This window comes from Schistocerca gregaria, chromosome 2 (genome assembly GCF_023897955.1).
Source record: "Schistocerca gregaria isolate iqSchGreg1 chromosome 2, iqSchGreg1.2, whole genome shotgun sequence".
In the NCBI taxonomy this organism is placed as follows: domain Eukaryota; kingdom Metazoa; phylum Arthropoda; class Insecta; order Orthoptera; family Acrididae; genus Schistocerca; species Schistocerca gregaria.
This window is the reverse complement of record NC_064921.1, coordinates 826,367,703-826,944,418: the sequence shown is the minus strand read 5'-3', so window position 1 is coordinate 826,944,418 and position 576,716 is coordinate 826,367,703. Positions and strand designations below refer to the sequence as shown.

General features: G+C 40.2%; 3 protein-coding genes, 2 long non-coding RNA genes and 1 other non-coding gene across 11 annotated transcripts; 2 read left to right on the top strand and 4 right to left on the bottom strand.

The window, feature by feature from the left end:
* Positions 1 to 14,401: 14,401 nt before the first annotated feature.
* Positions 14,402 to 18,635, bottom strand: LOC126335178 (uncharacterized). The gene is made up of 2 exons (XR_007564818.1): positions 18,173 to 18,635; positions 14,402 to 15,117 (listed from the first exon to the last, which is right to left on the bottom strand). It is a non-coding gene; the product is annotated as an uncharacterized LOC126335178 (long non-coding RNA).
* A 118-nt stretch (positions 18,636 to 18,753) lies between these two features.
* On the top strand, positions 18,754 to 20,932 carry LOC126335179 (uncharacterized). The gene is made up of 3 exons (XR_007564819.1): positions 18,754 to 18,884; positions 19,043 to 19,153; positions 20,729 to 20,932. It is a non-coding gene; the product is annotated as an uncharacterized LOC126335179 (long non-coding RNA).
* An 88,031-nt stretch (positions 20,933 to 108,963) lies between these two features.
* Positions 108,964 to 126,227, bottom strand: LOC126335177 (transcription elongation factor SPT5). The gene is made up of 2 exons (XM_049998171.1): positions 125,953 to 126,227; positions 108,964 to 113,927 (listed from the first exon to the last, which is right to left on the bottom strand). The coding sequence occupies exon 2, from the start codon at positions 113,914 to 113,916 to the stop codon at positions 110,332 to 110,334; it is 3,585 nt and encodes a 1,194-aa protein (XP_049854128.1). The 5' UTR covers positions 113,917 to 113,927; positions 125,953 to 126,227; the 3' UTR covers positions 108,964 to 110,331.
* A 41,924-nt stretch (positions 126,228 to 168,151) lies between these two features.
* On the bottom strand, positions 168,152 to 347,024 carry LOC126335999 (nuclear receptor subfamily 2 group E member 1). The gene is made up of 6 exons (XM_049999477.1): positions 346,889 to 347,024; positions 307,215 to 307,355; positions 284,883 to 284,978; positions 208,360 to 208,602; positions 190,124 to 190,471; positions 168,152 to 168,363 (listed from the first exon to the last, which is right to left on the bottom strand). Exons 1-6 carry the CDS (start codon positions 347,022 to 347,024, stop codon positions 168,152 to 168,154), a joined length of 1,176 nt encoding a protein of 391 aa, XP_049855434.1.
* Positions 347,025 to 349,521: 2,497 nt separating this feature from the next.
* On the bottom strand, positions 349,522 to 574,364 carry LOC126335175 (uncharacterized). 6 transcript variants are annotated; one of them, XM_049998169.1, is made up of 25 exons: positions 574,003 to 574,364; positions 572,367 to 572,430; positions 555,450 to 555,565; positions 547,976 to 548,020; positions 535,898 to 536,044; positions 532,178 to 532,297; positions 520,627 to 520,700; positions 520,405 to 520,505; positions 518,165 to 518,239; positions 513,735 to 513,889; positions 483,683 to 483,867; positions 473,118 to 473,241; positions 447,910 to 448,051; positions 440,514 to 440,782; positions 437,079 to 437,195; positions 427,781 to 428,033; positions 425,748 to 425,947; positions 407,357 to 407,536; positions 403,500 to 403,657; positions 400,710 to 400,923; positions 391,533 to 391,816; positions 390,615 to 390,720; positions 373,550 to 373,705; positions 360,242 to 360,742; positions 349,522 to 349,879 (listed from the first exon to the last, which is right to left on the bottom strand). In XM_049998169.1, the coding sequence occupies exons 2-25, from the start codon at positions 572,389 to 572,391 to the stop codon at positions 349,565 to 349,567; spliced, it is 4,062 nt and encodes a 1,353-aa protein (XP_049854126.1). In that variant the 5' UTR covers positions 572,392 to 572,430; positions 574,003 to 574,364; the 3' UTR covers positions 349,522 to 349,564. The 6 variants fall into 6 exon arrangements, with proteins under 6 accessions (XP_049854126.1, XP_049854120.1, XP_049854121.1 ...); XM_049998163.1 differs by having other exon boundaries at positions 574,019 to 574,364; XM_049998164.1 differs by lacking the exon at positions 574,003 to 574,364 and adding an exon at positions 573,774 to 573,836.
* Positions 460,637 to 460,711, top strand: Trnal-caa (transfer RNA leucine (anticodon CAA)). The gene has a single exon. It is a non-coding gene; the product is annotated as a tRNA-Leu (tRNA).
* Positions 574,365 to 576,716: the final 2,352 nt, after the last annotated feature.

Below are 576,716 nucleotides of genomic sequence, written 5' to 3'. Positions count from 1 at the left end.
TTGTGGGATAATTCTAGGATGCACTCAAACCGAATATAGAAATTAAAAGTGTATAGTCCAGGTGTGTTTTGAACTCATGACCCTCCATGCAACAGTTTGGTATCATAACCACTACACCACGGTGCTACTCAGCTTCTTCTGCGACAATATTTACCTCCCACACTTCCCTCCAATAGTAAACTGGTGATACCTTCATGCAGCAGAATGTGTCCTATCAACTGATCTCTTGTTTTGTATAAGTTATGCCACAAATTTCTTGGCTCCCAAATTCTATTCAGTATCTCCTCATTAGTTATATGATCAGCCTATCTAATCTTCAACATTATTCTGTAACACCACATAACAAAAGCTGTCCTCTTTTTGTCGAAACTGTTTATCATACATGTTTCACTTCCATACATGGCCACTCTCCATACAAACACCTTCAGAAAAGACTTCCTATCACTTAAATCTACATTCAAAGTTAACAAATTCCTCTTCTTCAGAAATACTTTTCTTGTCATTGCCAGTCTGTATTTTATATCCTCTCTACTTCTGCCATCATCAGTTATTTTGTGGTCCAAATAGCAAAACTCACCTACTACTTTAAGTGTTTTGTTTCCTAATCTAATTCCCTTAGCATCACCTGATTTAATTCAACTACATTCCATTATACTTGTTTTGCTTTTGTTGATGTTCATCTTATACCCTCCTTTCAAGACACTTCAACTGCTCTTCCAGGTCCTTTGCTGTCTCTGACAGAATTACAATGTCATCAGCAAACCTCAAAGTTTTTATTTCTTCTCCATGGATTTTAATTCCTACTCCAAATTATTCTTTTGTTGCCTTTACTGCTTGCTCAATATATAGGTTCAATAAAATCAGGAATGGGCGACAACACTGTCTCACTCCATTCCCAACTACTTCTTCCCTTTCACGTTCCTTGACTCTTGTAACCACCACCTGGTTTCTGTAAAAATTGTAAATAGCCTTTCGCTCCCTGTATTTGACTCCTGTCACCTTCAGAATTTGAAAGAGGGTATTCCAGTCAATATTTTAAAAGGCTCTCTCTTAGTCTACAAATGCTAGAAACATAGGTTTGCCTTTCCTTAATCTATCTTATAAGATAAGCAATATTGCCTCTCATGTTCCAACATTTCTATGGAATCAAAACTGATCTTTCCCGAGGTTGGCTTCTACCAGTTTTTCCATTAGACTGTAAAGAATTGGTGTTAGTATTTTGTAGCTGTAACTTATTGAACTGATAGTTTGATAATTTTCACACCTATCAACATCTGTTTTGTTTGAGATTGGAATTATTTTATTCTTCTTGAAGTCTGAGGGTATTTCGCCTGTCTCATACATCTTGCTGACCAGATGGTAAGAGTTTTGTCATTGCTGGCTCTCCCAAGGCTATCAGTAGTTGTAATGGAATGTTGTCATCACCCGGGGCCTTGTTTTGACTTAGGTCTTTCAGTGCTCTGTCAAACTCTTCACACAGTATCATATCTCCCATTTATCTTCAACTACGTCCTTGTAGAAACCTCTTCAATTTTCCTGTAGTCAGTATCTATCTTACTCCTAATGACATAAGCCTCTACATCCTTACATTTGTCCTCTAGCCGTCCCTGCTTAGCCATTTTGCACTTCCTGTCAATCTCGTTTTTGAGATGTTTGTATTCCTTTTTGATTGCTTCATTTACTGCATTTTTTTTTTATTTTCTCCTTTTATCAATTAAATTCGATATATCTTCTGTTACCCAAGGATTTCTGCTAGCCCTCGTCTTTTCACCTACTTGATCCTCTACTGCCTTCACTATTTCATCTCTCAAAACTAGCCATTCTTCTTCTACTGTATTTCCTTCCCCCATTCTTGTCAAACATTCCCTAATGCTCTCTCTGAAACTCTCTACAACCTCTGGTTCTTTCAGTTTATCCAGGTCCCAATGCCGTAAATTCTCACCTTTTTGCTGTTTCTGCAGTTTTTATCTACAGTTCATACCCATAGATTGAAGTCAGACTCCACATCTGACCCTGTAAATGTCTTACAAATTAAAACCTTGTTCCTAAATCTCATTCTTACCATTATATAAACCTTCCACTGTCTCCAGGTCTCTTCCACATATACAACCTTCTTTCACGATTCTTAAACCAAGCGTTTGCTATGATTAAGTTATGCACTGTGCAAAATTCTACCAGGCAGCTGCCTCTTTCATTCCTGACCCCCAATCCAAATTCACCTACTACTTTTCCTTCTCTTCCTTTTCCTACTATCGAATTCCAGCTCCCCATGACTATTAAATTTTCTTCTCCCTTCACTACCTGAATAATTTCTTTTCATCATAATTTCTTCAATCTCTTCATCATCTGTCGAGGTAGTTGGCTTATATACTTGTACTACTGTGGTAGGCATAGGCTTCGTGTCTATCTCGGTTGCAATAATTTATTTTTATTATTGGTCCTGTAGACCATACAATTTGTACAGCAAAGCACATCATGATAAAGGACATGTCAATTTGAAAATAATGTTAAGGTGGTGTATGATGAGAGATGACAGTAGTGGTACATTACTCACATAGCAGAATACATATAGGATATATAGACAAAATATAAGAAAGGTGGTGTGTGGTGAGAGATGACAGTGGTGGTACATAGTACATATAGCAGAATACATATAAAAGAAAGAGACAGAATATGAATAATATACAATAATGAAATTATCTTACTAAGTAAAATTACCTACAAGTGAATAGACAACTCATTACAAGTAATTAAAATTTTGTGGTACATACTTCACATAGCATGCGTTCACTATACTGTTCATAGTAGCTTATCCTAACTCCTATTTTTTTATTCATTATTAAACCTTCTCTTGCATTACCCCAATTTGATTTTGTATTTATAACCCTGTATTCACCTGACCAGAAGTCTTGTTCCTCCTGCCACCGAACTTCACCAATTTCCACTATATCTAACTTTAACTTATCCATTTCGCTTTTTAAATTTTATAACCTAGCTGCCCGATTTAGCAATCTGACATTCCACACTCCGAACTGTAGAACACCAGTTTTCTTTCTCCTGATAACGACATCCTCCTGAGTAGTACTCGCACAGAGATCCAAATGGGGGACTATTTTACCTCCAGAATATTTTACCCAAGAGGACACCATCTTCATTTAACTATACAGTCAAGCCGCATGCCCTCAGGAACAATTACAGCTGTAGTTTCCCTTTGCTTTCAGCCATTCGCAGCAGTAGCATAACAAGGCCGTTTTGGTTAACCGTCGGTTACTTACACGGAGTACAAATATACCCCATTCTCGTTGTAAACGTTATTTTCTTGTTGATGGCAAGAGTGGCAGGGCTGAAATTCTAACCTGTACCTACAGAAAGTGACGTGTACCATCCTACATGAATCTTCTCATAGGAAAGTCTTGAGTGTTACGTGTCGTGTTTGGTGCACACGTGTACTCCACACAAGTACCAAAGTACCAGCACATATTTTATATGATAGTTAAAAATTTTAATTTCCATTATATTTTAAATTTGTTTGGGTTGCTATTGTAGTATTAATTTATCATTATTATTTAGGTATAATGGCAGATCACACTTCTGTTGAAAGGGTTTGGATGCAATGGCTACAGGAAGAACTGCAGACTGATGAGACTTGCAATTGTGGTTCTGTTCTGTGCCATGGATATACAAGCGAGGATGATGATCAACCAGATGAATAAACTGGAAACAATGGTGTGGAAGAATCGGAAGAAGACAATGTTGACATGGAAGAGAGCTTCAACAAGGCAAGTGAAGAAAAATTGGAAGAAGATAATGTTGACAAGGAAGAGAACTTCAACAAGGCAAGTGAAGAATCTGATTTTTATTTTGGAAAAGATAAAACAAAATGGAATAAATACTGCCTCGCACTAAGTCCAGCAATATCATTCTTCATGTTCCTGGTCCAAAAGAAGAAGTGAAAAATGCAAAATCTGAAATCGACTGCATTAACTTGATTATTAACGACAGAATAATAGAGTTGATCATGAAAAGTACCAATATTTATATAGAAACAATCAGGCACAAACTTTCTGGAGAATTAGATGTAAAATTTACAGATCTATGTGAAATGTGTGCCCTTTCATTTCTTGCTTCATTGCCTCAGATTTGATGATGTAAGTATAAGAAATAAGAGAAAAAAGCTCAACAAATTAGCATCAATACAAAAACTTATGGATTTGGTGTTATAAAACTTTCAGAAGTACTATACTCTGGGGAGTACCTCATAATTGATGGGCAGCTGGTTGGCTTTCATGGAAGATGTCCATTCAGACATGAAACTTCCTGGCAGATTAAAACTGTGTGCTGTGAGGATGGGCCTTGAGTAGTGCTTGGGTAGCTCAGATGGTAGAGCACTTGCCTGTGAAAGGCAAAGGTCCCGAGTTCGAGTCTCGGTCTGGCACACAGTTTTAACCTGTCAGGAAGTTTATCTGCGCACACTCTGCTGCAGAGTGAAAATCTTATTCTGAATCCATCCAGACAGTTTATACCTAGTAAACCTCATTATGGCCTGAAGGTGTTTTCATTAGTGGATTGCAGAATAATGTATACTTGAATATAGAAATTTATTGTGGAAAACAGCTGGTAAGGCCTTTTGATGTAAATTTTAGGCACAGGATGTAACATCATATTGGTTTACTACCTATCCTCTGCTTCAAGAAATGCTTGAGAAAAAGACAACTTATGTTGGAACAATCAGACACAACAAAAAAGAAATACCTCAGGAATATTTACTCCGAAAATCTTGAGGAAAAAACAAAACACTTCTTTTTTTGGCTTTAGATGTGATGCAACATTTGTATCCTACAGCAAAAGGAAAGAGAAATAAGTAATTATACTTTCAAATATGCACAATGATGCAGCGATTAAAAAAGATTGTTACATTCTATAATCACACAAAAGTTGTAGTTGATGTACTTGATCAACTTCGAATTTATTCAACAAAAAAAACTATGTCAAAGTGAAAGAGCTGATTTCCTTGATGAAATTAGTTGGCAAATAGTGAAACTGCAGATTCATAAGTGCATGAAACAGTCCTTGATACCCAGACAACTAAAAATTCTAGGACTGATGTTGTTAGGAGAGGACTCAGGAGAAAAAATGGAAATAGCTGCACTAAAAAAATAGGGCAAAGGATGTTGGAAAATATGTGGCAGATCAAGAAACAAATCAACACGAAGGGTGTGTGCAAAATGTAACGAATAGGTGTTGGATGAACATTTGACAACTAGCGTTGTTTCTAAGAATTGTACACAATTTCTCATTGTATATATCTACTGTGATTACTTTTTTGTGTATTATGAGTTTATTCATTAAAGTTATTTTGAATAGTTTAATTACTTCTTGTGCAATGTAGCACGTTGTGAGTAATAGATGGGTGGAGTGACAAAAAATCATTTTTCATTTAAAAAATTAAATGCTTAATTCCTTCATTCATTTCAAAAGCATTAGTAACGAATTTACTCATGCATTGCAAAGGACATCAAAAACAAATAAAATAATTAAATACAAAACAAATGTATTTTTAACAAAAAAAGTGGTGGAGTACATTTTTCCTCTGCACGAGTATCTGTATCCTCAAAACCAGCGTGAGTAGCGCAGGATTAATGTTACAAGATCAGATCAGTCAACCATCCAGACTGTTGCCCGTGCAACTATTGGAAAGGCTGCTGCCCCTCTTCAAGAACTACACATTTGTCTGGCCTCTCAACAGGTACTCCTCCATTGTGGGTGCACCTACGATATGGCTATCTGTATCGTTGAGGCACACAAGCCTCCCTGCCAATGGCAAGGTCCATGGTTCATGGGTGGGGTTCACTAGTAAACAGAGTAATTCACAAGGAAGGGTTGTGAATATGATGTATTGTCACTCTGGCAGATGAGTCATGTGGTTGTATGGAATTAGTGCTACCTGTATGAAGTTGAGGCAGTCGCTAGTTATATTATAGTTATAAGCGGAGCTGACTCAGTTTTAAATTCTGTGCCAACTTCGGTATGGAATTACAGATTACATATGGACCTCATATCTTGTTCAATTCCTGCAATTCCAGTTCTTTCTTACACTAATATCTATATCACCCATCTTTGCAATGATCTAAGAAATGAAAGATGGCAGTACCTCCATATCTACCTTGTTAAAGAAATATTCCTGCTTTTACTTTGTTTCAGTTTCCTCTCATTCATGAGTGTCTAGACACTAGTTCTGGTATGATAGATAGCCTGTTCATGTGTCCAGAACTTCTTTCGGTTTTGCGAGAGATTTTTTGATAATATTCTGCAATGTTAGTCACTGAAGATTTCACTCTTTACTCTCTTGGAGGCCAAATGTGTTTCATTCAGCATCTCTCTAGCCATTCTCTCTGATCAAAATTATCCAGTTACACGTTAGTAGACATTAATAAGAAGTATGGCCACTGTGCCTTTGGGATGGTATGAACATTGCTGAGGTGTTTGAATGTCTGGAGAAATGGCAGCCCATTCTTCCACTAAAGCAAAAACCAGAGAAGGTAGAGATGCTGGACACTGGAGTCTGGAGCAAAGTTTGATTCCAAACTCATTCTGTAGGTGTTCCACTGGTTTCAGGTTGGGAACCTTGAGCATGCCAATCTATTTCAGGAATGTTATTGTCCACAGATCACTGCGTCACAGATTCTGCTTCACGATAAGGTGTGCTGTCTTGTTGATACAAACCATCTTTGTCTCTGAACTGTTCCTCTACTGCACAGAGTACACAGTGTTGTAAAGTGCATTTCGATCATTCCACATTTAGCATTGTATAAAGAGCAGCAGCAGATCACACCTTAACCATGAAAAACACCCACCTTAACCATGAAAAACACCCCTATACTGTAAAACCACTTCGTCTTTACTTCGCTGTTTGCACTACACAAGACGACAGGTATTGTTTTCAATCCAATCGCTGAAGTCAGATCCTTCCATTGGACTGCCACAGAGTATAACACAATTCATCACTCAAAATTACTCTTTTTGTCATCTACTATCCAGTGTCCTTTACACAACCTCAAGTATCACTTAACAGTGGCTTAGTAGGAGCTGCTCAACCATTGTACCCCATTATTTTTAACACACATTGGTTTAGCTGTGGTTGTTTCTTTGCATCTCCACAATCACATCACCAACAGTCAACTTGTGCACCTGATGAATTTGTTACTCAGGTGATATCCAGTGAGTAGTCAAGTCGCTGAACTCTTCAAGCTGACCAACTGCAATATTACTGCTTTTTTACTGACAACACAATACTCCCCACTTTCATTTATACTGGTGAGCCAGAGAGGCTATATAGACGGAGACAGTGGCCAATGGTGATAGCGTTGCTGATTGGCTAAGGGCCGAGGACACCATATTTTTACCAAACTGATGCTGTCTTGGTAGTATAAATACATACTGTGTGCGATTCTATACTATTGGTTCTCTTCAGTGCTTTGAACACCAATTTCATTGTACAATTATGTACAGGTTGTAACACGGTAGGTATTGAAGAACTTTTGCACATTCTCTGTCTGTTCTATTTACTTAAATTACCTTACAGTCACTCTGTTGGTCGAATCTATGACGATACTTTCAGAACTTCACAGAAATTTTACAGAGAACATTTTTATTTAAAGTGATTTACTGAGTGTCACTAATAATATGAATTACAAAATCAAGGACAATCAAGAGGAATGCCTGGTAGCTCCACTGTTGGGTGCAAAAACCGAAGTGAAGATGGATATATGATACTCATTTCCCAAGAAATGAAGAAAGACGTAAACAGAGAGCAGTGAAAGTCAACCAAGGAGGCGGATATCGTAAAGGCAACTTATGGAAACCAACAAATTATTCCTTTCTGTGTGAAATAAGTAATTTTCTCCTGTGATATGCTGTTAGTGAAGCCCAAGCAATAACATTTTGTTTTACTTGGAAGGTTCACAGGCATTCTGTATGAGTAATAAAATGCACTGACCTGTAAATTGTTCAGTTTATTTTTAATTGTAATAATAATTGTAAGCATTTTGAAATGCAACATTATACAGTAAAATACATGCAAATATCCACAGTTGTGCATAGATATACTTGCTCATAGGAATAGTAAAGTTGCACAATTAGCCATATTGTTGTCCTCTTATTCTTTAGTTCTGCTTGCTTTTCATATTACTTAATGTGCTATATATTAAGCAATAGTTTTTTTTCCTACCTAGTACAGCTTGATTTTTATTGATTCATGTATGTTGATTTTCATTTTATGCTTTAAAAGATATTGAGATTTGTAATATATTTGTGACCATACTTTTTCAAGTGTGTTTGTCTCCTTTTCCTTTAGCAAACCGCACAAAATAATTTTTTATGATTGTAAACAGATAACATAGACCCACTACATTTATCCTGGAAATGACACAGAAAGAGGCTGATGTTTAGACATTTTTATTAAAAAAGCTGAAAGTGTTAGTTTCAGGAGAAAGTGAAGGTTAACATGTATTGGGTTGTAATAGCAGTTAAGTTCTTAGATTGTGTCTATTAGCAGAGTAAACAATTTTTATGGTATTATAACCATTTCAGTATAAGCAATACTGGGTTTAGCTTGTAATACTATTTGGTATTTCTGTTTTACAGAACTGTTTCTAAACTTATCATACAAGCTGCATTTTTTTCCCTCCTAACAGGAACATTTTGCTGATTATCAGTCGGAGAAAGTCAGAGTTGATGGAAAGAAGAAACTAAAGTGTAATTCTGTACCCACAATTTTCTCCCACTCTGTGCCAAAGACACCAAGAAAGAAACCCAAGGAGTACTAACTGCCATGTCCTCTTGTGCATATCAAAGAGGCCAACATCTTCACTGTTGAGGTGGAGAATGCACCACAGTTTTCTACTTTAGCAGATGTTCAAAATCTAAGAAAGAATGACAGTAAATATAAATTGCAGATAAGTAGGTTAGAAGATGTCATTAAGAAACAGAAAATGCAAATTTAATTTATGAAAAAGAAGATAAGCAATCTGACACTGCAGAATTCACGCCTTAGAGTAAAGTTGAAAACTAAATGTAACTCTGTTGCAGAAGTAGTTAGAGAAGTATTTAATGAAAATCAAATTCTAAAATTGAATCAAAAGAAAGTGAGGTGGTCTGAAGATACAGTGCAGAATGCACTGAAGTTGAAATTTGCATGTGGTAGCAAGGGTTATGACTTTTTAGTCAGTAATCATTGTCCTCTGTGACTATGAATGACAGTGAACGTGACTGTGTGTTACTGCTTTACGAGATGACAATAATTCCAAATAGGGAATTTGATGTGTCAATAGGCTCTTTCTCTGGAAATGTAACTCTTCCCTCTCATGAAGGTATTGCAACACATGCATCATGTGTCTTTATGTTTGGGGGGGGGGGGGGGGGGGTGGTATAGCTACATGGTGGGAACAAGTAGTGGCATAGTATTTCAACAGTGACAACTGTAATGGACAAGCCTTATATGATATAATAATAGAAATAATTAAATGCAGTGAACGTGTTGGGTTACATATATGATGCATCACTTCAGATATGGGCCCAATGAATCAGAGTATATAGAAATCATTTGGAATCATATCTGGTAAAAATTCAGTGCTACAGAATTATGTTTTTTATCCTGAAAACCCAGCTAATAATATATATTTTGTTGCAAATGAGCCACACTTATTGAAAAATATCAAAACATCTCTGCTGTCAAATGTGACTATAAAGATTACAGAAATGATAAGACTGAAACATTCCCTTCCCACAACAGTTGTAGATTGTACCCATATTGAAGACCTCCATCATCTTGAGAAAGAAAGTTATTTAAAGCTAGATTTTAATCTTACAGAAGAAATCATAAAACCCAATAAATTCAATAAAATGAATGTGTCAGCAGCTCGAACATATCTGAGCCAAAACACTAATTGTGGACTGAACTTTATGGCTAGTGACAAAGGTGATGAGAAGTACCACACAACAGCATGGTTTGTTGAAATGATTAACAAATGGTTCACATTAATGACTTCTCAGAATCCCATCACAGCTCTCAGTAACATAAAACCACGTATGTATTAGGATGTGTGAATTTTATGAGTGATGTAATAGGGGTGTTTCAGTATATGCAGATTGGTACAGCAGGTCACTGGAAGCCAATTCAGAGTGGAGTGAGATTATCCACTCAGTGTCCTTGACTTGATGAACTGCTTTTGAATGAAAGGGGCTATAAACTTTTGACAGGATTACTTACTCAAGACTGCCTTGAAAATTAGTTTTCTTGCATTAGGAGTCTTCAGATGGTGCCTACTGCACTACAATTCATAAACAATTTAAAGTTATTGTGTGTGGCACAGTACTTAACAGATGTATCAAAATCTAGTTATGACAAGAGTGAAGGATTTTACCACACAGGATATCTGAAGCATACAAGAAGCGAAACACCAGCACCTTGCATGAATAAGCCCACATTAAAACTTCCAAAATGTTGGGATGAGCAGGGAAATTGATCAGTAAGTGACCTAACCATATGAAGAGAAATGGATTATTTAATATTGCTGGATACACCATAGGAAGAGTCATGAAGTATGACAAAACTTGTAAGAAACACTTTACAGATTTACTTACTAAAGAAAGACAGAACTCTGATTACTGCACTTTTGTTAATCTGAAACAGTATAAGCACAAAGACAGTCTTCTGTATGTGTCCAACTAATGTTTTACATTCTTTCTAGATATGGAAATGCTATTTAGAAAATTGCCCCCTGTTATTGATTGTGAGAAACAGTTAACTGATTTAGTTTTGTAATCAACAGTATGACCAATAATGATCTCTTGAATCAAGTTCAATTTCAAAGTTGCCATAATATGAAGAATGATGAACAGATTTGTAAGGTTCCGGCTTAAAATATACGGTCTGAAGCTCCAGAAAAAATATGTACCGACTTGAAAATGTGGACACCTACTGGCAAGCAAAACTTCTGCTATGTATGCTCTATCAAAAAAGTTAAATAAATCTTGTTTATACAAATTTTGAATGTGTATATTGCATTACTGAATTTATTACAGTATCTAAAATAATAACAAGATTGTAGAAAGTTACTCATTATATATGTAAATGAAAACTCAGTAGGTATTGCTCAGTTATGGTCTCATCCCTTTCAGGTATCTTAAAATCATTATAAATCTTGTTGAAAAAGATTGAAATGAAATCAGTGAGCATCAACTTCCAGAGCTGAGACATACAGTAAAACTGGTTATTTGATGAACTATTTACAATTTTGCTTTTCCTATAATGCTAAGTTATTTCCAATATGTTTCCTTCGTGATATGCATCTGAAAACTTGAGTTGTAAGGTAAGTTGGAGCCCATGGGACAATACCTTGTATTATATGGATACAGCGTGAAGGACAGGAAGACTTTATATTATACCTATCAATAGATACAATATGACAAGCTGGTTAAACAAGCAAGCCTCCTCCATCATTTAGTTACTAATTGTAAGGTATGTCAGTTCTTGTACATACAATTTGCAGAGCTCAGAATGTTTGAGTATAGTTTGCAATTGGTATTGCGTATTTTCTTAGTTCTGTAGTAAGTACGAGGAACTCTAGCAGTCATGAGATGCCCTTATGTTACATGTGTTTTACTCACCTGCTGTCACTGTTAGAAAGCTCATTTGGTTTATTTGTGTATCGAACAAGCAATTTCTTTCTGTACGCTTATATTACCTTCAAAAGAAAATTAAAAAATTACAGAATAACCTTTTTACTGATACATCCCCTCCATGAAAGAAAAAGTAAATGAACACCACAGTATTACTAATGTAGCCTTGTAGCAGAGGGGTAGAGTTTTAACTATGTAATCCGAAGATCGTGAATTTGTATCTTGCTCAATCCAGGTTTTTTTTTAATGTTATTTTCTAGACTTTTAATGGTTCTTGAGTGACAATTCATGCTACATGATGTGTTTTAACGTGTATATGGAACCCTAAGTCTATGTACTTCCAACTGGTGACTCGCACTTGGCTCTGTAGTCTTGGCTATTCACATTCCTGTAAATTATAATTAGCATGTGGATATTCAGTTACCTATTTTGAATTACTTTCTGCTGTTTCAGTAGAGTACCTAAGTATTGATATTTTTATGATTTTCTGTGATATAGAGTTCCCATAAGTGTGTACAGAATGATGTGTTTTGCCAGCATAAGAAAATGTTATAAGACTGACACACATTTAAAATTCATTATGTGGGGATGGAAAGAGAGAAGAGTTTACCAATTTCAGCAATGAATATCCATACGGAAAAATCTGAAATAGCACCATGTACTCTGAGATACATTAAATGAAACTTCTTTTCTTATTAATCAGTTGTCAATGTTTATACAGAATCATAAAATACAGCTGTTGAAATTCAGCAGACATACACACTGCTTCATGATGCTACCATTTGCTCACAAATTTATTAAGCCTATATAAACACAGATAAATGGCATTTGTTTTAATCATGTACTGAGTATGAAGCTAGATCTGCTTTGGTCTCACACATCAAACACATGCCTTATTTTACTCATGAAGTGGCTAGCTTTCTGCTTGCGTCGCTACCTAATTGTACATCCCACATGCAATCTGGTAAAAACATGGCAGCCAAAGGCCGATTGGCCACGCTCTCCCTATATAGGCTCTCTATGGTGAGTCCGCCTGTTATGACATCTTCTACATTACATAGGTTGTCCAAATACTTTTGATCAGATAGTGTATATCCATATGCTTTACACCTATCATGCAGTAACTGCCACTTCTTTAGACATTTCTTTACAGTGACTGTATACCACAGAGGGGTTCCTCTCATCATGAAGTGTTCTACTAGGTACATACCTTGCTTGGTCAAGTATTCTTTTCAACTTGACCTGCAGTACCCTACATGGTCATGCCCATAGCTAAATATTTTGAGTTCTTCTTTGAAATAACACAACCTCCTCTATATCTGCTTCTATTTGTCTTAGCTACACTTCCTATTCTGGTAATTGTTTTTTGCTGTAATCATGACACAAATGAAGAAGTTATCGATTTGATGACTTCATGTATGAGGGCCAATATGTCAGCCAGGCTGCATGTGGTTTTTAGCCAATTTCCCCACATCCAATTAGGTGGATACTGAGCTGATACCAACTTTCACACACTTTTACATAGGATAACACTAGACGCAGACAGATAGGCTACACAAATAAGACTGCTTCAACTGTATGATAGATCTTTCTTTATGATCCAACTAGTTTTGTGGTGTCATAATTATACAAATTTACTTCAAATGGTGACCAATAGATGACCGAAAATTCTTTTTCCTTATCTGTGGTACAGATGTTTAACCATGAACAGGTCACTAAAATTTTTTATGACTACAAGTGTGTAACTGTCAAAAGGTTGGTAAAACATTTTTATTGCAACTGGACAAAGAATGTTGGGTCATCTACTGGTTATCATTTGAAATAAATTATGAAATAAGCAAGTGTCCCTGAGGATGTGGCTCTTAACACTGTGTAACTAGTTAGATCATAAACAGAGTTTTATCATAGAGCTGAAGAGGTCTTTTACATCATGGTACAATTCTACACCTGTGGACGCCCATGAAACAAAATAAAAGCAGGGCCATCTGTGAAAGCAACCATGCCATATACCAGTTGTTCTGCAATCATTGCACACAATTTTGTGTGTACATGGACACCAACTAGTTGTCCACCAGAATGAATGGCCAGTACCAAATTGTGGCCAAGAAGAAAGTTGACCATCCAATGGCAAAACCATACACATTTCCCCTCACCAATTTGATTCATAGTAACAGGGTGTTTAGGACACATCCAGGACATCAACAAGAGAATGTAATTGTAAATCATTTTCCTGAAATTAAGTTTGATAATTTTAGGCTCACTTATGTACTTTGTATGGTCACTAAGTAGCCACACAGTACTCACAGCTGAGTGAGTAAGCACTTAGGAAACTAAGTGCATGGCCTCTGAATTGAATCTTGCTGTTGGTACTTTTTTCTCATTCCCATTCCCAATCTAACATCAGATTTAATTTCCCCGTGCAGATTATCAATACCTAACAAATCATTCATTATTCTCACGATCTCTATTCTGAAAATCAAAATTTTCCCTGGAGTTTAAGAGGTAGTTCCCCATTATAACCATATTCCTGCAAGTATGTTTCCACTCACCATCAGCCAATTTTCCTGGAGTCTGTGCTGGAACTTTTTGACCCACAATGAGAATATTTTCCCAGTATACATCCAGGAATGGTATGACTCACTATATGTGTTGTAACCGGCCTGCTCGTCTAATACAGGATGCTAGGAAGCTGTTTTCCCAGATAGCTAGACAACAATTGAAGTAAATCTTATTAATGAAGTTTATTACACTAAGTTAAATTGACAATACTTAACATTGCATATTTACAAAGTGGTGTCGCAAGTGAAGGGCGACATGTAAATAATCAATTTCCATGCAAGCACATAGTACAGTTTACAAATCACGGCTAAAGTGTTTGGACAATGGCTCATCATCTACTGCTCATGGCTAGGCGAAGCAGCTCTTAGAATCTCTTCATATGGGGCTGCTCCTGTCATGGTGTCGTCCTAGTCGGTGTACTATTGGCTGACGTTGGCTTACAGCCTTCTCTGCTTCTATAACATTCCAGTCCAATGTGCTGGCACTTCATGTTACGCTGGAACATCCCCTCCCCCCTCCCAAAGTGACGGACAGCTGTCATGTAGGGAGCACGACACCGGCCGGGCCTGGCAGAGAGCTGAAACTAGAGTGGACCGGAAGCTGTAGCTGCAGGAGATGTCAAGCTTCCGATCGTACCCCACCATCCGGCCTTCGCTGTGGCGGAAACATCCCCCAGAAAACAACCAGGATTGTATGCATCCACCACCAGAGGCCAAAAACCAGATGTCGAAGGCATCAGCTGCTGCATTATGGGCAGGTCCAGCTCCATCGGTAGGACGAGAGGAGGTGCAGGCTCTGTCTCCATGGTGTCATCCCGCTGTGTCGTGATGACACGTTCTGGCAGTTGCTGTGGCCATGCTGTCCTTGAGCTCCATGAATCTGGGGGAAGAGACACAGAAGGATCACTGTTCACTTGACATATTCGATTGTCATGTTGGCAGTGCAAGCCATCTGGATCTGAAAGGAGAATGTAGGGATTGGAAAGCACAAAAATGAGCAGCAGAAACTCTTGCCGTGTATGAGCAGGTAATATCTTGCTGAAATGCAAACCCAGTATGGCTTGCCATTAAGGCCAATAAAATGGGCAACATAATATTGTCAATGTACATATGGATGCCGTGGATGCTACTAAGAAAAGAAATAGTACCCCTGGCCATCACTTGTGGATGTCAGGCCTTATGGTGTGCGACAGCCAGGTTGGTATGCCACTGCTGTCCACTGCGTCTCCAGACACATCTTCAGTGATCACTGTCACTCAGATCAAAGTGAGACTCATCAATGAAGAAAATTCTACTCAGGCGAACAAGATTCCAGGCTGAAGACATGTCTGGAGATGCCACAGACAGCTGTGGAATACCAGCATGACTGTCACCCAACATATGGCCCGACATCCAGAAGTTATGGTCTGGGGTTCCATTTATTTTCATACATAGCCCCTTTGGTTGTCATTCATAGCACCCTTACAACACAGCAGTACACCGGTGATATTCTATGCCCCATTTTGTTGCCCTACATGGCAAGGCACCCTGGCTTCACATTTCAGCAACATATTGCCTGCCGAAACAATGTAAGAGTTTTTACTGTTTGTCTTCATGCTGGCCAAACTATACCTTGGCCAGCAAGTCTGCCAGATCTCTCCACAACTGAGAACAGTTCAGTGGCAGCTATTGTGTACATGCACAAGAGCATGTGAACATCCTAACTTTTGACACCATGTAGATGTATTGGTTACTTTTCTTCATATATATATATATATATATATATATATATATATATATATATATATATATATAGTCTGAAATGCACAGTTCTAAATCTACCACGCTATGCTACATTGCTAGATTCTGTTAAACTTGACATCAGGATCACGAGTACACCTTCAGTAGCGCACATTTCAAGGGGAGTTTGAACGCCCTATCCCGACAATGTTAAATTCAGTGACTTGGCTTACCTGTATTTCAAGAACCACTTGACACGAAACTTTTACAGGACATTAAACTGTATGTTCTGAGTCTACTGAAGTACAATAATTGCATTTCAGCCATCCTTAGTGGCTAAGTGTGAACCTTGTCCATCTGTTCAATTTCTCTCACGCAGTCTGCTCCAGGATTAATTCCCATATGCTGTAGCACTCTCACCTTACCAATGTTGCCATAATTAAAAGCAATAACAGCCTCACTGACCCCTCACTTTAGTCTCTTCATTCCAACAAAAACATCTTTTGGTAAGCAAGTCCATATAAAATTATGGAATGACTAATTGGGATCTTCATTAATTCAGGATTTGCCAGGTCTCCGTAAATAGGTTTTATGATATCCATGACTGCTGCTGGGATGGAATGTTTATGGCTGTATGAACTGTGGCAATCACACCACGAATCAGGTCCATGAGGGCAAAGGTGGTGCACTGGTCTCTCATCAGTTGACAGTCTGTGGAAGAAGGTAGCCCATACTGCCTGCTTAATTTTAAACAAATCCTCAGTATTATTTCTAATGGCCATCCCATAATACTGTTGTAGTTCATCAATCATTTTGTTTGTCAGCCTGCCTCTTATGATTTTACCACCAGAATGTTTCTTGTTTCTCAAACTTTGTTTAACCTCCTCAAACTGGTGCCCATCCTCTTCTGGACATGACCAACTGGTTTCAGTTTTGTGATAATCTTCTCTCCTTAAGGCTAGGCAGCTACAAATATGCTTTTGAGTATCCAACTTAGTGTAACACACTACCCTTTCATTCACAGATCGACTAAAAATTTCAGTAGCTACAGGAGCCTCCATACCATCACTTGTTCCTTCATAATTTCAGTCATAGATATGCCCTTCTTCATTGCCTTATTTACACTTATAACAATGATTGGTTAAAATCTGGAAATCTATTACCTTTCCAGTATCCACACTGGTCAACACAGCAATAGAATTCATAAGACTGTAGCCACACTTATGCCAAGTGCCATCACTAGCTACTGGTATGTCAGGCATACCATAATTTATTTCAACAACTTCATTTGCAGCACGCTTCATTGGCGCACATTCGACAGATTCAACAACAGCTCCAATAAATCCTGCATACTTGTCGATTTTACAAGGTGCGTGTGGTATATTCATCACAGCACACATTGTTTCTGCTGCAGTGTGTCGTTTGCCAATAGCTCTCAATCCATAAAACCACGTAACATTTCCTTCAAAATAATTATCTTTACACCTATCAGAATTCCAAATTGAAAGAGTATATTTATAACTGGCACAATTAATGATAAGTTTCCTGGCTAGTCAATTTGATGCCTCACAGTCTTCATGTAAACTAACTGGCCTTCCACTATCACCTAACACCCTTGTTAGGATGTGTAAATCTATCAGAATATAACCCAACCTACTACTTACATCACTTTCGTTCTGAGAAAACTGTGTATCACAACGTTTTATTTTAATCTTCGAAGCATTAAGGAGTGTTTCTCTAGATACTGATGAGTTTGCATGTATTTCATTCTCTTGAACTTCATACGCCATATGTTGAATGCAATGTTTCCCTTTATTCAAAAATCTATTACCATGAAACCCACGTTTCTTAAAAACACTTTGTTTTCGTGTCATACTTTACTTTTTGAGAGATTTACCAATCTATTTGTTACTTTTCCTTGGAAAAACGTTAGCACTTGAACATACAACGCGTGTTTATACTATGAAAAGATACGATACTGTTTTTGACAGTGCTACCAATACAAACACGTAATTTAACTACTTCTTTTGTAAATAAATACTTGTTTTGTAAATAAAACTGCCTTTTTCTGCTGCTAGTTACTTTATTTATCCCATGCGCGTTTCGCCTTCTCCTGTTCTAAGGCATTATCAATGGGATCTATAACGATACAGTTTAGTTATAGATTATCAAACAGTTCACTTAGCAAGTTTTTGTAAAAAAAGGTAATTACTTACGATTTGCTGCTCTGCGTTTCCTCGCATCTGGTCTGAACGTCGCACTACCACTTTCATCACTGCCATATAATCACATCTTTGTGTTCTCGCCTTTCACACACTGTTCACCATGTTTCTCACTATTTTTTGTAGTGGACTATTGTTCTTGTGTCACTCAATACAACTATTTCTTCGTAGTTCGTACACAGCTTCCACAGCGTAAGTATTGCGACTCTATTACGCAGTGTAGTCTAGTATTAGTAGTATGGAGATCACTCCCATTACGTGTTCCATCAATTTTGGTATGTTGCCAACCTAACGAAGTATATGTTCATTATTAACTTCTATTTATGATGAAACGTGAGTGTCTCCCAATAGTACGCACTTTACTGTTGGGCTAAACTGCGATTTTCCGATATCACTGATTTCTGTGAATGCTACTTTTCAGTATCTGCTATTCCTAACTGTGATTTGTCGCAGTTAAGAGTCGCAGTTAAGGAACGTAGGTCGCGTATCCCTCCGCCACTGCTATTTCTACGACTTCTGCTACTTTCGCAATTTCTGTGACTTCCGCGATTTTTGTGACTTCTGATACTTCTGCGATTTCTGCTACTTCTGCAATTTCTGTGACTTTTGCTACTTCTGCGATTTCTGTGACTTCTGCGACTTACCACCGTGTGAAAAAGTTACATCTGCTCACACAGAAAATTGCATCTCAACAAATCTGTCATTGGTAAGTAAGTTTTACGTTTGTTCTTCCGTTGGCTTTAATTTTGTATTAAAGAAACATCTGTGAAAATATTAATAGTGTAATTAATATGTTAGTAGCCATACAGTAGCGTAATAGTTCGTGTTTAGAAAATGAATTCTAACATATTGTTATGTTCACAGGTATCCGAACTACATTTCAGTTACTCAATAAATTGATAACTCAAAATATCATTGTCAACAGATCTGGAGAAATTGCCACTGCGTCTTTAGGCCGTTTTCGTCAGACGAGAGGTTAGTTTCTAAGTGTTTCGATGGACTTAATTACTTCAGTGAGATCGTTCTTGCAAAGGTATTTGATACTGTCCAACATGATATCCTGCTTGACAAATTAGAATATGTCGGTATACGAGGAGTAGCTAAAAAGTGGTTTCACTCATATCTCCATAATAGGAAACAGGTAGTAGAAATTGCAACAACAAACACTAAAAACCAAAGTATTGTTTACAGATCGGATATTCAGACTGTGCCAGTTGGGGTACCGCAGGGGAGTGTTCTAGGACCTCTCCTATTTCTTCTTTACATAAATGATATCAAGATTCCACTAAATGGTACTCATATAACCCTGTTTGCGGATGACACAAACATTGTAGTATCTTAGATTAACCAGGTATTGCCAACATCTGCAACCAGAGTTATAGAATATTTGCAAAATTGGTTTGAAGTGAACAAATTAACCATAAATATCTCTAAAACTAATTATATCCATTACAGGAAAGCAAAGTCACACTCTGATCTAGATCTCAGAATACAAAATAAAGAAATTGTGAGAGTTGCTACCACAAAATTCTTAGATGTACATATAGACGAAAATTTAGACTGGAAATCCCATATCCTGAATCTGTTGCATAAGTTAAGCTTTGCTTGCTTTGCTTTACGTGTTATTAGTTTTGTATGTAGTAGGGAATGTAGCTGAACTGTTTACTTTGCTTATATACATTCTGCTATTACCTATGGCCTCACCTTCTGGGGTCATAGTAAGAAAAATCTCAAAACCATCTTCACTCTAAAAGAACGAGCTGTTAGAATAATTACCAACAGTTCAAGGCTAACTCCTTCAAAGCAGAATATTCTACCCCTACCATGCCTCTATATACAGAAAAGTATAATTAATGTAAGAAGAAATATTAACAATTTCCAATCCAACTCGGATCTACATACTTACAACACAAGAAAGTGCAATGACATTCATATAAAAAGAGTTAACAAGGCTTTGGCGCAGAAACAAACAAACATATAAGGAAGCAGATTGTATAACAAACTACAGGTAAAGATAAAAGAAATAAAAAAATTGTCTTCATTTAAAGAAGCAGTATTCAAATTTTTAATGACCAACTGCTATTATAGTGTAAAAGAATACCTGGAATAGCTTCATACTAAACAATTATATTTGTGTACTCTATGCCAATAGTAATTTTTATCTGACTGTTGCTATGATCTAAATAAATAATATGTGCAAAAGAGCTTTAATTATATGTGTTATATCTAAATATCAACTGTGTATTCTATGTAAAAAGTCTTTCTCATACATCAATGTAAAAAATCAAAGTTGTACGTGCTATTTCAATGTGGTCTGATGTTATGTAGTCTACTATGCACATCTGTATTTTGTATAGTACTGTTCACCCGATGTATTTTTTGACAAAATCCATGCAATGTACTTTGTCTCTGGATGAATAAACTACTACTACTACTACTACCCCACTGAGTGTCTTTCATTACAGCAAATATTAGCAGTCTACTCTGTCAATTATATTGCTTGTAATTAGTGACAGCAAAAATTGTTTAATAATCCTTGTGTTTTTGCAGACACAGTTCTGACTCTTGATTACTGGTTGCTGTACGTATCTATCCACATCAAGGCTATTGAGAGAGACTCGTGAAGATTCAAGACAGCTCTTAGAGGATTTGCAGTTTAAAAGTGACATAATTGTGAAATAAGTGTGCAGATGAGTGATTAAACTGTGTTTTATTGAAGTTGTTATGCGACTTTAAAGGAATAATAAATGTTAAATATAGTGATTGAATAATGAAAATCTCATTTTCCACATGTTCAAGCCTTCCTATACCCATAATTTTCCGCCACATATTTAATGGTAAACACTAGTTGAAGAGTGACATGCCGCTGCCCCTCCCCTCCCCCCCTTCTCCACAATCTTGGTGTGACACTGACCTGTAACATAGCCCGAGGTATAGGACATGCATTTTGAGGCTGTTGATATGAAAGTGGGAAGTACAGATCTTCCAGTTAAATCAGGAATAGCTTAAGTGCAGTACTTGAAAGTAACACAGGAAAAGCTTACTTATGTAGGTGGTTCTAGTGTCAGCAAAAAGTTCGTGTGTGTGAAGTTGCCATGTAGAACACCAGGGGCAAAACTTTTATCCCGAGTCTTGAACTGTGCCGTAATAAAAGTGAGGCACTCATATGACTCAATATGCTGTTTTCATTTCACTACACTTATACAGATCTCTGAGTTCTGCTGTGTTAACATTGAAAAGTCCTGTAGACACGTGGAGTATTAACCAAAATTGTCATATTGGAAGCAGAATCACATTTGTTACATTACTTGATATTTTCAGGAGAAAAAGGCAATGTTGCTTCTTATTAATATAATACATTCAGAGTCACAGCTGTGTTTGACCAATCATAACTGATGCTGAATGTGCATGTCTTCATATAATGTGAAGGGCTTATTTCAATAACCAGTCCATTACCTCCACTTTTCTGTCTATAATGCTTCTGAAATTAATGATCCAAACAAACATTAATAAAGGTTCATTTCTAGCAAGAAGCCATATGCTTGAATATTTCTGGTATCTCAACTGTAGATTTTTCAGTGCTCATTTAACTTTACGACTCCGTATCTCAAAATGAACAAAAATGGACTTGTACCACTAATGAAGTAAGTCCTTCATACGCACACACAGCACACCGATCTCGTGAGGTACAAGGCTCTTATAACGAAGTACGTACGTCGTTCAACAGATGGCACTAGGAGAAGAATGTTAACTGCGCTTTTTAGTTGTTACTTGTGACTCTTAGTTGCGATTTGTCACGGAAATCGCAGTTTGACTCGGTAGCGAATAGCATAGTATGAGCTTTGCTCAACAGATGACACTGCTAACTGCGATTTTTAGTTGCTACTTGTGACTCTTAGTTGCGACTTGTCACGGAAATCGCAGTTAGACTCGATAGCTTGTCGCAGAGACGAGCGTAGTACAAACTTTGGCCAACAGGTGGCACTGTTAACTGCGCTTTTTAGTTGCTACTTGCAACTCTTAGTTGCGATTTGTCGCCGAAATCGCAGAAAGCAGTATGCAATTCGGCCAACAGATGGCTCACGGCGTTTATTGTGAAATGCTACTTGCGACTGCTAACTGTGACTGAAATCGCAGTTAGATTTTGTAACGTTGTTACTGTGATATCTGTGACTTCTCAAGCACTGCGATTTCTAACAGATACGCGATTTCCTGCCCACCACTAACGCACTTGGCTGTTTTGACTTTTGGGTGCCGGCAGTCATGTGACTGCCCCTTCAGTAAGAACTTTGCTGCGAGGACGGTTTTCATGCAGTTGCATCAGCATGGAGATCACTGAGGTGCACACGTGAATACTGAAGGAATTAGTTAAGCACGAAGTAATTTCCATCTTATGTTTTAGTCCTTCATGTTCAATAAACAGAATAGTGTAAAAGTTCCGCAATAGGCCCATACTGAAATTTACGTAATTGATATATGTGCGTACAGATACACTGAAATATTCTGCCGATTAGTGTCAGGTTTTTTCTTTTCTTTCTTTCTGTGGATCTTATTAGTTGTTACAACGAAATGTGCGTAAAATATGGAAAATAAATGTGGTTAAAAGGTTAACACAAGACTATACTGCTCATAAGTCTGCTACCTCTGTTTATTTCGCATGCACATGTAGGGGGAGGTAGTAGGTGTGGGCTTCGTACCTATCTTGGCCACAATAATGGGTTCACTATGCTGTTTGTAGTAGCTTACCCGCATTCCTATTTTCCTATTCATTATTAAACCTACTCTTGCATTACTCCTATTTGATTTTGTGTTTTTAATCCTGTAGTCACCTGACCAGAAGTCTTATTCCTAGATACGAAGCCCACACCTACTACAGTAGTACAAGTTTATATGCCAACTAGCTCTGCAGATGACGAAGAAATTGAAGAAATGTATGATGAAATAAAAGGAATTATTCAGATAGTGAAGGGAGACGAAAATTTAATAGTAATGGGTGACTGGAATTCGAGTGTAGGAAAAGGGAAAGAAGGAAACGTAGTAGGTAACTATGGATTGGGGCTAAGAAATGAATGAGGAAGCCGCCTGGTAGAATTTTGCACAGAGCACTTCATCATGGCTAACACTTGGCTTGAGAACCATGAAAGATAGTTGGTATACATGGAAGAACCCTGGAGATACTAAAAGGTATCAGATAGATTATATAATGGTAAGACAGAGATTTAGGAACCAGGTTTTAAACTGTAAGACATTTCCAGGGGCAGATGTGGACTCTGATCACAATCTGTAGGTTAAAACTGAAGAAACAGCAAAAAGGTGGGAAATTAAGGAGATAGGACCTGGATAAACTGACTAAACCAGAGGTTGTACAGAGTTTCAGGAGAGCATAAAGGAACAATTGACGGGAATGGGGGAAAGAAACACAGTAGAAGAAGAATGGGTAGCTTTGAGGGATGAAGTAGTGAAGGCAGCAGAGGATCAAGTAGGTAAAAAGACGAGGACTAGTAGAAATCCTTGGGTAACAGAAGAAATATTGAATTTAAATGATGGAAGGAGAAAATACAAAAATGCAGTAAATGAAGCAGGCAGAAAGGAATACAAATGTCTCAAAAATGAGATCGACAGGAAGTGCAAAGTGGCTAAGCAGGGATAGCTAGAGGACAAATGTAAGGATGTAGAGGCTTATCTCACTAGGGGTAAGATAGATACTGCCTACAGGAAAATTAAAGAGACCTTTGGAGAAAAGAGAACCACTTGTATGAACATCAAGAGCTCAGATGGAAACCCAGTTCTAAGCAAAGAAGGGAAAGCAGGAAGGTGGAAGGAGTATATAGAGGGTCTATACAAGGGCGATGAACTTGAGGACAATATTATGGAAATGGAAGAGGATGTAGATGAAGATAAAATGGGAGATACGATACTGCGTGAAGAGTTTGACAGAGCACTGAAAGACCTGAGTCGAAACAAGGCCCCCGGAGTAGACAACATTCCATTGGAACTGCTGACGGCCTTGGGAGAGCCAGTCCTGACAAAACTCTACCATCTCGTGAGCAAGATGTTTGAAACGGGCGAAATACCCTCAGACTTCAAGAAGAATATAATAATTCCAATCCCAAAGAAAGCAGGTGTTGACAGATGTGAAAATTACCGAACAATCAGTTTAATAAGCCACAGCTGAAAACTACTAACACGAATTCTTTACAGACGAATGGGAAAACTAGTAGAAGCCGACCTCGGGGAAGATCAGATTGGATTCTGTAGAAACACTGGAACACGTGAGGCAATACTGACCTTACGATTTATCTTAGAAGAAAGATTAAGGAAAGGCAAACCTACGTTTCTAGCATTTGTAGACTTAGAGAATGCTTTTGACAATGTTGATTGGAATACTCTCTTTCAAATTCTAAAGATGGCAGGGGTAAAATACAGGGAGCGAAAGGCTGTTTACAATTTGAACAGAAACCAGATGGCAGTTATAAGACTCGAGGGGCATGAAAGGGAAGAAGCGGTTGGGATGGGAGTGAGACAGGGTTGTAGCCTCTCCCCGATGTTATTCAGTCTGTATTTTGAGCAAGCAGTAAAGAAACAAAAGAAAAATTTGGAGTAGGTATTAAAATCCATGGAGAAGAAATAAAAACGTTAAGGTTCGCCAATGACGTAATTCTGTCAGAGACAGCAAAGGACTTGGAAGAGCAGTTGAACGGAATGGACAGTGTTTTGAAACGAGGGTATAAGATGAACATCAACAAAAGCAAAACAAGGAAAATGAAATGTAGTCAAATTAAGTCGGGTGATGCTGAGGGAATTAGATTAGGAAACGAGACACTTAAAGTAGTAAAGGAGTTTTGCTATTTGGGGAGCAAAATGACTGATGATGGTCGAAGTAGAGACGATATAAAATGTAGACTGGCAATGGCAAGGAAACCGTTTCTGAAGAAGAGAAATTTGTTAACATCGAGTATAGATTTAAGTGTCAGGAAGTCATTTCTGAAAGTATTTGTATGGAGTGTAGCCATGTATGGAAGTGAAACATGGATGATAAATAGTTTGGATAAAAAGAGAATAGAAGCTTTCGAAATGTGGTGCTACAGAAGAATGCTGAAGATTAGATGGGTAGATCACATAACTAATGAGGAAGTATTGAATAGGATTGGGGAGAAGAGAAGTTTGTGGCACAACTTGACCAGAAGAAGGGATCAGTTGGTAGGACATGTTCTGAGGCATCAAGGGACCACCAAGTTAGTATTGGAGGGTAGCGTGGAGGGTAAAAATTGTAGAGGGAGACCAAGAGACGAATACACTAAGCAGATTCAGAAGGATGTAGGTTGCAGTAGGTACTGCTGAGCAAGTTACTCCCATAATGCCTGTGTCTTAGAACTAAACTTAATGTGTTATCACTTTTTATAGAAGTGAAGCCAATTTTACTGTGTCTGTTTAAACATTGGTTATCAGCACAAGAAGCAGGGTAGTATAACTGAATTGAATGCCTAAATTCAATAAGTGCATGGAGTAGAACACCTGCTCCCTTCGGTGGTGTATCTAAATATACCAATAGAAAATCTAGTGTTAAAGACATTGACTTAAAAAGCTACTGTGTTGACCTAGATTTTGAGTTGGCTGCGTTGGACTTAATAAATCTTATTATAATAATTGTTGTCTAGTATACCATTCTCCAGATGGCATTTTGAAAATTTTCTCATCTAAATAGAATCTTGGCTGTGCTATTTTATGCACTTGAAATCAGAAATTGCACTGGGTGTTCATTTCAATGTACACTTTTGCAAGGAGAGTTCTAAGGAGAAAAATTTATGAATCTATTAACAATTTATGGACTATTTGTAGCATGTCATTTACCAACAAGAGGTGATGCCTGCCTTGACACTGTTATCCCAAATCTAAATACATGGGACTATGAGATGACTTTAGTTGACCCAATGACGTCTGCCAACAGAGCACTAGTCATGGGACTTTATACAAGGAGAACTAATAATCAACCAGCTGTTTCCTAGCATTCTAATTATGTATTCACAAAAAGGATCATTAACAAGAAAACATTAAACTATTTTCAAACATCACTATCTGCAGTAGACTCTCAGGTGGGTTTACAAGAAATGGCTGTGGTTAATGCATTTAAAGAGTTATTTCAGACCATCAAAACCAAATTTGATTATAGCTATCCACAGAAGAACAAAAAATGTTGCAACACAGGCAAACTTTGTGTGTGGTAAAGTATTTTGTCATAACAGACATAACATTTAAGCACTTCTGAGAATTTCAGCCAGTTTTCTTTTACATAGAAACTAAGACTTGCTGTAGCGTGACACTAAATCCTTGATTTTTGTGCTCAAATACAGTAGTAAAATCATGACAAATTCCATAACTTTCTTTATTGTCTTTTGTTAAATCAAATCCTTTACCAAACACTGATACAGACCAATTATAATGTTTCATTGTGCAATTCAGTTTTTTTTACACAATTAGATATCACTGAATTATAGAATACAGTTTGAATGAGCCAAGATGGTGGGACAGCATTATTTTAGTATTCCATGATTAACAAAACTCAAAAAAATGCACAAGTATATTTAAATTTTTATTCACCTTCAACTACACGGAATCTCTCTCTCTCTCTCTCTCTCTCTCTCTCTCTCTCTCTCTCTCTCTCTCTCTCACACACACACACACACACACACACACACACACACACACACACACACACACACACACACACACAAATTTGCCATAATGTACAAGACCACCTTTATGTGCATTAACAATATTAGGAAAAGGATAGTTTGCTATTCACTTTAAAGGTGACATATTGAGTTGCAAACAGGCACAATGTAAAGACTGTTACACATTTAGCTTTTGGCCAAAGCCTTCTTCAGAAAAGAAAACACAAAAAGATTTACACATGCAAGCACACTCCCTACACACATCTCCACTATCTGCATGGGAGATATTGGTCATGTGTGCTTGCTAGTGTTAATCTGTTTGTGTTTTGTTTTCTGGAGAAGACTTTGGCCAAAAACTAAATGTGTAACATTCTTTACATTCTGCCTGTCTGCTACTCAACATGTCACCTTTACAGTGAGTGGCAAACTTTTTTTCCTAGTATTGTTGATATTCCAACCTGGAGTTTACTTTTTTTTCTTTTTTTAACACTTAATCACCCCTCACAAAATCCTTCTCTGCTTTGTGGAAAAAAATCAAGCCTGAGATTCAATCTTGGCATTCACATTTACTGTGTTTTCTTGTGAGAAAGAAAAATCTTTATTAAGATTGCCAATGATCTTCAGATCCTTCAATACTTTGGCCTTAGTCTCCTGTCCACACTGTGTTCCTTTGCTGAGTGCAACTATAGTTTCACAGTGAGACATCACATCCTGTTCAATATGAGTCAACAGATTTTTCTGAATTGCCAGAAAGCAATGCTGACACATATTCATTGTCTTCACTGGAGGGCAAGGAACACTGTTCACTCTCCTGGCAGCACCAGGCAATGATTTGGCACATGCATGTATATGCTTACATATGTTAAAATTTAAAATGTTGTCTAAACAGCTGTATTTATACGAATGCACACACATGTTGCAGATGTTACACTTCAGTGAACATTTTCTTTTGCATAGCAGTTCTGAATTTTTTTACAACATACACTTCACAACCAATGGAAGAAAGCACTTCTCACAACCCTTCACCCCTGCATAAAATCATCCCATTTGTAATATCTGAGCTATTGTTGTGGCTTGCTTTCACTATTGACGCCCTAGAGCACTGTTTACATTTTGAGAGCTTCACTAAGCCCTCATATACTTTGTCTCTCAGTAAACATAAGCCTTCTGCACTTTCCCCTTCTAGATAACTGTATTTTGTAATTGTTTGTATTAATGTCCAATGGGTGCCTAAAACAGTACGCCCGCTTTTCCACTCGCTGGCAGTACATCTTAAGAAAGTACCTTCCAAATTCAGCAGTATCCGGATCGTTCAATAAGTCTTCCACCACTTTCTGCAGACTACAACTAAAAACATCTATATCCAGTTCAGTCTGAAGTCGCTTTAATGAACTAAACACTGCTGATTTTTTTCTCACTACCTCCAGAAATTCTCCTTGGATTTTGAGACCAGTTCCGTTGTATATGCCAAGAACACAGCAACTGGTTTGGCACAGGTCCCATTACTGCTGACCATGCATTATAAAATGCTGGTGCATCGTCAGACATAAACACATTGGTTTTTACAGTGCCCATCCTTTCTCTCACACATTTGAAATAAAAAGACAGTAAGCACATGTCTCCACTATTTGAAAAACAAAATGCAACTGGCATTCCAGCACCATATCTATCAACAATGACAATAGTAAAAAAGTTGAAAATCGTATGCAGTCATGCCATGAGTGCCATCCACACATATTTTATCTTCTCCATACTTTAGAAGTTGTTCAGCCTGGAAGTCTGTCATTATAATAAGAATGAAGTCTTCATCTTGAAAATTAGGATCCACTTGTTTTTGCTGCATGAAATACAGTACTGGGTTGTCACTTTGTCTTTTCATTTCTCCAACCCACAATTTCACACTCACTGCATCATTTTCATGCTTCTTCGTTGCATAACCAATATCAAAATACCTTTTCATATTATGCAAATCTTTTTTCTCAAGAAGATGGATTCTCTCCACACTTGCAGCGATAGATGCATTTCAGACATCTTGTAAAACTCGTCCAACAGAAACACCCTGTGACAGCCGCCCTGAAAAAAGAAAAAAAAGGAAATAAAAATGAAGCACATTGACAGACCCTACGTCTGTTCAAACAAATAAATTTGATAATTTCATGTTTCATGTACATAAGTGTAACATAATCCATTTTACCTGCCAACTCTGCCCTCTCGTTCCTATGCAGAAATGTTCTTCCAACATCTGGGGTGTGTCCCATATGTTTTGGAAAAAGTTTTAAGCAGCATTTGTCCTCTATTATTGTCACTTGCATGGTGGATGGCAAAGTACTGCCTATTTTATTCGTGCCCATACTTTTGACACACCTGGCACCTGTTCCTTTAGAATTCTAGTTGAAAGAGCGATGGCTGTGGCAATATCGAACACGTTTTTCTAGTCGCTCCTGCTCCGAACAATCCATTACATAACGAACATGGTTTACTTTTTTGTAAGAAATTTTCCACTCTTCAAAGTCTGAAAAAAAATGTTAAGGCAGTATTTTTAAGTCATGTACTTGGGACCAACAAAATTTACTAAAACATGACTAACACAATAAATATAAAAAACAAACCTGGCACTCAAAACTAACGTCATGGTTCTCTTGAATATGTGTTCTCAGTGTGTCATAGATGAGAAACGAGAGAGAGCACTGTGGGCAAATAATGCGGCATTTCCGACTGTTTTCCTCCTACTTCATGCCATGCACAGTTATTTGATGACGTATTAATGAACTGCATCTCATAAATGCAATTCAGCACTAGGGACCCAATTCACTGCCTTTTCCTTTTTTAGACTCATGGATATCAAGTTCATGAACTTTCCTCACATGGGCGCAGTGGTTCTTTTGCATTTTAAACTCTTAACTGCATTCCTCACACTTATAGAGCGTTTCGTGGGAATCACTCATGTTTACTAAAACAAACTAAACAATAACAAGAAACAATAAGAAGACGGAACAGCAGCAATGAAATAACAAGAAGCAGCAACAAACAATGAAAGCAGTTAAATGGAGCACAAGGCAAACATCAACATGAATGGCGTCTTCGAACAGGATGCCTCGTCACGTGAAACCAACTTCCGATCAGTAAACGTCAAAACAGCCAAGTGCGTACTGTCGGGAGACACTCCCATGATGAAACTTCCTGGCGGACTAAAACTGTGTGCCGGACTGAGACTCGAACTCGGTACCTTTGCCTTTCGCGGCCAATGCTCTATCAATGGGATCTATTTATGATGTTTATACCGTGTGTGAGTGTATGAGAGAGAGGGGGGGGGGGGAGGGAGGGAGGGATAGAGCAGACACCACCTTTTTTAGGGGGAGGGTGTACTAGGTGTTAGCTAGTGGCTGAAAACTTTAGACAACTGTTTTGACTTGATTTCAATATTCTGTGGTGGGGTTCACGGTTGAGTGAGTGTATAGATTTTGGGTTCTATTACTATTACATTGGATAGTATTATTATATTTTTTTTTTTTGCAAACATTATTCTCTTGTTAGTGTAAATAATAAATTGCTTGGCATGTGAACTTGGTCATTCAACAATACTTTCCCCTCTGCTTTGGTTTTATGTATGGGGTAATTTTCTTGCATGGTCAACAGGTGTTTTTTATTGTTGATTCTAATTATTTTCATGTCATCTTCACTAGTGGTTGCTTTGTGGTCATTTTCTCTTAGGTGTTCTGCAAATGTGGAGTGGTTTGTCCCATATTTCCAGGCTCTCATGTGTTCCTTGTATCTAACATCAAATATTCTCCCTGTTTGCCCTATGTATGTGCCTTCACAGGTGTTACACTGTAGCTGATATATACCTGCTTCCTTGGTATATGTTTCTGTTTTTTGTCCATTTTCGGATGTATTTTTGTATAGAATTGTCTGTTGTGTATGATATGTTTATTTTCTGTCTTTTGAAACTGTTGGTGATTTTATGGGTGAGTTTGTGTTGTATGTCATTGTGTACAATCTTGTGTTTTCTTTCATCTCTTTCTGGTTACCCTGTGTAGTTGTTATGGGACTGCATGTTTATGTTTGGTTCTGTTGTGTTGTTGTCTGTGGTATGGAGCTTTCTGCTTTTATTTTACTTTTAATTTTGTTGTTTAACTTTGTGACTGTGTTATTATTGTAACCATTATTATGCGCTATCTGCATTATTATGTCCAGTTCTTTTTGGTAGCTTTCTTTGGTGAGTGCTAATGTGCAGAGTCTATAGAACGTGTGTCAAAGTGCTGCTTGCTTTTGTGCGTGTGGGTGGTTCAATGATTGGGGAATGATAATATTCGTTGCTGTGGGTTTACGGTAAATTTCAAACATATGCTTATTGTTTTGTTTTTAGATTGTTATATCCAGAAAGTTAATTTGGTTGTTCTGTTCTCTTTCAAGTGTGAATTTTATATTTTTATATATCTTGTTGGTGTCAGTTTGTAGTTTTTCAATTTTTGTTTGTGGTTCATCTATTGAGCAAAGGATGTCATCCATATACCTGAACCAATATGATATGTTGTATTCTTTTGCTATTATTTTTGTGAAAATGATCTGTTCAGTGTGGTTAACAAAAATATTTGCTAAGGCTCCTGAAACTGGGGACCCCATTGGTAATCCATCTTCTTGTAAATAAAATTCATTATTGAACTGGAAGTAATTTTGGTCTGTTATGAGCTTTATTAGTGTGCATATTTCCAATTCTTTTTTTACTAGTTGTCTAGTTAATCCATTGTTGACACTGCTATTTTCATTCCTATCTTCCCTTGTCAAAACACTTTCTGCTTCTATAATTGGATTTTCTAAATAATCTTCATCTATTTCTGAGTTTACATTGTATTTTAATCCTTTCTCCAACAGCTGTCTTTCTTTATTGTTTAACTGTGTGTCTGTAAGGTTCACTAATCTTGGGTAGAATTTGTGTGTGTGTTTTTCTTGGCTGTGTGTAAAGGTATTATGTTGTGACTGGAGTTTTTTGAGTTGGTTTATTTTTCTTCTATGAACTGTTTCCATTCTTTGTACAGCAGTTTTTTGTGCTTTTCGATCTTGTTGACCAGATTGGAGAAAACTGTCATATTATTTATGGTGTCTGCGAGTTGTAATTGTGTCTTATACAACTAGTAATTTAACTTTTGTTTTTTAGAGTCTAGGGATTTTAACCATATTTTCTGAGCAGCATGGATTGCTTTTTGTGCACTGGGTGAACTGTTTTTAATCTTTACATTGAGATATTTAGGTACAAGATCGTTACATTTGTATATGTTGTTGAATTTATGTGTTGTATGGTTGGAGTTTAGCATAGAGTAATCCGTTAGAGACATTGAGAACTATAAAGCACATCATCATTGATTGTGTGACTGTAGTATTTATTCACACTTCTGACATCTGTTGATCTTATGCTAGGTCGGCTTTACCTGAGCTGCAAGCCCAGTTAGTATATATGAACATTCACAAAAAGCTGTCTCATGGGTTTTGCTGATATTCACTTAACTGTGAGACTGAAGACGTTGAGTGTTTTGCCCTTATGGTTCTCAGCAGCTCATATGTATTCTAGTCAAGGAACAATGCTGGTAGACAGCACTTCTCAAATTTCCACAAATGGCAGTTTCTGTTTGAAGTTGGTCAACTGAAGAAAAACGCCTTTGTCAGAAGTGGCTGCAACAGTAGTACTAGCAGCAACAAACAATGTTGCTTCAATGGTCTTTCAAGAAATCACTTCAGAATCCAGAAAAGACGTACCAACAATTTCAGAAGAAGATCAGGGGATATCATCATTCCCACAAGCAGAAGAGACTTTCCCACCATCACCTCAGGAAGATACACTGGCATCAAGAATAGTTCCAGAGCCAAAAGATGAAGCATCATCAGCACCCAGAGTATCATTTGAAGCTGTCGCAGAGCAGCTAACAGACAACGATTCTTCACCAATCCAAGGAGAAGTGCCACCTGCAAGGAGGAGGAGCCAGAGGTACAAAAAAGCTCCAGTTCGTAGTGAGAATTTTTTATCGTATCATCACAAGGAAAGGAAAATGGTGTCATAACTACACCTCCAAGTAAGCCCAATCTTAATGCTTTAAGAGAGACTAACCCAATCAACCACCTTAAATATCCATCCAATGCTAATAAATTTGCTGTTTACCATCAGAACATTCTAGGATTATTAAGTAAACTAGATGAAATATCCATTAATATTTTAGATAAAGACTTTATTAATAATACTGACATAATCTATTTTAGTGAACACTTTATGAAACTTGGTTGTGACACACTGCAACTGAATAACTATAACCTAGCAGCTCTTTACTGTAGACATTCTTTAGATAAGGGTTGAGTGGTGATTTATGTTAAGAACAAAATAGCTTATAGATATTTAGACTTGAGTGAACACTGTATTGATCAACATTGTCAGGTTTGTGGAGTTGTAATCTGTACTGATTTCTCTGAAATTACTGTCCTTTCATTTTATAGGGCTCCTGCAGGCAAAATCTGTATTTTTCTAAAACAGTTAGAATCTCTGTTAACTCATCTCTTTGCAAAAAAAAGATATTAAATTTGTAGGTGATTTTAAAATTGACTTCCTTACAGATAATATGGGAAGAAATGATTTATCACATTTAATGAAGTCTTTTAACGTAATACCACTGGTGGATTTTCCCACTAGAGTCACAGCTAATTCTACAAGTCAAATTCACAAATCTTCTTAGACAGCAGCAGAAATCTAAACATAAGTGAAAAACATATATTGAACAGGCTCTCAGACCATGATAGTCAACTACTTTCAACTGATAATGTTAGCCGTCTTTGTAAGAACAATTCCTGCAGTAAAACTTTCAGAGCGATTAACACACAGTCCATCAATAGCTTCTGTAATTCCCTACAAGAAATGGACTGGAACCAGATTGATCTCTTTGACAATGTTAATGACAAGTACAATGCTTTCCTAAATTAATTTATCTGCCTATTCAAAGCGGCCTTTCCTAAAAGGACTGTCAAATCCAAACGTGAGATATTCTCTAATAAAAACTGGCTAACTCTGGGCATTGAAACGTCTTGCAGAAGGAAAAGGAATCTGTATGCCTCACTCAAATCCAGTTATAGTGTAGAAAAGGAAAAACATTACAAACTATACTGTTCTATCCTTAAAAAAGTTCTAAGAAGGGCAAAGAATATTTCCATAAAATCAGAAATTGATGTGTCTAATAACACAATCAAAACCATATGGGGCATAATAAAAAGGGAAACAGGTAAAATCCCTGCTGCAGAAAACACAATAGAAATTAAAACAAATGATACAATTCATGAAAATGTTAAAATAATCACTGACTTTTTAAGAACGACTTTCTGGCATCATCAGTACAAACTGGAAAAACATGTTCTGTTAAAGAAGCCATGTTAACCCTTCAAAAAGCTATTAATAAAAATACCAAGCAGATTAAAGTGTCTCCTGTCACAGTTCATGAAATTCAGAATATAATTAGAGATTCTGTTGGCATAGATGATATCTCTTCAAGATTACTGAAGGAGTGCTATAAGCCGATAAGCAAAATACTGTGCCACATATTCAACGAATCCATCCAAAACGGGATTTTTCCTGAGAGACTAAAGTATGCTATTGTCAAACGTCTCTTTAAAAATGGTGATAATGCTGACATTACCAACTATTGGCCTATCTCCCTTTTCCAAAATTCTTTAGAAATTGGTTCACAAGAGACTTATTGAACACCTCATTCATTATAAGGTATTAAACAGTAGCCAGTTCGGATTTCAACAGGGTGTATCAACAGAACAAGCTATTTTCTCCTCCACCCATCAAATCTTAAGAGTCTTTTAATAATAAATTATCTCCTGTTTGTTTCTTCTGTGACCTTTCTAAGGCCTTTGATATCCTCTTAGCAAAGGCTAAATATTATGGTATAAGTGGCAAAGTTGGCTCATGGATTAAATCCTATCTAGCTGGAAGAAAGCAGAAGGTCATGTTGAATGACTCTGAGGGGTACTCTGTGTCATCTAGCTTGGGCTCTATTGGCTGTGGTGATACTCAGGGCTCTGTACTTGGCCCCCTTCTCTACCTCATCTTTCTCTTGCATACTAGCTTTCAAACTCACTTTACTCTTTTTGCTGATGACACCTCTATCCTCAGCAACAGAACTCCCAACCTCAATCTTGAGGAATCGGCCAATATTGTCTTTAGTGAAGTATGTAATTGGTTTGTCAATAATGGGTTATCACTAAATGCTAATAAGACCCAGTTTGTGCATTTCCATGTAAGGAAAAATGTTGAGGATCAATTAAGTATTACACTGAATGGTTACTACAAGTTGAGTCAACCAACTATACTATCTGGTATAATGAGCCACTATCCAAAAAATATTCATTGCCCGAAAGAGAGTTATTACGATAATGGACGGAGTCCAGTCTAGACATTCTTGTAGGAACCTTTTCAGAAAATTATGGATACTGACAACTGCATAACAATATATCTACTCCCTGTTATGTTTCATTGGTGAAAATGGACAATCGTACAAAACCAATAATTCATAGCATACTCACAATACCAGGAGGAAGATGGACCGCCATTATCAATCAAAAAACCTTACTATTGTACAAAAAGGAGTCCATTACATGGGATGCAAGGTGTTCAGTGCTCTCTCACCATCACTGAAATTACGTATCCATGAGCTTCCCAAATTTAAACAACAGCTCAAACAGTATTTATTAGATAATTCCTTCTATTCGGTAGAAGAATATTTCAGTAGAGTTAACAATGATTGATTTCTTCATTTGCTAATTTGGTGTCCTATTGTGCATTACGATACTCACAATCACCGTTAACATTACTGTGTCTTTCATTTAGCTATTAAAGTCTACCATATTTTTCAATGTAATTTTTTCTATACATATTAATGTGTATTTTGTCTTATACCAGATATCCTCCACATCCTACATCCATGTGAATGCCTCACAGTATTGGATATGGGATATAAATAAATAAATACTGTGCAGGAATTGTGTTTCCTGTGCAATGTCAACATGAACTGTGTCAAATCTGTTTTAAGTGCTAATAACAGAAAAGGAAATAACCAGGAAAAGGTACCCATAATGGAACTAAGGCCTCACAGACAAGATTCATTGACTTAGAAAGTGACAAAATCAAAAAAGTATGACTACAAGTGAATATTTAATAAATAATTGAATAATAAGTGTATGTTGTTTGCGAGTGCAATGTGAGGATGTCTGATTATTAGCCCAGAAGTCAATTTGTCAATTGATGTATGTATTAGGGATCATGTTCATTTGTCTGAAAAAATAAAGCAAGCTCGAAAACTCCCATTTACAGAAAAATGTAGAACAGTGAGTAGCAAAAGCTTAAACATTATTGACTTGTATATAATTATGTACAAAACAGCGAAATTCCACAAAATAATTCTTCCTTTTCTCAGACAGATTAAGTTTATTATTATTATTATTATTATTATTATTACTACTATTTTGTTATTAATATTATTATTGTTATTACTGTTGTTATTATAAATTATTGGCAGTGACTGTAGTTGTATGAATATGTTGATAAGCATAACTATTATACAGCAGATGCTATCAATTTCCACTGTCATATTTATCTGAATCTAAAAATTTGGTAACACACAGAATGTATACTCACAAGCGGCCACTGGAACAGTTGTAGCATTATGGACAGGGCACTCCAACCAACTTGGGATTTTGATGATCTGACATACCACTTGGACAAAATTTGTTATGATATCGCTACCAGGATATCCAACTATTCTATCAATGAATGGCAAGCTGAATAACTGCTTGCATAAAGGCCAGAGGTGGGTCACTGTACTATTGACTTGATCAATTTCTGAAGATATATCTCTTAGTCATTTGTTTGTCTGTACACATGCATTCTTTTAAATAAAACCTGACTGGTGGCAGCCACCCCTGACAAGAGACAAATAACATGGTCATGTAGATAATTTGCACAACCTGGTAACACTGTAGGCTGTGGCAATTCCTGGAGGAAGTCTTGTCTTCTGTTAGAGCTGTTGTGCTTGTCTAAGACATATGGTGTTGTGGTAAACTGCATGTCTTCTGAATAGAGCATACTATGGTCGAAATCACTTGTTGCCTACATTTTTATAGTTCGTGATCCAGTCGGCATACATTTAAATCCCGTTTCTTTTCCTGTTAGAATCAATTGTTCTTAATTTTTTTTGTTAAGACCTCGTACGTGTCGTCAAGCCAAAGTGACTAAGTGTGATGTAATGTGTTTTGCTGTCTTGTGGTAGTCATGAAATTCTGTTTGTATTTGCCACAACACTGCACATAGATGTATATGACTTTGAGGTGCAAAGTGTTTGATATTTTACTGTTTTGTGATGTTTTATTCCACTGACATAAGTTTTCAATACAACCAATCAGAGTAAGTGTTTTATTCATTTGTATTTTGGGAAAATTATATATATATCAATATTTCACAAGCCATATGCTACACGAGAGAAAACTAATATCACTAGTTTTGTTGTCCCTGCACTGAAATTAAAGATCACGAGCATTAAACATTAATAGCATCCTTACACATCAGAAACAATTGAAAGTGAGGAATTTTAGATTCAATCTCCCTGTATGCCTTAAATATAAATAGCCTGAAAGGTGACATTAGAAAGTGTCAGAAGATAATCCAGCCTAAAAATCAAAAATGTCCACGCCTCCCTGCTGAAATTCCTGCAAGGTCCTGTTGCAGCACGTCTATCACGTTGACTTCCAAACCGTTATCACATTTTTGCACTGCTGACTCACGACCGGTGCGGTATTTTTCACAATCACAAGATACATTTTCTAGTTCCAGTCGAGCGAAACATGATGCATGATACCATCTGTGTGTTGCTGAAAATAGCCTAAAATCTTTTGATACAATATCGCCACACATACAACATTCAACTGACGGTAAATAGTCACAATTTATTGTAAGATGTGCTAGAATATTATTTCTCGTCGCCATGTTGTGTTCACTTTCTTCTTTATTCTATCAATTGACGCACCTTAGTTATGGATTTTGTATCAGCGGCTTCTTCTATAATGATTTATAATTTCACACACAAACACCTTTTACAGCTTGTTTTCGATAGTAACACTTGGGAGATCTTTCGATTCCTATTTCCTGATAGGAGATGCAGACAAAACACACATTCTCTCTTTTGCATTATTTATCTTATTGCGTAGATTTCTTCCTCTGGTTTTATATAACAGTAAAAGAAAGCACTTCTTCACATACTCATTATTAAATTTCGTGCACACTCATACTGTTTGTCTTTGATTTTAACTTAATTCACAGAGCTAACACAACTAAATTCTCACTCATCTTGAAGTTGGTATGCTCACAAAAACATAACACTGAAACATTTTCCATTCACTATTGAGGAGTATATTTATTTCATAAACTTTGGTTGTTAATGACTGTACAGTCTGGTGTACAATCTTCAGTATGTATTTGCAATTTAATTCTGCATCACATTTTTTTCTGATACAGACTACTTCCCTAAAAAATGTCTTTCGCCCTTTCTTTATGACCCATTTGTACAAAGTACTTTGGACTGCTTCTATATTGTGCCTATTGTGACTCACATTTGCTAGACAACAGATCTCTTCAACCAAAAATTGTTTCCCTCTGTGATTTAAATGAAGGCCATGGCTGGTGTGCATGGACCTGTCTAATGTGCTTACATTTATTAAGTTCACATACAGAAACTTTTTGCATACAGCATCGACCTCTTTCTTTGCTCTTTCTATTAATTTATTTACACTTGACCAAGGAGGTAGGTCATATCTGCGTGGTTGATTTGCAACAGCTACATTTGTGTAGCATTTGGGTAGCACACTTTCAAGAACAGTGACAGCATCATTCGCACCTGCACAAATTACGACACAGTCTTTTTGGTTAAGGTTTTTACACTATTTTACCACTGTTTTTGTCACTTCTGCAATGCCTGTTCCTGGTTTGACAAAGGCTTGGACAATTGCGTTAGTTTGTGTATCTGCTACCTTTTCTGCTATCTTGACGTCCGTGATTATCGGCAAAAATTAACACTTTTTGCTCTTTTTTGCACACTTGAGGCCAGTCGACTTATTTTTAATCACATTTCTTTGTTTAGGATGCGACACGCGTGAAAAATTTACAGTGCACGGCTGTTGTTATTTATAATTATTATCTGGGCTCATGTGTTTCTGAAAGGCATTGTTTGTGGCGTCACATTTGTCATTCTAACTATTTGTTACACTTACTTTATTATTTCCAAGTTTTGTGCTGGTTTTCACAGTCGTTATTCCTTTGATTATATCGCTTTTAGCCGATATTTCTCCCAGGTTCAGACGATGATCTGTTTGTTGAGTTTTACAGCCAAGATGTTGCAGTTGTTTTCCCAATAAGGATACAATCCTTTTAAGTTCACTGATTTCACTGTTTTTTGCAGTTAAAATGAGACGGAAATCATCACAACGTTTACATGTCAATGTCACTGAATTTGCATTTGCCACGGATTTTTTCTCTAGATTTTGACGTTGTAACGATTTCATTGGCTTTTTTTGCTTTAACTTCGCAGCAGTAACATTTTCCAGGTCTAACCACGATACGTTTTTTGCACTAAATACATAAAGACTAATTATTTTTTTATGTTTTTCGCCGAACTCGATTTTCGTGAACGTTTTTTCACCGCTATCTTGCCATTAATTCATTATGATCATTTAAAATGAGAGCTCTACTTGAGAGGAAACCAAAATACAGGCAATAATATTTTATTTGTTTATATTTAACTAAAATGTAATTTAAGTTGTACCATAAATTCATTGAAACTGAATATGAAATAAGAAAATTTTTCCAGATTGAATATCATAACAGGTAGGGCAACCCATTTTTTTTTATGTAAGTACACTCAATCAGGGTAACTTTTTACAAGTCAGGGTATCTTTGTATCACTTCCTACTTTTGTTTCAAATGCTTGGTGTGCCATCTACTGGCATTCTTATACACCAAAATTAGCGCTGTTTTTCCTCTGAGATTTCTAGTTCATATTTCAACTATTATTTTTCCACTTTCCTATAAGCTCTTTGGCTTCTTGTTATTTTTTGAATGTGTTGGCTGCTAAGAGAACTTATGACAACAGTTTTTTTTTTTTTCAATTTGTGATTGAAAGTACAAATAATGTGCTTCTCTGTAATGTTTAGTTAGCAAACAGTTAAATAATTCTTTGAGTTTACAATGATACTATTTGAATTTAAATTATTATTTACTTTATTGAGATAATAACTGTTATATAGCTAGTTGCAGATTCTAACCCAGTTTAGGGCAACACTGTACTGGTACAAAGTTACCAAGTTTGTGGTATAATGTTTACCAAATTGAAAGTAGACTAATAAATCTAGATATTATAACGTTAAAACTGGGAAAATGACTTGGTATATCACGAATTGCGTGACTTTGATGCTTGAACATACCAATACTAGCATTTATGTGAAGAGGAAATCGAAAATTCGCATCACAATAATTAAAGAAACTGATGGTAGACTATTAAACAAGTTCTTACGTTACTCGTTCGTAAAATATTAAAAAATTACTGTAGGCTCAACAGTAAACTAAAATATTCGTCCTAAGCATCCAGTCAGTCATGAAGTTAAATAAGCGTACTATATTTTTCTTCTATAGACCATGGGATGGCAGAAACCTTCAAACCCAGGTATTGTGAAATACAGCACAAAAACCCGTTACTCAAATGACACCCTGCACAAAATATTAGAAGAAATTACTACTGGAAGAATTGACCAGAGGGAACCTGCAAGTAAATATAACATTCCAAGACAAACCATTGTGAACGAATTAAAAAACAAGTACTGCTGTAAACTTGGAAGACCCACTGTGTTTAGCGAGATTGAAGAAAGATATTTCGTACTACATTGTATCACTGTCAGTGGCATGGGCAACGACCTATATAAAAAACATAAACTAGCTATGGCACCGCCATATTTGAAGCAACTTGAAAACTGAGCCGCCATGTTTTGTAATGTCAAGGTGCAGCCTATACGTCGTCTGCTAATACTGAATGTTGTTATTGTTTACTATGCATGGCGTTAAAAAATGCCAATCTGCACTGACAATCTGATTTCTCTACGGAAAAACATTTAGTGATGAAGGCCATAAGAAATGAAACACACTTCTGACATCGATTAATTGAAAAGTTTATTACGAAATGTTGCAGTTCATTTCGCTGCAGCGCCATATAGATTAGGTCAAAAACAATTTTAAATAGTTCAGTAGGTCCAAAAACGATCAATTGACAGCGCAGGACCTTTCATTGTCCCTTAAACAATATAAGTTTGTATATATTTGCCGAATATGTTTCCCTCTTTCTTCTATTGGGCCTGGTTTTTGCACAAATGGCTTAACCTACAATTAAAATACTATTTTAACAGCATTCTGAACAATTCCACACACAACTACAGAAGGAAGTTCTTCCATATTAAGGTTGGACAGTCCCTGATACCGTTTCTGCCACTGTTAACAATTTTAATACACCCTTTGGAGCAGTATAAAAACTATTTTTGGTGCATTTTATTGCAATGAAACCTTTTTTCCATCAGTTTCCTCCAGTTTATGAAGGTACTGCTGCAGTAAATTATGTTTGCTGTTAAACCATTAAGAAAACAATAGCTCTTATTAATCCCAGTGACGATAAACACTAGTGCCTATTTTGCTATTTGGCTATCATCACTTTCCTCACATCCTTGCCCTAAGGCAACATAGCCCCAGACCTTATTTCCATCCCATATTAAGTTTTTTTAAGAGCCATCTCATCAAACATAAGCGCAGCTAAAATAAGTCCTGAACTACGTTGAACCTCATCTGCTAATTTTTAAAGGTTTCTTCTGTAAATCCAGGACTGTAATTTACTGTAGTTGTCCACCTGCGGAGTGTTCGAGGATGGGGTAACTTAACAGACTTCGTCAAATAATTATAAGCTTTGAAGGAGTAAAAACTTGGTGTAAGGGCAAACTGTCATATTTCTTTAGGATATTCAGGAACTGAACATTTGTTTTGCATTGCAAAAAGTGCTTCAGAATATCACTATTTTTGTCACATCCTATCACTTTAGAAGCACAGTCTTGAAGTCTCTTATTTAGGCCTACAACCACTGTTTTATATCTCAAATTTGTTTCTTCTTTCTTTAAACACTTTGCCTTGCATGTTTTGCTTGCTTCCTCGGTCCTTTTCTGTAGTGCCTCATAATTCGTTTTCAATTTTTTGGGGCTAGGCAAACAATAAGAATGATTTGTATGATCATTCTGATTCACTCTTTCACCTACAAAAATGAAGTACTATCATTAAGCTTCATTTCTCTTGAAACATACATTGATTAATAGTATATTTCACACATAACCCATATAGCAAATAAATAACAGGACAATTATTTTACCTGGTTCATTTGATAAGGAAGCTGATTCTTCACTGACAGGCCGTTTCCTTGGTTGTCTCTATACTATAGTTGTTTTCTGCAGATGGTCAGGAAACGTAAATATTTTCGGTACTGCGTGTGACAGAAGTCGCCTTTTCTCGTTTGTACTATACATGTAGCTATCTTCAAAGTGAAACGAGCATATGTAGCTATATTGAGTTGGCTGTCACTTATCTCACCACATATTGGCTACTCGCCGACTTAACAGCTTTCTTTTTCAGAGGAAATCTAATAATAAAGAGAAGTCTATACAGTAGCTTATTTACATTTTGTATACAGCTTAAAAACGAAAATGATGCACAAAACACTAAGTACAACATGCATTTAGATACTCACCTGAAATATGATATTACAGTTGCTTTATCACTTCTATTAGCGGAATTGTAAGCTGCACATACACTGGGCATGATTTGCGATCAGTCAATAAGACTTTTAAAATAAATTACAGCCGGAAAACAGTGATTTTCTAACGCCAGTACTATACACCAAATGTAAATAAACTGACATGTAGACGCTTCAAAAAATGGCGGCCGGTGTTGCTTTTTGCTGCCACTGGGAGCGCTGTTACCTCACACATAGCCACTGTTGTTGTTGTGGTCTTCAGTCCTGAGACTGGTTTGATGCAGCTCTCCATGCTACTCTATCCTGTGCAAGCTTCTTCATCTCCCAGTACTTACTGCAACCTACATCCTTCTGAATCTGCTTAGTGTATTCATCGCTTGGTCTCCCTCTACGATTTTTACCCTCCACGTAGTTTATATACCTCCTTGGGCATAGGTGTTCCAGTATCAATCTTTGACTTAAGGTGTATAGTTGTCATATCTTGACATGTGTAACAGAAATGTAAGCTGCTTTGCAGATAATATGCCTGGATGGGAATGGCGAAAGGCCCTTTTAGAGAGGCATAGTTTTGAACTTTCTCACAAATTTACAGTAAATATTTCAAGGAAGTATGCTGCCGTAAATGAGGACATAATCAGTACTTTCTTTCTGAAATACAAAGACGAAATAAAAGATGTTCCTGCTGAAAATATTTTCAATTTTGACAAAACAGGGTTTCATGACTTACTGGCAAAAGGAAAGCTATTGTTTTGTCGAATGTGTCAACAGCCTGAGAAAACCGAGAATACATGAAAATCATGTTTCGCTGTCATGTTCTGTGGGAATGCAGCAGGAGAATTCCTTCCTCCATAATGGACTGACAAGATTTACAATGCACCTCCTGGAACATGAATGAATTCATCAGACAGTGGGTGGATGGAACAAGGAATATTTGATGACTGGTTTCAAATTCACTTCCTCCCTTTTGTCTTAAAGAAAGAAGGTAGGACAGTAATTACTGGAGACAACCTCTACTCTCATATCTCAATCATAACTTTGGAGCTTTGTGACCAAACTAACATTAAGTTCATTTGCCTGTCACCGAATGTGATACATCTTCTGCAGCTGCTAGATGTGGCTTATTTTTCTTCTCTGAAGAAAAACTGGAGAGATGTTCTTTCTCAATGGAGGAAGACTCCAGGAGGAAAAAGAAACAATGTCTTCCAACTGGTACATTTAGTAGCCTACTGGCAAAGACTTTGCAGTTAGGTGAACAGACAGCACCTTCAGATTTAGTGAAAGGATTTGAGAAATGTGGACTGTGTCCTGTAAACTGTGATACAGTCTTACAATGTCTTCCTCTTATGCAAGAAATGAGTCTTCTGTCATTGGAAGTGTGGGAGCTGAATTTAAAAAGATATTTGGTGACAATAAGACAATTAGATCTGAATGTGAAGTGTGTCAAAAAGTACAAGTTGCCCATAGAACCAGTGAAGAGTGTGTCTACAGAAGATGTTAGGACATTTTATGAGAATAGGGGGCTAAGTAGAAACAATGGAAGGAAGAGGCAATCACAAATAGAGCGAGAAGAAAATTAACCAGGGGGTGAGCTAGATTTTGTGCAGTGTGGTACATCATGTCCAAGATCAGGGCCAAAAACAAGAAGAGGTGTAAGAGCTCGTTCTGCAACACAGAACTTTAAATCGAAGTACTCTGGCCACAGATGCTTCTGAAAGTTGTATCTCAGCTGCATTAGATGCGAACAGATATATGACTGATCACATGGAACTTGTAAACAGCCCTATTGTTATTGCTGAGGGGAACATGGTTGTAGCAGAAGAATTACTAACTGATATGGTCAATCAACCTTATACATCTGAAGATGACTTTCATGTAAATGACTGTGTCATTGCAGTATATGAGGGCAAATGCTATCTTGGAAAAGTCACTGCACTAGAGGTGCGAGGCAATTGTGTGACATTCAGAACAAGTTGCATGGTTAAAAAAGGAAAATATTGGGTGTGGCCTAAGAGAGAGGATTCAATTTGGTACAGAAAAGACAGTATATCAAAGAAAATTGATGAATCCTGCATTAAACATATTAATAAAAGGGGCATGGTTCATATCAGTGATGACCTCCTGTGCTCATCGGATGAAGATATTTGAGGAAATCTATTTCCTTTATAGTATTAATGAATGGGTTGTGTTCTGTTTTTGAAGAAAATGTGTACACTATTATGTGTAATATGTATTACAAGCTGTGACAAATATGTTTTTCTACATTTATTTTCACTTAATTTGAGAACTGTCAGTGCCAGGTGGATACAAATATATTGATATTTCAAACTCTACATTGGATTAACACTGCTTGTTTTTATGTCTTATTAACACCTGCTTTCCTTAAGGTGTGGTCTAAAGTTACAAAGGGCATTAGATATAGGAAAATACTGATTTTTTAAAGATTGGTCTAAAGTTAACCTGAATGACAGTGTAACTTTGTACCAGTATTAAAATTGAAATTTCTCTCTAATAGGGCATAATTATTATACATTTCTATTTTCCCAAGCACTAAATGAATGTAGATGCAAAATGTTACAATATCTGTTCTGATGCGTAATTTATTTTTTTATACAGTATTTTCAAAAAATGGAAAAGTGGTACAAAGATACCCCAATTGACTGTAACTAAAACCATTTCATAAGTTGTACTTGTTATTTTGTAAATCTTACATTCAATAACATATTTGATTGTTTAGTTTTATGTAAAAGAAAGTGGTGATGAGCCACGAAGTCAGTCTGCATTATTGTCTTTTGGAAGGTGTTTGTGTGAGAGGCTTTCAGAGTCTGTCAGATCGCCAATGTATATTCCATCTATGTATTTGATAATTAGTCACAATATAAGACATGAAAAGAGTTATATTCTGTGTTTTATTTAAAAATTAGTACAAAAGTGATGCAGATTCCAGGACTTTCTGAAGCAGCAACCCCCAAGGATATCAAAGTTTAGTATCTCATCACATGGAGTAGCTAAGTTGTTATGTGAACTGTGATTGAATTTTTCTAGTTTTCACATGTCTTCATACTTGTGAATAGTGGAGGCCCAAACCATTAAGTTGTCTGATGGTGTGATTGAGAATTCACTATTACCACTGTCCAACCATAGTCAGAACTTGAGAACCTGTTCATTTTTTTCTCACTCAGCATCAGTGTAATTAAAATCTTCCCTTCTCTCACTTTTAAGGGCGGCATTTTGATAGGCAATAAAGAGTGCAAATTTTCTGAAGAGTTCTTATTCTTCTGGTCACAAATACTCCCAACCAATATTAATTGTGATATTTTTAAAAGGGGGTTGGGATGTCAAATAGGCTGACTGAGAGCAGAAGAGGTGGCATAGGTCATTTTAATTTCCAGTGAATATAGGTTTGATGACTTCCATTACAAAATACATACATTTGAATTCCATAGAGCGAAATGCAATATAAGTGATAGAAGAATGTTGTGTGAAGAGGGCTGGCAATGCACTTTGGCACACTTAAGATCAAATGTCATGTCTTACATTTCCTCAAACATATATGTTTTATGGATCAAACTCTTCAGAAAAATGCTTACTACAAAATGAACATATTTTTGCAAAATATCTTTTTTTTTAATTTTTGATGTCCAATCTCAAATGATCAAGAGAGGGTGGGTGGAGGCACCCAAGTCTTTGCCCCAGTTCAGAGTTTGAGACAAAGCAAGCTGGGATATTTTTACTTCCCCTATTGTTTTGCCATCTGCCTTCTTAAAATTCATTTTTTATTTTTAAACTAATTACTATTAACATAAATGATTATAATCGCAATTTTCATACAAGAGAAAGGTTGGCCCTCAGTTTTAAAGAATATAACACCAAATCTAATTTTGTGCTTAGTTTTGTGTATGTAATTGATTTTCTAATTTATTTCAACCATTCCTGGATGATATCTTGCATTATAGAGTTAAGTTAGTAATTGTTTCATAACTTCAATTCTATTGTTGAGTTATAAACAAATATAAATTCTGTACTAATTATAAATATTTGGAGGAACAACTAATAGTAGTCTTAAAGGGTTCATTTGGCTCTATTCCAAAACAAAGCCAGCCCTTAATTATTTTCAAAGTAATTAATAGTTTTGTCGAAAGTATTGTTTGCATAACTGTATTTGTTAATTTCATGATTTCATGATTTCTACTTGTAGTAGAAGAAACTGTTAAACAGACACAATTTTTCAATTTATGCAGTTAATTGCATGAGTTAGGTTTTAATTGTAATGACATGTGACGCATATGGCACACGCAGAAACATGAACCCGTTAGGGTATACGAATGCTCTGATAGTGTCGATGGATGTGGAGGGTGGGATTGGAAATCATCACACTACTGAAGCGGTGTGGAAGTAGGGGGGTTTTACCAACAGTATGTAAGTAGAATCACCTTGGGTGGTGATAGAGAGGTTCGTGATGTCCTCCGGAGAAATGTCCACCCGCAGTTCAGTAAAGCGGGTCTCCGGTGGAAGGCCCTGGTCAGTTCTGGGTAGGAGTGCTGAGAAGCCTCGGAATGGGGAGCCAGGAGGGGTCAGGGGTTTCTGCTGACCCAGTGCGGGGGGCACAGGAGTGTGGGGATAATGTGTGCTTTAGGGGAGTTCGCACTGTGTCCTCGCGGAACATTACGTGTGTGCAGGTTTCCAATGTTCTCGGGATGTATGTGTGCAGGGGAGTGTGGCTGCGGGGGGGGGGGGGGGGGGTTATGAGTTTAGAGCAATGCAGTTTGACGCGTTCGAGTAAGGTGGGTAGCTCCGCGAGGATGGGTTCAGGTGAGGGGTTGACCAGTTCACCAGGTAAGACGAGTCTCTGTCCGTACATGAACTCGGCAGTTGTGCACGGAGGCCAAGCAGTACGAAACGCAGTGCCTCTGTCCATAGCTTTTCATCGCGTCGAATTGCAGTCTTTAGCGTCCTGTGCCATCGCTCAACTAATCCATAGGATTGGGGGTGGCAGGCTGTGGTGTGAACACGGGCAACACCACAAAGAGCGTAGAGCGAGTTAAACAATGTGGACTTGAACTGGCGACTTTAGTCGGTGGTGATGGTGGCAGAGGAACCAAAATGAGCGATCCACACAGCGAAGAGTTCTTGTGCTACAGTCTCTGCGGTAATGTTCGGCAGGGGCGCGGCTTCCACCCACCGTGTCGTCCTGTCAATCACTGAAAGGATGTACCTGTAGCCGTCTGAGGGGGGGAGGGGGCCCACTAAGTCTATGTGGACATGTGAAACCGGCTTCTGGGTATAGGGAAACTATGCAGTGGGGGTATGGTGTGGCATGAATTTTGTTCTGTTGGCATGGTGTACAGTAGAAGGTCCACTCTTGGCAATTACGCCTCATGTTGTGCCAAACAAAACATTCCGTCATGAGTCTTGTGGATGCGCGGATGCCAGGGTGCGCTAAATTGTGGGGCTTGAGAAACATTTTGCACTGTAAGGCTTGCGGGATGAACGGTCTTAGGGTCCCGGTGGATTCTTCACACCAAATCTTGCCAACTACGCCCGGGTAAGTCTTGGTTTGAGTGACGAGTTTTGGTCGGAAATCAGTGTCAAGAGTTCCTCGTCCGCTGCTTGCAAGGTAGCGAGGTTAGTTATACCAAAAAGTGACGTCACCGCATCAACTCGTGATAGGAAGTCTGTGATGCGTTGTCGGCGACCCTGATAGACCACACATCAGTGGTAAACTGTGATATAAAGTTGAGTAGAAATATAGAAAACGGCGTGGTGGCAGGACTTTCGGGGGTTCTGTAAGGCTGTTTGTGGTCTGTGAGTACATAGAGTCTTCGGCCCTCGATCTCTGGACGAAAATGTTTGATGGCCTCGTAGACCGCTAATAGTTCATGATCAAAGGCGGAGTACTTCTTTGAGAAGAAACTCAGTGCGGAGGTAGAGTCATCGACCATTTGGCTCAGGACGGGGCCTACTGCGTTTTCGCTAGCGTCTGTAGTTATGAATAGTTCTTCTCTGGGTGAGGGCATGCTATGGTAATTGGTGAGGCCAAAAGTTGTTTTAATTTCTCGAAAGCGGAAGTCATTTCTTCTGTCCAAGGGACGGGTTCTGTGCGTGAAGTTAACTGTCCTGCGAGCGTGTCTGTAAGCAGAGCCTGGACTGTCGCGGCAGGTAGGTGCTTCCTGTAATAGTTTATTGTTCCTAAGAAACGGGGCAATTCCTTGTAAGTAGTCGGACATTGCATCTCTAACACTGGTTGAACTTTAGCAGGCAGGGGGGTAATGCCCACTGATGACACTACGAACCCTAGGAAGCCGACGGAGGTCCAGTGTAACTGTAGCTTCTTATTGTTTGTTTCAATACCTGCTGCCTGCAACTTACTGAGTACATATTGTACATGGGTCTTGTTGTCCTCTAGTGAAGGGCTGAACACAAGGATGTCGTCTAAATAGGCGAAACAGAAATCGAGGTGAAAGTGAACCTCATTTATGAATCACTGCCAAGTCTGGGCTTCATTATGAAGACCGAAAGGCATGTAATGGTATGCAAAAAGGCCAAAAGGTGTGGTACTGGCCATCTTTTCAACGTCTTCGGGTGCCATAGGTATCTGATGATACGCACGTTTGCAGTCAATGACCGAAAAATAGCTACAGTCAGACAGTGTGTGTGTAAAATTGGCTATGTTGGGTACAGGGTATTTTTCAAGAATAGTGTGAGTGTTGAGTAGTCTGTAGTCTCCGCACATTCTTTTGCTACCATCTTTCTTATCTACAAAATGTATCGGCATAGACCATGCGCTGGAGGAGGGCTCCAGGACTTTGGCTTGTAAAAGCTCAGTAATTTCCTCCTTCGTGATCTGCATGAGTTCAGGTTTTAAGCATCTAGTTCTACAAGAGATTGGAGGTCTGTCGGTTAGATGCAGTTTGTGTGCAGTTCCGTTTGTAATGACCGAGACTGTTGGGTCGATACATGCGGCCGCGTACTTGTGAGCACTCGTGTGTGGTGCAGCAGCCTGTTGGAGTAGCGCGATGTCAACGTGCCTGGTGTGGTTTGGCAGGTCCAAATTGTTCTGAGGGTGCCGTTCGGTTGTCTTGCTGACATTGTGTGCTGTGTGGCCGTAATCTCAGTTGGTGGCGCGATGGGCGTTTCTAGGTAAGGTGTCTGCCGTGCAGGGGTGACAAACGCTTCCGGAGTCGGCTAAAAAAGTGTGATATGCTTCCGTGTAGTGGCGGCCTTGTCATTAGTTAGTGGGTCCGGCACAGGACGTGTCACTGGCAGTGAGGGGGCATGAGCCTCAACCGCGGTGTTGGAAACTGGTGCTAGTGGCGACATGACAAGTGCAGTGCGTGAGATGTCACTGTTTGTACACGCAGTTGTCATGGTAATGACTGAATGTTTATAAATATCCGTGTCTGTGGGGTGCAGTTGTGCGGAATCTGCCGAGGGAAGATTAGCACTGTGTGTGGGTGGAGAATCACTGTTTGCACACTGAATCGAGGCACTGGTACTAACCTTAGTATCGTGCTCTGTGATGCGTTGCTGTAGCGTCTCAATGTGGTGTCTGGCGGCCATAAGCTCGAGCGTAACCTTTTCCATGCGACGTTTGATCTCGTGCTGTTCCTATCTCAGCGAACGGTTTGTCACTAGTTTGTTGTAAAGTGGTTGAGAGCGCGTCGCACAATCTTATTAGGTGGGGTACGAACTCAAATCAGTATCACACGCACTCACAGTGGTGCAGTGGATATGTTCGCCTGAGGGTTTGGGAAAAACAGTATTGCGCCCTATGTTAGGCGAAAGTACATGGTGTTTAAGAAAGTCAGCGCCCAGAATCGGTTCTGGAATGCCTGCCACCCCTGCCACCAGAAAAGTCCACTTAAGCATGCTCTTGGGGGAAAGGTGTATGGAAAATGACGTCGAGCCTACACACTTTAGACGCATTGCGTTGACCGCTCATAACTGTGTAAAGTGTGGTCGGACGTTTGCTGGTTTCATCGACAGTGGTAGCAAAGACATGTCTGCGCCCATGTCGATAAGGAAACAAATGCCTGTTACACAGTCTTTGATGTACATGCGGGTGCACTTAGGAAGTGGCTCCTCTACCGAGTGGAGGGACAACTGCTTTTTCATTGAAGGTGGCTGTGTCTAGACCGACCTGCGCGGTGTGTTTGGGTGGTAGCAGGGAGGTCTACATCTCTTAGCACCCGATCCGAACTTAGTATGGTAGTAGCAGAATGGGTAGTGTTGTGGGTGCTCTTGGGGGTCTGGATCATCAGAAGTGTGGAGACTAGATGGAAGGGGCGGAGGTGGTGTAGTCGCTGCTGTTTGTGCAGCTTGTAGCTGGTTCGACTGGCCCAGTGAATTGTGCCCAGCGTCTAAGTTGTGGTGTCATCTGCGGCCTGCCACTGGAGGGGGAAGGTTGTAGTGATCGGGGGTTTGCTGAGCATGGAGTTCGAACTGGAGAGCGGAGTGCGCTCGGTAAGTGGTGCGGATGCGTTATTCAGTTGATTGATCTTCGTGGCTGGCGATGGCAGTTTGGAGAGAGAGAGGCAGTTACCTGATCCACATCGAGATGAGGGTGTCATTGGGCTCGGCTCGTTCATTGACGAGGAGTCATAAGCATCACCACAGCTGTGACAGAGTTTTGCACCGAGGTGCTCCTCGTAGATAAGGTTCTGAATTTTTTCCGTTGACGTCTGGGTGACGTGTTCCAATATTTCCAATATTATGTCCTTGGCAGTTGTGTATTTGTCTACCTGTGGGGGTGTGCTTACTAAATCATGGATCAGGTCTACTCGGTCGTGGAGGTTGGTTCAGCAGACAGAGTCATCATTGAGGGAATAGTGTTGAAAAGTTTGTTCTGCGAGAGCGAACCAGAATTTCGGGTGCTCTAGTGTGAACACTGGTAGTTTTGGTAGCCTCTCGGGTGCCAGCGGTTTGGAAGCGGCCAGTAGGTTAGATGCAGGTGCGGATATCAGGTCCCATGTGGGCGGGGTTGCTGTATCTTTGAGCCTTCATGGCGCGGCCGGCGTGCTCGGTAGCATTGTAAAAACAGGCGGTTGGGCGGTAGGGTAGCTCGGCGCAACGAAGCAGTCAACCGACACAGCTGGTACAACACGTGTTGTGGTACATGGCTGAGCATTAGGCCAGTGTTCACAATTGACATTATCTGGTCCCCTGGTGGAATAGTTCACTGTGCTCGACTGGAGTGGCACGGTACTACGTGACCACGGTAAGTTGTTTACAATGTTCACATGGTGTGTGTAAAAAGAGGTTCCATAAACTGGTACGAAAAAGTCCTGAGGTACGTTCACTGGCAAAGGTATGGTTGCACTCGCATTATTAGAGTAAGTCAACAGAGGTGTTCGTGAACTGTGCAACTTGTTGCTGTGCTACATTCGCGGAAGGATACAGTTGAAGTCTATACAGGACAGAAGCAGGTCCATCTACAGAATTAACACTATCTGCTTGCACACTGTAATTAATGTTTCTAATTCACTGCTGTAGATGTAGGAGATGAGGAGGGGTTGTTCCGCTGGTGGGATTCATATTTCGGAGTAACGTGGGGGAAGCATGGCGTCACAAAACCAGAGTCACTCGGATTTTTCTCTAGGTTATGTACTCGAAGTGACGTGGAAGAAGGTTCCGGCAATGTAGCCAGAGCTGATTTCACTGTAACAGGGTGTTGGAAATCCCGCGGGATAAACACACTTTCTTCATTATGCTGGTTAACACTGAACTCTGGGTGTGTGTTGCCCATGAGTCGATGGATGTAAACAGTGTTTTTCGTAATGCAGTAGTCCCGAACACTTAACTCTTGCAAAACGGTAGAATAAGGAATAACGAACTTGGGGTCACCAGTATGGGGTATAAGTAGGTACTATATTACCGAATAATACACTCATTACTTAAAACACAGATTTATTGTACTTGATGGCACAATGTATGTAGCACAAAGACAAAGGAAAAGGACCCAAGACGTGGGTCTCTGCTTGACGCTCCAAAGAACATGGTAAAGAGAAATCAAACCTTCATAGCTGGTGACAGTCAATGTTTAACTACTACTGTGAACATCGCCACACCTGTAATGGGCTGGCCGGAGTGGCCGTGTGGTTCTAGGGCCTACAGTCTGGAACCGAGAACCGCTATGGTCGCAGGTTCGAATCCTGCCTCAGGCATGGATGTGTGTGCTGTCCTTAGGTTAGTTAGGTTTAATTAGTTCTAAGTTCTAGGCGACTGATGACCTCAGAAGTTAGCTCTCATAGTCTCAGAGACATTTGAACCATTTTTGAACCTGTAATGGTTAGATCAACAACAATGCATCAACTTAAGTGTGAAATAAGTGTAACACAATTAGGCCATATATTAAAACAATGACAGTGTTTGTTCCATATATACCGTTTTACTCCTCAAGAACTGTGAAATGTGTGGTTAGGCTTTTACTGCTTTTACTGTATTGTAGCAGTATGTGGATGTTTGCAAACTGTTAATGAGGCCTTTCAAGAGTTAAACAATAGTGCCAACTGCCTATATAACTGTGTATTATTTGGGGGAGGGGTGGGCGGGGTGGGGTGGGGGTTTGTGGACCGTGAAAGTAAAGAACAGTGAAACATAAATATGCACCTGTCAGCTACATCATTTAAAGTAGTCAGTGTTTGACTTCCGCCCTCCATTTTTCAGCCAGTATAGCAACACAGTACATCGACACAAAGGACCAACAATGAGATACCAAAGCAGGCAAACGTCACAGGTTGTCATGGATGACCCATATATCTGGGAAATGGTTATGAAGTGTATATAGTATTTCTGAGGTAAATCTGTGTAATAGCAGTTGTGCACCCCTGTAAACATTTTCTGAGACTGGTGTTAGCAACTTCCTTAAATTCTGGGTAGCTTACCAAATGGGTGGTTTCGTTGGTTTATATCTAATTAAAAGCAATAAATATCACTTTCAAGCAGTGTTAAGTTATCCATGAATCGGTATTTGGGCCTTTAAATGTCCATTGTCCCTGTGTTGCTACAGATGTTGCTCTACAAAGTATTCACACAGTTTATTAATACATTTGCCATCAAAAGATCTGTGGCTTGACAAAATATATGAGTTCCTAACAAAAAAGTTTCACAAAGAATTGCTTCTAAAAGGTATGCCTTGTTGGTACTGGTGCTGTCTATCTTCCTCCTTCTGTAATGATGGAATTCATGGTCTGCAACACCCAATGGCACGACAAGGTCATGTGGCACTGACAGGCGCTTGAGGGCATGGTGATGAGTGGAGTGGTGAGTGACAGCCAGGTTGGAGGTGGACAGTTACAATGTGACAGCATACTCGGGTGGACTGTCGATTGTGCAGCGTGCCACTACTGCTGATCTATGGAATCACCTGCCCAAGCTGTCTATTAGTCCTGGTGGTTTCGCAATACAGCTCCAAGAACTGTATGTAAAGCTTGTACTCAGAAGTGTGAATTAGCCCCAGCTGAACTGATATCATTTATCCAGTGGGGTAATCAGTCACCCTCCAGACTTGTAAGTGGCAGATCCACATCATAGTGGAAAGGTAAGACATGTCTGAAGTTGTAACTTCAATGAGACGTGACTGGTGCAGACATGTTGTGACTGTGTGAGGAACTTGGCCTCTTGTCGCCACACCAAGAATAAGGCAAGATATGTTTTGTCCTTTAAACATTAGGCTACAGTTTTTGTGTATGCTTGTTCTGAAAAGTCTAATTCAAGAAGTACTCGAGGTGATTATGTATTTGATGGAATCATTTAAATGCACCCATGTTATTTGCTTGTCATTAACTCTTGATGGCAGTAAATTTCAAAGTGTTGATCGTAATGTACAATTATTGCTGAGTGCCTGATATGATGGTTTTCTAACAGAGTCTTTCTAATGCACTGTTGTTAACTATTAACTTTCCAATTTGAAAAGTGTTACATTCTGAAAGATTCGTTGAATCCATTTATGAGATTAATGATGGTATGAGGAGTGAATAATTTTGTGCCTGTTGACCTGGTGGCTAGTTTCTTGTTGATGTCAGTTAATGATTAATTTTCAGCTGCTTGTGTATTTTTTCAATAATTTGTGTGTTACTGAGAAAACTTAACAATTGATATGTTGATGGATCATTTGGATCTGCTATATCAATGGTTATTAGTTGAACAATATAGTGATGTATTCTGACTGGATGATACACTATATAATTAATTTTGAGCCATACTCATGTCTTGCATATCAGTGTAATACAATGTCATCATATTAAAAATGGTCGTCTGCCCCTTTTTATATCGAGCATCACTCAACAAAAGTAAAGTATTATATATTTTCCAAAGTGATGATTGGTAGCTGATGCTTTCAACAAAGGACAAAGGAGCACAGTGCTGCACTCACAGCTATTGCTGATTGCTAGCAAATAGGACCCAGAGCGCTGTGGTGCATGTGGCATTGAGAGACAAGAAATATTATTGGATGAAAGTGTTATTACTGGAGCATCAGAAAGTGAAATACATAGTAGCTGTGCTACCATTACACTAAGGCCTACAGCATTCAGATGAAAGGTGGTATAAAAATTTTGACAACAACCAGTTTTGACTGTGCGACATTGCATTCAGATGACAGGCAGTTTGCCTCTGTCTCTAACAGAAGACAAGGCTTCCTCCAGGAACTGCCCCAACTTACAGTGTTGCACATCATGCAGATAACCAGGCTTAGAGACTTATCAGTGTGGCCATGTTATTTGTTCCATATCAGGATTGGCACACACTTTGACTCTGCAGCTGCCAGTCACTGGTCAGATTTTATGTCAAAAGTGTGCATCACACTATGGATTTCTGCCTAATTTGGATAATTTCTTCATGGTGTGATGGTGAAAAGATGAAAGGAGGTATGATAACAGGAAATATAAAAATCAACAATGGAGACAAAAATGTAATTGCAATAAAGGAAAATTTAATTATATCAAAAATTCAATTGTTATGGAGGGACTGGAATTTGATAGTCAGGAAAATAGGCGTGCATGGAGTAGAAAAAAGAAAAGAAAATGGAAACTGTGTTGTGGAAGTTTTCAATTTAATAATTATTAATGTTTGGTTTCAGAATGATGAAATAAAGTTATATCTGTGAAAGAGATTAGGACACACTGAAAGATTTTGGATACATTATATAATGGAAAGACAGAGGTTAAAAACATTTCCAGGGGCAGCTGTTGACTCTAACCGTAATTGATTGGTTATGCAAATCAAAATTGAAGAAATTGGAGAAAGGAAGGAAATTTGGGAGATGAGATTTGAATAAAATGAAAAAATCAGACGTTATTGAATAAAATGAAAGACTCAGGCATTATTAAGGATTACAAGAACGAGAATTAGGCAATGACTGTCTGAAATGGGGGAAATGTCATATACCAGCTCTGCTGCAATCATTCTGCTGCAAGCTTTTTTATATTTGTGTGATTACCAACTAGCTGTGAAACAGGATGAATGGCCACCACCAAATTATATCCGAGAGCATAGTAGACCACTCTGTGGCACCACATGCAGCTGAACGTAACACGTTTTAATTCAGTGGCTGCTACATTATGTGAACCATCTGGATCCTCCCCACCACCACCACCAGATTTTATGAGCTGCAGAGATGGGTGTTATCCTTAAAACACATTCTCCACTTCCAGTGTTATCATCGCCTCAACCTACAGTAGCATATTTTCTCCACACCCTCCACCCAACATTCTTCACCCCCTCTCTGTGATCACCTCCTCCCTATGTTCATCTCTCACCCTCTTTCTTCACTTAAAACTTCCGGGCTGGTAGGCCATGGTCAAAGTATAAAACTGTCTCCTGACATTTCGTCTCCGACTCCGGGAGACATCCTCGGAGGTAAAACAGCGAACTGCCTCCGAGGATGTCTCTCGCAGTCGGAGACAAAACGTCAGGAGACAGTTTTATACTTTGACCATGGCCTATCAGCCCGGAAGTTTTAATTGAAGACAATATCAGCCGTGAAAGCTTACATTGTATGATCTCACCCTCTTTGTTTGTTGCCCTCAGCCAAAACACCTGCCCATCTTTTCTCACTCTTCTCCTTTTTCGCTCCTTGTCGCCCCACCTCCCTCCTTCCCTGATCCAGAGCCTCCTGAAACTCCACCTATTTGCAGTGTAGTTCCTGCACACTTTGCCATAAAGCACTTTTCTCTCTCCTCACCTGTACACTGCTATCCCTTCCCCACCTCTGCCCCCTCCAGATTGCTGCTTCCATTCTGCATTTCAGTTGCATCCTGGTCTGAGCTGCTGGAGATGGCAGTCGTGTGTGCATGTGGCATGCTCACTCGTGTGAATGAATGTATGTCTGTTTCTCCTTCTGATGAAGGCTGTGGCTGACAGCTGGCTAAGGTGAGTCTTTTAGCTGAGCATGTCTACAACTTAATGTGACATCTTTACAGTAAGTAGCAATCTTACACTACTGATATTCCCATCTGAAGTTTCAGTTGTTTGAAATGAGGGAAAGGAATACAATAAAAGATGAATAGGTGGCTTTGAGTGAATAAATAATTAGGGCAGCAGAAGATCAAATACTATTATGCAAAAAGTCAAGGCCTAGCAGAAATCCTTGTATAACAAACACGATATTTAATCTAATTGATGAAAGGAGAAAATATCAACATACATCGATTGAAGCTGCTGCAATGGAATGCAGATGGGTATAAATGAGATTAAAAAAAAAATGCTGAATGACTAAGCAGGAATGGTTATAAGACAAATTCAAGGCTGCAGAAGCAGGTATGAGTAGGGGCACAATAGATACCATTTATGGGAAGCGGAAAGAGACATTTTGAGAAAAGAGAAGCAGCTGTATGATTATCAAGGGGTCAGATGGCAAATCAGTACTAAGTGAAGAAGGAAAGGCTAAATATTAGATTAGATTAGATTAAGTGTTAGTTCCATAGACCAAAAATTGAGATGATTCTGATGAAAGTGGAATTTGTCAAAAAGTATAACATAAAAAACACAAAACATTTGAATATAATACTTACTACCATGGTCATTTGTCAAGAGATTGTCGAAGTAAGTGATTACATCACAGTAAACTGGAACTGCTAATATTTACAAAATTAATATACTGTCAGAATGAAACATTGTTATGCAATTTTAATAAATTTATCATACACAAAATACCTAATCACGACTCTTGTGACGAAGTGCTGTCAAAACTGAAATCTAACAGACATTTTTACTTAAGCAGGTCTGACAGTCCCTCTTAAGATATTCACCTACAGAGTAGGAATTTCCTATCAAAAAGTCTTTCAAAATCTGTTTAAACTGTGATTTATCTGAAACCAAGTTTTTAATGGTTGCTGGCAATTTACTGAAAATGTGTGTTCCTGAATATTGGACCACTTTTTGAACCAAGGTAAGTGATTTTAGGTCTTTACGTAGATTCTTATTCCTAGTATTGATACTATGTATTGAACTATTCATTGGAAATAAAGATATATTACTTGCAACAAATTTCATTAAGGAATAAATATACTGAGAAGCAGTGGTTGGAATACAAAGTTCCTTGAACAGGTTTCTAGATGATGTTCTTGAATTTATACCAAAAATGCTTCTTATAACATGCTTTTGCATGCTAAAAACTCGGTTTGATGAATTACTCCAGAATATTATCCCTTATGACATAATAGAATGAAAGTAAGCAAAGTATGCAAGTTTTTTACATTTGTATCTCCTACATCTGACATCATTCTTTCTGCAAATGCAAGCAATGGACACAAATTGGAACCTTGAGGAACACCACATGTAATTAATTCCCAATCAGATAAAGACTGACTGCTTACTGTGCAGGTATTTCACAACGATACCCTTTGTTTCCTGTTAGTTAAATAACACTCAAACAATTTTGCAGTATTGCCAGTAACACCATAATGTTTTAATGTACTTAAGAGAATGGTGTGGTTCACACAGTCAAAGGCTTTTGACAGGTCACAGAAAATGACAGTAGCCTCTAATTTATTATGTAATGAATTAAATACATTCTCACTGGAAGTGTAAATGGCTTTCTCTACATCAGAACCCTTAAGAAACACAAACTGTGACTTGGACGATATATTATTTGTAGTCAAATGCTTAAGGAGTTGCTTGAACACAACCTTTTCAAATATTTTTGAGAAATCCTGCAAAAGTAAAATTGGTGGATAGTTTGATGGTATCTCTTTATGGAATAGAGGGATGTATAGAACCACTATACAGAGCAAACCATCTTGTAGACAGCATTAAGGATGGGAACAAGTAGTAAACAAAGATGAGGTGAGAGATGTAATACTGTGAGAAGAATTTCACAAAGCACTGAAATATCTAATTTGTAGAATAAACCTGGAATAGAAAACTTCTCCCAGCATTATTAATTTTATTGGGAGAGATAACCATGACAAAACAGTTGCACCTGGTACAGGACATTTTTGGGACACATAAAATATCCTCATACTTCACGAAGAATGTAACAGTCCCAATGATAAGAGGTTGGTAGTGACGTGAGTGAAAATTATCAAATGATCTGTTTAATAACAGTTCACAAACAGTGACATTAGTTAGTTACGGAAATATGGAATGGATGGGGGAAGATCAGTTTGGGTTCTGGATAAACATGTGAAACAATACTAATCCTGCCACTTACTGTGTACTTAGTGACACATTTGGCAATGTTGACTGGAATGACTTTTTGAAATACTGAAGTAACAGAAATAAAACACCAAGAGCAAAAAGTTATGTACAAATTGTAAAGAAATCAGACTGCAGTTCCAAAAGTCAAAAGATATCAAAGGGAGGCAATAGTTGAGAAGGGAGTGAGACAGAGTTGTAACCTGTCCTTCACAGTACTCAATATGTACAAGTGAGCCATAATGGGTACCATGAAGAAATTAAGAAAAGGAATTTAATTTCAAGGAGAAGAAGCAAAACCTTTATAGTTTGTAGACAACATTGTAATTCTGTCAGAAGCATCAAAGGACTTGGAACATCAGATGAACAGAGTAAATAATATCTTTGTTAAAAAATTAATAAGCTGAACATCAACAAAACTAAAATTAGAGCTGTGGAATGTTCAAAAGTTAAATCAGGCGGTACTGAAGGATTCAGATTTAAAAAATAAGATGCAAAGTAATAGGTGATTATGCTATTTGGGGAGCAAACATAAATAGAGTATAAAATACAGACTGACAATAAAAAGCAATGCACTTCTGAAAATGACAACTCAATTAACACTGGATATAAATTTCACTGCTATGTAATATTTTCTGAAAGTAATTGTCTTGTCGTTGCATTATATGGAAGTGAAATGTGGGCGACACATAGTGCAGACTAGAGGAGAATAGAAACTTTTGAATTTTGGTTTGGCAGAAAATGTTGAAGATTAGATGGGTAGATCACGTAACTTATTATGGAGAACTAAATGAAACCAGAGAGGAATGAGATACATGGTAAAACTTGAAGGAGTAAGGTATAGGCTGATAGGGTACATTCTGCAGCATCAAGATATAGTCACTTAAGTGTTGGTGGGCAATGCAGGTGGTAAAAACTGTAGAGGGAGATCAAGACTTGACTACAATAAGCTGGACCATATGGACACAGGTTGCACTACTTATGCAGAGCTGAAGGCACTTGACCCGGGTAAACCAGAGTGCAGAGTTGTATCAAACCAGCATTATGACTGAAAACTACAAGTCAGCACGAAGTCATCTTAATCAATTATTTTATACTCTTAGCTGTCACTTCATGCCCTGCACTGTTAGATTCCTTCTGAGCTTGCTGACATGTGTGCTTGCTTTTGGCCATTCTCTAAATATTGAAATTACTGGAGATGTCTGAAATCAGGCATCCAGCTTCTCCTCAATTTTTTTAATAACTTCAAAAACTTGAACTTAATTTAATCTTCTAATCTAATCCAAACTTTATGTCTGTGAACTACAATTTACAATTGCGTACAACTCACAAGTTAAGTCAAAGATTCAAAATTATCTGTTTTTTATTTGGTATTGTGTAAATATAGTGTATCACTCATAATGTGTGTTGCATAGTGACATCCCACAGGAAAACAGCACTGATTCTGCCTGCACTGGTTCCAGTCTTATTGTACTTGTAGCAGTTTACAAATTTTTCAACTTTCATAGAATTCTTCTGTTGAAAATTTAGTTCAGTGAGCAATGAGGATTTCTAAATCTAACAATATTATGAAAAGGATAAATTGCTAGTCACCACAAAGATGAGGTGTTGAGTCACAGACAGACACAGTGAAAAGATTGATAAACAGTTAAGCTTCAATACAAAAAAAGCTGTTCTTAAGCAATAGAAAACACACACTCAACAATGTAGGGAAAGACAGATTGCTACTTACTTAAAAGGTGTGGGAGGTCTGGGTACATTGGCCTATTACCAAACAACACCTTCCATGACCAACCTGACTAGCTGGTGATTTATTCTACTACCACCACATTCACATGATTGTATTCCATATCAGGTGTGATCACAAAGTAAGAGGTATTTCTGTTTTCCTTAAAGAATCTTCATATATTCATCTACACCAACTTTGTCCCCTTCAAAGTTAGCCCTCTAAGATACAGTACACTTGTACCAGAGCTTTGTCCAATCTTGGAAGCACTTGTAGAACTCATTCTTTGTTATGATGTTCAACTCCTTCAGTGTTTCTATTTTTAACTCATCAATGGTAGCAAAATAACCTTCTTGCATGCTTCTCTCCAGCCTTAGGAATAGAAAGAAGTCACAGAGGCCCATGTACAGCAAATACTGTTGCTGAGGCAACATAACAGTTTTGTTTTTTACAAAAAATCATGTGCAAACATTGAATTTGAGTGGAATCATTATCGTGGTACAATCTCCACAAATGGTTTTGCCACAAGTCTGCTCATTCTCTTTGGATTCCTTCTTGCAAACAGTGCATGACTTCCAGGTAGTACTCCTAATTGACCACATGACCGTAAGAAAGGAATTCACAAGGCCCTATACCACTGTAATCAAAGCAAACAGCGAGAAGAACCTTTGCATGTGACAGACCTTACGCAGTTTCTTTTTAGTCTTGGCTCTTCAGGCAATTTCCATTGGGACGTAAGGGCCTTGGTTTTGATGTCATACTCATATACCCATGTTTTGTCACCTGCTATAACCTTCCTTAGAAGTTCTAGATCATTGTCGATTTCATTCATCAATTTCTTAGTGATGTCTATGCACTCTTTTTTGTCAAAATTTAACAATTTCAGAATAACCTTTGCAGCTACACATTTCATGCCAAGAACATCCAAGAAATAGCCTCTCATGACCCAAAGGATATGCCTACATCATCAGAAACCATTCTGATGGTGATCTGGTGACTTTCCAGAACCATTTTCGTTACTTCTTCCACATTTTTGACAGTAATTGATGTGCTAGGGTGTCCTGGGCAGTCATCCTATCATCATCTTCTTGACCTTCTTTGAAACATTTATACCATTTGTCTTAGTCCTTCTGCAAATCAATATAATGAAAAGCACAGTTGCTACTCACCATATAGCGGAAATGTTGAGTTGTACATGGGCAGATAGTCCTCAGCAGCCTGAGACTGTGCCCATATGTGTATGAATTGCATTTGCATATGTGTGTGTGTGTGTGTGTGTGTGTGTGTGTGTGTGTGTGTGTTTGTTTGTTTGTTTGTTTGTTCTATCTCTGATGAAGCCCTTGTTGGTCAAAAGCTCATTTTCTGATAGTCTTTTTGTTGTGCCTATCTGTGACTCAGCAACTCCCCCATATTTTGAGTAGCAACTATCCTTTTCATTGTATTGTTACATTCTATTCTGGATTTTCCATTGTCATATTGCAAATCAGATGTATAAAGCCTGCAAAATAAAATAAAAAATCCCATTACTTTTTGACCACTTCTTTTATAATGGGAAAACACTGATTTTTAAAATTCCTGTTAATTAAAACGCTCCCTTTGGAAACCCCCAAGTAGCTTATCTGTAACTGTACAAGAATCACTTCTTTTTGCCTAATTATGCAGATCAAAGCCCATGTTATTTGTATGAAGAGTACCAGTGTTCCTCGTAACTGTTATCCTATGATGTATACTGACGTTATCAACAGTGTCAGCATAGAGACAGGGATTAGTGATCATAATGCCATCATAGTCACATAAGTTGACAAAGTTCATAAATTTGTCAAAAAGGCTGGGAGAATTTTTATGTTGGAAAGAGCAGATTAGCACTTATTAGCATCCTACTTAGACAATGAATGAGTATCATTTTTCAAATATGATGGGCATAGACAAATGAAAACAATGATCCAACTGCTCATATATCACGCTCTGGAGAAGTGTGTGTTGAGTAAGAGTTTACAAACAGAAAAGACCCACTGTGGCTTAAGAACAAAATTCAGAAAGTGCTGAAGAAGCAGAGATTGTTGCACTCTTGGTTCAAAAAAGGGACATGGAAATACTGACAGGCAAAAGTTATGAGAAATTCTTGTGCCTATAAAAAGATTGATGTGCAAAGCTTACAACTTTCAGTGTCATACATTAGTGAAAGATGTTGCCTAGAACCTGAGAACATTGTAGTTCTATACAAAATTACTAAATAGGTCAGAAACTGCTACCAGTCACACATCAATCAGTTTGGTGTTGCAATAGAAGGCAGCAAAAGGGAAGATGAAGTTTTAAATCTCGTGTTTAAAAATCATTCATGCAGGATAATCATGCAGATACACTGTCCGGGTACACTGTGCTCGACTGCAAGACTTCATCAGAGACAAGGGTATCAACACTAGATCCCCAGAGAAGTGTGACAGGGCTGCTGTTGTTTTCTGTATACATAAATGATCTGATGGACACGGTGAGGAGCAATCTGCAGTTGTTTGCTGATGAAGCTGTAATGTATAGGAGAGTGTCATCATTGTGTGGCTGTAGGAGAATACAGGATCACCTTAATAGAATCCCCAGTTGGTGTGATGAATTGCAGTTAGCTCTAAAGGTACAAAAATGTAAATTATTTCAGATGAGTACGAAAGACAATCCTGTAATGTCTGTATGCAGTATTAGTTGAGTGCTGAAAGCCACTGTTGTGGAATGGTGTGTCTCCCTTCGACACAAGATGCTCCCATACAACAAATGGCATAAGGAAGAAGTTATGCCAATTCAAGTCAGACACACTCAAGCACCTGCTGGGTGGTCTAACCCCTCCCCATATGATTGTCACACCTTTGATCCCTTAAGAAATGACTTGAAGGGTTGAAAATTCCTGTCAGATGAGGATGTGTAGCAGGTCGTTGAAGACTCCTTCACACAGCAGGACAAGCTCTTTTACCAAATGAGTACCTTCAATCTGTCTAATCGGTGAGGTGATTGCCTCAATACTCACAGTGATTTTGTCTGATTGGCATACCAATTGTGGACTGTAAGGACTTCTAACAGGAACTTTTTAATCACCACTTACATAATGACCAAAATGACCAAATTTCTTTGCTGTATTCTGTACACATAATAATAATAATAATAATAGTAATAATAATAATAATAATAATTTTATTGTCTTTAAGCCATTACAGACAGCAATAGACAAAGTCATAAACATAATACAATATAGTACATGATATAAAAGAAAAGAACTGTTATTAATGTTAGAGTTTAATATCACAGGTCATGAAGTCTTTTATATTGTAGAATGGGTTTACAACCAAGCAGTCATAAAGTGTTTGTTGGTATTGTTGCTCTGGTAAATTTTCTATAGCTTGTGGAACTTTGTTAAATAATTTGTGGCCCATAAGTTCCTAACTGTTAACTGATTTTGACAATCTGTGGTAGGGTGTATAGATACAACTGTTTGTCCTAGTGCTTTAACAATGTATATTTGCCCTGTGTTTTACTTTATGTAAGTTCTTTTTTGTGTAGATTAAAACATAATAAATATATAGGTTTATTACTGTCATGATTTTTTGTTGAGTAAACAAAGCCTGACAATGAGCCTTGTATGGTGAGCCTGTAATTATCCTAATAGCGTTCTTTTTCAGCAATAGTATATCATGCGCACAAGTGGAGTTTCCCCATAAAGCAATACCATAGGATATGATGCTTTGGAAAAATGAGTAGTAAGATACTCTAACATAATTTTTAGGTACACAGTGTATTAATCACCTTAACAAATATATTATCCTAGATAATTTACCACTAATATACTTAATATGTGGATTCCAAGAAAGTTCATCATCCAAATATACCCCCAGAAATTTAACACAACTAGGATCATCTGATGGAAACTTGTCTTTTAAACTAAATACCATCTGCTGGGTTTTGCTTTCACTAAGCAAGAACCAATTTGCTTTAAACCAGAGTGAAGCTTGCTCAATTGTCTCTGTAACAAATGTTTTAATGCTATTAAGATCATTACTGCTATTCAGAATCGTTGTATCATTAGCATAGAGCACTGTTCTGGATTTAATAAATGATGGCAGGTCATTTATCATTATTAGGAAAAGGAAAGAGCCCAGCACAGATCCCTGCGGAACACCTACATTAACTTGTTCTATATTGGACATTTCTTTCCCAAGACAGACGGCTTGCTTACGGTTTTGTAAATATGAGCTTAATAGCTTAAGGCTGTTACCTTTAACACCATAAAAGTCCTTTTTTTTCGAGTAGTAATGTATGTTCTACACAGTCAGAGGCTTTGCTTAGATCACAAAAAGTCACTTGAGCAAAGCATTTATCTTCAAATACTTGATGGATGTATTTAACAACATTGTCTATGGCATCAATGGTTGACAGGTTTTTCCTAAAGCCTTACTGTGATCCACTTATTAATCCTATGTTATCAAAGTAAACAGATAACTGTTGGTCAATTATGCCATCTAGAACTTTTGAAAAAACTTGGACTATGGATATTGGCCTGTAACTTGAGACAGAATTTTTATCTCCTTTTTTATGTACTGGAACTACCCTAGACAGTTTAAGCTAATCAGGGAAAAAACCCTCCAGTATACACTTGTTTATACAATATGTTAGGGGGTAAACTATACAGTCTATTACTTTCATCAGCATGTTACAAGACAGGTCATATATGTCTACACTGTCTGATGATTTTAACTGCTTCACTATTCTTAACACAAAACCGGGTGAGACCTCGGAAAAATTGAAAGTACTTGTGTTTGTTGATGACCTAGCAACATTTTTTGACAGTAACTGTGATGAGCTGATTTCAGGTTTAATTATAGCACTTCCTACTTCCTCAACTGATTTAATTAAAAAAGCCATTAAATTCCTAGGGAGAGATACTAATTTTGTCACTTCTTTTATCTTTGGCGACTCTATTTATTAGTGTCCATACTGCTTTGCACTTATTAGTTGATTTCTCAATACTTCTGAGATTGTGTGCTTGTTTGGCTTCCGCAATTGCTTTTTTGTTCTCATTCCTAGATCTAACATAGGCTAATTTACCATGGTTGGTTTTCAGATTTCTATAAATATTTTACAACAACATAACTTGATTTTTCATAGTAGACAGCTGTTTTGTATACCATGTATTTTATCTATTTGGAACTTTTGCTTTTAGGATTCAGTCAGTTACTTTGCACTTCTTTAGTGGAATGCAGTCATTAAAGTTTCCCAAAAATGCTTTACGAAACCTATCAAATAGTACCTTTGCTGGCAGATAATTGCTTAGAGTATAATGTGTGTCATCATAACACAGGCCAAACCAATCTCTGTTAGAAAGGGACGTATGGAACCTGTCAATTTTCTCATCTGTGACGGGTCTAGTGACCGCAACTTCTGGGACAGGCTTATTTACGTTACTCTTATCAAGAGGGAACCTACTTGTATAATTTAAAGATACTGAATCATGATCAGAATATGGAAATACTGTCACACAACATGATTCTTCTGTTGTTTTAAAATTTACAAAAATGTTGTCAAGACATGCATGTTCTCTTGTAGGCTTGTTATTGACTGAATGTAAGTTGCACTGTCTTAGTACGTTTTGGAGTTCAGTGACAGTACATTTTTGTGTTGTAACATCGAAATCAACATTCACATCTTCACCTATCACAATATCATAATGTATCCATCTAGTATCCGTAAGTACATATAACAGCAGGTCCAGTTTTTCTAAAAATACATTGGTTATACCCTTAGGTGACCTGTACAGGGAAATTACAACTAACTTAAAACTGTCTATTACTATACCAGCAGCTTCAAAGTTTTGTTCATCACACAGAAAATCTAGATCTAATCTATTGACTGTGCTGCTAAGTGACTTGTTAACATAGATTGCCACACCACCTCTTAAATGCAATTTTCTGCAGTAGCTACTGGCTAGATTATGATAATCAAATTTAATAAATGTAAGTTCACTCTCAATAGCCCAGTTTTCACTTAAATAAAAGATATCAAACTTATTTTCTAATCCAAAGTCATTGACAATAAATTCTTTATCCCTTACTCCTCCAATGTTAAGATAACAGATTACAAAATCAAACCTGTCTTTCTTTACAGATGCACTTTTTTGCTGAGAAGCTATTAAATCTCTGGCACTATTTACTTTATGGGCTTCTTCTCCTTGCTGCCTTCTGCTAAACAATCATTTAGACATAATAGAGGTACAGTTTTCCATTTGCCCACTACACTTGATACTGCTTCTGCTCTTGGACGTCTCTTCTCTTCTTCTTGTTCATGACATGATCTAAGTGGCTGGGTTCCCACTGTAGGTAGTTCAAATGTTGCTGCAGAATGGACAGCTGGATCACCTGTTAGTACACTTGTTGCTGAATATACTGCCACATTTGTTGTTTCTGTTATCTTAGTTCCTGAATGGGGTGTTCTACCTGTTGTAACTGTAGTTACAGCGTCTTCTCTCCCAACACATTCTTTTGTAATCAGTGATACCTGATGTTGTGTTACTGTTGCAACTGGAGTACATGGTAGGGAAGATACTTTGCAGGTGTCCTTTACCAGTGGTGGTGGAATAGGATCACTTTTGTTACATCTGGGAGAAACACTATCCACAAACATTTTGATCTTTTGACTGTACAACGATTTGCCCCATTTATTTAAACACATTCCATGTGTTGTAAAGTGCTGTCTTCCAAGATCGTCAATACTGAGGAAAAAAGCCTTTGACGTGGTGTTGCAGATCTTTTTATACACCCTGTTTACTTTTTGGATTTCTCTGTTCACACAAGAAGATTCAGTAAGGTCATGTCTGTGTGGTATGCCTTCAACAATAACTTTTTGATCCTCTGTTGCACACAGCGTGTCTCTTAGCACTCTCTTTGCTACTATTAGTTCATTCTAATACACATCGTTTGTGCCGCCCAATATTACAATGCGTTCACTTTGTGTCACGTAATTATTGTTATAGTCTTTCAAAACTTCTTTTAGGCCTGCTCCAGGTTTCACAACACTTGTAATATTGATATCCTGCTGTAAACAAAGAATTCCTGCAATTCCTCTTCCGTGGCTGTCAGCAAGCAAAACTGTAGGCCTTACTAAAGTTTTTAGGAGTCACTTTGTTTGCAACATCGAGACAGTTACGTTTGACTGACTTATTACGCTTTGTAAATATCCTGCCCGCCGATTCCGATTCGTAGTCTTGGTGCGAGTTGCTTGTTTCAACATTTAAGTTCACAATCCGTAATAAGATGTTGAAATCGATTTCTTAACGGAACTTTTAACTCACTGGAAACAAATTTAGGGTTTGCACATTTCTTTGGTTCATTGTACTGCTGAAGTTCACCGAGTTCTTTATGTGATGGGTCAGATAGGCTTTTAATAATGTTTTCCAACAACAGAGCATGTTCTCTTGTGTCTTTCAGTTCTTTGCAGTGATTCGAGTACTATGATTTCACGATTTGCTTCGCACATTTCACTCGCTGCCTGACGTCCGTTACACTTTGTTCCACACATACACGAAATGTTTTCTTGATTTATTTTCGCGAAGCAATGCGAATGATACCAAATATGCATCACTGAAGAAATTCTAATGCCACTTGATACGATTTTGTCGCATAACTTGCGCCTTATAGACGCCAAATACTCGCAATTTATGGATCGATTTACTATCATATCTATATGTGTCGCCATCTTCTCTCCCATCCGAGGAAGACAGCTTTCTCTGTAATAACACAATATTTTCATAGATCTTTCCAAATAGGGACATTTATCCTTCCAAATAGGGACATTTCAATGTACGAATTTAAGGTACAAGATTTAACAAAATGGCAACTACTTTGAGCTCATGTAGAGTTACTTTAGCTGACTGTAACAGTGGAGGAGAGATGCATGCCAACCCAACATTTCAAGGTCGCTATGAATCAAGAGAATCACACTTTTTAAGATTTCAGTGCTCTTGTAGGTGATTTAAATATGTTGAACTAACAGGCTGAGCTTGAAACTACACAATGTAAAGAATGGAATCTTCATTTCTATGGCAAGAAAGAGTTTATAATGGCCACTGTGCTGTTTTTTTTCTGATTATTTCTCCAAGAGAGGTGAATGGCTTTCTGGAAAGATATTTAGTCCAGTATGAAAACTCTTGACCATTATTTCAGTGTAAATGTTCATAGGTTCCACCAGAGCTACCCTGAAAAAAGTACTTCTCCACAATGAGCATAAATTTCTTTCTGTTCAGAATGCTCTTGCATTTAATATGAAGACACATAAAACCTTTAAATGCTACTCACACTTATCCACTCTCAGAAATACAAATGGTGTATATGTGGAGACATCGAGGGAACTACAGTTCTTCTCAGCATGAGCTTGGGTACAAAGCACTGCTGTTTTCTGTGCAAATAGGACAGTAGAAACTGAAATAAACTCTATTATGGGAAAAATGTTCTTCTCAGAATGAATTACTGGTTGTGGTTAACACTCAACTTTTTAATTCCAAAAATGTGTATCTTCCTCCACTACACATTAAGTTGTGTCTCATCAACATCTTTGTGAAAGCCATGGACAAACCTTAACATGAAGTCAAGTAATTGTGAGAAAATTTCCAAGGATCAGTGAACCAAAATTAAGAGAAGAAATATTAATGGGGCCACAAAGTAAGAAATGTATATGTGATGAACATTTTAGTGATTCAATGTCTACCTACTAGTCCTTCTTATCAAACAATGGAAAATCCAGGATGGAATGTAACAATATTATGAAAGGAAAAGTTGGTACTCACCATATAACAGAGATGCTGCGTCGCAAGTAGGCAAGCGACTCAGCATCTTCACTATATGGTGAGTAGTCCTTCTTATTTGTTTCTTTCATTGCTTTGTGTTTGGATTTGGAAGTCTTGTTATAAAAAACCACTACTACAGGAAAAGAAATTCTCTAATTAGATCTGGGTTCAGGGGTGAATTATCTTCATGAAAAGCTTGTAATTTTTTTGCAAGAAATTATTTTGTTGACAAGTGCAATTGATGTCAGTTTTTTATGAATTGGTAAATATTAGGTTGGTTTATAAGTTTTCATTTTGCATGTTGGTATTGCGGTTGCTATGAGTTTATTTATCAACTGTCATTTTTTATGTGGAATTCACTGTAAGTGGAGCTGTGGATGCTAGAAAATGGAGTGCCAAGTGGAGAAATCAGTACATTTCCAACATATTCTTCAGTTTGACTTCAATGGAAAAGAGACAGCAGCAGAGGCAGCGAAAAAAATTTGTGCCATGTGTTAACACCACTGGACAGCACATGACAAGAAATTTTTATTTTTATTATATTTTCTTTTCTTTTTTACTTTCTGCATTCAGGAAGATCTTCAAGATTTGATGAATATCATTTAAACATATTAATCCACAATGATCTCTTTATTTGTTTAGTTTTGGTCCTGTGACATCTTTTACGGATATAGGACAGGTCAATAAGTCATACAGAAAATTAAAAATTACACGCATACACACACATTATTACAATGTTACACATACAACTAGTACACTTTAATAAACACATAACTGCCATAAATTGTTTATTAATTTAACATTATAAAATTCTGTTTCATTCTGAGAGGTATTCATTTACAGAGAAGAAACTGTGGTCCATCAGAAATAACTTCACCTTTTTTTTGAACAAGCTGTCTTGCTTTACCAACTTGATGTTGTTAGGAAGGTGGTTATACAATTGTGGGCCTCTATGAAGGACACTCTTCTGGTAGGCTGATGTTTTGGCATGTTGTTGTTGTTGTGGTCTTCAGTCCGGAGACTGGTTTAATGCAGCTCTACATGCTACCCTATCCTGTGCAAGCTTCTTCATCTCCCAGTACTAACTGCAAACTACATCCTTCTGAATCTGCTTAGTGTATTCATCTCTTGGTCTCCCTCTACAGTTTTTAGTCTCCACACTGCCCTCCAATGCTAAATTTGTGATCCCTTGATGCCTCAGAACATGTCCTACTAATCGGTCCCTTCTTTTTGTCAAGTTGTACCACAAACTTCTCTTCTCCCCAATTCTATTCAATACTTCATCATTAGTCATGTGATCTGCCTATCTAATCTTCAGCACTCTTCTGTAGCACCGCATTTCGAAATTTTCTATCCTCTTCTTGTCCAAACTATTTATCGTCCATGTTTCACTTCCATACATGGCTACAGTCCATACAAATACTATCAGAAACGACTTCCTGACACTTAAATCTATACTCGATGTTAACAAATTTTTCTTCTTCAGAAACACTTTCCTTGCCACTGCCAGTCTACATTTTATATCTTCTCTACTTCGACCATCATCAGTTATTTTGCTCCCCAAATAGCAAAACTCCTTTACTACTTTAAGTGTCACATTTCCTAATCTAATTCCCCCAGCATCACCCGGATTAATTCGAGTTCATTCCATCATCCTTGTTTTGCTTTTGTTCATGTTCATCTTATATCCTCCTTTCAAGACACTGTCCATTCCATCAACTACTCTTACAAGTCCTTTGCTGTCTCTGACAGAATTACAATTTCATCGGTGAAGCTCAAAGTTTTTATTTCTTCTCCATGGATTTTAATACCTACTCCGAATTTTTCTTTAGTTTCCTTTACTGCTTGCTCAATATACAGATGGAATAACATCGGGGAGAGGTTAAAACCCTGTCTCACTCTATTCCCAACCACTGTGTCCCTTTAATGCCCCTCGACTCTTATAACTGCCATCTGGTTTCTGTACAAATTGTAAATAGCCTTTTGCTCCCTGTATTTTACCACTGCCACCTTTAAAATTTGAAAGAGAGGATTCCAGTCAACATTGTCAAAAGCCTTCTCTAAGTCTACAAATGCTAGAAACGTAGGTTTGCCTTTCCTTAATCTTACTTCTAAGATAAGTCGTAAGGTCAGTATTGCCTCACGTGTTCCAATATTTTTACGGAACCCAAACTGATCTTCCCCGAGGTCGGCTTCTACCAGTTTTTCCATTCATCTGTAAAGAATTCATGTTAGTATTTTGCAGCTCTGGCTTATTAAACTGATAGTTCGGTAATTTTCACATCTGTCAACACCGGCTTTTTTTTGGATTGGAATTATTATATTCTTCTTGAAGTCTGAGGGTATTTCGCCTGCCTCATACATCTTGCTTACCAGATGGTAGAGTTTTGTCAGGACTGGCTCTACCAAGGCCATAAGTAGTTCTAATGGAATGTTGTCTCCTCCCGGGGCCTTGTTTCGACTCAGGTCTTTCAGTGCTCTGTCAAACTCTTCATGCAGTATCGTATCTCCCATTTTATCTTCATCTAACTCCTCTTCCATTTCCATAACATTGTGCTCAAGTACATTGCAATTGTATAGACCCTCTATATACTCATTCCACCTTTCTGCTTTCCCTTCTTTGCTTACAACTGGGATCCCATCTGAGATCTTGATATTCATACAAGTGGTTCTCTTTTCTCCAAATGTCTCTTTAATTTTCCTGTAGGTAGTTTCTATCTTACCCCTCATGAGATAAGCCTCTACATCCTTACATTTGTCCTCTAGCCATCCCTGCTTAGCCATTTTGCACTTCCTGTCAATCTCATTTTTGAGATGTTTGTATTCCTTTTTGCCTGCTTCACTTACTACATTTTTGTATTTTCTCCTTCCATCAATTAAATTCAATATTTCTTCTGTTACCCAAGGATTTCTACTAGCCCTCATCTTTTTACATACTTGATCCTCTGCTGCCTTCACTACTTCATCCCTCAGAGCTACCCATTCTTCTTCTACTATACTTCTTTCCCCCATTCCTGTCAATTGTTCCCTCATGCTCTCCCTGAAACTCTGTATAACCTCTGGTTTAGTCAGTTTGTCCAGGTCCCATCTCCTTAAATTCCCACCTTTTTGCAGTTTCTTCAGTTTTAATCTACAGTTCATAACCAATAGATTGGAGTCAGAGTCCACATCTGCCCCTGGAAATGTCTTACAGTTTAAAACCTGGTTCCTAAATCTCTGTCTTACCATTATATAATCTATCTGATACTTTCTAGTATCTCCAGGATTCTTCCATGTGTACAACCTTCTGTCATGATTCTTGAACCAAGTGTCAGCTGTGATAAAGTTATGCTCTGCGCAAAACTCTACCAGACGGCTTCCTCTTTCATTTCTTAGCCCCAATCCATTTTCACCTACTATGTTTCCTTCTCTCCCTTCTCCTACTCTCGAATTCCAGTCATCCATGTCTATTAAATTTTCGTCTCCCTTAACTACCTGAATAATTTCTTTTATCTCATCACACATTTCTTCAATTTCTTCATCATCTGCAGAGCTAGTTGGCATATAAACTTGTAATACTGTAGTAGGTGTGGGCTTCATATCTATCTTGGCCACAATAATGTGTTCACTATGCTGTTTGTAGTAGCTTACCCACACTCCTATTTTTTTTATTCATTATTAAACCTACTGCTGCATTACCCCTATTTGATTTTGTATTTATAACCCTGACCAAATACACATAAACCTGACCAAAAGTCTTGTTCCTCCTGCCACCGAACTTCACTAATCCCCACTGTTTCTAGCTTTAACCTATCCATATCCCTTTTTAAATTTTCTAACCTACCTGCCTGATTAAGGGATCTGACATTCCACGCTCCGATCTGTAGAATGCCAGTTTTCTTTTCCTGATAATGACGTTCTCTTGAGTAGTTCCCATCCGGAGATCCGAGTGGGGGACTATTTTACCTCCGGAATATTTTACCCAAGAGGAAGCCATCATCATTTAACCATATAGTAAAGCTGCATGCCCCCGGGAAAAATTACGGCTGTTGTAGCAAAAAGAGAATGACTTGAACCTTGCCTCTTTATGTTGCAGATGATTCTGATAGCTCGTTTCTGGGTTTTGAAAACAGATTGACTACAGGGTGCATTCCCCCCCCCCCAAATATTATTCCATATCGGATTGCTGACTGAAATGTGTGTGATACGTCTATATTACTATTTCTCTTTTACAGCTTGTGCTTAGTATCCATAGCATGTAACAGATTGATGATAGTTGGGTTGTAAGAGCTTTAATGTGTGTATTCCACTTGAGATCACTCTGCAGATACATTCCTAGGAACTTAACATCATCAAATAATTTTACAGTTTTGTTGTTTATTTTCAATGTGTATTCATTTTGTTGTTTATAGTGGGCTAAATGAAAGTTCCTGGCCACCGTTTTCCCAGTGTTAATTATAAGTTTTGTTTTTTTTCAAACCAGTGTGTTAGCTCCAGCCATGATGCAACTGTAGTTAATTGAAGCTCTTTTTGGTATGACCCTGTAATCAAAATACTGGTACCATCTGCAAATAAAGTTTTCTGTTTGGCATGGACAGTGCCATTCAGGTCATCAATAAACAAAGGAAAGTGGATAGGACCTAATGTTGATCCTTGTGGCACACCATATTCGTCGGTATTTTTTTCTGATGTGTATGTTGGTCTTCTTGAAATAGCGTCTTGTTTGAGAACTACTTTTTGTTGCTGGCTAGTAAGATATGATCTAATCCATTCCTTTGGAATACCTCTAATTCCCTTTCTTTCCAACTTACGTAGTAGGACACCATGATCTAAAATGTCAAATGCTTTGAATACGTCCAAGAATATTCCAGTAGCCATTTCCTTTTCATCTACAGCTTTTAGAATGGAGTGCAAATATTCATAGACTGCTGTAGTTGTGGATCTAGATTGCCTGAAGCCATGCTGATGATTTGACAGCAATAAGTTTTTGTTGACAAATTCTAGCGACCTATTATAAAAGAGCTTCTCAAAGATCTTTGAGAAGCCACTAAGCTGTGCTACAGATCTGTAATTGTTAACATTGTCTATCGCTCCTTTTTGTGCAAGGGTGTTACTTTTGGTATCTTTAGAAGATTTGGATAGATACCTGTGAAAAAGGAGTGATTAACAATATGCTTCAGAGATTCTACAATATGATACCTTGTTTGGTTATAATACAATCGAGAATCTCATCTTTAATGAGCTCATTGCCAGTATGAGCTCACTCTGTGTGACCTGCTTGAGAAACATAGACCCCATGGGAGGTTTACAGTTCTCAATGTAGTGCAAAGTGCATTAGTATTCTGAAAGTTGCTTTCGATAAGATCATTTGCAGCTTTGCCAAAGTACTCATTGAAGATATTAACTACAATGGTAGCTTCAGATACTTGTTTGTTTTCCAGCTTTAAGTTAATATTTTTTGCCGCTGGTTTTGTGTGTTTTTCAGACCTGATGATGTTCCATGCGGCCTGTGTTTTGTTTTTTGATTTGTGGATATATTCATCATTTCCCCTTTTCTTTACCTCTTGAATAACTTTGTGGCACAGCTTACTGTATTCTTTTAATATAATTTTACATTTTTAATGATATATTATTTTTTTATGTGAATGTAGAAATCTTTTGCTTGCACTGGAGATTTTTATACCCTTAGTAATCCAACTTTTGTTTCTGGTTGGTTTTATTTACGTTGCATTAGTAGGAAGACTATGTCAAGACAGTACTTATATGACCCATGAAAGTTATCAAACATTCAATTTACATCTGTTTCATTGAATACTTCATCTCATGTTTCTCAGCTTAATATGTTGCAAAAGTCTGCTATATTGCTATCACTGAAATCCCTGTACTCAGTCATTTTAGTGGGAGATATTTTTTCTGAACATAATTCCAGTGATAACAACACAGCCTCATGATCACTGTATCCCATCTTAACTGCTTCACTACTGTATGGAGAAAAGATTTCTCAAATAAAAATTTGGTGTGGTGCAGTTTTACTATACCTAGTGATTCTTGTTGGTGTATTTACTGTGGAGATTAAGTTGAAATTCTTCGCAATATATAGTAATTCATCTTTGTAGTTTGAAGGTTTCAAAAAGTCTATGTTGCAGTCCCCACAAATGATCTTCTTTTTCTTCAGTTCTATAATATTTAACATCATTTCAAATTTATGCAGGAATTATTCTATGTCAGCATCAGGGGATACGTAGATAGTTCTTTATAAGCTTTGAATTAGTAGTACTAGGTGTCGAAATTTTGTCACTTTTAAGTGGCGGTACATGATAGTTTGTCAGTTTAAGCATAGTACGGAAATTTGAAAGGCACAGTGTCTTGAGACGGTTCATTACTTCTCGATTTCACAGTTTTGTGTAATATAGCGTAATGGATCTTCAAACATCTTGACATAATTTCTGGCGTCTTTTAATTCACTGAGCAGTGATTCTGACACAGAAAGTTCTGCATCTTCAATGCACATTTGAATCGCCGATTCACGATCATTACACTTTGTAACACAGTCACGTGTTATTTCCTTATTATCGACTCGCGTGAAACATTCAGAATGGCACTATTTCTGAAACGTTGAGCATATTCGGAGTCCTTTTATCACTTTTTCACTACACAAAAGACACTTGGTACAGATAAAATTATCGTTAAATGCGGAGCGTTTTGCCACAGCCTGTATACCATCCGCCATCTTGAAACGTAAAAATCCATGTCAGTATACTTGAGAAATGGCAATAGTTGAACTGTGATCATTCCACCATTGCGTGACATTTGTATGTAGTGAGGAAGGTTCAAAGATTGGGTTTATGTTTATCGCACGCTCTAAGACAAGATCACAAAACTTAGGTGGCCATATGTGCATCTCTGCTACTCATCATTAACTGACTGTTGTTCAACTCTGGCCATTCATATCTTGTGTCATTAGTGGTGACAAGAAATAGTGTCTTTAAGCCAACAAAAGAAAAAGAAAGGAATGATCAAGCCCAAACAAAGCAGCAACTTGCTGTACAAAAGCCTGCATTAATTCAAAATAGACAATGTTATGCATTTGGTGCAACAATAATGGTATGGTGTAATACAAATTGCTTCCCCGTGATGTAACCATCAATGCTGACATTAATTGTCAACAACTAAGTTGTCTTACTGACACAGTCCAAGAATAATGGCTAGGAAGACTGCATGAAACGATGCATTCTGCTAGAATGATATAAGATTTACACCTTTTCCACACTCTATTGAACAGCTCCAAGGAACTTTCTTTCCAGATGAAAATGCGCTCTGAACATGGCTGAACAAGGTCTTCATCTCAAAACCTCAATCAAAAGGTTACCGTAGCATTGTCAAACTGTTGTAGATATTGTGAATTGTGTTTTATTCATCTCATGATGTACATTTGCAACCCATTTGGTTTGCATACAGGAGGTATGTCCAAATTTTATAACACAACTACAATGATTTTTACATTAACAAATAATAGCTCTACAATATATAATAACACTATAAGGACATTTCTTTAAATATGTAACACATTGTATCCAGCTCAAACTTCCAGTTTGTTCCGTATGAATTCATCCACTGAGTAATAACACTTTGGTGTCAGTACCTCATTAGCTTTCTTTTAAGTGAACATAAATTCATCTGCATCAACTTGTTGCCTTTTAATTTATTACAAATTTTTATTCCCATGTATTGAGGTCACTGGGCATACAGTCTGAGGCAGTGGCTGGGGTGCAGAAAATTTTCTTTATTTCTAGTATATGTGAATGGACAAAATGGTTTCCCTCAAGTAATTCATGTCTGGTGTACAAAAATGTAATAATCTCATATATGTATAACAATGGTACAGTTAATGTTTTAAGTGTTACAAATAATGGTCAAAATGGTTCTTTGTGATTTGCAGTGCACATATTTCGAATGATTTTTTTTCCTATATTTTTAGTATCTGCACTATGTTTGTTGAGTTACCCCAAAAAAACAAAACCATACCTAATAATGGATTTGAAGTAGCTTGTATATGCTACTTTTTGTTTTTATGAAAATATATCTGTTATGTGTATCTGTTGTGTTTATTAAACTTGCGGAAAAATGCTATGAACTTATGCACCAACCCAATACATACACCTTATTATTAGTAAAGGAAAACAAGGAGATATATGAAAAGAGATTAAAGTTCATAAAAGGAAATAAAAAAATTAACATTTGTCAATGGGATTGTAATTATAACACAGATGCCAACAGATTTGGAAAATTAATTGAACAGGATGGGTAGTAATGGTGATAATATTGATTTCAGGGTGCTCAGTGGCATGGTTATCAGTGCACTAGCAAAATATGAACTAAATTCTAGGTGAAAATAAACACTTCTCACAAGGAATCCTTTTGGAACCATGGCCCATGGACACAAAATGGAGACTTGAAAAGAGTTTCTGGCAACGACAACACAGACAATGGTTACTAACCAAAATACAGGATGACAATCATTGAACTATATGAAAAAAAAGTAAACTAGTTAAAACTATGATCTGCACACACTTTGTTCAACATGTAAACATCACTACGGATATTTGGATTTAGGTTATGAATTGCTCAATATGCCGCAGATGATGTGCCGCAGATGAATAATGAAATTCTGCATGACCTGCTGGAGTATGTTGGATAATTGGCTCATAACAGGCAATGAAAGCCCAAAAAGCAAAGCAGAACATGTTAAAGGGGCCCAAATTGACTCACAAGGAAGGTTGAAACCCAAGGAAAGAACGAATAACACAAAAATGGTCCAAAACACATTGGATAAATGGCTGGGAAGAAATACACACCAAGGGACAGGTAGACGTTTTTTAGATTAGCTGAGGGTGCCACAGGGGAATGTGTTAAAGAACAAACTTATACATACACTTTAAAAGTCATTCACCAGAATGTACAGTCCCTACCAAACAAACTTGATGATATAAATGTGCATATTAGCAATGAGTGGAAGGAGGTATCAGTTTTATGTTTTTGTGAGCACTGGCTAGAGAATGACCACTTACAGTATTCAAACATAACCGGTTTCGCTCTGGAAAATTACTTTTGCAGATCAATATCAAAGCTTGGAGGAAGCTGCATTTATGTAAAAGAAAACATAGACTATAAGATAATAGACTGTGTAAATCAGTTAGGAAGTGAAAAACACTTTGAAGCTGCAGCTATTGAAATAACATCAGGAAAAGTTATAATAATGTGGGTTACAAATCATCCAACAGCAATGTTTTTCTTTAAAAAACTTGACCTTGCACTAGGGAAACTTAAAAATACTTGCAAAACTATAGTTCTGTGTGGTGATTTTAATATTGACACACAGCTCCCAAAGAGAAAAATTACTTAATATTACTTAAGAATATAACCTAGTCACTAAAATAAACTCCCCTACACACATAACAAAAACTAGTGCTACACTTATTGATCAGATCTTTGTAAACACAGACATGCACACCTCAGAAAACTTTAATACTGGCTACAGTGACCACAATGCACAGCTACTTGCCATATGTGGAACTATTGACTTGTCTAGGAATGGAAGTGTTATCTACAAGAGAAAAATTCAACATGCAAAATATTGAGCACTTCAAACATGTGCTAAGTACCAACTCATGGAATAAAATCTACAAAAGTTACAAAACAAATGAAAAGCTGGATAATTTCATGGAAATTTACAGGCATTGTTTTGAAATTGCATTTCCAAAAAAAGAAAATAATTTGTAAAGGCCCCAGCAAACCCAAAACTTGGATTTCATCAGGGATCAAAGTATCATGTAGAAGGAAAAGAGAACTTTTTGTGCTATCAAAAACAGATAGCAGCCCTGAATTTGCTCACTAATTCAAAAAATACAAGTTAACTCTGAGTCATGTAATAAGGGAATCAAAATTAAGGGAAAATGACAAACTTATTATGGAATCATTCAACAAAGCTAAGACAATGTGGAACACGGTACAGAGACTTACTGAGAAGTTGGAAACACACAAAAATATTGTATTGTCACAGGCGGGCAACAAGATCACTGATCCAAAATTAATAACTAACCACTTCAATACTTACTAAACCAATATTGCTGGTGAGCTAGTGAAGGAACAAATGGGAAAAACATTAAAAAAATATTACAGGAAATTTCTGGAAATAGTGTAACAAATACATCCATGTTCCTTTGACCAATAAGTAGGGAAGAACTGTTAAACACCATAAAGCCATTAAAAAATAAATATTCAGCCAGAGTTGATGATGTGCCAGACTATATTATAAAAATATCAGCTGAACAGATACTCGCACCACTGCTAGATATATGCAATTCTTCACTATCAAGTGGTATTTTCCCACAACAGTTGAAAATTGCAAAAGTTGTACCCCTTTACAAAAATGGCGATTGGCAGCAGATGGTCAACTATAGGCCTGTGTCATTTCTCTCAGCTTTTTCAGAAATCATTGAAATACTAGTTCTGTCACAATTAACTGATTACTTCATGTACCATTCGTCAGTCACCATGCTGTCAGGGAACATTACACCAATTATTCCATGACTGGACACCACACACCACACAGACACCCATTGACAGTGAAGAAACTTCTCAGTTGTGAAAAGCAGATTCTCAGTCCCCCAAATGAGCCAGTTTTGCTTATTGATGAACCCATCCAAATGAAAGTGGGCTTTGGAACTAAACCAAACCATGCATATGCATACTAATTCCCATCATGTCCAACCATGCAGTTTGAATGGTCTAACCCAAGAAGTTACGGTGATTTTATTTCATATAGTTCAACAAGTGTCACCCCGTTTAAAATGGGAGTGTGCATTTGCATATGCACATTCATGTCCTTCATTAATGCTTTAATAAAATTATGATACAGTCATGACAAAAAACACTAAATGAAACAAGAATTAGCTGAAGGAAGTGCTAAAAGTTATTCACTGACATAACTGTGAGCTTAGCTAACAATTAACAAAAACACAAATAGAGCCAGCCACTGTGAGAACAAGTAAATATTGGGTAACAATTATATAAATCATGCATTCCCAGATGGTGGAATGCATACCACTGGTGGTATGCAAGAACATTTTAGTTGGTACACATACAAGTAAACAAAATGCAACTGATAGAAGTAAAATTATTCTTTTATGTTACTTTATTTTTGAAGTAAAATAAAATGATAGTGAGAAAACTAATATATAAAAGGAAACTAATCTATATATAAAAAAACTAATCTATAATAATCTGCTTTTATAGATGTTACCATGTTAAGGAAGATGGGTTTACCACAGACTGTTTATTTCGGACTCAACACAGGACACAGGTCACAGGAAGGTTGAATTGTACCATTCTCGCCACTTTCTTCATTAGTTGTTGCTGCCTTTGCTAGGAAAGATTTATCTTGTTTTGTTGTTGGCAATATTCTAATTTGGTGTTGTTAGTGGTCATTAAAAATTTTTCATGCTGCGTTGCAAAAGCTGCCAACTAATGCAGTGTACCAATATGTGATGCTGAAGTACTCATTACACAATGAATGATCTGTTGTTGTTATCATCACTTTGTTGGGTGTTATGTTAAACGGTATTGCAATATGAAGAATGCCTGCATCTGCAACTGGTGTGTGCATGTTATGATCTGCTTGTGAAGTTTAACTTAATTGTGTGAGTTATACATGATTGTGTTTTAAGTTCACTATGAAGCAATTTTCAGGCCAAGAAATTCCTTCTACCTTAAAGGATACAGTCATGAAACATTAACCAACACCTAACCACAAGTATGATGAAAGAAGCCAATTCCCCACCAATGCCTTGTATGCCAGTAAATTCTTTCAGACCAAATCGTGTAGCCACCTTAATGAAAACATCATTAAAGTACTTAGCACTCTGAGTTAGTTCACAAACCTATTGACCTATTTACTAAAGTGGTTCCACAAAACCATATTACTTGTGTATATTTGTGTGTGTGTGCCACATTTTTACCATACACAGCAGGTTATTGAAATGATGCAAAAACTGCACCTGTGTTGTCAGCTTTGAGCAAGAGGCTGAAAATTATTCTTCCTGTACCATTTCCCACTCATGCAGCAGTTGTTACTCAACTTTCTGGATCCTACCCCCCCCCCCCCCCCCCCCCACCACAGAGTTCTTTAAAAAGTGAACAAGCCATAGCGGTGTACCAAAATGTCTAAAAACGTCAAGCAGTGCACAGCGACAAAAAGTCTGGGAACCCCTGCTATGCCTCGATGCTGTTGCTCTTGTCATTTTCAGTCTGAAGACAGGTTTGATGCAGCTCTTTATGCCAGCATGTGTTCATAGCGGTGTACCAAAATGTCTAAAAACGTCAAGCAGTGCACAGCGACAAAAAGTCTGGGAACCCCTGCTATGCCTCTATGCTGTTGCTCTTGTCATTTTCAGTCTGAAGACAGGTTTGATGCAGCTCTTTATGCCAGCATGTGTTCAAGTTGCACTTGCATGTGTGTGTGTGTGTGTGTGTGTGTGTGTGTGTGTGTGTGTGTGTGTGTGTGTGTGGTGCCAAAAGATATGATTGTGTGAATCTTTTTATTGTGCCTATCGCAACTCAGTATCTCTGCTATATGGTAAGTAGCAACTTTCCTCCTCTCGTATTGCTATTTATCATCCATGTTTCACTTTTATACATGGCCCTTTCACAAAAGACTTGCTGGCAGTTAAATTTATATTTGATGTTAATAAATTTCTCTTCTTCAGGAATGCTCTTCTTGCTATTGGCAGTCCACATTTTATATCCTCTCTACTTCAGGCATCATCAGTTATTTGGCTGCCCAAATAGCAAAACTAATCTACTACTTTAACTGTCTCATTTTCTAATCTGATTCCTTCAGCATTGCCTGATTTAATTTGATTATGTTCCACTATCCTTGTTTTGCTTTTGTTGATGTTCATTTTATATCCTCCTTTCAAGATACTTCCCATTCCATTCAACTGCTCTTCCAAATCCTTTGCTGTTGATGACAGAACCACAATCTGAAATTTAAAGTTTTCATTTCTTCTTCCTGAATTTTAATTCCTACACCAAATTTTTCTTTGGTTTCCTTTACTGGTTACTCAATATATATTTTTAATAACATTACAGCTAGGCTACAACCCTGTCTCACTCCCTTTTCAACCACTGCTTCCCTTTCATACTCTTTGATTGTTATAACTGATGTCTGGCTTCAGTACATGTTGTAAACATGATTTCACTCCATTTATTTTACCCCAGCTACCTTCAAAATTTCAAAGAGAGTGTCCCAGTCACCATGTTCAAAAACTCTCTCTAAATCTATAAAAGCTTTAAAAGTAGGTTGGTCTTTCCTTAACCTATCTTCTAAGAGAAGACTTAAGGTTGGTATTGCCTCTTCTAATAGAAGAGGCCATACCTGTGCAGTTTGAAACAACTGTATTTCCACGAACCTCTCCCTCTGAAATCAGTAAAATAATAAACTCACTGAAAAGTAAAAGCTCTTACGGAATTGATGGCATTTTCAGCAAGATACTTAAAGCTTGTTCCCCACAGATAAGTAGGATTCTCAGCCACGTATGTAATACCTCTTTGGAGCAGGGTGTTTTCTCCGATAGACTGAAATATGCCAATGTAAAACCATTGCATAAAAAGGGGGATACGTCAGATGTCAACAACTATCGCCCAATCTCTCTTCTGACAGCTCTATCAAAAATTTTTGAGAAAGTAATGTATTCAAGAGTAGCCTCCCATATATGTAAAAATAAAGTACTAACAAAATGTCAGTTTGGTTTTCAGAAAGGCTTTTCAACAGAAAATGCTATATACGCTTTCACTGATCAAATATTAAATGCTCTGAATAACCGGACATCACCCATTGGTATTTTTTGTGATTTCTCAAAGGCCTTTGACTGTGTAAATCATGGAATTCTTTTAGATAAGCTAAATCATTATGGTTTGAGGGGGGCAGTGCACAAATGGTTTAATTCATACTTAACTGGAAGAATGCAGAAAGTTGAAATAAGTGGTTCATGTAATGTTAATACAACAGCTGATTCCTCAAACTGGGGGGCTATCAAGCACGGGGTCCCACAGGGTTCGGTCTTACGTCCTTTACTGTTTTTGATATACATTAATGACTTACCATTCCATATTGATGAGGATGCAAAGTTAATTCTTTTTGCTGATGATATAAGTATAGTAATAACATTCAAAAACCAAGAACTAAGTGATGTAATTGTAAATGATGTTTTTCACAAAATTATTAAGTGGTTCTCAGCAAACGGACTCTCTTTAAATTTTGATAAAACACAGTATATACAATTCCGTACAGTAAATGGCACAACTCCAGTAATAAATATAGACTTTGAACAGTAGTCTGTAGCTAAGGTAGAATTTTCAAAATTTTTAGGTGTGTCCATTGATGAGAGGTTAAACTGGAAGCAACACATTGATGGTCTGCTGAAACATCTGAGTTCGGCTACGTATGCTATTAGGGTTATTGCAAATTTTGGTGAAAGAATCTCAGTAAATTAGCTTACTATGCCTACTTTCATTCACTGCTTTCATATGGTATCATATTCTGGGGTAATTCATCGTTGAGTAGAAAAATATTCATTGCTCAAAAACATGTAATCAGAATAATTGCTGGAGCCCACCCACGGTCATCTTGCAGACATCTATTTAAGGATCTAGGGATCCTCACAGTAACCTCACAGTATATATATTCACTTATGAAATTTGTTGTTAATAATCCAGCCCAGTTCAAAAGTAATAGCAGTGTGCATAGCTATAACACCAGGAGAAAGGATGATCTTCACTATGCAGGGTTAAATCTGACATTGACACAGAAGGGGGTAAATTATGCTGCCACAAAAGTCTTTGGTCACCTACCAAACAGCATCAAAAGCCTGACAGACAGTTAACCAACATTTAAAAATAAATTAAAAGAATTTCTAGATGACAACTCCTTCTACTCATTTGCTGAATTTTTAGATATAAATTAAGGGAGGGAAAAAAACTAACTTAAGCATTAGTGTCATGCAATATTTTGTGTAATGTAATATCTTGTACAGACATCTTTCATTAACCTGACACGTTCCACATCATTACGAAGTGTCGTATTCATGATCTATGGAACAAGTATTAATCTAATCTAATATAATCTAATCCTCATATGTTCCTACTCCCCAGTGGTGATCTTCTTCATTCATTCCCTTCTTCTGTAAAGAATATGTGTTAGTATTTAGCAAACATGATTTATTACACTGATAGTTCAGTAATATTCACACCTGTCTGCACCTGCTTTCTGTGGAACTATTATTCTTCTTGAATGTCATGAAGGTGTTCCACCTGTCTCTACAGCTTGCACACCAGCTGGAACAGTTTTTTCGTGGCTGTTTCTCCCAAGGCTATCATTAGCTCTGATGGAACCTAGTTTAAATTTAGTCTTTTCAGTGCATGTCAAATTCTTCTTGCAGTATCATACCTCTCATCTTATCTTCATCTATGTCCTCCACTATTTCTACAATATTGCCTTCAATTTCATCTGTCTTGTATAGACCCTCTATATATTCCCTCCACCTTTCAGCTTTCCCTTCTTTACTTAGTATTGTTTTTCCATCTGAGCTCTTGATATTCATACAGTTGCTTCTCTTTTCTCCAAAGGCCTCTTTAATTTTCCTCTAGGTGGTAGGTCTTTCACCTAGTGAAATATACACTCCTGGAAATGGAAAAAAGAACACATTGACACCGGTGTGTCAGACCCACCATACTTGCTCCGGACACTGCGAGAGGGCTGTACAAGCAATGATCACACGCACGGCACAGCGGACACACCAGGAACCGCGGTGTTGGCCGTCGAATGGCGCTAGCTGCGCAGCATTTGTGCACCGCCACCGTCAGTGTCAGCCAGTTTGCCGTGGCATACGGAGCTCCATCGCAGTCTTTAACACTGGTAGCATGCTGCGACAGCGTGGACGTGAACCGTATGTGCAGTTGACGGACTTTGAGCGAGGGCGTATAGTGGGCATGCGGGAGGCCGGGTGGACGTACCGCCGAATTGCTCAACACGTGGGGCGTGAGGTCTCCACAGTACATCGATGTTGTCGCCAGTGGTCAGCGGAAGGTGCACGTGCCCGTCGACCCGGGTCCGGACCGCAGCGACGCACGGATGCATGCCAAGACCGTAGGATCCTACGCAGTGCCGTAGGGGACCGCACCGCCACTTCCCAGCAAATTAGGGACACTTTGCTCCTGGGGTATCGGCGAGGACCATTCGCAACCGTCTCCATGAAGCTGGGCTATGGTCCCGCACACCATTAGGCCGTCTTCCGCTCATGCCCCAACATTGTGCAGCCCGCCTCCAGTGGTGTCGCGACAGGCGTGAATGGAGGGACGAATGGAGACGTGTCATCTTCAGCGATGAGAGTCGCTTCTGCCTTGGTGCCAATGATGGTCGTATGCGTGTTTGGCACCGTGCAGGTGAGCACCACAATCAGGACTGCATACGACCGAGGCACACAGGGCCAACACCCGGCATCATGGTGTGGGGAGCGATCTCCTACACTGGCCGTACACCTCTGGTGATCGTCGAGGGGACCCTGAATAGTGCATGGTACATCCAAACCGTCATCGAACCCATCGTTCTACCATTCCAAGACCGGCAAGGGAACTTGCTGTTCCAACAGGACAATGCACGTCCGCATGTATCCCATGCTACCCAACGTGCTCTAGAAGGTGTAAGTCAACTACCATGGCCAGCAAGATCTCCGGATCTGTCCCCCATTGAGCATGTTTGGGACTGGATGAAGCGTCGTCTCACGCGGTCTGCACGTCCAGCACGAACGCTGGTCCAACTGAGGCGCTAGGTGGAAATGGTATGGCAAGCCATTCTACAGGACTACATCCAGCATCTCTACGATCGTCTCCATGGGAGAATAGCAGCCTGCATTGCTGCGAAAGGTGGATATACACTGTACTAGTGCCGACACTGTGCGTGCTCTGTTGCCCTTGTCTATGTGCCTGTGGTTCTGTCAGTGTGATCATGTGATGTATCTGACCCCAGGAATGTGTCAATAAAGTTTCGCCTTCCTGGGACAATGAATTCAAGGTGTTCTTATTTCAATTTCCAGGAGTGTATTTCTAAATCCTTACATTTGTTCTCTATCCATTCCTGCTTAGCCATTTTGCACATCCTGTCAATCTCATTTTTGAGAAGTTTGTATTTGCTCTCATCTGCTCCATTTTTATATTTTCTCCATCCATCAGTTAAATTCAATATCTCTTATGATATCCAAGGATTTCTACCTGACCTTGTCTTTTTACCTATCTCATCCTCTGTTGCCTTCAGTATTTCATCTCTTAAAGCTGCCCATTCATCTGCTGCTGTATTTCTTTCTAGTATTCTTGTCAATCATTGCCCAATGCTCCCTCTGAAACTCTCAACCACCTCTGGTTCTTTCAACCTATCCATGTCCAATCTCCTTAATTTCCTAATACCTTTTTCCCAATTTCTTCAGTCTTTATCTACAGTTCATAACCAATAAATTGTGGTCAGAGTCCGCACCTGCCCATAGAAATGTCTTACAATTTAAACTCTAGCTCCAAATTCTCTGCCTTATTATTATATAATTAATCTGAAACCTTGCAGTGTCTCCAGGTCTCTCCCATGCATACAACCCTCTTTCGAGATCCTTAAACCATATGTCAGCAATGATTAAATGATACTCTCTGCAAAATTCTACCCAGCAGCTTCCTCTTTCATTCCTTTCCCCTAGTACATACTTATCTACTATTTTTCCTTCTCTCTTTTTTCTTATGGTCGAATTTCAGTCTCCCATCACAATTAAATTTTCATCTCCCTTAACTATCTGTATAATTTCTTTTGTCTCATGATACATTTCTTCAATCTCTTCATCTAAGAACCTAGTTGGCACATAAACTTGTACTACCATGGTGGGTGTGTCTATCTTGGCTATGATAATATGTTCACCATGCTGTTCATAGTAGCCTACCCACATTCTTATTTTCTTATTCATTATGAAACCTACACCTGCATTACTCTTATTCGATTTTGTATGTATAACACTGTGTTCATCTTATCAGAAGTCCTGTTCCTCCTGCTACTAAAGTTCACTAATTTCCACTATATCTAACTTCAACCTATCCTTTTTCTTACTTAAATTTTGTAACTACCTGCTCAATCAAGGGACCTAAGATTCCATGCTCCAGTCCACAGAATCCCACTTTTGTTTCTTGTGATGATGGCGTCCTCCTGAGTTTCCCACCCGGGAACTATTTTACCTCCAGTAGATTTTACCTCAGAGGATGCCAACATTTTTGAACCATACAATAGAGCTGCATGCCTCTGGGAAAAATGACAGCTGTAGTTTCCTCTTGCTATCAGCCGTTTGGAGTACCAGCATAGGGCCATTATAGTTTATGTTCCATTTTCCAAGACCAGATCAGTCAGTAATCCAAGCTGTTGCACCTGCAACTACTGAAAAGGCTTCTGCCGCTCTACAGGAACCACAAGTCTTAGATACACAGCCAGCCCAGAAATTGGGACTGAAGACCTGACAACACACAAAACCTTGAAACCTTTTACGCTCTCAAATAATGGTGGACAAATTGTTATCAACAAAAATTTCTGCCCTTTTGTCAGAATGTAAATTACAAGTAAGATGTGGCACAATGACTGGTAGGTGACAAGCTCTTCACTCTGGTGGGTACTCATACCAGAGAAGGTGCTTGCATCCCAGAGGACAGTACCCTATCCTCAGCAGTGTTAAAGTCACTTCTTTTGATCTGTATGACAGAAAAAATGTTTGCTATGGGAAAACTATAGGTTTTAGCAGCTTTAATTTGTTATTTTTTACCTCCAACTAAAAATTTTCCCATCGATACAACACTGATGTAATAGTATTCAAAGGGAAAGCGTGAGACTAGTGCATTGTTTTCTTCTCATGCATCCCTTGCTGCCAAGGCAGCTTGTTTAGTTCCTGAGAGTCCCACATAACTGGGTACCCAGGAGTATTTTACTTGATGTTTCAGCATGTGAAACATGTCTTGTATGTTTGGACCACTTTGTTTGCTGAATGGTCTGCAGGACACTTGGGAAAGCAGAGTAGATAAGACTGTAATTCTGTTGATTGTGCATCTCATCTGCTCCAGTTCCTTTAGGACAGCAATGAGCTCTGTGTCTAAGACTGCAAATTAATCAGGAATTCTAATCCTAAAGTCACTGGCAGAGAAAAGTACTTAACAGTCAACATTATAGCTCCCTTTTACACTCATCAGTGTAAATAACTGTCAAATTTCCTAAAAAGTCATAAAATGCCTGTATGAAAATAAATTTTGTTGTACAAGACTTTTTACACTCCATCAAACTTTAAAACAGCTTGGCCCCACTATGAACCAAGGAGAATACTTGTGCCAACCCATTGTTAAAACACTCAGGACCACCACACCAAGCTCTGCTAGGGGCTCTTTTGCTCTAATCTAAAACTGTCTAGTTGCTCTTCAGTGATTTACATGCAAGAGTGGATAGAACCTTAAAAATAGGTTATAAGATGAGCACCCACAAAAAGAAAACAAGGATGCTGGAATGAAATAAAATGACACTGAGGAAACTGGATTAGGTTAATGAGACACAAAGTAGTAGTTGAGTTTTACTGTTTTGGAGAGCAAAGTTATTGATGATGGCAGAGAAAATGAGGATATAAGATGCAGACTTGAAAAAGAAAAAAAAATCTAAAAAAGAAAAACATGTTAATACACTTGATGTATCAGGAGGAATAGTAAATACTGCAGGAGGTGGTGGTATAGAATAATATTAATAAACTATCTCATATAACATGTGTTCAGTTTTTACTGGTCAGAGGGTCTACATTTATTTATTGATTGTCATTTGTGCCTCAAAGTTAAGGCTGTTGAGTTGTGTTTGGATTTACATAACTGATTTTTCAACTGGGCTTGCTACTTGTTGGGCATTTCTGCTGTATTGTTTAAGCTTGTTGCATGTATTTGCAATGGATGAGTATTCCAACATGGAATTTGTGTATGGGTTTTGTTATGGAAGTGCACTGCAGTTTATAGAAAATAGAGGGACATTTCCTAAATTTACTCATGTTTTCACTAAACTGCCTAAGACTTATGTGGTACCCAACAGTCTGATTTTATCCGAATGCACAAATTAACAGTAAGGATGAAGTTGTTGTTGTTGTTGTTGTTGTTGTTGTTGTGGTCTTCAGTCCTGAGACTGGTTTGATGCAGTTCTCCATGCTACTCTATCCTGTGCAAGCTGCTTCATCTCCCAGTAGGTACTGCAGCCTACATCCTTCTGAATCTGCTTAGTGTATTCATCTCTAGGTCTCCATCTATGATTTTAACCCTCCACGCTAATAACCATTCAGTAAAGCTGCATGCCCTCGGCAAAACTTACGGCTGTAGTTTCCCCTTGCTTTCAGCCGTTCACAGTACCAGCACAGGAAGGTTGTTTTGGTTATTGTTCGAGGCCAGATCAGTCAATCATCCAGACTGTTGCCCCTGCAACTACTAAAAAGGCTGCCGCCCCTCTTCAGGAACCACACGTTTGTCTGGCCTCTCAACACATACCCCTCCATTATGGTTGCACCTAAGGTACAGCTATCTGTATTGCTGAGGCATGCAAGCCTCCCCACCAACAGCCAGGTCCATGATTCATGGGGTGGGGTGGGGAGGGGGGTGTGGGGGGGGGGGGGGAGGATGAAGTAAAAGACATTATTCAGATGGCAGAACATACTCCTGCAACAAAACCAGCACACACATCATTTATACACATTTTGGTGTTCCAGACACAAGAATATGGTGGATATTACATATCCTCAGCCTCTATCCTTATCATTTATATCAGATTCAACACCTTAAGGAAGGAGATGGAACGTAGATGACTGGAGTTTTATCATGAGATAATTGCAGATCACCAAGTAATGTCATTAAAACTATTCACTGGCGATGTCACTTTTACTCATGGCAGTATCAATGACATTCATAACTCACACCAGTGATCCAATGAAAAACTGCATGTGTCTGTGGAGGCCTACTTTCAAGAATGCCTCTCTGTAAATGTGTCATGCCATGCGATGACAATCAGTTGATTGGGCTGGCTGTGTTACCGCATCATCTTACAGAGGGCTGTTATCTAGGCTTCCTTGAAAATATGCTCCTAACATTACTAGAAGAGATTCCTTTGGCTACAAGGTTGGGAATATTCTTCCAGTATGATCGGGCCCCTGCACATTCTAGTCATAAAATGACTAACATTCCTCAGGAGATAAATTGGCAGAAATTGTCATATTTCTTGCCTGCTATGGTCCTTATCCCTTTGGTTTTTACATGTGAGATGAATTGTTTGTTCAGACTATGAATAGTTCTGCCCACATAAAGGATGACTCAAAAGAGCTACGGGTGGTTATGTCAAGAGAATCTGAAAATGTACAGAAGTCAGAGATGGAATTTATGAAAATCAACTTTGAACTTAATCACTTGCCTTTGCTTCACATGTTTGTGAGTATTTGTTTGGGTTATATACTAACAGCTGTATCTCTGTAACCACATATGATATATGGAGTGTTTTATTTAAATTAGGCTATACTACCACTTCCTAAAATATTTACTTTCCTCTCGAAATACACCATAAAGGCGGACACCAAGGCTTGAATGCAGCAGATTAAAGTGGATACAGACAGCAGTAGTTGGACAGACATCAAGGGACTTGCACAGGAGAGCTACATCAAACTAGTCTTTGGGCTGAAAACCACAACACCTCATGTGCCTAACCTGCATAATTTTTGGAATTTGGGAATATTAAAGAAAAACTTCAAGAAATCAATCAGAATATCAAGTTCAAGGTATGCACAAGCACCACAATTCTTTTCCCCAATCCTCAAATTTGTCAGTTCCCAATCAAATAATGAAAACAACACAATAAATACAGTTTTTATTCACATTTGAAAAGCTGCTCAAGTTTATCAGAACTAGATATCTTTGTCTTCATGAAGTTATCATTACTGTTACTTATAAAAAATATCCAATAGTTCTGTATCATATCTCTGAGCCAGCTGCCCATCTTCAGATACACTACAAAAAAATTATTTTATAATTACAATTGGTTCAAATTAGAAATGGGTTAAAATTTAAGCTTCAGGATTCGTAAGAAATTGGTTGTGATGCAAATTTGTGAAATATATAATTTGTTACAGTTATCTGTCGAATGTAGAACTGAAAGTCATAACTAGCTGTACACCAGCTGCTGTGGCTTTATAAATAAATTTTTAAGAAATCTGATGGGTGCAGCATCTACAACACTGAAAAGCACCCTCCATTTGTGGAGAGTGGATTCATGTAAGTCCTGCTCCTAACTATAGCATGAAATACTGATTTCACACAGCCTGTCTCACACCTGCCAACACAAACTGTTGGCTGTGATGAAGTACCAGATTCCACATTCATTAACTCATCACAATCTCCCATGTTTTCAACAGTGAATTGGCTCCAGAATGAGATTTTCACTCTGCAGCAGAGTGTGCACTGATATGAAACTTCCTGGCAGATTAAAACTGTGTGCCCGACCGAGACTCGAACTCGGGACCTTTGCCTTTCGCGGGCAAGTGCTCTACCAACTGAGCTACCGAAGCACGACTCACACCCGGTACTCACAGCTTTACTTCTGCCAGTATCCGTCTCCTACCTCCCAAACTTTACAGAAGCTCTTCTGCGAAACATGCAGAACTAGCACTCCTGAAAGAAAGGATACTGTGGAGACATGGCTTAGCCACAGCCTGGGGGATGTTTCCAGAATGAGATTTTTACTCTGCAGCGGAGTGTGCGCTGATATGAAACTTCCTGGCAGATTAAAACTGTGTGCCCGACCGAGACTCGAACTTGGGACCTTTCCCTTTCGCGGGCAAGTGCTCTACCAACTGAGCTACCGAAGCACGACTCATGCCCGGTACTCACAGCTTTACTTCTGCCAGTATCCGTCTCCTACCTTCCAAACTTTACAGAAGCTCTTCTGCGAAACATGCAGAACTAGCACTCCTGAAAGAAAGGATACTGTGGAGACATGGCTTAGCCACAGCCTGGGGGATGTTTCCAGAATTAAGTCACCACCAACTGCTATATGTGTTGCAAACACACACCCCTTCACATGCTTATTGAGGACGCAGGTTGTACATCCTCAATCTCATCTCTGGGGATTAGTTCCTCATCAACACCAGTTCCAATATCAGTTCTGTACCGCAAAATGACACATTGACAGCCAACAGCATGCAGTCATTCCAGCTGCATGCAGCTAACAACTTCACAATCAGAGTGACAGATCTACGAGATGCAATTTACATCTCTCAAGTCAACACCAACTTACATGGATATTCTACATCACTGAAGTCTTCGAACATGTGTTGATCATCGATTTTCTTCACCATTTCTGATTCTTGCCTGACATCACAACTGCTTCGCTCATACACCATGGTACCAGAGAATGCATCACAGGGCTTTTCATACTTACCACATTTCCACCCATTAATCCAGTATGCTGCTCCAGACGATGACTCAACAATGCTTCTACGCATACTGACATACTCTGCAAGTGTGCCATCACATCTCTTAACCTGTCAGCATTATGACAACAGCCACGCTGCTAATGATGCACTCCCCACAGAAAATGCTTTGTATCAACGACACTTCAACTGTTCTCACATTAGCACATGAACAGCTGTGGTGTATTCACTCACAAACAGCACTTACCATGATGTGGACACACCCAAGTCATCTGACCAGCCCCACTGGTGCCATCACGCAGCACAACAGTTAGTACCACACATCTGCTTTTCCTTGTGCACTGCCTCTACTGCATTTTCCAAACCCAACATAATCAAGGGTAGAGCATGCACAGTCCATGATGGCACTGTACACCAAATCTTAACAACCAACAATCCACCTGCATGGCATAAGGCATGCGGACTAGCAATGGCTAACTTGCTTACTGCTAAAGAAGTGGTTGACAATATGTTGCAAGCTGGTATCATTCTTCTTTCCAATAGCCTGTGGGTGTTGGCTACCAAATCAGTGTAAAAAGAGAGAGAGAGAGAGAGAGAGAGAGAGAGAGAGAGAGAGAGAGAGAGAGAGAGAGAGACCGAGGGGGGGGAGGCACTCTTCACCTTTGCTGTGATTATAGCCTGTGGGTGTCGGCTACCAAATCAGTGTAAAGAGAGAGAGAGAGAGAGAGAGAAGAGAGAGAGAGAGAGAGAGAGACTGAGGGGGGGGGGGGGGCACTCTTCACCTTTGCTGTGATTATAGAGATCTCGACACCCTTACAATGCATGACAGTTACCTATTGCGAAATATACAAGACTTTGCTCATGCTATGGCAAGCACATCCACCTTTAGTGTACTCGGTTGTGAAAAAAGCCCATTTACAAATCCATATGCACACCGATGACATCACAAAAGTGGCAATTATCACACCCCTTGGTCTGTATGGATACTTTTTCATGCCTTATGGGTTGAAAAACACTGCACAGATTTGGCAGCAGAATATTGACAAGGTCCTCTTCCATGTCAATCATTGCTATCCGTACCTCAATGATACTCTCATTTTTATCACCTAGCCTGAAGAATATGAGGTACACCTCAAACCATTTCTCAGAACCTTACAAGATAACAGTGTGTTTACCAATCATGACAAATCTCAACTAAATAAAAAAAAGTCACTTTTCTTGGACACTTAGTCAGTGCCACAGATATTAAACCGACACCAGACAGGGCAGAAACTGTACAATAGCTCCCACTACCACTAACTTACCATGAACTCTGACATTTCTCATAATTTTAAATTATTACCAATGCCACCTACCACAAGTGTTGCTCATAAATGCGTTATCAGGTCACAACAAAATTGGAAAAAGGAAGGTTGAATTGACTGAAAACATGTGAAATGGTTCCACTGCACAAAATAATGTCTCACTAATGCAGTACACACTTGTAGAACCCATCCCGAATGCTCAATTGACTGCTAATGCTTATATGAGTAACACCACCATAGGCAAGGTGCTACAAAAGTTGGTGAGCATTAAAGCTCAACCTCTCCAGTTTTTTGCCTGCAAACTGACAGCTTCCCAGTCCAAATAGTCAGCATTCAACAGAGAACTCCTTATGTTTTACAAGGCAGTTAAGTACTTCTGAGAGGACCTCGAAGGTAGAAACGTCATTCTACTCATGAACCATAAGCCATTTGTTAACATTAGAAAATATCCACGAAGGAATTCACCCCACAAGGTTTTCAACACCTAGATTTCATCTCACAGTACTCAACAAATGTACAAGACTTACACAGTGCAGACATCAGTGCTGTATACCTATCAAGGGTTTAATAACATTTCCATCCAATTTGAGTGTGAATAGCAAGCTGCTGCCCCAAAAACTTACACTAGCATTGCTGAACCACTACGCAGCAACAACACCAGCCTCAAAATCGAAAGATTCACCCGAAAATCAACCACTTGCACCACACTAACAATGTGACACAAAATCTTTAAATCTGTCCATATCCTTACATTCATCCAGCAGTACGCTAATCACTGAAAATTTTGTGTGACTCAACATTAAGATAGTCTGTCACACTTGGACACAGATGTGTAAATCCTGTCAACACAGGAAGGCAGAATGACATGCCCAATCATAACTCAGCCAATTCATGATAAGCGCAGCTCATTTCTGCCACCTCTACATTGATCCTGTGGGGGCCCTTACCAATTTGGAAAACTGCAAGTTCCTCCTATCCATCACAGAGAGGGTTTCATGGTGGGTCGAAGGAACATCATTTTAAAGACATTACAGCTGAAACAACAGCATGTACTTTTGTGTTACACTTGAGTATCATGCTTCACAACACACCAGGGTCACAAAACTGATCTGCACTCTCTGTGGCAGTCTGTGTTATAAATGTACCTGCACCATCACCTAAAACCTGCAGAGCATCAGTCATTGTCCTCACCGACACCCCTCTTCAGTGCTACGCACTACGAGGGGGAGGGGGCGCTCTGTGGGGATATCCACACCTACAGTCACCACTAGTGAGTGAGGACTGCAGTATCTGTGAGTTGACCAAAGACAGCAGTGGGTATTCATTGGAAAAATATATTATACTAGAACTGACATGTGATTACATTTTCACGCAATTTGGGTGCATAGATCCTGAGAAATCAGTACCCGGAACAACCACCTCTAGCCGTAATAAGGGCCACGATATACCTGGGCATTGAATCAAACAGAGCTTGGATGGCATGTACAGGTACAGCTGCCCATGGAGCTTCAACACAATACCACAGTTCATCAAAACTAGTGACTGGTGTATTGTGACGAGCCAGTTGCTCGGCCACCATTGACCAGACGTTTTCAATTGGTGAGAGATCTGGAGAATGTGCTGGCCAGGGCAGCGGTCGAACATTTTCTGTGTCCAGAAAGGCCCGTACAGGACCTGCAACATGCGGTCGTGCAATATCCTGTGAAATGTAGGGTTTTGCAGGGATCAAATGAAGGGTAGAGCCACGGGTCGTAGCACATGTGAAATGTAAGGTCCACTGTTCAAAGTGCCTTCAATGTGAACAAGAGGTGACCGAGACGTGTAACCAATGGCATCCACACTATCACGCTGGGTGATACGCTAGTATGGCGAATACGAATACACGGTTCCAATGTGCATTTTCGTCGCCAAATATGGATGCGACCATCATGATGCTGTAAACAGAACCTGGATTCATCCGAAAAAATGACGTTTTGCCATTTGTGCACCCAGGTTAGTCGGTGAGTATACTATCGCAGGCGATCCCGTTTGTGATGCAGCGTCAAGGGTAACCGCAGCCATGGTCTCCGAGTTGACAGTCCGTGCTGCTGCAAACCTCGTCAACTGTTCTTGCAGATGGTTGTTGTCTTGCAAACATCCGCATTTGCTGACTCAGGGATCGAGATGTGGCTGCAAGATCCATTACAGTCTTGCGGATAAGATGCCTGTCATCTCGACTGGTAGTGTTACAAGGCCGTTGGCATCCAACACGGCATTCCATATTACCTTCCTGAACCCACCGATTCCATATTCTGCTAACAGTCACTGGATCTCGAGCAACGCGAGCAGCAATGTCGCGATACGATAAACCACAATCATGATAGGCTACAATCTGACCTTTATCAAAGTCGGGAACGTGATGGTACACATTTCTCCTCCTTACATGAGGCATCACAATGTTTCACCAGGCAACACCAGTCAAATGCTGTTTGTGTATAAGAAATTGGTTGGAAACTTTCCTCATGTCAGCACATTGTAGGTGTCACCAGCGGCGCCAACCTTGAGTGAATGCTCTTGAAAGCTAACCATTTGCATATCACAGCATCTTCTTCCTGTCGGTTAAATTTCGCGTCTGTAGCACGTCATCTTCATGGTGTAGCAATTTTAATGGCCAGTAGTGTATGTTTGAAAGACGCTGCTTGCAAGTTAGAGTTCAATCTAGTGTTACTCCTAGGTGTTTTGATGTACTCCAGTATGGTAAGACTTGGCCTCTGAATCTGACTTCTTGTTTATATTTTGCCTGTCTGTTGTGTAGGTGAAATGCACCATTTAGTTGGAGGTACCTGTTCATGAAGTATACATCCATCAGTGGAAAAAGTGGATTCAGCATCAGAAAATATGGAACTCTGGGCCACCAAATAAATGTCACCAGCAAAAATGAATTTTCTTGAAGATATTTCGAAAGTCATGTGTTTACAAACTGAAAAGGAGGAGAGCCAGAACAGGTCCTTGAGGTAAACCATCATTTTGTTTAAATACTCTACTTCTGTCATCATCAGAACACATCTCAAAGTCTCTATTGTTTAGTATGTTATAAAGTTGGTGCGTAAGTTTACAGCATGGGATACCACTCATGAATTTCAACAGAAATTCTTCTTGCCAAACAGTGCCATAAGCAGCTGAAAGATAAAAAAAAAGGTAGCTATTCTTACTGATTTTTCTTGAACCCATTTTCGATATAAGTAGTGAGAGAGAGTACCTGATCCTTATCAACTTCTCCCTGGTCTGAATCCTGCTTGGTCTATAGGGATGTGTTTGTCAATTACTTAAAAACTCGGTTGTACTTCAGAGGCTCAAGGAGTTCATATGTCAAACTTAAAATTGCTATTGGACAACAGTTTTCCATCCTCGTGGGATTTTTATTTGGTTTCAATATGGTTAATACTTTAGTTTCTTTCATCAGAGGCAGAAAACTTCCAGTTTGTAGGATATTTGAGAAGAAGTTGGAAGACCATTTTACTACAGCTGGCCCATGGTGAACTAGACATTTAGGGTGTATCCCATCAAACCCAACTCCTTTTCCAAGTTTCATACTTTTGATTGCACTTTTGGTTTCCTCTTCTTGACATGGAGTGGAGAACCCAAAAGTCTGTTGTGCAGCTCTTCTTTTGGTATTCAACTGTAATTTGATACCACTTTGGTTTGCTGGTGTTTTGTGTCCTTGAAAACTGATACCAGGCGTTTAACAACTCCATTCAACTGATGGTTGTTTTTTATATTTTAGTTGCAAGATTTGTTTAATCTAGTTTCCTAATGACAGACCTAGCTTTCCTGCTAGAGTGGGTATAATTTAGTTTTCATATTTCACAGATATTTTTTGTTCCAAACATATGAATTTTATTTCATATTTTCAAATATTTATTTATTTATGTCTGTGGATCATTCTGTACTTAAATATTTGACACGTCATGTTTACATTAAGTATGAAAAATTACAAGTTTCAAAATTACATAACTATATGCATAAATCAGTAAAATGACTTGATTTCTTCAAAGTAGACTCTAAAAACCAAGTATCTAATACATTTTACATTAATTTTTTGCTTCAGTGTATTCTTTAACACTGTATGAACAAGTTTTAATAAAGAGACATTTTAGTTCATTTTTTAAAACAGAAGCGTTTAATTACTCTAGTAGATATGCTGTCTAGGGCCCCTCCCCAGCATATTTTGTTTTTAATCAGTGTATTACTTTAATAATTTAGGTTCATTTGTTGGGAGAAGCAACAAACTTTTTGTCTTGTGAGGAGGACTTTGTACGAATTGTGTGTCAGGAGGGTTTTGATTTATCAATTTGTCCACTACCAGAATTTAAGGCTGACTTAAATATTACTGACTTCTTAAGGGTCCTTGATTTCCTTCCCATTTTTCTTTATAATTATGTTTCCACTGTTTTTCATGTCTACACCATCCCTCTCTTCCGTTGTGTGTGACCACGCAGTCTTTGCAATATTATTAGAAGCTGTAATTTTGTTTACATGCTAATTTCATCTGGTTTATTTTATCATTTTCTTATATGAGCTCTTCTTGTCCATGTAGGCATCACAGTTTGCTTGTGTTGGATTTATCCAAGATTGTTCATACAGTTTTAGGTCTTCATTGTTTCTTTTTACATCTGCTGTGACCCAATTTTTAATGCACATAACATCTGTATTCCTATATACTAAGGGACATGCAAGATATATGTAACAGGATAATGTTTTGGAGAATGATTCCCAGCCATTATTTATGTTTTCTGTTTGGTAAATATTGCTCCAGTATTTAGACTGTATTATTCTTTATGGCCTCTGTAGGTTTGCTTGCTTTATTTGTCGCAACTCTTTAAAGATTTTTTACGACATTGTTACCTTATCTGATACCTGTATTAATACCCCATAGTGGTCAGGAATGGCTGTGTTTATGACGTGTACTTTTTGTCTGTATTGTGGTGTACAGGTAATTAGGTGATCTATTAATGTATCTGTATCTTCACTGCACCTTGTGGGACTCTTTACTACTTTCTTTCAGTGTGTTAATATTTAGACAACCTGCAACTATTACGTACATCAATTGCTCAATAGCCTTGTCTAACAGAACATTTAGCTTCAAATTAATGATGATGTAAATAAAATAGAAAGAAACTTCCACATGGGAAAAATATATTAAAAACAAAGATTCCAAGACTTACCAAGCGGGAAAGTGCTGGCAGACAGGCACAATGAACAAAACACACAAACACACACACAGAATTACTAGCATTCGCAACCGATGGTTGCTTCTTCAGGAAGGAGAGGGAAAGACGAAAGGATGTGGGTTTTAAGGGAGAGGGTAAGGAGTCATTCCAATCCCAGGAGCGGAAAGACTTCCCTTAGGGGGGAAAAAAAGGACAGGTGTACACTTCGCGCGCACGCGCGCGCGCACACACACACACACACACACACACACACACACACACACACACACACACACACACATACACACATCTCTCTCTCTCTCTCTCTCTCTCTCTCTCTCTCTCTCTCTCTCTCTCTCTCTGTGTATGTGCGGGACTCCTTACCCTCTCCCTTAAAACCCACATCCTTTCGTCTTTCCCTCTCCTTCCTGAAGAAGCAACCATTGGTTGCAAAAGCTAGTAATTCTGTGTGTGTGTTTTGTTCATTGTGCCTGTCTGCCGGCGCTTTCCCGCTTGGTAAGTCTTGGAATCTTTGTTTAGAACATTTAGCTTCTGTAGATTATCTGTCTGGTGATCTGTATATTCCTAATATCAAACACTTTTCCCCTTTGATTGTTTGCCGATCCAAATAGCATTTCTGTACAGTTGTCCACTGTTCATGGTAGGCAATCCCTTGTTTCATTGTAGTTCAACTCCTCCACATTTATATTGACATCTGCAGAAGTAAGTCAATATATAGTTCAACTCCTCCACCTTTATAGTGACATCTGCAGAAGTAAGTCACTTTTTCATAGTCCTGTATGTTGTAAATAATTATTTCATTTTCTTTTTAACCCATTTTCTGTCATAATAAATATATGTGGTAGTTCTACTGCTGCTATAGTCCGATCCACGAATGATGTCTGTTCAGCACATATGGATGGGGACTGCATTGTAGCAGATGCCAAGTGACAGTTACGGTACACGGATGCACGTGCTTTGCTCTTGAAGAAAGTGTATATCCAGCAAATTACGTCCCTCACTTCCTTATGCAGAGTTTCTCACATACTACCACTTTGATGACAACTCACAATAAATGTAACAGAAATTCAGTAAACAACTTGGTACAATCACATTTAATGTTCACATTAGCTACAAAATTCACAGCAGAGCACTCAGAACACTCACCAGCTGCTCAAGAACGCGTGACATATGCACGCAGAATAAGCCTAAACTCGACTGCCATTGTTCGTGACTCCAACTATAGTGTCTAATTTGCTTTGGTGTAGAATTCTTACAGCAGAAAATTTATATTTGTTTCTAAATTCTTTCATCTTTTTTCCCAGATGATTGTGCATCCAAATTACACCTCTGGACACTTTCTTGATGGTCATTTATCCTATTGTGATGATCTAATTTTAGAATGTGATTTTGTTTTATTTCATTGCCTTTGGATGATGATTCAAAATTATCTGTTTTCTTTCCTGAACCTTCTACAGAATATTGCAGAAATTGTACATTGTTCTCATGTGTATTTAAACCTCTGTGAGGCAGAGGTCCCGTATGAATCACATACACTGTCATTGAGTGGTGCAACATTGGTGGAGAGTTTTATTGGTATTAAAAAAAAACATTATTCTTGCCCTGCTGATGTACTGTTTCAGTGATCTGGCATTCTGTGGTTATTTTTTCTGAGAGTTTATGATATTTGTCATTGAGCGGACTCTGTAAAACAATACAACATATTCAATTTCTTTACACATGACCAACCTGGTGAGTCATGACTGTGTGGGACAGAAGACAATCAAATTTGAGCTTCTCAGCTGGTGGAGCCTTCTTTTTAGTGAGAGCAATAGCTCTGTAGCTTCATTTATTGTTACATGGTTTGTTTCTGCTAAGAATATGAAATTTTTGTTTGCTGAAAGTGTTGCCACATTAGGATTCATAGAAGTCATTGCCTGGAATTTAGCACCTAGTTTCAATATGCTGCTTATATTGCTCCTGGTTTTATATTTCAGTTCAGCCACTAAATGCTGCCCTTGACTGTCTACAAACCGGTTTATTTCATCTGTTCTTGGTGGCTGGTAGTTCCTTGAATTTTCTCCTAAGCAACAGTTACTCATATACCATGAGTTGATGCCAGCTTTAGTCTTTTGAATAATGAAAATGTCTATCATTTCACCAATTTTCAGATCTTTAACCATTATTAGTATTTTGTACATTTTATTTGTTATAGTCTGCAACTGATGTTTTCACATTACTACAATTTTCTTGCCACCTCTGGTCTTCGATTTCTTTCCTTAGTACACATATTCACTTTTCAGAACCTTAACTCTCTAAACACCACTTTTATAATTTCATGTTTCAACTGTACTGCCAAGGCTAAACATGAGTTTTCTTCTTTTAAACAGTCAGAACATGACCACTGAAAATTATAAGTGATCAATTTTAGACATACTTTTATGTACTTCTCACACAGAATTCCTTTGCACTAGTCATTTTTTACTTTTCTTACATGATGCACTGTTTAATTCATTCTTTTTATGAAGTTATGTAGCTCTACACCATCTTACTCAGCATCTAAGGATCTTACCCATTATGTGCCACAGCTCTCTTCGACCATTATTGCAATGAGGTCTTTTAACTTCACAGACAACATGGGCAGTCTGAATGGGTACACTGATGGCATTTCCTCAAGTTTAATCATGTAAGGATGATTTAGCATGGGTTCTCTTCTAGGTTGGTTTTTTTAAGTGATCATCTGGCATCTTTTTGAAGAGTTCCAATCCTTGTCATGGTTCTTCTTCAGGGTTAGTGTATTTGAAAATAAGCATGCCAGGTTGTCTATCAAATTTCACATAGGTTATTTTTCTGACCAGCACTTATTGCAAATCCACTCTTTATATTTTACTGTAGAAAATCCCTGAAATATTTATGTTTTCATTCAAATTACATTAAAGGGGTCTCTGACTCTGGCATTTTCCATAACTTCAAGTGTGTAAATATGATATGTCTTTCAAAGTTTCTTTTCTATTAACTTTCTCTTAAAATGAACATTCATGGGATCACAAAGCACTTCTGCAATGAAAGGTGCAATTTCTGAAGAACCTCTCAAGGCAATATCTTCTGACCACATACACATAATACTGAAGCTGTGTATGTGGAAGCCAAGGTTGTATACCCACAACTACATTAGACAGATCAATGCCTCTGTTGTAATTTTTGATGCTGTATTAATTCACAGATTATGATTACACAGCATTCTCAAACATGACTGGAACAAGCCTCTTTGCGTATTCTCACCCCCCCCCCCCTCCCCCCGAGAGTGTGTTTTTTCTACTTTAAGTTGGTGTAGCCAAACATTCAAAGGGATAGAAGCAGCACACTCGTCACAAGTTTTACACATCAGTATGTGTTCACTTATAATAAACTCGGTATTGAAAACTTTACAATGCATTTCATATTTTAGAGGTAAATCTCCTGAATCTTGGTCTTTTTTCATACAGACAGTGCATTTCAGCTACAGTTTTCACACGTCTCGTTTACACCTTAATTCTATTCTTTTAATGACTAATGACTTCTGTAATTCGGAAAATTTTTTATGTGCTCTCAACATTATCCAACAAGTATAACACTGATTTCATGCTTAACACTGTCATGTCCGTCTATATGTGGCACGGAAAACTGTGATGCATTAAGCTCATTGCTAACTTCATCAATACCTGCATTTTTTCCCCAACATTACATCTTTTCTGCCCCCTGTACTTTTTTCCATGAAATGTATCGCAAGAAGCTTTCAAACATAAATCTAAGCTTTGTACAAGTAGCTGTCTCCACTGAAGTAAATGAGTTTGTTCTACTCACTCCTACGTAATTATGTTTTTTGGGAAAGCCCCTACTGCAGGCTTCAAGCTTTATAAGACCACTGAGGCATGCACTAGGATGTTGCACACTCACTGCTTACAAAACAAAATGTGTTTTTAGCATGTTCATCTGAAGTTTAATAGCTACATCAATTGAGGTTAGAACTGCCTGATTTGATTTGCAGTCGCATACACATCCTTTTTGCCTAGTTGCTACTATTTCACTGGTCTTAACTTTCTTCTTTACATTTTCTCTCTTCCTCTTGCCTGGGTTACAGATACACACTCTGATGCACAAGCATCCTTGTTTCTCTGAAATACTGTACAAGGTTACCAGAAATATAATTTTCATTATCAAAAAATGAGAAACACATGCTTTACAAAGTGAGGAAAGATGACAGTTTAGGTGTAATGTGTGTAAAAGAAGAGAGATGTAAATACAAAAATTAAATTAAAAAATGCTCTTCTTGTACGATAAAATTTATGCAACTGTCTGTAACATTCCTGTTAGTAACTTTGTCATCAGTAAGTGGCATAACTCCTCCTCTCACTCAAAATGCTAATCACTATAAATTCCTGTATTCGAAGAATCTAACATGGAGCTATGTCATGTCACTCTAGTTTACTTGACACACCACAGATGACAGTAGTACACCAGAAATGGCAAAAACTGATTTTTTCAAGCTTTCTGTCATAGCTTCCCCTCTCATTACACCCCTCAATTAATAACTGAAAACAATTGTTATCTGTTTCAAATGAAAATCAATTGGCAACTCGTATAGCTTATTTGTTAGGAATCAAATCATAACGCCAGTCTTGAGATTAACTGCTTTAAATGTCGCTAAATACATAATGTCAAATGTCGCAGAGAACTACTGATATTCATTATATGCCATTTCCTTACTGTGTGTGGTCTATGACAACTTTAGATATCACCAATGGCTGTTGTAACTTCCATACGTTCTTCTTGTGGCCTTCAGTTCAAAGACTGGTTGATGCAGCTCCCCATGCTACTGTATCATGTGCAAGCTTCTTCATCTCTAAATAACTACTGCAACCTACACATTTCTTAATCTGCTTACTGTAGTCATCTTTTGGTCTCCCACTGCAATTTCTATCCCCTACACTTCCCTCCAGTACTAAATTGGTAATCCTGGATATCTCAGAATGTGTTCTATTAACCAATCCCTTCTTTTAGTCAAGTTGTGCCATGAACTTCTTACCTCCCCAATACCATTCAATACCTACTCATTAGTTACGTGATCTACCCATCTAATCTTCAGCATTCTTCAGTAGCACCCACATTTCAAAAGCTTCTATTCTATTCTTGTTTCACTTCGTACAAGGCTATACTCCACACAAATACCTTCAGAAAGACTTCCAAACACAAGTTTATATTCAATGTTAACAAACTTTGCTTTCCAGATAGTCTACATTTTATATCTTCTGTACTTCAGCCATTGTCAGCTATTTTGCTGCCCGAATAACAAAACCTATCTACTACTTCTTAAGTATCTTGTCTTCTAATCTAATTCCCTCAGCATCACCTGATTTAACTCAAGTACATTTCATTATCTTTGCCTTGCTTTTGATGATTATCACCACATCTTAAATCCTCCTTTCAAGACACTGTCTGCTTCATCCCACATGTTATGTAGCAATCATTATAAAAAAAAAAAAAAAAGACCACAACTTCTACAGACAGTTTTATTCAATACTTGTGTATTAAAGTTTGTCTTGGATTCAAACCAGTATTGCTAAACACAAAGTGAAGTGACTGAAACTAATCAATGTACACAGAAATATAAGTGCTGTGGCAATCATAAATAGTATTCAAATTAACGGTGTTTCAGAATCTATTTCGGCAACTCTTAGTCCAACAATTGATTTTCAGATCAAGTCATTTCTGCCAAATGGCAGTCAGTCACTCCTAACGCAGACACTGGATGTAACCATTGGCAGCCCTCGTTTTTGCCCTAGTTTGTCGCAGCAAGCAAATCATTAACATTTCCACAGCTGCTACCATTTCCAAGTTTGACTCATTCCACATGCCTAAAATTCAACCTGCACGTCAGAATCTACAGGAAGATAAATAATAATGGGGAAAAAATGAAATCAGTGTTCCTATTTAACTAAGTGCAATGAAATATTGCAACAAACAGGAATTCTCTGTTGCTTGAAAAATGAAATGATATTTCTGATAAAGAAATTAAATTACAATCAGTGAAAAAGAGAAGTGTGGGACTTCTTATGAGTATTATTATACAACCATTTACGCAAGTCATGGCAGTGCAGTGGTGTGTTTGTACTGGTCACTCATATAGTATCAACATGTTGTTGTGGTCTTCAGTCCTGAGACTGGTTTGATGCAGCTCTCCATGCTACTCTATCCTGTGCAAGCTTCTTCATCTCCCAGTACCTAAAGCAACCTACATCCTTTTGAAGCTGCTTAGTGTATTCATCTCTTTGTCTCCCTCTACGATTTTTACCCTCCATGCTGCCCTCCAATGCTAAATTTGTGATCCCTCGATGCCTCAAAACATGTCCTACCAACCGATCCCTTCTTCTAGTCAAGTTGTGCCACAAACTTCTCTTCTCTCCAATCCTATTCAATACCTCCTCATTAGTTACGTGATCTACCCACCTTATCTTCAGCATTCTTCTGTAGCGCCACATTTCAAAAGCTTCTATTCTCTTCTTGTCCAATCAATTTATCGTCCATGTTACACTTCCATACATGGTTACACTCAATTCATACATTACTTTCAGAAACGACTTACTGAAACTTAAATCGATACTGGATGTTAACAAATTTCTCTTCTTCAGAAGCCCTTTCTTTGCCATTGCCAGTCTACATTTTATATCCTCTCTACTTCGACCATCATCAGTTATTTTGCTCCCCAAATAGCAAAACTCCTTTACTTTTTTAAGTGCCTCATTTCCTAATCTAACTCCCTCAGCATCACCTGATTTAATTCGACTACATTCCATTATCCTTATTTTGCTTTCGTTGATGTTCATCTTGTATCCTCCTTTCAAGACACTGTCCATTCCGTTCAACTGCTCTTCCAAGTCCTTTGCTGTCTCTGACAGAATTACGTCATTGGCGAACCTTAACGTTTTTATTTCTTCTCCATGGATTTTAATACCTACTCCGTTTTTTTCTTTTGTTTCCTTCACTGCTTGCTCAATATACAGATTGAACAACATCGGGGAGAGGCTACAACCCTGTCTTACTCCCTTCTCAACCACTGCTTCCCTTTCATACCCCTCAACTCTTATGACTGCCACCTGGTTTCTGTACAAATTGTAAATAGCCTTTTGCTCCCTGTATTTTCCCCTACCACCTTCAGAATTTGAAAGAGAGTATTCCAGTCAACATTGTCAAACGCTTTCTATAAGTCTATAAATGCTAGAAACATAGGTTTGCCTTTCCTTAATCTAGCTTCTAAGGTAAGTCGTAGGGTCAGTATTGCCTCACATGTTCCCACATTTCTACGGAATCCAATCTGATCTTCCCCGAGGTCGGCTTCTACTAGTTTTTCCATTCGTCTGTAAAGAATTCGGGTAAGTATTTTGCAGCTCAGGCTTATTAAACTCATTGTTCAGTAATTTTCACATCTGTCAACACCTGGTTTCTTTGGGATTGGAATTATTATATTCTTCTTGAAGTTTGAGGGTATATTGTCTGTCTCATGCAACTTGCTCACCAGATGGTAGAGTTTTGTCAGGACTGGCTCTCCCAAGGCTGTCAGTAGTTCTAATGGAATGTTGTCTACTCCCAGGGCCTTCGGGTAAGTATTTTGCAGCTCAGGCTTATTAAACTCATTGTTCAGTAATTTTCACATCTGTCAACACCTGGTTTCTTTGGGATTGGAATTATTATATTCTTCTTGAAGTTTGAGGGTATATTGTCTGTCTCATGCAACTTGCTCACCAGATGGTAGAGTTTTGTCAGGACTGGCTCTCCCAAGGCTGTCAGTAGTTCTAATGGAATGTTGTCTACTCCCAGGGCCTTGTTTCAACATAACAGAACGTAACTATCCACACCGTGAATGAAGAAGCCAGGTTTGGTGTGTTATCAGTCTGGACTGCCCAATGTGTCTAAAAGGAAAAATGCACTACTTGCAGCCATGTTAACACTGCATAAAACAGAGACGACAGTAACACCTTGTAACTCAAGTAGTTCTGAATCTGACAGGAACAGCTGCTGTCATTGGATCAAGGCCCAACCAAACCAGATTCCGAGTGAGCAATGGGAAGGGAACTGAATGGACATTTGGAGGGATGTACTCCACCAAAGGCCATTGTTCATAGTGGCATGTACAACTCTAAGGCTGCAATAGGCCAAGCAACACAGACTGGGCAGAAGCTGAGTGGAGTCAAGTAGTGTGGTCCGACATGTCACAATTTTGCCTCGTTTAAAATGATGAGAGATACTGTATGCACTAACATACCAATGATATGCATTTTTCAATTCTCATGGCATAGTGAGAAATCTATTAAATTTCAGGCATGAAGCCATGCAAATGCTACTCCTTCCACTGATATTTGAGCCACCCTCAGAGTGAATTGCAGGTCGAATTATCGGTGAAGAAAGTAGCATTTCTTAGCTGCATTGCCCAAAATTTATTGACCCAATGGTATGTTTAACCCACAGCTTGTGGAAGGTGTAGTTAATCCTGGATATGGATTTGTGGTGTTTCTTCCCCCCTACATGACAGAGCCCTTTCTTTCAGGTTACTGTGAACAAGAATCAGGATACTAGTGTCCAGGACTTTTTGGGATAGTGGGTGAAATCTATCAATCAAAATCTCAGCAATTTGGTAGCTCTGTGGGATATAATAATGAATGAATGGCTTCAGCTGAATACAGTATACATGAAGAAACTTGCTCACACACTTTCACATCAAATGGTGGCCATTAACAAGGCTAGTGCAATTTCTTGTGGGAAGGACTAATTTTTTGTCCACTTCACTTATCACCAATACTCTACAAAATTACAATTTTAACCTCTGTTTCTATCTGGTCTCGTGTTTCGCATTCCCCTGAAAATATGCAATTGGTGGGTAACAGGTGACAAGTTTCCATAGTGCAACTGAAAAAGGTATTAACAAGGAAAGGAAAGTATAATGGAATGGTAAATGACAACTTATAGTGGCCAAAATGACATAATATTTTTCAAGAATGCAACATATCAAACAGAGATGTATTAAATATGTCTTTATTTCAACCATGCAGATTGCAATTTAAATACCATTTTGCATATAAAACAGAGCAAGAGCAGAAATATGAACAACATACAGCTGGCAAAATTATTCTTATACAAACTAACATAAAATGCAATGTGTAAATGTAAACTTTATTTACACAGTAATCACATTAATCTCAGGAAACAATACAAAGTCTCACAGATAAATCAGTTAATTTCACAGGACTGTTATTTCCCCTTATAGCATAGCTGTTCCTCATTTGTCACTTCTTATTATGGTCCTATAAAAAATAGTACCATCGTTATTGATGTGAAAACATTGCTAGCTTTCTAATCTGGGATAATTACTTGAAGTGCCAACAGATATGACTGCAAAGAAGCAGCCTGTGATTTCATGTCTCAGTATTGTATTACAATCATAATGCACAAAATGGTGACTTAGCTGGTTGTTACCTAATTTCTTTCTACTCAAGATATTAAATCTCTTAGGCTAGCAGAGCCTATTTTTTCACTTCAATAAAATAGTACAAATACATATTTATTTACCCTACTGCCTTGGTCACGCACTTTTCCAAATACTTCTATTCTTTAATTATCTCTAGCCTTTGACAAGATGTCAGTGTGGCTGAATATATATATGGCAATATCACATACCATTGTCTCCCAGTCCTTGCTGTATAAAGTTTCTATGAACTAGACTTTTCATGTATCCTTGTATAACTCATTCTCTTTTCCCTTGTAGTTCCAAAATAAGTAATTTGAAATGCAATTTGTTTATGATTTGATAACTGCACTCAGGTACTAAGCTGATTCTAGAAAACATGCTCTTTCATTTTTCAAAGTTCATATCTGAGACTTTCGAATTTTACTTCATTAACTGTGGTATGAATCTGACAAGCCTTACTGATGAAATAGGCATAGACTAAGAATATTCAAAATAGTCACCATTTCTATATACCTATTTTCAAAGAAAGAATGAATGAATGAATGAATGTATGTAAAGAAAAAGAACGGAAATAATAATGGACTAACACCACTTTCAAATAATAAGAAAAAATTAAAATTTTTAGCTTTTATTTTATGTTCTGGCATACAAATATCCCTCTCTCAGGGTTGATGAAAGACCATTACAGACTATTACAGTTTCAGTTTCAAAAAATTGTAACTAAAAGAACCCCTATCACTTATATTGAGAAGGGAAGTCATACCCAACTACATAATCTAAAGATGTGTAGTTGTCCAACATAAAGAAATAAGGTTATTATGACTTATTTCAAAGTGCAGTAACTTTGCAAATTGTGTGTAAATGATTTACATTTGTGTGATTAACAGAAAAAGAAGATAAAGTGTATGTGTTACAAGCTTCAGTGAATAGTTCTCAATTTGCATAAAAACCTGAGCTGAAGCATCTTCACATCTCCAGACTCAACTTTAACAACTCCATCCTGATTATCAATAGAGATAAGTTTTCCTACAGCTTCTCGCTCTTCTCCTAAAATAACTTTAACCCTGTCACCTTGCTGTGGCAGTACTGGTTCCAAGTGCTCAGCCAAAATGTTGACTGTGCGATCTTCCTGAAGTAAGAAAACTGAGCACATACCTCCAGAAATTCCAGTAATAATTCCAGTTTGACCACTTAATCCAGTATCCTCATGTGTGTCTTTAATCCTCACTTCAATGTCTGTTGTATGCCATTCTTGCTGCAATTGCTGCTGGTCTAAGCCAGAACCAGGTGTGTGTGGATTAAACGGAGATGCTGCTCCTGGTGTCACAGGACTATAAACCAAGGGAGATGGAGTAGCATACTGAACACCGCTAGTTGGAGATGGTGTGTAGCCTGAAGGACTTGGAGTTGCAACATAAGCAGAGGGAGTGCCACGGTAACCAGGTGGAGAAGGCGACGGCTGATATGGAGAGTATGAGTTGTCTGAACCATACATAGTTCCTGGTGTCTGAGGAGTAAGTGGACCCCCTGGCTGATAAGCAGGTGTACTGGGATTGTAAGTGGGTGAGGGAGAAGCATCATCAATTGGATAGCTATCAAACTCATTAGGTCGGCGAGGAGTGTTTGCAATAGTTGGATCCCATGCTCCTGATCTTCCTGGTGTCTGTGACCCATCATGAGAAGGTGTCATGCCACCAAAATGTGGTGTGCGAGAACCTGCATCATATATGGGTGTCTGGGAGCCGTGCATCGGAGTTTTGCTGCCGTCACGATATACTGGGGTTTGTCCTCCACCATATGCTGGTGTTCGGCTGTATGACGAGAATGAACCGTCCCTTGTTGGAGCACCCACTACAGCAATGTGAGACCTATCCACAGAGATGGTTTGACAAGTTGAATGCAGCTCAACCCTGGCAGTTGATTCTGTCGCAACTTTAACAATTCCAACATTTCCTTTATAGGGTCCACCAGTAATTTTTATCGTCTGACCAATTAATTCTCGATCTCTTCTCATACCACCGCCACGACCTCTACCTCTCGCACTCCCACCACGAGCACCTCCACTTGGATGCATTGGAGAGGATATGTGAGGTGACATGAAACCTGGAAAGCCACTGTCCAAACCACCAGACGTGTTGGAGTTTTTGTTACCACCAGCGAGCTGCAAATGACGTGTTTTGCAAACAAAAATACCACCATTGTCTAAGTACATTCTCGAATGGAGGAATGCATAATTTCTATACAAATGTTTTATTTCACCATCACGGCCAGCATGAGGCCCATCTATTACCTTCACAATATCTTTTCTCTGAATTGTATTTTGATCATAATCAAGTGCTACAGTATACCTTGACTCCTTCCTTTTTTGTAATGCTTGAGGTTTTGCCTCAACTACTTTGCCTTGCATACTTAAGACATGGAAATTCTCTCTCTCCAATCTGACGATAACACCAACAGTCTGTGGATCCAACTGCACACAGTCACCCCATTGATACTGCCCCAGAGAATCAACGCCTGTAGCCATATCTGGACTTAACTGAATATCTTTAGGGAGAACCTCTAGTTCATGCATTGTGAGATCTGAAAAGAGAACAACACGATTCTCTTCAACTCTTACTATAAGGCCAGTGTCTCCTTCATACCGCCCAGCAATGACCTTCACGTGATCTCCCATACGGAAATATTTTCGCAATTCTGATGCTAGGAACTCCAGAGGTTCTGTAAGTGCCTCATGCTTAGGCATAACAGTTATCATGTTGCCATCTATGGTTAAAATTTTACCTTGAAGGTTCATCAATTCACCTTCACAAACTTCAACATTATCTCCTGTTGAGAATGAATGTGTTGTTGCATCATCTTTCGATGCTGTAGTTGGCAATTCAATATCAATTCCTTCTGGAGCTTCTTCAAACTTTTCTAGCTCCGACAATGTTGGTTTGACACCATCTGCAACTATGGCACTCATTGTAAAATTTTTATACAGAAATCCTTTCCTGGAATACCGGTTTCCTTCAAAGATAAGGAAATCTCCATCACTTGTAACTTCACCCCCAATAGCCCTAATTGCCTCAGGATCAAATGGTTTTGCTGGTGGGCGAACTTTCTTCTTTCGTTTTGCAGAATCATTATCAGGCTGTGAAGTCCTTAAGGCACCTCTCAGTCTCGTGTAGTCAATCCTAGGAAGCAACTTAAGGTGCACTTGATTCTGTGCTAAATCAACATAGTCCACCTGTGCAATGTCATCCCTATATATGCTTCGTTTTAGGCGAACCCACTGCTTAGGTTTTAGTCCAATCTGTTCCTTTACCACTCTCAGAACATCTGTCATTTCCTTTATGGGAACCATCTGCTGTTGCCATTGTCCCATCCTAAGATTGCCAACATTCTGAATAGCAGCTTTCACATGGGGTTGCTTGTAAGCTTCAATGTAAATATATCCCTTCACATGCTCTGGTGCAACGACAGATTTTATCTGCAAGGGTTCATTAGTGAATTGATAAGCAATAAATTTTCTCATAAGCAGCAAAGCTGTATTTTTCTCCTCTCCTATGCGACATTTGACCATCCACAAGTTTGGATCTTTAACACCAGGCAATAATGTCTGCTGTGTGATCTCATCAGACATTTCTTCACCTCCATCACCAAAATGCCTGGCAGCAATAGATTCATCAGCATATTTCTTTCGTAAGTATTCTTCAATTTCATCTTCTTTCTGGGAGTCCCAAAGATTGGTGCCTCGGCGTCTTCCTTCAATCTCACGAGCTGTGGGTCCATGTTCATCAAATTCATTCCCTACAATTCCTATTTCCTGGGCTCCTTCCTCCCATTCATCCTCATCTTCAACCTCATCATCTACCTCAGCTTCATCAATAATAAACCCTCCAAAACGATCTTTCTTCTTTTTCTTACGTGGTCGGTCATCTTCCTCTTCATCCTCCTCTTCGTCGTACTCATCTTCATCTTCCTCCTCCTCCTCTTCTGAATTAAGATCTTCTCCTTCTGGCTCCTGCTCATCTTCAACTTCTTCCTCCTCCTCACCAGGTCCTGCTTCTTCTGCTTCATCATCACGAGTGGAGCGGCGACTTCGACCAGACTTCTCCGACCTCTCTGATCTCTGGTCATCGTCTGAGGCATTTCCATCATCTGACTGGTTATCAGCATCTGATTGGTTACCATCTGACTGGTTACCAACATCCGACTGATTGCCAGCATCTGATTGATTACCAACATCTGATTGATTACCAGCATCTGACTGATTGTCATCTGACTGGTTACCGCCATCAGATTGCATTTCAGCATCTGAGTCATTCTCACCACCTGACCTGTTACCAACGTCGGACTGGTTGCCTGCATCTGACTGGTTTCCATCATCTTCGTCCCCTGAGCCTACGTCACTTCCACCTCCAGCATCAGATCTTGCATCTTCAGCTTCTGAATCACTTCCCTGATTGCTTCCTCGGTCACTCTCATTGTAAGAATTACTGCTGGCTTCAGAATCCGACATGATATGGGATTCTGAAACAAATCAAAGAATAAAGGTTTTAATTAGCTTAAAAGATTACTATTTAATTTTTGTTATACCTACAGATAAGTCATTGGTGCAAAGTATTACAATCACGGCTCTGGTCAAGAGCGAAAAGAGCTGAGACTCATTCCATGGGAAAATAAAATTGTTCAGCTACGCTTCAACATAGAACTCTATGATTAGACACATACTACCAACACACAATCTGTAGCCTTTGCTGCCTTACCATTAAACCGTCAAATGCTGAAGCTGCAGCCACTTAGCACAAAAATTCCAAGTGACATCAGTAATCATACCACTTTTTGGCTTCAACTGTTAATCTTCATTATTGCTACATTAGTGTTACAGTACAGTTCCTAACATTCTCAAGGTGACAATCATACTTACAGGTTGAGACATCCCCTACAAAGTTACCTCAGTTACTCAGAACAGCTACTTGATCTTTGTCATTCTTGTTTGCTTAAATGCCTCCATTTACAGTAGTTCTTGACACGCAGCATTGATTCCAGACATCCTCTGCACAATGTATGACCTGTTTACTTAAACACTATTAATGACTCATTCATTCTTTTAACTCTATTGTAACTGTCTGCATTACTTTTTATAGTAGATAGCATTTCAATAGACACTGCAATAGAGACCTTGCACCCAATAAGGCTTGCATCTGAATCAGATGACTCATGAAGAAAGTTCAGCCTCACATGGTTTGTGCGAAATTCTCCCCCCCCCCCCCCCCCTCCTTTTTTGTAGGAGATAATTCCCAGGAGCCCTCCATGTCTGGCAGGCTTGGCATCCGTGCACCCACTAGTGCAGTTTTCTTTTTACATCACATTGCTTTGTTAATTAAATATATGGGTTATTTTAATCTTTTTAGTATTATTGTTGTTTTCTCACTATCAGTAAGTACATAGGGATTACTAAATATTTTATATTGAGCATAAGCGCATGGTAATTCTATTTTTATGGTCAGGTTAGGTGGCATTCCTAATTGTTCTTTTGGGCACTTTAAAAAATCCAACTTATTTCTGGTGCATCACTATTCATTGATTGTAACCACAGCATGTGATCATTTACCTTGTACTATGTATGCCATCCAGCGGCGAAACAGGTAACTTTGTAGGGGATGTAACACAAGAGAGCTTAAGCAACATCTGTACCACATGTACAATATCCATGCAGCAATAAACCCAAATTAGCCAACTGAAAATAAGTATTCCTTTTCAAAGAGACAAACGGGAATCCAGTCAAAAGAAATGACAACAAACTGAACGACAAATTGAAACACTAGGAAGTATCAAATCACTAACAGATAGCAAACTATCCATATAATTAATTTGCACTCAAGCAGAATGTGTGCTGCAGCAATGTACATTAGTTCACTCACAGCTAGTGATTGTTTGTTTGTTTTGTTTAAGGGCACAAACGCAACTGGGGTCATATGTACCCAAGTCAGAACTACAGAACACTAAAGATCATTGGAAGGAATTTAGGAACTAGTGGGCTGAGGTATGAGGACAGCAGCCTCGTTTCCTGGCAGACTGACATGACCAGGAACCCACAAACATCACTGTGGCTCTATCAAGAGTGAGCAAGTGACAGTTTTCCTGGACCCATTGCACAAAGGGATGGGCAGTGTACAGTGCACAGAGACTTTGAAGGGTACTGAGCGAGGCACCAAGGACGAAGGTACACTGAAAACCATGGTCAGTCCGAGGGCTATCAATGTGTACAGAAAGGTACTATTACAAATTTCCATGCAAAGATCATGAAACTGAAGGCGATAGAGCAAGGCTAGGTAGTGTCCTAGTGTCCTTAGGTAGCAAATGCAGGCCAAGGTGAACATGGAGCACCGTACAAAGCCAAGGTGGTGAAGGGTTCACACCCACTGGGAAAGTTGCAGGTAGTGTGAAGTTAAGCCACCAGAGCAAGGGCCGAATGCGGACTCAAAGGGGTAACAGAGAAGAGGGACGCACCCCATACTGGTGATCAAAGGGGTCTCTAAAGAAGGAGGCATGGGATGGGTGGGCGGCCATACAGGGCAGACAAACAGCATGCATACCTGCTGAGGAGAAAGTCACGGCGGTATGTCAGTGGTAGTTCAGCAGCTTTGGCATACAGACTCTCAACCAGGCTAGCATAAAAGATGTCAGTGACCAAAGGATACCACGATGGTGGATAGTGTTGAGACAGCGTATGAGAACAGACATGCAGACACACAAACAAAGCCCTTAGTCTAGTTTCAAATAGGCAAGGGGCCGGTACGAATGGAGGAGAGTGGTTCAATTTACACCCCCGAAAGTACCATTGAGGACATGTAGGACAATGAGCTACCCTGTACAGCGGGCCACCAGGTAAGACGCAAGGGAGGACCAAGGAAGTTTCCTATCGAGCATGAGCCCCAAGAATTTCATAGTTTCAACGAATGAAAGGGCAACATATGTAAAGATGGTGGGGTGAAACCAACTGCGCCACCAGAATTTCACACAAACAGATTTGTCAGTGGAAAAATGAAAGCCATTGGTAAAGTTCCGTGAGAAAAGACAATTGACACATCACTGAAAATGCCACTCAAAGAGACAGGTTCACGGAGAACTGCAATAGATAGCAAAATTGTCAACAAAAATGGTGCTGGAGATACCAGGCAGAAGACAGGCCATTATAGGGTTAATGGTGATAGCAAAGATTGGTTGGTTGGTTTGGGGAAGGAGACCCCCAGCGTGGTCATCGGTCTCATCGGATTAGGGAAGGAAGTCAGCCGTGCCCTGTGAGAGGAACCATCCCAGCATTTGCCTGGAGTGATTTAGGGAAATCACAGAAAACCTAAATCAGGATGGCCGGATGCGGAATTGAACCGTCGTCCTCCCGAATGTGAGTCCAGAGTCTAACCACTGTGCCACCTCGCTCGGCTGATAGCAAAGAGGATGATGCTCAAGTCGGAACACTGTGGCACACCGTTTTCCTGGATAAAAGTCTCACACAAGGCAGAACCCACATGTACATTGAAAATGTGGTCTTTTAAAAATTCCTCAGGGAAACAGGGCAGGAAGCCGCAGAAGCCCCACATGTAGAGAGTATGGTTCTCCAGCAGGAGTCTTAGGCCTTCTCCAAATCGAAAAACATGGCCAACGTCTCAGATTTCTGCAGAAAACCATTCAGGACATGGGTGGACAAAGTAATGAGATGATATGGTCAACCACAGAACGGTATGCTCGAAATCCACACTGTGCAGTGGTTAGTAAATTGCAAGACTTGAGCCACCATACCAGTTGGGCATGAATCACCTTGCAAACACACCTGGTGAGGGAGATGGGGCAGTAACTACAAGGAAGGTGTTTGTCCTTAGTGGGCTTAGGTATGGGTATGACAGTGGCTTCAGGACAGCATCTGGGAAATGTGCCCTCTGCCCACAAATGGCTGTACGTATTAAGCAGAAAGTGCTTGCCTTCAAGAGGAAGGTGTTGCAGCATCTGGTCCTGAGATGCGAGGATAGAGATGAACTGAGGGCATGATCCAGCTGCCTCATAGTAAAGGTGGTGTTGTAGCACTAATGATTCTGAGAAGAGAAGGGCATAATCCGAGAAGCCTCCACTTGTTTCAGATGGAGGAAGGCCGAGTGATAGTGGGAAGTGCTCAAAATTTCCGCAAAATGGCAGCCCAAGTTGTTGGAGATAGCAATAGGGTCTAGGAAAACATCGTCTACTACAGTCAGGCCATAAGTTGGAGCCATTGGAGGTTGGCCCACACAATAGAGAAAGGAATGGAACTGTTAAAAGAACTGGTGAATGAAATCCAGCAAGCTTTTTGCTATCCCAAAGAATGCGACGACACTGTGCATGCATCTGTTTATAAAGAATACAGTTTGTCATCATCAGATGATGGTTAAAAATGTGGAGAGCACATGTCCGTGCGGAAATTTCGTGGCGGTATGCCTCAGTTCACCAAGACCCTGGGACACGGCATGGTAAAGGGGAAGTGCGAGGAATGGTCAGCAGCGGCAAGGATGAAGTTTGTAAGATATTCGACCTGGTCATCACTCCCGAAAAGCGCACGGGAAAAACGAACACCTAAACATTTCTATTCAAGCTCTGATTTTTCTTATTTTATTTTGATGATCATTCCTACCTATGTAGGTTGGGCTCAACAAAATATTTTCGCATTCGGAAGAGAAAGTTGGTGACTGAAATTTCGTAAAAAGGTCTCGCCGCGACGAAAAACGTCTTTGCTGTAATGACTTCCATCCCAACTCGCGTATCATATCTGCCACACTCTCTCCCCTATTATGTGACGATACAAAACGAGCTGCCCTTTTTTCCACCCTTTCGATGTCCTGTCAATCCCACCTGGTAAGGATACCACACCGCGCAGCAATATTCAAACAGAGGACGAACGAGTGTAGTGTAAGCTGTCTCTTTAGTGGACTTGTTGCATCTTCTAAATGTCCTGCCAATGAAACGCAACCTTTGGCTCACCTTCCCCACAATATTAACTATGTGGTCCTTCCAACTGAAGTTGTTCGTAATTTTAACACCCAGGTACTTAGTTAAATTGACAGCCTTGAGAATTGTACTATTTATCGAGTAATCGAATTCCAACGGATTTCTTTTGGAACTTATGTGGATAATCTCTCACTTTTCGTTATTTAGCGTCAACTGCTACCTGCCACACCATACAGCAATCTTTTCTAAATCGCTTTGCAACTGATACTGGTCTTCGGATGGCCTTACTAGACGGTAAATTACAGCATCATCTGTGAACAACTTAAGAGAACTGCTCAGATTGTCACCCAGGGCATTTATATAGATCAGGAACAGCAGAGGTCCCAGGACGCTTCCCTGGGGAACAACTGATATCACTTCAGTTTTACTTGATGATTTTCCGTCTATTACTACGAACTGCGACCTTCCTGACAGGAAATCACGAATCCAGTCGCACAACTGAGACGATACCCCATAGGCCCGCAGCTTGATTAGAAGTCGCTTGTGAGGAACGGTGTCAAAAGCTTTCCGGAAATCTAGAAATACGGAATCAACTTGAGATCCCCTGTCGATAGCGGCCATTACTTCGTGCGAATAAAGAGCTAGCTGCGTTGCACAAGAGCGATGTTTTCTGAAGCCTTGCTGATTACGTGTCAATAGATCGTTCCCTTCGAGGTGATTCATAATGTTTGAATACAGTATATGCTCCAAAACCCTACTGCAAACCGACGTCAATGATATAGGTCTGTAGTTAGATGGATTACTCCTACTACCCTTCTTAAACACTGGTGCGACCTGTGCAATTTTCCAATCTGTAGGTACAGATCTATTGGTGAGCGAGCAGTTGTATATGAGTGCTAAGTAGGGAGCTACAGTATCAGCGTAATCTGAAAGGAACCAAATCGGTATACAATCTGGACCTGAAGACTTGCCCGTATCAAGCGATTTGAGTTGCTTCGCAACCCCTAAGGTATCTACTTCTAAGAAAATCATGCTAGTAGATGTTCGTGTTTCAAATTCTGGAATACTCAATTCGTCTTACCTGGTGAAGGAATTTCGGAAAACTGCGTTCAATAACTCCGCTTTAGCGGCACAGTCGTCGGTAACAGTACCATCAGCACTGCGCAGCGAAGGTATTGACTGCGTCTTGCCGCTTGTGTACTTTACATACGACCAGACGGATTTTCTACCAAATTTCGAGACAATGTTTCGTTGTGGAACCTATTAAAGGCATCTCGCATCGAAGTCCGTGCCAAATTTCGTGAGTCTGTAAATTTTAGCCAATCTTTGGGATTTCGCGTTCTTCTGAACTTTGCATGCTTTCTCCGTTGCCTCTGCAACAGCGTTTGGACCTATTTTGTGTACCACGGGGGGGGGTCTGCTCCATCTCTTACCAATTTATGAGGTATGAATCTCTCAATTGCTGTTGCTACTATATCTCTGAATTTGAGCCACATCTCATCTACATTTGCATAGTCAGTTCGGAAGGAATGGAGATTGTCTTTTAGGAAGGCTTCTAGTGACACTTTATCCGCTTTTTTAAATAAAATTATTTTGCGTTTGTTGCTGATGGATTTGGAAGAAACTGTATTGAACCTAGCTACAACGACCTTGTGATCACTAATCCTTGTATCAGTCATGATGCTCTCTATCAGCTCTGGATTGTTTGTGGCTAAGAGGTCAAGTGTGTTTTCGCAACCATTTACAATTCGCGTGGGTTCGTGGACTAACTGCTCAAAATAATTTTCGGAGAAAGCATTTAGGACAATCTCGGAAGATGTTTTCTGCCTACCACTGGTTTTGAACAAGTATTTTTGCCAACATACTGAGGGAAGGTTGAAGTCCCCACCAACTATAACCGTATCAGTGGGGTTTTTATTTGTTACGAGACTCAAACTTTCTCTGAACTGTTCCGCAACTGTACCATTGGAGTCTGGGGGTCGGTAGAAGGAGCCAATTATTAACGTAATTCGGCTGTTAAGTATAACCTCCACCCATACCAATTCGCACTGAGTATCTACTTCGACTTCACTACAAGATAAACCACTACTGACAGACACAAACACTCCACCACCAATTCTGCCTAATCTATCTTTCCTGAACACCATCTGAGACTTCGTAAAAATTTCTGCAGAACTTATTTCAGGCTTTAGCCAGCTTTCTGTACCTATAACGATATCAGATACTGTGCTTTCTATTAGCACTTGAAGCTCAGGGACTTTTCCAGCACAACTACAACAATTTACAACTATAATTCCGACTGTTCCTTGATCCAAGCACGTCCTGTATTTGCCATGCACCCAATTGACATTGCAGTCCACCCCGTACTTTCCAGAGGCCTTCTAACCTAAAAAACCGCCCAGTCCACGCCACACAGCCTCCGCTACCCGTGTAGCCGCCAGCTGAGTGGGCCCCTTCACAAGAGGGTGCATGCACTTTAGGTGACTGTTTGCACCTCAGGTCACACGTCTTTAACACCTGGCGGAGGGACCAATCAGCAATTTGAGAAGGTAGCAGCTCACACAATCACCCCTCCCTGGGCCTTGCCTGTACCAAAGGGTACATGTGATCCCTACCTGTTGACCCAGGGCTGGGAGTTACACGTCACCCAGTCACCAGTTATGCAACAGACACGTGGGCTGGCCTTCAGGAGCACGCAGGGAGGGCAAAGTAAAAGAGGAATGTCAAATGCTGATATGAAGGAAGGATAGGAGAAGGGAAAAAAAGAATGGAAAAGGGAACAAAGAACAGTGGGGAGATTGCTCTTACGTAAGCAACGTACAATGTGGAACATTCCCAATAAAATCCGAGACGTGTTCGCCAAGGGGAGGGAAAAAGAATAGGATGATAGACATTGCTGCAAGTGCTGGGGCCCGGTGGTAGCCAAGCACAAACCCACCAAGAGTGGCAAGACTCCTGGGGCAAAAGCTAGTGATGTTAGAGTAAAAGATTCAATCACCGTAAATGAACTTGTAATAATGATGAATGACAGGAGAGCGAAGGAGTGCTATTACAAAGAGATGTAAGGGAAAGGCTAATGGGTGAAAATATAGCAATAATAAACTAACCTCAGACATCGAGAGGAAATGTCTCACTAGGGGCCTTGTGGCTTGGCCCCTTTTGAGTTTCTTCACGCTCAAAGTTTTTAAGGTCAATGTCCAGATATCAATTTCCTAAGTCAGTAAGATGTACTTTTCCAAAATACTTAAGGAAAGAAAAAAAACTGTTGTGAAGTATAAAAAACTTAAAAAGTGTGTTTTCAAATGAGCTACCCACAGTACATGTACCATTCTAGTCTTGTGACTGCAGACAAACCTTTTTCACTTCTATCTGAATTATATATATATATAATCAAATGAAGATGTGAATTAAATTATAACATACATTTAAAAAAATTAAGAGTACCATCTTTTTATCACCAACCACATGAAAATGGGACTATTTGTAATGAATTAAAACTTGGTACAATTATGAGAAATGTGTTACCGTTAAATGATAAACACACATTAAGCAATTTTTAACAAGAATAAAGTCTACTTTCAAAGGTACTTCACATGTGTCTGCCTGCCGTTCAAAGACTCTCCTATGTAGTGAGTAGCAATCTATTTTATTTCACTGTTGCTATATATCCATCCCAGACTTTCCATTGTCTAATATTATTGTTTGCAATAGGCTATTGTGTTTTTATTTATTTGTAATCTCTAGGAATAGAAAAGTATTTTGTTTTCTAGCTGATTTCCTGCATTTATGTACAAATTTTACTATGAATGCTCACACTTTCATGCAATCAGCAATTAATAAAACATTTTCATTAGAAAATTATGATTCAATGTTCAGTCACGTAATTTTTAATTTGATAAAAAAATATAGAATTGAAATATATGTACAAAAGCTCTGTCTGCAGCACAGCAACAACACAAGAATGCTACTGCGCAATGGGTTGTTGACTCGAAAAAACACAGTGAGAAACAAACCAGCGACCTCGCAATTAACAAGGCTAGAATGCTACGCACACGGCTACAGGCAGCTCTGTGAAGATCATCTATTTATTTTACTTTACAGCACTCTTGAATATTAAAGTAGATTTTTTAGTGTTTTTGATAAATCTATCAAACTGATGTACTGAATTTTAAATTCTATAAGGACGAAAAAAATGTATGACGGCAAATCTGCGAGGTCTATTTTTTATGTCTCTTTGTGGGACAGAACACAGCAATCAAACATACAATGATAGAACTAAAAAGTGATCACACATAATATTACAGACAAATTTCATTAACGAAACTTTACAATCAATTGCATCAATACCAGCCAGTAAAATGCAAGATTTGGTTTTTATTTGCTATAGAAAGTTAGAGATTTTAAAATAATATTAATGTATCAGTCATGGTACTGTTGAAGGGCAGGGTACGTCTGCAATTTGTTCAAATCAAATCAGCAGTCAACACAAAGCTACGATATTATCACATCAAATCAACTTTTTTACTCTGACATGTTACACACCTGACTTTACCTTGAATTACATACTAGTTACAGTAAATAACTCAGATTTATTTAACATGATTATAATAATATATAATCACAAGATGAGGCATGTATTAAAGCTAAAACGATTTCCTTGCATGTGTTCCATCTGAACACAGTATAGAACGAACATTTAAAAAAAATGTTTTAACAACTTGTGCAGTTTTTTTATGAATATACTCCTAAGTTTTTAGTATTGGATTTAATTTTATGTTTACAGGTAAACAAGTTACTGATACCCCATGAAATTTCATATTTATGTGTGATTTGGTTTCTTTTTAAATACATCATTTTTATGGATGTGGGTGTAGTGATACTCATTTTAGCTGAATATGTAAAATGTTTCTGAAGAAGAGAAATTTGTTAGCATAGAATATACATTTAAGTGTCAGGAAGTCGTTTCTGAAAGTATTTGTATGGAGTGTAGCCATGTATGGAAGTGAAACATGGACGATAAATAGTTTGGACAAGGAGAGAATAGAAGCTTTCGAAATGTGGTGCTACAGAAGAATGCTGAAGATAAAGTGGGTAGATCACGTAACTAATGAGGAGGTATTGAATAGGATTGGAGAGAAGAGAAGTTTGTGGCACAACTTGACTAGAAGAAGGGATCGGTTGGTAGGACATGTTTTGAGGCATCGAGGGATCACAAATTTACCACTGGAGGGCAGCGTGGAGGGTAAAAATCGTAGAGGGAGACAAAGAGATGAATACACTAAGCAGATTCAGAAGGATGTAGGTTGCAGTAGATACTGGGAGATGAAGAAGCTTGCACAGGATATAGTAGCATGGAGAGCTGCATCAAACCAGTCTCAGGGCTGAAGACCACAACAACAACAACAACAACATGAAAATTACATCAATACCAGCATGTTTTGCAACTCCCATCCCCTGCAGATACCACTATTTCATGATTTGTTGGTAATGGTTACCTAACATCTACATGTTCATCCACAATAGTGATAATAAATGTGTGCTATTCCTGGAGAATTTGTCAAATTTAATGTGAGTTACTGCATTTTTGTTTAATCTTTGTCTTTATTTCTTATTTGACAGAGAAGAGACTATATATTCCACACAAATAGCCTACTACGAATTCCTGTGGATGTCTCTTAAGTGTTATATTGATTTTGACATTACTGAAATTTGGATTATTTTTAAATGTCAAAATTGTTTCTATTCAGAGCTGGATATATAATGCTGTGGTTGCCATTCTGGATGAAGAGGAGTCACTGCTGATTTCCTAGTTTTTTCCTTCACAGCAATCACAATCATGAAGAGTGCAACCTTTTTATTCAAGCAGGCCAATTAAAAGTTTTTGTCAATTCTACAAATGGCACAAACACATAAGGAAAGTAATCCACAGGATTCAACAGCAAAACACTGTTTAGGTCTGAGACTGCCCAAGAGAATTTGGAAACGTCAACTTTGAGAAGTAAATGTATTCCACAATCAATGAACATCACTTCCAACTTGTTTGACAGCAATCCCTTTTTGCCCTTAAATTGTATCCTAGTATTATAACATAAACAAAGTTTGCTAAATTTGTCATCCTTAAAAAAAGTTTATCACTCGATTTTTCAGTGTCACACAGAATTTACGCAGGGTTTTCACCTAAAACAATAAATCCCGTAATTAATGAGTTTGTGTATTGCTTCAATCACTCCCTCGGAAACTCCATAAACTCTGTGGTTGTCTGACAGAGTTACAGTTTGGTACTGTAACTAGGGCCTACGTCTGAATCGGAACTTACAATGGGACTCATTCAAAGTTTTGCTTTATATTCGAACAGGAGTTGGCTGTGCATAACACAATTCTTCTTCCCATTAAAACACATTAAAATTACAAGACAGGATTAAGCAGAAAATGAACAACTGTGTTTCTTCATTTCTGAAATGTTACATGACCGTATCATCAAAAATGATGAGGATAGGGCCTACATGGAAACTAAGTCAAACAAAAGTAAGATGTCTTGTACAGCAAAATGTGTCGTTACTAATGAATGTTGAAAGATTGGACTTTGGTTCAAACAGCAAAATATTAAGTTAACAACAACAACATCCACTAACAGCAAACAAACAGTCTATAACAAGTACTTCAGGAAATCACTTCACCTGACGTTTGAACACTTTCACTGAGATGGGATTACCCGACGAATGTTTTTCCCAAGAAGTAAATAGTGTACCAACTATTAGCGGCGTATTTGCCAAATCGATGATAGACAGCGACTCAAAAATCATAAAACCTTTACCATCCTAGTCCCAAAAATTCGACAAGCATGACTTACGGGGTTCTTAAACGAAAAATGATTAATAACAACAGCCAATAATCACGTATGACAGAAAACTTCCATACATTTACATGTAATCGACAGTAAGGCGTGTAACACTGGACTGCCTAGCATGTAATGACGTAATATATTCAACCAAATAAACAATTACGTTTTCTTATTTCATTCAGCTATTTATTCTCTTTGATACTGATGCTGACGTAATATTACTTTCACTACCTGAATTCCTTCTCGATCACAGTGAACAGACAAGCAGTAGACCTGTTTATGCACCACACACCCTACACAAGCCTTATTTCGTTGGATGATGTTTACGAAGCTCAATTTTTTTTTTCCTTACATAAAAAGAATGTCTCGAACACGACTGTCTTTCTCCGTCACACTAATAATTAAAAATACGTGAAAATATTGACACTTCTAGTAATTCCAAGCTATGGTGTTACTATGTGTCAAGTTTGTTCCATATCACAACAGAAATCAATCGTTCATCCACTATTGGGACGTTTCGAAAATACTGAATGCAGGTCCGAAGCTTATTAAATGACACATACACCAAATAAACAAACGTCCTACATAAATAATGTAGACATGATTGCATGATCGATAATTTATACGGAGAAAGAATTAAAACAGATGAGTGCTTTTTGTGTCTATTATTAACAGTTGTTACTTTAGAGCCCTAGAACGAAAACGAGCGTCAAATTTAATATCATTAATTCAACCTACCTTCCTTATGTCACAATAGATCCCCCAGTTAACTCGGACCACTTTCAGCGCTTATCCTTCGTTTATTAGAAATCACAAATTTAATGTATCGGACAGCGGTTCACTTCTCTTGAAATTGTTGCAGGTTTTCACAAAACACCACGTATTTTCATGTTACCTTACAATAACCATACGGTATCCATTTACAACGGAGGATTGTAGATCGAGTTATTTCACTCCAGTATCGCTCTGATGTGCTTTGGAATTCGTGATCCAAAGATCGATCGTAGCAGTCTAATATCGAAAGAAGGCTCAATATTGAAAACATACAGGGTGTTTCAAAAATGACCGGTATATTTGAAACGGCAATAAAAACTAAACGAGCAGCGATAGAAATACACCGTTTGTTGCAATATGTTTGGGACAACAGTACATTTCCAGGCAGACAAACTTTCGAAACTACAGTAGTTACAATTGTCAACAACAGATGGCGCCGCCTCCTGTATGTTTCGGATAGCCCAAAGCAATCACACGATCATCGAAATATTCATTCAGGAAATTAAAGACGTCGGCCGTGCAATGTGGCCGGGCACCATCTTGCATAAACCACGAGGTGTTCGCAGTGTCGTCTAAGGCAGTTTGTACCGCCACAAATTCACGAAGAATGTCCAGATAGCGTGATGCAGTAATCGTTTCGGATCTGAAAAATGGACCAATGATTCCTTTGGAAGAAATGGCGGCCCAGACCAGTACTTTTTGAGGATGCAGGGACGATGGGACTGCAACATGGGGCTTTTCGGTTCCCCATATGCGCCAGTTCTGTTCATTGACGAAGCCGTGTAGGTAAAAATAAGCTTCGTCAGTAAACCAAATGCTGCCCACATGCATATCGCCGTCATCAATCCTTTGCACTATATCGTTAGCGAATGTCCCTCATGCAGCAATGGTAGCGGCACTGAGGAGTTGCCGCGTTTGAATTTTGTATGGATAGAAGTGTAAACTCTGGCGCATGAGACGATACGTGGGCGTTGGCGTCATTTGGACCGCAGCTGCAACACGGCGAACGGAAACCCGAGGCCGCTGTTGGATCACCTGCTGCACTAGCTGCGCGTTGCCCTCTGTGGTTGCCGTACACGGTCGCCCTACCTTTCCAGCACGTTCATCCATCATGTTCCCAGTCCGTTGAAATTTTTCAAACAGATCTTTTATTGTATCGCTTTTCGGTCCTTTGGTTACGTTAAACCTCCGATGAAACCGGTCATTTTTGAAACACCCTGTATGTTTTCAATATTGAGCCTTCTTTCGATATTGCAACAACACTGTGTTCTAAGGAATAAACCATGTTGTCCACAGCACACTTGCACATTGTGAACAGCACATGCTTACAGCAGAAAGACGACGTACAGAATGGCGCATCCACAGACTGTGTTGTCTTCTATATCTTTCACATCACTTGCAGAGCCATCTGTTGTTGAAAATTGTAAATACTGTAATTTCGAAAGTTTGTCCGCCTGAAAATGTACTATTGTCCCAAGCATATTGCAACAAACAGTGTATTTCTATCGCTGCTCATTTAGTTTTTATTGCCGTTTCAAATATACCGGTCATTTTTGAAACACCCTGTAGCTGCACAACAGTAACTATTCCACGTAATAAAATTACAAACAGCTGACCAGTTGCAATGGGTAAGGAAATTCTTTACCTAGGTTTCGACAAATATAAATTTGTCATCTTCAGAAGGTAACCTAAGGGCAATGAACATCATAGCTTACATTAGAAAAGTATGAAACCTATAAGCCAAGAATAAATTTTAAGACAAATTAGAGAACTCTTGCACTACAGAAGTATGATAACGACAAATGGTACTTGCAATTTTACATTAGTAAGGACTAATGTACCATCGCCTTTTTTACAACTGTCGGCATAGATCCATGTGTCAGAAATTTATTTCTATTCCTTTCTTGGTAAATATTCCATATAGGATAAAACGTCTTCGAATGAAAACATATAACTGTAACGTCTCCTTCTCTACTGATAACAGTTTAAAGAGAAATCTTGTACATTCAGTAGAGATCGCCGGCGATGGGTTTTCCAATTCAGGGGTTTACAAACTAACCTGTAACGACTGTCCTTTATATTATATTGGTCAAACAGGTAGAGCTGTGAAAACAAGATATAAAGAACACCTATTATGTAAAAAAGGAGCGAATATGCACAATTCTACTTTTGCTGAACACGCCAAAACATTTAGAAGACACTGCTATCCTACACAGAGAAGACAAAGGGCATAATTAGATCTGTGGGAAGAGTTACAAATTTTCAAAGATCTTCAGCTCAAGGATGATAATATACTGGACGACCAGTTGAACCTTGCTTGTAGACAATTTTTCGAATGCTTTAAACCTGCACTGTTTATGGTATAACATTAATGCTGGTAACCTTAGTGATTTATTTCCTCAGGAAGCTATGATGCACCTTCAGTGCTTTAACCTCACTACCCCTTATGTAATGGTGGTTTTGTCACGATTTATGTTTGATACTATATCGGCCCTTATGTTGTTTTGTCTGGTTCTAAAATTTTGTTTTTCCTTTAAATGTGTATTAACAGGATCGTGTACCAGTGTTCATAATTCTTTCTTGACAAGAGCCATTATTGTCAATTTTAAAGTTCTGACATGTATATCGTTTGTGGGTCTCAGCAATATATTAATGTAATTTTTTATATTTTGGTTGTATATGCCACTGGGCGTAAGTTTCTCGGCGTAAACGCCACCTGCCATTTTTGATGTATAACTACATCATTTGTACCAATGCTCCCATAATGTTATAATGGAAGAGTTAATTTCCTTCTGCTTTTTTATTGTTACTCTACCTAAGAACGTTATTAATACTGGTAATTTACACGTTGCCTTTGTACGACAATTGGCACATGTTTCTTGGCATGAGCGCCACCTGCCCTATTTTCAGAGTAACTACGCTCGCCAATTACACTCAGTCGGTTGTGAGCTCTGCAAGATCCATGAGCTATTTCATATTAACGTGACAAACCCTAATTCTAGGGCTATAGTTTATTTTTGACACATGGATCTATGCCCACAATTGTAAAAACGGCGATGGTACGTTGCCCTTAGGTTAATTTCTGAGGAAGACAGATTTATATTTGTCGAAACCTAGGTAAAGGATTTCTTTATCCATTGCAACTGGTCGGCTGCTTATAATTTTACTATGTCGAAAGAAGGCATTTTCGCAAGTGGTAACTTTTCAGTTCATATATAATTTTATTCCATCAGAAATATATAAATTTATAGACTATACAACTAACAAGAATAGATAGCACAGCCTAAAATCCAAAACAGCAAAACCGCATCTTTAGTGACCATTACCAAGATCGTTGTTCTCTTAATAAGTTTCCAATGACGTAAGATTAGAATCGTTTTACTTACACCAGAAACAGATAAAATCAATGCTGGGGAGCAGAGGGAAATCAGATCTATTATAGAATCGTTTTATAAGTATCAAAAACAGATAAAAATCAGTGCTGGGGCACAGAGGGACACCAAACCTATTCACTAATATCTAAAGGACCGTATTTATCACATAGTTTTCGTCACTGAGATTGCAGAGGCTCTAGTATGCTTTATTTGTATCACAAATTGAGAGGTCAGTTCAATAAAACACTCTTACTGTATGTATATTTTGTTTTCCTTAATTTCCATTTGCTCTAAGAAATTCTACTTTGGAATACTCTCTGAACCAGAAACAAGTTTTATCAACAACACGAAAAAATCATATTAATAACAATAATAATTTTACTGTCATTATCTCATTACATTAACACACATACATATCACAATGCAATTGATAATTCCAAAGAAGTATAGATCAGATATTAACATTACACCATTGTATTATTATTGATAAATTACTTCATATTGTGGAATGGCTGGACAACTAAGTAGTCCTTCAGTATTTTTTGACACTCCTTGAGACAGATCTTGTACTACTTGCAAAACATTATTAAATTGTAATAGTTGTATTGGTCTGTGGAGCATTCTGTATAATGTTAAAAGTTATGTTTCCATGGAGTAAAAAAATTACATAATTACAAGTTTAATATTTGTGCATTTACTAGTTTAAAGTATTCACAAGTACAAATTTAAAATTTATACAGTTACATGAATATATCACTGAACTGAATGATTACCTTATAATAAGTAGCCTATCTAAAAAAAACACTGATGTTGGCACAAATATTTTTAGCATGTTACTTGGAGTTAAACAAATAGAATTCATTATGAAGCATCCTTATTTATCTTAAAATAACTATTTAAAAGCAATGAATACCTACAAATGTAAATACCATACATTAAAGTCAAATGACGTTATCAGAAAATAAATATACATGTATGAACAGTACACTCTCATAATTTTTAGATTTAATATAATCTTTAACAGTGCATGGTGAAATTTAATCAAGTGACTTTTAATTTAATTTTGAAAACAGCTATATTTTCTGTAGTCTCCACATAATGTGTCAAACTGTTGTAAAGAAAGATCATGCGTTTACAGTTTCTTTTTCAGTTAATATGAGGCAGTTTCGGTAATGTGATTATCGTTTTTATTTTTTGTGTTATAATCATGGATATGTCTCTAACAGTGTAGCACAGTTAGTTTTCACATAAATAATTACTTCATAAATGTTAGTGATGGTACGGTTAATATTTTTAATTCCGTAAGTATTTCTGCAGGAATCTGTAGAAGATATTATTTTCCTATACATCTTACAGCTTTCTTTCCTGACTTTAGTAATCCTTACATGTGCAGGTATACAGAATTTCCTCAGACCAGCACCACATGTGATAGTTGTGAATGAACTAGACTATGATATGTTATTAGCAGTGTTTATGTGCTAATTTCTCTCAACATTTATCTTGTCAGCAATATGTTGCTTCAACTCATTTTACAACTGATGTTAAGTAAATTATTTTTCCATGTCGAAACACTATCCACTACCATGCCCAGAAAGTTGTAACGTTCTGTCTCTTTTAAATTCATGTCATCAAGCTTAACAGTAAAATTATTGAAGATACGTATTTGGATGTATTTCCATATAAGTGGTTTTGGTAAAGTTATAAAAAAATTACTTCCACTAAAGTACTTTTTCAGTTTTTAGGTTTACAGAACGTTTGTTTTGTATTTATGTGTTTTGCCCTCGCATGGTATCAGCTTTGGAAAAACATACTGTATGCCTGGGGGTCTTTTTTGACCCCAAAGTGATCCAAGGGTCTTTATGGCGATAAAATTTGAAATAAGTCCACAAAAGTAATTATAATTTATTGAGAAACATATGTACAATGTTGATATTATAACTTCATAGTTTCTTAATATAATTAAGTTACATCTAAATTGTTTTTATTTACTACATTTGTTTGATATATGAAAACATATATTTTTTAGTTTGTTTAGTTCCAAAAATTATTTTAACACAAAATATTCATAACCCATACACTATGTAGCAATACTGTACTTATTAATGTTGTGTGTGATATCACTTACATGTAATTTTAGTAGAAATACATTCCTACTCATCTCTGTGTCATATGATGAACAATCATTACACAACACACTTATCCTAGCATGTTCTATACAGACAAACTTGTGACATACATCACATTGTTGATTCACTTTCTTGTCCTTTGACCTTGGGCAGAAATAACACCACTTTTTTCCAGATTTCGAAGATTAGCTTCCTGGTTATTGTGTTGTTTTTCCTTTAGAAGATCCATGAAGCCTGAATATATTAGTTCTGAACAAATGTGTTGTGTTCTGCACTGCGGCTACAACATTCGACGTTCAGTGTGCGGTTTAACTAGTTGTTTTCCTAGTTCTGAGAGGAATTCTCTTCTTGCATTTTTACTTCTCATATCATGTAAAAATTTACTATACAGAACATAAGCATTGAGACAAATACACAGATGGTCATCAACTGTAACATGAGGTCCAGGAACATAAGATGAAATGGATGCATCAACAATCATTTCAAACACAGCCCTTATAGGTTCAGATTTTGATCCAGAAGCAGCAAATTATCAAAGAGCTGGAGGCACATCAAAATATCATAAAATCTTGAAAAGCTCGTTATGGCTCGAAAAATAAGTAAGCCATAGTCTTCTGGCCAAAGTTCACTCAAAGGCTTCCCACATGTCTTATGCAAGCCAGCGATTATTAGTAGACCAAAGAATACCTGACCTCTGTAGAATCAAGTTCAGAGTTGGGTACAGAATTTTATTATCTTTTGCATGATTATTGGTATGCATTACTATTACACTCTGCCTGTGATTGGTGATAAAAAGTCTGAACCAATCTATCCTTGTCTGTAATTGTGCTCTAAGGTGATGTGGAATACACACAGTTTCACATATTACATTACTTGAAACCTGCTGGCACACATCAAGGGGTACTGTGTTATATATCATCTGTCCCCTTCTAGGAACAAAAGTAGATGCTCTCGTTACCTGAATACCATTATCACCTTTTTCATTGTCACTTATATCAGATTCATCTCTGAACTGTATATTTTCCTCTATAGTATCTCCATCAGCATCACTGTCATCATCATTTATAAAAATTGATTCATTATCACAATCACTCTTCTGTAAATCTGCAAAAGCCTGCTCGAGACTGTAGCCCCTTGCAAAATGTGTATCACAGTCCCTGACAAATAAACTATAACACCCATCTTCCTTCCACAAAACTCAATTCCAAACTGTAAATTTGTCATAACAATTCACATCAATGTATTTTCTATTCATTGTTTACAGCAATGTACAAATGAATGTCGGTTTACAAGGTGCATTGTTACCAAGATTTATATTTGTAACAAAACTTAGATATAACACTCAAAATTACATATTGTATACCTGGGGTATTTTCCGAACCCACTGCACAAATTTCAAATTGTTACTCTACAAACTGTGATATGATCATAAACATTTTACCCAGTTACAATAAAAAGTCTGTGTTAATAGCATATCTGGAGGATGTGTAGTCTACCCCTATATTAAAACTGTTTATTTGTAATTAAACCAGCCTTGGGGCCTAAATAAAAATGCAAGGGTTAAATACTACTTATAGAACTACCATCCTCCCCCCCCCCCCCCCATGAACCATGGACCTTGCTGTTGGTGGGGAGGCTTGCATGCCTCAGTGATACAGATAGCCATACCCTAGGTGCAACCACAATGGAGGGGTATCTGTTGAGAGGCCAGACAAACGTGTGGTTCCTGACAAGGGGCAGCAGCCTTTCAAGTAGTTGCAAGGGCGACAGTCTGGAGGATTGACTCATCTGGCCTTGTAAGACTAACCAAAACGGCCTTGCTGTGCTGGTACTGCGAATGGCTGAAAGCAAGGGGAAACTATGGCAGTAATTTATCCTGAGGGCATGCAGCTTTACTGTATGGTTAAATGATGATGGCGTCCTCTTTGGTAAAATATTCTGGAGGTAAAATAGTCCCCCATTCAGATCTCCGGGTGGGGACTACTCAAGAGGATGACGTTATCAGGAGAAAGAAAACGGGTGTTCTATAGATCGGAACATGCCCTTAATCGGGCAGGTAGGTTAGAAAATTTAAGAAGGGAAATGGTTAGGTTAAGTTAGATACAGTGGGAATTAGTGAAATTCGGTGGCAGGAGGAAGAAGACTTCTGGTCAGGTGACTACAGGGTTATAAATACAAAATCAAATAGGGGTCATGCAGGAGTAGGTTTAATAATGAATAGGAAAATAGGAATGTGGGTAAGTTAATACAAACAGCATAGTGAACGCATTATTGTGTGCAAGATAGATACGAAGCCCACGCCTACTACAGTAGTACAAGTTTATATGCCAACGAGCTCTGCAGATGACGAAGAAATTGAAGAAATGTATGATCAAACAAAAGAAATTATTCAGATAGTGAAGTGTGACGAAAATTTAATAGTCATGGGTGACTGGAATTAGAGAGTAGGAAAAGGGAGAGAAGGAAACATAGTAGGTGAATATGGATTGGGGGTAAGAAATGAAATAGGAAGCTGTCTGGTAGAACTTTGCACAGAGCATAACTTAATCATAGCTAACACTTGTTTCAAGAATCATAAAAGAAGGTTGTATACATGGATGAATCCTGGAGACACTAGAAGGTATCAGATAGATTACATAATGATAAGACAGAGATTTAGGAAGCAGGTTTTAAATTGTAAGACATTTCCAGGGGTATATGTAGACTTTGACCACAATCTATTGGTTATGAACTGTAGATTAAAACTGAAGAAACTGCAGAAAGGTGGGAATTTAAGGAGATGGGACCTGGATAAACTGAGTAAACCAGAGGTTGTACAGAGTTTCAAGGAAAGCAGATAGGAATAATTGACAGGAATGGGGAAAGAAATACAATAGAACATGCTTTGAGAAATGAAGTAGCGAAGGCAGCAGAGGATCAAGTAGGTAAAAAGACGAGGGCTAGTAGAAATCTTTGGGTAATAGAAGACATATTGAATTTAAATGAAGCAGGCAAAAAGCAATACAAACGTATCAAAAATGAGATCAACAGAAAGTGCAAAATGGCTAAGCAGGGTGGCTAGAGGACAAATGTAATGATGTAGAGGCTTATCTCATGAGGGGTAAGATAGATACTGCCTACAGGAAGATTAAAGAGACCTTTGGCGATAAGAGAACCACTTGCATGAACACCAACAGCTCAGATGGAAACCCAGTTCTAAGCAAAGAAGGGAAAGCAGAAAGGTGGAAGTAGTATATAGAAGGGCTGTACAAGAGCGATGTACTTGAGGACAGTATTATTGAAATGGATGAGGATGTAGATGAAGATGAAATGGGAGATACGACACTGCATGAAGAGTTTGACAGCACTGAAAGACCTGAGTCGAAACAAGCCCCCCGGAGTAGACAACATTCCATTGGCACTACTGACGGCCTTGGGAGAGCGAGTCCTGACAAAACTCTACCACCTGCTGAGCAAGATGTATGAAACAGGTGAAATACCCTCAGACTTAAAGAAGAATATAATAATTCCAATCCCAAAGAAAACAGGTGTTGACAGATGTGAAAATTACCGAACTATCAGTTTAATAAGTCACAGTTGCAAAATACTAACGCGAAATCTTTACAGAAGAATGGAAAAGCTAGTAGAAGCTGACCTCGGGGAAGATCAGATTGCTTTACATAGAAATGCTGGAACACGTGAGGCAATACTCACCCTACGAAGCTAGATTAAGGAAGGGCAAACCTACGTTTCTAGCATTTGTAGACTTAGAGAAAGCTTTTGACAATGTTGACTGGAATACTCTCTTTCAAATTCTGAAAGTGGCAGGGGTAAAATACAGGGAGCGAAAGGCTATTTACAATTTGTACAGAAACCAGATGGCCGTTATAAGAGTTGAGGGGGCATGAAAGGGAAGCAGTGGTTGGGAAGGGATTGAGACAGGGCTGTGGCCTATCCCCGACGTTATTCAATCTGTATATTGAGCAAGCAGTAGGGGAAACGAAAGAAAAGTTCAGGGTAGGTATTAAAATCCATGGAGAAAAAATAAAAACTTTGAGGTTCATCGATGACATTTTAATTCTGTCAGAGTAGAGAGGGTACAAAATGTAGACTGGCAATGGCAAAGAAATCTTTTCTGAAGAAGAGAAATTTGTCAACATCGAGATTTAAGTGTCAGGAAGCCATTTCTGAAAGTATTTGTATGGAGTGTAGCCATGTATGGAAGTGAAACATGGACGATAAATAGTTTGAACAAGAAGAGAATAGAAGCTTTTGAAATGTGGTGCTACAGAAGAATGCTGAAGATTAGATGGGTAGATCACATAACTAATGAGGAAGTGTTGAATAGGATTGCGGAGAAGAGAAGTTCGTGGCACAACTTGACTAGAAGAAGGGATCGGTTGGTAGGACATGTGTTGAGGCATCAAGGGATCACCAATTCAGTATTGGAGGGCAGTGTCGAGGTTAAAAATCGTAGATGGAGACCAAGAGATGAATACACTTAGCAGATTCAGAAAGATGTAGGTTGCAGTAGTTACTGGGAGATGAAGAGGCTTGCACAGGATAGAGTACATGGAGAGCTGCATCAAACCAGTCTCAGGACAGAAGACCACAAGAATAACAACAACAACAGAACTACCATGTCCACACATGATAGCATTCGTCTTATTGTTTTGTTCCTGTCACTGATCCTTGAGGCACAACATATTTAAGAAACTCAAAATCTGAATAGACATTTCAATAGTACTGTTAACTCTGTGTTTTACTACCATGGAATGTTCTATATTTTTCATGAATAATTTTATGGTGTTGGGTGCTTTCCCCTTTCCCCCTTACTCTATAACATTTATGACATTGTAATAACAAACAGGGTGTTCAGAAACAGTTGGAAAAGCACGTAAAGGTGGTGTAGGGGACGTTGTGCCCAAAAATAATCATTACGATAAAAATTCAACATGTGTCGCCATTTCTGAGTTATTTAGCATTGAAATTAGCCAATCAGGTAATCAAGAGCACAAATTAAAGCACCCTGCCAGAGACAGTGTCAGCAAACTTGTTCTTCATTTGACTTCCTAAAACCAAACAAAAGTAGCCTTTCCTCACCTAGCCTAAATTTATTGCTTAAAAAAAGGCACATTTTATCTGGTAATGAGCATTTGAACAAGTGATAACTCTCAGATCTTCAGATTCCTGTGCATTACAGAGCTGTAGCACTTACAAGTGCTTGAATTTGTTCACAAAATGGCCTGATGGCTAACTTCAGTGCTAAATGACATGGAATCAGTGCAGTGTAACAAATTTTTTCTTAACAATTATATATGGCACAACATCCCCTACAACACCCTTATATGCTTTTTCAGACTATTTCTGATCACCCTGTGTTTATACAATCTCAAGCATTTAAAGGCTCCAGAAACACCACAGACTTCTTCTGTTCATCTAGTGCCTTAGTTAAAAACGCTAAAAATTCAGCTTTTGCTGTTTCGGTAGAGATGTCCTTCCTTAACCCATTTAGTGCATCATTCAATCAAAATGTTGAATTTTCCTATAAAATATACTCCCTTGTTTTTAACTAAAAATTTTGTTATGTTAGATAAGTCAGATGCAATATTTATTGATCTGTAATTTTCGGTTCTTCCATACTGCTTCCTATGTGAAATATTCTTTCTTCTGTATCTAAGATCATAAGAAAAGTCAGAGATATGAATACACACTGTAGGCAGCATTTAATCAGCCAAGTAGATTATTTTTTAAACTGTGTATTATTTTTTACTAATTCAGATTCATTTCTTGGAAAAAAGAATAAACATTTTATCTCATGAGTAGTACCCTACATGCGAGCAGAGTTGCACATTATTAATTTCCTCATCACGTGAACACTGATGTGATGTATGTCACATTTTTTTGTTGAGATTTTTAGAAGCTTCAATCTTGTTTTTGAAGTAAAGGGTTTTGGTTTCTTTTACCAGTTTTTATATGAACTCTTCTTATCCATATAGGCATAACAATTTTGTTGTGTTTGTTTTGTCTGACAACATTCATACATAGATGGTTTTTAGCTCTTCTCCCTTTCTTATCAGATGTGTTGTTACCCACTTTTTATTATGCTTATTACTTGTATTTCTATGTATTACTATTAGTCAAACAAAGTATTACTGCATCTAGTAATGAGCGCCCTTCGGTTGGCTTATAGTGCTCATTTACTATATTATTTCACAAGGACATGTTGAACCACTTGCTAGTAAATGCACAGCTGTCTTGAAATTAGTCACAGTGTCATGTGGTATCCTTAATCACCACAGTTCTTGTTTATTGTCACAACATCTTTTTGATAAAGGCCATGGGAGGCGAAATGCAATATTATCATGGTCAAGAATAGACATGCAACAGCTTTATGCTAGGCTAATGTTTTCGAAAAATATTTCCATCTTTTATTTATGGTTTCCGTCATATAGATGCCATTCCAGTCTTCAGACTGCAGTAATCCTTGTACCTGGCTAGGTTGGCTGACTTTGTTTGTTGCAACTTTTTGAATATTTTTTATAATCTTACTGTCTTGCCTGATATTTCGATTAATACTCCATAGTGGTCTCCAGTGGCTGTATTTACAACCTTTACTTTTTGACTGTGATGTGCTGTACCAATAATTACATGAGCTATTAATGTATCTGTATTTTTACCTTGTGGGATTATTTAATACTAGTTCAAGATAAAAAATGTTGATTAGATCATTGGATCTCCTTGTATAACAGTTGCCTTTCAGTGCTTTAATGTTTACATAATCTGCTGCTATTATCTAAGGTAATTCCTTCATAGCCTTGTCTAACAACACTTCTTACTCCTATAGGAAAACATTTATCTGTCTCTTTGGCAATCTGAATAGCCCCAGTATCAAGGCTTTCCTTTTTTGAACATTATCTGCATTGCTGCTGATTCAAGCAACATTTCTGCACAGTTCTTCACTGATTATGGAATGTAATTCTTCATTTCATTGTGCACACATACTGTAAACCCTCCAGCTTTGTGGTAAGGTCTGCAGAAGCAAGCTCACTTTTGTAGTCCTGAAGATTGTTAACACTATTTTCATTTTCTTTTAACCTGTATTCCATGACAATAAACATGTATGGTACTTCTGCTGCTGCTAGTACTTTCATCTCATCTAATTTATTTGTTACTTACTGTTCATTCTGGTGGAAAGTTCTTACAGTAGAAATGTTTATATTTATATTTAAATATATGTCACGTTTTTCCCCACTTGCAGCACAAAAAATCCTGGTCCTTCAGATGTTTGTGTTTCTTGGTTCTTTCTCCCCTCCCAATTTTCCTGATGGTTTCTCTGCTTGTGGTAATGCAACTTCCTCTACTTTAGTCAGCGATATGTTTTCTTCTTCAGAAGAGCAGAGTGATAGTTTTGCAACTGCTGATAATAGTGATAATGGTGTTTCCACTGCTAATGCTGTTCTTGTGGATCAGGGCTTTTCACTACACTGTGTATGAATATGGTGTGCACTTTGTGAAACTATCTGGATTGTCTAAGGTAGAGGAACGGCATTTGAGATAGATGTGTAAAGAGTATTCCTCAGAATTTCTGTGTCTTTTTTAGAAATAAATGTTTTTCTCTTCCCATTAAGATGCGTCTGGCAAAGTGATCTCGATCCATATCATGTGTGTGGTGAAACATTGTGTTCAGGAAAGCTGGGTGGATTTTATAACGTGGATTTTATAACGTGGTTCACACAGGAGAAATATGAGAGTTCGTATCTGTGTGGAATTCGCACAGCAATCAATGTTTGCTTGTTCAGTAACATCTGTGGCTTCATTAATCATCTTCTGGCTTCTTTGAGTTCATTTTTATAGACATCGTTGACACCTACTATTAATGCTACCATGCACCATTTGTTATTGGAGAAGTACTTACTGATTTCACATATAGGTTGCACTGATGAACCTAGAGATGTTTATACTTTGATCATTTCTTAAAATTTTTGGAATTCCTCTGCCATGACTGTCGGAATATATACAGATGTTCTTCAGTTCGTTACACATAGTTGTCTTCTCACTAATAATCGCTTTCTTGTTATTTCCTCTAAGTGATATACATAAATGAAGTTTAGTGGCTGCATTCCATGATGTGTGAGGTTCTTTTTATGTAGCTTTTATGTTTATTATTTACCTCCACTGTTGTGATTTAATTCACAATAACTTTTGAAATGGTCGTACTTGGTGTCAAATTTGATATGTATTACTTGGTGACGCACATTAATTCATCTCCTTAGGCCTGTAATAGAAAGTGCTTTTATACTCAATGGTTCATCAATCGTTGACTCCACATAATTTTTACTGTCCTTTAATTTAACAATGACTGACTCTCTCATAGAACACTCCTTTGATGCGCTTTTCAACAGCTGATTCATGAGTGTTACATTTCAGTCTACACTTCACGTTTTTTCCTCGCTATTGACTTATGTGAAACATTCATAATCATTCCATTTCTGGAACTTTGAGTATGTTTGGACTATTTTTGCCACATTTTCATCAGACACAAGACACTTGGTAAAGTTAAAAATATCAGTAAATGCCAAATAATTTGCCATGACTCACCGCCATCTTGATACATTGTATCTCACAATTTCATATCTGTTAATTGACTATGACAGTCTGCAGTATGGAGTATAGGCCAATTCACACTGACCATTATGTCACATCACCTCATATCCCATCAAAACATTGTGCAACGGATTTCAAATTGCGGAATCTACACTGGCCATCACATCACATCATGAACGATCAAGGTTTCTTGGGAAGAACATTTTGCTGGTTGATGTCATCTGTTTGTAGTTTATCACATGACTTTCAAGCTAATTTCCTCTCAATATGAGCCTGTCTCCATATTTATTTTTGTTGTGGTTTTCATCATTGATATCAGTAGTTTGTTGGTTCATTATTTTCGTTGAATTTTATAATAAATGATAGAAGAGCAATCTGGATTGTATGACTTGAGCATGCTATATTACTTACTATTTACTATATCCATAAAGTGGATTTTTATACATACTGTTACTGAAAGTAATATTTTAAAATGAAGATCATTGCAAGATGGCTGCAAATTGAAGAGAGAAAAGTACTTTGGGTAGAATCAGATTGATTAATAAGTGGTATTTGTTTGTATACTGTCAGGCATTGTAAAGTTACATAAAGAAATAGAACAAAACCTTCAGCAACTACAACAATGGCAAAATAATTTTTTGTCTGAAGTATAATTCAAGTAATATATTAAAGTTGTTTGTTTAGATATATATTTTTGACAGACTTATTTATTATTAAGTAGCTTTCTGGATTGTGCATGAAACAGTTTTGCAAGCATTATTGATCAATATTTATGACGTTTCACTAGTTCAAATAAGGCACTTAAATTCTTAAAAGCCAAATAAAAGCTGTAAAGAAAACCCATAAATCTTGGAGGGAAAGGTATTGAGGGAGGTATGACTATTGCATAAAAATTTGCACTGGAATTGCAACTGAAATTAACCTTAAACAAAGCAATTTTTTACATGTCATGGCAGCTCATAGCACTGTACTCCTTTTAGTAACTCTGAGTGCAATTTGACACACCACATGAAAAAAATTGGTGCTTTGAATTTCTAAAATACTTGTAAAATGCAGATTTCGCTTCCCTGAGCTCCTTTTATAGTGTGTGAAATTTCTCTTCTGTATGACATAATGATGTTTTTCGGATCCAACACTCTTTTTTTTGCCTTGTTTTGCACTTTGGTCTTCATTCTCTAAAATACAATCCATCCCTGCAAGCTCCAAACCATTTGAATTCAATAAATGTCATTTTCGTACAAATGTGGACCCCCAGCACCTACGTATGTAAGTTACTGCATTGTGTATGTGTATTTCATGTGCGAAAACAGTTAAAAATCCCCTTGCGGATATTGCAGTTCCTGTGAAAAGAATAGTCAATGACAGCATTGTATGTTGCAGTCACATGATTTGAACTGACTTAACGTGCTGTGACATGATGGACCATGTGAATACACCATGATGTGATGGTGCTGTGATGGCGAGTGTGAATTGATTAATTCACACTGGCCATCATGTCATGTAATTTCAAACCTTTCTACAGTGCATCCACTCTGGTCATCAGTCACATCACAACACTATCAAGGTTTGTCAGGAAGAAGTTCTGATTGATGATATCATCATGCATTGTTGATTAAGCGACGCTCAAGCGCATTTCCTCGAAATACACAGTGCGTGCTCATCTTCCATTCTTCGTTTTGTCACGCTTTTCGTTGCTTGTGTCAGTTGTTATTCTAAGTATTTGTTATTTGTTATTTATATCTGTTGTAAACTGTTTTGTTTTGTTATATCTTCTGTTAAAATTTATAATTTTATGATGAATGACGAAAGATTAATTGAAGCAGCGACGCAGCAGTCTCAATTGTATGATATGAACAATATGAGGTATTCAACACTGTGGGGAAAATGCCTTGTGGAACAAATGAAGAATGTGTAAGGTCTGAGATGTAAACTTTATAAACCTTCTCACATTTTTGTTGTAATCATCATGTACCAGAAATGGATTTTAAATAGGATTTCTCAATTACATGCCCTTTACTACATTTATAAAGTGTATTTTTGTGGATACCGGTATTCAACATTCTCCAGTGAAATGGACTGCAGCATGACTGCAACTTTATGTGAAAATTTGCTGTGGAAGTCTTAGATTGATCAGTAAGTGGAATACATTTTTATAATGTCAGGTAGGCCTATTTGTAATGTGTGATAAAGAAATGGAGTGTATTATTCGTACACTGCAACAGTTGCAAAATGCTTTTTTGTGAAGTATATAGCAAGTAATGTTTTACAGCCACGTGTTTAAATATTTATTTGTGGCAGGCTTATACACTGTTAAAGTAGCTCTGTCGATTGGATGTGAAGCAGCTTTGCAAATATTAGTTATCAATATTTGTGTGGTTTCAATAGCTAACCACAGTACAAACAGAGCACTCAAACTATTAAAAAATAAATACAAAATGTAAAGAAACCCACAAATCTTCAAGGGCTAGATATTGAGCGGATATATCTACTGCCTTGGACTGTAAACTAAACCTTAAACAAACATATTTTCCATGGTTGTGACAGCAGCTCATAGAAATGTGTTCCTTTTAGTAATTCTTGACCTAGTTTGATGTAACAAATAAAAACCTGGTATTTCGATATTCTAAAACATTTATAAACTGCAGATTCCTCTTCCTTAGGCTTCTTGGGCTTCTTGTGGCGTGTGTGTGAAACTATCATTCTGCACCATGTAATGACGCCATTTTTCGGACCCACACTCTTATTTTGCTTTGCTTTGTACTTCTGACTTCCTCCTCTAATATAAAAGCTATTCGTGCAAGCTGCAAACCATATGAGTTCGAGAAATGTCATTTTTGTACAAATGTAGACTCTAGCACCCATGTGCATAAGGTACTGTACTGTGTAAATGCAGTTGCTGCATCAAAACAGTTGAGAATCATCTTCTGAAGACCGCAATTCCAATGCGAAAATAGTTGAGGATAGTCATATGTTTTGGGATCATGTGCTCTGAATAGATTTTACATGACAGACAGTGTGAATACACTCTGATGTGACATTACTGTGATCTGACTTTGTCTTGATGGCCAGTGAAAATTGGACTTAAATTTATCTATTACTTACTGTATTGTAAATATGTATATATTCTCTCTGTTTTATTAATTTAATGCTTTTTATTCACAAAAGACAAAACCAATCACAACAGTGCACGTCTGTATTTCAACTACCTCTACATTTGATGAAGAGACTGACAGAAAATGTGATTAGGTAAACAAATTTATCCAGATAGTAAAGGGAGGCGAAGATTTAATTGTGATGAATAATTGGAATTCGACAGTAAGAAAAGGAAGACATGGAAAAAGAGTAGCTGAATACCCACAGCATTCCCTCAGGTCCTTGGGAGAACTTGCTTTGACAAAACAATTCCACCTGGTGTGAGATTCGACAGAGACGAATAACAATCAGTAGTTGAGAAGGATATTAGGCAGAGTTGTATCCCACAATATTATTCAGTCTGCACACTGAGCAAGCTGTGAAGGAAATCAATGAAAAATCTGGAAAAGAGACAAAGTTTAGGGGGAAATGAAAACTTTGAACTCATTTATAGAATATTTCACAATGAACTATAAAATAAAGTTTTTTTGGAACATCAGTAGTGCGCATTTCAGATTTTAACAAAATCTTTGAGGTTTGCCAATAAAATTTTAATTCTCTCAGAGATGGCAAGTAGGTGAATGGAATGGGTATTGTTTAAAAAAAATATTGTAAGATAAATCTCAACAAAGGTAAAATATGTGCAGTAAAATGCAATTGAAGTAAATCACATGATGCTTAGGGAAGTAGATAAGATACTGAGACAATAAGAGTAGATAAATTTAATTATTAGGAAGTCTTTTCTTTTGTGTGTAGCCTACTACAGAAGTGATACATCGACAATAAGCAGTTCAGACAACAAGAGAAAAGAAGCTTTTGGTATACGATTATAAAGAAGAAAGTTGAAGATTAGATGGTAGATCAATTAACTAAGACGATATGCTGAACTGAACGTAGGAATAAGAAATTTATGGCAGAATTCGAGTAAGAGAAAGGGTTGGCTAAGAGAACAAATACGAAGGCAGATGGGACTCATCAGTTTGGTCATGTGTGGCGGGTAAAAATGCTAGAGAGAGACCTAAGCGTGAATACAGTGAGCTGGTTCACATGGGTGTAAGCTGCTATAATTATTCAGAGATGAAGAGGCTTACACAGGATAGACTAGCATGGCGAGCAACACTGAACAAATGTCTAGACGAAAGTTCGCAGCAATAACATAAAATATATTGAGGGAAATACAATTCGTCCTTATTTCCTTCAATAGGTTGTAAGATAGGTCGTGTATATCTACACTGTCTGATGATTTCATCTGCTTTACTGTTCTTGGGACGAAACCACTGAAGCACCATAGGAAGTCTTGCTCTCGTACACGATCTACAATTTTTTTTGTTGAAAGTAGCGCTAACGAACTGGTATCACATTTTTAACAACACATCCTTCTTCAACTGATTTAATAAAAAAAAAGTAATCGAATGTTTGGAAGGTGATATAAATTTTACTGTTTCTTGCATCTTTATCAGGGCTCATAAGTTTTCACGCAGATGTGCACGTATTTGTGGATTTCTCAATACTACCGAGAGCGTGAGTTTTTTTAGTTTCATAATGACTCTTTATACTTCAAAATACACAAATTAAAAAAAGTTTTGCATCACCCTGGTTCCCAGAATTCCTGAAGATAGATGTTGACTGTGGATATTGTATCACAGAGCAAAGGACTTGGAAGAGCAGTTGAATGGAATGGACAGTGTCTTGAAAGGAAGATACAAGATGAACATCAACAAAAGCAAAACGAGGATAATGGAATGTAGTCGAATTAAGTCGGGTGATGCTCAGGGAATTAGATTAGGAAATGCGGCACTTAAAGTAGTAAAGGAGTTTTGCTACTTGGGGAGCAAAATAACTGACGATGGCCAAAGTAGAAAGGATATAAAATGTAGACTGGCTATGGCAAGGAATGCGTTTCTGAAGAAGAGAAATTTGTTAGCATCGAGTATTGATTTAAGTGCCAGGAAGCCGTATCTGAAGATATTTGTATGGAGTGTAGCCATGTATGGAAGTGAAACATGGACGATAAATAGTTTGGACAAGAAGAGAATAGAAGCTTTCGAAATGTGGTGCTACAGAAGAATACTGAAGATTAGATGGGTAGATCACATGGCTAATGAGGAGGTATTGAATAGAATTGGGCAGAAGAGGAGTTGTGGCACAACTTGACTAGAAGAGGGGATCGGTTGGTAGGACATGTTCTGAGGCGTCGAGGGATCACCAATTTAGTACTGGAGGGCAGCGTGGAGGGTAAAAATCGTAGAGGGATACCAAGAGGTGAATACACTAAACAAATTCAAGAGGATGTAGGCTGCAGCAGGTACTGGGAGATAAAGAGGCTTGCACAGGATAGAGTAGCATGGAGAGCTGCATCAAACCAGTCTCAGGACTGAAGACCACAACAGCAACAACAACAGGCACAGTTGGCAGTTTCTGTGCTGTGGCCTGAATGGAATGAATTCATGCAAAATGCTGGTTTATGTTTTACTTGGAAAAAAGGAGGTGCAGCTTATCATCCTGCGATGAATACCAGATACTACGTATAGAGTTTTAGGATCGTTCTCGAAAAACTGCAAAACAGATCTCCATATCATAAAATGATAAATCCAGTATCACGAAATCCATCTATGAAATGGAAAACGGATGCCGTTACTGAATGGATGGAAAGCAACAATGTAGAGCTTCCAATCAATATCACATCATATGAGGATTTCCTAAAGCTGACTTCCTGGACTGCAGTTCAAGTAACAAGAATTGCTGAAAAATGTGTTGTGCTCAGTGGACAAGGTAATTAAACTCCTGTGGTTGCCTCTGACTCATTGCGAATTCAATGCCATTTGACCCTATTTGGGCATTTGTGAAGAATAAAATGTAATCGTAATTATTTTGTAAGATGTAGAGAAACATGTGTGTGACACTTCATCTCTGATAATAATGGAATCCTAATTGAGAACAAAAGGAAACAGGAATAGGAACAGAAAATTAATTATTCCTCTTACAAATTATAAAGAAATCCATTCTATCACCTGACTGTGAGTTTGTACAGAATTCGCTAACGTTTCCTAATAACTGTTTTGAAATGGTCCTGTAAGAAACAGACAACTTACCTTGTCTTGCTGCTGCAACTGTGTGATCAGCAACTGGCTAAAATATTTCAAAATCAATACTGCGATCCATGCAGAGTGCAATGCATGGTCTAATTCCAACAACTACTGTCATATTTTATACATAGAAATTGAATGATTAGGATGGGTTTGGTCAACTAGACTTAAACGGTGAAAAAATAAAAGAAACCAATAAAGTATAGAGTATATTGTATTTCCAATACATTCAGTTTGTGTATGTACACAGCAGAATCTTAGATGTCCAACTTTCAAGAACAAGGTTTCAAACGAGGAAAAGAATTATAAGGTAAATGATGCTTTATGGTTGTGTCGCTCCAAAGTGGAAAATGTTACACAAAGAGTCTGGAGGAATTCATCGAGTAATGTACACAAACTTGAAAACAGTCATGCACAAAGAATCAACTGTCTTGGCATAACAATAGAACCTTTGCTGATCCAAGCAGGTGTCGGCAATAGGAGCATCGAAAGCGATTAAAGTAGGTTTTATTTCATTCCTCACTCTTTCCTGCACAATTTATTCAACTTAATCGAGTTTTCATTTACTGTTAAAATGTACTCGTACCATACAGTCCATTGCTAATTTACCGAGAGCTGCTTGTACGTCGAGCGTTCACTTGCAGTTTAACACGTGTGCAGAAACATGCGATAAAGCTGGATTGAAATGGAGCCACCAAGTAGCCATTCTGCACTGGCGAATAGGTGGCGTGCTGGTATGGCAACTATGCTCAATCACAGCCTCGCATTTACTGCAACTATTAACGCATTTACTTTACAATATCTCTGCTGACTAACATGGAGAGTATTCATTAGCAATGAATGTAATGTAACCAACAAGTATTGAATTTTACACCTATGCTTTCTCTTGGGCAATAGCTACGATGGTAGGCTCACTCACAGTGTCTTGCATTTGACATTATAATGAAGAAATGACTATCAGAAAACAACGAATATCCGCCTGCAAATAGAACAAGGCTGTGTTCTTAAACTGTGTAAGGAAATTTTTTCCTCATTACGATCTGACTTCTCTAGCTCTTCACACTTGACAGCCGCCAAAAAAAGCTCGAGAAAGGAAGCTTCCTCTCAAATGTTACCATGTATGTGCCCTTCCCACATTTCAATTAAAATGTAATATTTATACTCTTAATAAAGGTACAGATTTTCACAATTCCAACAATATACAACACAGCAATGTTCATCAGCCAATGTAACCAGAATATGAACTCGAGTTCATGGGTCAATAATTCCTTTCCATTTCCACTAGCAAATAGAATGAGAAAAAATCTAAGATTCCATATGAGCCCTAATTTCTCATAGCTTCTCTTCATGGTCTGTATATGAAATATATATTGGCAGCAGTAGAATTGATCTGCAGGCAGTTCCAGATGCCGGTTCTATAAATTTTTTCATTTGTGTTCCTAGGAAAACAACATTGCCTTCCCTCCAGTAATTTCCATTTGAGTTTCTGACACATCTCCATAACACTTGCACATTGTTCAAACCTACAATTAATAAATCTATCAGGCCATCTCTGAATGGCTTTGAAGACCTCCTTTAATTAAAGTTGGTGTGGATCTCAAACACTCAAGTGGTACTCAATGATAGGTTGCGCTATCATTCTATATGTGGTCTCCTTTTATAAATAAACAAAACTTTCCCAAAATTCTCCCAACAAACAGAAGTCGAACATCCGCTTTCTCTACCACAATCCTCACATGCTCATACCACTTCATATTATTTCATAATTAGTCCAGATATTTAAATGACATGACTGTATCAAGCAGGGCACTACTAATACTTATTTTAATGTTTTGTGAAATCTCTAAAAAGTCACAGTAACTCATTGTGCAGGTCATTCAGCATTTTGTCGTACTGTATTACTTCATATTTACTAGATGTCATTAATTATACAGTAGGAAAATAAAATTTTCTTTTCTTAATGTGCTTTAATAAAAGATTATGCTTCATTTCAAAAGTAACCACAGCAAAATATAACCTGCCTTCCACAGTCAAATTTAGCGTATTCAAAATAAACCATTATGTGAACAAGAAAGGCAGAAGGCATGTCATTGGACATCAATAAATCAGGAGAAAGATTTTTATCTTTTTCTTCAGGACTCTCGAAATTCCTATATTTGCTTAGCAACTTTCCATAGCTGAGCCAACAAACATTTATGGCATACAAAATCTTTTTGCAATCATTATTAATGTCCCGCAAAAACAATTCAAGCTATCAGTGGAATTCACATTTTTTATCACAATGACCACAAGATGGTTCATATGTAACACACGGAGAATAACATAGGAGATCAGTAAATCAGAAGAAAGATGTTTATCTTTTTCTTCAACAGGCTTATTTTTTCTGAAAATTCCTATACTTGCTTAGCAATATTTGTTAATTCTTCATCTTAATAATTATTTGGCACATATTTTATGTTCTTGGATCTTATGTAAGTTCACTACAGCGACCAGAATGCACGGTTTAAAATACCACTTGAGATAGTGCTACCAGAGAACGACAATATCATTACTGCAAATGATGTACACTGCCTCCTCATTAACACCTTCGCTGGCCACGGTGGCCATAGCGGTTCTAGGCGCTTCAGTCCGGAACCGCGTGCTGCTACGGTCGCAGGTTCGAATCCTACCTCGGGCATTGGTGTGTGTGATGTCCTTAGGTTAGTTGGGTTTAAGTAGTTCTACGTTCTAGGGGACTGATGACCTCAGATGCTTATTCCCATAGTCCTCAGAACCATTAACACCTTCAATAAAAGAACAATGTTGGATATTGTTTGTTGAATTTATGGCATTCACTATACACTTCCCACTTTTTGATGTCACAATGAAATACTATATTACAGTTCACTGTGAGGAAACTGTGACCTTATACATAATCAGGAGATAGACAAACGAATTCTTAAAACTTCATCATCACCAAACTTTGAACACAACCACCACAGTGTCAGCCACATTAGCACCATTACTGGTTTCTTATTTAATTCGTGTTTGTTACATCTTTGTGTACTAACAGCACACAGAAGTTCAGAGAAAAACATTTGTCAGGAAAAACACTGTTTGACATAAGTGTGGAAAAATCTATCTGTATGGTGTTCATAAGTGCTAGAAGGTCTTTTAAATCCAAATTAAATGAAGAAATGGTAGGTACATATATACTTCACGTGGAATAGTCAGAGTCTGTTTGGGAGCTGAGTCTGGCATGTTGGACATAGTTAGCCTAACTTCTCTTAGTGTAAGCTTCCTAACAGATACTAGAGAAGAGCAGTCCATTTGATATTACAGTCTCAGTACAGTCGCAATTTGCATTTGGCATACCATATGTTAGGCTAGCAAGGGTTAACAGAAGTTATAAATATCTTATTTTATCAGACTAACTATTCATTTCAACTTAATTCCATTGAATTAGTTCAGAAGAGCGCTTTCAAAATGTATGAAAGCTACAAGAAAGTGATAGAATATCATCAGTGATGTTATGGTAAGGAAAGTATTTAAGCAGAGTAGAGATGAACCATTCCCGTGACAATACAAGTGATAAATGAGAAAATCCAGTGACATGAGCATCATTAACAAATCAGAGCTTATTATAGTCCAGTGCCTGCAATCAATTATCTTTGGTATAGCAATGCTGATCGGTTGTTCACTTGCTACTGTTGTGAGCATCTATGAAAAGGAAATGATGAAACAATGAATAGGTGACAAGGTGTTTGACCTCCACGTGACATCACAGAAAGCAAAGGACAGAGGGGCTTTCTGATGAAGTTAGGAAAAAACTATATACTATGGAAAATGAAGAAAATTTTACCTCATTCCACACACTTCCTGCAAAATTATAATCACAATAAAATCAGAGAAATTTGAACTCATTTTCAGCATTATAGATAGCTGTTGTTTTCGACCATGATTTGTAAGTGTCATGGGAAAAACCATGATGACCTGCTTAATATATTTTGTATTACAAAAAGGAAAAGTTGCGCTAATAGTTTCATATATGTATGTCAAGTAAGTTTCACAAAAGAGTAAACTATCAAAATGGTCTACAGTGACCCTCAATTATCTTTAATTACTTATCTAACTTGTCGTAAATTACAGTGGCTGATGTGGTTTCTCAATAACTATATAACAGAAAAATCATCGCGTTGCAGATTTTTACTTCAAGTGGCAAATGTGAACACCATGAGCTTCAATTGACGATCGACACTAGTATTACGCAAAAAGGGGGTTTAACAGATGAGACTCCTGCAGTTCTGAGTGGAGCTTTATGCACTGTTATGCGGCATCGCGTGCGTTCATTACCTTGTTGGTGTTCATCATGGGGCAGTGGCCAGTGTAGCATCCATTCAGCTCGCCTTCTCGGAACTAACTCTCTCCTATCTTCTCCTTACTACAATTTACCGAAGTAGGTTTAAAAAAAACAATCTGGCTCTGTTTTCATCTGACCAATCAGGGGCTCAATGTTAACCTTAAGCTCCGCCAACAAAAATTCTGTCTATCCAATGAGAAACGTTATACTTTTCGTGGTGGGGCAATGTTTTTAAAGTTTGCAACGTAACAGAGACGCGAAAAAGTCTCATGCTAAAACTTGCAGCTTGTGTGGTCCTTTTAGCGTTATCGTAAGATCTATACTGTTTTTCTGGAGGGCTCTAGCTTTTAACATGGGCTGGGGGTGGTCCTTGACGTAACAGAGACGCGGAAAAGTCTCACGCTAAAACTTGCAGCTGGCGTTGTCGTAGTGGTTAGCTGGCGACGTGGGTGTCCAGTCCATCCCTTATCGTAGGGCCTTCTAGCTTAACACAGTTCTGCTTTTGGCTTCTGTTTTCGTTTCTCCCCTTGGAACTGCCTCTGTCTCACGGTGGGAAGGTATGACATGCATTTAGGCATTCTTGTGTTAGTCTGTGGTATTCCATTTGCTCACTCGCTACTCGTATTACTTTGGTTAATTTAATGTCACAATTTATTCGGAGCTATGTGACATACTACTGGATTTGCTTATCATGTCAGGGTTTTCATGGTAGCTGGTTCAATAATATCGTCATCTAACATTTTAGATATCTCCTGGAATACTTTATTCCTGTAGCTTAATGGGATTGTATAGCGTGGCACTCTAAATGGTTTGTGCTGTTTTACTTCAAACTTGTACTGAAAGTGTTTAATACTGCCAGTCTTAGGTAAATGTATCTCTGCTTTATCTCGTAAAATACCCTCTAATTCTCTTTTACTGTGTTCCGAAATACCTTGAACTTCTTGCAATTTTTCGTCGATTTCTTTTTGGACTTCTAACATGAGTTGAGGTGATTCCTTCTTTTGTGCATACCATTCTAATTCTTCATCCTCTTTATCTCGCATCATTCTTACTTGTTTGTTTATAACTGGTATTTCTTCTAATTTTAACTTCTGCTCAAAGAGAAGTGTGACATTCTCGAATGTTACGCTACCTTTCCCCATTTCTATTATAGTTCATCTCTCATTAAAAAAAATCTGCATCTATAATCAAATCTACAGTTAGTTTAGGTATAATCACGCAGTTCACTTCGATCTTTTGACCTTGGCACGAAAGAGTTAACCTCGTTTGTCTCGTAACTTCCGCAGCAGTGTTTCTAATAGGACCTCTTACTTTAATCTTACGTGTTTTCAGAACTGGCAATTCCTCATTGGCATTAAACTGCATGAATAAATTTTTTGAGATCGCAGTCAGTTCACTTTCGCTATCAATTACAATATTGACTGGGATATGCTTTACCATGGCCTTCACAATTGGTTGGATTTGAAAGGGTTGGTTCTGTTCTTCTTCTTCTCGCATCAATGTATCCTCCACTGAATCATACATGAGTCTTTTTAGGAATTTCCCTTGTGAATTCGAACTTTCTGTAGGATAAGCTTCGACTGCTACTTCCCTCTCTTTTATTTCCTCTTCTCTATTTCTTCCTTCTTTTACGCTTTCGTCTACATCCTCTACTTTTTCCTGATCCTCGTCTATCTTCTCCTTCTTCGTCGCTACTTCCACATAATCGCATCTAAATGCTCTAATTATCGCTTTATAACTTCCTTCATTATATACGTTGGGTTGTCTGCCCACTCAGAACTTATTTTCAACTTCTGTCGACTGCGCATTATCCTCATTGAATTCGCTTTCCCTGGTTTCCATCTCAAATAGTTCTGCAATACTCATTACTTCGTCCTTTCCTCCTGCATTCGTTGTGCATGCCTCTTGTAATTCATCTTCCTCATCAGTATTCTCCCAATTACTTTCGTCCCAACACAATATTGTTATTTTCTTGTCTTCGTTTTCATCTGGTCTCTGCGGATTTGTTTCTTCCTTCTTCTCTTCTCGTGATAACATTTTTACTTCTCTGTTCAAGATGCTGCAATTGTCCTGGGTCGGTGCGTCATTCTCTTTGGCATGGGCGCTTAGCTGTCAATTCGAACGTTTATCGGGGTTTGGTGGTCTTACCTCAACCTCTTCTATCTGTATTCGCTTTTCTTGTTCAGCTTGTTGATAGTGGTTTCTTTGTTGATAATTTGTCGGTCTATTGGTTCTCCAGTACCCGTTCCAGTTGTCGTTATTCCCTATGTAATAGCTGTTGCCGTTGCTGGGTGAATTATAGTTATCGCCATATTCTCTTCTAAATCCATAACAGGTTCTTTGTTGAAATCTAATGTCGTTTCTTGGTGTGAAGTTATCACATGGTTCGTAATTATTGTTTCTTCGTACTGTGTCTTGTGGATTCCACTGCTTTTTGCTTTCGTTTTCATGTGCGCTTCGTCTTTTTCTTGAGTCATCTTCCGAAAATATGAACTCTAGTTCCCTTAGAATATCTTTAAATGCTTCGATGTCATTGCCCCCGCGACCTACTAATGATTGCTGGTATTTCAATGGTAGCTTCATTGCGCATAATTTAATCAACTCTCCATCACTCTATGGTACATCTAAGCATTGATTTTTGTTTGCCATTAATTCGAAAAATTTCACAGGACTCTTCACTCCTGAATTTTCAAAATAAGGGTTTCTCAGCAGGTATTTTTCTGACCTAGTTAGGCATGTGGTCGACCTTCAATCATGGTATTTTACCATCCCATAAGGTCGCCATTTTCTAGCATTCTGGGTGGTGTCTCTTTGTTCTATATCGTGTCTCCCTACCACTTTCGCGCAACGACGCTCTGAGCGTGTTTTTTTAAGGGAATTGACTAGTTTGAACCTGGGACCTGTTGCTGGTAAGGAGACGCCAGACCACACATGACATGTAGAATTCAGAAGAGTTTAGTGAGACTAGCGATGATATAACCAAATACTTAATGATTTCAGCGTCAGCTCCACTGCACTCCCTGTAAAAGAATCTTAATACTAACTAAATTTAGTGGAAGGGGTACAAGGCTTTCCATTTTTAGTTAGCTGGTAAAATAACGTCGAAAAATCAGTTAAGATTACCATTGGAAATTTTATTCTACTCACAAAATATTGTTTATAAATTGCACTGTTGATAAAAGGAAGTGTTTTAATACAGGATGGTAAAAACCAACTGTGTTCAACAAAATTGTGAACGAATATTCCCCGAACGTGTTTCCAAGTTCTACAATGGATAGAAGGATGACCTATGGTATATCACATCTATAATCTAGGTTTAAATTAAGTTTCACAAAAGAGAAAACTATCAAAATGGTCTACAGTGACCCTCAATTATCTTTAATTACTTATCTAACTTGTCGTAAATTACAGTGGCTGATGTGGTTTCTCAATAACTATATAACAGAAAAATCATCGCGTTGCAGATTTTTGCTTCAAGTGGCAAATGTGAACACCATGAGCTTTAATTGACGATCGACACTAGTATTACGCAAAAGGGGGTGTAACAGAAGAGACTTTTGCAGTTCTGAGTAAAGCTTTATTCGCTGTTATGCGGCATCGCGTGCGTTCATTACCTTGTTGGTGTTCGTCAGAGGGCGGCCGCCAGCGCAGCAGCCATCCAGCTCGCCATCTCGGAACTAACTCTCTCCTAACTTCCCTTACTACAGTTTACCGAAGTAGGTTTAAGAAAACTATCTGACTGTGTTTTCATCTGACCAATCACAATCTCAATGTTAACCTTAAGCTCCGCCAACAAAAATTCTGTATATCCAATGAGAAACGTTATACGTTTCGTGGTGGGGCAATGTTTTTAAAGTTTGCAATGTAACAGAGACACGAAAAAGTCTCACGCTAAAACTTGCAGCTGGGGTTGTCCTAGTGGTTAGCTGGCGACGTGGGTGTCCAGTCCGTCTTTTATCATAGGGCCTTCTAGCTTAAAACGGTTCTGCTCTCGACTTCTGTTCTCGGTTCTCCCCTCGGAACTGCATCTGTCTCACGGTGGGAAGGTATGACATGCATTTAGGCATTCTTGTGTTAGTCTGTGGTATTCCATTTGCTCACTCGTTACTCGTATTACTTTGGTTAATTTAATGTCACGATTTATTCGGAGCCATGTGACGTACTACTAGATTTGTTTATCATGTCAGGGTTTTCATGGAAGGTGTTCGATTTGCCTGACACCCTACAACTGCAACTACTTTTTATGTTCTTAATTTTCATGTTGCAGCAACATTACATGCAGAAATCTGAAAAGAATTATGTTGTTAATGGTTTGGTAGGATAGGATGTAAAATTAATGTATGAACGTATAGCTTAGTACTAGATGGTTAAGTTGGATAATATGGCATATAAAACATAACAGTTGTTAGCTTGTTTAGGTATCCAAAGATGATGTAAATGAGTTTATTCAATCATAGATGGAATCATAGGCATGAATGAAAATGTAATAATCAACTTAGACTTAACAAATAAGTGTGCTGGAGTGTTTATGTATTTATGAAGCCTGCATAAACTGTGCAGAATATAAAACTTTAGTAGAAAGATTGGGTGTATAGCGTTTAAGAAGGACTTCAAGATAGTTTATCCTATCATACCAAAATTACAGAAGCAGAATTACAAAAGCTCTAGGAGAGGAATGATATCTAAAATGAGAATTCTACATTTCTCTATCCCACAGGGTTCCATGCTTAGCCCATTGATTTTTGTTCTATACACAAATCACATACAAACATTGTTAATTATGGCAACATACATTATACACAGATGAAATGTACCAATTATTCAAGGAAAATAACATAAAAAGTCTAGAAATAAAAGCCAACTTGGACTAAATAATCCAATGCAAATGTTTGCTGGAATAAATTTGCATAATAACACTGCCGAAACTCATTGCTTAGATTTCAAACCAAGGAGCAATGCAGGAAGATATCAATATTTGCATAAATGAGCATATAGAGATAAATGTAAATATGATACCCAAAATTCCTTGGTTTAATAATGGATGAAATGAAAATTGGTATAAGCATGTAGACTACATAAGTGGAAAACTCAGCTCAGACTTATATGTCCAGCCACAACTCAGCTACCTAAAAGACACAAATATTTCGAAAATGACATATTATGCGCTAATTCATCCTACATTAACTTATGGTATACTTTTGTGCGGATGCATCTGCAAAACCAACAATAGTATTCAAAATGCAGAAAATGGTGATAAGAATGATAGCCTTAAACAGGAAGAATCATGTGGACCAACATCTAAAGTATTTACAGTACTCACACAGCCAAGTACATACATGGACGAAATTAAAATATACATTCCTGGTATTCATTATATAAAGATACAACTTAATCATCACACAAATTGATGAACTTCATCTGGGTGCCTAGATACAACACCATGAATTTAAATCAAAACCATCCCATATAGGGTCAAAAGTTCTGCAAAACTCCTTTTCAGAGTTCAGAGAGATAAAAAATATTTTTGGATAGAAAGCTGGCAGTGTTGCATAAATGTTTTTGCATCTATTGCAGTGTAAGACAAATTGTAATTTAGTACTATATAAAAATGAGATTTAGCCCACATAAGCCACAACATATTTTCTTACAAAAGGGAGAAAGAATCTTCCAAACCATATAGATATATATAAACATATAATGTATATGACGAAAGCAATCTGAAATTAAAATGATGTGGGCCTATAACACTGATGTACACAACCATAATTCGGTAAATGCTAATTATGAGGCATATGTATACTTTTCATAAAGATTTGGCTTAATCTATAAATGTATGTTGTCTATTGTTCTGATGAACATAAATAAATAAAAATAAAAAATGTTGATAATTGGTTTAAAAATTTAAGTTCAAAATTAGGGTTCTTATTTGTGGTGATTAATGTAGAACTGGGAAGTACAAATGAACAACTCTAAAAAAATTGTTTTAAGCACTACAAGAACTTTAAATATATAATGTGCAGATAATAGAGTTTGAAAAGCAGATGATTTTACAGCTAGATCAATATGAGGAGATTTTACAGATCATGATTCATTGCTTCTAAAAACAAATTATGGGCAAAAAGTTAAAATCACTGATCCCAGCTTGGGCCACAGATCATTTTACAAGAAATACCTAATAAATCCATGAAATAGAATTAAAGACTAATAAATATGCAGATGTATAATTATGAGGGGCATTTGGAAAGTCCGTGCAAAAATAAAAACTACTTACACATTTGGGGAAACCCTTTTTTTATTTTTTGACATAGTCTCCTTTTAGACTTATACACTTTGTCCAACGCTGTTCTGATTTGTTGATCCCTTCCAAATGATAGGAATTATCCAAGTCTGCAAAATAGCTATTAGTTGCTGCAATCACCTCCTCACTTGAAAAAAATCTTTGTCCTGCCAGCCATTTCTTGAAATTGGGGAAAAAATAGTAGTCAGAAGGAGCCAAGTCTGGAGAATAGGGGGAATATGAAACGAGTTGGAATCCTAATTCCATTAATTTTGGGACCACAGCTTCTGAGGTATGTGCTGGTGCATAGTTGTGATGGAAAAGGACTTTTTTGCTGTCCAATCGCCGGCGTTTCTCTTGCAGTTCGTTTTTCAAACGGTCCAGTAACTATTAATAATATACACCTGTAATAGTGTTACCCTTTTCCAGATAGTCGATGAGGATTATCCCTCGCGAATCCCAAAAGACAGTCGCCATAACCTTTCCGGCCAAAGGAATGGTCTTCGCCTTGTTTAGTGCAGTTTCTCCCTTGGTAACCCACTGTTTAGATTGTTGTTTGGTCTCAGCAGTATAGTAATGTATCAATGTATAATCCACAGTGACGAAACGATGCTTAACGTCCTGCAGATTATTCCTGAACAGCTGCAAACTACCCTTGCAAAACTTCACGCGATTCTGTTTTTTGGTCAAGCATGAGCAATCACGGAACCCATCTAGCAGACAGCTTTCTCATGTCTAAACGTTTATGCAAAATATTATGTACCCGTTCATTCGAGATGCCCACAGCACTAGCAATCTCACGTACCTTAACTCTTCTGTCATCCATCACCATATCATGGATTTTACCAATGATTTCTGGAGCCGTAACCTCCACAGAGCGTCCAGAACGTTCAGGACCACTTGTGCCCATGTGGCCACTCCGAAAAGTTTGAAAGCACTTATAAACTGTTCTAATCGAAGGTGCAGAGTCACCTAAATGTTTATCAAGCTTCTCTTTATTATCCTGAGGCGTTTTGCCTTTCATAAAGCAATGTTTAATCGCCACACGAAATTCTTTTTCGTCTATTTTTGACAATCACTCGATTTCCTTGATTCACACAAATGCCAAACACAAAGAAATAGACCAATATGGCTGAAACTTGGTGTGTGTTCTTTCCAAAGATGCTACTAAATAAACATGACCTCGATATGGGCCGGTGGTGCCATCTCTCGGACTTTGCAAGGACTTTTAAAACGCCCCTCATACTTTCAAGTCTACTCAGTTCTAACATAATGTTAGATTATCTTTTCACATTTCATGAAGAGTCACTACACACACTATACACATATGGTATCACTTGACAGGAAGGCCATTGTAATGAACCTGCCTCTCAGTTGTATTCTGCAGTAGTTTCCATCTGTAACTCTGAAAAAAGTTGACTCATTTACTTTGCAGTGAAACACGTATTTTCCTCAGGAGGATGAAAGGAGGTTAACATTTATCGTACATACCTTGGCTATACAATTTTGCAGTTACATGCAAGTGTGTTGTCTACTGACAGAAATGTTTAATTCTTTAATATATAATCTTAAGTCGCTCTTGTTGGACTGTGATTTGGAAACTGAAGACAAATTTAAACAATGCAGTTAATTTTTTAAATTTGTACCTCATATTCATAATTTTGAACTACTGTTACATTTGCAGCAGCTGCTACTTTATGCTATTTCAGTGAGTCTTTACAGTACAGTACATGATATTTAAGAGTTATTGTTTAACTGCCTCTGTACATATCTTAATTTTAGTGGCCTCTTTCATTTCCTTTAGCAGTTTGTTATATTGTACAGTTTGAGTTTTTATTTAGTTTCACTTGGTACATGTTTGTTAGATTTGGTATGTGTTCCATGGACATGAGTAGAGCTGTTAGTGATGTAATTACCAACATTTGTCATAATTTCCAAAATGTATTGGTATATGTAATCAGCTGGAGTAGTTAGATCAAAGCATTTCGTTAATCAGATATTTACAATGACCCCAGTTACTGTTTTTAGTTAGTACATGGAATTTGTCTGCAGTTCGAATATTGTCATCATGTTTCGTAAATTTTGTTCCCAAGAAATGCTAACAGTAGTTAAAGACAGAATATACATGGAAACAGTAATGGCGAAAGGGCAGGAGGAAAAGTATGTAATGCAACCTACAACTTCTAAAATTGAGAACTGAGATTCTGTAAGCAATTATGAAACTTGGAAAAGAGAGACTAAAAGGACTTTCAGTAATACGAGTGTTGGAACTTATATAGTGCAACTATTTATTCATAACCGATACAAAAGTTACATGTCTGCACCTGTTACTAACCTCCAAAGTAGTCACCAGCATTGTGTAGAAAGTGTTGCCAGCGATGTGGAATGCGTAGTACATCGTTAGCAGAGTCTGTTCTGTTGATGGTGCAAATGGAGCGGTCTACTTCCTGTCGAATCTCTCTAACAGCTCTGAAGCAAATGCCACGAACTGGTTCCTTCACCTTCAGAATCGAACCAAAGTCACAAGGACTTAACTCTGGGGAGTATGGTGGATGGTACAGTTCTTCTCAGTCCCATCGACCCAACAGAGCATCCACAGCTTGTGCTGTATGCGCCTGCACATTGTCATGCAAAATGACGAGTGGGCTGTGCAGAAAGCGTCCCTGTTTCTTTCGCAAAGCTGGTCACAGGTGATGCTACATAAACAACAATAATACTGTGCACTGACCGTCTGCCATGGAGGAACATAATGCATTAGGATAATACAATCACAGTCATACACGAGAATCGCCATAACTTTAGACTGCTCCATTTTCACCATCAATGGAACAGTTTCTACTAACGGTATACTACACCTTCCACATCACTGGCAGTGGGTTCTACACAATGCTGGTGACTGCTTTGAAGGATAGTAATAGGTGCAAACATGTAACTCTTTTATGTCAGTTGTGAATAAATAGTTGCCACTATTTAAGATCCAACCTTCATATTTTCAGGAAAAAATGAAATGTGATATTATTGCTCAAAAATAATAATATTACTTGCATGGGTAGATTAAAAAATAAATGGTTTAAGTGGTAACCGGAACTTGGTTAAATGAGAGAAAAATTCTCTTTCTGGGAAGATATATACCAATGCCTATAAGCAAAGGCCTAATCAGATAAATATTGTTTAAAATTTGTACCATACCTTAAATGTAAACGTTTTTGCAAAGTTAAGCTACTGGTCAAAAACCATAGCAGATACTTCTGTTATGTGTAACATAGTGTAGCAGATTATAAAATAAGAAACGTCACCTAACTACACTACAGCAGCTTTACTTCATCATGGGTAATTAAATCATTACATTGTAACTTCAGTTACAGAAATGGGAAACGTACTTAAAGCAACAGGTTTATCTTCTAAGAGACTTCTTTATGTTGTGCTGTTGTTAATTAAGTCTGTCACTGGAGTACTATTATATCCAGTCAGATTGTAAAAACTCAGATTGTAAAAACCTGTGTTCATATCCAAATTCTTAATACGTGGCTTGCTATCAGCTGTCTGATTATATCAGAACAACAATATGCACGATCTTCAAACCATTAATTTTATTTTGAATAAATGTTCATAGCTTCTTGACCTTATTGATTCTCTCAAAATATTTAATTTGGTCATATTACTGGAAGCAGTATGACATATTTTCAAACATATTGTTAAAAAACTCTTCCAAAGGAAGCAACTGGTCTTATTTAGGTCATTATTTTCTAAAATATCAGATGTACTAATACAATCACACAAATTTATTTACTTTGAGATATATGAATTCCTTTATTTTTGAGTTTCAGAATGGGAGAAATATTTATAACTCTTTTAGAAATTAATGATAAAGGACTTACAGGTTTTGAAAATAGAAATATGGAGTGACTATATTTGAAGTAAAGTAAACAAAATTATTGACAGCATTTCTTGAGGTTTGTTAAGTATTTGATCCCACATTAGTTGGAATCATCTCCAATTTGAACAAGAGAGAGCCATTTCTTTCAGTTAGAAATGAATTTTTTCCCTTTAGATAGAAATGATATTGATGTACCACAAAGTTCTATTCTAAGATACTTCTGTTTCATTGCTTCAGTCAACGATTTGCCCAGTTACATAGGCCAGTATGTTACATTATATGTTGATGACATGATTGCTTACCATATGTCAGAGCATTGTAGCATTGAATCAGAGAACAAAAGAAATTTTTGATTCTGCTTTTAGTTTATCAATGAACAAAATGTAAATCTCATGATGATGTTCTCCAGTTTTACAGGTACCAAACAAGCAGTATTTAGACATTCCAAAGAGTAAACTCCAATGAGAAAGAAATAAACCATCAGTCATGTACTTGAAAAGATATGTCATGTATTGCATCTCATTTATAAAATAAGCGATGTGCTAAGCATGATTATCTTTGGGGAATGTAATTTTGGACATCTCTTGGCACACATTTCACACAGAAATAATTATTAGAATGTTGCCCTCTATTTGGTAACAATTTTAAAATAAAGAAAAATTATTCACATTATTGTAAACCAGGTTGAATGTAACACAGTTGTTCCCTTTTAAGCAGACTGTGTTTTACTCTCAAGTGGGAATTTATACATCTCTGATTCACCACTGTATATTAAGAACCAAGACACAATTAATCAGTGAGATAATTTATCAACGTGAATGTACAAAATAATGCCACTAGCAACTTGGTCCAAACTCCAAAAAACTTTCAGGATGAGATTGTACAGTTGCTTTTCAGACAATACATTATACAATATTAAAGAAATCTTTGATATTCATAATAGCTGAAATTAGCTTTGAAGATACTTTTCGGCATTGTCTCAAGGGGAAAACCTGTTCGATTGCAAAATGGCCAAGACCTAATTCATATTCTAGATTGTTGCGGGGGGAACATAATATATTCTGCTATGAGCCATAATGGTATTAAGTCTCATCCCCAACTCCCTTAAAGTAGTTGGACAGTAAATGATTATGAATATATTGGATTTCTAGGTCTTGGGTAGTTGTAAAGTTTTGTGTGGGGTATATAATTATGATTATGCTTCCCCCATGAACCATGGACCTTGCCGTTGGTGGGGAGGCTTGCGTGCCTCAGCGATGCAGCTAGCCGTACCGTAGGTGCAACCACAACGGAGGGGTATCTGTTGAGAGGCCAGACAAATGTGTGGTTCCTGAAGAGGGGCAGCAGCCTTCTCAGTAGTTGGAGGGGCAACAGTCTGGATGATTGACTGATCTGGCCTTGTAACAATAACCAAAACGGCCTTGCTGTACTGGTACTGTGAATGGCTGAAAGCAAGGGGAAACTACGGCTGTAATTTTTCACAAAGGCATGCAGCTTTACTGTATGATTAAATGATGATGGCGTCCTCATGGGTAAAATATTCCGGAGGTAAAATAGTCCCCCATTCGGATCTCCGGGCGGGGACTACTCAAGAGGATATCTCTATTAGGAGAAAGAAAACTGGCGTTCTACGGATCGGAGCGTGGAATGTCAGATCCCCTAATCAGGCAGGTAGGTTAGAAAACTTAAAAAGGGAAATGGATAGGTTAAAGTTAGATATAGTGGGAATTAGTGAAGTTCAGTGGCGCGAGGAACAAGACTTCTGATCAGGTGACTAAAGGGTTATAAACACAAAATCAATTAGGGGTAATGCAGGAGTAGGTTTAATAATGAATAGGAAAATAGGAATGCGGGTAAGCTACTACAAACAGCATAGTGAACGCATTATTGTGGCCAAGATAGATATGAAGCCCACACCTACTACAGTAGTACAAGTTTATATGCCAACTAGCTCTGCAGATGACGAAGAAATTGAAGAAATTTATGATCAAATAAAGGAAATTATTCAGATAGTGAAGGGAGATGAAAATTTATTAGTCATGGGTGACTGGAATTCGGTTGTAGGAAAAGGGAGAGAAGGAAACATAGTAGGTGAATATGGACTGGGGCAAAGAAATGAAAGAGGAAGCCACCTGATAGAATTTTGCACAGAGCACAACTTAATCATAGGTAATACTTGGATCAAGAATCATAAAAGAAGGCTGTATACATGGAAGTATTCCGGAGATACTAAAAGGTATCAGATAGATTATATAATGGTAAGACAGAGATTTAGGAACCAGGTTGTAAATTGTAAGACATTTCCAGGGGCAGATATGGATTCTGACCACAATCTATTCGTTATGACCTGTAGATTAAAACTGAAGAAACTGCAAAAATGTGGGAATTTGAGGAGATGGGACCTGGATAAACTGACTAAACCAGAGGTTATTCAGAGTTTCAGGGAGAGCATAAGGGAGCAATTGACAGGAGTGGGGGAAAGAAATACAGTAGAAGAATGGGTAGCTTTGAGGGATGAAGTAGTGAAGGCAGCAGAGGATCAAGTAGGTAAAAAGACAAGGGCTAGTAGAAATCCTTGGGTAACAGAAGAAATATTGAATTTAATTGATGAAAGGAGAAAATATAAAAATGCAGTAAATGAAGCAGGCAAAAAGGAATACAAACGTATCAAAAATGAGATCGACAGGAAGTGCAAAATGGCTAAGCAGGGATGGCTAGAGGACAAATGTAAGGATTTAGAGGCTTATCTCATGAAGGGTAAGGTAAATACTGCCTACAGGAAAATTAAAGAGACCTTTGGAGAGAAGAGAACCACGTGTATGAACATCAAGAGCTCAGATGGAAACCCACTTCTAAGCAAAGAATGGAAAGCAGAAAGGTGGAAAGAGTATATAGAGGGTCTATACAAGGGCGATGTACATGAGGACAATATTATGGAATTGGAAGAGGATGTAGATGAAGATGAAATGGGAGATACGATACTGCGTGTAGAGTTTGACAGAGCACTGAAAGACCTGAGTCAAAACAAGGCCCCCAGAGTAGACAACATTCCATTGGAACTACTGACAGCCTCAGGAGAGCCGGTCCTGACAAAACTCTACCATCTGGTGAGCAAGATGTATGAGACAGGCGAAATACCCTCATATTTCAACAAGAATATAGTAATTCCAATCCCAAACAAAGCAGGTGTTGACAGATGTGAAAATTACCGAAATATCAGTTTAATAATTAACAGCTGCTAAATACTAACGCGAATTCTTTACAGACGAATGGAAAAACTAGTAGAAGACGACCTCGGGGAAGAATAGTTTGGCTTCCGTAGAAATGTTGGAACACGTGAGGCAATATTGACCCTACGACTTACATTAGAAGCTAGATTAAGGAAGGGCAAACCTACAATTCTAGCATTTGTAGACTTAGAGAAAGCTTTTGACAATGTTGACTGGAATACTCTCTTTCAAATTCTGAAGATGGTAGGGGTAAAATACAGGGAGCGAAAGGCTATTTACAATTTCTACATAAACCAGTTATAAGAGTCGAGGGACATGAAAAGGAAGCTGTGGTTGGGAAGGGAGTGAGACAAGGTTGTAGTCTCTCCCTGATGTTATTCAATATGTATATTGAGCAAGCAGTAAAGGAAACAAAAGAAAAATTCAGAGTAGGTATTAAAATCCATGGAGACTAAATAAAAAAACTGAGGTTCGCCGATGACATCGTAATTCTGTCAGAGATAGCAAAGGACTTGGAAGAGCAGTTGAACGGAATGGATCGTGTCTTGAAAGGAGGATATAAAATGAACATCAACAAAAGCAAAACGAGGATGTAGTCGAATTAAGTCGGGTGATGCTGAAGGAATTAGATTATGAAATGACTGGCAATGGCAAGGAAAGCGTTTCTGAAGAAGAGAAATTTGTTAACAGCGAGTATAGATTTAAGTGTCAGGAAGTCATTTCTGAAAGTATTTGTATGGAGTGTAGCCATGTATGGAAGTGAAACATGGACGATAAATGGTTTGGACAAGAAGAGAATAGAAGCTTTCGAAATGTGGTGCTACAGAAGAATGATGAAGATTAAATGGGTGGATCACATAACTAATGAGGAAATATTGAATATGATTGGGGAGAGGAGAAGTTTGTGGCACAACTTGACGAGAAGAAGGGATCGGTTGGTAGGACATGTTCTGAGGCATTAAGGGATCACCAATTTCGTATTGGAGGTCAGCGTGGAGTTTAAAAATCGTAGAGGGAGACCAAGAGATGAATACAGTAAGTGGATTCAGAAGGATGTAGCTTGCAGTAGGTACTGAGAGATGAAGAAGCTTGCACAGGATAGAGTAGCATGGAGAGCTGCATCAAACCAGTCTCAGGACTAAAGACCACAACAACAACATATAATTATGAAAAGATGAATGTAGCTAATGTCATAATAAGAGTACTGCTCACTATCAGCAACTGTGACAATTATTCTTTATTTGACTAACTTCATATATTATCAGTCTTTCATGTTTAAAAGAGGGAATGTTTTGTGGCAACTCAGATTAGACACAAAAGATATTTATAGTCCAGAAGCATTCATTTAATATAGATCAATGTTTAATCAGTTCAAGATTTTAATTGTGGTATAATACTTATCTATTAATCTCATGATATTTGTTTTTAAAAGCATGCTCTTCTTTGAATTAAAGAGCTGCGCCCAGTGAACACAACGGTTGGACATTATATGTATGTGGGGAGAACATCTTTGACTGATGTTCCGAGAAGTGTATGTCTCACTCTGGAGCAAGTAGTTTACCTCTATTCTGCGAGAAATTTAAGCTGATTGTGTCAAACATCAAAATTCGAACCCCAAGTGCAGATTTTTTCATGGAAAATGCCTTCTGTTTCCTGTAGGTTTGGTTAATGATGAGTGTGACTAGAACGAATAGTATGCAGCTTATTTTGATTATGTAATAAGATTTTAAGTTGTAAATATGTCCAGTCATAATTATCTGGTTCCAGAAGATCGCTATTGAATGATGAAATGGTGGTTCTTAACAACAGATAAAGACCACCAACATTACCTATTTTCTGCTCATTTTCAGTAATTCCAAAGTAAGATCTCAGGTATTTATAATTGCTTATTAATGTGTAATTATTATTCAGGTAATGTACCACAATGTAATTATACCCCCCTGATCACGTGACACTGCTACAATGGTGTAGTGGAATATAACAAATACACACATCAAAAAAAGTTTTGCATCACCTCGGTTCCGAGTGTTCGAGAACCTGTACAGAAAACTGGAATAGAGATATACATAAACATCATTTCTGCCCTTTTTATTGCTCATAAAAACAACACATTGCATGTTGTACCACCATACAGCGAGACGTTCAGATCTGGTTGTCCAGACTGCTGTACACACTGGTACCAATGCATGTCTGTATTCGTCGTGGCATACTATCCACAGATTCATCAAGGCACTGTTAGTCCAGACTGTTCCACTCCTCAACGGCGATTCGGCGTAGATCACTGGTTGGTGGGTCACTTTTTCATAGATAGCCCATTTCAATCTATCCCAGACATGTCGATAGGGTTTCTGTCTAAAGAACACGCTGGCCATTCTAGTCGAGCGATGTCGTTATCCTGAAGAAGTCATTTACATGATGTGCACGATGTGGCGCGAATTGTCGTCCATGAAGACAAATGCCTCGCCAATATGCTTCTGACATGGTTGCATTATCGGTCGGAGGATGACATTCACATATCGTACAGCTGTTACGGTGATTTCCATGACCACTGGTGGCGTACGTTGGCCCCACATAATACCATCCCAAAACATCAGAGAAACTCCACCTTGCAGGACTCACCAGCCAATGTGTCTAAGGCGTTCAGCCTGACCGGGATGCCTCCAAACAGGTCTCCGACGATTGTCTGGTTGAAGGCATATTCAACACTCATTGGTGATGAGTATGTGATGCCAATGCTGAGCGGTCCATTCAGCATGTTGTTGGACCATCTCTGCCGGACTGCATGGTGTCGTGATTGCAAAGATGGACCTCACCATGGGTGACGGGAGTGAAGTTGCGCATCATGCAGCCTATTGCCCACAGCTTGAGTCGTAACACTACGTCTTGTGGCTGCACAAAATGCATTATTTAACATGGTGGCGTTGCTGTATGTCTGAACAACTTCGATTTGGTTCACTCCGAGACGCCTGGACACTTCCCTTGTTGAGAGCACTTCCTGGCACGAAGTAACAATGCGGACGCGACTGAATCGCGGTACAGTCTGTCTAGGCACGTTGGGCCCATCTGTACCACGCTGCATGGTGTCGTGGTTGCAAAGATGGATCTCACCATGGACGTCAGGAGTGACGTTGCACATCTTGCAGCCTATTGCGCACAGTTTGAGTCGTAACACGAAGTCCTGTGGCTGGATGGTGGCGTTGCTGTCAGGGTTCCTCGAAGCCATAATTCATAGGTATCAGTCATCCACTACAGTAGTAGCCCTTGGGTGGCCTGACCGAGGAATGTCAGCGACAATTCCTGTCTCTCTGTATCTCCTCCACGTCCGAACAACATCGCTTTGGCTCACTCCAAGATGCATGGACACTTCCCTTGTTGCGAGCCCTTCCTGGCACAAAGTAACAATGCGGATGCGATCGAACCGCAATATTGACCGCCTAGGTATGGTTGAACTACAGACAACACAAGCTGTGTACCGATTTTCTGGTGGAATGACTGGAACTGATTTTCTGTCTCCCTCCGTCTAATAGGTGCTGCTCGTGCATGGTTGTTTACATCTTTGGGTGTGGTTAGTGACATCTCTGAACAGTCAAAGGGACTGTGTCTGTGATACAATATCCACAGTAACATCTATTTTCAGGAGTTCTGGGAACTGTGGTTGCAAAACTTTTTTTTGATGTGTGTAAACGCAAATAATACATTTGCCATATTGTCAAAATAGTCAGTTTATTGACGAAACGAAAAACTAAAAGAAAAAGATACACTGTAGAAGGAAACGGGATTGATCAGGTTGATGCTGTAAACATGTAAAATGGATAAACAGCTTAAATAAGTATGCCAAAAGTGAAAATGAATATAAGTATATATTTATGTACTGACAAATGAACTAAGCACACAGTGTAATTCATTTTGTACATCTAAAATAGCAGATACTGTTAACAGATCATGGTATTAAGTTGTTATGTCATGATGTCATTTCATTAATCTTGTGTTAAGGAAACTGTTACTGAATCAATAATAAAACCGTGTATTTCAGCCCACATATAGATGGCTCTTCAGTGTGTCATAATGACACAATGAATGCCCCAATAACAACGTAGTTTCTTCACATATAATTATTAAAGACATCAGCATCAGTTTTAGATGGAGGCAACAAGATGGTCAACTGGTACATCTCCAATGACAGGTCGGAAGAGTGCACGTTGTAGCAAGTCTGGAGGTGGTGCTGCAAGAGCTGGCAGCGTGATCAGCAGTCGCGCCACACGAGCAGGGGGTAACAGCAGCAGTGCACCAAGAGCTGCCTCCAGGGCTGCCCGAACACGGCACTCTGCCTCTGCACTACCCGCAGCCTCTGCACACAGTTGCACAGTTGTCTTTATTTTAGCTGAGTAAGTTGTATGTTCCAAGAATGATTTGTACAATAGTCATAACTGTGAATAAGATGTCTGTTTATAAGCTTTCTAAGATACTTTATATTTCAATAGTGTTACAAGAACAGTTTACATGACACTAAAAATCATTTAATAACAGAGGTAAGTGCTTGTTTTGCTATATATAAGCTAAAAGTCCCCCCCCCATGAACCATGGACCTTGCCGTTGGTGGGGAGGCTTGCGTGCCTCAGCGATACAGATGGCCGTACCGTAGGTGCAACCACAACGGAGGGGTATCTGTTGAGAGGCCAGACAAACGTGTGGTTCCTGAAGAGGGGCAGCAGCCTTTTCAGTAGTTGCAGGGGCAACAGTCTGGATGATTGACTGATCTGGCCTTGCAACATTAACCAAAACGGCCTTGCTGTGCTGGTACTGCGAACGGCTGAAAGCAAGGGGAAACTACAGCCGTAATTTTTCCCGAGGACATGCAGCTTTATTGTATGATTAAATGAGGATGGCATCCTCTTGGGTAAAATGTTCCGGAGGTAAAATAGTCCCCCATTCGGATCTCCGGGCGGGGACTACTCAGGAGGATGTCGTTATCAGGAGAAAGAAAACTGGCGTTCTACGGATCGGGGCGTGGAATGTCAGATCCCTTAATCGGGCAGGTAGGTTAGAAAATTTAAAAAGGGAAATGGATAGGTTAAAGTTAGATATAGTGGGAATTAGTGAAGTTCGGTGGCAGGAGGAACAAGACTTTTGGTCAGGTGACTACAGGGTTATAACCAAAAAATCAAATAGGGGTAATGCAGGAGTAGGTTTAATAATGAATAGGAAAATAGGAATGCGGGTAAGCTACTACAAACAGCATAGTGAACGCATTATTGTGGCCAAGATAGATATGAAGCCCACACCTACTACAGTAGTACAAGTTTATATGCCAACTAGCTCTGCAGATGATGAAGAAATTGAAGAAATGTACGATGAAATAAAAGAAATTATTCAGATAGTGAAGGGAGACGAAAATTTAATAGTAATGGGTGACTGGAATTCGAGTGTAGGAAAAGGGAGAGAAGGAAACATAGTAGGTGAATATGGATTGGGGCTAAGAAATGAAAGAGGAAGCCGCCTAGTAGAATTTTGCACAGAGCACAACTTAATCATAGCTAACACTTGGTTTAAGAATCATGAAAGAAGGTTGTATACGTGGAAGAACCCTGGAGATACTAAAAGGTATCAGATAGATTATATAATGGTAAGACAGAGATTTAGGAACCAGGTTTTAAGTTGTAAGACATTTCCAGGGGCAGATGTGGACTCTGACCACAATCTATTGGTTATGACCTGTAGATTAAAACTGAAGAAACTGCAAAAATGTGGGAAATTAAGGAGATGGGACCTGGATAAACTGAAAGAACCAGAGGTTGTACAGAGTTTCAGGGAGAGCATAAGGGATCAATTGACAGGAATAGGGGAAAGAAATACAGTAGAAGAATGGGTAGCTCTGAGGGATGTAGTAGTGAAGGCAGCGGAGGATAAAGTAGGTACAAAGACGAGGGCTAGTAGAAATCCTTGGGTAACAGAAGAAATATTGAATTTAATTGATGAAAGGAGAAAATATAAAAATGCAGTAAATGAAGCAGGCAAAAAGGAATACAAACGTCTCAAAAATGAGATCGACAGGAAGTGCAAAATGGCTAAACAGGGATGGCTAGAGGACAAATGTAAGGATGTAGAAGCTTATCTCACTAGGGGTAAGATAGACACTGCCTACAGGAAAATTAAAGAGACCTTTGGAGAGAAGAGAACCACGTGTATGAATATCAAGAGCTCAGATGGCAGCCCAGTTCTAAGCAAAGAAGGGAAGGCAGAAAGGTGGAAGGAGTATATAGAAGGTTTATACAAGGGCTATGTACTTGAGGACAATATTATGGAAATGGAAGAGGATGTAGATGAAGACGAAATGGGAGATATGATACTGCGTGAAGAGTTTGACAGAGCACTGAAAGACCTGAGTCGAAACAAGGCCCCCGGAGTAGACAACATTCCATTAGAACTACTGACGGCCTTGGGACAACCAGTCCTGACAAAACTTTACCAGCTGGTGAGCAAGATGTATGAGACAGGCGAAATACCCTCAGACTTCAAGAAGAATATAATAACTCCAATCCCAAAGAAAGCAGGTGCTGACAGATGTGAAAATTACCGAACTATCAGTTTAATAAGCCACGGCTGCAAAATACTAACGCGAATTCTTTACAGACGAATGGAAAAACTGGTAGATGCAGACCTCGGGGAGGATCAGTTTGGATTCTGTCGAAATGTTGGAACACGTGAGGCAATACTGACCTTACGACTTATCTTAGAAGAAAGATTAAGAAAAGGCAAACCTACATTTATAGCATTTGTAGACTTAGAGAAAGCTTTTGACAATGTTGACTGGAATACTCTTTTTCAAATTCTAAAGGTGGCAGGGGTAAAATACAGGGAGCGAAAGGCTATTTATAATTTGTACAGAAACCAGATGGCAGTCATAAGAGTCGAGGGGCATGAAAGGGAAGCAGTGGTTGGGAAAGGAGTGAGACAGGGTTGTAGCCTCTCCCCGATGTTATTCAATCTTTATATTGAGCAAGCAGTAAAGGAAACAAAAGAAAAATTTGGAGTAGGTATTAAAATTCATGGAGACGAATTAAAAACTTTGAGGTTCGCTGATGACATTGTAATTCTGTCAGAGACAGCAAAGGACTTGGAAGAGCAGTTGAACGGAATGGACAGTGTCTTGAAAGGAGGATATAAGATGAACATTAACAAAAGCAAAACGAGGATAATGGAATGTAGTCGAATTAAGTCGGGTGATGCTGAAGGAATTAGATTAGGAAATGAGACACTTAAAGTAGTAAAGGAGTTTTGCTATTTGGGAAGCAAAATAACTGACGATGGTCGAAGTAGAGAGGATATAAAATGTAGACTGGCAATGGCAAGGAAAGCGTTTCTGAAGAAGAGAAATTTGTTAACATCGAATATAGATTTATGTATCAGGAAGTCGTTTCTGAAAGTATTTGTTTGGAGTGTAGCCATGTATGGAAGTGTAACATGGACGATAAATTGATTGGACAAGAAGAGAATAGAAGCTTTCGAAATGTGGTGCTACAGAAGAATACTGAAGGTAAGGTGGATAGATCACGTAACTAATGAGGAGGTATTGAATATGATTGGGGAGAAGAGAAGTTTGTGGCACAACTTGACTAGAAGAAGGGATCGGTTGGTAGGACATATTTTGAGACATCAAGGGATCACAAATTTAGCATTGGAGGGCAGCGTGGAGGGTAAAAATCGTAGAGGGAGACCGAGAGATGAGTACACTAAGCAGATTCAGAAGGATGTAGGTTGCAGTAGGTACTGGGAGATGAAGCAGCTTGCACAGGATAGAGTAGCATGGAGAGCTGCATCAAACCAGTCTCAGGACTGAAGACAACAATAATAATAATAATAAGCTAAAAGTGTCGAATCAAAATATTATTTCTGTGAAATGGAAGTTGCCTGGTAAAAAATTTTGTCAGATATGTTTCAGATTTAGAATTTCTATGTATCAGGCACTTATCATGAAGTAGTAATGAAGAGTGCATTAAAATAATTTTTCATATCCTCAACACAGACACGGCAATATTTTGCAACATGCCCAAAGGCCATGGTAGAAAATAATTTTTATGAGGGAAGTGTGAAATTTTCTGACATCTGACAATTGTAGGATATACAATAACTTCAACAGTTTGATTTTACACTTCATGTCTCTGCTAGTAAAATGTTTCATATCTACCTGCAGCACTTTTGAGGTATGATGTTCTTAAGGTTAGACTGAGTCAACAAGAGTTCATTCAAAGAATGTAAGGAGCATCTCTAGATTTTGCTCTGTTGTTGGCAGGTGCATATTACTGGTATGCACGATTTTCTCAAGGTACAACATTGTTGAAAGTCAACTGCCACACAGGGTTTCCTGGAACAGCATTTAGAACTTAAAACACCATTCATGTAGACCATACATTGAGAACTGATTACAAATAATATACTGTATAGGGAGACAAAAAAGACGCTTTCTATTTTTGTTGATAGTAAATTTTAGAAAACTTGTATAAATAATTTCAAGTAGCCAAAATTTGTTCTCTGTGAGGACATTAATATATCTTTGAAATTTAGAAGGAGGCATGGGATGTAATATGCCAAGAAATGTTGCAACACTTTGAGCAACATGTCTCACGATGACCAATTGACCAATCCATCATCTGTGTTTTTGTATTAATACGCTTCTACTGACAGTGAAGAATCTCAGACATCATATTACAAAGATACCCATGAAGACTGTTGCAGAAATTTGATATACCACAACGTGTGTGCTCAAAGTTTCCCTAGGAACTCTAGGGCAACATTTCGAAGAACAGGTTGTGAGACTTGCCAGTGGGTAATGACAATGCCTCTACCTACACTATACTACCTGTACAGCTTATTCGACTCGATGAGCATCTTCTATATATTATAGGTATAAGTCACTCTTTCCTGTCCCAGTAAGCCATATACAACTTCAAAGCGCAGCATTCAAGCAACAAAGTTCAATTGATCTACCAAGGTTGAGGTTGGTTATTTCAATACTTAGTTTAGCAACATGAATCACTGCAGTCTGTATAGTCTACTGTGAGAATCAGTAGCTGAAATAAGTTGAGTAAGTGAAATAAGGTCGTTGTTAAATGCAGACAAGTATTCTGGAGTCCCTTGTATTTTACCATTTATGCACGGTCATGAGATAGCCGACATCTAATGTGCCACTACACAGTCTTTTTATTATCCTGATCTCACCTCAACAGACTCTGCTGGAAAGGTAGGTTGGGGTAAAAGAATATTACCAGATTTTAGCTTGAACATTGTTTCTCGAAATTTTCTGAGCAGTTTTCATGTGATATAAGCAATTCACTGACTCAACCACCAAGGGTTTTACAAGTAATTTTATTATGCAGGATCAATGTCGTTACTAGAGGATTCGACCACTGGCTGTGCCCATAACTGAACATTCAACTTAATTCCATCAAGTACCATACTCTTACTCATAAGTCACATTGCACATACAATACAAATGACAACTCAGCAAGTGGCATGACAGTTGATATGGCAGTGGAGCCATGTGCTGCTGTTCCCAAACACTCCTGTCAAAATTTATTGTCACTAATTTTCCACATGAAGTCAGCTGTGATTATTCTTGCAGACATTGGTGTCATCATTTAGTTTATGGCATTAGATCTGAGCCAGAAACACAGTAGGAAGAAGAAGAAACATAAATACTGGATTTGGAAGTGGATTTTACACAGAAATAACACAGTGTCTTCAAACGAACTTATAAGGCTGTAGCAATCATAAGTCAAGACCCATTTGTGAATTACTTCAGAATAATAAAAGCCAACTCCAAGTGCTTGTAGAGCTAGGCCTCGAATTATTTAAAAAAATTCTATACTCACATTAGAGATCAAGTCCTGGCTCCAGTGAAAGTAGAAGTTTCACTTTGATATTTGACATGTGGCGATTACTTGTCATCTTTCTAATATTTATATCACATACTGGAAAGTATGAGTTATTGTGTGATGTGTTGGATGTTATTTACATTCCTCTAAGAACACATTTAAAAGCTGGTATTTTCCCTCTGACACCACACATCAGTTGAATTACTTAAGTTACTCTTTACAGAATTTTGTAGCTGTGCTTAATGCAGAAAAAAGGGCACTAAAAGACATTGTGACACAGTTGGTGTTTTCTTTTATTCGAAGCTACAGTCAGGTTTAAATTATACTGCTGTGAAATACATTGTTAGTTTCTTTCTCAAATCCACTAGGCACATGTTTAAAAGCTTTGAAATTGCAGTACTAGAATCTGAAAAATACTGCCACTATTATATTAATTTTCACCAAAGTTAAGTGAGCTGCTGTTGGACTACAAATCATCTTTCACTAATTACTCTGTAACACTTGCTTACTCATACACACATCTTATCCATGTACCATATAATAAAACAGAATATTCTTTCGTCACATAAGTTAACTATCACATGTTTGTAGTTGCAATGGCCTGAGCTTTAGCTATCTCAACCATTGTCATTGTGGAGGCTACATACAACATAATAAACACACACACATCATTTTGACAAAGTTGCTTGGTACTCATTATACATAATGAAATGGTAATCCACACCAGTTTGTTGTCATAATAGCCATGCACTAGCTTTCACAGCTACTGTACTTGTATTTTAAAGAAAAATGTACATTTTTTCTAAACACACATAAAATAAAGTAATAAAAGTGTTTAAATAGGCTATAATTTATGTTATATACAATTATAGAGTTGCTATATAATTTTCAGAAATCAGTGTTTTGGGTAAAAGATAGACCTACAGATTGGCTACTCATACAACATTTTTATGTTGCATAAGTTGATGAAGATGTTACTCGTTTTACATGAGTATAGAAAACGGAAACGGTTTGGGTCGGCGATCTCTTCATTTCCATTCCTGTTACCCCAATGATAATAGAAATCAAGAGAATTTCTCATCAGTTGTATCGCTAACTTGAAATCAGGGACGTTCTTATGAGCTTTGACACTATCAACATCTCTGCATTGGAGCTGTCACAGGGAGTCAGGACGTTATTGAAAAACTCAAGCCAAAAGAGAAACTCTTGATCGCTGTTGAGAAGTTTCCGAAGTCTAACTGCCATCTTGGTCGTTGAGTAACCACTGCTATCATAATCACAAGGCATTCAGCTGTTTCTTTCTTATACTTAAGAACGATGTTCTCACATTGTGCTTTAAAATTCTATCTTGTGTCAGCATTTCTTGGAATATGTTTCTCACGACATTATCCATTATGGCAGTTTTTTTCACTGATGTTGAGACAGAAGTAGAAAGTCCCTGTATATTGCTAAAAATGTTCGAAGTTTGTCTTGTTGTGGTGCACTGCACTCTACATTGTTAAGTTGGCGGGCATAACAGTGCTCCAAATTTGTTGTCACTTTTACTCTTACCTGCACTCCCTTGTGCCTACCACTCATAACTGAAGCTCCATCATAGTTCTGGGCTATCAGTTTTTCTGGAGAATCGGCAATCTTTAATCTGTTAAGTTTGTTGAACAGTTCACAACTTAGTCACACAGCTGTATGACCTCTGGGTGTCTTGAAATTTGTGAATCATTTGTATACTTCCACTTTTAATTCGTATCGAACAATAATCACTAGTTGATGCAAGTTTGCACAATTTGTCGTTCATCGGCTTCAATTATTACCTATCTGTTTGAAAAGTTTCTTTGCAAATCAATTAATGGCGCAAAGCGTATATATAGCACAGCAATTCGTACTGAACTGTTTTGGAAATCCCCAAAAATACATGACTACTGGTTTGTTCAATACGTTCCTTAAATGTGGAATCCAGTTCTGCAATCAGATTGACCAAACCCCAAAAAGTACCACGATTCTCTTAAGCATCCATTTCGTCATGTCCCTTAGTGCAAATTCAAAATGCAAATGCAAACCTTGATACAGTCAGTCAACTTGCTAAGGATGTAATGATTCTTACATCATCTTCATTAAATTTCTTAATCCTTATTCTGTAAGCTGCATCAAGCTGACATCTAATATCGACTTTACCAAACACGACACACTCGATGTGACTGTTTATGTGTAGTTCACTCAACATATGATTTTTAAATTTGCAATCTAAGTGTTTAATGTCCATTATCACATCTGTGGTCCAAGTACAGTCTGCAAGATTTATTACCTGACACGTGACAGAAGAAATCATTTATTATTTCACATCCACACAGCCAGTCCACACGTTTATATATAGCAAAAATAAATTTTCTGGTAAAATTACTTTTTCTTTTGCATGCATTTTGAGTCTGCGCAGTGTTTAAATCAGATCTTGGCAGTCCTAACCTTTTAAGTTCCAACTTTCTCTCAGAAGTAGTATTTTGATAACTAATAGTTAAAATAGTGTTTATCCTTCTCACACCACTAATTTTAAACAAGAAACTAGCGCATCAGTACGTCACTAGGTCGTACTTTCAAAGAATCTAATTCACAATGAAAAACAAAACGACTACCACAGGTATGGCACTACTTGTTTACTTCGCCCACTTCAAGCAGATGCCGTCCAAAGAGCCCTACGCAATGCACTGCCCTACCCAACTTCCAAAACCCCCACTTTTCCACATGTGTCCATTGGCTACCTTCAAAGTGACAGGCCAGTTTGGTGAGAGCCTGACAGCCTACCCATTCCAAAAACATTGATCATTCGCTTACAGGGGTTGGTAGTCTACCCAATCTAAAAACAATATTCATTCTCATCCACAGGCTGGTGCTATAAGAACATGCAATGATTCGATTTTTCGTTCACGTTTCCAACGTACCACAGTATTGCAAGTAATAGATATAATTGGAAGGCCGTGACCCTGGAGTACTCAAGGAATAGCCGCCATGGTTTCCACACCCAACTTGGGTTCTGCCACTTGACTGGGGGCCAAGAGGCATCACTTTTCTTTCATGTGGAAATTCCGCTTTAGTAATTGCTTACTGTGAGTGATGCCAGTTGCGACTGATTCAACGAGTAAACCAAATGTAATATTGATTTTATTTCTTTCCCTTGAGTATGCTGAGATATAAGAACTAGAATTTTTCGGCTGCTTGTGTCTCATTATTGTATTTATGGATGGATAGTGTTTATGTCTTCCTGAGAAACAGCAAAAGTGACTTCACAATGTAACCTAGAATCACCAACACCAACATTCATAACCAATCTAATCACCCCATAACTCATAAAGATGCCAGTTTCAGACATTTACTACAAAAACTGGAAGAAAGACATATGAGGAAACATTACTACAAAGAAAAACTGCACACAATTAAACAAACTTCAGAGGAGAATGGTTATGATGCAAAGACCATAGATAAAATAAGCAACAAAAAACAAAACAGACAACACATAATCAGGAAACATCACACACAGAGATACAATTCAGCTCACAACAAGTCAGCAGACAATAAGCAACAAATAGTATATAATGACTTAGAACACTAAACTGCACACAGAGTGGGCAACATAGTAAAGAGACAAGAACTCAATATAGCGTATAGAACCAACAACACAATACAGAACTGACATGGAAGAAATAGCACCAATACTGACAAATACAGCCAGTCTAGTACATATCAACTAACTAGCAAATGCTGTGAATCTGTGTATGTGGGTCAGACATACAGGAAGCTTAGAACCAGGTGTACAGAACACCTCAGAGCATTGAAGAGTAATAGCTCACACTCAACTTTTGGAGATCACCTAATAACACAGAATCACCATCCAATGAAAACAGAAATTGATTTAAAAATTCTTGAAACTAACAACAGCCTTACCAAAAACTAACAATAGAAGAAAACCATCACATCTAAACACAATTAGGCAAAGAAAAGAAAGTATTAAATGAATTCACATCACTGAGCAATAAAACCCTCTTTGCCACAATTGTAAATTTAGATAAACAGCCCTCCACCCTAAAACTTCTTATGATCACCATCTAAAATTGACTTCACCTCTCCTTTTACTCCATACCATTCACTCTATCTGCCTATCTACAACCCCCTTTCTCTCTCACCTCTCTCTCTCTCTCTCTCTCTCTCTCCCTCGCCCTGTCTTGGAAACACACACACACACAAATAAACAAGCTAAACACTGCAAATGGCAACAACACTTCAGATCCACAGGCTGCATCCCAAACAAACATGCCACAAAGGAAATGAACACTGAATATCTATAACAATCATTTTTCTATTGACCTTATGTAAAAACACATAATGGCGGTGTAAACTCTATACTTGCCAAACAAATCTTATAATAAGCATATGTAACCACCACTGTGAAAGAAATACAGAGAAAACACCACATCAAAAACTGTAACTCGCTAAATGATTCGATATATAGCGATTCTCAGTCGGAAATGCATAATAAACACAAGAATAAAATACGTTTTGCTGTTGGAAAGTGACAGACTGTAGATTGTATTGTAAATGTAAAGCTGCTAGTGTAAACAACCAACGGCCTCAGGGTGGCATGTAAACAAATGTATACATCCAATTTATTTCTAAATTGGCTACTAAACTAGGACCTTTGCTATAAAACTAGGACCTTTAGACATATCGTAAATGAACAACAGAGAACGCCTCAACTCAGTGACAGATGTCTCAACTCTGCATTGTATACAAACTAATGCAAAACGTTGGACAGTACTTGCTCATTTAACAAATGTCAATATTATGTACCAAAAGTGTTTTAGAGGTTAACATGTAACAAGAATACTACAGAAAAAATAAACACTGAAACCCAACAAAGACAGGACAAAAACTACTGAAACATGCCTGGGTGAAAACAAAACTACAAACGATGTTTTGCATATGGCGGTATTCTGTCCCTATTTTTTTTTAGCAAGCACAGAAATAAGAAGAACTGCAACATTAACAAGATAATTAAAATGTAATATATTTTTATTTATTTCTCTTCTTTTAGTTAAGATGAAGACAATCGCGTTTTACTTATCACTGTTGCTAATTAAAATGCAACACTATGCAGGCAGTGTGCAAAATAGCTCAGAGTAGCATAAGGTGTACTACATACCAAAATGATTAGCAATTTTGTACAATCACTCGGAGTAGGTAGGAGTAGAGTCATCTTTATTTTGTATATGAGGAAAGTTAATGTGGAAAATTTCTTAATCAGAAATCACATTTGAATATTGGTAGTTTATAAGACAATCGGGTTATGTCTCATGTAAGAAGGAGAAATCTCTATGAGCGCATGTAGGAAATTGACAGGAGCATGACTCTGGCTTATCAAGATTGTGTGACACAGTCTGCCTCCTGCTCGTATTAGTCAGGATCCCACAACTGACACACAGATATGGAATTGATGGATTTAGGATGACCATACTCACTGCCTTGTACAGGCCTAGTAGTTCTACAGGTAGGTGACTAGCCCCCACGAGTATAGCTATATAGTTTTTTGGCTATGCAGAAGTAGGGACCACACAGGATATGGTGACCGATATGTAGAGACCAATGTTCGTCCAGAGCGCTGGGTGGGTTCGTTCATTTTTTCAGACGGGGAGGCCGACATGGTCTGCCACCTTTCAGCCAAGTGGTGATGATAGCCTCGAGACTTCCGCCCTGCAGTCTTTCTCAAACGATTTTAAAGAAACTACTCGGTAAAAAATTCGTTTTTGATTTACTTGTAGCTTCATGCGTCAGGTTCATTACGATGAGCCCATCATTTCGGTAAAGGACATAGTTATTGTGATACTTACACGGAAGTAAGACAATGTTTGAAATTGGAAGAAGTTTGCATTGAAAAATATGAGTCGCTATGATTTTGCGTTTGGTGCATATTTCATAATACGTTGCTGCATATGAAATTTAGCTGTTGTTATGGTCTTTAGTCCAGAGACTGGTTTGATGCAGCTCTCCATGCTGATCTATCCTGTGCAAGCTTCTTCATCTCCCAGTACCTACTGCAACCTACATCCTTCTGAATCTGTTTAGTGTATTCGTCTCTTGGTCTCCCTCTATGATTTTTACCCTCTACGCTGCCCTCCAATACTAAACTGGTGATCTCTTGATGCCTCAGAATATGCCCTACCAACCGATCCCTTCTTCTAGTCAAGATGCACCACAAATTTCTCTTCTCTCCAATTCTGTTCAATACTTCATCATTAGTTATGTGATCTACCAATCGAATCTTCAGAATTCTTCTGTAGCACCACATTTCGAAAGCTTCTACTCTCTTCTTGTCTAAACTATTTATCGTCCATGTTTCACTTCCATAATGGCTACACTCCATACAAATACTTTCAGAAACGACTTCCTGACACTTAAATCTATACTCGAAGTTATCAAATTTCTCTTCTTCAGAAACCCTTTCCTTGCCATTGCAATTCTAAATTTTATATCTTCTCTACTTCGACCATCATCAGTTATTTTGCTTCTCGAATAGCAAAACTCATTTACTCCATTTAAGTGTCTCATTTCCTAATCTAATTCCCTCGACATCACCCAACTTAATTCGACTACATTCCATTATCCTCGTTTTGCTTTTGTTGATGTTCATCTTATACCCTCCTTTCATGACACTATCCATTCCGTTCAACTGCTCTTCCAAGTCCTTTGCTGTCTCTGACAGAATTACAATGTCATCGGCGAACCTCAAAGTATTTATTTCGTCTCCTACCTACCCCGAATTTTTCTTTTGTTTCCTTCACTGCTTGCTCAATATACAGATTGAGTAGCACCAGGGAGAGGCTACAACACTGTCTCACTCCCTTCCCAACCACTGCTTCCCTTTCATGTCCCTCGACTCTTCTAACTGCCATCTGCTTTCTGTACAAATTGTAAATAGCCTTTCGCTCCCTGTATTTTATCCCTGCCACCTTCAGAATCGGAAAGAGAGTATTCCAGTCAACATTGTCGAAAGCTTTCTCTAAGTCTACAAATGCGAGAAACGTAGATTTGCCTTTCCTTAATCTATTTTTTAAGATAAATCATAGGGTCAGTATTGCCTCACGTGGTCCAACATTTCTACGGAATCCAAACTGATGCTCCCCGAGGTCGTCTTCTACCAGTTTTTCCATTCGTCTGTAAAGAATTCGTGTTAGTATTTTGCAGCCATGGCTTATTAAACTGATAGTTCGGTAATTTTCGCATCTAACATATAGATTTTTTCTTTGGACTTGGATGGAAGTCTCCGTGTCACCAATCTCAAGAAAATTGATCCGGTGTAGCACACTCATTTGCGATCGCGCCGCACTAGCGATACAATCAGAGAGAAATTCCTCAACATTACTCATATTTCGTACACGGTTTCAGGTACCGAAATGAGATTTTGGCGAATGATAGCAAAGAAATGCTATGGGGTTTGGAACAACATAAATGAAGACATTATACATTTATATTATACCAAAGATGTGCTTTTTCATAAGATGCTTTTCCTCATTCCTCGTTTAATAAACTTAATAAACCACTTGTTTAGAATTCTCTCGAAATTGCGTCTGCACAACATGTTACCTCTGTAAATACCACTGTGTTGTGGCAAAAGAAGAATATTTTAACATGCCAACAAGAGAAAGCTGTTGCTTTTACTCAATTCGCCACTCTTGACACTTCTCTCAACAAGCCAGGCGAAAATAAATCGCTGAATTTTCGGCGGAATTCCTTTTAAATACCGACAAAAGCAGGGGTGGCAATTTCTTTTGAATAGTCACCACGCAAGTGTGAGCACAGAGGTGCCCTGCTTAATATTTGCAAGGGCTGGCCACTGTGACCGAGAGGTTCTAGGCGCTTCAGTCCAGAACTGCGCTGCTGCTACGATCGCAGGTTCGAATCCTGCCTTGGGCATGGATGTGTGTGATGTCCTTAGGTTAATTAGGTTTGTGTAGTTCTAAGCCTACAGCACTGATGAAAAAAATGGTTCAAATCGCTCTGAGCACTATGGGACTCAACTGCTGTGGTCATCAGTCCCCTAGAACTTAGAACTACTTAAACCTGACTAACCTAAGGACATCACACACGTCCATGCCCGAGGCAGGATTCGAACCTGCGACCGTAGCAGTCGCACGGTTCCGGACTGCGCGCCTAGCACCACGAGACCATCGCAACCGGCTGGGACTGATGATCTCAGATGTTAAGTTCCATAGCATTTAGAGCCATTTGAACCATTTTTTGAATATTTGCAAAAAATGTGAGTCTAGGCTTCACTTTAGAATGGAATTTCCCTTTCAGCGCTCTGCATTTCCCCTACAGTGCCTGCCTGCAGCCCCCATCACTACCACTCTCTCCACGCAGGCCCTGCCATCTGTGCATCCACTGGCCACGGTATGCATGGACTCTACAGCCGTGTCACATGTCTTGAGTATGGGCTTATTTGCAGAAAGACAAGTATCCAGATGCGCAGCGCGGCGATTTCTAGACCGCAGTATATTGGCAACACAGGGACCATTGTTGTGGCTTTTGTTGAAGTGGCAGAGGATAAAGGCTCACCTAAAGTGGAGTGCCCAATGACACCACTGGCTCCATACTATCTTTGCAGAAGAGATGCAGTCCTGCATATGGCCTGATAATGGATGTGTCGATGTGTGGAAACTCTGAGGACAACTAACACAGCCAAATCGCATTCGCATTGCCTGTGCTGTCATCACCCATGTCGAATACAGAGGGTGTTCAGCTGTTGCACCTGTGAGCATATCTCTCACACATACACTCCTGGAAATGGAAAAAAGAACACATTGACACCGGTGTGTCAGACCCACCATACTTGCTCCAGACACTGCGAGAGGGCTGTACAAGCAATGATCACACGCACGGCACAGCGGACACACCAGGAACCGCGGTGTTGGCCGTCGAATGGCGCTAGCTGCGCAGCATTTGTGCACCGCCGCCGTCAGTGTCAGCCAGTTTGCCGTGGCATACGTAGCTCCATCGCAGTCTTTAACACTGGTAGCATGCCGCGACAGCGTGGACGTGAACTGTATGTGCAGTTGACGGACTTTGAGCGAGGGCGTATAGTGGGCATGCGGGAGGCCGGGTGGACGTACCGCCGAATTGCTCAACACGTGGGGCGTGAGGTCTCCACAGTACATCGATGTTGTCGCCAGTGGTCGGCGGAAGGTGCACGTGCCCGTCGACCTGGGACCGGACCGCAGTGACGCACGGATGCACGCCAAGACCGTAGGATCCTATGCAGTGCCATAGGGGACCGCACCGCCACTTCCCAGCAAATTAGGGACACTGTTGCTCCTGGGGTATCGGCGAGGACCATTCGCAACCGTCTCCGTGAAGCTGGGCAACGGTCCCGCACACCGTTAGGCCGTCTTCCGCTCACGCCCCAACATCGTGCAGCCCGCCTCCAGTGGTGTCGCGACAGGCGTGAATGGAGGGACGAATGGAGACGTGTCGTCTTCAGCGATGAGAGTCGCTTCTGCCTTGGTGCCAATGATGGTCGCATGCGTGTTTGGCGCCGTGCAGGCGAGCGCCACAATCAGGACTGCATACGACCGAGGCACACAGGGCCAACACCCGGCATCATGGTGTGGGGAGCGATCTCCTACACTCGCCGTACACCTCTGGTGATCGTCGAGGGGACACTGAATAGTGCACGGTACATCCAAACCGTCATCGAACCCATCGTTCTACCATTCCTAGACCGGCAAGGGAACTTGCTGTTCCAACAGGACAATGCACGTCCGCATGTATCCCTTGGCACCCAACGTGCTCTAGAAAGTGTAAGTCAACTACCCTGGCCAGCAAGATCTCCGGATCTGTCCCCCATTGAGCATGTTTGGGACTGGATGAAGCATCGTCTCACGCGGTCTGCACGTCCAGCACGAACGCTGGTCCAACTGAGGCGCCAGGTGGACATGGCATGGCAAGCCGTTCCACAGGACTACATCCAGCATCTCTACGATCGTCTCCATGGGAGAATAGCAGCCTGCATTGCTGCGAAAGGTGGATATACACTGTACTAGTGCCGACATTGTGCATGCTCTGTTGCCTGTGTCTATGTGCCTGTGGTTCTGTCAGTGTGATCATGTGATGTATCTGACCCCAGGAATGTGTCAATAAAGTTTCCTCTTCCTGGGACAATGAATTCACGGTGTTCTTATTTCAATTTCCAAGAGTGTAGAAAGCCACTGGCTATGGGTTGCTGAGACACTGAAGTGCTGCCAATCACCAACCACTTCAATAACTTTTTTTTTTCAATGTTCAACATTCTTCAGTAGCACCACATCTCAAATGCTTCGATTCTTTTCTATTCCGGTTTTCCCACAATCCACATTTCACTACTACGCTCCAAATGTACATTCCTAGAAATTTCTTCCTCAAAGTGGGGCCTATGTTTGATAATAGGCCAGGAATGCCCTTTTAGCCTGTGCTATCTGCTTTTTATATCCTCCTTGATCCATCCATCCAGGGGTTATTTTGTGCCTAGGTAGCAGAATTCCTTAACTTCATCTACTTTGTGATCACCAGTTTTGATGCTGAGTTTCTCGCTGTTACCAGAATGAGATTCTTACTCTGCAGCGCAGTGTGCGCTGATATGAAACTTCCTGGCAGATTAAAACTGTGTGCCGGACCGAGACTCGAACTCTTGACCTTTGCCTTTCGCGGGTAAGTTCTGTACCAACTGAGCTACCCAAGCACCACTCACGCCGCGTCCTCACAGCCTTACTTCTGCCAGTACCTCGTCTCCTACCTTCCAAACTTCCTTCGTCGTGCGCCTTTTTTTTTTTTTTTTGGTACAGAGGCAATACAAAATTAGCGCTACACAACTATTCTGGAAATTAACTGATGTAATTCTCTACATAATTCCGGCAATAATGATATTTATGAATTAAGAAAAAACTGTCACTCTTGTTTGTACAGAAAAAACTTAAAGTCAAAATTCTAGGAACCTCAAGTTGTAATCCTTTCATAATACCTGTAGCTGACGCAATAGCAAAAAATGCAAGAAAAACCGGTGAAGATAATACATAACGTTCTCAACCAAGTAAGGCTTAAACAGATTGTGTCTTAGATATGAAGGAATATTGCTGTATTACTCGTATTATTCTTAGGAAGCAGCGGTATTTAAAACAGAGCTACTCTACACGCTGCCAGAAAAACAGATAGTACACCCTTTTAGAGATTTCCGTTACACTCAAGATTTATTATTGCAACAGTGCAGATGGACTACATGAACTGATTACATTTACAGATCAACAGCACTAGCGGTTCTGAGGTGCCAGTTAACAACCCATGCTAAAAACTCCTGTTAGTACGTGGTGTAGCCTCCCCATGCGGCAATGCAGGCGCTGACTCTGGCATCCAGTCTATCGTACAGATGGCGGCGAGTACTGTCCTGGGATACGTCATGCCACAGCTGCTGAACCTGTTCATGTAGTTCTATATCAGTTATTGGTTGACGAGTCGCATGAGTCACTTCTCGTTCTGTAATATCACACGCACACTATAGGATCAAAAGTATCCGAACACCTGGCTGAAAATGACTTACAAGTTCATGGCGCCCTCCATCGGTAATGCTGGAATTCAATATGGTGTTCGCCCAACATTAGCCTTGATGACTGCTTCCAGTCTCGCAGGCATACGTTCAATCAAGTGTTGGAAGGTTTCTTGGGAAATGGCAGCCCATTCTTCACGGAGTGCTGCACTGAGGAGAGGTATCGATGTCGGTCGGTGAGTCCTGACACGAAGTAAAAGTGCCAAAAGATCCCAAAGGTGTTCTGTAGGATTCAGGTCAGAACTCGGTGCAGGCCAGTCCATTACAGGGATGTTATTGTCGTGTAACAACTTTGCCACAGGCCGTGCATTATGAACTGGTGGCCACAGGCCGTGCATTATGAACTGGTGCTCGATCATGTTGAAAGATGCAATCGCCATCCACGAATTGCTGTCCAACAGTGGGAAGAAAGAAGGTGCTTAAAACATCAATGTAGGCCTGTGCTGTGATAGTGCCATGCAAAACAACAAGGGATGCAAGCCCCCTCTATGAAAAACACGACCACACCAGAACACCGCCTCCGAATTTTATTGTTGTGACTACACACTCTGGCAGTTGACGTTCACCAGGCATTCGCCATACCCACACCCAGGCATCGGCTCGCCACATTGTGTACCGTGATTTGTCACTCTACACAACGTTTTTCCACTGTACAATCGTCCAATATTTACGCTTCGTACAGCAAACGAGGCGTCGTTTGGCATTTACCGGCGTGATGTGGGCGTTATAAGCAACCGCTTGACCATGAAATCCAAGTTTTCTCACCTCCCGCCTAACTTTCATAGCACTTGCAGTGGATCCTGATACAGTTTGGAATTCCTGTGTGATGGTCTAGATAGATGTCTGCCTATCATACATTACGACCCTCTTCAACTGTCGGCGGTCTCTGTCAGTCAGCAGACGAGGTCAGCCTGTACGCGTTTGTGCAGTACGTTTCCCTTTACGTTTCCACTTCACTATCACACAGGAAACAGTGGGCCATGGGATGGTTAGAAGTGTGGAAATCTCGCATACGGACGTATGTCACAAGTGACACCCAATCACCTGACCACGTTCGAAGTCCGTGTGTTCTAAGGAGCGCCCCGTTCTGCTCTCTCACGATGTCTAACGACTACTGGGGTCGCTGATATGGAGTACCTGGCAGTTGGTGGCACCACAATGCACTTAATACGAGAACGTAAATTTTTGGGGGTGTCCAGATACATTTTATCACATAGTGTATGATCGATTGGAGACAATTCCAGAGTTCGTGCTGGCCAGGGAAGTTGCTGGACATTATCCTCGCTGGACGTTATCCTGGTTAGGATTTACTGAAAAACCGACAGAATAATTTTGGAGCCGTGTGATAAAATGAAAGTACTGTAGAAATCCAAAGAAGTAGTGTGAAGCGAGTGATAAAAGATGATCAGCGACGCTCGTCAGACATATGACTGTGTGATATCTGATTCTGACTACAGAAGACATTAATAATTACTATTCTTTCCTTCTTTTTTCCAGAGTGACTGATTATCGCTGGCTTAGATGGACGTGACTGTAATGGATCTTATTAAAATACAGGTCTGTTATCAATAATTGTATGAATTATGTACTTCAGTGCTTTCAGAATACAGTAGTATATTCGTTAACTATAAAAACACTTCTTTTATTTGTAATATAGTGCCCTCCCTTTCCTGGGATATTTAAGATAGTTTTACGTATTGTACGTATTGTTAGCTGCCATTTCCTGCTTTTTTTTTATAAAAAAAGAAGAAGAAGAACAGTGGTCATACAGGACATACAAATGCTGCCAAGTATTATCAGCTTACCGTATTCGGGGCCACAGCGATCACGGTATATTAATTAAAAATACAGACTGGTTGCAGAATGAATATTAGTGTAATACACGTTAGTGTAATACACCTTTACATAGAAACAGATCCCTGAGAACTTTATTAATTTACCTCTACTGAAATTTATTGCCATGATTTGTGTAGAAGTAGCTCAGGCAAACCTTTTGCGCTGTCGCCGACAAATGTTTAAAAATATTGACATAGCATCAGACTGTTATTGGCGATGTAATTGTGTCTTAGTACAGAAATAATATCAGTTTTAATGCAAGGATTAACGATAGTAATTTTAACCTTCACATGCATTTGAAGCATATTTCAAGACCATCGAAACCACAACGTAATACACTACACAAACAAGATACCTCACAACGTCTTGTAGAGCACGTTGGCTTTCATGGAATCGTGTGGGCGAGCATTATCCTGTTGGAAGAACACATCATCTTCCAGTTGCAAGAACAACAGAAGACCGGGTCTACTCAGCGTTCCCTCCAGAAACACCAAAGGTGACCAAGAGTTGCAGTTATTGCACCCCAGACGATAAGTCGTGGGGTTAGGTAACTGTGTCTTCAACTAATTCACTCTATGAGGCAACGCTCACGAGGTCTACTTTGTACGCGCAGATGACTGTCACTTGTATACAGACAGAATCTGCTTTCACTGCTGAAGATCACGGTGCACCATTTCATCTTTCAGGTGATCCTCTGACGGCACCAGTCGAACCGTGCACGTCGATGCTGTGGCGTGAATGGGAGACGGGCTAGAGTTGTGCATGTCCACAGTCCCACTGCTAATAACCGGTTCGCAACAGTTCGTGTTGAAACATCTGTGCTCACAAGCCCTATCATCTGTGCTGTGGTGGCTATGCGATCTGACACTGCTGCCCTTGCAAAGCGACGAACCTGGCAGGAATGTATGCTGCGAGGACGTCCAGAAACTCGTCTACGGTTGTGAGAATGTTCACGTGACCACTGATGTACATCTGCGTTTACATGGGTACACTGCAAATAACACTTAAGTGCCTGGCAGAGTATTCATCGAACCACCTTCACAATAATTCTCTATTATTCCAATCTCGATCAGCGCATGGCAAAAACGGACACCTATATCTTTCCGTGCCAACTCTGGTTTCCCTTACTTTTTTATGATGATCGTTTCTCCCTAGGTAGATCGGCGTCAACAAAATATTTTCGAATTCGGAGGAGAAAGTTGCTGATAGAAATTTCTTGAGAAAACTCTGCCACAACTAGAAATGCCTGTGTTTTAATGATGTCCACCACAAATCCTGTATCACGTCAGTGACACTCTCTCCCCTGTTTGTCGATAATATAAAACGTGGTGCTCTTCTTTGAACTATCTCAATGTGCGCTGTTAATCCCATCTGGTAAGGATCCCACACCGCACAGCAGTACTCCCTAAGATTACGGAGAAGCGTAATGTAGGCAGTCCCTTTATTAGATCTGTTGCATCTTCTAAGAGTTCTGCAAATAAAACGCAGTCTTTCGTTCGGCTTCCCCGCAACATTTTCTGTGTGTTGTTTCCAATTGAAGTTATTGTAATTGCTAGCTATTTATTTAAATTTACGGCCTTTAGATTTGACTGAAGCGAAGTTTAACGGATTCCTTGTAGCTGGCATGTTGATGACATCACACTTTTTTCATTATTTAGGGGCAGCTGCCAATTTTCGGACTATACATATATCTTTTGTAAATAGTTTTACAATTTGTTTTGGTCTACTGATGACTTTATTGACAACGTCAAGTACTACGAACGGTTACCTCTTTGACAGGAAATCACGAATCCAATCACATAACTGAGACGATATTCCCTAAGTACGGAATTTTACTAATAGTTGCTTGTGAGATACAGCGTCAGACGTCTTCTGGAAATCTAGAAATGCGGAATCATTTTGAAATCCCTTGTCAATAGCACTCAACAGTTCACATGACTAAATACATAGTTGTGCTTCACAAGAATGATGTTTTCTACATCCTTGTTAACTGTGTGTCAGTAGACCAGTCTCTTCGAGGTAAATCATAATGGTCGAACACAATATAGTCATATGTTCCAAAATCCTGCTGCATATCAACGTTTATAGTATGGGCCTGTAATTTTGTGGATTACTCCTACTGTCTTTCTTGAATATTGGTGTTACCTGTGCAGCTTTCCAGTCTTTGGGTAAGGATTTTTTGTCGAGCGAGACGTTGCATATGATTGTTAAATATAGAGCTATTACATCAGCATATTCTGAAGGAAACGTAATTGGTAGACAGTCTGGACCAGAAGACTTGATTTTATTAACTGATTTAAATTTTTCCACTACTCTGATGTTTACTTATAAGTCTGCTTCTAAGCTACTCAGTTTGGGAGCTGTAACTCTACTCAGCATTGTTGCACAGCTGACACAGCACATCGTAATTGTGTGGCAGTTTGCTGAAAGGGCCATCCCACCACTTGGAAAGGCCATAAGTTCACCACTTTCAAACTCCCTCAGTTGGCTTCCTATGGCACAGTTGCCTGCTTGATTCACATGCATGTACCACACTGAGCTTTCTGGCTGTGAGCATTCCCTATTAAAGGGTAGACACAGATGGCTCTTTGGAAGCTATGCCACTACGCTATGACAGACGATATTGAATCCGTTATCAGTACACCTGCTATCCCCCAGGTGGCACATACAGTCATCCAATCCTATTTTTTTTCGGCAATGTATATGAAAGTTAAGGTCGTTTTGTGCGAATTGAGACTGCACTGCTGGCCCCAGCCATTATGGGATGTGATACGGGGCCAGAGCTGTACCTGGGCGACATAGGAGCACGGTCTCGAGCAGCGCGACCTCCAGCGGAGACAGCCTGGCGTCCTGCAGCACGCGGACGGCGGCGGCTACGGCGCGCCAGTCGCCAGCTGCCGCTGGCGCTACTGCTGCTGGCGACGCTGCTGGCGACGCGGCGGCGCCCTCCAGCTGCGCGGCCACGTCGGCGCCGGGCCAGCAGGCGGCGCGCAGCAGCAGCAGGCGCGGCCACGCGGCGCGCACCAGCCGGTCCTGCTGGCCGCGCGACAGCCCGCAACCCAGGCACGGGTGGCGCCGCGCCTGCCGCACGCTGCCCAGCAGCAACTGCGACCACGTCTCGTGCACCGCCTCGCACCCTGCGCCGCACAACAACCACAAACTCGGTAGCAGCTCACTTAAAAAGGTGAACCTAGAACACTCAGATCAAACCGGACTAATGGGTGGTCCACAGGGGTCAATACTGGGTCCATTCTTGTTCTTGACTCGCTTCCTGCGCCACTATATTCCTCCAGCAAGGATCCATTTACAACTGGTAGATAGCTAAAGGTATCAATGACAAGTGAATGACGATATGACAACATTAACTGAAATATTTGGACGGAAAAGACAAGTCTACCACAAGCTTCGATATTGGGTCCACTGTTGTTCTTGTTCCTGAGACCACACCTTGTGCACTTCCTTGCACCCAGTGCTGTCACAGTCCTCTAGATATGATCATTGTTTAACAGATTGCTTAAAAGATCAACTTACAATATTCACTAGAAATGTCAGAAACTTAGAATCTGATGGGCTCATTACCACTCATAGGAACTATGCTGGAAGAGGACATCTTATACCTTTTCAAGCACGTGCTTACCTCGACTTACTTTTTATTCAGCAACCAGTATGTTGAGCAGACTGACGGTGTTGCTATGGGTAGCCCACTGTCTCCCGTAGTAGCTAATCTTTTTATGGAAGATTTTGAGGACAAAGCACTTCAGACAGCAGTTCTGAAACCTAAATGTTTTTGGAGATATGTAGATGATACGTTTGTGGTATGGCCGCATGGGACTGCAATGCTTCCTTCTTTTCTGGAACATCTGAACTCCCTCCATCCAAGCATCTATTTCACCATGGAGGTAGAGAAAGATGGTGAGCTCCCGTTTCTGGATGTTTTGGTTTGTAGAAAAGGAGATGGCTCCTTGGATCATAGTGTGTTCCGGAAGCCTACGCACACAGACTTGTATTTATAAGCTATGAGCTGTCACCATCCCTCACAGCGCAGCAGTGTATTACAGACGCTACTGCATAGGGCTAGAGGGATCTCAGATCAGGACAGCTTATCGGCAGTACTTAGCAATCTCCGCTCTGTGTTTGCCCAGAACGGGTACTCTGAGAAGCAGATCAGGAATACATTTCGACCAGCACGCTCCAAACCTCAAGAACAGCCTGAAGAAGCAGAGACGCCAAGGGGTTGGTTTTTCTATCGTATGTCGGTGGCGTGTCTTTTAAGATGGGCAGAATTTCCCAGCAACACCGGATTAAATATGTTTTCCGGCTTCCACACACGAGTGCAATCAATGCTGGGCTCTGTTAAAGACAACCTCGGCCTGAGGAGACCAGGAATATATAAAATCTCGTGCCAATGTGGGAAGTCTTATATTCGCCAGACGTGTCGTACGGTTAAAGACAGATGCGACGAATATAAACGTCACATGAGGTTGGGTCAGCCAGAGAAATCTGCTGTTGCTGAACACTGCCTTGACAAGGGACACGGCATTAACTATGAAGAAACCAAGATCTTCTCGTATGATTCCACGTACTGGGACTCCATCAAAGAGGCGGTCGAAATACGTATAAGCAGTGATTTAATAAACAGAGACACAGGGGTTCACCTGAGCAAAGCCTGGGAGCCAGCCTTGGCGGCACTAAGGAATCGTCAGCAGCAGACAGCAACTACACCGAGTCAACGCAGATAGGAAACCTGAGCGCAGATGCTTAAATAGCGCGCCAACAGACCGGCGCGCGAGCGGGGTCCGTCGCTCCCGGCAACATTTTCCCGCGCCGCGGCGCGCTTTGCAGACCACGGCCCGTTTCTCCAGCAGAGGGCTCTGATATTCAACGCCTTCCACGATTGGTCTTCGATGACGTTATGCTGTTCTAGAAAGCCAACATATAAATTGGCGAGCTTTTCAGCGATGCGACAGTAGCACCTGAAGATGGCGGGCAGTTGTCTCATTGAAATATGGTGCGGATACTACAATATTATCCGACGTAATTCCCGGGAACCTATGAAGCAGATGCAGCGCCGGGAAAGCCTTAAAGAGCATAACTTAGAATTTATCTTGTCACTGCAGTTGAACCACAGGAATGTATTTTGTGTTCGCTCTTGTTCTTCTGACCCACCCCAGCGCACCACATTGCACCTTGTATGCCTAAGTCCTATAGCAGAACTAGTTGCCAGTGAATATCTTTCTTAAAAGATGAAATTACAACATTCAGATAAAATCTAACAAATGTAGAAGACTTGTGCTCATTACAACAGTACTACAGGTAGTGATGTTAGATCCAACTTTTTTGTTATTGTTGTGACAGTCAATAGCCTCTTACTTATAAGACCAACTGACATCATTTAGGCCAAATGCCGAAGACAAATGCCAAGGACTTGTGGTCATTACAGGTGTACTATAGTGGTCTATACTGCAACCACTCTTGTCGTTGTCCATGTGAGCACACTTCATGCATCACCTCACAGACTGCGCCGCCACCATCCTCTAGTACAGCTAGTGTACAGTCAATAATACCTCAATTAAAGGACCAGTTGGTAGCATGATCCTGATAGACAATGGTAGAATACAGGCCACATCTATCGACTGAAGTGCTAACAGGAGAGCATAATGCCGCCATCCCAATCGCCACCACTAGATCGAGAGTCAGTCACTAACGACACTAAAAGATGAGTCCAGACACAGGCGAAAGCTCTATGAAAACCTGCTTTGAGAGTTAAAAACAGTCGGGTCAGATTTGAGCAGTTTACGCAGGCTTCAGTAGAACTCAGAAAGTGCTGTTCCGAGCTAATAAGAGGCGCTGGGAGGTTTATTTGGACAGACAATTTAAGGCATTTTTTTCTTCTAATAATTTTCGGGCGTGCAGCCGGATCCTGTAGACATTCAGCCACGATATTTATGCCCAGAGACGCCCGGCCATCTTCATGCGAGTAGACAACTACTGAAGATCCCAGGTGCATTTACGTATTTATGCCGAAACGCATGCGAAATGTGCTGGCGTCTTTCGGCGCATTTGTCAGATTATGACTTACACGGTACAGCCGAGGTGTGTATGCTGCCCTCGGTGGTGGAAGTGTATCGACTGACTCAGTTGTTTCCGCGGTGAGTAGATAATTTTTATTATAGGATTGTAGTTTGTATCCAGTCGAAAGCTGCTCTCAAGATTTATAAGATTATCGGAAAGACGTATTTCCACTGATTCTTTGATTACTGAATCCCAAAAACTGGAAACTGGAGCTAAAATTTTGTTCTTTTGAATACTATTGAATGTCCCGTCACATACAGTGTTCTGCCACTGCTGATTATAACGGTCGCCGAAGACGGGTGTACCTGTCGTTTTCTGTACAACGCTCTTAGACATTTCGTGTCGTCTGGCCTATACATGCAGCTCCACTATCACAGGGAATTTTGTAAACGCCCGCTTTTTTAGTTGTAAGTCGTCCTTAATGGATCCAATCAGGGCCAAGCTGTTCGCTGGTGGACGGAATGGTCGTCACCAGTGTCCTCAGTACGTTGGTTTTTGTTATTATAGCTGTGCATGGCCTTCCTTTTTGGCTTTAAGTGTAGTCATTCTCTTTAAAAACCTTCTCCAAGTGTTCTATTTTGCTTGGAGGTTTTCATCGTCCTATAATCCGTACGTCCGTAGTACCAAGTCACTAAGAACACAGGCGGTTTGTGCTGGGTGACGGCAACTAGACGCCTGGAGATATAGATCTGTGTGCATGGGTTATTTGTACATAGGATAGGCCAGTGACCCATCAGTCTTACGACGCACTAGCACGTCTAGAAAGGGTAAAGTTCCATCTTTCTCAATCTCCATCGTAAACTTAACGTTCTCATGTAAATGCGTTTAAGTGACAAAGGAATGTCTCCAGTTCTTGTCTGCCATGAGGCCATACAAAAATAGTATCAGCTACATAATAATTCGATATAGAATAAGAATTAGGTTGAGGAGCGAGAATGTTCAAACAAGGCCGTCAAGTCAGCTCTAAATAAGTTACCACCCGAAAATTATTAGAAGAAGAAATACGCACAGAAAATTTCAGACGCTACAATTTAAAGGCAATCACTGGGAGGAACCACATAAAATACTGACCGCGAGAATAGAAATGCTATTAGTATTATCAACACTGAGGTAGCGCAATGACGAAATGAAACAGAGACGGAGGTATGCGGCGGGATTCCTGCTATATAAGCTCCTCCCTGACGACATTCCACAGATTGACGAACCTGAATACCCGGGATTACGAGAATAGCTGGAAACGCAACACTCGAGTAACGCGACTGCCCGCCCTTCGCACACGAGGAAGTCGCATCAACCATTAACAGGCAAAAGACGGAATTCTTCGAATATGGTACAGAAGGATGTACCGCAAATCACCACATATAAGATGAAACTTTTTTAACGACCTCCTCCTGCTGGCACATGTGCCTGCAGCTTAGAAGGCGACGAATACGCTTATTAAAAAAAATCCGTGGTCAACATTCTGCCAGAACGCAAATCTTATCGAGCGATCTGCCTTCTAAATTCACTGGCTATGGTCCAGGAGCGACTCTTTTGTGATCGCCTTTACATGATTTCAGATTTACTCTTGGAAAATCGATACATGACGCGCTTAATCGGGATATTGGAATAGTAAACATACCAGAAAAGAAATACGCAGTAGCAGTGCTAATGTAGGAGGGGCATTGGGCAATTTATAGTGGCCCGCGATGTTTGCAAGTCTTCAAGACCTACAGCTCCCAGCAGTTCTATACAACAAACTTACGGCTTATTGAAGAAACACAGTCGTCGAGTGGCAAGCAGGGAACCGCAAGGTGATCAAAAGATCACTAAGGTATGCCCACAGGGGTCTACTTACGGGGCTGTTTCGTGTTGGACAACGCATTTTGAGAAGCAACTATAGTCTGTGTTGTCACTTCCAGACATTCTTTTAACTACTGTAAGAAAATAAAACGTTTGCAGCCATCCTTATAAGCAGACTATGTGTAACTGTGGTGTCAGCACCCCAACCATCAACTCACTCCTTCAGCATCAACTACGGACTGAAGATGGCGCATTGAAGCGCCGAATCTGGTAGCGACACAACAGATAAGATCATAAGGACGGCTGTAGGTGTTTCATTTTCCTACAATAGCAAACGGCCGTGGTCCCAAAGACCTCCTGTCAAAAGAATGAACACACAGATATTCTTTTAACTATCTAATCTAGGGTGTTTCATAATGATGCATCCCACTTCACAAGACTATATCTTCCTTTTGAACAAAGATAAAAATTCGGGGTAAATTTTGGCTTACTAGTGTCCAAGCTAAAAGTTTACATTGGCGCCATTTGTAAGTCGCCGGTTCATGTGGACGCCATTAAGATCCTCCTTCTCTCGCTCGTCCATATGATGTTTTATACAGTTGCACGAACATCCGGGAAATTTCATTCCTTAGCAGTATTGGTCACCACTGAACAGGTGGCTTAACAAAGAGCTACCCCTACGGTGGATGGGTCGCAAAGGACTTACAGGTATCACATTGCACCAGTGACCTGCAGGGTTGTTTGTTGGCCGGTAAGTGATTGTCGGGAGGGGACGGGGTTGAAATATTTCTTCATTTTCCTCCCCCTCCAACAATTTTGGATGAACTAAGACGTCGCGTGGTAATACAAGTGAATGCAGCAACTACAGACATGGTCGTAAAAGTATGGCGGAGTATCGGACTATCATCTAGAGATGTTTGTCATGTGCGTCATGTGCCTAGTGGTGGCACATTGAACATTTGTGGAAGCTAAATGAAAACTTTTATCGAAAACTTCAGAATAAAAAGTACCCCAAGGCTGAATATGTATGCATCTTAAAGATATACCCTTGTAAATTCGAATGGTTCTTTTAAAGATAAAAACTTTGTAGTCCTTCGTGTAAGTCAAAACAAACCCTAATTTCTTTCGGCACATAAAAGATACAGTCTTGTGAAACTGAATGAATCTTCACGAAAAACGGAGTATCTGTCCGTGAATCACTGTCTCAAAAGGACTTATTACGAGGAAAGACTTTGTTCATGTCATTGAATTCAGTGTTAGCAAATAAATGTCCAACAACATAAGCAAGTTAAGATAGATGTTCCACAGGAATCTTTACTACACTCTTTCTTGTTCCTAATACCAATTTATAACTTGTGATAATTTAATAAATGGAGTTCAGTACTATATGCAGATGACATAACTTTCCTCCACAGTAGTAACAATTTCAGCAGTCTTAAACTTGTTCTGAAAAGACAATTGGTTAAGTGTCCTATTTGGTTAAAGCTAACGGACTCTCACTGAATGAAAACGTAATTCAGCCGATGGTTTCAATCTAAAACACAAGCTTCCGTCAGATGATGCAAGTTTAGTTAAATTTGTCGGTATATTTGAATTATAAGCTGTGTTACGATCAACACATTAAAAAAATTAGTGGTAATGTGCCTGGAGCAATTTACTTATTAAGGTGGCGTCTGGATTATGTACCTGAAATATATATTAAGACATCCTTATTTTCACTTTTCCAAAACATTACCTCATATGGTATGGTGGTGTGCCTAACATCTCAACACCGTGGAGCTGTGTTTCCCTACCTTTCTGATGCTGTTACCTTTGAGGGCAGTCAAATCTTAGCTAGTTCCCTTCACCTCAAATGTGATCAATATTAGTGCAAAACTAACTTTTAGATTGAAAAAGAATTTTGTTTGAACACTTTATGTTTAGGATGAGGAAAGATATTTTCTGTAGGTGTTTTACTGTATAATGAAATAATGGTTCTGCTTATTTCTAACAACCTTTTTTTTATAGAATAACTCCTTTTCAGAAAAGGATAGACACTTGTTACAAAATATCCATCCTCTGCATGACTCCTCCTTCTAGAAACTCTTCATTCAGCCGCACTCAGCACTCCCATTTAAAAGCAAATGAATTAAAATGCGTGGGCTGCACTTACTGTTTGTAAATTAATTCATTCCTGGACTCCTTATTTCTGAACTGGTGGAAATTGGAAGACATTAGGCTGCCAAAGCTTTATGTCTGATAACTGCTGCTAATAATAATAAAGCTGTGAAGGCCCCACAGCAATTTAGTAACCAATACGTAGTTACTGTTACGCCGTGCCGTCAGTAAGATGGATTATCTATTGCCAAATGAATAATGAAGCAATTTAGGTCCATTGCGGGAAATATCTACAACTCAGAGAAGGCATTTGAATTTTGATGAGACATTAAAGCATATGTGAGGTACACGTCTCAGTTTTACTGTCATAGGTGCATGCATGAAGTAAAAAGTTGTTTGTGAAAAGTGGACTATGTTCATACATTCGTTTCATAAGCCTTAACCTCAACCAAATTACATCACGGTTTAATGATCGTGTTTGAAAAAAAGACAATGACTGGTAATTTAATAATCAGTATTACAGTATTACGAAATAGTTATACAAATAATGAGCTCTATAAAAATAATTTTGTTTCATAACCGGAACACAATCGAAATCTCTTGTTTTTACACCTCAGAAAATTATATTTTACTATATAGGGGGTAATTAGCCCCAGGCTGGGAACCACTGCTGTAGAAGAAATCTGATAAGATAATTAATTACTGTTCATATAAGGCATATCGCAAAACTTACTTTTGTGAATAGAAAGACTCAAATCGGTAAAAAAATTAAACTAAAAAGAAGTGAAGCATCCAGAAGGAGAGGAGAAACCGAAATAGAACTTCATGGTTTGAGGGGTTGTGTAGTGTTATCCCAGTGATTACAAACTGGACTCAAATTTTCAAAGAACTTGCCAGTATGTGCCCAATTATCAATATGACGTTGTACGCCCTTTGACCTGGATGCAGGCACTGATTCGTTAGGGAAGAGTGTCATAATGCCATTATATCCTCTCCTGAGGCAAGCTGGCCCACAACGGTTGTAACTTGTCCTTCATACCCCAGCTACTGACAAAGACAGAGTTGATGTCCGAGCTGGACCCACATGTGTTCTTTTGGGGATAGATATGGCGACCTTTCTGTCCACAGGAGTATATCAACATTACGCAGGCAGTTCATAGAGACACATACCATGTAATGAAAAGCATTGTCCTGCTGGAAAATAGCACCATGATATCCACTGCAGGAGAGATACCACTTGAGGACGCCATCAGACTTTCCTTAATGAGTACCAGCCATGGCTCCCCACAGCGTGACACCAGGAATATCAACGCTGTGCCTCACCAAAACATTGGAAGAACAGGACCTCCTCCCAGGTCGCCGCCGAACTTACGAACGATGGTCATTCAGTGTAGTGCAGAACTGCTATTCGTCGTTGAACAAAATGCTACGCTGTTCATCAGCAGTCCATACTTTATGGTCATGGCACAATTCCAAATGCATCCATTTGCATTGTGGTGTTAACGGCAACCTACGCATGGGATGGTAATTCCATAATCCAGCTGCTGCTAGTCTTTGACCAATGGTGCTTTACAACGCAGCATTTTGCAGGACGTCCATTTCTTGTCCTCGATTGGCAGACACAGACGTGGAGGGTTTACACTGTGTTTGGAGCAGACTGTGGCGATCAGTTGTGGTCCACCAGTACCTTGGCCAAACCACGTGTATGACTGACCTCACGTTTCCATTCAGTCCAACACCGAGCAACCGTCGTATCCAGTGCCGCTCAAACCTGGGCATCACCAATTCGACCAGCCAGACAAATGGAGACTCAAAATGAGGCTCCTTTCAAACTCTGTCAGGTGCGGATAACGCTGTCTAGCGCAAGTACATGACATACCAGTGTCCTTCATGGTGATCACTCAACATCTGATACTTTTTACGCCCTGTATACTTCATACCTGCCCTGGTAACAAGTCTAAACACAAACAACACTGATGCACTCTGGTGGCCTGTCACATGTCAGAGGGAATTGCAACTCTAGTGATTTACATACCCGCTGATGGTGCATACCTCTTCGAAGTTAGAGCAACATACTAAAATGTCTTCCGAGTGCTTCACTTTTTTGTTAGGAAGTGTACGTACTATGTTTTAATTTATACAATAAAGAAGTTCCCAGAAACAAAATGTAGAGAAATGTACATTGCTTGGAAACAAAGAAGCAATAGACGCATTTGTAATCCATACAAAAGACTGTCAGAATCACTTAATATTTATGAACTCATGGGATACAAATTATTTACTGAGCTTTCACAAAATGTTTTACCAAAATAACTGTTCATTCAAACAATTATTGACCTTTAAGCTACCCACACATTCTACGATATGAAGGACTTTATCAATAGTAATACGAGATGTGTGAGAAAAGTGAGACTTATCTATCAAAGTTTCTGTTTTTTTTCCTTTAGTAGCTGTACACCCACAGAGTCGCTCCCAGTCTTGGTAACAGTGCTGAAAGGCTTCAACTGGTAAGGCCTTTAATATGTTGTTCACATTCTTTCGAATGTTCTCTAGAGTCCCGAAATGGCGTCCTTTGAAGGCATTTTTCAATTTAGGGAAAAGAAAGAAGTCAAAAGGACTCAGAACAGGTGAACAGGGGACTGTGGAACAGCAAACTGCCTTTGGAGGTCAAAAATTCCGTGGATGAAAATGGCCATGTGACAAGTAGCAAGGTTATGGTACAGCATATGTTTGTCTGCACTGTTCAGTCTCATTCAATTCACAATTTTCCTGAGCCTTTCAAGGACATTTTTGTAAAACAATTGGTTGACAAAAGAAAAAATTCTGTACGCCTAATACCCCTACTCTCAAAAAACTAAATCAGCATGATTTACTCCTTCATTTGGTCACACAAGCTTCTTTCAGTTGAGTAGATGTCTCAGTGTGCCATTCCCCACTTTTCCACTTTGTCTCAGGACCGTACTCAAAAATCCAGATTTCATCACCTGTGATCACATGTCTGAACCATTCATGGTCGTTGTCAAACCTCTCAAGAAGATTAATGCACACATCCTTCTGCTCAGTTGTGAGGCTTTATGGCACAAGCTAGAACAAAATTTTTGCAAATGCAAATCTTTGGTCGAAATTTGAAGTATGGTGAAAGTGTTTAAATTTAACAGGTCACCTCTCATCCTTACTTTTAAACATCAGTCTGATCTCACGATAGCAGGCACCTGTCGGTTTTTGAAGCTGGAGGTCTCGCTGAGCAAGATTCATATTCAACATGTTCTCAGCTTTCCAAAAATGATTTCTGCCAGTGAAAAACTTGTGGTCTTGATTGATTGATAGATAGATTGAGGGGGATTATGGGACTAAACAGCGAGATCATCAGTTACTTGTGTAAGATAGAGGATCCGTTAGAATTAGGCAGATCCAGTCAGAGGGGTCAAACTAAGAAGTGAGGAAGTTAAAACACACGTAGCAGAAGGCATAGAAAGGTAGGCAAAATCTAAAAACTGGAAAAATAGAGGAATACAAGTGCGGTCTTTGCACAGAGAGTGTTCATGGGTCCCAGACATAGAAAACAAGAAGAGAGGCCCCAGCCACAATCTCCGTGCCTCTGCTCCAGAAGTAAAGAAAAACCTTACAATTGAAAATGAAAACCACTTTCAAGTAGGAAACTGAGGACCAGGTCAATCATCAGTGAATTGTCTGCTAATATTAAAGACAAGGGATGTGGGAGACTGTACTTAGAACGAAGGTCCAAAATTAGGGGACATTCCACCACTACATGGGATACCATCAGTCTGATTCGACAGCCACTTATGGTTGTGGCTCGCTACTCAAGAGAAAGAGCAGAGAGAAGGTCATGGATAGCAGAGACCTAAGGTGATGAGAGTAGCATTGGTCTATAGCCTGCAAGCCACTTAAAGAATGGGAACATATTGAAACACTTTGCAGGGTGGTCTGAGAAACAAAATAGAGGCCCTGTTAAAGGCTGGCAGCTCTGCTGTGAACACACGACATGATGCCGGCAGTAAATGTTGTTCCATGTCATTAGGAGACGTAAAAGCATATCCCACCTTATCTATCATTTTAGAACCATCAGTGTAGAAGATGGTAGCGCTCTGGAACTCTTCCAGTGAGTGGAGATGGAGATCCTGACAGAAGGAAGTGAGACACATTACAACTGGCAGTCCCACCCAAGGGCAGTAATCAGGATGGAGATATCCCTCATTTGCAAAGAGGATGGGGTACACGGGATGATCAGGGAATCGTCAGATGACTATTGCACAAGAAACCAGGAGTTGCCTCCATCGTATTTGTAGAAGGGGAACTCCTGCTACTGTGAAGAGACCGTCGATGGGACTAGTGCGAAAGACACTGATAGTCAGGTGCACCCCATAATGATGAATAGAGTCAAGTAGTTTCTGAGTGAAAGGAGCTCCCAAGCCAAAAAACGGGCAGCTATAATCTAGTCTGGACAAAACCAGAGCGTAGTAAACATGGAGAAGAGTAACATGGTCTGCATCCCAAGATGTATGGGGCAGGTGGTCTTCAGGTGGTAAATACAGGGCAGCCACATCAGCTTTTTATCAAAAATAAGGCTCAAGAAACTCGACTGTGCTACAACATCTTGGTGCTGGTTGCCTAAATAAAGTACTGGATCAGGGTGCACTGTAGGTCGATGGAAAAAATGCATAACTCGAGATTTGAAGGGAGAAAAGTGGAAAACATGGAAGAGGGCCATACAGAGGCCCATTGGATGGCTCCTTGGATCTGACATTCAGCAGGTGCTACCAAATGAGAACTGAATCAGATGCAAAAATCGTCAGCATACAACGCCAGGGTAACCAACAGCTCCACAAAGGTTACAAGCCCATTGATGGCTATGAAGAAGAGCGTAACGCTTAACAAAGAACCCTGTGGGATACTGTTCTACTGGATTTGAGGGGTGCTGAGTGAAGTGGCATCTCGAACCTGGAAGAGCCGGTGTGATAGTAATTTGCAGATAAAGGAAGGAGCTGCGAAAGCCCTTGTCATTGAAGTTGACTAAAACATGATGGCACCAGGCGGTCATATGCCTTATTAAGACCAAAGAAAAATGCAGCAAAGTGCTGACAGTTAGTAAAAGCCTGTTGGATTGCTGTTTCCACTCTGGGTAAGTAGCCACTCTGATACAGGGACAAAAGACCCCAAGATTTGAGCACATAATCTGAAGCTAACCGTGCTCTCAAGCAGTTTACAAAGTACACTGGTCTGACCAAGTGGACAGTACCTGCCAAGAGACATTGGGTTCTTTCTGGACTTAAGGACGGGGATGGCCATCATTGTGAGGGGAAGGCACTCAAGAGCCAAAAGTGGTTGAAGACCCTGAGAATATGTTGCCTTTGGGTATGTCAAGTGTTGGCTCATCTGGTTGTGGATGGATCCAGGCCTGAGACCATGTCATGTGAAGAAGTAAGAGCCTGCAATAACTCCTATTAAGTGAAGGTTTCCTTATAGGGTTCAGCTTAGTGGGGAATGAAACAGACAGGTCTGTTCACCTCAATGTTTCTGCCAGAGAAAGGTCGCAGGACTCGAAGGAGATGTCTATGCTATCGCAAAGCGTGTCGTGAGGTGCTCTGCAAGGACTGACGGATCAGTACCCAGAACACCCTGTAGGATAAGATCCTGGACAACTGATTTTGCTGGCGGCCCAGCAAGCTACGGAGCTTGGAGCAAATCTGGGATGGAAAGGTATATATCCCCAGGGAGGAAACATAGTGCTCTCGGCATTCCTTTTTACTCTGCTTAATAAGGTAGCGAGTGTCAGCATGGAGACGTTTAAAAGCGAGAACGTTCGTCTGTGAAGGGTGTCATTTAAATCGTTGCAGCGCCCGTCGGCGTTCCTGGATAGCGGCCGCTACGTACTTGATTCACCATGGTATCGGTCGATGGCGACGAGGACCCGTTGCATGGAGAAGAGTGGAAGCGACGTCTTGCACGACCGTATCAATGCAATTCGGAGAGAGGTGTCGAAGTGCACAGCAGACATAGATCAAGGCCAATTCACTCTGTGGAACGCCCAATGTGGGGGCCTGTCTGCCTGGTGGTGGCAGGGAAACGACAGAATCACCGGGAATCGGTTACTGTCGGGAAGATCACCATGCGGTGACCAATTTAGGGAAGTCACGAGAGCAGGGGAGGGGATCGTGAGATCGATAGCAGAAAAGGTACCATGAGCAGCACCGGAGTGGGCAGGGAAAACATCATTGAGGAGACACATCAAAGTCTGTAATAAGTTGGTCAATTAGAAGACCTCCAACTACTGACGCGGCACTCATCCACAGGGGGTGGTGTGATTTGAAGTCCCTGAGGAGGAGGTGGGGGGGGGGGGGGCAAAGGCGAGAGTTGCTGTATTGAAGCAGGCATGTCAACATAAGGAAGTGACCTACTTTTAGGGAGGTCTGCAATGCAAATGGTGATTGCCAAAGTTGTTCGCACTTGTATGGCTCTTGCTTCAAGGATGGTATGAAGGAGGATCTAATCACTAACGACATCGGCGCGAACCAAAGCTCAGACCTCACCAGTCACTACCTCAAGGATATCACAGTTCTGACAGAACGCCTGATAATCACGAAACATAGGAGAGTCTGCAGAATAAGAGGAAAGAGGTAGTTGTGTTTTCGGTAGGCGACGGTACTATCCATTGCAATTTCATTGGATTATCATGTGTCCAGGATAAACAAAAAGAAGCCGAGAAGAGGTCATGTCACTGGGTCAGTGATTGTCATCAATGAGGATGAGGTGACACCCATAAATAAGATGGCAGACTCAAATTGCGAAGGGAGAGATGGCACCTGTGGGGGCACTGAGGGGGCCTAGTGCTGGGACTAGTTTCTTCTCTTTTGGAGGTTGAGGGGGCAAAGCACAGAGGAAGAACAGACTTCTGCAAGATCCAGAATCAAAAGAGGGCGGATGTCCTTGGGCCACACAGATGGTGCATCCCGTAGCTGAGTTGTGGTAGCAGGCCCCCAGCCTGAAAGATACGTTGGTGGAGGGGTCCTGTTGGGGAGCTCTGTCACTGGTTGGTGCTGAAGAAGGGGAGCACTTCTTCGGCCAGGGAGGGGGAGCGGCACCCAGAGGGGACGGCGTGGGAACTGCAGGGGGGTAGGAGATAGGAGGGGGGCAGGGCTGGGGTAGGGAAGATGTAGGAGAGGGAATGGATGTAACAGGGGCGAAAGTAGAAGAAAGCGACACTGGGAGTAGCCTGTCATGTTTTTGGCGAGCCTCAGCATAAGACAGACGATCAAGGGACTTGTACTCTTGGATCTTCTTTCAAGTAAACTGGGCAATCTGGCCAGCATGGAGAGTTGCTGTCATGACAGTTGACACACACAGGTGGCAGAACACGGGCTTCTCTCATGGAGTCGGTGGTCAGAGTCATCACACAGAGGGGCCGCCGTACAGCGGGAAGATATATGCCCAAAACACAAAAACTGAAAACACTTCATAGGTGGGAGGTGTACGGCTTCACGTCACAGAGGTAAGACAAAACCTTGACCCTCTCTGGGAGTGTTTCCCCCTTGAAAGCCAGAATAAAGGCGCCGATATCGGTGCAGTTGTCTTTACGACCCTTCTGCACATGTCGAACAAAATGAACACTGCGACGCTCCACATTATCCTAGAGTTCCTCGTCAGTTTGTAAGATGAAGCTGAAACAACGAAAATGCAGATAAATACCTTCTGCACTCTCCAAAATACTCGTCGTTTAATATCCGTTGATAACTTGTACTGTACGTCTGAATCTGTAAGCTTTATGACAGAAACTATACTTAATTCATAATCGATATAATAGTACATTTATTTCTGACTGTATATAATTGATTGTAATTATGAGGAAAATGTTGCAAATTACTGGGTACTACCCAAGGAGACTTTAAGTGATGAAAAATGCCGAAGCGTTTGTTGGGCGCTCCCGCAGACGCGGTGTGCAGTTATGCTTGCAGCAGTTAGTCGCTCCTGATTCATTTACCCGCAAGTATTGAGAGCAAGGCAGGCATGTACTGACGGAGGAAGCTGCAATTCTAACTATTGCCTGTCCCCTAATCATCCGTGGCTCTGGAGACAACTCGAGGCTCTCAAACAACAGCAGCAGCAACAACGGAAGCTCAGCGTTGTCGTCGGCTACATTCTTCGTCGTCCGCACAGTTACAACACTGTAAAACTGTTAACAGATAGATATAGTATTGTAGAGGCTTTACTCAGTTGCATTTTTTTCACAAAGTATGACTAACTTGAATAATAACTATCAATAGTTAAAACTTGTGGGGCTCTTGTGTTGTCGTTGTCATCAGACTTTATAACTAAGCAGGGTCCCTTAACTTTCCATGCAATCACAGAGTATCGTATGAAAATAATTAACTATTTACTGACACTTTCTGTGTTTGCTAATGATCAGTTTCAGTCTAAATTTTCTGCCTCAGTAACTGGTCAGTCTTGTATTTCATAACAGAGGCTTAACTAATTTGTGATTTTGAGTATTGATTCATTCACTTAAATTAACGTAAAACTTCACTGCCAAAACTAATAACTAAAGATACAGTACAAATTTAGAGTGCACAATTTCACTTATTCTGTATTGAGCTTTGAGAGTGATTTGGTGTGTATTTTATTGTTGTTATTTTAAAAGTAAAATCAGTTGCTCATTTGCTTAAAGTAAATTTAATTCAGTATTTCAATAACGAAAACTAAACTTCTTGTTTTTTCTAAATTTTGCGTTACTGAAAGTAATTTTTTACGTATCCAAATTTTAATTACATTTATTTAACCAGGAACTCCATTTAACGTTACTTTAAAAAATTAATGTTTCAGAATAAGTAACTGCAACTTCAGTGCTTTCTGATTCATTTATTTTTTCGTGAAATGTTGTGTTGTGGAATGGCGTGACAACCTTCTGTTACCACGCCAGTGATTATTTACTTAAATTTCTTTGCCATTACCTTTCTTAAGATTCTGGAAAGTCATTGCCCTGGCGGCCTAGCAACCGTTTAATTATTCCATTTTTTAGCTTATCAGTGTTTTCTTTGTATTATCAGTAACTTTTGCAGTAAATATTACGTGGTACACTTCTCCCCCGTGTGTGGTTCATGAGCGATTGCACTATATTCCACCCATTTCAAATTTATCGTCAGTACTTAGGTTAGGTTTAGAAAAGATTCTTCGTTCAGAAGGGTCTGTTGTACACTTTCCTCCAATTAATTCCAATTAACTGGTGCTATTTCCCTTCGTTAATGATAGCCTTAATCACTGTAAATTGTCATGAAGTGTAAGCGAGCATGGTCAGTTATGTCGCAGTTATATCCAGTAGGCCGATTAGGAAGGGGGAGGGTACAAGGTCTCTATGGAAAACCACACTCTGGACCACATTCAGAGACTGGTAAGGGGTAACAGACACAGGGACGTAGCCAATGTGATCACAAGCATGAAGGGCTGCAGATTGGGTGGCAGAGGAAGCTTTGATCAACAGGGGGCCCAACTGCATGTTACTGAGAGACTCTACTTCGCCAAACTTGTTCTCAGTATTCTCCACAAAAAACAATGGCTTTGTGGCGGTGAATGTGTCCCCATCCACCCTAGTACAGACCAGGCAATAAGGAAAGTGTTTCATTCCAAGACGGTGGGCCTGGCCTTCCTCCCAGGGAAGAGAAGGCTGCAGGGTCATACGCAGCAGCATTCAATGATCCACACCGAGCGAGGTGGCGCAGTGGTTTGCACACTGGACTCGCATTCGGGAGGACGACGGTTCAATCCCGTCTCTGGCCATCCTGATTTAGGTTTTCCGTGATTTCCCTAAATCGCTTCAGGCAAATGCCGGGATGGTTCCTTTAAAAGGGCACGGCCGATTTCCTTCCCCATCCTTCCCTCACCCGAGCTTGTGCTCCGTCTCTAATGACCTCGTTGTCGACGGGACGTTAAACACTAATCTCCTCCTCCTCAATGATCCACTACCCCTCGAAGAGATGGCCGTTTGACGACTTCCTAATTTTTGCACCTTGCTATGCTTCATGTGCCAAGCATCCGCCCTGATACCATCCACTCCCATTGGTGCCACCAAGCCATAGCAAAGGCCATTTGGCATGGTCGCCATTGTCGGAAGTTCCGATGCTGCAGGATGACATGCAACCACTCCTTGGCATAGGTCGGAAGGGAACAGCTTGGATATCAGTAGTGTGATCCCTGTGTTGTCAGGGGGCTCAGCCAGATGTGTACATAACAGCCCCACCATATGGACAGGCTACACACGCTGGTGACCTAGCAGGGCAGAGGGGGGCTATGGCATGAAAGGATGGAGGAAAAAGAAAGGAGAGAAGGGGGGCCAAAAACGCCAAAGAAGATGAAAGAACAGGCAACAGGAACAAAATCGCAAGGAATACAGGGATCCAGGTGGATAGCCAGAGAGAGGGGAAGGAGGGGGCGGCGGGAAAAGAGCCAGGATGGGAAGGAAGGAGCACAGTGAAGGAAATGCAGCCCAGGTAGGAAGAATGGGGTGCAATATCTTGGGGTCCTCTGTGTGTGCCAAGCACGAATTCATGAAAGAACCATGAGCCCCTGGGGGAGAGGGGGGGATGGGGGGGGAGGGGTTGTGGTGTCGAAATGTTACCCATAGGCCTGTTTCAAATTTGCAAAGGTCACACTACCGGATTCCCCAGGTTTAACACAAAACTTGATTGTATAACTCTGCTCTAAATTCCACTGTTCCATTTTTGTAACACACAACAAAAACACAACTTCACTGATGACGCTCTCAAAAATTACTTGATGGCTACATGGAGCTAAAACTCAGACTGAGCATTTGAAAGGGATGAACACACAAGCAGAACAACAGAGTGTTGCCACGTTGCTGACAGTGCTGTCACTTTCTTTATTTTTCTCGCAAACCTCGTTTATTTCTGTAATACTTATAACTAACGCATTGTTCTTCAAATTATGAATTGAATTGTACTATGTGTTTAATGTTGTCCGCTCCTTTAATGGCCTAATGATTATAAAAATTTTATTACTACAACATAATCAACGCCGTTGAGCGCTGTAAAGGCACCGTCAGACGTACCGCACTGTCCCAGAGGATGCAGCGGAGAGCGCTCCAGCGCCTCTGGCGGCGGCACCTGCAACTGGTTGGCAGATGGGGGGAAGCAGTGAGCAGCGGAAATCGCAGGGGCAGCGGCTGCAGCGGCGGCAGGAGTCGCGCGCGGCAACTCGTGCGCCGCCTCCGCGCCACTCCCAGCCTTCTGCGCATGCGCGTGCGACAGCTGCCGTTTGCGTCCCTTGCGGGGTCCCCGTTCCTCCTGCACGGCTGCAACAACCGTTTCATTTTGTCTCAGAAATAAACAGGGATGGAAGGTGTGTAACATATGTATTAATATAATACTGTTACTGGATCGTGCCGTAAGCGCACTGGCCTCGGATCAAATCCGCCCGGTGGACTAACGACGGAGGCTGGAGTGCCGTCCAGCCTCGATGTGGTTTTTAGGCGGTTTTCCACTTCCCACTAGGTGGATACTGGGCTGGTCCCCACGTCCCACCTCAGTTACACAGCTAGCAGACATCTGAACACATTCACAATAATGCATGGATTACACTAGGTGCAGACGGTTGGGGTACACTAATTCCATCCTGGGGGTACAGGGTGGCAGCAGGAAGGGCATCCACCCACCCCTTCACTTAACCTTGCCACATCCGATTAACCATGCCTTGGGGTACACTAATTCCATCCCGGGGGTACAGGGTAGCAGCAGGAAGGACATCCAGTCACCCCTTCACTTAACCTTGCCACATCCGATTAACCATGCCTTGGGGTACACTAATTCCATCCCGGGGGTATGGAGTTGCAGCAGGAAGGGCTTCCACCCACCCCTTCACTTAGCCTTACCACATCCGATTAACCATGCCTTGGGGTACACTAATTCCATCCCGGGGGTACGGTGTGGCAGCAGGAAGGACATCCAGTCACCCCTTCACTTAACCTTGCCACATCCGATTAACCATGCCTTGGGGTACACTAATTCCATCCCAGGGGTACAGGGTGGCAGCAGGAAGGGCATCCAGCCACCCCTTTACTTAACCTTGCCACATCCGATTAACCATGCCTGGGGGTACACTAATTCCATCTCAGGGGTACGGTGTGGCAGCAGGAAGGACATCCAGCCACCCCTTCACTTAACCTTGCCACATCCGATTAACCATGCCGACCCTGCGTCACTGGCACAAGCACACTGAATCGTGCCTTAAAGCCAATAATACGTTCCTCACTGGACCCCTTTACACTTTTAATAGGGTAGGATTCACTGATATGCATACGATTTTACACCATTTGAAGCAAAGCAAGCGCTGTATCATGTATAAGATACAGAGGCGAGCGAGTGCACGGGGCTTACCCTAGTTCACTGCTAGTAGCGTCACGTCATCGTAACGCGCCTGCATATAGTATTGCACCACATTTAACATAAAAGTAAAAATTAAGATTTGTGTGTAAAACTTTGTTAAAGTATAGTTCTATGTAATAATGTTTCAGGTAACAAATCTTAATGTTATAAAATTAGTAGTTTACGTAAAATTCACGTTTTGAAAGAAAAATAGGAGGCGCTAAATAATGACGCTAGGAAGCCAAAATTTGGTGAGAAGGTGCAGTAAGAAGTCATTAATGAGTGGTGCTGGTTTCCAAAACCATAAAACTAAAATTGACTCCAGAATCCGCGTTTTTCGGAAAAATCAGAGGCGCGAAATAATAGAGCTACAATATTGAAAATTGGTAGGATGCTTCAGTTCACCCTAATAATAATAATGGAAATACCACAATCAGTTACCTCTTCTAGTTTTTTAGTAATTTAGTAAAAACTACTTTTGTGAGTAAAATGTACATAAGCATTATAGATTAAGTACTTTAAATTTTAATGATAAAACAAATTCTTTAAGACCAATGATCAGATAGGACAATTAACAAAGCTACACCAAGTTTTAGTCTTGTAGCATAATTAACAGCTGATACAAGTCTTGATAAAGCTATGGTTCAGAGGTAACAATCTACCGTTAGTTCCATTGTAAAAATTCTAGAGAGTAAAGTTTTAATTTTAGCGGGCTGAGATTTTCTACGTGCTTCTGTACTGCTCAGATGTATGTATACAAAAATTGAGAAGTTTGTAAAGCTATTATTAAATGTGATATTTAAGATTATGTGCCTGAGATAGCGATCATTTGGAGGCTGCAGGCATCTGCATAGGAATGGAAAGAACAGATGCTCTCTTGGCGGTACGCGCCGGAGCTATATAAAAAGAGCGGCAGAGGCAGTAGTAAGCTCACTCCGCATTAGACCAACGCCTAGTCCACGCGAGCGTAACGTCCGATCGCGCCTCGCCTCGGGTGACGTCATAGCGGGCTGTGACATGTGCGTACTTAGCAATGTAAACGGACATTGAAAATCGCGAGGACTGTACACCGTCCTGGATCGTTTAGACTTCGGTAACAAACTGTTATTGTGCCGTCCGTGTGAAGTATAATTCCGCGTGGCAAGTGGTGACTAACTCCACTTTTAAGGCGAGCATTAATCTTTTTTTTAACATTATTGCGAACTATTAATAGAGCACCGTTAGAGTAATGAACTATTCGGGAGGAACTTGCTGTAGAAGTCGCCTCTGAACTATTAAACGGTTGGCTGAATTAACAATATTTAATGTCTTTATCATTTTCAGAAGTTTCGAGTAATTTGTGTGAGCCTTTAAGATAATAAAATCTTGTTTGGAACTTTAAATTTTGTTAAAGCAGCCCTAATCCCGTGAAGAACTATGGATATTTTTCGTTTAGCTGGGCTGTACAGGAATGTGGCCGTGCAGACTGGGAACTAAGGTCAGTAAGTTTCCCTTCGCTTTCTGACTGGCCACCAAATTAGTTGCCAGGCTCGCGTGATTTAAGGTGGCAATGTTCAACTTTCATTCAACATTAAACAACGACTTCTTCGCCGTCCCACATATGTTGCATCGGCAATAGTCTGTTACGTGAAATGAACATTCAAACAACTCATTCGACGACTTCTTCGCCGCCCCACACATTCACCACGTGTTTGGATACTCATGAGAAAGGTATTCAGTTTTTATTACAATGTTGTTCCTCTTCCCGTTAAAATTTCAGTAAACTAAAACCATTTAATGAAATTCGTACATTGTCACTGTAATACACTCCATGGAATAAGTGGGACCATGTAGTTTCACTGATTAAAGCACACCTATGCCTGGGTTTCAAGTAGGATCCCGTGTTCCTTTCGATGATGACGTGCTATTACGGTACAGTTCAAGAGCTATGGCAATGCTGTTTGAGTTTAGGGGAAAACAGAAGTTGGCTGGGGCGCGAATGGAAATATGGATTGATGAGGGTGGCATGCTATGGTAGTCTGTGCAGTTGTGCAAAAGCCACTGTGTCAGGGTGGTGACGTAGTGGTTAGCACATCTGCCTAGTGAGTAGCCTAGACCTTGGTAAAAATTACACCTGGAATGAATTCGTTTTTTTGGTTACAATAAACACAGATTTGACACTGCTGTCGGGTGTCAGTAGTGTATTCACGTATATAAAATTATTTATATATTTTAATACAACATGATTCCTATTACCTGTCGATAAAATATCACTAACCACCGTTTTTTTTATAATTATTACAAAATAATTTTTAAAACAGAAGCTAAAATTGCTTCTTACATTCACTTGCACAAGTGCGCTTATGTAGGAGATGCTTTACAACTTGGTGCATTTCCACATACTGATATACAATAAATAAAAAATTAGAAAAAAATTCCAGATATAATTTTCAAATTATTAAAATTATAAAAACATGCAGACGTATAAGTTATAAGATGGGCTTCCACTGTATCATTTGAATATCAATCTATGCTGCAGATGACAACCTAAGTGATTACCATATAAACAAATAATAGAATAATTACAGTGATAGAGGATAACACCGTTCACGTAGTAACAACTGTCAGACAATGTGATTGATCATGTCAAAGTCCCGATATGTGGCTTCACATTCTTCCAGGTGTCTACTGCTTAAAAAAAAAAATAGTCTCACGATGACGACATTAATGTAAAGGCTAATGTCAATGAGTTAATGACATGTTACACCAGCAAAAAACATAAAAATCTATCGATAGTGAACAAATTAGATTCACGCATGACACCGACTCAAAATGCTCGTTTACTTTGCTATGTTAAGGGTATCTTGCCTGTGACCTGTATTTGTCTTCATTGCCCGCAATTCATATCATCATTTGTTCACACATAAGAAAATTTAATACCTGAAAAATGTTGAGTGTGAAAGGACATGTCGCCCGATGTCTACATATGTAAGGGTACCAATGCACCTCGTTAGGCCACGTTATCTTTACAGACCAACAATGGCACGAATTCGGTAACAGTGGGAATATGTTACTAATCTGCAATTGTCGCAAACTGCAGAGATCAGCTGGATAAAACAACTTCCGGCACAAAATTTAATGCCGTGTTTTATCTAGTTAACACAAAAGACGATCTCTTGTATTGTGGTTTAACCTTGACTTGCCAATGCATCGTTCATCTCGTCCCTCAGATAACTGGCAATATCTCAGAAACAGTGCTTGCACAGATGGTGTAGGAGACATATAATAACCTTTGATTGAGGTATGCTGTAACACGGTTTTGCTATTACAAAGCAACTGTATTGTACACTCAGTTTTATCTCTGTATAATTTCACAGTGAATATTACTTTTATCTCTGTATAATTACACATTGTATGAATGCATTCACAGACCTGAAGAAGGTAACCGTACTTACTTACCGAAACCGGTAATCGATAGTATAAGAAGTTGATCTTCTTTCAGGTTATCAGGGTTAACGCTCCACTAATGCTACTGGAGAAACAAATACTAGAAAGAACAGAGCAGTTCTGAATGCAGGCTTAAGGGAGAAGTTTATAAAGTGGGCAAACAAGACACTCAGCGTTTACTGTCGACATTTGCAAAGATGTGAAGATACTTTAGTGTTATACAGATAAAGAGATAAATGGGGGTAATAAATCAAATGGAATGCAGTTACTATATAACGACCCATCAGTGACCATGCTTTTCTTATATAAAAATAGAAACTTCCCCTGAACAGATCAAAATATGAAATGATTTTCTCTACCACATAAAACGATTACAAGGAAAAATACCCATTGCATCCCTCTCGTATTCAGTAAGGTGGCCCAGTAGGTAGCCAGTCAAAAACTGAACACAGATCAATCATGAAAACAGGAAGAAGTTTACTAACCTGTGAAGAAATAAGCAAAATCGAAACAGTGAACGGTCCAGGCTAAAGATGTGCGTCATGGTTATGCGGTCACGGTGTTGGACTAGGAAGGGGGAGATCCGCATTCAGTATATATATTTCACGAAATTATGAACTATCTGGACGGTCACTGACGTGTCTGTTCACTGTATTCAAATCTGTGTTTGTGTCGTGCTGTTTACAACTGTGAGGTATAAGGAAGGGGCTTCCATACGTATGTACTTCCTATTTGTTCTACACAAGTACCACACGTCATGCATCTTGCGTATCGCTTTGGAGCTTTTGACTCTGGAATTCCTTTGTTGTAATGTAGTTTACACCCATTGATTTGTTGTCTTCATTTCTGTGAGAGGTCTATGCGGTACCTCGCCTCCTCTCACTATTCAACACATTTATCTGCTAACGTAATAGACTCTTACCACATGACACATTCTATAACCAATGTATAGTATGACATTTGCAAGACTACAGAAGGAGAACAGACACTTCAATGACTGGATGAAAAGTTCGTAATTTTGTGAGAAAAAAGGTGGCAGGAGAGAGATTTGCAGACGGAATTCCCACATTGCAGTCCAACATTATGACAACATTGCCACGAAGATTTGATCCTTACAATTTGCTCGGTGTTGCTTGGGCCGTTCACTGTTTCTATTTTGCTTCTTTTTTCGCAGTTAAGTACACTTTCTCCCCGTTTTTATGCTTGATCTGTGTTCAGTTTTTGAAAGGCTGTCTACTGGACCATTTACCACTAAATCTGAGGGAGTCCAATAGAGAGTTTCCTTTGCTAGAAACACACTACTACAATAATGTGAATTATTTTGCTGGCTTTAGCGTACAGCTAATGTGGAACTATTATCTGGCTAGAAGTGGGATCCCTAAACATAAGCAAGATATCCTTGAAAGGTTACAAGCTGTCTAACTTGCCTTTTTCTATTAATAAGCTAACTCTATTTGCTCCTTTTCATGACTGGAAATGTGTGGAACACATGATTCTCATCATATTATTTAACTCTAGGTACTGTATTTAATGTTGAGTAATGAATTTGATACAAAGTGTACAGAAGCGGCCAAGGGAACTCATGGGAACCTTGTAAGGTGCCAGATTGAATGAATGTCAATTTCGCACCTTACATGAGAGATTTTATATGTCATAACAAGGAGATGAATATGTCACCAGACATACTTCGGTGATAATGAGCAGATATGCCTATCAAAATGTACAGTATGTAATGAAAAGGGATGACACTCAATTGGACGGTGTTAGCACAACAAACCCAAGTCCTACATGTCAATGAGCAAAAGGTGCAAAAAGCTGCTGGAGGAAACGTTTAGTTTGGGGACAGAAACGAGTTGCGCCGTCACCGCCCGAGTACAATGGAACACTTCCAAAAAGGAATTGATGACCCGTGGCGAGAGGGACAACAAACGCGCCGGGCGATACATTGACGAGAGCAAGTAGTGGGCCAGCGCTCCTTACGACATAGAAATTCTTTAGAAAACTGCATTGGGGAATTTCCAGATGGATACAAACACACCAGCAACGCAGTTGACCATGTGAAATGCTCGTGGTACACTCGTGATGTATGCGTGTAACTTTTAAGTATCAGGATCGGGCACTAAATGTCCGATTGGCTGAAATAAACTCGGAAGGAGTAGAAAGGGGCGATATTTCGAAGCAGTTAATGGTTGGTCCTTTGCGATTGGCAGGGGTAGTTTCCACCAGATGAAAGGTACGCTCCCATTGGTCTGAAAAAGAAGTGACGTGAAGCACGAAAAGACACAGGTGGGGGACAATTTGCTATGAAAGAGACAATAACGAAAACTTTGTGGACTCTCCTCTGAACCAGCATCAAATATACAACAGGATGCAACATGCTCTGTATGATGCTTAAAGAGGAATTTTGTGTGAACCTTGCGTTCACTTTGGCTGACATTCAACTATAAATTAGGTGAAGAGTCGTTAATCTCCGATAGCGGAGAAACAAAACGGCCCCGTAGTTAATTGTTCTTGCGAGAACTCAGAGGGCATTGAGGTATACACGCTGCACCATCTATGTACGTGCATATCGCCATATTTTCCAGTCTAGGGATGTGTGTATGTTTTCTCACCTAACGGGAAACATAGGACAGTTTCAGTTGATAAAATAAATAAAGATTTTGATTAGCTTTTTATAGGATTTTCAGAGTGCAACAGCAGCCATGCAGCCGACAGCACAATGCAGCTAAAAGGAACTGCTGCTAAACAGGCGTAAACTTGTTGGTCCACCAGATTGCGTCCACTGTGAACTCGAGAAACCTTGAGTAACCTTTTACTCATCTTGTCACAAAAACTAACTATCCTCCGTAGACTTGATTGTCATCCGAAATAGTACCGAACTTAGAACCGTAATCGGATTATTTGTCGTAATATTGGCCAACTTCACAGCATAGTAGTGAGAATAATCTTGTAGAGAACCTTCTACTTAAATTTGATTTTGTTATGTTCAGGATTATTTCTACTAACCAGGACGTAATGCGTTATATTGGCAACTGTCCTGGAAGTGTCATGTCACAATCAATAGTCCGGAACCGTGCGACTGCTACGGTCGCAGGTTCGAATCCTGCCTCGGGCATGGATGTGTGTGATGTCCTTAGGTTAGTTAGGTTTAAGTAGTTCTAAGTTCTAGGGGACTAATGACCACAGCAGTTGAGTCCCATAGTGCTCAGAGCCATTTGAACCATTTTTGTCACAATCAATATAAATTCGTATGCTGCTTTGACAATAATTCTGAAATTAAACCAGTTTTACAGCTAAACACCAATGTACTCTGCCAAAGAATAAGGGTTCACTCCTAGCCCCAGTCACTGTTTCTAGCGCTAACGCACTCACGGCTTATTTTTGCCGATGTCTTACGAATGTGAAAAGGAGTGGAGGTCAGAACCTTGTAGTTCGTTTCCCCAGGACTTGGGGGAATGACCGAGGCATAAAACACTGGTAATAACCGGGGCAGTCGGCTCGCCACACAAAGGATTAAGTCTCTGGCTTACGTGGGTGGCAGAGACACTCGACTGAGGGTCATGGTTCTCTTGTGTCACTCAAAGGACAAGATTTTCGCTGTTGTGGCGTACGGTATTGCCCGGTGCCCTGTTAGCAGGTTCGAGATTATGGGCTGGCCGGTCACCACCGTATAACATCTGAAGAGAATTTACTATTCTTGAAGAAGCCAGGTCTGTTGCTGTGGGAACGGGGTCTCATGGAGTTCCCATCGTGTTTGCGTGGCGTGATGGAAGTTCTGAGTTGTATAAACAACGCTCTGATTCGTCCATCGCCCCTTGACGTCAGACGGGAATTTCCGCTACATACATTGAGAGGAGGGTGTGTCCTGATTGGCTCTCTACTTGATACATTCCGTTGCTGGATATTATTTAACATTGCAGTTTCACTCCATTGGACAGATGTAGGTAACATTTTGCCTGATTGGTGCTAGCTGCCGTGCCGTCGCAAATGGAGAAGTCGGGTGCAAGGACGCATGATCGCGAACACTCTGCGGTCGGTAGGCTCAAAGGCAACATTGCGTGCTCGATCGCTAAGGGGGCGAACATTCTGGTGTTCGCTGGGATGTCGTGTCGACGACTTAGCGCGATCCGTGGATTTTAGGTTGCTGCACGATCCGTGGATTTGAGGTTGGTGCAGATCTCGTGCTGACCCCGTATCTTGACGTCTGTCGAGACGACAAGTGACTGATGAGCATATTATACAGCACCGGCTTGTTAGGTGGTAGTTTACCATTTAATAAGCGTACACCGACGCCATAGTGCCGTTAGAATCCAGTTAAGAAAATAGGTTCTTGTCGTTTTAGTTCGGACAACCCACAAGTGCATAGTAGAGCTCAGATTCGTGATGTTTATCCACATTATTGAGGGAAAGTGGAGCTTACGTCCATTACTTTCCCTAGACATCATAGTTGTGCTGATTAACAGTATAACATGTTGGATTCGTATTGTCAGTCTGTTGGTTTTCTTGGCTACATAATCGATTTTTGTAATAAATCACAAGTCTATTTTTATTTGAATTTCATTTAAAGTAGATAGTGTCCCTTCATCTAATTTTCATTATCATTTGTTTTGAAATATATTTATTAATTGATTTTATAGCAATTCTCCATCTTAGGACCTCATGTTAGAGCCAAATTTCAAATAGAGCAGTTCCATTCTGTTAAGTGTATCAACACTGTGTCTTAAAGGATGTGTCGGAGTCTATGATAGTCTCTGACTCACGAAGTAACGATTTATAAGTTCACACACGTGGGATACTGCATCCTGCAAAATTTTGTTTTACGCATCAGTCAGGGCAATACGTAGCAAGGGGCATAGCAGGGCAGCTGCTCTGCCCCCTGCCCACTCCCCAGTCCCACCGCCCCCCCCCCCCCTACCGTAGAAAGAAACTGGTCTAAACAAACAGAATTCACAGCTCTCTCCGCCACAGAAGTATCGGTTCCGTATCAGTTTGAAGAAAGCGAGAACATATCATGCATATTGACTAATACCTACATGTCGTGTGTACTCGCTGAGGTTTTGCGAGTCGTTTTCTAGCATGCACGATATACGGATGCCTGCCAGACACATTCAGGTGGCTTGTCGAGGACTCAAAAATAAATTAGAGTTCATGTTGTGGCTTACGGATCATGCACCATTTGTGAATGAAAAGGGGTGGGGGCAATTATACACTCCTGGAAATGGAAAAAAGAACACATTGACACCGGTGTGTCAGACCCACCATACTTGCTCCGGACACTGCGAGAGGGCTGTACAAGCAATGATTACTCGCACGGCACAGCGTACACACCAGGAACCGCGGTGTTGGCCGTCGAATGGCGCTAGCTGCGCAGCATTTGTGCACCGCCGCCGTCAGTGTCAGCCAGTTTGCCGTGGCATACGGAGCTCCATCGCAGTCTTTAACACTGGTAGCATGCCGCGACAGCTTGGACGTGAACCGTATGTGCAGTTGACGGACTTTGAGCGAGGGCGTATAGTGGGCATGCGTGATGCCGGGTGGACGTACCGCCGAATTGCTCAACACGTGGGGCGTGCGGTCTCCACAGTACATCGATGTTGTCGCCAGTGGTCGGCGGAAGGTGCACGAGCCCCTCGACCTGGGACCGGACCGCAGCGGCGCACGGATGCACGCCAAGACCGTAGGATCCTACGCAGTGCCGTAGGAGACCGCACCGCCACTTCCCAGCAAATTAGGGACACTGTTGCTCCTGGGGTATCGGGGAGGACCATTCGCAACCGTCTCCATGAAGCTGGATTACGGTCCCGCACACCGTTAGGCTGTCTTCCGCTCACGCCCCAAGATCGTGCAGCCCGCCTCCAGTGGTGTCGCGATAGGCGTGAATGGAGGGACGAATGGAGACGTGTCATCTTCAGCGATGAGAGTCGCTTCTGCCTTGATTCCAATGATGGTCGTAGGCGTGTTTGGCGCCGTGCAGGTGAGCGCCACTATCAGGACTGCATACGACCGAGGCACACAGGGCCAACACCCGGCATCATGGTGTGGGGAGCGATCTCCTACACTGGCCATACACCTCTGGTGATCGTCGAGGGGACACTGAATAGTGCACGGTACATCCAAACCGTCATCGAACCCATCGTTCTACCATTCCTAGACCGGCAAGGGAACTTGCTGTTCCAACAGGACAATGCACGTCCGCATGTATCCCGTGCCAGCCAACGTGCTCTAGAAGGTGTAAGTCAACTACCCTGGCCAGCAAGATCTCCGGATCTGTCCCCCATTGAGCATGTTTGGGACTGGATGAAGCGCCGTCTCACGCGGTCTGCACGTCCAGCACGAACGCTGGTCCAACTGAGGCGCCAGGTGGAAATGGCATGGCAAGCCGTTCCACAGGACTACATCCAGCATCTCTACGATCGTCTCCATAGGAGAATAGCAGCCTGCATTGCAGCGAAAGGTGGATATACACTGTACTAGTGCCGACATTGTGCGTGCTCTGTTGCCTGTGTCTATGTGCCTGTGGTTCTGTCAGTGTGATCATGTGATGTATCTGACCCCATGAATGTGTAAATAAAGTTTCCCCTTCCTGGGACAATGAATTCACGGTGTTCTTATTTCAATTTCCAGGAGTGTAGAAGTACAATGATTTTTCCCCGCCACACACCACAAGGGGGCTTACGAAGTACAAATGTAAATATAGGCCTATACTTTAGCGTACATAAAGAGGAGTAAAAGTAGAAACATACACAGTGTTTCTAAACTTTGTTTATAAAAAATCTAAACGTTGGTAAAGTCGCTAGGCACAACTTTATGTCCTGAAGGCACAGCGCATTTCAAAATTTTATCGATGTTTATAACTAATATTTTGTTTTTGTTTTCGTGTAAAACAAACTGCAAAATTGTGCTATACTACAGACGAAATAAAGCCAAAATATTTACAGTACTATAACAAATGCTGTGGGACGTGACCATTCAGACAAACGTGTTTTACTAAAGCTCATAGAAGATTTAAGCCAGCTACGTCTTTCCATTCGTTCTCTGTGATGGCGACGCCGCAAGAGTAGTCTTGAGGGCAACAGTTCGAGAAAGTGTGTCACTCAATAGTAAGCGCAAGGTACCCTACCACATTAGCAAAGAATCTCTACATCACAGGCAAATTTATACGTAAAGTAAGAAAAGAAGTTTTTGAAGGAAGGCTATTTTTGTGGGCGCTAGCAGCCCCATGTGAAAAGTTGAATGTGTAGGGTAAGTAAACTGTAAGGGCGGAAAAAACTAACGATGCAACACGGAGGAATTATCCGAATGGGACGGAAATCGGTAGACATGATGTACATGTACAGACAAACAAATATTTATAATTTCAGAACAAAATTGGATGATTTATTCAAGATAAAAGGCTTCACAAATTGAGCAAGTTAATAACGGGTTGTTCCACCTGTGACCCTTATCCAAGCAATTATTGGGATTGGCGCTGATTTATGGAGTTTTTGGATGTCGTCCTGAGGGATATCGTGCCAAATTCTGTCCAACTATCGCGTTAAATCGTCAAAATCGCTCCAGACTTTCTCAGTTGGAGAGAAATCCGGTGACTTCCCTGCCCAAGGTAAGGTTTGTCAAGCACGAAGACATGCAGCAGAAACTCTAGTTTGCAGGCGGGCGTTACCTTGCTGAAATGTTAGCCCAGGATAGCTTGCCATGAAATGCAACAAAATGGGGCGTAGATTATCGTTAACGCACCGCTGCACTATAAGGGTGCCGCGAATGAAAACCAGAGGGGTCCTGCTATGAAAATAAATGGCACCCCAGACTATGACTTCTGTCTGTCGGGCCTTATGGCAGGCGACAGTCAGTTGGTATCCGACCACAGTCCGAAGCGTCTCCAGACAAGTCTTCATCCTGGAATCTACATCTACATCTACGTCTACATCCATACTCCGTAAGCCACCCGACGGTGCGTGGCGGAGGGTACCCTGAGTACCTCTATCGGTTCTCCCTTCTATTCCAGTCTCGTATTGTTCGTGGAAAGAAGGATTGTCGGTATGCCTCTGTGTGGGATCTAATCTCTCTGATTTTATCCTCATGGTCTCTTCTCGAGATATACGTAGGAGGGAGCAATATACTGCTTGACTCTTCGGTGAAGGTATATTCTCGAAACTTTAACAAAAGCCCGTACCGAGCTACTGAGCGTCTCTCCTGCAGAGTCTTCCACTGGAGTTTATCTATCATCTCCATAACGCTTTCGCGATTACTAAATGAACCTGTAACGAAGCGCGCTGCTCTCCGTTGGATCTTCTCTATCTCTTCTATCAACCCTATCTGGTACGGATCCCACACTGCTGAGCAGTATTCAAGCAATGGGCGAACAAGCGTACTGTAACCTACTTCCTTTGTTTTCGGATTGCATTTCCTTAGGACTCTTCCAATGAATCTCAGTCTGGCATCTGCTTTACCGACGATCAACTTTATATGATCATTCCATTTTAAATCACTCCTAATGCGTACTCCCAGATAATTTATGGAATTAACTGCTTCCAGTTGCTGACCTGCTATTTTGTAGCTAAATGATAAGGGATCTATCTTTCTATGTATTCGCAGCACATTACACTTGTCTACATTGAGATTCAATTGCCATTCCCTGCACCATCCGTCAATTCATTGCAGATCCTCCTGCATTTCACTACAATTTTCCATTGTTACAACCTCTCGATACACCACAGCATCATCTGCAAAAAGCCTCAGTGAACTTCCGATGTCATCCACCAGGTCATTTATGTATACTGTGAAAAGCAATGGTCCTATGACACTCTCCTGCGGCACACCTGAAATCACTCTTACTTCGGAAGACTTTTCTCCATTGAGAATGACATGCTGCGTTCTTTTATCTAGGAACTCCTCAATCCAATCACACAATTGGTCTGATAGTCCATATGCTCTTACTTTGTTTATTAAACGACTGTGGGGAACTGTATCGAACGCCTTGCGGAAGTCAAGAAACAGGGGATCTACCTGTGAACCCGTGTCTATGGCCCTCTGAGTCTCGTGGACGAATAGCGCGAGCTGGGTTTCACACGACCGTCTTTTTCGAAACCCATGCTGATTCCTACAGACTAGATTTCTAGTCTCCAGAAAAGTCATTATACTCGAACATAATACGTGTTCCAAAATTCTACAACTGATCGACGTTAGAGATATAGGTCTATAGTTCTGCACATGTGTTCGACGTCCCTTCTTGAAAACGGGGATGACCTGTGCCCTTTTCCAATCCTTTGGAACGCTACGCTCTTCTAGAGACCTACGGTACACCGTAGGTCTCACTTATAGGAGTAGAATTGTCTTCAGTGATGAGTTCCACTTCTAAATGAACACCTATGTCCAACGAAGACGTATCTGGAGACGCCTCAGACAGCAGTGGGAAAACAGTCTGAATTTTTCCGAAATTCTAAACATTTGTTTATCTCTATATGTACACCATATCTCCCGATTTCCGTCCTTCCTTCGTGGTGCGTGATTTTTTTTCCGGGTGGATTTGCTTGGATCACTCACAAATTCACTGACCACACAAGAGAGTATCTTAGATTGCACTGTGCCTGAAATATAATGACGCCACCACAGAAATTGTTGAGATACAGGGAAATGCATGAATATGAGCAGTATCAACTGCACGTTCGCTCATCAAATAACATTAACAGAGTTGTAGTTACTGTAACAGGATGGACTGTAGCTGAGCTAGCAGCCAACAACGGGGCACCAGGAAACGGACATTGGCCGCAGTCGGTCGTCGCACCTGCATGCTCAGAACCTCCGGAGAGGTCTTCTCTGCTGTGTCATCAGACCTCCGAATGTCAGTGGCCTGGAGGGCAACAGCCCTCACGAAACTTCTACAACTGCCGCATACTACAGCCACATCGGTTATTGCCTCACTTCCAGGATATCTGCATCTACGTCTACATGGATACTCTAAAAATTACACTTAAGTGCCTGGTAGAGGGTTGATGGAACCACCATCACAGTAATTCTCTATTATTCCACTCTCCAACAGGGCGCGGAGAAAACGAGCACCTATACCTTTCCTTGCGAGCTCCGATTTCCCTTATTTAGGTATGATGGTTGTTTCTCCTTATGTCGGTCGGAGTCAATAAAATATTTTCGCATTTGGAGGAGAAAGTTGGTGATTGAAATTTCGCGAGAAGATTAAAAAAAAAGTTCAAATGCTTGTGAAGTCTTATGGGACTTAACAGCTAATGTCATCAGTCCCTAAGCGTACGCAATACTTAACCTAAATCATCCTAAGGACAGGCACACCCACTCATGCCACAGTGAGGACTCGAACCTCCGCCGGGATCAGCCGCACAGTCCCTGACTGCAGCGCCTAAGGCCGCTCGGCTAATCCCGTTTTAATGAAGTCGATCCCAAATCCTGTATCATGTCCGTGACACTCTCTCCCCTATAGCGCGATAATAAAAAACGTGCTGCTGTTCTTTGAACTTTGTCGATGTACTCCGTAAATCCTATCTGGTATGGATCCCAGATCGCGCAGCAGTACTCCCAAAGAGGACAGGCAAGCGTAATGTAGGCAGTATCTTTAGCAGATCTGTTGATCTTCTAAGTGCTCTGCCAATAAAACACAGTCTTTGGTTCGCCTTCCCCACAACATTTTCTACGTGTTCTTTCAAATTTACGTTGTTCGTAATTGTAATTCGTAAGTAATTACATTAAATTGCAGCCTCCAGTTGCATATGGAAAGAAACTTTACCTAGGTTTCGGCTATAATAATGTAGCCTTCTTCAGAAACGTCACGATATAAAATTAAAATATGTCAGATATTGGCTTTGTCAAACTTAAAATGTTAGTACTACGGCACATACTCATAAAGCTGCGCCACTTCTACTACTGTTGTGCCGACAGGCCACATAAACGGGCTCAGCGGGTGGTCGCGCGCATGAGCGCGGCGAGTAATACTGGCTTAAAACCAGAATATGTTAACTTAGATTATTATGGAAGATAGTTTATTACAATAATTCGGACTGTTAATGATATTAAAACCATAAGTCACTGAAATTACTATTCCATAAAAGGCATAAGTGTACTGTACATAAGTAAGAATAAACATTAATTGATAACATTATTTGTTACAACAGCTAAAAATGTTACTGGCAAGTAAACCATTATAACTGAAGGTACAGTTCTATGAGAGGCAAATGACACTATATAACGTAAAGGAACCTTTTAATAAGAAAAGGCCATAAGTTAAGGTTAACAGTGACTGAAATACACTCCTGGAAATTGAAATAAGAACACCGTGAATTCATTGTCCCAGGAAGGGGAAACTTTATTGACACATTCCTGGGGTCAGATACATCACATGATCACACTGACAGAACCACAGGCACATAGACACAAGCAACAGAGCATGCACAATGTCGGCACTAGTACAGTGTATATCCACCTTTCGAAGCAATGCAGGCTGCTATTCTCCCATGGAGACGATCGTAGAGATGCTGGATGTAGTCCTGTGGAACGGCTTGCCATGCCATTTCCACCTGGCGCCTCAGTTGGACCAGCGTTCGTGCTGGACGTGCAGACCGCGTGAGACGACGCTTCATTCAGTCCCAAACATGCTCAATGGGAGACAGATCCGGAGATCTTGCTGGCCAGGGTAGTTGACTTACACCTTCTAGAGCACGTTGGGTGGCACGGGATACATGCGGACGTGCATTGTCCTGTTGGAACAGCAAGTTCCCTTGCTGTTCTAGGAATGGTAGAACGATGGGTTCGATGACGGTTTGGATGTACCGTGCACTATTCAGTGTCCCCTCGACGATCACCAGAGGTGTACGGCCAGTGTAGGAGATCGCTCTCCACACCATGATGCCGGGTGTTGGCCCTGTGTGCCTCGGTCGTATGCAGTCCTGATTGTGGCGCTCGCCTGCACGGCGCCAAACACGCATACGACCATCATTGGCACCAAGGCAGAAGCGACTCTCATCGTTGAAGACGACACATCTCCATTCGTCCCTCCATTCACGCCTGTCGCGACACCACTGGAGGCGGGCTGCACGATGTTGGGGCGTGAGTGGAAGACGGCCTAACGGTGTGCGGGACCGTAGCCCAGCTTCATGGAGACGGTTGCGAATGGTCCTCGCCGATACCCCAGGAGCAACAGTGTCCCTAATTTGCTGGGAAGTGGCGGTGCGGTCCCCTACGGCACTGCGTAGGATCCTACGGTCTTGGCGTGCATCCGTGCGTCGCTGCGGTCCGGTCCCAGGTCGACGGGCACGTGCACCTTTCGCCGACCACTGCCGACAACATCGATGTACTGTGGACACCTCACGCCCCACGTGTTGAGCAATTCGGCGGTACGTCCACCCGGCCTCCCGCATGTCCACTATACGCCCTCGCTCGAAGTCTGTCAACTGCACATACGGTTCACGTCCACGCTGTCGCGGCATGCTACCAGTGTTAAAGACTGCGATGGAGCTCCGTATGCCACGGCAAACGCTGACACTGACGGCGGCGGAGCACAAATGCTGCGCAGCTAGCGCCATTCGACGGCCAACACCGCGGTTCCTGGTGTGTCCGCTGTGCCGTGCGTGTGATCATTGCTTGTACAGCCCTCTCGCAGTGTCTGGAGCAAGTATGGTGGGTCTGACACACCGGTGTCAATGTGTTCTTTTTTCCATTTCCAGGAGTGTATGAGGAACTTAGCTAAAAATTAACGTCTGTAAGTAATAATAAGGACAATTATCTCAAACCTGCTTAGCGGTTAGATACACAATATGTGATCAGCTTCCTTTACGCTGGCCGGTCGCGGTGGTCTAGCGATTCTAGGCGCTCAGTCCGGAACCGCGCGACTGCTACGGTCGCAGGTTCGAATCCTGCCCCGAGCATGGATGTGTGTGATGTCCTTAGGTTAGTTAAGTTTAAGAAGTTCTAAGTTCTAGGGGACTTATGACCACAGATGTTGAGTCCCTTAGTATTCAGAGCCATTTTTTGTCCTTTACGCTGTATAATGTCATTTGCCTCTCATAGAAATGTACCTTCAGTTATTGTGGTTTATTTGCCAGTAACATTTTTAACTGTTCTAACAAATAATGTTATCAATTAATGTTTTTTTTACTTATGATGTGCGACAATAAAGAAATGAGACTGATGTGAAAAAAATGTCGCTTACTGTTTTAGTCAACTTTACTGTTGTCTCCTTCAGAGTAATTGCCCTCTGATTGCACACACTTTTTCCAGCGCTTGTGCCATTGATGGCAACATTTCTGGAACTCATCTTCTTAATATCCTCCAAGACCCTCGCCACAGCTTTTTGGACATCTTGTATTGTTTGAAAATGTGTCCCTTGACCGCCGTTTTGCCTCTTGGAAATAAAAAAAATGTCGCATGGAGTGATATCTGGTGAATAAGGTGGCTGTTGTAGTACTGAAATTTGTTTGAGGTTAAGAATTGCTGTTCTGACAGAGCAGTATGGGATGGCGCATTATCGTGGACACGAAGAACTCTTTAACGAAGTCTTTCCAAAATTTCTTTGCAGTAATGATGGTTAACTGTTTGTCCAGGAGGCACCCACTCTTCATAAGCAATTCCCTTGGAATCAAAGAAGCACACAAGAATGCATTTCACTTTCGACTTAGACGTCTGAGCTTTTTTTGGTCTGGGTGATCCCTTTGAGCACCATTGCGAACTTTAGAGTCTTGTCTCTGGATCTTACTGAAAAAAAAAACAACTTTCATCACCAGTGATAACATGGCTCAACAATTCTGGATTGATTTCCGTTTGCTGTAACAGATCGACTGCCACATTTTTCCGTGTTTCTCGCTGTTGTGGTGTGAGATTTTTGGGGATCGTTTTTGCACAGATCTTTCTCGTACCATGATCTTCAGTTATTATTAGACGAACCATTTCTCGATCGATGTTCACTTCGTGTGCAATCATTTTCACGGATAATCTTCGATCAGATCGTACGAGTTCACGTGTCCTGAGGTTGATGGTCGTCCACTGCGGTCTTCATCTTCAACATTCTTTCTGCCTACACTAAACATTTTATGCCAACGAAAAACTTGAGCTCTTGACATAACCTCCTCTCAAAAAGCCTTCTGAAGCTTACTGTAAGCTGTCGTCGCGTTTTCACCCAATATAACGTAAAAAGAAATGGCACACCGTTGCACAATATTATGCTGTTCCATTTCCGTGACGAGAGACACAAACACATGTTAACTTATTACAGCACAACTCATGACTGAGCTGTTGCATCGATGTGCCGCTTGGACTAGAAGCAGCTTATAGACCAAGGTCAAAGATATTGCGCCAACACAATCCTGCAGGGTTCCCACATCTTGCAAACAAAATCAGCTTCATTACTTTATTGTCGCACCTTGTATGTACAGTACACTTGTTATATGTCTTTTGCCTTTTATGGAATGGTAATTTCAGTGACTTACGGTTTTAATGTCATTAATAATCCGAACTACTGTAATAAATTATCTTCCCTAATAATCTCTGTTAACATTTTCGGGTTGTAATTCAGTATTACTCCGCACGTGCATACATGCGACCACCAGCTGAGCCTGCTGCATCACCTCCGCCACACACTGTCAAGTGACTTGCGGAGTATGGATGTAGATGTAGATGTAGATCACTGCCTGCGGTGCCCAGGTACGACTCAGCCCCCGCCGCCCACCTCTCTGGCCCCATTTATGTGGCCCATCGGCAAAACATTAGTAGAAGGGGCGCAGTCTTATGACTATGTACTGTAGTACTAACATTTTAAGTTTGACAAGGCCAATATCTGGCATGTTTTAATTCTAATTTTATATTGTGACATTTCTGAAGAAGGCTACATTGTTAAACCGAAATCTAGGTAAAGTTTCTTTGCTTATGCAACTGGAGGCTGAAATTTAATATAATTACATTTTACAGTTGCTGACTCTGCTGCACCATGATAAAAATATTCAAATTCCTAGGTAAAAAGCTGAATTTACAGCCTTCAGATTTGACTGATTTATGTGTAACCGAAGATTTCTTTTAACACTCAAGAGGATGACCTCACGCTTTTCCTTATTTAGGTTGAGCTCCTGTAAAACATTGTCAATCTTGAGGATTTTGCATTCATTTACATTTGGTATGTCTTTGTCGTTGTTTCTGCATCAGTATTCTGACTTGTTTTATGTACCATAGGGGATCATCTTCATCGTTTGTTAATTTATTATGTATAAATCTCTTAATTACTTTCGATACTATTTCTTTGAATTCAAGCCACGTCTGGTCTACACTCACCGGTACATTGTTAATTTGGGAGGAGTGGAGATTGTCTCTCAGGAAGCGGTCAAGTGAATTTGTATCTGATTTTTTGAATAGGTATATTTTTCGCTTATTTTTGGAGGATTTGGGAGACAGTGCTAGTCCAACCACGACATCCCTGTGTTCACTAATCCCTGTATCCGTTTTGATGCTCTTTACTAGCGCAGGATTATTTGTTGCTAAGAGGTCAAGTGTTTTAGGCAACCGTTTACTATTCGAGTGAGGCCATCAACAAACTGCTCGCAATAATTTTCAGTCAATAAGTTTAGCACAATTTAGAACGATGTTTAATGCGCACCTCCGGATTTAAGAATGTATTTAAGCCAACATATCGAGGGTAAATTGAAGTTAATTGTATGAGTGGGGTACATGTTTGAAATTAGACTCAAGTTTCCTTTTAACCTTTTAGCAACTGTATCATCTGAGTTGGAAGGTCGGTGAAACGATCCAATTATTATTTTATTCCGGTTGCCTAGAACAACGTCTACCCACACTAATTCACAGAGACTATCCACATGAATTTCGCTACAAGATAAACTACTTCGAACAGCAACAAACATGCCACCGCCAACTGTGTTTAGCCTTTCCTTTCTGATCACCTTAGGCCCTTCGCAAACCTTCGGCTGAACTTATCTCCAGCTTTAGCCAGCTTTCAGTGTCTACAATGATCTGAGCATCAGTGCATTATTAGCGCTGGAGCTCTGGTACCTTCCCAACAGAGCTACGACAATTTACAGCTACTATACCGATGGGTCCTGGGTCTATGTTCTTCCTGTGTTCGACTTGCGTCCTTTGAAACTGAAGCCCTTCCGTGTTTGCCCGAGATCCTCCAACCTAAAAAACCGCCCAGCTTTAGCCAGCTTTCAGTGTCTACAATGATCTGAGCATCAGTGCATTATTAGCGCTGGAGCTCTGGTACCTTCCCAACAGAGCTACGACAATTTACAGCTACTATACCGATGGGTCCTGGGTCTAAGTTCTTCCTGTGTTCGACTTGCGTCCTTTGAAACTGAAGCCCATCCGTGTTTGCCCGAGATCCTCCAACCTAAAAAACCGCCCAGTCCGCACCACAGAGATCCTGTAACCCGTGTAGCCGCCTCCTGCGCATAGTAGACACCTGACCTATTTTGCGGAGTCCTAATTCCAACCACGCTATGGCGCAAGTCGAGGAATCTGTAGCCTACAAGGTCGCAGAACCGTCTGAGCATCCAAGTCAGACCCTCCATACGGTTTTGTGCCAGAGGTCCGCAATCGATCCTGTCAACTATGCTGCAAATAGTGAGCTCTGCTTTCATCTCGCATGCAAAACTGGCAGCCTTTACCACTTGTGATAGCTGCTCGAAACCAGAGAGAGTTTCTTCTGATCCAAAGCGACACACATCATTGGTAGCGACGTGAGCCACCACCTACACTAGGCTGCACCCTGTGATGTTCATGGCATCTGGAAGGACCCGTTCCACGTCTGAAGTGACCCCACCTGGTATGCACACGGATTGCACATCGGCTTTCTTCCCCTTCTTGGCAACCATGTCCCTATGGAGCTCTATAACGTGCCTAACATCGAAGCTCCCAACTACCAATAATCCCACTCTCTGTGATTGCCTAGACCTTGCAGGCTGAGAGGTTTCCTCTGAATCTGGACAAGCGACTGCATTTGACTGATGGACAGTGTCAGCCGCGGACAGCACATTTTCACAAAGTCAGAATCAAGAAGCTGCATTTCGCCTCAGCAGACCAGCCAACATGGTCAAACAGCTGGACAGCGAAGTGATGTCCAGTCTGTGCTGTTCAAGGCTGTATTGAAGATGGAGCCATCTCTACCATCACGTGGCTTTGAACCCCTGCCTGCCACCAGAGCATCTGGATGTACTGACCGTTCAGCATTCACTTCCTTCACAGAAATATAGAGTGGGGGTTCCAGCCAGCCCCGCCCCTGACGAGGTATCAACAGAAGACAACCAGGTCCTGCAACACTGGACGTGGTGCAGCCTGACGTATTCACTGACGTCAACATCAGCTCTTTTCCCGGAATCGCTGACGCCAGGATCCAGGCCTTGGACGATGACATTGTACTCGGAATTTCTTCCCTGCTCCTTTCCCCCCCTGTGGTCAATGGCGTTATGAAAGGAGGGGCAGGGCACCAATGGTGTGCAAGCCCAGCCTCCCACCCTTTAAACAATTTTAACATCTACAGTTTGAGTGCACGAGTGTAGTCATTTCTTCGTTGTTTGCATGTACGTCCAGGTCTCATGTGTTCGATTGATTTGATGCTTAAATTGAGGGTAGAAGACTTTAACAAGTCTTTTTGTTCAACTTATGTCAGAGAAATGTGCTCATAGCTTTCTACATCAAGAGTGGAAACAGATGATAATGAAGGAGCTTATGAGTGTAGACAGGAGGAATATTGTTCAACAAATAATGGCAATGCAACAGAACGTTAAGAAGGTGCATTATCTTACTGGACCCACTAACACAGTGTGTTTCATTTGCTCGAACTGCATACCATTTTTAAAATATATATCCAGTTTCACACTCAGCAAGAAGCAGCTGTGAGCTGTGCTGGAAATACCTGTCAGTACGTATTTGATTCATCTCTGCTTTATTTTCAACCCTATCAACATACACCACACACACACACACACACACACACACACACACACACACACACACACAGCCTTATCGTGACTATAGCGTATATGTCGGCGTTACACTGGCATGTTTTACACCGGGGTACACACCACAATTACGACGTGTGTACACCATACATACTTCGCACTGTGGGCTCATTTCGCTGCTTTCCCTCTAAGACACACAGAGATCTTTGACAGGCACGTGACAGCCATGTGTTGCTTCCTGTTAAGTGATCCTCGCCCAGAAACACCACTTGAGCAAGAGATAATTTAGTGTCTCAGTGTAGCCTGATTCAAAAAGTATTAAATTATTTATCAATCTTCACAGGTGTTCTTGTTACAAACAAGGACGTGGATGTGTTTCGTGACATACTAGTACCTCAGGATGTCTGCCTGACATATCAGACCTGTTGTCATTCAACTACCTTTAGCACAACCACGGCAGCTGCCGTCCGCAGCCCAAAGAGCACCTAATCCTGTGCTGGACGGGGACATGGACGTGTTCCGCAAGCTATGGCAGCAGCCTTCTACATTGACTATCCAGTTTCTTTGGACTGCCAGGCAATAAGTGGCTGTTACTGTAATTGTCAATCGTAAATTGATAATATACCCTATAAATTTTTCAACTCTATCAATCAATAAAAGCGCGCGCGAGCACACAAACACACACACACACACACACACACACACACACACACACACACACACACACACACACACAAACGGCGTAAATGTGGTGGTGTATACGAGTAAGCAGGTGTAACATCGGCATTATGCTGGTGTAATATTTTTGCCGGCCAGTATAATACTTTACAGCGGCGTGTACATCACAATTACGCTACGTGTAGAGCATAGATACGTCGAAAAAATGCCACGCTAAGATCCTTTGACAGTATAAAATAATGACGTCCTAGCGTAGTCTGCAGAATGTTAGCTGAGTGGGGTAAATCTGGAAATTGGTAGAATTGTCAAAATGAAGACGTACCAGTCAAAAACACTTGAGCAATTTATGCAGATGTGTGTCTATCTGCCCAATGTGTAAACACAGAAAAAAAGATGAGTTCAGTGTAAATACATAGCTACCTGCTGTTAAGTGTAGGTTCTCGCCCAGAAACACCACTTGAGCAAGAGCTAATTTAGTGTCTCAGTGTAGCCTGACGCAAAAAGTATTTGAATTGTTTATCAATCCTGCGTTGTTGCTTCACTGCTCCTCTTCGGAAATCTGCCCTCCATTCTAGGTCCGTGGTCTCTAGTCAGAAGCTAGATGACTACCTTATCTTTCCAGCCAAGCTTTAAACTATTGTATGGAAAATACACTGCATTTAGGTACACTTTAACACCAGTTAGACCATATTTTCTCGTGATAATTGTTGCACCACGAAAATCTCAACCGTATTATCCATGTTATAAATAATTATAGACTGGATCGAACATGACAGGTAATCACGAGTATTTTTACGAATGCATACTGACACAGCGTAGCATGGTGGAACTGTAGCACATTTGCCGGCCGGAGTGGCCTTGCGGTTCTAGGCGCTACAGTCTGGAGCCGGGCGACCGCTGCAGTCGCAGGTTCGAGTCCTGCCTCGGCCATAGATGTGTGTGATGTCCTTAGGTTAGGTTAGGTTTAATTAGTCCTACGTTCTAGGCGACTGATGACCTCAGAAGTTAAGTCGCATAGTGCGCAGAGCCATTTAAACCATTTGTAGCACATTTACAGATAGAGTGTTACCGGGTGACAATTATTGAACTATATGCAAAAAAAGTAAGTTAGTTACAAACTACGGCGCACACACATTTTATTTAACATGTAAACGTCATTACAGATACTCGAATTTAGGTTATGTCATGTTCGATGCCTGCTATCATTGGCAGTGATGTGGCGCAGACGAATAGAGAAATTCTACATGACCCATTGAAATGTCGGAACATCGATGCTGTCGATGACCTCCTGAATGGCTGTCTTCAGCTCGGCAATGGGTTTGGGGTTATTTCTGTACACCTTGTCTTTAATATAGCTCCACATGTATTCAGATCCAGAGAATATAGCAGCCAATCGAGGCCCATGCCAGTGGTCTCTGGGTACCCCAAAGTGCTCCTCCAGGACATCAAACACTCTCCTGCTTCGATGGGGTCGAGCTCTGTCTTGCATGTTCCATATCTTGTAGAAATCAGTGTCACTTTTGGTAATGGCGATGAAATCATCTTCTAAAACCTTCACGTAATGTTTGGTAGTCACTTTTCAATCAAGGAATATCGCACCTATTATTCCGTGACTGGACATTGCACGCCACACAGCCACCTGCTGAGGGTGAAGAGACTTCTCGATCGCGAATTGCGGATTCCCAATCCCCCAAATGGCCAATTATGCTTATTGATGGACCCGTCCATAGGAAAGTGGACTTCGTCGCTAAATCAAACCATATTCACATAATAGTCCTGTTTTTTCAATTCTGTAGACAATAGTGCTGGCGAAACACAACCGCTGTTCCATCGCCCTGGAGCTCAATGGCTGATGGGTTTGAATTTTGTATGGGTAGATATGCAGGTCTTGAACAACGATTTGCTGCAGTTTCTACCGGCTGATTCCCACCTGCTGTGCAGCTCGTCTGATCGATTTCCTGAGGCTGGTTTGAAACACAGCAAGTGTCTTCTCGACGTTTTCAGATGTTTTCACCCCTTTTTGGACGACCGACATTGCCAACACTGCCATCAAGAACGCTACCCATTCTATAAAAGTTGTGAATCAAATTCTGGACTAGAATGAAATTTTCACTCTACAGCGGAGTGTGCGCTGATATGAAACTTCCTGGGAGATTAAAATTGTGTGCTGGACCTAGACACGAACTCGGGACCTTTGCCTTTCGTGGGCAAGTGCTCCACCAACTGAGCTACCCAAGCACGACTCACGCCCCGTCCTCACAGCTTTACTTCTGCCAGTACCTCGTCTCCTACCTTGCAAACTTTACAGAAGCTCTCCTGCTAACCATGCAGAACTAGCACTCCTAAAAGAAAGGATATTGCGGAGACATGGCTTAGCCACAGCCTGGGGGACGTTTCCAGATGAGATTTTCACTCTACAGCGGAGTGTGCGCTGATATGAAACTTCCTGGCAGATTAAAACTGTGCTTGACCTCGGTCGTAAACTTCCTTTGAGCCGCAGTTGGGCTGTTATAATAGGCCTTCACAAGCGCTATACGCTCAGTCACGCTGTACCATAACATTTTCACATGCAAATGGCCGACCACAACTAGGCGCTTACGCATGCGCATACTGATTCCCATCATGCCCCGCGGCCCACCTTGCATTTTGAATGTCCTAATGCAATCCGTACAGGATCTAACATTCTGCGTGGTGTCTGTTTGTTCTATATCGTGTCTCCCTACCACTTTCCTGCAACGACGCTCTGAGCGTGTTTTTTAGGGAATTGACTAGTTTGAACCTGGGACCTGTTGCTGGTAAGGAGACGCCAGACCACACATGACATGTAGAGTTCAGAAGAGTTCAGTGAGACTAGCGGTGATATAATCAAATACTTAATAATTTCAGCGTCAGCTCCATTACACTCCCTGTAAAAGAATCTTGGTATTAACTAAATTTAGTGGAAGGGGTTCAAGGCTTTCCTGTTTTTAGTTAGCTGGTAAAATAACGTCGAAAAAGCAGTTAAGTTTACCATTGGAAATTTTATTCTACTCACAAAACATTGTTTATAAATTGCACTATGATAAAAGGAAATGTTTTAATACAGGATGGTAAAAACCAACTGCGTTCAACAAAAATCTGAACGAATATTCCCTGAATGGGTTTCCAAGTTCTACAATGGATCGAAGGATGACCTATGCCATATCACATCTATAATCTAGGTTTAAATTAAGTTTCACAAAAGAGAAAACTATCAAAATGGTCTACAGTGACCCTCAATTATCTTCAATTACTTATCTAACTTGTCGTAAATTACAGTGGCTGATGTGGCTTCTCAGTAATTATATAACAGAAAAATCATCGCGTTTCAGATTTTTACTTCAAGTTGCAAATACCATGAGCTTTAATTGACGACCGACACCAGTATTATGCAAAAAGGGGGTGTAACAGATGAGACTTCTGCAGTTCTGAATGAAGCTTTATGCGCTGTTATGCGGCATCGCATGTGTTCATTACCTTGTCGGTGTTTGTCAGGAGGCAGCGGGCAGCACAGCTCCGCTCACCTCGCCGTCTCGGAAGCAACTCTCTCCTAACTTCTCCTTACTACAATTTACCGAAGTAGGTTAAAAAAAACTATCTGGCTGTGTTTTCATCTGATAAATCAGGGTCTCAATGTTAACCTTAAGCTCGCCTACAAAAATTCTGTCTATCCAATGAGAAACGTTATACTTTTCATGGTGGGCCAATGTTTTTAAAGTTTGCAACGTAATAGAGATGCGAAAAAGTCTCACGCTAAAACTTGCAGCTGGTGTGGTCCTTTTAGTGTTATCGTAAGATCTATACTGTTCTACTGGAGGGCTCTATCTTTTAACATGGGCTGGGGGGGGGGGGGGTCCCTAACGTAACAGAGACGCGAAGAAGTCTCACACTATAATTTGCATCTGGCGTTGTCCTAGTGGTTAGCTGGCGACGTGAGTGTCCAGTCCGTCCATTATCGTAGGGCCTTCTAGCTTAACACGGTTCTGCTTTCGGCTTCTGTTGTCGTTTCTCCCCTCGGAACTGCATCTGTCTCACGGTGGGAAGGTATGACATGCATTTAGGCATTCTTGTGTTAGTCTGTGGTATTCCATTTGCTCACTCGTTACTCGTATTACTTTGGTTAATTTAATGTCACGATTTATTCGGAGCTATGTGACATACTACTGTATTTGCTTATCACGTCAGGGTTTTCATGGAAGGTGTTGGATTTGCCTGACACCTTACAAGGAGTTACAACGATTTTATTTGATATAGTTCAATAGTTGTCGCCTCGTATCTGTTGTAGCTTCAGAGCACTAAAAGAACGCATCAAAAGTGACGTCATGGTCAGGCGGCTGGCTTATAATCTCTTAATAGACAGTTCATTAAGTCTCCTCGGCACAGTAGCATCCTGTAGTGAACTGACCATATTTGGTCAAAAAAACACCGAGTAGGAAGTACACTCATGCTCATAAATTACGGATAATGCTGATACATGGTGAAACAACGCTCTGGTGGACGGTTTGCGGGTTTAAATCACCTCGGGGTATGACCATGCGGTGCATTTGACGTGCGGTCGTCGCACGGTGGCGCTGGCAGCAGTCCACATACGCAGGGGTGTGTTGGTGCATGTCAGAGTACAGTGCAACGAGTAAGTGTGCAGACGTTTTCAGACGTGCTAATGGTGACAGTGTGTTGAAAATGGCTCAAAGAACACATACTGATGACGTTGTGAAGTGTAGAATACTAGGGCGACTGGAGGCTGGTCAAACACAGCAGGTCGTATCACGGGCTCTCCGTGTGCCACAAAGTGTGATCTCAAGGTTATGGCAACGATTCCAGGAGACAGGAAACGTGTCCAGGCGCTACGGTACGGACGTCCACAGTGTACAACACCACAAGAAGACCGATATCTCACGATCGGTGCCCGCAGACAGCCACAGAGTACTGCAGGTAGCCTTGCTCGGGACCTTACTGGAGCCACTGGAACAGTTGTCTCCAGACACACAGTCTATAGACGACTGAACAGACATGGTTTATTCGCCCGGAGACCTGCAAGGTGCATCCCACTGTTCCCTGGTCACAGGAGAGCCCGTAAAGCCTGGTGTCAAGAACACAGTACACGGTCATTGGAACAGTGGTTCCAGGTTATGTTCACGGACGATTCCAGGTATAGTCCAAACAGTGATTCTCGCCGGGTTTTCATCAGGCGTGAACTAGGAACCAGATACCAACCCCTTAATGTCCTTGAAAGGTTCAACTGGTTCAAATGGCTCTGAGCACTATGGGACTCTACTGCTTTGGTCATCAGTCCCCTAGAACTTAGAACTACTTAAACCTAACTAACCTAAGGGCATCACACACATCCATGCCCGAGGCAGGATTCGAACCTGCGACCGTAGCAGTCGCACGGTTCCGGACTGCGTGCCTAGAACCGCGAGACCACCGCGGCCGGCGTCCTTGAAAGGAACCTGTATGGAGGTCGTAGTTTGATGGTGTGGGGTGGGATTATGATTGGTGCTTGTACATCCCTGCATGTCTTTGACAGAGGAAGTGTAACGGGTCAGGAGTATCGGGACATCATTTTGCACCAGTATGTCCTTCTTTTCAGGGGTGCAGTTGGTCCCACCTTCCTTCTAATGGACGATAAAACACGGCCTCACCGAGCTGCCATTGTGGAGGGGTACCTTGAAATAGAAGATATCAGGCGAAAGGAGTGGCCTTCCTGTTCTCCAGACCTAAACCCCATCGAGCACGTCTGGGATGCTCTCGGTCGACGTATCGCTGCACGTCTTCAAATCCCTACGTCACTTCAGGAGCTCCGGCAAGCACTGGTGCAAGAATGGGAGGCTATACCCCAGCAGCTGCTCGCCCACCTGATCCAGAGTATGGCACCCCTTGTGCGGCCTGTGTACGTGTGCGTGGTGATCATATCCCATACTGATGTCGGGGTACATGCGCAGGAAACAGTGGAGTTTTGTAGCACATGTGCTTCGGGACGGTTTTCTCAACTTATCACCAATACCGTGGACTTACAGATCTGTGTCGTATGTGTTCCCTATGTGCCTATGCTATTAGCGCCAGTTTTGTGTAGCGCCACCTTGTGTGTCTCCACATTCTGTAATTATCGTTAATTAATGAACGTGAGTGTAGATTGCAGCAGAGCCAGCCGCAGGCAAGCGCAGGTGTTAGGCTTTACAAAGTATAAAACAGCCGTTGTAACACTGCGATATCAAATGGCCTGTCTAGGTGTGGCAACAGTTGTCCCAGTAGTACCTAAGTGGAGGAAACAGGAAGCTTTTCCACACTGGCAATCAGTGAAGTGTTTAGCGTACTTGCAAAGAGGCACAGATGAGCCCGGGCAAGCGCAGCCTGAAAGCATATATAGACATTTTGCACTAACGCCACTTGTATTAGTGTCGCAGCTCCACAAACCACAGGACTGTGACGCAGGGACGCCATCAAGAATTCATTCATTGGCCGCAGTTTGACTCCGCAACACGACAGCCCGCCCTGAAAGGAGGGGAGCTGGAGCCTCTGTCTCTCCAGGCTAGCACTGGGTTTCTTGCGAGCTATCACACCAGAGCAGTGGATTGCGGACGTTACGTCGCCTGCCCACTGCCTGTTTTATTTATTTATTTATTGTTCCGTGGGACCAAATTAAGGAGTAGTCTCCATGGTCATGGAACGAGTCAATACATGGAATTATAACACGATAGTAGAAACAGATAAAATGAAATATAAAAAACATAGTCATAAGTTTAGACCTTGGGCTACTGCTAAGATTTTTGAGTTCTTGTGGTAGCTTATTGAAAATGGATGCAGCAGAATACTGCACTCCTTTCTGAACAAGAGTCAAGAAAGTCATTCCACATGCAGATTTGATTTATGTCTAGTATTAACTGAGTGAAAGCTGCTAACTCTTGGGAATAGGCTAATATTGCTAACAACAAACGACATTAAAGAAAATATATACTGGGAGGGCAATGTCAGAATTCCCAGACTATTGAATAGGGGTCGACAAGAGGTTCTCGAACTTACACCACATATAGCTCGAACAGCCCGTTTTTGAGCCAAAAATACCCATTTTGAATCAGAATAATTACCCCAAAAAATAATACCATACGGCATAAGTGTATGAAAATATGCGAAGTAGACTACTTTTCGTGTTGAACTGTTACTTATTTCAGATACTGTTCTAATGGAAAATAAAGCAGCATTTAGTTTCTGAACAAGATCCTGGATGAGGGCTTTCCACAACAGCTTACTATCTATCCAAACGCCTAGGAACTTGAACTGTTGCGTCTCGCTTATAATATGCCCATTCTGTCTGATAAAAATATCGGTTCTTGTTGAATTGTCAGTTAGAAACTGTAAAAACTGAGTCTTACTGTGATTTAGCATCAAATTATTTTCCACAAGCCAAAAACTTATCTCATAAACTACATTATTTGATACTGTTTCAATATTACACACAAGATCCTTCACTACCAAGCTGGTGTCATCAGCAAACAGAAATATTTTTGAATCACCTGTAATACTAGAAGGCATATCATTTATATAAATAAGAAACAGCAGTGGCCCCAGCACCGACCCTTGGGGAACGCCCCACTTAACAGTGCCCCATTGGGACTGAACATCACTACCACTCTCAGTGTTGCGGAGAATTACCTTCTGCTTTCTGTTCTTAAAGTAAGAGGCGAACCAATTGTAAACTACTCCCCTTACTCCATAATGGTCCAACTTCTGCAGTGTGCAGCATGCATACTGCAGTGTGCACCATGCCACGAAACAGATAATTAATACGCTTTGGCCCTTGTGCATATTATTTTGGTCAGGGACAATCATTCTTCTGCACAGCACCAAGGGTGCAAGTCGCACCAACACACTCGCGATCGTAGCTGCGTGCCGGGACCAGGGTCAACACAGACAAAGGCAATTCTCTCACATACCACTCTGTCGGCATTGCTGGTTGACACCCAAGCACACAGGAAGTCGCTGGATGCCTCAGTCATGCTGCTAGTGTTTGCACTGAACCAAGGCGGCGAGACATAACACGCATATTTTGGTACTTCTGGCTGTTTCTCTGGCGCCGCACAGCGTCCCCCAGCACCCTTTTGGCGCCAGACCACTTCATTGTGTGCTTACAGAAAATATCGTGACGTCTTTAATTTATAGTGCTTTAGTTCTCTGTTCCAGTCGCAAATGAATCTGAGAGAAATTCGTCTGCGTCCGTACTTGGTGGCGCGGACTTGACTGTGCTTGGTGGAGGTAACTGTGTTGTGCAGAACAGCACGAAATGTTGCTGCAAACCAACTTCTGAAAATCGGCTGCATAGCCGATTTGTATCTGGAGACGCTGCGTTGTGGGGTCGGGATGGAGGATGGGGATGCCACAGCGTGCCACGAAATGGTCTCAGTACAGTGCTGGCTGGCTGTGTAGCATCCTGGTGCTGAACAGTTTCTCTCTATACAAATTTGTAGATATGCATTAAGATGTGCTGCTCACACATACGTGGGTGTAGGACGCACGTTATTCCAGTATTGCGATTTTTTTTCTTACTCATCTGGGTAATTTTGTCAGGTGAGTCCTAAGCGGTTGTTGTGGCACAACGTCGCAAGTAGCGGAGGTTCCAATCGAGACTGACTGAAGAAATGCAAGAGCAGTTGGTACCAGGCGCAGAGGCGGACAGAAGACATCTTGAAGCGGCTGTGAGCTGCCCTAAATACCCAGGCCGTGCAGAGATACTAGTGGAACTATTTGCGGTCACGTGGCCCACAGAGGTGAACAGGTCCACGTGACAGCAACGTCTGGGGCGCCTGCGCGATACCTCCTGGCCTAAGCAGCGCGCACGATTGAAGCTCTGTCAACTTCCTAGGTAAGTCCATCGAGGTTAGGCCACTAGTAAACCACTGATGCGATAACATTTGCCGAGGTGTAGGGCGTAACCAAGTACACATCAATAGTGCAGTTCTCATGTTTGCTACTGTTTGCCATATCATTTACGCAAAACAATGCCAATAGACGCAGTTGACTACATTGTAAAATAGTGTACAGTGGAACAATGAAGATTGCACACTCGACCAAATCACTAATTTATACTCAGCACTAAAACTGTGTGAGATTCATGAGTCATTTTCCATCGAGTCCATATAACGATAGCTGTAGGTGACCCGGAAGTACCAGTGTAACATACAAAGAAACGCCCCCTACAGGCGAAGGTATTAAAATCTTAATGGTTAAATGCCGAAGCACGTGCCAGAGTTTGAAGCACTCCTAAGAAGTAGTGAAAACCACGTAATACTAACGAGGGGAGGCCACGACGTGGGGATTACGGATTTACTTCAAACGTTTTATGCCTTTAGTGGGCCATTAAAACAACAGAATATGCAAGTAATAAGATACACTACTCTGGCAATTCCGACCAAATCGCAATAGAAGTTTTAAGCGCCTATTATCTAACGTTCGTACTAATACCTGTGAGAAGGTGCCAGTCGTTTGAAGCTACTGTGGTTCGCGTTTAGCAAGCGGATCGTCGACGAGACGAGGTTTTGAATCCTGTTAGCACGTGCTTATTAATCTATGTTTTTTTAACTACTCGTCACATTATTTAATTTGTATGACGTTTGAGAGATAATATAATGAAAAAAAATCCCACGTGCATTTTCATGAAGGTGTAGTGAATTCGTATGTTATTTGACTATTCTCTGTTTGTAATTAAATTTTCCTGGACGAGGGACAGGCTTAGAAAGGCCAACTTAGACCTGTATAAATAATGATATGAATGGCATTATTCACAATCAGTATTGTAAGCCGCAATGTGCCACACCACAAGAGGAATGTACAATTACTCATGGATGTGCTTTCGACATAACACACTGCAGGATGGTATTTGTCATAAAGACACGGAAAACATTAATTGTAACTTCATACAAATACACGTGGGTTTTTCCGCTATATTACCTCTCAAATGTCATATAAATTTAATAATGTGATCAGTGATGAAAAAAACAACAGATTAATATTTACGTTGGAGCGGGTGTCGATCCATCGCTTCGTACACATTCACGTTCGTCTTACGAAGCTCGGACGCTGATTACTTGAGCACCATGAAGTAACGTCCGGCACCTTCGCACAGTTACGTCAGGTACATAATAGACGCGTAACAGTTCCCTAGTGGTTTTCTCGGAATTGTCAGAGTTGTGCACCTTGCTGATTGCACATCATGTTGTTTTAATGGCCTACTAAAGGCATACAAAGTTTGTAGTAAATCTGTGATCCCAACGTGGGGTCTCCCATTATAGGTACAGAAATCTGGTTAAAACCTGAAGTTCACAACAATGGGACTTATGGGGAAAATTTAAGCGTGTATCGAAAGGCTTGGCTAATGTGAAATGAAGGTGATGTATTTAACCCAGTAGAAGAGAAACTCAGATCTACAGAAATAGAAATAGAATCTTTATGAGAAAGTGTTTGGGCAAAACTCAGCATCAAGGGTGGGCATAAAATCCTAATTGGATCCATCTGTCGACCATAAGACTCACACTCCGTTGCAGTAGAAAACTATAGAGAAATGCTCAGTTCGCTAGTACGTAGGTACACCAATCACACTGTAATCTTCGGAGAAGACTTTAATCATCCAACAAACGAATGGGATAACTGGAGTTTTGTTAGTAGTGGGCGGCAAGAGTCCCGTGAAACAGAAATAAATGCGTCCCCTGAAACGTACCTAGAACAGATGCTTCAACCCCAATCACGATGGAAATATATTAGATGTAACGGCAACAAACAGGCCTGACTTCTTTGAGGATATCCACTTCGAAATTGGTGTTAGTGACCAACAATTGTAGCAGCAAGGATTGGGAAAGTGCAGAGATCAACTAAAACAAGTAGAAAGATTTAATGTTCAGTAAACTTAATAAAGAAGCAGTAGTGTCTTATTTCAATGAGGAACTTCAAACTTTTGGCTCAGGGGAGGAGCGTGTAGAGAAACTATGGTTCAAGTTAAAAACAATAGCTGACTATGGGTGAATGGATATCTACGTACGATTCGGCATTTCTGGATTTCCGGAAGGCTTTTGACACTGTACTACAAAAGCGGAATTCGTGAAACTTCGGTTACGCGATAAATCAGTCAAATCTAAAAGCCGTAAATTCAACTGAATACCTAGGTATTATGATTACGAACAACTTAAATTGGAAGGGACACATAGAAAATGTTGTGGGGAAGGCTAACCAAAGACTGAGTTTTACTGGCAGGACACTTGGAAAATGGAACAGATCTACTAAGGAGACTGCCTACACTACACTTGTCCGTACACTTTCAGAATACTGCTGCGCGGTGTGGGATCCTTGCCAGATAGGACCGATGGAGTACATCGAAAAAGTTCAAAGAAGGGCAGCACGTTTTGTATTAGCGCGAAATATGGGAGAGAGTGTCACAGAAATGATGCAGGATTTGGGCTGGAGATCATTAAAAGACAGGCGTTTGTCGTTGTGACGGAATATTCTCACGAAATTCCAATCACCAACTTTCTCCTCCAAATGCGAAAATATTTTGTTGACACCGACCTACATAGGGAGGAACGATCACCAAGATAAAATCAGGAAAATCAGAGCTCGTACGGAAAGATATAGGTGCTCATTCTTTCCGCGCGCTATAAGAGATTGGAATGATAGAGAACTGTGAATGTGGTTCGATGAACCCTCTGCCAAGCACTTAAATGTGATTTGCAGAGTATCCATGTAGATGTAGATGTAGATATGAAGTGAAATAGTTCATGATTAGAGGGAGACTGTCCATGGTGTTACAATCACTGTAGGGAGACTTCTAAAGAAAAAGAGACTACTGCATAATAGGTGTAAAACAAAGCACAGGGCTATAGTTAAAGAGATGCTGAATGAATCACGTTTGGCTGTCAAGAGAGTAATTCGAGAAACCTTCAGTGACTACCATAGCAGACTATTGTTGAAAGCTTTTTCACAAACACCAAAGAAATTGTGGTCCTATGTAAATGGCACCACAGTGTCCAGTCACTCACGGACGAGACAGAAATCGACATCGAAGGTACCAAAGAAAAAGCAAAAATGAGTAACTTCGTTTTCAAATGTTCCCGTTAAAAGGAAAACCAAAGAGTATTGGCCCAATTTAACACTCGTACTGCTGCAGGGCTGGTTGGTCTCTCACAATCCTTTAAACAAACTGTCCTCCTACCTGGACGGGCTTCGGGTTGTCTGCTCCTTCACTCTGCGATAGTACATAATAGTTTAGCCGATAAAAGCAGCATTGACGAAAATTCGACTAAATAACTGCCACGGAAAGGCCACATAACTATAGTTCACGGGCAGTAGCTGAGAGTTAAACTACCGAGTGTTCCGGAGTCTTACATGACTCGTTAGAAAAAATGTCTGTATTTTCCTTAAACCCAGAAAAAAGGTATCAAGTCTGTACTTAATATTCCCACATCAATTACGCAATGTTACTGATTGTGTCAGTAAGAAATCCACACCCGAAATCAGCCACAAGATATTTAGTCTGACCCGATATTGTGAACGTCCTAAACAGTCGCTGACCTACGCCTATTTGCATGTTAACACATTCAGTCGCTCAGAAGGCTTCTTCTAAGGAAGTGCTCGCGGTAATGTCTCGTTATCTGCCCGAAGCAGCCGGCCGGAGTGGCCGAGCGGGTCTAGGCGCTACAGTCTGGAACCGCGAGACCGCTACGGTCTCAGGTTCGAATCCTGCCTCGGGCATGGATGTGTGTGATGTCCTTAGGTTAGTTAAGCTTAAGTAGTTCTAAGTTCTAGGGGACTGACGACCTCAAAGGTTAAGTCCCATAGTGTTCAGAGCCATTTGAACCATTTTTTGCAGGAAGCACGCCGGGGGCGTTCATGTACTGACATGAAAGGTTCACAAGCGAATATCTCATAAAATAAATCGCTCACAAAGCTCAAACTTTCACAAAACAACTTTGTAGTCGCTTTTCGACAGCGACACGAGAACCGATCAAATGGGTAAATTTCTTCATTTTGGTACAAATCTGATCAGCGCAGTTAAACATAGGTGTTTACCAGAAGAGAGCTTCCGTGAGACTCTCTCTGACTCAGAGCTGAGGCACAAAGCTCTCATCATTCTCGCGGGAAATGCTGAATTCTTATCGCCTAGTATGTTAAGCAGCCAATGAGATCATCTCGAGCACTTCTATACTCGCGGTATTTAAAATGTCAGACAAGCAAATTAGCGCAAGTAATTTAGACTAGAAATCTCGTAATTCCGAAAATTAAAAAAAAATCATGAAAACAAAATATGATTCCTGTCCTCAAAATAAATTACCAATAAATTTACTACTCAACGCCCCTTCAAGCTGGCTTTTACAAAATCAAGCTCACTCGGACATACGTCACAAATTCCCCTACTGCACGTTTTCACGCATACATTTACATAATTTTAATAAAATGTCACATTCTCACTCTACGTATGTCCTCCACTCACTCTCTCAGTCTTCCCAAAACCCTCACACAACCAAAAGAAGATGAAATAATAATTTTCTAAAGTACTTTTAATAACGTCAGAAATCTGTGGTAATGAAACTTCCTGAAAATTAGGTTATATGAACCTAACCTCTTTGTTGTACTTTCAATTGTTACTATAGATGAATACATTACAGTCCTTAACACCGTTCGACAATGCCAGCACGGTTATTATGTGGTTCAAAATGGTTCAAATGGCTCTGAGCACTATGGGACTTAACATCTGAGGTCATCAGTCCCCTAGAACTTAGAACTACTTAAACCTAAGTAACCTAAGGACATCACACACATCCATGCCCGAGGCAGGATTCGAACCTGCGAGCGTAGCAACAGCGCGGTTCCAGACTGACGTGCCTAGAACCACTTTTTTTTTTTTTTAACGATTAGTGTTAGTTGGATTCGAACCGTCCCGTTGCCCACGACACTCTCGTAAAGCGCGAACACTAAACATTTTTTTTTTTTTTTTTTTGGCAACTGTCAAGACTACAGAAAGAGAAACGACATTTCAATAATTGGGCGGACAATTTATAATACTGTGAAAAAAAAATTTAAAAAGTAGGGGGAATTTTGAACCCTGCTCGCTCATTTTTTTTTTGTTTTGAGAAAGCATATGAAAAAAACAAGGCAGCCATGCGCAAAAAGTTGCCAATAAAGTGAACTAAAAAGGGCCATCTTGCTCGCCGCGGTCACATTGCTAGGCGGGCGGCCAGGAACGGGCGGTCGTCATTACATTGGACATCACCAGCCACCAATCGTTGGAGCGCCCGGGGCCGCTGCACACAGTCAGAGACTGTTTCTGTTACCATAGGGGAATCGTGGAAAGATCACATCTACAAGTTAATGTCTTCTCACACCCGGCACACCCCAGCTGGGTGGTGGGTCCATGAATGACGAACCCAAATAGTTCGCAAAAAGGTTCCGGTAATCCTGTCTGTTCGTTAAGACCAGAAACTCGTCGATCATATAGTACCATAATTCGAGGACGTCTTTGTCTCCATCGCGGTATATGTAGTGTATCGCCATTCCTCGTACCCAATTAACCGCATTCATCCGGGTCATAGGGAAATAGACAGCGTCGGGATGAAAGAGTTCTTGGGGTAAAATCGAAACGTAGGGGCGGCGGAGCAGGAAAGCCAGGATCTGGCGGATCAGTTTCCAGCACTCACGCGCGGGGCCACAGTTCAGTCTATGTTCGTCCGTGTCTAACGTCGTGCAACGGGGGCACACAGGGTCGTCAATTAGGTGAATGGCATGCAGCCGTTGTCGGGTTGGAAGTTTCTCGTTAACAACCACATACCACGTCGACCGCACGAAAGTAGACAGGAACGGCGCGTGGATGGCTCGCCATACCCGTGGCCAGTCGACCGTAGGGTGGCGCCGTACAATGTCGTTATCCGGAGTCCAGTGCTGGAGAGCACTATAATAAGTCTTCGCTGTCGGATTCCGTGTCTCCGATATAACCCGCAACACATAGCTATGCTCTACGAAAAACGTTCTAATATGTGACAGCGAGGGCGATAAATGTCCAACTGGTACCGGTGGGTACAGCGTACGTGGGGCCACTTCTTCAATCAGTAGGCCGGGGAGACTGGCTGTTGGTGAAAGCCAGAGTCGCCTCATGGAACGGAGATACAGTGCCAGCGCTCTGTGCTTGACGTGAGTGAGTCCAACACCGCCTTTGTCGAAGGGTAAAGTAAGCCTAACAAAACGGATCTTGAAAACAGCACCATCGTTCACCACGTGTCCAAACACTGCCTGTATCCTGGAAGCCATTGTGTCCGTTATCGGCAGTACATGAGCGTAATGGTTAAGGTGAGAAGCCATGTACACATTGACGTATTGGGCGCGTTGCAAAATGTTCAATGATCTGAATTTATTGAGACGAGCCTCTAAACGAAGTCGTCGTAAGACCATACGATACGTAAAGGCCGCCGTGCGTTGTATTTGTCGATGGAGTGATATCCCTAAACACTTGAGCATCGGGACCTTTGTCAGAGGTACGGCCAGACCTGCAGGCATTCCTCGTCCTACCTCCATGTAGCGTGATTTCCGAAGGTTGAGCACACTGCCTGCCACCGCCCCATACTGGTGGAGCCAGGAAAACGCCGTGTGTATTTCGTCACCAGACCGTGCTAAGAACATCACATCGTCGGCGTATGCACCACATCGAAAGGTTACGGAACGGAGGGTAAGTCCTTCTAAGCGTCGCCGTAGTCCGTGAACAGCTGGTTCGAGGGCAACGGCGAAGAGCATGGCAGAAAGAGGACAACCCTGCCGGACGGACCTGTTGACACGGACGGGGGCGGACCGACAGCCGTTGATCATAATCCTCGTGACAGCCCCATGGATCAATCGAAGCACAACAGACGTCGTCAGACGCGGGACACCGATGTGTTCCATAACAGCACGCAGGAAACCATGGTTAACGCGGTCGAAAGCATGGTCGAAGTCCAGCGCAACAAGAGCGCCTTGGAGTCGGCAAGTTTGCATGAGCGCCACCACGTCTCTATAGGTGCTTAAAGTCGTAAACACATTAGTGTCGCCCCCGAGGCAGGTTTGATCAGTGTGAATGGCCGCCATTACCGTAGGTTTGAGCCTCTCACGGAGCATGCGTGTCAACAGCTTATAGTCAGTGTTTAGCATTGTCAACGGGCGAAAATCAAGAGGGCGACGGCCTCCGCCGGGTTTGGGCACAGGGATCAAGAGACCCTCAGTAAAGTCAGATGGTACCTGAAAATCGGCGTCCAGGAGTTCACTGTACATCCTGACCCACATTGGGCCCATGAGATCAAAGAACCGCTTGTAAAATTCAAGAGGGAGGCCGTCAGGGCCAGGCGTTTTGTTGGGAGAGCCACGCAACAGAGCCTCTCGCAGTTCTTCCAAAGTCACCGCCGACAAGAGCGTAGTATCATCTTGTAGGTTCCGAGAGACTGGTAGGTCAGATAGGACTTCCCTGACCCCTACATTCATGTGGGACTCCCTCTCGTAAAGAAGTTTATATGACTGTGTGAACGCTCGGACGATATCCATTTGTGCGTCAACGCGTCGCCCATCCTCCGTCTCAACCTCGGTAATGAGGTGCCTCTTGCGTCTTCGGCGTTCTTGAATGATATGGTGGAGGGAAGGTCGTTCACCACGAACATCATCAGTCGTCCTCGCTCGCACCCGCACACCCGCAAGACGTACGGCGTTGATACGAAGCAATTGTGCCTTGACGCGTTGTACTGCTGATTGTCGCTCTGGCGACGCCGGTTGTACAGCCAGTTCGCGGAGCGCAGTATAGTAAAAATCAGTAGTCGCAGTATACCAGCGCGCTCGGTCGCGTCCATAGCTGACTAATGTTCGGCACAGTGCGGGTTTTGCACACCGTAACCACCATTGAAGTACAGAACGGTAGGCGGGTAAACGCCGGTGGCAATTGCTCCATGTGGACTCGACTGCGCGTCTGCAATTTATCTCATCAAGAAGGGCCACATTGAGGCGCCACGGACCCCTACTTCGGCGGACGCGCTGGCGGGGAAGGGTGAGAGTACACACATATGCGAGGTGATCCGTGAACGCTGCCGGCCACATCTCAGCGTCGACAACGGCCGATCGTAGGCCGCGGGTGACGTAGACTCGATCCAAACGGCTCGCGGAGTGACTAGTAAAGTAGGTGTGTGCTCGACGGTCGCCGTGTTGGATGATCCAGGTGTCCAACAAGGCCAAGTCCTGTACAAGTGCCTGGAGTGCCGGGCAGGTGGTATAGTGTGGCTCCTGGTCGGATGGGCGGAGCACACAATTAAAATCGCCGCCTACTACCAAGTGGTCGGTATTGCCCTGAAAGAGCGGGGCTATATCTTCGGCAAAAAAGGTGCGCCGTTCTCTCCTTTTGCCGGTGCCTGAAGGAGCATATAAGTTCACCAGACGTACTGTACCAATCGTGAGTGCGACCCCCCGGGCCGACGGTAAATAGGAGACATCAGTGGCCATTATCCCTTCCCGCAGTAGAATCGCCGTACCTCCGCCGCCCACATCTGCAGGCATAGTGTAGGCGTCATATCCGTAGGCATCGAGACAGAGTCCTGATCGGACTTCTTGAAGGAAAACAACGTCCAGATCCGCAGCGCGTAACGTATCCTTCAGCATACGGGTCTTGACATCAGATGTAATGCCATTGACGTTGATCGTGGCGAGGCGGTATGCCTGGTCCATCAAGTCTCGGGAGGTGACCATGGTATGACAGGAGGGCAGTAGTCGCGACGTGGAGCGCCGGTCTTGCGAAGTGCTAGGCAGCGACGAGAGGTGCTCATGCCGCCCTAGGCGTCTGTCGCCGGCCGCGTAGATGCTGCAATCGGCATCGGTGCATCGTCTTGGTCCTGAAACGCATCCTGCAACTCCATCTCCTGCGCCCAGTCGCCCAGGGACGTTGACACCACTGGATCTCGAGAGGCAGAAGGAGGCAAGGGTGCATCCCCGGTGTCGGAGCTGCGGTGATCTCCCGCATCCCCATGTTGTCCAGACCCAGCGGTAGTGGGAGAAGACGTCGAACCGTGTGAGACGGTAGGGTCGCCTGTGTCGGCGCGGTGGAGCGGTTGAGGCACCTCGTCATCCAGCGGTGTCGCCTCGGGCTGTTCTACGTCGTCGGTTGTCTTGCGCCGCTTCTTATGACGCTTGGGTGATTTCTGCTTACGCTGCCGCGCCTCTGTTTCCGATGTAGGGCAAGGGGAGGACGCTGCATCCTGTGCTTCAACTTCCATCGCACCGTCGGCGAGCCGTTGTCACGGTGCGCCGGGGTCCGACGAAAGGACATCAGTAGCATCAGCACTGAAAGACGCTTGGGGCTCCGTGGAAGCTACTGCAGAGTCCTCCAAAGCTCGCACCAATACAGTGGGGTCGTCATATACAGCTGGCGTCTCCCGTCTCGCCGCCGCAACATACGTAATCGGCAGAGAGGTCGGTGTCGACGGACGAATCTGGTCGGTCGAGGGTGTCTGCACGAGACGGCGTTGCAGGCATTCGGTACGCATGTGTCCCGTCTGGCCACAACCGGAGCAGGTTCTCGGCTGACCGTCGTAAATAATTATTGCCCTGCAACCAGCGATCGTGAGATACGAAGGAATATGGCGATGCAGGTCAATACGGACTTGTCGCACCCCGTTAAGGACAGGGTAGGTGTCGAAGGTCTTCCATTTTTCGGCCGTGTGGCCGAGAACTGTTCCATAGGGTCGAAGAGCAAGGGTGACCAAATCCGCTAGAACTTCAAAAGGGAGCTCAAACACGCGCACATTTTGGATTCCCAATCCAGCACGTTCAAGCGTCACCACACCCACGTTTCCGTCTGAGTGGCAGAACCGATAACCTGCCGTCGAGCGTCTGAGAAGTTTGTCACATGCTTCGTCGTCAGTGAACTTAAGATATACGACGCTGGAGACAATAGATAAGTGGATACCGATCAGCTCGTTAGGATCAACATGTACCACATCGCGTAAAAAACGCTCTACTTCGTGGGCCTTGGGTCTAGAGTACGTAGTGTCGAACTGCAGCTTGATCGTGGCTTTCCGATACGAAAGAGCCATCGTGTGTCAGGAACGTGACGGCAATACGTAACACTAGCGCGCCGGCGCGGTAAACAACACACCCGGAAACGCGACACGGAGCGGCCGGGACGTACCGCACCGCTCCACAGCCAAAGGCCGACTGACCACTCGGCCACACCGGCCGGCATTATGTGTTTTAGTTAAAAATTTGTATCTTCGAAAGCGTTGAAGTTATTGACTTGAAATTTCAGCAGCATGGTTGTGTTATCCATGGAATTTGGTATAAAGTATGAAAAAGATCGATTAATATATAATAGTAATTCTTCAGATTCATAGGGAGTATATGTACCGTATCGCACGCAGCATCTGTCAAGTAGAAAGCTCGTTGGGCCCAGTAGCCAGCGTCAGCTGTGCCAGTGCGAGAACCAAAATATTCTCTCCTCCCGGCTCCGCTACAAGCTACGCTTTCAATGCAAGAAGACAAGTAGCTCAAAAATGGTTCAAATGGCTCTGAGCACTATGGGACTCAAGATCTGTGGTCATAAGTCCCCTAGAACTTAGAACTACTTAAACCTAACTAACCTAAAGACATCGCACACATCCATGCCCGAGGCAGGATTCGAACCTGCGACCGCAGCAGTCGCGCGGTTCCTGACTGAGCGCCTAGAACCGCTAGACCACCGCGGCCGGTGACAAGTAGCAATAATTTGCTATGTTACAGAAAGATGACCGAAACGGATATTAGTGTTAATGGTGTTAAGGAGCACCTGAAATAACTTGCTTGAGGGACTGGTAGAATCCTTATCAGATTCTATGATGACTTTGCCGCTAAGTTAGTTCTTCTTTTAACTATCATTACCACAGATCCTTCGAACAAAAAGAAGTGCTCAGTATTTAGAAGAAAATGCAAGCCACGCCTACGTACAAGCAGGGCGGTACAAATGGGCCACAAAACTAACAAATGGTTCAGATGGCTCTGAGCACTATGGAACGTAACATCTGAGGTCATCAGTCCCCTAGACTTAGAACTACTTAAACCTAACTAAACTAAGGACAGCACACACATCCATGTCCGAGGCAGGATTCGAACCTGCGACCGTAGCAGCAGCGCGGTTCCGGACTGAAGCGCCTAGAACCGCTCGGCCACAAAGGCCGGCTACAAAACTAACGTCCGTTACCCTTAACATCGATTTGTTCTTGATCTCAGGATGTAGTCTGATCTCAGATATTATGAGGTATCTCGAAGAGAATGATCTCTTCCATGCCAACCAGCATAGACTCCGAAAACATGGAACACATGAAACCCAACTCTCAGTTTCTCACTGACATGTTACTGAAAGCCTTGGATCAAGGTAGACAGGTAGATGCAGTATTTCTTGGTTTTCGAAAAGCATTTGACTCACCACCACATCTAAGCTAATCGTCAAAACTACGATTTTATGGGGTACCAAGTGAAATTTGTGACTGGATTGAGGATTTTTTGGTATGGAGGACGCAGTGTGATATCTTGAATGAATCATCGTAGAAGCAGAAGTAACTTCGAGTGTTGGGAACCTCGTTTTTTGTGTAATATGTTGATCCTAGATTACTAAACCCTAGTAAAATTTAAGATTGCAGTTGGTAGCAATTTGTGCTTCCCACCAACCTGGTAATGCCAGTATAAGGTGTAAAACAGGGCATTTTGCACTTATTTTGTATGGGACGTACCATTCGAGACCTTATAATCACAATTAACTAGCGCATAAACTATAAATTACGACGTCATTTGAATAAAATATCGAGAAGTAATACAAAAGTAGAAATGAGGGGCGAATGCAAAATAGTGGAATTATTACTTGTGAAATGAAGACTAAATTTCGTTTTTGTTGCGTGCTTGTGTGGAAAAAATGAAATGCATAAAAAGAACCCCTATCCTCTTCAGTCACGACGTACACATATGTGCACATCAGGTCTTTGTAGTGTCATCCTGCCACGCGTCGTTTCCCCGAATTGAGACCTGATGTGCTCGACTGTGCACGTCATGCGGTTTCTGTTTTTGCCGCTAGGTCGTGTGCAAGTTAGTTTTGGCGGGTTTTCTAGTATCCTGAAACTTCCGATCTTAAGGATGGCGTCATCTGCGACACACGAGATAGGCAAATTCAGTTTCAATATTCGTTTTTTAATTGTATTGCTGTTTTTATCGTGTCTTACTCCAAACAAGACATCAAGGAAGTGATATGTGAATGCAATTAAAACGATAGTTTTACAAACATCCACTGTTGAATTTGAAGTACACATTTGTGTACATCAGGTCTTAGCTCACAGAATGTAGTGGTACTAACGCTAAGACTTATCTCACTGTGAAATCGTAATTTAAAACGTAATCTAAATTAAAATCTAAAAGTTTTGCCACTAATACGGTAGAGTAGGAGAAAAGTCGTCGTGGGATGGACATGTAATCTATAGGTCCTTGGCACTAATCTCAGTAAAAGCTCTAAAAGTGTTAATTTTGTTATTAGGTTAACTTTCATTTCTTTATTCAATTACTTCAACAGTTACCTTCACTTCATTTAATTTTCGCTTCTCAGCTCTGACAGACGATGAAATTATGAAACTACTTGAGACGAGTGACTTGAGTGCCTTGTCAGATGAAGACGAGGATTCTGTTGATTAACTTCCAATTACACATGAACGTAGTGGTGTACCACCATTAATTCATGGATTATGTGCAAACGGCGTTGTCAAAAAGAAGGGATACCAAAACAAGTGTGGATGTCTCTCATTAACTTCAGAATTCACTTGGTCCACGACTTGGTGAAGTCTTAAAAAATTGTAGACTCACTGGAACTGTCGAAAGCAATTTCTCCGAGTGTAACACAGGAGAATGTCAGCAGATCTGATGAAGATGAGGAACACCAAATCTCACAAAACGAAGATGAATTGTGACAAAGCCAACTAGAGAAAGCAAATGTGACAGGGTTGGCCACCTCCCTGAATATATTGAGAGTATTTTTGCCTCAAGGTGTCGGCTACCAGTGTGCAAGTCACGTTCTCGCATAATGTGTGAAAAGTGCAAATTTTATTTGTTCGTATTAGAAAACAATTGTTTTGCTAACTTCCATAAGCATGAGAAGTAATATGTTCATAAAAAGTAATGTGTACATAAAAATGAGAAGTAATGTGAACATTTTTTATTGTAAATAAAAATATGAAAATACTAGAGATTGCCATTTTTTTTCTCTGTTATGACCCAATATATACGTATGTGTACAGTCAGTTATTCAAACATTATTTAAAATAAAATTTCAAAATTAGTTTTTTTGTGCTACTTTGAGATCAACTGCACCAAAAAAAGTAACTGAAATGTTTTTCCATTCTTTGTTTATCTTCGGGACTGAAGAGGCTATGTATTCTGGAGTGTAGAATCACATTCAGAAATCATGAGAATCTGAAATAATAGACACCAGAGAAGAAGGGTTAGAGGGTATTCAAGCACTACACCCGGCGGAGAGTAGAATGAAACAACACTTAAGGCTGTAGAAGGCCTACACTTTTATTACACGTAACTAGGAACGGAATAATAGGACGTACCTAGAAATAACCAATATGGCCACCGTCTAAGATAGAGTCAAAGTAGCTAATTCGAAGAAAGGATGGCTATCTACATTGTGGCTATCGATAATCGCAACACAATCTAAAATGTTCAGCGAGGACTTCCTGTCATCCGTGTCTATGTGCTCATTTGAATTGTGATTGTCGTTGGCGCTGTTTATTGACTGGGCTGCCGTAATTACAAATCAGTGCCGCGCCAGCAATTGTTCCAGTGGCAGGGCGCGTGCACACGCGAAACAAAACGGTCAACAAGCTGCGAGCTGAGTCAGAGGGGGTAAGCATGCAGCGCCACGTGCGACCTCTCGCCACCTGCGCCTTAACTACACGGCCGGCCGATAAACATTGACAAATGCGCCGCTGCATAATTCAGCGGGCGGCGCTGGCCTCTGATTGGCAGGCGCGCGTGCCGCCGCTGCCCCCACCGCTGCACTCCAGTCACCGCTAATGGGTGGCGCTCCGAGCCGACGGTCGCTCAATTGTCGAGTTACGCCCACCCGCCACCTCGGTGTTGGCGCCTTTTCAATGATTCATGGCTTCTGTTCCGTCGTGGCCGTAAATCTTTATTATCTGGACACGGTTCGCACGACATTGCCTTCGGCGTGACACGCTCAAGTTTCTGGGCTTATACGACTCGGACCGCACAAAGAAGTCCGTTCCTGTCCGTCTTTACAGCTGCGCACAGTGGGCACGTCTACCATAGTACGAATGTCCTTTTGCTTCAGCTGCATAAAATATTGTTTTACATCATACACTCACTTCTAGTTACAACAATGAACGAAAAAAAATTCATAATACAGTCTCCTTTAAAATATCTTTTTGACATTGAGATTTGTTATGCAATTATGACATCGACACAAGCACCAATATGTAAATTGTCTTTATTTTTTTATTTTATTCATTTTTACTGTACCTTGCCTCAATCGGTAAAAATGGAACCCTTGGAGGATCCCTTTGTTGTCCTTACGTCTTTCTGTCTCACTGACCGACCGTTAACAACACTTTTCCTCAGGAATGGATAGATGTAGCAAGTTAAAACTTATGCCAAATATGTTCCCTTGGAGGTATAAAAAGTATAACCTTCAACGACAATATGCTTAAAAGATGTGACCATTTATGTCGTACATTTTCATACTTGCAAACTCACTCATTAAAACCTGTCGTATACTTCCCGTGGACCTAGAATCATGAAATGTGTCAATAAGCAAAGTTTAAACGTACAAGTAAAGGTAAAAAATCCGAAAATTGTCGATTTGTAATTATATCACACAGAAAAAATTATTTGCTACTTTTTATCCGTCTGTCTGTCTGTCTATCAGTTAAGGTCCTTTTCCCTCAGGAATGGGTGGACGAATCAAGTTCAAATTTATGTCACATACTAAGGTTAACGGTCCCTCACCAGTGTGAAAAATATAAGCTTCTAAGTCAATGCAGTTAAAAGAGACGGCCATTTATATTACACATTTTGATACATGCAAACTCACTCATCAAAGCCCATAGGGTATTTTCCGTTGACCTAAAAACATGAACTTAGGCTAAAACGAAAATTCCACAATAAAAGTAAAGGAAGAATTTAAAAAAAATTAAATTGTAATTAATCACATAAACATATTTTTGCCATTAGAAATTACATTACATTAATCATTAGTCAAAAGCATAATAGAAAAATATTATTGCCTGCTAACATAAATTGTAAGTTGTAGTCATGTCTTAGTAAGTAAATAAGAATATTTTATTCTATCTTTTCTTTCTACATGTTGTTATTGTTGTTGTGGTCTTCAGTCCTGAGACTGGTTTGATGCAGCTCTCCATGCTACTCTATCCTATGCAAGCATCTTCATCTCCCAGTACCTACTGCAACCTACATCCTTCTGAATCTGTTTAGTGTATTCATCTCTTGGTCTCCCTCTACGATTTTTACCCTCTACGCTACCCTCCAATACTAAATTGGTGATCCCTTGATGCCTCAGAACATGTCCTACCAACCGATCCCTTCTTCTGGTCAAGTTGTGCCACAAACTTCTCTTCTCCCCAATCCTATTCAATACTTCCTCATTAGTTATGTGATCTACCCATCTAATCTTCAGCATTCTTCTGTAGCACCACATTTCGAAAGCTTCTATTCTCTTCTTGTCTAAACTACACTCCTGGAAATGGAAAAAAGAACACATTGACACCGGTGTGTCAGACCCACCATACTTGCTCCAGACACTGCGAGAGGGCTGTACAAGCAATGATCACACGCACGGCACAGCGGACACACCAGGAACCGCGGTGTTGGCCGTCGAATGGCGCTAGCTGCGCAGCATTTGTGCACCGCCGCCGTCAGTGTCAGCCAGTTTGCCGTGGCATACGGAGCTCCATCGCAGTCTTTAACACTGGTAGCATGCAGCGACAGCGTGGACGTGAACCGTATGTGCAGTTGACGGACTTTGAGCGAGGGCGTATAGTGGGCATGCGGGAGGCCGGGTGGACGTACCGCCGAATTGCTCAACACGTGGGGCGTGAAGTCTCCACAGTACATCGATGTTGTCGCCAGTGGTCGGCGGAAGGTGCACGTGCCCGTCGACCTGGGACCGGACCGCAGTAACGCACGGATGCACGCCAAGACCGTAGGATCCTACGCAGTGCCGTAGGTGACCGCACCGCCACTTCCCAGCAAATTAAGGACACTGTTGCTCCTGGGGTATCGGCGAGGAACATTCGCCACCGTCTCCATGAAGCTGGGCTACGGTCCCGCACACCGTTAGGCCGTCTTCCGCTCACGCCCCAACATCATGCAGCCCGCCTCCAGTGGTGTCGCGACAGGCGTGAATGGAGGGACGAATGGAGACATGTCGTTTTCAGCGATGAGATTCGCTTCTGCCTTGGTGCCAATGATGGTCGTATGCGTGTTTGGCGCCGTGCAGGTGAGCGCCACAATCAGGATTGCATATGACCGAGGCACACAGGGCCAACACCCGGCATCATGGTGTGGGGAGCGATCTCCTACACTGGCCGTACACCTCTGGTGATCGTCGAGGGGACACTGCACAGTGCACGGTACATCCAAACCGTCATCGAACCCATCGTTCTACCATTCCTAGACCGGCAAGGGAACTTGCTGTTCCAACAGGACAATGCACGTCCGCATGTATCCCGTGCCACCCAACGTGCTCTAGAAGGTGTATGTCAACTACCCTGGCCAGCAAGATCTCCGGATCTGTCCCCCATTGATCATGTTTGGGACTGGATGATGCGTCGTCTCACGCGGTCTGCACGTCCAGCACGAACGCTGGTCCAACTGAGGCGCCAGGTGGAAGTGGCATGGCAAGCCGTTCCACAGGACTACATCCAGCATCTCATAGGAGAATAGCAGCCTGCATTGCTGCGAAAGGTGGATATACACTGTACTAGTGGCGACAATGTGCATGCTCTGCTGCCTGTGTCTATGTGCCTGTGGTTCTGTCAGTGTGATCATGTGATGTATCTGACCCCAGGAATGTGTCAATAAAGTTTCCCCTTCCTGGGACAATGAATTCACGGTGTTCTTATTTCAATTTCCAGGAGTGTATTTATCGTCCATGTTTCACTTGCATACATGGCTACACTCCATACAAATACTTTCAGAAATGACTTCCTGACATTTAAATCTATACTTGATGTTAACAAATTTCTCTTCTTCAGAAACGCTTTCCTTGCCATTGCCAGTCTACATTTTATATCCTCTCTACTTCGACCATCATCAGTTATTTTGCTCCCCAAATAGCAAAACTCCTTTACTACTTTAAGTGTCTCATTTCGTAATCTAATTCCCTCAGCATCACCTGATGTAATTCGACTACATTCCATTATCCTCGTTTTGCTTTTGTTGATGTTCATCTTATATCCTCCTTTCAAGACACTATCCATTCCGTTCAACTGCTCTTCCAAGTCCTTTGCTGTCTCTGACAGAATTACAATGTCATCGGCGAACCTAAAAGTTTTTATTTCTTCTCCATGGATTTTAATACCTACTCCAAATTTTTCTTTTGTTTCCTTTACTGCTTGCTCAATATACAGATTGAATAAGATCAGGGAGAGACTACAACCCTGTCTCACTCCCTTCCCAACCACTGCTTCCCTTTCATGTCCCTCGACTCTTATAACTGCCATCTGGTTTCTGTACAAATTGTAAATAGCCTTTCGCTCCCTATATTTTACCCCTGCCACCTTCAGAATTTGAAAGAGAGTATTCCAGTCAACATTGTCAAAAGCTTTCTCTAAGTCTACAAATGCTAGAAACGTAGGTTTGCCCTTCCTTAATCTAGCTTCTAAGATAAGTCGTAGGGTCAGTATTGCCTCACGTGTTCCAACATTCCTACGGAATCCAAACTGATCATCCCCGAGGTCGGTTTCTACTAGTTTTTCCATTCGTCTGTAAAGAATTCGTGTTAGTATTTTGCAGCTGTGACTTATTAAACTTATAGTTCGGTAATTTTCACATCTGTCAACACCTGCTTTCTTTGAGATTGGAATTATTATATTCTTCTTGAAGTTTGAGGGTATTTCGCCTGTCTCATACATCTTGCTCACCAGATGGTAGAGTTTTGTCAGGACTGGCTCTCCCAAGGCAGTCAGTAGTTCCAATGGAATGTTGTCTACTCCGGAGGCCTTGTTTCGACTCAGGTCTTTCAGTGCTTTGTCAAACTCTACACGCAGTATCGTATCTCCCATTTTGTCTTCATCTACATCCTCTTCCTTTTCCATAATATTGTCCTCAAGTACATCACCCTTGTATAGACCCTCATGTAAACTGTAGTCGCCTGCGTGCTTCTTTTTGTATGTCCTTGCCAGTCTCCGGAATAACAGTAAATTTTTTGATACAGTCTTGGAATTCACAAGACCGGTATCTTTGCCAGTACCGATATCGATAACAGGAAAAAAATTATCTAAATTTTGTATTCCCCGGATGGACGTACTATCTATTAGGTGTTCAGCGCGAGAGTCCAACTCGCACTTGACCAATTCGGTTTTTTTTTTAGTACTTGAATTTACTCTTAAAATTTATTGCTACAGTATGTACTACATATGTCCTTTTCCGCCTCCATTGTTGTTAGTAGTGATTTTGGTAATATTTAATACTTATGTTAAAATGACGATTTTCGAATAAAAATTTAGCGAACCATAGATTATATGCAAATTAACATCTCTTGTTATATTTTCAGTTCAATTGTCTTCTTCTTTAGGGAGAAGTAGAAAACGAACACAAAGTTTAATTTTTAACCGCCTTTAGCATCTATCAGATAACCAAATCACTGGCGCAATTGTAATACTGAGAGAAACGATTCGTACACTTATAATAGGGCACATTTCAAATAACTCATACGATGATCAAACAATAAAAGGTAACTACATACACAAAATTTCGTGTAGGTAAAATTACTAATTTGATATTATGAAGTTTTTGTCAAAAAATTATCTTATAATCTTCTGGACCAGTATTGAAATTTTATAATACTTAGTCTGACATTAGTTTTAATTAGTGATTAATTATCTTCGCGATTTCAAGTATCTACGGTCATACGTGCTTCTGTACATTAATATCTCAGAAATTTTTGTTACATACAATTGTTGAACCCGGACTAATGCATACAAGAGGGAATAAATAATAAAAAATAAGAAAGGATCCAATCACAAACACCGCTGAATCCAAAACGCAAGTTGATGAATTTTTATTTTATTTTTTTATTTTTTTATTTTATTTTATTTTTTTGTTTTTGTTTCGGTCTTCGCGATATCAAATTAAATATTGAGATTTAGTGGTAGAAACTTCAACTTTAAAAGTTATTAGCAATTGTAGAATAAAACCATACAGAATTTATTTAATTGTAGTAATAGATGTCGCAAGTAAGCATTTCTGTAATGGTGAAACACGTAGCATAGATGTTCCATTTGAACGTTGCGCTCCGATATTATTCCAAGCAACGCGATCGAACATTCTTGAACTCGACTAGTAGTTATTTTAAGGCCTAGCTACATTACTTCATTCATGAACACTGCCGATAAAAGAACTTCGTTTCTAAACTTTTTTTCTCGACTTGTGGGAGAATTAACATGGATTTCCGTAGCGAAACTGACGTTAGGCCAGAAGCCTTTTAAAGTCGCAATTGCGTATGATGGTACTATCCCGCAATCTAAAATTAGGCTTGCATCCAATCTGGATTCTATTGTTGGTGTCTAACCACAATGGGCCAAAAACTCGTTATGGCGGAACAGAAACGCACTGCCCAAAAAAATGGAAAACCGATACCATTGCTTAGAAGATGAGCAAACGTAAATATATCAAACCTTATCTCGTGTTTCACATTGTGTAAAACACACCGTCAGCGAGTTAGTAAAACTCATCGACGAAAAGCTAGATGAACAAGTTTCAGTTCTAAAACGAAAGATGTGTATTGGTCGGCACAACATAGTCTGGAGCTCACAGAGACGACTGATGAAAAAACATCAGTTTTGGGAAGTTCACAGAGCGAAAAAATTTCGAAATGGTCCCATGACCAAACCCAATGCAGACAGAGGTCGAACCGTGCTGAGAAATTACTAAAAGGACACAAGGCTGTGTTATCGAAGTCATGACTAACGTACTAAATGCAGCTCAGATCAGACGAGGGATTTAAAAAAGAAATGCAAATCGTAAGCGATATGAAAAGGAAATAAAGAGCGCGCTGAGCACTATGGAACTTAACATCCGAGTTCATTAACCTAAGGACATCACACACACCCATGCCCGAGGCAGGACTCGAACCTGCGACCATAGCGGGCGCGCGGTTCCAGATTGTAGCGCCTATAACCGCTCGGCCACACCGGCCGGCTTTAGGCAATGTTATTTCTGTCCTTCAAAAATCACGTGCGAGGTTTTCATGTTCTCCTGCTTGCTACGCACAAAGTATCAGTCTTATAGAAAAAACGAACGGAAACTTTTTTGTAGAAAGTTTGATGAAGTTACATTTTTTATTGGGGTACGCTTTCGCTGGACGCGACAGTTTTGGAGTTATTCAAGAAAAAACGTACAAAAGAGAGCTTCAAACGCACCTACACCCCCACACTGATCACCCACAAGTCAGGATTTCTAGGACGTTATTCGTGGCACTGTACAAATATTTCCGAGTACACCAGCTATTCTCGATATTCCACCTGTTTTGGTCTCTACTGATGAGGATATTACGCAATCAGCGTAGTCGGCTATTTAGTTAACAATACTAATTTAAAAATGCCTCTGACGGCAATGAAAGACAAATCATTTTTGTAAACGTTACGCTAAAACTAATTGTGCTGATACACTAGTGGCCATTAAAATTGCTACACCGTGATGATGACGTGCTACAGACGCGAAATTTATCCGGCAGGAAGAAGATGCTGTGATATGCAAATGATTAGCTTTTCAGAGCATCCACACAATGTTGGTGCCGACACCTACAACGTGCTGACATGAGGAAAGTTTCTCACCGATTTCTCATACACAAACAGCAGTTGACCGGCGTTGCCTGGTGAAACGTTGTTGTGATGCCTCGTGTACGGAGGAGAAATGCGTAGCCTATCGCGACTGCGGTTTATCGTATCGCGACATTGCTGCTCGCGTTGGTCGAGATCCAATGACTGTTAGCAGAATATGGAATCGGTGGGTTCAGGAGGATAATACGGAACGCCATGCTGGATCCCAACGGCCTCGTATCACTAGCAGTCGAGATGACAGGCATCTTATCCACATGGCTATAACGGATCGTGCAGCCACGTCTCGATCCCTGACTCAACAGACAGGGACATTTACAAGACAGCAACCATCTGCACGAACAGTTCGACGACGTTTGCAGCAGCATGGACTATCAGCTCGGAGACCATTGATGCGGTTACCCTTGACACTGCATCACAGACAGGAGCGCCTGTGATGGTGTACTCAATGACGAACCTGGGCGCACGAATGGCAAAACGTCATTTTTTCGGATGAATCCAGGTTCTGTTTACAACATCACGATGATCGCGTCCGTGTTTGGCGGTATCGCGGTGAACGCACATTGGAAGCGTGTATTCGTCATCGCCATACTGACGTATCACCCGGCGTGGTAGTATGGGGTGCCATTGGTTACAAGTTTCGGTCACTTCTTGTTCGCATTGACGGCACTTTTAACAGTGGACGTTACATTTCAGATGTGGTACGACCCGTGGCTCTACCCTTTATTCGATCCCTGCGGAACTCTACATTTCAGCAGGATAATGCACGACCGCATGTTGCAGGTCCTGTACAGGCCTTTCTGGATACAGAAAATGTTCGACTGCTGCCCTGGCCAGCACATTCTCCAGCTCTCTCACCAATTGAAAACGTCTGGTCAACGGTGGCCGAGCAATACGCCAGTTACTACTCTTGATGAACTCTGGTATCGTGTTGAAACTGCATGAGCAGCTGTACTGTACACGCCATCCAAGCTCTGTTTGACTCAATGCCCAGGCGTATCAAGGCCGTTATCACGGCCAGAGGTGGTTGTTCTGCGTACTGATTTCTCAGGATCTATGCACCCAAATTGAGTGAAAATGTAATCGCATGTCAGTTCTAGTATAATATATTTGTCCAGTGAATACCCGTTTATCATCTGCATTTCTTGTTGGTGTAGCAATTGTAATGGCCAGTAGTGTAATTCCAGCCAAACTTGACGCTTAGAAGCACAGTAGTTTCGTACTCAGAAGGTCTGAGAATACAACGATGTAATTGTTTATTTCGTGTTGTTAAAATTCACAAATTTCTTAGGTAAAATTTACACGAACGTCAGCCAATAGGTACTTGAATAAGCTGGATTCGTATTAAGACCAGTCAATGGAGACCAAAAACGGTCGAATGTGGGAAATAATTTGTGGAATCATAATTTTTTGTACAGTGGTAGGAGGGAGTGCCATGAACAACATACGGGAAATCACGACTGTTGGGGGCTGAGTGTGGGATTGGAGGTGCGTTGAAAGTCACTTCAGGACATTTTCGTTTAAATAACTAGAAATCTACGGTCGGTACAAAATTTAGCTACATTATAATTTCTACGAAAACCGTCCTGTTTATTTTTATCTGCAGGACTAATCTTACACGTGGTTTTTGCAGGCCAGAAATACCAATCCAGGCTGCAAAAAACTACGGCGGTTGGGGCAGCTGTATAGCGAGCGTACTGTTTTTACAAAGTAAGCAAAATGGTGTAGGAAAGAAAGAACTCAGATGTCTCATTTTGTACGTAAACGTGAAATGCGTGTAGGTAGTGCACTTAACAAGGAATTGTAGTTCCGAATTTCCTTACAAGGAAACTCCCTATCGTACTCGCCTCAGATTTAGTGGTAAAATTGCCTAGTGGATAGCTCGTCAGAAACAGAACACAGATCAAGCATGAAAACAGGAGAAAGGTGTTTTGAACTGTGAAGAAAGACGCAAAATAGAAACAATGAACGGCCCAAGCTCAAGATATGAAACATCGAACGAGTTGTGATTACGTTGTAACGCTGTTGTACCAGAAAGCGGGAGATCCTTTCCTTTTTCATAAAATAATGAACCGTCTGTCCGGTCACTGACGTGCCTGATAGCTGAATTCAAATTTATGTCTGTGTCGTGGTGTAACGTCCGTTTGCAGCAGCTAGGTGTAAGGAACGGAAGTTGACTCCGAACAACATACCACAGCGCGGTTATCTCGCATCGGACCTACTGCTTTCAGTGCGTCCAAATCAGTAGCAGCTCTGTATCTGAGAGGTGTCTTTTCACAAGTAATCAACAATGGGATCCCGTGATTACTAGGCGACGAGCCTCCAGAGGTACTCCTCTTTGTTCTACAGAAGTACCACATGTTATGGGTCTTGCGTTCCGTTTTGAAAATGTTGCCTCTTGAATTTCTTTGTTGTAACACAGTTCACGAACGTTCATTTGTTGTTTCTATTTCTGTGACAGGTCTATGCGGCGTCTCGTCTTCTCTCACTATTCATCACATTTACTTGCGACGGCAATATGTTCTTACCACAAGACTCATATTCTATAACCAGTTTATAGTATGACAATTGCCAAGACTACAGAAACAGGACAGACTCTTCAATGACCGAACGGACAGTCCATAATTTTGCGCAAAAAGGGGGCACTTGGGAAAGTTGAACACGGATCTCCCGCTTCGCAGTCCAACACCGTGACCACATAACCACCACGCCGTGGTTCGATGCTGCACATCTTGGCTTGAACCTTCCACTGATTTTATTTTGCTTCTTTTTTCACAGTTCAATACACCTTCTTCCTATTTTCATGCCTGATCTGTCCTCAGTTTTTGACGGGCTACCTACTTGACCATCTTCCGACTAAATCTGAGGGGATGTCAAATTAAACACCTTTCAGCCGTCAATTTTCAACCTTATTTTATTAAGCAACCAGTTTCAGACTTTTACTACGCCATCTTCAGGCTCCTGACCGACGCGAGGAATAATCCACCTCGCTTGTGATCGGAACAGCGGCCAGCAATGCTGGTATTAGTAGATATTTGCTACAGTGACCACTTCAAACAGCCGGCAGGGGTGCTCGAGCGGTTCTAGGTGCTTCACTCCGGAACCGCGCGACTCCTACGGTCGCAGGTTCGAATCCTGTCTCTGGTATGGATGTGTGTGATGTCCTTAGGTTAGTTAGGTTTAAGTGGTTCAAAGTTCTAGGGGACTGATGACCTCAGATGTTAAGTCCCATAGTGCTCAGAGCCATTAGAACCATTTTTGAACCACTTCAAACATCACCCGCCGACTGTTCATCACAAGCGAGGCAGATTGTTCCTGCACGTCGGACAGGGGCCTGAAGATGGCGTAAAATGGTTCAAATGGCTCTGAGCACTACGGGACTCAACTGCTGTGGTCGTAAGTCCTCTAGAACTTAGAACTACTTAAACCTAAAGACATCACACACATCCATGCCCGAGGCAGGATTCGAACCTGCGACCGTAGCAGTCGCGCGGTTCCGGACTGAGCGCCAGAACCGCTAGACCACCGCGGCCGCCGAAGATGGCGTAGCAAAACGCTGAAACTGGTTGCCTAATAAAATAAGGTTGGAAGGTAGATGGCTGAAAGGTGTTTGACATCCTCTATCGAACAGCCGAGTCCCGCGATCACCGCTAAAAAGAGGGACATGCAGAAATCTGACGGGGTTTGCTATGGGAAGTTTCCCTTTGTTAGCATTATTCCAAAAGTCTGCGCTTATGTCAGTTGATGCTGTTTGCTGGTTTCTCATTATAAACAAGGAGGAAATTTCAAAATGTTCAAATGTGTGTGAAGTCTTATGGGACTTAACTGCTAAGGTCATCAGTCGCTAAGCTTACACACTACTTAACCTACATTATCCTAAAGACAAACACATACACCCATGCCCGAGGGAGGACTCGAACCTCCGCCGGGACCAGCCGCACCGGAGGAAATTTTAAAGCAGAACGTTAATTACCGAAGACCAACATAATGTAAAGAAAGGCCAGCGTTTACACCTTAATTCCTAGCAACCCGAGATATTTGCGTTAGTGATTATGTCGTATTTCAATAGCTTACATATACGTATCAGACGCACTGCCTACGAAGTTGATAGGTCAGAGCGGTTGACCACGATGCAGAATGACCCGAGCTGGATTTGGGATGCTGCCAGTGACTTTTTGACTTTTCCTCGGTGGGAGGATTGCAACGGGACGCAGTCAGCCACGTGAGACCAATTGGGGAGCTACTTGACCGAGTAGTCATGATATGTGTGTGAAATCTTATGGGACTTAACTGCTAAGGTCATCAGTCCCTAAGCTTACACACTACTTAACCTAAATTATCCTAAGAAAAACTGAAAACTGCCATGATAGCTCACGCTCCCCACGGCGCATCAAATGACGCCATTAGCAGAAGATGACATCGTGGGCATTCGGCAACGACGGATCCGCTGGAATGTGTACACGGAATTTTGTTTCTGATGTCAGCAGCGACATATACGAAGCCATTCAAGAATTTTACTAACGTATGATTTGTTAGAACGTAGATAGCGTGATTCAGGGTAAACCATTTTCCTTTATCATAAAAAATGTCTGACATAACAGCGATTCATCAGCTACGTAATTACAGCTACCATGAATGGAACCAGTGAGAGTGACCAGATCATTCTTATATTTGTAGCTTTAATCACCGTAATAGACATGCACGCTGATTCCGTGTAGATATTACCGACCAAAACAAAGAAAAAATGTCGAGTAAACGTGGGCTCCAAAGTGTATACCTTATGAGCTTTGCGCACTTGTTCAACTTTGCTACAGTGGAACACACCTCTTCTATTGGACAAATGCTCAAAGCTGTTAAGGTATGCATTTTACAGCCAATCTTTACTAGACATTTTTATCTTGTTTGGGTCTGTACTACCTCCTCCCAAAGTACGAGGGTTGGAACTTAAATAGTGGAAACTTTTTATTTACAGCTCGTACAAAAATACGTGATTCAAAGTTTTACTGACCTTCAAAGTAGTCAGCAGCATTATGCATAATCCGTTGCCAGTTGTGTTGACAGTTCGAAAAATGGTTCAAATGGCTCTAAGCACTATGGGACACATCTGAGGTCATCAGTCCCTTAGATTTAGAGCTTCTTAAACGTAACTAACCTAAGGACAACACACACATCCATGCCCGAGGCAGGATTCGAACCTGTGACAGTTCGAGAGGGGCAGTCTATTGCCCAACGAATTTGTAGCAGTTCTGAAGCGAATGCCGTGAAGTATTTCCTTCAGTTTAGAAATCGAGTTGAACTCATGAGGGCTTAAGCCAGGGGAGTGCAGCAGGCGGTACAGCACGTAGCAGTCCCATCAATCACACAAATCAGTAACAGCTTACACTGTAAGTACTTGAGCATTGTCCTGCAAAATGATGGTCAGGTCCTGCAGGAAGTGTCATCTCTTCTGTCTCTATGCTGTTCATTTTTGGAACACAACCTACGACGAGCTTAGAGACAGACGTCCTAAATGCTTTCTCCGAAAATTATTTTGAGGAGTTAGTCCACGAACCCAAGCGAATTGTAAATGATTGCGAAAACACACTTGACCTCTTAGCCACAAACAATCCAGAGCTGATAGAGAGCATCATGACTGATACAGGGATTAGTGATCACAAGGTCGTTGTAGCTAGGTTCAATACCGTTTCTTCCAAATCCATCAGAAACAAACGCAAAATAATTTTATTTAAAAAAGCGTATAAAGTGTCACTAGAAGCCTTCCTAAAAGACAATCTCCATTCCTTCCGAACTGACTATGCAAATGTAGACGAGATGTGGCTCAAATTCAAAGATATAGTAACAACAGCAATTGAGAGATTCATACCTCATAAATTGGTAAGAGATGTAACGGATCCCCCGTGGTACACAAAACAGGTCCGAACGCTGTTGCAGAGGCAACGGAAAAGGCATGCGAAGTTCAGAAGAACGCGAAATCCCGAAGATTGGCTAAAATTTACAGACGCGCGAAATTTGGCACGGACTTCGATGCGAGATGCCTTTAATAGGTTCCACAACGACACATTATCTCGAAATTTGGTAGAAAATCCGAAGAAATTCTGGTCGTATGTAAAGTACACAAGCGGCAAGACGCAGTCAATACCTTCGCTGCGCAGTGCCGATGGTACTGTTACCGACGACTGTGCCGCTAAAGCGGAGTTATTGAACGCAGTTTTCCGAAATTCCTTCACCAGGGAAGACGAATGGAATATTCCAGAATTTGAAACACGAACATCTGCTAGCATGAGTATCTCAGAGGTAGATACCTTAGGGGTTGCGAAGCAACTCAAATCGCTTGATACGGGCAAGTCTTCAGGTCCAGATTGTATATCGATTAGGTTCATTTCAGATTACGCTGACACAATAGCTCCCTACTTAGCACTCATATACAACCGCTCGCTCACCGATATATCTGTACCTACAGATTGGAAAATTGCGCAGGTCGCACCAGTGTTTAAGAAGGGTAGTAGGAGTAATCCATCTAACTACAGACCTATATCATTGACGTCGGTTTGCAGTAGGGTTTTGGAGCATATACTGTATTCAAACATTATGAATCAGCTCGAAGGGAAGGATCTATTGATACGTAATCAGCATGGCTTCAGAAAACATCGCTCTTGTGCAACGCAGCTAGCTCTTTATTCGCACGAAGTAATGGCCGCTATCGACAGGGGATCTCAAGTTGATTCCGTATTTCTAGATTTCCGGAAAGCTTTTGACACCGTTTCTCACAAGCGACTTCTAATCAAGCTGCGGACCTATGGTGTATCGTCTCAGTTGTGCGACTGGATTCGTGATTTCCTGTCAGGAAGGTCGCAGTTCGTAGCAATAGACGGCAAATCATCGACTAAAACTGAAGTGATATCAGGTGTTCCCCAGGGAAGCGTCCTGGGACCTCTGCTGTTCCTGATCGATATAAATGAGCTGGGTGACAATCTGAGCAGTTCTCTTAGGTTGTTCGCAGATGATGCTGTAATTTACTGTCCAGTAAGGTCATCTGAAGACCAGTATCAGCTGCAAAGCGTTTTAGAAAAGATTGCTGTATGGTGTGGCAGGTGGCAGTTGACGCTAAATAACGAAAAGTTTGAGGTGATCGACATGAGTTCCGAAAGAAATCCGTTGGAATTCGATTACTCAATAAATAGTACAATTCTCAAGACTGTCAATTCAACTAAGTACTTGGGTGTTAAAATTACGAACAACTTCAGTTGGAAAGACCACATAGATAATATTGTGGGGAAGGCGAGCCAAAGGTTGCGTTTAATTGGCAGGACACTTAGAAGATGCAAGTCCACTAAAGAGACAGCTTCACTACACTTGTTCGTCCTCTGTTAGAATATTGCTGCGCGGTGTGGGATCCTTACCAGGTGGGATTGACGAAGGACATCGAAAGGGTGCAAAAAAGGGAAGCTCGTTTTGTATTATCACGTAATAGGGGAGAGAGTGTGGCAGATATGATACGCGAGTTGGGATGGAAGTCATTACAGCAAAGACGTTTTTCGTCGCGGCGAGATCTTTTTACGAAATTTCAGTCACCAACTTTCTCTTCCGAATGCGAAAATATTTTGTTGAGCCCAACCTACATAGGTAGGAATGATCATCAAAATAAAATGAGAGAAATCAGTGCTCGAACAGAAAGGTTTAAGTGTTCGTTTTTCCCGCGCGCTGTTCGGGAGTGGAATAGTAGAGAGATAGTATGATTGTGGTTCGATGAACCCTCTGCCAAGCACTTAAATGTGAATTGCAGAGTAGTCATGTAGATGTACTTTCTGCATCGTTTTGCAGGACAATACTCAAGCACGTGCAGTGCAAGCTGTTGCTGATTTGTTTGACTGATGGGGCTGCTAAGTGCTATACCACCTACTGCACTTCCCTGACTTAAGCCCTCGTGAGTTCAACTCGGTTTTTAAACTGAAGGAAACACTTCGCGTTATTCGATTCAGAACTGCTACAAATTGGTCGGGCAATAGAGCGCGTCGCTCGTACTGTCAACACAACTGGCACTGCTAAGAATATCCCTACGATTTCCACATCGCTGGCAACGGGTTATACACAATGCCGGTGACTGCTTTGAAGGTCAGTAAAACTTTGAAACACTTATCTACTTTGTATGAGCTGTAAATAAATAGTTGCCACAGTTAAAGTTACAACCCTCGTATGAAAAGAACAGAGCTCGCAGTAGAATGGTTCCACTGTCAGAAGTATCGGAACGATTTTCGCTTCTAACTTTAGATTCCGTCGTTTCTGGATCTTACTCCAAATAACTACAGTTACTCTTCTCCATCATCCCTGAAAGTTTGTAAGATAAACATTGAATATCCCCGTATTCGCTTACAAGTTTACTTTCAAGGAAACTTACTGTGCATCTCCCCTTTTATTAAAAATAAAAACAAAACTTGTGCTTATCCACTCAATTTCGCCCCAGTGGTACGTTTGAGTGTTCCAGCAATTTTCTATCAATCATATTTCTTTCCTTCAACATTTGTACTGTGCATCTCTTGGGCCCAAAAAGAATCTATGACATCTATATTCTTGTATCAACAACGTTACATTCTCTTCTGTCCACCGCATCGCTCAGTCAACCCATGTCAAAAATAAAAGAAGGCACCAGAGTAGACGGAACATTCCTGTAGTGCTAACGTCGAAGAGAAGATAAAGCGAACTACCGTCGATGGTGCACTTTAAGACAGATTACCAGGGGAACACGAGTGAAGAGTAGCGAATGGGAACCGAATACGATCGATTGCGCTCTCGGCTAGCGCTCAACCAGTGACAATTCACGTTCGCTGATGTTTGTTCGCCTGTGTTCCATTCGGTGTAAACCAGACTTTAAACACACACGGCAGTTTTTCTGTTGCCAGAGACTTAGCTACATTTCAGTCACTGACTCGAACTTGCTGCGGCGAAAGAAGAACAGGAACTTCAAATAGGGGGATCCAACTGACTGTTTCATCAAAAACCTCCGATACATTTCAGAAATAGAAATAAAAACATCCGCGAGTGGCTAGTTGGCGATACCTGTGAATTTGGATTTGAGCAGCAGTTGAAGCGAATGTAGTGAATAAAGTGCGCTCGATAGAGGAACAGAACGGAACGAGGCGATTTAGGAACTAAATGAGCTAATCTGTTGTTAGAACACAATTCGTTTCACTATATCGATGCTTTGGTGCACCGGAAAAATGAAACCGTCGTCCATAAAAAAAAAATGAATAAAACTCAGAGAAATCGGACATCGTTTCCCGAGTGTCAGCTGAAAGTAAATAATAGCGTGCACAATGTGTTGTAAGTGTAAATGAGACATCAGTTTTCTGCGAGTAACACCTGAGAAATTCAATGGACTTTCAAGTGTTACATGTAGCATATGACTATTTTGCAAAAACACTGAACACCATACTGCAGTAAAAACATAGGTATTTTGGATCATCCGTGCGTTTCAGCAATCCGTGAAGTCTCCTGATGTTGTTCATCCAGGGAATCTGGAGTTTGCTCTGTATCCACATATACTGTAGATTAAAGTCCCCCTCAGCAGTTTTCTATCTTTACGTGAATGCCAGTCTCAGGAACTACTGTAGGGAATTTGATAGTTTTCAGTAATAGATAGGCTGATTCACGAGAAAGGTTAGTGTATGTAATTTACAATTATGGCAACTGTCTTCTGACTGGTTTGATGCGGCTCGCCACGAATTCCTCTTTTGTGCCAACTTCTTCATCTCAGGGTAGCACTTGTAACCTATGTCCTCAATTATTTGGTGGATGTATTCCAATCTCTGTCTTCCTCTACAGTTTTTGCCCTATGCAGCTCCCTCTAGTACCATCGAAGTCATTCCATGATGTCTTAACAAGTGTCCTATAGTCCTGTCCCATTGAAGCAAAGCAAGCGCTGTATCATGTATAAGATACAGAGGCGAGCGAGTGCACGGGACTTACCCTAGTTCACTGCTAGTAGCGTCACGTCATCGTAACGTGCCTGCATATAGTATTGCACCACATTTAACATAAAAGTAAAAATTAAGATTTGTGTGTAAAACTTTGTTAAAGTATAGTTCTATGTAATAATGTTTCAGGTAACAAATCTTAATGTTATAAAATTAGTAGTTTACGTAAAATTCACGTTTTGAAAGAAAAATAGGAGGCGCTAAATAATGACGCTAGGAAGCCAAAATTTGGTGAGAAGGTGCAGTAAGAAGTCATTAATGAGTGGTGCTGGTTTCCAAAACCATAAAACTAAAATTGACTCCAGAATCCGCGTTTTTCGGAAAAATCAGAGGCGCGAAATAATAGAGCTACAATATTGAAAATTGGTAGGATGCTTCAGTTCACCCTAATAATAATAATGGAAATACCACAATCAGTTACCTCTTCTAGTTTTTTAGTAATTTAGTAAAAACTACTTTTGTGAGTAAAATGTACATAAGCATTATAGATTAAGTACTTTAAATTTTAATGATAAAACAAATTCTTTAAGACCAATGATCAGATAGGACAATTAACAAAGCTACACCAAGTTTTAGTCTTGTAGCATAATTAACAGCTGATACAAGTCTTGATAAAGCTATGGTTCAGAGGTAACAATCTACCGTTAGTTCCATTGTAAAAATTCTAGAGAGTAAAGTTTTAATTTTAGCGGGCTGAGATTTTCTACGTGCTTCTGTACTGCTCAGATGTATGTATACAAAAATTGAGAAGTTTGTAAAGCTATTATTAAATGTGATATTTAAGATTATGTGCCTGAGATAGCGGTCATTTGGAGGCCGCAGGCATCTGCATATGAACGGAAAGAACAGATGCTCTCTTGGCGGTACGCGCCGGAGCTATATAAAAAGAGCGGCAGAGGCAGTAGTAAGCTCACTCCGCATTAGACCAACGCCTAGTCCACGCGAGCTTAACGTCCGATCGCGCCACGCCTCGGGTGACGTCATAGCGGGCTGCGACATGCGCGTACTTAGCAATGTAAACGGACATTGAAAATCGCGAGGACTGTACACCGTCCTGGATCGTTTAGACTTCGGTAACAAACTGTTATTGTGCCGTCCGTGTGAAGTATAATTCCGCGTGGCAAGTGGTGACTAACTCCACTTTTAAGGCGAGCATTAATCTTTTTTTTTAACATTATTGCGAACTATTAATAGAGCACCGTTAGTTAGAGTAATGAACTATTCGGGAGGAACTTGCTGTAGAAGTCGCCTCTGAACTATTAAACGATTGGCTGAATTAACAATATTTAATGTCTTTAGCATTTTCAGAAGTTTCGAGTAATTTGTGTGAGCCTTTAAGATAATAAAATCTTGTTTGGAACTTTAAATTTTATTGAAGCAGCCCTAATCCCGTGAAGAACTATGGATATTTTTCGTTTAGCTGGGCTGTACAGGAATGTGGCCGTGCAGACTGGGAACTAAGGTCAGTAAGTTTCCCTTCGCTTTCTGACTGGCCACCAAATTAGTTGCCAGGCTCGCGTGATTTAAGGTGGCAATGTTCAACTTTCAATCAACATTAAACAACGACTTCTTCGCCGTCCCACATATGTTGCATCGGCAATAGTCTGTTACGTGAAATGAACATTCAAACAACTCATTCGACAACTTCTTCGCCGCCCCACATATGGTGCATCGGCCGGGAAAACTGAATTAAAAGCAAATAAAAGTGCTCGATGTGTGAAAGCGATTGGTATAAATTAACGAACTCGGTAGGCAATAACAGGACACTGAATTGAACTAGTGTGGGAACAGTGTTACCAGTAAAGGCGGGTGTAGTGTATAAACAATAAGTGTCTACCGCTGTACGTTGGTTAGTGACGATGGTGAGGAAGGCGACGATGCTGGATCGCGGCTGCCGACGGCGCAGAGACTAAAGGAAGACGGTGCGTCATCGCGGAGCTGCGCTGATCTGCGAGACAGCTGCCGGCTGCGCCGAGCGGTCAACGGTGCCTTGCTGCCCCCCCCCCCCCCCCTGGAGCTATTGCAGTAGGCGATTCCTGTGGCGGTACTCGACGCTACGGCTGCTGCTGCTGCCTTCAATACGTCGCGACGCGTCGCATCACGATTGCTGGTACACCGCGACGACATCATTCGTCGAAATCAAGCATTTAAGTTAAGTCAAAGACTTTTAAAATATTTATTAACTGCTGCTAACAAACTAAAAGATATGGAAAGTAGTGTACATTTCAGAAGGGAACCGGTCTCTGACCAAGAATCCTCACGATCAGGAATTGAGTTTAATGAGGATGGTTCCATTAATCCCTCAAATATTGAACTAGAACGTAATTTGTCACCAGTAAATTATGACTTTAATTTAAATGAGAGTGCAGGGATGCAATCAATAAGTGAAATAGAAGTCAAAAGGGAGCCAGTAGAGTTGCTAACTTTGTCAGGTAGTGAAACTGAGCTCAATATATCTCCAGCTCAGTCAAGTCAAGAGATACAAAGTATCAAGGTAGAAGCTCCGGATTGGATGCAAATACTGTTTGCCAAACTCGAATCAAACCAAAATAAAATTGAGGCTAAAATTGAAAATAGTAATAAAGAGTTGGAGAATAAAATAGAGGTTAGTAATAAAGGGTTGGAAAATAAAATTGAGGTTAGTAATAAAGGGTTGGAAAATAAAATTGAGGATAGTAATAAAGAACTAAAAGAAGAACTGCAATCAAAATGGAATAGTTTGAATTATAAGATAGATGCTATTCATCATGACATTCAAGTAAAAGTAGGGCAACAGTTAACTAAAATGCATAGTACTTTCAAATGTGAAATAGATCAAATTCAAAAAAATTATCAAGAGGCAGATGAACTTTTGGAAGTGAGGTTGTCCGAAAGATTGAGCAACGAGTCCAAACTTTGCTCTGACAAAGTTAAAGAGGTACAAATTAAAGTAGATACTTGTCAGAAAAACATTGAGAAAGTAAAAGAAACCTGTACCGAAATTCGTGGTGCAGTGGAACAAAGATGTTCTGCCAGGATAGAAGCAGTAGAGTCACAAGTGGAGGAATTAAATACTAACATTGCTAACCTAGAAAATAGAGTAACCTCTGTTAATTCTAGTCATTCTACTGTACAGCATGTGACTTCAGTTGACGCCGCTTTTATAGGGTGTCGACAGTTTTTGCGCTTTGATCCTGATAAGTACATTCACCCTCTTGAATTTTGGAATGACTTTGAGGATGTTCTCCCCAACACTTGGTCAGAAAGAGAAAAAATTTCATTTATAAGAAGTCATTTGTCAGGTGATGCTTTGCGATGGTCAGCGGATGTAATGATCAAATGTAAAACTTTATCTGAATTTAAGTCTGCATTTCTCAACGAATACTGGTCACATAACAAACAAAATGATGTGTTAAGGGAATTCTGGAGTGGTAAGAAGTTTTTCCCAGGGCGTGAATCAGTAAAGGATTTCGCTAGGAAGTGGGTTTCAAGACTGTCACATTTGACAGAAAAGATGAAGCCAGATATGATCATTATGGGTTTAGAAGGTAAGCTGCCGTGGTACTGGCAGAAGAGGATCATTTCCGCCCCTAGAGATAATATAGACAAATTTATTGAATATCTGGAAAGAGTGGAAAGAGTAGCTGCTGCTGAGGAGCAGGTGCAGCAGAATAACAAATCTTCTAACAATCACGTACAAAATAATGGAAACGTGAACGTTAGAAATATGGAAGTTAGGCACACCAAAACAAACTATCGAAACCAAAGCCGTGGCAGAGGAAGAGGGGGTAGATACTCACCACGCTTTCGTAACAACTACTATGACGAAAGTGGAGAAGTAAATACTATGCCATTAAGACAAGAAGGGAGTCATGATGCTACTATATCTAGTGGTGTCACAGATGAACACAACAGGCCGCGTGTGGGAAACTAAATCCCGTCTATGAGGAAACTGGCGCTCACCAGGCGGTAACAGTAACACAGCCAGTAACGGAAACACAGACAATCAGCCAACATACACAGACAGACAACATGGATGACGAAATAAATACAGATAATACCAGTGATGTGTTAAGCCACTCTCACAAAATAGTGGATAGTATTTTGGATACACTAGAAAAATGGGTCAAGGAAGAACAGGAACTCAAGGTAGATAATGGGGAAGAAATAGATAATGGGTTTGAGTCTGATGGGAATAATGATGAAGTAAAAGCTTACATCTTCGATGAAAATGGCAATCTAAAAGCTGAAGTAGAAGTAGCAGAAGTAGAATCAGTACTGCAAAACTTTAGAGAGGAGGAAATGATGAATGAAGGGGGTAGAAATAGTAACGAGGTGAAAGAATCTAGTAGCTGTGTAAACGTGCCACAAATGGTTGAAGGTGACGACATTCTTATGAACAGCAATATTGCGCAGGGACGCAGTTGCTCAGAGGTAGAGGATAGTTTGGCTGATGTGCAGCAAACAAAAGTAGAAAAAGTCGTCAGATGCTTCGATTTAAAGTTAGTGGACAGATTAGAGAAAGCAGCTAAGATTATAGAGCATGATGAGCCCCAGGATGTAAATGTAAATGTAATTGCAACTGATCAGAATTACTTTAGCTGGAAGAACATAGAACGAGATTTATTAGACGAGGTGTGTGAGCAACCTGTTCAATGTAAAATAACTCACCCTGTTATCAAAGTAAACATATCAGGAGTCACTGTGCGTTGTCTGCTTGACAGTGGCAGTGAAGCAAGTGCTTTATCACAAACATTTTTTGACACCATACCCAATAAAGAGAAGTTAACAGTTATGAAAGTAAGTGGCTTAAAGATTATAGGTGCTACTGGAAAAGTCTCTAGACCAGTTCAACACGAAGCTTTGATACCCATTGGTATAAATGACGTAGTAATAGATCATCCTTGTTTGATTGTGCTAGGCTTAAGTGTTGATATGTTGATTGGTACTGATTTCTTATCAAAGTACCAGGGAAAGATCAATTTTGATCAGAACAACTTAATTTTAACTTTACCTGACTCTAAAGTGATAAGAGAGTCTTTTATAGGAAGTCATATAGGCGGTAGTAATGAAACTTGGGAACTGCCTATTAGGGTAATAAAGAATAAAGGATACTTGCAGGAAAATTTGGTTTTCAGTGAGAATGAGGAAAGTGCTAAGGTTGAAGAGAGACACATCCTAAAGGAAATAGAGGAAAAGGTACAATCAACAAAGCAAATTGCTGACGAACAAAGATACAGAGGTGAGCTAGTGCTGGTCAAAACAAAAGAAAAATCAAAGAAAATTTCTGCAGAAACAAAAAAGTTTATGCATGTATATCATGGACCATTTAGAATAGTAAGTAAACCTCATGCAAATGCCTATCGTTTGGAATATCCAAAGAGTAAGAGAGAACTAGGTCTAAGAAATATTGTGGATCTAAAGGAATTTAAAATTAACAGTAATTAATTACTGTAGGGAGTCTGCCACTCTTTGGCGGATACACGGTTTGGCGTACCGTGCAGTCCCAGCTGGGTGAAACTTTATTTCCTTTTCAAGTTTCATTCCCTTCTTCTGGTCTATCATAACAGGTAAGAATCACATATGTCTTCATGTTGTATATATGCTATTAGGTTTTAAGTATTCTTAGTAAGGATCTACCTAGTGAATGGCAAAACAAAAGTCTGAGTACCAATAAGAGGCAAACATGGCTAAAATAAATAAATTAAAATATTTCATGTAATTGTAAAGGGTTAGAAACTACAACTAAGAGAGACACTTTGCAGTATACGAAGTACGGTATGAATATGAATAATCCATGAGATTATGCAGAAGGTAGTATGTTGCTAGAAATAAGGTTGTCTGAAGGAAAACAGCGTAAGAAGGTAATGCTCATAGAAGCAAGCAATGGCGTTTTAGAATTAAATAAATGGAGATGTGTGGAAGTGGTGTGAGGATCGCACCAAATATATAGAAACAGGACGTCAATAGGCTGACAAAAGGAAAAGGGAGAAAGAAGTGGAGAAATGAAGTATTTTGAATCTGGAAGAAAAGGGAGAAAATGAATGAGGTGAAGAAGTGAAGTAAGTAAATTAAAGTAAATGATGTAGGATTAAAGAATAATTCCCTCACGTCTCGTGAAATGGTGAAAAACGCTAATTCTTGCTTGAGGCAAATAAATAGTTAAACAGACAACAGAAAAACACAAATATTGGAAAATGCAGAAATTTGGAATCGGTATACTGAAAATAACTAATTTCTTTAGTAATTCATACCATAAAGCAAAGTGCTGGTCAGCAAATGACTTCTTTGATGAACTAATCCATACGATAATTAAGCCAGAGTACATTAAAACTAAAAGGTTACTCAATTTTTTAAGTTGAAGCAAGATCTTAATATATTAATTTGCTAAAAGAATTTTCACTATTTAGGAACCTAAAAGATTATTTATGAAAAAAGAAAGTAGGAGCTATTGTATCAGATACGACTTAGTGCTAAATGTCTTTCTGACAACTTCACAATTAGTAAAATAGTGCCAGAATATAAACTATAAAATGTACTTTGTCCTACCTTAGATATAAGTTGAAAACAGAAACTTAGACTGTATTGTCTGTTTCTCAGGGACATGCAGGCTGCATGAATGACTGACAACAAGCGGTAGGGAGATTGGAAGTAGAGACGCAAACCACAGTGAATACAATTTCCTCCCACAATTTTGTCAATCAGTGAAATTAAATGAGTGTTACAATAGGACACCCACCACAGTGCCGAGTATTATAGTAAAAGAAAAATGTGAGTGCGTTGCAGTGATAAAAGTCGTGTGTATTTTCTTTTTCAGGAAGAGACTGATTTTAAAAAAAAAAAAATAACTATTTTGTAACCATTGAAAAATTTATATTTCCATGTAAATGTATGTAAATAATTTGTGAATGTCTTCTGTACTAGGTTTTCTATGTGTATATGAGTATGGTTATTTTGTGTATGTAGTAATAAGGAATTTCCTAAGAAGAAGCAACTTAAGTTGAAAGAGGTATACTAAAGTAATCCATCGCTTGTTTGTTCTTTTAGAAATTTAATTTTGTTCAAAAATAGATTTTCACGAAAATTAAAAAGGGGGTGATGAAGCAAAGCAAGCGCTGTATCATGTATAAGATACAGAGGCGAGCGAGTGCACGGGACTTACCCTAGTTCACTGCTAGTAGCGTCACGTCATCGTAACGTGCCTGCATATAGTATTGCACCACATTTAACATAAAAGTAAAAATTAAGATTTGTGTGTAAAACTTTGTTAAAGTATAGTTCTATGTAATAATGTTTCAGGTAACAAATCTTAATGTTATAAAATTAGTAGTTTACGTAAAATTCACGTTTTGAAAGAAAAATAGGAGGCGCTAAATAATGACGCTAGGAAGCCAAAATTTGGTGAGAAGGTGCAGTAAGAAGTCATTAATGAGTGGTGCTGGTTTCCAAAACCATAAAACTAAAATTGACTCCAGAATCCGCGTTTTTCGGAAAAATCAGAGGCGCGAAATAATAGAGCTACAATATTGAAAATTGGTAGGATGCTTCAGTTCACCCTAATAATAATAATGGAAATACCACAATCAGTTACCTCTTCTAGTTTTTTAGTAATTTAGTAAAAACTACTTTTGTGAGTAAAATGTACATAAGCATTATAGATTAAGTACTTTAAATTTTAATGATAAAACAAATTCTTTAAGACCAATGATCAGATAGGACAATTAACAAAGCTACACCAAGTTTTAGTCTTGTAGCATAATTAACAGCTGATACAAGTCTTGATAAAGCTATGGTTCAGAGGTAACAATCTACCGTTAGTTCCATTGTAAAAATTCTAGAGAGTAAAGTTTTAATTTTAGCGGGCTGAGATTTTCTACGTGCTTCTGTACTGCTCAGATGTATGTATACAAAAATTGAGAAGTTTGTAAAGCTATTATTAAATGTGATATTTAAGATTATGTGCCTGAGATAGCGGTCATTTGGAGGCCGCAGGCATCTGCATATGAACGGAAAGAACAGATGCTCTCTTGGCGGTACGCGCCGGAGCTATATAAAAAGAGCGGCAGAGGCAGTAGTAAGCTCACTCCGCATTAGACCAACGCCTAGTCCACGCGAGCTTAACGTCCGATCGCGCCACGCCTCGGGTGACGTCATAGCGGGCTGCGACATGCGCGTACTTAGCAATGTAAACGGACATTGAAAATCGCGAGGACTGTACACCGTCCTGGATCGTTTAGACTTCGGTAACAAACTGTTATTGTGCCGTCCGTGTGAAGTATAATTCCGCGTGGCAAGTGGTGACTAACTCCACTTTTAAGGCGAGCATTAATCTTTTTTTTTAACATTATTGCGAACTATTAATAGAGCACCGTTAGTTAGAGTAATGAACTATTCGGGAGGAACTTGCTGTAGAAGTCGCCTCTGAACTATTAAACGATTGGCTGAATTAACAATATTTAATGTCTTTAGCATTTTCAGAAGTTTCGAGTAATTTGTGTGAGCCTTTAAGATAATAAAATCTTGTTTGGAACTTTAAATTTTATTGAAGCAGCCCTAATCCCGTGAAGAACTATGGATATTTTTCGTTTAGCTGGGCTGTACAGGAATGTGGCCGTGCAGACTGGGAACTAAGGTCAGTAAGTTTCCCTTCGCTTTCTGACTGGCCACCAAATTAGTTGCCAGGCTCGCGTGATTTAAGGTGGCAATGTTCAACTTTCATTCAACATTAAACAACGACTTCTTCGCCGTCCCACATATGTTGCATCGGCAATAGTCTGTTACGTGAAATGAACATTCAAACAACTCATTCGACAACTTCTTCGCCGCCCCACACCATCTCCTTATCAGTGTGTTCCACATACTCCTTTCCTCTCCGATTCTGCGCAGAACCTCCTCATTCTTTGTCACTCCACCTAATTTTCAACTTTCGTCTGTAGCACCACATCTCAAATACTTCTATTCTCTTCTGTTCCGGTTCTCTCATAGTCCAAGTTTCACTACCATACAGTGCTGTACTCCAGACGTAAATTCTCAGAAATTTCTCCCTCAAAGGCGTATGTTTGATAGTAGTAGACTTCTTTTGGCCAGAAATGCCCTTTTTGCCATTGCTAGTCTGCTTTTTATGCCCTTCTTCCTCCGTCCGTCAACGGTTATTTTACTGCCTAGGTAACATAATTCCTTAACTTCATCTACTTCGTGACCAACAATCCAGGTGTTAAGTTTCGCTGTGGTCATTTCTGCTACTTCTAATTACTTTCGCTTTTCTTAGATTTATTCTCAGTCCATATTCTGTACTCATTGGATTCTTTATTCCGTTCAATAGATCATGTAATTCTTCTTCATTTTCCCTCAGTTAAGCAATGTCATCAGCGAATCGAATCATTGATATCCTTTCACCTTGAATTTTAATCCCACTCCTGAACCTTTCTTTTATTTCCATCATTGCTTTTTCGATGTACAGACTGAACAGTAGGGGCGAAAGGCTACATTCCTTTCTTACACCCTTTTAATTCCGAGCACTTCGTACTTGGCCGGCCATTCTTATTATTACCTCTTGTCTGTTGTACATATTGTATATTACACTTTTCTCCCTATAGCTTACTCCTATTTTTCTCAAAATTTAGAACATCGTTTTCATTTTATATTGTCTAACGCTTTTTCCAGGTCGACAAATGCGATGAACGTGTCTTGATTTTTCTTTAGTCTTGCTTCTATTATCGACCGAAACGTCAGAATTGTCTCTCCCGTGCTTTTACCTTTTCTTAAGTCAAACTGATCGTCGTCTGGCACATACTCAATTTTCTTTTCCATTCTTCTGTATATTATTCTTGCAACAACTGGGATGCATGAGCTGTTAAGATGACTGTGCGATAATTCTCGCAGTTGTCAGCTCTTGCAGTCTTCGGAATTGTGTGGATGATATTTTCCCGAAAGGCAGATGGTATACATTCTACACGCCAATGTGAATAGTTGTTTTGTTTCCACTTCTCCCAATGATTTTAGAAATTATGATGGGATGTTATCTATCACTTCTGCCTTATTTGATCTTATGTCCTCCAAATCTCTTTTAAATTCTGATTCTAATACTGGATCCTCTATCTCTTCTAAATCGACTCCTGATTCTTCTTCTATCACAGCAGACATCTTTCTCCTCATAGAGGCTCTCAGTGTATTCTTTCCACCTACCTGCTCTCTCTCTCTCTTTCTCTCCTCTGCATGTAACAGTGGAATTCCAGTTGGACTCTTAATGTTACCACCCTTGCTTTTAATGTTGCTGAAGGTTGTTTTGTCTTTCTGTATGCTGAGTCTGTCATTCGGGCAATCATTTCTTTCTCGATTTCTTCAAATTTTTCATGCATTTTGTCTTACCTTCCCTGCGCTTCCTATTTATTTCATTCTTCAGCGACTAGTATTTCTGTATTCCTGAATTTCCCAAAACATTTTTGTACTTCCTCCTTTCATCGATCAGCTGAAGTATTTCTTCTTTTACCCATGGTTTCTTCGCAGTTACCTTCTTTGTACCTATGTTTTTCTTTCTAAATTCTGTGATGGTCCTGTACTGCCTACTGAGCTATTCCTTGTTGTTGTGCCTATAGCCTTAGAGAACTTCAAGCGTATCTCGTCATCTCTTAGTACCTCCGTATCCCACTTCTTTACGTATTGATTCTTCCTGACTAATGTATTAAACCTCAGCCTACTCTTCATCACTACCGTATTGTGATCTGAGTCTGTTTCTGCTCCTGAGTACGCCTTACAATCCAGTGTCTGATTTCGGAATCTCTGTCTGACCATGATGCAATCTAACTGAAAACTTCCCATATCACCCGGCCTTTTCCAAGTGTACCTCCTCCTATTGTGATTGTTGAAAAGAATATTCGCTATCACTAGCTGAAATTTATTACAGAACACAATTAGTCTTTCTTCTCTCTCATTCCTTGTCCCAATCCGATATTCTTCTGTAACCTTTTCTTCTATTCCTTCCCATACAACAGCATTCCTGTCTCCCTTGACTATTAGATGTCTCATTTTACGTACTGTATTACTCTTTAAATATCCTCATATACTTCTCTATCTCGTCATCTTCAGCTTGCGACGTCGCCTTGTATACCTGAACTATCGTTGTCGGTTTTGGTTTGCTGTCGATTCTTATAAGAACAATCCTATCATTGCACTATTCAGAGTAACACACTCGCCGTCCTACCTTCCTATTCATAACGAATCCTTTTCCCATTACACCATTTTCTGCTGCTGTTGGTATTACCGTATACTCATGTGACCAGAAATCCTTGTCTTCTTTCAATTTCATTTCACTGACCCCTACTACATATAGACTGAGCCATTGCATTTCCCTTTTCAGATTTTCTAGTTTCCCTACTACGTTCAAGCTTTTGACATTCCACGCCCCGACTCGTTGAACATTATCCTTTCGCTGATTATTCAACCTTTTTCTCGTGGTCACCTCCTCCTTGGCAGTCTCCTCCCAGAGATCCGAATGGTGGACTATTCTGGAATATTTTGCCAATGGATAGATCATCATGACACTTTTTCAATAACAGGCCACATGTCTTGTGAATAAGCGTTAAGTGTTTTTAATACAGTGGTTTCCATAGCCTTCTGCATCCTCGCGCCGTTGATCATTGCTGATTCTTCCGCCTTTAGGGGCAGTTTCCCACCCCTAGGACAAGAGAGTGCCCTGAATCTCTATCTCTCCCTGCCGTTAGCAGAACGAGGGTGACTTCTTATGCCGGACGTCTTACAAAATTTAAGCAGTGGCTTTTTTCGAAACCGGAACCAAGTACGTTTTGATTACCAATCAAAGACGCTATCCCCTTTTCTTTTTAATCCCATTTTGTTCCTGTTCGTTGTATTTGTTTGGGGCGGACGTCCCATGTCTACCGTTCAAGTTCATCGCTGATACATTCACTCAATTTTTTTTTCCAGAGGGCAACTAGCCCTCTGACCCCCCTAGATCTCGGGTGAACTAATATTCGAGTATGCACTGTTACTTGTTCCATATTTAATTGGCATTTGGAGTGACATCTTGTGACAATGATGGGAGGCACAAGCTGGTCTGTCAAGGAGGAATTGCTGTCTGGCGGCTAAAGCGGTAACGTAGACAGCTGCCCCAACTCCAGAGAACAGCTAAGATTGACCCAAATCTATACATCTATACATATCTCCCGCACATGATATGAAATGAAGTTCCCCGCCGAGTTTTTCTGTCTGTATGTGATGGCTAATTTCAGGAACTACGATACTATAGGGATTTTGATACGGTTTTCCCTAGAAGATGGAACGGTTCACGATGAATGTTCGTGTACGTACACTGATCAGACAGAACATTATGACCACCTACCTAGTAGCAGGTATGTCCACCTATACTACGGATATCAGCGGCAACGCGTCGGGGCATGGAATCGTGAGGTCTTGGTTGGTCGTTGGAGGGAGTTGGGACCACATCTGCACACACAGGTCACCTAATTCCCGTAAATTCCGGGGAGAGGGGCAATGAGCTCTGACGCCACGTTCAATTACATCCCAGATGTGTTCGATCGGGTTCAGATATGGCGACTTGGGAGGGGGGGGGGGGGGTCTGCACGTCAATTGGAACTCGCCATTGTGTTTCCCGAACCGATCTATCACACGCCTGGCCTTGTGACACGGTACACTATATTGTTGGAAAATACCACCGCCGTCGGAAAACGCGATCGTCATGAAGGGGTGCACGTGGTCTGCAACCAGTGTACAAACTTCTCTGGTCGTCATGGTGTCTGGCACGAGCTCCACTGGACCCATGGATGCTCACATGAATGTTCCCCAGAGTATAATGGGGCCGCCGCCAGCTTGTCTCCGTCCCGCACACATGTGTCAAGGAGCTGTTCCCCTGTAAGACGACAGATCACCGCCCTCTCATCGACATGATGAGGAAGATATCGAGGTCCATAAGACCATGCAAAGCTCTGCCACTGCGCCGAAGGCCAGCGCCGATGGTGAAGTGCGCCTTTCAGTCGAAGTTGCGAATAGCATAAGGTTTTTTGTAAGGGTGGGTGGTGGTGACTGGCTGCTACCGTGGCGTGCTTCTCGCTGGCTACACATCTGGCTCGTTGGTATCAGAGTGAGACGAGATGCAGGTACTGACCTGAGGTGTTCATGCGGACGGCGAAGCACTTCTGCAGACGGCAGTGTGGGCACCAGTTGCGGCGTGCTTTGTCCACCACGCAGCCGCCGCGGCCCGCTGTAACAACAAACACCAGCCCGTCATAACGATAGAAGGTATTGCTCGCTGTTTGCCATGACATTCCTCTTAGTTGAGTATGTTCCCACTAGCGCTACTAATGTAACGACTAAATTTTGTAAACCATGCATTCGGTACTGTCGAGACACATACCCGTTACAAAGTATTTGTTATTCTTTATTTCAGTTACTAAAAGTCGTTACTGGCGTAGACATTACACATTAATACGTTTTGGAAACCTAAGAAGTTATGGTTGTAACGGCGCTCTTGAATGTGAATGTGGCATTTGAATTGGTTCTCTTCCATACACAGGTTTCTCTTTTCTAGATAATGACGAACAGTGACCATAGCTGTACGTGGTAACAGTTGAAGTTACAAGGGTCGAACTCGTTGTGCTCTAATGATTCCAAATTCAATGGCCACCATCCTGTCTCCCGCAGGCCACTGCAGGCAGGCACTCTAGTTCCACCGTACGGCGGACAGCCTCACACGTGCAAGGGTGGGGGTGAGGGGGAGGCAAAAATACGGAAACACCACAAACAAAGCATATTGCCATGTAGCAAAACCGTTAGCATTCAAAATATCTTCCATTCGTCCCGGAATGGATAAATACAGGCCCTGCATGGGTTTCAAAGAACTCTTGTACATCAGGTTCCGTCCAGAGTATGCAGACACAATAGCGTCTTTCTTAGCAATCATGTACAACCGCTCACTTGAGGAAAGATCTGTTCTTAAAGACTGGAAAGTAGCACAGGTCACACCACTATTCAAGAAAGGAAATGGGAGTAACCCATTGAATTACAGACCCATATCACTGACCTCAATTTGCAGTAGGATTCTGAAGCATATACTGTACTCGAACATTATGAATCACCTTGAAGAAAACGACTTATTGATACATAACCAACACGGATTCAGAAAATATCGTTCTTGTGCAACGCAGCTAGCTCTTTATTCCCATGAAGTATTGAATGCTGTCGACAAGGGATCTCAAATCGATTCTATATTTCTAGATTTCCTGAAGGCTTTTGATACCGTTCCTCACAAGCGACTATTAACTAAATTGTGTGCATATGGAAGTATCGTCTCAGTTCTGTGACTGGATTCGTGATTCCCTCTCAGAGAGCTCACAGTTCGTAGTGGTTAGCGGTAAATTATCGAGTAGAACAGAAGTGATATCTGACGTTCCGCAAGGTAGTGCCATAGGCCCTCTGCTGTTCCTGATTTACGTAAATGATCTAGGTGATAACCTGAGCAGTCCCCTTAGATTGTTTGCAGATGACGTCTAGTAAAATCATCAGACGATCAATTCCAATTACAAAATGCTCTAGAGAGAATTTCTGTATGGTGCGAAAAGTGGCAATTGGTACTAAACAAAGAAAAGTGCGAGGTCATCCGCATGGATACTAAAAGAAATCCCATAAATTTTGGATATACTATAAATCGTACAAAACTAAGGGCTGTCAATTCGACTAAATACCTGGGAATTACAATTACGAGCAACTTAAATTGAAAAGACCACACAGATAATATTGCGGGGAAGGCGAAACAAAGACTGCGCTTTGTTGGCAGAACACTTAGAAGATGTGACAAACCCACTAAAGAGACAGCTTACATTACACTTGTCCGTCCTCTGCTGGAATATTGCTGAGCGGTGTGGGATCCTTACCAGGTATGGTTGACGGAGGACATCGAAAAAGTGCAAAGAAGAGCAGCTCGTTTCTCGTGTTATCGCGAAATTGGGGTGAGAGTGTCACTGATATGATGCGCGAGTTGGGGTGGAAGTCAATGAAACAAATGTGGTTTTCTTTGTGGTGAGATCTTCCGGGTGATCAAAAAGTCAGTATAAATTTGAAAACTTAATAAACCTCGGAATGATGTACCTAGATGGAGAGGTAAAAATTGACACACATGCTTGGAATGACATGGAGTTTTATTAGAACAAAAAAAAAGTTTACAAAATGTCAGACAGATGGTGCTGGACAGCAAAACGCCAGTGACTGCGCATGACAATCGTGTATAAAAGGAGTTGTAATGAGAGAGAGAATCAGATGCGCCAGCAGTCGCAGCATGTTGACGTTACCTGAAAAGGCGCTTTTAGTGAAGCTGTATTATCAGAATGGGGAATGTGCTAGTTCAGCGTTACGATCCTATCGCCATAGGAAGGGGATTCGAACGGGCAAAGGTCCGTTGACAAATGCAACTGTGGCGAGAATGATTTCGAAGTTGCAAGCCACGGGTTGTTTAGACGATAGACCCCATAGTGGCCACCGAGCACAAAGCGTAATGCTGCTGAGACAGTTCAGGAAGAAATGGAGACTGTAGCGGGTTCGTCTATGCACGGGGAAGTCAGCGCTCGTGCAGTCGCACGTCGCACCGGCATTCCATACACTACTGTTTGGTTGGCACTTAGGCGTACCCTCCGATGCTATCCGTACAAAATCCATCAGTATCATGAACTGTTACCTGGCGATTTAGTGAAGTGGAGGGCATTTGCGGTGTGGCCGTTTCAAAAGATGGCGGAAGATAACGATTGGTTGAGTAACGTTTTGTGGACCGACGAAGCTCATTTCACGCTCCGAGGGTCTGTCAACGCCCACAACTGCAGAATTTGGGCTACCGAAAATCCCAGAACTGTCGTGGAAACTCCATTGCACGACGAGAAAGTCACGGTATGGGTTGGATTTGCCACATCTACCGTTATCGGGCCTTTTTTCTTTGAGGAAATGCGTGATTCTGGTTTTGTAACTGCTATTGTGACGGGTGAGAGGTACGCCGATACGTTACAGAATCGCATCATCCCCTGCTGGAACGTACGATATTTATGCAGGTTGGCACTCCACCCCATATTGCTAGACGCGTGAAAGATGTCTTGCGCGCGTTGTTTGGTGATGATCGTGTGCTCGGCCGCCACTTTCGTCATGATTGACCTCCCAGGTCCCCAGACCTCAGTCCGTGAAATTGTTGGCTTTGGGGTTTCCTGAAGTCGCAAGTGTATCGTGATCGACCGACATCTCTAGGGATGCTGAAAGACGACATTCGACGCCAATGCCTCACCATAACTCCGGACATGCTTTACAGTGCTGTTGACAAAATTATTCCTCGACTACAGCTATTGTTGAGGAATGATGGTGGACATATTGAGCATTTCCTGTAAAGAACATCATCTTTCCTTTGTCTTACTTTGTAGTGCTAATTATTGCTATTCTGATCAGATGAAGCGCCATCTGTCGGACATTTTTTTGAACTTTTGTATTTTGTTGGCTCTAAAAAAAAACATGTCATTCCAATCATGTGTGTCAATTTGTACCTCTCTATATACATTATTCCGTGATTTATTCAGTTTTCAAATTTATACTGACTTTTTGATCACCCGGTATTTACGAAACTTCAATCACCAACTTTCTCTTCCGAATGCGAAAATATTTTGTTGACGCCCACTTACGTAGGGAGAAATGATCATCGTAATAACATAAGAGAAATCAGAGCTCCAACGGAAAGATTTAGGTGTTCCTTTTTCCCACGCGCCATTAGAGAGTGGAATTGTAGAAAAGTAGTATGAAAATGGTTCGATGAACCCTCCGCCAGGCACTTACGGGTGAACTGCAGAGCAGATGTAGATGTCCTTCCTGCAAAATAGTGGCGAGTGCAGTTGACTATGACAGAAATGGATAGTGCGTGATCGCTATCCATTTCCGTTATATTCAACTGAACTTGCCAAAGTAGACCACAAAGGCTCAATAATATTGAGATCTGGTGATTATGGTAGCCAGGGGAGATGCGACGGTTCATCCTCGTGCTCATAAAACCAGTCCTGGACGACGAGTGCTGTGTGAACAGGTGCTCTCTCGTCTTGAGGCACATCATCACGTCTGTTGAACAAACATTGTGCCATGGGATGGACCTGATGAGCTGTAGTTGTCACATTATCCTTGGCAGTAATGCGACCTTGCAGAGAAGCTATGGGTCCCACGGAATACCATGATATTGCTGCCCAAACCATCGCCGAACCACTGACATGTTTCCCTCTTGCGAGGTGAACTCTGTCAGAATTTGGAAGCAGTGTGAAACAAGGCTCCTCACACCAACTGACATTCTTCCTTTGCACCGTAGTGCTGGTTTTTATAGCTACGTTTTCCTGTTACGAGGGTTTGCCTCAGTGATGAGTGGTTTCTGAATCCAAGCTCGCTCTGCAGTCCCCTGCGTATGGAGCTCCCTTCCTGTTGTTTTGGTACTGACAGGGTTCGCGAGTGAGACATTCAGTTCTGCAGTGACTTTTGAGCAGATGACCTCTTACTTTTCGTCAAAGTCCTGTTCAATGACCGTCCGTCACGATCACTCAACAGATACTTTCGTTCTCATTGTGGCTTAGCGGATGATGATGTTTCTCCGTGATGGTTCGGCGTGGTCTAAAGAATCTTGATGAAGAGTGTGCCTACCCTCATGTTTCAATGCATTCCAACATCGGGCCACTGTCACATCAGTATGCCTCACAAATCTGGATATCACACGATTCGACCAGCTGGTCTTATAAAGACTCGCAATGTTGCCCCTTTCAAGCTTCAGGTGCTGATTACGCTGTCTGACACGAGTACGGGGCATCTTCGTTTCCTTTACAGTAATCACTCAAGATCTGACACTATTCATGCCCCATATATCTTCCAACGGGCCTGGTAACAATGTTAAACACAGACAACACTTACGAACTCTAACGAAATTAGAATTATATATCAATACCTTCAGCTGCTGACTGGCGTTATATATATCAACGGGGACAGGTGAAAATGTGTGCCCCGACTGGGATTCGGAACTGGTATCTCCTGCTTACAAGGCAGACGCTCTATCCACCTGAGCCACCGAGGGCATAGAGGATAGTGCGACTGCAGGCACTATCTCGCGCACGCCTCCCGCGAGATTCACATTCTCACCTTATATGTCCACACACTACATTCGTAGTGTCCCTATCCAACATACTCATTACTCGTGGAAGACATTCTTACCAAGTCCCGTAAGAGTTCAGGTAATACTTGTGCATCCGCACAGAAAAAGAAGAAGGTCATGGCCAAAATTGCCGGAACGATATACTTACATGGATATGGACGAACTCTGGTCGTCTACCTGTCACTGAGAATCGCATTCATATCATTTATATGAGCTCCGAAGTGTACAAAATGATTTTGACATCTGACCATGTCTACTGGGTGCTTAAATGTTTTGTCCTTCTATATGTGTGCCACTGGAAAGAAAACTTCCTGACGAAGCCTGCATTCTGTCCTAATTTTAGAGGCATCGTGTAATGTCACACAACACCTGTCAGGGACGGGGTCCCATTTACAAAAGCACATCACATTATCATGCCTAATAAGGTGTAGGAAAACTGTTACCATTCAAAACAGCTTCCTGTCACCTCGCAATGGATAAGTAGTGGCAAGTTGAGGTAAAGACGATGTAGGTGCATAGCAATCACGCAACTACCCACCAAACTAGACCACAATGGCCCAATAATGGCCGGCCGCAGTGACCGAGCGGTTCTAGGCGCTTCAGTCTGGAACCGAGCGACCGCTACGGTCGCAGGTTCGAATCCTGTCTCGGGCATGGATGTGTGTGATGTCCTTAAGTTAGTTAGGTTTAAGTAGTTCTAAGTTCTAGGGGACTGATGGCCTCAGCAGTTAAGTCCCATAGTGCTCAGAGCCATCTGAATCATTTTGAACCCAATAATGCAGTATTGAGATCTGATGACTGTAGTGGACAGGGAAGATGCGACAATTCATCCTCGTGCAGACAAAACCGATCGTGGACGTCGAGAGCTGTCGTCTTAAATCACAGCATCACCATCGAGGAACAAAATCTATTGTACCATGGGATGGACCTTATCAGCCAAAATGGTCACACAATCCTTGGCGGTAAATCGAATTTGTAGAGTAATCATGGGGCCCATGGAACACCATGATATGGCTGTCCAATTAACACTGAACCCCCACCATGTTTCGCTCTGGGCAGTAAGCAGTATGCATCGTAGGCTTTTGACGGCGTACGCCAGATGTAAACTCGACCAGAAATTGGAAACAATGCGAAACAAGACTTATCCGACGAAATGACTTTCTTCCATTGCTCCATAATCTAGATTTCATGGATTCTACACCATGGTTTCCTGCTAGAGGTGATCTGTAACACTCATGTGTGGTTTTGGAATTCCAGCTTGCCCTGAAATTCAACTTATAGAACTTCCTTGGTGTTGTTTTGATGCTGCAGGGTTCGCGATTGTGTGACATTCGATTCTGAAGTGACTTCTGCAATTGTCATCCCCTTATTTTTCCTCAAAATCCTCTTCAGTGACCGTCTGTCACTATCTCTCAACACACACTTGTCCGCGTTGGGATTTGGAGGATGATGTTTTTTTACCACTTTCCCTGTATACGGTATCCAGGGCGAGTCACTTAAGACGTAAGACCTCTTTTATTCCGCACGCTTCCAGACGTCGAAACCAGGTGTTCTACAAATGATATTACGTTAAGGGGTACGTACTTCGGTGTATGATAAAGAGTCTTAATTCTTGTATCGATCGAGTTATTCTAGCAAGTATGATTTTTTAATTGTAATGGTATACTTTTTAAACGGCATCCGAAAACGCTTGAAAAGACGAATAGACTGATATAATGCTTGTTAATTTTGAAGCTGAAACTCTTCTCAAAATAATCCGAGAAATATTCTGAAATCGAAGGCAAGTCGGCCAGAATCAGCTGTTGCCTTGTAATCCGGCTCATGGCGGGCTACGTTGTTGTTTGAAGCCTTTCGATTGTTTACTTGTCTGTACTGCAGAACTAGCAGGGTTCAACAGTGTCGTCTATCTTTAGTTCATTTCTGCCTCAACGTCCTTGGCATGCTCATATGTGCACCAGTTAGAAGTTAGACGTGTTATTTTAATGAGGCAAATGTCAAGAAATGCTGTCAAAACGGTTCGGCGGTGTAGGGGTGTCTATCCTGCCCGTCGTTTCCCGTCGCGGCAGGCAACTGGCCGCATTATTATTAAATGGAGACGCTTATGCACACTTTCTTGGCGAACCTTCTCCCTGTTCTTCTGCGTGACGTACTATTGAATAAGCGACAATGAATGTCACTTGAACACGACGGCTGCCCAGTTCACTGTCGAACGGCAATTTCATATACGAGGCGTGTTTTTTTAAGTAAGTACCGTTTTGAAATTAAAAAAAAGTCGTGCTAAGATATCTCAATAATTTTATTTTTACATGAAAGCCTGTATCTTAATCTTCGCACTGACGCCATTACAGTCTGATTCTTCCTTGTTTACGTTGTGTACTGTGTGTTTAAGGTGCCTCCGATAATCGTGAGTCCCGCCTAACTGTGAAGTACGGGCTGTTATAAGATTTCTTAGTGTTAAAGGCCTAAAAGTGATCGATATTCATCGTGAGATATGTGCAGTTTGCGGAGAAAACATTATGAGTGATGGAATGGTAAGAAAGTGGGCGAGAGCATTTAAAGGTGGCCGCACAAATGTTCATGATGAACAACGGAGTAGGCGTCCTTCGGTCGTTAATGAAAGTTTGGTGCAGGAAGTGGACAATAAGGTGAGAGAAAACAGGCGCTTTACGATTTCCTCCTTCGGGGATGACTTTCCTGATGTTTCTCGTAGTGTTTTGTATGGCTTTGTGACCGAGCACTTGAATTATCGAAAATTGTGATAACGTTGGGTACCGAAAATGTTGACGGATGTGCACAAAACCAAACGTTTAGACAGTGCATTGACTTTCCTTGAGCGGTACCACAACGACGGTGGTGAATGGTTCAAATGGCTCTGAGCACTATGGGACTTAACTGCTGAGGTCATTAGTCTCCTAGAACTTAGAACTACTAACTAACCTAAGGACATCACACACATCCACGCCCGAGGCAGGATTCGAACCTGCGACCGTAGTGGTCGCGCGGTTACAGACTGAAGCGCCTAGAACCGCTCGGCCACTCCTGCCGGCGACGGTGATGATTTCTTAAGCCAAATTGTTAAATTGTTACGGGCGATGAAACATGGGTGGCCTAAGTCGCACCACAATCAAAGCAACAGTCCATGGAGCTTGAGCAAGGGCATCGTTTTTCTGCAAGACAATGCCCGTCCGCATGTGGCAAATCAGACCAAATATCTCATCACATCTTTTCAATGGAAAACTCTAGATCATCCTCCGTACAGCCCCGATCTTGCGTCCAGTGACTACCATCTGTTACTGCACTTGAAGAAACACCTGGGCGGTCAGCGTCTTCAAGACGATGACGAAGTCAAAACAGGGGTGATGCAGTGGTTAACAACTCAGGCTGCAGACTTCTATAAGGAGGGTATTCAAATCTGGTATAACGGTATGACAAGTGCCTCAATATTGACGGAAATTATGTAGGAAAGTAGATTAAGGTACAGGCTTTCATGTAAAAATAAAATTGTTGAGATATCTTAGCATGTCTTTTTTAAATTTCAAAACGGTACTTACTTAAAAAAACACTTCTCGTATGTCTTACACTTGATGGTAAGTAATTTGAGTACATGCGTAAGTATAGTGTAAAAGTAAGTTTCGTTAAGAGAAGTATTTATATTGTGGGCAACATGACTTCAGCTATTCTGAATAAAATGTTTTGTTTATTTAACGTGTATTCCATCTAATTACAATTCGGAGTAGAATCTATAAACACATTTGTCCCACAGCAGGTGTTTTACTTTTAAGAATCATTCAGGCGTTTGCAGGCAAAGAGACATCAGGTGTTATTATTATTATTATTATTATTATCTTTAAACCTAAGAAAGTTAATGAACTTGTTGTGTATGACTTTTTACACAATAGTAAGGAGAGGCGGGCTACTCAAATTATATTTCTCCAAGCGAACGAAGATTCATTAAAATAACGCTACAAAAAACAGATTCCAGCTATCACAATGTCAACTGAGATGAGACTAGCTGTACGAAGCACGAACGGTGATATACCAGTTGAGGCTCTAAGTGGAAGTGGAGTGAGTGGCTGCCGCCAGCCATCCTGTATTGTTGAGGCAGACGGCGTTCATTGTACAGAGCCACTGGAGGCGTGGCTCATTGGGCACACATCATTGGGTCCACCGGATCCCGCATGGTGGTTATCGGCGTCAGATGGAAACTTGCAATTCCATTACCAACTTGGCGACGCCTGTGGCGTGGTATCGATATGTGACACAAAAAAGTAGTTTATTTTTTCCTTGAATAAGGCTGTTTATCAGTATGAAATATGAATGACCACCATCTCTATTTTGGCTCTGACAAGTACGCGTCGAGAGGGAGGGTTTAAATGGAAAATTGTTTGCTGAAACTGTAGTTATTGCCACAAAAATCTGGAAATGGAAACACTTTTGAAATAGTTCTCCTAAGCACCATCTGATGCGCCAGAAACTAGTGTATGCCGTAGATCCATACACAAATCCGCTGCTGACCCTGTATCTATGTCGTATACGAAATGAGGTTCTTCTTAATAACGTAGGATTGTCTTGCTGCATTTAACTATAGAGCCTGGCGCGAGGTTTCTCCTTGGTGGTGTTTGCAGCACAATAGCTGACTATGGCCGCATTGATCTCCAAGTTTAGCACATTTCTCGGATTCTTTTGCGAGGGGTTTTAACCTGGAAATTAACAAGCATTATATTCATTTTACTCGTCTTTTCAAGGGCTTTCACAGTCCGTTAAAAAGTATTTAAAAAACCATACTTGCTTCAATATCTCGATCGATATAAGAGTTAGGCCTCTTATCACACAACAAAGTACGTGACCCTTATCGTACTATCTTTTGCTGAAAACCTCATTTTGATATCTGGAAGCGTTCACGAAATAAAAGGAGTGTTACGTCTTACGTGACTCGCCCTATACATTTTCGATATGATGCCTCTTGAAACACTATACACTTCAGCTACCGTGGTTACAGAAGCACTCAACATACGAGCACCAACAATTTGACATAATGCACTCAAAACTACATAGAACACTGTCGTGACTATGACTGATGCAACCTCATTTTGAGCCGGCCGGTTTCGCCGAGCGGTTCTGCGCACTACAGTCTGGAACGGCGCGACTGCTACGGTCGCAGGTTCGAATCCTGCCTCGGGCATGGATGTGTGTGATGTCCTTAAGTTAGTTAGGTTTAAGTAGTTCTAAGTTTTAGGGGACTGATGACCTCAAAAGTTAAGTCCCATAGTGCTCAGAGGCATTTGAACCATTGAACCTCATTCTGATATCTGGAACAGTTCACGAAACAAAAGAAGGGCACAGGTGCCATTCATGGTCAAATACAACAGCACCCCTGCAGGCGTGGCTAACATCTGCATTTATGTTCAAGCATGCATTTCTCGCTGTTTTTACATATTTTTGTCCAACCCTGCATATCAGCCTAATTATTACTGTGGCTATCGATAACTGGCACCTGTAACTCATATTTTCACAGGAAGTATTAAACGTGATGCCAAGAGGGCAGCAACTGGCTTCTCTTCTAATTTGCAATCTATTCTAACCAACGAGGAAAAATATATGCTATCACTTTTAAGGCTGCGCAAAAGCTCTGGCCAAATTCCTAAATTAGGAGGAGTTTTTCACATGTGACTCATCCAATTTTTGAAAGTGATCAGGCAGTCACACTTTCCATTGTTACTATTTTAGCCTTATCTTTGATAATCTATCCCTTTTTGGTTATCAAAGTTCAGTGACAGATTCGATTGTGAACGATGGAGAGCAAGAGCGAATTTTAGGTGTAACTGTATATTTTGCTCGTCATAATTTCAAAGTATTTTCGTAACATTCGTCTCTGAAAGTTACAGCAACAACATTGATAGTAAACATGTTGAGCGCCGAAAACTTACAACTGCAGCAACAACATGCAGAAAGCTACGTAACTGTGTCACAGATATAGATAAGTAATTATCTAATACTTTCTAGTTAACGATGTCTCTAATGTTATCAGTGTATAACGTATATTGGAACTTAGTCTTTATTTTAGATCTTTATCCTGTCGAATGAAACTGGTTTAAAAAATATACCAAACACTGTCGCTGCCCTATTAAAAGTGAAATTTGAAAAATGTGTTTCCGCAATGTCTGAGTTAAATTAGTGGCAAAATCCAGAACTGCAGTACAAAATAACTATAAAAGTTATTACAAAGACTCAAAAAGACACCCTGTGCCCTATAGCACAAGCTGTTTAAAAAGTTACCAATAAACGTAAAAAATTAAATTGAGAATCACACCAATTAAGAAAATTATACACTTTTCCCATACTACGAGGGTCGGTCAAAAAGTAATGCCTCCCATTTTTTTCTACTTAAAAAAATTAAGTTAAGTGAAAAATTTGAATTTGGCGCCATTCCTCAAACCTTCTGCAATCCACTGCAGTAGTAACTTTCTGTGTCAACAGGTGGCAGCACAGCAGAAGTTTGTAAGATGGCCGACATCGATGTTCGTTTGAGACAGCGTTGTGTGATTGAATTCTTGAATGCAGAAGGTGAAACGCCCATACGCATTCATGAAAGACTGAAGAAGGTGTATGGTGTTGTGACAGTGGATTTCAGCACTGTTAGACGATGGGTTCGTCGTTGTAAGGAAGCTGAAGGGCAAATGCCGTTGACTGACGAAAAGCGGAGCGGCAGGCCGGTGAGTGCAGTGACTCCACACAACATTCACCGATGACATCATTCGTGGTGACCGTCGGGTGACTGCAGATGAAGTGTGTCGCATTATTTCTCTTAGTAAAGGCAGTGTGATCACGATTATTAAACAATTGGGGTACTCAAAAGTTTGTGCACGGTGGGTTCCAAGAATGTTAACCGATCAGAATAAAGAGGCAAGGAAAACAATAGCCTCCCAACACTTGCAGCGCTTCCGTTTGGAGGGAGATGAGTTTCTGAAAAAAATTGTGACCGGGGACGAAACATGGGTGCATTTTTTTGAACCCGAATCAAAGAGGAAGAAAAAATTCAAAACTGTGCGATCGGCAGGGAAAGTTATGGCAACAGTTTTTTGGGATACAGAGGGTGTGATTCTGGTTGATTTTTTGGAGCAGGGATGCACAATAAATTCTGTTCAATACGTCACAACCCTCAAAAAACTTAAAGCACGTCTTCAGCGAGTTCGCCCAACAAAATCAATGGCAGATGTTCTTCTTTTGCATGACAATGCAAGACCACACACCAGTCGTCACACCTCTGACGAGATTGTCAAAATTGGATGGGAAGTTTTGCCTCATCCCCTATAGCCCTGACCTGGCACAATCAGACTTCCATCTGTTCGGGCCACTAAAAGAAGCTCATCGTGGGATTCATTTTGAAGATGAGGAGGCCGTCAAAACATCCGTGCGTCAATGGCTTAGGAAGCAGAGCTGTGATTTTTACCGTGCTGGGATACATGCCCTTGTTCAAAGCTGGACCAAAACTGTAGAGATGGGCGGAGATTACATTGAAAAATGACAAAATGATCCTCAATGTTGTGGTTTTCAACCTATGTAATTGCATTTAAATTTCCTGACAATTAAACGTAGAAAAAAAAATAGGAGGCATTACTTTTTGACTGACCCTCGTAATAAAATTTAGCAAACTCCTCATTACGACTGTTAAATAGGTCAGCTGATGACTGGAATTAATTTTTTAAAATATTTTTACCGACCGCTTGGACAGTGGAAATGGTAACTCTCAAGTAATTGAACTTTGGTTATTTCCACAGAGTTGTTAATTAATTAACTCAATCGATTCATTCAGTACATCTGAATCCGTGAAAGTAACGGTGATTTCAAAAAAGATCAAAACTAATCGCAAACGAGTGGACTTATCTTTCTCGAAAAACATTCCAGTCGAACGCACACTGAAGCACGCAGCCGCTGCGTCCCAGTTTATAGAGACGAAACCGACGAAGAAAGCGCAAGTGCTAGAACCTTTGCCGTCTGGGTGCATGTGTTAGCCTAGACTCTATGGAAAGCAACGTGACCTTGAAATTCCAAGAGTGATTCCGTAATAATACTGCATCTCTTTCGGGTGCTGAAATAGCTAAGACAGATACTAAATGTAGAGATCTTAGCATTCATCATTCATACGATGCCACACAACTTTCGGAAGACAAGAGTCGAATTTCAGAAACCATTCTTCTCTGTCATGTTCACATGTTAGGCCTGAATGGTCTGTGCGAGCGAAAATGTTCAAATGTGTGTGAATTTCTAAGGGACCAAACTGCTTAGGTCATCGGTCCCTAGACTTACAAACTACTTAATCTAACTTAACCTAACTTATACTAAGAACAAAGCACACACATCTGGCGCCTCTAACCGCGCGGCAAAAGTGTGCTAGCTCAATCGATTATAGATTTCCAGATAGGACTTTACGCGATTTTTTCTGTAAACTAGCTGTTTCGATATCGTCAACACAGGAAGTGAGGCTATCAGTACCTTCGTAATATCATTAACAATGAGAGTACGATTTTCTTGTGGATGTCAATGACATCTCAAGGCGGTGGAGACTGTACCGGGTGGATATAATTAAAGTGCGGCCGCTCACGGAGCTCCAGTGTGAGCTGTAGTTATCGTATAGCAGCGAAACTTGGAAAATGCGCTAATGTGTTAATGCGGAACCTATTTACGCTGGAAAACAAATTATTTCCAATTGTGGCCACCAGGTGCCAGTCTGGTGCTTTACGCCATTTGTATGACGGTATGGTATCCATGCTGTCATTCAACAAGTCATAGCAAGAGTGAAAATACGGCTAACGAGACGAGAGACTGTGCGCTGTTAGTGAAACTGTTTTATGTGAAAGGCAGCAATTATAGTGCTACATGGAGAGAGTATTGGCTACTCAAAAGGTCTGAGGAGAGGTCCGTTGTTATTAAATGGTTTAAAGAAGATGATAATGAAATTCGTAAACACTGGGGAGCTTGGTGTGGCGCCTCTAAAAGGAAGGCGTCCTGTCTTGGTGGAAGTTATTGGCAAGGTAGCTGTTGCCGTAACTGGCCATGCAGCAAGTGCCCGGGGTACTGCTAATGCTTGTCCAGTCTCACGGTAATTGTCCATCCCATGGTTAACAGCATAGAACGTTTTGCGGTCTGTATTTCATTGGTAGTCATACAAGATTCAGACAGATCAACAGCTGAAACCTCATGATCCACAGCACCGTTCTGAATATTCTCTACGGTTTCTGGCACGGATCGAAGCTGATTACATGTGCCCTGACAATATTCTATGGAATGACGAGGCACGTTTTACACTACAGGGTGCACTGAATAGACAGAACCGCTGAATTCGGGATGCTGTTAAACCACATATTGTGAACAAAGAGCCATTGTACTCGTGGTATGTAACTGTGTGTGGTGTGGGTCCACAAGCACCTTTATCCTCGGTCCGTTCTTCTTAGAAGAGAATACACCCAGAGGGCCCATCGAGCGTACAGTGACGTCTGCATGTTATCGATACCTCCTTGTACAGCATGTGATTCCTCCTTTGGAAGACCGAAACTGTGTGGGAACCACTATTTTCATGCAAGATGGGGCAACACCATACATTCCTCGCCCACAGAAAGATCTGCTTAATGCAACCTCTACGAATGTATTATCTCCTAAGGTTTCCCATATGCATGATCTGCCAAATCACCTGATTTAGGCTCTGGAGTTATTTAAAAGAAAGCATTTACCAGGGATACGTTCGGTCTGTCTGATCTGAAGGCCAGTATACAGGAATACGTTGCTCACATTCCACCAAAACAACTGCGAGCAACTGTCGATCACGTACGTCGTTTTACGGATTCAGCATCTCGTCGAGTTCTCCGGTGCTCATATTGAACAAATTGTATAACGGTGGTTAATGATGAAGACAATTTTATGTCTTTCTCATTTGTTTGGCCTTTTCTCTCCGCGTCCTATACCTAATCCATTATATATGGAAACATTTCTATACATTCTTCATGCAATCACAAAGCCAGATTTGATCCTAGCGGCCACGATTGGAACTAATTTTTGTCCAGCGTAAATCGTTTCCTCATTAATGCTTTAGATTTTAGAATATCTACGAAGTCTTGCTGCCATACGATAATTACAACACACACTCGACCCCTGTGAGTAGCTGCACTTCAGTTGTAGCCACGGCAGTACAACTAAAACTAAACTCCGTCCGAACAGGCCTTGGAAGGCCCAACCGGACCGACCTGCCGCCGTGTCATCCTCAGCCCACAGGCGTCACTGGATGCGGATATGGAGGGGCACGTGTTCAGCACACCGCTCTCACTGCCGTATGTCAGTTTACGAGACCGGAGCCGCAAGTAGATCCTCGGTTTGCTTCACAAGGGCTGAGCGCTCCCCGCGTGCCAACAGCGATCGGCACACTGGATGGTCACCCATCCAAGTGCTAGCCCAGCTCGACAGCGCTTAACTTCGGTGATGTGACGGGAACCGGTGTTACCAATGCGGCAAGGCCGTTGGCCTGTACAACTAAAGATGTTTAAAAAAATTCAAGAATGTAAGTTTAAAACTCTTATCCACAGCAATAAATTTAGCAAATGCAGGCATGAACTACGTATCCAGCAAAAACTGTTGGGAGGATTGCACTCACCTGACACTATATTAAAAGGCATAATTTTATTCAGCGTTATACAAGATGTTTCCGCTGCCCTTTACAGACGATAAAAGACCCAAAGAGCTTCATATTATGAAGGGCTGTCTAAGGAAAGTCGGACACCCGCCACAACGGGACCATGGAATGATTCCAAACAAAAGTATTCACCACACGCGTTGAGAGATTTATCCGAATTCCCGTTTCTTAGAACGCGGTCGGTCGCTGACGGATGTGGAACCACATCCTTTCTCGCACTTCCTCGTCCGGCTGAAACCGCCGTCCACTCATTTCTCTCTTCAGGTCGCCAAAGATGTGAAAATCACACGAAGAAATATCCGGGCTGTACGTAGGATGCTGCAGTGTTTCCCAACCAAATCGCTGAAGCGTAGCCTTCATCCGATTGGAAATGTGGGGACGGGCGTTATCATGCAACGCAAGCGGTGCAACCATCCCACATCTCTCCAGCCAAAGAAATCCAGAGCTGCTCAAACAAGTTCAGGTAAGTCATGACGACCTTCTTCGACTGCAGTGGCCTCCTGCTCGTCGCGTTCTCCGACTGTGGAACCACAAACAATGCCCAGCGCTATGAAGACGCTTTACAAAAGCTGTGGCCTGCTTTAAAGTCAAAACGCCCAGGAATGCTGTCGGACGGAATCATCCTGTTGCACATAGCGCCCGTCCCCACACAGACAATCGGACGAAGGCTAAAAAATGTTCAAATGAGTGTGAAATCTTATGGGACTTAACTGCAAAGGTCATCACTCATTAAGCTTACACACTGGTTAACCTAAATTATCCTAAGAACAAATACACACACCCATGCCCGAGGGAGGACTCGAACCTCCGTCGGGACCAGCCGCACAGTCCATGACTGCAGGGCCTTAGAGCGCTCGGCTAATCCCGCGCTGCTCGGATGGCTACGCTTCAGCGACTTGGTTGGGAAACGCGGCAGCACAGATCTTTCACCGTGTGATTTTAACATCATTGGAGACCTAAAGACAGACATGAGTAAACGTCGGTCTCATTCGGACGAGAAAGCGCAGAGTTGGTGCAGTTGTGGATCTGTCAGCGGCCGAGCTCAATCTGCGCTACAGGAACTTATTGTGTCGTCTGTCAGCAGGATAAATGTCTTAAGGCGAGTGATGATTACTTTGGGAAGGAGCCATTCCATGGTCCCAAAGTGGCGGGTGTTCGGTTTTCATTTGACTGCCTCTTGTATTAAGGACGTTGCATTAAGAAACGGTTATTAAAAACGTGATATAACTTCGCCCGAACAGTCCATGAAGGCCCGAAGGTACCGATCGGCCACCGCGTCATTCTTAGCCGAGAGGCGTCACTGGATGCACATTGCTCTCCCGGCCGTATGTTAGTTTACGAGACCGGAGCCGCTACTTCGCAATCAAGTAGCTCCTCAGTTTGCCTCACAAGGGCTTGCCAACAGCGCCTGGCAGACCGAATGGTCACCCATCCAAATGCTACTCCCGCCCGACAGCGCTTAACTTCGGTGATCTGAAGGGACCCGGTGTTACCATTGCGGCAAGGCCGTAAAAACATGACATGACCAAATTATATCTCAGTGTAAAGAAAAACGATAACCGGGCAATACAATTAGACAGTTTATGTCGACATAAACAAAAGATACACTATACTCACGTATAAGGGTCCTGTAAGTGAACGCACAGCTAGATGTTTTCCTAGACTGCAAGGAACAGTCGCATTTCAGACAAATAATTTTCTTGGAAATGCCTTGAGACAACAGTGAGCCTTAAATGTACAGACCCACGCGGGGTAACCGAGCGGTGTAGGGCGTCTTGTCACGATCCGCGACGCTCCCCCCGTTGGAGGTTCGAGTCCTCCCTCGGCATGGGTGTGTGTGTGTGTGTGTGTCGTCCTTAGCGTAATTTAGTTTAACTAGATTAAGTAGTGTGTAAACTTAGGGACCAAAGACCTCAGCAGTTTGGTCCCGTAAGACCTCACCACAAATTTCAATTTTTCAAATGAACAGAATCAGTTGCCGAGATTGTGAAAGCAAATATGTACATCGGACAGACAGGCAGGCCGTTTCGTGTTCGCTGTACAGGACATTGCTACGCAGTTTCCAAGCGTACATCATTAGATGAACATTTAAAAACAACCAAGCATATCATAGGAGAAATTTAGGATAGGCCTAGTGTGAATGTAATGCACACAGCAGATAAAGGCTCATGGTTATATATTCCAGAAGAATAGGTGATATTTATGGGAAAGAAAACAAACCAGTAAAATTTGTTAAGTAAACATAGTGAATTCAATTTGAGCCGATTTTTCCACTTATTTAATGAGATACTATAAAAGATTGCGCTTCTGCGTGGTTTTGTACACATCGATATGACTCTTTCGTTCCCAATCAAAAGCTATAGTTTCTACAATTGTGCTTTGATCATACACCCGACCAGTGAGTATATAATAAACATTATAGATCTAAAGCACACCACTTTCTGTTTGAATGTGGCACCGACAGGTAGTATTAAGATCACTAACGTGTTGCACCCAAGGCAACGATTGTAGGTTACCAAGTCACAAATTAACTTCTGGAGATTAACTTTATCTGATTTTACGTTAATTTTTGCAGATCCGTTTTTGCTCGCTTTCCATGATGTTAATGTCAAATGTTTATACTAAAGCACTATATCAATACATCCAGTGCTCAGCATCTACAAATAAATACTTTTAAAACAGTTTGTCCTTAACATAGATATTAGTTTATTGAAAGAGTAAATAAATTTTTCTCACTCTCGTGTAAATAATTTATAAAATGACATTGAAATAGATTTATTTGGATTTGACACGCCAGAGGGCATAGTTGTGTGATCTTGTTTTGGCTTTCAGTTGCAGGTGGACAAGATATTTTATAAGAAGTATATGTATTTTAAAAGTTTGTTACAGTTTCATTGATGATATCATGATTTCGTTAGCACATACAGTATTTCTAGAAACGACAGTTCTGTTGGTACAGAAGCAATTCGAAATTGTTTGTAACCTCATTCAACAACCTAGTTAGCGCCAGTAGCTTTCATATTATCTTGAGCTATGTTTTCATATTTTTCATATTTTTAATTCTGTAATTCTGTATTTTATTTAATGTAAATCTGTGTACAACCTATTGTCTTCTAATGCACAAACGAATACTCTGTATCGAGATGTATTAATCAAACAGGGCGCCGATGGCGTCCGTCACAAACATGGAGCTTTTTTTTGTGCGTAGTCTACACAGCTTAATCTTGGTGTGTACGTTATCTTTGTGAAAGTCAGTGTTCTCTATTGTAAACAGACTCCTATGGTTGTACTTTGATCGTTTAGGTTTGACTTTGTATGTATTTATTGTATTTTAGCACTGAACACGATCACTCAGAATGCAGTAATAAAAAACTGTTTCAAATTTACACGACCAATACTATAGTTTTCCTGGTTTACAATACACTTTCTTGGCGTACTGTGCAATGGTATTTCGCCAAAGAGTTCCCGACAGCACTGGCTTCGTGTTACATTAATTTTACAAGCTCATATTTTCCATAAATTAATTTCATTATACGTCTCTAAATCTCTAGTTTCGTAGTTGCATCTGAATTAGCCGTAAGATAACAGACGAAGGTGTCTAACGGATTGGTCGGTTATAGGGATTAGACTTTCAGGGTTCGTGTATAGCATGGGCGGAAATGTTAAGAACGGGATTGAGAAACGAGAGATCATCATCGTGCGCCGGGAGCTTCAAATAAATATTCAATTTAACATAACTTTACATAAACAGAATTTTATGGGTTTATGTTTCACCGATCGTGTAATAGACACTCACTTCTTGGGCTGCACTGATACTTGCTTAGCGCTGCATGCGGCCGCAGGTTGGACATCCCTGGTCTGTGCGGAGCCTCTGATCGTACGTTACTGTTGTCCAGACCATCTCGAAGCAACAGAACTCTCGTAGTGAAGTAAGCACTGCAATGTTTGCAGGTGACACGGTTGCCACAGACATCACACACTGCGCGCTCACGATAGAAATAAGGACTGTTAATATTTTTAAAATTGTCGGGAATACGATATATGAATTTTTAAAAGAACGTCATTATTGACACTCGACACAACGAAACAACCGGCGATATGTCGATGGAAAAAATGTAGACTCAAAAAAAAACAAAAAAAAACGGATACACATTGTAAATATATTGTCGGTTTTAGAGCTGTATATTTAAATATTAATTTATTATTAGATATTCTGTACACCAACAATCTTGCAGCCTGCTTATCCACCTCAGAGCAAGAATTTAAAGGAAAACGACGCACCTTCACGTTTGGCGATAACCACTTTGCTAACAATGGTAACTGCATGTAAGTGGCAGAATAAAAGGTGTCTGATAGATCGATCATTCGATTTCTTAACATTCGGATTTGTTCGGAACACTTCATGTCGACTTCCTCTTTTTTTTCATTTTTGTCAACGCCAACTGATAAGTGTCAAAATTGTGTGGTGAAGCTAAGCATTGCAGTTTCTGTTGGTAGCGCCGACCGCCGATTACGTCAGCATTTCCCCTTGCACGCCGTAGTCCACCGCAAAAGATCAATCTTGTGGTACAGAATTTTGTTCATCATTTCCAGCAACTGTTTTTGAGGAATGCCTATATGAAGAAATAGCACACTAATTGCCTTAAAAAAGTGTTTTTTTAAGCAAATGGTGACTATTTCTTTACATCGGAAAGCTAGTTATTCCATTCACACCGCCACCCTTAATTGCAATCGGACTTCTTCTTTTATTCCATATATATTTGCTTCATACAGTCAAAGAGAAAGACTGGATGCGATGAAAGCTCAAAAAGTAGAAAGACCCATTCACACAGTGACGGTAAAATTATGTTGTACCACTATTTCAAAGAAACAACTTCAAATATTTAGCGTGGAAAAAATATAAAATAAAAATATCGGCAATTGATATTGCCGTTTGATATTAATATTTTGGGGAAAATGTCGTCGATATATATTTATATAATTTTGCAAAAAATGGATATAGTGATATTTTATCGACAGCCCTAGTCCAAACCATCCAGAAGCAACACAACTCTCCCAATGACCCATAGCACAGTACCATAATGTTTCCAGGTGACACGGTTGCTATAGATTGCACATACTGCCCCCTCACTGTAGAAACATGAACTGTTTTCGCTAGAATTACATTACAGACAAAGCAATGTATTGATTTCGCAAGGTATTTCTCAATCACAACGTTTGATATTAAAAATCAGACACTATACTCATACAACATTTGTTTTCAACGCTGCATCTGAGTTTTTGCAGTTTCGCCTCGTGTGAAGCAATCGTTTAAGGGGGCCACACCATGCCTATCTACCCATGTTAATTTAGGCAAGTATTTGGCCCATTTCTGAAAAAAAACTATTTGATGCAGCACCTTAGTATTTTTAGTGTATGTTACATGATGCTGATAGAGTCAACTGTACTGAAATATACTTTATCCATTTTATAGTTTTTAAGAAATACTTTTTTTTAAATTTGTTAACAAAAATATTAAGTTTTTTCTGAAGAAAATATTTTTGTGACCTTCCTAATGGGGGAATATTAATGAATGTAGTGCCAGAGGTGGATTTTTATGTTATGCAGAGTGTATGAAATTTCCCTTCATTTATCTATGATAGTTTTTGATATAATGGGGCATATGTACTGAAAATTTTAGTTTGCGGGAAATTGACTTTAAAGAAAAAAACTTTTGAAATTTGTTATATACAGTTAATTAAAACTGTCCTGCTGCACATGATGGCCCTTCTTTTGCCTCTAGCAGGTCTTCCAGCTTCTTTTTCACCTTCGTGGATATCTGTCTCGCTTTCTTGGCCATATTAGATGCAGACCTGTCTGCATCGGCTATCCTCATTTTATCGCAATGCTGCAGCCCAGTGATCATATGTTCACCAGGATTAATTCCTAGCTTCTTCAGTACCCAACACTTCCCGATATTACCACAAATGAATGCAACAACAGCATCATGAACTCCTAGTTTCATTGTATGCATGCCTACAAATACAGTTTTAGGAAGGCGGTTCCAAATTATGCTGTTGACCCATTCATTTGGGTTATGTGTCTGCCCACGCAGACATTTCCTATTTCTGAAAATAGATCCAATTGCTGTAATAACAGCAGCAGGAAGAGAATGCTGGTGAGAATAAGATTCTCCAGTTGCCTGAGACCTATTGTATTTGCACCACGAATTTTCTCCTGATGGACACAATCCATGACGTGAGGACTTCTGCAAGAATATGGCCCAAACATCTCTCTTCATTGCCTCCAAATTTTCTTTATTTCTCCTAATTGCCTACCCATAGTATACCTGCAAGTTTTCTATTTCAGTTTTAGTTAACCGACCCTGTCCGGTCAACAATTTTCCATCTTCTAATTTTTTTTACTCTCATATCAGCAGTTAGTTTTCTCAGCCTTGTCCCCAAACGTTTTCGAACATGGCCTACACATTCTATTTTGCTAATAATGGCATTTCCATATGGCTTAGAGTGGAAAGTGGGTGGGTTGACAGTGGGTGACAGAAATGTGATGAAAATCGACCTGAACCACAGTGTGGTCCCCTTAACAGTAAACGAGCGAAGCTTGGAAGGACTGACCGATGCAGGAGTAGAGCATCCTGCGGCGGATGGAGCGCTTGAAGAAGCAGGAGCAGCCGTCGCAGCAGTAGACGCCGTAGTGCTTGCCGTAGCTCTTGTCGCCGCACACCCTGCACGGCACCGGCACTGGCAGCGTGCGACCTGCAACACGCACACGCCTGCTATGCACCTCAACACGCCTTCTGAAATTCGGACACACAGTTAGTGCACGTCAATTTTTAACTCGACATTTTCTGTACGATGGCCTCCAGAAATATTCACCATTCCTCCGATAACAACGTATTTTAACTCTCAGTGTACATTCACAGAGATTTCTCAGGACTTCTTTGTTAAAAATGTGTTCATAGCGCTTGAAGACACACGTAGGACAAAATTGTGAAAAAAACAATTTTTTTATTGCGTAATTTATTGGACTGTTTTTTTAAGAATAACATTGCAAATTTTCGTAATCGAATTCTGGCTAGAAACATGTTTTCCAAATGTTTGTTTGGGCGTGTGCTCCTGGCACGCCCCCTCTTTTAATGCTGTGATCCACACCTTCTCTACGCCTGAAATTTTGTGTTAGTCAATTTTTCATGCAATCGAAAGGAACTGCAGATGAGTTCAGAAGGCTGTGAGAAAGATTAGCTTTGCTTGTTCCTTTGTTTACAACGTGGTATTTTTAATAGTACGTGCTACAAACTTATTTCAGTTTCTAGCTTTGCGTATATCAACCTGTTTTGCTCGAAATGGATCGTAACGGTACACACATATTCAAAGAAAAATATGAGATTTTCAGTTTGCAGCGGAGTGTGCGCTGACATGTAACTTCCTGGCAGATTAAAACTGTTTGCTGGACCGAGACTCGCACTCAGGACCTTTGCCTTTCGCAGGCAAGTGCTCTACCATCTGAGCTACCCAACCACGACTCACGCCCCGTCCAAACATCTTTACTTCTGCCAGCACCTCGTCTCCTACCTTCCAAACTTTACAGAAGCTCTCCTGCGAACTTTGCAGAACTAGCACTCCTGAAAGAAAGGTCCCGAGTTCGAGTCTCGGTCCAGCACACAGTTTTAATCTGCCAGGAAGTTTCAAAGAAAAATATGTTCGAAATATTCCAACTTTCAGGTACCTAGCCAACCCTGAAAAAAATGTGTGCCTGGGAAAACACAGAATAAAAGTGAGAGCTCAGTCACCTTTTATGGATGCATGGTCCAAAACACAGTATTTGTGTCCTCAGTTGTTCAGAAGATAGCTGCATCTGGTGCCTGTCTAGTGTTCAATAGGGAAAATGGAAGTAGAATTAAGTGCCTGCTGAGACTAGGCTTCCATCCTGGTGCGTTCACACAGAAGATGCTCAAAGCATCGATGAAGCGCGACTGGACAAAGCTCAGCCAGCAGAAGAAAAAAAAATGCAAAAGTTGGCTGAGTAAAGGAGGCAGGAGAAGAGAATAAAGATTATGGATATAGACAGCATTAGTCGCTAGAGGTATAGTAATATTGTCGAAAACTGAATTAAAAACTTTAATTGCGAACTGCCGTAAACTGCCTTTTTGATCTATATTGTACTTTTTCTCAGGAACTATAAAAGCTAACATCCTGAAATTTGGTATAGTTCTTACGAATTGCGTTACTGAATAATCCTGTCCAGCACTCTTCCATTATCTTTTCTCTGAGAAAAGTTCTAATTCATAATTTGAGAAAAATAGAGCAGTCCCAGCTAAAACAAAACCGAAAAATTAATTTCAGAGCAACTATGACCTTGAACAAAAATCTGTTCCTGACGTTTCATTCGCCTCTTATACAGACGTAAAGAGTGAAATTCCAATTTTATTGCGTGATTAGGTTTCGAGAAAAGGTACATTATAGAAACAATGGTAATTAAAAATTCAAATGCTTATGAAAGGTACGTTAACGCGCATTTTTAAACAAAAATTGCACAGAATATCAAGCACTATGTTGTACTTAGTATACTCAAGTTTTGCTGTTTCAGCTGTGAAATTTCCGGACATATATACGTTTAAGTCAAGAATGCATTTGGCCCTGCGTCTGTCCTTTAGGGAGTTGTATGCTTAGAGGAGTGTAGACTGTTACAAGACTCCTCACGGAAAACATCTTAGAAGGCTCTGTTTTATAGATTACAACAGGCCTGACCAATCAGCTCTCTGTGAGTGCCATTGCTCCAGCCGCACTCCTGCCTACCGGTGCGAGTGCAGCGGCGGGTGGTACCGAGGCATGAGGAGGAACAGACAAACGAAGCATGCAGCCGGACGCCGCTAGGGTAAAGCAGACGCCATGTGGTTTGTTGACGGTAATATTCCCTTTAAATCAGATTTATGTTCTGCATTAGAAATACTACGGCATCTACGTACGAGGTCTGTTCAAAAAAATTCCGGAACATTAGCAATTTCGCGCCAATGGTGTTTTGGAGAGTAATGCGGTTTGCATCCCTGCACACGCCTTTGTTTAATGTGTAACTGTCACAAGTTTCATTGTTGTATGTGTGTTAGTTATTGTTCAGTGCTGTATTGAGTAGAACGTTGTGTCGCACAGTTTGCGAATTTCGAGATGGCAGAGTTACAGGCTGAACGGAATTTAAAGATGATCCTCGACCACGACACACTTTCACTTCTACCGACGACGCACATGTTAGGAACGTCAACAAAATTATGTGTGCCAATCAAAGATTGACTGTCCGAGAGATTGTAGAAGAATGTAACATTTCAGTTGGATATGTTATGGAATCCTGTCACAGCATCTTGGAATGCATCGTGTTGCCGCCGAGTTCGTTCTACGGCTCGTGAGTCAAGACCAGAAAGACCTTTGCCTCGCAATCTGTGAGGAGCTTTTGGATCGCGCAAGTGAGAACGAGGTGTTCCTTAAGAGGATCATAACTGGTGACGAGACGTGGGTCAACGGTTATGATGTTGAGAGCAAGGTTCAATCTTCAAAATGGGTCGGGAAAGGTTCAAACAACTCCTCGGGTCATGTCAAAGCCATGCTGCTAGTTTTCTTTACTTTGAACGATTATTTCATCATAAATTCGTTCCACAGGGTCAAAATTTTAATCGATGATACTACTGAGACGCGTTGTGACGCCTGCGAGAATATGTGAGAGCGGCAAGAAATGTGGCGAGACAATTAATCACGATAGCGCACCCGCACATTCATCCCTGTTGGTGTGTGATTATTGCACAAAAAACGAAACCACTGTGCCGCCTCATCCTCTGTACTCTCCAGACCTGACCCCTGCGGACATTTTTTATTTCCAAAGTCGAAAAATCCAGTTAAAAGGACGAAGATTTACAACGATAGACGAGATAAAAGAAAATTCACAGATGGCGCTTGGCGAGGTGTATCAGTTGTGGAGGAGAGTCTTTCGAAGGAGATCATGCACAATAAGCAAAAGGTAAACGTAGAAAAATTTTGTGAACAAAGTTACGGAATTTTCTAAACAGACCTAGTATTTGTCCAACGGAAAAGTGGAGAAGCCACATCGTCTAATGCTGAATGGAAGTGCCTTACTTTTCCTGTAATTTAATGGGACCATGATAAATGTTTAACATGCCATCATAATATTAAGAATTGCTCGAACACTTACTGGAACGTCATTACAACACCAGCCGCAAAGATGATATGATGAACTTGTCTAATTGCAAACGACAGTGCTTGCTTGCTGAAATGAAAGTGGCCTTTAGGGAAAAGTACGGTTAGTGTAGTAGCGACAAATTCTTGTACGGACGACATCGCCATTTATTTGAATTCAGTAAATGGCTTAATGCAAAGGGAGAATCATTTGCTAACAAATACACAGACAAGACTGATGCTATTAAAGTTATCCAATAGAAAAATCAGCTTCAAGTTCATGACATGCAACATTTTCAGAAACTCAAGGCGGTCATATGTGGAGCTGACATGACAGTGCGTTTCACAAACTGACAGGTTTCATTACGAATTCTCTAAGAGATTCGAAGCCATTGCACCGTTCAAAACGAATTTAGATTTATTCGTGAGAGTGCTCTCGTTTTCGGCTGCCACTGTACCTCATTACTTCCAATTTGGGCTGACAGAAGTACAGGATAGCACCCAGATGAGCGACTTGTTTGTCCAATCCAGGAATTTACAAGATTTTCATTAAATGTAACTGTAAGAGTAATATCCCCGACAGCACATACAAGCTACTGCATTTACTTCAATGTTTGGTTCAACACAAGCGTGTGAACGGCTTTTTCTGATATGAAATAATTCCCACCAACGTTTTGATTTAACAGATTTTAGCCAGCGTAACTCCGTGTGTTTGATGCATTGAGAAACGTAGTTCTAGACACTAGTATGTTACTTATTCTAAACGAAAAATGTATAAAACGTCACAACTTTGTGTTGAATGTCTGTATGAAAAGCTTTTTACAGTTCTATTCACGTGCATATGAAAGTATGCCACAACATTTGTCACTTAGTAATAGTTACACTGTGTTGTAAACATGTCTTTATAAGTTTCCCGGTCTGCAGCCTTTGGCATATGGCCGTCTCACCCGCAAACCTGCTCGGAATAGCGTAGTGATGGGGGAAGTAGAAGTGCTGAGCAGACACGACTGCACTCTAAGAGCACGTATGTTGGTCAGTCCTGGGTTACACGATCAGGATATCTGTGTCAAATTTCGTGCCAATGCGCCCACATCTTAAGCAGTCTTTAGGACATGCGTGCTATCGTTTTCTTAGCAACATTTTTCTTTTACAGAAAATACCAATTTAATAAACTGCAAGTTGTATATACATAACTCGCAACTGAACCTATTTAATCGTTCTGTTTCACATCCGCATGCATTGCCACTTCCATGTATTTGTATGGGTTGATTACTTCTGTTGTACTCACTAATCTTGTAGACTGAGACTGCTGCATTTTCGCCGGCCAGAGTGGCCGAGCGGTTCAAGGCGCTACAGTCTGGAATCGCGCGACCGCTACGGTGTAGCAGGATGACCCACAAAACCACCGTTCACCTGCCTTCAAATCCATTTTCTGTAGAATCTTAGAACCTATTCTGAGCTCAAACGTAACTGGGTATCTCCAATAGAACGATATCCTCCATGCCAACCAGTATGGATTTCGCAAAAACATCGATCATGTGAAACCCAGCTCGCACTTTTCTCACATGACGTACTAAAAGCCACGGATCAAGGGAGTCGGGTAGATACATTATTTCTCGATTTCCGAAAACCATTTGACTCAGTATCACACTTACGCTTATTATCAAAAGTACGATCGTATGGGGTTTCAAGTGATATTTGTAACTTGGATTGAGGATTTCCTGGTGAGAAGGACACACCATATTTCATTGAATGAAAAGTCATCGACAGATGATGGATTTTGGAATATACATTGTGTTCAAACATTGTGAGTTATCTCGAAGAAAATAATTTATTCACAAATAGCAAACACGGACTCAGAAAATATCGTTCTTGTGAAACACAAGGTAATGAGTGCTGTGTCAATTCGGTTCCATATTTTAGATTTCCAGAAGGCTTTTGACACGATTCACTAAAAGGGACTTCTAATCAAATTTCATTTCTACGGAGCATCGTCTCAGTTGTGCGACTGGATTAGAGATTTCCTGTCAGAAAGGTCACAGTTCGTGGTAACTGACGGGAAGTCATCAAGTAAAATAGAAATAAACTCAGGCATCCCCCCCCCCCCCACCCCCCACCAAGGAAGTGTTATAGGCCCTCTGCTGTACCGATCTAGACAAACGATTCAGGAGACAATCTCATCAGCTCTCTTAGAATGTTTGCAGATGATGCTGTCATTTGCATTCTTGTAAAGTCATCAGATGATCAAAACTAATTGCAAAATGATTTAGACAAGATACCAATTTGCAATTGATTCTAATGAAAAGTATGAAGTCATCCACATGAGTGCTAAAAGAAACCCCACCGATATAGGGAGAAATGATAATCATAATAAAATGAAAGAAATCAGAGTTCGCCCGGAAAGATTTAAGTGTTCGTTTTCCCCACTTGCTGTTCGAGTGTGACACAATGGATAAATATTTTGAAGGTGATTCGATGAGCCTTCTGCCAGGCATTTAATTGCGAAGTGCAGAGTAAACATGTAGATAAAGAAGTAACTTCGAGTGCGCCCCAGAAAAGTATGTTGGGTCTTATCCGTTCATTTTGTATTAATGACCTTGCAGGCAACATTAATAGAACTTCATACGTTTCCCAGATGAATCATTTACCTATAATGAGGTACTGTCTGAGAAAACCTGTGCAAATATTCAGTAGGATCTTGATGAGATTTGAAAGTGATGCGAAAATTGGCGACTTTCTTTAAATATTTGGAAATGGTAAAATTGTGCACTTATCCAATGACTAAAGTGTAAAGAGGTCACAAGTGTAATCGATAAACTTATCAAAATGCCTGCGTGTAACAATCTGTGAGGATATGAAATGGAACATAGGTAAAGCGGACGGCAGACTTCGGTTAGTTGGTAGAATACTGGGGAAATGAAATCAGTCTACAAACGAGATTGCCTATAGATTTTTCATACGACCCTTTCTAGAATGTTGCTCAAGTGTGTGACACCTGTACCAAACAGCACTAACAAAAAACGGCTCTGAGCACTATTGGACTTAACATCTATGGTCATCAGTCCCCTAGAACTTAGAACTACTTAAACCTAACTAACCCAAGGACAACACACAACACCCAGCCATCACGAGGCAGAGAAAATCCCTGACCCCGCCGGGAATCGAACCCGGGAACCCGGGCGATGGGAAGCGAGAACGCTACCGCACGACCACGATATGCGGGCCAACAGCACTAACAAGGGATACTAAACGTATAGAGAGGAGGGCAGCGCAAAATGTTACAGATTTGTCAAACCCGTGGGACAGTGTCACGGAGAAGAAAGAAAACTGGCAGACACTTGAACACAGAGGCAAAGTATTCCGAGAAAGCCTACTAACAAAGTTTGAAGAAGCGGCTTTAAACGAATCTAGGAAAGTACTACAACCTCCAAAATATCGTTCCTGTAAGGATCGTGCGGACGAGATTAGATTAATTAACAGTTCGCAGAGGCAATTTGACATTCTTACTGTACTCCATACATGAATGGAACGGGAAGAAGTCCTGATAACTGATTCAGTAGAAAGAACACGCTGCCATGCACTGCATAGTAGTTTGCAGAGTACAGATGTAGATACAGATAGATGCACGAGTATTGTTTTTGGGCGTATGTTTATGGGATATTTTTTTGTAGTTTCGAAGAATAATACCTCTTGCAAGAATACGGGAACTTTTTTCTAAAAACCAAACTCTCAGTACAAAAACTAAACTCCGCCCGAACAGCCCATGAAGGCCCAACGCTACCGACTGGCTGCCGTGTCATCCTCCAGGCATCACTGGATGCGGCTACTGAGGGGCATGTGGTCAGCACACTGGTCTCCCGGCTGTATATCAATTTCCGAGACTGGAGATGCTACTTCTCAATCGAGTAACTCCTCAGTTTGCTCACAAGGGCTGAGTGCACTTCGTTTGCCAACAGCACTCGGCAGACCGAATGGTCACCCATCCAGCAGCTAGCAGAACTCGGCAGCGCTTATTCGGAAGGGAACTAGTGTTAGCACTGCGGCAAGGCCGTTGGCCTAAACATGCAGAATATGATGACGAAATGTTTCTCTTCAATCGATCTGAAGAAAGGAAGTAAGATTAGAGTTTAACGTCCCGTCGACAACGAAGTCAATAGAGACGGATCAGTCGGTCTGAAACTTCGGCTGTGTAGGCAAGTGTATAGTACCGCTTTCCTCAGCCTGTTTTTCCTTCGGCGCACACCAAAGTATGTTTCAATCTTTCGCGGCAACCGTACATGTGATATGTTTTCCTAGGTACAAAAAGGTAAAGACATTGAGGACATACAATACTTACATTTTTTTATTATTACGCTCAAGATCACGTATAATGATGGCCTATTTCTCGGTAATTGGGCTGCTCCAAGAAACGATTCGCTGACAATTTTTTTTGTTTTATATATTTTATCAGCGGAAGATGGGAAGACATTATAAACTTCGAGACTCACGTGATATGTATTCGCGATAATCAGTGGGAGCGATACGGCGGTTGAGAAACACTGAGTATAACCCGTAACTAAGGATAGAAAATACCGAAAGGTTAAAACCGATACTGGTGTTTCAGTTTTGAATAACCAACATTTTTCGGTATTGGTTTGGTCTCGGTTACAACAAGTGGTTTTTTGATTGTTTACTAACAACCAAACCAGAAGATCGAAATATCCATCATCAACAGCAGCAGTGCTAATTTTTTTCATTTTAAAATAAAACTTTTTTAAAAAAGAATATATTTTCTTTATTAAATTTGCATTGTTTTGAAATACTGAGTTATTATAGAAAATGGGAAAAGCGATCAGTGCTATTTTAATAACAATGCCGACAGGAACGAGCAACAGACACACTGCATAAGAATTGGTACAGCATTGCACGGATAATAACGTCACTGTTGGTGTGAGTCGCGACTTAAGATACGCTTTTATATGCAGTGTGCATGATTCGCCCGCATTTTGGCCTATCAGGTAGTTGATCACTGTCGTCCTCAGACTCCCGTTATATTGCAGAATGGCAACAATCTAGTCTAGAAATATTTTTGTGAAGTGACGTAGCAATGAAGTATAAGGCTCCTTTTGCTTTTAAAGATATAAAAAAATTGTCTATCATCTCTATGAAATCAAAGAAGAGGAAGGAAACAGTGGTAACAGTAATAAATTAAAAACTTAACAATTAATTCGTAGTATACAATAAATACAGAAAGTAGCTGATCTGCTTCCTGTGTCTAAATAATATGAGTTTATCTGTTTGTAGCCCTTGAAAACGGACAAATTACGACGAAAATATTTCTTCAACCTCAGTTTTCATCCTTTAGCGCTGACTAATTTTAATGCCCAGAAAGTGGTATGAAACCCAAATACAACATGATTTTTGAGAAGAGTTTCAAAAAATTAGAGTCAATAGAAGAATACTGGTGATTTTTTGTAGTATTCAACCACTTATCACTTTTGGAAAAAAGTAAAGAACGGTGGATGGATTAAGCTTTCTTGTGTATCTTGATACAGTGGGTCATTTTTTTTGTAGTATTCAACCAGTTATTACTTTTAGAGAAAAGCAACGAATGGTGGACGAACTAAGTTTTATTTGTCTGTTTAATTTAATTTTATGATTTCATGTATCTTGAAACTGAGTCAAAATTTTTCAATCTTTGTTTAATATAGGAAATAATAGGAATCAAATTCGGAAAATTGGTTATTTTAGTAACCGGTTATTTTGAATCGTTTTAACAGTCAGGTAAAACAGGCGTGGAAAAAAATGATGCAGCCGAAAACCGGTTGTTTCAGCGATATCAGCCATCCCTACAGCCGGAGCTGGACGTATTTGAGTTGCAGTGAAAATGTGTGTTCGCCATAGATTCTTAAAATGCAATGGACTAGCCTGGTTCTAAAATGAAGAATGTGACTCCAAGTGTTTCTTGAGCAGTCGTGACTTATCAATCACATGAAGTATAGAAATATGTGAAATGTTAGTCACGGCTGGTTAAGAAACACTTGGTGATGATACTGGGGTGTGTTTAATAGCGTAACCGAATACGGTTTCCTGACGTCTGTACACGTTCAACGTTACTATGGTCTTCAGGACCCTGCTTACCCATTACAAAGAGTGTAGTGTCCAGGGAGACGTAAGCGCACGCGAAGTGGAGCTGCCTTCCGCGCCGTTCCAAGACTGGAAGCACCCAGTCGTAGCTTACGGCGACTGCCGGGTCAATCGTTTTCCCTTTGCTGGCCGTCAATCGACCCGCAGTGCCGTTTCTTACGTGCTCAGGTCACTTCTTCGCGGCTGTCAGTTCCTGCGTCTTTCAGGCGTGCGGTAATCTTGCGCATGCGTGTGTCCGAGCATCGTGAGTCGTCCGTGCAGACATTGGCTCCACCCCCGTCACGGATCTATTGGCGAACGACTTGAGAGGTTTGGAAAAAGACGCATGGCACCGCCCCTACTTCACGGACTCTTGATGGCCGCTCGCTCGAGTGACAATGCATGGGGGAGACACTTCACACCTGTCTTTCTGACTGGAGTAACATTTGACGCGGATTAATGATCGACGTGAAACTTACCGTCGCTATCACGTGGGCCCACATAAGCAGGACGCCTACTATCGTAATTTAACGTCAGAGCTCCGTTTTAAGAAAAACTAGGTTGTCTCGCACCTCAAACTAGGAGAAAAGCTCCTACAAACATATGTCCGGAAAAAGTTACTTATTCGTATATGGGGCATTCTGTCCTACAACAGCCATTTGTCTATCAACACTACCAGGAGATCCTCAGAGTTGCTACCATGCATTCATATTGCACTTCATTCAGGCGCTTTCTCAAAAGAATCAGGAACTAGCACGAACAAATGTGGCTGCCATCTCATAATTTATGATATCGATCTCCTAAAGCGCGTGTCGAACAATGATATAATTTTGCAGGTACATCTACTTCTATATACACACTTCGCAAGCCACTATATGGTGCGTGGCGAAGGGTACTCTATACCATTACTAGTCATTTCCTTTTGTGTTCCACTCACAAATAGAGCAAGGGGAAAACGACTGTCGATATGCCACCGTACGAGCCCTAATCTGTATAATCTTATCTTCATGGTTCTTGCGCAAAATGTAAGCAGTAGAATCGTTCTGAACATCCATTTGAACCTGCTTAAAGAAATATGTTAAATGACTTCATGTTGTTTACAGGCCTTAACTATATTTGTTTGTACATCTGTACTAAGCTTTATTAATTGGATGAAGCACATGTGAGGACGGCAGCCAAGCCGAAACAGGTAATGTGATTAATTTAAATATATCTAAGCGATCGTGACTGAATAAATTTTTATAGCTCAGAAATTGCTAGTAGTTTCTTCACAATGAGCGTTTAAAGAAACAGTGTGTGGAAAAATGGATGTTTCGCATGATGGATTCCTTGCATAAACTTTTTAAAGATTTTCGTAAAGGCCTAACTTGCACGTACGGAGTCGGTCTGTTTGCACCCAAGAAGCAACTGTGTTCGATTTTCCTCTTCACTCTCGTTCGAATAGGAGATGCTCGATGTCCGCAGCTCGTGGTCGTGCGGTAGCGTTCTCACTTCTCGCACCGGGGTTCCCGGGTTCGATTCCCGACGGAGTCAGGGATTTTTTCTGCCTCGTGATGACTGGGTGTTGTGTGCTGTCCTTAGGTTAGTTAGGTTAGTAGTTCTAAGTTCTAGGGGACTGATGACAGATGTTAAGTCCCATAGTGCTTAGAGCCATTAGATGCTCGAAGCGCCCGACTGTCCACTCTGATAAAGGCGGAAAACCCATGTCTCCGATTCTGACGCTACAAAAATACTAAAAGAAATATGACTACAGCACGCATCGTGAAGTTATTTTTTTATCAAAAGCTTTACTTTGCCTGTGAAGAAGAAAACTGATAATATTCATTTCGTGTGATTATCTTGTGCCATAACGATGTTGAAGGAAGCTCACAGTTAAAAAACCCGATTTTTCCACACACCGTAGAATGAAATCTTAACTTTTTTTATAAATCGTTTAACTTTTGATAATTAGTAAGTTATTGTGAAATGACACTCTTTGTCAAGCACGTGCACTGGATTTACAAATCATGCATTGAAAAAGCTGATACCATGTAGCTTCGCGTTCGACACATTTTAAACTATACATTGCTGCGAGTGAAATGTAGGTGAAAGTACAAAACCGTTTTTGAAATGATAGCGGCCCTGATTTCTTTATTTTTACTTTAGTAAAAATACGAAACAACCAAAAATATAGCTGTAACGCTAAAAATATTCTAAAAGTTAAAAGTTATACTTAACACGACATACTAGAGAGAAGATGACTCTTAAATCCAGAATCTAGCAGAAAGTGTACGAAAAAGTAGAGAATGCATACCTGCAAACGTTTTACGATGGTTGACATTGAATTTATGTTGGCTACAATCGCATGCGACAGTAAACTGGCATGGCAGTTTTACGGAACAACTAACATGGTCTGCGAGACTTTCAGCTGTTTCCAAATTTTATTTGTTGTCTAAAGCATCAGATGCTTCCGCACAGGAATATACGTGTGAAGCATAACTAAACTAATATGGATGTAGTCGCATAAGCCGGTGGGATTGTAGCGGAAGCGACACCAGCCTGCACACACAGAACCCCTCAATGCAGCGTCCGACCACAACCTGACTGCTCTCGCATTCATACGTGAACAAGACGTGTCCGAACGCGGTGCGTACGAGGGAATAAGATGGAGCGAAATCCCCGGTTTTCAGACCTCTAATATCCATTCTGTCGTCTGCAAATGAAGAGTGGGAATTCAAAATATTGTACATTGATGAGCCAGAACATTATGATCACCTGCCTAATAGGCGGCATGTCCACCTTCGGCACGGATAACAGCGGCAACGCATCGTGGCATGGAAGCAATGAGGCCTTGGTAGGTCGCTGAAGGGAGCTTGCACCACATCTGCTGCACCTATAAGTCACCTAATTCCCTAATCCCCTAATCAATTGGAACTCGCCACTGTGTACCTCGAAACATTCCATCACACTTCTGGCTTTGTGGCGTGGTGCAATATCGTGTTTAAAAATACTACTGCCGTCGGGAAACATGATCGTCATGAAGGGGTCTACGTGGTCTGCAACCAGTGTACGATGCTTCTTGGCCGTCTTAGTGTCTTGCACGAGCTCCACTGGACTCACATGAATGTTCCCCAGAGTATAGTGGAGCCACCATCAGCTTGTCTCAGTCCCGCTATACAGTTGTCTAGGAGCTGTTCCTCTGGAAGACGAAAGATTTGCGCACTTCCATCGACGTGATGAAGATGGTATCGAGATTCGATGATCATTCAACGTTCTGCCACTCCGCCAACGTCCAGTGCCAAAGTCACATGCCAACTTCACTCGTAGATGGCGATTCCGCGGTGTTAACATTGGTATTTGCATGAGTCGTCAGTTACGGAGGCGCATCGTTAGGTGCGTTCGGTGCGCCGTGTATTTAGACACACGTGTACTCTGCCCAGCATTAAAGTCCGATGTTAATTTCGCCACAGTTCGCTGCCTATCCTGTTTTACCAGTCTGACCAGCTTACGACGTCTGACGTAATAAGGGGTGGCCGTCCAACCCCACGACATCAGGACGTAGTTTCGCCTAAGGTTGCGTCACGTGTTGAAGACACTCACCACAGCACTCCTCGAACACTCGAAAAATCATGCAGTTTCCGAGACGATCGTACCGAACCTCCGGGCCAACGAAACGCTCGTACCGAACCTGTGGGCCATCAGAATCTGCCCTCGGTCAAACTGAGATATATCGCGCCCTATCCCCATTCTACACACGGACAACATGCACAATGACACCACATGCACCGTGCGTGTGTCTGACTCGCGGTCATTCCTCGCCACGTGACGCTGCTGTCGCCTGCACCGGTTTATATTGATAAGAGGTCGTTAGTCACAACGTTCTGGCTGATCAGTGTAAGTGCCAAATCTGACCCTTCTCAGGAGAAAGGGAAAAACAATCAATCTATGTTTGCACATAACTGATTTGTATTCAAAGTCTGAGAAAGTATTCTGATACCACAGAATAATGCTGCTCACCACATCAAAGCAAAAAAAAGAGAGACAAACTGGAAAATAGTACATTATTAAGAGCCTTCTTAGTCGCAGACCAGGAAGCTGATTGGTTCTAAGAGATGGTAAGATAGTTTCTACAAGTCGATTCTTGCAAAGAAGAAAACAGCGACCCTGTTAAGAATGCCATTTATTTACACAAACAGCGCCGTTACAGGTTTGTAACCGACACGCTTATCTTCAGAGGGTTGTTCACGTTTATATTATATTAGCTTACCGTCCGCTGCTTCGCTCGCGTTGATTGTATTGTCTGTACAGATTTAAGGTCGTAGAAGCATTGTCTTTTCCGAGCGTTCTTCTGACCAAAGAACGATTCTGGCAGGTATAGTTGGACGAGCATATTTTGCCCACCCACAAAAATTGGGGCTATGCTGGGGACTGTAAAAGATGACCTGGGGCTACGCAAGCCAGGGATTTACAACATACCATGCCAGTGTGGGATGTCATACATTGGCCAGACCACCAGAACTGTGGACATCAGGTGTAAAGAACACCAGAGACATACCAGACTCAGGCAGGCAACTAAATCAGCCATAGCAGAGCATTGTCTGGAACTTGGTCATTCAATGGATTACAATGACACCAAGATTGTGACACAGACCTCAAGATATTGGGACAGTGTCATTAAAGAAGCAATTGAGATTAAGGTCACAGACAATCTAATGAACCGTGACTCGGGATACCAAATCAGCACTGCCTGGAATCCTGCGCTTGAGCTTGTGAAAACTCAACGCAGGACACTCCAGGATTCAGCAAGAAATATAAGTGGAGACCGAGGGAACAGCCGTGAGACAAGGTGTTGGACATTAGAGACCAGATCTGACACACCCCAGGTCATGAACTCGACTTCAGAAGACGGCCAGGCCGGGCGCGGACGGCGGAGGGAACACCGGCCACCAGAGAGGGACAATGTAGCCGCGTCTGGCGGGCGCGGACCTCAGATGGAACACACGACGCGGCGCGGACCGGTTAGGGAGCGCCCAGCACGCAACAGAAGTGGAAACCGTAGTAACAGTCATGAGATAGAGTACCTAACATCTCAGATCGGGTCTGATACACCTCAAATGACAACCACAACCGTTGAGAACGGCCAAAACCGGCGCCGACGGCAGTCGGAACATCCGCGGCTGGAGGGGTCCGTTGAAGCCGAGTCTGGCGGGCGCGGACCACAGATGGAACACTCGACTCGGCGCGGACCGATTAGGGAACGCCCAGCTCCTCCGAGGCATAAATACTGGACTCGATCGACCCAAGGACCAGTCTCAGGTAGCACCTGAAGAAGACAGCGAGGCACGCTGTTGAAATATCGTGCGAGAACGACGCGAACATCTGGCTGGATTCCCGAATATCCAAGATGTCAACAGATCGCCGGGAAAGCATGAAGAATTAAACCAAATACCAGTTTACGTGATTCAAAACTGCCTTAATAACATCACATTTTCGAAAATTCTCTGATCCCCTACTTCACCCCCTTAGGAGTGAAGTTTCGAACAATCCCTTACTAAACGATGCCTCAGTATAAGATCAACACCCTCTCCAGACCTCAAGTTTCTATTCCCAGCGGTTTGGGCTGGGCGATGATGTGTCAATGAACCAGACAGGCCTTATTTCACCTCCATCAATTTTCTTATATGTAGCTCTAAAAATTCTATTTTTTTGAGTCATCAGTCTTCTGACTGGTTTGATGCGGCCCGCCGCGAATTCCTCTACTGTGCCAACCTCTTCGTCTCAGAGCAGTGCTTGCAACCTACGTTCTCAGTTATTTACGGCTGTATTCCAATCTTATCCCACTTTCCCTCTAAAGTTTTTGCCCTCAACAGCTCTCTGTACTATTATGGAAGTCATTCCCTGGTATCTTAAGAGATGTCCTATCATCCTGTCCTTTCTCCTTGTCAGTATTTTCCACTTATTCCTTTCCTGTCTGATTCTGTGCAGAACTTCCTCATTCCTTGCCTTATCAGTCAACCTAATTTTCAATATTCGTCTGTAGAACAACATCTCAAATGCTTCGATTGTCTTGTGCACCGGTTGTCCCTCAGTCCATGTTTCACTACCACACAATGCTGTGCTCCAAACGTACATTCTCAGAAATTTCTTCCACAAATGAAGGCCTATGTTTGATACTAGTAGATTTCTCTTGGCCAGGAATGCCCTTTTGGCCAGTGCTAGTCTACACACACACACACACACACACAGAGAGAGAGAGAGAGAGAGAGAGAGAGAGAGAGAGAGAGAGGAAATGGAGGGAGAGAGAGAGAGAGAGAGAGAGAGAGAGAGAGAGAGAGAGAGAGAGAGAGAGAGAAAGAGAGAGAGGGAGAGAGCGAGAGAGAGGAGATGGAGGGAGGGAGGGAGGAAGAGAGAGAGAGAGAGTGAGGGGGTGATGTATGGAGGGAGGGGGGAGGGAGAGGGAGAGAGAGAGAGAGAGAGGGAGAGAGAGAGGAGGGATGGAGGGAGAGGGAGAGGGAGAGCGAGAGGGAGAGGGAGAAGGGAACGGGGAGAGGGAGGGAGGAAGTGAGAGAGAGAGAGGCAGAATTAGAGAAGGCTGATGGGAGAAGACAAACAAAATTTCTAACTTGACGCCAAACTCAGCGGAGAACAAGTGAATGCCAATTGAGACTGGACACAACAACAACATTTACGCTGTGTTTTGGCTAAGTTTGATCGAAGTTATAAAGATGAAGTTCTGCAGAATATGTATAGTGTATTTTATGCGATCATTCTGGTTTCGGTCGCTACAGATGCGTTTCGTGCTCTCACTCTTTCCAGTTGGGTAATTCAATTGCTGTAATAGAAGACACATAAATTATTATATCAGCTCTGACTGAACCCTCGCGTTTATTATTGAATGAAGTATACAGGGTGGTCGGAAATTCCCGTTACAGACTTCTAGGGCTTGTAGAGTGGAGTGAGTACATCGTATTTTGAATAGCAACCCATGTCCGGAAACGTCACCCAACGAGACTACAGAGCGTCAAAGCTATAGGCGCGGGCGTCTGTAAATGTACGTATAAACGGGGTGATTCCGTGATGATGTTGCAGACTTTCTAGGATGATGGAGAACAATAAATGCATTAATTTGAAGTAAGGATAACTGTACCGGAAACGAATGAGTCGAAAGTCATAAACGAAAACCGTTCTGATACCTCTGACAGTTGAATACATGTACCAGTTCTCGTGTTGCGAAGAGTGTAGGGTTGGTAACTTTCAGAGTTGGTAGTGTGGACAAAAACGAGAAACAAATGTGCGTACCTTAACAGCTATGAACACTTGCTCAGTAGAGGAGATGTGTTTCACGTTAGTCAAGATTAACGAATGGTCATAGCTCCTCAGGTATGCATTTTAGAGCTCATGTTTATTGGACTTTTTTTACTTGTTTTTGTCCACACTGCCACCACTAAAAGTTACCAACCCTACACTCTTCGCAACACGAGAACCGGTACACGTATTCAACTGTCAGAGGTATCAGAACGGTTTTCGTTTATGACTTTCGACTCGTTCGTTTCCGGTACAGGGATCCTTATTTCAGATTAATACGTTTATCGTTCTCCATCGTCCTAGAAAGTCTGTAACATGATCACGGAATCACCACGTGTATACGTACATTTACAGACGCCCGCACCTATAGCTTTGACGCTCTGTAGTCTCGTTGGGTGACGTTTCCGGACATGGGTTGCTATTCAAAATACGATGTACTCACTCCCCTCTACTAGTCCTAGAAGTCTTTAACGGGAATTTCCGACCACCCTGTATACGGTTCTTCACTCATTCTGAAGAGCACCTACGTTAGACACTATATTTCAGAGAGTAATCGCTTTGAATCGCCGTCTTAATCAGGTTAAGTTACACTTTTAAGAAGTTACAAGTCCTTTCGCTGAGCTATGAATGAATGTGGTGGGTAACCGGTGTCCGTAGTACTAGCTCAGTGGTTCCCAATCTGGGAGGTAATTACTCCCTGAGGGGTAAAATGAAATTTTCTGCGGGGTAAAAACTAATCGATTCGATTCTGTTTCAATCACGAAACTAAATTATTTTCAAAAGACCATTTCTATTATCACTATCTTGTTATACTCTAATACTGATTACATATGTCATTAATAATTACTTTTTCTCAGTTAGTAGCAATTAATGCAGTTTCCTCACATAGTCCACACACCACACACATATGTTCTGCTTTGTCCGGTACATCGCTGATGATAAAAGTGAGACAAATATGCAACAAATGCTAAATATCTCAAGGAAATGTCTTCTACAAGCTGTAAATAGTAACTGCAGTAGTCCTGAAATTGCTTCATTACTCGCTTCGAGAGATAAATGAATTATTTGACAGCATGATACAGCAATAACTACATACAGGTCATTATGGTGTCGTACACAGTGTTATTATTACTAACGTGATTAGACACTGAAGTCGTACAATTTCTGCCGGTTCAGCAGTAAGGAGCGCAGCAATCAAGTGATTTACGAACAGTAAGTATAGTGCACACATCTGAACCTGCTTGATTTTAAATAGGGTTGCTGTGTGAAGGTCAAGCAAGTGTTACAATGAAGAGGAGTAAAGCAGGGGAAGTATGTTTTGTAACCTACCCACTCAGTGGATAGTTAGCTTTCTTATCTGAGAAAGAGTTGTGAGTAGCACTTGCGATGCACCACGAATGCCTACGTCTTCATTGTAACAAACACACATTCAACTGAATTTCATTCATCTTTCATCATTTTAAAAATAAAAGTGTTTCAAGAAAAGTCTTTCATTAGATCCTGAAGATGGTGATAGTGTGGTGGATGGGGACAACAGATAGAAGGTTGGGGTGGTTATGGTCTAAGAAAGGTTGGGATCCACTGTACTACCTGGCAGGACGTTGGATCCGGAAGTAGACGCTGACTCTCGAACTTGGCTCAAATGGCTCTGAGCACTATGGGACTTAACATCTGAGGTCATCAGTCCCCTAGAACTTAGAACTACTTAAACCTACCTAACCCAAGGACATCACACACATCCATGCCCGAGGCAGGATTCGAACCTGCGGCCGTAGCGGTCGCGCGGTTCCAAACTGAAGCGTCTAGAACCGCTCTGCCACTCCGACCGGCTGACTCTCAAACTTCACTCGACTCTTTAGATCGGTCTGCTGCCGGCGGGCCATGCAGCCCCCTTCATACTCAGAGTGAGGAAGAATAATGAGGAAGCTGTAATTCCGTCCATGCGAATGCAGCAAACACGGCTGCCTTCGTGTGCTCGACCGGAACTGTGTCATCATCTCGCCGCTTGCGCCTGCTGCGCAGGCAACCCCTCTGATTCCGCTGTATTGCGTGGAGCCTTTGTGCCCCTTGGATACAGCGTGAACAGTATTGAGTCTTTCAGTCTACACGCACAACGTATTGCATTCGTATTAGTCACTTCCTTAAAAAAAATCACATTGGTTGATTTGGAGTGTTGTAGATAGAACTGGCACCAGTGAGTGTCAGTGAAGTGATATCTATGTGTCAGTCAGTTGTATGGAATCTGGTCAGTTGAATCGGAGACGTGATCTGTCAGAGGAGCTGCCACGTTTGGACATGCTCATGATCAACACGCCAACGAAGTTGCCCGATTTGTTCATGTATCAACCCCGACTGTCCAGTGTCTGCAAGGAATGGTGAACGCTTCACAGACATGTGACATAGCTTTGGAACAGAGGTCACAAAAAGATCGTAGCCGACAGGCGTCGGAGATGTGTGTCACGCCTTATCAATGACATTCCGTTTCCAACCCGGCAGGAATTTCTGCTGTCAGTGAATAAATGTCCCTCTCAACCAGTTTCTGAGCGAAAATTGCGAAAGGAACTGCATACAAGTCCGACGAATCGAGGTTTTGCAACGCGTCGAGTCCACCAACGACCCAGTAAGGCCTCTGATTCACACTTCTGATAAGAAGTGGTTCTGTCGTGTGTTAGGAGTTTTTTTGTGTTATGATTTGGGTCCACTCGTTCTGCTTCCTGCGACTTGGTACCAGTATGTTTATTTAAACACTCACGATGACTAAATGCTGTCCCTCCTGCTACATCTTAACGATGAATGTGATGTCAACACTTATGTCTTCAAATATGTTCACAGTGCCGTACACGTACGTTCCTTGTTTCACAGACGTTCAGGCACACTATCATACCACGACTGGCCCGCTATGTCGCTTGCTCTGAATCCCATAGATTTGTGGAACTATGTGGAACAGTGGGGAAACTAGCAATCAACATCCCCGAATTTCGGTAGTTATGCAGGATTCAGTCACCAATGAGTGGCTTCAGCTGGATGTGGCACACTTGAAGAATCTTGTGGAGTTCGTTCCTTGCCAGACTGGCACCATTATGAAAGCTAGAGGCGTGCTACACGGTATTAGCACGATGTCCCCTGGGGGGAGGGGGTGATTAACTTTTTGTTCAGCTTGATTTCCAACCAGTGACACAAGAATCTAAGGATGTGTAATTTATTCACGTTTTCACTTATAAAACCTTCGTTCAACCAATACTTGAGTATTGTTCGTTAAAATGTGATTTTTACGTACTTCGATTATATAGAAGAGATTGGGCAGGGATAAAAACAGGGAGCTGATACTGGCACACAATCTACTAATCGATACACCTCGGAAGGTGCCTATTGTGATTCAACTCAGGATGTTTCAAACGTGACACAATTGTCTGGGGTGTTTTGGAGGAACCAGTATCGAGGATCGTTTTGTTTGGTTGTTCAGTGGGAACCAATAGCACTGAGTGTTGTGTCGAGATGTTGTGTGGGAACCAATACCAAGGAAAGTTGTATCTGGGTGTTGCTCATGAACCAGTTCCAAGGAGCACTGTGTGTCGGTGTTGCATTGGAATCAGTACCCATGGAACACCGTGTCTCAGCATTGTGCAGGAACCTACATCATTGTGTCCAAATGTTCTGCAAGAACCAACACCAAGGAGTGTTGTGTCTAGGTGTTGAGTGGGAACAAACACCAAGGAGTGTTGTATGTAGGTGTTCACGGGAACCAATACTGTGGGGTGAGGTTCCAGTCGTCCCCAGTGATCTGGCCCATTGTAATGTATTCTCCGTCGAGCAGCAGTGAGCAAGTGTGAAAATGATAACGTTCAATAAATCTGTTCAACATTTGCAGTGCTTCAAATAAAGTTTTGCAGTCAGAACAACAATCGAAACGTCAGAAAATACTGGGTATCTTATTGAATATTATGTAAATTACTGTAAGAAAACTGAAGTCGCTATTGCTTACCTATTGGCGAGTGTATCAGGCGGTTTATGCTGATGAACAATCCATTGTTCGATAAGCAGAGTGACTGTGAAACATCTTACTTTAATTTCCACCTTAAATGGTCGTAGCAAAACTGACTCGGACTTCGAATTTAAAGATGCAAATTCTATTCGGCATCCGATGGTCAAACAGCAAGTCGCAATCGATCTGATTTCGAACAATGTACGTTGCCCTTCCTGACAAACTGTGTCTCAAACGGAAAATACGCAACATAAGAACTTATGTTAGGGATCTATAGGTTACATTAACAGCAGACACTTTAGATAAATATGCCAAGTTATTATTCAAAACAATATAAAGTACAAGATTAATAAGTGCTTTGTGGGATCGGACAAATGAGGGTGATTAACAGGAAGGAGTTTCTTCCCTCAACAAACTTCTACTGTTTAACAACTGAAGTACGTTTTTATTTATCGATATGTTTGTGTGGATTTATTCACTTGCATAGTCTCTGCTTTTTGTCATTATTGAAGTGTCTGTTCTCTTTTTACCTTACGCTTGGATGGGTGTACATTTTATTATGGAAGTACGGATAAATGAAAAAGGTTGTCACATTATTTTATTTCTTACACTTGAACGTTCCTCTGATTTTGGAAAGTGCGTATCGGCTTGTGCTGAAATAAACGACTTAGGAGATAAACCTACCTATCAGAACCTATGCTACGAGGGCAAGTCAATTATTATCCGCAAATTAGTTATAAAATTTTATTGTAATCAAATAGGAAACTTACAAGAACATCATTTTCAGACATAGCCTCCTTGCGTTTCAACGCACTTGGTCCATCGTTGTACAAGCTTCCTGATGCCCTCATAAAAGAAGGTTCTTGGTTGAGCTGCGAGCCAGGAATGCACCGCTTCTTTCACTGCTTCGTCCGAGGCAAATCGACGGCCCGTTAGTGACTGTTTGAGTGGACCAAACAAGTGATAATCAGAAGGGGCAAGATCGGGACTTTATGGAGGATGTTACAGTACTTCAAATTTGAGGTTCTGGAGTGTTTCAGCAATGTGGGCTGCAGTATGCTGACGGGCATTGTAGTGCAACAACACAACACCTTTTGACAGCAATCCTCCGCGTTTGCTTAGAATTGCAGGATTTAGCCTTTCAGTAAGCATCTAACTGTAACGAACGCTGTTTATTGTTGTGCCCCTTTCCCCATAATGTTCCAGTACTGGAACTTGTGTATCCAAAAAACGCTTAAGCATCAGTTTTCTTGCGGACGGTTGGATCTTTTTCTTGCAGGGCGAATTTGGATGTTTACATTCCACACGGCCGCTTACTCTCCGGCTCGTAATGATGTATCCATGTTTCGTCACCAGTAATGATCCTGTCTAAGGAGTTGTCCCATTCGTTACCACAGCTATACAAATGTTTTATGTAGATGTCCAAGCGCGTTTGTTTATGCATCTGTGTGAGTTATTTTGGGGCCCATCTGGCACAAACGTTATGAAACCCAAGTCTGTTGTGGATGATTTCGTAGGTAGAGCCGTGACTAATTTGCAGACGATGTGCCACTTCGTCAATAGTGAACCTTCTGTCTAAGAGAATCATTTCACGTGAACACTCAATGGTTTCTTCATTTGTGGCGGTAAACGATCGTCCGGCTCCTTCGTCGTGCGTAACACCTGTGCGACCATTTCGGAATTTTTCAATCCATTCGTAGACACTCTGATGTGGCAAAGCACTGTTCCCGTACTGTACCCAAAGTCTTCGATAGATTTCGGCCCCGGATACGTCTTCCGAAAAAAAAAAAAAAAAAAAAAAAACAGTACCTGAATTGGTCAGTCAACGAGCTACCATTACTTTGTAAGGTTTCAATTTGAGTTTTTTCGTGGAAGTTGAAGCCTGCCTACCCCATATCAGTTCACTCACTAGATACAATATTTATGGCATATTTGAAATACCTCGGGTAAACTGTGCTCCGTGTATTTTAATACATAGTCTCGAAGATGGTAACGTGGAACCACAACTGCGTTAGTCTAAACAGGCGTGGGGAACGGCCTCAGAGCCACTCACAGAGTGACCAAGGTAAACAATGAAATTTTGTTATGAGGCTCACTTCACTTGCTACCAAAAGCATTTCAGCGCTACTCTACACGCTCAGGTCAGCAGAGAGATTATTAACAAAGAGAAAGCATCAACCCCTGTTTAAGACATTAGTCAGCAGTACGAATTGTTTCCTGTATGTGGCTCCGTTGAAGGGACTTAAAATGTACAAGACAGAGATCGACGAACACTTCATATAGAAAATTTTCCTCTCTTTGATGTGTTTGGTGAACAAAATTATGGATGTTCGCACAAACACCTACGCAGTCAGACAACGCAGGGACGGGAGGACCAAAAACAGGCTGATGTACATACAGGAGGCGGGGGTGGAGAGAGGAGAGGTTGGCATACTCAGCCAGTTGAGAATTAGTTCGCAGATCATTCAGGCGTTATTCGTTTCTAAAGTCTCGTTTTTGAGGACTACGATATATTGCATTAAATGCTGGACATGTCTCGGCTGGTGATTGGATGGTATCGTTGAAATCTGCACCTTCTGTCTTCCATCTTGATTGTTGACCAGTCAACTATTTAAAAAAAAAGATTAATGAATTACTTTGATCTAGATACAATCTTCTAAGTGGTCACTATTTGGATTCCGAAATGGTAGAAGTTCAGAATCAGCCACAGCATAATTTACAAAAGTGGTTCTTTATGCTTGTGACAAAGATGATTGTGTCACAGCCCGTTCTTCGATCTGTTAAAGACTTGTCATACTGTGACTGCAAGACTCTACTAAATAAGCCACTATCAGTAAGACTAAAAGATACAGCTAACTACTTCCGATCGTATCTAGCAGAATTAGTACAAAGAGTATAGATAACCCAAATCTCAACTACGGTTAAACTTTCAGTGAAACATTTATTAGAACCACAACAGATTAATGTAGGAACCCTCAGGGTAGCATACTAGAACCAGTTTTGTTCTCAACACACAGTAATGATTATCACAACAGTGTTAGTCATGGGAAAAAATTATCTTTGCTAATAACAACAACATTATGGTTATTGAGAAAACAAGAGAACCCCTTACAGAATAAGCAAATGGAACCGTCAAGGAAGTTTACAATTGGTCAACCTCTATATATATAACAGAAATGACTTGACTGACTGAGTCATCATCAGCCAGCCAAAATCGCTAAGGATAGAAACTTGAAATTTGGAGAGGGTGTTGATCTTGCACTGTAGACGTCATTTAAGAAGGGATTTTTGAAAATTCCACCCCTAAGGGGATAAAATAGAGAGTGAGAGGTTTTTTGAAAATGTGTCGCTATTAAGTCAATTTTGAAACTTGAACTACGAAAATTGGTATTTGGTTTCTCGGTCAGAAATTAAAAAAAAGTTTTTCAGTGCTTTTTTAAATTCAACCCCTGAGACGGTGAAATAGATTACGGCGGTGGAGTTTTCGGTTCACCCTGTTTGTCTGCGCTATTAACTCATTTCGGCCACTTTTGAGCTCAACACACTTCATACATGGAGAGTGTGAGGGAGCGGCGGCGTGGAGGGGGGGGGGGGGGGAGGTTGGGAGAGGAGAACGACGACGACGTCTTGAGTTATTCACAGAGCTTGTTACGTAACCGTGTAAAATTACTGCATATTAATAGCCGTAATATAAGACAGGTCAGATTTAAGTATTCATGGTTCCAGCATTTCGGTGATAACTTCCCAGGCCGACATTACGGTCGATCCATCAGCGCGAGTTGGACTACTGCCTGCTTAATGATTCAGCAGGCATTACGTGCTGCTCCAAGACCGAAAAATTCGGACTCATTTCTCTTCGTCCCGCCTCATGGACACTTTCCGTCGCCTGCTAGTTGTTAATGACACATGGTTGTCAACTGAAACTGACATGAGAAGGGTGACCAGGCGGATTCAGGGAGCCGAGAACTGCGTCTTGTTTCAGTAAACGCTGACTGTTTTCTTATGACTTTACAGTTCGCTGAAGGTTTGCAAGAGAAAGCATAAACCCATCGGGTCACCGATTTTTCATTTTTCTCACAATGCTTCTTGAGTAAGATGCACTTCTCGAGTGTTTTCGAAGCACCGAGGTTCAATGTTCTACGAGACTTTACTGCTTTCGAGTCCCAGCTTTTTTCCGTCTAGTTTTAATCCAAACATTCCTATCAAGTACTTCAATCGCCGCTGAAGGTCATGGTAACATTTCATTTCATAAACACAACGAACTAGTGTCCTGACTGGTTATGTACTGTTGAAATTTAAGGGGCTCGACTAACAACACGATCGCTTATAGTATTGTAATGAAGCGATCTGCTGCACAGCAGGTAATAAAGCAAACAATCCTCTCTGGTCGCATCCACGAATAGGAGACACAGCTACTCTCTATTGATGCTCCAAAACCAATACAACGACGGTATACTTTATTCGAATCAAGTATAGTTCGTAATGAGTTCGCGGCGATAAAACAAAGAAATATTCATTTCATCACGATTCCTTGTATCTCAACATGAATGTACTACTGTAATTATCATTATCATTTTTTCTTTGCGAATAACCACGATTCTTTGCAGTATTTTTGTGTTGGTGACAAATTGTTACAAAACTGACGAGACTCGAACGTGGTATGGACAGACCTCTAGTCTGCCGCCCTAAGCGGTTGCGCCAAAGTCGTTGCTTGTCTAGAATGAGATTTTCACTCTGCAGCGGAGTGTGTGCTGATATGAAACTTCCTGGCAGATTAAAACCGTGTACCGGACGGAGACTCAAACTCGGGACCTTTGACTTGCCGCGAAAGGCAAAGGTCCCGAGTTCGAGTCTCGGCCCGGCACACAGTTTTAATCTTCCAGGAAGTTTCGTTGCTTGTCATCTAGCGCTCTCGTGTGGGATTCAAAGACTTCATGAAACTTACAACCTCGACTTCTTGAAAGAGCATGAGAATAAAATATCACTAGAACAACATTCGTTAAATCTAAATACGTACAATAATCGCTCGATGCATCAGTATAATCTGTGAAACCCTATGGGTGTGTGCTTCCGTTGTTGCTTGTGCTACACTACAGATACAAAAGTGTGGCCCGGTGGGTGTATGCTTCCATTGTTAGCCGTCTTAGACTATGGATACAAAAACAGAAAGATCGAACGCCTCCATATCTTACCACTAAACGCGATCGTTTCATCTGATAAAAATTTATGCATGCGAAATCGTTGGCATTAAATTTTAAACTGGCTGGGTGACCTAAACCTTACATCAGAAGAAGGGAAGGCGTGCCATTAAAATCAAGTGTAGCCTGGGAATGTACTGTGTGACTGAAGAGTTCGATAGAGTTACTGCAGGGCTTAATTTCGGCCGGAACGACGTTCTAGCACCTTCCAAAAAGAAATCGGCGCCGGAGATTTAAAACAGAATACGTGTGTTAAATCGCACCGAAGGATGTGACAGTGGTGACCAACGTGATGCGGTGGGCAGGGAGTGGGGCAAGGTACTGCGTATGCGTGTGTGCGCACAGTATACCCAAGACATATCGAGCTTCGCCCCGAAGTTGTGCTCGGTAGACAACGCAACCTTCCTGTCGACTGTCTTTTATCTACGACTGTCAACAACCTCAAAGATCTAGTGGCATGGTGACGTCTCGTGTTACGTGTCAATGAGAAATACACAACGTAAGGCGTGTTTGAACGTTGCAACTGGCAGTAGTTGAAAACATGACTAAATAGCACGAAGGCTACCGACTTGTTCCGAAATGTATCGAACAGAACTAGGGAACAAAGTGACACAACTACGACGACAGACGGTCCACCTGTTGTTTACATTAAATCTTACTGTTTCATTGTTTTGATTACGAGAAATTATGTTTCAAAAACCTGAATTTCAAAACAGTATTCTGAAAAAAAAAGTTTCTCATTGTAAGTTATATCACAAGTGTTCAAAACTCGAAACTTTTGTGGTTGATTAGCGTGTATGGTTGACGACGTGGTGTGGCGTCGCAACTAGTGCGAGCGCACAGTTTTCTATCAAATATTTACTGTGAAATGTAGACAGACTGTAAAGTAGCCATCAGATTAGCATATGTGCTGTAGCGGGCAGATTACCGGTGTCCGTTCGTCTGACGTCACGACCATATGGCATGTCTGTACTGTGAGAATGTAAGACCTGTGCGCTAACTAGCCGCGTGTATAACGTGGAACTTTCATCTTTAATAACTTCTAACTGAGGAACCTGAGGAAATTAAAAGTTAATATACTAGTTTCTGTTATGAATAAAAATAAGTCATCCAAATTTGAGCTTTGAAACCTGCATATTTTGGAAATTAGAAAAATCTTACAGAAAACGCAAATTTCTACAATTTTCGAGTCTAAATAAATACCATTATGTATAGATCACCTTCAGTGACCATCCAACTATGAAACAAAATCACCTTCCGTGCTTTTGTATTTATTTTGAGAATTTTACTTTTAGAAATTCACCTATAACTTTGTTAAAACCATAAATGTTTTGAATTTTTGTGAACAGTTATTTTATATGAGTAGGTGAGAGTGAATGAGTGTGCCTGAGTGAATGAAAGAGGGACATTCGCCATTCTTTGCAAGTGTATAAAATCTAGGTTGGAACTCGCAAGTGTTCAGACGATGTAACCGTGGGAACAGAGTCGCCAGTGGTTCCCCATCTTAGTGAATGTCGGATGTCCAAGAGTGTATGGTATTGTACAAGCAGCCAGAACGTTCGCGAGTATTTAAATAATTTCTGGAAATAAAGTAAAGTCTAGTTTTCCTTTCGGTTTGTTAAATTATACAGTAAATTTTGTGTAACAAGAAATCATGACGTAAATGATTCAGAAGTCATGACTGGTGCGTGCTAGATTTTGGCGCGAGGCGCACCCAAAGAGTTAATTCTGATTGGCTGTGTGATGTGTGAGCCAATGAGATGCGAGGACGGTTAGCAGACTAGGAGAGTGAGTCGCGAGTGGATGAAGGGTCGCGAAGGAACTGTGATCGAGAAGAGACATGCTTGATGTGTCCTCGCGAATAATGTGTAAAATGAAGTCATAAAACGGCTTCATCGGTTCGGTACTGTGCGATTTGAGACTGGAAGAGTCCAGTAACGCGTAGTGTGAGTTTGAGCGAGTTGTGACTTTTCGTTCCGCGAAAGACGCGAGTAACTTTAATAATTAAAAGCGTGGCGGTACTTCGTAAACTTTTACTAAGTGCTTATGGCGAGCATTAACGTTAAAAAACGAACTATTATTGAACATCGACTGCAAACGTGTATGTTAGAAAATCGTCTGTGTTGCAGTTAAGTAAATTCCGTAACTTTGAAAGCTAATTCTGGCGGGGTTTGAGTGTGGATAGAATTGTGAACTGAACTTTCTTCAAACGTAGATTAGCGGGCTGATGATCAGGCTTAAAGACAATAAAGAGCTTAAATAGAATTACCAACTTCGCGTTCTCGTTTGAGTAAACAATTACTACCATTCCAATAACTCAATTTATTTAGGAAGATTGCTCATAGATTGTATTTCAGCAAACATGTATCGCGGCCTCCGGTGAGCGGCTATTAAATTGCAGTTTCTTCAACACTGCTTTTCTGCAATTTTTCCAGTAGCTGCTATCAGGAGAGGCGAGTGCAGCAACTACCTAAGAAACGAGGTAGGTGGATTTTCTTTCAGGGAAAGGAAACTGCGCGATAAGAGCCTGACCCGTCGCAGTGCCTTCCGGCCGACACCTAAAATTTTAAAAATTAAGCGCTAAGTTACTGTCTGCTTTCCTGAAACTAGGTAAACAATACTAAAGACTTCTAGGGCTGGTGTGCGCTCATGCACATATGTTATGGGCACACACCTTATTCCATGAATTTAATTAAAATTTTCAGCGATATAGAAAAAGTGAAAAACCAAATACAACCAGAACAACCGTTTCTGTGGTATGGTATCTACACTGAAGAATCACAGAAACTGGTACACCTACCTAATGTCGTTTACGGCTCCCGTCAGCACACAGAAGTGTCGCAACACGAGTTGGCATGGACTCGACTAATGTCTGCAGTAGTAGTCGAGGAAACAAACACCAAGATTCCTGCAGGGATGTCCATAAATTCGTAGGAGTACGAGGGGCATGGAGATCTCTTCTGAACAGCACGGGAAGGCATCCCAGATACGCTCAATAATGTTCATGTGTGGGGAGTTTGGTGGCCAACGGAAGTGATTAAACTCAAAAGAATGTTCCTGAAGCCACTCCGTAGCAGTTCTGGAATTTCCCAAGTCCGTCGGAATGCACAATAGACATGAGTGGATAGAAGTGATCAGACAGGCTGCTTACGTACGTGTCACCGCTTAGAGTCATATCTAGACATATCAGGGGTGTCGTATAACTCCAGCCGTACACGCTCCACACCACTACACAGCCTCCACCAGCTTGAACAGTCCCCTGCTGACAATCAGAGTCCACAGATTCATGAGGCTGTCTCCATACCCGTATACGTCCATCTGCTCGATACAATCTGAAACGAGACGCGTCCGCCCAGGCAACATTTTTCCAGTCATCAACAGTCCAAAGTCGGCGTTGACGGCCCAGGCGAGGTGTAAAGCTTTGTGTCGTGCAGTCATCAAGGGTACACGAGTGGGCCTTCAGCTCCGAAAGCCCTTATGGATGATGTTTCGTTGAATGTTTCGCACACTGACTCTTGTGGATGGCCCAGCATTGAAATCTGCAGCAATTTGCACAAGGGTTGCACTACTGTCACGCTGAACGATACTTTTCATTCGTCGAAGGTCCCGTTCTTGCGAGATCTTTTTCCGGCCACAGCGACGGCGGAGATTTGATGTTTTACCGGATTCATGATATTCACGATACAGTCGTGAAATGGTCGTACGGGAAAATCCCCACTTCGTCACTACCTCGGAGATGCTGTGTCCCATGGCTCGTGCACCGACTATAGCACCATTTAAGACCTACTAAAACGAACACAAGCAGGTGCTATGTAATCAGAGTCACTTTTTTGAGCTTTTCCTTTCCTATAGCCCAGTCGTATGTTGCAAGACCTGTTCTCCTGATGCCGCGGTTGGGGGCGTTATTTCGGGGTCTCGTTGATCACCTGGCCTTTTGAGACGTGATGTCACAGGGCAGTTACAGCAATATTTCTATGAAAAGTGTGGTGAGATTTGTAAATATTGAGATCAAGCTTTTTGTCTGTAATTCGGAGCTTTGGTGTACTTGGGTACGAAGTGATTCTTTTTGTGATCTTTTGGTTGTTGGTATTATTTATCACGTAAAATGATCCCAGACACATACATTATCGGTATTGTGACGTTTCTAAGAGCAGTATATCTGGACACAGAATTGAGGACGTAGTTTACCATCACTTTGCAAAAGTCATGAATCTCCAAAAGCGAGTCTAGGATCTGAGCTGAGTGGATGGGAAAGGTGAGTGGTGGGGTGAGATGAACAGCTCAGTTTTATGGAACAGGCAGGAGCGAATGCAAGAAAGTTCAATTTCTTGGAAAATATTGCTCAATAGTATTGTGAAACTTTGTTTATTAACCATTACGCCTAATAGTATTACTACTTTGTAAAAGGTGGTTGCTACTGTGGCATAGACTTAATGGCGTACAGCACCAGTCATATCAAATCCTATGTATCATTGACTTTAGGAACTGATATTGGTCTGCTTGTAATTTTCAGGATCTCCCCAACAGTACGGAATGGCTGTGTTTTGTTCACTACTAACGCCCTGGTAGAGGTGCGATACCAATGTGGTCGCCTTCCCAAACAGGAGAGTCATTCATGGCTTATTGTGAAGTGTCGTCAAAATTACAACAATAAGTTGTTTAAAAATACGGCAAATTGAAGATTTGTCAGAAAGGCATCGGTCTCGCTATGATTTGTTATAATTAAATGTCAGTTAATGAAACATCAGCGGTAAAAGCCTTCAGTAGATCTTAAAATGGAAGATATTGTTGTTGATAGTTATATGTGTTCATTATTGTGTAGTGGTTAGATCCCACCTAGACAGCCGTGTGCTTTCCCACATCCCTCTAGGTGGATACTGGGCTGATATTCAAGCCCTGCCTTGGTTACACGATTTGCAAACATTCAGAAAACTTTCGCTCAGTTTCACATGAACAACACTACATGCAGATACATGGGATGTACACTCTTTGACATAAAACTCGACGGCGGCCGGCCGCTTCAGAGGCTAAGTCCGCGCCGATCGCGACATAGGACAAATAAACTGGCCAACTCGCTAATTTTTTAAGTCCGGTTATCTGCACAATCTGGCAGCACTGTAGACTGCGGCACTTTCTGGAGGAAAACTTATCCCATGATAGAGAAACCATAGGCTGATTACGCCTGTGGTCTAGCGGTAGCGTGCGTTGTTTCTGTTCTTAATGTCAGTGAATCGAGAGCAGCTGGCATTAAATATTTTTATAACCTCTTCTGTCTGAATGCTGAAGACGTGAATGTAATGGTAGTGCAGATTCAATCTATTTCGCTTTCTGACACAACGATATCAAAATTTTATCCAGTAACCATTTTGCCGCAGATTTCCTGCAGACTGTCCTCTGGACGCCGTATGCGGCAAAACTCCGGGATCCATTTGCTGGCTACCGTCAGCGGCCGTGGCGACAGCAGTGGGGCTGCACTCCCCGGTTCTTTATCGAAAGCGCCTGCTACCGCTCGTCGCTTTTGATGGTATAAAACGCTTTATTATTAAATGTTGCTCCACAGAAAATTTCTACGATTTCCATTCACGCTCAAAAGCAACGGAGACAGACGCCGTGATTAGTAGGCGGATCTTATATTACATTAATCGGCAAGAGTTGAGTATGGGCCGAAATTAATTTTATAGACCGGGACGAAATTAAACCACCTCACTACTTTCGACGAGTTTATAAATGCTTCTTTTCCTTTCAAAGTCAATTATTTGTGCAACTTTTGGCCAATATTCGAATGTTTTCGCCAAGCCAGAGTGAGCGTCTGTGGCGTAAAGTGTATTACAGTTCTTGTTTCATTCCCTATGGTAACTCTGTGCGATAAACTGTGTGAATACCTTGCAATGTATACTCTGTAGCAGTGCAGGAACACTGCACATTTGGAGTTCCATGTATGGATTCATGATGTATTTGATGTTGATCGAGAGTGATAGTTAAGATCATCAGATTTAAACCAGAAAAATTTATCGTTTTAGAGGTTTCAGAGAACGGAAAGGAATTGCTAACGCCGGTGCCAGAAAACGTCTACAGTTAAATGCTATTGCAAAAATTTAGAAGAGAGGAACTATTAATCAACATGTGCACTTCATAAACAACCTCCTGATGTGTTACACCTATATGACGAACAAAGCTCAAATTTATATCGTTGACAGTCGATTTGAATCTTTTCAGGATCTATTTTACAGTGAAGCACCTTGGCATTTGCAAAGCAGATATCCACGATATTAACATAATTTACTAAGTCGAAATCGGACGAAGATTGGTGTTTAAAGGCGTTCTTCAGACTTAGTTCAAGAAATTTTTACTAGCAGCTTGCAACTCCATTAATTAAAATGGAAAATAAAAGGTTGCATTCAGCGGCTTCCACCGAGATTGGAACTCCTATGTAATATAGTACCAACATCGCAACGCACAAGGGAACCTCTGAGCTAACGACACACTGACGGCAAGAGGGGGACTACAGTCGCTGCGATGTTGCCTGAGCCTCAAAACGCAACCTTAAACACACAAACAGGTGTTATGTGAAGAACGCCGTTCTTGGAGTCCAGAAATTAAATATACTTTCTAAGTGTCTCTACTTACAGTGGATTATATCGTATGAGTCTTCGATGTGGAAAACGAATGTCAAGTGAATTTAGCGAGGTAATGCCGGCCTACACCCGGAAGTAAATGCACTATCACAGTGTTGACAAATACTTGCTACGACGCTGCCAATTCTCGGCTCTCTTACGAGGCAGCTCTTCAGCGAAATGCTTGTCGTGATTGTCCGATACGGTTCTTTAGAGTGGAGACGCGCGCGCACGTTTGGTTTTTATGCGGCGTTCTCCCCTGATAGTTTCTGACGTCGCCTTGTGGGCTATGTATACGTTTGAGACGTTCAATTATCATTAATCCAGAATGATACAAGTATCAGCTACCGGCGTGGAAGAGGGCTGTTGACGCCAACATTATATCATTTCAACGTAGGGAAAACAAAACGGATGATTCAGTGTTTCTCATTCAGCATAAAGCATGTGTGATAATTTTCCGTAACGTTATAATCATCTAAAAATACAAACGAAGTAAAAATACATAGGAAGCTCATTCGAATTGAATATAATGTAAGATACCAAACGCTTTGCACCTCGGTGTCGAATGTGTCCACGTGCAATCTTTTGCAGCATACATATAGAATGTCATGATTACCACAAGAATGAAGAAATATTTTGGTAAGGATGGAAGCAAGAAGAGACGCAGTCAACAAATATTCGATTACTCATGGCATTCATTTCATTTGAGATGTAAGAAGAGGTAAAGCGGGATATTACTTTCGTTAACACGAAAGATATGCCGCACATATTGATAACAAGGAAGTCTGCGTCTTCATACGTTCCCTCCTTGAAATCTGTATGCTCTATTAAATACTAAATAGCCTGATCATTGTTCCAGTAATGTTACCCTCTTGTTTGACCCCATAACGATGAACAGATTCCAAATTCATGTCTCTGCATGAAAGTAGTTATTCCTGCGTTGTTTTTTGAGTTATATTGCTTGGAATTCCTGAAGCAGACCCTTCTTTCATAGCTACTCTTTATGTGCATCGATACTAAATATGGATGTGAAAACTCTTGAAAGTGAGAGAATGACAGTAATAATCGTAACATGAACAAGCAAATAATGAATGAAGTTATTGCAATGCACAATGAGAATGGCTGTGAATATAAAAATCTGTAAAAATAGGTTGATCTTTGAGTTGGCACAATGCAAATATGTTCTTAGCATTTTGTTACTGAATTTAGTTCTGGATATTTGCAGAGAAAAAGGAAAAGTCGGTACTTCTCGCTAGTGTAATACAATGTGAACCAGCAACTACCCTTCCTTAGTACACGACTCAAGCAGGTCTCCAAGTAGCTACCAAGGTACTGCTGCATTCTGTTCCCTGACATTGCTCTGATGACGGTTAATGCAGATAGTTACGATTATGAAATACAAAACGTATTGCAGATTAGGTCCTAGGATCGAAATATTAAATTTGCTATGTAGATGGCACAAGAACGTGATACGACTATCCAGATTACTCGTCACTGCAAAAAGACTGTACTTTGGGAATTGGGCATGGTCCTTCGGCACCAGTCCTGAAAGAGAGTGAATGACCACAGGCGTGCCAAACCCTTTCAAAACGTCTGCCAAGTACCAAAAACAGTAGCAATATGAGTAAGGCATTGGACAGTTCAGAAAGACCTCACAGCTATTCACAGCATGTTTCTGTCAGCCCTAGTGAAGCTGCGCTGCCAGACGCCAACCCGATAGCACATTACACCGTTGAAATCTACCAATGAATTGTGTACTTATACTCACCAGCTTCAATGAAATTTGTTATACATGAATAGGATATAGCTGCCATAGTTAATACATCAATAATAACCTCGTTTATTGCTTCAGTGACAGTTACCGTCTTGTTTCACATCGAGATGATGTAAACAACACAAATTCGGGTCCCTGACATAATTCTAGTCTCTTCAGGGACTTAGTCTCGTTTTGTTGTTGTTGTTGTAAATTGGCATTCGCGAAGAATACTACTGTCGCAAATCCTGAGGGGGTTTCAAAACCCATATGATACGGAAGGTTAAGAATAGCCTCTCAGTTTTGACCTTTAGAATAGCAGTTGCCGCGCGGTCTCGTGCGGCGTGTCACAGATTTCACGGCCGCTTCTGCCGGAGGTTCGAGTTCTACCCCGGGCATGGATGTGTGCGTTGTCCTTCGAATAAGACAGTTAAGTTAATGTAAGTAGTTTCTACGTCTAGGGACTGATGACCCTAGCAGTTTAGTCCCTTAGGCATTAGAACTTAAAAAAGAGCACTAGCGGAAGGGATTGATAAGATCAAACTTCTGCAGAAAAACTGGAACTAACGAAAAAAACTGCTATAGTTATATAAATTGAGCACTTTATTGCAGCAGTGCCTTGTTCGCACAGTAGCAAATACTGCCCTTACCATAATCGCAGCTGACGTATACACCTCCCAACGTGAAACATGAAGAGTACGACCACCTTTTGCATGAAGCGACCATTTTGAACTAAAATACGTTTCCTGACTCAGAACCACTCCTTGTGTAATAATTATTGACAATATTTGATCGAGATGACAAGAAAATATTAAATGGATGTAGCAGATACAATGTAGTTCAACAACCGCAAATAATTCTCATACCAACACAGTTGCCAAGAAAGGCGTACGACGTTGTGAGTCCTTGACTACGTTAGTGGCAAGAAGATTCCGTTTCCTTAGGAGGAATTCTTCACGAACGGATGGGGATACAATGCAGTCTGAATGACAGATATGGCGGTATGCCTACATGTCTTAAAAGAGCAGAAAACCTCATTGTTAACCCTTTGAATAATATTCCCACGTCTGTGACTCGTATCGTGGATAACGCCCATGTATTACACTGTTCGTGCTTCCCTACATCATCAAATAACACAGAAACGAAGAGAAATACGTTATGAGTGTACGCCTTGGTATTTGAATTCATTTTTGGATGTAGCGGGTTTTCTTTTTCAGTAAAGCTATTGTTTCTATTTCCAGACCACATTTCATATCCTTCTTACTTCTGCCGCAGCAGTTATTTTGCTGCCCACATTGGAAACCACACCTAAGACTACCACCATCTCATTTCCTGACCTAATACTCTCTGCATAGCCTTACTTAATTTTACTGCTGCTCATTACCCTTTTCAAAAAATGGCTCTGAGCACTATGGGACTTAATATCTGTGGTCATCAGTCCCCTGGAACTTAGAACCTAACAAACCTAAGGACATCACACACATCCATGCCCGAGGCAGGATTCGAACCTGCGACCGTAGCAGTCGCGCGGTTCCGGACTGAGCGCCTAGAACCGCTAGACCACCGCGGCCGGCCATTACCCTTTTATTAAAGGCTATACACCCAGGAAAGATAAATAACATCAATATGTAACGTTTACCGTGACGAAATCAGAAAATTGTGCTTATAAAAGCGCTCAGAATCTCTGAACGAGCCTTTCAATTTGCAGCACACACCAGACCGAATGAAAGAAAATAATATTAAGAGGAGCAAGGTGACCATAGCGAGCGTGTGGAGGGTTTGATGTAGTGCCTTGAAGTTGGGCCAGTTTCCGTCGAATTTGATTCCTGATAGACCAAAATATGATCTTGATACAAAAGGATCAATGTACTCATGTGGGAATTACTTCCAACGTGTAATTGAAAGAATACCTGGTCACGTTAGGTAGTGTGTCGCTTGCGGCCATCATTAATTTTAATTTCAGCCCATTCCTTGATGACGCACTGAAATGTTTTCGAACTTTTCTCATTGTTTCCGGCCTCAGAGATTTCTTAAAACGTTATATCGAGTGTTAGTCACACCGTAAGTTGTTGTTGGTGTGGTCTTCAGTCCTGAGACTGGTTTGATGCAGCTCTCCATGCTACCCTATCCTGTGCAAGCTTCTTCATCTCCCAGTACTTACTGCAACCCACATCCTTCTGAATCTGCTTAGTGTAGTCATTTCTTGGTCTCCCTCTACGATTTTTACTCTCCATGCTGTCCTCCATTGCTAAATTTGTGATCCCTTGATGCCTCAGAACATGACCTACTAACCGGTCCCTTCTTATTGTCAAGTTGTGCCACACACTCCTCTTCTCCTTAATTCTATTCAATACTTCATCATTAGTTATGTGATCTGCCCATCTAATCTTCAGCATTCTTCTGTAGCACCAAATTTCGAAAGCTTCCATTCTCTTCTTGCCCAAACTATTTATCGTCCATGTTTCACTTCCATACATGGCTACATTCCATACAAATACTTTCAGAAACGACTTCCTGACACTTAAATCAATACTTGATGTTAACAAATTTCTCTTCTTCAGAAACGCTTTCCTTGCCATTGCCAGTCTACATTTTATATCCTCTCTACTTCGACCATCATCAGTTATTTTGCTCCCCAAATAGTAAAACTCCTTTACTTCTTTAAGTGTCTCATTTCCTAATCTAATTCCCTCAGCATCACCGGACTTAATTCGACTACATTCCATTATCCTTGTTTTGCTTTTGTTGATGTTCATCTTATACCCTCCCTTCAAGACACTGCCCATTCCGTTCAACTGCTCTTCCAAGTCCTTTGCTGTGTCTCTGACAGAATTACAATGTCATTGGCGAACCTCAAAGTTTTTATTTCTTCTCCATGGATTTTAATACCTACTCCAAATTATCCTTTTGTTTCCTTCACTGCTTGCTCAATATACAGATTGAATAACATTGGGAAGAGGCTACGAGCCTGTCTCACTCCCTTCCCAACCACTGCTTCCCTTTCATGCCCCTCGACTCTTATAACTGTGGGGGAGTGTGACAAATTTAGACGCAGAAACTATGCTGTCCACTTTGGTGAAGCATATGAAGGGTAGATCTGAGAGAAACAGCAGAAGATTTCAGAATGAGATTTTCACTCTGCAGCGGAGTGTGCGCTGATATTAAACTTCCTGGCAGATTAAAACTGTGTGCCCAACCGAGACTCGAACTCGGGACCTTTTCCTTTCGCCAGGAAGTTTCATATCAGCGCACACTCCGCTGCAGAGTGAAAATCTCATTCTGGAAACATCCCCCAGGCTGTGGCTAAGCCATGTCTCCGCAATATCCTTTCTTTCAGGAGTGCTAGTTCTGCAAGGTCCGCAGGAGAGCTTCTGTAAAGTTTGGAAGGTAGGAGACTGATACTGGCAGAAGTAAAGCTGTGAGTACCGTGCTTGTTTTGTGCTTTGGTAGCTCAGATAGTAGAGCACTTGCCTGCAAAAGGCAAAGGTCCCGAGTTCGAGTCTCAGTCGGGCACACAGTTTTAATCTGCCAGGAAGTTTCGGCAGAAGATTTGATTAACTGCCAATTCATGAAGGGTTGAAATTAGTGGTTGCTTGCATATGTTGCCATTGTAGCATGTGTGGTGCTAAGCATGATGATCGTGTGTACGAGAGGTCACATGGTAAATGTTCAGTATGTACCACATGCGAAAGGGTGGTAATGTCGAAGTCACACTATAAGTGAGTAGTAGGATACATTGTTTGGAGCTAATATTGTCTGTTGATTAATGTTTTACTAGAGCACTTCGTTGGAAGGTTAATTGTGGAGCATTGTATGATGCATCTGCGATGCTTAGTGGCTGCACGTTGGCAACATTGTTGTTATGCAATATCCAGTTGAGGACATATTTGCCACAATTCACATTCATCGAGGGTCACCAATAAAATTCTATATGGTATAGGGAACAGTATAATACAGAAATGACACACTATAACGGCATATCATTTTCATTATACCTACACAGTAGCAAGAAGCTTAGACCTTACCGTCTCCTCGTGCAATGGGACAATGACTGTACACTGTAGAAACGTGTCAGTGGCTTTGCTTTACATGTAGTTCCCACATGTTATTGAAACCTATGACGTGATTTTATCTCTCCTGCAGTTTTATATTCAGGTAATTAACATAAAAGACTTTTTCCTCCCTCTTTGTGATAATATGCTGAGGCTGACATTTATTTTGCAGCCATTCCATATATATGCCAAGGTCTCCTACATTTCCAAATTAATAAAGAAAGCAATGCCATAGTGAATCCTCCATTGACCACTATAAAGTGCCAAATATGACTACAACTGCACAGACCTATTAAAATTGTTTTGGGTTAGAAGAATACTTGAAAAATTGTATACCAGAGATGTTATGCTCAAAGAGGAATTGAAAATATAAACAGTGCGCACTAACACTGTATGGCTGGTTCATGAAGCTCTGAAAACATCTGAAAGGTGAATATTGTCAAACTGTCGTGTTCAACCTCACAGACTTACTACTTATTGACAATATTGAGAATACTTGTGGGGTCATCAGTGCGGCTTGTCAATATTTCTAACACTGTCAGTGTCACTATGCATCCTCAGGCAGTCATTATATTGACAGATTGATGGTATTACTGAATGTGTAAGGGCCCCTTCACTTACATCTTACTTTGGGCAATGTTGGCAGTGGCCGCCATGAGGTATGACTGATTTTAAGTGACTAATGACTAAACTACTATCCTAACTACAACATCATTTTGTGCAACGTATCCGAGAAAAGGGTTATCAACTATTTGCGGCAGAACTATACATCAACTTGTTTTTTTAATGCCGATTAAAGCCAACCTCTAAGAGCAAACTCAAGATAGCGAATGGCACTAAAAGCATATTATAATATCTCGCTTTATTAAGTTACGTGAAACTATTCTCACAGTGGTTTCACGAGCTGAAACGTTACATGTTACAAGCAACACAGGCAAGGCATGTAGAAATAAAGTATACTATTTAAAAATAAGGAAACTTTTTGTCTATATATCTCCAGCAATTGCCAGCTGCAGGCATATGCGTTGTCCGGCGGAGGCTACACGTAACTGATTTCAGAGTCACTGGAACTTATCGCAGTCGATGAGTAGCTGGAAGCAGCAATACGTTCTGTAGCACTACCTTCATGAAGACCTTCATTATTCCACGCTTCATCAATTACTCGTTTCAACTTGGTGACATTTTCCAGGCACTGAACAGTCAGATTCCTAACTTCACTCACAGTAATCACTACAGTACCACTATCAAATGTCTCCATTGTTGATATGACAATATTATAAAGAGGAGAGATTCCTACTCACCATGGTGGAGATGTTGAGTTGCAGACAGGCACAACAAAATACATCTTAGTGAGAGTTGTTACTTCACTGTGAGAATACTTACAATCATGCATTTTGGTAGGTTCAGTTACATAAAAGTATTTCCCAGCTCAGTGCATCTGTCTTTATATTTACAAGTGGTCAGATGAATACAAAATGTAATTTCAATTTTTCTTATTGGAAACACTACATGAGCTAACCCATCTCCTCTGTACTACAACCCATTATAAACAATATTCATGGTTTATTAAATAATAAGTTTCAACAACTCAAACTTACGAGAAATTATTTTTAATGACAAATATAGAGTCCACCAAAACAAACAACAGAGCAGTAAGTAGTCATGCCATTTTTAGATGTTCCCAGGGCATCAGGGAACAATAAAGTCAGTCTTTCCAGCTGATCTGACGCCGACCCCACGCATCAGCTCTGTGGCTGTCGTATGATCAAACACGCAGGAGGAAACTTTGGTGTCAAGTAACAGACATGTGGAGCAATGATAGCTCTCAAGTCTTGAAGCACACAGAGCAGATGACAGTAGTGGTTGAAGGTTCCTCAGTCCTGTCCAGTTCAGTTCAAAGTGGCTGTTGTTGTCATCTCCTCCATTCCAGGTTGCAGGTCTTTAGACTGCCTGTTGGTTGGACAGTGTGTTGCCTCTTCGATGTAACACCAGTCCATGCACAGGTGGCCCCAGAGGGTCCGGGCATCTATGACAAGAATGTTGCTGTCCTTGGCTGCCACAGTATTTGGCTCCTGCACTTTCTCTTGTGTTCGAAAGTGGAGCTCAACAGACACAGTGAATGCCTGCTGGGGTTACCTGTATGCAAGGTAAGCCAAAACAGAATAGTGATATTTTATGTTGGTGTCATGGGTCCAGAAGCACGATAGGACAATGTGATTGACCACCTTGGGTACTCTTGAAGTCCCCAGTGTTTATCCAATTGCATCATGCGCCCAGGCTCTAGTGACCACTGAGCAGGTAGTGATAGGACGAAAGTCATTGGGGGATGTTGGTGCAGTGTCTCTGAATGTTTCTAAAGCTTTCGAGTCATTAGTCAATGCCACTCTGAGCTGCCCCATGACCTACCAGATAAATTCATTGATTATATCTAGTGACGTGTGAGGACAATGTGACCAAGATTGTGGGTAGTGTCAATGAATCCAAGGCTGTTAGACTACTGTGTGTTCATTAGGGAGATCCTCCTCTCATCACTCAATAGGCTTCAACTGTGGCAGGTGCAAATCACTAATGAAGCCTGCATTGGGAACGAGCCTTTTAGTGAAGGGGTCCTTTCTCAAATCTAGCAGTCCTGAATGTCGAATGGTGTCTGTAGCAAGTGGCCATCCAAGAAGCCCTACATGCAAGACATGTTTCCTCCCGAAGGTGTTGGGACACATGGTAGGCTCCCAGTATTACCACTTCCTCTTCTGTCAATGTGGTCCTCCGGCTGACTGCTGCTTGGGTGGTTGGTGCAGTAGATGGCTCTTCGTTGTGTCCTACTCTGCTGCAAATCATGCAGAGACCGCAAGGAAGTAAGGTCATTATGGAATTCAAAACTGAAAAGCACTCTGCAGAGGCCAGCAATTCCCCAAGGTGTCTCCAAAAGGTGCTAGTGACTGTTGCTGATGTGCTTGGTTCAGAACCAGGTGGAGGGTCAGACCCCTCTGAAGGCAACTTTCTTCATTCTGGATCTTCTGGATGGCAGCAAAGAAGTCCCTAATTTTCGCTTTATGAGCAGGCTTCCTACAGTGGCACTAAACAATTTCAAGAGTCTGATGAGGGAAGAGAGGGACCAGACCTTGATTAATAAAGAAGAAGTTGCTGTTCATGAAGAGCTCGACTTCCCTCTGAGCAAATGAGAAGGCCACCTCCTCCATTCAGCATGCTTGTTTCCTTTCATTGTTAATGTCTAGGTGAGTACAGTGATGGTGTAACCCAAAGCCATTCTTGGTGGTAAAGTTGCAGTGGTACTCAGCACACCTTATGCATGTGTTTATCAGGGCTAAATGGCCTGCTTGGAGTTGAGACAGCTGGAGGTGGTATCTTCAATAGAAGTACCACTTCTCTTGTTTCTTGATTAGTTGTTCTGGCTGCAAGAGGAAGTACCAGGAAAGGGTGGTGGTGCTCCTTCTAACACCCTGGTCATGGTATTTCACTACTGCTTACTAGAAGTACGAAGTACTTGTGTATTAGCAGACCCAATGTACCGGGAAGAACCCTTGAGGCTGAATGAAGTCCTGATATCTAATAACTAAGATAAGAGAATGCACAATGTGGGGGCAGCATCCTCTCTTTGTATGCCCTCTTTAGGTGACAAATGTGTGGCAAAATAGATAAAATAATAGCAACTTCTGTATTGAATGCAAACAATGATTCACTATTTACTTATTTCATCATGTTAAGGAAACCATGAACAATTTAAAAAAAACTAATGCTTCATAAGAAAATAAACTTGCTTTTATTTTGGAGGTGCTTAATTTACAGTGTCTCACCTTGAGGATTTCTAACACGTGAAAAATATGAACCAGGTACAGTGATATTGTACTTTTTGGATATTTTTGTAACTAACTTATGAGTAAACCCTGAAACTCTTGAGACCACTACTGGATTAACAAATGTTCGTCTACAAATAAATTCTGCATCAGTTGAAAATGTAAACACGTCCGCCGTCCACCGCTGTAGGCAAGACAGCAGTCCACGGCACAACAAACCAGCTGTATCAGTGCTTTTCAAAATGCGACTCAAAACAGATTCTCGGGCAAATAGCACTACACCTGATACAGCTGTCAAATGCTGTGAACAAAACAAAGGAAGACTAAGTATGGTCGAGGACAGAAGAATGAAACACAAACATTAATAAACAGTCTACTCTAAAAACATAAATATGTATGTGGACTCTACGGTATCTTATTGCAATAATGCTTTGTACTGTAGAAACAAACACAACAATGTTACACCATTAATAACACCACCATCACACAATAAAAGACATAAATTGACCTCGGCACACAGCAAAATAGGGTCAAGTATTCACAAAATTAACACTTTTGAAAAGAGATTAGATACCAAATCACAGATGAATCACAAAATATGAAAACAGAATAATTACATGGAAATGCAACAAAAGTTACACAGCAGAAAACAATACATAGTGACAAGCATTCATCCACCGTATTCTGTACACACTGTCATGAAGGAGAACCTACAGGGATAAAGAATTCAGTAACGGACAGAAACAACCACTCCGGGCTATTTCTGTAAAATATACTAACTGATCATAACTAGTGTAATACACTCATAGGAATTACTTCTAGATAACATGTCGTTCTTCTTATTCTAATAATTTAAATATATTATAAATCAGGATATTATGCATATTATTTGGAAGGCAGCTACTTTGGAAAAAAGGACACTACTTTTCATCTTACACTTATCGGCTTCTCTTTTCATCTATGAATGCTATCAGCTGTCTATATGCTGCAAAAACATGAACCTAAACATTAACGGGAATTTATATTCCCCAGATGAAACATTCTCATAAATTACAAGAGTGAAGAGCAGGGGACCTGAACTACCACCTCACTTCACTCTCCACTGGGAAGCTCATGGATTTCACATATGGAGGCATATTTCAAGTGTGCCTATTGATCTCTACTCATCATACCTGTAGGACATTTTTATTTGTTTGTAACTCCATTATGTGAATTTTTGTAAGATTAACTCTTAACCTGGTTGTGGTCAACCAGCTGTATGCCTATTACAATATTCTCCTAGCTGAGTCTTGTATGGATGTGTTTGGCCCATTTATCAGTATACCAGTACATCAATAAACATCACAGTTTTTCAAGTGTCCTGTAATGTCTTTAGTAAATCAATTACAGGAGGAGACCATTCTTGCGAGACATCATGTTGACTAACCTCTTAGAAATATTTTGACAGTGTTGGTTCCATTAGCCTCACTGAGAAGGAGCTCAGATTCTGAGCTGTGTCGCATCCACTTGTTGGACGGCACTAACAATAATAAATTCTCTCCATCCAATATTTTGAGAGGAACATTGGAGGAGAGCAAAGTAGTTCACTCAATGGTGATCCCACTGTGTTGTCATATTTTACAGCATGATGTGCACATATCTGAAACCTTATGCTAAGCGTTCCAACACATTCTGTCACAGCACATGGTGCAGCAGCCTCTAACTGAAACTTTGGTATCTCTGCTTTCCCATCTAGCATGGCCATTGCTTCATACATATCAGGGAAAATTCCACAAAGAAAACTCAATGACAGGAACTATTGTTGGTCATCTTCCAGTCTTACAGATGAAATGTTTGACAGTCGAATGTCTTGGGTGTACTTTCCAAGAAGCAACAAATGCAAGTGATGTTTCACTTCATTGGGAGGAGGTGGTTGTTAGAAATGATCAATGCCTCTGGTCTGTGATTATAACTTTTTGAGGCAATCCTGGTTCAGCCATCTTATTAAAACACACTTAACACCAAGTGACAGAAGGTCAGAACGAAGGACAAATAAATAATTAATTGATGTTAGGAATCCTTTCTGGAATGACAATAGTTGCTTTGTTGCCAGCCTACATTTTTAACATAAAAAATACATTTTATCAAGAATCATTCACTGGAGTTGTTCATTAGTGCCATAAGCAATCGCTGATGTCTTTTTGTCAATTATTCTGCGAGAATTCAGAATGTCAGATTAGCCATTAACAAGATGAAAGAAGTCTGCTGTTTGCTCTTCTTCTGGCAGCAGATAACAAATTGCCTGAGCATTCCTAATTTTAACAATGAGGTGAAACTGTGGTAGTTTGTGACACATTTTAACTCCAGCACTATCTAATGATAGCAGCTTGTTGAGTGTCACTTTTGTAATTATTTCCCTTTGGAAAGCTTTATGCCATCATCAACAAAGTGGTTGCAAAGTAATTTCTACAAGTAAAGGACATCAGAAAAGATCCATAGGAAACACTAATTCATGAGATCAATGCACATTTTGTACCAGACACATTGATTTTATGGCCCAAGATCTGAAATGACGGCATCAACACTATAAAGTACATTGAGTTTAGTAATGCCATTGCCATCTGAATATCTACAACATGAGTCTCCACTTCATCAAATGTCACACTTCCACTGAGTTTCATTTCATCAAAAGACAACACACACACACACACACACACACACACACACACACACACACACACACACACACTTTATGTCAGAAATTGCATATTGCTTAGCTTTCATCAAATGTGACACATCACTAAGGGTGACAATGGAATGAACCTGAGAAACATCTCTTTAAATTTGAAATTCCGGGAAGTGGAAATCAGTTTCATTTCTTAAAAAGGCATGGCACTTCCTAGAGGTAGGTGAACTGCCTGCTTTCTGTTTTTACATTTGGTTTGCTTTTTTGCAGATAGTAAAAAGCTGATTTTAGTTTCATGGAAAATATTCATCAAAATGGCCTTCACATTATTAAACACTAGATTATTTGTAGCCATCTGACTCACCCTTTGTCTGTGATGAAAGTCATGAAGTTTCTCTGTCACTTTTTGTATCTCATTTTCTACTCAAATTCCCTCATCATCAGCTGGTTTGATTTACCAACATTCTACATTGATGAGCAAAACATTAAGACCCATGTCCACCACAAGACTAAATGCCACCTGGTGGCACTGTAGACACAACAGGGTAAGAAAAGCATAGAAGTGGGCCAAAGACAAATGGGGAATCTTTCTAGCAATAATACAACCTGCAAATGGGGAACTCAACTGGCATAAGTGATTTACACAAAGGGTAGATTGTTAGAAACCAGAGCCTGGGAATGAGCATTTTTGGAAACTGTGAAGCTGGTCAACTGTTTCCTAGCTGCTGTTATGTGAATCTTTGGGAACTGGTTGAAGGATGGCAAAACTATGAGCAGGCACAAGGTATAGCCCTCCAGGCCTCTTCACAGAACTTGGAAGTCCAAGGCTTGCTACTCTGTAGAGCAGGATAGGCAGCAATCCATGGCAGAACATATGACAGAAGCAGCACTGGTGCAGGTACAAGTCCTTCAGAGCACAGCGTTCAGTGTACATTCTTGAACAAGGGTTTCACAGAAGACAGCAGCTATGTGTTCCCACATTGACACAGTGACATCATAAATCACAACTGTAATTGGCATGGGATCATCACTTTTGGATTGTCGATCAATGGAAATGTGGCTCTTGGTTGGATGAATCACGTTTCTTGTTACACTAGCTTGATGGTTGTGTCTAGATAAGCTGTTCATGCAATCTGCTGTTCGAAACATACCCTGCACCATAGAAGCACTGGACGGGCAGTAACATCCTATGTTAAACATTAGCTAAAGCAGATTGTTCAAAATTTCTGGGTGTCTGTATTGATCAGAATTTAAACTGGAAGACACACATTGACAATCTACTGAAACGATTGAGCTCAGCTACCTATGCTATTAGTGTCATTGCAAATTTTGGAGACAAGCATATCAGTAAGTTAGCTTACCATGCATATTTTCATTCATTGCTTTCTTACGGAATCATCTTTTGGGGCAATTCATCACTAAGAAAGAACGTATTTATTGCACAAAAACGTGTTATCAGAATAATGTCTGGGGCTCATCCAAGATCATCTTGTAGACAATTATTTAAAGACTTTGGGATATTGCCAGTAGCTTCACAATATATATACAGCCTAATGAAATTTGTTGTTAGTAACCCAGATCACTTCAGAATTAATAGCACAGTCCACAGCTACAATACTAGGAGACAGGGTGACCTTCACTACCGTTCATTGAATTTGATATTGGCACAAAAGGGGGGTGAATTATACTGCCACAAAGATTTTTGGTCACTTGCCAAACAATATCAAAAGTCTGACAGACAACCAATCGGCATTCAAAAGTAAGTTAAGGGAATTCCTGCATGACAACTCCTTCTACTCCATAGATGAATTTTTAGACATAGGCTAAAGAAATACAGTAAGTATTAACAATTGTACCGTATATAAGACTAACAAAGATTATTTGGGATAAATGAATCTTTTGTACTTTGACACGTTCCACATCATTACGAAAGAATCGTGTTCATGATCCATGGAACAAGTAATATAACTAAACTAACTTCTGCTTCCATGAGGCATGTGGTGGTGGTAACTGAAGGCACCATGACACCAGTCGACTGAATGAACATTCTGTAGACCACCTACATCCCTTCATGCCTAATATCTTCCTTGATGGCAGTGGCATCACCCAGCAGGATAAATTGTGCATGTCACAAGGCTTGAACCATGTTACAGTGGTTTGAGGAGTGTGACAGAGATCTCACATAGTTGCCTTGGCCACCAAATTTGCCTTGCCTTAACAGAACAGAACACATCTGGCATGTTACATGATGCCAGCTACACATTCAAAAACTACCGACCAATAGTTTATTGGAATTGCATGACCTGTGCATAGACACCTGGTGCCACGTACCTCCTGCGACCTTCTAAGAACTTGTTAAACCCATGCTTTGCAGAATCACTGCTGTGTTGTATTCTAAATGTGGACCAACATACTATCAGACAATTGGTCATAATATTTTGGGTCATCAGTGTATTTCCCTTGTTTTACTTTTATTGATGTTTATCTTACAGTATCTTTTCAGTGCACCACCCATTCTTTTACTCTCTGAACTTTAATCCCCACCAAATTTCTCCTTCATTTACTTTGCTGTTTGCTCAGTGTACAACTTGAATAACATCTGGGATAGATTACAACCCTGTGTCAATCCCTTCTCAACTATTACTTCCTCCCTTTAATGTCCTTTAATTCTTATAACACCTGTCTGGCTTATGCAAAGGAGGTAGGTTATCTCTTGCTCCCTGTATTTCATGAATTTCAAATAGTGTATTCCAGTCAACATTGTCAAAACCTTTCTTTAAACAGCTAAGAACTACACTGTACAATACACAGCTGTGCTACTTTATTTTTATTGAAGACAATTGATTTTGGTCCTTAATCATACCATCTCTTAATTCAAGTGGGGAAACAGGGTGGACCCAACTGTCTCTGATGAAGTCAGGATGTAACTGTTACATGTAGAAAGTTAATAATAGTAGTAATAATAATAATAATAATAATAATAATAATAATAATAATAATAATAATAATAATAATGGAACTTCTATTAGTTGAATTTGGCAAATAGTAATAATAATGGAATTTCTATTAACTGTATTTGGCACTGCAGTTCAACAATGCATATCTGCACTGCTTTTTGAGACACAATGATGGTTGGATTGTGGACCAAAATCAAATGTCTTCAACTACAATATGGTAGTACAGCTGTGTACTGTACAGTGCAATTATTAACTATCCTAAAAGCTGCCCAGCATCACCAAGACAACATGTTTCTTTCTTTAGATCTATAGATGCTCAAAACATAGGTTTGCCTTTGTTCAATCTATCTTCTAAGATAAGTAGTAGAGTCAACTCCCTCTGTGTTCCTACATTTCTCTGGAACCGAAACTGATCTTTCTAAGATCAGCTTTTACCAGTTTTTGCATTCTCCTTTAGACAATCCTTATCACAGTTTTGCAACCATGACTTATTAAACCTGATGGGTCATTAAATGTGATTTAAGTAAATATTAGGTGATAGCAGTGAATAAGTTTAGTGAATGAGATGCTAAATGTAATAGATGAGTTTCGCTATCTTAGCAGCAAACTAACTGGTAATGGTCAAAGTGGAGAGGATACAACTGCGGTCTGGCAACTGCAAGAAAAGTGTTTGTGAAAGAAAAAAATTCATTAACACTTAATATAAATTTAAATGGTCAGAAGTCTTTTCTGAACATATTTGTCTGGAGGGTAACATCTTGCAGAATACAAGAGAAATTAGGGTTCATATGAAATCTTTCAAAATCTGGTGCTACTGGAGAATGCTAAAGATTAGCTGGATCAGTCACTTAACTAATGAGGAAGTATTGAAAAGAATTGGGGAGACAAGAAATTTGTGGCACAACTTGACTAATGAAGGGATTGGTTGATGGGACACATCAAGGGATCACCAATTCAGTACTGGAGGGAAGTGTGGAGGGTAATAATCGTAGAGGGAGACCAAGAGATGAAAAAAATAAGCACATTCAGAAGGATGTAGGTTGCAGCAGTTATTCATAGATGAAGAGGCTCGAAAAGGGTAGAGTAGTGTGGAGAGCTGCATCAAACTACCACCACCACCACCACCACCACCACCACAACAACAACAACAACAACAACAACAACATGGAGGCTTAGATACAATAGTTTTCTCTTTGCTCTGTTTGTGATTGGGACAGGAAATGGAATGACTAATAGTGGCACATGGTACACTCCGCCATGCGTATCGTATGCTGGCTTGCAGAGTACATACATAGATGTAGATGTAACATGGATGATAAACAGTTCAGATAATAAGAGAATATAAACTTTTGAAATGTGGTCCAACAGAAGAAAGCTGGAGATAGGAAGATCAGGTTACTCACAAGGAGGTACAAAACTGAATTTGGGAGAAAATAAACTTATGGCACAATCTGACTAAAAGGAAAGAACATTCGATGGGACAAATCTTAAGACACCAAGAAATCATCAATTTGGTAATGGAGTGCTATGTAGGGGATAGAAATTGCAGACAGAGGCCAATGCTTGACTACAACAAGCAGTGCAGATGAAGAGGCTTGCACAGAATACACAAACATGGAGAGCTGCATGAAACTAGCTGTCATTCTAAAGCAGGGAAACTAAAGCGAAAAGCCTGCAGCAAAAGTATGAAGAAATCCAAAAAAGAAATGGTCATTGGAAGAACTGATTCAGCATATAGAAAGATCAAAATAATGTTTGGTGGAATTAATTGAAAAGAAAAAAAAATTGGTACTTTGTAATACAACTGCTGGAAAAGGTAACTGAATTATTCAAGTTGGAGTGTAAAATTGAGACTGCAGAGATCCCATTGGGCTTCCACAAGAATAGAATCCATATACTCCCAAAAATGTCAAATGTAGACAATTTCTAGAACTATTATACAATCAGCTTAAGAGCTGGTAGGAATAGTATTGAGATGAATGGAAAAGAAAAGTAAAGACACCACAGAGGCAGTTCTGATATACCCAACAAGATAAAAAATGGTGAAAAATGTTTAAAATCTCAAAAAAAATGTAAACAAGTGCTCAACAAGATAAAAATGGTGCAAAATGTTCTAAACTCTGAAAGAAAGTGTAACCTATCAGCAGAGATGGGTAATAACCATACAGTATCTACGAGAACCAAGAGGAAACAATTAGAATGCAAGATCAAGTGAAAAGTGCTTAGACTAAAAAGGGTGCAAGATATGGATGCAATCTTTCTCCCCTATTCTTCAACCTGTACATTGAAGTAATGGCAAAAATAAAAAAAAGAAGTTCAGGAAAGGGATTAAAATTTGAGAAGGACCAACATCAGTGATAGTCTTTGTTGATGCCATTGTTATCTTTAGTGAAAATGAGGAAGAATAACAGGACTTGTTGACTAGAATGACAATTACTAAGCACAGAAAATGGATTCAGAGTAAAAAAATCAATGATAAGTAGCAGAGAAAAGTTTAGTGATAAATTAACAACAGAACTGATGACCACCAAAGTGAAGGAATTACTCTGAAGCAAAATAAGGTAAGACGGATAAAGCAAGGAGGAGATAAGTAACTGACTGTCACAGGCAAAGAGAACATTACTTGTTAAAAGAAGTCTACATAGGTGTCCCTTTGAGAAAGAAATTTTTGAGAATGTACATCTGGGCACGGCATCATACGGAAGTGATTCACCCATTGTGGGGGGGGGGGGGGGGGGGGGGGGGGGGAAGATAAAGTGTCTGAGATGCAATGTATTAGAAGGATGTTGCAAATGAAGTGGACTGATACGATAAAACTAGACCTGAGGAAATTCTTTGAAGACTCAGTGAGGAAAGCAATATATGGACAACACTAACTAAAATAAGGGATCGGATGGGAGACATGTCAAGGTATAAGGGAACAATCTCTATGGTACATGAGGGAGCCTTAAATGCAAAAACTGCACAGGAAGACAGAGACTGGAATACATCCAACAAATAATTTAGGATGGTGGATGTTGCTCTGAGAAAGATACAGTGGTACAGGAGAGGAAGTAGAGGTGAGGGGAAAAAATAAAATATATAATTAAAAAAAAAAAAAATACACAACTGCATCAACTAAGGCACAGCTATGACACACAATTCGGAAATCACCGGTATATATAATAACAGATCTTAATAAGGTCACAGAAAATGCCATCAGGATTGAGTTTCTTGATTACTACTACCAGAACTAAAATTATGAGATCACGTGTAGCCTTTTCTGTAAAGAATTCTTTATGGAAGCAAAACTGAGCTGTTGTCAAAATGTTATTGTCAGAAAAGTGCACTAATATTATGTTATAAGCCACTTTTCCAAATATTTACAGAATATGGGACAAAAGGAGGCAGATGGGTTTTAAATTAGAGATCACTTCTCTCTTCAAGTGGAGCTGTCAGATCAGCATAAGACTTCAGATTTCAATTTGAAAGATGATCAAGAAAGAAGATTTACTGTATTTTTAGTGACATAATGATTTTCCTGAATTCATTTACAATTAGGTCTGAAAAACTGATGTGTGCTAGTAGAGATTGCACTGTATGTGATGACTCAGCTTTTGATAACATGTTTCTGTTTCTACATTTTCTGCTACTGTTGAATTAAGTAAGCCACCTACGATTTGCATGTAATGTCATAAGTTTCACTGCTACTGTCATCAGAGGGATGAATATCATTTTACCTAACATAGTTTATTAGTTTCATGGCTAATGATGTAGTTTATTTGTCTTGTGCCCAATAATACTCATAATTTCCTTTAATTTTGTCCTTTTTTTAGAATATTTTCAAATTATAATAACATAAATCTTAATTAAAACGAACCTTCATACATCTTGTGATGAAGCAAGCTAGGATGTTTTTACTTCCCCTCTTATTTGGCCATCTGCCTCCCTAAAATTCCTTTTTTTCAATTTTAACTAATTACCATTAACATCCGTCAATATAATTTGCAATTTCATAAAAAAGAAAGGGTGGCCCTCAGTTTTAAAGAATATAGCACCAGATCTAATGTTGTGCTTAGTTTTATGGATGTAATTGATTTTCTAATTTATTTTGAGTGTTCCTAGTTAGTATCTTTTGTTACAGGGTGAAATCAGTAACTGTTTTGTAACTTAAATTCTATTGTTGACTTATAAACAAATATAAATTCTGTACTAATGATAAACATTTGGAGGAACAACTAATAATATTCTTAAAGGATCTATTTGGCTCAATTCGAAAACATGTTAGAAAACCAGCCCTTCATTAATTCCAAAGTAATTAACAGTTTTGTCAAAAGTCTGTAAATTTAACTTCAAACAATGTGTAGTTTCAGTACCTATTATTGTGAGGATATATAAGGGCTCGATTTTTGGTCACGAGTCAGTCAGTCCATGGCCGAGTTTCAGACGAGAAACCTGTGTTGGTTAGAACAACAACAATGCTTCAACTTAACTGCGAAATAAGTGTTACACAATTAGGCCGTGTGTTAAAACCATTACAGTGTCTGTTCCATACTTACCTTTTTATTCTTCAAGAAATAAGAATTATGTGGCTATATTTTTTACTGCTCATTGATATTCAACACTAAAATATTGCAGCGGTATGTGGATGTTCGCCAGAAAACTATTACTTAGGCTTATCAAAAGTTACACAACAGTGCACTGGCCATATTAAATGTGTATATGGGGGGTTGTGAAAAGTGAAAGTAAACAACTGTGGAACGCAAATGTGTACCTGTTGGCTACATCACTTACAGTAGACAGTACTGCACTTCCACCCCTTATTTTTTCAGCCAGTACATCAATACCAATGACAACAAACAAAGAAATAAAGCAGAGAATGTTGTCACAATCTACACAACATCTGCAAAATTGATCATATGATGACTATACACAAAACAAATACATAAAAAGAATCTAAAACATTAGTCAGCATTACATTTTAAGCTAAAATTCAATAACAAAATGTGACACTTCATATATGTGACAAAAATAATTTTAGTTACAAATCCCATATACTGACCTGAACATGTGGTGGGAAATACTGTATAGGATTTCTTGTTTGCTCCTTCCAGCACATGTCTAACACCTGAAGTACTGCTGGAGACTGTTCAACCAGTGTTACAAGTTCTGTAATAAAATGACCATACTTTGACTGTATCTCTAGGTGTGGTTCTGGACCATTCAAATCCACTGGCAGTTTGCCTTCTGAGATGTGAACTCCTACATCTAATACACCAAACAATAATACCCATTTAAGAATTCCAATTGGAAGGTGTAAACAGGTTGCAGTATTACATCTGCGATGGTCTGACAAACTGCCTCTATACCACAATGCAAGTCCAATCTCCCATTCATCAACCTTCATTTCATGTAATTTACTTTCTGATGGCACTTCCCAACAACCTGTGTTAAGTAAAAAGGTGGAGAATAAACTTTTGAGGTTCATTAATGATGTGTATTTCCCTTTTGCATCAGCAGGAAATTTTGTCAGCAAGGTAGGGCTGACTTGTCTCGCATGTACCTGAAATGAAAGATATGACTTACAAAATAAAAAAAGAAAAGAATACAAACACATGCATGCAGGGGGAAGAAAGGCTAAGGGAGGGTGGCTGACAACACAATTGGGAGAGAGGAAAGGAGACAGAGCCATGAGAGAGAGAGAGAGAGAGAGAGAGAGAGAGAGAGAGAGATGGCAGAATTCTTGCACATAAATAGCCAAAAGCTTGGTTTGTACTGCATGAATATTTGACTGTGTTCCAAGATAGTTGATTTACAATAATGTTTAACAGGGTTGAAAAAGTGTGCCTAACTGGAGGTAAGGAAATACGCTGAACAATATTTTGTTAGACAAACAGCATGGTGGTGCACAATTTAAAGTATGCCATAATATCAAACAGAACCACACTGCAAAGGAAGATAAGTCTTTGAATGTGATTTCTTTGTTGTTGTTGTTTTTTGGGGGGAGGAGACCAGACAGCGAGGTCATCGGTCACATCGGATTAGGGAAGGACGGGGAAGGAAGTTGGCCATGCCCTTTCAAAGGAACCATCCTGGCATCTACCTGGAGCGATTTAGGGAAATCATGGAAAACCTAAATCAGGATGGCTGAACGCAGGATTGAACCGTTGTCCTCCCAAATGAGAGTCCAATGTGCTAGCCACTGCGCCACCTCACTCGGTAATTTCTTTTTATAATGTGACACTAACATAACCTAGCATTGGAGACAATTGGATGCACAGCATATTATAGGTAAACTCAAAATGTGTCATTTGAACTGCAAGCAACAAGATGTGGGGTAACAGTACATCACAATACCAGTTATCTAGCACAACCTTCATTGGAGTACATACAGAAATGTACCCACCAGCAACAGACATTAGAGATATTAGCAAAAACAGAAAGGAAAGGTGATAGGTCCCTTCATCTGATGTAAGACAAATAGGTTGGAGTAATCCAGTCTGGTTGGTAATAGGCAGAAAAGTTACCCAGGACTGTGGGCTAAAGAAGAAAAAAAAAAGAAATCAACAGTGACATATTAACAACATGTGAGATATGAATATTTAAACTGATGAAAAACATGGTAGAGAAATCCACACTGCAGTCGTTTAAATATCGCTACTGTACTATCAATCTTGAATTTAGCTACAGTTCTTTTTTCACGGAAGTCAGTGCACTTCTCAAATTACAACTCACATATGAAAAAGTATGCCTGTCAACAACTAACGGGCTATTCATTTCACATATACTTTAAACCACTGTATTCTTCAGTACTCTTACCAACAGCAATATTAAAATGAATGCCAAAGATGCTGGTGGCTGGCTTTTGTTTTATGTATGAGCTGTTTTCAAACAGTAATGGGAACTTGTTTTTCTTCAAGAATCTTTATTTTTTACTCAACATCAACTTTGTACCCTTCAAAGTAATCCCCCTCAAATATAATACACTTGTGTCAGCACTTTTTCCAATCTTGGAAGCACTTCTGGAATTCACTTTTTGTTATGGTGTTCAGCTCCTTTAGCAGTTCTGTTTTTACCTCATCAATGGTGGCAAAACAACATCCTTTTATAGTTATCTTCAGCCTCAGGAATAGAAAGAAGTTGCAGGGAACCATGACTGGTGAATATAGTGGCTATGGCAACATAACAGTTTTCTTTTTTGCCAAAAGTCTTGATTAACCATTGAGGTGTGTGCGGGAGCATTATCAGGATGCAATTTTCACAAGTGATTTTGCCATGGTTCTAGTCATTTGCTTCAGTTTGCTTCACATAAACAGTGCACAACTTCCAGGCAGTATTCCTCACTGATTTTATTACCATAAGGCACGAACTCCTAATGCACTATGCCATTCTACCATTTTAATCGGGGAGGGGGGGAACAGTGAGTAGAAGCTCCGCACAAGATCGACCTCCACATGTGATCAAACTTGCCAAATTTTTTTCAGTCTTGGCTCTTCAGGCAGTTTCCTTTGGGATGACTGGGCCTTGTTTTCGACATAACCGTGTACCCATGTATCACCACCTTTTAAAACTCTTCATAGAAGTTCTGGATCATTGTTGACTTAATACAACAATTTTGGAACAGATTTTGCTGCAACATGTTTCATGCCCAAAACATCCAAAAAATTGCTTGGTAAGAGCCAAAGGATATGCTGACAACATCAGGCACCTTTCTGATGGTGATTCAACAGTTTTCCGAACCACTTTCTTTACTTCTTCCACATGGTCTCATCAGTCATTGATGTACTAGGGCATTCACGTTGGTCGTTGTCTTCATCTTCTCAACACTCTTTGAAACATTTATACCATCCATAAGCTCCTGTTTTACTTGTAGTAAATTGGCCAAAAGCTAGTGCGGTGTTGCAATTTATTTTATTTTCAAGCAAAATTTAATGCAAATTCTCTGATCCATCTTTCTCAAAAGTATAAATTCACCAGGCACTTGAAAACGTGTACAACCTTTTTGACTGCCAACAAGAAAAACCAAATATTCAAAACAGCTGAAAATGCAGATATATATCAGGAACACGTGTGTCAACAAGATAAAAAAAAAAAAAAATGAAAACTGGATGTATAAAGCCCACAAAATAAAAAATTCTTATTACTTTTTGATCACATCTTGTACTATGCATACCCCACCATCAATGAATACGAAGCAAACAGCTTACAGCAACTGTAGCAACTAATAGGTGGCATTAGGGGAGACAGAAAATGCCACCATATAGTTTTTTTTCCTTAGCGTATAGAAATTAAGGTGATGACATCTGCAAAGTCTCTTATGTTAAAGCAATTATGTCACTATAATAATTACATACAGTAGTGATACACACAGTCTTCTTAATATATTACATGTTGTTATTGAGAATTCACTGACAAAGGGAGGCCATGATGTTGGGATCACAGATTTACTCCACACTTTGTACACCTTTAGTGGGCCATTAAAACAACATAATGTGCAAGTAGTAAGGTGCACTACTCTGGCAATTCCAAGAAAATCTCAAGAGAAGTTTTATCTGTCTATTACATAACTGATGTATCTGTATGTAGGTGCTGGACATTAGAGTTCATGGGGGTCAAGTGGTTAGCGTTCAAGCTACATAAGATGAACGTGTATGAGGCGAGGGTTTGCCCCCTGCTCAAACCTTCATTTCTGAAGAACAAGTGTAAATTCTGGGATAATCAAAAAAATCGCATGTACACTATTCATTCTTGCTACATTACCAACGTCTCACCGCTATACAATTTAAATGCAAAATGGGGACTGCCTCTTTCTCTGCAGCTCAAAATGTCAAGGTGCAAAGTAGTTCCGGGTACCTTGCCAGATTGCACATATAAGAGATTTTGCAAATCATGATGGGCATACATTTTCAGGGAATCTCTATGTGTTTCTTCATTTACTTGTTGATAGTTGTAAATATGTTTGTTCAAATGTTTAAATTTAATTAAAAGTAGTAAGTCGTCAAATAACATGAAGTAACTAAAACTTCGTGCAAATACACATGGTTTTTAAAATTATATCATCTTTTAAATGCCATATAAATTAAATAATATGACCAGTGATGAAAAAATATAGATTTAAAATTAAGCTTGAGCAGGAGTCAAACATTTGCCTCATACACATTCATCTTACAAAGCTTGGACACTAACCACCTTAGCACCACAAACTCTAACATCTAGCACCTATGCACAGATACATCCACTACATAATAGATGCATAAAATGTCTCTTGCGGTTTTCTCAGAATAGCCAGAATAGTGCACCTGACTGCTTACACATTATGTTGTTTTAATGGGCTATTAATGGTGTACAAAGTTTGAGGTAAACTTATGATCCCAACATTGTGGCCTCCCCTTCTGAGTGTATGCAACCACTTAGTTATTTAGGATAGCTTTTAGCTTCACCTGAAACAGCTTTGCTTCAAAAGTTTTCAAAGTATGTGACAACTTGCTGAACCATATCTGCCCATTATGGACTTCAATCTCACAGCAAACTCTCACCAGTAGAGAGATCACGATAAACACTGGACATGAGCAAGCTGCTTGACAATTTCTCATTTTGTCATCAAAGTTCTGATTAGATACATGTATCTGCTATTGTGGAAACTATTGCTTCTCACTATTTCATCCTAATTTATGACTTCCATAAAAATCAAGATAATTATCTTTCTTTATTAATTTATAGCCATAATTGTGCATACTTACTTTTTATACTAGTAATAAACAGATTTTTGGACTCAAAAGGACACTAGAAAGCCACTGCAGGAAAGATAAAAATACTGCAGTGACCTTCATCGACCTTACCAAAGCTTACAGTTCTGTAAACAGGAACGTGTTGTTGAATGTCCTTCATGCGAGAGGATTGGAAACAGTAACATATGAATTAGTAAGGGACATCTTGAAAGGCACAATTACTAGGGTCAGGTACTGAAGCTCAGTTTCAGCATGTTTTGAAATAAAGATAGGAGTTATTGTTGTTGGATAAAAGTGGACAAGCAGAGGATACAGGTGAACAGAACTACAGTATAACTTCGATTTTACATTTTTCATGATTCTAAGCCATAAATTTGTAGCCCCTGTGAAAAACCCGTAAGATCAATGCTAAAAATTCCCAAATTTTACATTTCTTCCAAGTAAGGTTTATCCCAATTCTACACTCTTACTCGATGTCTCACTTGACTTTGTCCCATTTTCTTCCTATTGACACCTGACATGAGTGAATGTATTAAAAGTGGCACAAAAGACAGGCGATTCACACTGCGGGTGGTGGCAGAGTTTTGGGAATATTTTAGTCCATTGCGGAGAGGGGAAATGTGAGAGAGGAAATGGTGACATAATCCACCATTGGAGTTGCTAACACAACTTGCAACGTTTAGCTTACTGTGTAGTTATGATACAACTACCATAGGTTGCAGCAACAAACAGGACAGTCGATGGAAAGTGTTCTGGGCCAAGCGAATAGGTGATGATAGTGCCCAGCCACCAGCTTTTCTTGTGCTACTAACAACTCAGTTTCATCTTCTTGCACATATTTCCGTTGTACTGTATTTAGTAACAGCATTAATTTTCAACATTTTAAATTCATACACTGAGTATCAAAGAATACGCCCAGTCAAAATCAAGGAAATGTCAGTCATTTCCAGCTAGTGAGCTGTTATTGGCTGGTGACTTGTTACATCACCCAACAGCCAGCGCAGCTGCCACACCACACTAATGTATGAGGGGCACTCCAAAAGAAATGCACACTATTTTTGTAAAAATACAGTTTTCATTCTGCATGTGTGAAAGTTTTACAGTGTGTAGATACATCCTTCCCACTCGTTTTAAAACTTAGTTCAACCTGTTCCCGTGAGTGTTGCTGTCACAGCATGTCTTCAAGATGGCTGCTACACTTGACGTTCGTCAGAAGCAACATGCTGTCATAGAATTCCTGTGCTGTGAAAACGAGACAGTGGGAAACATCCACAAGAGTTTGAAAAGGGTGTATGGAGATGCAGCTGTTGATCGCAGTACAGTTAGTTGGTGGGCAAGCAGGTTATATGATGAAAGTGGGCATGGCAATATTGAGGATTGTCCTCGCAGCGGCAAGCCTCGTACTGCACACACTCCAGGACAATGTGCAGAGACTTAACGAACTGGTGACTGCTGACAGACGCATCACAGTGAACGAATTGTCACGCTACGTTGGGATAGGGGAAGGAAGTGTTTGCAGAATACTGAAAGTGTTGGCATTAAAAAAGGTTTGTGCCATGTGGGATCCCAGGATGTTGACAGTGGCTCACTAAGAAACAAGAAAAAAGGTATGCAGTGAACTTTTGGAACAGTACTAGAATTGTGGAGATGAATTTCTTGGAAGAATTGTGACAGGTGATGAAAAATGGCGCCATTATTTTTCACCAGAGATGAAGTGCCACTCAATGGAGTGGCATCATGCAAATTAACCCAAGGAAAAAAAATTCAAAACCACATCTTCTGCTGAAAAAGTTATGGCTACGGTGTTTTGCGATTCCAAAGTACTCTTGCTTGTGAACATCATGCTAAGTGGAACCACCATAAATTCTGATGCATATGTGACGACACTGAAAAAACTTCAAGCTCGACTGAGTCGTGTTCAATCACATCGGCAAAAGTAGGATGTTAAAAAACCACAGAAGCGATCACAAAACTTGGATGGAAAACACTGAAACACCCGCCTTACAGTCTTGACCTGGCTCCATGTGACTATCATCTCTTTGGGAAACTGAAAGACTCTCTTTGTGGAACAAGGTTTGAAGATGACAACTCTCTAGTACACGCTGCCAAACAGTGGCTCCAACAGGTTGGTCTAGAATTTTACCATGCGGGCATACAGGCGCTGGTTCCAAGATGGCGTAAGGCAGTTGAGAGGGATGGAAATTATGTGGAGAAATGAAAATATTGTTAATAAAGAGGATGTATGTACGCACTGTAGAAATTTTCAAACATGTAGAATAAAAGATAGATTTAAAAAAATTGTGTGCATTTTTTTTGGCGTGACCATCATACATAAACATGCTCACCTCTTGGATGTGTGGAGAGGGGAGTGGCCCTTCAACTGTGTGAGTGCAGGTAGGAGTGAAAGCATTTTGTGAAGTGTTGAAAATATATTTTTCATGTAGATCATGTGCTACGGCAGAGATGTCACAAGGAAATAGAACAAGGGTTTCGTAATAGCACATTTTAAAGACTTTTGTGTTCAAATCTGACATGTTACAGTTGCAACAACTACACACATTACTTGCATACATACTTTGCACCACATATTGTAGATGGTGGTGGTGGTGGTTGTTGGGATGTTTAAGGGGGGACTAAACAGCTAAGGTCATCAGTCCCCCATTCCAAAAACAGGCGAGACGAAAATTTACGGAGCAGGTAAAACCCCAAGGGGGGAGGAGACATCCCTCCTCCCAGAACACCAATGTGGCAGCGAACGCTAGAGACAAGAAGAGTACAGACGAACACCGGACAGAAAGAAACAGAAGAAAAGAAGAGGGCCGGAGACTGGTTGACTGACCATGAGAAAAAAAAGGGAAAGAGTCTACCACCCGAATACACACTAAAATCTGAAACCAATGAGAGACTCGAGGACAAGAGACACAGAAAGGGAAAGGGGCAGGACCCCCCTAAATGGAACATAAAAAGGACTACCACGGATAAAATTTAAAACATCGTCAGCCATGGAGGCATCGTCGCTTAAAACCAAAGGCAACGTGCCCGGGAGATTAAAAGACTGCCGAAAGACACAGAAAGGGAAAGGGGCAGGACCCCCCTAAATGGAACCATAAAAAGGACTACCACGGATAAAATTCAAAACGTCGTCAGCCATGGAGGCATCGTCGCTTAAAACCAAAGGCAATGTGCCCGGGAGATTAAAAGACTGCCGAAGGGTGCGCAATCGGGGACACTGCAACAAAATGTGGGCGATTGTCAACCGGGACCCGCACTGACACAGGGGGGGGATTCTCCTGACGCAAAAGACGTCCATGCGTCAGGTAGGTATGGCCGATGCGGAGCTGACACAGGATGACAGAGTCCCTGCGAGAAGCCCGCAGGGAGGACCGCCACACATCGGTCGTCTCCTTAACAGCCCGCAGTTTATTCGGCGAAGTCAGGCTACGCCACTCGTCATGGCACATCCCAAGCACCTTACGGCGCAACGCCAGCTGCAGATCACGAGCCGGGAGGCCGATCTCCAAAGTGGGGGCGTCGATCGCCCCTTTGGCCAGCCTGTCGACTCGTTCCCCGGGATGCCAACGTGACCTGGCGTCCAAACAAAGACCACTGAACGACCAGAGCGGGTAATGGTAAAAACAGACTGCTGAATAAAGGATACCAGAGGAGAAGAGGTATAGCAGCGGTCGATAGCCTGGAGGCTGCTCAGGGAGTCACTGCAGATGACACGATGGACGTACCTGAGCAGGAACGCATATGCTCAAGAGCGCGCAATATGGCCACCAGCTCTGCAGCAAAAATACTGCAGCCAGCCGGCAAGGAGCACTGTTCAATATGGGCAGCGTGAGCAAAAGCGTAGGCAGTACGACCATCCACCAGGGAACCATCAGTGTAGACAGGCTCACAGCCTGAAAATGAGGCGAGGAGCGCAAGAAAACGGCGACGGAGGGCCACATGCGGAACCGAGTCCTTGGGTTCCCGTGCCAAGTCCAGGTGGACTGACGGCCGGGGCATACACCAGGGAGGCGTGGGTGCACGGACCTGGAAGGGTGGCAGAAGAGGGAATGACCCCAGGTCCGACAGCAGGGACTGGACACGGACAGCAATGGAAAGGCCAGACTTAGGTCGCCAGTCGGGCAGAGGGAGGACCCTGGCAGGGAAAAGCAGGCGATGATTGGGATGGCCTGGTGAGCAATGCACGTGGACAGCATAGTCGGCGAGCAGTCGGTGGCGGCGAATCCGCAGCGGGGGAACCCCGGCCTCCACCAGTAGACTATCCACGGGGCTCTTACGGAAAGCGCCAGTTGCAAGCCGAACCCCACAGTGGTGTATGGGGTCCAACAACGTCAACACTGAGGGTGATGCAGACCCATAGGCCAGGCTCCCATAATCAAGACTGGACTGCACAAGGGCTCTGTACAATCGCAACAGCGTGCAGCGATCTGCACCCCAAGATGCGTGGCTCAGGCAGCGGAGGGCGTTGAGGTGCCGCCAGCACTTTTGCTTCAGCTGAGTAATATGAGGAACCCATGTGAGCCGGGCATCAAAGACGAGTCCTAAGAAGCAGCTAGTGTCCACCACTTCAAGTAGGTGACCGTCGAGGTAAAGTTTCGGATGAGGATGGACCGTCCGACGCCTGTAGAAGTGCATAACTTGAGTCTTGGCTGCAGAGAACTGAAATCCATGAGTCAGAGCCCATGATGCCGCCTTGCGAACGGCTGCTTGCAGCCTGCGTTCGGCGACTCCCGTAGTCGTTGAGCTAAATGAGATGCAGAAGTCGTCGGCATACAAAGAAGGAGACGCCGACGACCCCACGGCTGCAGCCAGACCATTAATGGCCACTAGAAATAAGGAAACGCTCAACACCGAGCGCTTCGGGACCCCATTTTCCTGTATATAAGATGGTGAATATTGGCAGCAGTGATAGAAGCTATGAAGTGAAACTGTAGTGCCTGAGCATTCTTTTAAATTTAAATTTTACATAGTGTACAGAAATTCACTGAGCTGACTTCTTATAAGCTTGTAACATCAACTGGGGAAGTAAACTCATTTTTTCTCCTGTCTCTTTCTCTCATTGAGAGAAGGAAAACACACACACACCACATTTCAGATTACAACACCTTTCATCCTACTTCAGAGTTTTCAGTTTAATTCACCTTGTTCATCAATGTCTGATTTTTCCCGGGTGAGCACAAAGGAAAGATCTCTCAAAAATGCATGTTCTAACATATAATTTGTGGTCATAGCATGTCGGAAAATAGCTCGATTACCTAGTGCCCAGGTACCAATTTCAATTTTTTGATGAGTTTTTTCTTGCTGTTACACATCTGTGATTTTTAAGAACTGATAAAATTCATTTGCTCAAATTATTGTAGAAACGTTTTAGTGTGCATTTACTTGACTTCATCACTCATACAGATTTTATACAATGTATTAGAGAGGGTTATGAGTTTTATTCATATATACCAATTACATATGTTTTTGCTCTTATTTAGGGGGTTTTAACGTCTTCCTTGATTCCATATTTTCCTCAATTTCGTGTTTTTTAAGTCTGGACTGCACAAAAATGTAAAATGGTTATTTCACTGTACAGCTATGGGAGGAGTGGGAGGGGGGGGGGGGGGGCAGTAGACAGCCTAGTCTTTGCTGTGTTACGTCACTGCTATGTAAGAATGAAGAAACTGCAAAAATGGCACTGGAAAATCTTGCTTTAGTAGCTAAATCCAGCCTCAAAATAGCATAAAATATGACCAAGATCCTTAATGTGGAGGTCACCTGGAAGTTTCAAGTGGTGGAGAATATGAACACCTTCTTCACATGGGGAAAACGTAACAAGCAAGTTACAAACCGACAAGAGCATAACAGACAGGTTCTAAACACTACTTAAACCATGATACATTGCAAAGACAATCCATAGAAAGAAAAACGTGTCCCAGAATGCCAAATTGAGACATTACATATCAACTATCAGAAATACAGCATTTTACCTATTGGAGATGGCCACTTTGAGCAAGTGAGCCTGTCTCAAGCTGAAGGGGGAGGAATGGATGATCTTGAGAGACATCTGCGGCACGAAAAAATGGTGTGAAATCTTGATACACAGATCAAGAAAGCAGATGCATGAGACTGTTGAAGCAATTTCAGGCATGACAGTGAGATTTGCAGGGCAAATAGTGAGGATGGAGGAGAATATGCTGATAAGAAGGTACGGAATGCAACATGCTCAACTGGGTGAAAAAAGTAAGGGGGAATGGAAAACAATTGGAACAAGCAATAAATCTGTAGGAACTAGTGCAAGATAGTTCCAGCTATGGCAACACAATGGAAGGTCATAGGTTGAGTGATACTAGAATTGAAAGACCATGGAAGTGGAAAGGACTAAGAATAGCAAAAGAATGAAGAGGTATTGGGAGGAAAGACGACACGCTGAATAAATCACCCTTGATCCTAAAGGGTTCAAATGAACCAAATAAATAGTCACAATTATTATGGTGTGCACACAATGAATATCCAGTTTGATCTTACATTAAAGTACAGGGGGAAAAATAAAAGAATGGTGATGTGGAATTACACAGAAGTTGAACTTTATCTTGGTCATCCTGTATTATTGTATTAGGCTTCTTTTGGAATTAATATTTCTGTCTGAAAGAGTGGCTTGTGTTGTTGTGAAGATTTCTGAGCAATTAAAACAATGATGCAGATACTGACTCAAACTTTAGTTATTACTTTTCACATGCAACGCTCTTACCAAATGAGCTATTCAGAAGTATCTCATGACCCTCTTTCACAGCTTAAAGTGCACCAAAGAGGGTAATTTATGTTGAGTTTGGTAAATAGGAAAGGTCTGGGTTTGAGTTCTGACCTGGCACACAGTTTTAATATGCTGGAAGTACCACTACATCAAACACTTCACTGCACAGAGAAAGATTAATTCTGAAATGTATATCTCTGTTAGTTATATAATAAAACTGTCATTCAAAAAAAGCATGCATCCATCTTCCTATGAGACCATTCCAGTGACACACTGTGTCTGACCGCATGAGGTGACACAGTGGTTAGAACACTGGACTCACATTTGGGAGGACAATGGCCCAAACTCCCATCTGGCCATCCCGATTTAGCTTTTCCATGATTTCTCTAAATTGCTTCAGGCAAATACTCACATGGTTCCTTTGAAAGGGCTTAGTCAACTTTCTCCCCCGTCTTTCCCTAATCTTATGAGATCAATGACCTCGCTGTTTGATCCCTTATCCCCCAACTAACCAACCACCCACTGTGTCTGTTGGCATTTAGGAGGCTATTTCCATGTTAACTGTCTTCTCAAGAATCATTATCACACTGTCACTGCACAATGAGACACTGATTTCAAATAAATGCTAAGACACATAAACAGACAAAACACACATTATACCACAACTACTACTTTGCTTATACTCTGAGATGACAAAAGTCATGGGATAGCAACAAGCACATTAACAGATGGTAGTAGTATCACGTACACAAAGTATAAAAAGGCAGTGCATTGTCAGAGCAGTCATTTCTAATCAGTACAGTCACATGAAAAGGTTTCCATCATTATGGCCACATGAGGAACTAACAGACTTTGGACCCAGAATAGTAGTTGGGATATCCCATTTCACAAATAGTTGGGAAATTTAATATTCCGAGATCCACAGTGTCAAGAGCTTGCCAAAAATACCAAATTTCAGGCATTACCTCTCACCTCGGATAATGCAGTGGATGACGGCTTTTACTTAATGACCTAGAGCAGTAGTGTCTGCTTACAGATGTCAGAGCTAACAGACAAGCAAAATTGCATGAAATAACCACCGAAATCAATATAGGACATATCACGAATGTATCCATTAGGACAGTGTGCTGAAATTTGGCGTTAATGGGGTACAGCAGCAGACGATCGACATGAGTGCCTTTGCTAGCATGACATTGCCTGTAGTGCCTCTCCTTGGTATGAGCCTAGATGACTGGAAAGCTGTGCCCTGGTCAGGTGAGTCCCTATTTCAGTTGGTAAGAGCTGATGGTAGTGTTCAAGTGTGCTGCAGTTGCCATGAAGCCATGGACCTAAGTTGTCAACAGGCACTATTTACATGGAATGTATTGGGTCCTCCAGTCCAACTGAACCGATCACTGACTGGAAATGGTTCTGTTTGACTTCTTGGTACCATTTACAGCCATTCCTGAGTTTTATGCTCCCAAACAATGATGGAATTTTTATGGGTAAGTCACCGGGCCACAGCTGTTTCACGGCTGGTTTGAAGAACATTCTGGACAATTCAAGGGAATGATCTGGCCACCCTAATCACCCAACATGAACCTCATCCAACATTTATGGGACTTAATCAAGACATCAGTTCTTGCATAAAATACTGCACCAGTAACACTTTTGCAACTATGGATGGCTACAGATGCAGCAAGGCTCCCGTTTCTTCAGGGGGCTTTCAACGACTTGTTGAGTCCATGCCACATTGAGTTGCTGCACTGTGCCAAGCAAAAGGAGGTCCAACATGATATTAGAGGTGGACCATGACTTTTGTCACCTCAGTGCATGTAGTCATGTACTCCTTCATAACAAATAAAAAATCTCACAAAGAAATCATCTTACATTAATACAAAACACCGAAACATACCATGAGTGCCACATGAAAAGCTGGGCAACATCCTATAATGTAAGACAGATATTCAGCAGCTTTATCTGTAGATGAGCGACATGCTGAACACAAGCCCATGAGTATGTGCCTTGTGAAGATGCTTGGAAGAAATCCTCTGTCACACAAGCTCTTCACCTGGAATGTGAAATTGTGGAACATGTAAATCACAGTGCTTACAAAAACTTAACAAGATTTTATAGTAACATTTTAAAATCTGTTTAATTTTAAAAGTTATTAATAAGATTAGTACATCTGACTAACTTGCCGAAGCACTGAGACTTCATAACTGCTCCTACTACATAAATTTTTAGGAAGATACCGCTATGCCACATGCTATTAGCCTACATTACATTTTAGTGATAAAGGGTAGTTTCAGAGTTGCATTAACTGAAGCTTGTGTCTCACATAACTAAGAATTTGCAACAAATAAAATTTTTTCCTAAAGTCACTTGAATTAAGGCTAAAAATTTATGACTAAAAATTACAGTTCACTTTAGGACTATAGATTGATGAATGCAGTGTTGATTTCCTAATACATGCAACACACTAAATTTTTGGGATGCTTCTTAAAATTTTTTGTTTGATGGTGTGTAATTTCTTCTTAGAGCTTTCAAAGACCTTTCGATTCTATAAAATTGTGTTGGTGTGTACTTAAGAAATTAATGTTTGCGATGTGGAACAAGTGCAGGAATAAAATAACAGAGACAAGTATTTGTCAGAAACTGATAGTGAGCCCTCTGATATCAATGAGGCCAACTAGACAAAGGATTCCATGCTGGTAGTAAGTCAGCTGCACATCAGGCATCCATCAGAGTCCTTTGGAGATGCTAGTCAAGACCTGCAAGGGTTCAACTGGGTCACCATATACAACAGATGGTATGACATGATGTGTTCGGCAAGTACGTACTTCTACTTGGACGGCACAGCAGGGTTGGGAAAAGCTGTTTGGTTAAAACTGATGCCAGTACTTTAGTTCGGTATTTGTTTGCTCTTGGTTTTCATCTTTTACTAAAAACTATGTAAAAAGAGAATAAAGTATAAATAAAAATAAATAAATATCGATTAGCCACAGCAGCAGTGATAAAATATTTCGTTTTTAAATAAAACTTTTTTTAAAATTTTTATTTGTAAAATTTGCATTGGTGTTGTAATGAGTCAATCTCCTCTAAAATAACAATTTTTTAAAATAGGAATAACTGACACCATGTACACTATTGATTCTTGCATAGGTTAAAATGAACTCAGCTGTTTCACTAAAAGAGTTCATATGGTTTCGTATGCAAGGTATTATATTTCAGGCTAAAATGTATAAAAAGAAATTAATGTGTTACAATTGATATGTACTGACAGTTAAAATTACTCTTCTTTTAAAAATAATTGAAATTACAAAATTTGTGGCACACTTAAAATTCATATTATTTATTGCACAATCTAACACTAATTATTAAATTTATTTCTAGAGTGATTTACAAAATAATGATACATTTTTGTGAAGATTTTTCTTTGGTAAAGAAAGTTTGTAAATTCTTTTCCTTTGTAAATTCTCTGGAATAATGTGAATACTGCAGAATTCAAGTAGTGGTGGGCATGGCTCTGATGGAATTGCACATATTTTGCTTAACTTGTCAACAATAATGTAATTTTTGGTGTGATAGAAGTGAAAAATTTTAAAGTCAGCATCATTTAGAAGAATGGGATAAAATAAAAAGAAATTCATAGCAACAGGCAAACCTTCATCAGTTATTTCATGTTCAGCAACCCAAAACATTAAATCAAACTTTCAGTAGCAAGAATGTACACCTAGACAAGACTTGGTACCTACAACAACAACAACAACAACAACAATGAGATAATGGAGATAAATAAAAAGTTTTTCTTTTGTATATCTTACACCTCTCAAGGCTTTCCTGATTTGCGCAAAGACAGAGAATTTTAATAGTGATGTGTGGCAGGGTAAGATTACACTGTGAAATATTGTGTTATTACAGAAAATGGGAAAAGTGCCCAGTGCTGTCTTTATAATAACGCCAAATGAAATGAGCAACAAACCTATGGCATAAAAACTGGTACAGCGTTTCCTACATGCTCTATACATTAGTGTCTTGCGTTGTCACCATACATCCGCTGCACCGCAGAATAGTACCAACCCTAGTTTGGAAATATTTTTATGAAGTGGCATAGCAATGACTTACAATGTTTCATTTACTTTAACATGTTTCCAGTAGCTTGGCCCACCATGTGTCCCGATGCAGTTCTTCCCACCACATCGGCATGAATTTTCGTGACTTTCCAAAATGGGGCGGAAGCGATTATTACGTAAAATTCTAAGCAGCTGCAAAAGGCTCAAAGGTAGGTAGGTAGATAGTTGTGTGTGTGTGTGTGTGTGTGTGTGTGTGTGTGTGTGTGTGTGTGTGTGTGTGTGGAGGGGGGGGGGGGGGGGCACCATGAGATAAATAATTCAAATATCTTACTACTTCTGTGGTAGGTAGGTAGATAGTTGTGTGTGTGTGTGGAGGAGGGGAGGGGGGCACCATGAGATAAATAATTCAAATATCTTACTACTTCTGTTCAGCCCACTGTGACCTGATAACACCTTTTTGTCTTGGTTTTCAAATGTTCAGGTCACTCTGTGTCCCAATTGTTGTGCTGCACTCTTTTTAGCACCAAATGCTACAGCAAACACACACACACACACACACACACACACACCATTTGTTAGTGCTAGCAGGTAAGAATAGCTGTTGTAAGGTATGTAGCAAAATATTGCTGACAGTTTTGAGTTGATTGTTTATCTTCTTTAATAGCTATGGTTGGTGACCAGTTGTAATCACATTTCATTGCAAATTTAGCTAGAAATGGATCCATCTACTTCTGGGCTGCCAGCAACAAGTAAACAAAGATCTAGTACACTATAACAGAAGGAGGGTCTACGCTAGTATCTGAACTACTACCTAAATAAAAATGATCCAAGTGACTATGAGACTGCTTCTGCAGCTGACGATGATCCAGCTTACAATACACAAGATTCAAGAACCTCTTCGATTTAAATGGATGTGATGATAACTCCTGTTCTGATTATGTTCATATCGTGTGTAACTCTGATATTGGTACAGGCATTGATGAAAATGATACCCCAGTTTGGAAACTAAGTGAAAAAATATAACAAGAGTAATTTTTAATCAGGACTCAGAAGCTAATATATCTGCCAATTTTGACATACTTTCTGACATTTACAAAAAGTGGGTAACACAAGACATATTTAACCACAAGGTGCTGGGGAAAAAAAACAGATATATAGCTACAAAACTGTCCAAAATGCCAGGCAAAAAAAAAAAAAAAAAAAAAAAAAAAAAAAAAAAAAAAAAAAAAAATCAACTAGTCAACTGGGTTGATACTTCTGAGGAAGAAATAGGCAAGTTTATTGGCATAACACTAATTATGGGGTTAAATGAGGTCCCAGACATATCATTTTATTGGTCAAAGAATCCACTGTATGAAAGTAAAATTATAAAAGCCACTAAGCCTCATGATCGATTTCTAGCGATATTGTCTTGCTGTCATTGTGTCGATAATGATGCCCATAAAAAACATAAATGGCAGGACTTACAAATTACGGTTGTTAGTTGAATACCTACAGAGTAGCTTTCAAAATGCTTTAACCCTTGGAGAGATGCAGAAATTGATGAATCTATGATTCCTTGGAGTGGAAGACTGATTTTTAGGCCAGTATGGTGTAACACTGTACACAATTTGTACAGAGGAAGGTAAAGCTTTTGCCTTGCGTATATATCATGGAAAAGACAACAAACTCAAGATGCAGGTCACACTGAGGCTATCACTATGAAAATGAGTGATTCTCCTTTTGAAAAAGGTTTCGCTCTTTATGGCGACAATTTCTATACTAGCATTTCTCTAGTGCATAAGTTGTTAGATAAAAATACGTTTCTCTGCGGAACAATTCGTCCAAGTAGAGCAGAACTTCCCAAGGATATTGTGGAGAAGCTTGAAAAGGGTAAATATGAGGACCACAGAACGGTGATGGAATCAAAATTTTTAATGGGATGGATAAGAGAATTCTAATGATTTCAGTGGTTCCTGGATATACTGATGTTTTAGAGGACACCAGGTAAAAGAATAGAAAAGGAGAAATTATAATGAAACCAAAGGCTGCGCTGGAGTACAATAAGACAAAAAAAAAAAAAAAAGTGTTGATCTCAGTGATCAGCTGTCTTTGTATTATTCACCATTGAGAAAGGGGGTGAAATGGTGGAGAAAAGTTACAATGAAACTTCCTCTAGGGACCTTATAGTAATTTTGAATTTTCAGAGAGACCACTACCTTGCATTTAGTTTGATGTACTGCCTGTGCCCCTCCTGCATCAATAATGAAAGCACATACTTTGGGAAACATTGAATGACCAAGTGGCGAAACACGAACTGTATAATTTGAGAGCAACAAAGGGTACCAAGTGTGCCAGGACTTACTCCAGTTCACTGCTGCAAGTGCCACGTCATCATAACAAACCTGTCCGTAAATACAAAGTATTGCGCCATAATCTAAGAGTGAAATTAAAAATTTGAAATAGCTTTCCAAACTTAGTAATTGTATGCTTCAGTATATTAATGTTAAAATCACTAAATCCCAGAAGGATCAAATGAATATGTTTCGCTAAGTACATTTTTAAGAAAAAAATGAGTGGTGCTAAATAATGAAGCTAGAAAGCCAAAAATTGTTCAGAATGTGCAAATGTGTGTCACAATCAAAAGTTAAGAATCTCAACTTGATCAGTGCAATATTTTGATCAAAATCAGTGTTTTTATGAAAACTTGAAGGCACTGAATATTAGACTCAGAAAGATGAAAATTTGCATGTAGCCTCAGTTTACTATAAAAAAACACTAACTATGTGACTCCATTAAGCTATCTCTAATAGGTAGCTGCAGGGAGACACCAAATTTCCTGAAATGAGTTATAAGGAAGATCTTTTATTGTCCTTACGAAGGCACTAATACCTTCTCCAGTTCTATTATTGTATGATGAGATGCAAAATACTAACACGAATTCTTTACAGACGAATGGAAAAACTAGTAGAAGCCGACCTCGGGGAAGATCAGTTTGGATTCCGTAGACATACTGGAACACGTGAGGCAATACTGACCTTATGCCTTATCTTAGAAGAAAAATTAAGGAAATGCAAACCTACGTTGCTAGCATTTGTAGACTTAGAGAAAGCTTTTGACAATGTTGACTGGAACACTCTCTTTCAAATTCTAAAGGTGGCAGGGGTAAAATAAAGGGAGCGAAAGACTATTTACAATTTGTACAGAAACCAGATGGCAGTTATAAGAGTCGAGGGGCACGAAAGGGAGGCACTGGTTGGGAAGGGAGAGAGACAGGGTTGCAGCCTATCCCCGATGTTATTCAATCTGTATATTGAGCAAGCAGTAAAGGAAATAAAACAAAATTTCAGAGTAGGTATTAAAGTCCATGAAGAAGAAATAAAATCTTTGAGGTTCGCCGATGACATTGTAATTCTGTCAGACACAGCAAAGGACTTGGAAGAGCTGTTGAATGGAATGGACAGTGTCTTGAATGGTGGTTATAACATGAACATCAACAAAAGCAAAATGAGGATAATGGAATGTAGTCGAATTAAGTCGGTTGATGCTGAGGGAATTAGATTAGGAAATGAGACACTTAAAGTAGTAAAGGAGTTTGCTATTTGGGGAGCAAAATAACTGATGATGGTCGAAGTAGAGAGGATATAAAATGTAGACTGGCAATGGCAAGGAAACCGTTTCTGAAGAAGAGAAATTTGTTAACATCGAGTATTGATTTAAGTGTCAGGAAGACATTTCTGAAAGTATTTGTATGGAGTGTTGCCATGTATGGAAGTGAAATATGGACGATAAATAGTTTGGACAAGAAGAGAATAGAAACTTTCGAAATGTGATGCTACAGAAGAATGCTGAAGATTAGATGGGTAGATCACATAACTAATGAGGAAGTATTGAATAGGATTGGGGAGAAGAGAAGTTTGTGGCACAACTTGACCAGAAGAAGGGATCGGTCGGTAGGACATGTTCTGAGGCATCAAGGGATCACCAATTTAGTATTGGAGGGCAGCGTGGAGGGTAAAAATTGTAGAGGGAGACCAAGAGATGAATACACTAAGCAGATTCAGAAGGATGTAAGTTGCAGTAGGTACTCTGAGATGAAGAAGCTTGCACAGGATGGAGTAGCATGGAGAGCTGCATCAAACCATGCTCAGGACTGAAGACCACAACAACAACATGATGAGACTGGTGAGACAGGGCTTCTCACTGACGGTTCAGTTTTGGGGATAGAGATAGTTCTAGTACAAATTCAGGATGATGCTGAAAAGGTGACAGCTCATGCCCTCAGAGTTCTCTCTAAGTCTGATAAGAATGACTCACGACTAAAAATAAGTGTCCTGCAGTTGTTTGGACCATCAATGAGTTCTGGCCATATCTTCTGTCACCATTGTGACAGATCACCGTTCTCTATGTGACTGACTAGCCTGAAGAATCTATTGAGTACATTGGCGAGTTTGGTACCAAGGCTTCAGGAGTACTACATCACAGTGTTGTATAAAAACAGACACAAACGCAAGGATGCTTACTTCCTTTCAAGGGATCCTTTGGTGGACAACAAGCAATGTGGACAAAATCTCAGCCGCCATAGCCACATTAAATGACACTGCTGTTGAATGGAGGGGCAGAAATGGTTGCTCATCATCTCAGATCAACTGTGGCCAATGATCCTGAATTATTTTTATGACGCTGCAACATCTGGTCACCCAGAATTTGTGAAGACTCTAGACCAAATCAGATGCAGTTAGCACTGGCCAGGTTTTACCAATTAGTTAGACACTATTGAAGCCAGTGTAAAGAATGCCAGTGACAGAAGCATTTGCCGCAGTTACCTCCAGGGAATCTGGAACCAATCCCACCTGCAGCAGGGCCATTCCACAGAATTGGAAGTGACCTCAGCGGAAGGTTCCAGAAGTCAAGAAACTACATAAAAAATCAGTAGTGTCATAGCTAAATGAGGAACTTGAAACTTTTAGCACAGGTCAGGGGCATGTAGAGAAACTCTGGCTCGAGTTTAAAACAGTAGTTGACCACACACTGGGTTGACATGTACACAGTGGAGCAGTTCATAAGGGGAAGGAACCTCTACAGTATACAGTCACTGTAAAGAAACTTCTAAAGAAACAGTGTAACATACACTGCTCAATAACTGCACAAGAAATCATAGATAAAAGAGAGGTGCCATTAAAACTGTGCTGGACAGAGCCAACAAAATCTTTCTGTATAACTTAGGGCCCAGAGTCCTGCCCACTTATGTAATTACAGATACGTCCACAAAATTAAGTCGACCATTGCTCTCTTCCTTATCGTAAACTGTATCTTTGGCTTACTACCATTGAGATGCACCAAGAAGACATCCAGCTCCTCTTCACTGTGCGTCCGAACAACATAAGCATCATCCACATAGTGGTACCTCTTAGTCAGTCTTTTACTGACCGTGTGCAGCACCCACTATTCGATGAACTCCATAAATAAATTGGGAACAGCTGGACTAAGTGGGTTGTCTATAGTCACCTGTTCAATTTGTTCGTAAAATTCACAGCTGTACTGGAAATAATTTGTGGTAATGCAGTGTCTAAATATAGCCACTACGTCAGTTGGAAAAATATCTGTTGTTTATTAAATAGAGGTATATATAGAAGAAGTGTGATCAAAAAGTTCACTAATCTTCTTGTTGTAATTTTTGCTTTTCATCAAAACTGTGGTATTACCTTTGTCAGCTGTAAGTAAATTGATGCTCTTATCTACATTGATCTCCCCCAGCACCTCCCTTTCTGCTTCAGACAAATTACTGTTAGGTGGCTTCATTTGGGTAATATTCTGGCCATTTCTGTCCTAATTTCATCAGCAGATTATGGTGGTAACAGATGGATTCCTGCTTCCACATTTGCTATAATGTCCTCTGTGGGAACGTTTAGAGCATCAATGCGAAATTACTTCCTTTCTATAGAACTTTTCTTTCATCTTTGGTTAATTCTCTCCCTGACAAGTTAATAATTGCTCGAGAATTGTCAGCAACTGATGTTTCATGTCTGCCTCCCTGTAAGCCAGCAACCTGGCAAGTGGAAATGGTTCAAAATAGAGCAGCAAGATTTGACCTAAACAAACATACAGTAGTACTTATATTTATGAAAAGTCAAATAAAAGCTTTGCAAATATTTTATTCCAAATAGAAGAATCAATTTCACTTTTTGAATTTTGAAATGGGTGGAACCAACTAGGTTCTAGTGTTACCATGCAACAAATGCAACTGGTGTGTCCAGTTTGATTGTTTTCTTGACTAACTTTGATAAAGTTTCACATGTCCCTAAATTTGTTAGTTACTCCAAAGTAAAGTTTATTTGTTTCACACAATTTGTCTGATGTATAGGAGAGTTAAGGTAAATGTTTATTTTGTTTATTTTTAAGCTCTTCAATGGCTTTGTGGTTTTACCCCCCTTGAATAGTATTTACTCATTTTAATGTATTAATGAGCTATTCTTTCTATACACAAGCAACACAGTCATGGTATCATTATTTTTTTATTTCTATCATGGATTTTTGTTGTTATAGCCCACCTAAGCACAAAAGGGGAATTGTATCAAAATAAGATGAAAGCTACAGAGTAAACCATTAGAAAAATAAAGGTGCAACACTAAAGTTTGTGTAAGTTTCTTCAAAGGTGTCAGAATCAATGCCAGGACCATCAGGTGTGAGTTCTTCAGGTGCTAGTGCTGCTCAGAACCAAGTGCTGCAAACTGATTACTTGCTACGACATGTAACTGATACAAAGTTTGTCAGCATCACATGATTCTGATACAGTTGCTGAAATTACTACACCAGAACAAACTGTAGCCACATCAACAGGCTCAGAATTTGTCAAAAACCATATCGGAAAATGGCCTGAAAATATAGCCAAACATGCCACTGCTGTTAATACGGTGAGGCACTGAAGTCCTTCAGCACTTTAATGCAGACTTTGCTGAAGAGCCAACAGTACCACACAAGTTTCAGCCAGTCAGGCAAGGATTCTGTCACACCAAAATCATTGTCAAGGAGGCTGGTAACTGAAAATGGTTTTGATGCACAACGATGAATGGCTTATTCTCATTCTATAGCATCATTGGTTTAAGAACATAATCTCACCAAATGCATTGAAGTTTTGCTCCTTCAATGTGTTTAATACTCGGTGCATGGAAGCTGAACTCCAAAGCCACCAACCATGAAAAGAACAAACTATTATCAAACAAGAACAAGGAGTTGGGGCAAAAGAAAGAAAAGGCAAGAAGTTCTAGCCAGAATCTCTGACATAATAGGATTCCTGGCAAAACAAACTGGTGCTATGTTGTCACCGGTGCCAATTGAGACAAATTTTTTAGAAATGGTGTATCCTTTGGCAAAGCAAGATTCTGTTCTCTGAGAACACTTAGTAAGGTTAAAAATAGACCAAAAAATTTCACTTACTTATATGTCACCAGAATTTCAAAACAGGTTTACTGAAATGATAGGAAACAAAGCTCACCAAAAAATTATGGGTCATGTTCAAAAACCTGAGTATTATTTAATGATATGCAACAGTATCCCAGATAACAAAAAATCAAACGCCAAAGTATTACAATCTGTAATGATTGAGAATTGGGAAGTATGGGTACTGGGAATCTTTTACATGTTTACTTGAAACAAAAAATAAAACAGCTGACGGTATTAGTCAGACAATACTGAGTAGGCTTGATGCTGATGGCTTGACATTATGAACTGTAGAGGGAAAGTTAATGATAATGCTAGTACAATGACTGGAAAGCAGACAAGTGTGCAACTGTCATTTCTACTGAATCTCCAACATGAATTAGGAGGTGGTACATTTTTGGTAACTGAAGTAGAGATCCTGGCTTATCACATGAAGACAATTGGAAATGAGCAATGTTTTCTCCATTAAATAGAGTAATTGCTGAAATTCAAGAATGGTTCAGGCAGCTCCAAAATTTGCTGAAAAATATGAACAGCAAAACTATTGCGCATCGATGATAAGGAGTGCAACCTCAACCAAGCTCCACGAGATAGTGAGAGTGAAGAGCTTAAGCTAGCATGTGTGTGCCTACATACAACATACTGCAAGATGGAAAAAATTTTGTTTTTGGCCCACTGGGTTTACTAAAGTTTATTTTTGAGTGCTAATATGAAGAATAGTTACCTAATATATCTCTAATGCTGAGAAAATTCCTCACAGCTGCCATAAGTAATGCCAATTGTGAGACAAGATTCATTAAATTCTGGTAAAAAATTATTTAAGATCTACAATGCTCACATTGAGATTAACAAATCCAGCTATTTTGGTAATTGAACAAGAGGTACAAATTAACACTGATGAATGTACGAAAGTGTTTGCATTGAAAAAACATAGAAAATAAAATTTTAATTTAAGGAAGAATTTACTTTGAATCCATTCAAAACAGTTACACAATAATTACAAAAATAAAGGGGAGGGGTGGGGGCAGCGAATTTAGAGTTTGCACTGGATGGCAGAAATCAATGCTACACCTCTGCTCACCCAAAACTGACTGAGCACACTAGACTACTTTGTTTGGAAAATACAGGTTTGGATATGTGATACCTGTGACTGGTATTGTCCAAAACAAAAAATTTGCTCATCAGTATTCACTTTGCTCTCTCTTTATGCTTGGCTGCATGTTGATTTCACCTCCTATTTCTCATCTTCCTAATTTTTTTCAAAAAGAACTTTTGAGTTGCTAAGATATTCAACACTGTTCATTAACTGCCCCTTACTATGTTGATTGTTGACCAAGTAATTACAACACAATGTAATAACAACAAATTTCAACATATGACTGAAAGCACTTCAGGAACTGCTGACTTCCTACACTACGCAGTTCTAAAAGACAGTGAACTTAATTATTTTAAATATTAGCTCAAAGTTAAAAAAATATTCACAGTTCTACATCTACATTTATATTCCGCAAGCCACCCAACGGTGTGTGGCGGAGGGCACTTTACGTGCCACTGTCATTACCTCCCTTTTCTGTTCCAGTCGCTTATGGTTCGCGGGAAGAACGACTGTCTGAAAGCCTCTGTGCGCGCTCGAATCTCTCTAATTTTACATTCGTGATCTCCTTGGGAGGTATAAGTAGGGGGAAGCAATATATTCGATACCTCATACAGAAACGCTCCCTCTCGAAACCTGGACAGCAAGCTACACCATGATGCAGAGCGCCTCTCTTGCAGAGTCTGCCACTTGAGTTTGCTAAACATCTCCGTAACGCTATCATGGTTACCAAATAACGCTGTGACGAAACGCGCCGCACTTGTTTGGATCTTCTCTATCTCCTCCGTCAACCCGATCTGGTACGGATCCCACACTGATGAGCAATACTCAAGTATAGGTCGAACAAGTGTTTTTTAAGCCACCTCCTTTGTTGATGGACTACATTTTCTAAGGACTCTCCCAATGAATCTCAACCTGGTACCCGCCTTCCCAACAGTTAATTTCATATGATCATTCCACTTCAAATCGTTCCACACGCATACTCCCTAATATTTTACAGAAGTAACTGCTACCAGTGTTTGTTCCGCTATCATGTAATCATAAAATAAAGGATCCTTCTTTCTATGTATTCGCAATACATTACATTTGTCTATGTTAAGGGTCAGTTGCCACTCCCTGCAACAAGTGCCTATCCGCTGCAGATCTTCTTGCATTTCGCTACAATTTTCTAATGCTGCAACTTCTCTGTATACTACAGCATCATCCACGAAAAGCCGCATGGAACTTCTGACACTATCTACTAGGTCATTTATATTGTGAAAAGCAATGGTCCCATAACACTCCCTGTGGCACGCCAGAGGTTACTTTAACGTCTGAGAAGTTCTGACAGAATATAAATACTTCAGGAGTAAAGGTGACCACTCACCAAACAGCAGAGACATTGAGTTGTCGACAGGCACACACAAAACAGAAAGAAAACTTGTTACATCTACATCTACATCTACATGACTACTCTGCAATTCACATTTAAGTGCTTGGCAGAGGGTTCATCGAACCACAATCATACTATCTCTCTACTATTCCACTCCCGAACAGCGAGCGGGAAAAACGAACACCTAAACCTTTCTGTTCGAGCTCTGATTTCTCTTATTTTATTTTGATGATCATTCCTACCTATGTAGGTTGGGCTCAACAAAATATTTTCGCATTCGGAAGAGAAAGTTGGTGACTGAAATTTTGTAAGAAGGTCTCGCCGCGACGAAAAATGTCTATGCTGTAATGACTTCCATCCCAACTCGCTTACCATATCTGCCACACTCTCTCCCCTATAACGCGATAATACAAAACGAGCTGCCCTTTTTTGCACCCTTTCGATGTCCTCCGTCAATCCCACCTGGTAAGGATCCCACACCGCGCAGCTATATTCTAACAGAGGACGAACGAGTGTAGTGTAAGCTGTCTCTTTAGTGGACTTGTTGCATCTGCTAAGTGTCCTGCCAATGAAACGCAACCTTTGGCTCGCCTTCCCCAAAATATTAACTATGTGGTCCTTCCAACTGAAGTTGTTCGTAATTTTAACACCCAGGTACTTAGTTGAATTGACAGCCTTGAGAATTGTACTATTTATCGAGTAATCGAATTCCAACGGATTTCTTTTGGAACTCATGTGGATCATCTAACACTTTTCGTTATTTAGCGTCAACTGCCACCTGACACACCATACAGCAATCTTTTCTAAATCGCTTTGCAGCTGATACTGGTCTTCGGATGACCTTACTAGACGGTAAATTACAGCATCATCTGCGAACAGTCTAAGAGAACTGCTCAGATTGTCACCCAGGTCATTTATATAGATCAGGAACAGTAGAGGTCCCAGGACGCTTCCCTGGGGAACAGCTGATATCACTTCAGTTTTACTCGATGATTTGCCGTCTATTACTACGAACTGCGACCTTCCTGACAGGAAATCACGAATCCAGTCGCACAACTGAGACGATACCCCATAGCTCCGCAGCTTGATTAGAAGTCGCTTGTGAGGAACGGTGTCAAAAGCTTTCCGGAAATCTAGAAATACGGAATCAACTTGAGATCCCCTGTCGATAGTGGCCATTACTTCGTGCGAATAAAGAGCTAGCTGCGTTGCACAAGAGCGATGTTTTCTGAAGCCATGCTGATTACGTGTCAATAGATCGTTCCCTTCAAGGTGGTTCATAATGTTTGAATACAGTATATGCTCCAGTCCAAAACCCTACTGTAAACCGACGTCAATGATATAGGTCTGTAGTTAAATGGATTACTCCTACTACCCTTCTTAAACACTGGTGCGACCTGCGCAATTTTCCAATCTGTAGGTACAGATCTATCGGTGAGCGAGCGGTTGTATATGAGTGCTAAGTAGGGAGCTATAGTATCAGCGTAATCTGAAAGGAACCTAATCGGTATACAATCTGGACCTGAAGACTTGCCCGTATTAAGCGATTTGAGTTGCTTCGCAACCCCTAAGGTATCTACTTCTAAGAAACTCATGCTAGCAGATGTTCGGGTTTCAAATTCTGGAATATTCCATTCGTCTTCCCTGGTGAAGGAATTTCGGAAAACTGCGTTCAATAACTCCGCTTTAGCGGCACAGTCGTCGATAACAGTACCATCGGCACTGCGCAGCGAAGGTATTGACTGCGTCTTGCCGCTTGTGTATTTTACATACGACCAGAATTTCTTCAGATTTTCTACCAAATTTCGAGACAATGTTACGTTGTGGAACCTATTAAAGGCATCTCGCATCGAAGTACGTGCCAAATTTCGCGCGTCTGTAAATTTTAGCCCATCTTCGGGATTTCGCGTTCTTCTGAACTTCGCATGCTTTTTCCGTTGCCTCTGCAACAGCGTTCGGACCTTTTTTGTGTACCACGGGGGATCCGTTCCATCTCTTACCAATTTATGAGGTATGAATCTCTCAATTGCTGCTGCTACTATATCTTTGAATTTGAGCCACATCTCGTCTACATTCGCATAGTCAGTTGGGAAGGAATGGAAATTGTCTTTTAGGAAGGCTTCTAGTGGCACTTTATCCGCTTTTTTAAATAAAATTATTTTGCGTTTGTTTCTGATGGGTTTGGAAGAAATGGTATTGAGCCTAGCTACAATGACCTTGTGATCACTAATCCCTGTATCAGTCATGATGCTCTCTATCAGCTCTGGATTGTTTGTGGCCAAGAGGTCAAGTGTGTTTTCGCAACCATTTACAATTCGCGTGGGTTCGTGGACTAACTGCTCGAAATAATTTTCGGAGAATGCATTTAGGACAATCTTGGAAGACGTTTTCTGCCTACCACCGGTTTTGAACAAGTATTTTTGCCAACATACCGAGGGTAGGTTGAAGTCCCCACCAACTGTAACCGTATGAGTGGGGTATTTATTTGTTACGAGACTCAAACTTTCTCTGAACTGTTCCGCAACTGTATCATCGGAGTCTGGGGGTCGGTAGAAGGAGCCAATTATTAACTTAATTCGGCTGTTAAGTATAACCTCCACCCACACCAATTCGCACGGAGTATCTACTTCGACTTCACTACAAGATAAACCACTACTGACAGACACAAACACTCCACCACCAATTCTGCCTAATCTACCTTTCCTGAACACCGTCTGAGACTTCGTAAAAATTTCTGCAGAACTTATTTCAGGCTTTAGCCAGCTTTCTGTACCTATAACGATATCAGCTTCTGTGCTTTCTATTAGCGCTTGAAGCTCAGGGACTTTTCCAGCGCAACTACAACAATTTACAACTATAATTCCGACTGTTCCTTGATCCAAGCACGTCCTGTAATTGCCAAGCACCCTTTGACATTGCAGCCCATCCCGCACTTTCCCGAGGCCTTCTAACCTAAAAAACCGCCCAGTCCACGCCACACAGCCTCCGCTACCCGTGTAGCCGCCAGCTGAGTGTAGTGAACTCCTGACCTATTCAGCGGAACCCGAAACCCCACCACCCTATGGCGCAAGTCAAGGAATCTGCAGCCAATACGGTCGCAAAACCGTCTGAGCCTCTGATTCAGACCCTCCACCCGGCTCTGCACCAAAGGTCCGCAGTCGGTTCTGTCAACGATGCTGCAGATGGTGAGCTCTGCCTTCATCTCGTAAGCAAGACCGGCAGCCTTCACCAAATCAGATAGCCGCTGGAATCCAGAGAGAATTTCCTCAGATCCAAAGCGACACACGTCATTAGTGCCGACATGTGCCACCACCTGCAGCTGGCTGCACCCTGTGCTCTTCATGGCATCCGGAAGGACCCTTTCCACATCAGGAATGACTCCTCCCAGAATGCACACGGAGTGCACACTGGATTTCTTCCCCTCCTTAGACGCCGTATCCCTAAGGGGCCCCATTACGCGCCTAACATTGGAGCTCCCAACTACCAGTAATCCCACCCTCTGCGATTGCCCGGACCTTGAAGGCTGAGAATGATCCTCTGAAACAGGGCAGGCAGCTGCATCTGGCTCAGCCAGAGACAGTGCCTGAAACCTGTTTGTCAGACGCGCCGGGGAGGCTTTCTGATCAGCCTTCGGGGACGCCTTTCGCTGCCTGCCACGCCTTGGAACGACCTCCCAATCAACCACAGGCGAGGGCTCAGCCCCACTGCGGGCAGCAACCGGGGCAACCACAGCGGCAGACCGATCTGGGGACAGACTGGACGAGGTTGACATCCCCGTGATACCCGAGTCCGGCTCCCCACAGTGGTGCCCATTGGCAACAGCCTCAAGCTGCGCGACCGAAGTCAGCGCCGTTTGCAGCTGTGAGCGAAGGAATGCCAAGTCAGCCCTCATCCGAACACAGCAATCGCAGTCCCTGTTCATTCTAATCGATGTTTAACAACAGTTACCGAAACACGAGTCCGTGCCTAGATAACGCAAGCGGAACACGCAAAGAATGTATCAACTAACCTGTACAAATGCCTAACGACTGCGCTACAATCTGCCGAATTTACGATTACAGTAACTAAAACTCGAAATTGCACCTCCTATACGAAACTCGCACGCAATTTAAATAAGAATCTACGAAGTAAACACTATAGCGCGATGCTACAACTGTCAAATACTATAATACGCCCGAATTATACGAATTAAACAATGCAAGTACCCAAAAACACGCAAAGAAATTAATTAAACTATCTAACAAACAAGTAGGCTAGGGTTATACGACTTGCTGCTGCAGCTGCTTATCCAACGGCGGCAGGGAGCACACTGACTGTGACCAACCGACACTGGCTGTTCAAAACAAAAACAGAAGACAGACGACTACGCGAATTTGCACTATTCAGGTACTAAGGCGCGATGCTACAACCCTCAAATACAATAATACGCCCGAAATATATGAATTAAACAATGCAAGTTAATTAAACTATCTAACAAACAAGTAGGCTAGGGTTATACGACTTGCTGCTGCAGCTGCTTATCCAACGGCGGCAGGGAGCACACTGACTGTGACCAACCGACACTGGCTGTTCAAAACAAAAACAGAAGACAGACGATTACGCGAATTTGCACAATTCAGGTACTAAGGCGCGATGCTACAACCCTCAAATACTATAATATGCCCGAAATATATGAATTAAACAATGCAAGTACCCAAAAACACGCAAAGAAATTAATTAAACTATCTAACAAACAAGTAGGCTAGGGTTATACGACTTGCTGCTGCAGCTGCTTATCCAACGGCGGCAGGGAGCACACCTTTTGGAATGGATTCTTAATTGAGATAGAGTACACACATCCTGTCTTGAGCTAGAGCGCGCGCGCGCGCGCGCGCGCGCGCGCACACACACACACACACACACACACACACACACAGAGGTACATTCAGCTTTGAAATAACAGTTTGTATAATAAAACCACAGTAAATGCTAGACTACCCTTTCCTAATTCAGTATGCTAGAGAACAAAGGAACCACTTACTAAACGTTTGGTTATGAAGGCTGCCACGTCTTGCATTATTTGCCTTCCTGGAGTCACAGAATAGTTAGACGTGAAGATCAACCATGGAGGTAATCGTGTTACAATACTGGAAGACAAAATTCCATATTTAAGTAAAAGAACAATACCAGGAAAGATGAGATTTCTCAATATTAGTTCACATTATTTTTGTAGGCAGCAGTTATGCAATTACTCATCCCTAAAGTTTTCCTTGGTAACAGGAACTACAGGTCACAGTATGTCAATACACACACATAAGAATTCTTTAACTGTTTGACTGCATGAGAGTGTGCTGTGTCACACAGCAAATTATTCTTACACAGTTCACATGTCACAAACTTGTGTCACTGTTTTTACACTTTACAATATGCAACTTTTAATGGTTGGGATCTTTACTTTAATTCTTTGTAAACATGCACAGTCAAGCAGTGTAACAATTATTAATTTAAGTCAGCCCCATCCAGATGAAGTTTTGAAGTACAATGCTGGAAGTGTGACACGTTATTACTTACATTGCGTTTCATCCTGGATTTGTACACAGAGACAACTGATGTGACATTTCAGGTGAAAACCAGAAATGTGTAGGAAACAAAGGAAGCAAGGGATTAGGGTTGAACATTATAGTGACAACAGAAGCTTCAGTGACGGACCACAGGATCGAATTGGACAAGAATGGGTGTAGAAATGCAGTTGTGTCCTTTTCAATGGAACTGCTAATGCACTTGCCCTAAAATGCTTATGGAAACCATGGAGCAGAATAAAGTTAAAAATTATAATGGTTGATAGCATCCACACAAACAGTTACAAGAACTGTAGCTATGGTTATTTTCTAAACTAGATTTTAATACAATATTTGTTCTAGGCATTCAGAGACTGGTCGCTATACTTCAGCAGCATTACCTGCAAATGCGATTATCCTCTGTGGGCTTTTGGTTGGCCCACTGTTGCAACAGCCATGATGAACCAATGTTAGCTGCATTTGTTTCAATGACATAAGTTAACACTAATACAAGATCAGATTCCAGAGATGCATCAGTGAAAGTTATTGCTGCGTTGAATAAATTGGGAAGAGTGTCTTTGTCCGGAGGAGAGCACCTCGCTATTAGCCTCTGCTGACGACACCCTGCAGATTCACTTTCAGTAGCCGTGTCAGCTTCTGCTTGTAGCCACTCATTCAGTGTCATCTGTGAATGATGAATGTGTTTAAGTCCTATGCTATGAGTAAACAGCTTTTTATTTCAACCGATGGCAAGAAAATACTGATGAAGTTCCACGTGCAGTTATGAAATACCCCATCTAAATGTTCTAAATGCTTCAAAGGTTTATTTGTCTCAATTCCAACCTATTTTGTCTCAATTCCAACCTATCACATACCAAGTTAACAGAAAGACTAAGGTGGAAGTTTATTTAATTTTTATTTTACTTTATCATTATTACTATTTTAGCCATAAAAAAGCATGTGGAATTTATAATATTTAGTGTCATCTTGTTGAAATACTGCTCCATGAGTGTGCCAAATGACAGAAATGACCTTGATCTTCACCAAGTTCCTGAGGTAGTGGTTGTCTCGGAAGTAATTGTAATGCATAGCAGTTCATAATGATTATGGTCAAACAAGATGATTTCTATGTTTGGTATAATGGTCTTACATGCATTCTGGAGGATGAATTGTACCACTGATGCCTCACAATACAATTCACTTATCAGCATGGACCTAGCTGAGCTGGGGTGGCATTTGTGGCTCAACAATACAGACAGCTGCATTGTAGGTGCAACCATAATGCAGGTGTATCTGTGGAGAGGCCATCCTAACCTATGGTTCCTGAAAAGGAGCGGTAGGAGGCATCAACCTGGATGACTGACTGATGTGGTGTCATAACATTGTCCAATTTGACCTTGTCCTGGTACTGCAAACAGACGAAAGTAAGGGAAATTATAGCCCTTGTTCTCCCTGAGGACAGGCAACTCTACTGGTGTGCAAGAATATATGAGACAGGTGAAATACCCTCAGAATTAAAGAAGAATTTAATAATTCCATTTCCAAAGAAGGCAGATGCTGACAGGTGTGAATGCAACTGAACCACCAATTTAATAACTCATGGTTGCAAAACATGACACAAATGATATGCAGAAAAGTGGGAAAATTGATAGGAGCTGACATAGGGGACAATCAGTTTGGATTCTGGAGAAAGGTGGGAGCACTTAAGAAAATACTGACCCTATGACTTACTTTAACAGATAGGTTAAAGAAAGGCAAACCTACTTTTAGAGTATTTGTAAATTTAGAAAAAGCTTTTGACAATGCTGACTGGAATATATTCTTTGAAATTCTGGAGGTAAGAGGGATAAAATACAGGAAGCAAAGAGTTATTTACATACAGAAACCACACAGCAGTTGAAACAATTAAAGGAGATAAAGGGAAGCAGTAGCTGAGAAGGGAGTGAGGCAGGGTTGCAGCATAACTCTGATGTTATTTAATCTGCACAGTGAACACACAATAAAGGAAATCAAGGATAAATTTGGAAAATAAATTGAAGTTCACTGAGAAGAAATAAAAACATTGAGATTTGCCAATGATATTGCAATTCTTTTGAACACAGCAAAGGACATGGAAAAGCAGCTGAATGGGATGGATAGTGTCTTGAAAAAAAGTTATACAATGGAAATAAACATAAAAAGGACACAAATAAGGAATGCAATTAATTAAATCGGGTGGTCCTGAGAGAATTCGATTAGGAAATGAGATACTGAAAATAGTGGGTGTGTTTTGCTATTTGAGGAGTAAATTAACTGATGATGTTGAAAGCACAGAGGAATATAATGTAAACTGACTATAGCACGAAAAGCATTTATGAAAAAGAGGAATCTGTTACAATCTAAAACAAATGTAAGTGTTAAGAAGTCTTTTTGAAAGGTATTAGTCTGGCGTGTAGCTTGCATGAAAGTGAAAAGTGGATGATAAGCAGCTCAGACGAGAAGAGAATAGTAGCTTATGAAAAATTGTGCTACAGAACACTAAAGACTTTGATTGAATAGTTAATGAGAAGGTCACTGAACTGAACTGAGGAAAAAGGAAACTAATGGCACAACTTGACTAAAGAATGGATAAGTTGATAGGACACATCCAGAGGCACGAAGGAATTATCAATTTGGTAATGAAGGAAAATATGGGAGGTATATATATATATATATATATATATATATATATATATATATATATATATATATATGCGCCGGTAGATAGGCACAATAAATAAAACACACAAGCACACACACAGAATTTCTAGCTTTCGCAACCGACGGTTGCGTCTTCAGGATAGAGGGAAGGAGAAGGAAAGATGGAAGGCAGGTATACACTCGCACACACACACATATCCATCCGCACATACACAGACAGAAGCAGACATTTGTAAAGGCAAAGAGTTCGGGCAGAGATGTCAGTCGAGGCGGAAGTACAGAGGCAAAGAAGTTGATGAAAGACAGGTGAGGTATGAGCGGCGGCAACTTGAAATTAGCGGAGGTTGAGACCTGGCGGATATCGAGAAGAGAGGATATACTGAAGGGCGAGTTCCCATCTCCGGAGTTCGGATAGGTTGGTGTTGGTGGGAAGTATCCAGATAACCCGGACGGTGTAACACTGTGCCAAGATGTGCTGGCCATGCACCAAGGCATATTTAGCCACAGGGTGATCCTCATTACCAACAAACACTGTCTGCCTGTGTTCATTCATGCGAATGGACCGTTTGTTGCTGGTCATTCCCACATAGAAAGCATCACAGTGTAGGCAGGTCAGTTGGTAAATCATGTGGGTGCTTTCACACGTGGCTCTTCCTTTGATCGTGTACACCCTCCGGGTTACAGGACTGGAGTTGGTAGTGGTGGGAGGGTGCATAGGGCAGGTTTTACACCGGAGGCGGTTACAAGGGTAGGAGCCAGAGGGTAGGGAAGGTGGTTTGGGGATTTCATAGGGATGAACCAAGAGGTTACGAAGGTTAGGTAGACGGCGGAAAGACACTCTTGGTGGAGTGGGGAGGATTTCATGAAGGATGGATCTCATTTCGGGGCAGGATTTTAGGAAGTCGTATCCCTGCTGGAGAGCCACATTCAGAGTCTGATCCAGTCCCAGGAAGTATCCTGTCACAAGTGGGGCACTTTTAGGGTTCTTCTGTGAGAGGTTCTGGGTTTGAGGGGATGAGGAAGTGGCTCTGGTTATTTGCTTCTGTACCAGGTCGGGAGGGTAGTTGCGGGATGCGAAAGCTGTTTTCAGGTTGTTGGTGTAATGGTTCAGGGATTCAGGACTGGAGCAGATTCGTTTGCCACGATGGCCTAGGCTGTAGGGAAGGGACCGTTTGATATGGAATGGGTGGCAGCTGTCATAATGGAGGTACTGTTGCTTGTTGGTGGGTTTGATGAGGACGGGTGTATGAAGCTGGCCATTGGACAGATGGAGGTCAACGTCAAGGAAAGTGGCATGGGATTTGGAGTAGGACCAGGTGAATCTGATGGAACCAAAGGAGTTGAGGTTGGAGAGGAAATTCAGGAGTTGTTCTTCACTGTGAGTCCAGATCATGAAGATGTCGTCAATAAATCTGTACCAAACTATGGGTTGGCAGGCTTGGGTAACCAAGAAGGCTTCCTCTAAGCGACCCATAAATAGGTTGGCATATGAGGGGGCCATCCTGGTACCCATGGCTGTTCCCTTTAATTGTTGGTATGTCTGGCCTTCAAAAGTGAAGAAGTTGTGGGTCAGGATGAAGCTGGCTAAGGTGACGAGGAAAGGGGTTTTAGGTAGGGTGGCAGGTGATCGGCGTGAAAGGAAGTGCTCCATTGCAGCGAGGCCCTGGACGTGCGGGATATTTGTGTATAGGGAAGTGGCATCAACGGTTACAAGGATGGTTTCCGGGGGTAACAGACTGGGTAAGGATTCCAGGCGTTCGAGAAAGTGGTTGGTGTCTTTGATGAAGGATGGGAGACTGCGTATAATGGGTTGAAGGTGTTGATCTACGTAGGCAGAGATACGTTCTGTGGGGGCTTGGTAACCGGCTACAATGGGGTGGCAGGGATGTTTGGGTTTGTGAATTTTAGGCCGTATGTGGTATCAGCACGATGGTGCACCTGCACATTCCGCAATTAACACTAGGCTGACCCTTGACAGGACGTTCGACGGGCGTTTCATAGGACGTGGAGGACACATAAATTGGCCAGCCCGTTCTCCTGAACTTACACCTCTGGACTTCTTTCTGTGGGGTACGTTAAAGGAGAATGTGTACCGTGATGTGCTTACAACCCCAGAGGATATGAAACAACGTATTGTGGCAGTCTGCAGTGACATTACAGCAGATATACTGCCGCATTTACGACATTCATTATGCCAGAGATTGCAATTGTGTGCAGCAAATGATGGCCACCACATTGAACATCTATTGGCCTGACATGTCGGGACACACTCTATTCCACTCTGTAATTGAAAATGGAAACCACGTGTGTACGTGTACCTCACCCCTCATGGTAATGTACATGTGCGTCAGTGAAAAAGGTGTTAGCATGTGGACGTAATGTGCTGTTCCAGTCTCTTATGTACCTAAGGTCCATCACCGTTCCCTTTGGATCCCTACGTAATTCAGTGCTCTCTGATACACACGATTGAACAGCAGAGGAGTGGTACTCAAGCATCAACTTTAGGTTACAATATCTCCAACTTCTTCCACCATACCAACATGTATTCTTATATGTACAAGCATTTCTTGAGGGATCCATAATTCATGCACTTCTATGTCCATTGTTCAATAGACATATGGTGTCAAATGATCAAATGATTTATTTTCTCCCCAAAACTGAATTAAGCCATCAACGGGTTACTATTCAAAGATCTCAAAGGCCATTGTGTGTGCCCTCAATGTTTTCTGGAACAATCTTCCAATGAGGCATATTTTGGAACCTTTACCAAGTATTGTGCACTGATGCATATGCGAGAAGGCTGATATAGTGAAGACATCAAGGTAAGTTTTTCGAAAGAAGAAAATTGCCTTACTTTTGCAATACTTTCTGAATGATTTTATGAATATTTGTAAAATTTTATGATACAGTCACATAAAAAAAGGAACCAAAGTAACATCTTTAATGAAATACAGCTGACCTGTTAGAAACAAACATCTCCTGTTATGAAATGTCTACTTAGAAGCCCAGAATTGCTGCTGATTGCATTTTCCTTTGGCAAGGAATGTTATTATGCAATGTTCATCACAAGATTAAAAATGAAAAAAAAAAAGGTCGGATATGGCTAGAATAAACTACACCAGTAGAACTTTGATTTTCTTAATTGAAATCTTATACAACCTACAAGTAACTCCATCTGTGTACATGATATGATCCACATGCCAACAACTCAAAATTATCCCAATTATTTAAATAGTACTTGCAACAATAACAATGTGTACTCCAACAATTTTTGCATCAACAGAATGTGACAATTTTAAGGTGAAACACTGAATGGCAGACAGAAACATTAACAGTTCAAAGGACAGTTTGCTAAGTCATCAAAATTTCAGTCAGCTTCAGAGCACACATATATATTTTCAAATTAATCAATATGAACAAAGGGAGAAAGAACAGTGATGAACATTCCAGATATCAGTACTGGTGGAGGAGGAGGAGGTGGTGATGGTGGTGGTGGTGGTGGTGGTGGTGGTGGAGTATGATGCGATGTCAGGCATGTAAACCATAATAAGAATGCGAAGTGAGGAACCAATAAAAGTGTGGGCTGAAATTGAGCATAACCAATAGACAGAAATACACAAAAATGGGTAAATATAAAGGATGGTCAAAAGTTTACATTTGAGGCCAACATTGCTGCGTATATGCAACACACTGCAACTCCGATGCAGATATATAAGCACCACATATAGGCAAGGGGTTAGTGTGGCATTTGTGTCTTTCGATGTGCGGGCAGTAAATGCGAAAACATGAACAACGGTGACATTATTACCAAATGTGTCCAAACAGGACCAATGTGCTGTTATTCTTTTCTTGGCGGCCGAAGGACAAATACTGGTAGAAATCCATCAGAGAATAAAGAATGTTTATGAGGAGTGGTATGACAAGGGGTCCTGTTACTTCATGATAATGCATGTCTCCATATTGCAAATGCCATAACACAGAAGTTAGGCCAACTCAGGTGGAAGACACTCGACCACCCACTCTGTATTTCTGATTTCTCCCCATGTGATTAACATGCCTTTGGTCCCCTAAAAAAGGCCTCGAAAGGTCGATGATTCCTGTCAGACAAAGATGTGCACAGGCAATTACAGACTTCATGCAACAGGGTGCGGTGCTTTACCAAATGAGTATCTTCAACCCAGTGTGTCAGTGGGATGATTACTTCAATTCTTACAGGGATTTTGCCCAATTGGAATACCAATTCTCGCCTGTATGGCCTCCCAATGGCAATTTTTGATCATTCCTTATAATAAAGGATATAAATATTTAAATAAAATATGAAATACATGGATTATGGGAGCATGGTTGCTTAGAGAGTAGAACTGGTGCAAATATGGCTGTACCTAAAAATATACAATAAGTAATTCAAAACAGTTATTAGTGCTGTTTATTCAAATACTTAATAACATTTATCTTCATTATATGAATGATGTATTATATGTATGTCTACTCCAATGTATTCCTAACATAATAAGAAATAAAACAGTAAATTGATGCAGTGATGAATATATCATCTCAGTTATTCCAGCCAGATCAACTCAAGTAAACTCAAGAGCTTTCAACAGCTGTCTCTGTCGTCATCTTCAGAAGTAAAACTACTCACTGCCAGGGTTGGCATGGTGTTCTGTTTGTATAGACGAAGTAGTAATATCCAGAACCTTTCAGAAGAGGGGTGAAATGATCCATACATGGGAAGGTGCGTTGAGCAGCTTCTGGCAGCTCCATTCCACTATCAGGCTAAATGACATCATATGGTTCAGGGTCTGTTTCACATTTTAAACTTCTACTCCCACCACCTTATAAGCATCAAGCATACATCTTTGTTTTCTCTCAGTACCCAAATCCTGTTACCATTCACTATTAACATGGTGCCCCTAATGTAATATTGTCTGCCTCTTTTATAGTGGAATTTCAATATGAAGACACAGTAGTGTTGCACAAGGACAGAAATAACAATAAAATATTTGTTTGACTACAAAAGTAGTTTTTTTAAAAAATAAACAGGGATACAAGAAATAAGTATTTTCCTCTTCTGACATCACATCAAATATATTAATATGGGCACTACAACAATGGATTATTTGTTAGTTAGTAAGTGAAATCAATAACAGTAAATACTCTACTGGCCATTAAAATTGCTACACCAAGAAGAAATGCAGATGATAAACGGGTATTAATTCGACAAATATATTATACTAGAACTGACATGTGATTACATTTTCACGCAATTTGGGTGCATAGATCCTGAGAAATCAGTACCCAGAACAACCACCTCTGACCCTAATAATGGCCTTGATACACCTGAGCATTGAGTCAAACAGAGCTTGGATGGTGTGTACAGGTCCAGCTGCCCATGTAGCTTCAACACGATACCACAGTTTATCGAGAGTAGTGACTGGAATACTGTGACGAGCCAGTTGCTCGGCCACCATTGACCAGACGTTTTCAATTGGTGAGAGATCTGGAGAATGTGCTGGCCAGGGCAGCAGTTGAACATTTTCTGTATCCAGAAAGGCCCGCACAGGACCTGAAACATGCGGTTGTGCATTATCCTGCTGAAATGTAGGGTTTCGCAGGGATCAAATGAAGGGTAGAGCCACGGGTTGTAACACATCTGAAATGTAACATCCACTGTTCAAAGTGCTGTCAATGCGAACAAGAGGTGACTGAGACGTGTAACCAATGGCACCCTATACCATCACACCAGGTGATATGCCAGTATGGCGATGACGAATACACGTTTCCAATGTGTGTTCACTGAGATGTCGCCAAACATGGATGCAATCATCATGATGCTGTAAACAGAACCTGGATTCATCCGAAAAAATGAAGTTTTGCCATTCGTGCCCCGCACCCAGGTTCGTCGTTGAGTACACCATTGCAGGCGCTCCTGTCTGTGATGCAGCGTCAAGGGTAACCGCAGCCATGGTCTCCGAGCTGATAGTCCATGCTGCTGTAAACGTCATCGAACTGTTTGTTCAGATGGTTGATGTCTAGTAAACGTCCCCATCTGTTGACTAGGGGATTGAGACGTGGCTGCACAATCCGTTACAGCCATGCGGATAAGATGCCTGTCACATCGACTGCTAGTGATACAAGGTCGTTGGGATCCAACACGGCATTCCGTATTACCCTCCTGTAATCACTGATTCCATATTCTGCTAACAGTCATTGGATCACGACCAACGCGAGCAGCAATGTCGTGATACGATAAACCGCAATCGTGATAGGCTACAATCCAACCTTTATCAAAGTAGGAAACGTGATGGTACGCATTTCTCCTCCTTACACGAGGCATCACAACAACATTTCACCAGCAACACCGGTCAACTGCTGTTTGTCTATGAGAAATCGATTGGAAACTTTCCTCATGTCAGCATGTTGTAGGTGTCGCCACCGGTGCCAACCTTGTGTGAATGCTCTGGAAAGCTAATCATTTGCATATCACAGCATCTTCTTCCTGTCGGTTAAATTTCGCATCTGTAGCATGTCATCTTTGTGGTGTAGCAATTTTAATGGCCAATAGTGTAGAAGTATGAACAAAGGACAGGATTTGTTAACTTTACACAGCTGGCAGTCATTTTCAAATTCTGACAAATTAACAGCATAAATACTTAGTGTTTTGTCAGTTGAAAGCATGATATAAAGCTCATATTACAACAATTTGACAAACAACCAGATATCTGAGCATAAAGAAACTAAGAATACTACAATCTTTGACACTAGCCTGTTGATGTTTTAGTTATAATGTGACTATTATCTGTTTTTGGTAAAACTATATTATTATTTTTACCATTATTATGATTGTTATTTATTGTGTCCCCTATTTTAAATGATATATAACAGACTGATGTACATGCCTGATTATTATGTATGAACTGTGCCCAAAACTTGGAAGGTTTCCATGACAAGGGGGGCAACTTTTCAGAGTCCAGTCTTTGTTGCGCAAATAAAAATTTCTTTACAAGAACAGCGGGCACCACTTGCAACAGACACAAACTGGTTGCTGCATCATCAATATCAGCCTTTAGTTCCCATGTAAATTCAGCATATCGCATGTACTGTTCAGCTAGCCTGTAAAGAAATGCAACAGTCAACTTCACACAACAGACAATGTGTCCCTTGTTAAAATGGAATATTACAACAATGAGAGGATGGATATGACAAATAGGAAATGCAGAAAGGCATACTGTCCTTAGCAGGATAAAATTTACAAATGTACAAGTCATTTCAGTTGTACCCCATGAGAGTGTTAAAGTGTTGTTGCTTTTTACAGTATATACATAAAGAAGGCAGTGGATAACATCAGAAGCTCCATCGGGCTGTTCATAGGGTCAGAGACTGTAGCAAAATTCAGGAAGACCTGCAGAGAATCATTTGGTTCAAGAGTTAGCATGTGATACTGAATGTAAATAAATGTAGCATACTGAGCATAGATAGGCAAACAGATCCATGACATAACGGCAATAAATCAGTGGAAACATTAACAACTGTAAAACACCCACGAGTAACTGTTCAGAATGCCCTAAAGTGGAATGACCAGATAAAACGGCTTGTAGGAAAAATGAAGTACAGGCTGAAATTCGTTGGACGAATATTAAGGAATTGTAGACCTTTGCATAGACTTTTGGTGCCACATACCTCTGGAAACTACTAAAAAATCCATGCTATGTAGAATCACTCTTCTATTACATTCCAAAGTTGAATTGAAACACTATTAGTCAGGTGGTAATAATGGTTTAGCTCTTCAGGTTATATGCTGATGGTTTTCTTCAAATATCTTTAAAGGAAGGGAGATTAGGTTTTAATCTTCCACTGAGGACAAGGATGTTAGAGACAGAGTTCAACCTCAGATCTGGTAAAGATGTGGAAGGAAATAAGTTGTGTTTTTTCAAAGTGACCTTAAAAGGATTTGCCTCAACTGACATGGGAAAGCTAAATCTGGATGGCAGGAGGGGGAGGGACTTGAACTGTCATCCTCGTGAATGTGAGTTCAGTTTCTTAACCACTGCACCTCTCACATAGCAAACAACCATGAAGAGCATGGCAGACGTATGTCCCACTGTACCAGTTATTAGGGTTTCTTCCAGTTCCAGTCACATATGGAGTGCAGGTAGAATGACTGACTGAATGCCTCTGTGATTACTGTAAATATTCTAACCTTGTCCCCATATCCCAATGACAGACATATGAATGCAGTTGTGGTACATTCTTAGGGTCATCATTTATTGCTGGTTCTTGGAACTCTGTTAGCAGACTTTTTGAGGATAATTTATGTCTATCTTCAAGGGTCAATCAGTTCAGCTTCTTCAGCATCTCTGCTGCAGCCTCCCACAGATCAAACAAACCTGTGGCCATTCAAACTGCCCTTCTCGTATATGTTCAGTATCCTATGTTAGTCCTATTTAGTGTGGGCCCCACACACTTTAGCAATATTCTAGAAGGGTCACTTGGACAATCTGTAAATGATCTCCTTTGTAGATTGATTGCACTTCCCCAGTATTCTACCAATAAACTGAAGTTAACCATCTGCATTACCTGCACCTGAGACTTTGTGATCATTCAATTTCACACACCTACAAAGTGTTACACACAGTTATTTGTATCAGCTGACTAATTCCAACTGTGACTAATTGATATTATAGTCATAGGATACTATGTTTTTTTTTTCATTTTGTAAGTGCACAATTTTACATTTCTGAACAATTAAAACAAGTTGTCAATCTTTGCACCACTTTGAAATCTTATCAATATCTGGCTGAGTATATATGTAGCCTCTTTCAGACAGCACTTCATTACAAGCAACTGCATCATCTGTAGAAAGTGTGAGGTTATGATTAACATTATTTATAAGGTCATTAATATACAATATGCACAGCAAGGGTCCCAAAACACTTTCCCAGGGCATACCTCTGGTGTTATGTGTGACATTTATGTATGAAAGATACCTGATGTAGAGCATATCTCAAGTGTTTGCTGGTGAATACGGTAAGCATTTTGCTTTTAAAACAATTAAGGAAATCTGTTCTGTAAAATTCTAAATGCCTGAAAACTATGACAGAAAATAGTTGAAATGAACAAGCAACTTTATTGTTATCAAGCATGAGGTGCTTCTTTCATCGCACGCAGTATGGGTTCTTCAGCTCATTGTTGTTGACGATGACAACTTGTGCCGTGCATGTCTGCTATGACAATGTGGTCACTTGCATGGTAACTCTATGCAGAGTTTATATTAAAATTTATCTTATTAGCATATTTTTGGAAGCATCTTTGACAGTAAAAAATACAGTTCATAAGATAATGAATATACTGTGAGGTTGTTGCTGGAATATGAAACAAGGGAAGTTCACAATGCACATATCAGCCACATAACTGTTATTACTCATCTGTATGGAGCAGATGTTTTTCTCAGGGATTTATTGGATGAATACATCATTATCAAATGACAAATAAAAACTGCAATCTTCACATAAATTACTCAAATTCCAGTTTTTCTCTTTGAATCCAACAAAATGTGAGAATACAAACAATCTAAATATCATGAAACATATGTGGTGTGACAGGAAAACATAGTTAAAAGCAAGGGTACAATTTATAAACAAATAATACTGAAACACAAGGTAGAATTTAAGAATAAAATTAAAATTCACCTTATGCAGTGTATCATGTCTTTCGCATCTCTGAGAGGGATCCTATCAGCAACATATTGTGCCACTGTTGTGCACTCTGCAGATTCCTCTACTGGTAACTTAGAAAAACTTGGCCCAAATGATTCTATTAGATACAACAAAACAGCTGCTGCTCGAACCTGGAAAAAGAAAAAAACTGAAAAATATACCTGATGCAAGAATTCACATACAAGGGAGACTGGAGCCCATCATCTTCTAAAGCTGTCTTAAAAAAGGAGGATTCACAACCCTTTCAACAAAGCTTATGCTTAATACAACTCTACTGTATACACTAACATTCACCAGCTTTTTCAGTTACTCTGCTATAAGTTACAATGCGAAAGGCTTCAATGAAGTCTATTAAAACATATGCTGGCAACTAATCCACAATCTTGACATGCTGCTGATAAATGTCTCCCACAATGATAGCCTTTTCTGAGGGTCTGCTGCTCGTAATTAAACCAATATTTTGAATTAAGAATCTTCCTCAAATACAAGTATACGAGATGTTTCATTTGCTTAAAGATTATGGGCATGACAATAATTGGTCTCCAATTACTCATTTTGGACTTTTGATAAGCTTTTAGAACTGGTAAATTGTACCTGTTTTCCAGCTTTCTGCTAGACCTGTGTCATTTAGTGGCACTTAAAATGTGACTTTCAAGACAAGAGATCATTACGTTTCCCTCTATTTTTAGGATATATTCAGGTATATTATCTGCTCATGCTAGGTTCTATACACATATTGTCTTTATGGTAGAAATGTCATATTAAATTTGTTCACTATGATAGATCATTGTTTCAAGTATCATGTACTTCAAAGAATCATGTACTGTAGTGCCATCAACCTTCTTCATTGCTGGTATTTCATTACCGTAGCTTTTTCTACAGTAAGGCTGCCATTGTTCAAAATATTACCGATATACCTCTCATATATGTCCCTTTTTTTTTTTTTTTTACTCAGTATGGTTACAAGATTTTGATAAGCTAACATGAAAGTTAAGTCAATATATTTAGGTTTGTGGGTTCTTCTAACTTCAGACTTATGATCTGACCATTATAATAATTTAAATATAGATAAGTTATTGGATACATTTAGTGAGTTGTTTAAAATCCTTATGTAAGAAGGCCACTGTACTCCACCTAGATGCCCAGGTCAAGAGGTGTTCTCATAGGAATGTTTGGAAAACTCTGCATTTTCAAATTTACAAAATTGCTAGCCAATTATCTCTGGGCAGTGAAAAATTTTGCACTACAGATAGATGCATATAAAAGTACTGCACATGACAGTTCTCTACTTTCTGGAACTATAACTTGCCTCTTTGTAGAGGCATAGGTTAAGGAAGGTTAAAAAGAAAAGGAAGGTCACACAAACCCCAGGATGAGAGGGATCCATCTGCTGCGAAGTTGAGAGGAGGCAAAATGACACCTTCCCATTTCATGTTTGTCATCACAACTGCATCCTTGCAACATATGTGTTTCTCTCATCCAGAGCTTGTGTAACCTTGCCTTCCTTTTCAAATTTTTCAAATGATTCCTCTTGACTTCCTGAAGAAGAATGTAATAGGGCACATTTAAAAGTAGGCATTCGTAAAATATCAGCTTTCCCACAGATTCCTTCAGTAGATGAGAAACAAACAATGACACATTGATACACACAAAACTTTCAAACACATGATCATTGTTGGCTAGGGGCACTGTGGTGCCACTGGATGAGCAGCAATCTCAGCAGGAATAGGAAGTGAGGTACAGAAGATATGTGGAACAGAGATTTCAAGGTATAGCAGGTTAGGGGTGCGTGAAGATGCTGTAGTGCTGCCTGTATCAGGCAGTGTGCGGAGACATGGTTGGAGCAGGACCGTGGGTGGAGGATACAAGCAAAAAGAGAGAAAGGACTATGCAGATGGGTAGTGGGGTGGTGGTGGTTGTGTGTGTGTGGAGGGGGGGGGTTTGGGGGAGGGGTGGAGGGTGGAGACGAAAGTCTTATGTGAAACAGATGGAGGACAGAGACTAATGAAGGAAGGTTGAAACAAGGGAGGTTACAGGAATGAAAGATATATTGCAGGGAGAGTTTCCAATTGTGCAATTCAGAAAAGCTGTGGGAAGACCATAAAAGGCAAGAGTTATGAAGCAGCCACAGAGATTAAGCACATTGCCTTGTATTAAATACTCCGCAACTGGGTGGACCAGCTGTATAAAGGTCATAGTTTGGTGGACAACTTTCATGCAGGCAGGCAGTTTCGTTAGTGGTCATGCCCAAATAGAATGCTGCACAGTGACTGCTGTTAAGTTGTTAAGACTATGTGGGTTACCTGACAGGTAGCTCTACCTTTGATGGGGTAGGAAATGCCAGTGACGGGACCGGAGTAGGTAGTAGTGGGAGGAAGTATGGAAAACATCTTGTACCTGTGTCTATTGCAGGGATATGATCCATGGGTAAAGGGATTGGAAGAAGGAGTTTAAAAGGATCGACAACGATATTGTGTAGGTTAATTGGCAGCGGAACACCACTGTGAGAGTCCTGGGAAGAGTGTTTCTTATTTAAGGACACAGCAAGAGGTAGTCAAAACCCTGGCAGAGAACATGAGTCAGTTGCTAGTATTGTGTGGTTCTGAGTCACAAGGGTGGCTGCTACTTTATGGGTGGTCAGTGAGTACAGTAGGTTACAAATTGTCGGAAATCTTTTTTTGGACAAGGCATGGAAGATAATTTTGCCCTGCAAAGACCTCAGTGACACCCTTAGCATACTAGGAGAACTGCTCACCTCTACTGATGCAATGACCGCGTTTAGTTACACTGTTTGTAAAGGACTACTTCATATAGGACAGGTTGCAGCTGCTGATTGCAAGGTATTGTTCTTGGTTAGCTGGTTTGATGTGTAAGGAGATATTGAGAGAACCATCCAAGGTCGACATTTAATAATGTAGCTTGTATGATTGACTTGGCATTTCTTGTCTCACCTCTCCTCAGTCAACAGTTGTAGCACTGTACCTCCATGGGATTTGAAATTTGCGGAGCCACTCTGCACTGCCTACACACTTCTTGCATAGCTAACTATAATTAGTGATGATAAATAGCTAATTATTTGACTTCAGTGTTGGTGTTATAGGATTTCCTATCCAAAATTTCCACAATAAGCAAAGTCCTATGCAGATGTTTTTATTACAGTGAACATTATCACCTCAGTTTTCATCATGGAACTGGAGCAGGCAGGTGTTGACTGCTTGCAGTGACTACTGATGACACACAGAATTTCCAGTCACAGCAAGGATACATTTCACTAGTTTCCCTCATTGTGTCTATCAAAGACCATTTAGACACAGTCCACATTTCGTAAAACATTTTCTCTTGTGTCACCTTTATTTATATATTTATTTTTTGACGCCAAGTTATTCAGTGAGTCTATTCATAGCCTGATATCAACCTACGAAGTTGTATCATGCAGGAAAATTAATGAACATTATACGAAAACACTGCAATAGGGGCAGTAACTCGATATTATATTGGATATATTGGAATATTGCAGGCATGACTGTCTCCAAACATTTTAGTGCTACACTTGTATCTGTATTTTAAGCTACTACAGAATCTCTTTTACTGTGCTGTCATGCTTGTTTTGCAAAACAATGCTATCATATTCATTATTTTCAATTACAGCAGCTTTCTTTGCATAGTTCCCACTGTATGCTAGATGCTAATTATGGTCCGCTGTAGAGATATTTTTCTTGTGTGTGTCTTTTTCCACATAATTAGGTGCAGGTGAACGAAACATTAATAAAAGGTATACCCTACAGTAAAAAATAATTATTTACTATGGACAAGGAGGAAAAGTTCCTTACCTTATGATCAGGAAGTTGTTCTTCACTCAGGCACCACTGAATAACAGAATTGCATAGTAATTTCCAAAGATCTGGAAATGATTGTAGCAGGCACACATATTGTTTGGGCCACTTCTTCATGGAATCTTCTGAACATGCCCACATACAGTTAACAAAAACTTCTAAATATAACTGTATGACCTGAAAAGATCCAGATTTATTACAAGTCACCTAAAATGAAACTGTGCATTTTGAGTCAATAAAAATACACACACACACACACAGACAGGAGAAGGGGTTAAGACAAAGAAAGTTACAAATAAAATGACAAACTACACCCTAAAATTTCACCCCTACAAATTCTTTTATGATAAAACTGAGGAAGGAAAGGCAGATTAAGGTCAACCACCCATCAACAATATGATTATTAGCGAAAAAAAAATCTTTGCTGGCATTCAGAAGAAACTCTTTAATGTGCTAGGCTAGAAATAAGCACATGTATGCACGCAAGTGCCTGCACGTTGTAAAGGGATACCCTCCTCTACCATTACTTTTCCTCAAAAGAAGTAATCTATACCAAAAATATTTTCGAATCTTCTGTAGGTTAATATTATCTCAGCTGTTTTTCTAGAAGACTTTCATATGATTTTGTACACGATGTGGTATATTTCAAGCTATAATCCATAAAAACAAATTACTTTATTTTAGTTGCTACAATCGATATGTACTAGCTCTGTGTGTACAGTTAAAATTACTTTTGTTTTAGAAACATTTGAAATTACAAAATATCTGGCACACTTAAAATTCCTATTATTAACTACGCAATCAGATGATATTTATTATGTTTACTTCTGGATTCACTTATAAAATAATGGAACACATTAATAGAAAGTCATTTGTCAAGAAAGTTTGTAAATTCTTTGGAATATTATTAGTACTGCAGAATGTGTGAGTAGTGGGCATGATTCTGATGTGATTTGACATGTTTTTATGTTTGCCAATAACAATGTAATTTTGTGTTTTGAATTGGAAATTGTGTTGCATAGAAAAATGTGAAAGAATAAAAATTATAGAAACAGAAATTAATTGGTCAGGCAATATTACACCACTATTTATTTCAATTGGAAGCATGAGATCCTACAATGTCAAAAATCTCTGCTTCAAGGATCAGCCCCAAGATGTGATGTAGTGGAGCTAACTACAAGAAAAGAAGAAAAGTAAAACAGTTTATTGTCAATCTTACTCCTCCCCAAGCTTAGTAAAAGAGTTTTATTTTGAAGTCAGTGACAATCAACAATTGAGGGTCAGGAAGATTACAAGTGGTAATGTCGTCTGGGATCAGTTGACTGATAATGAAGTTGTGTCTGTTGCAGAAGAAGGGAGAGTGATTTGTGCCATTTGTAGTTTATACATAAATGAATTTTGGATCATGGGAAGGAGAAAAAACCAAGGACTGCCCAACAAAGTCGTATCAATAGTGATGAGGCACTATCAACAATGACTGACCGGACAGAATGAAAGAGGACTGCAACTACGACAAGGGACATCAAAAAAAGGATGGTAAGTACACACTGTTTGTGAAGTTAATTTGTTTGTGGATTCATGTGCTTGTTAACAAGAAGAACAGAGGTGAGGGCAGGTGTGATGTAGGAGCGAAAGCTGTGGAACCCAGTCAGGATATGTTCGAGTCGAGTGAAAGTGTAGTCAGCAAAGAAACAGTAAAAACTTATATTTTGCAGTTAATTTTGGCAAAACTACAGGAAATGAAGACAGATAACAATAGCAAATTGGGTAGGGTGCAAGATCAAATGGACCAACTTCTTAATCAGGTTTCAGAGCTAAAAAATGGGTTGTCAGAGGGATTAGAAAGTGGGGATGAAAAAGTTGATGTCTCAGAAATTAAATTTATTGTTTTGAAAATTGAGTTAATTGCCAAATCTGTAAGACAATCAAAGAATGTTAATGACATCAGAGTTGAACAGAAGGCAGTAACGGAAAAAAATTGAACAAAACTTTAGCAGTTTAGATCAAAAAATTTTACACATTGAAAACAATATGCAAACTAATGTAGAAATTCTGCATTAAAACAATGGTATTGCGTGGTCCAACACTCCAATCAAAAGTTTTCCTTCAGACAATTTACATCTGGGTAAATTTAAATTTAACTCAGTGGGGAACATATCAAAGTTCCGAAAAAAATGTTTTAAATAAATTTTGGTTGGAAGCTGAACAGGGGAGAATTAAAAGTGAATTTCTGAACAGTCCTAATTATAGGAATAGAGATGGAACTCTGAAAGAGTTTTATAAGAACCAACTTAAGAGATTAACACGCCTTGACAAACCATTTGACGAAACAACATTGATCGATGCGCTTAAAAGGAGATTACCAGTAAGCCTGCAGTGGAATTTAGTACACAGACCTGACAATTGTCTTGAACAATTTTTGCGATATGTTGACAAGCTGGGTAGGGAACTGGTAAGAAGTATGTACCATAACAAATGGAATGATAGACATCACAATGGTAATAACTATAGAAACAGAGGTAATGGTAACTTCTACCATGATCAAAATGTTAACAGAGAGAGAAATTTTGAACATTAGCAGAACAGGAATAATGGGGATAACTATGGGCAGTTTAACAGAAGAAACAGTCCTCAATGAGGGTCCACAGCTATGGGGCTAGGAAACACAATAAGAACAGGAACCCCAATTTACACTTGCAATTAGACAATAATAGCAGTGTTAATATTATGACACAGGTATCTGAAGTTAAACAGAAGGAATATCAGATTTCACATTTATGTTTTGATCAAACATTTTGGGATACTATGTCTAATTATGGTAATGTAGGCACTAATCACAAACCAGAATGTGAGAATACTGAAAATTTTGATGTAGTATGTATTAATGATTTCTTTTCTTGGTCATAAAACAGTGTTATTGATGTATAGAAATCAGGTGATGACTGTATTGGATCTCAACTAGAGGGTATTTTTTATGTAGATGTGAATGACAGCTGTGAAATAACTGTGGTTGGCAAGCCTGCGACTGGTAGCTTATTGCAAATGAATGTAGGTGAGGTAAGTGACTTTGATGGAGATGAGACTTTTGTTGTTGTTGATTTTTTTGATGAAGTAATTTTGGAAGATTTCAATGATGATGATGACGACGACGATTATGATTATCAGGTATTTGTGGAGTTTAAGAACAATGAAGTTTCACAGCTATTCGTGAATGATGTTGACAATACATATAAGGTAAGTGATGTATGTGATGATGTAAGTTAGTCATAGTATACCAGTCCAGTCAAAGCAGTCTTTCATTAATATCATGCAGAGTAATGATCCAACAGTAGAGGCGAATTATCGGTAAGCCCAGAGAATAAATTTGGAAACTTTTTGAAGTTGGTGTGGGACCAGATTGATGATAACATAGATAAATGTGCATTCTGGAATAAGTTAGGTATGGTTTGTCAAAATTTGTATCCAAATTGGTGGAATGATCTAAGTAGGAAGTGTAAATATTCATTCATTGTGTTTAATCTTCACCTGACAACACGAGTAACCAAAGTACTGGTATGATATCAGTAAAGTTGATAAAATTCTGTAAAGACAGTGTAGATGTATCATTTGATGAAATTGAAAGTGATCTTTTACATGAAGTGTCTAATGAGAGAGATGATGATTCAGATTGTGGGTGTCCTTACATTAAGATTAATGATGATCAGTGGGAAGGGAACTGTCTGATTGATACAGGTAGTCTGATTTGCGGGAAATCTGACCAATTTAGAGACAAGATCCAGTGTAGTAAGAATTTTGTGGAAATGTCCATTGTACGTGTAAAGATAAGTGGAGCTACTGGTAAGCAAAACAAGTATTAAAATGTTAAGTACTGTTAACATATTGTATAGAAGACAAAACCTCTGAGCGTGGACACTTAGTGATCCCTAGTCTGAAAGAAAATATACACGATGTATGCAGATTCATAAGACTACATTATTGTGTTTTGTTTGTCGTGAATTTAATGTGTAAGATGATGTGATTATTAGAGTTCCGTCGTATCTATAGATCGAGTTTAAATCTATTTTGCAGATTTATATGACTATATAATTGTGTTTTGTTCGTCATAAATTTAGTATGTAAGATGATGTGCTTTCTTAAGTTCTTTCTCATCTATTGACTGAGACAAAATCTGTGATACACTATATAATTATGTTTTGTAATATATTTGTGCTTTAGAATTTGATACATATATGCCGAGAGACTAAATGAGTAGATCCTTTTACAATTTTGAAATGGGACAATGTTCACAATTTGTACTGTCTAAATTACATCTTAGTATCTCTGTGTGCATCACCTTCTTAGTTCATTTTTTTTTTTTTTCATTGCATTTAACTCTGTTTAATAACGTTTCATATGTGAACATTTTTTAATCTCATCTGACATATATCCTACATAATTGCTTTTGTGATATCAATAGGGAGAGCATATGCCACGTGATGTGAAGAAGGTATTGAACAGCACATTTATTACACAAAACAATGTTTTAGGATTTGATGCGAATGCTAGACAGAAAGTTACCTATTCGTTGGAGTGTTTGATGAGAACTCTAGGAAGGAAATTGAAAGATGTGGGCAGATCCTCTCCCCACACTGCTGTATGGCTGTACCCTGCTGGACCAGTCATCTTACAAGAGACCATAGGTGCTGGGCAATGTACTCAACTACATCAGTGTTGTAACTGAGATTTGTAAATTGTTAGTCAAGACTGCCAAAGACAGTGTTATTCCACATAAATGTATGTTTTTTACAAGTAGGGAGATTGACTTCCCAATACAATATGTAACTTGGAATAAGAATGTACGTTTTTTTTCATCAATTGTAAATGAATCTTCTACATCTCCACATATGTAGGTTAATTTTTATGGACAATCAGAGAAAATTCAGAGCCTAAGAGTACAAGTGAGCTGACTCTAAAAACTTGCAATGATGGGTGCAGACCACAAGAATATGCTAAATCATGAGTAGGAATAGTGTGGAACACATTTACTAGTACAACAATATAACAAGGTGTATACATGTCTGCTTTCATACACTGATTTTGGTTCTCTAGCTACTTGATTATGTCATCATTCAAAGCTAACTATAACTCTGTTTACCTATATTTATTCTGAGTACTGCAATTTGGAACTTGAGTTGTGGGCAGACTCATGCTTAACTCTGTTGTGGGTACCCCAGTCCATCGCGACTGTGTGTGTGTGTGTGTGTGTGTGTGTGTGTGTGTGTGTGTGTCCTCAACAAAAGTGAACAACTATTGATTGAGGCTAGATGTTTCTTATATTTATTCTTTACATATTATTGAACTTATTGATACGATTATGAACTTTATTCATTTTCTTGTGTCGAAACATTTTTTGCTGGTTTCTTCCTGGTATGATTTGGATTCATGGGTAAGCTTAGGCCCTAATATTTTGTTCATTATTTTGTTCTTTCATGAGTCAACATATCCTTAAATACTCTGGTTTACGTGGCTGATTGATTTTGTGCTATATTCCTGCTTATGATTTAGTGTATTCTTGTTGTCTGTACCCATCATTGCAAGTTTTTAGAGTCAGCTCACTCGTTGTACTCTTAGGCTCTGAATTTTCTCTGTTTTCTTTTGAAGATTTTGAAGGTGTGATTTTATGGATGTAATCTTACAATTTGTAATTCTAGTAATTTACATTCTCATTGAATTTATTTCTATAATTTAGTGTTGCAATGTTGTAGTTTTGACTTTGTATTATTTGTCATGTGACAGTATGTTCTACAGATCTGAAAATCTGAATGCCATATCCTGATATATGTATAGATTATGGCTTGTATAGTAGATATTTTCTTAAGTTTTCTGACATATATTATGTATCAGATACTTCTATAGATCTGTATACTATCTTTTGGCATTATTTTGTACACCATTTGGAAAATCTTATAGTCTGTCAAAAAACATTGTAAACACATTGCTTCCAAATTCTGTGACAGGGATATTGTAAAGGGGTACCCTCCTCTATCATTACTTTTCCTCAACATAAGTAATCAATACCAAAAATATTTTTGAATCTTGTATAGGTTAATATTACCCCAACTGTTTTCCAAAAGAATTTCATATGATTCTGTACAAGATGCAAAGTCTGCTGCACTCTATGTTGGCATGACAACCAACAAGCTGTTTGTCTGCATGAATGGCCACTGACAAACTGTGGCCAAGAAACAAGTGGACCATCCGGTGGCTAAGCAAGCTGCCAAATGTAACATCCTTCATTTCAATGACTACTTCACAGCTTGTGCCATATGGATTCTTCCCAGCAATACCAGCTTTTCTGAATTGTGCAGTTGGGAACTTTCCCTGCAATTTATCCTATGTTCCCGCAACCCTCGTGACCTCAACATTCATTAGTCATTGTCCTCACCCACACACACCTATGGACCTATGCAGTTCGGCTAGATGGAATGAAGGGAGAGGTTTGTTAGGTTGGGAGGGTACAGGAGAAAGAAGCGGGAAGCATGATGAGGTGTTGGGAACTGGTGGCTAGTAGCTTGGAATGGGGCAACATGTGCGCATGATAGGAATGCAGGAAGGGAGGGGGGGGGGGGGGGGGGGACAGCAGGTTCATGGGCTCATGGGCTATGGGCTAGGCGTACAATACATGGGCACCAGTGCTGAAAACATCAAGCAGCGCATGGTGAAGGTGAAGTGGAGATATACATTGGGAGTGGGTGACAGAACAGAAAGAGGGGAAAATGTTGGGAGCAGTGGTTTAGAGGAAAGTGAGGCCAGGACTACAGGAGCAAAGGATATACTGCAAGTATACCTTCCATCTATGCATGTCAAAAAAGCTGTTACTAGAGGGAAGGATCTAAGTGGCACGAATTGTGAATCAGACATTGAACTCAAGCAGTGTGTTGTGCCACTGAATGGTCAACTTTGTTTTTGGCCAAAGTTTGATGGTAGTCATTCATTCTGGAGGGCAGCTGATTGGTGATCATGGCCACAAAAAATGCTGTGCAGAAATTGCACCAGAGGTGGTACATGACATGGCTGTTTACACAAGTGACGCTGCCTCTAAAGGGATAAGATAAATCTATGACAGGACTGGGGTACCATGTGCGGGATGGGTGAATAGCACCTGAGCATTCCACAGGGATGTGATACCTGCAGTGACAGGGTGTGGGGGTGTCATAGTTACGATGTCCCTCATTTCTGGGCACAGTGATAGTGGTTCAAAGCCTTGGTGAAGGACATGGTTGAGCTGCTCCAGTCCTGGGTGGTGAGAGAGCACTCCTTTGCAGATGATGCACAGGGTGAGGGGGGGGGGGGGGGTTGGGAAATATTATGGGTGTGCGAGGATATGAGGATATAGTGGGATGCTCGCAAAGTCTTCATTCTTTTTTGTGTGCCTGCCGACGACTCAATGCTTCTGCTGTTCATTGCATTGTCTCCTTCCCTCTTAAAGTATTTACATTCTGTCAGAACTTTCCTTATTATATATCTGATCATTAGAGACATAGCAAAAGCTTAGTTTAGACAAGGATAATATTTTGTGGAACCTGTGGAGAAAGGTCTCTAGGACATGGAAACACAATATGCATCTATATTTTTATTGTTTATTAAATCTCCACTTCTTCCATTAGGTGTCTGTGAGTGCATTTATTTACTTAATTACATAAATTATTACTTCATTAAAGCTTACTTATACTGGCCTAAGCAATGAATTTATTTTCCTCCTCACTCATGGTAGTAATCTGTTAATTCAGAAACGTGTTTTTGATGGTGTTGAGCCACAGACATGCAATATTTTTTACGAGAGTAAACTGCCATTTGATTGTGGTTTACCAGATATGACATAATAATGTTCTCAACTTCTAGCATTTTACTTGAGAATAGCATAAAAGTTGAAATGTTGACAGTACAGAAGATACAAATATAGTACACAATCAGATGTTAATTCAAAGTTCTATTAGTCTCATTCTCCCTTTGTCTCACACACACACACACACACACACACACACACACACACACACACACATGCACACATCTGTAAACTGTGTGTGCTATTAATTCAAGACCAGCACCATTTGAACACAGAGCACAGTATGGAATAGCAATTCACATTAGTGCAGTGTAACAAAGAGAATGGTGTCTGTCCATTTAAAGCATCTTGTTTCAGAAAATATCAAGAGTTTAATGATTTACCAGCTGTAGTATTCACTTTATTTGTGCTTATCTCTCATTGCCTCATCTTCCAAGTGTGAGATCATCAGTTCTCTTGAACAGATGATCTTAGATTGTGCCTGTTCCCACTCCATTTTCTGTTTATACTTCCTGTATAACAACTTTCCTTGATTTCAATTACTTCTCTTTCTCCACTTCCTCTTGTTCTGTCTACTACTTCCATATCCTTCATTTTACTTGGTATTTCTTTGACCTTTATTTCTTTCTTTGTGTTTCTATGTTTCCTAGGAACTGTTCTCTCTCTCTCTCTCTCTCTCTCTCTCTCTCTCTCTCTCTCTCTCTCTCTCTCTCCCCTCCCAGAAATGTTAACTGCTGAGCTTTATCTTCTATACTATAACAGAAACACATGCAGCTGCAAAAAATTTGAAGGATTTACAACAAATGAGCTATGTCCTTCAATGCTAACCTCAGATAGTACTGTACAGTCAACAAACCAGAGGACCATTATATATAAGAATTCCACGTGATGAATAGCAAAGATGTGGACATCTACCAAGGCCAGAAAGCATAAATGAATTAATAATAAAAAAATTACATGGAAAAGGGAGAAAGTTCCCAAGGAAGGTTAAAGGTCTGATAAGAGGAAAAAGCAAGCACAGATAGTGGCAGACTAACAGAATGTACATGAATGTGGAAAAGATAATAGACGAGACAACATGATCATGAAATACTATCTTCTAATGCCACATAACATACACAAGTCTCCACTGGTTAATGAAGTAGAAAAGGGTATGCAAGAAACACACCTCACACAAAGATATTCAGCAATGAGACTCCCCATCAAGAGGAATCATTGAGCACTCTTGCTTGAAAGCAGGTAAGATGTTTAAAAGACTGAAATAGTGGAGAAGATTAAAACTTCAGGAAATAAATGGACAACCACTCTTCTGAAGATGAATGATGGGTGGCATGTAGGTAGTGTGTGTGCATGAACATGCACACATGCGTGCACACACACACACACACACACACACACACACACACACACACACACACACACACACATTTATGTGTCATGGAGTTGAGTGTTAAGTGTGCTACAGCTATACAGCTAGAGAAGTAGCAGCCAGGAGACCAATGAGACATGTTTTCAATGACTTTTAAAGAAAATTTTGTCAACAGAATTAGACTAAAAACCCTAAGAGATTTTCCTCTTATGTAAAATCAGCAAGCAGTTCAAAATCATTGACTGAATCACACAGTGACCATACAGGCACTGAAATGACAGATGACAAAGAGAAACCGAAATACCAAACTCTGACTTCCGAAGCTGTTTCACCATGGAAGATCATAAGAACACTGAAATTGCAGCTATAGATAACCAGCTGTGAAATAGAAAAGTTAGCAGTGGAATAACATCAGGACTATATAAGATACTTGTAACATTCTACAAAGATTATGTATAAGAACTTCCTCCTCTTCTAGCAGCAGTTTATCATAGTTCACTGGACAGATGAAGGATATGTAGTGAATGAAAAAGAAGCAGGTCATTTCCATTTTCAAAAAGGGTTGCAGGACAGCTGCATATAGCTGTAGGCCTATACTGTTGACACCCACCTGTCAATGTTGCTTCACATCCGTGGGTGTAAACCTCAAATTTGCCCCACATGCAACCCCTGGATGGTGCTAAGAAGGCAACAAAACTGGCAGCCAGAAAATCTTTCTAGATATCCTGGCTATTCGAGAAGTACGTAACCGAGAGGAAATGACTCATAATCACATCAAAAGACCTTCTCAGGGCCAAACATCTAGGAGACTTGGAACAAGTATTAAAATATGGCAACTGAATATTGAGGGCATTAATAAAACCAAATGCCAATTTCTTCAAAAGTTACTAATTAAACACAACATCGACGTGGTTGCCCTACAGGAAACCAACACGGACAACAAAGATCAACTAAGCTCCACAGGAAAAATACCAGGATACGATATCATTGATGCAACACACCACCATGCCTATGGAGTAGCAACACATATAAAATTAAATAGAGAATGCTCACCTGCTATCCACTTCCACAAATGGAAATATCCGCTCTGTGATATTCAGAATAGGTGAACTGGTCATAAGTAAAATTTAGAAAAGCACCAGTATAAACATGGCCAGCAGATGTGCTCGAATCATACCACCGTCCCGCCATCTTAATAGGAGACTAACAGCTACCACACGCAATGGCGATACAGAAAAAACTGATGCAAATAGTGAAGCCCCTTAGGAAACTGGGCAGAAGAAAACAAAATACATCTCATTTTCAATGCTAAAGATCGTAGTTCCTTCAGATCAGCAGCTTGGAAATGAGAGTATGACCCACACCTATGCTTTGTCACAGCTGATGAAAATCATCAGCTGCGTAACACAAGCCAAATGATTTGCCAGATTTCCATCATAGTCAACATCATCCAGTCCTAGTAGAAATCAGCACAAGTATTCCATTGATAAACTCAACTCCTCGACCCAGATGGAACCTACAAAAAGTGGTTTGGAAAGCTTACTCTGAACCATCCAGTCCTAGTAGAAATCAGCACAAGTATTCCATTGATAACCTCAACTCCTCGACCCAGATGGAACCTACAAAAAGTGGTTTGGAAAGCTTACTCTGAAGACCTCGATAAATGCCTGGGATGGATCCCTCCATCTGCTGATAGCTATAAAAGATTTGTGGGAGGAGTCATCAGTACTGCAAAAAAGCACATAGCTGGAGGATACTGCAAAGAATACAATCCAGGTTGGGATGACAAATGTGAGGAACTGTATAATGACTACCAAAGCAGGGGTGACAGAGAAATAGCAGATGAACACATACACAGCCTTGATACAGTACGAGGACAGAAGTGGATGGAAACTACTTAGGCTATGGACTTTAAAGTATCCAGCAGAAAAGCATGGTCTCCGCTTCGAAAACTAGGAGGAGCCAGCCATATCACTCGAGAAGAAAACCCCACAACACCTAACAAATTGCTTTAGACATCTAAAGGGGTAAACCACTGAGAGACGACAATATGCATTAAACATGAACTTAGAAAGCTAAAAGCAACAGCCAGTGTTGACACTAAATATTCATGCGTCTCGGCAGTGATAAAGGACACAAAACCAGATAAAGCCCAGGCTCAGGTGACGTCCTCCCAGAGTTTCTTATCAAGTTTGGCAAATACATGAAAATATGGTTAGCCAAGTTCTTTATATCACTACTGCAGGCAGAAAACATACCCTGAGAACTTAAATCACCCTCCTAAACCCAGCTAAACCAGGAAATCTTACACAAAACTAACGGGCCATAACACTGCTTAGAATGGTGTGCAGACTTCTGGAACAAGTACTACTTAACAGGTGTGGTCAGACAATACTCACGGCCATCTCAGTAGAACAGGCCAGCTTTCGTCCCAACCGAAGCTGTGCACACCAAGTCCAGACCCTTACAACACATACTGAACGGGATTCCAAAAGAAATTAAAAAATCTGTGGCCTTCACTGACCTGTCAGCAGCTTCTGATACCATCTGCAGACAAGGCCTACTCTATAAACTGATGAAAATAATTCCCTGTCAAAAAGTGACAAAGCTTATTGGTAACATGATTGGCAACAGGGGATTCCAGGTCATTATGGCAAACGTCAGTAAACAGAAATTCCTTCAAAATGGCTTACCTCAAGGCTCGGTATTAGCCTCACAGCTTCTCAGCCTATACATTGCTGACATGCTAGAAACAGCTTGTACGAAATTTGGCTACACTGATGACTGGGCCATTGCAGCAACGCACACCTATTTTGATACAATAGAAGAAACCCTGACATCCAATCTGTCTGCCCTGGCGGCATACTTTCTTAAATGGAGGCTTAGGACTAATGTCACAAAGACAGAAGTAACTTGTAGTTGTAGTTGTAATTGTTGTAGTAGTAGTAGCTTTATTCATCCGTAGATCTCTTTTTACAAGGATATAGGACATGTCAAAGCATTTACAAGTTTAGACTAATTTCAAATAAGCTAATTTGTATACACATACATTTACAGACTTCTAGTTAGAAACAATCATTAGATTTACTCCTTGTATACAATACTTTTTTTTACAAATAATTTATTATACAATGTAATGCCATACTGTTCATCCATATCTCAATATCAGTCACTGCACACACTATACACACATTGTTTCATAACACTTCACACACTTCATACACACACACACACACACACACACACACACACACACACACACACACACACACACACTGGTCATCTCTGGGCCATTTTCCATACCACAACTTCCCATTTGCTATCCTCAACAACTGAGTCAGCATCCCTCTATAATGAGTGAGAAGTTGAGCTCAGAAAGAGGAAGAAGTTTTAGTGTTGTGCTATTCATAGCTTGGGGGGTAAGTATTTACAGAAAAGGAAAAAAGAAGGGGAAAAAACATAGCGTGAAGGAGTTACGTGGAATGTTGGAGGTTTTATAATCATCATCATCATCATTATTATTATTTATTTACATTTTTTTACCAAAACCCTACTTCAATGTATAAAATGTATTGCATAACAGGTACTTTTTAGCTACCTTTTTAAATCAGTGTATTTTTGCGATTTCTTTAATCTCTTTTGGTAATTTATTGTACAGTTTTATTCCTTGATAGAAAATGCTGTTTTGACTTTTATGTTTATATTTTCTTGGTAAATGTAAATTGAGTCTAGCGCTTGTTCCATGGTCATGGACAGACGCATATTATGTTTGCGTATAATGACTTCTCTGGAGACTAGAAATCTACTTTGTAGGAATCAGCATGGGTTTTGAAAAAGACGGTCGTGTGAAACCCAGCTCGCGCTATTCGTCCACGAGACTCAGAGGGCCATAGACACGGGTTCACAGGTAGATGCCATGTTTCTTGACTTACACAAGGTGTTCGATACAATTCCCTAGTCGTTTAATGAACAAAATAAGAGCATATGGACTATCAGAGCAATTGTGTGATTGGATTGAAGAGGTCCTAGATAACAGAAAGCAGCATGTCATTCTCAATGGAGAGAAGTCTTCCAAAGTAAGAGTAATTTCAGGTGTGCCACAGTGGAGTGTCGTAGGACCGTTGCTATTCACAAATACATAAATGACCTTGTGGATGACATCGGAAGTTCACTGAGGCTTTTTGTGGATGATGCTGTGGTATATCGAGAGGTTGTAACAATGGAAAATTGTACTGAAATGCAGGAGGATCTGCAGCGAATTGACGCATGGTGCAGGGAATGGCAATTGAATCTCAATGTAGACAAGTGTAATGTGCTGCGAATACATAGAAAGAAAGATCCCTTATCATTTAATTACAAAATAGCAGGTCAGCAACTGGAAGCAGTTAATTCCATAAATTATCTGGGAGGACACATTAGGAGTGATTTAAAATGGAATGATCAAATAAAGTTGATCGGCAGTCAAGCAGATGCCAGACTGAGATTCATTGGAAGAATCCTAAGGAAATGCATTCTGAAAACAAAGGAAGTAGGTTACATTACGCTTGTTCGCCCACTGCTTGAATACTGCTCAGCAGTGTGGGATCCGTACCAGATAGGGTTGATAGAAGAGATAGAGAAGTCCCAACGGAGAGCAGCGCACTTCGTTACAGGATCATTTAGTAATCGCGAAAGTGTTACGGTGATTATATATAAACTCCAGTGGAAGACTCTGGAGGAGAGACGCTCAGTAGCTTGGTACGGGCTTTTGTTTAAGTTTTGAGAACATACCTTCACCAAGGATCAAGCAGTATATTGCTCCCTCCTTTGTATATCTCACGAAGAGACCATGAGGATAAAATCAGAGAGATTTGAGCCCACACAGAGGCATACCGACAATCCTTCTGTCCACGAACAATACGAGACTGGAATAGAAGGGAGAACCAATAGAGGTACACAAGGTACCCTCCGCCACACACCGTTACGTGGCTTGCGGAGTATGGATGTAGATGTAAATGTAGATGTTGTGCAGTGTTTACCAATGTTATTTTTGACATTTACAGCTGACTGGTAAATGTATTCACGTGGTGCATTTAAAACGCTCAGTGTTTTGAACAGATCTGTACAATGAGCTCAACTACTATTTTTGGTTATTATTCTTGTGGCTCTTTTCTGGTGTTTGAAAATTGTGTTAATATTTTGTGCGTTTGTTCCCCAAAACTGAATGCCATAGCTAAGAACTGAGTGTACATATGAATAGTATGTAACTAAAAGACACTGCATGTTACACACTGATGGGTTTCTAAGGGTACAACATGCTGGTGACATTCTGTTTGCAAGTACCTCCGTGTGTTCACACCACTTCAACTGAGAATCAATATTCATTCCTAGAAATTTTGCAATTGTTACATTGTCTATAGAGGTGCCATCTACATTTAATTTAATACTGTCATTTTCCCTTTTCAATCTGAAATTCACGGCATTAGTTTTCTTTGTGTTCAATGTCACTTTACTGCTTATTGACCAATCATAAACTTCCTTGAGAGTTTCATTCGCTTTCTCTGCAAGGAGTTCTCTAGTTTTCTCAGTGACTAGGATATTGCTGCCATCAGCAAAGAGAATTTTTTCACCATGAGTAACACTACTGGGAAAGTCATTGATGTATATCAGAAATAGTATTGGTCCTAATATGCTACCTTGTGGAGCCCCTACATTAATGTATTTTGGTTCTGATAAGTGTTTTACTAAATGTTTAGGCCTATTTGAAGTATGTGTTATCTCTACTCTTTGTACCCAATCTGCTAGGTATGATCGAAACCAGTCATTAGCTACCCCCCTTATTCCTAATGCTTCTAATTTATTTAATAGAACCTTGTGGTCAACTGTATCAAAGGCCTTTGGAAGATCAAAAAATATGCCTGTGACACACTTATCTTTATCAAGAGCATCAAATACAACTTTTGTGAATTCCACTATGGCTGACTCCGTATTTTTGCCCCTTCAGAAAGCAAACTGTTATTCGCTTAAACGAATGTATTTCTTCAGGTAAGTCACTAACCTGTCTTTCATAACTGCTTCTATTATTTTTGGGCCGGTGACAGCATGGAAATGGGTCAGTAATTTTTTATGTCTTCTGCATTACCTTTCTTAAGCAAAGGTACAACTCTTACCTATTTTAACTGCTCTGGAAATGTCCCTGATGTGAAGGATTCATGTATTATATTTGTTAAGGGGCCTTGTATACGGTAATCTCTATGCATTGTTTTAGTACACACATTGGTACTTCATCTAAACCTACTGATTTCTAGTTTTTAGTTTTTGAACAGTTTTATTGACTTCATTCTCTGTGGTTGGAAGTAACATCATTGTACTTAGTGCAACATTTTTTTTACAGGTCTTATATTTGTTTTGGGGAATTTTTGCAGTAACTTCTCTGCAATGCTTGAAAAATGCTCATTTACATAGCTTGCTAGGGTGTTGTGGCTCATTTATTACCTTATCCCCCTCCCTTAGCAGTATGTTATTCTGTGTTTGTTTGCCTATTTCTTTTTCCTTTTTTATAGCATTCCAGACTGCTTTGCTTTTATTCATTGCATTTTACATTATTTTGTAATTAAATGACTTTTTTGCAGCAATCTGCACCTTCCTTTAGATCTTTTTGTATCTATGGATCATTGCAACTCTTTTTCATGGAACTGAGGTATTTAAGTGTTTGGGAGGACTTCTTAATACCTGCTGCTATCCACCTGCTTTTGTGCGATGTTGATACACACATGCATACTTTTGAAAATGACTTTTCAAAGTTCAATTTAAATAATGTGGAGAAATTAGAGAATTTCTTATTCACATTGGTTTCATTATACAGTTCATCCTAGCTGTGTTTTGCTAGTTCTTTTAAAAAATCTTTTATTTTGGTTTCTGATAGGTGCAGTTTGTAGGCTTGTAGTTTAGGGAATGATTCAATGCCTGATTTTACTTGCATCAACCTCAATAACAGAGAAGCCAACAGAACTCTGGAAGTATATTTTGACAACATACGCCTCAACCACAACAAGGAGCCAAGGTACCCAGGGGTCATGTTAGACAGAACCTTGTCATTTAACAAAACACATTATCAAAACAGCTGCCAAGGTGAGAACCAGAAATAACCTCAGCCATAAACTATGCGCAACACCTGGGGATCAACAGTAACAGCTCCGAGGACGTATGCGCTGAGCCTGGTATACTCTGTGGTGGAGTACTGTGCACCAGTATGGCTAAACTATAGCCATGTGAACAAAATCGATGTTGAACTTAACAAACACCAAGCGCATTATTTCAGAAACCGTTAGGTCTACATCTAACAAATGGCTACCTGTCCTGAGTCATATACCATCCCCAAAAATGCAACAAGAAGCAGCCTTGGTCAGGGAATACAAGAAGGGCACCGTGAACTACGGGTACACATCAATATATCTGATATGAGTATCAAGAGGCTTCGTTCAAGACATCCTCCTCTTGCTCTCGACAGCCTCACTGGGGCTGACATCAACTCTTGGAGAACAGAATGGCAACAAAACGTCCCAACAAGTTGCCACCTAATGTCTTATATTACTGAGGCAGTTCCTGGGTTTGATCAGCCCAGCAAGATCTGGTCAACTCTGAACCGACTAAGAACTGGGCATAGATGACGTGCTGACTCACTCTTCAAATGTGGACTGCTGTCTTCGCCAGCATGTGACAGAGGCATGCCTAAGCAGACCATCCAATACATCAGAGAAGAATGCAGTGGCAGAGCATTCAGTGGGGACTTGGAAGAATTCCTCATGGCATCCCAAAAACCCACTGAATGTGTACAAGGACTAGATGTGTGTCTGTGAATATATGTAATGTTATGTGATGTAGAATAACGTGATCCAATACTGAAATGTACTTAAATGCCATACGCCAATTAAATAAATGGAGAATGAAAATCTTCTCCATGAAAATCAGCAAGAATTTCACAAATGGAGATCTTGTGAAACTCAGTTCACTCTGTTCCTCCATGATATCCATAGCACTGTAGACAACGGAGTTTATGTTGATGCCCTCTTCATTGACTTCAGGAAGGTGTCTGACACTGTCCTGCTGCCGTTTAGTGGAAAATATATGAGCCTACTGGAGTAGATTTGTGACCGGATTCAAGCTGACCTTGCAAATAGAACTCAAAATGTCACTCTTAACAGAACAAAACTGGCAGATGTAAAGGTCATTTCTGGAGTACCCTAAGGAAATGTGATATGATCATTACTGGTTATAATATATACAAATGATCTAGTAGAATGTGTCAGAAGCTCTTTAAAGTCTGTTTGCAGATGAGGGGGCTGTCAATATGAAAGCAGCAATGCCAGAAGACAGTATCAATTTGCAGAATGACCTACAGAGGATTGACAAGTGGTGCAGGCTCTGGCAGTTGAACATAAACATAAATAAATGTAACATATTGTGCATACACAGGAAAACAAATCCATTTGTGTACAACTTCACTATTGAACACAAATTGCTGGAAACAGTATCTCCTGTAAAATATATAGGAGTGACTATCCAGAGTGGCCTTAGGTGGAATGATGACATGAAACAAATAACAGGAAAAGCAGATGGTAGACTGAGTTTCATTGGAAGAATCTTAAGTAAATGTAACTCATCCACAAGACAAGTGACTTACAAGGTGCTTGGTCGACTGATTCTTGAGTGCTGTTTATCAATCTGGAACCCTTACCAGGTAGGACTGATAAAAGAGATAGAGAAGATCCAATGAAGAGTGGCACATTTCATCTTGGGATCATTTAGTTGGCATGAGTGCATTACAGAGATGCTCAACAAACTTCACTGCCAGACATAACAAGAGAGGCATTATGCATCACGGAGATGTTGGCTTTCAAATTTCGAGGAGTGTCTTCAGGGAAGAGTCAGAAACATATTACTATCACCCACATACAACTTGTGAAATGACCAAGCTGAGAAAATTCTAGAGATTATAGCTAATACATAGATTTACCATTCTTCTCAAGTGCCATTTGCGAGTGGAAGAGGGAAGGGGGCTCAGTTAGAGGTATCAGAAGTACCCTCTGTCACACGCTCTCAGGTAGCTCGCGGTGTATTGATGTAGATATAGAACATTTTAGGACTACTTGATTAAAATTTTCAATTATGGTACACAAAGATTTTCAAATTATTACCACGATGTTTTTATATACCTTTAAACACATTGATGCATTCCTAAATTCTTCTGCAGCAGCCATATTTTCTAAGCACAGGGCAATTTTTGACCATGCTGCTTCTACATCTGTTGCTTGCATTAAGAGAGAAGAGGCCAAATCCTCTAGTGCTTCTTGTAACTGAACAAATAGTTCAGGGGCATTTTCTGTGCTTAGAACTTCCTGGGGCACGTTGTTATCTGATAAGAAATAACAAAATTAGTCTCAAGAAAATCACTTATAATATATACAGGAATATGCCAGAAACTTGGTGAACTATTGTAGAATCTTAGAATGTCACAAGCACTTAGAGTGAATACAATTCTACTACCTGAATCAAGTAACATGCAAAAGTAAACTGAGTTCAGAAAATTGTTAATTTTACAGTGACACGGATGAGCTGTCCATTACTAAACTACAGGTGCTGCAACTCTCAGCAAGCCAACAGAAACACACAAAAATATGACATCACTTATACCTTTCGGAACAACTGGTATCGTCTTGCTGGAGGGAAGAGGAATTGACTGCTGGGGTTTAGGCAAACAGTGCAGGTCACTTAGAAATAAAGCCTTGTAAAATCAACTTTTTCTGGATGAATGGACAGTTGGGAACTAATAAACTCAACAAGACCATCTACATTAATCAAGAACAGTAATAATGAGCATAAGGTTGAGCCCTGAGGAACATCAGTGTTATGACTGCAAAGTGAGAAGGTGCCAGGCAGAGGAAGCCTGTATAATTATGTCAGGATTCCATTTATTTACCAACATAATTCCCTTTCAGGCCAACAAATTCTCTGCGCCCTTCCCAAAGTACATAAATTCCATCCCTCAGATGCGATTTTGAAAGGTCTGCAAATTATTCATCTACATATGCCATTTCTGCATTAGACTCAAAACATTTTAAAACCAAAATTTTTCTTCAATATGAACACAACTGGGAGTCAGAGAATGACATATCTAGAGAAAATATTGAAAATGATACAATTTATCCTTCAAATCCCTCAGTTTCCCCCCTCTTGTCACTGTCCGAGCCTTTTCTCACAATTATCTTTACCTAGTTTGTCCAGAAGCTTCATCTAGTATTTGCTGGTTATTTTTTTACTATCTGCAAGATAACCTACAAGAACAACACCTTTATTATTAAAAGGATAGTTCCTACTCATCATATAGCAGCGCTGAGTCGCGGAAAGGCACAACAAAAATACTGTCAAAAAATGAGCTTTCAGCCAACAAGGCCTAGGCTTCAGCTGCCAGAGCCTGTGGTCATGAGTGTGTGAGTTGAGTTTGTGTGTGTGTGTATATGTGTGTGTGTGTGTGTGTGTGTGTGTGTGTGTTACATTCCAAACTGGATTTTCCACAGTTAGAATATCCTCTTCTGCATTTCATGATACACCTTTTAATTAGATGACATTGACTTCAACTTATTTGGTGGTAGGGTATTGACTGTTTCAATTCTGGCACTTATTGTGATTCTATGTCTCATTTGCAGTAGCAAACTCATGCATAAAATTAGTTGCATTTTTTTTAAAAAACATTCTACATATTGTTGAGAAATTGCTGTGCAGCTTTCCTCTTTTCATCATTTTACGTAACTTCTCTTGTTCCTTAGTCCAAAAATTGAACATACAAACAGAGAAAGAAACATTTGTATTATAAGCCACTCAAGATACTTCTGTGATGGTAAGAAGAGGGCATCTCGCAAGTAAACGAACAGTCTTTCATTTAGTTGCAGAGAGACAGTATTTATACCCTAAGATGATACAAACACATTTTCTATAGCCAAGAGCATTTTCAGTTAGAAGAAAGCAAGTTTCAATCTTAAAATTAGATGTATAAGGAGGAGTGAAGTAAAATCATTCTCTCTCACAAAAACATTTCAAATAATGAACAAAATATTGTAATTTTACATGGTTTAGTTTACCATACTAGAAGTAGCTGTTTGTTAAGTGCAAAATACTTTTCTTTACACTTTAGCTATATCATAAATTTAAATAGTTAGTTTCACATATTGAACAGTGCCTGGTTTGTTACCTTCCAGAGCTGCACAATCACTCAGGTATTTCTTATAAACTGTACTGGGTATTTTTCCCTTTGAGCGTAATTGATCTATAAATCGACAGCGGACATCAGGAGGGTGAGGTAGCACTCTAGGAGTAAGAAGGCGAGGCAAGAACTCTGCCTCAAAGTGACGGCTGCGAAATACTGCTGCATTCAGAACTGTCTGCATCACTTCTCCTGTTTCTTCAAAACTGGACAGCACGTAGGCTATTTCTTGATCTGTTGACTAGAAAAGATACATAATTAGTATGAAACACATGGAAACTGAAGCAGAATAGTCTCTCTCTGTAACAATAGTAATGCCACTCACAGGCGGATAGCCCTAAAGTGACTTGGAGCTGCAATGCAACATTCAGACAGGTACTACTTCATTCGCGTGTGCATTCCTTATGCACTTGAGACTTTTCACATCATAATGGTTACCGTGAGATTGCTGTACTTTTCCATCCTGATAGATACATGCCTTAAAACTAAGCAACTTTTTGTCTCAGCTTCTTTCAACTTAAATTACAAACATTTCTTGACTATGCACAGACAAATTACCTGAGGTATTCTGTTATTATATGCTCCAGCTTTGTGTGATGCCAGTACTTCTGTGTATAACAAAATCTTCACACTAAAGTCACAGTGAAAACTAAGAATTGCCACATGAAGTCTCATCATCAATAAATTAACATGTCATTTCTTATAACATTACTCCATAAGCAAATACATATCCTCATGCCAAACATTCCTTTCCAAAATACTACATGAGTCCAAGATGACAATATTCTGTCTCACTTTGGGAAACATTTATTATGTCTCCTGCAACCATATCACACCAAGGGAATGATTGTGGCAAACAATCTCTTCTGGTAGTATTTTGATTAGCCAGTTCAGGTATCCTCTTCCAACATTAGCGGACTATAAGACCATATTTCAGATTTCTCTACAATGTATGCCATAACGACACTGATGGTGGCAGAAGCAGAGAGGATACAAAATGTAGACTGGCATTGGCAAGGAAAGTGCTTCTGAAGAACAGAAATTTGTTAACACCAAATATAAATTTAAGTGTTAGGAAGTCTATTCTGAAGGTACGAGGGTCGGTCAAAAAGTAATGCCTCCCATTTTTTTTCTACTTAAAAAAATTAAGTTAAGTGAAAAATTTGAATTTGGCGCCATTCCTCAAACCTTCTTCTGCAATCCACTGCAGTAGTAACTTTCTGTGTCAACAGGTGGCAGCACAGCAGAAGTTTGTAAGATGGCCGACATCGATGTTCGTTTGAGACAGCGTTGTGTGATTGAATTCTTGAATGCAGAAGGTGAAACGCTCATACGCATTCATGAAAGACTGAAGAAGGTGTATGGTGTTGTGACAGTGGATGTCAGCACTGTTAGACGATGGGTTCGTCGTTGTAAGGAAGCTGAAGGGCAAACACCGTTGACTGACGAAAAGCGGAGCGGCAGGCCGGTGAGTGCAGTGACTCCACACAACATTCAGCAAGTTGATGACATCATTCGTGGTGACCGTCGGGTGACTGCAGATGAAGTGTGTCGCATTATTTCTCTTAGTAAAGGCAGTGTGATCACGATTATTAAACAATTGGGGTACTCAAAAGTTTGTGCACGGTGGGTTCCAAGAATGTTAACCGATCAGAATAAAGAGGCAAGGAAAACAATAGCCTCCCAACATTTGCAGCGCTTCCGTTTGGAGGGAGATAAGTTTCTGAAAAAAATTGTGACCGGGGATGAAACATGGGTGCATTTTTTTGAACCCGAATCAAAGAGGCAGTCAATGGAGTGGCGTCACACAAGCTCGCCGAGGAAGAAAAAATTCAAAACTGTGCGATCGGCAGGGAAAGTTATGGCAACAGTTTTCTGGGATACAGAGGGTGTGATTCTGGTTGATTTTTTGGAGCAGGGATGCACAATAAATTCTGTTCAATACGTCAAAACCCTCAAAAAACTTAAAGCATGTCTTCAGCGAGTTCGCCCAACAAAATCAAAGGCAGATGTTCTTCTTTTGCATGACAATGCAAGAACACACACCAGTCGTCACACCTCTGACGAGATTGTCAAAATTGGATGGGAAGTTTTGCCTCATCCCCCATACAGCCCTGACCTGGCACCATCAGACTTCCATCTGTTCGGGCCACTAAAAGAAGCTCATCGTGGGATTCATTTTGAAGATGAGGAGGCCGTCAAAACATCCGTGCGTCAATGGCTTAGGAAGCAGAGCTGTGATTTTTACCGTGCTGGGATACATGCCCTTGTTCAAAGCTGGACCAAAACTGTAGAGATGGGCGGAGATTACATTGAAAAATGACAAAATGATCCTCAATGTTGTGGTTTTCAACCTATGTAATTGCATTTAAATTTCCTGACAATTAAACGTAGAAAAAAAAATAGGAGGCATTACTTTTTGACTGACCCTCGTATGTCGCCCTAACCGCCGTCTGCTTCATGTCTGCTCTGCAGCGAGCTACCTTAATTTAAGTATTAACTGTATTTTTCTTACTTGTTACTTCTTCTTCCGTGTGTTTTTCCTTTTAGGAAGCTTTAATTGTCGAGTGCTATTAATAGTGTTCCATAGATTTCGTGTTTGTTTTGAATACAGTCAGAGAGAGAGTCCCTTTAGTCAGCCATAGTGCTAGTGCCAGTAGTGCTGGTGTTTGTTTTCAATACAGTCCAGAGACAGGTAGTGCTATTTTCATTGTTTTCTACAAGAAGTGGTTAGCAATCACAGTTTAGTCAATAATCAGCCGCCTTTAGTGAATTAGCAGTCTAGTTAAAAGTTGATTAAGTCTCTTTAGTAAATTGATTTCTTAGGATGGATAGGATGTGTGACTGCTGTGTACGGACGCAGGAGGAGCTGGCCATTCTTCGCGAACAGCTGAGCGTGTTGATGGCCGCGGTCAACCGTCTTCAGGCTGCTGCCTCGGAGTGTAGCGGTAGTGGGGAGTCTGGCGCATCGCAAGGTACACCCCAGGTGTTACATGCTTCACCCACTGTCCCTGCTGTCGAGACATCTTCGCGGGTACTGGGCGCGGTTGGGCCACCCTCTCCCCAAGGGGAGTGGCGGGTTCACCGGCGTTCGCGGCGCACGAGGCGGAGGGTAAATGTGGAGGCTGGCTGTGTGGCATCGCCCGCTCTGCCTGTGAGTGGACATGTGGCTGCTCCTTCAGCAAGGTCCGAGCAGGCACATGGGGGGAGTGGTTTATTAGTTATTGGAAGCTCCAACGTTAGGCGTGTGATGGAGCCCCTTAGGGAAATAGCGGAAAGGTCGGGGAAGAAGGGCAGTGTTCACTCCGTCTGCTTGCCGGGGGTCTCATCCGAGATGTGGAGGAGGCCCTACCGGCAGCGATAGAAGGCACTGGGTGCACCCGACTGCAAATGGTTGCTCATGTCGGCACCAATGACTCCTGCTGTCTGGGTTCAGAGGTCATCCTCAGTTCGTACAGGCAGTTGGCGCAATTGGTGAAGGCGGAAAGCCTCGCTCGCGGGGTGGAATCAGAGCTAACTATTTGTAGTATCGTTCCCAGAACCGATCGCGGTCCTCTGGTTTGGAGCAGAGTGGAAGGCTTAAACCAGAGGCTCAGACGATTCTGCGGAGAGCTAGGGTGCAAATTTCTCGACGGCCGCTATCGGGTGGAGAAATGTAGAGTCCCCCTGAATAGGTCACGCGTGCACTACACGCCGGAAGCGGCTACAAGGGTAGCGGAGTACGTGTGGAGTGCATATGGGGGTTTTTTAGGTTAGAGGATTCGCTCCCTAGGCCCAACAAGATGCCTCCTGAGACGCGGCAAGGTAGGAGTAGGCAAAATGCAACAGGGAATAACAATATTAATGTGCTAATAGTAAAACGCAGGAGTGTCTATAGAAAGGTCCCAGAACTGCTCTCATTAATAAACGGTCACAACGCCCATATAGTACTAGGGACAGAAAGTTGGTTGAAACCATACGTAAACAGTAATGAAATCCTAAACTCAGATTGGAATGAATACCGCAGAGACAGGCTGGACAGTGAAGGGAGAGGCGTGTTTATAGCAATAAGAAGTGCGATAGTATCTAAAGAAATTCACGAAGATCCGAATTGTGAAATGATTTGGGTGAAGGTCACGGTTAATGCAGGCTCAGACATGGTAATTGGATGTCTCTATAGGCCCCCGGACTCAGCAGCTGTTGTGGCTGACCACCTGAAGAATAATTTGGAAAATATTTCGAGTAAATTTCCCCACCATGTTATAGTTCTGGGTGGAGATTTTAATTTGGCGGATATAGACTGGGAGACTCAAACGTTCATAACGGGTGGCAGGGAAAAAGAAACCAGTGAAATTTTTTAAAGTGCTTTATCTGAAAACTACCTTGAGCAGTTAAACAGAGAACCGACTTGTGGTGATAACATATTAGACCTTCTGGTGACAAACAGACCCGAACTATTTGAATCAGTTAATGCAGAACAGGGAATCAGCGATCATAAAGCGGTTACTGCACTGATGATTTCAGCCGTAAATAGAGATATTAAAAAAGGTAGGAAGATTTTTCTATTTAGCAAAAGCGACAAAAAGCAGATTTCAGAGTAATTGATGGCTCAACACAAAAGTTTTGTCTCAAGTACAGATAGTGTTGAGGATCAGTGGATAAAGTTCAAAACCATCATACAATATGCGTTAGATGAGTATGTGCCAAGCAAGATCGTAAGAGATGGAAAAGAGCCACCGTGGTACAACAACAGAGTTAGAAAACTGCTGCGGAAGCAAAGGGAACTTCACAGCAAACATAAACATAGCCAAAGCCTTGCAGACAAACAAAAATCACGCGAAGAGAATTGTAGTGTGAGGAGGGCTATGCGAGAGGCGTTCAATGAATTCGAAAGTAAAGTTCTATGTACTGACTTGGCAGAAAATCCTAAGAAATTTTGGTCCTATGTCAAAGTGGTAGGTGGATCAAAACAAAATGTCCAGACACTCTGTGACCAAAATGGTACTGAAACAGAGGATGACAGACTAAAGGCTGAAATACTAAATGTCTTCTTCCAAAGCTGTTTCACAGAGGAAGACAGCACTGTAGTTCCTTCTCTAGATTGTCGCACAGATGACAAAATGGTAGATATCGAACTAGACGATAGAGGGATAGAGAAAAAATTAAAATCACTCAGAAGAGGAAAGGCTGCTGGACCTGATGGGATACCAGTTCGATTTTACACAGAGTACGCGAAGGAACTTGCCCCCCTTCTTGCAGCGGTGTACCGTAGGTCTCTAGAAGAGCAAAGCGTACCAAAGGATTGGAAAAGGGCAGAGGTCATCCCCGTTTTCAAGAAGGGACGTCGAACAGATGTGCAGAACTATAGACCTATATCTATAACGTCGATCAGTTGTAGAATTTTGGAACACGTATTATGTTCGAGTATAATGACTTTTCTGGAGACTGGAAATCTACTCTGTAGGAATCAGCATGGGTTTCGAAAAAGACGGTCATGTGAAAACCAGCTCGCGCTATTTGTCCACGAGACTCAGAGGGCCATAGACACGGGTTCACAGGTAGATGCCGTGTTTCTTGATTTCCGCAAGGGGTTTGACACAGTTCCCCACAGTCGTTTAATGAACAAAGTAAGAGCATACGGACTATCAGACCAATTGTGTGATTGGATTGAGGAGTTCCTAGATAACAGAACGCAACATGTCATTCTCAATGGAGAGAAGTCTTCCGAAGTAAGAGTGATTTCAGGTGTGCCGCAGGGGAGTGTCATAGGACCGTTGCTATTCACAATATACATAAATGTCCTGGTGGATGACATCTGCTTTTTGCAGATGATGCTGTGGTGTATCGAGAGGTTGCAACAATGAAAAATTGTACTGAAATGCAGGAGGATCTGCAGCGAATTGGCGCATGGTGCACGGAATGGCAACTGAATCTCAATGTATACAAGTGTAATGTGCAGCGACTACACAGAAAGATAGATCCCTTATCATTTAGCTACAAAATAGCAGGTCAGCAACTGGAAGCAGTTAATTCCATAAATTATCTGGGAGTACGCTTTAGGAGTGATTTAAAATGGAATGATCATATAAAGTTGATCGTTGGTAAAGCAGATGCCAGACTGAGATTCATTGGAAGAATCCTAAGGAAATGCAATCCGAAAACAAAGGAAGTAGGTTACAGTATGCTTGTTCGCCCACTGCTTGAATACTGCTCAACAGTGTGGGATCCGTACCAGATAGGGTTGATAGAAGAGATAGAGAAGATCCAACAGAGAGCAGCGCACTTCGTTACAGGATCATTTAGTAATCGCGAAAGCGTTATGGAGATGATAGATAAACTCCAGTGGAAGACTCTGCAGGAGAGACGCTCAGTAGCTTGGTTCGGGCTTTTGTTAAAGTTTCGAGAACATACCTTCACCGAAGAGTCAAGCAGTATATTGCTCCCTCCTACGTATATCTCGCGAAGAGACCATGAGGATAAAATCAGAGAGATTAGAGCCCACACAGAAGCATACCGACAGTCCTTCTTTCCACGAACAATACGAGACTGGAATAGAAGGGAGAACCGATAGAGGTACTCAGGGTACCCTCCGCCACACACCATTAGGTGGCTTGCGGAGTATGGATGTAGATGTAGATGTATTTTTGGAGAATGTAGCCAAGTGTGGATGTGAAACATGAATGATAAACAGTTAGACAAGAAGAGAATAGAAACTTCTGAAATGTGGTGGTACAGAAGAATGCTGAAGATTGGATGGGTATATCACACAATTAATGAGGAGATGCTCAATAGACTTGGGGAGAAAAAAAGTGGCACAAATGGACTAAAAGAAGGGATCAGTTGATGGGACACATTCCGAGACATCAAGGGATTACTAATTTAATATTGGAGAGAAGTGTGTTGGGTAAAAATAAAGAGGGAGGCCAAGAGATGAATATAGTAAGCAGATTCAGAAGGATGTAGGTTGCAGTAGTTATTCGGAGATGAAGGGGCTTGCACAGGATAGAATTACATGCAGAGCTGCATCAAACCAGTCTTCGGTTTGAAGACCACAACAATGACGACGACAACAACGACAATGACAATGGCAATAACAACAACAACAACAACAACAACAACAACCGTAGGAAAATCAAGTTTCCAGTAGCTGATTACAAGTCTTTATTTTAGATTTCTCTATGATACATATGTCATAATGGGCCCTAGAAGAATTAAATTTCCAGAAGAAATTTTATTTCTCCTCACAAAATCAATTGAATTTTTTTAGGACACATTCACTGAGGTGTGCACACTTATCTGTGAAATGTCTACAATTCCTGTTTATCACAGACCTCGGAAACAAACAAAAGACTCAAACCATTTCAATTGATTGCCAAATGTTTAATTCTACTTTTATTGCAATAACTATTACTTGTTTAATATTGAGTACTTCCTCTTGTACATCATGGTATACACAATGAAAAATGTTTTTGCATAGATCATCTCATACAGATCATCACCTGTTCAATCATTTCATATACAAGGCCTGTTTTTCAAGTAAGTTCCATTTTGAAATAAAAATAAAAACTATTAAACTTTTCCAATCAATTTTATTTTTACATGAAAGCCAGAACTTTAATATATTTTTCTAAATAATTCTCACCAATATTAAGGCAACCACTTTTTGAATACCATCCTTTGTAGAAGTCTGCCACCTGATTAGGCAACAATTGCTTAAAGCACACTTCTTGACACTAGAGGTAACTCATCACATTGAAATCATAAAGTATCTGCTCTCCCTGACTTTTTCATCACCTTTCTGCACCAAATTGCCAGTAATGACTGGAGGTTGCCCATTTCACTCCTCATCATGCACATTTGTACGGCTATTTTTAAAAGGTCTCACCCATTTCTGTAACTTCCCACCACTCATACTCATTTCTCCACACACTTCATTGATCTGACAATGAATTTAAACCACTTTCAAACTTTCGGCGTTTAGAAAATAAATCACAATGTGCATTGGACAGTTTGTGGGATTCTCAAAAGGAGGGGTCATTTCCAATACTCACAAACAAATGTAGACACATCAATTATTCGTGGGAATTAAGTAGGAAAGTAGATTAAAGTTAAATGTTTTATATAAGAATGAAATTACTAAGAAAAGTATGTGTGTTTTATTTTTATTTCAAAACAACTTAAAAAACATCCCTTTACACTGTTGTCTTTGTGCCTAAGCAAATGTCTATAATCATTTTGGTTTGCCTTGGTGCCATCGAGAATCACAGCAACACTCACTTCCTAATTAAATATTTTCCAGATCTTTAAAATTCATTAAGTAGTATATTCATGCGACATCACTCCCGAAGGGATCTCGGCAGTGATAAAGGAGTATATTAACTCTTGTTCCCAAAATTTTATTTACTCCGTCCAGGAAAAGTGACAGATATAGTACAGAGAATATTGAGTTATGCTCTGAAGCAGAATTCTGCACTATGGCTGCCATCTTTCTACACCCTCTCTTCAGCCATTACTCCCCATACTTTCTCAGCAAATTTTTGTTACTGAAAACTTAACCTTCACCTTCATTGTTGCCAATTGCACAGAAATATGCTGCTGCCTCCTAAAAAATTTGTTTTTCCTTTTTTCTACAGGGACAGAACATAGCAAATGGGTAGCCAGGGTTAGGGATGGAGACAGATCCAGAGAGAGGTTTTGGGAAGGGCTTAGAGATTCGAGAAGGGACTGGCAGTCATGCTCAACTTCTACAACAGGTTCACAGCAGCAGGCCTTGTAGATGGGTGTGCTAGAACTGTAAAAGATTTCCAACTATTCATTTTATTTGGTCGCTTTCAGTTCTATAAGCCACCTTCCTAGTGTCCTAATCTAATCTCTGTCGACTTTCACCTTACTAATAGCTCCATAAAGGCTTCTGTTCACACTGAACCTATCAACCACCATCAGGGCACACCTCATAATAACGACTTTTGTTTCCTGCTGAGATATACTGGCCATAAGCAGTAGCTTGACCATTTCCATAATTTAGATGGAATAATATTTATATAGTTAACACACTTTAAAATATTAAGTATTTTAAATTTGTGATTTATAAAACAGAATGAAATTAAATTCTAATGCTAGGTTAGAAACACAATTAACTGACATTTTAGGAAATTCTTGAAATTCCCTGAGATTTCATTGAGTTTTTCAGGTATAATGTAATCCCCTGAGAATTCCACATATTCCAGAGGAATTGCCACCCTGTATTTAATGTTTAGCTACAACACAAGAGTTTGAAACATAGTAAAAGGTAAGAGAAGAGACTTACCATTTCAAACCCAAAGAGACCAATAGTAGGTACCTCATTGAGTTCACTGAGTCTAGATTTTGCTAACTGTATGTAATCCCCAAGTAAAATTTTACAGTTTGGCGGTGATAAAGGTACCTGGAGAAAAAGTGAATTATAAATTTATATGGAAATTTCACATATTTTACATAAGTACTATATGCATTAGTTTAAAAGTAATGTTTTTAAATTTAATTACTTACTATAACTACTGGTACCAACACTTTACAACAGACTGCAGTAAACAAATTCAAACAAATTTCACAAAAGTACCAGATTCACAGCATCTAAAGACACAGCTGAAAAGTGCACAACCCAAATCCTAAAGAGCAATCATGAAGTTCAAGTTCATATAGATTTAATAACAAGCACGAGTATGGAGATCAGAGTAGATGTACTTTCCATTCCAATAGATCATCCTTCAGGATGCAGAAAAATTAGTTAGAAGTCATCTTAATGAAGCTTGCTCTTTAAACATTTATGTCATGAAATACACAATAAAAAATGAGCCAAACAGACAAACCTATTGTACATTAAAGAAATAAATACAGAGAATAGAATGCAGAATATGAAAATGAAGATGGCGTAATGACGACACAGGAAGCATAAACCGTGACTGGACAGAACAGGACATGATGTGAGCTATGGCTTCTTCAAATGAACCACCCTGACATTAACTTTAGGTGATTTAAGGAAACTACAGGAAACTCAAATCTCAATAGCTGGCTGGAGATTTGATGCCCAGCCCTCCAAAGTGAGAGTCTTGTATCCTAAACAACACAGTAGATAATATTAAAATTAATAATAATCAGTAACTTAGTATTAAAATTATTATAACTTGATCACAGGTGTGCCAGCTCAACCAGGAAAAATGTGTGTCACACATGGGAACTTTTGAGTAAGGTGCAATGCTATGTACCGATTCTGAAAAATGAAGGTAAATCTGCTGTTTTTGATTTTCTAAAAATGTTTATGCACACTTTTGAGATTCAGATCTGTGAGACAGACAGACCAAGGGGCTGGAGGAGTGGTAACTTAAGACCAGGACAGTTATACATTGATTAAAATAACTTTGTGATTGACATTACAGCAAGCTGAGTCAATTCTTGGGCTCCAAGTGCATGCTGTGTTGCCTGTTCTGCAGGTACAAGCAGCTAACTGCAGAGCCTTTCCAGGTGATGCAGGCTCCAAGGGGAGGCATATGAGCTGGCAACTTTGCTTCCCATCACACAATTGTCAATCATGGAGTTATTTTTATTATTTTTATTGAATTATACAAAAATCGAAATCTTACTTGCTCTTAAAAAATAAGGGGGGAGGAGCAAATAAAGTGTGCATAAATTGAAGCCTTGAATTAAAAAAAGAGGGGATTTATTCGATTTAGCTCCTTGGTATTCTTAGTCCATTGTACAAAATTCCTTCATTTCACAATAAATTGTGCATATCTGTTAGAATATGTTGTGCATATTGGTCCAATCACAGGTATTAAGTGTGTAATTTCAACTAATAGATTCATAATACACAAGTTACATAAAAATGAATTTTGTTTAATGACTTGTGGTTTTTGCTTTTATCTGCTCTTGTTCCAATAGGAGGTTTTTTTTATTTAGTACAGAGTCAAATAAATAAATTTGTTAACATTAATATAAGAACATAATCCTCATATGCAGCTTGCTGCTTCTTCCAAGTAGGGAATGAGTTAGCTACCTTTCAAGCATTGTTGACATATGGCTTGCCTGCTGCCAGACAACTGTGAGCTGCTGCTAGTGTGTGTGCATTGTGAGAAGTCTCCTACACAGTCCATCAAAGGTATTCAACATACCTAAGGAACTATCCTGTCCTATAAGCACTGCTTTCTCTCCAGGAAGGGTACGAGGGCTGCTATATATATTTCTGGCCTAGGCAACACTAAGTGTTGCCAGGTGCAATCTGACATTTCCATTGGAAAGTTTGACATTTTTTAGCATAAATGTACTCAGATCTTTTTGACTTACGACAATTTTTTTTTCTTTTACCGGGACTTGAAGAAATCAATTTGGCACAAAAATGGAATTAACTCGTGAACATTTTCGTGCGATCATTTTTCACAACTTTCGACGTGGATTATCATGACAAGAGTGCATCGATGAACTTAAATCTTTGTATGGCGACGAAGCACCATCCTATAGCACTGTGAAAAACTGGTACAACGAATTCAATCGTGGCCGACGCTCGCTCAAAGACGAATTCCGTGAAGGTCGTCCAAAAACAGCCGTTGTGCCAGAAAACATCGATGCCGTACGTGAACTGATAATGCAAGACCGTCATGTGACATACCGTGAGATAGAGGCATGCCTAGGCATTTCTCCCACCAGCATACATTCGATATTGGATGAACACCTGGCCGTAAAAAAGGTTTGTTCTCGTTGGATCGCACACAATTTGACAATCGCTCAAAGGAAAGCTCGTGTGGATTGGTGTAAAGAAATGCTGAAAAAATACGATCGCGGTGCTTCAAAAGACGTTTATAAGATCGTCACAGGTGACGAATCATGGATCTATGCGTATGAGCTGGAAACAAAACAGCAATCAACCGTGTGGGTCTTCCAAGACGAGCCAAATCCAACGAAAGTTGTTCGTGGAAGAAGCACTTCGAAGCAAATGGTCGCCTGTTTCTTCGGCAAAACTGGTCATGTGGCGACTGTTCCGCTTGAGCAACGTAGGACGGTCAATTCTGAGTGGTACACCACCATTTGTTTGCCTGAAGTCTTCGGAGAAATTCGAAAAATGAACAAGAGAAGACAAATCATTGTGCACCATGACAATGCAAGCTGTCACACATCGGCTCAAACCAGCGCCTTTTTGACCGGCCAAAACGTCGAAGTGATGGGTCATCCGCCGTACAGCCCTGACTTGGCACACAATAACTTCTTTTTATTCCCACACATCAAGAAAAAAATGTGTGGTCAATGATTTTCGTCGCCAGAAGATGCTGTTGCAGCATTCAAAAACCATGTTTTGGAGGTGTCTCAATCGGAGTGGAAAAAGTGCTTCGAAAATTGGTTTGAGCGCATGCAAAAGTGTATAAATCTTGATGGAGAATATTTTGAAAAACAATAAACCATTTTCGTTGATAAATATTCATATTTTCATTATTAGGCCAGAAATATATATAGCAGCCCTCGTATCCTCCAAACTATTCACCTAATTAGTTGTGACTGTATGAATCTATGATGATTATTCTAGTTCCTTACTGTACTGATGACTAATGAAAAGCAAGCCAACACAATAGTAGTTAACAAAAAACATGTTATAACTAGTGCATTACACACACACACACACACACACACACACACACACACACACACACACACAGACAGACAGAGAGACAGAGAGAGAGAGAGAATGCACTGCATGCAATAAATTGATAATAAATACCTTATTGATGTGGACTCTCAAGCAGTATGCTGGTTCTACAGGAATTATTTCTCCCAGAAAGCCCATAAGAAATTCAAAAGCTTGCTGAGATGTGGTTGATGGTGTTACCTGGGCTGCTTCAGACCCAAATGTTTGGCCAAACCACTCTGCATATGATGTGAAATGTTTACAACTTAATGCACAACATTGTCGAGCTATAACCAGTCCAGCACCTAATAAGTATTTACTTGTCTCAGAGAAACTGCGAAGGATGGTGTCCAGAACGAGTCCTAAAAGTCAAACACATCAATCATATTCACAGTTTTCTTGAGTGAAAATTTTATAGTTTTCACAAGTGAATTTTCCTTATGATACAATAATATCCTTAAAAACTTTATGAAATATTTTAATGAAATGTGTATGAAAACATGCCGACATGCTGTCCCTATGAAACTCACTACAGGTCAGTAACAATACTAGAGTGTAAGACAAATGATATATTTGACAAATCATAGCCCTGGACCTGCCCGCAAGCTAAAGATGACCAAACAGTTGTTGTTGTGGTATTCAGTCCTGACACTGGTTTGATGCAGCTCTCCGTGCTACTCTATCCTGTGCAAGCTTCTTCATCTCCCAGTACATACTGCAACCGACATCTTTCTGAATCTGCTTAGTGTATTCATCTCTTGGTCTACCTCTACAATTTTTACCCTCAACACTGCCCTCCAATGCTAAATTTGTGATCCACTGATGCCTCAGAACATGTCCTACCAACAGGTCCCTTCTTCTTGTCACGTTGTGCCACAAACTCCTCTTCCCCCAATTCTATTTAATACCTCCCCATTAGTTATAAGATCTACCCATCTAATCTTCAGCATTATTCTGTAACACCACATTTCGAAAGCTTCTATTCTCTTCTTGTCCAAACTATTTATTGTCCACGTTTCATTTTCATACATGGCTACACTCCATACAAATACTTTCAGAAACAACTTCCTGACACTTAAATCTATAATTGATGTTAACAAATTTCTGTTCTTTAAAAATGCTTTCCTTGCCATTGCCAGTCTACATTTTATATCTTCTCTACTTCAACCATCATCAGTTATTTTGCTCCCCAAATAGCAAAACTCCTTTACTACTTTAAGTGTCTCATTTCCTAATCTAATTCCCTCAGCATCACTTAATTCGACTACATTCCATTATCATTGTTTTGATTTTGTTGATGTTCATCTTATATCTTCCTTTCAAGACACTGTCCATTCCGTTCAACTGCTCTTCCAGGTCCTTTGCTATCTCTGACAGAATTACAATGTCATCAGTGAACCTCAAAGTTTTTATTTCTTCTCCATGGATTTTAATACCTACTCCCAATTTTTCTTTTGTTTCCTTTACTGCTTGCTCCATATACAGATTGAATAAGATCGGGGATAGGCTACAACCCTGTCTCACTCCCTTCCCAACCACTGCTTCCCTTTCATGCCCCTCGATTCTTATAACTGCCATCTGGTTTCTGTACAAATTGTAAATAGCCTTTTGCTCCCTGTATTTTACCCCTGCCACCTTTGGAATTTGAAAGAGAGTATTCCAGTCAACTTTGTCAAAAGCTTTCTCTAAGTCTACAAATACTAGAAACATATGTTTGCCTCTCCTTAATCTATCTTCTAACATAAGTCATAAGGTCAGTATTGCCTCACGTGTTCCAACATTTCTACGGAATACAAACTGATCTTCCCCAAGGTCAGCTTCTACCAGTTTTTCCACCTGCTTTCTTTGGGATTGGAATTATTATTTCTTCTTGAAGTCTGAGAGTATTTCACCTGCCTTGTACATCATGCTCACCAGATGGACAAGTTTTGTCATGGCTGGCTCTCCCAAGGCTATCAGTAGTTCTAAAGGAATGTTGTCTACTCCCGGGGCCTCGTTTCATCTTAGGTCTTTTAACGCTCTGCCAAATTCTTCACACAGTATCGTATCTCCCACATCATCTTCATCTATTTCCTCTTTTATTTCCATAATTTTGCTCTCAAGTACATCACCATTGTGTATACCCTTGTATACTCCTTCCACCTGTCTGCTTTCCCTTCTTTGCTTAGGACTGGTTTTCCATCTGAGCTCTTGATGCTCAAAAAAGTGGTTCTCTTCTCTCCAAAGGTCTCTTTAATTTTCCTGTAGGCAGTATCTATCTTACCCCTAGTGAGATAAGCCTCTACATTCTTACACTTGTCCTCTAGCCCTCCCTGCTTAGCCATTTTGCGCTTCCTGTCGATCTCATTTTTGAGGCATTTGTATTCCTTTTTGCCTGCTTCATTTACTGTATTTTTATATTTTCTCCTTTCATCAGTTAAATTCAGTATTTCTTCTGTTACCCAATGATTTCTACTAGCCCTCGTCTTTTTACCTGCTTGATCCTCTGCTGCCTTCACTACTTCATCCCTCAGATCTACCCATTCTAATTGTACTGTATTTCTTTCCCCCATTCCTGACAATTGTTCCCTCATGCTCTCCCTGAAACTTTGTACAAGCTCTGGTTTAGTCAGTTTATCCAGGTCCCATCTCCTTACATTCCCAACTTTTTGCAGTTTCTTCAGTTTTAATCTACAGTTCATAACCAATAGATTGTGGCCAGAGTCCACATCTGCCCCTGGCAGTGTCTTACAATTTAAAACCTGGTTCCTAAATCTCTGTCTTACCATTATATAATCTGTCTGAACCCTTTTAGTATCTCCAGGATTCTTCCATGTATACAACCTTCTTTTATGATTCTTGAACCAATGTTAGCTATGATTAAGTTATGCTCTGTGCAAAATTCTACCAGGTGGCTTCCTCTTTCATTTCTAACCCTCAATCCATATTCACCTACTATGTTTCCTTCTCTCGCTTTTCCTACTCTTTGAATTCCAGTCACCCATGACTATTAAATTTTCGTCTCCCTTCACTACCTGAATAATTTCTTTTATCTCCTCTTTCTTCATCATCTGCACAGCTAGTTGGCATATAAACTTGTACTACTGTAGTAGACATCGGCTTCGTCTCTATCTTGGCCACAATAATGCATTCACTATGCTGTTTGTAGGAGCTTACCCACACTCCTATTTTTTTTATTCATTATTAAACCTACTCCTGCATTACCCTTATTTGATTTTGTATTTATAACCATGTATTCACCTGACCAAAAGTCTTGTTCCTCCTGCTACCAAACTTCACTACTTCCCACTATATATAACTTTAACCTATCCATCTCCCTTTTTAAATTTTCTAACGTACCTGCCTGATTAAGGGATCTGCATTCCACACTCCAATCCATAGAATGCCAGTTTTCTGTCACCTGATAACGACGTCCTCTTGAGTAGTTCCCGTCCGGAGATCCAAATGGGGGACTATTTTACCACTGGAATATTTTACCCAAGAGGACGCCATCATCATTTAACCAAACAGGAAAGCTGCATGACCTCGGGTAAAATCACAGCTGTATTTCATCCTTGCTTTCAGCCGTTCTCAGTACCAGTACAGCAAGGCCATTTTGGTTAGTGTTACAAGGCCAGATCAGTCAATATCCAGACTGTTGCTCCTGCAACTACTGAAAAGACTGCTGCCCCTCTTCAGGAACCGCATGTTTGTCTGGTCTCTCAACAGATACCCTCCGTTGTGGTTGCATCTACGGTACGACCATCTGTATCGCTGAGGCACGCAAGCCTCCCCACCAATCGCAAGGTCCATGGTTCATGGGGGGAGGTTGACCACACTACACCACAGTTATCTGAAATAGAGGGCAGATCCCTAGGTCCATATCCACAGTTTGTTGTTTTGCACTTCTAAGCATTCATTTTCTCACAATGGTACATGATCAAAATATTTGTCATTGAGATGATAGCATGACGGTGACTGGGACATAGATTCAAGAAGCCCCTTATACACATATCCATGGCTATTTCGTCAGCTGCATTATTTTTCAATAGCAAGATGTGTCCTGCTACCCAACGGAATATCATCTCTTTAAGTTGATTTTATATGTGCTGTATGGAATCTTGGATGTCCTGAACCATATTTCTGATGGGCACATTTATAAAGTCTTCTGACCTCTACCAGTTTAGAAGTGAGAGATCTGAGAGCTCATGAAAACATGCATAGGTGGCAAATAACTCTTTCATGTAATGTACAAAAGAACCCTATAATGGAAAGAACATATGAATGCTGTGAGAGCAATCTGGTGAAGGGAAGTCTGAGTAAACTCCACAGAAACTAAATCATAACAATAATAATGATCAAGATGATAATAATAATAATAATGCTTAAACAGTCCATGGGTGTACTGCTGGTCCATAGTGTCCAACGAGCACAACATTTTGGCGATCAGACATGTCGCCATTGTCAGGTGCGCTGACAAACTGAACTCCTGAGGGTGGGTGGCCGTCTTACATCCCCGCCCATCGCGAGGCGTTCTCTCCGCAGTCCGCGCCCACAAGTCAGCGGTTGGTGAGACACTGGCGTCGCCTCTGTGGTGGCATCGGTGTAATTGCCTCGTCCATACTAGTCACCCATTCATTTCCTTTGCTGAGCTTCTTTTTAATTAGACTCAATGCTGGTTCCCATGTCCTGCTGCTCTTGGGGCAGACTCTCTGCATCAGAGATGGTGCGTGCCTGTGCACCAGCGTTTTTAGCACCCCATTCCTCGGCGCAGGATGGTGGCAGCTATCCGCTTGTAAATACAGGTTGGTGTGCATTTTCTTCCTGTACACCCCATGGCCCACGGTGCCATCTGCTCTTCTTTTGACGACGGCGTCCAGGAATGGTAATATTCCTCCTGCTTCGGTATCCATAGTGAATTTGATGTTCGGATGTATAGAGTTCAGGTGTGAAAGGAAGTCTAGGAGCTTGTCCTTTCCATGGTACGAGATCACGAATGTGTCATCCACATAATGTAGAAACCAAGTAGGTTTCCATTTGGATGATGCCAAAGCTTCCTCCTCGAAGTACTCCATATAGAAATTCGTGACCATAGGCAAGAGTGGACTCCCCATTGCAACTCCTCCTGTTTGTTCATAGTATTCTCCATTAAAGAGAAAATATATGGAGGTCAGAATGTGCTTGAAAAGGTTGGTCGTCTATTCATCAAATATCTGTGCAATAAGGTCAACTGACTCTCGATGAAGCACCCTGGTGAATAATGAAACAATGTCAAAATTCACCAGGATATCTGAGTCTTTCAGCTTGAAGTTGTCGAGATGTTTTACGAAATCCACAGAATTATGAATGTGATGAGGGCATTTACCCACATAAGGGCTTAGTAGTTCTGTCAGGTATTTGGCCAGCAAATATGTAGGTGCCCTAATGTTGCTGAAAATTGGGAGTAACGGCACCCCTTCTTTGTGGGCTATAGGGAGTCCATAAAGTCTTGGCGGTACAGGTCCTTGAGGTGTCGATTTCTTGGCAACACCTTCTGCTAAATCTGCATCCTTGAGAAGAGCTCTAGTCTTGTTCTCCACCTACTTTGTGGGTCAGCGTTGATCTTCCTGTAAGATTTGTCATTTATCAGGCTCTGCATCTTCTCAATGTAGTTCTTATGGGAAAGAACAACCGTAGCACTGCCTTTGTCAGCTGGTAAGACAAACATCTCAGGGATCTGTCTCAGGTATCGAATAGCTGCCCTCTCCCAGCTGGTAATATTTGACTTGATCGGTTTAGTTCTCATCAGAGCATGGCAGGTTTCCCAGCATACTTCTTCAGCTCCTTCAGGTGGTAGATAGCAACCTGTTCAACTGCACTGACAATGTCCGCTACCGGTGTGAACCCTGGTGTGGGAGCAAAATGAAGTCCCTGCTCCAGAACAGAAACTGCATTACCAGTCAGCTCAATGTCTGTGAGATTGATGACTGTCTTGCATGAAGCCACCAGGTAGGAGAGACGAAAGAATTTAGATATCTGACGTCCCGAGGTAACAGCATCAATCCAGTCCCCGGACCCGGAATTAAAATGATTGGCTAATTGTAGATGTAGTTTAAGAAGCTCCTGGGAGTTGTACTCCAGGCTGCGTCTGGTAAAGTGTATCCTCTCATGAACCAAGGCGAGGCTAGCATGCTTCATAATTCTCTTAGCTGCTGCAGAATCAAAGTGATGCGTGACCTCAGCAAAGTTTGGCACAACCTGATCAGCACGACATCTCTTCAGAAAAGCAAGAGCACTCAGCAAATGGCTCCTTTGGTGGTGCAGCTTGTCGAATTTCTTCATCTTGCGATACATTACCATTACCATTCCTAGACATCATGGTCAAAACTAGAGAGGATGGCACCCTGGGCCACGTGGTATACAGGAAGAAAACACACACCAACCTGTATTTGCAAACGGATAGCTGCCACCACCCTGCTCAGAGGAATGGGGTGCTAAAAACACTGGTGCACAGGCACACACCATCTCTGACGCAGAAAGTCTGCCCCAAGAGCTGGAACACTTCAAAACTGTATTCCAGAAAAACAGGTACTCGGAATGGCAGATCAGATGTACTCTCCGCCCCACCACTACAGTATACTGTGTGTGGAGACGGAAGAAGTCACGGAGAAAGAGATAGCCACTGCCTATATACCGTCTACTGGTGCACTATCAGGGAAAATATTGAGGAAACACTGAGTAGGAATTGTCTTTTGCCCACCAAATAAAACACTAGCATTATTGGGAAGTGTCAAAAGACGATCTCGGTTTGCGGAAGGCTGGCATATACCAGATTCCGTGTCAATGTGGGAAGACTTATATTGGACAGACAGTGCCCATCATCGAAGATCATTGCTGAGAACATCAGAGGCATACCGACATGGGTAGCCCAACAAGTCGGTGGTCGCAAAGCACTGTTTGTCCGAAATTCATGATATGGACTACCAACATACCAGGGTCTTGGCAGAGACATCTAAATACTGGGACAGTGTCGTTAGAGAGGCTATCGAAATTCATACCAGGAATGGACTCATCAACCGAGATTGCGGCTACAACCTCAGCAGGGCATGGGCACCAGCACTGAGTCTAATTAAAAAGACGTTCAGCAAAGGAAACGAACGGGAGACTAGGGCAGATGAGGCAGTTACACCAACGCCACCACAGACGCCGATTCCAGCGTCTCAACGACGGCTGACGCACGAGCGTGAACTGTGGACATAACGCCTCGCAAGGGGAGGGGATTTAAGATAGACGCCCTCCCTCAGGAGTTCAGTTCGTCAGCGCACCTGACAATGGCGACATGTCTTATTGCCAAAATATTGTGCCCGTTGGACACTATGGACTGGCAGTACACCCATGGACTGTTCGAGCAAGAAATACACCGGGAGGAACTGAAGAATCACAATAATAATAATAATAATAGTTCATTTACTTTTTTATGAAATTCTCAATATGGTATACATAAGGACTTTGCATATTTTCATTGAATTACCTTTGATTTTATCTGCGGCCAAATCCACATCTTTACACAGTGAAGACACAAACAGCAATAGTATCTGCCAATTTACTTTTACATCTAAAATAGCTTCATTCACTACTGCAAGACTGTCCTTCAGGTTCATAACTTTAGCTATCTGAAAAGGTACGATTCTGTAAGTTCTTCAAAATGATTTCTTTTCTTGAAGTTGTACCAAGTAAATGACAAAAACTTAAAACATAAAAGATTTTTATCATGAGTAAACAGTTGTTTGATCACTATGGTATTTCAGTGTGTTAAATAATAATGTCACTTTACACAAAATTAATTGTCTAAAAGCCTAGCTGTGAAAACAATTTTCAGTGCTGATACTCAGTTGGCCCAGTAGGTGTGGCAGGCTTACATAGAACAGTGACCCAGGAACATGCATCCACACTACAGAATAACCTGTGGCCCCACCTCTGGTAGCAGATAGATAAGATAGAGAAATCCATTTAATTATGTAACCATAGTAATGAAAAGTTCTTAAATAACTATAAATAATAGAAAATGCAAAAGTAATAATAATTAACATATATAGTTGTCAGCAGGCACATAAACAGGCAAGACTGAGAATACTGCAAGCTTCTGGACAAATTCTTCCCCAGAACTAATAGAATACACACACACACACACAAGTAGCCCTACAACTGCACAGTTACGCTGTGCTGAGCTGTAATTGTGGCATAATGTAGTCAGCTGGCACAGTGTAGCTGTGCGGTGTACACAGAGTGTCAGTCCCTCTATCTCTCTCTTTGTGTGTGTGTGTGTGGGGGGGGGGGGGGGGGGGGGGGAGTAGGAACGTTTTATCTATTCACTCACAAGAAAGATTTATCATATATCATAAAGTTACTAACATTTGCACTCTAGTTTATGTTTCTGTTGACTCATCATCTCAACTAAGCAATGTTTTTACTTTTACACCTTCCATTTTCTATTTGGTTGTTCTCTTGGTTGGGCAGCCACATGTGCATATGTTCCAATAGTCATTACTAGGGCTAGGACTTTTATGATAGGGAATATATTTTATTGTTAAACTGACATGTTCCATAAATATATACAATTTATTGTTATGAAAAACCTAAGTGAATTACTCAATGAAAATAATCAGTTTTTGAAAATATAAAGTAACTGTACAGATAAAATATCCACTCATCAAGCAGCAGCCAAACACACATATAAAGGTATAGAAATTTGTGGGCTTTCACAGTGATACAAACTGAATAGTCCCTCCTTAAAACCTCAGCCCCGTCCTGAGGGCTAACACCTCAATCCATAGAACTACTTCAGGGTGTATACGTGGACAAGGAAAAAAAAAATTCCCCGATTTTTCCTGGTTTTTCCGTGTTAAGTGACAGTATACTTTCTGTTGAAACAGTAAAACTTATCAATCCTTTGAATGGATATGGTTTTATACAGCAGCGTAGAGTTTAGGAAACAAAACTCAGGAGGGAAAAACACGTTTTGGAAAGATCTTTGATGTGCAGCAACATGTACACTGCATATTTTCATATTACAAAAGTCTACATTCTAATTCCACCAACAGGAAAAGTTAATGGTTTAAGTTAATATATATATATAGTACTGCTACAAGAAAAGCAAAGCTTTCACATATAATATTTGTCTCGAAGATTAAAAGCTACAAGAGAAGCTAAGCTTTCACATATAATGTTGATCTGTTTGGCACATGTTACACTTTAGTAAATCTCTGATCTTCTGGGCTTGAAATACTTCTAAATGGCTCGTCATCAAAGAGTTGATTTTTAAATGAGAGCAAAAGCTTTGTGATTTAAGAAATTTATCGTACATTCTCACATATAGTTCATCCTGTGTTAAAGGAAATTTACGTTGAAAATAATGCTTTTTGAACCACAATTCGCAATATCTTCCCGTGACCTGTTTAGATCCATTTCAGCAGTTGCCAGAGAGTGCCAGATAAGAGGCGTCACAGTGCCTCCCGTATTCGTACGTGTAAAACATTAGAAGATCTTTCTTACATTATGTCCTAAAAGAAACAAGACATCAGATGATACTCCAAGAGCGTGAACCATACTAAAATGCATAGTTTGCCTTAAAGGGTACATTTGTATGTCCAGATTACCAATGACGTAGGCCTCGATCTGATATTACGCTTTTCAGTGTGGTTTTCGGCATGTAAATTTTCTTGGAGTACCAGTACTGTATTATGTTATGTTTGGTTCTTTATTATGGCATAATGCTATACGTGCTAGAAGATGAAAACGTGCATTTGAAATGCAGTGAACAGTTGAAACAAGCCAATAGTGTGGAATTAAACACTTCCTTTCAAATAAATTTACTGCCACAGCAGGAAAGCTTAATAAAAGCCAAATTTCTTTAGCAAACTGAAAAAATAACTTTATTGTTCTGCAAGGCGATTAATGCTTGACTGACAGAAAGGTGGAAATAAATTAAAATCTGAAACTAGTAACATATTTTAGCCTCCCGTAATTATGTGAATGTAGGAAACAGAAAAATCACTAAATGCAAACTCAGGTCACGTGGAGACTTTATGAAGAGTGTGATACATAAAACATATATCTTCGAGGAAATGTAAAACATGTTATTTGGTCTTAAGTGTGCCGAAATGCAGTGCCACACCTGTTCGAACAACATTCTTATACGGCACATCACTGTATTTTGCTCCGTGGAACTCAGACGTGTATATTTTGTAATGGATGCCATCAAACTATTTCAGGACAGTGGAAATTAAAATGTCCTGTAGTGCCTCTCCTACTCCCAGTCGGCCGGTTTGACATCTTGCCCCTTTTAAATATAATAATAATAATAAAATCGCTATTAATACTGGATGGGATTATTTGTAACTGGGAGAACAAGCACTCTTTATTGCCTATTAGCTAACAACTGCTCTTCTGAGTGACATGAACAAGCACTCTTTATTGCCTATTAGCTAACAACTGCTCTTCTGAGTGACATAAAATTAAATATAGGGTACCTGAAACCAGCAAAGACAAGAGACAGGAAAGACGGTACACATTTATTCAATCCTTAAGTCCTAGCGATTTTTCACTGATCTTGCTACAGCTTTACATGGCGTGCGTTCCTTTCTGCGAAAGAACTATTACCTCATCAAAGTTCGTCAACATGAAAAATCAAAATGACGTCGTCTAATACTGAAAAACTGTTAATACAAATAGTACCAAAGACTGGTGTGGTTTCTCGATCTGATTACATCTATTTTGTCACCGTTTGCTGGATAAAACAAAATAGGCATTTCTAATATTGCAGCAATTGTAACACACACCAAATAAGTGAGACTGTTTTGGCAATAATGATCATTATAATGATCATTATAATAGTATGACAATATAATTCATGAAGTACCAATAGAAATACCTATTTGGCCTACAACAATCAATTCATTCATACTCTCCATTTTTTCTCATGCTCGAGTCCGAAAAGTAGTAGAACAAAATTTTTACATAAATTTGGAATTGTCATATTCTTCCATAATTTGTGTGATTTCCCCGTTTCTTCTCCTTGCTCATCCTAGCAAACAATCTTGTCATCACTAATTCTGTAACTAATCCAACCACTGTCAAAACTCTTTCTTTGGTTAACTTTACTAACCCTGTCACAATCACCAGATTAGTTATCCTGCGATTATTCTCCAGTTAGGCGTTATTACGTTTTCAAAAAATGGTTCAAATGGCTCTAAGCACTATGGGACTTAATATCTGAGGACATCAGTCCCCTAGACTTAGAAATACTTCAACCTAACTAACCTCACGACATCACACACATCCATGCCCGAGGCAGGATTCAAATCTGCGACCATAGCAGCAGTGCGGTTCCGGAGTAAATCGCCTAGAACCGCTCTGTGATAGAAGGCGACTATTACACTTTCGTACAATGCGTTTTCCACGCTATTCCCAGAATGGAACTTAAAACGGCTGTTAGCCAGGGACTAAAACTGGCCCTGTCAAGTGTAGCGATCTGGCCAACAATTTTCTGTTAGAATTTCACTTTCTTGGATACACCGTGAAGATAATACATCATCTTTCTGTTAGTCATTTATTTCCACTCTGGTAATCTCAATCTATGGATTTCGCTAGTAATTATAACAACGATGAACATTTGCAAACCGAATCAACCACATAAACAAGCAACAGTCGACGTTTACCAGTTCAGCTTTATTTCGCTCAGCTCATATAGCGCCGTCCCATTTTGTCTGCAGGAAAGTTAATTTCTAGATGCGGCGAGAATTCCCCTGGTGGACACACCACTTAACTATGCACGCATTCGAAAATCAACTTAGACTGTGTTCAAAAATGTCCAAAAACCATCAGAGGTGCATTTCAAAATCATATGAATAATCGATGGCCTGACGTGCGCTGGATGCTAGGTGCTTTGTGAAACAAGGTTTTTTCCTCTAGAGTATGAATTGGCCCCCAAATCCGGGCCTTCTGCACACGCGTTAATCTGGCAGCCTGGGCGCGCCAGTAAAATTTTTCTAGGTACCCCATGTGACTGGTTGCTGTTATTGTTGCTGCTTACACAACCAACAGTCACACTTCAGTAGCCAGAAGCGGGAGAAGGTATTACTCATACGCGACTCAACTGCGCGTGTTCATGAGCCCGGTCGTAACTGCTTAAATGAATCTAATGTAAACAGTTGTGACATCACTCTCATCGGAGGCAATTTGTTGTTATGAAGCATTGCATACTCTTCCTAAACTCTTTGGCACATTTTACTGTTGGCAGATGCCTGTACGTGCACTGTCTTATTTTATATGGTGCCTTTCGATTTCAGTTTTATTTTCGTTTTTTCTCTCGTTCAAGTTTTAATGCTGCATTATTATTTTGTAGTAGTGGGATACAAGTTTTAATGCTGCATTATTATTCTGTAGTAGTGGGATACTGTAACATCCTTTGTTAGAGTTTCGGTTCTTACCAGCTAAAATTACAAAAATTGAACTGAAAACTAAAACAATGAAAAATTCCCGGAATTCTAAAAAATTCCCGCGTTTTTCCCGGATCTCCCAGTTGTTCCGGGTCGTATACACCCTGTTCTTACCCCACCCAAACCATGCACCCCCACCTTTTCCCTTCTCCCTAAGATTCACAAATCTAGACGGCTTCAAAGCACCTACCAAATACACTCCTGGAAATTGAAATAAGAACACAGTGAATTCATTGTCCCAGGAAGGGGAAACTTTATTGACACATTCCTGGGGTCAGATACATCACATGATCACACTGACAGAACCACAGGTGCATAGACACAGGCAACAGAGCATGCACAACGTCGGCACTAGTACAGTGTATATCCACCTTTCGCAGCAATGCAGGCTGCTATTCTTCCATGGAGACGATCGTAGAGATGCTGGATGTAGTCCTGTGGAACGGCTTGCCATGCCATTTCCACCTGGCGCCTCAGTTGGACCAGCGTTCGTGGTGGACGTGCAGACCGCGTGAGACGACGCTTCATCCAGTCCCAAACATGCTCAATGGGGGACAGATCCGGAGATCTTGCTGGCCATGGTAGTTGACTTACACCTTCTAGAGCACGTTGGGTGGCACGGGATACATGCGGACGTGCATTGTCCTGTTGGAACAGCAAGTTCCCTTGCCGGTCTAGGAATGGTAGAACGATGGGTTCGATGATGGTTTGGATGTACAGTGCACTATTCAGAGTCCCCTCGACGATCACCAGAGGTGTACGGCCAGTGGAGGAGATCGCTCCCCACACCATGATGCCGGGTGTTGGCCCTGTGTGCCTCGGTCGTATGCAGTCCTGATTGTGGCGCTCACCTGCACGGCGCCAAACACGCATACACCATCATTGGCACCAAGGCAGAAGCGACTCTCATCGCTGAAGATGACACGTCTCCATTCGTCCCTCCATTCACGCCTGTCGCGACACCACTGGAGGCGGGTTGCACGATGTTGGGGCGTGAGCGGAAGACGGCCTAACGGTGTGCGGGACCGTAGCCCAGCTTCATGGAGACAGTTGCGAATGGTCCTCGCCGATACCCCAGGAGCAACAGTGTCCCTAATTTGCTGGGAAGTGGCGGTGCGGTCCCCTATGGCACTGCGTAGGATCCTACGGTCTTGGCGTGCATCCGTGCGTCGCTGCGGTCCGGTCCCAGGTCGACGGGCACGTGCACCTTCCGCCGACCACTGGCGACAACATCGATGTACTGTGGAGACCTCACACCCCACGTGTTGAGCAATTCGGCGGTACGTCCACCTGGCCTTCCGCATGCCCACTACACGCCCTCGCTCAAAGTCCGTCAACTGCACATACGGTTCACGTCCACGCTGTCGCGGCATGCTACCAGCGTTAAAGACTGCGATGGAGCTCCGTATGCCACGGCAAACTGGCTGACACTGACGGCGGCGGTGCACAAATGCTGCGCAGCTAGCGCCATTCGACGGCCAACACCGCGGTTCCTGGTGTGTCCGCTGTGCCGTGCGTGTGATCATTGCTTGTACAGCCCTCTCGCAGTGTCCGGAGCAAGTATGGTGGGTCTGACACACCGGTGTCAATGTGTTCTTTTTTCCATTTCCAGGAGTGTATATACTGTAATGTTATGCCTATTTATGCAAGCTAATCAGCCACCCACTATGAGGTAAGATGAATTTGTTGTACGGCTAAACGCTAGCAAGCCCAGATTTAAGTCCAGGTACAAAGACTAGCAGCATCACCAGATGTGGGTAATCCCAGTATGGGGAATTTTTATGATGGATGGTCACTTAGGAGGGCATAAAATGCTGCAAGAAATGGCAGAATGTCAGGCAATCTTAAAGGCGGCTAAGTTGAAACTCTCCAAACTTCAATAATAAATCACAGTTATATATTAAAGTGAAGCCGAATACATCAGCGATCCCAGAAAAACAAGGCATGTCCAAGGACACAACAACATTATCTTTAACACTACAGAAGTTATTACTTCACAGAGATAAACGTTTTCACAATAAACCTCTGAATTAATAACTTTTAAATGCTTCATGCGATTGCAGCAAATGATATCTCAGATGATAGCATTGCAGTATAGCCATCATCTCTGGAAGGTTTTTTTATGATAGTGCATATATTTTGTTGTAAAACTGACATGTTCTGTAACAGCAGAAACAGTTAGGTATCGTCACAGTTGGGGGTTTGTCTGAGATATGAATGCAATCCTGTTACAATTACAATTGTAATTATAATACTTTACAATATTCTGTGCTCCAGATCCAAAATCTAGTGCACGATAGGCAGTTTGCATGGGAGCTCTGAGCATAAGATTTTGCAGCTGCTGCATGCATGAGAGTATGTAGCAAAAGCTAGGTGTGGGGAAGCTCGTCACGGAACTTCAAGAAAGAAGGTTATGCAAAGGCATGTTGAGTTCAAGTCTGCTGTGGCCAGCAGCAGTTGAGACCTCAATGGCGGCATACGGGCAGTGATGGCCACGGTAACGCGGACCACCAGCGGTGACTTCGAGTTCACCAGCATCAACACTTCGGCAGCAGCAGTACAGAAGAAACAATCAGCATGACTGACAAGTTATGTATTTGCACTGACAGCATTAATATGTGTGAACCCACAGGTTCATCATCAGTGATGGAGCTTCCAACAATTAAGAAATTATCCAGCATGAGTGATTCAGATAATGTTAGTGGGACAGTTAGTCCAAAATCTGAATGTGTTGATGTTGACAGAGACAATATTAGTGGGGCAAATAGTCTGAAATCAGAGAAAGGAGAAGTAACTGCAAATAATTCAGTGGGATGGTTAAGTGAAATTCTGACAAATTTGTACTTGATACTGGGTACAGAGTTAGGTTCAATAAAAACAGACAGACAAGTGTAGCAGAGAGTATAAAAACTGAAGTGAAGAAAATTAAAACCAATATGGAAGGGAAGATAGCTTCAAAATTAGAAGCTATAAGGGCAGATGTAGGCAAAATTTCTTACGAGGTTGGCCTGATTAACACAAGATTTGACAGAGTGGAAAAATATTTCAGGGACAAGTTAGAAAAGATACATTATTAGCCTGGTGGTGGTGTTAAGGATTGTGCACTGAGGCAAAATGCACTTGAGGACAAGCTCTCAATTGCAATGGTACCTAATGATTACAGCTGTGTATTTGCTCTTCTAACTGGCATCCCTTACAAGAAAACCAGTTGCGTCTTTACCTGTGGTTACTTGTTCTTTGATGGCCTGAGCTGGCTGGACACAAGAATAAAAAGTATGAGCCAGCCACTCTGCGACAGACAAAAACTCCAGCATAAGAACACAAGGCACAGAAACGCAGATGGTCAAATGACAAACATACAGTCGAACAGACAGCACCAAAGGAAGTGAGGAAGAGTTGAAATGCTAGTAGGGTGAAGGCCTGGTAGAGAAGGCCACATGCCCACTCTTAGATAGAGTGATAAAAACCTCTCTCTTGAATAAAATTGAAAACTTGATCAGCCATTGAAGCATTAACACCTAGCACTGTGGGGAGTGCTTCAGGAAGGTCAAAAGACTGCCTCAGGGTAGCTAAATTGGGACAGTCCAACAAGAGGTCAACTACTGTCAATCTAGAGCAGCAGTGACAGTGGATTGGGTCCTTGCAATGGAGAATGTGACCATGAGTCAGCCAAGTGTGGTCAAAGCGCAGCCGGCAAAGGACAACAAAGTTCCAGCAAATGGCACACATGGATGGCATCCACACATTCGTTGTTTCCTTTATAGCACATTATTTATTTGGCATACTGAGGATGTGCCATTTGGTATTCCAGATCCCAAAAACTTTACAGCGTAAGACCGATTGGAGACCAGATTCTGGAAAGCCGATCTTCAGACTCAGTTTACAAGTATCCTCTTCAACTAGCTTGTTAGCAAGTTCATTTCCTGGGATTCCAACATGTCTTGAGTTCCAGACGAAGACCACTGACCATCCACATTGTTTGAGGACATAAACAGAGCCTTGGATAGCCATTACCAAAGGATGGTGTGGATAGGACTGCTCAAGAGCTTATAAGGCACTCAAGGAGTCGCTGCAAATGAGGAAGGACTCCTTGGTCCAGGGAAAAATATGTTTAAGAGCACAGGTGATGGCTACCAACTTGGCAATGAAAACACTGCAGCCAATGGCAAGGAGTACCAGTCAGTATGTCCATCATGAGCATAAGTGAAGCCAATATGACCATTGTCCATTGAGCGATCAGTGTAAACGATTTCTGAGCCCTGGAACTCACAAAGAATAAAGAAAAACTGGCAGCAGAGGGCCTCAGGAGGAACGGAATCTTTTGGGCCTTGTGACAGGTCCAGACGAAGCTGTGGCTGAGGCAAGGACCATGGAAGTGTAAATGAGTCCACGCAAAGGAAAGGTGGGAGAGGGAAGGACTGAGTTCAGAGAGAAGGGAGCAGACAACAGACTGCAATTGTAATCCCTGATTCAGGCTGCTGTTGCCGGAGATGGAGTGCTGCGTTTACAGGCAGTAGTTGTCACCTGATCTGCAATGGAGGAACCTCAGGTTCCATGAGTAGGCTATTCACTGGGCTCATTTGGAAAGCTCCCGTCACGAAACAAATTCCACAATAGTGTATAGGATCCAGCATCTGAAATGTTTGTTGAGGGTGATGCTGAACCATACGCAAGGCTCCCATAGTCAAGATTGGACTGTAGAGGGGCTTTGTGCAGCTGCAAAGTGTAGGACTATCTGCACCCCAGTCAGTGTGATTAAGGCAGCAAAGAAAGTTAAGATTCAACCAGCACTTTTGCTTAAGCTGAAGAAGATGGGGAAACCAAGTTAAATGGGCATCGAAAAATAGTCCTGAAAATCCATAAGTCTCCAATACGTTATGTAGCTTGTCATCAAGGTAAAGTTCTGAAATGGGGTGGACAGGATGGCGAATTACATGATGCAAGTCTTGGTGGCTGAAAACTGAAAGTCATGGTTCACGGCCCTTGACTGCACCTACTGTATGGCTCCCTGCAGTCACCGTTCAGCCACACCAACAGCAGGTGAGCAAAAGGACAAACAAAAGTAGTCAGTATATAAGAAGTGTGATACTGACGACCCCGCTGCTGCTGTGCGCCCATTAATGGCCATTAAAACGAGTGGGACACCTAGTAAGAGCTCTGTGCAACCCGTTCTCTTAGATATGGAGGGAACTATGAGAAGGACTGGCACGAACTCTGAAGTTGTGGAGTGACAAAAGGTTCTGTGTAAAAATCTGGAATGGGCCATGGAGACCCTACTCATGCAAAGTAGCAAGAATGTAGTGTTGCCAAGTGGTGTCACAGGCTTTCTCCACGTAAAAAAAGACAGCAATAAGGGGATGGCAGTGGGAAAAGGCCGTTCGGATGGTGGACTCCAGGTATACCAAGTTGTCAGTGGTGGAGAGACCTTGTCGAAAACTGCTCTAGCACAGAACCAGGGTGGTAAGTCACAGATGCAGAGTTTCGAGCACAAAGCTCAGCCAAATGCTCTGCGATTGTGTCTGGGTCAGTATATACAGCTCCACATGTGGAAATCCCAGATATACTCCCCTATGGACCATGGACCATGGACCTTGCCGTTGGTGGGAAGGCCTGCGTGCTTCAGTGATACAGATAGCTCTACCATAGGTGCAACCAAAACAAGGGTATCTGTCGAGAGACCAGACAAACATGTGGTTCCTGAACAGGGGCAGCAGCCTTTTCAGTAGTTGCAGGGGCAACAGTCTGGATGATTGACTGATCTGGCCTTGTAACATCAACCAAAACGGCCTTGCCGTGCTGGTGCTGCAAATGGCTGAAAGCAAGGGGAAACTACAGCTGTAATTTATCCTGAGGACATGCAGCTTTACTGTATGCTTAAATCATGAAGACGTTCTCTTAGTTAAAATATTCCGGAGCAAAATAGTCCCCCATTCGGATCTCCGGGCAGGAACTACTCACGAGGACGTCGTTATTAGCAGAAACAAAACTAGCGCTGTACAGACAGCTGTGTGGAATGTCACATCCCTTAATCGGGCAAGTACGTTAGAAAATTTAAAAAGGGAAATGGATAGGTTAAAGCTAGATATAGCGGGAATTAGTGAAGTTCGGTGGCAGGAGGAACAAGACTTCTGGTCAGGTGAATACAGGGTTATAAATACAAAATCAAATAACAGTAATGCAGGAGTAGGTTTAAAATAATAAGAACACAGATAAACTACTATAAACAGCATAGGGAATGCATTATCATAGCCAAGATAGACACGAAGCCCACACCTACCACAGTTGTACAAGTTTATATGCCAGCCGGCTCTGCAGATGATGAAGAGATTGAAGAAATGTATGATGCGATAAAAGAAATTATTCAGATAGTTACGGGAAACAAAAATTTAATAGTCACAGGGGACTGAAATTCGATAGTAGGAAAAGGAAGAGAAGGAAAAGTAGCAGGTGAATATGGACTGAGGATTAGGAAGGAAAGAGGAAGCCACCTGGTAGAATTTTGCACAGAGCATAACTTAATCATAGCTAACACTTGGTTCAAGAATCACGAAAGAATGTTGTATATGTGGAAGAGGCCTGGAGACACTGGAAGGCTTCAAATAGATTATATAATGGGAAGACAGAGATTTAGGAACCAGGTTTTAAACGGTAAGACTCTGATCACAATTTATTGATTATGAACTATAGACTAAACCTGGTGAAACTGTAAAAAGGTAGGAATTTAAGAAGATGTTACCTGAATAAACTGAAAGAACCAGAGGTTGTAGAGGGTTTCAGAGAGAGCATTATGGAATAATTGACAAGAACAGAGGAAAGAGATACAGTAGAAGAAGAATAGGTAGCTTTGGGAGATGAAATAGTGAGGCCAGCAGAGGATGAAGTAGGTAAAATGGTGAGGGCTAGTAGAAATCCATGGGTAACAGAAGAGAGATTGAATTTCATTGATGAAAGGAAGCATATATGAAAATGCAGTAAATGAAGCAGGCAAACAGGAATATAAACGTCCCAAAAACGAGATCGACAGGAAGAGCAAAATAGCTAAGCAGAGACGGCTAGAGTACAAATACAAGGATGTAGACGCATGCACGACTAGGGGTAAGATAGATACTGCCTACAGGAAAATTAAAGAGACTTTCAGAGAAAAGAGAACCACTTGTATGAATATCAAGAGCTCAGATGGAAAACCAGTCCTAAGCAAAGAAGGGAAAGCAGGCAGGTGGAAGGAGTATACAGAGGGTCTACACAAGGGTAGACCTAAGTTAAAATGAGGCCCCGGGAGTAGACAACATTCCTTTAGAATGAGATTTTCACTCTGCAGCGGAGTGTGCGCTGATATGAAACTTCCTGGCAGATTAAAACTGTGTGCCCGACCGAGACTCGAACTCGGGACCTTTGCCCTTTGCGGGCAAGTGCTCTACCAACTGAGCTACCGAAGCACGACTCACACCCGGTACTCACAGCTTTACTTCTGCCAGTATCCGTCTCCTACCTTCCTAACTTTACAGAAGCTCTTCTGCGAACCTTGCAGAACTAGCACTCCTGAAAGAAAGGATACTGTGGAGACATGGCTTAGCCACAGCCTGGGGGATGTTTCCAGAATGAGATTTTCACTCTGCAGGCTGTGGCTAAGCCATGTCTCCACAGTATCCTTTCTTTCAGGAGTGCTAGTTCTGCAAGGTTCGCAGAAGAGCTTCTGTAAAGTTAGGAAAGTAGGAGACGGATACTGGCAGAAGTAAAGCTGTGAGTACCGGGCGTGAGTCGTGCTTCGGTAGCTCAGTTGGTAGAGCACTTGCCCGCAAAAGGCAAAGGTCCCGAGTTCGAGTCTCGGTCGGGCACACAGTTTTAATCTGCCAGGAAGTTTCAACATTCCTTTAGAACTACTAACTACTAATAGCCTTGGGAGAGCCAGCCACGACAAAACTCGTCCATCTGGTGAGCATGATGTACAAGACAGGCGGAATACCCTCAGACTACAAGAACAAATAATAATTCTAATCCCAAAGAAAGCAGGTGTTGACAGATGTGAAAATTACCGAACTATCAGTTTAATATGTCATGGCTGCAAAATACGAACACGAATTCCTTACAGAGGAATGGAAAAACTGGTAGAAGCTGACCTCGGAGAAGATCAGTTTGGATTCCGTAGAAATGTTGGAACACGTGAGGCAATACTGACCTTATGACTTATCTTAGAAGATAGATTAAGGGAAGGCAAACCTACATTTTTAGCATTTGTAGACTTAGAGAAAGCTTTTGACAATGTTGACTGGAATACTCTCTTTCAAATTCTGAAAGTGTCAGGATAAAATACAGGGAGCAAAGGGCTATTTATGTACAGAAACCAGATGGCAGTTATAAGAGTTGAGGGGCATAAAAGGGTATCACTGATTGAGAAGGCAGTGAGACAGGGTTGTAGCCTATCTCCGATGTTGTTAAATCTGTGTACTGAGCAAGCGGTAAAGGAAACAAAAGAAAAAATTGACAGGTGATGCTGAGGAAAGAGATACTTAAAGTAGTGAATGAGTTTTGCTATATGGGAAGCAAAATAACTGATGACAGTCAGAGTAGAGAAGATATAAAATGTAGACTGGCTATGGCAAGGAAAGTATTTATGAAGAAGAGAAATTTGTTAACATTGAGTATAGATTTAAGTGTCAGGAAGTCTTTCCTCAAAGTATCTGTATTGAGTGTAGCCATGTAGGAAGTGAAACATGAATAATAACTAGTTTAGACAAGAAGAGAATAGAAGCTTTTGAAATGTGGTGCTACAAAAGAACGCTGAATATTTGATGGATATATCACATAACTAATGAGGAGGTACAGAACAGAATTGGGAAGAAGAGGAATTTACGAGACAACTTGGCTGGAAGAAGGGATTGGTTGGTAGGAAACATTCTGACACAACAAGGGATCACCAATTTAGTATTGGAGGGAAGTGTGTGGGGGTAAAAATCATAGAGGGAGCCCAAGAGATGAATACACTCAGCAGATTCAGAAGGATGTAGGTTGTGGTAGTTATTCAAATATGAAGAGGCTTGCACAGGATAGAGTAGCATGGAGAGCTGCATGAAACCAGTCTCTGATATCCGGAAGGGTGTCCGAGTTTAGTCCAGGCCTGGGAAGGAGAGGTTCATGTTCCAATGGTGGAGATAAGTCGCTCCCAACACTCCTGCTTCCGTCGTTTGATTACTTGATGGACACGGGCATGGCGCCATTTGAAGGCAATGAGGTGCTCCAGGGCTGGGTGCCACTTATGACATTGGAGGGTCTGACTATGGTTTCTAATGGCCGCTCTGATTTCCAGTGACCACCAAGGCACCGTCTTCTGCTGGGGGCAACCTGAGGAACATGAGGTTGCCAATTTAGCTGCAGAAACAGTGGTATTAATAATGTTCCAGATCACCTCATTGCTGGTGCCATGCAACAGGTATCCAACAGTGGTGACAGATGTGAAAGCGTCCCAGTCAGCATTGGTAAGAGCCCATCTGGGCAACTGACCTGAAGAGTGATGCTGGTGGACAGACAGGAAGAGCGGAAAGTGGTCACTACCACACCAGTCGTTGTGAGCTCTCCAGTGGACAGACGGCAGAAGGATAGATCTCAAAACGAGAGGTCAATGGCCAAGTATGTGCCACACTGAAATGTGTGGGGGCACCTGTATTTAGGAGGCAAATGTTCCATTGAGTTACTAGACTCTTGACATCTTTACCATGGCCCAGCAATCTTGGTTCCACCACCACACAAAGGGTTATAGCCATTGAAATCACCCAAAAGCAGAAAAGGTGAGGGGAGATGAGAAATTATTGCAGCCAAAACATGTCGTAGTATGTCGCCATCTGGAGGAACGTATTGCAGATGGCAAGTTCCTGTGTTGTCTTCACCCTGATAGCCACAGCTTCTCAAGGGGTTTGAAGGGGCACAAGTCTGCTATTTATAGAGGTAACGACATATATATACACATCAAAAAAAGTTTTGCAACATCCTGGTTCCCAAAACTCCTGAAGACAGACGTTGACTGTGGATATTGTATCACAGACACTGTCCCTTTGACTGTTCAGAGATGTCACTAAGCCTGCCCAAAGACGTAAACAACCATGTACGAGCAGTGCCTATTAGATGGAGAGGGTCTGACAGCCGATCAGTTCCAGTCATTCCACCACGAAGGAGGTACACAGCTCATGTTGTCTGTAGTCCAACCATGCCCAGACTGTCAATACCGCAGTTCGATCACATCCTCATTGTTACTCTGTGCCAGGAAGGGCTCTCAACAAGGGAAGTGTTGAGGTGTCTCAGAGTGAACCAAAGTGATGTTGTTCAGACATGGAGGAGATACAGACAGACAGTAGCTGTCAATGACATGTCTCACTCATGCCGTCCAAGGGCTACTACTGCAGTGGATGACCACTACCTACGGATTATGGCTCGGAGGAACCCTGACAGCAGTGCCACCATGTTGAATAATGCTTTCAGTGCAGGTAAAAGACATCATGTTATGACTCAAATTGTGCACAATAGGCTGCATCATGCACAACTTCACTCCCAAAATCTATGACGAGGTCCATCTTTGCAAACATGACACCATGCAGCACGCTACAGATGGGCCCAACAACATGACGAATGGACTGCTCAGGATTGGCATCACGTTCTCTTCACCGATGAGTGTCACATATGGTTTCAACCAATCGTCAGAGACGTGTTTGGAGGCAACCCGGTCAGGCTGAATGCCTTAGGTTCAATGTACAGCGAATGCAGCAAGGTGGAGGTTCCTTGACATTTTGGGGTGGCATTATGTAGGGTCATCGTACACCGCTGGTAGTCATGGTAGGCACCACAATGGCTGTATGATAAGTGAATGCCATCCTCCGGCCGATAGTGCAACCGTTTCGGCAGCATATTGGCGAGGCATTCGTCTGCATGAATGACAATTCGCGCCCCCATCGTGCACATCTTGTGAATGACTTTCTTCAGGATATGACATCGCTCGACTAGAGTAGCCAACATGTTCTCCAGACAGGAACCCTATTGAACATGCCTTGGATAAATTGAAAAGGGCTGTTTATGGACAACATGATCCACCAATCACTCTGAGGGAACTATGCCGAATCACAGTTGAGGAGTGGGACAATCTGGACCAACAAAGCCTTGATGAACTTGTGGATAGTATGCCACGACAAATACAGTTACACATCAATGCAAGAGGACATGCTACTGGGTATAAGAGGTACCAGTGTGTACAGCAATCTGGACCACCACCTCTGAAAGTACAACATGCAATGTATGATTTTCATGAGTAATAAAAAGGGCAGAAATGATGTTTATGTTGATATCTATTCCAATTACCTGTACAGGTTCTAGAACTCTCGGAACCAAAGTGATGCAAAACTTTTTTTGATCTTTGTATATACGTTACCTGACATGCTGTTATAGTCATTCTGATTTGTGTAACAGCCCTGATAGCCATGGAGGGCGGGCGTCTGCATTGCAGGAAACCAGGTTTCCTGGGGGGACAAGCAGGAAGCAGATGTAAGGCGTAAGAGTTGTCATAGCTCAGCAGGGTGGTTGAAAAAACTGCCGCAGTTCCACTGGAAGATGATGCTTTCTGTAGTTAGTCTGGGAAGGCATGAAGGGACCAAGGAGGCCACATCGTGACCTTCTGCCACCAGTTGAGTACTGGTATCCATTTCCATTGTCTTTGAGTCGACAAGATCTAGGTACATCGGGGATGCTAAAATATCCACCTCATCCTCAGGTGTGGGTCTGGTAGGAAATGGTGACTGGGGGACCACCAATGTCACACGATTCATAACAGTCTTCTCGTTGGACTGTTTGCCCTTTCACTGCCTGTAGGAGCTTGCTGGGAGGGCTTCTCTGAGGTAGCTTTAGGTACAGATAAAGACCATGAAGCCCTTCGACTAGCAGCTTGTGGCTCCTTCAGCCACTGGCTGGTGTCCACTTTTGCACGTGGTGAGAGACCTTTGAAGATAGAGTCCCAAGAGACCCATTCTGTGCAAGAGGAGCTGGAGGAAGCTGCTGCTTCTCCATTTGGGAGGTGGGGACTGATGTCCCCATTTGGGGGGGGGGGGGGGGGGGTCACCAAGGTAGGTGTTTTGGAAGCAACGGATGAAGAGCTGCTCCACACCACCAGGGGAGGAATGTAGTGAGGTGGCCCTGAGAGCCCACTGTAGGAGGCTTAGCTGAGGGAACTACCACTGAAGTGAGGGCAATGCCATTGTAGCTGCTGTGTAGTATGACAGCATCCAAATGGGTTTCAGCCTTTCATATTAATGTTTAACCTCTCGGTATATCAGTCTGTTCAGGGTCTTGTACTCCATAATTTTCCTCTCCTTTTGGAGCACCACACAGTCTGGCGAGCAGGGGGAGTGGTGCTCTCCACAGTTGACACAGGTGGGAGAGGGGGCTCATGGAGTTTTTGGATGCAGTGGATGTTGGCAGTCTCTACATGTAGCACTAGAATTGCACCCGGAAGTTGCCTGCCTGAATTTTCAAACACTTAGGGCACATCACAATATAATCACCTCGACGTTTCCAGGCAATGAATCACCCTCGAAGGCCAAGATGAAGGCAGCGGTATCAACCCAATTATCTTTAGGTCCCCTATAGATGCACTGAACGAAGTGAACACCCAACCATTCTAAATTGGTGTGTAGCTCATCATTGGTCTGCAATAGGTGTCTATGGGGGTGACTGAAACAGGAATACCACCCAGGCTGTCACAGGCATGCAACACCCATGACTGGACTGGGGATGCTGTCTCAATTAGGACTGCCCCTTTCGCATTTTGGACAGTCCAGCCACTAACCCAAACTTGTCCTCTGGGTTCCAACAAAAAAAAGAGAGGCTCTGGAGCCAGAAAGGAGTCCCCATCACTTCTGCAGCAAACTAAGTATTGAGGCGAATACGGCTCCCTTTCGTCCATAGCCTTATGTTCCTCCCATGGTGTAGCAAGGGAGGGGAACGCTTTTGGAGTTGTACATCTCAGCATTAAAGTCTACCTTGCCTTTCTTGGAGACTGCTCGGGACATTTGGTCACAAGCAAAAGATGACTTGATCCACATCACTATGGGTCATCCATCCTGATGCCACCCATTCCGATCAGGGGCTCTCGCCACAGGCGCCACAGCATAAATCACATGGTGCAATGGCCATTGTCAGGAGTCTTGATGCCCCAAGAAGACAAGCCTCTACTCCTTGGCATATATGGGGAGTCTTCAGCTCAGGCATCAGCAGTGTGATCCCTATGTTGTCAGGGGGCTACAATCAGGTGGGTACACAGCGATTCCTCCATGACGGACTGGCTACTGTGTTGAATATTGGGTGCAAAAAGATCCTTTATTATGAAGGGTGCAGAAGAGGACAGTGGGCAAAGGGGGAATATGATGCACCCCATAAGCTGTCTTTGCTGAAAGAGCTGGAATACAAGTGGAGTTGCAGAGCCATAACAGTAATGGGTGGATAGGTCTCAAGGCACAATGGATATATGATGCACCACGTAAGGTGTCCTTCCCCATGTGGCCCGCACAGGAAAAATTTCGAAAGTGTAGAGGTTAAACCCTGAAAGGGGACTGTAGTATATTAAGTCGAAAAGTAGTAGACTCCTTTTAGTCACCTTTTATAACAGGCAAGAACACTTCGGGTCCATTCTAACATCCGAACCTACAGAGGGAGACAGAAGTGTCTTTTAGTTCTCTTTTCAATTGTGGTGTTCGCCAAACACTGACCACTTATAACAGCACTTGCAATCAACACCTAAATAAAGTTACTAGCAAAATAGTGAACTGTTCATTAAATAACTACACTGGTGTGACAATATGAGGTATTGATGCTGTGTTCATTTACTGTGTAACTGTGGCAGAAACAATGTTCTGAAAAACATTTGCATGATGAAAAAGATATAAAGGACTTCGAAAATCAAGAAATAAAACAGATACAGACATGTACCTTTCAGACACGATAACTTCATGCAATGCTATCATCATAAGTAATTATTGTTGAAATCACATTAAGCGATTAAAAGTTGTTAATTCAGAGGGTCACTGTGAAAATGTTCATTCGCTGTAAGATATTAACTTCAGTAGTTTTAAAGATATTGTTGTGTAGTTGGAGGCACCTTATTTTTTTGAGATCACAAATGTATTCAGATTTGCATTAATATTTAGTGTAAATTACTGTCGAATCTCAAAGAGCTGTAACTTAGCCATCTTTAAGACTGTCTGACATTCCGCCATTTCTTGCAGCATTGTCTTATTCTCAAGGCAATCCAAGCAACAGCCATCCAAACTCCCAGCATTGGGATTCACCCACTTCCAGTGATGCTGCTCATCTCTGCACCTGGACACACCTATGGTGGTACATGACATCCTCGTCCAACCAACTTGCACCTACCCCAGCAAGCAAATTCAGCTCTTTGCAGTACAAGTACTAGGTGGATGAAAACCCACCTACATACTCATAACATTACAATATCTACCTTAGTTTATTAACATCTGCAACCTATGGTACAAAGACTTCTCTCCTTTATTAAAGACACCAACGATCCACATCGTCTGAAATTTGGGTCCATTCCATTCCCACCAAACACCTTGCTTGTCACTACTGATGCCACCTCCCTCTACACCAACATCCCTCATGTACATGGTTTGTCTACTGCTCAACACTTCCTCAATCAGTGGTCATCTGATTCCAAACCTATGACATCCTTCTTGCTCACTTTGATCAACTTTATACCTACCAATAAATACTTTGCCCTTGAGGGACATATAGGGGCATGGCCTTGGGAACCAGGATTGCTCACTCCTATGCTAACCTTTTCATGGGTTCCTTGGAGGAGGCGTTTCTGGGATCCACAGCCTGCAGCCCCTGGTTTAGAGTATTGCTGTACGGTGAGGCATTCACATCAGATAGGTCTGGCAGAGGACACTGAAAAAGTTCACAGAGGGGCAGCTCATTTTGTATTATTGCGAAACAGGGGAAAGAAAGCCATGGATATGATACCTGATTTGGGGTGGCTGTCACTAAAACAAAGGCGGTTTTCACAGTATGAAAATATTTTGTTGGGGCCCATCTATTGCCGTGTTTTATATTTTGTAATAAAAGAAGGGAAATCAGATTTAAGTGTTTGCTTTTTCCACATGCTGTTTGAGAGTGGAACATTAGAGAAGTAGCTAAGGTGGTTCAATGAAATCTCTGTTAGGCACTTAATTGTGAATTGTAGAATAATCATGCAGATGAAGATGTAGATACATAGATGACATCTTTGCCACGTAGACTCATGGTGAGACTGACCTGTTAAAATTCTTGGAACCTCTAAATGTATTCTACCAATTAAATTTCACATGGTCTTATTCTGAATCGGATGCCACTTTCCTTGATGTTAATCCCATCTTCACTGAGGGTCAGCTACACAATTCTGTTTACATTAAATCCACTAACACACTACATTTCTTACATTTTACAGTTACCATATTTCCCATGTCAAATGTTCCATCCCATACAACCTCAGCATTTGAGGCAAATGTATTTGTTCTGATGTAGACTCTTTATAGCAATACATCAGCATTCTCATCTCAGCCTTCACTGGATGTAATTACCCCACCGGCCTAGTTCAAAGCAGATTTCCTGGGCTATCACTTCCATTCCTGGTACTGCTGATGCCTTCCAAAGAACTACTACTTTGGAGTACACTTCTTCCCAGTCAGTATTATCCTGGTCTGGGATGTATTAATCAGCTACTTTGACAAGCCCCTGAAATGAGATCCATTCTGTCCGACGTCTTACCCACCACACCTACAATAGCTTTTCATTGCCCCCCAATCTCTGAAATATCCTTGTCAGATGCTATGCTCCTTCTGTGTCCATTTCCCTACTCCATGGCTCCTACCCCTGTGAGCATAACCGGTGGAAGACTTGCCCTAAGCACTCTCCCATCACTCTTCCTAGATAACAGAATGCAGCATGTCATTCTCAATGGAGAGAAGTCTTCTGAAGTAAGAGTGATTTCAGGTGTGCCGCAGGGGAGTGTCATAGGACCGTTGCTATTCACAATATACATAAATGACCTGGTGGATGACATCGGAAGTTCACTGAGGCTTTTTGCAGATGATGCTGTGGTGTATCGAGAGGTTGCAACAATGAAAAATTGTACTGAAATGCAGGAGGATCTGCAGCGAATTGACGCATGGTGCACGGAATGGCAATTGAATCTCAATGTAGACAAGTGTAATGTGATGCGAATACATAGAAAGATAGGTCCCTTATCATTTAGCTACAAAATAGCAGGTCAGCAACTGGAAGCAGTTAATTCCATAAATTATCTGGGAGTACTCATTAGGAGTAATTTAAAATGGAATGATCATATAAAGTTGATCATCGGTAAAGCAGATGCCAGACAGAGATTCATTGGAAGAATCCTAAGGAAATGCAATGCGACAACAAAGGAAGTAGGTTACAGTACGCTTGTTCGCCCAATGCTTGAATACTGCTCAGCAGTGTGGGATCCGCACCAGGTAGGGTTGACAGAAGAGATAGAGAAGATCCAACGGAGAGCAGCGCGCTTCGTTACAGGATCATTTAGTAATTGCGAAAGCGTTACGGAGATGATAGATAAACTCCAGTGGAAGACTCTGCAGGAGAGACGCTCAGTAGCTCGGTACGGGCTTTTGTTAAAGTTTCGAGAACATACCTTCACCGAAGAGTCAAGCAGTATATTGCTCCCTCCTACGTATATCTCGCGAAGAGACCATGAGGATAAAATCACAGAGATTAGAGCCCACACAGAAGCATACCGACAATCCTTCTTTCCACGTACAATATGAGACTGGAATAGAAGGGAGAACCGATAGAGGTACTCAGGGTACCCTCCGCCACACACCGTCAGGTGGCTTGCGGAGTATGGATGTAGATGTAGATGTAGATATATATCGTTGCTGTTAACTGGCAAAACACATACCGTAAAAGGGAGGGTAACATGTGAAACAACACAGGCAGTGTACCTACAGTTATGTGAACAATGTTCTGCATTTTACATTGGTATGACCACTACCAATTTATTAGTTAGGGTGAACAGGCATAGGAAGAAGGTGGATAATGGCAAGACACAATACCCTGTTGCAGAGCATAATCTACAATGTGACAGTCTTGCCTTCTGTGGCTTTTTAACCACATGTGACATTTGGATTCTTCCCCCTGACATCAGTTCCCCAGACATTGGTTTCTCAGAACTCTGCACGCGGGAACTGGCATTATAACATGTCCTTGTTTGTTACCATTGACCTGGCCTTAACTTACATTAATTTTCTCAATCTTAGTGTTCCTTTCTTCACTCCCTTCTAATTTTCTACATCTTTTATTTTCTGAATTGTTAATCCTCCTCCCTTTCCCCACCCCTACAACACACAATGGACTTAGTTTTCATTAACTTGTGCAAAATGCTATGTCAGTAATCTGGTTTTCAAATCTCATCTGGTGCAGTTCCACAATCAGTCTTTCCTTCTCATCCCATCCAGTATGTCTCCCCTGACCTGGAGTTCCCTGCACCTTTTCCAAACTCTCCCCATTTCCTAAGCCTCACCGGTCCTTTTGCTTCAACACTCTTCCTTCTCATTCAACCCTTCTGCCTGAAGAGGAAGCCACAGCCTCTGAAAGCTTGCAACTTTCTATGCTTTTATACGGTGACTAAATGAACTAGTGTAATTTGTTATGTCATATCTATGCATATGTGGCCATTTCTCTCTGGCAGAGCATATTTGATTAACTGAATTGTCATATTCATTATGTTTTCACTCTCTCAAGAAGTAAAAAACTTTTCTTATGCAATTTGTTTCTTCTGTGTTACATTTCTCCGAATTGTATAAATAATTTTTGCTTCCTTGAAAACGGCCAATACTCATCTTTGCGTTTCACAGGAGATCTTTGGTGGAATTTGGAAGGCTGAAAATGAGGTACTGGCAGAAGCAAAGCTGTGAGGATGGGTTGTGAGTTGTGCTTGTGTAGCTCAGTCGGTAGAGCACTTGCCCATAAAAGGTAAAGGTCCTGAATTCAAGTCTTGGTATAGCACATGGTTTGGATCTGCCAGGAAGTTTCATCTACCTTCCTCTACTATTTCAGCTGAATTCACAACACAGACCTAATGTTTACATAAGTCTAAGTTTTTTTAGCCTACTGTTACTCTATGAGTAGGTAGTTGCTTAAGCCATTCTCAAACCAGAACTTCAGACAAGTATCTCACTGTGTTAGATGGTTCAAATGGCTCTGAGCACAATGGGATTTAACTGCTGTGGTCATCAGTCCCCTAGAACGTAGAACTACTTAAACCTAACTAACCTAAGAACATCACACACATCCATGCCCGAGCCAGGATTCGAACTTGCGGCTGTAGCAGTCGTGCGGTTCCAGACTATAGCGCCTTTAACCGCTCGCCCACTCCGGCCAGCACACTGTGTTAGAAGTGTGAGCAGTACAGTGCAGGAAAAATGCATGAAGTGAAACAACACATTCAAGTAAAATTACAGCAATGCATGTTCCAATATAGTGAGAAAGTATTTTTGGCTGATGGTAAGATACTTGAAAACTGTGAGAGGTGAGAGTATCTGAGGAGAAGTCATGTAGTGTTCAGCAGCCTGTGGCAACAGAAAAACACAAATGCTGAGTAGAACAGATTGAAAACAGGGAAAACACTACAGCAGAATCTCCTATGGGAATCCTGCCAATCTTATTCACTTTTCTGTGAAGACCTTTGTACAGGCATATCTCTTCCTAATCCATCCACATTAAGAAAGTACTCTGACAGCAGAAGCTAACATATTGGACAATAGGTTGCAAATGAAAAAAAGTAGCAATTGATTAAACCACAGACTCTATGAGAACATATATTTCACATGTCATTGTGGAGTCATTGGAAGAAGATGGCCCACAGAAATTTTTTTTATTAACGGTGAACATTAGGAAAAAGTAAAGTTTTTGCACCATTAGTAAACTGATCAAAATCTCCACATGCCATGCAGCCCGAAGGCATTAAGGATGACAATTTACTACTCTTTGTAATGGGTTCTGCACCTTCTACGGTGAGTGTTGCCAATTAACTAAAAGCATTATACAGTAAAATAGTGTGTGTGGCTTGTTTAATTTACACCTTACACAGAGCTACAGAAGAGATTATTAGTAAATTCAATGTTGACAAATTTATTGGTTGTGCCAAATAAGTATTTTTTTAAATCCCTTCACGTGCACAATTTAAGTTGATAGCTACAGATATTTCCTTATCACCATCTCATATTTAACAAGACAGGGTCCTGGATTGATACCTGCAACTATTACTGGTGGAACTTCAGTGTTCTGAAAATCATAATTGATATATTCAACAGCAGTGAAGCCACTTCAGTCAGATTAGACAAAGAATTAATGTCCATCAGGCAAACTTTCACACATAAAATCAAATTTTGGATTTATTTCCACAGGCATAACTATTTTGGAGAAATTAGAAGTGCAAATAGAGAAGCAGATAGAAAAAGTGAAAAAAAAACTGAATAAATTATAAGCTTTTTGTAATAAAGTGGAAAGAGAAGTGACAAATAAAATGGAAAAACTTTTAGAAAAAAATGATAAGTACACATAGTGTTCCATTTTAATGATTTTGTTAGGTGAAAAGTTCTCTCTTAATCATTTAGATGTAGATCCAAATGATACTGTCCAATTTAAATACGCTCTTCTTGTCTCAGCTCAAGTAGAAAAAAGTTTTTTCTAGGTACAAGGCTATGTAAGCTGACAACAGGAAATCTTTTTTATTTGAAAATTTTCACAAGGTATTCATTGTATACGCAATTTGGAGCTCATAAACTGGAGTAAAAATAAGGATGTACAAAAAAACACATCACACATTAACTATGTTCTGATAACATTAATAAAAAGTAATGGTACAACAACATTAAATTCCACAGTTTAGCTTGCTTCTCATATGTATTTCATTCTGAATTACTTAGTTCTTTATCATAAATTGACTTATTGATTAATTTGCAACAGAAATTTTACCTCATTTTGACATTGTTAGGTCATATTCTTTATGCTGTTGTGCATATTTTTGTAAATTTTTAGTCATAACAGCATACATTTGTGCATATTATTGCTATTTTTAGATCACAAAAATCCTAGTTCTAGGACTGCACCAAGTAATTGGCCACACAAAGCCAACAAGCATTCAAAATGATCTGATCTAGAAATGAATACTTACTGCAGATAAAAATTTGCTTAATGATTTTGGAGCTGTACTACCTGTCCAGTCTGGTTGTTGTTTAATTACACTGTACATCAACCGTACACTTTCCTCTGTTATTCCCTCTACATCCATTGTCACACTGTAATAAAAAAAAATGTACATTATCAGTATTACACAGATTTTGAATGGGATGTTAATTCGTTATGCACTCACTGTTAGAGTTACAACACCAATAGTACAGTAAACTCTTGTAGGAGGGAACATCAACAGATCAGTTGACATACATAACACATAAGCTGTACATAACTTTGCTTTATTGATACAACACCTGGACAGAAAACAGAAATAGGAATTACTACAAACATGGAGTAAGAACTACAACACACACCTCTTATGTTGTTAAAGAGTTTTGTCTTTGGCAGCTGTAGCAGTAGCTGCAAAGTAAGAGCAAACAACAATGGCAAATTCAGATACTGTTTGAGATACTACAGAAATAGCAGTGACTGCTGAAGGGCATAGCAGAAAGGGAAAATGCTCTGCTGGCAGCTTCAATAACACTAACACCTATGCCCGCAGTCTCAGAACCAATGATATCAGTGTTTGATGAACCTGGAACACTAATCTTTAACAGGTTCTGCTGCTTTGGAAGGTTAGTAGCATTTCTGATACTCATGTTCATTCTGCTTTATTATTGCCTTCTAGTAGTTACATTTACTGCTGGATTGGGAAATAGAAGCTAGTAGATAACTGTTAAAAATCTTTTGTTGTTTGTTCTCCATTGATTTCAAGATGCAAACACATGTAGTTGCTGCTTGTATTAAGCAGTATTAAAGCCATATAAAACTTGGTTAGTTGACCTACAGTGTTCTAATAAACAGTGTAATTTTCTGTGATAACTGTGTGACACATTTTATGTCAAATCTTTAATTCAGAATGTAGTTGTGCATCTATGTCCTGACCAGGAAGTTTAAGCTAGTGCTCTTAGAAAGTCTGATCCTAAACAAGGTTCTTCTCAAAGCTGTCATTTGAAGTGCATCGGTGAGACAATGTGCACTAGACATTGACTCATTAGCTGCACAATATGAATCTGTCACTAACATAACTGATGATAAGGCAATGTCACAATTTGCAAATTCAGTGGGAACATTACACAAAGGTGCAAGTAAGCCAGCTGGTTGGAAATTCCTCTTCAATATTGGTTTAGGCAAAACTACAGCATCATGTGGTTGGAAACTGAGATAACTACCAAACCCTGCACTGAGGGTTTGTGCGGTAAAACCCAGCACAACAGGCCATGGCACAAACCTATGTGTTTTGTTTGAAGCAATTGTGGGCATGTGATCACTATCTGGCAAAGCCACCCACGCACATCATTGTACAACATCAGGTTGATGCCATCAGTTAACCCCAAAACTTCACTCAAACTGATGATCCCACTGCTCACTAAAATAGTCTTGGATTTTTAAGTGCCTACAGAAGCTTCTGCTGAAACATACTGGTGTACTGGCTCACTGCTTTCAGAGGCAGCTAAACATCATCTGGTAATACAGTACACCGTAATCAGTGTAATGCTTTGAAACATAACTTACAGTGGCTTTAAAGCATCTATCAACACTCCATCTGACATACATGTTTATCCTGTTCTGCATACACAAGAGTTACTGGCAAAGTTATCAGCGGGCCAGATGTATTCGATGCTTACCAGCAATTTTGGCAGTTGGCATCACATTGGTGACATCACAGTGAGTGAGGTAGTCAGTACAGACCACTATCCACTGATTTCCTTTGGTTGATTTTGGTAACCTTCTCAAAAGGTCAATTCCAAGCTGGTGGAATGGTGCTACTGCAGGCAGAATTGGTATTGGATGCATCAGAGACAAACAGCAACATGTGTTTCCTTTGCTGGTATTTTTTTCAGTGACTCACATAGTATCTAATGGATTGGTAGAGTCCTGGACAGTGATACCTGAATTTGGTTTTGTCTAGAATCTTCATGAATCCCAGATCACCTGATGTTGGAGCATCAAGGAAACAATTCATAAGGCAAACAGGTGACAAGCAGTTGAAGTCCCTTGCAATAACATCTACAACAAAGGAAAAGGTTGGAGGACTTTCTTGTATCCACAATAGTTGCATATCAAAGAGTAGGAATTCTAAAAAGTGTGAAGAACACAGTACTATCAGCTTAATATCACAGGCAGCAAAAGTAAGTTTGAGTTCTGAATAGAAAGCTGTACATAACATTGAAAGGAGCATTTTGAGAGTAGCAAATATGATTTCAGAAGGGGACTTATGAGGACTACTGGTGAAAGATATACAGAAAAGAGTAAAGACGTATTTGTGGCTTCATAGATCTAGAAAAGGTCTTTGACAGAGTGATGTGGGATAAGATGATGGACATCCTGAGGAAAGGAAGGGAGTAAAGTGGAAGAAGAGAAGACAGATTGTATCAGGAGACATTGGAAAACAGCAAGATCAGGAGAGGGATTAGATAGAATTGTTGTCCCTCAGCAATCCAATTTTAACATTTGGAGGAAATAGTAAAAAGTTGTTTGGATGGGAAACAAGGATCAGAACAGATGAATGAAAAACAGAATGCATAAGATTCAGAAATGACATGGTGATTCTTGCAGAAAATGAAGAGGCACTGATTCAAATGCTAAATGACCTGAATGGAGCCTGTGTAGCATAAAGTATGAAAATAAACAAAAGGAAAATGAAGCACGTGGTTACAGACTTAAAGAAAAAGAAGAGAGATGTATAAATTAGGGCCAGAAACCACAGGAAAGGCAAGAGCGTTTAAGTATTTGGGAAGTTGGATTAGGCATTATGAACAGGACATCAAAGTCAGAATGGTGATGTCAAAAGTGGCACTTTAAAAGCAGAAAATATCTTAGCTAGCAGTTTGAGTGAAAAATTGAGGAAGCGATTAGTGAAACGTCTGATATGGGGTGTGGCCTTGTTCGGAAGAGACACATGTACCTTTGTGAAAGTAGGATGAGGGGAGAACTGAACCTTGTGAAGTATTGATACAGTGCAGAAAGAAGATGATCACCTGGACAGAAGAACTAAGGAGTGAGGAGGTACTGAGAAGAGATGAGAAGATCGGAGGATGTTGATTATACTGAAGAACAGGGAGCTAAACTGGAAAAGACCATAATTTGAGACAAGATTGCCTTCTAGTAGAACCAACTGAAGGTTTTATTCTGGGATAGAAAGGGAAGGACAGAAGAAAAAACAAGATGCTGGATGATGTCGGTAGGCTGCAAGGAGGGAAGGCATGAAGAGAAGCATAGACAGCTATTAAATATAAGCCAACTGCAAGGCAGATAACCAAATGATGATGATGATTTCTGGAAGGCTCTGAAAATTTCTTATGTTTGTAATGTTTACATATTTTGCAATATTCAATGAGTGTGTAAACAGCACCAGTCTCCATCCAGGAGGCAGTTTTGTTCTGTCTTTATACTGGTATCTGTAACAAACAGTGCTAACTGTCATACATCACTGATGACCCTGCATTCCAATTTGGACTTGATTGTGCTTACAAAGTGACAATATTTGTAAAATACTTAGTATAGTTACTTCATCAGTTTCTTAGTCATATGTGTCCTCAATACCTCTCTTACACATCACATCTATCATCATTCCAGAAATGCATAGATCAGATAATCCAGCACCTTGGTTGCACCTATACATAACACTAAAATTTTCTCTATCTCCTTCTCCATTTCAGATGTACTACTCTAGAATATACTACCCAGTACCTTGCAAATTATGCAAAACCAATTTACATTCAAGAGAAGATTATTGCTTTAGCCTTTATTATTGGCATATTCTAGCTGTTTTCCTTCTGTCCAATAGTGATCCAGCATGTTTCTCATTGCCATTTATTTCTGTTTTTTCCTCTTCCATCTCATCTATAAACCATACCCTATTATTTCTTGTTTTTCCTCTGACAAGTCATTTTCTGTTACATATGATTCCTTGTGTACTACCATGAAATATTTCTGTTAGGAGTGATTACCTACATTCAGCGAGAACATAATGAGGAAATTGTTTAACACAATGTTGACAAGACTGACATACCTGAAATTCCATATAATAATTACTATATCTACTATCATTATTATTACTATTATTATCAATATGTACTATTAATGTACTATTCGCATTATAATGTCAATCAGTGCAGATGTCTGGTTATATGTAAGAGAGGATCTAAAGGCTTAAATCTTCACAGGTGAAATAAATGCATACATAAGTAAGTATAAGCTGCAAACTATCTAGGTGACATTACAGTCACTAGATCTACAATACAGCAACATCTCAACAGTTTAAAAACAATTATTTAAGAGACTTAGACTCAGTGTCTCAAATGAAAATTAAATAAGTGTAATCTTTTCCAACTGAGTGTTCCATGCCCTGCAATATACTGAGTAAAGATTGTCTCCGGCCTATGTCTGCCAGGTTGAAATTATTGACATTATCACTGAGTCCAAAATTTTTAAGGAGCTTCAGCAGCTCTTGAGCAAGATAAATTACTATGGCAAATTTACAACAAGTACTACACACATATCACACCCTTAGTAGTGTAACATATTGATCTATCTCTTTGTCACAGTCAGGCGAAAGATATTTTTTGTAAAAAATGTTATTTAAGTTGTTAACATGTAGAGAACTTTCCACTGTGCATGCACTGGTATGATTAATGTAGAGAGTCAGAGCAAGACGTGTGAGCACAAAACATCACCAAGGCATGACAGAGATTGGATGTCTCCACCTCATGTGAAGGGGTTGCTTATGCTTTTGTGTCATGGCTTGGTGGTGTTTTGGAAGGCAGAGAACAAGAAAGCTATCTACAATGACAATGCTCAGAAACCAGCCGCAGATCTACGATATTTCGAAACCGAGGCAAATAGCTGATACTGCCCCCCCCCCCCCCCCCCCCCCCAATGTTTGGGATAGGACATTAAAAAAAATGTCAAAAATATGTTAATATGTGGTGCAAATCTTTCTTAAGAGTTTGATATATAAAACATTTTCAAGGGCATGTCAGACATGTTTCTTGGTCTCTCTCTCTTTTTTCTTTGGGGTCATCAGTCTTCCGACTGGTTTGCTGCGGCCCACCACGAATTCCTCTCCTGTGTGAAACTCTTCACCTCAGAGTAGCAGTTGCAACCCATGCCCTCAATTGTTTGCTGGACTTATTCTAATGCCTGTCTTCCTCTACAGTCCATGTTTCACTACCATTACTGTGCGCCAAACATACATTCTCAGAAATTTTTCCCTCAAATTAAGACCTATTTTTGATACCAGTAGACTTCTCTTGGCTAGTAATGCCCTTTTTGCCAGTGCTAGTCTGCTTTTCATGTCCTCCTTACTCTGTCTGTCACTGGTTATTTTGCTGCCTAGGTATCAGAATTCCATAACTTCATCTATTTCACGACCATCAATCCTGGTGTTGAGTTTCTCGCTCTTCTCATGTCTGCTATTTCTCATCACCTTAATCTTTCTTTGATTTACTCTCAATCCATATTGTGTACTCAATAGACTGTTCACTCCATTCAGCAGATCATGTAATTCTTCTTCATCATTTTCACTAAGAATAGCAATGTCATCAGTGACTCGTATCACTGGTATCCTTTCACCTTGAATTTTTGATCCCATTCCTGAACCTTTCTCTTATTTCCATCATTGCTTTTTCGATGTACAGATTGAACAGTAGGGGCAAAAGACTACATCCCTGTCTTACACCTTTTTTGATCTGAACACTATGTTGTTGGTCATCCATTTTTATTATTCCCTCTTGGCCCTTGTACACATTATATATTACACATCTCTCTCTGTAGCTTACCCCCATTTTTCTCAGAATTTCTGAATATCTTTTGAGTGACAAATCCTATGAACATGTGTCAATTTTCCTTTGCTTTCATTATCAACTGCAACATCAGAATTGCCTCTCTGGTGCCTTTAACTGTCCTAAAGCCAAACTGATCGTCGTCCAACACACCTCAAATTTCTTTTCCATTCTTCTGCATATTATTCTTGTCAGCAACTTGGATGCATGAGCTGTTAAGCTGACTGTGTGATAATTCTTGCACTTGTTAGCTCTTACAGTCTTCGGAACTGTGTGGATTGGTCTTAAGTGCCAAAGTGCAGTACCATGCCTCTTCACACAGCATTCTTCTATTGCACATCATTGTATTTCATTTTGTGGTATTCAAACATGTATATTTTGTAATGGAAGCCATCAAATCTATATTCAGCACAGTTGAAATTAAAACATCCTGTGGTTCCTCTCCTGCTCCCAGTCAGCTGGATTGACATCCTAGGCCCCCTTTTTAACAAAAAGAGAGAGAGAACCCTTTTGGTGTGACATAAAATTAAATATAGGAAACATAAAACCAGTAAAGAAGAGATAAGCAAGATGGAACATATTTCTTCAATACTTAGATCCAAGCATTTTTTCTCTCTAATCTTGCTAGAGCTTTACACAGCATGCTTTCCTTTCTGCGAAAGAGACTATTACCCATCAAAGTTCATGAAACATTTTGCTACATGAAAAATCGAAATGTTACTGTCTAATACTGAGAAAGCTGTTAGTGCGAATAGTATCCAAGACTGGTGTGTATTCTCGATTTGATTACAGCTATTTTGTTACTGTCTGCTAGATAAAATGAAACAGGTCTTTCTAATACTGCAGTAGTTGTAATACACACAAAATAAGCAAGACTGTTTTGATACAAATGGTCATTTATATTTTCCTCATTTACATAAGTAAACGACAGAATATAATTCACGGAGTACCAATATCAAATGCCCATTAGGCCCACTACAATCAAAAAGTTTTATGTTAGAAAACAGGTTCACATATCATTCATACGCCACAGTTTCTCAAGAATGAGACTGATAGGCAGCAGTATGAAATATTTATATAAAATTGGAATTGCCATACACTAACGTATAATTTGTGTGATGTCCCTGTTTCTTCTCCTTTCTTCCTTGTTCTAAGAAACAATCTTGTCATAACTAATTCTGTAGCTATTCCTTCTACTGTCAAAACTTATTCTCCAGTTAACTTTACTCTCCCCCCCCCCCCCCCCAAAAAAAAAAAACCACCCGTTTATATATCCCTCCCACATCTATTCTTCGGTCAGGTGTTCTTATGTGTTAATACATCTACATCCATACTCCGCAAGCCACCTGACGGTGTGTGGCGGAGGGTACAACATGTTTCCCACATTATTCCGAGAACAGAACTTAAGCAGCTGCTAACCAGGCACTGTACAACTGGCCCTTAGTAGTGTAGCAATCTGTGAAAAAAGTTTCTTTCAAAATTTTATTTTCTTGGATACACCAAGAAGATTAATGTGTAATCTTTCTTACCGTTAATTCCTGTTAGTCATTTATTCTCACTCTGATAGTCTGAACCTATGGATTTCGCAAGTAATTGTAAGAATACTGATCATTTGCACACCCAATCAACTACATAAACAAACAGCGATTGGCATTCACCTGTTCAGGTTTATTCGGCTCAGCTCATATAGCCCCGTCCTGTTTTGTCTGCGGTAAAGTTTTTTTTATTTCTAGACACGACGGGGACTCTCCTGGCAGAGACATCACACAGGCCTACACTATGCGCACATTCAAAAATCAACTTATGACTTGCTCAGAAATAAACTTAGAATGTGTTCAAAAATGTTCAGAAACCAACAGGGATGAATTTCAAAATCATATGAATAATTGATAGACTGGATGAAGGTACTTGGTGCTCCCTGAAATTTCCGCCCGAGGCAGATACCCCAGTTTGCCCCCCCCCCCCCCCCCCCCCCCTCACCCCGAATGAGCCTGTCAGAAATAGTTGAAAGAAGCTAAAGAGACATGTTATTCTCTTCTGTTCTGGGATTTGGATCAGAGGCGTTGTTCTAATAAATATGAGATCTGTTCACCAAATGATGTTATGTAAGGGCAATTAAGGGCAATGCATACCAGATCCATAGCTTCAAGAAACTACAAAAAGACAGCCATAATAAAGATTCAAGGTAAGAGTTACCATGAAGAGCATTAGGGTGACAGATCATTACTGAAGCTATTGACTCAGTGACAACCCATAGCTTGAGACTTAACACTTCACCCTCAATCAGTTTTTAAAAAAATATTGAGAGTTCCCACATTTTCCTATACAGAAATATTTCCAGCATCAGTGGCGCCAAGTGAAAACGTGTACCAGACCAAGATTTGAACCCAGGAGTTCCTGCTTATTAGGTAGGTGTAGTAACAAATGCATCATCTGGGACACAGCATTATCGCAACTGCACAGGCTATGTTGGTATGTCTTACGGCCGATTCACATTCTCACTGAGTGCCACCTATCCACAGTTGGTGAGAGTGTGAATTGGCCGTGAGGTACACTGAGGTAGTCCATTCAGTTGCGATAACACTGTGTCTTGGATGGCACAGTGGTTACCGTACCTGCCTAGTAAGTAGGAGATCCCGGGTTTGGATCCCGGTCAAGTATACATTTTCGCTCTTCACCGCTGGTGCCGCTTAATGTCCCACTGCAGTTGATAGCAGGCACCCCCTTCAGTTTACATATAGAGTTTCACAGCTGTGGGAACAGTCACCACACTCTCAAATAGAAAATATTTCCACTTTGTCATGGACAAGAAGCTACTCTTTCATCACCTGAGTGTGCCACACGTATAAGGTGGCGTAACTATCACTGCTTTGGGCACTGTTTTTGAGGAACTACTGCTCAACACACTAACATCAATGCCCTGTTGCATCTATAGACAAATGTTGATCACAAGTTTAATACGCAAGAGACACTTTGTTTCCAGTTTGATGAAAATATTATGGACATATTCAACATTTACCCCATGCTGACACTCCACAAAGTAGCACGTTTTGCATGCTTTGGTTGACTGCAGCACCTGTTCAGTGTTACAAAACTAGTATGCAGGACCTATTTCTTGATGTACCACTGTCTGAACATCAGTGAGGGAGAACTTCCATTAGCCAGAAAAAAGCCACAGTTCTGGGTTGTGATCCTGACTTCACTCCAGCCTCACATCCACAAGTTACTACATTGGAGATACTGGGTGGTGGTGTAGATGAAAGGGTTGGTGAGGCTGCCAAAGAAGTGCAAGAAACCACTCAATTTTCTAGGTCCATTCAAGGAAGCTGCACAGTTAATGTTCGTGAAAATTCTCTCTACTTTCCCGTATGTTGTCCAGATGTTATCAGTGATATCAGCACTTAAATTCCAGGTGCTAACAATGATCTTCAGCATTGAAGGAGTACCACACATACCATTGTATCCAACACTGGCCCACAGCTCGCCTTTGAGTGAGTTTTATTTCTTTTGCCAAAAGAACATTACAACCCTTTTGACCATCAGTCCTCCTCACCCTGTATTAAACTCAGAAAAGGAGCAGCTGATAAAAAAGACAGTGACCTCTGAGTGGGGTTCTGACAGGCTTCCTTGTTTCATACAGATCTACCACTCCACACACCCATAGCCAAGCTAAGATGCTGCATGAGCATTACATGACAGTTTTGCACAGATAATTAACACATTTGCTTTATCCAAGGCATTTTAAGAAAGATATTCTTTTCTTCACATTGATAATTATTTGTGAATTTATTTTAATTCTTGCAGCAACAAGACCAAAAGGGGTATGGGGGTGGGAGGGCAAGCACATCACCACATTAGGATATCTATCAGCATGACACTAATAGGTAGGTCAATATCTCGAACCACATATTCTGTAGGAACTTAAATTAACTTCAAGCCGATAGCTGAAAATGCTATACAGAACAAATTTTATAACTGGAAGTAGCCTGAGCTCTAATCTGCACAATGAACAAAGTCAGAATCATCATATAACAATGCAATCAAATGTTATGGAGCACATGGAATTCCAAATTTAGTCGAGGTTCAAATAAATGAGGTAACATGTATTCAATACTTGGTGTAGAGAAGGCTTCAATGCAGAGATAAAAACTGCTGACTTGTTAGCTGTGTCAGGATTTATTTCCTGTATAGGGCTAACAAGCCTCCCTCCCTGTGTCATGTTTACTGTGCCACCTGGGCTAATGACCACCAAAATTAAAATAACATTAGGAATGAAACTTCCTGGCAGATTAAAACTGTGTGCCGAACCGAGACTCGAACTCGGGACCTTTGCCTTTTGTGGGCAAGTGCTCTACCAACTGAGCTACCAAAGCACAACTCATGCCCTGTCCTCACAGCTTTACTTCTGCCAGTACCTCATTCTGGAAACATTAGGATTAATACTCAAGCAAAGAAGAGAGCCTTTTATGCAGTGCTCCCACAAAAAATCCATAAAACTATGGATTACACAGCTCTCCTGAACAGTACTAAATCAGTATCATAATTCTGGACTAAGAGGAATACAACACAGGGAAATAATACCTAAGGATGGGCTGCAGTTGTATACCTCCACATTTTTTAAAATTTTTGTGATTGTTGTATTGCACAGTACTTTGAAACCTTACAGGATGAAAGATTAAAAAAGGTTCATACAACTGTCATCTCCAGCTGATATGCTTACTCATCCATTTCTAAGTCCTCTGCAGATTCATGTGCAGGAAGAGCTGAAAGAAGAGACCTGAGTTGGCCGGCTGCATGCTGTTCCAATGCAGCCTGTGGTGAACGAAGTGGTGCTGTCAGACACATTTGGTACAAGTCTCCATTTGGCAGTCTTGCTTTTTCGTGTTGGAGCAACAGTGCCGTTGTCTGTGGACATTCATAATAATGTGTTCACTGATGGATTCCTGATAGAATAAAATAATTTATGATAATATGAAATATTATGGTAATATTATGAAAAGGCTAGACTGCTACTCACCATATAGAGGAGATGTTGAGCTGCAGTCAGGGACAGCAAAAAAACTGCTAAACATCTGAGCTTTGGACCAAAAGGCCTTCTTCTAGTGTAGCCAACACACACAATGGTCATATGTGTGTGTGTGTGTGTGTGTGTGTGTGTGTGTGTGTGTGTGTGTGTGTGTGTGTGTGTGGGTGGGTGTGTTATGCTTAACAAAGATTCCGAGACTTACCAAGCGGGAAAGCGCCGGTGGATAGGCACAATGAATAAAACACACAAACACACACACAGAATTTCGAGCTTTCGCAACCGGCGGCTGCTTCGTCAGGAAAGAGGGAAGGAAAAGGAAAGATGCAAGGATGTGGGTTTTAAGGGAGAGGGTAAGGAGTCATTCCAATCCCGGGAGCGGAAAGACTTACCTCAGGGGGAAAAAAGGATAGGTATATACTCGCGCGCGCGCGCACGCACACACACACACACACACACACACACACACACACACACACACACACACACACACAACACACACACATGTCCATCCATACATAAACAGACACCAAGACAGACCAGGTGTCTGTGTATGTATGGATGGACGTGTGTGTGTGTGTGTGTGTGTGTGTGTGTGTGTGTGTGTGTGCGCGCGCGAGTATATAACTATCCTTTTTACCCCCTGAGGTAAGTCTTTCCGCTCCCGGGATTGGAATGACTCCTTACCCTCTCCCATAAAACCCACATCCTTGCATCTTTCCTTTTCCTTCCCTCTTTCCTGACGAAGCAGCCGCCGGTTGTGAAAGCTCGAAATTCTGTGTGTGTGGTTGTGTGTTTTATTCATTGTGCCTATCTACCGACGCTTTCCCGCTTGGTAAGTCTTGGAATCTTTGTTTTTAATATATTTTTCCTATGTGGAAGTTTCTTCCTATTTTATTTACATCATTAATTTGAACCCAACAATTACTTTTGTTATTGTCTCTGTTGCATTTCAAAATCTTTTCTATCATCTTACTTTCTCTTTTTGTTTGTACAAGTAGTTTCACTTTATATTCATCTTCCCTTTTTCCGTAATCTACCATACATTTTATCCTGCCTAATTATACTCAATGAAAGCTGAAATTCTGTGTGTGTGTTTTATTTATTGTGCCTGTCTACCGGCGCTTTCCCGCTTGCGCCGGTAGAGAGGCACAATAAAACACAAACACACACACAGAATTTCTAGCTTTCGCAACCGACGGTTGCTTCTTCAGGAAAGAGGGAAGGAGAGGGAAAGACGAAAGGATGTGGGTTTTAAGGGAGAGGGTAAGGAGTCATTCCAATCCCGTGAGCGGAAAGACTTCCCTTAGGGGGGAAAAAGGACAGGTGTACACTCGCACACACACACACACACGCACATACACAGACACACCTTTTTTCCCCCTAAGGGAAGTCTTTCCGCTCATGGGATTGGAATGACTCCTTACTCTCTCCCTTAAAACCCACATCCTTTCGTCTTTCCCTCTCCTTCCCTCTTTCCTGAAGAAGCAACCGTCGGTTGTTAAAGCTAGAAATTCTGTGTGTGTGTTTGTGTTTTATTGTGCCTATCTACCGGCGCTTACCCGCTTGGTAAGTCTTGGAATCTTTGTTTTTAATATATTTTTCCCATGTGGAAGTTTCTTTCTATTTTATGTGTGTGTGTGTGTGTGTGTAGCAGTCTTTTTGTTGTGCATGTCTCTGACTCAACTATATGGTAAGAAGAAACCTATCCTTTTCCTAATACTGCCGTTATTCCACCTGGATTTTCCAATTGTACAATTTATGGTATTATGACACAAGAAAGATATAAAGACATAGTAAGTAATGTTCTATTGCAAAACTAGTACAACACTTGGAGATTTAAATAAAATCAAAGCCCCTCATGGTAAATGAGGCACTACTTTGCTTCTGTGAATCGCATGCTCCTGGAGTGTGAAGGAAGTATCATTCTGCCAGGTGGATATTTAGTCTGCCATCCGACCACTCTGCACTCAGTTCACACTCCACGTTAAAGCCGGCTGCGTCTAGCAGCTCATCAATTGGAGTTCAGATCACTGAGCCAATGAGGAGTATCTCACGACAGTATCCATGGACTTTAAATGTCCTCGAGCCATAGCCTCACTGGATCTCATCTCAATTGTCCTTGAGCTCCCATCTAACTGGAGCTTGTTCCAACCCATACTCAGGCTTACCATCTCACTGGACTTCCCCTTCACTACCCTCGAGCTTGGTGCCTCATTGCACTATCTTCAATTCATTGTTAAGCAGCCTATCACTCTCTGACACCCACGGTCTCGTGGGCTTCACTTGTGTAAGAACACTCCAGTGCGATATTAGTGATTGTTTTTCAGTTTGAACCAAGTAATAAGGACAGTATATCCAAGAAAACTAGACTTAATAAAAGTACAATTGTTTCTTGTTACCTGGGCACATCAATAATAGCATGTTTGTTCCCTTTGCTCATGACCACTGCACACTGTAGCATCATCACCACCCTCATCATAGTCTTTGACATTGTCTGCTCCTCCTCCTTGATTTCAAGAGTGGTAGTCTTGCAATTCTTCTTCTCTGAATCGAGTTTCTCATTTTCTTCTACACTATCTCATCTTTTACAGTGTCCATCTACTCCTGTCGTATGTTTCTCCTTTACTTTGTCCTATATTATTCCTTGTATCAAGGTGGTGTAATAGTTAGTGTGTTGAACAAATGGCTGACTGTACTGTTCCTTCTCACAGTAATATTTTTAAGTGGGGATGCCAGTACCATATACTAAAATCCTTCAGCAATTTCTTCTGTACCATCTTTAATGTCCAGGTTTCCATGTTTCCTATGTAGGTTTTACCATACTCCTTGTGGTAGCCATGGAGATATTTTCAGATGTCAACATTTCTCTTCTTGACAATTGATTGTTTCACATATGTTATTTTCCTGTTTTGTTGTCTTTGGTCCATCTGCTGCCAGATATGATTGAACTTTGAAGTGGTCTGAAAGTAAAACTGGTGTTCATTTTTTTCCCTATTGTGATACATATTTGGTTTTTGGTTCACAATCATACTTGCTAAACCATTCAAATGCACATACATATGCACAGCACGTATTGTGTCCAGACATTTTCACCTGAAATTCTCGTCTCAAGATGTCTTTAAGAGACTTACAGCTGGATTTGAACTCAATAACGCCCTAACTGCTGAACACAAAGTAGAAGATTCATTATTAACCTTTACCAACTTCTCATTAATTTTTGTTAGTGATAAACTAATCAAAATAAAGAATTTTATGACAGCAAAGACTTCAGTTTAGTCATTTGGAAGATGGTCACATTAAGCATTTTCTGAAATTCTGCTGGACAGAGCTGAAAACAACTCTCAACCTACAACTAAACAAATATCAACAGCACTTTATAAAACACAGACCTCAAGATGAAGCATGTTGGAGTCTCATCCATCTGCACATTTTCTGCTCTCAAGAACAACCTTTTTTTTTCCACTTCCTCATTTTACATCTAATGCAGGTGCACATATAAGACAAGTTGTGTTCTGGAAAGTGATGTGTCACATTTTTTTGTGATGCAACTGTATGTCACACAGTGGTTGGACCAGTTGGTGACAAAGGGGAAGACCCTTAACTTTCCAGTGGTAGGTCACTCAATTGACTATGTAGTCTTGGAAGGTTAATACAGGTTCTTTCGTGAACCTCTACATAGTGGCCACGTCAAACTTAGGATGAATAAAACTTTAGAATAACACTACATCATAAAGATTTGTGTGAAGCTCAACAAGGTGCCACTGGAAACATTTCGAGACGATTGCATTTTGAGAGGGTCAGGCAGAAGTTGTCGACAAGACCTAACAGGACAACTGTCAACATCACAAACTGACGCCTGTGTGACCCGTATGCACCAACTGCTGAGTTCAGACCGTCAAATGATTGTTGGTTTGGTGTTGGAATTATTGGACTCGCAGAAAACAGTTGTTCATGAACTGTATTGGAAGACTTGATCATGCAAAAGTTTTGTGCAGAACTTGTTCTCACAGTTTTGACTGATGCACCAAAGCAACACTGAGTGGAAGTGTGTGAAGAACTCATAAAAACTCTGCGAAGATGATCCCAATTTCCTGGACAAAGTGATCACCACAGATGATTCATGGGTCTTTCAGTACAATCCGCAGTCAAAGAGGTAGAGAGCAGAAGAGCACACATCATTGTCGCCACACCAGAAGAAGGCCTGAATGAGCAAGTCCATGGGAAGTAAAATGCTCTTTTTTTTTTTTTTTGTGCCGGGGGTAGTGCACCATGAATTCATACCCCCTGACCAGAAAGTCAACACCCAATTTTACAAGGAAATGTTCCAGAGACTGACTGATAGGGTTGCTTACATCCAAAAGGAGTTCCGCACCTTGTGGAAATTGCATCACAACAACATGCTGGTTCACACCACCTTTGTTGTCATCACCTAACTGATCTGGATCAGTGCGACAATGGTGTTGCAGCCACTGTACAGTCCCAACTTGCCCCCTTGGGTCAAAAGGGTCCCTCACAAGAATGTGCCTCAAGTTGGTAGACTAGACAAGGTGCAAGCTACTTCAATGGCTACCCTGAATATCTCCCATCTGAGAAGTTCCAGAAAGCTTATGATGCAAGGACACTATGCTGACAAAAACATATTGTTACAAAGAGGTAATACTTCAAAGAATTCTAAGTTGTTGAATGTATCCAAACAATATAAAAAGGATAATACTTATAACAGGGTGTATACGCAGACAAGAAAAAAAAAAATTCCAGGTTTTTCCTGGATCTCCCGGCTAAAAACCCTCTTTTTCGCACGTGAAAATACACTTCTTCCAAGGTGAAAATACATGTTTACCATGATAAGTGACAGTGTACTTTCCCTCAGAACTACAAAAACATCAATCTTTTGAATGGTAAAGGTACACCAGAAAGAACTTCACAGCACTTAGAAAATGAAACTCGGCAGGAGAGGCGGGGCGGAAGAAACACATTTTCAAAAGATCTCTGATGTGCATTAACATGTATCCTGCATATTTTCGTATTACGAAAGTATGAATTCGAATTCCATCAAACATAGCACCTAAGTTTCTGAAGCATTGAAACAGAGAACACAATGCGCTATTGTCAGCCAATCATAGCTCACCTCACCTGATCTTGTCACCAAATAACAGCAGATATTAAGATCATAGCACACATGATGTAGTAGTCAGCCAACAGCAACATGACTGTTAAGTAGCATGAACACACAAATATGAAAAGTTAATGGTTTAAATTAATGTGCATAGTGCAGCTACAAGAAAAGCTATGCCTTCACATATAATACTCGTCTTGAAGATTAATAAGCTACAAGAAAAGTTAAGCTTTCACATATAACATTGATCTTTTCAGCGTGTGTAACACTTTAAGAAACATCACACAAATGTGCGAGTAAAATTTTAAACACTGACATCAATGTCTCCTCTTCTGGGCTCAAAATTATTCTACGTGGCTGATCCCGAAGTTTTAAGTTTTAAATGAGAGTGAAACAGTCTTTGATTTAAGAAATACATTTCACATTCTCACATGTAACAGAGCTCATCTTGTGTAAAAGAGAATTTCCTTTGAAAATAACACTTTTCGAAGAACCATTCGCAAAATTTTCCCGTGATCTCTTAGATATCGGTTCGTTTCAGCAGCTGCCAGAGAGTGCCAAAATACAGGCATCCGTGCACATGGGCAACTATGACGATGTAGGAAGCCCATATGTTCGTACACGTATAGCATTAAGGTATCATATACAACATTATAAAAGAAATAGGACATCAGAGGATACTCCAAGAGGATATGAATTTTGTAAACCATAATAAAATGCATAATTCAGCTTAAAGGACACATTCATATGTCCAGATTCACAATGAAGTAAGCTCCAACCTGTTATTAAGCCTTTCAGTGCACTTTGCAGGATGCAAATTTTCTTGGAGTACTGTATTGTCTCGTGTTTGATTCTTTATTATGGCATAATACCATACATGCCAGAAGACACAAATTACCACCTACAATTCAGTGAACAGTTGAAACTAGCCAAGAATGAAGAATGAAACAATTCATTTCTTATAAATTGACTGCATCTTAAGATTAATAAAAGCTACATTTATTTAGCAAGCCAACAAAAATTACTTCACTGTTGTGCAAGGTGATTAATGCTTGACTGCCAAAAATGTGGAAATAAAATAAAATCAGAAACCTGAAACTAATAACAGCATTCTGTAATAATGTGCATGTATTTTAATTCACTTGATAGCTCCCAGCCACAGAAATCCATTTTGTTTTCATTTGACTTATGAATTGCAAACAAAGAGAAAACATGACATCAGGAAACAGCAAAATGACTACACATAAACACGGTTCACTAAACCCCCTCCCCACTTAAAACCAGACTGCTCTGCGCATGCGCAAATCTGGCAGCTTGGGCATGTCAAAAACAATTTTCTGTTTAGGATGACTGCTTCTTGCTACTGCTGTAGCCACACTACAAGGAGCCAGAAGCGGGAGAAGGCACTGCTCATACGCAACTCAACTGAGCATGCGCACAAGACTGCAGGCAACTGCTCAAAACGAACTTAATGTAAACAGTTTGTGATGAAGCAAGTTGGGATATTTTTACTTCCCTCTTGTTTTGCCATCTGCCTCCTTAAAATTCATTTTTGCAAGTACTAACATATATGAGTGTAATCTGCATATCCAAAAAGAGAAAGGACGACCCTCAGTTTTAAAGAATATAACACCAGATGTAATTTTGTGCTTAGTTTTGTGTATGTAATTGATTTTCTAATTTATTTTGACTATTCCTAGTTAGTATCTTTTGTTATAGGGTGAAATCAGTAATTATTTCGTAACTTAAATTCTATTGTTGATGTACAAACAAATATAAATTCTGTACTAACTATAAAAATTTGGAGGAACAACTAATTAAAGGTTCTACTTGGAACTATTCTAAAACATCTTAGCAAAGCCAGCCCTTAATTAATTCCAAAGTAATTAACAGTTTTGTCAAAAGTATTTTTTGCTTAACATTATTTCATTATTTAAACAAATAATATAGCTTAACCCTTGCACTAGAAGAAACTTTTAAGATGATGCAATCTTTCAATGTATGCAGTTAACTGAAGGAGTTGAGTTTTAATTGTAATTTCTGTAAATTAAAAACTGAACAATATGTAGTTGCAGTGCCTGTTATTGTGAGGATATAAAAGGGGCTCAATTTTTGGTCCCGAGACAGTCAGTCAATGGCCGAGTTTCAGCCAAGAAACCTGTGTTGGTTAGAACAACAACAATGCATCAACTGTGAAATAAGTGTTACATTAATAGGCCACGTGTTAAAGCAATGACAGTGTCTGTTCAATTTATTTGAAAGACTGTGAAATGTTTGGTTAGGTTTTTACTGCTCATAGATGTTCAACAGTAAACTATTGTAGCAGTATGTTGATGTTTGCCTGCAAACTATTCATGAGGCTTATCAAAAGTTGCACTGGCCATACAACTGTGTATTGTTGGGGGGTTGTGAACAGTAAAAGTAAAGAACTGTGAAACGTGAATGTGCACCTGTTGGCTACATCATTTAAAGTAGTTAAGTGTTGAACTTCCATCCTCTATTTTTTTGCCAGTATAGCAACATAGTATGTCGACACCGAGTACAATCAACAATGAAATAAAGCAGGCGAACGTCACAAGTTGTGATGTCATGCTCATCGGAAGCAGTTTGCTGTTATTAAGTATTCCATGGTTTTCATCCTAAAGCCTTTGACACATTTGCTGTTTATCAGGTCTTACCAGTCAAAATTACAAAAATTTAACCAAAGACTAAACCAATGAAAAATTCCTGGTATTCTAGAAAATTCCCAGGTTTTTCCAGCTTTCTGCCGGAGTGTATACACCCTGAATAACACTAATAATAATAATAATAATAATAATAATAATAATAATAAACCTCAATGGCAGCAAAGGCAGAGAAGATGGAGTTCGGTACAGGGGAGCTGGCGGAAAAGGCGGCCTCTTATCCAAGGCCAAAGTGGACAGGGACATGACGGTTCACATGTTAGTGGTGGTACCCCAACAGTGTCTGTTCCACATATTAGTGGCGGTTGAATAAGTAATATTCCAGGCTAACAAAGTGGTCTTACTTTGGGAATTCAGGGATGACTTTGAATTCCCTACTCTTTACTTTTTACAGCTTTAAGTCACAAAATAGAAAGTTTGCACAATAGATGCTCTACCTCAGGTGGTAACTCTGATAAGGAATCCACCATTACATCATGTTATGCAATGGGGCCTAGGGTTCTGGGGAATCGCAGCATTTGTGATGATGAAGAGATGGAATATATTGAAAAGCCTACCAAGTTTCAGTTCAAGAAGAAGTACTACTTTGGAACATTAAAAGTAAATTCTCGTCTAAAAATTGGGAAACAAAAAGAATTAGAATTATTTCTGCAGAAGATTGATATACAAATTATAGCAGTCCAGGAAACATGATTCTTAGATGAGAATGTAGTTGATACACAACATTGCAGAATTTATAAAGGGAAACCAGCAGTGAGAATAATGGAAAACAAGCCGATGTTTGGAACAGCATTTTTCATAAACAAAAAAATCGTAGACAGTGTAGCGGAATTTAGATCAAATTCAGAAAGAATATCCATGTTAACAATAAAGCACAAGAATAAAAGTTAGACCCTCATAAACTGTCATGCACTTATAAATGCAGACAACAAGAAATCTGGAGAAAGTAAATCAATTCTGGGATCTTTTAGAATCTGAAATTTCTATCATACCTACAAAGAATGTTAAAAACTTCTTGTTGACTTCAATGCGCAAATTCAGAGAGAAAAGAAATTTACGACTATTGTAGGTGAGTATCCAGCACACTCAAGAACAAACAGAAATGGTGAAAGACTGATCAATATGTGTAAAATGTTCCAGTTAAAACTCATGACCACACATTCCTGCAAACTACCAAGAAAGGCCAAAACTTGGAGACATCCAAATCCAAACCTAGGAGAATTTCATCTGGATCACGTAGCCATGTCTAAAAGGTATATTGCGGAAATTATGAATGTTAAAATAGTCAGAAATAGGGAATTCGACTCAGGTCATTATCTCTCTAAGATTGAAATAAAATTTCTCCCATCTAAAACAAAAAAGGTGACCAAGAAGGTGATCAGATTCAACACCACTACAGCTAATATTACAAAAGAAAATATAGAAAAAATTAGAGAAGAAATTGAGACAAGTAAAGAAGGTGATTGACGTGAACTCCTGATGCAAATAACTCAAGCAGCAGAGAAAACTTTAGGATAGGCCAAGGATAAAAAGAAGATATGGTGGAATGAGGAGTGTGAAGAAGCACTAACACAAAGTGCTCAAAAATAGAGAAAATGGAGATTTTGAAAAAAAGAGGAAAACCTTGAAAAAATTAGACAACAAAGATAAAAAACATAAAAAATAATCCTGAAAATCAAAAGAAACTTTGAAAATTCTCAGCTTACTGAAATAGAAGAAAATTTCACCAAAAATAATACTAGAAATTTTTACCAAACTTTTAAACACATACTTAAGGATATCAGGCAGCAAGTATTTGTTTCAAAGATGAAAATGGCAAAATGGGATTAAACAACAAGGAAAATTGTGAAATTTTCGCAAATTTTTTTTGCAAAGCTGTTAAACTGTTCAGTTTCAACAGATAAATTGGAATTCCCAGTGACACCTCAAAATCTAGAGGACGATTTCACACCAACAGAGTTAGAAATTCATGAAGGCATCAAAACGCTCAAGAACAATAAATCAAGTGGTGACGACTAATTACAGCAGAATTATTGAAGTGGTCAGAACCAAAAATCATAAAAGACCTACAACTGCTTCTTGAGGACATTTGAAAAACTGAAAAGATTTCAGTTGAATGGAAAATAGCATTAATCCACTTGCTACATAAAAAGGCAGACAAACAAAATGTCAATAATTACAAAGGAGTGTCACTTCTACCAGTGGCATACAAAATATTATCAAAAATTCTCCTGAACAGAGTGGTAGATACTTTAGACAAACAACTGGGAGAATATCAGGTTGGTTTTCGAAAGGGAAGATCCTGTGTAGAACAAATTTTTAACTTAAAGTCAGTAATTCACCAAAAAACCAATAATAGTGTCATTTATTGATTTCAAGAAAGCATTAGATTGTATAGAGAGAGAAACAATAGATAAGGTCATTAGACAATTTGGTGTTAAATCAAAATTAGCAAATATAATTCATGAAACACTAACAGGTACAATATCTAAAGTTAAATTTATGGGGGAAGTATCTCAGCCATTTGAAATAAAATCAACTTTACTGTTTAATTGTGTTCTAGAAAAAATTGTAAGGATCTGGAATTTGGAGCTAAAAAATCACAAAATTGAACAATCAACTCTGGGAAGGAAAACAAATGGGATCAAGGTAACCTGATTGGCTTCTGCAGATGATTTTGCAATACTTTCAGAAAACCTGACAGGAGCAGTTTTTCCGATAAACCTTCTGGGAAAATAGCAGACAGAACTGTTCTCAAAATTTCAGCTGTAAAAATGAAAAATATAACAAATGCGCCAAAATTCATAGAAACACAAACAGGTAAAATAGAGTGAGTAAATAAATTTAAATATCTTGGAGAGACTATACAACACAATGGACTAGAAAAATCTGCAACAGATGTAAGATTTAACAAAATGTAAAGAGCATATGGTTTGACCAAAAATATTTACAACAAGAAATGTATATCTAGAAAAACAAAACTAAAGCAATACACGAAAGTGGTATGAGCAGAATGTTTATATGGATCTGAATGTCTAACGAAGAACTATAAGATGGACAGACTAGAGGTACTGGAAAGAAGGATTAATACAAAAATAATGGGTGCAATAAAAATTGCAGATGATTGGAAAATAAGAAGTAATGAGGAGATCTACAAAAATATAGAGAAAATATCTGAAGTATGGGAAGTATGGTTGGGAAGGGAGTGAGACAGGGTTGTAGCCTCTCCCCGATGTTGCTCAATCTGTATATTGAGCAAGCAGTAAAGGAAACAAAAGAAAAATTCGGAGTAGGTATTAAAATCCATGGAGAAGAAATAAAAACCTTAAGGTTTGCCGATGACATTGTAATTCTGTCGGAGACATCAATGAACTCGGAAGAGCAGTTGAACGGAATGGATAGTGTCTTGAAAGGAAGATATAAGATGAACATCAACAAAAGCAAAACAAGGATAACGGAATGTAGTCGAATTAAGTCGGGTGATGCTGAGGGAATTAGATTAGGAAATGAGACACTTAAAGTAGTAAAGGAGTTTGCTATTTGGGGAGCAAAATAACTGATGATGGTCGAAGTAGAGAGGATATAAAATGTGGACTGGCAATGGCAAGGAAAGCGTTTCTGAAGAAGAGAAATTTGTTAACATCGAGTATTGATTTAAGTGTCAGGAAGACATTTCTGAAAGTATTTGTATGGAGTGTTGCCATGTATGGAAGTGAAACATGGATGATAAATAGTTTGGACAAGAAGAGAATAGAAACTTTCGAAATGTGATGCTACAGAAGAATGCTGAAGATTAGATGGGTACATCACATAACTAATGAGGAAGTATTGAATAGGATTGGGGAGAAGAGAAGTTTGTGGCACAGCTTAACAAGAAGAAGGGATCGGATGGTTGGACATGTTCTGAGGCATCAAGGGATTACCAATTTAGTATTGGAGGGCCGCCTGGAGGGTAAACATCGTAGAGGGAGACCAAGAGATGAATACACTAAGCAGATTCAGAAGGATGTAGGTTGCAGTAGGTACTGGGAGATGAAGAAGCTTGCACAGGATAGAGTAGCATGGAGAGCTGCATCAAACCAGTCTCAGGATTGAAGACCACAACAACAACAACATCTGAAGTAATGGCCAAACAAAGATTAACCTTTTTCGGACACCTCTACCGAATGGATGGAAATACACTAACAAAACAAATACTCCCTATTTTTGGAAGAAGAAATCAACAATTGCATAGATTACAGAAGTAAAGAAAGGTCTAGAAAGAAACAACATCAAAGAATCAGAAATAGCAGAAAGAAACCATTTTAAAAATAAAATACTAAATTTGGAAGGCTTTCAAAGCAGAAGGAAAAAAAGAAACAACATGGGCGGAACAAAGGAAGAGACTTCATGGGGAGAAAATGAGGGAATATTGGATAAATACAAGACAACAACAAAGGAAGAAGAGGAACTGAAGTTGTTAACATGATCCTAGTTGGTCAATACGATTGTGTGTGTCTATATATAACTACAGCACTGTCATTAAACCCGAGGTGCTATACGCAGCAGAAATCTTGTCAATCCATAACAATATGGTACTACAAAATCTACAAAAAGAAGAATGAAAGATTATTAGGAAAATCCTTGTTGTTGTTGTTGTGGTCTTCAGTCCTGAGGTTGGTTTGATGCAGCTCTCCATGCTACTCTATCCTGTGCAAGTTTCTTCATCTCCCAGTACCTACTGCAACCTACATCCTTCTGAACCTGCTTAGTGTATTCATCTCTTGGTCTCCCTCTACGATTTTTACCCTCCACGCTGCCCTCCAATCCCTTGACGCGTCAGAACATGTCCTACCAACCAGTCCCTTCTTCTCGTCAAGTTGTGCCACAAACTCCTCTTGTCCCAATTCTATTCAATACCTCCTCATTAGTTATGTGATCTACCCATCTAATCTTCAGCATTCTTCTGTAGCACCACATTTCGAAAGCTTCTATTCTCTTCCTGTCCAAACTATTTATTGTCCATGGTTCACATCCATACATGGCTACACTCCATACAAATACTTTCAGAAGCGACTTCCTGACACTTAAATCTATACTCAATGTTAACAAATTTCTCTTCTTCAGAAACGATTTCCTTGCCATTGCCAGTCTACATTTTATATCGTCTCTGCTTCGACTATCATCAGTTATTTTGCTCCCCAAATAGCAAAACTCCTTTACTACTTTAAGTGTCTCATTTCCTAATATAATACCCTCAGCATCACCCGACTTAATTCGGCTACATTCCATTATCCTTGTTTTGCTTTTGTTGATGTTCATCTTATATCCTCCTTTCAAGACACTGTCCATTCCATCAAACTGCTCTTCCAAGTCCTTTGCTGTCTCTGACAGAATTACAATGTCAATGGTGAACCTCAAAGTTTTTATTTCTTCTCCATGGATTTTAATACCTACTCGAATTATTCTTTTGTTTCCTTTACTGCTTGCTCAATAGATAGATTCAATAACATTGTGGAGAGGCTACAACCCTGTGTAACTCCCTTCCCAACCACTGCTTCCCTTTCATGCCCCTCGATTCTTATAACTGCCATCTGGTTCCTGTACAAATTGTAAATAGCTTTTCGCTCCCTGTATTTTACCCCTGCCACCTTCAGAATTTGAAAGAGAGTATTCCAGTCAACATTGTCAAAAGTTTTCTCTAAGTCTATAAATGCTAGAAAGGTGGGTTCGCCTTTCCTTAATCTTTCTTCTAATGGAATGTTGTCTACTCCCGGGGCCTTGTTTCGGCTCAGGTCTTTCTGTGCTTTGTCAAACTCTTCTCGCAGTATCGTATCTGCCATTTCATCTTCATCTACATTCTCTTCCATTTCTATAATATTGTCCTCAAGTACATCGCCCTTGTATAGACCCTCTATATACTCCTTCCACCTTTCTGCTTTCCCTTCTTTGATTAGGACTGGGTTTCCATCTGAGCTCTTGATATTCATACAAGTGGTTCTCTTTTCTCCAAAGGTCACTTTAATTTTCCTGTAGGCAGTATCTATCTTACCCCTAGTGAGATAAGCCTCTACATCTTTACATTTGTCCTCCAGCCCTCCCTGCTTAGCCATTTTGCACTTCCTGTCGATCTCATTTGTGAGACATTTGTATTCCTTTATGCCTGCTTCATTTACTGTATTTTTATGTTTCCTTCTTTCATCAATTAAATTCAATATTTCTTCTGTTACCAAGGATTTCTACTAGCCCTCATCTTTTTACCTACTTGATCCTCTGCTGCCTTCACTACTTCATCCCTCAGAGTTACCCATTCCTCTTCTACTGTACTTCTTTCCCCCACTGCTGTCAATTGTTCCCTTATGCTCTCCCTGAAACTCTATACCACCTCTGGTTTAGTCAGTTTATCCAGGTCCCATCTCCTTAAATTCCCACCTTTTTGCAGTTTCTTCAATTTTAATCTGCAGTTCATAACCAATAGATTGTGGTCAGAGTCCACATCTGCCCCTGGAAATGTCTTACAATTTAAAACCTGGTTCCTAAATCTCTGTCTGTCTCTGATACCTTTTAGTATCTCCGGGATTCTTCCATGTATACAAGCTTATTTTATGATTCTTGAACCAAGTGTTAGCTATGATTAAGTTATGCTCTGTGCAAAATTCTACCAGACGGCTTTCTCTTTCATTTCTTAGCCCCAATCCATAATCACCTACTATGTTTCCCTCTCTCCCTTTTCCTACTGACGAATTCCAGTCACCCATGATTATTAAATTTTCATCTCCCTTCACTATCTGAATAATTTCTTTGATCTCATCATACATTTCATCAATTTCATCATAATCTGCAAAGCTAGTTGGCATATAAACTTGTACTACTGTAGCAGGCATGGGCTTCGTGTCTATCTTGGCCACAATAATGTGTTTGCTATGCTGTTTGTAGTAGCTTACCCACACTCCTATTTTTTTTATTCATTATTAAACCTACTCCTGCATTACCCCTATTTGATTTTGTATTTATAGCCCTGTATTCACCTGACCAAAAGTCTTGTTCCTCCTGCCACCGAACTTCACTAATTCCCACTATATCTAACTTTAACCTATTCATTTCCCTTTTTAAATTTTCTAACCTACCTGCTCGATTAAGGGATCTGACACAGGAAAATCCTTGGGCCATGAAAAACTGAAGCTGGATATACAATGCAAACCAACAAAACTAAGAGGAAATTTCAAATATTGCTGCTGACATTAGAAAAAGATGCCTTAAATTCTATGCACACATACACAGACTCCCTGAGTATAAACTCACAAGCCAGATACTCACAGCCACTGAAAGCCTGACATGGGTCGAACAAGTACAAAGAGGTCTTACTGATGCTCAACTCACCATTCAGGACACTGCAGACAGTAACATCTACAGAAGCAAAATAGACAAGTGGGAAGTCCGACCAGAGACGAGAGCCAAAAAGATCAGTACAAAGTGGACGGATGAAAGAAAGAAAGCCATGAGCGAGACAATGAAGGTCTCATGGAAAAACCGCAAGAAGAACTGTAGAAGTTTCATGTGATCCAGAAAGGGTCTACTACGTGAATAATAATAATAATAATAATAATAATAATAATAATAATAATAATAATAATAAACCCCGTAGAGGCCCGGGAAAAGAATAGGCCTTCGGTATGTTCTGCCAGTCGTAAAAGACAACAAAAAGAATAAACCACTAATAGGGCTAACCCCGCTTTTAGTGTGATTAGTTGGTTCAGGACAGAACTAATGAAGCCTCGGACAAGCACTGTCATGGTCGGGGACAACGCTTGAACCCTATGCCTGTCCACAATGGTAACGATACTGCTAGCCACACAGAAAATGATTTAAATCCAAATAGAGGTGTTTCGCAGGATATGCTTCCTGCAACCACTCTAAAAGGAAAACAAAGATAGACGATGAGATGGTCAGATGAAGTTAACAGACACCTCATGTTCTGTTATTACCAAGCAACAAACTTAGGAACCAATACAACTGGATACAGATCACAAGTATACTCAACATTTATTGCCAGATTCCCAGAATTAAAATTTAACGGAACAATGACTAGCTGATCAGATCCGTGTAATAATCAAAAATAACAGGATACCCCAGTCAGAATTAGAACATATATAGAATACAAAGACACAAATACAGATATTAGACCATTCTTGCATAGACCAGCAAATAACCCACAAGTTGAAACAAAAATAACAACTATCAACACGATCATACACAACAAAATAAATGAAAATATAACTATGGAAGAGTTACAACTATTAGTTTATATAGGAGCACTCACTACACTAAATATACACACTAGGCAGAGATCAGAACAAACCAACACACAGAAGAAACCCACAAAACCAGCATGGCAACACAGGCTACAGATCAGAATAGAAAAACTGAGAAAAGACATCGGACAGCTAACACAATTTATAAGAAATGAAATATCAGACAAAAAACGAAAAAGGTTAGGTAAAATCTCACAACAAGAAGCGATAGAGCAATTAGATAAAAAGAAGCAGAAATTACAAGCATTGGCCAAACGACTTAGAAGATACAAAAAGTGAAAATAGAAGGAAACAAAACCAAACATTCAACACAAACCAAAAGAAATTTTATCAGACAATAGATAGCACACACATTAAAATAGACAACCCACCAAACATAACAGACATGGAACACTTCTGGAGCAACATATGGTCAAACCCGGTACAACATAACAGGCATGCACGGTGGATACAAGCAGAAACAGACACATACAAGATGATACCACAAATGCCTGAAGTGATAATTTTGCAACATGAAGTCACCCGAGCAATTAATTATATGCACAATTGAAAAGCCCCTGGAAAAGATAAAATAGCAAATTTCTGGCTAAAGAAGTTCACCTCAACACATTCACATCCAACTAAATTATTTAACATATCTAAAAACAAAGATGATGTGACTTACCAAACAAAAGTGCTGGCAGGTTGATAGATACACAAACAAACACAAACATACACACAAAATTCATTGGTTGCTTCATCAGGAAAGAGGGAAGGAAAGGGAAAGATGAAAGGATGTGGGTTTTAAGGGAGAGGGTAAGAAGTCATTCCAATCCCGGGAGCGGAAAGACTTACCTTAGGGGGAAAAAAGAACATGTATACACTCGCACACACACAATGATGTGCGGATGGAAATGTGTGTGTGTGTGTGTGTGTGTGTGTGTGTGTGTGTGTGTGTGTGTGAGTGTATACCTGTTCTTTTTTCCCCCTAAGGGAAGTCTTTCCGCTCCCGGGATTGGAATGACTCCTTACCCTCTCTCTTAAAACCCACATCCTTTTGTCTTTCCCTCTCCTTCCCTCTTTCCTGATAAAGCGACTGTTGGTTGCGAAAGCCTGAATTCTGTGTGTTTGTGTTTATTTGTGTATCTATCAACCTGCCAGCACTTTCGTTTGGTAAGTCACATCATCTTTGTTTTTAGATATATTTTTCCCACGTGGAATGTTTCCCTCTATTACATTCGTATCATAAATTATTTAACAGTTACATTGCAGACACATACACATTCCCTGATACACTTAAACATGGAATAACTTATCTGAAACCTAATGATCAAGCAGACACAGCAAACCCAGCAAAATATCGCCCCGTAACATGCCTACCAACAATATACAAAATATTAACTTCAGCCATTACACATAAATTAATGACACATACAACACAGAACAAAATTATAAATAAAGAACAAAAACGCTGTTGCAAAGGAGCACGAGGATGTAAAGAGCAACTGATAATAGATGCAGAGGTGACATATCAAGTTAAAACTAAACAAAGATCACTACACTACACATACATTGATTACCGAAAAGCTTTTGATAGTGTACCCCACTCATGGTTACTACAAATATTGGAAATATACAAAGTAGATCCTAAATTGATACAGTTCCTAAACATAGTAATGAAAAATTGGAAAACCACACTTAATATCCAAACAAATTCAAATAATATCACATCACAGCCAATACAGATTAAGTGTGGAATATACCAAGGAGACTCATGAAGTACTTTCTGGTTCTGCCTTGCTCTGAACCCACTATCCAACATGCTAAATAATACAAATTATGGATACAATATTACTGGAACATACCAACACAAAATCACACATTTGCTATGCATGGATGATCTAAAACTACTGGCAGCAACAAATCAGCCACTCAACCAATTACTAAAGATAACAGAAGTATTCAGCAATGATATAAATATGGCTTTTGGAAGACAAATGTAAGAAAAATAGCATAGTCAAGGGAAAACGCACTAAACAAGAAGATTACATGTTGGATAACCACAGCAACTGCATAGAAGCAATGGAAAAAACAGATACCTATAAATATCTAGGATACTGACAAAAAATAGGAATAGATAATACAAATAGTAAAGAAGAACTAAAAGAAAAATATAGACAAAGACTAACAAAAATACTGAAAACAGAATTGACAGCAAGAAACAAGACAAAAACTATAAATACCTATGCTATACCAATATTGACCTTCTCATTTGGAGTAGTGAAATGGAGTAACACAGACCTAAAAGCACTCAATACACTTACACGATCACAATGCCACAAATATAGAATACATCACATACAGTCAGCAACAGAAAGATTCACATTAAGCAGAAAGGAAGGAGGAATGGGATTTATCGACATAAAAAACCTACAGTATGGACAGGTAGACAATTTAAGAAAATTCTTTCTAGAACGAGCAGAAACTAGCAAAATACATAAAGCAATCACTCATATAAATACATCGGCTACACCATTGCAATTTACTTCTACAACCCTTTAGATCACATAACACCAACAGATATGAAGAAAGTAAATTGGAAAAAGAAAACAGTACATGGCAAGCACCCATATCATCTAACACAGCCACAAATCGATCAAGGTGCATCCAACACTTGGCTAAGAAAAGGCAATATATACAGTGAGACAGAAGGATTCATGATTGCAATACTGGATCAAACAATAAACACCTGGTATTACAGCAAGCATATTATTAAAGATCCCAATACCACAACAGATAAATGCGGACTTTGTAAACAACAAATAGAAACAGTAGATCACATCACAAGCAGATGTACAATACTAGCAAATACAGAATACCCCAGAAGAAATGACAATGTAGCAAAAATAATACATCAACAACTTGCCATACAACAGAAACTAATAAAACAACATGTACCCTCATACAAGTATGCACCACAAAATGTACTGGAGAATGATGAATACAAATTATACTGGAACAGAACCATTATAACATATAAAACAACACCACATAACAAACCTGACATCATACTCATCAATAAAAAGAAGAAATTAACACAACTAATCGAAATATCCATACCCAATACAACAAATATACAGAAGAAAACAGGAGGCAAAATTGAAAAATACATCCAACTAGCTGAGGAAGTCAAAGACATGTGGCATCAGGATAAAGTTGACATCATACCAATTATACTACCAACTACAGGAGTCGTACAACACAATATCCACCAGTACATCAACGCAATACAGCTACATCCAAACGTATATATACAACTACAAAAATCTGTAATTATTGATACATGTTCAATTACCCAAAAGTTCCTAAATGCAATGTAAATGTACCGTACAGTTAAAAGGAAGTCACACTTGATCAAGGTCCGCGTCACTTTCCACTTTTAACCAGACATAACGTCTGAGACAGGAAAGAGAAATAATAATAATAAGTGTGACCATTACTTTCTGTACAAATCCTGTATATTACACACACAGGAATATGTCAAACTGCTATTTATGCAAAATCTCATTTAAACTTATGTTTCAGATCTTTATATTTACATCCCTGATAACAATGTTGCAATTCATTTTACCAATAGCCCAAGTAAATAAAAACTACAGCTAACTAAAATTTATGATGACGTCATATACCTGTAAAATGTTGTGAGCTAATAAGTAGCAGAGGAAGTACTGTTATCACTCACTCAAAAGCAGACATCCTCAACTTTCTGAGAACGTATTTGGAATTATATGAAGTTAATGAACTTAAGAAATAATTGACATTAATAGTTCCGATACTACAAATTTGAACTTCAATGATTGCAAGATTCTGAACATTGACCAAATAATTCTATGGCTGTATTTCTTCTGAATCAGACGAACTCATCACTCCTCAATAATCAATTCGGTCTGTATTTAAGGTTTAGATTAATTTAGAACCATACAAAACATTTCGTGACGGATGTCATACTCATAAACAGGCTTTCAGATGACGAGCAATAATAGTGTTTGACATACTCTTGTGAATTATATAACAGTAGTACAGGGTGTATATGCCCCAGGACAACCAGGAAATCCAGGACAAACACTGAAATTTTTTCATCTGAGAAAGATCTGGGAAATATCCACCAATTATTTGGGTTTCTGAGAACTTTACATTATTTTAAGTTTCAGTCAAATTTCCGTAATTTTGACAAGTAAGAACTGATAAAATGATAACAAAGAATTTGACTTCAGTCCACTACTGCAAAACAATACTGCAGTAATAAAACATAAAAGAGAGAGCAACATGAAAATAAAGCTTTAGTTGCAAAGAAAATGTGCTATTTACAACAAAAAACACTGTGCACATACAAGTGTCTACCGACAGAAAAATGTGCCTCAAGCTTCAGGACAAAGACTATGCAATACTTCATAACAACAAACTGCTTTCAATGAGCGTGATGTCACAACAGTTTACTTTCTTAACAAGTTGCGGGAAAATATTGCAAACATTGGTTTGAGAAGCATTACTTTCAAAGTAAATTTCCTCTTATGCAAGAGAAATTATGTTATGTATGATAAAGTGCACTGAATTTCTTAAATCATGGAGCACTTGACTCTTTCAAAATTTAACAATCTGAGTACCAGCCATTTATGCCATCATTTAAAATTGTACTGGTGCATTCGTGTTTGACACATCTTAAAGAGTAACACATGCTAAAAAAGACCAGTCTCTAGTGTTAGGTTTTAATTTTTAATTTTTTCATAGATTACAAATTATGCAATAATGATGACAAAAAGTATAATTATCCTTAAAAAGAAAGTGCAAGGAGCAATTTCATATGTAATTGACTTTTCTATGGAGAAGTCGAAGTGCTCAATAGAATACGCATTCAGCCATGTAACCTCTAAAATTTTTAGTGCACAGCAGTGAAGTTTACAATGGTGGCTGTCAGAAATATTAAGCTGCTGAAATTTTAGCTGTGTCCTTTGGATCCTGCCTAACCACAAGCTCGGAAAAAGCAGCAAACAAATTTTGACAACCAGTATTATATGTGGAAGCTTAGCTTTCGTTGATGAAAAATATCATCTAGTACTTGTATTTCACAAAGCATGAACACAAATTATTGCGTTATATTTTCCCGAATTCAAAGTTCACTGCCATCCCACTTGGAGCACTACTAAGATTTCTGTTTCCATATCGTAGCATGGGCATCACACTTCATATATTTTGGTGTTCTGTATTCAGAAATTACCATGCTGTATTTGGTGATTTGCATTTACACTTTCGTAATATCAAAATTTGCATATTACATGTGCAATGCATTAAAGATTTTTCGGAAATGTTATTTTTTGCTGGGAGTGTTGGAAAGTTCTATGCCGGTGTATAACACCTTTTCAACTGAAAGGCCTGATATGTTTTACAGCCCCAAGAGGAAGTATATTGTCACTTAACAAGGAAAAAATGTACTTTCACCAGGGGTATAGTGTATTTTCACCTGCAAAAAGTGTATTTTAACCCAAAAATGTGCATTTTCAGGAAGAAAAAAGTGTATTTTTAACTGGGAAATCTGGGAAAAACCATCCACATATACAACCTGTAGTACAATACTGTACAAAGTTATAAATTCTGATGACAATATTACAAACTGTTTCATGAGCACTGTGACTTACTGACATTGTATATCATGTCTCAGTAAAGTGACTCTCATTAATGGCTGAATTGGTTCTCTTCTGGATATGTTTATGGAGGAGGAGATACATGTCTCTTTACCTGTATAAACTGTAAAACTGGAACAGGTCATTAACTTCATGTTTTATCTACATCACCTGGCACCACCATTCATAGCACCAGTTTCTAGGATATCTGTCCAGGACAGAAAGGTATGAGACTTCAAGTTTTGACAAAACTAAGTGCAACATCTAACAACAGATAAGGAGGCCCTAGCAGCCTGATCAGAACAGATAATCAATCTGAAATCTACTATATGTCACAGAATATTGATTTTTATAAAAAAAAAAAAAAAGTTGGAACGTTTGTGGAGCTATTGATCTGAAAATGCTACACAAAGAAAACTGATAATTTGGTGTTAAAACTTAAGTGGCAAATATAATTGATGAAATGCCCAGAGGCATAGTCTTAAGAGTAAAGATCAAGGCTGAAAGTTCTAAGTCCTTTAAAATAAATACAGGTGTAAGCCAAGGTGATAGATTATCTCCAGTACACTTCAATTGTCTTTTAGAAAAAAAAGTAAGATTCTACAATAAAAATTAAGGGTGCCACCAACAAAATTGGATGAAAGACTGTTCAAACAGACATGTGGCCAAAAGACATAAGACAAAATTAAGGGTGCCACCAACAAAATTGGTTGAAAGACTGTTCAGACAAACATGTGGCCAAAAGACATATTTACTGCAAACAATCAGCACAGTGGCTAACATCCGATGCTATTACCTCCAAGGTAGAAATCAAGTGCCAATGGAAAGTGTGATGAAGCAAGCTGGGATAATTGTAATTCCCCTCTTGTTTTTCCATCTGTCTACTTAAATTTGTTTTTTTCATTTTTGAATTAATTACCATTAACATACATGGGTATAATCTGTATTTTCATAAAAGAGAAAGGTTGGCCCTCAGTTTTAAAGAATTTAACACCAGATCTAATTTTGTGCTTAGTTATATGTATGTAATTGATTTTCTTATTTATTTCAACTGTGCCTAGCTAGTATCTTTTATTACAGGGCGAAATCAGTAATTGTTTCGTAACTTAAATTCTACTGTTGATGTATACACTAATATCAATACTATTCTAATTATAAACATTTGGAAGACAAAATAATAGTAATCTTAAAGTATCTATTTGGCTCTATTTGAAAACATGTTAGAAAAACCAGCTGTGAATTAATTCCAAAGTAATTAACAGTTTTGTCAAAAGTATTGTTGGGGTAATGATAAATTACCCCACTGTCTGGCAATGCTAGAAAAAGGACCCCAGTAGTTTGGTATCAGACTACTAAGAAGTCTGCCCAAAACCCTGAAAGATAGTGTACTTCACAATGACTTTCCAAAGAAACTTAAAGAATATCTCATTGAAAAAGAGTTTTACAGTGTTGCAGAATACTTATGCCATTAAATTTGTATATATTGTTACTCATTATCAGTAATGTAAAAATGTAAGCTAAAGGTGTAGAAAAATAAGTGATAAGGAATGTTAACACTTTGACATGTCCTATATTACACGTGCATCTACTGTACACAATGTAATCTTACAGGATCAAATAAAATTCAATTCAATTCAATTTGTTAATTTCATGATTTAAACAAATAATTTGGCATAACTCTTGCAGTAGAAGAAACTGTTAAAAAGACACAATTTTTCAATGTATTCAGTTAATTTAATGAGTTAAGATTCAATTGTAATTTCTGTAAATTTAACTTTGAACAAAGTGTACTTTTGTGCACTTGAGAAAGTAGTCAGAGAGTGGAACACAAATACTAAGAGTGGTATAAGACTGGGTTGTAAAAAAGAAGAACCTTTAAGTAAATTGCATTGCTTTTGCAGATGATATGGCCCTGTTTGCTGAAACAATGGAAGAACCACAAGAGCAAATCCTTCAACTAAGAAACAAGCAACTAAAATAGGTCTTCACATCTCCTTTGAAAAAACTAAGATATTGGCAAACATCAAGCACTCATTTCAATACCTCAAAGTTCAAGAACAAAAGATTGAAATAGTAAAATGATTCAAATATCTCGGAAAATGAATTAGTTGGAATGCTGGGGAAAGCAAAGCAATGGAATACAGAAAAAATAAACTTGAATTGGCCTTCCAACTAACAAAAAACACATACAACAAAAAATCCCTTTCATGCGGGCCCAAAATACACATTACAAGACAGTGATTAAGCCAGAAGCACTGTATGCTGCAGAAACACTAAACATGAATTTCAAAGGCCAAATGGAGAAACTTGAGCTAAAGGAAAGAAAAATTTAAGAAAAGTCATAGGACCAAAATTTCAAGATAATGAGATTACACACAACAAAAATGAAACTTTCAGATACTATGCGAAAAAGGAGCATAAATTTTTATGGTCATCTTCTCAAATGAATTCCAACAGATTAACTAAACAAATCTTTGACTTTTTTCGTAACTGCAAAACGAAACCCAACTGGTTTAAAGGAACTGAGAAAGACCTAGAAGAATTAAAAATTTCAGAAAATTCACTTATTGATAGAACAGCTAAATTAATTACTAAAGATGAAAACATAAGGTTCCAAGACAAATCTACACAAAAATCCAAACCCCTCATCTCGGAAGAAGAGAGGAAAAGAAGATCAGAAATAATGAAGAAATACTGGGAACAAAGAAATAATTGATCCAGCGTACCCCAAAGAGGGTGAAATAATAGAAGAAGAAAGTGTACTTTCAGTACCTATTATTGTGAGGATAGGATTTTTGGTCATTAGTCAGTCAGTCAACAGCTTAGTTTCAGATGAGGAACCTGTGTTGGTTAGAATGACAACAATACACCTACTTAACAGTGAAATAAGTGTTACACCAATAGGCTGTGTGTAAAAACAATGACATTGTCTGTTTCCATACGTACCTATATATTCTTCAAGAATTGTGAATCATGTGGTTATGTTTTTTACTGCTTGTAGATATTGTAGCAGTATGTGGAGGTTTGCCTGCTAACTATTAATGAGGCTTATCAAAAGTTAAACAATAGTGCACTGGCCATATAGCTGTGTATTATTAGGGGGTTGTGAACAGCGAAATTAAAGTACAATGAAACGCAACTGTGCACCTGTTGGCTACATTATTTACAGTAGTCAGTTTCGGAATTATAAACCTCATTTTTCAACCAGTACGTTGACACCGAGGACAACAAATGAAGAAACAAAGTAGGCGACCCACTACAAAAGGTGTTACCTAGCTTCATCAAACCACAACAAAAGCTGTCACCAAAAGCCTAAGATGAACAAAATGTTTACAACCTTTTCAGCAGCAACAGTAAAAATTCATACTTGACCGTGTAGCTGTAAAAGATGAATACTATACACCAGTTTGATAATGGACACCACTGGGATTGGAATGACTCCTTACCCTCTCCCTTAAAACCCACATCCTTTCGTCTTTCCCTCTCCTTCCTGAAGAAACAACCATCAGTTGCGAAAGCTAGTAATTCTGTGTGTGTGTTTTGTTCATGTGCCTGTCTGCCGGTGCTTTCCCGCTTGGTAAGTCTTGGAATCTTTGTTTATATATATATATATATATATATATATATATATATATATATATATATATATATATATATATAACAAAAAGAAACTTCCACATGGGAAAAATATATTAAAAATAAAGATTCCAAGACTTACCAAGCGGGAAAGCGCCGGCAGACAGGCACATGAACAAAACACACAAACACACACACAGAATTACGAGCTTGATCCAACTCCCCAAGACACTATCCAAATTGAACCCTGCCTGCAACAGTTCCGTCCTCCATCACAGCGGGACCCACCTCCTCTTCCTCAAAATCACCCTCTCCAAACCTTCCAGGAATTTCTCACTTCCAGCCTTGCCTCTCAATCTTTCTTGAAAAACCTTAATCCTACTCCCAACATCACCACAGCCGAATCCCAGGCTATCCGTGATCTGAAAGCTGACCGATCCATCATCATTCTTCCGGCTGACAAGGGTTCCACGACTGTGGTACTTGATCGTCGGGAGTATGTGGCTGAGGGACTGCGTCAGCTTTCAGACAACTCTACATACAAAGTTTGCCGAAGTAATCCCATTCCTGATGTCCAAGCGGAGCTTCAAGGAATCCTCAGAACCTTAGGCCCCCTACAAAACCTTTCACCTGACTCCATCAAACTCCTCACCCCACCGTCACCTCGCACTCCTACCTTCTACCTACTTCCTAAAATTCACAAACCCAAACATCCTGGCCGCCCCATTGTAGCTGGTTACCAAGCCCCCACAGAACGTATCTCTGCCTACGTAGATCAACACCTTCAACCCATTACATGCAGTCTCCCATCCTTCATCAAAGACACCAACCACTTTCTCGAACGCCTGGAATCCGTACCCAGTCTGTTACCCCCAGAAACCATCCTGGTAACCATTGATGCCACTTCCCTATACACAAATATCCCACACGTCCAGGGCCTCGCTGCAATGGAGCACTTCCTTTCACGCCGATCACCTGCCACCCTACCTAAAACCTCTTTCCTCGTCACCTTAGCCAGCTTCATCCTGACCCACAACTTCTTCACTTTTGAAGGCCAGACATACCAACAATTAAAGGGAACAGCCATGGGTACCAGGATGGCCCCCTCGTATGCCAACCTATTTATGGGTCGCTTAGAGGAAGCCTTCTTGGTTACCCAAGCCTGCCAACCCAAAGTTTGGTACAGATTTATTGATGACATCTTCATGATCTGGACTCACAGTGAAGAACAACTCCAGAATTTCCTCTCCAACCTCAACTCCTTTGGTTCCATCAGATTCACCTGGTCCTACTCCAAATCCCATGCCACTTTCCTAGATGTTGACCTCCATTTGTCCAATGGCCAGCTGCACACATCCGTCCACATCAAACCCACCAACAAGCAACAGTACCTCCATTATGACAGCTGCCACCCATTCCATATCAAACGGTCCCTTCCCTACAGCCTAGGCCTTCGTGGCAAACGAATCTGCTCCAGTCCTGAATCCCTCGACCATTACACCAACAACCTGAAAACAGCTTTCGCATCCCGCAACTACCCTCCCAACCTGATACAGAAGCAGATAACCAGAGCCACTTCCTCATCCCCTCAAACCCAGAACCTCTCACAGAAGAACCCCAAAAGTGCCCCACTTGTAACAGAATACTTCCCGGGACTGGATCAGACCTTGAATGTGGCTCTTCAGCAGGGATACGACTTCCTAAAATCCTGCCCCGAAATGAGATCCATCCTTCATGAAATCCTCCCCACTCCACCAAGAGTGTCTTTCCGCCGTCCACCTAACCTTCGTAACCTCTTGGTTCATCCCTATGAAATCCCCAAACCACCTCCCCTACCCTCTGGCTCCTACCCTTGCAACCGCCCCCGGTGTAAAACCTGTCCTATGCACCCTCCCACCACCACCTACTCCAGTCCTGTAACCCGGAAGGTGTACACAATCAAAGGGAGAGCCACATGTGAAAGCACCCACGTGATTTACCAACTGACCTGCCTGCACTGTGATGCTTTCTATGTGGGAATGACCAGCAACAAACTGTCCATTCGCATGAATGGACACAGGCAGACAGTGTTTGTTGGTAATGAGGATCACCCTGTGGCTAAACATGCCTTGATGCACGGCCAGCACATCTTGGCACAGTGTTACACCGTCCGAGTTATCTGGATACTTCCCACCAACACCAACCTATCCGAACTCCGGAGATGGGAACTCGCCCTTCAGTATATCCTCTCTTCTCGATATCCGCCAGGCCTCAACCTCCGCTAATTTCAAGTTGCCGCCGCTCATACCTCACCTGTCTTTCAACAACTTCTTTGCCTCTGTACTTCCGCCTCGACTGACATCTCTGCCCTTAACTCTTTGCCTTTAAATATGTCTGCTTGTGTCTGTGTATGTGCGGATGGATGTGTGTGTGTGTGTGTGTGCGCGAGTGTACACCTGTCCTTTTTTTCCCCTAAGGGAAGTCTTTCCGCTCCCGGGATTGGAATGACTCCTTACCCTCTCCCTTAAAACCCACACCCTTTCATTTTTCCCTCTCCTTCCTTCCTTCCTGACGAAGCAACTGCCAGTTGCGAAAGCTCGTAATTCTGTGTGTGTGTTTGTGTGTTTTGTTCATGTGCCTGTCTGCTGGCGCTTTCCCGCTTGGTAAGTCTTGGAATCTTTATTTTTAATATATATATATATATATAATAGAAAGAAACTTCCACATGGGAAGAATATATTAAAAACAAAGATTCCAAGACTTACCAAGCGGGAAAGCGCCGGCAGACAGGCACATGAACAAAACACACAAACACACACACAGAATTACTAGCTTTCGCAACCGATGGTTGCTTCTTCAGGAAGGAGAGGGAAAGACGAAAGAATGTGGGTTTTAAGGGAGAGGGTAAGCAGTCATTCCAATCCCGGGAGCGGAAAGACAGGTGTACACTCGCACACACACACACACACACACATATCCATCCGCACATACACAGACACAAGCAGACATATTTAAAGGCAAAGAGTAAGGGCAGAGATGTCAGTCGAGGCGGAAGTACAGAGGCAAAGAAGTTGTTGAAAGACAGGTGAGGTATGAGCGGCGGCAACTTGAAATTAGCGGAGGTTGAGGCCTGGCGGATATCGAGAGGAGAGGATATACTGAAGGGCGAGTTCCCATCTCCGGAGTTCGGATAGGTTGGTGTTGGTGGGAAGTATCCAGATAACTCGGACGGTGTAACACTGGGCCAAGATGTGCTGACCGTGCATCAAGGCATGTTTAGCCACAGGGTGATCCTCATTACCAACAAACACTGTCTGCCTGTGTCCATTCATGCGAATGGACAGTTTGTTGCTGGTCATTCCCACATAGAAAGCGTCACAGTGCAGGCAGGTCAGTTGGTAAACCACGTGGGTGCTTTCACACGTGGCTCTCCCTTTGATCGTGTACACCTTCCGGGTTATAGGACTGGAGTAGGTGGTGGTGGGAGGGTGCATAGGACAGGTTTTACACCGGGGGCGGTTGCAAGGGTAGGAGCCAGAGGGTAGGGAAGGTGGTTTGGGGATTTCAAAGGGATGAACCAAGAGGTTACGAAGGTTAGGTGGACGGCGGAAAGACACTCTTGGTGGAGTGGGGAGGATTTCATGAAGGATGGATCTCATTTCGGGGCAGGATTTTAGGAAGTCGTATCCCTGCTGGAGAGCCACATTCAAGGTCTGATCCAGTCCCGGGAAGTATTCTGTCACAAGTGGGGCACTTTTGGGGTTCTATACACTCCTTATTGAACACTTATATATATATAAGTGTTCAATAAGGAGTGTATAGGACTGGAAAGTGAAGTGAGGTGCCATTGTACTCATATGAATGCTGGAATCCATCTCTGGAACTATTTAGTTATTTGGTGTGTAACTTATTTAAAACATCCACTATGCTACCCAGAACATCCATTATGCTACCCTGATCTGGCATCTGTATACTTCTTTCCATTCTAATAGTTTTCAGCATCTTTATAAATGTAACCAAAAGTGTATTTGGACATACAATTTACTTTGAAGATTAAGATTGATATTTTGTTTGTAGTTTTACATATCGCTTACTGAACATTAGACACATCTTGTTAAATGTCCTACATTTACTATCTACACTAATGTTCTTAAATGGCTTTCAAACATTAAATTTGGCAATTTGTTTTCCCTATGTCCGGAATTTCATTTATGTGGGCCCCTGTCAGTGTTATTTGGTCCTACCTTCTCAGGTAAGAATTCAACAGCCTATCTTTCCCTGTCACATAAAAATTAATCTACACAATTGCAAGTCAATTTAAAAACAACAACAATAATTGATGCAGTACAATGGTGGCACAAATTTCACATTTAAATAGGTACCTGAGAGAACTACAGTTGTACTAAATATAAAAATGAATGCAATAGACAAAAGAAATGAAACCTGTTGAGCGATTGCATCCAAAATCTGAGTACATATTTCAGCACTCTGTTTTCCCTTTATGGTTGGAGTAATACCTTCACTTAGGCAGAATCTGGAAGTCAACAATGCAATGAACATGTCACGAACTACCTCTTGTGTTCTGGATACCGCTATTTCTGTCAACAGATAAGATAATAATATAAAACGTAATTAACATTCCAGTAAATGTAAATGACATCAGATAATAATGCTATACAAACTAACACATAAAGTAGTACAGTGACACAAATGAAAACATTGACACAGAACTACTTTCTCTTAATTTTATTTCTTGAACCTCATTACTCCTTTGCACAAACTATTTTGAGTTGTTTTTCTTTCCTGGTTGTGTCAATTAACAAGGACAACCAACCCATTTTTGTCATTCTTTTATCAGGTCATGTTGGATCATTCAAATTCACTACTACATTAACAGCTAATGATTCAACTAATTCTCAAATCCATAGAGCCAATTTCTCTATTCACCTTCCTCCTTTTATTTACTTACTTAGACTTAGTTCCTTCAATGATAAATTGCATATCAAGCAAGAAGTTTCCTCTAGTGTAGTCGATTAGCTTCCATGTTTCCAGCAGCTTCCCAGTTCATGTCCATGCCCTGAAGGTCCTTTGCAAAAGTTCAATTCTAAGTGATACAAGGTCTTCCTCTACTACTGTACCCAACCAATGATTTACACAACAGTGCTGATTTGGGGAGTCTTCCATGTACAGAACATGTTCCACAATCTTCAGTCTTCTTCCAGCAACAATTTTGTGTGGGTTGAATAGATCACTTCTTCTCAGTAATTCACCATTTGACATGGGGTGACAATAACTGATATTCAAAATTCACCTTGAGCAAAACATTGAGCTTGTGTGCTGATTTTATTGACATTTTCCAGGTCTCACTTGTGGATACAGCCATTGGTACGATGATAGAGTAGCAAAGCCAAAACTTTGTGGACATACAGTGTCTAATTGCCATATGGATCAATACTTTGGAAGAATGCAGAAGCTTTCCCAATTCTGGTGCTGATGTTTGCATTTACATCCTTGTCATTACAGAAAAGGCTGCTAACATAAGCAAACTGATCAATTGTAGTACCTTCAGTTGCATTATATTGTGAGCAGATACATTTCCATTTTTATGGCATATTGCGTTCATGTTACTGCCATTTACTTTTACTCCTGCAGAAAAGGCCATTTCACCCAGCTTGTGTAATGTGTCACCAACATTACCTTTCTTTTTTAAAGAAATAACCGATACCATGTATACTATTGATTCTTATGTACATGAACATTATATCAGCTGTCTAACTGAATGAGCTTCATATGATTTTGTATATGAAGCATTATATTTGAGGCTAAAATGTATAAAAAGAAATTAATGTGTTACAATCAATATGCACTGACAGTTAAAATTACTCTTCTTTTAAAAATATTTAAAATTACGAATTTTCTAGTATACTTAAAAATTCCTGTTATTAATTTCATAATCTGATGATAATTATTAAATTTGTTTCTGGACTCATTTGCAAAATAATAATACATTTTAGCGAAGATACAACTTTTGTCAAGAATGTTTGTGGACTCTTTGGACTGTTTGGAATATTGTGAACACTGCAGAATGTCAGGAGTACATGCCTCTGATGGAAGTAGACGGATTTCTAACCTCGTCAACAACAGTGTGAATTTGTGTTCTGAAGTGGAATAGTGAAGTTTGTGTGATATAAAAAGAATGGGATAAAAATAAAGGAGATTCATAGCAACAGACAAATCTTCAACAGTTATTCAGTTCAACAAGAACCCGCATCGTTATAAAAATTACAGCCTCAAGAATGTACTCTAGACACAGGACTTGGAGCGAACAACAAAGAGACAATAAAGATAAATAAAAAGTTTTTCTTTTGAGTATCTCAGGCACACTCCTCTAAACAATACTCTGTACATCTTCACTGATAAAGTAAAACTGATTGTTGACTGCTGCTTTACACGTGGCAAGTATTGCAGCAAAGGTACTGGGAAAGTGAAGCCCCACTTTTTTGCAGTGCTGCCACACTCGACATTTAAAATAAACGAGGGGTCTGAGAGACCGATGTTTTGTGTTAAAGGTTAAAATTTAACAAAGTTCCAGGCACCGATATAATCCCTGTTAGTTCCTATACTGAATTTGCTGATGAGTTAGCCCTTCTTCTCACTATAATCTATCGTAGATCCCTTGAACAAAAAACCGTGCCCAGTTCTTGAAAAAAATGGCACAGGTCACATCTGTCTACAAGAAGGGTAGTGGAAGTGATCCACAAAACTACCCTCCAGTATCCTTGACAGTGATTTGTTGTAGAATCTTAGAACATATTCTGATCTCAAACATAATGAGGTATCTGGAACAGAATGACCACCTCAGTACTGACCAGCATGGTTTTTGAAAACATCGAACATGTGAAACCCACCTCGCACTTTTCTCACATGACATACTGAAAGCTTCGGATCAAGGCAACCCAGTAGATGCAGTGTTTCTTGACTTCTGAAAAGCATTTGACTCAATACCACACCTATGCTTATTGTCAAAAGTATGATCATATGGGGTATCAAGGGAAATTTCTGACTGGATTGAGGACTTTTTGGAAGGGAGGACACAGCATGTTATCTTGGTTAGAGAGTCACTACCAGACGTAGAAGTAACCTTGGGTGTGCGTACCCTTTCAGTGCAGTCAATCTTTACTTGATAACATGTCTAACTACAGTAATGCTATGACACCAGTAAAGTTGATAAAACTCTGCAAAAACAGTGTGGATGTAGCATTTGATGAAACAAAGCGATTTCTTACATGAAGTGTCCACTAACAAAGATGATGATTCAGATTATGGATGTCCTTACATTAAAATTAAGATTGATCAGTGAGAAGGGATTTGTTTGACTGATACATGTAGCCCAATTTGTGGTATATCTGAACAATTGAGAGACAAGATCCATTACAGTATGATTTTTGAGGAAATGCCCATTGTACATGTAAAGATAAGAGGTGCCACTGGTAAGCAAAGCAAGTATGAGAAAATATCAAGCACTGTTAACATTTAGTATAAAGGACAAGACATATGAACATGGATGCATAATGATACTTAGTCTAAAAGAAAATATTCACTATGTAGATTTTCAAGACTATGTAATTTTGTTTTGTTTGCCATGAATGTAGTATGTAATATCATGTAGTTTCTGGAGTTCTATCTTATCCACTGACTGAGTTTAAATCTATCCGCATATGCATAAGACTAGATAACTGTGTTTTGTTTGTCTGGAATTTAGTATGTAAGATGACGTAATTTCTAGAGTTCTATCTTATTTATTGACTGAGTTAATATCTATGATACACTATATGAATATGTTCTTGTAATAGATTTGTGCTTCAGAATTTGACACATGCTATGAGACTAAATGAGCAGATCTTTTTGCAATTTTGAAATGGGACAATGTTCACAATTTGTACAGCAAAGATTAGGAATAGTATCTGAGAATAAATGTGTGTTGAGAATATCTGTGTGTCTTACTTTCATTAGTTCATTCATTTTCTTTTCATTACACTTGACTATGTTTATTAATGTTTCTTATGTGAACACTTTTCAATTTCACCTGTCATAAATCCCGCGTAATTGACTTTGAAAAGTTAATAAGAACATATCTCATGTGATGTGAAGGAGGTATTGAACTGCACATTTAGTACACAAAACAACGTTTCAGGATTTGATGTGATTGCTAGACAGGAAGTTATCGGAGGAAACTGAAAGATGTGGGCAGATCCATTCCCCACACTGTTGAATGGCTGTTCCCTACTGGGCGAGTCAACTTTCAAGAGATCGTGGGTGCTGGGTAACGTACAGCATGCCCTTTTTACTAAATGATAAAAAAGAAACAACTCTAACATACAACAAACACAGAGTAGGGACTGAATCAATATCAGCCATTGACACAAAATACTAGATAATGGTCTCTCAACTTTTCCACACACTAAGATCTTCTGCATATGCATGTTGCCCAGTCTTCAACCCACTTTCCATTATCCAGTCATCTTGGACTTTCCTTACCCCTTGAAATCCAGAAAAGAACTTCCTTCTTCATTTTTCACTCATTCACTGGCTACATGTCTCACTAGTATGCATTTAATTTTCATTACACTCGTAATAACTCCCTCCACTACAATCTGTTCCCTGATCCACTTGTTTGTTTTCCTGTCTGTCCTAGAAATTCCCAACATGCATATCTCCACTGCTTGTTAAGCAACCTTCAATTCTTTAAAGATTTTCAGGCTCAAAATCCACAACTCACTACTGTAAGTCTAAAGTGCTAATATAAACTGATTGTAAACTTTCCTTTTCAGACACTGGGAAGCTCAGTTTTCAAATCGCTAATATTACTTTACCAAAAGCACTTGAGGTGATTATTACTCTTCTGTTTCTTTCTTTTGTTGTTTGTCCAGCGGTTGTCTTCAGCTCTCCTAAACAAAAATCCATAGATTGGTTCTACGATTTCATTGTTTGTTTATATTCATTGTACATTATATCAGTTTTATAATTTGATTTTCAAGCCTATGTTCAAACTTGATCTATTAAGTTTTTCCATCTGTTATTGAAATTTAAGTGAATTCAAGACAAATTCAACTATATAATCAGAAATACGCTATGTTGCATTAACATGTCTAACTTCATTGTTTTCCCAGTTTAACGATCTGAGATCATTCTCTTGCACTCTAACACAGGATATGTGTACATGATAACTGTTAACACGAATGTTCTTATTTGACTTCTCTCTTAAGTTTAATGACTTCTCTCTTAAGTTTAAATCTTATTCTATCCTGATGACGACTAATGGGAGATGTAACATTGACATTTACATATTCTTCAGTATGTCACTGAAAGAAAATAGCAACATGGTCTAATAACTTAGTTGCAAACACCGTGCAGCATTATACATGGGCATAACAAGGACCACCCAATTGCTTGACTGTTCCACAGTCTGTGCTGCCTGTATTCTTCCCTGCAAAGATGCAAACTCTACCTTCAATATACTCTTCTTTGCCACAACCCCCTTGGCCTCAATCTTCATTGGTCTGTATCCCCACCTGTCTCTTCCTCTTCCTTGCTCCCATCCAAACTCAGACATCCTGTTAACCCCCCAGTACACCTTTCCTGTTGTCTGTTGCTCTCCTCTTCCTTATCCCATTCCTCCCCTCCAGTAGTGTTTTGACATTTGGGCTCGCACCACTACGAGTCATGTCATCTTCACGATATATGGTAAAGAAAGTTGCACAATTTATTTCAATGCATTGTAACTGATTCTGTTATATTAAGCGTTGTTTTTTTTGTTTTTGTTTTTCAAGATACTGCGAAATTTTTGTGTTCTTTATATTTGTTAAATGTTCAATGAAGAGCCAGGACACAAGTGGATGGATCTTCTGGCACAGTATGGAGATTTTGAGGTGTCAGAGCTGATAATTTCCGATCCGACAGCCAATCCAGTAAAGAGGTATACTTCTGAATGCATCCTCTTTGGTTTGAAGCTGCACAGTACTTACACTAGAATATCTTTGGCTTCCCTCTGATACCCATGCCTCCATCTTTGCTACCCTCCCTGTTTACGTTTCCCCCGTTGCTTCATAACCTGGGTTGTGAATAACTGAATCAACTTTCCCTTCTTCCCCCTTTTACTCCCCTCTCTCCTCCCTGACGAAGGAACAAAGTTCCGAAAGCTAGAATACATAAATGTTCTGTTCTTTTTTGTGTATCTATTGGCTGTACTGAGCTGAGGTAAGTAGTGGTCAGCCCCTCTATCTCTTTGTTAGTATTTGTTTCACAAATTGCCTTATCCATCTCACATGTAATTACTTTTGGAATGTCATCAGCATCACTATTCACTATCTATGGTTATGATGCATTTCTTCAGTTCAATAAACATTTAAAAAATCTCAGAATGCTCATTCAATTTTCTCTTGGTTGTCAGTGACTGTGCCATCTGCCATTTTAATGGGTGAACACAGGTGTCTACCCAACATAAGTTTCTTGTAATATTTTGAAAAAGGATAGATTGCTACTCACTATATAGTGGGAGTCTTGTGTTGTAGAGACCAAACAAACATTTTTGCTCTGTTTTCTTCAAATTCTTATTGTTTTCAATTGTTTCTATTGCCATAATTTTGATGTATCTTCTCACATCCTTCTGAAGAAATATTCAAACACTTTTGTTTAATTCAGCACTTATAGGTATATCCACATTGCCCAAACAAACTTACGGTGTGTACTTTGAAGGAGCACATTCATTTACCCCCTTTCCTCTTCAGTCTCAAATGGTGTGCAAGAAGAACTACTGTCTGATTCTCTCAGAATTTTAAATAGTAGATACCTCTGTGACGTGAAGCAGCTTTCTTGTGACATCTGCCACTGGAATTTGATGAGCAATCCTGTGATGCTCTAACACTTACTAAATGAACTCATGATGAAACACACTATTCTCCTTTGGATCTCCTGTATTAATCTTATCTAGAAAGTGTTGACATTGCTGACTATTCTCGGGATTTTAGGTTCCTGACAAAATAATAAAAACGAGATAACTCAAGGTTTTATATTGAGTGGTTAATTATGTAAGTGCATAACTGCATTTACTGACCTGAACATCTTTCACTTTTCTGGATTTCATCTCCACCAACAGTGCTTAACTGGACAAGCCTACATGCAAAGTTCTTCACAAAGTTCATATGATTTGACCGACTGAAAAAAAAGGAAAAACATATAAAAGAGACTTAACATGTCTATAATATTAATATAATGATAATAATTACTACACATCTGTTCCAATACACATAAATATAACTCCCAAATTAGTTCTTACCTTAATATATAAAGTGGCAGTGGGATTAGAGCTGCTGACATGAAATACCACAGTGCTTCCAGTGGCATGTTGTCCTGGAAAAATAATTTTATGGTTATAAAATTAAAGAAAAGTGCTTTGTGATTTTTTAATTTACAAAAAGGCCCTTCTATTGAGCACATCCCTCATCAATTCAGCATACATACAAGATGAAAGAAATTAACACCAAAAGAATTTTCTGTTGGCTAAGAGCTTCAAGTCTGTGACTTACAGCAATAAAATTTACAAAGATTTCCCCTTTTTAAGCTAATCAGAAGTCATGTTAGGAAGCTCAGTAAGTTCTCATTAAAAAATCTTACTGAGCTTCCTAACACGACTTCTGATTATCTAAATAAGGGGAAATCATCATAAATTTTATCACTGTGAGTCACAGACTTGAAGCTCTTAGCCAGCATGTAATGGGAAGAAATTACTATCAGCATAATACAGTGTTTGATTACGGATGCACTCCCACTCTTGTTGGTTTAATTTAGTCTGTTGCTTTTTCCAAGGAACATATGCAGTCCAATTCCTTATCCCTCTCGCCTTATATAGAAAATAGGTCAACAGTTCTTGTTTGTTGACAATACAAGTACTGCGATCAATTCTGTTAGATGCATAGCAGCACATACAACAGCAAAGAAAATTTACACAAGTATTTTCTGCAGATGGAGTTTCCCAATACACAGCACATACAAATTAAGTGAGGCAGGACACAGCTTCACCACCCACACAGAACCTGAGAGAAAGGCAACACAAACATACCATTTTTACATATCTTGGTTTTATAATTACTTGAATTGGGAGCCTTGTTTATTACACCCACAAAGTAACTTGGCATTTCACATGGGGGTGTTAGGAATACGGGAATATGAAGAGTAACTTCAGCCTGTTTCATACCAGCTATTTTATGCCTCATTACACTACTCATAGTGAATGAGTCTACTGCAGCACTCTTGGAGTATTTATCCTGTACTGGGACTCAATTGTGTTTACACAATCATGTCAAAATTATGTGGACAGAGTGATGTCTGCTGTAGAGTTTGGCAATCATTTTTTGTGTTAAGGACAATTCGCACTGGATGTCAACTGAATGTTGTGGAACAGAAGAGTATGTTCTTGGCAAATGATGGTGAGTTCACATAGGCAAAACATCAACACAATGTCACAATGCATAGCACAATACTGAAAGTAAAATTAAAGTAGAGCATCCTTCTTATAAAAAGATGGAATACAATGAAGTGACATCATTAAGAAACTAGGAATGGTAGTAGAGTTTATTAATAACCAAAGAACCATTTTGTAATCAATGTTCTTGAAAAAGGTCCTATGGTAAATTTTCCACACAGATGAGAACGAGAAGAACAAGAAAAGTATCATATAAAAATATCAACATATATTTGTTTTAGAAGATATACATATATAAACATATAAAATAGTATTTAGAGGGCAGTACATAGCATCATTTTACTTTATACACTGGATTTTGATATTTTTCTAAGTGGCAAATACACTAAAAACTAATAAAATAAAATAATTAAAAAACACAACATCTTTCTCCTTCAATAAAGCTGACTGTTTCATCCTTATATCATTTTTCACTAAAAACCTTTTTTGCCTATTTATGTTCTATTTATGTACAGTGCAGGCTATTTCTTTACCCTGCTATATGAAACCTATATCATGTTTTGCTTTCCAATATTTGATCTCACTGGTGGTGAACACAATTACGAAAAATGTCAAGCCCTCACAATTTGTGACAAACACAGATTGAATAATAAAATAAAGCTTATGAAGAGACAAAAGCACAAAACCCATTATTGAGTAAATTGGTTCACTTCCGATGATACCAGAGGACAACAAAACACTGACCTCACTGACCCACTCATGACGTGATTGGCAGCTGATTTACTAGTTGGTAGGACCATGCACCTAACACCAATAGTCAATTTAGACATGAAACTTGTTCATGTTCAATAGCCCTAACAGTCTCCCCCAGTAGCACCCATGTAAAGTGCCAAATTACGGTGTGCATAGAATACAATTTAACAATGAAAAATCCGAGATGGAATGTAACAATATTATGAAAAGGAAAGTTGCTACTCACCATATAGCAGAACAGCAGATACGTACAACAAAAAGACTCGGCCTTAGTCAAAAATAGACAAAAACACACACTCTCTCTCTCTCCCTGCAGAGCAGCAGCACCAGTACATAATGGGAGAGGCGAATGTATGGGGGTATGGAGGAGGCTGGGGCGGGAAAGGGGAGGGATAGTAGGGGAGGAGTGGGGGACACTAAAATGTTGCTGGTGGACAGCACAATACCACTGTGGAGGGGTGGGAAAGATAGTGGGCAGGGCATTTCTCTTTTCAGGGCATGACGAGGCATAGTCAAAACCCTGGCGGAGAATGGAATTCAGCTGCTCCAGTCCTGGGTGGTACTGAGTTATGAGGGGAATACTCCTCTGGTGCTGGACGGTGAGACTTTGTGAGGTGGTGGGAGACTGGAAAGATAAGGCACAGGAGATTTGTTTTTGTACACGAATGGGAGGATAATTATGGTCTGTGAAGGCTCCAGTGAGACTCTTGGTATATTTCAAGAGGGACCACTCGTCACTGCACATGCGACAACCATGGGTGGCTAGGCTGTTTGGAAGGGACTTCTTGATATGGAACAGGTGGCAGCTATCGAAGTGGAGGTATTGCTGGAGGTTGGTAGGTTTGAGATGGATAGAGGTACTGACGTAGCCATCTCTAAAGTGGAGGCCAACATCTAGGAAGGTGGCTTGTTGGGTTGATTGGGACCAGGTGAAGCAAATATGGGAGAAGCTGTTGAGGTTCTGGAGTAATGTGGATAAGGTGTCCTCACCCTTGATCTAGCACTACACAGTCCTCATTCCACCATTGCACCCAGTCTTTTTACTTCTCTCCTTGGCCCTAGCCTCCTAATCGCACTTAGCTGCCCTACCCTCTCTCCACCTCGTCCCTGCGCACTCGCCCGCAGCACTTCACTGTCCCCCCAACCTCTACCCAACTATCATTCCCATCATGCACTGGTGCTGTTGCTTGCAGTGTGGCTTCAGTTTCCTGAGAGAGCAGTCGTGCGTGTGAGCTGCGTTTGCCTGATTGTGTGTGTGTGTGTGTGTTTTTTTTTTTTTTATGAAGGCCTTCATGGCCAAAAGCTTACTTGTGACGGTGTTTTCACTGTGTATACCGGCAACTCAGCATCTCTGCTAAATGGTCAGAAGCAATTTCCCTTTTCATAAAGTTGTTAAAGTAAAATTTAAACATCTTAGTTCATTCCCTTTTGCTCTGCATATTAGCCAATTTTTAATTTGAAAAATTACAGATATTTTGCATATTGTCATCTTTAATAGAGGGTGTCTCAAAAGGAAGTTTATATTTGAAGAGCTCTTTGCACATGTGCTTGTAAATCAGAGGAGATTGAGGGGTATGTTGATTGCTTGCTTGGCCTTTAGGAATTCAGTCAATAGGGAAAGCTTTTTGGGAGTAGACAACACATTCTCTGTGTGAGAACAATAAAAAAAGTTTAAGTGATCATGGATTGTATAATGTAAATGATGCTTCATGTGTTCCCCTTATCCAGAAATGGGCCCAAATGTTTGAGGAGTTCAATTACACATCTACATCTACATCTATACTCTTGTAACAGTTATTAGGGTTTCTTCCTGTTCCATTCACATACAGAGTGCTGGAAGAATGACTATTTCAATGCCTCTGGGTGTACAGTAACTATTCTAATATTATCCTCACAATCCCTGCGTCTGTGGATTATAGGAGGTTGTAGTAGATCCCCAGAGTAATCATTTAAAGATGGTTCTTGAAACTTTGTTAACAGACTTTCTCAGGATAGTTTACATCTGTCTTCAAGAATCTCCCATTTCAGTTCCTTTAGTATCTCTGTGGCACTCTCCTATGGTTTAAACAAATCTGTGACCATTCATGCTGCCCTTCCTTGTGAACAGTCAACATCCCACCCCCTGTTAGTCCTATCTCGTATGGGTCCCACACAGTTGGGCAATATTCAAGTATGGGCTGCATGAATGATTTGTGAGCAATCTCTTTAGTAGTAGTGATGGCACTTTCCCGGTATTCTACCAATAAACCAAAGTCTACCACCTGCTTTACCCGTGACTGAACCTATGTGATCATTCCATTTCATATCCCTTCAAATTGCCACACCCAAGTATTTGTATGAGTTGGCCAATTCCAACTGTGACTCAGTGATATTATAGTCATTTTTTCATTTTATTAAGTGCACAATTTTACATTTCTGAACACTTAGAGCACCATGTTGAAATCTTACCAAGATCTGACTGAATATTTATGCAACTTCTCTCAGATAGTACTTCATTACAGGTACTCTGCAAGAAGCCTGATTTTACTATTAATATTGTCTGCAAGGTGATTAATATACAACATGAACAGCAAGGGTCCCAACACACTTCCCTGTGGCACACCCAAAGTTACTTCTACATCTGGCAATGACTCTCTATCCAAGATAACATGCTGTGACCTCCCTACCAAAAAGTCCTCAATCCAGTCACAAATTTCCCTTGATACCCCATATGATCATACTTTTGACAATAAGCATATGAGTGGTATTCAGTCAAATGCTTTTCATAAGTCAAGAAACACTGCATCTACCTGGTTGCCTTGATCCAAAGCTTTCAGTATGTCATGTGAGAAAAGTGCGAGGTGGGTTTCACATGTTTGATGTTTTCAAAAACCATGCTGGTCGGTACTGAGGTGGTCATTCTGTTCCAGATACCTCATTATGTTTGAGATCAGAATATGTTCTAAGATTCTACAACAAATCAATGTCAAGGATACAGGAGGGTAGTTTTGTGGATCACTTCCACTACCCTTCTTGTAGATAGATGTGACCTGTGCCATTTTTTTTTCAAGAACTGGGCACGGTTTTTTGTTCAAGGTATCTACGATAGATTGTAGTGAGAAGAAGGGCTAACTCATCAGCAAATTCAGTATAGGAACTAACAGCAATTATATCGGTGCCTGGAGCTTTGTTAAATTTTAACCTTTAACCCAAAACATTGGTCCCTCAGACCCCTCGTTTATTTTAAATGTCGAGTGTGGCAGCACTGCAAAAAAGTGGGGCTTCACTTTCCCAGTACCTTTGCTGCAATACTTGCCACGTGTAAAGCAGCAGTCAACAATCAGTTTTACTTTGTCAGTGAAGACGTACAGAGTATTGTTTAGAGGAGTGTGCCTGAGATACCGCATGTTTCATATTAAATACACGAATTTGGTAGGTCCAATAGACCGCATTTTTCTAATTAAGACATATTCTGCTTTCAGTGGATGTTATTTTACAGCATTTTCTTCTATGAGTGAATTTATGTCATATTTCAGGTATAACATGGATCAACTTTCTAAGAAGAGTAACATATCTGCAGTTAATCCAGGCTTGGAAGCTTGAGTGCAAGCGCAGTTACAGGATTTAAATGAGGAGGAAAATGGTATTGATGATGACACATTTGACAATTCGGATGATGATCCAGATTTCATGATAGGTGATGGTCACCATGAAACAGAGAGTGATACTAGTTAAAAGTGTTTTATTGGAAGAAGAGCCTGGAGCGGTCTATACAACAGATAATACCTCACAGCAAACACAGTACTTTTATGGTAAAAATAATTTCCAATGGGAACATTCGGAGCCTGTTAGAATGAGAAGAACCCCAGAGCACAACATTCTGAAAGGGGGAATGCCTGGCCTAACAGCAAAACATCGAAGTTTGTGAAAAGTCCTACTAAATGTCAAGTATGGGTGAATTTATTTGATGATGACATGATATATGAAATAGTTTTACATATAAATGTTAAACTGAGTACAATAATGCCAAAATTGCAGGAAACAATTAATCCATCCAATTCCCCTGAATGGTACTAACATTTCATCCACTGTAATGTTGCCTTTTATACAGCATAATTGCTGAGAATTTAAATTGAATTTCTCAAAAATGTTTGATATTGCAGCTGTGCAATCTGACTTCTTTCTTTCATCTTTTGTAGTCTCATCGTCAAGTCTCATGCTGCTTAGAAGTATTTCAAAGCGCTTTGCTGACATTGTCACCACAAATATAGGACGATTGGTCAGATCCTTTTCAAAAAGAGACAACATATCTCCATGAGACGATTTGAATACTTATGTCATCATTTGAAGGCCTATGAAAGCTTTGATTTCAATGTTGTCAGTATCTCTGTAATTGGATGAATTAATTGTTTCCCATAATTTTGCCATTATTTTAGTCAGTTTAACATTTGTATATAAAACTATTTCATCTATCATGTCATCATCAGATAAATACACCCATATTTGAGATTTAGTAGGACTTTGTCACAAACTTCGATGTTTTGCTGTTAGGCCAGGGATTCCCCCTTTCAGAATGTTGTGTTCTGGGGTTCTTCTTGTTCTCACGGGCTCAGAGTGTTCCCACTGGAAATTATTTTTACCATAAAAGTACTGTGTTTGCTGTGAGGTATTATCTGTAGTACAGACCGCTCCAGGCTCTTCTTCCAATAAAACACTTTCTTAACTAGTATCACACTCTGTTTCATGGTGACCATCACCTATCATGAAATCTGGATCATCATCAGAATTGTCAACAATTAATTGGGAAAATTACAATTTTGTTAGTGGTGGGTGTGATAAGGCATCCTGTGAAACTTTACTAAATGCCTTCTCCAAAAACTACCTATAACAGATAGTTAGAAACGCCACTCATGATGGAAGTGTATTGGATGTAATGGCATCAAATAGACCTGACCTGTTTGAGATATTCACATCAAAATTGGTATCAGTGACCATGACGCAGTTGTGGCACTATCCAATGGCAGTCTTTTACGCTCCTGTCGACATCAGTTGCGTGAACAGTTTTGTTCTGTATTTGTGCTACAGAGGAAACCCCATGCTAACTCGTCTCAAATTCACCAAATGTTTGCCCATGGAGCTGATACAGCCACATCTAAGAAGACACCTGGAAATTCAAAATTTACATAGAAATATCAAGGAAGTGATCCACAAACTTCTGGGAGGCACTCAGCAATCAAGCGAAGGCATACCAAGTAATAGAATAGACAAAAGGAAGATGTTTATGAAGTGCCCTGCATCCAATAAGAGGAAAACAGCATATTAGTGCATCAAATGTGGCCACCCAGTTTGCCTGGAATGCAGCAGAAAGATGTGTGTCTACTGTGCAAAAGATATGTGATTTAATATTTCAGTTGAGTTGAGTATTATCTTTTTTTACATTTTCTGCAACATTTTATTTATATTTCGGAATATGTTGTCTGCTGTAACAGTGGTGAAAATCATATGAAATCTGACACTGAATGACTCCACGTACTTGTGATATTTCATGTTTATTTTATGTAATTTAAACAAAAAAGTGTTTATACAGGCTGAAAAATACTAAATTTGCTTATAACATGAATTAACTGACTATTTACTTGATTACTGTCAACTCATGTGGAATTCTGTGATAAAAAATATTAGGTGGTCTGAGAGACTGCTTGTTTCCAGTTACGCATATTTCAGAGATGTTTCAGGTTAAAGGTTAACAATTTCAGCTGTTTCTAAACACTACTGATGCTAATACTTATTTCATTCAATTTTTCAAAGCTACAAGGATTAAACTGAGGCAATTTTCCTGGGTTTCCCTTAGTAAAGGAACATTTGAAAACGGAGTTCAGCATTTCATCTTTTGCTTTGTTACCCTCAATTTCAGTTTCTATCTCATTCGCTAGTGACTGGACCCTAACTTTAGTGCCACTAACAGCCTTTACATACGACCAGAATTTCTTTGGATTTTGTGAAATGTCATCTGACAATACTCCGCTATGGTAGTCATTGAAGGCATGACACATTGCTCTCTTGACAGCCAAATGCATTTCATTCAGCATCTCTTTATCTATAGGCCTGTGCTTTGTTTTACACCTTTTATCCAGTAATCTCTGTTTCTTCAGAAGTTTCTTCATAGTGACTGTATACCACGGAGGTTCCTCCCCATTATGAACTGTTGTACTGGGTACATATCTATCCAGTGTGAGGTCAACTATTCTTTTAAACTTGAGCCACAGTTCCTCTACATGCTCCTGACCTGTGCTGAAAGTTTAAAGTTCCTGAACATATACATCTTTCTGATTGTTTTAAATGTCCTTTGTACTTTGGTAATCATTGTTGCCACAACCACGTCATGGTCACTGATACCAGTTCTGATGTGAATATCTCAAACAGGTCAGTTCTATTTGATGCCATTACATCCAATATACTTCCATCATGAGTGGGGTTCCTAACTCTCTGTTATAGGTAGTTTCCAGAAGAGGCATTTAGTAAAGTTTCACAGGATGCCTTATCATGCCCACCACTAACAAAATTGTAATTTTTATCAATTAATTGTTGGATGACTGAAGTTTCCACCAATGATTACAGTATGACTGGGGAACTTACGTACACATGAACTGAGGTTTTATCTGAAGTTTTCAGTTACATCAGGAGATGAGTCTAGTGGAAAATCCAAGGACCCAATTATCATTTTATGCCAACCCCTGATACTGAGTCTTTCCCAAACAATTTCTCATGCAGCTTCAGTTTCTATCTTGGTGGATTTAAGTTTATTGTTTGCCGCGACAAATACACTGCCTCCATTTCCAAATTGCCTCTTCTTTCGATATACAGGGTGTGGTAGATAAGTAATGAGACTGGCCGCCGCGCGGCGCCCCAGTCACTCGCAGGGCGGTCTCCACCTGTACGTCACATGGTGGGGGATCTGAGCTAACAATATCACCGGTTCGCAGTCGTGTCGGAGCTCTGGTGCAGTGAGGGTCGAGCTTCGCGTATTACGTTGTTTGTGTGCCCGTGACACTTGTGAAAACACTGAAGATGGATCGCTCGATAGAACAGCGGTATGCAATCAAATTTTACAAAATCAAACTGGTGCCAGAATTAAAGCCTCAGGATTCCAGACATAGGCTGCAGTTTGTTAATGATGTGACTGAATGCCCTTCATTTAACAACATCTTTTTTCTGACAAAGCCCATTTTTCACCTGAACAGTCATGTTAATAAGCAAAATTGCTGCTATCAGAGTGCAATGACTATTAAATAGGAGCATGAGAAACCCCTTCATTCACCAAAAGTTGCTGTATGGGCTGTGATATTGGCTTGAGGAATAATTGACCTATACTTTTTTGAGAATGAGAGCGGTCGTGAAGTTGTAGTGAATTCAGAACATTATGTGATAATGTTAAATGACTTTTTGGTGTCTAATTGCAAAGCTTTACTGGTTATAACCTAAGAATATGATTTCAGCATGACAGAGCCAGAGCACACATGTCCAGTGTGTCTGTACTGCAAGTTTGTGAAATTTTCCCTGGCAAACTGATCTCCTGGAGAGATGACATAAATCCCCCCCAGTCCAGATTTGAACCCTATACTTTTTCCTTATGAGGATATGTCAAACCTAAAATGTACGTCAATAATCCAACTTCTCTGGAGCTAATGAAAGAAAATGTCCATAGCAATGTGGAAGTACTCCCAGTGTCTACATGCCGAGCCGCCATGCAAAATTTTGTTCAGCATTTAAATGAGTGCTGTAGGCATTCTGGATTGCATTTTAATGACATTACTTTAAGAAGTAAATTCCTAAACCATATATTTCAATAATAAATATTTTGTCAATAGATTTCACCTCTGTTTTATTTTGGCACATCAAATATAATCTTCCTTTTGAGGCACCCATAAGTAAAACATTCTGAAACAGTTTACACTCAGGCCCAAGTTATTCACTGGGAAAAAAATGTGCAAGAGAGATGATGTGGACTGTAAGAATCTAACACGAAATAAATTCGTTAAATAAGCAACTTGTTGAGAATTACTAAGACAAAAAGTTATATTCAACCTAAGTAAGTATATATTATTCTTGCTTAATTTGTAATCCAGGGCGGTCAGTTTATTAACTTACTCATCAGGTAGTGATTCTAAATGCAGAACTTCCTTTAACAAATAAAAAGAAAAGCTTAAGACACCACTTCAGTAACTTCCACACCTTTTTAAAGTTTATAAAGTCCAAGGTATAGCTGCAGAAAACCAAATTAATGGCACTTTCCAAATATTTCAGCAACATTACTCTCCTCTCAATACAATAATCAACACTAAATAAAATATTTGAGAATTTAACCATAAATGCGTTTATGTTCTGGAATACTTCAATAAATTGGAGTTTTTCATGTGATTAGTGTTGTCATTCCCATTTTAATATAGGTTATGATTATTGTTCAAGAATGTTGAGGAAAAAGACTAGAATCTCTTGCTGAAAATGTTTTAAGATTAATTTTATGAACTGACTACAGCCTCACAGTATCCTTTCCCCATCCAAAATGTGTCAACACAACCTTTAATTTGAATTTCTACATTGAAATAAAAAAAATGAGAGTGAAAGTAAAAATTAACCTGCACATTCACAACTTAATCTTACTTAGGGCAGACAGAAGTCAATACCACTGTCAGTAAATTCTTCAATTTTTCATGAGTTACTAAGCAAATATTTTAATTTTGTTTTACCTACGTTCTGGATATTTCAGTTTAATGGGTAAATATCAGAGATTTGTACAAGTTAATACTTCATTGTTTCTGTGCCACTCCAAGGCTACATAATGATTAGCATTAAATCATTTTTCAAATAAATTACTTATTCACAAATGTTACTCTTGCTTTTGATCCATGAGTAATTGTTTACAACAGACTTCATTAACCATTTGCACTTCACAGAATGACAAAACCATAACATAATTTTACCAAACTAACAATTATAATGACACAAGTATGCGTCACACAGTGTAGGAACTGTTCCATTTCATTTTGTAGAAGTTATTCCGGTATTATCTGTCATAACTTAAAAAATATGATTGATAGCAGGACAGTTGTAAAAGTTCTGTATAAAACAAGCAGTGAGATGACATATTGTGGAGTGCGCATATGCCATCTAATGGCAGCAGGGTAAAGTAAGGCAGCTCGCCGCTGTAAAGTGCTGCCACCATCCTGCAAAGAACGCAGCCAATAATCTGTAACTGTGTTTTAAATGTATAGCTGTAAATAATGTTTTCTGTATTAATCTCTCTATATTGTTAAGTAGATATTATTTTTAAAAGTATTATGGACATTTGTAATTAAAGCTGTAATGAGTAATGGCTTTACGCTTAAGTTAAAATCTAAAGGGACTTCCTTGAGGAAGGGTAAGGTGGGAGAAATGTTGTGACAGAAAATTCCAGAACAGTTCTCTTTGTGAGTCGGAAGGGTTGTGATGGTTATGTGAACATCTTATGCAATACACTACAATTTATTATAACTGTCAAAAAATTAAAGCTATGTGAGTTGCATCTCTTAAGAATTCTAAGTGCAAAAATAAGCCAGACAAGAACTGAATTTTAAATAATCAAAAATCTATAATGTTGGAAATGAAGCATAGTTATTATTGAAATTTTACTTACAACTTGATTAAAATCATTCTGGAAACCAGCAATGTTAAATCTACTCTTCCCCACAAGTTTTTTCATTATAGTAATCAGTGATTCACACTGTTCCCTCTTTTCAGAATTCAATACATCTCTCTGAAAGAAAACAAATATTCATAAAAGCTTGAAAGTAAAAGTAGAGTAATACTCACAAATAATGTAATACACTAACTTTCAGCTTTTTAAAAATTTTTGCAGAAAGCAAGTATAGCACATAATGCAATTATCATTTTTTTATTTCTCTGTTAGGTATTTCTGGTATGTGGCTGTAGAAGTAATGTCTGCATTAATTGTACAGAAAATTCCACACACATTTCCACTTAATTTTAAAAAAATTATTTTGCTGCCTTTCAAATGCCTGGAGTCTCAATTTACAAACTTGTGCACATGCAATGTCTTAATTACTTGACAACAAACAATCAGAATACTACGACAAAATCAAGCACTGAAAAAGCCAGGGTGGAATATAACAATATTAGAAAAGGACAGTTGCTACTCATCATATAACAGAGATGCTCAGCTTCTCTGCTATAATATTGTCAGAATATTATGACAATTGCATTAAACAGTACATTTGCTCTATACCTATGTTAAGACATGCAAACATACTCGACTATGATGAAAGTCTCTCAAGGATTATCTTTGATAAAACCTTCCATGGAAATCCTAGGGCAGGTAAGGACAGCTAATCGGTGACAAGCTTAAGTTAACTCCATGCCCACAGGCCACAGAGAGTAAGCTAACAGATGGATGTTTGAGTGACCGATAAATGTCAATTACACACCAAAATCACAAACTAAACAAAATGCTCTTGGATTTCAAGTACCATCAGTTGAGTTATAATTCTCAAGCTTCTGCCACCTGTCACTGCCATCATTTTAGGAGTTAAAAATAACGAATTTAGGATCCACAATCTTTCAAAAGTAGGGCAAATTTACACATGCATGGGAAGGCTTGTCAGGCAGCAGATGGCAAATGTGAAGCACCACATGGTGACAAGAAGTCGTAAGGGGTTGATGCTACATTTTTAACTTAAACACCACGAAGAGTTCTTTGTTTTTACATCTCTATTGCACTGATATTTGAGTTAATGGCGACTAGCTTTGAACATATCTGTTCATTATCAAACCATTAGCAAAGCAGTTCTAAAATAAGTAACAAAACATCTATTCATTTTGAGCTACTTATATTACTATAATGTTATCCGGAAACTCGGTACCAGTTGGAGATCGCCTCCAGGGGTAACAAACATTTGATTTTCAATATTTGGTTTAATTGTTGAATGAATCTAAAAATTTAAAATGCAGTCATAATCTACTCATTATGAGGTATCATCTTATGTTGGAAGTTTAACACAATGCAACAAGTACTTCAGTTACAAATTGAATGTTTCGTCTTGATGTGGTGTAAGTGACACAAATACCTGGACTCTATTCATTCAGTATTTGAGAATGAAAGTATTTAGCAACTTCCAATAAAATTCACATATAATTTCAAACTTTCCTAAAACTTTTTCTTGCTGGCAACCTTCACAAAATTATGAAAGGAAAAACTTTCATCATTTAGTACATTTATGCAGACTACGACATCAGGAATGGCATTTTAATTTATTACTTCTTTACTACCAAGTCTAGCCATGAAACAGTTTGCAGACAGTATCTACCGATATTACTGAAGTACCAGGACAATTATATCACTGTGAGACACATAGTTCAGGAGACATGACATCATAAAGATTCAAAGGCATAAAAAACTAGTTTTTGCTCAATGGGAGCACTTAGCCACTTCCAATGAACTTGAAGCATAATGTAAAACCTTTCCTAAATTTTTCTTGTTTATATGTTTAAAGTCAAATATTTAACTAGCTCACTTGTAAAGTACTCAGGAGTTTGAAGACATTTTATGCATGGGAGTTTGATTTTTTAAAGAACTGGGTGTTTACCGATTCGAAATTGTTCAACTTTGAACACAATGATTCTTTAATGTTAGTGTTTAGTAGGCTCTTACATTAAAGACACAGATTGTTCAAAGTTGAATAGTTATGAATAGTTCAAAATGTATAGAGGCTATTTTATCAATTATTTAAGAACAACTGGGGACATTGTTCGATAATAAATGCACACGTTCAAAACTAATCACATTTAACTGAAATGTCAATGTACTTGAGATAGAAAGATAAGAATGAATACACTTGCTGATCCATTTGCCAATGAAATCTTGGAATTCCACAAGAGTATTTTGTATAGCTACGTAGTCATGAAATACACTGAGGGCGCAATGCCATACACTAATATTCCAGGTAGGCAGTCAAGACAACAAACACAAAAGGCAGCTAACCACAAATACGATCTAAGAATATATGACAAGATTTCACTAATGACACAAGGATCAATTTTAGATAACTTCTGGTAATGATAATATTTTGGCTGGACAAAGGGGGAAACCCTAACAAGCCTGACCAGCAGGGAGAACCAACCCAATCCCCTTAACATCAACAAACACAGTCCAGCCACTGTCACAGGTCACGTTATACCATTTTTTCTGGCTTGCTTAGGATAATTAATGCAATTAAGAAACTCTTGCCATGCTTTCTTTCTGCTCTTTTTAATATTCACCAAGATTTTGGCCTTTGGCAGGAAAGATTGCCAGGTTGTGTGGTGTGGTCTGGACTTCATTCCGTTCCTCATTTCACAAGATAACAGGCTGTCTCTTAAAGTTTCCTGTAATCTCTGGTATAGACATAGCACATATGGATCATGCTTCTAATATGATCCTGATTATGTTCAAATCTAACTGGCAGTACACCATCGAGGTTTTTCCTGAGCATTTATTTTTGATAGCTTCCTGTTAAAGAAAGTGTAGTCTAATAAGTAAATGGTCAGTTGGATGAAAATTAGTTCATTTCATACTTGACAATTTCTGAGACGAAAGTACACAGAAGGGAAAGGTCAATGGTCAACAATAAACTGTGGTTGAGTTGAAATAAGATGTCTGGCCTCTGTTCAGGAAACAGATGTCTTCTGATAAATGTGACTCTTGAGAACTTGACCCTTAGGATGTGTGTTGTTGGAAGAATGAATGACCAGGGGGAGTTGCCTTTAGAGACCTCTCTATCTGGTTGAAAATAATCTGGTCTTGGGGTGAACTTGAGCACTGTGTTCATAACAGGAACTACTAGAGTGAATTTTTGACTCAGCAGCAGAGTGCACACTGTTTTGAAAATTCCTGGCAGTTTAAAACTGTGGCACACTGTGGAACTTGAACCCAGAACCTTGTCTTTTGCAAAAAATGTTATTACTAATTAAGCTATCCAGACTCGTCTCATAACCCAAGCTCACAGGTTCAAATGCAATGACGGTAATAGAACTGTCACATTCTTCTTCAAATACTAGTTCTCTAAATTTATCCTAAAATGTAAAGTGGAGATCCTTAAATGCCTATAATCTGCCAATACGTTTCTCCATTTCTTGGATGATTTGCTGGACTAACAGAGCTGACGAAAAAGATGAGGCTGGAAAACAGTGTACGCAAGGGTTAGGTTTGTTTGCATACTGAAGAGGTTCATAATCTAACCATGCTGTTCAGCATCCAACTTTTAATCCTGGCTAATTAAAATGTATTATGTCTATTATTATGATTAGCATGCACACACAATGTTAAAAAAAAAAATCCAGAATTACCAAATCTGACCATTACCTGGTTTGATACTAAATCCTCCTCATCTTCTGTAGATATAATTTTTCTAATGGCATTTGCACAAATCACAGCTGCGGTACTTGGTACATCTGTAGCATATAAATGACTAGTCTTATCATCTTCAAATTTCTTTAGAAATGACAATGCCTGAAAAGGATTTCACAAAACTTTATAGTTTCCACCATTTGTAAAACATGAAAATAAGCGTTTCACACAAAAAGTTCAACAAAGTTGAATGAGAACAAATACAGTTATACAACAAGATAAGACATGAAAATTACATTATCTAATTTTAGGCTGGAAGGACGATTAGAGTTCAACATTCTGTCAACAGAAATATCATTAGACAGAACACAGGTTTGCATTATAAAAGAATGGAGAAGGTAGTCAGCTGTGCCCTTTTCACAGGAAGCCACTTGTCTGGAACGATTTAGGAAAACCACAAAAACCACAAATCAGAATGGCCAGATGCGAATTTAAAGCATCATCTTCCCGAATGTGAGTCCAGTGTCCTAACTACTGCGCCCCCTCACTCTGATTCCGTAGGTCAAAAAAAATATGAAGGATGTGGTTAATTGTGCAGCTAGACATATATATTTGTGCTGAATATCAACATGGTAGGAGTAAGAGTACATTCACATGGATGTGTGTCTCTTCTCAGACTATGGTATGCAGAAGTTTCCTTTTTTCTGGATTATATTTTACTGGTTTCTGTCTTAACTGCTGATTGTATTCCAAACTACTAGACTTCTGCTTAAACAGTTCAGGGCAACATACAAGAACAGCTACAGGTACACACAGATAATCTGTTATGTAGAATGACACAAAAGCTGATAAGGAAAGGATTCACTCAGAACCTAGGGACATGTAGTGCAAGAGTAGAAACACACAGGATGAAATGGTAACAGCAGCTGCAGTTGATGTTGTTGTTACTGCTAACACTGTTCAGCTGCTGATTTTGTGACACAAGAAAAGATGACAATGACGAAAGGTAGGACATACTGTGCACAGAAAGTCGCACTTACCTCACATCTATATTCAAAAATCAACATCCTTAATGTCTATCCATTGTAGGATTCTATGAAACACTACATGTTTCAAACCAATGACATATCTACAAAGCAAAAAGATTCTCTTCAAAAGTCAGCACAGAGTTAGGAAATAATTCTCACATGATTTTCAGTACTCACTTTTCAAATTTATCTTGTATATCGTGGAAGTAATCAAAAACATGAATTATGTATTTCCTGATATCTGAAAGATATTCAACATTATGCCATGGCAGACGTCACATGTACGAGAACATGGAATGTCTTCAGAAAAAGTGATTTTCAACCAATTTCAGCTAATAAAGTCATATGTTTTTCTACAATTCACAGTCAAGATCACAATTACATTGTACACTCTTCTAAAAAAAGAAACAACAATAGAATGTCAAATGAGAAACTGTTAACAACCACATGGAATAAAAGTATAAATAAAACATAGAATGCTGTTAAACATGACGAAACACTCCAAATTTGTTTTCAGCTGATTGAAATAAATGCTTGTTGTGTGATTGCATGTCAGAAACAAAGATAACATTAGAACTTCCCTACGGAATTTTGCGAAAGTACTCTTGTTCTCTGTGTTAAGTGGTTACATAGTGTTAGTAACACAACAAACTTTTTTTTTCTCAGCTGTATAAGTATACAGACAGATTTCACCTTTGAATAACTAAGTAAAGTCAATGCAGCATAGACGAAACTACCATCAGCTTCTTTGTAAGTTTAATTTTAAAGTCCTAACAACTCATGCTAATGCCTGTATTGATTCACTGTCATACTTCTTCCAAGGAATCTGCTTTACTAGTCAAAAGAACCACAGAAATTCTCAGGCTGACTAAACTGGCTGATCAATTTGTCTTAAATGTGGATACACGAAAGATTATATGCTTCAGTGGTTCATAGGTGTCACGTAAGATAGTCTTGTAAAAGCTGCACAATGAGACAGCTGCTAGTCATCTTCAGGTGCTAACTGACATGTTGCTGCAGTGGCTCGCCAATATATGTGGTGGCTCCCTAGAAAAGTGCAGGCGCCATGCGATGAGGCTACATCATTGTACATAGAGGACAACAACATCCAGTACTCCCTTCCAGAGAAATGGACCACAGACTTCGCGTGCAACACAGAAAAAGCATGGCCACAAATTGTGGTACACCATGCACATTGGCCAGTTTAAGTGTCTTGACTCCGATTCCCTGTCTGTATTGACCTGATTTCATTTGTCTGTAGCTGATGATGCCTTAATACCACCAGTCCCTTGTCTCTATTGAACAGGTCATTACTTATTTGTATTTTGACTACTTCTTTAATGATGGAGTCCCAGTATGTGGAGGCAGACAGAATTTTTGTCTCCCCGAAGTTCATGCTACGTCGTGTCAAGACAGTGTTCAGCAAAAGCAGACCTTTCTAGCTTGCCACATCTTTTGTAACCACTATATTCAGTGCATCTGTCATAAACAGTGTGATATGTCTGGCCAATGTATGATTTCCCACATTGGCAAGGGATTTTATATATCCCTGGTCTCCTTAGACCAAGGTTGTCTTTAATGGAACCCAGCATTGTTTCCACTTGCACTGCAGGGCGAAAGAGATATTTTATTTGATGTTTCTTGAACAACTTGCCGATCTTAAAGGACACACCACCCAACATAGTGTAGAGAAACTATCTTAGTGGAGTTCTTGATTTCTTCTGGCTGTTCTTGAAGTTTTGTGTGTGCAGGCTGAAATGCATTTCCAATCTGTTTATCAGAGTACCCATTTTGTATAAACACAGAGTGCAGAAAGCTACTCATAAGCTCCTTGGATCTGAGATAACTCTAGTCCTACCAACTGTCTCACTGAAATATTGTGCAGCTTTCACAGCATTATCCAATGCGATGCCCGTGAATCAATCACAGAAGCAGTAATTACATCAAGAAAGTCTCAAACAGCACATAAGATAATAGAATTATATCCAAGCAAGAAGAAAAATCCAGCTACTTTTAGATTATTGTTATTAGTAATATGCTACTGGAATCAGTCTAGTGATTAAACAATGTGAACTTCAAATGTAACATACAGTCATGCAGGAGGCCTGCAACCATGACTTAAACTTGAGAATACTTATTATATCAATTCTTAATGGGTCACTAGAAATGAACTGGTCACTTTGTGGTCCACAAATTTTTTATATTGGCATGTTTCTTCAGAATGTCAGCCAAACAAAATACAAATATATCAATGAAAATATAAAGGAACTGGATAGATAAAAATCTACTCAGCAAGTGGCAACAGGTGAACACACACAGATAAAGGTTAAGGAAATCTGTGAGCTTTCTGAGTCAGCGGCTGCTTGGTGAATAGATTTTTTTTTTATCTGAACAAAATACAAAGTCATACATACGAGCATAATTACCCATCCCAATAGCAGAGCACATTAATGCACTGCTTCCAGGATTTGGGCACTTAAGCTGGCCCCAGACTGAATCTGTCTGGCTCATTAACAGTGAGGGCTGGTGTGTTGGCCGGTCTGGGTGCGGCTTTTAAACACTTTCCCATATCTGACTAGGTGAATACCAGGCTGGTCCCATCTCTGTTACACAAGTTGCAAACATTTCAAAAAACATTTTCACACTTTCACATGGATAACACTACACGCAGATAGCTGGGGTGCATTTATTCTCTCCTGGGAGGGGGTTACAGAATGGTGACAGGAAGGGCATCAGGGAAACCTTAAAAAACTAAAAAGTGCAAATTCTGATAGCAGCCATGCTCACACCATTTTGATGGGTGACAATGGCAGAAGAAGAAGAATAAGAAGAAGAAGTATGAGCGTACTCTACAAAGTTCATTAAGAGAGAAGATACAGGAAGTATTATACTAACATTTAAAAAAAATATCATACCACACAAAGTAAGGTGTCACATGTGTCCATTCTAACCATCAGTGCTCAGCTAACAGAGTGTCATTTTTACAAAATTTAACTACCAGAAAATGATTTCCAGTGCTTTGTGGTTGCTAAGCCTGGTAAGACTCTCAATGACTGAGAGTTACCCATCTTTCACAAATATACACAATTACTCTCACATTCTAATAGTACTTAGCACAAGGCTTTGTGAAAACATTGTTTTTCATTAATGTCTCATCTTTGATAGGTAATTTGTAATTATGCTCAAAGTTATATTCTGTATTTTTGCTTCATTATGAAACAATGTTTTGCATTACTTGGAAAAGCATACACTGCTTACAGATGCCTAGATTACTAGAAAACACAGTGGTGTATTAAATATTCAATTAGTGCAGTGGCACCATTTATGTAATGCAGATGCATCCTCCCATCCCTGATTTCTTCTGTTATATAAGCAGCCTGCTTGGGCATTTCTTGTCATCTAGTACTAAATATGATTTTATTGCTTTAGGTTTTTTGGTTCTTTGTATGAATTTTGTATTGTGATCAGTTTGTTATTCTCCCAATGTGCTGCACCCCCAGTTGCCCCCTTTTTTCCCCTCTTCTGTTATCCTTTCTTTCCCCTCCCTACTGGTCCTAACTAAACAGTGTAAGCATTATTCACAGCTTGCTATACTTTTTTGAATGTTTTGTATTTAGTTTTATATTTAGGTCATTGTTTCTATTTCTCTACAAATTTTAACACTATTGTCATCAAGTTGTTCATTTATTTTCATGTTGTTGTTGTGGTCTTCAGTCTAGAAACTGGTTTGATGCAGCTCTCCATGCTACCCTATCCTGTGCAAGCTTCTTCATCTCCCAGTACCTACTACAACCTACATCCTTCTGAATCTGCTTAGTGTATTCATCTCTTGGTCTCCCTCTACGATGTTTACCCTCCACGCTACCCTCCAATACTAAATTGGTGATCCCTTGATGCCTCAGAACATGTCCAACCAGCCGATCCCTTCTTCTTGTCAAGTTGTGCCACAAATTTCTCTTCTTCCCAATTCTATTCAATACCTCCTCATTAGTTACGTGATCTATCCATCTAATCTTCAGCATTCTTCTGTAGCACCACATTTCGAAAGCTTCTATTCTCTTCTTGTCTAAACTATTTATCGTCCACGTTTCACTTCCATACATGGCTACACTCCATACAAATACTTTCAGAAACAACTTCCTGTCACTTAAATCTATACTTGATGTTAACAAACTTCTCTTATTCAGAAACGCTTTCCTTGCTGTTGCCAGTCTACATCTTATATCCTCTCTACTTAAACCATCATGAGTTACTTTGCTCCCTAAATAGCAAAATTCATTTACTACTTTAAGTGTCTCATTACCTAATCTAATTCCCTCAGCATCACCCGATTTAATTCAACTACATTCCATTATCCTCATTTTTCTTTTGTTAATGCTCATCTTATATCCTCCTTTCAAGACACTGTCCATTCCATTCAACTGCTCTCCCAGATCCTTCGCTGTCTCTGACAGAATTACAATATTATTTTCATAGACACTAGTAATGCCACAGCATCCACACAGCCTTGCCAGCCTGTGGCATTTTCTGGTAGTTAGCTTTCGTAACAGCAATTCTCCATCAGTTGAGCACTGAAGGTGAGGAAGGACACATGTGATGCCTTACTTTGTACGAGGGCTATTCTAATTCGGTATCATTATTTTTTGCATATTTTTGTCATTCTGTGACTTTACTCTTAATGACTTTTGCAAACTTTGCTTGCGATTGTATTTTGCTTGGCAGATGTTTTGTTTGAAGGTGATTCAAACATTGGAATAAATAGCAAGACAAGTACAAATTTAGAAATGATTCCTAACCAAATTTTCACTGACATTAATACATGGTTCAAAGCTAAGTCACTGTGATTAAACTTTGAAAAGACCCACTGTACGCAGTTCCAAACCTGTAAGAGATTTCCTTTCAGCATGTGTACAATATATGAAAACATGCAGCTTGAAGAGGTTCACAGTGTTAAATTTCTGGGATTACAAATTGATGATAAATTCAGTTGGAAAGGACATACCACAGAATTGCTGATGTGTCTAATCAAGTCTGCATTTGTAGTGAGAATGATGTCAGATGTAGGAGATATAAATATAAAAAATTTGCATACTTTGCTTACTTTCATTCTGTAGTGTCATATGGGGTCACATTCTGGGGCACCTTGTCAAACCGAGCAGAAGTGTTTAGAGTGCAAAATGTGAAATAAGACTTATTGTGGTGTAAATTCTAGAACATCATGTAGAAATCTGTTCAAGGAACTGGGTATTCTAACCAGTGCTTCTCAGTATATTTACTCCTTAATAAAATTTGTTGCAAATAATATCTCTCTTTTCCAACCAACAGTTCAATACACAGTGACAGTATTATGAATAAGAACAATCTACATAAAAACCTACAACCATCGGAACACTTCATGTCAACTGCATTATGTTTATGGTTGTTGCCAACAAAGGGACTTAACAACAGTGGCAAAGAATCGTGTTGTGTGTGACAGTTCAGAAATAAATAATGTAACAAGTTTGTTTGAACATGAACATCATTGTGATATGCTTTCATCAAACCTTGTTACTTTCTCCCACATTTAAATGTTTGCACAACAAACAACTTAAAATCACTTATCTTGGTCTACAAAGAGGTCCAATATTCAGGAACACACATTTTCAATAAATTGTCAGCAACCATTAAAAACTTGGTTTCAGATAAAGCACAGTTGGAACAGAGTTTGAAAGACAATTTTGACAGGCAATTCCTTCTCCTCCATAGATAAATATCTTAAGAGTGTTAGACCAACTTAAGTAAAAGTTCTAGTAGATTTCAGTTTTGACAGCACTTAGTCACAACAGTCAAGATTTGGTATTTTGTTTACGGTAAATTTATTAAAAGTACATAACTATGTTTTACTCTGACAGTGTATTAATTCTGTAAATATTAGCAGGTCCAGTTTATTGTAATGTATTCACATATTTTTACAACCTCCTGACAAATGATGAGGGAAGTGAACGTTGTATTCAAATGTTGTATGTTTTATGTTTTACTTTCTGACATTTTCCACACCCTTGAGAATCATCCCATCTTTGGATCTGTGGAACGTTAATTGAATCTAATTTAATCTGAAGGTGGGCTGTGCATGAAATGCATCAGTATAAAAATTTTATGAACAACAAGTGACCAGTTCATTTCTAGTGACCCATTTAGCATTGACATAATAAGTGCCCTCAAATAAACAGCATGAACTAGAACAAACAAATAAAATCAGTTGTAAAGGGGCCAATGGAGATTTAGATTTATTGAAAGAATTCCGGAAAAGTATAACACAGTTGCAAAAGTGATCACAAACAAAACTCTCGTGTGACGTATTCTTGAATACTCCTTGAGTGATTGTAATCCTCAACTTGTTAGTTAAAGTTGTTGATTTATTTATTTAATATAAAAACAAGGATGATGTGACTTACCAAACAAAAGCGCTGGCAGGACGATAGACACACAAATAAACACAAACATACACACAAAATTCGAGCTTTCGCAAACGGCCGTTGCTTCGTCAGGAAAGAGGGAAGGAGAGGGAAACATGAAAGGATGTGGGTTTTAAGGGAGAGGGTAAGGAGTCATTCCAATCCTGGGAGCGGAAAGACTTATATTCATTTAATTTTTATTTATTCATGAGTCTTTTTATGATGATGTAAGATTTGTCGCAGGAGCAGCAGCAGTTGTTGTTGTCTTATTCTTATGTGAGTCACCTTTTACAAAGATTTTTGGCATGTCATGGTATACAATATAAGAACAAAGAAAAAACATAACTCATATGCACTGGCATTCAAACACCAGATCTAGTTTGACAAGGATGAGACAGGCCCGTGCATCTGCAAAGTCTCTCCTGCAGTGCTGGGGTGGGAATAGTAGTGTCACGTGTGCATTGTCAGTTGTGTTATTGTCTAGTTCTTGTGTAAGCTAAGTAGTGAGAGACCATTTTTAGTTGAAGAGGTTTTCTGTACAGGAGGAAACTTTACGGAGCATGTGGGGTGACAATTTAGACTTCGATTTCCTACTTCGAAGTGTCCACATCGTGACACTGTATGTGATTTGATCTTCACATTATAGACAACCAGTTCAGTTCCAGATGCACCACGAATTGGTAGGCCCACAATTTTAACAGAACAGAAGCTTATCAACATTTCGGACATCATGTTGCGAAGTCCAACAAAGTCAGTGAGGAGATTACCGCAAGAGCATGAAGTCTCTTGTATGACAGACACAAGACTGCAACCAAAGAACTGGGGATGTACCCATATACAATTACTACTATACAACAATTACATTGCATGGCCCATGGGAAATGAATGGCATATTGTGAATAGTTTCAGCAATATGTTAACCAATACAGAGTTGGTGTTTTAGATCAACTATTTTTCATTGATAAGGCTTTGTTTCATCTACCTGGCTACACTAATTCCCAAAATTCATGAAATTCATTATCAGAAAATCCACATGCCTTAAGAGAAATGACATAGCATGCAGAGAAATTCGAAATGTGGATTGCCTTAAGGCGAATTATACAGCTGATCTCTTTTGATGTTACTGCCACTTCTGATGTCTATTGTTCCAAGATAATTCCTCCATTTATTACCTTGCTGAAATAAAACAGGATCAATCACCCATTTTTCTAACAAGGCAATGTTACTGTACATATGGCACACCAACTACTACAACTTTTTGATGAAATCTTTGGAGACAGAGTAATTATGAAAAGGCCTCTGGCACCACACTAACAAGATCTCTCTCTGCCTGAATATTTTCTCTGTTCTGCAGCTAAAACATTTGTGTATCAAAATAACCCAATGACAATAGATGAACTGAAGACAGAGATAATTGATTAAATGCATTTGATTATACGTGAAATATTGGTATAGGTACTTACAAATAAATGTAAATGTGTTGAACTATGCCTTCAAGAAAGAGGAAAACATTCCAGCACCTAATGTGATATTGGTGCATACACTGTATTTAAATGCAATTAATATAATTACTTAATTTTAATAATTTAATCCCATCTCCCACTGTAACTGCAGCCATTAGGAGCAAATCCCGGCCCATAGTCATACAGTGGCTACCAACCTCAAGCAGACCACAAGGCGAGAAATGTGAAGCTCATTGCTCCAGCGAGAGTTTGTAGATATTTTGTAGAACTGTAATCAGCCAGTTTGTGCAGTATGAAAGTTGTAGAAGCCCTAAGGATTCACAGATAACTGAATCCTTGAAAGAAATAGATTCTGAAGGTAGGACCTCTAAAACTCTAATTATTGTTGTTGTTGTGGTGGTCTTCAGTCCAGAGACTGGTGTGATGCAGCTCTCCATGCTACTCTATCCTGTGCAAGCTTCTTCATCTCCCAGTACCTACTGCAACCAACATCCTTCTGAATCTGTTTAGTGTATTCATCTCTTGGTCTCCCTCTACGATTTTTACCCTCCACGCTGCCCTCCAATACTAAATTGGTGATCCCTTGATGCCTCAGAAAATGACCTACCAACCGATCCCTTCTGCTAGTCAAATTGTGCCACTAATTTCTCCTCTCTCCAATTCTATTCAATAGCTCCTCATTAGTTATGTGATCTACCCATCTAATCTTCAACATTCTTCTGTAGCACCACATTTAAAGCTGCATGCCCTCAGGGAAAATTACGGCCGTAGTTTCCCCTTGCTTTCAGCCGTTCGCAGTATCAGCACAGCAGGGCCGTTTTGGTTAGTGTTACAAGGCCAGATCAGTCAATCATCAAGACTGTTACCCCTGTTACTGAAAAGGCTGCTGCCCCTCGTCAGGAACCACACATTTGTCTGGCCTCTCAACAGATACCCCTCCGTTGTGGTTGCACCTATGGTACAGCTATCTGTATCGCTGAGGCACGCAAGCCTCCCCACCAATGGCAAGGTCCGTGGTTCATGGGGGGGGGGGGGGGGTTACCCTAATTATACTATAGGTAAAATATGTAAGGAAAGATAAAGTATGAAAGTTTGCAAGTAATTTTAGTTCGGACCCCTTCCTAGTCATTGGAAGGTGTCAGTCTTTGAATAAATATTAAGTCTTGCACCTCTGTTCGATTTTAATTGGGAGCTCTATTTAATCATGGGAAGGAAATGTTCTGTCAATGAAGAGATCACTAGAGATGAAGTGCAAACTCAGACATGACAGAAACAAGAAATGAAGTTGGTCATGGTCTTTCAAAGGGAAACAAACCATCATTAAACTTAATCAATTTAGGAAAACCACACAACATTTGGATGGTCTGATGGTGAGCTGAACTACAGTCTTTCAGAAAGGGAGTGAAGTACCTTAATCACTTCATTGCAAGCTCAGTTGTTTAGTCCTGAATTCAATTATGAATCTGAACAAACTAGGGTCCACTTCTGCCTTGCAAGGATGTTACTATAAATAATTTTGCTAATCTTAGGTTTATGTGCATTTCATCCAATTAATGTAACAAACAATTATCAAATGCACAGATAAAAAGTACTAATTTTGCAAATACAAAATGACAACACAGGAATTACACTGGATAATCTAGAATATGTAATACTCCCTTCACAAAAAGTAGTGGAAAGTACTAATATAGCAGAGGAGCAAACAAAAACCTCTGCAAAGGTCATAGAGGTTGACATCAGTGCAGAGAAGAGTCAGATGACAACCTACCAGAGCACATTTAGCATCACATACATAATGTAATGTAGTTTAAGACTGTTTAAAAAGCTTTATATTTGGCATCTCCTCCTTCCATTTAAAAGTACATTCACAAAATCTTATAAATTTAACATTTTAGGTTAATGTGCACAAGAATTAATGGTATAATACAGTAATGTGATGTAATTTAAATTCCTGCAGTTAAATTAAATGTACATTCTTGACTTCCTTCCATATCCCCAAGACAACAGTCCATGGGATCCATGTAATGTATTGTAAGATAAGGTAATGTAATACAATTGAGGTGATGTCTTATTCTCTGCCATTGATCATTTGCTAGCAAGTTCCTAGCTTTCACGATGTGGCCGTATTGTGTTTTCCTGTGTAGAGCACTTCTTTCAGTTTCATTATCATTCATTCATAACATTCAAATGCCCTGTAAAAGATGTTGACTTTCATTTTCTATGACAAGTCTCACTTTCTTCCATAAATAATATTCTGCAGAATTTATGCTTAATATTATCAGTAAGGAACTTGTAGATAAGTGGTCACAAATATAGCTTGTTTTTTGCTTCATATTACACAAACAGCAACGCACCCCCCCCCCCCCCAAAAAAAAAAAAAAAAAAATTCAGGACAAGATGGTAAAATGACTTCCAAGCGCAAAAATGTGCACATTTACGCTATGAAATGTCAAAACCACATGACTCACTGCCACAATGGGGAGTTCAATAGCATGTCTATATCACAGATGACATAGTTGGCACAACAGTTCCAGCCACATATACAACTTGTGTGTCAAAAGTTGATAACACTGAGTGAATAATAATAATAATAATAATAATAATCATAATAAACACTGAGCTGTTCAGGTAGCTGCAAATCACAATGATTAGGAACCAGGTGTGGTGGCAGGTGACGACAGACTCACACGAAAAATTCCTGCAAAGCGAAGATGTGAAATGAGAGAGTTTCAGGAACTGTCTACGGGATCCTCATTCCAGTTGATTAGGTTGCCTGAGTCATGTTTCCACTGCAACCTTAACCTCAAAATACCATAGTGTTGTGACTGTTTCATAATCCAGCTGTGCATTAAAAGAAACTGTAAACTGAGAGTTGTAACTCACCAAAGTTACCAGCATTCTAGCACATACAATAACATTTTCCTGTAATATTACTAATGATATTTATTATGTACAGTGAGGAAAAAAAGAAGTATCAAAATTAGATATAATAAAATATTTGTACAGAATATTTCATTTTCTCTACCATTTAATATGTTACACAGATATCCTATACCACTCATAATGTACAGAACATAATTTCTTGTTATATCACATAAAATATTTTACAAAATACTAGACTCATCAATGAGCAGAATGAATGTCAGAAATTTCAAAACAGCAGCTTACCTCAGCAACACTGCCTATGCTGTGATCTGGAAGATCCCTCTTTGCCTGTAAGCAAGTGAAACAACAAATTCCAGCCATTAATATACAAAATAAACAGAACAATGACGATGTAAATAAAACAGAAAGAAACTTCCACATGGGAAAAATATATTAAAAACAAAGATTCCAAGACTTACCAAGCGGGAAAGCGCCGGCAGACAGGCACATGAACAAAACACACAAACACACACACAGAATTACGAGCTTTCGCAACTGGCAGTTGCTTCGTCAGGAAAGAGGGAGGGAGAGGGAAAAATGAAAGGATGTGGGTTTTCAGGGAGAGGGTAAGGAGTCATTCCAATCCCGGGAGCGGAAAGACTTCCCTTAGGGGAAAAAAAGGACAGGTGTACACTCGCGCACACACACACACACATATCCATCCGCACATACACAGACACAAGCAGACATATTTGTCTGCTTGTGTCTGTGTATGTGCGGATGGATATGTGTGTGTGTGTGTGCGCGAGTGTACACCTGTCCTTTTTTTCCCCTAAGGGAAGTCTTTCCGCTCCCGGGATTGGAATGACTCCTTACCCTCTCCCTGAAAACCCACATCCTTTCATTTTTCCCTCTCCCTCCCTCTTTCCTGACGAAGCAACTGCCAGTTGCGAAAGCTCGTAATTCTGTGTGTGTGTTTGTGTGTTTTGTTCATGTGCCTGTCTGCCGGCGCTTTCCCGCTTGGTAAGTCTTGGAATCTTTGTTTTTAATATAAATAAACAGAACATGTTGTTTAAAATTTTGGTGGAATGTCCTCTGTTTATCTTATGGTCTACTGATAGAGTGACACACTTGCCATATGAGTGGTATTATGGACATACAGATAAGTATGGAAAGTTGATCTCAACACACTGCTGTCCCTTCAGTGTTAATCTGAAGGTGCTCACAATTGCAAATTACAATATTTATGCTGAATTACTTTACATTAAAACCAACTTAAATGATGTTGACACCAGAGAGAATATTATCATCAAAAAGAAAGGGACAAATTTTGCACTGATGTGCCAAGAGAAAGGTTGACAGGAGCCAATAGCTCTCTCAAAATAGCATACATGTCATTTTTAACAAATTAGCCTTAAATGTGTGGTCATATTCAATGAGCACTTTAATTTTAAGATTTATACATTGTTGCTGGAACATATATCCTTCTGAGTAATGAAAAATGCCAATTAACTCATGTTACACTTACTTTTAAGATAACAGATATAAAAGCAGTTTATAAGAATTTTCATTTCCAAATATTCTTACAATCCGTAGCTAGTTTGATGATGAAATCTACTTCACTGCAAGAAATCCAGAAGACTTGCGTAATATTCACATTACTGTTTAATCCTTTACAGGGTAATCAGTACGGAGAAACTAATTTACATCCCTGAAAATTGACTGTTACCTTTCTGAAGAATGAGACTGTGACGAAGCAAGCTAGGATAACTTTAATTCCCCTCTTGTTTTGCCATCTGCTTCCTTAAATTCGTTTTGTTCCTTTTAACTATTTACCTTTAGCATACGTGAATATAATTTTCATTTTCATAAAAGAGAAAGACTGGCCTTCATTTTTAAAGAATATATCACTGGATTTAAATTTCTGCTTAGTTTTATGTATGTAATTGATTTTCTAATTTATTCTGACTATGCGTTGTTATAAGGCGAAATCAGTAATTGTGTCGTAACTCAAATTATATTGTTGACATATAAAAAAATATAAATTCTGTACTAATTATAAACATTTGGAATACAAAATACTAGTAATCTTAAAGTATCTATTTGGCTCTATTCGAAAACATGTTAGCAAAACCAGCCCTAAATTAATACCAAAGTAATTAACAGTTTTGTCAAAAGTATTGTTTGTGTAATGATATTTGTTAATTTCATAATTTAAATAAATAATTTGGCCTAACTCTTGCAGTAAAAGAAATTGTTAAAAGGAAAGAATTTTTTGATGTATTCAGTTAATTTGATGAGTTAAGTTTTAATTGTAATTTCTGTAAATTTAACTTCGAACAATGTGTAGTTTCAGCACTTATTATTGTGATGATATATAAGGGCTGGATTTTTGGTCATGACACAGTCAGTCCACAACCGAGTTTCAGACGAGAAACCTGGGTTGGTTAGAACAACAATAATGCTTCTAATGTGGAATAAGAGTTAAACAATTAGGCCGTGTGTAAAAACAAAAACAGTGTCTGCTCCATATGCTTGTAGATGTTCAACAGTAAACTCTTGTAGCAGTATGTGGATGTGCACCTGCTAACTATTAATTAGGCTTATGCAAAGTTAAACAATAGTCCACTGGCCAAATTAAATGTGTATATGGGTGGTTGTGAAAAGTGAAAGTAAAAGACAGTGAAACACAACTGAGCATCTGTCAGCTACATCATTTACCGTAGCCAGTGTCCAAATTACAAATCCCATTTTTCAGCCAGTGTAGCAACACGGCATGTCGACACCGAGGACGAAAAACGAAGAAAACAAAGCAGGCAGAACCACCACAAGACTGACTGCCATTTTTCTTTCTGTACGGGGCATCCAGCTTTTAACAAATGCTTAGATTGCTCTTTCATTATTGGTATAAAATGGTGGCATTATCTCTCAACCACAATAACAAAGAGGCATATGAAACAATTGGAATAATTTTATGTTGTTGTTGTTGTCTTCAGTCCTGAGACTGGTTTGATGCAGCTCTCCATGCTACTCTATCCTGTGCAAGCTGCTTCATCTCCCAGTACCTACTGCAACCTACATCCTTCTGAATCTGCTTAGTGTACTCATCTCTCGGTCTCCCTCTACGATTTTTACCCTCCACGCTGCCCTCCAATGCTAAATTTGTGATCCCTTGATGCCTCAGAACATGTCCTACCAACCGATCCCTTCTTCTGGTCAAGTTGTGCCACAGACTTCTCTTCTCCCCAATCCTATTCAATACTTCCTCATTAGTTATGCGATCTACCCATCTAATCTTCAGCATTCTTCTGTAGCACCACATTTCGAAAGCTTCTATTCTCTTCTTGTCCAAACTAGTTATCATCCATGTTTCACTTCCATACATGGCTACACTCCAAACAAATACTTTCAGAAACGACTTCCTGATACATAAATCTATATTCGATGTTAACAAATTTCTCTTCTTCAGAAACGCTTTCCTTGCCATTGCCAGTCTACATTTTATATCCTCTCTACTTCGACCATCATCAGTTATTTTACTTCCTAAATAGCAAAACTCCTTTACTACTTGAAGTGTCTCATTTCCTAATCTAATTCCCTCAGCATCACCCGATTTAATTTGACTACATTCCATTATCCTCGTTTTGCTTTTGTTAATGTTCATCTTATATCCTCCTTTCAAGACACTGTCCATTCCGTTCAACTGCTCTTCCAAGTCCTTTGCCGTCTCTGACAGAATTACAATGTCATCGGCGAACCTCAAAGTTTTTACTTCGTCTCCATGAATTTTAATACCTACTCCGAATTTTTCTTTTGTTTCCTTTACTGCTTGCTCAATATACAGATTGAATAACATCGGGGAGAGGCTACAACCCTGTCTCACTCCTTTCCCAACCACTGCTTCCCTTTCATGCCCCTCGACTCTTATTACTGCCATCTGGTTTCTGTACAAATTATAAATAGCCTTTCGCTCCCTGTATTTTACCCCTGCCACCTTTAGAATTTGAAAAAGAGTATTCCAGTCAACATTGTCAAAAGCTTTCTCTAAGTCTACAAATGCTAGAAACGTAGGTTTGCCTTTTCTTAATCTTTCTTCTAAGATAAGTCGTAAGGTCAGTATTGCCTCACGTGTTCCAACATTTCGACGGAATCCAAACTGATCCTCCCCGAGGTCTGCATCTACCAGTTTTTCCATTCGTCTGTAAAGAATTCGCGTTAGTATTTTGCAGCCGTGGCTTATTAAACTGATAGTTCGGTAATTTTCACATCTGTCAGCACCTGCTTTCTTTGGGATTGGAATTATTATATTCTTCTTGAAGTCTGAGGGTATTTCGCCTGTCTCATACATCTTGCTCACCAGCTGGTAGAGTTTTGTCATGACTGGCTCTCCCAAGGCCGTCAGTAGTTCTAATGGAATGTTGTCTACTCCGGGGGCCTTGTTTCGACTCAGGTCTTTCAGTGCTCTGTCAAACTCTTCACGCAGTATCGTATCTCCCATTTCGTCTTCATCTACATCCTCTTCTATTTCCATAATATTGTCCTCAAGTACATCGCCCTTGTATAAACCTTCTATATACTCCTTCCACCTTTCTGCCTTCCCTTCTTTGCTTAGAACTGGGCTGCCATCTGAGCTCTTGATATTCATACACGTGGTTCTCTTCTCTCCAAAGGTCTCTTTAATTTTCCTGTAGGCAGTATCTATCTTACCCCTAGTGAGATAAGCTTCTACATCCTTACATTTGTCCTCTAGCCATCCCTGTTTAGCCATTTTGCACTTCCTGTCGATCTCATTTGTGAGACATTTGTATTCCTTTTTGCCTGCTTCATTTACTGCATTTTTATATTTTCTCCTTTCATCAATTAAATTCAATATTTCTTCTGTAACCCAAGGATTTCTAGCAGCCCTCGTCTTTGTACCTACTTTATCCTCTGCTGCCTTCACTACTACATCCCTCAGAGCTACCCATTCTTCTTCTACTGTATTTCTTTCCCCTATTCCTGTCAATTGTTCCCTTATGCTCTCTCTGAAACTCTGTACAACCTCTGGTTCTTTCAGTTTATCCAGGTCCCATCTCCTTAATTTCCCACATTTTTGCAGTTTCTTCAGTTTTACTCTACAGGTCATAACCAATAGATTGTGGTCAGAGTCCACATCTGCCCCTGGAAATGTCTTACAACTTAAAACCTGGTTCCTAAATCTCTGTCTTACCATTATATAATCTATCTGATACCTTTTAGTATCTCCAGGGTTCTTCCACGTATACAACCTTCTTTCATGATTCTTAAACCAAGTGTTAGCTATTATTAAGTTGTGCTCTGTGCAAAATTCTACTAGGCGGCTTCCTCTTTCATTTCTTAGCCCCAATCCATATTCACCTACTATGTTTCCTTCTCTCCCTTTTCCTACACTCGAATTCCAGTCACCCATTACTATTAAATTTTCGTCTCCCTTCACTATCTGAATGATTTCTTTTATTTCATTGTACATTTCTTCAATTTCTTCATCATCTGCAGAGCTAGTTGGCATATAAACTTGTACTACTGTAGTAGGTGTGGGCTTCGTATCTATCTTGGCCACAATAATGCGTTCACTATGCTGTTTGTAGTAGCTTACCCGCATTCCTATTTTCCTATTCATTATTAAACCTACTCCTGCATTACCTCTATTTGATTTTGTGTTTATAACCCTGTAGTCACCTGTCCAGAAGTCTTGTTCCTCCTGCCACCGAACTTCACTAATTCCCACTATATCTAACTTTAACCTATCCATTCCCCTTTTTAAATTTTCTAACCTACCTGCCCGATTAAGGGATCTGACATTCCACGCTCCGATCCGTAGAACGCCACTTTTCTTTCTCCTGATAACGACATCCTCCTGAGTAGTCCCCGCCCGGAGATCCGAATGGGGGACTATTTTACCTCCGGAATATTTTACCCAAGAGGATGCCATCATCATTTAATCATACAGTAAAGCTGCATGTCCTCGGGAAAAATTACGGCTGTAGTTTCCCCTTGCTTTCAGCCGTTCGCAGTACCAGCACAGCAAGGCCGTTTTGGTTAATGTTGCAAGGCCAGATCAGTCAATCATCCAGACTGTTGCCCCTGCAACTACTGAAAAGGCTGCTGCCCCTCTTCAGGAACCACACGTTTGTCTGGCCTCTCAACAGATACCCCTCCGTTGTGGTTGCACCTACGGTACGGCCATCTGTATCGCTGAGGCACGCAAGCCTCCCCACCAACGGCAAGGTCCATGGTTCATGGGGGGAGGGGAATAATTTTAAAACAATAAAAAATTGGTGAGCAATTTGTTTTAACATTTGCTTTTGGTCAGCATTTGACAAATATTACAGAAAACCTTTTCACACATTATGCTTTATATATAAAGGGTTGAAAGGTTTCTTAAGAGACACCTACATTTTCCTTTTTTCTCTCTCTTTTTTAACATCACCTCACCCTCTGTGAGTCTGCGCTCTGCCAATGTATCAACCCATTCTTCCCCTTTCCCTGCTTTTCTCCTTTTCAAACTCCCCATTTTTTCCCTCACACCTCACCTCCCAATGCTGCACCTGGCAGTCTCTAGTCCCCACACACACCATCAAACAATGCTCTTCTCTCCCCCCCCCCCCCCCTCACCTCTAGCCCGCTATCCCCTATCCCTCCTCCTTCCCCACCCCTCTCCATATCACTACTCACGTGACAGTCGCATTCTGATCGGAGTTGCCGGTGGTAGCAGCCATGTGTGCATGAAGTGTGCTTGCTTGTATAAATGTGTATGTGTTTTTAAAATAGAAAGAAACTTCCACATGGGAAAAATATATTAAAAACAAAGATTCCAAGACTTACCAAGCGGGAAAGCGCCGGTAGATAGGCACAATGAATAAAACACAAACACGCACACAGAATTTCTGTGTGTGTGTTTGTGTTTTATTCATTGTGCCTACCTACCGGCGCTTTCCCGCTTGGTAAGTCTTGGAAGCTTTGTTTTTAATATATTTTTCCTATGTGTATGTGTTTTCTTTGATGAAGACAGCTTTGGCTAAAACCTACAATGTGTAACAGTCTTTTCGTTGTGGATGTCTGCAACACAACAGGTGTGTAGGAATTTTTGATAAACCAACAGTTTCAGTTGTTTTATAAAAATTTAAATGCAGATTAACCAATATGGTGCACCCTCGAATGGGATGTACGTCACGAAGATAATCTTCAAGAAAGGCACAACGATTCAATTCAGCTGCCTGTTTTTACCTGCCAGAAATGAAGAAGCAGACTCTTTCCAAACATTAAGCAATTTTGGGTGAAATTCCAATGGTGATAATTAAGAAAATTATGATGGCATGGTATTTCTGTTTAACCATATGAATGCAATACACACAACATGGCTACTTTGAAATTGCATGGAGAAAAAAAATTAAATTTGATTTACACAGTGGTCAACATGCATCAACCCAAGAAAAAAAAAAACTTTATTGGAACCAGTTCCATCTTTTTCCTACCCCACCTCAGCCCCACAGTGGATTCAGTGACACAAATTCAGATGAGGCACACCAAATGGAAGAAATGTTATGCAGCTAAAAAAAAATTAAATATATGAAAAATTTTAACTCCTATAGTCAATGGAAATGATTTCAGAACACCAAGAAAGGATTTAAATTAGAGTTCCACAGATGGAAGTCTAAATTAAGTTGTTCTTAATACGTACAGTGTTTCACCAATGTATCCTTTCTCCTTCTTCCAACAGTGTTTTACTACAGTGATACTTATTTAATGGTTTTTTTACCTCAACCATACTTATTACACCTTCCAAGCTTCTACACATTTCAAGGCACTTCTTCAAGCGGACTTGAAAAGGTTCTTCAGATTCTTCTTCTTTTCGTTTCTTCTCCAAAGCTTTTTCTGTAATGTTGTATATTAATTACTACATTAACAGACTGTCCTGTTGGTTCTTGGTAGAATATTTTATACATTACAAATGAAAAACTACATGATGCTACTATAATATTCTACAATATTCATTATGTCAAAAACTACTACTCAGTTCATATGCCATCATCAAGTACAAAGCTGCACGGGGTAGAAGTGAGGTCTAGGGCGTCTTGTCACAGTCCACGTAGCTCCCCCCATTGGAGGTTCGAGTCCTCCCTCGGGCATGGGTGTATGTGTTGTCAAGGTCCCATAAGGTCTTATCACAAATTTTTTACAATCAAGTACAAAGATAATATTTATCTTTGTTCTGACAATGGTGTAACAGCCAAGAACCAATTTATAAAATAAAAAATATAGTCTCTTTTGTCCATAAATTAATTACTGAATTGAGACAATTCCTGTGAGTATGAAAGTATATGATAAAAGATGGAAAGAGTAAAGATAACAACTCACCATTTAGTTGAGACACTGATTTGCTGACAAGCACATAAACAAGACTGAGAACATTGCTGGCTTTCACACACACACACACACACACACGACTAAACTGTGCTTGCACTGCATCTTGTGTTGTGTAAGATGGAATCGATGAGAGGAGAAAGCAGGGAGAGGGAGGGGGGGGGGGGGGGGGGGGTTGAGGAAGCTTGGCTGACGAGTGGGAGGAAAAGGTGGGGCAAGGGGCACTGAATAGGAATGTTGGCACCAGCGAACTCATTTGGTTGCAGAAATGAGAAGCTGTGTGCAGTGCACAGTATCATGGAAGAGTGGATTAGGAGGATGACAGAGAGCACAGGAAAAGAGAGACTGTGGAGAGGAGAGTGTGAATGCAGAATGAGCATAGTCAGGGTCATGGGGCAGAGGTGGAGGTGGGCGTGAGGCGGGAGATAGCACTGAGGCCAGCCCCAACCCACCTCTGCCCCATGACCCTAATGTCACTCACCCCGTGCCCCCTACTGTCTGTCTCCCCCAGCTAGAAGCCACCCTCCCCAAGCCTCTTTTCACCACTTGTCCACTCCACCCAGCACAACCAAATAGCCTAGGCTAACTGCAGTGCCATCACAAAGCAGTCAGCCGTGATAGGTGGAACAGAATAGAATCTTTATTGTCACATAACACGTCATTTACAGTCATTTGATTGAAACATTGGTGACTTATCAATGAATACAGTTGTATGTCCACATCCATACTAATATTAGAAATCCAAAAACTCTGTCTGTTACGCTTTCACGACAAAAATGCTGAAACGATTTTTATAAATTCTGGTATGGAGATAGCTTGAATACTAAAGAAACCATTGGCTACTTTAGAAAGTTTTGTCTTTTTGAGTATTACTAACATTTTCAAATATGGCATACATGAGTAAAATGCAGATGATGCTGGCCCTATGGTCAGCAACTATTAGTGCTCTAGATTATTCCATAAAAGTACAAATCCAATGTTACTGCGCGCATGGTTTATGATATTCAGTCCTTACACCACTTGACATAGCTGGAGAGTTTTGGTGCAGATACAACAAGAAAATTGGACGGCAAGCCTGAGAAGCATATTTAAAATTATAAACATTGTAAATGTAAGTCTGATTTACTGCACAGTTCTACAAGAGCTCAAGCTGCAAAAGTTACTCAACTCCAACAAACCTCGGAGCACTCTCACATCTGCCAGAACTTGGATGCAGAACGTCAGGTGGCGTTAACAGCCAGAGAGACATTACAACAATCACAAGCCCTTCAGATTTTAAATCCTGGGCATCACGCATCTCTTACGCTTCAAAGTGCTTGAAGAATCACAACGATGTGTCATTTAAAGGCTGTATGACAAACAGAGAATCATATCTTTACGAGTGTGGAATGCCGGTTGCTTTTGGTGGGGCTGCATTTGATTATGATCTATTAACTGTCTATGTTAGTCATCAATTAATCATCAAGGCACAATAACCATTAAAATGAAACAGAGAAATAGTTGTTATGTGTTGCTCTGGAGGCAAAGTTTCACATCCAGTACTAGGTGAGCCAGAGAAACCCTGCTTCTGCATGAATGTAATAAATTGAGACAATTCAAATATAATTAGAAAATATAAAACATGTTTTCAGATTTGACATACATCAAAATAACTCAAATCATTATGTACCTGCATACCGGCACTGCATAAATTTTTTATATGTATGTCTCTACAGCACTATTTACAAAGACATCCCCTAAACTACTAGTTCACTTATTCACCATCACTCATCACAATAAAACTACCGATATGCAGGAGAAGCATAACAGCTAGTAGGTACATATAAAAATAGTATGTATAAGAAGCATGTGTACGCATGTTACAACATAAAAAACTTAATAGGTGTCACATTTCTTCTTAAATCTTTCTCCACCGTTATAACACATTTTTACATATTTTTCAATGTTTGCTTCTCTAGTTTATAAATATGGGTACATAAAAAAGAACAAATACCTCCATTAAAATAGAACACACATATACACGGAGATTATAAGGTGGAAAAAAAATTAATATCTCCTACTCATCTTCCTAATTTATAAAATCTTCTACGCTATAACAACATAAGATTTTTAAGTACTTTTTGTTTGTTTTTGTGGTTCTAACTTGTAGTCCTTGAACTTAGACCGTAATTTAGTGTTAAGCTTCAAATTCATGTGGTAATACAGGGTATTTTCAAACCACCTAAGCCTGTGACAAAGTAACTTATAGTCTGGTATATGTCTTGTTCTTTAAGTAGGTAAAAAAGAATTTCCTTCTAAAAGACATGGATTTTTTAGCTTAAAGAGGAATATTTCATATATAAACATACAAGAAATTATCATTATGTCAAGGTTTTCCAATAAAGATTTGCATGACTGCTGACTATTTGTTCCCACCACAGTTCAGATTATTTTTTTCCGTAGCTTCAGTATACTGAGGAGGTTTGCACAATGGATATAAAATATGCATGATAAAGAACTTTTTTAACAGAAAGAAATCTCAACTCTGCAGCAGACTGTTCACTTATATGAAACTTTCTGGGAGATTTAAGCTGTGCGCCAGGCCAAGACTTGAACTCAGGACTTTTGCCTTTTTCTTATAAGCTAAATAAGTTACTTTATTTAGAACTCTCATTGCATAACCAAAACTGTTTAATTGCTTCATTAAACAATCCATGATCAGACCATGACAAGTTTTTGCTTATAGTAATGCCAAATATTTAACAGAGTTGGCAGTGGTCAATTCATTGCTCTCACAATTTAACTGCATGCCACGTAGATATATTTGTGTTTAAATATGTGTATTCAATCAGTTCTGAAGGACAACTTGTATCAAAGCCAGTGACGTTTCCCATCCTTTTTACATTGCTGTTAATGACTTGCTGCCTCAACTGCTCACGTGAGTTGTTGCTTTTACTTTTTTATTATTTAAATACTACCACAGACTTTAAATTAGTAAGTAGCAGAAGTGCAAACTGACAAAGCAGGATGGCTAATGCAAGGCTGCATAAGCTGCACGAGTATGGGGAATATAGATGCAACATGTAGGAATATTACAGACAGATATGGAGAAAAGACAAGCACCTTAATGGGAATAGAACTCAGATGGCAAGAAGAAGAGAAGTCTGAAAGCTGGTACAGAAGGGATACACAAGAGAAATGGATGTGGTGACAATATAACAAAAAGAGAAGATGAAATAAATGAGGATGAGATGGGAGATACGATACTGTGAGAAAAATTGGACAGATCTCTGAGAGATGGAAGTCTCTTAGAGCAGACAACATTGCCTTAGAATTACAAACATCCTTGAAAGAGTCAGTCATGGCAAAACTACCACAACTTGAATGCACAGTGTGTAAAGACAGGTGAAATACTTTCAGACTTCAAAAAGAATTTAATAATTCCCATTCCAGAAAAGGCAGGTGCTTTCAGGTGTGAATATTATCAATCATCATGGCAGCAAAATACTGACATGAATTACGTACAAAAGAATGGAAAAACTGCTAGATGCTGACCTCGAGAAATGTAAGTTGGCATTCTGGAGAAATGTATAAACACATGAGGCCGTACTTACCCTATGACTTATCTTAGTTGGTAGGCTGAAGAAAGTCAGACCTATGGTCATCCCACTTGTAGATTTGCAGAAAGCTTACGACAATGTTGACTGGAAGACACTGTTTGAAATTCTGAAAATAGCTAGTGTAAAATACAGGAAGCCAAAAGCTATCTACAATGTGTACACAAACCAGAGTGCAGTTATAAAAGTCAAATAGTATGAAAGGGAAGCAGTAGTCAAGGTTGTAGCCTCTCCCAGATGTTATTCAACCTGTACACACTGCAAGCAGTAAAGGAAAACAAGGAGAAATCTGGAAATAAAACTAAAGTTCAGGGAGAAGAAACAAAAATTTTGCAGTTTGCTGATGACATTGTAATTCTGTTAGAGTTGGAAAAGGGCCTGTGAGAGAAGTTGAACAGAATGGACAGTATCTTGAAAACAGTTACGAGATATCAACAAAAGTAATAGAATGTAGGTGGATTAAAACACATGATGCTGATAGAATTATATCAGGAAATGAGGTACTATAAATAGTATATGAGTTTTATTATCGGGACAGCAAAATAGCTGACGACGTCACAGAGACAATGCCAAGTGATGTACCGCATCCCCATGCAAAGCCGACAAATGTGAAACAGGAAACAAGAAGCGAAACCATCTCACATCTAACAAGCTGCACACCCAAAGAACTCCACTGATTTGAAACAGTGAGGGATTGATCTACAGGAGTCTCTCTGCTAAAGATGAAGCTTCACTGCTGCATCCATACCAGATGACTTAAATAACAAAGGAACTAAACCTACTGTTATCAAAGAACATAGTGTGGCACCACAAAAGAAAATATGCGGAGGATTGCAAATCTAGCAGCAGAATATAAGGCTCCTAAAAACAAAGAAAACTGCATCTAAGTAACATGAAAAACAAAGAACATGTTAATGACAGAGAATAAGAGAACAAGGAAATTTCAGATAGTTTTATGTACAGTCAAGACAAAGAGGATGACAGAAACATCATTTCTCACAGATCAAATAGTAGACAACAAAGTATGGATGACTCAACAATTAACAACTGTCTGTCTTGTTTTGTTTTAGGGCACAAAAACAACTGTGGGTCATATGCACCCAAGTCAAAACTACAGAACATGAAGATAGAGAGGAATTAAAAAATGACTACACATCAATCCCAATCGACATAAGAGAAGACAGGTAAAAACAGGGACATGGAGAAGCGGCTATAAAACACACCATACAGAAACGGAGGTCCAAAACTAAAAATTAAATGGCCTTCGCTATATTGGATAAAACGTAAAACATAGTCGACAGCCTGTGCATCCTTCGATAAAACAGCTGATAACTCGGATGGAAAACCCAAGCAGGAAAGTAAACGGATGAAAAATGGGCATTCCAGCAGGAAATGGCAGACAGTTAAACCTTGGGTGCAATGTGCACAAAGTGGTAGGAGAGCGCCACTTAACAAATGGTGATGGCTAAAAAGGCAGTGCCCTATACACATCCTAGTTAAAATGACCTGCTCCCAGCAGGAGGTCTGAGAAGAAGTCGTTCAAGCCGCTGGGAGAGGCTTAATAATATGGAGCTTATTCCCACAAGGAAGGACCAATGGCAATACCAAAGGGACACCACCTCCTGACAGATAGCAACACAGAGATCATCGGAAGGAACGTAGAAACTAGTGGACTGATGTACAAGAACTACAGCCTTGGCAGCAATGTCACCAGCCTCATTTCCTGGCAGACTGACATAAACATCACCATGCCTCCATCAAGAGTGAGCAAATGACAGTTTTCCTGGACCCGTTGCACTAGGGGATGTGAGCAGTACAGTGCACAGACACTTTGAAGGGTCTGAGCAGGAGACACAAACGAAAAGCCTGTGTCACCAGATGTACTCCATGACCTGATACTGGGCGAAGAACTTGGCTGTAAATACTGAGCAATGTGCTGAATGCCGATACCGAAAAACATTGGTTCCAATGACGAAGGCACACCCAACACCATGGTCAGTCCGAGAGACATAAGTGTACATAAGGGTACTATCGCAAAGTTCCATGTGAAGGTCGTGAAATTGAAGGCACTAGAGTGAGGATGGAGTACCGTCCTTAGGAAGCGAATGAAGGCCAAGGTGAACGTGGGCTGCCGCATGAAGCCAAGGAGGTGAAGGGTTCACACCCACTGGGAAAGTTGCAGGTAGTGTGAAATTAAGCCACCAAAGCAAGTGCCGAAAGCGGACTCCAGGAGGTAACAGAGAGGAGGAGCGTGCGCCATACTGGCAAACAAAGGAGTCATTGAAGAAGGAGGCATAAGATGGGTGGCCACGCATGGCTGAAAAACGGCATGCACACCTGCTAAGGATAGTCACAGTAGTAGGACAGTGGTAGTTCAGCAGCTTCAGCATGTAGGCTCTCAACCAGGCTAGTGTAAAAGGCACCAGTGGCGAAACGGATGCTATGATGGTGGATAGTGTTGAGACGGCATAAGAGGGACGGACATGCAGACGAATAAACAAAGCACCCATAGTCTAGTTTCGAACAGACAAGGGACTGGTACAAACGGAGGAGAGTGGTTCCATCTGCACGCCAGGAAGTACCATTCAGGACACATAGGACACTGAGGGTGTGCACACAGGTGGGGTGGGAGTCAGCAAACGAACAGCACATGGGAAATACACAAGTAAGTGTCAGAAAGAATGGACCACTCGAGACACTGGGCAAGCTGGGCTGTGCAGAAGGATAGATCCAAATGGGAATAGGTGTGTGAGGAGTCAAAAAGGAATATGAGTGCTCCTCTGTTAGGGCAGAAGAAGTTAAGCCTAAGTTGATTACGAAGGGTAGCCAAGAGGGCACCTCTCTGAAAGGTTCTTGGAGAACCCCAAAGGGGACGATGTGCATTCAAGTCACTGAGTAGCAGAAATGGGAGAGGTAGCTGGCCAATAAGCTGGAAGAAGTCTGCCCTGGTGTCATCGAACGATGGTGGGCTATAAATAGTACATGGGGAACAAGTCAGGTGAGGAAGGTAAAGGTGAACCACAAGATCTTGAAGACTGGTATCCAGGGAGATAGGTTGACTATGAACATCGTCCCATATGAGCAGCATGACTCCCCTGTGAGATGGAATGCCGACCTTGGGGGGAAGATCAAAATGGACCGGGAAGAAATGCGAGATCTCAACGTGGTTGTGAGGACACAATTTTGTTCCCTGAAGGCAGAATACAAGGGGACGCTGCAATTCTAAAAGCAGCTGTAAATCTTCTTTGTGGGATCGAAGGCCGCAACCATTCAATTGGAGGAGAGTCATGATGAGGAAAAAATGAAGGAGTGTCACCTCAGTGGTTGCTGAGTGCCAGCCTGCGAAGACTTGCTGCTACAGGACACAGAGGCAGGAGGATGCTGCTCCATGAGGTCCACAGAAGCATTGGCTTTCTTGTGCTGTCGGTCTGTGGAGTCCAACGCAGAAAAATGATTGGTGGTGTGCACCAACAACACGGAGGCCCTGCCGGGTGAAGGTATCACGTGGTGACACCATCAAGAGGATCTTCGAGTCAGTGAAGGAGCAACCCATTTGCCATTGTTGGACTTCTTGAGCCCAGTTAGAAGAGGAAGATTCAGGTGTTGGCTGGCTAGAAGGATGTTAGAAATCTTCATGGAAGTACTCCTGGCCTTTCTGGCCTACTGGTTGTGTAGCTGGTGGCTTCAAACCCTGAGGTGAAAGTTTGATGGCTTGTTGCACAGCTGGACGAGGGCATGGCGATGCTACCTTGACACAGAGCGATTTCACAACCTAAGAGCTGAGTTTGAGGTCACATGTCTGTGTTTCCATATCCTTCATGTGTGAGATGTAGCAAGAACAGAACTATTAGTGCAGACAATAGAACACAGGGTTTGCAATTAGCCAATAACCTGTGAGCAATTGCAGAAGACATTTTTTTCCTTTACTCGGACCTCCTGGACAGTCTGCTCATCCAGATACATGGGACAACACTGAAGGGAGGCGGCGTGGCCGCCTATGCAGTTGTATGCAATTGATACAGCGGGGAGAAGGAGGCGGACAATCACCCTAGTGCACATCCCTACCACACGTTACACATTTGGCTGGGTGCCAAGAAGACGTTCTAGTGTGGTTGAAAGGATGACACTGGTAGCAGTGCATCAGATTCAGAATGTATGGTCGGACTGTGATAATTTCATAGCCTGTATTGATCTTGGATGGAAGCACCACTCTATCAAAGGTGAGAGAAAGAGGGTGTGTGGGCACTATGGAGGAATCTACCTTCTTCATCACCTAATGGGCAGCAATGACACCCTGACCAGAGAGGTATGATTGGATTTCGGCCTCAGTCAGACCATAGAGCAGCCTAGTATAAATAACACCATGGAAAGAATTCAAAGTTCTACAGGCCTTGACATGAATAGGATAGCCTTGGAGAAGCGAGGCTGCAAGCAGATGTTGTGCTTGAGAATCAGAAGTAGTCTCCAAAAGCAAAGTGCCATTACATAAACGAGAGTAGCATTTGACAGGGCCGGCAACTGCATCGACACCTTTCTGAATAATAAACGGATTTACCGTTGCAAAGGACTGACCATATTCAGTACGTGAAACCATGAGAAGCTGTGGTGCAGATGGAAGGGTCTTTGAATTGTTAGCCTCGTTTCATAGATTGTGAAGATGATTGGCTCAATGTGAGAAAATCCCCCATGATTGCCAATGTCTCCGATGACACTCTCCTTCCAACTGGGAGCCCCATGCATAAGGGGGCGCACCGCCTTAGGTGACTGTTCGCAACTCCTGAACACCTGGCAGAGGAACCAATCAGCAATTTGGGAAGGTAGCGCCTCAGGCAATCACCCCTCCCTGGGCCTGGCCTGTACCAGGTAGCACACACGTGATTCCTAACTGTCGACCTGGGGGCTGACAATTACGTGTTACCCAATCACCTGTTACTTGTCAGACACATGGTCCGGTCTTCAGGAGCCAATAGGAAAGAAGAAGAAGAAGAAGAAGAAAAAGGGGAACCTCAAATGCTGAAGCAGAGGAAGGATAGTTCTAAATGAAAGAAAGGCATAAGGCATGACAAACAGTGGTGAAAAGTGTTCTTATGTCAACGACGGGCAATGCGGAACATTCCTAATAACACACCAAGCATGATCCTCAAGGGAGGGGAAAAAGAATAGCAAGAGGATAGACACGCACCACAGAAGGAAAAAGATGCTGCACAGGCTGAGGCTCTGTGGTAGCCAAGCACGAACCCGCCAAAGAATGGCAAGAGCACCCTTGATGGGGAGGGAGGGGGGGGGGGGGGGTGAGACAGTTAACAATGATGGGCTGCGAAGAAGATTATATGGAGAAGAGCAAAAAAAGAAAACTTCAGATAAAATTGACTGGGCAACTGAAATGTAAGAAATGGAACATTATGTGACAACGGCTGATGACACACTTCAAATAATGATTGAGAATAGAAATGATGGTGAGTGACTCCTTGTACTGCACTCAGATTCACTGTAATAAATTGCAATGGAAAATCTGTGTCAAAATTATTATATAAAGAAGACTTAATGTTAAATCAGTGTTCAAGTCTAACAGTTTTCTTTTTCACATTAACTGGAAAGACTGTTACAAAGAACAATACAACTGTATAACATAGTGACTACAAATAACAACAGGTTTTGGAGTTTTCTAAAATTAGATACCTTGAAAGACTTCGTCAATGCTGATACCTATGTAGCCTAGTGCAGGAAGTAATGATACACAGATTTAATTTTTCCAGGTTTTAATGAAATTTTATATGCGTTTTTTGAAAATGAGTGTGGGACTGCAGTTTCAGTCAAAGACAGCATACCTGTAGAGAATGTGTGTGTTTTACAATCCATCTCTTAAAAGACAACCTGGAAAATCTTTTGATTGCAGAGTAGTGGAACTGTGTACTACAAGCAAAAGAGCAAATCCTAACTTTAATTTTTTGCAAGAATTGTGTGACTTTGTAAGGAACATAAATCTAAAAGATACTTGGGAAGTGCTGTACACTACGACAGTTAAATTCAGATACATGACAAGTCTTGCAGCAAGCAGAATTGATTTTTGTGTATCAGAATGCCTTACACAGTAAGTGTCTTCAATATCTACATCTACATCTATACTCCGCAAGCTACCCAACGGTGTGTGGCGGAGGGCACTTTACGTGCCACTGACATTACCTCCCTTTTTTGTTCCAGTCGCATATGGTTCGCGGGAAGAACGACTGTCTGAAAGCCTCCGTGCGCGCTCAAATCTCTCTAATTTTACATTCGTGATTTCCTCGGGAGGTATAAGTAGGGGGAAGCAATATGTTAGATACCTCATCCAGAAACGCACCCTCTCGAAACCTGGCGAGCAAGCTACACCGCGATGCAGAGCGCCTCTCTTGCAGAGTCTGCCACTTGAGTTTGCTAAACATCTCCGTAACGCTGTCACGGTTACCAAATAACCCTGTGACGAAACACGCTGCTCTTCTTTGGATCTTCTGTATCTCCTCCGTCAACCCGATCTGGTACGGATCCCACACTGATGAACAATGCTCAAGTATAGGTCGAATGAGTGTTTTGTAAGCCACCTCCTTTGTTGATGGACTACATTTTCTAAGGACTCTCTCAATGAATCTCAACCTGGTACCCACCTTACCAACAATTAATTTTATATGATCATTCCACTTCAAATCGTTCCGCACGCATACTCCCAGATATTTTACAGAAGTAACTGCTACCAGTGTTTGTTTCGCTATCATATAATCATACAATAAAGGATCCTTCTTTCTATGTATTCGCAATACATTACATTTTTCTATGTTAAGGGTCAGTTGCCACTCCCTGCAACAAGTGCCTATCCGCTGCAGATCTTCCTGCATTACGCTACAATTTTCTAATGCTGCAACTTCTCTCTATACTACAGCATCATCTGTGAAAAGCCGCATGGAACTTCCGACACTATCTACTAGGTCATTTATATATATTGTGAAAAGCAATGGTCCCATAACCGTCCCCTGTGGCACGCCAGAGGTTACTTTAATGTCTGTAGACGTCTCTCCATTGATAACAACATGCTGTGTTCTGTTTGCTAAAAACTCTTCAATCCAGCAACACAGCTGGTCTGATATTTCGTAGGCTCTTACTTTGTTTATCAGACGACAGTGCGGAACTGTATCGAACACCTTCCGGAAGTCAAGGAAAATAGCATCTACCTGGGAGCCTCTATCTAATATTTTCTGGGTCTCTTGAACAAATAAAGCGAGTTGGGTCTCACACAACTGCTGTTTCCAGAATCCATGTTGATTCCTACAGAGTAGATTCTGGGTTTCCAAAAACGACATGATACTCAAGCATAAAACATGTTCTAACATTCTACAACAGATCGACGTCAGAGAGATAGGTCTATAGTTTTGCGCATCTGCTTGACGACCCTTCTTGAAGACTAGGACTACCTGTGCTCTTTTCCAATCATTTGGAACCTTCCGTTCCTCTAGCGACTTGCGGTACACGGCTGTTAGAAGGGGGGCAAGTTCTTTCCCGTATTCTGTGTAGAATCGAATTGGTATCCCGTCAGGTCCAGTGGACTTTCCTCTTTTGAGTGATTCCAGTTGCTTTTCTATTCCTTTGACACTTATCTCGATGTCAGCATTTTTTCGTTTGTGCGAGGATTTAGAGAAGGAACTGCTGTGCGGTCTTCCTCTGTGAAACAGCTTTGGAAAAAGGTGTTTAGTATTTCAGCTTTACGCATGTCATCCTCTGTTTCAATGCCATCATCATCCCGGAGTGTCTGGATATGCTGTTTCGAGCCACTTACTGATTTTACGTAAGACCAGACATCGTTTGTCTGAGAAGCTTTGGCTGCGTTTAAACTTGGAGTGAAACTCTCTATGCTTTCGCAGTAGTTTCCTAACTTGTTGAACTATGGTGGGTTTTTCCCGTCCCTCACAGTTTTACTCGACACGTACCTGTCTAAAACGCATTTTACAATTGCCTTAAACTTTTTCCATAAACACTCAAAATTGTCAGTATTGGAACAGAAATTTTCCTTTTGATCTGTTAGGTAGTCTGAAATCTGCCTTCTATTACTCTTGCTAAACAGATAAACCTTCATCCCTTTTTTATATTCCTATTAACTTCCATATTCAGGGATGCTGCAACGGCCTTATGATCACTGATTCCCTGTTCTACACTTACAGAGTCGAAAAGTTCGGGTCTGTTTGTTATGAGTAGGTCCAAGATGTTATCTCCACGAGTCGGTTCTCTGTTTAATTGCTCGAGCTAATTTTCGGATAGTGCACTCAGTATAATGTCACTTGATGCTCTGTCCCTACCACCTGTCCTAAACATCTGAGTGTCCCAGTCTATATCTGGTGAAAAACTTACAATGCTGCACAACAGGTAACGCCTCTTTCCGTTGCTGACAAGCAAATTTTGGGTTTCTATAAATACATAACTATATTTATGAAATGCCACATTTGCATACCTCTTGGGTATGACACAGCATACCAATTAAACACAGACACAAATCCAATCAATTTATCAACCACTGTGGAGTATGTTGTAGCATCGACATAGCCAAGCAAAAAACTTTCTGTGCCCAAGCGAGGGCACTGGAAATTGAATGTAAGTGTCCTTGACAATAGGGTTTTAGATGAATCCATAGGAATGATTTGGAACAAATGTCTTGGATCAAGAACAATATATGGCCCAACATTGAATGGTGGACTACACGCTCAAAACAGAAACTGTGGATGACAATGATTAAATATGGAAAATAAAAAGCCAGACTTATGAAGAACATCACAGAATTTTATTACTTTTATTTGAGAGAACTCTATGTTCAACCCGTTTTGTCTAGCCAGCACTTTAGACAAATAAGGGAAATGAAAGAAATTTTAATGAAGTTAAAGAGAAAACTTATCAACAGTCTGAAGATAAAATCCAGGTCACAAAACAAATGTAGAAGAAAAAACTGCCTCCTTGTATTATTTCATATGGCAAACGAAGAACAGAAGGAAGACATTTACGAATGAACTGTGAACCGCAAATAAGGAAATTCTTCTGGAACAGAAAAAAAGAATTAAAGACATTATCCAGTTTTTTAAGGACTTACATATTGCAGTTGAATATAATGAGCAATTTGCAGAAACATGTCTCAAAGGTACTGACACTGTAACCACAGAAAAACAACAGAGAGATAATGACAACATATTCCACTGTGAACCTTCTGGATGTCATTAAAACCTCCACACTGAACAAGACAACATGACCAGATGGACTACCTGTTGAATTTTGCAAAAGGTTTTGAAATATCGTCAGCAATTAAGTTTTCTGATGTAAAAAATGAAGTAACCAATGGTATCTCCTTACCTCCAGAATTTAAAGAAGATTTCATGGTGTTGGTGTGAAGAACAGATGAAATAAGTAAATTGTGATATACTTTTGTTAAACTGTGCTTACAAAATTACTACATGTGCAATGAAAGTCCACTTGACTACAATACTGCAATGAGTGATAGGAAATGACCAAACAAAAACGTAATTCGGACAATGTTTCTATAATAAATTCAACAAAAAAACACAGGAAAGAATTTGGTGACATGTTACAAATGGTATTTTGCAAGGAAGGAATAGGATGATGTTTTGTATGAATCACTGTAGTACAAAAACTTACAGTCCAAAAGCATGAACAATGTGTAAAATCAGTGTAACGTTTTAGCAATGTGGTAGATGCTATTCATGATACAGACTTTCAAAAGAAAGTAAATATTTCCATTCTTTTATTGCTTTAATTAATTTATTTTTCATTCTCCACAAATTTTCCTTTTATTCGTATATGAAGAACTTCCAATAGTTTTGAAACAACTGTTTGTTTACGAGGGAAGACAATTATTACTTTTCCTCATGCGGAAAACTGTTTTGAGTTTACTTTCCTACTTGTAATATGTGTCTTCCTGATTTATTACCTTTAAATTACTTTCTGTTTCATTTTACTATGACGAACTGGTAAGGAAAATCCAGATGGCATTCCAGGAATGTACTGGCTATGTGCAAATTGGAGAGGGACAATCATCATGGTTTCATAGCAAGAGTGGAGTCCAGCAAGGCAGTGCACTGTCCCCACTAATTTTCACCACCGTTATGAATGATTTAATGAAGATGACATCATAATCTGAGTTGAAACAGAACAGGAAGTTCAGATCAAATTAAACATACGGAAATTCAAGTTCCAGAAGTACAACCTCCACATCAGTAAGACCAAGACAGTGGTGATGGTAGTCAGCAGAGGTGGCTGCTCTGCAAGTATTAAACTAGGTGACCACCAGCTGGAGTGAGCAGTCAGTTTTCCACACATTGGAAGTATAATCTCCAGGAATAATTTGATTAGACAGGAGCGCAAAAGAGTGCTGAATTCTATTGACAAATGAGAACCTTTTTTATTAGATGACAAGATTCCAGAAAATGCAAAATTAGTGATTTTCAGTAGCTACTTCATACCAATATTGACCCACGGTATTGAAGCCTGCATCATCAAAAAGAGAGAATCTTTGAGGCTCCATCAGTCAGAAATGAAACTCCTCAGATCCACTTTCCAGAAGTTTAAGGTAAGTTAAGGAATGAGGAGACGAGGAAGAAAGCTGGAATGAAGACACCTCTTTTAGACAGAATCAGCACAGCCAGACTACAGTACTATGGGCACCTAAGGTGGTTGGGGTCTACAAGAACAACCGAAATCAATTTTGAAAGAGAGGTGAAAGGAAAATGCTTCAAAGGAAATACCCAGAACCCATTGGCTGGACATGAACAAGGGAGACCTCATGGACAGAAGAAAGTGGAAGAGGATCATGAGCAGTATCTGATAAACTGGAACCTTACAATAGTGATGATAATGATGACAGCGAAGATGATGTAATATGAACAGTTTTTATCTGGAATTAAAATTGTTGACTGAAAATTATTTTGTAAACAAAATGAAGCATCAATAAATTGTTTATTAAAAAAGAAAGAAAAATAAGTTACTACCTTTGATTAAGATCATGTGCAGTAGCGATAGCAAAAATGTAAAAAATCTCTCTCTCTGCTGTATCAAAATGTAATCCCTGAAAGATCAAAATTGTGTTTTGTATTGGGACAAAAATTCAGTCAGCAGACTTCTCAGAATGGACCTGCTACATCTACTTGAGAGCTCTGCAATACCCTTCAGTGCCTGGCAGTGTGTTCCTGAAACCACCTCCAGACTGTTTTTCTGCTGTTAGACTCTCAAAAACAATGTGCGGCAAAAATGAACACTTATATCTTTCTGTGCGAACTCTGATTTCTCTTATTTTATTATGATGATCTGTTCTCCCTATGTAGATGGGTGTCAACAAAATGTTTTTGCAGTGAGAGGAGAAAGTAGGTGATTGAAATTTCATGAAGAGATCTCACTGCTCCGAAAAAGACTTTGTTTGAACGGTTGCCACCCCAACTAGGGTCATATCCGTGACGTACTTTCCCGTTTCCAGATAATACCTTTCTTTGAAATTTTTGTATGTCCTCTACCAAAAACCTATCTGTTAAGGATCGTATACCATGCAAGAATTATCCCCAGAGAGGATGGACAAGCATAGTGTAGACAGTTTCCTCAACATACCTGTTGCCTCTTCTAAGTGTTCTGCCAATAACACATAGTCTTTGGTTTGGTTTACCCACAACACTATGTGACCATTTCAATTTAAGTTGCTCGTAATCATAATCATGAGGTATTTTGTTGAACTGACGGCCTTTAGATTAATGTGATTTATCGTGTAACTAAAATTTAATGGATTCCTTTTATCGCCATACTCATATGGATGACCTAGCACTTTTCATTATTTAGTGTCAATTGCCACTCTTTGAAAAATGACTTTATAATTGATCTTGATCTATTGACAATTTTACTAAGACAGTAAATGATGGCATTACCTGCAAACAATCTAAGAGGAGTACTCAGGTTGTCTCCTAAATCATTTATACATATTAGGAACAGCACAGGGCCTGTAACATTTCATTGGGAAGTGATAGCAGCTATATCCCTAAAGGGTCTAATTATGTGTATAACACTGGAGGTCCCACTACCAGTAATCCTTTGTGAATGCTTGGATCTTTCAGGCTGAGCAGCTTCCTCTGAAACAGTACAAGTGACTGCATCCAGCTCAGGACCTTTGTCAGCCACAGACAGTGCCTGAAACCTGTTTGTCAGGCAAACCAGGGAGACCTTTAGATCAGCCTCCTGGGAAGTTTTTGGCTGCCTGCCACACCTTGAAATGGCCTCCCACTTGACCACAGGTGAGGGAGAACCTCAATGATGGCAGTAACCAGAGCAGCCACAGCAGTTGACGGATCACGGGACCAGTGAGATCTTCACATCTGCTCTCCCTCAGCGATGCTCACAGGCTTCAAGCTGTGTAGCACGGGCTAGTACCACTTGAAGCTGTGAGCGAACAGTCACCAACTCAGCTTCCATCCAAGCGCAGCAATCACTGCCCTATCTGTACTAAAGACATCTCTTTCTCTCACAGGTACATTATTCCAGAAAATCTTTGGGTAGTTAAGGAGGAGATCATTTTGATTATCAGTGTTTCGCAGTTTCAACCATTATAAAAGGTTTATAACACAATCACTGATAAAAATACTTAAATGGTCTCAATCACAGTACAAAAATTGTTGTAAGTATTGTTAAAGGTGTATGTATTTTATATGACTCACCAAATAGGTCCATCAACTTATCCATGATGGAGATACAGTTTTGATATACATGAACAAAATACACCTGTAAAACAAGAGGCTAAATGTAACAAGCGAATTTAAATTGCAACGAAAATAAAATTAATAAAGCAATTAATCAAAAGATGAAAAAACGTCCACATCAAAAAGTTTTGCAATATGCTGTATTATGCCCAGTGATCAAATTCTTGTCTCATATCAGTTATTTTGTTAAAAATATGGAAAATTTTGATGTTGATTTCAAACTGTGATATTTAAATCGGTTATAATAATTTTCTGTTAATTTCAGCAATAATAGTAGTAATGATAATAATGGGCACACAATCACCACAGTTATAATCGTAAAATTATAGTCACTATTGTGTACCTCACAGAAATCTTTTGAAGTGTAAACTATGAAATGTAACAAGCAGTTGCATAGTTCAATTTTATAATGGCAAGGACTATGAACACAACTGTAATTAATCAAGCATTTTGGGTGTATTTGATTGGTTTGGATTTCTGATCCCTGTTAGCCTCTAATTTGTGTTGTCCATATTTGCCATACCTCTGACGAGTTTCTTTCTGTACAATATTGTGTAATGTTGCCCTAGACAATAATCAGACAGATAACTGTGTGCCACCAGTTGCTGAGATTATCAGCAGAGTGGAACTGGCAGTGAGATTCTCTTTTATTTATAAGTACTACACATACGACATTCTAGATCAAATTCAAATCTACACCAGTTGGCCATCTAGACATCCTTATTCCTTGCATGTACAGCGATACATAACTAAAATTTGTCAGACTGCTTGACAAATGACTGTTGATGTAGACAGTGTTTCTTGCATGCATCTTATTTTCTGTTGTCTAGATCTTTACGTAGACAACACGATACATCATGCTTGGTTAAAAAAAACTGCCAAAGCATTCTCTGGCGCAATTCTGCAATTAACCACTTCACATCACAATGAATATTTAGTATTTAAACAGTGAAAATTGGCACAGTTTTGGTCGTCACTATTTGGTGCTATCTGTATGGTGCTGTTGTCCGAGATTTATCAGAAGTCACTGAATACTTTGTGGTCACATTCAAATTTGTTCTGTGCCGAAGTGTCATCATTAAAGAAAAGACTACACGACGAATTTTGTACAATCATAGACCCGGATTCTTTCTAAACTCTAATTAAATAATTCTTGCGTGCCATACGAAGACAACCACGTTCAAAACTAGGATGGTTTGATAACCACCGAATGATGTTTGGTAGAAACATATTGTTTTTATATATATAAAAAAAAGTACAAGCGATGCTAGGCCGGGTTCTGTTTTCGGTCTACGAATAAATCCTAACGGCATGAAAAAGGCAGCAATTGTCCAAATATCAACTCGTGCATCAGTACCGAATTACCTTTGATGCTGTTACGAGCAGAAACTCGTGTTCTAATTTCATAATTACGAACGTGAAAGGGAATAAAACATTCATCCAAAACAGTGCTGCAATATGGATATTACTGATTTTGTAGCTATTATTTTTTCTAAGTGTTGCCATTCCCGTTAGACAATCACACAATGACTGGTGAACACAGGAAAATAGGACTAAAACAAACATAACCAAGTTGACAAATTATATTGCTAACCTTTAATTACACTTACAAAATTAAAAATTACAGTACACTTCTCAAAAAAGAGAAACATAACAGGTTCCCAAAATATTAGGCGATGTTTTTGATAATAAGCGCAATATATAACAATGACATGCACAAAATTCTAACATGACTACAATAGATAAAATTGAGTTTCGCGCGTACAATCCATATATCAAATCACAGAGCCACATTACAAGATCCCAAAGATGAACATAAACGAAGCACACCTCCTGCAAAGACATCCATGTGTGACGACAGTTACCACAGTCTATTGCTATAGTATTACGTGATTTTAAACCATGGACGTAATAAGAAGGGAGTCACAATTACGTCGCTAAGGCCGGTATTACACTATCAATTTCTTTGTCAAAGAAATTTGATGGTGTAATAGGGAACTTTGTCAAATATCATCAAATATTTGATCCAATCTAGGGCCTCACTGTAGATTTGATCAAAGAAGTCGCTTGTCTTCTGTTCACTGCAGCGTTCTGTCATCTGTAGTGTGTTTGTAAACATGGTCCGAAAATACAATTGCTGTGTGACGTCTACCACAAAATTAATAGAGATGTATGAAGCTGATGAGGCGCTTTACAATGTGAGGCACCCTGAATATAAAAATAGATTGCGAAGATTGGAGAGCTACAAAAATATTATTAACCGTGACATGTGGCCGGGTCTAGTTTAGCAGGGAATACAACCAATGCCCAATGGCGTCAGAATTGGCCAGAGATAATGTATTATAAAGATGAAAGAGTTGAGAAGAATGTTCAGAAACAAAGGAATGCAAGAGAGAAAACCTGTACTTCACGTATATATATATAGGGCCAGTAGTATTTTCACGTTAATGATACCGCCTGTTTGTATCTTAGTATTTCTCCGCAAAATACAATGGAAAGAAATGAAGGAAATATATTACTAGCAAAGAATACATCACGTTACATGTATATCAGTTGAACCTCGAAACTCTTTCGAACTGTATTGCTTAAATACAGTCGGGATACAAGTTCAGCGTACGTCGATTTCTTAGTTTCAACTAGCACTGCTGTCCTGTTGTTCACTTGAACTATGTATCCCCTGCTTCACTGACCGTAAATGAAGCACCCAATACAAATTAAAAGCTCATCCGAAGTATGTTGCTTAAGTGCAGTACGAAATATGAGTTTGTCGTAAGTCGATTTCTTCGTTCACTTGAACGATGTATCCTTCGCTTCAGTAAACCCTAAATGGAATACAGGATACAAATTGCAGATGTGTTGTTTATTTAGTCTCCGCTATTACTAACAGTCTTTTTTTACGTACATATCAGTACTACTGATGACAGAAGGACCTACGTATGTAATATATGTATACCAGACTTCCGTTGACCTCTATATATGTACGCTGGTAATGAAAAGGTGGAAATAGACGTATGCTATATTCGCAACCTCTACCTCAATTGAACTACATGGAGACAAGAAGACGACACACGTACAATTTGTATCCCGTACTTCACTATGGGGTACAGTTTCCTTGTTACCTTGGACGCTAATAGTATACCATTCATTACTTGAGCTATATAGCTATACGCAACATTTGTATTTTGCTCGCCAATTGACATATATAGTGTCAGTTAAAGGCAAAGTGAAGGATGGGATACAAATTTTCGTTGTGACGTCAGTGTAAAGGCGAAGTGAAGGACGTGATAGAAATTTTAGTTGTGCCGGGGTTTCGCCTGTAATATAGCATGTACACATTCGAAAATGTCGTACGGATACTAGTGCTGGGAAACAAAAGAAGATCGACAGCTGAGATATTTCTATTACATACATCACAACACGAAAATAGGCATATTGGTGGAATAAAACAGTGAATATGTCAAAATAGTGAAATACAGTGAAAGAAGCAAATGGAAAAGTGAACTTACCACACAGAAATACCGAGGACTAACCGAAGTTCACCTAGAGAGACAGTAACGAAAATTACAAACACACAAATCCATTCCTACAAACGAAAATAAGACACTAAAAATTGTTCTACAATAACAAACTAATACTCCAAATTACCCCAATATCATTACGAATAATTATTTTAATGTACAATGATAGCGCTTATCCGGAACACCGAACTGTTTTATTATCTACGCCTCGAAGGAAGACATTACTATCTCTGACTAATGTATGACGTCATTGGTAAAAGCCGACGGCTGTATCCCCTGCTTCACTAGACACGGCTGACGACGTTAAGGGGAAAAAAAAAAATTAATGGCCTTCGCACAAGTTACGAGAAAGCAAAAGTACGTATCGGCATATTTCTTCCTTTTTATTAACGCAAGTAAAGTTTACATGACATACAAATGATTAGCATTAATTTGTTCACTGCAGCAACTTGAAGCATACAATAATGTTTACATAACCTACAAGTAGTTTACGTTATTTTCATTACTATTATTTGAGATGCATAAAAGCAAAAGTGGAGCCAGTGCACAGGCGGCGTCCACTCCGCAAGTGTGTTCCACATGCTAAAGTTCCTCAACCAGGCCACAGAGGCGGCCGAGAGTGTCTAATATCGAGAGCACAGAACGTGGAAGTGAACGTGGTACACCAGCATTCGAAGAAATGTTTCAGATATGTACATTTGTTTACATTTTTCATAACTAAATGTGATTATCAAATGGTTCAAATGGCTCAGAGCACTATGGGCTTCGACTGCTGTGGCCATTAGTCCCC

Bases quoted from the DNA above. Each gene is read 5' to 3' on its own strand.
- LOC126335177 (XM_049998171.1), bottom strand. From the start codon at position 113,916: ATGTCGGATTCTGAAGCCAGCAGTAATTCTTACAATGAGAGTGACCGA.
- LOC126335999 (XM_049999477.1), bottom strand. From the start codon at position 347,024: ATGGAGACATTTGATAGTGGTACTGTAGTGATTACTGTGAGTGAAGTT. The intron at 208,603-284,882 runs GTCAGTACCTGC...CGGTTGTTGCAG, and splicing joins CGTCCGCATGAACACCTCAG to CCGTGCAGGAGGAACGGGGA. The intron at 168,364-190,123 runs GTACAGCTCTGG...AACTGTGTGCAG, and splicing joins CGTGCTCCTATGTCGCCCAG to AGGCTGCGGGTAGTGCAGAG.
- LOC126335175 (XM_049998163.1), bottom strand. From the start codon at position 574,060: ATGTTTCTCTTTTTTGAGAAGTGTACTGTAATTTTTAATTTT. The intron at 555,566-572,366 runs GTGAGTCATATA...ACAACATTACAG, and splicing joins TAAGTTGATGGACCTATTTG to AAAAAGCTTTGGAGAAGAAA. The intron at 520,506-520,626 runs GTAAGAACTAAT...CTTTTTTTTCAG, and splicing joins CTGCCACTTTATATATTAAG to TCGGTCAAATCATATGAACT.